General features: G+C 40.3%; 7 protein-coding genes, 1 long non-coding RNA gene and 1 pseudogene across 34 annotated transcripts; 1 reads left to right on the top strand and 8 right to left on the bottom strand.

The window, feature by feature from the left end:
• The first annotated feature begins 99,161 nt into the window (after window positions 1-99,161).
• On the top strand, window positions 99,162-419,046 carry MED12L (mediator complex subunit 12L). Of its 15 annotated transcripts, none has more exons than XM_074333588.2 (47): window positions 99,162-99,570; window positions 100,383-100,611; window positions 130,852-130,956; window positions 136,422-136,613; window positions 138,046-138,078; window positions 141,142-141,301; window positions 164,823-164,992; window positions 169,439-169,549; window positions 170,503-170,772; window positions 174,167-174,316; window positions 175,089-175,188; window positions 175,492-175,628; window positions 192,146-192,277; window positions 195,203-195,329; window positions 197,542-197,756; window positions 199,093-199,197; window positions 200,073-200,249; window positions 335,662-335,809; window positions 339,950-340,068; window positions 340,720-340,863; window positions 341,716-341,879; window positions 345,241-345,372; window positions 349,638-349,865; window positions 350,462-350,603; window positions 352,197-352,317; window positions 352,706-352,807; window positions 353,522-353,635; window positions 357,037-357,236; window positions 360,154-360,342; window positions 361,611-361,685; window positions 361,800-361,990; window positions 362,765-362,926; window positions 364,849-364,960; window positions 367,512-367,601; window positions 370,369-370,478; window positions 370,703-370,838; window positions 371,659-371,826; window positions 373,672-374,034; window positions 375,924-376,080; window positions 379,774-379,985; window positions 387,014-387,064; window positions 393,498-393,587; window positions 395,173-395,402; window positions 397,273-397,429; window positions 400,194-400,289; window positions 412,347-412,428; window positions 414,930-419,046. In XM_074333588.2, the coding sequence occupies exons 2-47, from the start codon at window positions 100,513-100,515 to the stop codon at window positions 414,980-414,982; spliced, it is 6,621 nt and encodes a 2,206-aa protein (XP_074189689.1). In that variant the 5' UTR covers window positions 99,162-99,570; window positions 100,383-100,512; the 3' UTR covers window positions 414,983-419,046. The 15 variants fall into 15 exon arrangements, 14 of the variants coding, with proteins under 14 accessions (XP_074189689.1, XP_074189693.1, XP_074189697.1 ...); XM_074333592.2 differs by lacking the exon at window positions 99,162-99,570 and adding an exon at window positions 99,630-99,920; XR_016019521.1 differs by lacking the exon at window positions 99,162-99,570 and having other exon boundaries at window positions 99,935-100,611; window positions 414,930-416,017; window positions 418,693-419,046.
• Window positions 204,000-209,364, bottom strand: GPR171 (G protein-coupled receptor 171). Its single transcript, XM_019748880.3, has 2 exons — window positions 209,216-209,364; window positions 204,000-205,450 (listed from the first exon to the last, which is right to left on the bottom strand). Exon 2 carries the CDS (start codon window positions 205,389-205,391, stop codon window positions 204,435-204,437), a length of 957 nt encoding a protein of 318 aa, XP_019604439.2. The 5' UTR covers window positions 205,392-205,450; window positions 209,216-209,364; the 3' UTR covers window positions 204,000-204,434.
• On the bottom strand, window positions 217,305-265,411 carry P2RY14 (purinergic receptor P2Y14). 4 transcript variants are annotated; one of them, XM_088793723.1, is made up of 2 exons: window positions 265,012-265,411; window positions 217,305-219,687 (listed from the first exon to the last, which is right to left on the bottom strand). In XM_088793723.1, the coding sequence occupies exon 2, from the start codon at window positions 219,615-219,617 to the stop codon at window positions 218,613-218,615; it is 1,005 nt and encodes a 334-aa protein (XP_088649849.1). In that variant the 5' UTR covers window positions 219,618-219,687; window positions 265,012-265,411; the 3' UTR covers window positions 217,305-218,612. The 4 variants fall into 4 exon arrangements, with proteins under 4 accessions (XP_088649849.1, XP_019604436.1, XP_074189736.1 ...); XM_019748877.3 differs by having other exon boundaries at window positions 217,305-219,643; window positions 265,012-265,409; XM_074333635.2 differs by lacking the exon at window positions 265,012-265,411 and adding an exon at window positions 237,767-237,978.
• Window positions 282,101-304,768, bottom strand: GPR87 (G protein-coupled receptor 87). The gene is made up of 3 exons (XM_019748870.3): window positions 304,464-304,768; window positions 288,585-288,716; window positions 282,101-283,221 (listed from the first exon to the last, which is right to left on the bottom strand). Exons 2-3 carry the CDS (start codon window positions 288,616-288,618, stop codon window positions 282,179-282,181), a joined length of 1,077 nt encoding a protein of 358 aa, XP_019604429.2. The 5' UTR covers window positions 288,619-288,716; window positions 304,464-304,768; the 3' UTR covers window positions 282,101-282,178.
• Window positions 314,078-317,505, bottom strand: P2RY13 (purinergic receptor P2Y13). The gene is made up of 2 exons (XM_019748869.3): window positions 317,352-317,505; window positions 314,078-316,902 (listed from the first exon to the last, which is right to left on the bottom strand). The coding sequence occupies exons 1-2, from the start codon at window positions 317,490-317,492 to the stop codon at window positions 315,886-315,888; spliced, it is 1,158 nt and encodes a 385-aa protein (XP_019604428.2). The 5' UTR covers window positions 317,493-317,505; the 3' UTR covers window positions 314,078-315,885.
• On the bottom strand, window positions 322,486-371,463 carry P2RY12 (purinergic receptor P2Y12). 6 transcript variants are annotated; one of them, XM_074333660.2, is made up of 5 exons: window positions 371,320-371,420; window positions 335,402-335,745; window positions 331,237-331,378; window positions 327,309-327,605; window positions 322,486-325,595 (listed from the first exon to the last, which is right to left on the bottom strand). In XM_074333660.2, exon 5 carries the CDS (start codon window positions 325,574-325,576, stop codon window positions 324,557-324,559), a length of 1,020 nt encoding a protein of 339 aa, XP_074189761.1. In that variant the 5' UTR covers window positions 325,577-325,595; window positions 327,309-327,605; window positions 331,237-331,378; window positions 335,402-335,745; window positions 371,320-371,420; the 3' UTR covers window positions 322,486-324,556. The 6 variants fall into 6 exon arrangements, with proteins under 6 accessions (XP_074189761.1, XP_074189769.1, XP_019604430.2 ...); XM_074333668.2 differs by having other exon boundaries at window positions 335,402-335,703; window positions 371,320-371,334; XM_019748871.3 differs by lacking the exon at window positions 335,402-335,745 and having other exon boundaries at window positions 371,320-371,463.
• On the bottom strand, window positions 404,904-407,483 carry LOC141571719 (uncharacterized). Its single transcript, XR_012496789.2, has 3 exons — window positions 407,261-407,483; window positions 405,504-405,591; window positions 404,904-405,038 (listed from the first exon to the last, which is right to left on the bottom strand). It is a non-coding gene; the product is annotated as an uncharacterized LOC141571719 (long non-coding RNA).
• A 16-nt stretch (window positions 419,047-419,062) lies between the features above and the next one.
• Window positions 419,063-447,603, bottom strand: IGSF10 (immunoglobulin superfamily member 10). Of its 5 annotated transcripts, XM_088793718.1 has the most exons (8): window positions 446,905-447,603; window positions 446,254-446,481; window positions 444,380-444,574; window positions 442,936-443,065; window positions 440,240-440,630; window positions 425,443-429,789; window positions 424,061-424,961; window positions 419,063-420,977 (listed from the first exon to the last, which is right to left on the bottom strand). In XM_088793718.1, exons 3-8 carry the CDS (start codon window positions 444,571-444,573, stop codon window positions 419,069-419,071), a joined length of 7,872 nt encoding a protein of 2,623 aa, XP_088649844.1. In that variant the 5' UTR covers window position 444,574; window positions 446,254-446,481; window positions 446,905-447,603; the 3' UTR covers window positions 419,063-419,068. The 5 variants fall into 5 exon arrangements, with proteins under 5 accessions (XP_088649844.1, XP_088649846.1, XP_088649845.1 ...); XM_088793720.1 differs by lacking the exon at window positions 446,254-446,481 and having other exon boundaries at window positions 446,982-447,603; XM_088793719.1 differs by lacking the exon at window positions 446,905-447,603 and having other exon boundaries at window positions 446,342-446,765.
• Window positions 447,604-450,955: 3,352 nt separating this feature from the next.
• LOC109456493 (elongation factor 1-alpha 1 pseudogene) lies at window positions 450,956-452,095 on the bottom strand (annotated as a pseudogene).
• Between the last annotated feature and the right edge of the window lie 97,601 nt (window positions 452,096-549,696).

Genomic DNA, 549,696 nt, shown 5'->3' with positions numbered 1-549,696 from the left:
CTCTCTCTCTCTCTCTCTCTCTCTCTCTCTCTCTCTCTCTCTCCCCCCTCCCTCTCTTCCTCAGTTTAATTAGCGTATATATATGTTCCACCCGTGAGAAGATCCTGAATGAACTGCCTATTGATGCCTCTTAGAAAATCTAGACCATACTGTCCCCGTGGATGGTGAAACACAGGCTGGTCACTAGGGCAGTGACGTGTTAAAGCCAAACATTTAAACCTAGTGGCCTAGACACTTTCATTAAGCACTTGGAAAGCAAGGCAAATTTTCTAGGTTAAGAGTCCCTTGCCAGGAAATTCAGATTGAAATTCATATAAAATCTTTATTAATTTTCTGACTGCTCTGTGTGTATTCTCTGTGCATAGTTCTTATTTGGAAAATAATAAAGGCCAATTGTAGACCAAGCAACCTAGAGGTCTATGAATGCCTTATCTTTAAAGTCTCTCTCCAAGATGAGCAACCAAAGACAGGTAACAGGGTGGTGAGTACTGAGAAACCCAAGCTAGACTGGCAACAGCCTATGGAATTACCAGACTTGGGAGCCAAACTCTGTGACTTTTCATGTGCTGAAAATCACCAGCAAGGCGGATCAGACGTAACGCTGTGTTTTTACCTGGTGTAAAAAGCCTGGGCACTGAGCCATGGGCACTCTGAGAAGAGATGTAAAGGCAGTGAACCTGGGCTCCTTATGAAGGAGAACCAAGCTTCACTTTAGCTTTCGCTTCTCTTGGAACGAAGGCTAGCCAATGACTTTGTCATATTATTGACACAAGAAATGTTTTACCATTATGAAAAAGATTATCTTAACAAAGATGTCTAAAAAGGAAAAAAGCATACCCTATTCAAAAATTAATTAGAAGTATATTTATAGATCTAAATGTAAAGCCTAAAATATGAAAAACTTCAAGGAGAAAATCTTTGTGACCTTGGGTTGGTAAAGATTTCTTAGAGAAAGAACATATGAACCATAAAATTAAAAACAAACTGATGAATTTTTTAAAATTCTAGTCTTTGAAGGGCATTATAATAAAAAATGAAAAGGAGAGCCACAGACTGGGAGGAAATATGTGAAAAAAATATATATATGATAAAGGGCTTGTGTACAGAATATATAAAGACCCCTCAAAAGTCAACAATAAGAAAAAAACTATCCCAAGAAAAAAAGAGTGGGCAAAATATTGTAACGACACTTCGTCAGAGAAGAGAGAGGGGTGGCAAATAAGCCCACGCAAAGATGCTGAATATCATTAGTCAAAACCACAGTGGGATGCCACAACCCACTCATTCAGATGACTAAAAAAAAACAAGCAAAAATCTGACAATACAGAGGATGTATTGACAAAGATACAGAGCAACTGAAACTCACATATCTTGGTGGGAATGGGAAATGGCACCCTCTTTGGGAAACAGTTTAGCAGTTCCTTCAAAAGTTAAACATACACTTTCAAAATGGCCCCACTACAGATATTTACCAAAGAGAAATGAAAGCATATGGCCACATAAAAACTTGTGCACAAATATTTATAGTGGTTTTATTCATAATCAATCCAAATGTCCACCAACTGTGCTTGGCTAAGTAAACTGGGCACACCTATATAATGAGATACTTCTTAGGAGCAAAAAGGAACAGACTACTCACACATGCACCAAAATGGATGAGTCTCAAATGCTTTTTGTCAAGTAAAAAAGTCAGATGCTATTGAATGATTTCATTTACGTGATATCTGGAAAAGGCAAAACTATTGGGACAAAAATTATATCAATGATTGTCACGGGCTAGCGGTGAGGAAAGGTATCGATTATTAAAAAGCAAGAGGGAATTTTGCAGAGTCATGATCATGGTGGGGTTACATGCCTAAAAACATTTGTCGGGGCGGCCGATGGCTCCGTTGATTACAGCGTGGGCTCTGAACCACAAGGTTGCCGGTTCAATTCCCTCATGGGATGGTGGGCTGTGCCCCCTGCAACTAAAGATTGAAAATGGTGACTGGATTTGGAGCTGAGCTGCGCCCTCCACAACAAGACTGAAGGACAACAACTTGGAGCTGATGGTCTCTGGAGAAACACAGTGTTCCTCAATATTCCCCAATTAAAAAAAAAAAATTTAAATCTGCATTAAATTTTTTTAAAAAATTGTCAAAATTTCTAGAACTGTACAACTAACAAGGGAGAATTCTATTAAATGTAAATTATACCTAATTAAATTACACCTAAAAGAAAGAAAAACAGTTAAATAATTAAAATATCTTGAAATGCCACCACTCAGCATAATGCTCTCTAGATATTTTCTCATGTAATAAGTTAAACGTGAATTAACCTCTTTCTCAGAATAGAAAAAGGGGTATTCTAATCAATTCAATATTTTGTTTAACAGAGTTACATATACTATTACATACAGAGACTACTGCTTCCAAACGAACTATAATTCAAGAACTACTTCTTCCAAAATTCCTTCTACTGTAAACATTCAGCATGTTTTAGAAGATGTGGCATAGCCAGGAGACCCGGCCTCCGTGATCGGTCTTGACACTAACTGAGCCATTACCACGGACGTGACTTTCCTCTTTGACTTTTATTTTTTGCTATTTTACACTCGTGGATTTGGCAAGATTGGTGGTTCTCAACCTCTCTGTGCCTAGGCAGCAGGTATGGAACACTGTCATTGGCAAGAGCTGTCATCACAATGGGTTGAGAGAAGCAGCCAAGGAAGAAAAAAACCCCAAGGGGTCATTTTAGTATCTTTGGGGGGGGTGCATTTTAAAAGTTACCACACATCTGAAATTCTTGGGGGAGTCACCCCCAACTTGTTTGAAAAAATATTGAATTAAATAATCTCTGTGAAGCGTGTCAGTTCATCCTGGTATTCTGCCAAAGGCGTAAAACGTGTAAGGCAGGGTCTGCCTAACAGTAACCTTCTGCTGCACCCAGGTTCATCTTTCTGTGATAGTTCAGAAGGCACTCCTCCTCTACAATGGTCTGGGAGCGCCACTGTGACCACCACTTGGACTGACCATCCACTCTTGTCAGGCGGGGCGGGCAGAAGGTGCAGACGGTATAGAGGATTAGGCTGAAACTGTATTGACCCTATGACACCCTGGCAGTACTGTATTTATTTTTTTCAAATAACTCCATTTTGGTTTACTTGTCGTGTGTTTCTTTTTCATAAAATAGAAAGAAGGAAAAACTCAGTTATTTGAGTTTTCTGGCTCCTTGTACTATGGGGCTCGGGGAAGGAACAGGAGTTCTAAGAATAAGAATGTGAGCTGAGTCTGCTCTAGAACTCTGAGAGATGAATCATGAAACTGTGGTAATTGGATAAATCATTTATCAAGAACAAAACACAGCTTCTTATTCCTCCTCCCGTCTTGAGCCTTTCCCATCTCATCAGTGGCACCCCTGTCCCGCCTCAGCTCAGGCCAAAACCCAAAGAGCTGTCCTTGGTTTATTCCACCACCCCCTACTCTGCTGCATTCAGTCTGTCAACACATTCTTCCTGCTGCACCGGATCCTGACCACAGGTCACTATTTACCCTTCTGTCACCCTGCTCGTAGTCGCCATGGTCTCTGGTTTGGGCTCTAGCGATTGCCTTTTAACATCTCTCCCTATGCAAGTCACTCTCGATTCAGCAGGCAATCGTCCTCTCTTTATAAATATAAGTGTAAGTCAGGTCCCACCAAACCCCTGAGAGACATTCTGGTGACTTCCTATTGCACTTACAATACCACTGCACACTCATGTGGCCTACAAATCTCTCTGTGGTCCTGCTCGTCTACCCCATGCCATCTCCTCTTATCCTGTCCCCCAGGGCTCAGCACACGAGCCTGCTTGCTGTTCCTAGGACACTCGATGTTTGTGTCAGCCTCAGGGACTTGACCCTGGCCTTTCCCTGTGCTGGCAGTGGTTGTCCCTCAGACCTTCCAAAAGTTGGTCCCTTCTCTCAGCTCAAATATTACCTTCTCGGAGGGTTCTTTCTGGACCACTCCACCTAAGCAGCATGCCTTGACTAGCCACTGTCTATCCCATTGCTGTTTTATTGTCTTCCTATTGCCACCTACATTGTATTATAGGATTTATTTGTTGGTCAGCCTGATCACTGTCTGTTTGTCCACTACAATGTGAGCTCCATGAGGACAGGGAGCGTTTCCTGTTCCCCATTACATCTCCAGGGCATGGAACAAATATCTCCTGACACGGAGTAGCCCCTCAATAAATACCATTGACTATGGAATAAATGGGTGTACCTGTGTGCAAATGAAACCTGAAAGGCAAAATGTGTCTCCAGCTCAGAAGTGGGAAGAGCAAAGAAAGTCTGGCTATAGTAGCCTGTCTAAAGCCTTTGCAGAATAAATGGTATTAATATGTCTAAAGAGAAAATGTGTCAATCAGAAGTATCAGTGAAGAAAATTTAAAAGAGAATGTCAGAGAGAGAAAAGTTAGCAATGTGCCATTAGTTACTGAGAGAGGGAGATTTTGGTCCTTGAATCTAATGTGTTGGGTTCCCGATACAGGTCATCCGGGCAATGGATGTGGACACAAAAAGATGATGACGGCTTGAGCCTTTACAGGAGACTCAGAGAACCCCACTACCTGACCCCAGCTGTCTGCTCCCAGGTGTCATCTGGCTTTACGTGTGGGTTCCTCTGCCAGGACGAAGGTGCTGTCCAGAGCGGGTGAGTGCCGGTCCCTTCGGAAATTCCAGCTTTTGCTTTAAATAAAGAAACTGGTGTTTTGATTTATTCTTCAGATTTTGTGACCTTAGTTAGTGAGAGTCTACCCCCAGGAAGAGAACTATTCTATGAGCGCTGGGAAAATCTAGTTAAGGCATCTGCAAAGCTGAGGGCCAGACTCTGGAATGTGTGCCCCAGGCAAGCAGCACCTCTACAACACCCTTCTTCAAATGTATTTTCTTCTGGTTCTCTCTCTCTCTCTCTCTCTCTCTCTCTCTCCCTCTCCCCCTTCTTTCCCTTCCTCCCTTCCCTCCCTCCCTTCCTTTCCTTCTCTCTCTCTTATTTATCTCTATTTCTTTCTGTCCACCTACTTTCTAAACAGATTATCATATCCCATGCAAACTCCACATCGGGCTTTTTTCATTTAATAAAATGCCTTTGTAAGCATTCGAATGCAACATATATATGATTGTTTTGGTTGTTTGGGCTGTCTGATTATTTTGACAGCAACAAATTCTACCTTTAATAAGTCTGTTTGGGGTGGGCTCTCATTGACACTGGGGATGCCCTTGCCTGTGCATGTCTCCACCGTCACCCACTGAAGCTCCCCGAGACATACACACCATCTCCTTAATTCGAGATCTGGAAGCAGTTCCTTTCTGCATCCACATTGGACACCCTATCCTGACAACCACTAGTGCAAGATGCGAAAGGTAATGTTTCTGAGTTTGGATGCTGTGAGTACCAGCGGTGGAAGCAGGAGCTTATGTTGCACTTTATTCTGTACCCGACTCTCAGCTACGAAGCAGATCCAAATAGCAGATTTGGACAAGGCTTCCTCTCACAAATGTTGTTGAAACCTCATTGAATGTTTTGTCATCCCAAAGCAACCCCTTGGTGAAGCAGTCCTTGAGTTTATAATACCCAGTACTAAATGTGGGATAATAATGGATTGCAAGGATAACGTGGAATGATAATATAGCACCTTGAAATAGTGCCTGGCATATAATAAGTGCTCGATAAAGTCTAGTTATACTTTATAATAATTATTATTGTTCATATTATAATTACTTTCTGAACTGGGGAGATGCCTCACTTGAAACAGTTAAACTATTAAGCACATTTTAAGAAAACCAATGAATCAAGAATTAACACTTATTACATATTAGTTTCTATTTTTATATCAAGTTAAAAATATTAAACATGAGACTTAAATTTTTGACAAATTTAGGCTTAAATTTTTTCTTACCTAATGTCCCAGTATGCATAGTTACCATCCTAATATATCTTTTGATACAGGTTCTCTTTGAAACAAAACTTTGGAAAGATTTAGAGTTCGCAAATGGGCCTATTTTATTCCATTTTCAGTCCTTGATAGTGTCTCCCAACCAGTGAATTCCCGATGGGAATATGCACAATTTAGTGTGTGCAATATGATTTATTTCAGCTCTATAAAAAAAGGTAGACTTTGTTTTCCTCTGAAAATCAAGTGATTTTTTTATATTGTGTGTGTGTGTGTGTGTGTGTGTGTGTGTGTGTAAGTGAGATCCCACTTAACTGCAGTTGCACGTGCCATCAGAGTCAGCTCTTCACATCCTTATGACATTTGCCTTATTTTTAATTTGTAGAAGTAATATTATCCAGGTCACAGGAGAAAGAAAAATGTCCATATCTAATTCTCCAATTGAAAGCCGATGTACATACAAACAGTCCTGTTGGGATTTCCAGGGCATTGAATACCAAAGAGAATGTATTTTATATTTAACTTTGGAGATGGATGTACCTGTATTATAGGAGAATTGTTCATTAAGAAGGTTTATCGATTTCGTGAAGGCTATGTTACTCTTGGGCATTGTGCAGCCATTTTTTTTGGCTTATGAATGACTGTGCTATAACAAGGGCTGAATCGATGACAGCCCGGAATGAACTCCCAGAGATGGGCTCTCCCCCCGCACCCCCACGAAACTTTGGCCAACACAGTGCTACCCATGGTGGACTGCAAACATTCTCTGGAGAAACTTGAAAGATTTGCCAGTATGTCTTTGTAGCAGAAGTGCTCTTTGTGTTTAAAAAATTAACTGAGTTTGACATGGGCATAGAAAAACATCTGAAGGAATTGACCAAGATATTAACAGTGGCTTCACCTTGGGGAGTGACACTGGAGGTGAAGGAGGATGAGGACAAGGGAGCTTTCACTGTTACTTCTTGAGCTTTGCATTATTGAATTGTCTACACCCTGCCTGTACTGTGGAAAAGAAGTGGAAAGCTTTACCATCCATTCTGTCGCGCAGCTCAGAAACCAGGGAGGCAGACTTGCCTCTTTTTGCTCTTCTCACACTCCATACCTGATCCGTGACCAAGCCCTGTGCGTTTCCGTTCAAATGCACCCTTGCTCCCCCTCTCTGCAGCCCTTCCTAAGGTAGGTTCTCATGAGCTCTCTTCTGGCTAATGTAATGTCCTCTGAACCTGACTCCTACAACCCCATCCACTTTCCTCCCAGCTCCGCAGAAGTACCCCCATCTCACCTCTGCAGCAAATCTGACCTGACGGTTTCCATACTTAAAATCCCTCACCCAGCACACCTCCACAGCTCTACCCCCTTCTCCACAGACTTTTAAAATTTTAATTCGTTTCCAATTGCAAATCTGACCAAGAACACCCATGACCCCAAAAAAGAATTATTCCTCACCTGGCATAAGAAATGCTTACTATCCTGTCTGCCCATCTTCCTGGCCCCAATTCCTGCGACCAGACCCCTGCAATTCCCCAGACTCTTCACCTGCATCTCATACCTGGTCTCACCTCTCCCTGATCGTTCTTCCCTGCATTGGCTTCCTTAGAAAGTTCCTGCTCTTTCTCCCCTGTGAAGACTTCCTGGTACACTCCCCCCCCCCCCAACACACACACACACACACACACACACACACACACACACACACACACAGAGTTGGCTCCTCCCTCTAAGTGGCTGATTGGTGCGTTATTGCACTTTATGGTAATGATGTAACACCTTTTCTCCAACACTATTGTTTCTCTGAGAGCAAAGAGCTTATTTGTTTTGCTTATAGGTTTATGTTTTTAATTTTGGCATTCCCAACATTTTCCATGTGTAGTAAATCAACATTTTCCATGGAATGTTTATACTGGATAAATGAAGGAGTGAATGAATGAATGCAGAGAGCACAGACTGGAAAGTATTAGATGTGTGGTCTAGTTTTATTTCTGACATTCTGGGTAGATCTCATTTTTCTCTTATTTCAATGGCTCATGGGATAATCCCAAGTTCGGTGATTCTAAAATAATAATTTTTCAGTCTTGATTTCATTAGATACCAAGTTGTGATTCCTGGGGCCTAAGAGGAGCCCTGGAGGCCAGTTCCACCCTGGTACCCATGTAGATTTTTTGCTCCGTAGTTTTCTTCTGCTTAGTAACAGTGCCACTTTGAACAAGTTACTTAACTTCTCTGCACCTTAATTTCCTCAGCTGCGATATGAGATTTAAAATGTGGGTACCTCCTAGAGTGTCAGTGAGGATTACATCAGGTAATGTATATACAGTTCTTAGAAAAATGCCTAGCATATGGAACACATAATAAGTGTTCAATAAATATTGGTCATGGTGATTTTTCATTGATGTTTCTGAGGGCAGTTTGCACTTTTTCGAATAGGAGGTGGGTAAACTACAAGCCTACTGTGAATTGCTGCATTCTATAATGATTAATAAAGTGCTGTATCAGTGTGTTTATGATCAATACAGAGCTATATAGGCATAGACAAATTCATTTGTCTGCAATGAGTTAGACTTCAAAGACAGTGCAGGGAACCAAGGCAATTTAACATTTTATTTAAGTGACTACTCACATGTGTCTAAAAAATTCCATCACTAGAAATTTTATTCATGATTAAGATACTTCGTCCCCTTTTAAAATGTAGATATTTTAACAAGTATGAGTCATGTAAACCTTAGCGTGAATGAATTAGTTAAAGCTTTCCCTGAGAGCAGTGTTGATGGGAAGAAGAGAATTGGTGCCGCGAGCCTAAGGAATGGAGGGGCAGGAAGGGAAGAGCATAACCTGCAAAGATCTCTCAGATGAGATGGGTTTGGAGACTGCAGCGATTCTTGCAAGCTGGCCAACTGTTTGAATTGCAGGCTGGCCTTCCCCAGGGATCAGGCTCTGCTCAAGGGCATCGTTGTCTGGTGGCTGAGAGCTCAGGTCCAGAACAGCTGCCTGGGTCTGGCTGCCTGGTTACCCACTCTTTGAAAAGCTGTCTTGTTTTCTAAATCAGCTGGGATCTTGGTTGCAAATAACCAAAATGCCAACCGAAAACTGGTTTAGGCATAAAGGGAATTGTTTGGGCTCATATAACTGAAAAGATCGGGAGTAGTGATGGCTTCAGGGCTCAGAGGAAATCATCCATGTTCCGTATCACTCCATCTCCTGTCTCAGCCTTTAACTGTGTTGACATCCATCTCAGGCTTCATGGGTTGATGGTGACAACAGCTTCAGTCTCTGCATGCCCTCAGTGCAAAGCGCATGGGAATAGAGCTGCTTTTGCTTCAGAAATCTAAAGAAAATTCTCCCTTTGTCTCCTTGGTTCTGAAGGGGCAATGTGCCCATCTCTGAAGAAATGACTGTGGCTGGGGGGAAATGTAAACTCTGATGGGCCACAAATAAATAGATAGACAACCTGTGTTCATGGATTATTAATATTATTAAGTTGTCCACACTACTCAAAATGATCTATAGATTTAATATAATTGCTATCAAAATCCCAATGGCATTTTTTTTCCAACGTAGAAAAATTCATCCTGAAATTTCTGTAGAATCTCAAGGGACCCTAAATAGCCCAAACAATTTTGAAAACAAGCAAAGCAGTTGGAGAACTCACACTTCCTGATATGACACCAATTACAGTTATCCAAGCAGTGTGAAACTAGCATAAAGACGGATATATAGACCAGTGGGACAAAAATAAACCCTTGCTTATATGGTCAAATGACCTTTGACAAGGGTACAAAGATCATTCAGTGGAGAAAGGAAAATCTCTTTAACAAATGGTGTTGGGAAAATTAAATATTCATATGCAAAATAATAATAATAATAAAGTTGGACCCTTATCGTACACCACATATAAAAAGCCAGCCAAAATGGATTAAAGACCTAAATATAAGAACCAAAAGTATAAAACTCCTCAAAGAAAACATAGGGGAAAACTTTAATGACATTGGATTTGGCAATGGTTTCTTGGTTATGACATTAAAAGCACAGATAAAAAAAGCAAAAGTAGACAAATGGAAATATTCCAAACTTAAAACTTTTGTTCATCAAAGGACACAATCAACAGAGTGAAAAAGCAATCTATGGAATGGGAGAAAATATTTGCAAATCACATATCTGATAAGGGATTAATATCCAGAATATATAAAGAACTATGGGGTGGCCGGTTAGCTCAGTTGGGTAGAGTGTGCTGCTAATAACACCAAGGTTGCCGGTTCAATCCCTGCATGGGCCACTGTGATCTGTGCTCTCCTTATGAAAAAAAAAAAAAAAAGAACCCCTACAGCGCAACAACAGCAGCAACAACAATAAAAAAATCAAATAACCTGATTTAAAAAATGGCTAAAGGATTTGAATAGGTATTTCTCCAAAGATGATGTAAATGGCCAACAGGCATATGAAAAGATGCTCAATAGCACTAATCATCAAAGAAATTCAACTCAAAATCACAATGAGATATCACAGTCATTCCTCATACCCATTAGAATGGTTATTATAAGACAAACAAACAAAAATCCTAGGAAATAGCCAGTGTTGACAAGGATGTGGAGAAATTGGAACCACTGCACACTGTTGATGGGAATGTAAAATGGTGCAGCCACTATGGAAAACAGTATGGAGGTTCCTAAAAATATTAAAAACAGAACTACCATATGATCCAGCATTCCCACTTCTAGGTATATATCCAAAAGAATCCAAAACAGGGTTTGAAGAGATATTTGCATGCCCGTGCTTATAGCAGCATTATTCACAATAGCCAAGAGATGGAAACAAACCAAACGTCTATCAAAAGATGAAGGGATAAACAAAATGTGGTATATATGAAGGTGTGACAATTAAGTTTGCCAACTTGTTGCAACGATATTGCTAACCTTTTTTGATATCAGAGGGATTATTCATTATGAATTTGTACCAACTGGACAAACAGTTAACCAAGTCTACTCTTTGGAAGTGCTGAAAAGGCTGCATGAAAAAGTTAGACGATCTGAACTTTTTGCCAACAATTCATGGCTCTTGCATCACGACAATGCACCAGCTCACACGGCACTGTCTGTGAGGGAGTTTTTAGGCAGTAAACAAATTACTGTATTGGAACACCCTCCCTACTCACCTGATCTGGCCCCCAATGACTTCTTTCTTTACCCAAAGATAAAGGAAATATTGAAAGAAAGACATTTTGATGACATTCAGGACATCAAGGGTAATACGACAAAAGCTCCAATGGCCACTCCAGAAAAAGAGTTCCAAAATTGCTTTGAAGGGTGGACTACGTGCTGGCATCAGTGCATAGCTTCCCAAGGGGAGTGCTTCAAAGGTGACCATAGTGATATTCAGCAATGAAGTATGCAGTACTTTTTCTAGGATGTGTTTGCGAACTTAACTGTCAGACCTTGTAAATACAATGGAATATTATTCAGCCTTAAAAAGGAAGGAAGGGGCCGGCCCAGTAGGTCAGGCGGTTAGAGCTCCATGCTCCTAACTCCAAAGGCTACTGGTTTGATTCCCACATGGGCCAGTGGGCTCTCAACCACAAGGCTGCCAGTTCAATTCCTTGAATCCCGCAAGGGATGGTGGGCTCCGCCCCCTGTAACTAAGATTGAACACGGCACCTTGAACTGAGCTGCCGCTGAGCTCCCAGATGGCTCAGTTGGTTGGAGCGCGGGGCTCTCAACCACAAGGTTGCCAGTTCGATTCCTCGACTCCCGCAAGGGATGATGGGCTGTGCCCCCTGCAACTAGCAAAGGCAACTGGACCTGGAGCTGAGCTGCGCCCTCCACAACTAAGACTGAAAGGACAACTTGAAGCTGAATGGCACCCTCCACAACCAAGATTGAAAGGACAACAACTTGACTTGGAAAAAAGTCCTGGAAGTACACTCTGTTCCCCAATAAAGTCCTGTTCCCCTTCCCCAATAAAATCTAAAAAAAAAAAAAAAAAAAAAAAGTGCAAGTAAGTTAAAAAAGAAAAAAAGGAAGGAAATCCTGTCACATACTACGACTTGGCTCAATCTTAAAAATATTATGCTAAGTGAAATAGGCTAGTCACAAAAAGACAAGTACTGTATGATTCCACTTAAATAAAATATTTAAAGTAGTCAAATTGATAGAGATAGAAGGTCAGATTGTGGTTCCCAAGTCTGGGGCGAGGGGCAATGGGGAAGTTATTGTTTAATGGGTATAGAGTTCAGATTTGAAGATAAAAAGTACTGGAGATCTGTTTCATAAAAATGCGAATATACTTAACACTACTAAATTTGTACACTTAAAAATGGTTATGCTGGAAATGTATATGTTTTTTATCACAATTTAAAAAAAGACCCACCCCAAATCCCATACCAGATAAATTAAATCAGGCGGAATGGGGATAGGACTTCAATATTATTTAAAAGCTCCCTGGATTATTTTATGGCACAATCAGGCTTGCACATAACTGCTGTACTCTTGAATCTTAAATCAAATCTATCTACCTAATTCTTCCTCCTTAGCCAATTACTCCAGGGGGCAGACCCTTAACCCTTTCACACAGAGCAGTATGGAGTCAGAAATTTACTGAGCCCTTCATTCAGAGCTGGGTTGGGGTGCAGACTCTATATGGGCCACCAAATCATTCAATACATTAGTCAGGACCTTAGTGAACTCTGGTTTCCGTACACAACCCTTTGTGTAATTTCTAGGCAGGCAAAAATAGGAGAAGCCTAGCATTGCTCAGGGTGAGGTCCCAGGCAGAGCTATGCATTCTGCTAACAAGCAGAAAGAAAAGGGCAAGGCACAGGGGAAAAAGATGTAGTGATAGCTCAGGTACTGCCCAAGGAACGGAACATCACTGGGCAGCAGGAGGAAAGGGGTCACCTCAGATGGGATGGTTGGGGTGAAGACAGAGAGGAAGTCCCAGAAGCCAGAAGCTGAGAGCTGAAAAAAGGGAGAAAGGAAAACAATATAATTTTTGTGTGTCTAGACCTGGACCCATTTAATCTGTTTTAAAAATAAAATAAAAACTGCCAGGGGGGAAAACATCATTCTTTATTAGGAAGAGATTTGGGAGCCAGGTAGTAAGAGTTTTTATACATGGAATAGTAATCAACATTCAAAATCTTACTTCTTAATACATGGATGGATTGAATTCAGGCTTCAGCATAATTTAATTAAATGGACTATTGTTTTTCTTTCTCGCTGGTTTTAGTGAGAGCGTTGCCAGTGTGAGGTGAGCAGGATTAGGTTCTAATTGAAGCAGATCTATCTGCCTCAGAGCCAAGCAGTCCTGTATAAACAGACTGAAATGGCTTTTATGTAAATTCATATTCAGAATGGTGTGGGTGCACAGATGGAAACACGTTACCTCCTTGGTTTCCACTTTTAGAAAGCAGAGGGGAAATGCCGGGTAAGTTCAAAAATTTCTTAAGTTACAATTGGGTTTCTTCATAAAGCATATTAGCTAGGTATTGTTGGAACAGCACTACGTATTGTGCTTCTGCAACACTTTCCTCCAGAAAATGTGTTTAGATTTTATTTTCATTTAAAAGGGGAACGGATATTTAAGTGCCTGTCATGTAATAGAAGTTTTAAATGTACTACCTAACTTAATTTCCTCAATAACACTCATTTTACAGTTGAGAAAACTGAGGCTGGGGGAGATTTGATAACAATTTTCAAGGTCGCTTAGCTAATAAATAGCAGAACTGGGATTTGAAGCCAGTGATTTTGGCCCCAAAGCCAATATTCTTTCTGTTAGTTAACCCAGGTTTTGAAAGAGGTGACACTAAGGTGTATAATTCCTTTGATTTTGTTTTCACAGAGTTAAACTTAGATAACAGATATAAATATTAGTCCTCAAACTCACAAGTCAAAAAAATTTATTTCTTTAATTTTTATAAATCAACTTCATCATAATTTTAGGTCTCTATCCTGCTAGATGTTCTCATTTCTGCTGAAGTGCTCACCGTCCCAGCCCAAGTGTTTCCTTCAAGTCTGCATGTAGCTATTATACCATGCTTTGGCCTTGCTCATCATGGTTACAAAAGCCTGCCAGCCGTCCACTGTGGTCTGCTCCAGTCCTTGGAGCTTTATTTTGAGAAAAGTCTTTCTTTGATCATGCTTCCCGGAAAAGTATTCATCTCTCACCTCAAATTTTTGTCTCAACAATGGGTTTAGACTTTTGAAAATAAAAGCCAGAAAGAGAATAACAATAATACCTACCTCAAAAGGTTGCGAAGATTCAATGAATTATCTGTAAAGTACTTAGCACATGGCCAGACACATAACACATGCTCTGTAAATATCAGCTATTATTACATTATTTTAGAATATATTTACATAGATGTGTGTCTCTAGTTTTGATTATGTGACTTACAAGATCTATCATAAGATACAGAATTTACAATAGCTTGCATATAAGCAGTGCTGATAATTGGTTTATGCCCAACTGGCACAGGAATTCTGCCATTTCATTTCACACAATTCTCATCACAAAAGTGGAGGGGGGTAGGACAATGCTATTACAATTGTAGGCTCTGAACTATACAGTATGTTCTTGCCAAGAGAGAACTTCTGTTTTGTCTAGACATCAATGAGAATTCAATCCTCCCCTTACAATTTTACACATCTGATGATTGGAAAAAATTTTCAGAGACTAGCTTCTGGCTCGGTTTCTTTCAAATCGTGTTTCTCTTGCACAGCCACATATCCGGCATGATGTGCTTTGGTCACTTTCATATCATGATGTGATCCGTGTCTCTGAAGCTTTGTTTCATGATGAATCTACACAGTGGACAGAGGGAGCATTCCTGGAAGCTATCTCTACACCAGGGTGATTGTAGACCACCTAAAAATATCCCATTGAACCCAATTAAGTATAATCCCAACTCCTCATTAACCAGATCCAAAAAATTCTCACAGGCGCTCTGTGTGACCTGACAAGAAGGGAAAGCTGATGGTAGGGAAGTCTGAATGGAAAGAGACGGCCATCTTAATTACCTAACGTAAACATGGCTTACATCTACAAATTGTCAAAAAATATGACTATATAAACTAGTTTTTTTCTTTTTTCTTTTCTTTTTTTTTTTTTTTTTAATTGGGGAAGGGGAACAGGACTTTATTGGGGAACAGTGTGCACTTCTAGGACTTTTTTTTTTCTCCAAGTCAAGTTGTTGTCCTTTCAATCTTAGTTGTGGAGGGTTCTGTTCAGCTTCAAGTTGTTGTTCTTTCAGCCTTAGTTGTGGAGGGCGCAGCTCAGCTCGAGGTCCAGCTCAGCTCCAGGTCCAGTTGCTGTTGCTAGTTGCAGGGGGCACAGCCCACCATCCCTTGTGGGAGTCGAACCGGCAACCTTGTGGTTGAGAGGACACACTCCAACCAACTGAGCCGTCTGGGAGCTCAGCGGCAGCTCAGCTCAAGGTGCCGTGTTCAATCTTAGTTGCAGGGGGCGCTGCCCACCATCCCTTGTGGGAGTCGAGGGATTGAACTGGCAACCTTGTGGTTGAGAGCCCACTGGCCCATGTGGGAATCGAACCAGCAGCCTTCGGAGTTAGGAGCATGGAGCTCTAACCGCCTGAGCCACCGGGCTGGCCCCTAAACTAGTTTTTTAGAGTCCCTCTAAGAACCCAGAAAGATATCTGTACAAGTGAGAGGCTCTGAAGCTTCACTTGTTTAGTTTTGTGGTAAATCACTTCCTGAGTGTGAGGTGTGATTCTTCATGGAAAGGACGTAGGCCTGTGCCTAACACATTCAACAGGGGCCAACCACTGGTGGCAGATGAGTGGCAGTGAGAGCAGCGGCGCTCACTTGTGCTGACTTTTGTCCACATGCCCTCCAGCTTGCCGACCCCCTCTCTGCCCTTCTCTGGCTTGCTCCGTGCCTTCTGTACTCTTCTGTCTTACACAAACTTCCTTGCGCCTGGCTTCCTGTTGCCTTGGGGCAGTAGGAAGCATCAGCAGGATATTGGTGAGTAGGAAGGAAGAGAGGTTGGGATACTTATCAGCGCCTGTCCCTTCTCCGCACAGTTTTCTCCTGGTTCTGAGCCTGTCCGCCTGCAGCTCCAGGTCCTGGTGGGTGGCTCTTCTGAAACTACAGAGCTTGCTGGTTCCAGTAACACCACTTGTGTCCTTTGTTCTCATCAGGCCTAAAACTCGTATGAGCTTCCTGCAGTCCTTAGTCCCTGGGTACCCACTATCCCTTGTTAGTTCCCATCACCTGTCCACACCTCTGTCACTAGTCCCTGTATGAAACCCTTTCAGCCAGTCCGTTTGAGTGGGCTACTTCCTGCTGCATCCCCAACTGATCCATCATTCTGACCCCAAACACTATACCCTGCAGTCATTTATGGATGTGTTACATTTCTTTTATTCTGGTATCCTAAGATAAAAGGTATCGATCATTTTATTCTTCACAGAGTGAGCCATGAAAAATGTGTACCTAAAGTCATTTCCTCCTCCCGTAGTACAGTCATAAAACTGTATGAGAGCCACGTGTAACTTGGAGGAGAGTTCTGCTTGTTGACCCAGCTGTTAATTTCCCCAGAGCTGACATGTCCCTCCGAGTATTTAGCCTCTCTTTAAAATTTCTAAGGCTCCGTATGTGTTTATGTAACCACTTAGCTCTGTCCTATGCAGCTCGAGGGAAATTTGCTACACTCATTGAAGGTTGAATTGTCCCATCATATTATATAAGATGGAAACCTGACCCCATTCAACTGCCAGAGCAATAGCTGGAGGAGACATTAAGTGTGAACTGATTTTCAGTCCAGAGATCCCTTTCCATTCATGAGTCCTTCAGGGTTTCTCCGAGCTGCACAGATGGTTGTTTTTCAAAAGGAATATCATTTTTCCTGCCCTTAGGAAATACTTAATCTGGACATTAGAAATATTTCTGAGAGTGGGAAGAAACACAGCACCGAGTTTATCTTTAATAAGAGAAAGGAAAAGTCATGAGCAGATACAGAACATTCCTTGGTTTTCTCCATATAGCTGCAGGTGAGAACTCCGGAGACTGACTTTAGAATTGCACCAGACCAGGAATCTCGATCAAAATACTTCCTTTAAAAAGCACTCCTCAGGCCCTAGTCCCATCTTATCACCAGGGCTACCCAGGAAGGAGTTAGGTGTGTTCCCTGAGGATTCCAAGGAAACTCCCGCCTGAATCTGCCCAAGGCTGAACTGCTGGCCTCCTCTTTCCTTCCTTCAGCCAGTATTTGTCGAGTACCATCTATGATGGGAGAAGCCCTGTTCCCCGAGCTAAAGGTACTGCAGTAAATGTGACAAAGTCCTAACACCCATGAGCTACATTCTACTAAGACAGGCAGAAATTAAACAACTAGGCAACTGAATACATACAGATGTATGTAATATATTATAATGTTAGTGTTAAGTGCTCCTAGGCAATATTGCAAAGTCAATGTGTTATAACCAATAAATATCTTAATTACATTGATGTGCAGAAAATAATGTGCTTGGAAAGGCTGCTGGCAAGGTTGGCCTGTGTCTGGGAGTTTGAATGGTGAACAGTTCTCTACACTGATAGAAAATGAAGTGATGAGAATGCCAAAACCATCTGAACACCTGCTTTCCCTCTGGGAGTCTGGAATTTTGGTATGTGTTAGGCAGAGGGACTCCATGTGACCAGCCACCAGTAAAAACCCTGGGGTACTAAATAAAAACCCTGGGCACTGAATCTCTAATGAGCTTCCCTAGTGGACAACTTTTCACACTTGACCTCACAATGCATTGTGGGAAGAATTGAGCACTTGGAAGCCTGTGCCGGTTTGCCCCACACTTCACCCCAGGAGCCGAATTTTCCCTTTGCTGACTTTGCTTAGTACCTTTCACCATAATCAACCCTCACCATGAGTCTCACAAGTCCTAGCGAACACCAAACCTGGGGGTAGTCTACGACACAGTGGGGAACTCCAGAATTTCTAGAAAGAGGGGATTAAGTAGGCAATCCAATTGGAAGATGGTAGTGGTGTAGTTTACAACATCACATAAAAAATGAAGGTGGGTCTCAATAAAGCTGTTATTTAAAGCAAATAAAAAACAAATACAAAATAACAACAGCAAAAACCTGGATAACACCTACGGGATATTTTGGGGATGCTAACAGCCCCTCAGCTAAGAGCCACCTTGGCATTGGCAATACCCCCCAAAACTGTTTCCCCAAAAATAAGACCAGGTCTTATATTAATATTTTGCTCCAAAAGACACATTAGGGCTTATGTTCAGGGGATGTCATCCTGAAAAATAATGCTCGGGCTTATTTTCCAGTTAGGTCTTATTTTCTGGGAAACACGGTTTGTGTTTTTCCTCTGCTAGTCAGGAAGCTCCTTGAGGACAGGGTTTTGCAAGATATTTGTACCTTCATACTTAGAGAAGGTCATTTTATAGAATGATGAGATGAATGGATCCTTATTTACAAATTTTTAAAAATTTATATAGGCTCAGATTGCTTAAGTGGAGGACCGATGATCGTATAACCAGGCGAGGGCTGAAGAAAGTTTTAAACGTCTCAATTTCTTTTAGCTTTTGTCTTTTCAGCAAAATAGACCTAGTTGTGAGGCTTAGTGGCGCCCTATTATGTTTACATGGAGACTAAACAATTAAAAAGGGAAGAAATTTCTGCCAAGTTATATTCTTATAGCTTCTCCCGGACACCACTGTCCATTTAATTGACATCGACCTTTTAAAACAGAAAGGCCTGGACTCTCAGCAGCAGGATGGAGGATGTGGGTGGGGACAGGTGTGTCCCCAGTGTTTGTGGTACCAACAAGGAGAGACTCACAGGTGGGGCCCCAGGCCCAGCTCCCAAGGCAGTTGCGAGGGTCTGATTCCCAGGCAGGCTTCTTAGTTCCAGAGTTGGGATTATCCTTTTTTCTTGCTTTAGTCCTCACTTTTCTTTTCTTTTCTTTTTTTTTTTTTTAAGATTTTATTGGGGAAGGGGAACAGGACTTTATTGGGAAACAGTGTGTACTTCCAGGACTTTTTTTCCAAGTCAAGTTGTTGTCCTTTTAATCTTAGTTGTGGAGGGTGCCGTTCAGCTCCAGGTCCAGTTGCCGTTGCTAGTTGCAGGGGGCACAGCCCACCATCCCTTGTGGGAGTCGAACCGGCAACCTTGTGGTTGAGAGCCCGCGCTCCAACCAACAACTGAGCCATCTGGGAGGCAGCTCAGCTCAAGGTGCCTTGTTCAATCTTAGTTGCAGGGGGCAGAGCCCACCATCCCTTGCGGGATTCAAGGAATTAAACTGGCAACCTTGTGGTTGAGAGCCCGCTGGCCCATGTAGGAATCAAACTGGCAGCCTTCGGAGTTAGGAGCACGGAGCTCTAACTGCCTGAGCCACCGGGCAGGCCCCTCACTTTTCTTTTTTAATTCTTCTCTTTCTCTCTGTCTCTATACTTTCAACTTCTCCCTTCCTCTCTTCTTTCTCTCTTTTCTTAATTCCCTTCCTTTTGTTCCCCTCTATCCCTGACTCCTACCCCACTCCAGGCTTTGCCCCTAAATTCTTGCTGTCTTCTCGCTGGCTCTTTCTTGAGAGCATCTTCTCAATTCGCATTTTAACCCTCCCCTTGGCTGGGCTCTGGCCTCTATCTCTGTCTTGTGCTTTGAACTTCCGTGACACATGGTCAAGTTAGTCTGGACCAGGATGTGCACTTTTCAGTGAGCTGAAAACTGAAAAACCAATTATGCTGAGAGCCTTTTTGAGCCAAGTACTACCTTCCTCCTGCTGCTAAAACTTGGGAAATGTGTAAAAGATGACACCAAGAGTTCATCCGAAGTCGCTAGAACATTGATGCTTTAAAGATGACAGTGATACATGCTTTTTCACTAGGTCTGTATTTTTAGCCGTAGTGTTTGCCACCCCCCCTAAAGATAGTATTGCCATGTGCTGTAGTAAATGCACTACATAGCTGAGTTTATACCTAAGGGGCTAGAGAAAATCACTCAACCATTCAGACTGGCGTCACTGAGAATTCCCAGCCTCCAGCAGTGACTGGATCCTTGCAGCCATTCAACAACCCTTGTGATGGTCAACCCCTGCTCCCCTTCCTACCCAGGAGCTCTGACAACCCTTCACCATTCTCCATGAGAACTTTATTTCCTGTCTGCAGTTCTCACATTTAGCAGATGACCCTCCCTCTACTTTATCAAGAACGTGATTAGACATAGGATTTGACTTTACAAACTTGCCGTTTCCCATCATCTTCTCCTCTCCACCATTCATGGGAATAAAGAGTTCCTTCTTCAGTTCAAAATCAGCCCCTTCGTCTTTACTTTTGACCTCATGCCTCCCATTTCTGGCACCTTCTTCTATGTATTATCATCTCTGTATATCACCAATTTTCTCCTTTCTACTGGCTCTTTGCATACAATCCATAGATATTTTCAAAGCCTTCCTTCTGGAAAAGAACAATCTCTTTTGGCCCTTTTACCTCCCAATGCCTATGGCTACTGCCCATATTTCTGCTTCTCTTTCTAGCCAAGTATCTGGAAAGAGGAAAATTAACTTGTTTCTCCATTTTCGCAGCTCCCATTCACTCCTCACATCTCAGAGATCTCACTTCCATTATCCGTCCATCTGTTGAAAATGATTCTGGCAGAGATCTCTAACATTCTTCATGTTGAAAACCCAATGGGCACTCTTCAATCCTTATCTTATTGGCTCTTGCTCCAGTACTTAACACTACTGGACTCCTCATTTTTGAAATTTCTTGGCAACAGGGATATTTCTCTCCTGGTTTCTTTCCATTTCTTTGACTGTGCCTCTTGGTCTCTCTCCGTAGGATCCTCTTACTTTATTCACCTCTTAAGCTGGGAATTAAAAATTAAAGTATCTACCAGGGCCCGACAAGTATTACAAATAAATGAATCAAGTATATGAAACAGCAGCACCATAGTAATGATAATGGAAGTTGGCATTAGACTTGGTGTTAGGAAGGGGGGAGTAGAAGAGGCTGTAAAAAATTGGAGAACATGTATCCCATTTAACAGGGAAAGCTGCTACTCACTTTGGGTATGTGAAAATGCAGGCCTAGTGGGTCCAGAAACTCCGATTTTAAGAGAATCTGGAAAGTCGAATTTTCAGGTAAAATTTCCTGATTTTTAAATATTGGCAGCAAAATCAAATTTGCCAGTGTCAACCAAAGAAAACATGGCTGAATTTGTTTGTAAAATCTGCCTTAAATATTCGTGCATCTCACAGTCGTATACTGGGTCCATGGCTATTTCTTTACATATTCTTCTTGTACTGGCTCATTCAGTCTCACGATTTTAACTCCCACTAAGGAACTGAGAACTCCCATCTCCCAGCCTGGTCTCTCCTGTGACATTCAGATGCATAAGTCCCATTATTTTTTGGACATTATAATTGTATATTCAATAAGTCATTCAAGTTCTACATGTCCAAACTTGAATTCATGGTTCCTCAGCCATCTCCTCTACCTTCTCAGCTAGTTGTATCACCATCTTCCTAGCCATTCAATCCAGATCTCTGGGAGTTAATCTGGATTTTTTGTTATTGTTGTTCTCTGTCATTTGCAGCTTTCTATAAGCAAGGCTTGCCAATTATACCCATTACATTGCTGGATCCATCCCATCCTGCTACCACTGTCTTCATAACACCTTCAACCTCTCCTGATTGACCTAACACATCAGACTTCTGAGTATTCCCAACCCATTTGTCTGCCTCCAGGTTAGCCCTTTTAAAATCCATTTTTCCTACTGAGGCCAGACTGATAAAGGCAAATCTGATTACTCTCCCATCTTCTTAAAACATTTCAGGGCTCCCATTGCCTACTGAGGATGCCGGAGGGGGCAAGTGAGGTTTTCAGGGACCTCACCCCTCCTTGTTTGCTACCTGATGCTCTGTCTAGCTCTGCCCAGTAACCTGTAGCTCCTCTCTCACACCGCCATGCTTCCTGCCTCCTTGACTTCGCTCTGTCTTTTCTGTCTCCCCACATTCTTCCCAGTACCCTCTAATTCTTACTTAATATTCAAATTACTTCTCTTTCTGGGAAGCATTCCCTGAATTTCCAGTTTGGGCCCAGAGTCCCTCATCTGGGTCACCATAACCCCAGCATTTATTTGTTTCAGTTCTTCCTATATCACACTGTAATGGTGTGATTATGTGAGTGTCTCCTCCCTCCAGCCAGCAAGTTGCCCTAAGGCAGAAATCATACCCTAAGCCACTTATATTCTCTCTCCCCACCTAACATCTAATACACTTCACGGCACATGGTATGACTCAATAAATATTGCTAAGCTAAACTGAACTAATACCTCATTCGGGAAAATGGGAGCAGCAATCATGGCAGTTAATTGGTGATAAGAAATTTCCCAGGGATCAGAAAGAGGTACGGGATTCAGCCCAAGACTTCAGAGAGGGAGAATTCAGGACAAGCTTCATGTATACTATAGCTACAAAACCATAAGAAGACAGAGCTAAGTGGTAGTACACTGAAATCCCAGAAGATGGGGTTATAGCCTCATCAGACTTAAGAGACGAATGCAGGCTTGGGCTATAGTAGTTGTATCATGGATGCCCAGCTTTGGGGAGGGAATTGTTTCATGTTCTCCATCCTGGTCAGCCTATATCCTCAATGCTATGTCCAGATCTGGGTACCTCATGCTTGCAGGACTAACTGAGCAATGAAGACCAGCATGGTGAAGAGTCCAAAGTCATGCACTGAAGGGGAAGTTAAAGAACTAGGGGTGTTGGGTCTCAAAAAAGGGGAGGGGGTGTTAATGGAAACCTGAGAGGAGCATTGCAACATCGAAAGGATCCTCATTTGAGAAAGAAAAATATGTCTACCTCATGAAGTACCAGAGAACAAAACTGGGACAAATAAATGAAAGCTTTGACAAGGCATGACAATCCCGTGACAGAGACAGTTGTCTAGGAATCAGGCCTGTCCAGAAAGTAGTGAACTGCTTCACCAAATAATGAATTCCCATCCCCGTGAGTGTTTGAGGAGAATCCAAAAAGCCAGCTGCCATGCCTGTTTCAGAAGTGCCTGCTGCTTCAGGTAAAAGCCTGGACTAGAAGACCAGTAGGTGACCTTCCAATACTAACAGCCTTGAATTCTGTGGGACTAGAGAAACCATCTTTCAAAAGAGTTCTTTTCTCAAGTGAAGATGTGGAGAGACAAAAGAGCTGTTATTTGATTTCAGCAGTTCAGAAATTCTCATGACACTGTTCCTTCCACTTGAAAGACTTCATATTTGGCATTCTTGGTCTTCTCCAATCACATCCTTCTACTTTCTTCGGACATGGTTCTCGATCCATAATAGATCCTTCAATCCTTGCAATTTGCCTACCTCCCCACCCGGCCACCTTCCGATGGGGTTGCAGGAGAGTGAGGAACTGCCCCATGAACCAAGGATGACTCTGGAAGGCCACAGACGTGTTAATGACCATCCTGTGACAAGAGTTTGGCTAATTCTGCATCAGTGCCTCTGCTGGTTGGAACTAGTAGAGGGGACTTCTTACCAGGGACACCAGCATGTCCTGCTTCTAAGTGGAAACCCTCCCATAGGGCAGGGGAGGCTTGAAGAGCCCCACTCTTAAAAATACAAGACTAAGAGACAAAGTATAAAAGTAAGAGAACATGTCAATGCAGTAGGACTTAGACTTAACCCCTCAGAAGTGGTCTAGGATCTGGATATAAAGTTTTATTACATAGGAATTTCACTAGAACTGGAGCTCGGCCAACTTCTTCATGGCCGTGATTCCCATTGTTCCTTGTCTGTTTTCTTGTGGGAAAACTCATCTACCACTGGAATCCTAGTGTGTATCTTGTGGGGATAATGGACCCAGGAGGAGAAGGAGCCTGGCCCCAGGGGGCTTAGTCATGGAGGGTTGATTCTCTGAATGCTCTTCCTGCCTGGCCTGGATTCTAGTCAGCTCCTTCTACCTGGTCATCCTGGGTACTCCTGACTCCATCCCATGGCCATCACCAACCCTGTATTATCCATGTCCTCTAGCTTGGTTTCCACTCCAAGGCCCTGAACTTCTGCTGTGGAAACTTGGAAATCTGCAGATCTGAATCATGACAAGTTTTATCATGCTACCAGCTGAGCCAGCTTTCTTCAGCCCTTGTAAGTCTTCACACTAGTTTCCAATCTAAACCACTCAGTATGGCCCCAATCCGAGGACCTCACCCCCCACTTGAATGAGGCCATTATATAATACTTCAGCTGTTCTGTCTGCACACACCTCCACTTCAGACCACCCCATTTATAGAAAGAGTATTTCTCTCAGATCTAAGAAGAAACTCTTCCCTAAGCTCTCAACTTAGACTCCTCACATCTTCTTGCTCCTTCAATCATCCTCCTCAAATCTAGTCTGTACCTCTAATTGCCTCCAGGACATGTGTGCTGAGTGTCATCACAGCACCAAGTCCCCTGACTCAACATGCCCCAAACAGAACCTGTCATTCGTCACAACCCTCCTCCAACAGCACCGTTACCAACCCATTTCCTCACGTTCCTCCTTCCCTCAGAGCCATCTGGGTACCATGCAATGATGACTAGGAGAGAAATTCAAGAAGCACAGCAGAGATGTGGCCCCTTATGGCCCAATCCCCAAACCACGGGCAGCAGACTTCTGGTGATTGGACAAAAATCAAACGGCAGTTTGAGTCAGTGTAATTTTGGTATTCTTTTACTTGAACTAAATGCATTCAAAACTGGTATACCAATTCCAGTCAACTTCAAAGCCAGTGTTTTTTCTGGTATAGCTCACTGAGACGTAGCACCAGAATTTAGAACAGCTCTTGGTACATGACCTGCATGCAAATATTGGTTAAACGAATGAATGAATGAATGAATGAATGAATGAACGAACGAATGAATGAATGACTAAATTTGACGTCAGATCATTTTTAAAACAAACATTAACCATTAGAAACCTCATGAGTAGATTCAAAGTTTAATTTTATGTTTTATGGAGAGTGCCTAGGAGATTTCCAGTCTGCTAAATTTAAATGTAAATAATCTTACGGGATTTTTTTTTTCTTTATGAGTAGAGGCACTGATGAACAAATTTTGATTAGACTAATACTTTTTTTTTAAGGCAGCGTGGTTGCAGCTACAATAGGTTGGGAATTTTCTCGCCTGTCACAGTGGATTGTTAGGATTGTGTCTAAAACCCTTTTGTAAACCCAGGGATTACTAATCAGCACTTGTGGTTTTTTTGGCCCTTGTTAAGGCTCATTTGGCAAGAGGCCAACATGGTTAATCACATCTTGGCTTCCAAAATCTCTGTTTTTTAACAAGAGCCTTCATTTCCTGGGCTAAGCTGCTCCAAAGTGTTCGATAACTGATGCGTAAAGGATGAGTTTTCAGAGGGGTGAGATATTTCCTGAGCAGGTGACCAGAAAAGTGCAGCTGTCAGTAGTATTTCCTGTGTTCTAGCAGTCAGATTTTGATTACAAAAAGGACTTTCCCAACGTTGGAGGTTGGAAAAAAATCGGAGCTTCGTGTTTTCCCAGTCACTTATACCAGTGGTTGTCAAACTCTATTTCAGGGAGTCTATCAATATTTGTGGTTGATGATGTCAACATAGGCCAAACTGATTTTAAACTTTTGCATTCATCAAAAACCTCATTATTGTTCTCCTTGGTTAACTTAATAATGCCGTGTTGTAAATTTACATTTTACAATTTCCACTAATAAATACTGCTTTCTTAGTTTCATACATTAGGGTTCCAGTGAGATTTAATTTTTTAAAAAGAGCTCTTCCATTAAAAAGTTTGAAAACTGCTGAAAGGTCAACATGATGGAGGATGCTTGCTTAGGGAAAAGCTATATTCCCTGCCTTAGAGAGAAAATGTAAGGGTTAATCAAAATAATCTGTGAGAGCATTTAGCACAGTGCATGGTACAAAGGTTAATAAAGTTTAGTGGAAGGAAAGACGGAAGGAAGGAAGGAAGGAAGGAAGGAAGGAAGGAAGGAAGGAAGGAAGGAAGGAAGGGACTTAGTTAAGAGCAAGTGTACCAGACATCTGGTTGCCTCTCCAGATTCACTTTTCACCCTTCTCCACTCTACTCTCTCTCTGTCGGGAGGCTGAGCAACAGGGACACATCCCCAGAACGTCACTGTCCTTGCCTTGGGCTCCAGTTTGTTTGGGCCAATAGGAAGCCCTGGTGGAAGCCTGGAAGGTAGATTGGTGGGGAGATCAGGGTATGTGCTCCCTTGGCCCTCGTAGGCTGGCTGTGTTCCTTCACCGAGGCTCACTACTCCTCGCCAGGCAGTCTCTTTTACACACACTCTGCTTCTGGGTTCTGATATCAGCATTCTCCTCTTGTTTCTTTGGGGCTAGGTGGTATGATATTGTGATTTATAATAAGAAATATACATTCAGTCTTCCTTTATTCCTGGCACAGCACTCCGAAAACCCTTATAATTCCCTAAGTGTTGAGAGTGATAAAATCATCTGTTGTTATGCTAATGAGATGACTTTTGGAAAGCCCCTAGTACTCTGAGGATGGGGGCTGGTTGCCAGGGAAACCACTAAGTATTTGGAGGGTTGGAACTTCAGTCCTGTCAGCCTGACCTCCAGGAGAGGGGAGAGGGGCTTGAGATTGAGTTCAATCACCGATGGCCAGGGGTTTAATCAATCATGTCTATATAATGAGGCCTCCATAAAAACCCAAAAGGCCAGTGACCAGAAATCTTCCAGGATGGGGAACCAGAATGCTTCCATGAGCCATGGTGCCAGGCCCCCAACTACACAGGGCCAGAAGCTCATTGGTTCAGGAACTCGTCCTATGTATCTCTTCATCTGACTGTTGACTTGTATCTTTTAATAATCTTTGTAATAAACTGGTAATCTAATGAGTAAACTGGTTTCTTGAGTTTTGTGAGCTGCTCTAGCTGAATCAAACCAAGGAATGAGTCTTGGGGACACAGGTGACCACTTGGACTTGGGATTGGCATTTCGAGTGGAGGGCAGTCTTGTAGGACTGAGCCCTTAACCTGTGGCATCTGATGCTATCTCTGGATAGATAGTGTGAGAATTGAGTTAAGTTGTAGGACACTCAAGTAGCAGCTGAGAATTGTTTAGTGGTTTGGGGAGAAAACCCACACACTGGAATTGGTACCAAATCCTTAGGTGGTAACAGCTCCTCTGCTCCTAACTCCATGTTTCTGCACTGTCCTTGCTGGTTTCCCCTGTCCTGCCCAAACTTTTGTAAATAGACATCTTATAAATGAACTCTCGATGAACTATTCCAACTAGGGATTGCCATTTGTTCCTATTGAACTCCGACCCATACAGTGAGTGGCTACATATTCCAAAATATTCCTTACCCTCCCCACCACACACATTTTATATCCCCAGAGCTCTCTGGAGACCTCCAGTTGGGTTTGGCCAATGGGAGCCGCCCTCAGGAGATCTGACGGCAGTGAAAAAAGGGGTGGGTTATTTATTCCATGCAAGGTTTTGGTTCGGCAGTTGTGTTCTTCAGTTTAAGACCACCGCTTCACCCAGGCAGCCCCTTGCCCAGCGCTCAGCTCCTCCCAGGTCCACCACTTTGTCCTAACTCTACGAGTAACTCCTCAGTGGTGCCCACCCCTGAGTGCTTCGCCATTTCTTGTTGTTTCCCATAACTCTGGCCCATCTTTGTGGAAGACTCCTTTCATTAAACTCTTCTCAATTACTCCTAGGTAATTGAGTGTATCCCCTGTTCCCTGCCAGGAGCCTGACAGACACAGTGGATTTTAAGACTTGTGGCATTATATGCAGATTGGAGTTTTTTTTGTTGCCAATGATTCATTTTTAAAGAAGTCTTAGTAAAGCTGTGACATTGTTTTAAATTCAGACAAGTAGCAAAGACAATGTTTTGCTTGTATGCTCCCTTCCTCTTTCAAGATAGTGAAGTTCACAGAGCAGAAAGAAACAGTACATTAATTGGTTCTTTGTCCAGCACAGGCAGTCTGTGTAGTCAGGGAGGGAACAAGATGACAGCACGGGGAAGCGAAAAATTTGCAACTTAAGAATCAGGAACTGCATGATGAATTCATCACGTGTAGCAAACAGAATGGTAAATCTTCATCTATAGAATGCCTTTATACTAAAGGACATCTCTTAGATTTAAGCTCCAAAGAAACACAACCAATATCATTTCACTCTTGAAAATTCAGTGAGTCGGTGATCTCCGTGGAAGGGAATATGAGTTTCCCGGTTTAGAATTTGAGACACAGGAATGTGAGCAATAAAAAGGAGGAACAGAAGCCTATATCGTAGCTCCGCGGTGCACAATTCCTAAGACTTTCAAGTGAGAAACACTGTTCTGTATTTAACAAATTTCAGAGAAGATCACCCTGTCTCTTCTGAGCACCATCACTTAACAAGTTAATACAATGTGACATTTATTGAGAGCCCACTCTGTTTGAGGCACTGTACTAGGAATTGTGGATAAGAAAATGAATGGTTCGGCAGTTGTGTGATGAGCACGGCAGACGAATGCACTGATAGTTCCAAATCAAGCAGACTGCGGTAGCTACACAAGTAAGCCTCTCATAAACACCAGTGACTTGGGAGCGTGACGTGGTCCTGTTGCATACTTTTATTTAACATGAACTCCTCAGGCTGCAGTTTAAACCCAGCTCCATTTCATTTCTAAGACGCGATGGATAGCAGCTCTCCATATCTTTCATGTAATTGCATCTCAAATGGTAATTGAACAATGAGTTCACCTCTCTGCTTGAAATCCTTCCTGCTAATCTGCCTTCATTATCTTGATTCCAGGTCTTCTGTTCTGCAAGCATATTTCCTTGGCACATTCAGAGCTTTGAGTTGGACTTGCCCACGTTTCAGGGTGATAGAGGCATGATGACCAGAGCTCACTACTGCTCCCCATTGCAGAAGTGTTTCCTGATCTCTTCACCTTTCAAGCAGAGGAAACAGTAATGTTTTCAGCCTCCCATTGGTCTAAATGCAAGAGATTATTTGTAGCTGAAGGCAGAGAGCCCAGGACTATGACTGAAGGCAAAGAGCCCAGGTGCTGTCTGGTTACCCCAAGGTCGAGGAGGACCAGTGTAGCCTCATCACTGCACAGAGACGTTCTGGCAGTAGAATGAAGTCCAAACCACTTAAACTGGTGTGGCAGGTAACACATCCAGACAGCAGTCAGACTGGGGGCCCTGTTACATGGTTTTGTCCACTCTCGACACCGAGCTCTTGACTCTCTGCTCAGTATAGACAACTACACACAAAACTATATCCAGAGGGGTTCTTTAACTCGGGAATGTATGAAGATGGCAAAAAGAGGATAACTGAAATCACACTCTGAAATGAGAGCTCTGTAAAATTTATTATGCGTCGTTATAGTCAGCTAAACATAAAACGGATATACAAGGTCTGACAATTAAGTTCGTGAACTTGTTGCAAGGATATTCCTAACTTATTTTGATATCAGAGGGATTATTCCTTATAAATTTGTACTAACTGGACAAAGAGTTAACCAAGTTGACTATTTGGAAGTGCTGAAAAGGCTGTGTGAAAAAGTTAGACGACCTGAACTTTTCACCAACAATTCATGGCTCTCGCATCATGACAATGCACCAGCTCACACGGCACTGTCTGTGAGGGAGTTTTTGGCCAGTAAACAAATAACTGTATTGGGACACCCTCTCTACTCATCTGATCTGGCCCCAATGACTTCTTTCTTTACACAAAAGATAAAGAAAATATTGAAAGGAAGACATTTTGATGACATTCAGGACATCAAGTGTAATACAATAACAGCTCCGATGGCCATTCCAGAAAAAGAGTTCCAAAATTGCTTTGAAGGGCGGACTAGGCGCTGTGTCAGTGCATAGCTTCCCAAGGGGAATCCTTCGAAGGTGACCGTAGTGATATTCAGCAATGAGGTATGTAGCACTTTTTCTAGGATGAGTTCGTGAACTTAATTGTCTGACCTCGTATAACGGCTTGTTTTATTTGTCTCTAGTTGATCCTCACTAAGAAACTGGTAATAACTTTTAACAGCATTCCTCTGTGCTCCTCACTGTTTGGTTCCTGGGGGTACCTGTGCAGGGATGCTCACTTTTTACCTCCGGTTTTTATTACTTTTGCAGGTAGTTCTTAGCTTCTGAACATTAGCCTCAGGAATGGCTGGTTTCAGGCAGTTGTATCTCCAGACCTCCCGGGGTACACAGTACCCCTGTGGGACTGCATTATTTAGAGCTGTAATGGGGGAGAGGGAAGGAAAAGGTAGATTAAACTTCTTTTGGCATGGGCCAAACTCTTGATTAAACTCTTTGGAGTGGGCTCTGCAAATAAATCCCCCATTGCACAGGTGGTTGTTGTCAGGATACTTCCTGTGTAACACCTTCAACTGTCCTCTCTTAGTGATAATAGTTCACATATTATTGCTTAATCACCCAGTCAAGGCCCTCATCAAAGGGAGACTGCTCATCTTTCTCTTTCTCTCTGCTGCCCACCATGCATCCTGTTCTTTGGTCACTGCCACATTCTTTACTTGCATACATTTTTTTTTTTTTCTTTTCAGCCTTTGTGTTCTTTCTTTAAAAAAACACACACAAAAAAAACACGTAACCTTCCCCAATTTGGCTTCCTGGTAGACATCTACTCATCAAGATCTGTGAATCAATCCCCAAATCCTGGGTGTAGTGAGTTCATTCCTTTTTTTCATTCTCACCTCATATGGTGCACACTTCCTCTTCCATGTACTTATCCTCTTGAGTTATAATAATCTTTATTTGTCTGTTTCCTTCCCCATCCCCACATGACCCTTCAGGATAGCAACAGCATCTTATTCAGCCGGGTAGTCACCAGGCCCAGCTCACAGTCTGGCATGGAAGAGGTGCTCTACAAATGTCAGATGAATGTTGGGCAGGCAAGCTCTTCCAGCAATCCTAATGAAACTCTTCCCTGGCCAGCAGGGGCAGAGACGTTCATGGAACATAAACCTTGAATACAAGCCTGAGATTTTGTAATGAAGTTCTTAAAACCTCCACAAGATTTGGTTGCTGCTTCCATGGTTGCCAAATAGCGACGTGCACACTTAGGTAATACCACATGGTCATGATGGTAGTTCTTTGACAAGAAACATCTGCTTTCTTTCCTCTGCTTGGAGCTGTCTTCCCAGTGCTCACCCTCAACCAGCCACCTCCAATGATCTGATCTTCCTCCTTCATTGCACTGTATAATAATGGTCTTTTTATTGAGTTTATTTCCCCTACTAAGCTATAGATCCCTGAAGACAGGTTATACGTCAGTTATGTTCATCACTGTATTCTTAGTCTTTCAGGATGCCTAGTGTGTAATCCATGCTAAGTAGTTTTTGAATGGATGGATGGATGGATGAATGAATGAATGAATGAATGAATGAATGAATGAATGAAGTGAACTATCCTTGTTGGCTCAGCCAGGTATTTTTTTAAAAAGGATAACTAAGTATTACCCGATGAAGTTTCAACAATGTAGACCCAGCTCCTTTGAAAGTTAGCGGAGTGAGGCAGGTGAACAAGATAAATTTGGCAACACTTTAGCACCTTGTAAGAGAGAAGGCATTAGTCAGCGTAGTTTATTGTAGGAAACCCTGAAAAACTATCCCTGCTGATTTTTATATACTTAAATGAGAGCTATTCTTAAAATGCTTTTAATGATTCATTTGTGCTGCATCACGTACCTTAGTTGGCAGGAATTTTTTTACTGTTACTCACCAGAATGTTTTCCCAAAGCAGCTTTTTAGAGTAACAGAATAGCTTAGATGGTGTGATACGCACTCCTTCACTGCTCCACAGTGATATTGCTAGAAGGGGAAAGGTTTCTATCACTGCATCCCACAGAAGATGGTTTGCCTTTCGTTTGGCGGCAATCATTTCAGACTGGAAGGTTATGAACAGGCAATTCAGAGAAATAATACAAATGGCTGATGTATATCAGAAAAATGTGCTCTTAGCGTTTTTTTTGCCTGATAGGTAAAAATTAAAAAGATTTGTGATAAACGGTATTATAAATATCGATACTATTGCAGCAAGATATGGGGAAATGGGCTCTCTCATCCCCTCTATGGCGGAGACCTTTGATTGGTACAGGCTTTTTTACGGAGACCCAATTTGAAATGATAAAGATTCAGTCAAACTTTGATGTGCATATTCTTTCAGCCAGTAATTTCACTGATAAGAATCTATCCTATTGATACATCCACATAGAAAGGCTCCATATATGTATAAAAATATTTATTGTTGCAACATTTTTAAGGGTAGTAATATGACTTTGCGATTTAAATGGAAAAAGCTAAAGCCCTGTACACAGGCAGGTTGGGCCAAAGATAAGAGCTTTGGAAGACCTGCTAAGGAGTGTGGCCTTTCGCTGGTGGGCTCTGGGGAGCCATGAGGAGTTTGGGGCAGCACAATCTGTAGAAGGAGGTGCCACCTTCTGGACAGCCTTGGCACCATCTTATATCCAAAAGAAATATCACTGACATCTCCAAATCATTGACTGCAATGAAAATCCCAACGGAAACCTCCCAAATGTGCACCAAACAGAATTCCTCTTAGAACACACAGCTACACTTCTTAAAATCCTTCCCTTTTATATTTTTCTCATCTCACATGACAGCAGCACATGTACGTTCTCTCTTTCTCACACGCAACTCCCCCAAATTCTTCTAAATTCAGTGTACAATTGTGCTTAAAAATTCCAAACGTGCGTGAGGTTTATTTTTCATCTTTGAAAATATTTATTTTTACTTTATATACATCTATATGGTTTTACATGATTATAAATATAATCACCGTTTTGTTTAGTACAGTGATTTCTTTCTTTCCCTTGGTTTTTCCTTTGTTCTCTCTTGTTCAGAAGTCTGGGCATGGCTTAGCTAGACCTCTGCTCAGTGTCTCACAGGCTGAAATCAAGGGTCTTTGGGGGCTGCCGTGTCATGCGATGCTCAGGTCCCCTTCTAAGCTCATATGGTTCATGTCCCATGGCTGTAGAACTCATGGTGACCAGCTTCTCCAAGGCCAGCAGCACAGAGTCTCTGCAGCCTTGACTCCCTGATCTCCAGGAAGGCCTAAGCCCGCTTTGAAAGAGTTCACATGATGAAGTGAGGTCATCTGGGCTAATCTCTTTTTGATGACCTCAAAGTCAAACCTAATTACGTCTCCAAAAATTCCTTCACCATTTCCATATGACATTATCACAGGAGCAATATCCCTTCACCTTCACAGGTTCTACACACACTCAATGGGGAAAGGATTATATAAGCCTGAGGGTCAATAGGGAGTCATCTTAGATTTTTGCTTAACACACCCTCTACCAACTTCACCCCTATATCAGTTTCCTACCATCAGTAACAGATTGCCACAAATGTAGTGGCTTAAAACAGCATTGTTTCCTCTTACAGTTCTGGGGGCCAGAAGTCCAAAATGAGTCTTACAGGGTTAAAATCCGGGTGTAGACAGGATTCTTCTGGGAGCTGCAGAGGACACTCTGTTCCGCGCCTTTTCCAGCTTTTGGTGGCTGCCAGCATTCCCTGCTGTGGCTGCATCACTCCCATCCCTGCTTGCATCATCGCATTGCTCTCTCCTGTCTCTTTAATTACCTGCCTCCCTCTTATAAGGACCCTTGCAGTGCCTTGACATCCTTAATTTAATTATACCTGCAAAGTCCTCTTGACCATATAAGGTAATAATTATATGTCTGAGGATTAAGGCATGGTCATTTTTAGGGAGGAGGGGGCCCATTATTCAGCCTGTTTCCCTCCTTTCCCACCCTACTAGATAATCCATGGTTCAATGTCTTGTTATCTTTAAATACTTTTCCATGCTCAGTTAATTTTACACACACGTGCACATAGTCACATATTTATACACACATGTACCTGTGCCAGAAGACATTGGTCATTGATTAATGAAAATGCATTTGCGTTATGTACACTTTTCTGCATTTTCCTTTTCTGACTCAACCGAACCTCATGGAAATCCCTCAGGTTATCTGATTTAGCTCTAATTTATTTTTTCAAATTTGCAGCATAACTTTGCATGGAATGAATAGTTTATCATTTATTCAACCATTCTTTTACTGACCATTATTCCTTTTGTCTCAAGTTTTAATTGTTTTTGTCTTTGTCATACACACAATCTGTAATAAATATCCTCCTACAGAGATATCCTTGTATCATCTTTATTGCCTGGGATGGGTTCCCAGGAGTAGAACTACTAAAACAAAGAATAATTATATTTAGCATTTTAGTATATATTGCCAGATTAATTTTCCAAAAGTCCCTAACAATTCACATTTTTGCCACTAATAATTGAGTACCCTTTCCACTTTATCCCTGCCAATAAGTATTATTAATCTCTTTAATTGATGATAGTCTAATATGTTACTTTAATTTGAATTTCCATACTTACCAGTATATGGACATCTTTCCATATATTTCAAATGTTTATAATTTGGATTTGCTCTTATGGGAACTTAACCTTTTCCCATTGTATACTTTGATCATTTCTTGTCAATTTGTAAGAGCTCTGTGAATATTATTGTATAAGCTAAGGTAATACAAGTTGCAGCAAGAAACACCCAAATCTCAGTCATTTAACAAACAGAGGTTAATTGGCAATGGGATGGAGTACTCTGCTTCATGCAGTCCTTCAGAAAACCAGGTTAATGAGGGCTGCTATCTTCAACAGTGGCTTCCTAGGTCACCTCGGCTGTCAACATCCAGCTAGGACATAGGGGAAGATAGAAAGACCCATAGGTGGGAGGCCAGGCCTGGAGGAACGTTCTTGTTTTCACACACATCCCTTTGACTAGCACCTAGGCACTTGGCCGTATCCTACAGGAAGACTGAGAAATGTAGTCTACCTGTAAGCCCATTGGAATAGAGTGGAGAGTGATGAATGGATTACCGTGGGGCACCAAGAAACCTTTGGGGATGATGGATATGTTCTTGACCTTGGCCATGGTGATGATTTCATGGGTGTTATATGTATAGTAAGACACATCAAATTGTATACGTTATTTATTTATTTATTTATTTATTTTTGGCATTTACTCAATTCACTCTTATTTTAAAATTTATTTTTCAGTTACAGTTGACATACAATATTATATTGGTTTCAGGTGTACAACATAGTGCTGAGACGTTTATAACCCTGACGAAGTGATCACCCCCATAAGTCTAGTTCCCATCTGATACCATATGTACTTATTACAATATTATTGACTATATTCCCTATGCTGTACTTTACATCCCTGTGACTATTTTTATAACTGGCAATTTGTACTTCTTGGGATTTTTGGTCAAGATGGCAGAGTGGGTAAAAGCTGTGCTCACCTCCTCTCATAACCACATCAAAATTACTACTAAACTACAGAACAACCATCCTTCAGAATAGCCTTAAGTAGCTGAACTGAAGCCTTACAACTAAGGACATGCAGAAGAAGCCACCTCAAGACTGGTAGGAGGGATGGAGACATGGAACAGGCTGGTCCCACACCTGCATGTGGCAGTTAAAAACTGACAAGAGGGATATCTTGGCTGTCGAGGGCCCCTCTGAAGAGAGAGGGGTCCCAGCCCTATACCAAGCTCCCCAGCCCATTCTGGTGCTAGGGAGAGAAAACCAGTGGAGACTGCGGCTGAGTGAGATGAGGGTGCTGCACTCCCAGGCATTCCTCCAAGATGTGGAGGCCGCCTGGGTGTCCATCCATGGATGAATGGATAAAGAAGATGTGGTACATATATACAATGGAATATTCCTCAGCCATAAGGAAAGAATGAAATCTTGCCATCTGCAGCAACATGGACAGACCTTGAGGGTATTATGCTGAGTGGAATAAGTCAGATAAAGACAAATGCCATATGATTTCATTTATATGTGAAATCTAAAGAACAAAATAAATGAACAAACAAAACAGGAAAAAAGCCTCAGAGATACAGGGAACATTTTGAGTGTTGCCAGATGGGAGGGCAGTTGGGGGGGATGGATGAAAATGCTAAAGGAATTAAGAAGTACAAATTGGTAGTTACACAATACTCATGAGGATATAAAGTATTGCACAAGGAATATAGCCAATAATATTGTAATAACTGTATGGTGTCAGCTGGGTAGTAGATTTATTAGGGTGATCACTTCATAAGTTATATAAATGTCTAATCATAATGTGTACAACTGAAACTAATTGTATGTCAAACAATATTGTATGTCAACTGTAATTGAAAAATTAAAAAAACTATTTAAAAAGTGTACGCTTCTTAACCCCTTTCACCTTTTTCGCCCATCCCCCAACCCTCCTCCCATCTGGCCACCGCCAGTTTGTTCTCTGTATCTACGAGTTTGTTTCTGTTTTGTTTATTTAATTTTATTTTGCTTTTTAGATTCCACATAAAAATGAAATCATATGGTGTTTGTCTTTTTCTGTCTGACTTATTTCACTCAGCATATTGTACACTTCGATTAAGTGTGGTTTGTTTAACCTCAATAAAACTGTAAAAATATAATGTGGAAGGAAAGTGTGGCCCTTGAGGAAAAGGAATCAGTTTTGTGAACAGCTAGTCAGTCTCTCTCATCGTTATATGTATTTATGAATATTTTTCCAAATTTGCCACTTTTATGTAGTCAAGTGGATCAATTGGGGCGGAGGAAAGAGTCTGGTTTATCAGGGTTTGTCCAGAAGGTATCCCGTGCTCCTAGATTGTACTTTCCATTTTCTGATTTTTTTTTTTTTTTTTTTGCAAGATTTTTAAGATTCACATTGCAGTCTTTATTTTTTTTCTGGCTGGTTTAATCAATTTTCTGTTCAGTCCATTTTATTTTCTTGTGTTAATATGGAAATTCTACTGTTCTTTTATATCCTGTTAACAAGACAAGGTACCTTCTGTACTCCTATGCTCCTGAGAAGACATTTTCTCTATTGTCTGAAAACAAGCTAACAATTATTCTGACAGGATGAACTACACAATAGTTCTGATGCACTTGTTCCTCCTCTCCCCTCTATCTTTCCCAGAGGACATCTTGGCAGTGCTGGCACTCATCTCTCCCCACTCCCCAGTGTCCCAGACTTGCTGACGTCATTCAATACTTTCAGTTACAATAATAAAATGACCTTTGCAGCATGCTGCTTCTGTCCCAAAAACCTGTTTTTTAACACTCATATTACACATCCCCAGGGAGCCTTTCGTTACTTTAACAGGCAATATTTATCAAATGCTTACTATGTGCTAGGCGTATAGTGTTATTTGTGTTATCTCTCTTAGTTTTTACAAATCGGTGAGGCAGGTGGTATCATTGTTCTCATTTTACAGATGAAAAAGACAAGCATAGAAAAGAACAAGCTCACGCAGCCAGGAAGAGGTAGAGCCAAGAATTCAAACCTAAAGGGTCATCCCGAGTGTCAATGTCTGCGGTCCAGGCTCCAGCCTCATGGGTACCACCTGGGAACTTGTTTACAAAGCAGAATCTCTGATCTGCATGTCAGACCTGCTGAATTGGAATCTGTATTTTAACAAGATCCTCAGGAGATGCACATTCAAGTTGAGAAATGCTGTTCTTTGCCATAGTGAGGGCTTGTGGATTACAGGTATGGTCTGAATGCTGGCATGTCCATAAAACACCTTGCCCACCCTGTCAGTGAATGAGAACTTGGTGTGATCAGATTCTTGGATGGCTGTTTTTCCTCTTAGCAGTAGTTGTCTATATGGCCAATGAGAAGTACTATGAGAGTCTTACTCTTTCTCTTTTGTAGGTAACTTTTTTTTCCTGTTCTAGGGGCATATAAGATTGTTCTTTTTATTTCTAGAGTTCAGAGATTTTAGCAAGCTATGCCTAATGGTGTATGTTTGTTCATCAATCATTTCTGGAACTTGGAGAGTCCTTTCGGTTTGCAGATTCGGATTTTCATTCATTGCAGGGAAATGTTCTTCTAATTTGTTTAATTATTGCCTCTCCTCCATCAGTTCCTTTAGCTTCTTTGGAACACCTGTTATTTGCTAGTTAGTACCCTTGATGTACCCTCCACTTCTCTTACCTCTTCCCGAATGATTCCCTTCTCTTTCATTTTTGCTTTCTGTTTTGAGATGACTCTTCAATTTGATTTACCAGACTATTAGTAAATCTCCTTTATCTATTGAATTTTTCAGGTGTGAAATCATGTTTTCAGCTCAATAAAGTGGTGTGTGTGTGTGTGTGTGTGTGTGTGTGTGTGTACGTGTGCGTGTATGCAATTACTTGCATCTCGAGTTCTCCTTCTTTGATCAACTTTCCACCTTTCTCTTCCAAAAGCTTGACTTTATTGGATGTATGTTCTGGTTGACCTGAGTGGTCTTCCTCTTTCTGATTGCTAGACCACCTTAGAGGTGTGCTTGTTGCTCTTGTCCACTCCCTGCGGCTCGTGTCTGATTGCTGGAGTCACCTTCAGGGCAGCATTCCTGCAGGTGGCAGAGGATGGAGCAGTCTCGCCTCGCCTCACCTCGCGTGAGGCTGCAGTGTAGAACAGCAGGCTGCCAAGCCCCTCCTGAGTCACCTTGAGGATGCTTGCTTACTCCCCAGCATCCTGTGGAGGATGCTTGCTTACTCTCCCAGCCTCCGACGCAGAGATAATTCTACCCACTCAGTTATTTCCTCTAGGTCCCTGGGACCTAGGAGATATGGCACACTTATGTGGGACTGCATTCATTGCCCCTGAGGGCCGCAGATGTCTGAGGTCAAGGCTTCTACAGGATTCTCTGCTTTGCGCAAAGCTCCCAGGAATGGGGGCTGTGGGCAGACAGAACTCTCCAGGTGGCTTCCCCTGTCCACAGAGTATAAAATTCTCTTTGCTGGAACTTTTACAGAGTCTAGAGCTTCTTAAAACTCAGGAGAGAGGACAGATTGGAGTTAAAGGTGGAGAAGAAAGGAGCCATGTCCTCTCTCCCTTCGCTTCTCATAATTACCCTCTGTGCTCAGCATTGTTTTCATGGCCAAAGTGCTCAAAGAACCTATCCAAAGGAGCATGACTGAATATATTGTAGCACATCCATATAGAACTATAACATGCTGTAAGTCACTCAAAAGAATATGGTGAATGATGTTCACAATGCATAGTACAAAGGGGGAAAGAAAGAAGCATCAGGACATGATGAATTCCATGATCCCGTTTCAGAAATATTACATGTATATATACACTAAAGCCTTTTGATTTCAAGTAATAAAAGGCTACTTTGGGTTAGCTTCAGCAAAAATTAAAATAAAATTGTTTTTTGGATGAGTCCCTGAGGTGGCTGATGACCTGGTGGCCCAAGCTGAGTGCTCACGATGCAGGAATGGGAAGGAGAAGAACCAGGGCGAGACCTCAGCCTCAGGACACAGACCTCTTTAGCTCACTACCACTGTTCAGCTCCCAACTCGCAGGCTCCCCAACACGCCACTGGACAGAGGAAATGTGATTGTCTTGGCTTAGGTCAGGTGCCCCTTCTTGAATCAATCCGCTCTGTGTGAGAACGATACAAAATATGGAGGATATTCCCAGACCCATTTTTGCGTATTTGAGTCATTCTCAAAAAAAGAAACATTACTGGGAACCTAGCAGCCACCACACAAGAAGTCCAAAACATTTTCTAAACATACACACACACACACACACATCTGAATCCCCATCAAACTGTTAATTCTAAAAGGTGGGAATGGATATGTAGAACAAATGAGAGGGGCAGGATTTTTCTTTTTGCTTGAAATAATTTAATATTCTTAGAATTTTTACAATAAATATTAAAGAGAGAGAGAGAGAGAGAGAGAGAGAGAGAGAGAGAGAGAGAGAGAAGTGGAGCCTCTCCATGTGCCTTAGGCTTGTCACAGCACGAAGGCTGGTTTCCAAGAGATGGGAAGTGGCATCTGCTGTTCTATCTAAAACTTAGCTGCGTAAGTTTCAGAACGTCACTTCTACCCTATTCTGTAGGTTAAAGTCAGTGACAAGAAACCCAGATTCAAGGTGGGGGCCACTAAGCCTCCTCTGATGTGAGGAGCACCAGAGGGGGGACGTGACAGTGACCACACTGGAGGACCGGCCACCACACCCGCACAAAGCAGGGAGACTGGACATTCCGTAAACACACCACATTGACAATGTCAGAAGTTTAGTTCCAATTCATGCGAAAAGTGTCTTGCCTCCTCTGTGTCCTAGAAAACATCCCACACCTTCAGATTACTAGTTAGCTGTCAAATACTTCAAAACATACCTTAAAAAATTACTTTTCATGTACTTTCTTAATTGCACAACTTATAAACATTTCAATGTAAGAGTGTTGAACAGAATGGAATGATGCTGAATAAAATGTGAAAGACCCTGTTAGCATTCATTTCCTACTTATCCCATTGTGTAGCCCACAGTCTACGTCTACCTCACAGAAAACAAATTCGCAAATATTCTATTCGTCCCCTATGTCCACTGCACCCAAGTTCCCTTACTGTTAACATTCTACATTAGTGTGGTACGTTTGTTACAATTAATGAGCCAGTATGAATGTGGTTATTAAAGTCTGTAGTTTATTCCGACTTCCTTAGTTTTAATCTAAGGTTTTCTGTTCCAGGATCCCATCCAAGATGCTACTTTACATTTAGTCCCTTGGTCTCCTTAGGCTCCTCTAGGCTATGAAAAGTGCTCAGATTTTCCTTGCCTTTGATGATCTTGACAGCTTTGAGAAGTTCTGGTCAGGAATTTGGTAAGATGTTCTGTCCGGGGATTTGTCTGATGTATTTCTGAGGATCATTATACTGGGTATAGGTTTGGGGGAGGAAAGCCACCAAAAGAAAGTGCCGTTTTCCTTAAGTCCCATCAGCGGTGCATACGATAAACATGACGTATCATCGTTGAGGTTGATCTTGTGTGAGATGGTGCTTGTCAAGTTTCTCCACAGCAAAGTTACTCTCCTCCTCACACCGCCTTTCCATGTGCTTCTAAGATGGAAGTCACTCTGCAGAGCTCACACTTAACCCTTTTGCCGTGACGGTCGGATATATCCAAACGAATATTTCCATCCACTGATTGCTGATGGAAACTTCCAGAAAGGAAGTTTAGGAAAGCAGATATACATTTTTCTATACGTTTGTGTTTTTCAAGAATGAATAATTTTTATACCTAAAAACAATATCATTTATATACAAAGCAGCTCACATTGTTATTATTAAATGCATAAAATAGTCAAAATACCAACTTTTTGTTTATTGTAGATTCTTTTTTTGGGAGGATAAAAGCTTGAAATCAATTAATGCAGTGAAAGAGTTAAGGAGAAGCAGTTATGCTCTACCTCCTAGAGGGCAGTGTTTCATAAATTATTCTGCATAAGAGATTTGTCTCTTCTCTCCCATTTATTTGTGTGTTTATTTAATCATTTATTTATATCAGCATGGACTCATGGATGTTTATTTTGTACTTTGGATTGTAATCCAATACTACTTTACTTATTTGCTGAAACAGTTCTAGTTTTGCCTATTGGGAGCTCTTTCAATTGGCATCTGTGCTCCTTTGACATGCCCCCCAATAATGTTTTATTTTGTTACCTGAGCACTTCCTTACTTTCTGGCAATTTAAGATGCTCCAGGCTCATCTTGCACATTCCTGTTCCAAGCTGAAAATCACCCATTTCTTTAAGTAGTCCTGGTTCTTTGAATTGAGAATGGTGTTAGAAAGAAAGATCTCTATGATACGTGTTCTTTCTTAAAGTGTAAAACAAATGCCGCAGCTAATTTGGTTCACCCCAGGCTGAGCCAACAGCCTCTCGGTTAGCTGATGCTCAGCTACCTGGCTTCTTGCACATACACACTTTATAGGAGCTTCTCTGCTCCCTTTCTTCCCACCAAAGTTCGATTTTTCAAACTTCCATTTGGAGAAAACTTCTTATTTTAGAAGTTTAGAAGGTTACCGAAGTGTAGTGAGTTAATGTGTAACTTTTGAGAAAACCTAAGGCATCTGGGAGAAAATTGGGCCTCACAGAAATCCATCTATATTTCTGTCAAATATAGCATCGATTTGCTTCAGATTTCCTATAGAGAGCAGGTGCACATTCATCCCGCACGGCCCCTGGGATTGCGTGGGGGCAGAAGGATCTCATTAACATGGAGATCCCTAGTACTTTTCAGCTTACACACCTAAACATGTTATGTTGAAGGTGAACCCGTTAAAACAAAAGCAAGCAGTAAACGGCTTAAAGAGTAGTCCTTGCAACTAGGAGAGGTCTGATATTAGATCAGAAATGTACGTTCTCCTGCAATGGCCTATCCCACCCTGATGTCTGCCGAGGTGTCCAGTATAAGGAACACGGTGCAGAGGTCCTTACGGGGCTTCTGTGAAACTACCACACACTTGTCATTCCTACGTCGATCCCCATCACCTGCTCCTTTTGCTTTGATCAGGCAAACACTCTTTGCTCTCCTTCCATTCAGGCAGGCCTCTCCGGCCACGTTCTCATTTTTCCACTAGTCCTTCTCTTGTTATTATTGTCCAGTTAGTAGAGCCATCTTGCTTACGATTTGCCTCACAGCTTCTCTCTTTTATTTTGATATGCCCTCAGTTTCTAATTCCTTCACGGAGCTTAAACCGATAAAATAGAATTAGGAAATATATTCCGAGTAAGAATCTCCCATATTTTTCCTTGATTCAAATTGTAAAAGAAAGAAACACAAGATGAAAATAGTATATCCTTCCCTTGCTGGTTCTCTCTCTCTCTCTTTCTTTCTTTGGTTTTTTATGTTTTTTGTTTTTATTGAGAGACAAAAAAGCACGTATTTGAGATCAATAAGAATACCAATTGGTATACTTATTGAATACTAATATAGGCACAAGTGTTTCCAATTAGGAGAAAAAGGCAATAGATATTGAGGAGAAAGGGAAGGGGAACAATTACATCAATAGAAGGAAGGCATTTCTCTTGGTGTAGATAACGTAACATAATGACGTTAATTCTAAACAATGTTTTTAATTTTCAGGCCAGTAGTTGTGATATCTGCTTTCTTGTTATCTCTGCTAACAGTTCTTTGGGACACAATGTTGCTGTGGGCCCAGTGCAAAGGTTATTTTGTTGTTTTAACATTCCAAGTTTTGAGACATAGGATGTGCAAGGCAGCTCCTCCGGCCTGGCAGCTCCCCCGGTTCTCTTATCAGAATTTAGGCAGATAGAATCATATGCAAACAATAAAATAAATGAGCTGTGACATCAGTAGAACTGTATTTGAATCCTGACCCAACCATTGACTGGCTGTGTGATCTTGGGCAAAATATGTACCCCTCTGAAGCTAATTTTCTTATCCATAAAGTTGGAATAATAACATCCTATCTCACACAGTGGCTGTAAAGTTGATTATTTAAGTCATATGGTAAGTGCTAATTCTTTTCCCCTTCTCCTTCCTGAAAAATTCTGCAATGGAGAAAATTTCCCACGAGTTACCTAATTTTTGATACTACTCTTCAGCCTAGTATTTCTTTCTAGTCTGTTAGCAGGAGTCACAGAATATAAAAGGTTTCCATTTTATGGATGAGGAAACTGTGACCCACAGGGGTGCAGTGACTTGACTTCAAAGACTAGGATGTAATTCCAGAAGTCTTCTAATTCATTCATGGAATATCTATTGAAAATCTATCATGTGTCACGTGCCAGGCTAGGCACCAGGAGTATGAAACTGGAACAAGTATAGAGTTCAGAATCTTCTAAGAGAGATTCTGAACACATTCAACAAACCTTAATATGATGTGATGAATGCTAACACTCCTCCTCTTGAAGAAACTTAAGAGCCCAGGGCTGCATCCGTACCAGAATGTGAATGTGAAAATCAATTGATTCCAGTGAAAGCAGCTTCAGAATGCTTCAGGTTGAATCATCATGTGAGTGAAGTTACATTACAGATTTTTCCCTTATCCTAAAGCCTCATTCAGTCATTCGCTCACTCTTCTATCCAGCAGACATTGATAGAAGACCCACTATGTGTGACATCATGCAAGGAACCTGGGTTATAAAGATGAACACAGTAAGATTGCTGCCTCAAAACTCAAGAATTGAAATAAATATAAGTTGACAGCTTTCTGGGCCTTTAATACGTATGTATATGTTTTCCTGAAATCTTAGGAGTAATCTAAGCTTAAATGTGATGCTTTAATGCAGGCACTTAAAGAAAGTACTGCAAGCAGAGCTTTATTACTTTACATACAGTAAGTCCTCAATTAACACTGTTTGTCGATAGGTTCTTGGAACTGTGGTGAAACGACATGTAACAAAATGAATTTACCACAGGCTAATTAATACAAACACGAGTTAAGTTCCTGTGATCTCATGAACGTCATGATAAAACAACACTGAATGAAAGGATGTTATCTGAGGACCTGCTGTGTGTATACCTTCAATATAGAGGAACCTTCCCCTCTGAAACGTAGGAGGGAAGCACAATTATTCTCACTTGGTCAAGATTCATATTGACTCTTTGGCTATCATGAAGAAGCAGTCTGAAACGCCATGGTTGAGAATTGATTTCTAATGCGTGTCAACATCGAGACTTTCAAATCTCAAATCTTTTCTGTGACCCTGAAATAGAAATGATAAACTTGACATGCATATGTATATTATATATATATATTTCTTTTCATCAAGGCCTACTAACTCACCTAGTTCACCATTGTTAAAATACAATTGCAAAGTTATCAAACTAATGTTACAACGAAATTGATATCTATTAATGGGTTTTTCTTTTGTTTTGTTCCTTGCATCTTCTAAATCATTTTCTCTTAAAAATAAGCCAACCTCCCAAATGCTAGGGTGTCAGTGTCAGCGCATAATAGAACTGATGGACTAATCAATTTTTTGCATTTTAGCATCATCTGCCAGGCCTAGATAAACATTATTTATTCTTTTTTATTTGGAATCAGCTTCATGGAACTTTACTGAAGGGATGTGAGAACTATTTGATTTCTATAAATATCTTCTGGGAGTGGGTATAGCATGCAGGAGAGAAGTGTTGCTTTCAAAGATTTATAATGACCTCAATTATAATACTTTGAAGAAAGGAAGTGGAGAGAATAATAAGGGTTCTGTTGATGCCTTTCCTCCAAGCCTTGTTAAGGTCTCTCTTCCCCAAAGACATTTCTAGTCTAGTATTGAGTCAGAAAGAGGAAGGGCCTATGTTCTTTTTAATAAATTTCTTTTGCAATATCAAGAGATCTGCCATGGACGGTAAAACTGTCAAAACAATTTGTGATAGAAAAAAAAAAACAACTGAAAAACTCCTTTTTAGAGCATAATGTCTCCATTCAGAGTTCTGCAGACTAACCTGAAATCATCCATTCAAGTCGTGATGCCTCTCTACCATTAGAGAATATCACAGCACACTCGAAGCATGGATTTTAAACCACACAATTTTGAGTGAAGAACTAGTGTTTGTTAAAAATAATGTCTTTTCTAGGGAAGCTGGATCACAGGAAAAATCTTTCTTAAGTAAATGCTCTAGGGAATGGCGAAAACTCAATTGCCTTGTGGAAAAGGTCTTTCCCTAAAGGTCAAATGCGCTTTCACTCTAGAGTGCAGTTATTTATATAGGGTACTTCAAAAGTAGTGAGGCATGCCACACCTCCTTTTTTCCCCTTTAATTCGTAAAGACAAAGTCACGTCTAAAACCCACACCTTCTTGAGATACAAACCTTCTTGAGGTTTGTACCTACAGGCCAGGTAATAAAACTGCTTTCAGATCAAACTCTATCAGTGATATTAGCACTGCAGAAATGGAAGCCTGACTTACTGGTACCTCTTACCACACTGTTCATCTCAATGCACTGTAATACTATATGCTTCCTATTGTTAACAAAAGAGAAGGAAGGAAGGAAGGAAAGAAGGAAGGAAGGAAGGAAGGAAGGAAGGAAGGAAGGAAGGAAGGAAGGAAGGAAGAGGATGCCATCATTCATATGGTAAAATACAAATTTTGCTAAATTTTCTCTCTTCTCTTCTTGCATCTCTAACTCTCTTCCCTCTACCTTCCTATTATTGCAATTTCTGGCTCACATGCATTCCGCTGAATCTCTGGGGATAGATCAGACAACATTTCTGTGAATACAGGAAAAGGAAATACTTCATTGGGATGTGGGCACTATGCTCAAGTACTGCACTAAGCGTAACTGTCAGTGTAATTCTTCCATTCCTGTTAGGGTAACAGAATAAGAGTTAAAGTAGGATCAAGTTGGCAGCCTCCGGTGCCAGTTAACAGTTACTGGAAAGACCCGTGCCTTACCCGACACGGTCTCCTACTCTGATTACTTATAACACCCATCTTTGAACGTAAACTGCTGCCACAGATCAGGTGGTCTTACCGCTTTGATTTTTTGGCCCCCAAACCAACAACATGGGTTTTCTTTCTCCTTATACTGAACTACCTCACCATGCATCATAGCAAGCCAATGTGGTAAGCTTGCTACTGTGCTGTCGAGATGTGAGCAGGCAGCTTCCATACCTGCTTTGTGTTCTCAGAGCCCTCTCACCTCTGAAACAGTGAACAGAGAGCCGTGACTTGGTAGCTCTCTATTCCTCTCAAAGGATCACATGTTATAGTGGAATTCAAGACAACCAGCCAGCGTGCTCTGTGCCAGGTAGTCACGTGAGGCCCTCTGAGAACTTTCCCGCCCCAGCCTGGGCCTCCCAGCCCCTCGGAAAGCTCCGTTCCTAGCGCCTCACCCTGGAGCCCTGACTGAGCCTCTCGTCTGTCTCTTTACCCTCAAAGCCACAGCTCTGCTGACTCCTTCCAGAGGGACTAGCATCTTTTCATCCTCCAGAGATGTGAATTCTATGGGAAGAATAACCTGCTTAGGTTGTAACTAGATTTGAGTACCTCCAACCACTGGGAATGGCCGATACCAATTCTTTTGGCAACTTTGGGGCCAGCTAAATCCCCCTTTCCACAACCCCTCTAACACTTGCTCACCACTCAGGTGTAATTCCTTCTGGTCATCTCTCTTCTGTCCATCCTGCTCTGGACTTCTCCCTTGAACTTCTTTCCTGCCTCCCTCTGCTGTTCCATAGTTCATAAAATCCTTTACATCCTTCGCTGCTTCCCTAAGGACTATCCCAGGTTCACTCTAAAGGACGCTACGTGCCCGCCAGGCTGCAGCCACCTAGTGGAGGCTACCCTCCCATCCTCCCCCTCCCCAAAGCCTGCACACCTTTCATGTCCACCCTCAGGGAAGACGGGCCCAATCTGTGCCTTTGGGCTTCTTGCCATTCACCCTCTGGCCCCATTTTACCACCTTCCCCAGCCATCTTATCACTGTCCCTGTGGCTGAAGAAATTTGCACCAAGACAGTTCCACCCCTCAGCCTCTGCTCAATCTGGGTGGCTCCACATCCAAATGGAGGACAGTCTAACACTCTGATCTCTGTCACCAAGTCTTCTGGTTGATCACCAACCCTACTTCCTAGTCTTCTTGGGCACATGTCCCAGCATCCTTGGCACACGGGCCATGGGACTGAGCTGTAGCCCATGCAGTGTGGGCACAGGCCATACAGTCGTTCCCCTTATCTGTGAGGGATGTGTTCCCAGACCCCCAGTGGATGCCTAAAACCACAGATAGTACTGAACCCTATATATGCTATGTTTCTCCTATACACACATATTGATGGTAAAGTTTAATTTATTAGGCACAGTAAGAGATTAACAACAATAACTAATCATAGAAGAGAACAATTATAACAATATGCGTTATACTGTAATAAAAATTATGTGAATGTGGTCTCTCTCTCTCTCTCTCTCTCTCTCTCTCTCTCTCTCTCTTTCCCTCTCTCATAACTAATCTGATAACCTAGATGGCTATTAAGTGACTGACAGACAGGTAGGGTAAACAGTGTGAATACACTGGCCAAAGGGATGATTTATGTCCCAAGTGGGGTAGCAAGAGATTTCATTATCCTACTCAGAACAGCACACAATTTAAAACTTAGGAATTGCTTATTTCTGGAATTTTCTGTTTAATATTTTTGGACCATAGTTGACCATGGGTCATCGAAACCATGGAAAGTGAAACCTCAGAAAAGGTGGACAACTGTATATGCCACTTTCTGGTTTGGGCCGCAAAAACCTTTCACACATGATAGCCATGCCTTTGCTAACTAGAGTGGAGAACCTCAGCGTGGCCATGGGGCCCCATTGTAGATGATGTCAGAGGCACACAGACAAAGGAGTGTGGGTCCTTGGCTCATCACGACTTGGAGGAGAGCTGTCCAGTGAGGAACACACGTATCAGCCTAGTATGTGAGTGAAAGGAAAAAAACAAAAACCTTTTGCTGTGTTCCGCTACTGAGATTTTGGAGTTGATTTGTTCCAGCTGCTAGCCATCGCCTTCACTGATATCCTGCACTCAAATAACCTTCTTGATTTCACTGTAGCTACCCACCCACATAGTCACAAATCATAATTTTCCCTCTCCACCTCAACCACTTTCTTACGTATAACTTCAATGCCTTCTATATTTTTCTTCCACTAACTCATCTGGAAAATCCTCTCCCCTGTTTGAATCCAGTTAGCCACCTTCTCTGCCTTTCTACCCAGAGGGTTGGTGCTCATGAAGAAGTCACCACCCATGCCAATGGTTTCATGCTCAGTAACCTGAGCAAAGATCAGTGCCACCAGAGTTCTGCTACGTTTTGTTCGTCACCTCTTCTGTGCTCTGCTCTCCTCAGACCTCTGACTCTGGGCCCAACTCACCCCCAGCAGTGTGCCAACAAGCTCACACAGCATCTGCCTCCATCTTTCCTCCCCGTCACCACCACCTCAGTGGATGTGCTGAAACCACCTTCCATCTCAGGCTAGTCCCTTCTCTGATGTTCTTTCCTCTCCCCTCCAGCCTTCCAGACACCTTATGTTTTACAGTATTCTTCTGCAGTTACGAATATTCCTTCTTTGTATGTTCCCCCCTCGTTAGCATTGAGCACACTCTCCCACCCTCATTCTCACCATCCCTCCTTGTATCCTGCACTCCCGCTCCTTCCCTTCACGGCTAAACTTCCTGAAAGAGTGCACTCCCTGACCGCCTCCCACTCCTCTGCAAGCTGGCATCTGCCTTCATTGTATCAGTGAAACTGTTCTCATTTTGAGATCACCAATGAAATACTTGTTAAGTCCAGTGGACAGTGTTCAGTTCTTATCAAATTTGATCCCCCGGTGGCATTCCACAGTGCTGGCCATTGAAACATTTTTCCCCCCTTGGTTTCCATGACTTCTTACTCTTCTGGTTTTCATTTTACCTCTCTGGCTATCTCTTCTCCATCTTATGTCTCCATGTATTATCTTCTTTCTTTAAATGTTCTTCAGAGTTCTTTTTGCCTTAGGCATTGTCATGTCTCTCTATGTACACACTCACAGGGCAATCTTATCCATCGCCATAGCTTCACGGATTCCTTTATCTGATGGTTCCCAAGTGAAAATATCCATCCTAGATTCTTCTCCTGAGCTAGGGATTTATTTTTCATTCGGGCTGCTACAACAAAAATACTACGGACTGGGCAGGGTATAGACAGCAAACAATTATTTCTCACTGTTCTGGAGGCTGGACGTCCAAGGTCAAGCAAGGCTCCCGCAGACTCTGTCAGGTGAAAACCCTCTTCCTGGTTCACAGACAGCAGTCTCCTTGCTGCAGCCTCCCTTGGTGGGAGGGGTGAGAGTCTGTCGGGAGGCCCATCCATGAGAGCTCTGCTCTCCTGGTCTAATCACTTCCATCTCCAGATACCATCACACTGGGGACTTGGTTTCAACATATGAATTTGGGGGGGGGACACAAACACTCGGTCTTATTAGGAGTCATACATATAGATTCATATGGAACATCTGTCTTTACATAGATATACCTAGAGCATTTTAGTCTCAAATTTTCCAAGGCTAAACTAATGATCAACCGTTTCCACACCCCAAAGCCTTTCTTCAGCTGCTCTTTCTATCCCAGCAAAAGGCCTTTTCATCCACTCAGGAGCCTAAGCCCAGAAATTGAGGAGTCAACCTTGGCTCTTCTCTCTCCCTCAATCCCACACCAATTCGTTCTTAGGTCCTATAGGTTCTCCTCTTAAGTTCCTGTCGAGTCTGTTCAGCTATTTCCACTCCCACTGCCGCTGTGGAGGCTGAGTCACCACGTGTTTTGTCCTGAGTAGCCCAGCTGCTTCCGGACGCAGCTCAGGGCTCTAATTCCCCCCTTACTCATCCATCATCCACACAGGTGATGTGATCCCTGTCTCACAGGCGGGCATCATTACCTCCTATCCTACTTAGGACACAATGCTGACTTCCTCCTCCCTTTAGGATCACAGTCAGTGCCTAGACTCTACCTCAGACTTACAGAAGCGGAGTCCACCAGAAAGGTTCATAAAATTGTTCATGATAACACTCACCTGGGCGCTTGCTAAGTTTTCAGCTTCTTGGATCCTTCGCCTGGAGAATCTAGTCCAGTGAACTTGAGATGGGCTCCGAAAAGGGGTATTTTGACAAGTCTCCATGTGGGTTTATCGTCAGAAGCATTGGGAAAACATCACTCAGGCCTGTGCGCTGCATGAAAGCCGGAGTCATTCGTATCTCTTTCGTATTTATACCCATTACACTCAGGCCCTCGTGCGATGCCTGCGTATGCTGACAGAAAGATAAAAGGAAGGGAGCGGGAATGAGATATGAAATGAACGTGGCTTCTGTAGTGTAGCCAATGTGCTGAGTGTGTGGTACAGCATCCGGAGCGTTCAGTCAGTGTAATGTAATTCAAAAGGGTAATCAATCCCCATGTACACAGGTGTCTCTAACATGTTGCTAGTAGAGAATCTAATCAAGGTGATCATGCTTAGAACACAACTGAAGACCGCCGTACCCAGTGCTTCTCAAATCTGCAGACTATGTGGAGCCCTTTGAAAAGTGAAAACTTTCTGATGGACCCCTGGGTTGATCTCCATTGTGTTTATGATAATGTTTCTTGAATGTGTATAAAGCTATACTTAAATGCCTTATAATTATAGATCTTACATTATTATGAATCAAAACAAACAAGTAAATGAAATACAAACAAAGTTGAAAAACCAATAAAATTCAAGTTGACAACATAGTTTGAAGTGGCGGCTAAAACTCGGTTGCTTCTCACCATATCCTCCTGCTGCTGCAGAGCAGCCTTGGTATTTGGCCTGCGTCCTCTGTCTTGTATACGGTTAAATTCTTCTGCCACTCTCACTTACAAGGTGGCCATCCAGACGAAATAGCATGTGCTCATATTCCATTTTTTTAGATTGTCATCGAAAGGAAAGCACACATGAAAAAATTTTCATAGAGCAATAGCGGATCCCGGAGACCGCGGCGTGGCTTCCTCTGAGTAACACGGCAACCGATGGACTGATTGGCTCACTTGCCCAAGTGGCGATTATTAGCCCTCATGCTCCCTCACTGAATAGGAAGCTGCTGGACAACTTGGGTTATCGTCTGTTCCCAGGACCTAGAACAGTACGTGTCATCAGTTGCTGTTCTAGTTGAATGACTTGATTCTAGAATAGGAGTATCCAAAGTGTGAGGAAGGAAAGCTGTGCAGGAGACTGGCCCCCAGGCCTGGTGCATTGTGCATGCCTGGCTCACCAGCTTCCTACTCTCCCTTCAGGTCCCAGGCCTGTGACTATACCAGGTATCGTTCCAAGAGTGCCCTGGCTTTCCCCAGGAGCTTTGCTGCAAGAGGGAGCAGACGTGCTGGGCAGCTCAGCCTCCTCAAAGCGTGAATTCTCAGTCAGGTTAACAAATCGGCAATCTGGCCTATGGAGTGTGTGTGTGTGTATAAGTCCCCTGAGAGTTTTGACAATGTCAGTCTAACCCTGAAGGATTCACTGCCTCTGGAACTGTACTGCCTGCTATGGCAGGATTAAGCGAGGTAATGTTCGCGAGGTGTCCATTATGCCTAAAATAATCCCAGTGGGATATGGAGCAACGCAGCCTATGCTAAAATGTCCTTTGGGAGAGGGATGAGGGGAGGTGGGACAGGACTGAATTTATACCAATGTGCTACATAAATTTTAAGTCATCTTTAATGGATTTTTAAGGCATTGGTTTGTTTTTGGTTAGTATACATGGTGTGATTGTTTTGTTTCCTAGGGGGGGGGCATAGAGAACAGACAAGTACTTTAGCAGCCCCTGGTTCCTCACATGAAGTTTAGGGGCTGCTGCCTCTGCCTACTTTCCACTGGTCCTTCAGAGTTGGAAATAATTTCACGAAGGGTCTAGAACACATTTAAGGACCCTGGCAAAAATACTCATTGAATCATAATGTTTATGTAGCTCCTGACATCAAAAAACATCAACAGTGATGTCATTTTTGTGTCCTCCGTCTCTTGGAACTATTAGGGATTATATGTAAAAATGAAGAACAAAGACTGGCCCCAACCCTATTTGAGTGGTTAATAACCATATTTTTTCCCCTGAGCATTCTGACACTGTAATATTTATAGCACCCTGAAGTATCTAACTCTCCATGGGTCACAGGAATGTTACTGTTTCAAACTGTTGCTGAAGTAAGTTCTAAGACACCTTCCACAATTTTAAGGAGCCCTTCAAAATGCATGCTGGGCTCACATTTCGCTTCTTTTTCTTTCTTTCTTTTTTGCACAGAAGCACAGATCTGCTTAAAACATCACACACATTCTGGCCAAGTCATTTTGAGCCCTTGTCATTGTTTTTCAGAGCAAACTAGAACTCAGAGAGGACTGGTTTCATTCTCCTGGGAGAGCAGGGACTCCCGTCTTTGGTGGTTCCCATCCTACGGCTTATGCAAAGTGTTTACCAGATAAACTATCGGATATTCATTCTTATTTTTATTATTTGACTGGCAACCTGTGCTTTGAAATGAAATGAGCGAGGGTGAATGACAGAAGCCTGTATGCACATGTATACACACACACACACACACACACACACACTCTCTCTCTCTCTCTCTCTCTCTCTCTCTCACATACACACACACACACACACACACACGGAAAAGTAATCCCACTTCTCCTGGGTTCACAGTGGTTGAATTTTCCCAAACTGTTGTGTTCCCAGCCACATCTAAGTGCCATATGGTAAGATACACCTGTTTTCGTGGCTGATGAGAACTGCTAGGAGATATGGCTGCCATTTACTTCAGGATGCATACACCCAGATAAAGACCATTCCATAGGCAATTGAGCACGTTTAGTGTCCTATATATAGGAAGTTGAATGGAGATAACAAAAGGTGACGAGCCTTTGAGAATTCACCAACATTATCAGTTCCTTAAACTCATCACTATCTTTGAGGCATGAAACCATATTGGATAACACCAATAAGACCCACATTTCTTTTGTGATTTCACTGACCCAGGGAATCAACATGTGATCATAGGAAGCACATATGGTCAAATAACTAACACGCACCATAAGAATGACTCCAAAAGATTGGGTACAAGGTGCTATGGGAGGAGAGTGGACAGAGGAGTGAATGGTGTGAGTAGGGAGGCAGGAAGGGGAAAGTGATAAGCACCAGATTAACATTTGTTTCATGATTACATTCCCCAAATTGACTTTCATAACCCCGTGGCAATCTTGTGGTTACTTATAAAAACAAACAAACAAACAAACAAACAAACAAAACATTTGTTTCATGAAATGTGTGTTACAGTGAGGTGACATCCTAGCTGGGCTTTACAGGATGACTAGGAGTTGGCCAGGCAGAAAAGAGGAGAAAGATGACTCAGAAGGGAGAAAGTGGTTAGAGAAAAGCCCACCTCAGTGTAATACTTGCATAATAACACAATGTAATACTTGAGGGATGGTGGAGATTAAATGTCAGAGTCGTGGAGGTGGAAAGAGCTTAGATATTACCTAACCCATCCTCTGATTTTACATGGGGACCAGAAAGGATGAAGAGAATGCTCAGCTTTTGAGGGTCTGGGATTCCAAAATCTCAGGCTGACAAGTGGTAAATAAGGGGCAAGAAGGAAGCATGTACTCTGCTTTTACTGTATAAACCATACTTCAGGCTTATCTATCAACCATTGCAATACATAGGTCTTGGTTAGATACTAATTTGAACAAAGTATGAGAAAAAAGTTCAGGGCAATTTGACTCTGACTCTAATATTGGATGGTATTAAAGGGTTATTAACTTTTTCAAGTGGTACTGACATTTTGTTATATTTACAAGAAAGAGTCTCATCTTTTTCAGATACATACTAAAATATTTAAAGATGAATGACATATCTAGTATTTGCTTTGAATAATCCAGTGTGGGACAGGAAGAGGAAATTTAAATGAAACAAGGTTGGCCATGAGTTGATAACTGCTGAAGCTAAGTCCACAGGCATTTATCAAACAATTTTCTCTACTTTTGCATACGTTTAAACTTTTCCATTATAAAAAGTTAAACAAACAAAAGCCTGCCTGACTAGTCAGTTCTTCTCATCTTATTCCTAGGGATTTTGCTCTCAAATTTACTGCCACTCAGATTTATATTTACAAGTAAAGTAGTTGGAGTTTGACCATTTTTATCTGCTTAAAGAACAATGCCGACATAATAGCTAACACTGAGGGTGTATGTGGACGTCAGCATGCTCTGAGTGCTTACCTTCTTATGTTTTTTTCTTATATTTTGTATCAACTCCTTTAATCCTCACAACCCTATGTGGTAGTTCATTATTACTCTCATCCCCATTTCACAGATGAGAAAAATGAGAGACAGGTTAGTAATTCACCCCAGGCCTCAAGGTAAAAAATGGCTAGTAAATGTTTAGTTCCAGAGTCTGTGCCCTTAAGCAGTATGCGATGTGCTTCTCACACACATTGTGTACTGGTTAAGGTACCTGTGGAGGAAAAAACCTATTGGTTTTAGTCACACGTTGTATCACTCATCTATTGCTGTGTAACAAACCACTCCAAAACCTAGTGGCTTAAAACAACAACTGTCTATTATACCTCACAGTTCTGTGGGTCATCTGGGGATTTCTGTGTTTCACCTGGACTAGTCACGAGGCTGCGTTCGGCTGGAGGGTCTGCTGGTTCTCTTCTCTATGGCGGAAGCTAAACATCCCAGGGAGTTAAGAGGGCAACAAGAGGAAACAGATCTTGGGAACTGCATTTTGTGCCTCCTAAAATATTAATTTCATCAATGTTTACATGAAACAGATAAAAAAGATAATTATTTCTAAAAAGTTTATAATAAACCTGTAGCCCTTCAGGCCTCCCTTTCCCCCCAGCCATCCAGCACCCTGGAGGCAACTACTTTCAACTCTTCTAGCTGTGTCTTGCGGTCCACTCAGTTTCTAACTCATTCACTTACACCCTCTAATATAATCATATCTCTGTTTTTTCATTAAAGCCCCCTGCAGTTTTTATTTGCATCGTTAGATCTTGACCCAAGTATTGCACTAAGATTACACTTAACATTAACTACTTTTCCCCCCTGGAATTTAAAAGTTATCTCATTTTTCAATTATTTGAGCTCTTAAAAAAAATAGTTGATGTCTTCCTACACACTGTAATCATTTTATAAAGTACCCCTTAGTAACTTTTCTACACGGTCAAATCTGTCGTAAAATTTATCATTTCTCCTGCCTTATTTTGCTTTTTTTTTTTTAATTGAAGCGATTCTTCTGGAAGCCCTCTATTCTCCAGGTTTCACTGATTTCTCTTTAGGTCTATTGCCCAGCTGTAGAGCTGGGGCTTCTTTTGCCAGCATCTTAGGAATTTTCTTTCCTTCTCTGTTGCATTTCCTCTTTCCTGGATCTTCCTACCTAGTTTATTTCTTTATTGCACAGAGGTGCGTATGTGTGGGTGGGTGAGGTGGAGTGGACATATACTCCAATGACACTCTGCAAAAGGGAGAACAAGAGATTTTTTGTTTTTGAAACTCTAACAGTATCTTTATTCTATCCTTATATGTGATTGATAATCTGGACGCAGAATTCTAGGTGGGAAATGCTTTTGCTCTTTTCTTTGTGAACGTCTTCTCTTGCTGTTGAGAGGACCAGCAATGCGCTGATGTCTGATCTTTGAGTGTGGGTTATTTTTTCCAGAATATTTCCTTTGTTCTGGTTTTCTGAAATTTCACAATGTGATTAGGATAAGCCTTTTATCGTCGTACATTGTGCTGGGAACATGGGTGGGGCTCTTTTGGTCCTTAAGTCTAGAAAATGTGTACTCTTCTTTTAATAACACTTCCCCTCTTCCTTTTTTCCTTCTCTCCCTTTCCAGAACGCCTATTATTCAGATATTTGATATTTTATAATGATCTTTTAATGCTCTTATCTTCGCTTTCCTATTGCACCACTCAATTTAGCCATTTTCTGGGAGATTTCCTAGACTTCATCTTTCAAGTCATATATTAACTTTTTCATTTTGATTAACATTTTTAATTTGTAAGAGGTACTTGTTTTCTAATTACTCTTTTACAGCATACTCTTCTTATTTTAAGGGAGCAATTTCTTGTTTCTCCCTGACAATATTAATTATGTTTACTTCTGAGTTTTCTGTTCCCTTGAGTTTCCTCTGGGTTCTTTTTTTTTTTTTTTTTCCGCTTTGTTTGTTTGGTCTTTGTCTTTACAAATGTCTAGTGATCTTTGGCTCTCTGTTTATATTAAAGAGCCAAACTGTAGAAATTTGACTGGAACCTCTGTGCATGAGTGGGGCATGACCACTGGTGAGCTTCCCATAGGTGAGTCAGCTGGAATTTTCACTGGGGAACGCCAAATATTGGTAACTGTAGGGTTCTTTGCTCTTAGGTATCTTGAATTCATGAGACTTTCTGGGACTTCTATGAGGCAAATTGGCTTGTTTCTCATCATCAACACTTAGTATAAATTTATAATTCTCCCATCTGCTTTCTCTATCCATATATTGTGGTAGAAAAGATGTTTTCTAGTTTAATGGAAAAAAAAAAACACGGAGTTTGTATTTCAATTTATTATTCTCCTTGTGGTTTGAGAATATTTTTAAAGAGGAAAGGAGAAATAAATCTTTTTACTCCACCACTGCGGACTGGATTTTAGGAAAATTTTTGTGAGAACTATAAAATAGAAAAGAGACTGGGGCATATGATAGGCAGAATTCTAAAGGTGTCGTCCCAAGACTTGTGTCCTCTATTTATCCAAACACTAATTTGAGCATTGCTGTGAAGAACTTTGCAAATGAAATTAAAGCTACTAAGAGGGATATCGTGGATTTTTCTGGTGGTCCCAATGTAATCACCTGAGCCCTTAAATAGGCAGAAGAGTCAGTCAGAGACAAGTGGCAGAAGAGAAGCAGGGGGGAGGAGGTAGGAGAGGTCAGAGAGATGGGAGACTTGAGAAGGACTTGATCTGCAATTGTTGGCTTTGAAGGCACTGTGGACCATGAGCCAAGGAATGTGATCCGCCTCTGGAAGCTGAGACAACCCCTGGCCTACAGTTAGCAAGGACGTAAGGACCTCCCTCCTATAGTTCTAAAACCGAATGCTTCCAGCACCCTGAGGGAGCCAGAAGCAGATTCTCTCCAGGCTGGCTGACACCTTGCTTTTAGCCTGGCACCCAGCAGGGTACCCTGGACTTTGACTTACAGATAATAAGTGGTGGCTTTAAAAAGTCGCTAAATTTGCAGCAATTTGTTGCAGCAGCAATAGAAGACAAATACAGGGAGACTGCTTCAGTGCATGTGAGAGAGGCAGAGGGAAAGACGGGGAAAGTGAACACTGGAAACTTGCTGTATGTTGGGAATGGAGAGCCCCTTGCGCACTCCTGAGAAGACATCACTTAACCTGAAATGGAGCCATAAAAATACTCGGCTCTGTGACTTTTATCTTTGACTTTGGAGAATGGAAATTATTAACCAAAGAGACAGTTATGTTGTTTCAAGATGTGTTGGAGATTCTTCTGGTATCTGAAGGCTACCTCCCAGTATTCCTGCCCTGTGTGTGCCCTCCCACACTAGCTGTGGGTGTGGCCATGTGACTTGATTTGGCCAACAGTCGGCCTGCTGTAACCGTGAGTTTCACATCCTCACATTCAACCAATTGCAGATTGAAAATATTTTGGTTAAAAAACCCTAGAAAGTTTGAAAAAGCAAAACTTGAATTTGCCCCGGACCAAGCACGACATTGAATCCACCTGAATGAAGTGAGGTGCAGGCAGATGCTGTTGTAGCCTAGATGCAAATACAGTTATGTGCAACTACTGCACCATTTTACATGCGGGACATGAGGGTCCTGGAACCAGTTCCGCTGTGGATACCGCAAGACGACTGTGCCCGCAAGCCTGGCCCACACGCAGACTTGGTAAGCACTAGTGTACTGGGGTTTGCCCGTGGGCAATGCTGCTGGACAGGCTGTGAGGTGCCTGGGGGAGGCAAGGAGGCCTGGGGGGCTGCAGGCTGCTTGCAAGCGCTTTGGAAATAATTGTCCTCTTGATCTATTTGCGTGCAGGTAAACATTGATACATTTGAAAATGAATGTGTTTTTTTTGTTTTTTTTTAAAAAGCACCAAAACCAATGCGTAGGGGTTCTCCTCTCATCTGTGTCCCAACTCTGAGGTTTTCAACTCTGCGCATTATCTCCATTATCGTCATAAGAGACCCAGATTCCTCCTTAAGAAGCACCGGCAGGACCGAGAAAGAAGGTGAAGGAATTATCACACACATATTAATTTCTCTGTTTTTAAATCCTGTCTCGTCAGTAAAAAAGTCATTCTCGTGGTTGAGTGGATGGTGGTGGTGAACTTCTCCACGTCTAATTTCACAAATATGTGCTTCAGTGAACTTTGGCAAATGGAATAACTAACAAAGTCCTCATTCAATTTTCGATTTTAGAAGAACCATTAATCTGGAAAACAAATGAAAATAAATTATTTTAATGGTTAATATATATTTTCTCAAAATGAGACTTATTAATATAGCTTTACATAGAAACTATAAGACCCCAAACTCTTCTTTTCTCTCCTATTGGGCTAATTCTTTCATGGGGCATAGCTAAGTGTGAAAGTCAGAAAATCGTTCAAGAAGAGGATGTGTTTGTTTTGTTGTTGTTGTTGTTGTTGTTGTTTTTGCCTGTTCCTTTTTGTTTTAAAGACTCAGGACAATCTAATCTTCCTCAAGCACTTTGACTTAAGAACTGCATCTTTCCCACTAGGCACTATTAATAGGAAGAAGCTGGACAGGCTTTCAGAAACCAAAATACAAACAAACCTCATTTAATGGGAATGTTCAGGGGAAGCGTCATTCCGATTAATTAAATTTTCCGGTTAACTAAAAATGAACCCAACACTCTTTGTTGAAATCTTTTCATAGAAAAATCTTTTAAAAATGCATTAACCCCTTTAATGCCTTAGGAAGTACAGGATGGTTAATGTAATTGAATCTTTGTTTGATAATCGAAGTCCTTGCAGTGCCCCAGAAAGATCATTATGAACATAAATACTCATTGTATTATATGGTGGATGTAGACGGTTGAGGAGATTGTGTTGAACGGATAGTCAGCTCAAGGTGTAATCTGAAAAAGTGTGTGTGTGTGATGCACACATCCCATGTATTCCATTGGTGTCTGTGTATCTTTGTGCTTTTCTCTTGAAATCAGAAATAAAAAATAATCATGTCCCAGTTAATTGATTTAAGTCAAATTTTTTTCTATGTGATCATAATTAGATTTCTCAAGACCAGCTTTGAAAGGATAATGATGTGGTGCCCACTTTATGTAAAGTTCTGACATGGCTGTAATTTGTCTTTAGGAACTTTGTGCCTTCACCTTCATTGTTTCACCTTATGAAAATACAATATAACAATATTACAGGTAGCATAGCAATACAACTATTTTCAGTCCTACGTATTACTTTCTAGTCTTCACCCTCTGTATATGTATTTCTGCAAAGCTGTGATCGTAGTGTAACTTCGCATCTTGCATTCTTTACTTAATGCCATATAAGAAATGCTTTTGGCGTTGCCTCACAGTCTTCATAGGCATTCAATTCATTTATTCATTCATGTAATAAATATTTGACTGCCTAAGATGTGCCAGGCACTGTTCTGGGTGCTGGGTACATATAGAAAGAAAAGGACAACAGTCTCTATCCTCACACAGCTTACAGTATTGTGGATTATCATTTTAAATAGCTGCATAATTCCCTTTTGCTTTTAATATATTTTCATACTTGTTGGTGGCACCTTTTGACCTCAGAGCCCAAGAGTCCCTGTGTTGTCTCTCTAATGTTCTCTATGAAAACTAGCTCTTAAGCCCTTAGGAGGCTATAAACTCACTCTAAGGTTAAAAAAAAAAAAGCAACTGGTCACATAACACTTAACCCTGTGCTAGGCATTGTTCTAAGCACTTATAAAACACATTCAGATTGCACAACAACCCTATGAGGTAGGTACTATTAATAACCCCATTTTTCAGAAGAGGAAACTGAGGCACAGTTGAACAGAGAGATATGAACAGTATGTTTGGGAGACATTGAAACAATTGTTCTGGCTAACAGTAGTAATGGAACCTCACTTTCTTTCACTGAGTAGTCATTATGTGCCAAGTATTGTTCTGAGCTTATTAACTCATTTAATTCTCCCAACTATCCTATTTCAAAAATGAGGAACCTGAGGCACAAATTAGTAAATAACCCGTCAAAAGTCATACAGCTAGTAAATGGTAGAGGTGGGGTTTGAACCCTGGCAGTCCTGCCGAGTATATACTCTCAATTACTTGCCTCTCACCAACTGCTATTTTGACATCTTGTTCTTCCAGATTGTATTTTAAGAGTAGAAAGGGAAAACTATTGCATCTCCAGTGTGTGACTTCTGAAGCGTGAAATTATGATCCTTCTCCACTGACAGTACTATTTGGACTCTGCTGTTTTCACCCCAAGGACAATTTGAACAGATCACCAGCAAACATTAGACTTGTGAGAAGTAATCAACTGAAAATGGCTAATACTGCTCACAAATAAAATGTATTACAAAAGCACAAAACTTGCTGAGAATATCTTTCTGGTAATATTAAAAACTAAAAATTGACATGGAAAATTAGACTCATAGAAATTATGAACACAAAACAAAACTCCAAACATTAGACCTTCTTAATAGTATTTAGATCTGTTCAATTTGACCCAGATAAAATTGGAAGTAGAAAAAATGAGGGCTACAAAAGAAAACCCAAGGCGGCAAAAATATAATCAGAGAAGTTTGATATGGACAAAAACTTGAATGGGAAATCAAACCTCTGTTGGAACTTCTACATGAAGGAGACCTGATTTCAATGAAAATAATTTCAATAAAATAAAAATGGGAGTATAAAATAGAAATGGAAATAATTTCACTACAATGCATAGAAAATTGATCAAGGATTTAAATTATCGTAATGGCATTTGCCCCAGAAAATTTGTATCAGTTCTTTCAAGATGAAAATTCATTAAAGTGAATGTCATCCGATGACAATATCTTATTAACACATAATAGTACTTATTAATATCTTATTAATACATAATACTTACAAAACATTCACAGTGTCGAATAGTGGAACCCAGTTATCCTATATTAAGAAGACCATGGCATATGAATCTACTTTTATAAAATTCAAAAACATGCAAAATCTACATTCAGGGATACATTCATGTGATAAAAGCATATAGATAAGTAAAAAAAAGATAAAATTCAGGAAGGTGGTTGCTTCTGGAGAGAGGGAAATGGTGAGATTGAAGGACAAAAAGGTGCTTAAGGAATCAGTCAAGTTCTGTCTTTTACACTGGGTGGTGGCTATGTCAAGATGGATTTCATTATTATTGTTGATACTTTAGATATGTTATATTGTTTTTATATATTATATATTCATAAAACTTTTCTCATCTGTATTTTTACATTTTCCATAATGCATATGTATTGTTTGTTATATCAAACTGAGAAAATAAATAACAAATATAATAACATTCAAAAGAAAAAACAAAAGAATCCCATGGCAGAGATATGGCTGAGCTTGTTAGTGTCTATCCAGAATCCATTCCCCTTTTTGTTCAGGTATCCACTACCAAGAGCCTATGCTGCACACTATTTTAAATCAATTTAATTCTTTTAAACAATCTGTAGAATTTACTTTGAACCTCCAACTTAACTTGCACTTAGACTTAGAAGCAATAAATACTTATTGATCATCTACTATCTGCTTCTGCTTTGTTAGCAGCTGTAGGCATTCATCCAAACAAAAAAAAAGAAAACCCAATCTTTTATTTCAAGGAACACAAAATTAAATTGGAGAATAGAGACTCATGATGGTACAATTGAGAATATGTACACGAGAATCTATGATAGATAATAATAAAATGAGCAGCAATTCAGAGTTGTGAAAACACCCTTTCTAATGGCTACTCAGCACTACGCATGGGGCTGAGCATTCAATATGCACACAATACGTGTTTGCTGACGAGGTCCATGTTTGGAATTGTTCGGTTTTGAAAGCTGAATAAAATTTCTGTAATAGAGATGGAGGAAGACATTGAGGAGAAGGAGAAAAAGGTCCAGAGTGAATGCTTTTTTCTTTGTGCTTTCCTAGCACGTTAGGTCTTTCATAGCAACTTACCCATTGCAGTGTAAGTAGAGAGCTGTCTCCTCTGTTAGACCCGCTTTGAGGGTAGGGATTGTGTCTTACTAATCTTTGGAACCCCAGCATTTATCCGGACACCTGTTTTATAAAAACTACTCAATAAATATTTGATAAATTCATAAAAGATTGAGTGAGTGAATAAACAAATAGGAAAACCCAAAGGATACTCAGGGTTTAGTGAGTTAACTAGCTGGGCGTGGAAGGGGAACTAATCTGGAGGTTGCTGCCTGTCAGTCTACACTGGGTTTTATTCTGCAGATAATGGAGAAACATGGTAGATTCTCAACATGGTAATTACGAACTGTTGAAGTGACCCTGAGCACAGTAGCAGTAACCCTTTATTGACTGGACTAAGTGCTTGGTGTGTGGTAACTTATTTAACCCCCGTCATTCTAAGGATTAGGTAACATTAACTCCATTTGTGTTAAATGAATCTCCAAGAGGCTAGGGAAATGATTTAGAATCACACAGTTAGCAAATGGCCCAGCCAAGACTTGACCTCTGGTGTGTTTTATTTCAATTCCCATGTTTCCCATCATGCCACAGTGTCTCCACAGCGATTCCCTGGTAGTGACAGGAAGCATGAACAGGACAACACTTGGGGTATTTGCAGCTCTTACATTTGGGTGTCTGAAATGTGAAAACGCAGATTTGTCACTGTGTGACTGAAGCAGAGAGTTAGTGATGTAAAGAGATTCACCTCCTCTCATCGTGAATTGATTTCAACTTTTTTTTTCAAAATGTGTCAGAAATCCACAAAAAACAGTAAGTTGATATTTTGACTATTTTATGCATTTAACAATAACAATTTGAGGTGCTTTGTATATAAATGACATTTTTATGTATAAAAATTTCCTGTTGTTATTCATTCTTGAAAAACACAAAAATATAGAAAAATGTACTTTCCTAAACTTCCTTTCTGGAAGTTTCCGTTTGCAGTCAGCGGATGGAAATATTCATTTGGATATATCCTACTGTCGTGGCAAGTGTTAAACAGTGCCTCTCCCAAGCCTGGAACCTCTCGTCAGATGAATTTCTCAGATACAGGGACAGAAGGAAGTGTTCCGTCTGTTACTATAAGACCAAGTCCAACTTCATCTCTGTCTTCAATTAATTATTCTCAATCAGGTAACTCAAAGAGGTGTCAGGTTTTGCTCGATGAACTCAAAAGGAAAATATCTGTTCCCTCGCCTCTTCCGACCTTATTTAATTATCTGAATATTTGCATTTAGTATTTGACAAATGCTAACGTCTTCTCTTGGGGGTTCATGATAGTAAAGCCACTAATTCTTTCCATCTTTAGAAAAGTGGTCTCTGTGAATTAATTTTGGCTCATATCAGTAGCAGTGATAATACAGCATTCATTTGTTATTTCAGTGGCTATTACTTGTATCTGGACACAAATTGCTTTATAATTCAGTCTTTATTTTCCAGTTGCCCGAAATAATATCCTCAGTAGGTAAGGCCTTTCAGCAAGAAATTGCTCCCAAATATTCTGCCTTCTAATGCCACCTGATTTTCCTCAGAGCAGAATCTTAGTGGACTCATGGAAGATTTGAAATCCAGTGTCCATCTACTGCTGAAGTACCAGAAGCAATAAATGGCTTTTTTTCTTTTTTTTTTTTTCTTTTTTTTTTTCGGTAGGTGATTAAATAACAAAGTGCAGCTGGGGCATCTCAGAATCACCAGGCACAAATGATGCTATTTAATGAATTCCTTGACTGGGAGAAATCTTTCTAATACACAGGAGGAAAAGAGGTGAAAGAAACCAGTCTTTCAAAACTTCGTCCCTGGAAGGACTGTGACTGTTATCTTCCTGGGGGATCATTGACATCCCATCAAGGTTGAATTACTGGCTTAGCTGAATAGGTCTGGGAGGATGAATCTAAAATCAAATGCGGGTTGAAGAGCACAATCTATGAAGAAAGGCGGTGGATGCAATTGAACAATCATACGTGAGGGGATATAAGTTTGGTTTATTTGAAATTGAACGTGACTGAATCTTTTTGTCACTCAGTGATCAATACATATTCTAGGAAAAAAAAAAAACTACCCTGTTTCAGACGACTTCCAGTCTGAGGATTCAGCAGAACTCTCTCCTACTCAAATAATTTCACCTTCTCATTCCATTTGTTTCTAATGGAAAACTGACTAATTATCTACAACATTTGGGGTAGGGCCATCACTCAGCCTCTCCCTCCTCCCTGGGGCTAGGCAAGGCTGTGTGCTCCTAAAACTAGGCTCTGAGAACATGTAGCTTCTTAACTTTCCCTCTTTCATTCAACAAATAATTCGTGCCTTCTGTGTAGCAAAGACGATTCTAGGCACTGCGGAAAAAGACCCACAGAATCTCTGCCCTGTGTCTTCTGCTTTTCTCTTATTTCACGTGAGAATACTCATTTGAAATTAAGTGCCTTTTCATTACTAATAGTGTTTTAGGAAATTACCCCATTGGATAGATTTGGAAATGAATGAATGACTTTGGTCTTTTCCTTTATAGATTTTCTCTTTCATAGTTGAAGTCATACTGTATTCAACATTTTATGATTTTTTTCCCCATCATTCCTAGTCCCAATCTTGATAATGGTTTGTAAGTAGTTTTCCATGTCATTACACTTTTTCATAAATATTTAGGTGATTTAGGGGCAGCAGAGCAGGGAATCTTTGGACTCATGTGGTATCCTTTTAATCAGTGGCTTTCTAGCCTTTTTTTTTTTTTTAACCACAGTCCACAAGGAGAAATACATTGGGACCCTATACTCACACGCACACACTCCTGAAACAAAAATTTCATGAAACAATACTCACCCTTACTACATGCTATGCACTGATGTATTTTTTCTTTTTAAAAAGATTTTTATTAAAACATAGCTAACATACAATATTGTATGAATTTCAGGTATACACAATAGTTATTCAACATTTATATACCTAAAGAATTAATCACCATAAGTCCAGCAACCTCTGACACTGTACCATGCTATCACAATGTTGTTGACTGTATTCCCCATGCTGTACATTACATCCCTGTGACTTATTTGTTTTATACCTGGAAATTTGGGCCTCTTATTCCCCTTGACCTTTAACATCCCCCTTTTTAAATTTTTCAATTATAGTTGACAATTTTTTATATTAATTTCAGGTGTACAGCATAGTGGTTAGACATTTATATAATTTAAGAAGTGATCCCCCTGACTAGACTAGTACCCACCTGGCAAAATCCATAGTTATTACCATATTATTGACTGTATTCTCTATGCTTTATTTTACATCCTCATGACTATTTTGTAGCTACTAACTTGTACTTCATCCTGTCCCCCAAACCCCCTCCCATCTATCACCCCAATAAATCTAGTACCCATCCAACACCATAGTTATTACAATATTATTGACTATATTCCTTATGTTGTACTCTACATTCTCATGACTACGGTGTAACAACCAATCTGTACGTCTTAATCCTTTCCCCTTTTTCACCCACACCCCGAACCACCCTCCCATCTGGCAACCATCAAAATGTTTTCTTTTTTTAAAAAAAAGATTTTATTGGGGAAGGGGAACAGGACTTTATTGGGGAAGAGTGTGTACTTCCAGGACTTTTTTCCAAGTCAAGTTGTTGTCTTTTCAATCTTAGTTGTGGAGGGTGCTGTTCAGCTTCAAATTGTTGTCCTTTCAGTCTTAGTTGTGGAGGGTGCAGCTCAGCTCCAAGTCCAGTTGCCGTTGCTAGTTGCAGGGGGCACAGCCCACCATCCCTTGCAGAAGTCAAATCAGCAACCTTGTGGTTGAGATGACCCGCTCCAACCAACTGAACCATCTGGGAGCTCAGCTCAAGGTGCCATGTTCAATCTTAGTTGCAGGGAGTGCTGCCCACCTTCCCTTGCGGGACTTGAGGAATCGAACTGGCAACCTTGTGGTTGAGAGCCTGTGCTCCAACCAACTGAGCCATCCGTGAGGCAGCTCAGCTCAAGGTGCTGTGTTCAATCTTAGTTGCAGGGGACGGAGCACACCATCCCTTGCGGGACTCCAGGAGTTGAACCGGCAACCTTGTGGTTGAGAGCCCACTGGCCCATGTGGGAATCTAACTGGCAGCCTTCAGAGTTAGGAGCATGGAGCTCCAACCGCCTGAGCCACTGGGCCGGCCCCAAAATGTTTTCTGTATTTATGAGTTTGTTTCTGTTTTATTTGCTTTGTTCTTTATATTCCACATATAAGTGAAATCACATTGCATCTGTCTTTTGCTGTCTGACATTCTCCACTCAGCACAATACCCTCCAGGTCCATCCATGCCGCCACTGACAGCAAGAACCCATTCCCTTCCATGCCGAGCAATATCTCATTATAGATATGTACCACCTCCTCTTTATCCATTCTTCCATTGATGAACACCCAGGCTGCCTCCACATCTTGGCCATTGTAAACAATGCTGCAATGAACATATGGATGCACACGTTCCCATGAAGTAGCGTTTGGGTGTCTTCAGATAAATACCCAGAAGTGGGATTACTGAGTCCTTCTTTGTTACTTGTTTTAGCCTTTTTTTTAAAGTCTATTTTATCTGGTATAAGTATTGCTACCATAGCTTTTTGGTTTTGTTTTCATTTTCATGAAATATTTTTTCCCCATCCCTTTGCTTTCAGTTTGTGTGTGTGTCTTTTGATCTGAAGTGAGTCTCTTGTAGGCAGCATATGTAAAGGTCTTTTCTTATCCATTCAGCCACCCTACCTTTTGATTAGAACGTTTAATCCATTTACATTTAAAGTTTAAAAGATTAAAAATAATTGCAAAAACCCCAATTACTTTTGCACCAACCTAATAATTGTTGATAGATATATAGTTAATGCCATTTTACTGTTCCTATTTTTTAATCTTTTTTCGGTATTAATAAAGTCCCTCTAACATTCCTTGTAATACTGGTTTGGTGTGAGGAACTCCTTCAGCTTTTTCTTTTCTGAGAAGCTCTTTATCTGACCTTCAATCTTAAATGATAACTCTGCTGGGTGGACTAATTTTCATTGTAAGTCCTTTCTTTTCATCACTTTGAATATGTCCTGCCAATCCCTTCTGGTCTGCAAAGTTTCTGCTGAGAAATCAGCTGACTGTCTTATGGGATCTCTCTTGTAGGTAACTAACTGCTTTTCTCTTGCTGCTTTTAAGATTCTCTCTTTGTCTTTAACCTTTGGCATTTTAATTATGATGTGTCTTGGTGTGGGCCTCTTGGGGCTGATCTTGTTTGGGACTCTCTGTGCTTCCTGGGCTTGAATGTCTATTTCCTTCACCAGGTTAGGGAGGTTTTCAGTCATTATGTCTTCAAATAGGTTTTCAATTCCTGGTTCTCTCTCTTCTTCTCATACTGCTGTGATGCCATTGGTATGCTTGATATTGTCCCAGAGGCCCCTTAAACTGTCCTCATATTTTTGGATTCTTTTTTCTTTTTGTTGTTCTGATTGGGTGTTTTCTGCTACCTTATCTTTTAAATTGTTGATTTGATCCTCTGTTTCATCTGTTCTAGTCTTGATTCCCTCTAATGTATACTTCATTTCAGTTATTGTATTCATCATTTCTGACTGGTTCTTTTTAATATTTTGTATCTCCATTTTTATGTTTCCTATCTCTTTGTGACTTCTCCTTGACATCATTGAGCATCCATATAACCAATGTTTTGAACTCTGTGTCTGGCAGATTGCTTCTCTCCACTTTGTTTCATTCTTTTTCTGGAGCTTTGTTCTGTACTTTTATATGGGACATTTCTTTGTCTCCCTATTTTGGCTGCCTCCCTGTGTTTGCTTTTATGTAAGGCTGCTATGTCTCCTGGTATTAGTAGATTGGCCTTATGTAGTAGGTTTCCTGTGGGACCTAGTGGTGCAGTCTCCCTGGTCACCAGAGCTGGGTGCTCCGGGTGTGTCCCTTGTGTCTGTTGTGTGTGCCCTCCTGCTGTAGTTGAGACTTGAATGCTGTTTGCACATCAGTGGGAGGGATTGGCCCTCAGGCTGATTGGCTGAGAGGACTGAGTGTGACTACAGTGGAGGAGCTGTTGTGCAGGGGCTGAGCCTATAGAGCAGGTTTGGTCTAGCAGGGCTCCGGTGCCTGTCCAGTCAGCCCCTTGAGGTGGCCCCCTTGTCTTCCTTGGAGGTGGCCAGTGATGCTCTGGCACAGTCTAAAGTTAGCCATTGGGTCTGCCAGCTCCGGGGCCTCCTAGGAGGGGATCTGCTACAGGCCAAGTTCAGCTGCAGTCTGTGTCCTGCTTGGGATGAGAACTAGCATGAACCACAAAGCAACCCAAAGATGGCTACCACCTGAGGTGTACTTGGAGGTGCCTTGAGAAGCTAAGCTGCAAACCAAGGCCAGCTGTTGCTTGTGCTGGGCTTAGAGTTGCTCAGCCAGAGGTAGGAGACATGCTGAAGCCAGATGCTGCTTGATTGGGTTTTGTGAACCTTTGAGAGATTTTAGGTAAGTCTACCACATGAGCCAAAACATGCTGTTTATATGGAAAAGACACTGGAAGTGTCTGAAAGTTGGGTGGAGTGTGGTCTCAGGAAATCACTAGGGTGGGGCAGATGAAAGGTGATAGCCAGGTTGATGGAGCCTCAGATATGGCATCTGGCTTGTCTGCATGCAGAGAGAGAGAGTGCTCAACAAAGAAACAATGGCTTCCATCAGCGCCTGTGTCTGGGAGAAACCTGCCTCTGCAGCCCTTGCCCTGGTGCCAGACAATTCAGTTCCTCCCTGTATGTCCCTGGTGACTTTCAAGCTGCTGTCCCAGTGCTGGAGCTCAGAGCAAGTGATTCCATCCATGAGTAAGTCTTTGCATGTGCCCTTTAGAGTAGTGCCCAGTCAGCTGCCCTCTGTTCCACTCAGCCACAATCTGCTGGTCTTCACAGCCAGAAGTTATGGAGCCTTCTCTCCCCAGCGCTGAAACCCTGGCTGGGGTGGGGCTTGCACCCCTTGATCCTCATAGGGGCACTTCCCCAGCTGAGATGTCTCTCCTGGTTTTTAGTGGTCACACGGGGGTGTGGAACCAGCCCATTCCATGTCTCTGCCCCTCCTACTAGTCTTGAGGTGGCTTCTACATGTCCTTAGTTGTAGGGCTTTGGTTCAGCTAGACTTCAGGCAATTGTCAATAATGGTTGTCCTGTAGTTTAGTTATAATTTTAATGTGGTCCTGAAAGGAGGTGAGCACAGCATTTACCTACTCCACCATCCTGAATGGAAATCTGACATATTTTTATTCTATTTAATTTTTTTTTCTGAAGGTGTGGTCAAGTATACCAGGGGAAATGGGTTACTACTCTTAATGTTCTTGGGTCCCCAAATTTGGATAAATGAAAATTGGTATCTCTCTCTTCTTACATCTTTCCATCTGTCTTGGTTGGTTTGCCCTAGAAATAGAGCCTGAGGTAACAGTTGAGACGCAGTTTATTTGTTTGGGATGTCATATCAGAAACAGAGTGCAGAAATGAGATGAAGGAAAAGCTGAAACAAGGTGTATTATTGAGGTAGTTGCTGTTGTGAGTGACTGGGGCTCAATACCACTGGGGAGCTTCTGGGAAACTAGGTAGAATTCCCTCAGAATATTTCCTCCAAAGGATGGAAGGATGGAACATTTATCCACTGACTTCCATCCTTCATTAGTTGAGTGTGTCCAGCTCACTTCCCCACCTAGCTGCAGAAGATGGAGAGATGAACAGTGGTACGTGGATGGGGGCTGTGATCATGCATAGAAGCCTCCAACATAGCTTTCACTGAAACACAAATTAGCCAAGAGCATGTGGGCAGAGCACAAAAAGTAGCTGCTTCTTCCTCTCATCAGGAAGGGGTAAACTTCAGGCTTCTATATCCATTACATCATGCATTCCTCCTAGGCAGCCATGCCAGGATCTTACTGCCATGGCAGACAGGCAGAACTCCTCCAGGCATGGCTCTTGACACATAAACATAATTTAGAAAAATCTTCTGCCTTTCTCAGCAAAGCTATTTTCTTGCTGTAGACTCATAAAAATCTAATTTCAGTTGTGGCTAGAAATGCCTTCTAGATCAGAGGGTACCTCCCCATCCCATATGCCCATCATTACTTCAGTGGGTGGCTGGGGGTATTTAGGGACGTGGAAATAGCTCTAAAACTAGTTCCAAAGTCTTGTCTCCCTAACTTTGGTCATGATTTCTAAGTATTCATAATAAAGGATGGATATACCCTAATTTATTTAATTATAAACTGTCCTAATGTTGGGTATTTAGTGTTTAGTGGTTCCATTCTTTCAGTATCAAAAATAATATTTATCAAACATCATTGTGCAGAATTCTTTGTCTGAGTCTCATATTATTTTACCAAGTGAGATAGGTCAAAGTGGAAATAGACAGTTAAAGAGCATGAAACTATAAAAGCTTTTGATCATTTGTGTGCATTGGGCAATTTTAAAAACATTTTTTAAAACTTGTCAATGTGGCACATTTAGAAAGCATAGAAAGTCATCATAATAATGAATAACGTAGAATACTGAGACAGCCACTATTAACATTTTAATGTATCTTATAATCTTTTATGCATATATAACATACATGCATAATTTAAGAACAAAATAGAACATACCACTTATAGAGTTTTGTATTCTGGCTTTCTCACTTAATATTACATTCCATTTTCCAGAAAGATAATTTTAAATGGTTGCAAAATGTTTTGTCTGTGTCAGTTAGGAATTGTGTTTGGCTGCTACCATGTTTTCCCAAACATAAGACCTAGCCAGACAATCAGTTCTAATGCATCTTTTGGAGCAAAAATTAATATAAGACCTGGTCTTATTTTACTATAATTTAAGAGTGGATTTTATATAACATACTTTAAGGGTGGGCCTTATATTAATTTTTGCTCCAAAAGATGCATTAGAACTGATTGTCTGGTTAGGTCTTATTTTGGGGGAAACACGGTATGAACAGTTTGACTAGCATAAACATGTAATGGTTTATTTTTCTCTCATATAATGAGACATCTGGAAGGAGATAGTTGATGGCTTTGTTACAGTGGTTCAGGGATGTCAGAACTGCAGTCAGTGCAATTCTCCTGGCTTTTCTCTCATGGTCCCCAAGATACTATTGGAACTCAAGCCGTCATTTCGGTGATGAAGACAGCTGGGTCCAGGCAGCAATCCAGGCACTTGGAAGTCCCGCCCAAGAGCTTCTGCTTATGTCTTATTGGCCACCCTTGTCTTCAAAGGGAGGCTTTGAAATGTAGTGTTTTTAGCTAAGCGCATTGCTGGTCTTGTTAATGACAAATAAGAGAATGGATCTTGGGCAGCCAGCAATCTCTGCCACAGCACTATATGGGTGTAATATTTTATTTAATCAAGCTCCTATGAAGGAGTATTTAGTTTTTTCCCCCCTAATTTTCACCATTATACCAATTGCCATGCTAAGTATCTTAGGGCAAACATCTTTTTATCTCTTATTATTTCCTTATGATAAATTCCCAGATGGAATCAATAAATCAAATCATGGAATGCAAAATTGCTTTCTAGAAGGGTTCTACCAATTTACACTCTCACCAGTAACATATGAAATTGTTGGGCAGTCATTCTGAGAATCATTCATTGAATGCTTGCTTTCCATCCAACTCCAGATGGTCCCTTGTGATTCTTTTTTGAATATTAATATCACTCACAAATGTTAGAAAATGCAATCAATCCTTAAATAGAATATGTCAAAGTGGCAATTGCTGAGCAGTATGTCTTTTATTTAATTAAATATACCAGAAGAAAATGTCCTTGGAGTCTAAGGCTGCAAGGTGACAGACACATTTTAGACTTGTATATTCTTATATTTTGATTTTTGAAGAACTCCCTGAAGTGGTTCTGATACCAATAATGACATGGGGACACAGGAGAAAGGATGAGAAGCAAAAGATCCATCTGAGGACCTATCAAGAAACCTAAATCCATTTAGGATCTTTAAAGTTTAAAATTAGAAGCTGTTATGTAAGGTATGATTCTTAATACAACTATAGCTATTCTGCAAACCGATGCAATTTTAGCCAAGTTTTGAAGCCCCATCTATTGAGTTGCATTCTAATGGAACAAATGTTAGCAGAAACAACATGCTAAGTCATTAAGCCAGATACCTCCACAGACCCAAGCAAGAGCTAAGATTTGAGATATTTAGAGAAATATACAGTTAATATGTTCTCAAAATTTTGTGCTTCAATTTCTGGCAAATTAAATAGAATATTTAAAAGCACTGGGGAGGATTTGAATGAAAACAACTCATAGTTCAGTTAATGTAGTAAAATTAAAAAGTGATTGCAGCAAATCCTTTAGTAAAGAAGATCACTATTTAAATAAGAATAATCACCTGATTGTTCATGTTTTGAGAGTTTGGTTTTGTACTTCAGGTTTCTTTAAAGCAAGGCAAGGCTTTAAATTGTGTCCAAATTTCCATGGTTAAAGACTTTTCTTGTTCAAGCCAAGATGAAAGCCATTGGGAAAAGTTATATTTGCATTGTGTTGTTAGAATTTACAGTCTGTGTTCTAAATAGTGCTATGTATGGTCATCGAGTTCCCCAGAACACATATGGCTATTTCATGTGTAATATAGGTCCAGAGTAGATATTACAGGCCATGTCTTGAGTGCAGGGAGCAGGGGCCATCATTCATTCAGGAGGGAGGAGACTATACACATGGTTTCTTCTCACCTCCCTGGGGCACGAGCAGTCCCAGTGCTTAAAACTAGAACTGGCACATAGTAGGAGGTTAATAAATATTTGTTGAAATTTTTTGAATATGGTACAACCCAAATTTATAAGTGGTAGGATTACACATGCCTTTTCTTCTTTTTTACTTTTCTGTATTTCATAAATTTCCTTTAAGGCATAACTGGGACATTTGTGATCAAGTAAAAGTAAACAAATGTGGTTTGTTTGTTTGTTTCCCTTCTTCCGCCCCCCACCCCCCACTCCCGTTCAAGCCGTTGTTTCTCAGTCTAGTTGTGTAGGGGGTGTGTGCCACCCCCCACCCCCCTCCTCCCCCATCCCCACCCCGTGCTGAGGCAGTCGGTAACCAGTCCTCCTTCAGCTGCTGACAGCAGCTAACCGCAACTCTCCAGATTAACAAATGTGTTTTCTTAAAGCTGTATTTTCAGGGCATTCCAGATCATAGTTCCTGGGACACTTTTGCTAACTTTTTTGAGTTAGATGAGGTAGATATTAGCATATGAATTGGACATCTTTATTAAATATATTTAAATATTTGGTATTTTATATTTAAATTAGACATGAGCTTTGAATTCAACTTTTTTTTACATATAAATTAGGTGATTAACAGAGACTGAAAGAAAATTAGTAAACGAATCAAACTAAGTCTTTAAAACCAACAATGGATGACAATAACGTGTGAATTCTACAGTCTTGCATTTTATACTAATGCTTTATTTATATAATTAACAAGTCAGATTGCCAGATTTATTCTTTATATATTTGTTATTTTTCTATCAGCTTAAGCATTTACTTTTATTTCATCATTATTAAGAAAATTGTATGAAAAAATTTAGTAGGTTTTTTTTTTATTAAACCAGATGTAATGTTATGGTTTACAATACACTTTTAAATTCAACTAAAATTTAATGAGCATATATATGATACCATAGTACTCTACAGATTCCTCTATCACTTTTGTCACTATTATTATAAACGTTTTTATTTATTATTATTTAGCTACCATTCAGTGTATATTTATTATGTACCAGGCAGTATCTTAGTTATTTTCATATAACTCATGTGATTCTTATAATAACTCTATGAAGTATTATTATTTCCATCTTAAGAAACTGAGGCACGAAGATGGAAGTGACCCACTCAATATTATACAGCTAATTGTTGAACTACCAATGCCAGAACTTGAAACCAAGCCCATGTATTATCTCCTAATCCATATTTTAATCATTATGTTCTACTGTCTACCAAACAATTCACACATTTTCCCACTAAGACATCAGCTCCTTAGGAGCAAGGGCCATGTCTTACTCTGCCTAGGTGCCTGGACCCACAGGAAGGACTGAGTAAATATTGAAATAAACTAAACTTTGATTTGGACTTTGGTCTCTAATGTACAGGAAAACAACAACAACAACAAAAACTCCACAAGTCACTTGCAGTTATAGCTGATTTTTTTCCTTCTCTAAACTAGTTAAGAGCTTATTTTATCACCCTATAAAAAGATGGACAAAAGACATGAACAGACAATTTACAACAACAACTAAATGACTCAGCGTATATGGAAAGATGGCCAATTTTACTAATAGTAAAAGAAATGTAAATTAAAACTAAAAAGAAATAAGATTTTATAATTATATTGACAAAAAAAGTTTGGCAACGCTCTTTGTTAATGAAGTGGTAAGATAACAACAGGGCACTCTCACATATTGTTGGTGGAAAAGCAGAATGATAAACCCCTATGGAGATAAATTTTTCATAAAGTGCCAAATCATTTACCCTTTGATTCACAAATCCAACTTTTGATAATTTATCACAGGAGCCTCTCAGCTTCAATTTTACCCTTTAGTGCCTGCTCTGTGATAATGGATTGGACTCAGAGCCTTTCTCCTTATCAGAGAGCACGATGTTAAGCTTTGTCAGTAGAGGGCGCAGGAAGAACATTGCAGGAGGAAGGGGGCTAGTGTGTTTCTGGGGTGCACCGCTTTGCTTTTACTTGCTCCCAGCTATTGAGTCCATTAATGGTGTGCAATGGGGATGGGGGAGTAGGGAAGAAGGTGATGGAACCAGGTGGTACCAGAATGCCTGATCCCTTAGGGACCCCCACCTCCCCAACCAGCCTAGGCCTCATGACTATGAGGTCTGACAATTAAGTTCGCGAACTCATCTTATAATAGAAAAAGTGCTACATACCTCACTGCTGAATATCACTACAGTCACCTTCAAAGGATTCCCCTTGGGAAGCTATGCACCAACGCCAGCACCTAGTCCAGCCTTCAAAGCAATTTTGGGACTCTTTTTCTGGAATGGCCATCAGAGCTAAGGTATTACCCTTGATGTCCTGAATATCATCAAAATGTCTTCCTTTCAATATTTCCTTTATCTGTTGGTAAAGAAAGAAGTCATTGGGGGCCAGATCAGGTGAGTGGGGGAGGTGTTCCAATACAGTTATTTGTTTACTGGCTAAAACCTCCCTCACAGACAGTGCCGTGTGAGCTGGTGCATTGTTGTGATGCAAGAGCCATGAATTGTTGGCAAAAAGTTCAGGTCGTCTAACATTTTCACGCAGCCTTTTCAGCACTTCCAAACAGTAAACTTGGTTTGTCCGTTTGGTACAAATCGTAATGAATAATCCGTCTGATAAAAAAGGTTAGCGATATCGTTGCAACACATTCATGAACTGAATTGTCAGACCTCGTAGCTTCCTGTGGACCTTCCGGTGGGGATGCTGAGTATTCCAGGTGGGACCCTGACCTACTCTGTGTGCCTGTGTATCAGAGGGCTGTTTACTGCTTGCCTGGCAACTGTAGAAAACTTTGGCCTAGGGAATCCAACAAACTCTCTGGATTCAGCAGGTTGCAACCATATCTTCTCCAATTAGATTTTAACCTCATTGGAAGGGGTCCTTTTCCAATTTTATCCTTCCTTAGGTACTCTATCTCAGACCTAGGGCATTCTTTAGAGCAGGGGTTGGCAAACTATGGCCTGCTGGCCAAATCCATCTTACCCACTGTTTTGTAAATAAAATTTTATTGGCACACAGCCATGCCCATTTATTTAGATATTGTCTATAGTGTGTTGAATGATGTTGACAGAAACAGTACAGCTGACAAAGTCTAAAATATTTACTGTCGGTCCCTTTACAGAAAAAGTTTGCCAACTCTACCTTTAGAGTTCTCTTTACATCTTTATATTATTCTCCTATCATAGATTAATAATTTTTAATATTAAACTTCTATTTCAATTACTGCATGGTTTCTGTCTCCAGACTGACAGTACTTCCAGCAATACAAAAATGCCTATGCACAAGGTTATTTATGCAGCATTACTTGTAATTGTAAAAAGAAAAAAAAAAAAAAGTAAAATTAAACAATCTAAATGCCTTAACATGGAGATTGGTTTATCTATACAATGGAGGGCTCTCCAGCTAGGAAAACAAATTAGGAGATCTCTGTGAACTGGTATGAAGTGACTTTCAGGGTATGTTATGAAGCAAAAAAAAAGAAAAAGAAAAACCACCAAAGACTATATATAGTATGTCATATCAGTAAGAAAGCTTATTTCTTCAAAAAGAAACACAGGAAGGATAGCCAGAAATTAGTAACATCAGTTACCTACAGATGGTGGGTTGAAATAGAACGAAAGGAATAAAGGAGGAATCAACACTTCTCTGCATGTACCTTTTCGTATAGTTTTAATTTAAAAACATTGTTAATGTTTTACACATTCAAAAATAAAATTAAATCAACAATTATGAGAAAAGTGAAAATTGAATGCAAACAGAAGCCAATGAATCACATTTCAAATTAATAGCATGACCACATGGAAGAAAAAGAAAAGAATCAATTCGAGTAATATTTGAGCAAATATTTTAACTAAATACCTAGTGCAAAAAAAATAAAAATTTGCGAGGTAGGTTTTTTGTAGACCATGGTTGTAACAGTTCTGAAACTAGTGTATTGTAGAATTAAGCAAACAAGTCAATACATTGATGTGTTAGAAGTCAGGTTTCTCACTGTGGGAGAAGACAGACAGAAATATGAAATGGAGACTAAAGAGAATACTGAGGTATTTGTTGCACTGGAATTAGAGTAAGCTCTATAGACAGGTATACGAAAGAGACAGCTTGCTGTGGACCTCCGGGTGGGGATAACAAGTATTCCAGGTGGGGCCTTGACCGACTCTGTGTACCTACTGTGCATCAGAGGCTTGTTTACTGCTTGCCTGGCAACTGTGGAAAACTTTGGCCTAGGGAACCTAGCAAACTCTCTGCCATCCAGTAGGCTGCAACCATATCTTCTAGACAGAAAGGCAGAACCAGTAATTCCCCAATAGCAATGAGCAAGCTGGTGCCCGGATCTTGGTTTTTAAACATCACTCTACTAAAAGAAACCAGGGATCCTTGGAAAAATGGCTGATTTCAGGGCTGGGGCCAGTAAAACATAATACCGTGTTTCCCCGAAAATAAGACCTACTCCAAAAATAAGCCCAGTTAGATCGTCAGCCAGTCGGACACATTTAGTACATTATGATGATGTTCCAGAAGAAGATGACATGACTGTATTTGAACAAATGTAGATTGCTGTACATGAAAAAATAAAGCATCCCCTAAAAATACATCCTGATGCATCTTTTGGAGCAAAAATTAATTTAAGACCCGGTCTTATTTTCGGGGAAACACAGTATTAATACAAGATGAGACTGGATCATCTTATTGTGCCAGAAAATAAGGACGTGCTCAAAAAGTTACCGGAAACTTTCAAAAGGACATGGAAGCTGGCTTGGGAGACCGTCTATTGGTCAAACTGGGACTATATGAGTATCAAATAAACAATGATGTTAATAGAGTATATTACCATTGCGTAAGCAAATAATCCATTTATTGACTTAAAAATAAGAGCTAAAATGATAAAACTTCTAAAAGAAAAGAGAAAGAAAATCTTTGTGATTTTGAACTAGACTAAGATTTTTCACATATGACAAAAAAAAAAGACAACTATATGTGATCCTGGATTGTGGGGGGAAATGCTATAAAGGACATCACTGGGACAATTGGCAAATTTTAATATAGACTGTGAATTAGCTAATAATATTGTATCATTATTAAATTTCCTGAATTTGTGATTTTACTGTGAAATAGAATGTCTTTGCTATTAGGAGACATATATGAATTTGAGGGATAAAAGGTCATGAAGTCTGCAATTTACTCTCAAATATTTCTACCAAAATACTGCTGTTACTACTAGTACCTATAATAATAATAATAACAACAACAACAACAACAACACCAATAAATGTGACAGAATGTTCATTGGTCAATCCAGATGGAGCAGTAGCGTCTATGGTTCCTTTTCATTGGCTGCTGGCATGTGGTGTAGCTGCTGAGTCACATTGAATGTCAGACACGCTTGCAGGAAGTTCACACCCCTTGATGTTGATTAGCTATGGATTTACTTATCCATTTCTTTATTTTCATCCTTTCAGGTATTTGGCTAAGTGCCATCCAAACGTTACCCTATTTAATCTTCCCCAAAATCATGTGAAGTAGATATTATTTTCTCCATTTGTACACATGAGACAACTGAAGCTCAGAGAGGTTAAGTGACTTGTTCAACCGAGATCACAGTTAGTAAATTATAAGGCAGTAATTCAAACATAGGACTCCAGATCCAGGGTTTATTACACCTCAGTTCAGGACTGAGGGGCCCAATACCGTGACCCTCGACAGACAACAGATGCTGCAGCGTCAGAAAGCAAAACAGAAAGCTCTGGAATGTTAGAAGGGAGAGCCTTAGAACACAGACTCTGGGGAAATTCAATAATTAGAAAACATAACAACAATGTGAGAATGTATAAATATCTAAAGATTTAATGTTCATATTGTTTTCTTAAATGACCTGTGGTTTTCAATTGTTTTCAGACTACAGATTAACCTCACGCCTGCACCATTATTATTATTTTCTGAGATATATAAATATACCTTTAATCTGTGTAAGGTTTTGTGTATGTATGTGTTTTGAAACTTCCTACTACATAGAGACATAAAGAAGGAAACAAAAAAAATAATTCCTCCGTTATTAAAAACAGTACATGAGGGGGTGGCCGGTGAGCTCAGTTGGTTAGAGCATGACTCTGGTACCACCAAGGTTGCCGGTTCCATCCCTGCATGGGCCACCACGAGCTGCGCTCTCCTTAAAAATAATAAAAATTAAATTAAAAAAAAAATACATGAGTATAGTTAAAATATCCAAAGTGTTAAGTTTCTTTTATTTCTTACGTGAAAAAAATAAATATTCTTAGAACATACAGCCTATTACGTTCTTTTTTAGCAGCTGCAGGGAATTGTGTGTGTACAAGTATGTATGTGTGTGGATTTGTGTATTTGAGTTTGTGTGTGTGTAGGCTTCTATATGTTTGTATTTGTGTATGTAGATGGATGAGTGTGTATGTGTGTGTGTGTGTGTGTGTGTGTGTGTGTGTGTGTGTGTGTTTATGCCCATAACCACCGCCTCCTTACTGGTGACTTTGTTTCCTCCTGAACTTATACCCTAGAAGTACAAGGATCATATCTGATTGACTTTCAACTCTCAGCATCTTAGCAAAGGGACAGAACTAATGTTTGTTGAGACATAACTTTTATTGGCACTTAACACATTCTTTATATATGAAAAGCAGGGCAAAGAGCACAGGCTCAGACCCCTAGGTAAAAATCCCACTTGCACAGCTTACTGTGAGGTCTGGGATGACCCCTGGGAAAGTTCTTTGGCCTCCCTTGCCTGTTTCCTCGCTGTAAATGGGTATATGGATAGCACACTCCTGGTTAGGTTCCCTTGCCGACAACTAGAGAAAGGGTTTTGGGAGGCATTCGATTTATTGGGGGATGTACTCTCAGGAGACTGGCAGGGAGAAAATGGGACAGGACAGGGCTAAGTCAGGATGTGGTCTCTGCTGGGGTCTGTCTTCCATCCGATCCACAGGGATGCTCATGAATTAAACCAGAGATAGTCTTGACTTAAGGCAAGGATTAGCTTTGGATACTTTGTGTCCCTTAGTCATGGCTGGTGAAAGCCACCCAGGGCTGCTGTGATGTGCAATCTCCCAGAGCATCTCCCATTAGACCAAAAGGCTTTTCTGGATAAAAGGGAGAGTTGTAAACCTTTAGCAACACTCACAGAAGGTGAGAGGTGGGTGCACCTGCCTGGTAAAAGGGATGGGGTACCAACAGCACTACTCCAATCACCACCTCACAGGGTCATCGTGAAGGTTAAGCGTGATATTACATGCATTACACTGAGGAGAGGTAACACATACTGAGTGCTTAAACCAAGCATTGTTCTAAGTGCTTTGCCCTTAGAAAACTGCATAATATAAAATACACCCTCAATTGTCAGCTAATTTTATTATCTCATTTAATAGCAGGCATCCTGATACGTATTATTTAATAAATGAGGAATGAATCACATGTTCAGGGAAGATGGTTCTCTCATCTCTTTAATTAGCCTCTGTATTCCTTACCGTCCTCGTTTTGTTAAGTGTTAACAAAGTGTTTTGGACGTTGTTTATCCTGTGGGTGCTGAATTCACATGACACATTTCAGCCATTTTAAGGACATCGGTATTTCTATATTGTTGTACAAGGGGTACCTGAAGAAATTTGGATGAGGTTATGAACGAACTCAGGAATGCCTGGCCTGCTTGCTAATTATCCCCATCGCCCATGTGATTTCCGAGGATGCTCGGCAAACAATGAAAATGAGAGGGAAAATTAGTCGTCTCTGTGTGTTTCAGTCAGGGCTCACTAGAAGAATGAAGAGTGCTATCTAGTAGTAAGTGATTTACTGCGGGGACTGGACACCGTAGTAGGAGCTGGGTAACCATCCATACAAGGCTGTTCGCTCTGCTTCTGGTGCTGGGCCCCGAACTGTTGGTTGTTGGCTCTGCTTCTGGCAGGCCCTCAGGAAGGGAAGCAGGGAGAGCGGGGCTCCTGTGGAACGAGCTGGCACCCAGGTTGTTTCACAGCGCCTCCAGACCTCTCACTTTTATGACAGGGGTCCTGCAGAAACTCGTACCTGTCACCAAGCTACATAAGCCCCCTGACTAAGGAGTGAGAGAAGCTGAGAGAGGATCGACTGGCAGCTGGAGGAGCTGTGGGCCTGGCTGTCGTGCCACACCCATAAGGCGAACCCACAAATCTCAACTGTGGGGGCTGTACCTCACCAACCTCCTGAAAGTGCAAAGGATGAAGAGGATATACCAGCTGCTTCCACTCCACCATCCAAATCTTGCACAAAATGTCTCTTTAGGTCCATGTAGACTCAGAAGTACACAGGGAAGGGAAGTCTGGGGAACATATTAATAGTTTCTATTTAGCTAAGTTGACACAATACAAATCACCACATTTACTGACAACATCGAAGTAAGCTCACGTAAAAAGCCCATGGCCTAAGTGTTTCTCCCCACATAATCTCAGGAGCCTAAGATGAAGAAAAAGACAGAAATAAAAGAGGAACTAAGAAAGGCCCAATATGGACTCACTCAGACACGAGGAGCAGAAAGACACATAAAGGGACTGTTAGGGGCCGGCCCAGTGGCTCAGGCGGTTGGCGCTCCGTGCTCTTAACTCCAAAGGTTGCCGGTTCGATTCCCACATGGGCCAGTTGGCTCTCAACCACAAGGTTGCCAGTTTGACTCCCGCAAGGAATGGTGGGCTGCGCCCCCTACAACTAGCAACTACAATGGCAACTGGACCTGGAGCTAAGCTGCGCCCTCCACAACTAAGACTGAAAGGACAACAACTTGAAGCTGAATGGCACCCTCCACAACTAAGATTAAAAGCACAACAACTTGATTTGGAAAAAGAAAAAAGTCCTGGAAGTACACACTGTTCCCCAATAAAGTCCTGTTCCCCTTCCCCAATAAAATCTTAAAAAAAAAAAAAAAAAAAAAAAGACACTAGAAAAAAATCTTTAATGCACTCCACCAACAAATTGTCTTTCAAAAAAATAAAAAGTAAAGGGACTGTTAGCACACCAAGGGCTGGGCCTTGTCTAACTCCCCTTAACACATAGAGAAAAGAAGACATACACGCTAGAGTGAAGGGAGATGTGTGCATATGCCTTTAAAATCTGGCCCAGGAATGTCCTGGAATGCTGACTAGATCATTGCTCTTCTCCTGGAAGAGGAACTAATAAGCTGAGCTGGTGAGGAGAGAAGGCTGGTGTCCCCTTCCCTACAATGCTAGAAGACAATGTTTCTAGAGGTTTTTGTGCTTTATAGAAAATCAGTAGTTTAAATTGATGCTTGCATGATTTCGACCTCCAATGGTTACACGGGTGAGGATGTAGCCCCATGACTATGTCTTATTTGAAGTGTTACTCTTGTGATTAAGTTGTCATTTTTCTGGCTCTGGAGCCCCCATAGGTTCCTGGCCAGGAAGGAAGGTTTCAGGGCCTCCTGGAAGTTATCAATTACTTGATAAGAAAAACAGAGAAGAAAGTTGAGAAGGAGACATATTGGTCAGGATAGGCTGGGCTGAGCTGTAACAACAATCCAAGCCTCAATGGACTAAAACGAGATTTCTACCTTATTCATTCTCCTCATCCTTCACATATCAGTGGCAAGGGCTCTGCTCCTCAAGGCATCTTGGGGTCCAGCCTGATGGAGTGGACACCATCTCAGGGTTGCCAGGTTTGGTGGGTGGTTAAGGTGATGGTCCCAGTGTGAACCCACTTCCTACCACTGTCACCACTGTGCCACGGTGTATAGTTTACTCTTCACACAAGAAGGAAAGCAAACCCTGAAGGGTCTCACATCTGCAATTAAATCAAAGTGACACGTTACTTCTCACCACAATTCATTGGCCACAACTGGTCATATGACAAAGCCAACCACAGAGAGCCATAAAGTGATATCCTACTAGACGTGCAGAGAGCCAGAATCAGAGAGAACCATTGACTCCCAGTTGTGAGAAGGATGTGGAATTCTGTTCTTTCAGGACCTTTGGGGAATGAATTACAATGACCAAAAGTATCCTAGAGTCTTCTCCCATGTTTCATTCTATACATAGACAATAAATGTCTTTCCCTAAGGCACTGGTTCTTCAAGATAATCTATTCCAAAGCCTTCACCTGCTCCTCATCACTCACAGAATAAAGTCCAAAGTCCTTGTGTTGTGGCCATTCCAGATGCTGTTCTAACTGTGCCCACAGGAGGATTCAGGCATGTCAGGTCATGCCAGGGGGACAGGTGGCAGCAGACCTTCCTACGGACTGTAAGGAGAAATTAAGCAACCTCAATGGATAAAAGTGACCAGAGGACAAAGACAATGCACGCGAGCTTGGTGCAATACCAATGCCTGCATACACCACTGTGCCTGTCACTGACATGGGCTTATGCTGGATTCCTAGGCAAAGGGACTGACCGCCAAGATCAAAAAGAGTTATTTCTACAAAAAAGTATCTGGAAGCTCACGGCAACCTTGCTCTGGGATGTGGGTAATACAAAGGGTGGAGAAAGAGACTGCCTCCTCTTTAGTGGGGAACCAGACTTGCAGCTCTGCCCCACTATGCCGTCAGGGTCAGTGGCAGTGCTGCCTTGGGCCCTGCTGAGCAGTTTTGGGCAGAGCTGGGTGGGAGATGGCACTGGGCATTTGATAGCAAAGCAAGCACTGGTGCCTTGGCAGAGGTGCTGGATGTCAGAGGCAATGGCTGCACACATGCCAATGGAGAGATGGAAAAGGAAAATGGGCATTCCCCAGGCAGCCAGAGAACGGGGTTCCTAGGTACACAGAGGGCCGTTCTGAGACTCTCCAGAAGTAATTTATTCATCTATTCAATGTGACTGGATACCTACCATTTAGGTAGTAAACAAAGTAGACAAAATCCCAGACATCATGGAGCTTATGTTCCAATGGGAGAGACTGGAAAAAAACACAACAAAACAATTTAACAAATACATAAATAATTTCAAATAGTGGTACATGCTATAAGAAAGTAAACATATATATACACGTACACAGTATTATACTATTTACAATACAATTTTAGATAGTGTATAAGGTGAGAGACTTTGCGTTTCTTCAGTTATGATTCAGAGTAAAATTACATGATTCTAATTCTCATTTTATTTGTAGGTTATTGAAGCGGGGAGAACTTTAAGACCATCTGTGATGTCACCACAACACCCACAGACTCACAAGGCTTGGCTGTGAAGGATGACAGGTCCTCAGTTCATGAGGAGAAGGAAGTAGGCTGAGACTGAGAATGGGACAGGGGACTAATGTGTTGTCACCAAAGAGGGGATACAGGAGCTATCACCGCAGTGGCTAAAGGAACATTTGAAATCTTATCCCAGTCCAGGCAGGCACCAGTGTCCAAAGGTTCCCCCAGGGGGATAACACCAGGAATTTTTGGTCACAGGTGTTCTCCATGGCAAGTGGTGGAAGGTCTTAGTTCTAAGAGGGTCCATTCTGGAAGGAGGAAGATCTTCAGTGTCAATGGCAGGTGTCCACAGAAGAGTCCTGGCGTGTGAGCAAGGACTGGGAAGGGTTTTAGTGACCCATTCATTCAATGCATATTTAGTAAGATTCTACTATGTGACAGGCTCTGCGCTACATATTAGGAATACAGTGATACACTCTCAAAGACCCTTTCCTTATGAAAGGGTCTAGGTCTTAACCCAGAGAACTGTCCTAGCTCAAAATGTCCAGTCCTAGCTAAGAACTATAGCAGAAACTACCAACCAGGTCGTGTGGTAGAGACTGGTCAGATATCCTGGGTGGTATCTGCAGTTTCATGGGGCCACAGAGAAATGCTGAGAACTCCATCAGGTAAGAGGATTGAGGTAGAAGGTGAGGATGGAGGCCTAACAGCATCCGAATTGGTTTTTATTAACTCAGAGCAAGAATGGAGGTGTAGTCTGCAGAGAGCCTGAAAGACAAGCTCTTCATGGCTGAACAGGGTTGGGGACAGCCAGTGTCCTCCCAGAGTCCCCTGAATATTAAAGCAGCTCAGCCACCACACCATGCAGCCAGCAGCCAGTGAAATGAAACCACAGACACTCACCCATTTTGCTCTAGCTTCTTCCCATATTCTCACTATCAGCCTCTTCTACCCCCAAATCCATCATAGGAATGTCCTTTAGACTTAATGACCAAGTTCTACTTCTTCCCTTTGACCCCTGGCTCCTTGTTGGATTTAGCTTGTACTTATTCTCGGACTCTTCAGGCTTTTGACCACTTGGGGTAAAATTCCTACCCTGAATATTCTTGACTCTGGGCCCCTCTGGTCTGCATCCTGGTCAAACCCACATCAGCAACCTTTAAGAGAGGCCTGATTATTTTGTCATGAACCCATGGCTCCAGGGCCAAGCCTGTTGCTATGGCAACATGGATGATCTATCAGGCACCCGCTGTCACTCTGCTTTGGGACTATGAAGGCTCAGCGAGGGGAACATCAGCCTCCGGAGGGAGATAACAACCCTAGTGGGCCAATTACCAGAGGAGAGGGCAAAATGCCTCCCTCACTCGCCCTAGCAGGCCCTGTGGCCCGCAAGCCCTCCCTCTCCCTAGGGCCATTTCTATTCCTGCCCTTGGGGAGATTTGGAAGGAATCCAGAGAAATTGCCAGGTTTCATTATGCAGCTTTGAACCTGCATCTTGATTTTCTAGAGAAGCCAAAAGGATGACATTTCTCTTTTCTTGTCTAACTGGAGATGTGGGAAGGTTATGGCCCCACTCGTGCAGCCTGGTGATCTCTGAGATTACATCCATCGTGCTTCTCATTTCTGTTTGCATTGGTCAAGGTCCAAAGTGTAGCCTCTACCTCCACTCCCACGTGGTCATTTGATCCGCTGCTCATGAAGTCATTTTCATGAAGTTTTGTGCACCCTTCTGCCTCAGCCATCCACCCCTCCTCTCCTCCTTGATTCATTTCCACCCTGGCCCTTGAATCTTTTCTCCATAACCAGCAGTTGCCTTACCTGTACAGTTTCTTCTATAGCACTCCCTTCCTCCTGTCTCCTACCTTGCTGAAGCTGACCTCTTCCCCAAGGGCACTAATTCTCCTGCAGCCCTCTCATGTGGCAACTATGTTCTCCTATCCCTTGTATTTCAGAACAAGGTGGGTTGATATCTCTATGTGAAATATAATTAATTACAAATAATAGAAAGGCCAACGAGCAGAGCACTGACTTAAAGAAGTAGGGTAGGGTGCATCTTCATATAATCAGAAATGGCTGCTGGCATTGTTCTGGTGGCCAGTCAAAAGAAGGGCTCATATCTCTGTGACTATCTTTGCTTTTTCCTCATAGTTATAACCTCCTGGTTGCAATATGGCCACTGCAGCCCAGCCATCATGCCTGAATTCCAGGCAAGAGGGAGTGTTGCCTGCATCAGGAAAGCAAAAACATTCTCAAATTCCCTAGTAAAGTTAAGCTGTATCTCTTGGCTAGATGTGTGCCAAATGGCTGCTTCTTAATGCAAGAGAATCTAGGTAGATAGGTGTATTTAGCTGGCATGTTGAACCCCAGAACAAAACCAGAATTTTGTTAGTAAGAAGGAAAAGAGACAGCGGTATCAGGCAGAGAACAAGCAGCGTCTGCCACGGGGTCTCCCTTACGCCCCCACAGTATATTCCACTGTTTTATTTAAGACCCTGCTTCTTTGCGCTCCTGCCATTTAGATATTCTGCTTTACCCCCTGTGTTGTTGTCATCTACTAGGGGTCCTCTCTTTCACTATATATATTGACAATGGGCAAAAAGCTTACCACTCTTTAGGAAAAATCAGTTGCTTGTGCAGTACATCCAAGCCTTGATCAGTCTGGATGACACTCAGGTGGGTGGCCTGTCCCACACCATGGCCACTCAGGCGCTCACCAGTGATTCCTTCGTCTCCAGTGATTTCTCTCTCCACTCCAGCCATCCACTCCCACAGACACTCTCTGGATATTGTCACCACCTATAATGCTACTCCTCCTAAATGACTGATTCAAGCACTCCTCTGCTTGACTGTGACCTCCCCTTCTTCCAGGGCGAGGAGTACCAAAAAGAGGATCGTTGGCACCTCGGCACTGCCTGTCCTCTGCTCTCTCCTCATCCATGAACCTTTTCCTTTCTACCCAGCATGGATTTCATGAGCAGTATTTCTCTACTCCCTTCTTTGCCCTACATTTCTCTATTCCCATTTCTACTCTCGTAGACCCCCTTACCCCTCTGTTGCCTCCATTTGTCTAAGGTCTATACCTAGGTGGACCCAACAATCTGTTTCTCTGTGCCTGCATCCACGCAGCTGAGCATTACCTAATGAGGCAGACTGATTCCACTACAAGTTCAACGTCATTAACTTCAAACAGGTCCTCACACTCACAGAACACTTACTACAGTTCTGTTTCTCATTCTCCCGTTTTCCACAGTGACTGTGGAAACCTTTCTCCTTTCCTCAAGACTCCAATCTCCCTTCTTTTCTTCTCTGAACAGAGGACCTCCTCATACTATGTTAGAGAAAAAATAAGAGCTCTCACGTAGGGACACAACCTCATGAGTACTTCTGCGCTTATGCTGCGGCTTCTTCCTTCCTGTTCTAATAGCAGAGCTGACTTACCTCCCATCTAAGGAGAATTCCCTCCTGCCTTCTAGGAACATTACACTATCTACTCTTTCTTTTTTCCTACATGTATATTAAATCTTTTCCTCTTACTTGAATCTTTCCCATTTTATTTATACATTTCACACTTCTCTCATTAAAAAAAATAACAACTACCATCCACTTCCAGTTATGACCTGATCTCTCTTCTCACCTCCACAGAACAAATTCTGTAGAGAGCTATCTATATTTTCTGTCTTGATTCTGTATATCGCATCCTCAATCCACACCATTCTGCCTTCCCAGTCTTACCATAAGCTTTTGCTGGAATTGTGGATTACTCTCATACTAAAGCCAGTGTTTCAGTATTTCTCTTACTTGGCCATTCCCTACTTTCTTGAAACACTGTCTTCTATTTACATGATTCAGCTTTCTCCTGGCTGTCTTCCTACCTCTCTAGCTGTTTCTTTTCTATCTCCTTTGCAAACTCATTCATCTGTACTTGGCCAGTAAATCATGGAGATCCTCAAAGCTTGTTTCAATAATCTTTCCTCCTTCACTTTATACCTCTTCCTAAGTGCTCAGGAATCTCAAGAGTATATCTTCAGTCCAGATGTCTCTGAGCTCCAGACCAATAACATGTAATTTTCAACTTAACTTATATTCTTGTATGAAATACTTGACTTTATAAAATAAAAGTTAACTGTATTAATTATCTATTGCTGTGTACCAAAGCACAACTTAGCACTTAAAACAACAAACATTTATTGTCTCATAGTTTCTGTGGATCAGGAATGCAGGCATGGCTTAGCAAGATCTTCTGGCTCAGAGTCTCTCAGGAGGCTGCAAACAAGATGTTGGCCGGAGCTGCGGTCATCTCGGTTAAATGGGGGAGGACCCACCTTGAAGCCCATTCAGGTGGCTGTCATTGGGTCTCAGGTCTGCATAGGCTGTTGCTCAGGGATGTCCATTCCTTACCACGGGACCTCTTCCTAGGGCTACTTGTAGCTTGGTGGCTTGCTTCCAGAGTGAGGATTCAGAGAGATGGGGAAGGGGTGGGTGAGAGGAAGATGGAAGTCACCGTCTCTTTGTAAGTGACATCTCATCACTTTTGCTTTATTTTACTCAATAGAAATAAAACACTAGGTCCAAATTCACACAAGGGGAAGGGATTACATAAGGATGTGAATACTAGGAATGAGGAGTCACTGGGAGTCATTTTAGAGGATGCCTACCACGTGACCTCACATTCATTCTTACGTCCAAAATGAAACTCTTTCTCTACCTACCCACCAGCCCAGAAATGTGGCTCCCCTCCAGGTTCCTCTTTCTCAGTGACTACCACCACCATCATTCCTGCCCTGCTGCCCAGAAACGTAGGAGTCGTTCTGGACTATCTCTTCAACCTTACCCCCATATCTGATCACAGCTAAATTCTGTCAGTTTATTTCTCATATATCACGCAAATCTGCTCGCTTTATCTCCACCACTACCACTGTCAGCCTAATAGAACCTCCATCATTTCCTTCTCGGACTTACGATAATTACCTACTAACTGGTCCTCCCCCATCCACTCTGACCACTTCTCCTCCAAGATATGTTCTACGTTGCAGACAGAGTGATCTCTTCACCATATAAACCTCATTGTGACACTCTTCTGCTTAAAATCATTAAATGGTTTCCCATCTCCTATTGAATAAAGACAAAACTCCTCAATAGCTTATCCTGTTCTACATGCTCTGGTCCCCCTCTCCCTCCTAGCCTCACTTCACACCTGGCTTCTCTTTACTCTCCTCTCCAGGTACTCTGGTTTCTTTTGGTCTGAATGGCCACAGGCTGTTTGCACATGCTGTTGCTGCTTAGAACATTCTTCCCTCCTTTTTGCCTAGCTAATTCCTGTTCAGTTTTTAGATCTCAGCCCAAGCATTGCTTCCATGAGAAATCCCCTTTCTAGAACCTCAGAGACTCATGTCCTTCTCCTTGAGGCCCTTATCAGAGTTGCACTTTTATACTAGTGTGTGTGATCACTTCATTGTCTGTCTCTTCTATAGTCTAAAGTGCCATCAACGGAGGGTCATTGCTGTTGTAACCCCAGCATTTAAACTACCTGGTGCATAGTAGATGCTCAAACGTGTGTGAAGCAAATGGAGTTTCTTGACCACAACTCTCCCCAAGGAGATGCAGGTCTACTGGCCTGGCCTGGTGGGGAGCATTGGGCCAGTATGTGATTAGATTCCACCTGCTTGCCCAGAATACTGGACTGCTTTGGACTCCAGATCCAGATCCAGGAAGGTCTCACCACAGATTTAAGGGGTGAACTGCCCCAGACCACACATCTCAATAGCCCAGCCTACTTAATTGACATTTGTATCCAATGAGAGTGAAAGCATCACGGGCTATGAGGGCACACCTTCTTCCTTACTGGACCTGGCTGGGCGTGGTTTGTTCTGAATGGGCTATTGAGGCTTATTGGGGAAGAGGGCACCTACTTTCTTCTTTCATCATTAGGAAGGAGCAATTATGGGTCTACTGTGGCTCATCTGACTACTTTTTTATTTGCCTGGAAATGCTACGCTGCTGGAAATGGAGGATGCTGGCTTAGTTCTTCAGTCCTGTCCCCAGCTCCTTATAAGAACTCAGGCTCTGCCCGGACGACGATGGTCTCACTCTGGTACAGATATGGGAATGCTTCTTACTCCTGCTCTTCTCCACCTTTTGTTTTACCCCAGAGTGAGTCAGAACTTTCCAAGGCTCCACCTCTGGGGCACCTACAATCTTGTTTAAGTACAAGAGGCAGTGGAGTTGCAAATGACTGCTTGGTCACACTGGTTTAAGCAGTTCCACATTCGTGTATGCCCCCGCCGTGCTGCCATTGCTCAGGGATGGACTCTAAAGAAGAGGAGGTCAAAAGCTCCCTTGATGACGGCTCCATGGACTCCCCACATGTAGCCCATATCAGCTCCATCCCTGCAGCACATTGTGAGAGAACCTTGATTTGTAGGCTGAGGAGTTTAAACTTTATATTCAAAGTAGCAGTGATTTAGCAAAGAGTTTTCTATATGAAATGAGGAGTTTTGAAAATTTTATCTGATAACCTTGTGCATTAGATTTCAAAAAGAGAAGTAACTGGGGCAGGGAGACAAGGTGAGATATAAAGATAATCCCAAGTAAGAAAAGTTGCAGGGCTGGACTAGAGCTGTAGCTGAGAGATTATTGAGGACTGGATGAATCTGAGAGGCTTGGGTCAGAAAGATTCAATAGGCCTTAAGTGTGGATAGAGATATAAAATGATTCTATACTGGAAATTTGGGAGATGTCTGTCCTCTATTTGCTCTGGCAGGCGTATGCACTAAGAGTACCCCAATTCCCTCGTCTCCCACATTTACCATAACCACTTCCCATTCACCTGGGCTGACAGCTCCCACCTCCTCCATGCTCCCTAGGAGACACGCTTCTCCATCTTCATTTGTAACTGTCTCTGAGACATAATTTTTATATTCGCTCCGCAGCTCCACATACCACAACTGTAGCCAAGAGCTGTTCTCCCTTTTCTCCTGAGTCCTGGAACTCCATCCACCTGGTTCTATCCTGCTTACAGGATACAAGGGTCAACTGGGGGTGCAGTGACAAGCAAGGAAGACATTAAGTTCAAGTTGGGGCATCTTGGGTTTGAGGAGACAGAGGAGTTCCCTTTGAGGGGCAGTAAATAGAGGCTGGAGAGGCTGTGAGCAGCCTGGACTGGAACAGAAGGGGGGAGCAGAGACTGGCTGGGTCAGGCTAGAGCAGAGAGGGAGAAGTGCTGACGGTCAAGTTAATTACACTGGGGGCAGCAGAAGGAGAGGCCTGAGCCAGTGCCTGTATCTAGTCATTTGTGGTCAATTCTAGAGTCAAGTCCCGGGTTTCCTGTGTGAAGACTTAGCAGGAATTCTGCTTCTGTTTTCAAAATTTCATCCTCTTGCTGACCATTTTGCCCAATTGACAGCATCTCTGCCAGAGGGTGAGCAGAAGAAATGAAGGAAGATGAAAATCAAATTGGTAAATTTTATTATTTGTTAACAGCTCTGGGAAAAGCACAGTGGTGGAATGTTGGGCAATGGTGTAACAGTACTAATAAAAAAAAATGCTATTATATACAGGGTTCATGTAATTGATTTGTGCACTACTATTTCCCAAATGCTACTGAGACCAAAGAGTTGGCAGCATTTATTTTTTATTGCTTAAAATTTAAGCTTTAGATTTAGCAAACAACAGATATACCAAAGCATCTTTGATATGTCCAGTAGATGGGAGTAAAAAGTTTATTCTTATGTAAAATTTGATTCTGTTACATTTAGTTTATCATTTCACTCTGTCAACATATTTTGTATAATATTCAGATTATGCCATCCAGTATATTTTCCATGCTTTCTTGCTCTGTGTGACTGTAGCAGGTATATCAAAAAGTATAAGAGGATTCCCTAGAACAGGGAAAAGAAATAATCCTCTGAGAACTGAAATATTTCCTAATTAATAGATATAAGACTAACTTTCATCAGATGTAACCCATCCTAACAGATGGGTTACACTCTGTAACCAACAGATGATGAAGTCTGGATCCTTGACTAGTTAACAATAAGAAAGCCTCTCTCCGTCTCTCTGTCTCTCTGTCTCTGTCTCTCTGTCTCTGTCTGTCTGTCTCTGTCTTTCTCGCTCTCTGTCTCTCTGTCTCTGTCTCTCTGTCTGTCTGTCTCTGTCTCTCTCTGTCTTTCTCTCTATCTCTGACTCTCTTCTCTCTCTCTCTGCAGGAAAATGTGAGGCCAGGCCTGGGTAGCAGAGGTCTCCATATAATAGGGTCTCACTCTCACGAGCTGGAGGAGCCAGCCAGGTAAACCATCCCTCTGAAGGAACTGGTCAGTTGGGCTGTAACAACAAAAAGGTCACACTCAAAGGAGCAGGTCCGCCTCAGCTCCAACAGACCGATGTCAGTTGAGAATGTGGACACAGATTTTCTAGAGAGTCCAGAACTGACTGTGCAATACAAACAAACCTAAAAAAATAAAAACAAACAAACAAACAAACAAAAAACATGTTTGTGGACCATCAGGAAGCTCTGGTATGAAAAATGAAGGCACTGGACAGTAACCACCTGTCTGTGTACCCACCAAAGGGACCAGTGGGCTGAGGTGTGGCACCTGTCCCATTCCTGTCACAAGGGAGGTGACTTCTACTGTGGGGCAGTCTGAGTAAACAATCCTTGGAGATTATCCAATTCCCTTTGCTTTAACTTTATGCTCACCGAAGAAACTTCTGCTTACCAGTCTGTTTTACAACAAATTTTAAAACTAGCAAAGGGGTGATCTGAATAAGGAGATATACCAATTTCCTATTCCTGTGTATAAAAAAATTATCATTCTGATTTTTTACTGAACACTTTCTTGAGTCTGTCTGGTATGTGTCTGCTTTGTAGAGCTCTGAATAGCTCTGAGGAAACTAACAAATTAAGAGTCTGGTGCTGAAATGCTGAATATGAGGTGTGACAATTAAGTTCGTGAACTCATCCTAAAAAATGTACTACATACCACATTGCTCAATATCACTATGGTTACCTTTGAAGTACTCCCCTTGGGAAGCTATGCACCCATGCCAGCGCCTCGTCCACCCTTTTAAGCAATTTTGGAACTCTTTCTGGAATGGTCATCAATGCTGTCACTGTATTACCCTTGATGTCCTGATGCCATCAAAATATCTTCCTTTCAATATTTCCTTTATTTTGGGGTAAAGAAAGAAGTTATTGGGGGCCAGATTAGGTGAATAGGGAGGGTGTTCCAATACAGTTATTTGTTTACTTGCTAAAACCTCTCTCACAGACAGTGCCATGTGAGCTGGTGCATTGTCGTGATGCAAGAGCCATGAATTGTTGAAGAAAAGTTAAGGTCGTCTAACTTTTTCACTCAGCCTTTTCAGCACTTCCAAATGGTAAACTTGGTTAACTGTTTGTCCATTTGGTACAAATTCATAATGAATAATGCCTCTGTTATAAAAAATGGTGAGCAACATCGTTTTGACTTTTGCTTTGGACTGATGGAACATTTTTGGTCGTGGAGAACTGGCTGACTTCCATGGTGCACTTTGACGCTTTGTTTCAGGGTCGTATTGGTACACCCATGTTTCCTCACCAATGATAACATGACCCAAAACATTGTCTTGCTTCTCCAAAAGTCTTGGTAAACTTCGACTCTCCTTTGCTTTTGTTCATCGGTGAGCTCCTTTGGGACCATTTTTGCACACACCTTTCTCATGCGAAGATTTTCAGTGAAGATTTTCCTGTTTCTCTATCTATGTTTCCTTAGTCTGCTATGCTTCTCACAGTCAGCCGATGACTTTGACGGACAATTTGACGAATTTTTGCAACGTTTTCATCAGGACTACTTGTTACTGGCCGCCCTGGCCTCTCTTCATCAGTGACGTGTTCTCTTCCCTCAGAAAAATGTTTAATCCATTTGTACACTGCCGTTTTCTTCATGACATTATCCCCATAAACTTGGACTAACATGTCCCTGATTTCACTTCCACTATTGCCAGTTTAACAAGGAATTTAATGTTTGTTGCTCTAATTCAAGCTCAGACATTCTCACAACAGCACACAAAAACATGCAACAATAATAATGAACACCACTCAGCAAGACACCGCCACACGACGTGAACACAGCTGTGAGACACTGATATACCAAGGTCATGAAACCTTAGCAAGCTGTTTGTACAGTGCTGCCAATGTAAGTGCACGGTGGAAAGTTCACAAACTTAATTGTCACACATCATATGTGACCAGCCTTTTTGTAAGTGTGGCAGGCACCATTTTGCTGGGGAACGAAGTTAAATCTTTAGCCTTGTCATTGATTGAGCTTTGTAATTCAAAAATCTCTTATCACATCCTTTGACTTTTCAGTCCCCAGACTTTTCTTTCCATGTCCTTGCCCCCCTAGATACTTTCATTTGTCTAGCAACTAAGAGGTTTTTGGGTATCCGTTGTCTTCCCAAGTTGTCTTTACTTTTCTTCTTTACTTCTTCCGCATTCTTTTGTTTTATTATTTTCATTACTTTTAGTTGTTTTAATTTGGCAACTCATCTGCTTCCTCAGTGATCTTACTAAAATCCCATATATTATAGGTTCAGTAGGCCTGAAATACCCCTTTAGAGCTGGGCTGACCAACATAGTAGCCATGAGCCACATATAACCTTTGAACATGTGAAATATGGCCAGTCTGAAATGAGATGTGTTGTAAGTGTGAGAATCACACCAGATTTCTAAGACTTGTATAAAGAAAGTAAAATATCTCCTTAGTACATTAGAAATTTGATCACCCATGTTGCAATGATAATATTTTGGCTATATTAGGTTAAACAAATGTGTTATTCAAGTTCATTTCACCTATTTCTCTTTACTTTTTTAATGTGGCTACTAGAAGATGCAAAAGTACACATTTGACAATTCTATGGTGAGCACTGCTTTAGGGAGTCTTACTGTGTGTATCCTTTATGTCTCTATAAGTGGCCTACAGACTGTACTCAAGACTCCATTTGGTTGAAAGGCCCAAAATTCATCCTTCTTTCCTCCTTTCTCTATCCTGACCTGCCTTTCAAGTCATTTTTATTTTTCCTTTTCTTTAAGAGGCTAAAAGAAGGAGGAAATTTTTCTCTTTTTGATTCAGAAGTAGGCACGAGATAAATACATTTAAATGTAATGGGGATATAAGAAAAACTGAGAGTAAGCAAGACTGTCTGTAGACAATCTGTTAACCAAACACAGTAATATATACACCTGGACAAGCATCCGTCCCACGGGGAAACCCAGCAACTTTAATTACTTCACCTACAGGCGCTACACTGCGAATTGCTTCTTTCCAGTTGAGTAGAAGCGTAGTCCATGCCAGAGCGAGCTGTTGGGAGTGTTGCTTCTCTTATACCAGACCTATCTCCTGAGGCTCACTTTTATATGTGTTATGTAAATGATAATTAATTCATATAGCACACTGACAGTAATAAGTGTCGGTTGGAGAGCCAGAGAGATTTAGGTTTAATCCTGGCTTTTCTACTTGCTAACTCAATTGTTTTGTGCCAGTTACTGTACCCGCTAATCTGTAAAATGGGATAATAAGATCACTCTTCTTCTGATGGGTCAACACACTGCCTCTGCTCCTAGTCATTCTCCACTCTCATTTTTTGAAATCTGCTCTGCAAGTATGATTGTGTCACTGCCTTTTGTCAAAGAAATTGTATTCCTTACCTCAAGCTTTGTGAAAAGAGCTTTGAGAAGACCACTGGCCTGGGCACCTAACATTTGTGCACTGACCCAGACTGGAGAACGTTCAAGGTGAAAAACTGTGGCTTGAGAGTGCATCCCTGGTGGGCAGGGAGAGTAGGCTGGTGAGAAAATTCCTGCACTAGAGTTTGTGCAAAGGACGTCTGTGTGTTTCCTGCAGACCAAACACAGGGAGAAAAAAGCCAGCAGCCATGAGCCATCTTAAAGGGACTTTGCCCAAGAGCACAAGAGGGTCCCGACTATGAGGGAACTCCTTGCAAAACTCTGAAAACCAGGGCTAATAGAGGGAGCATGATCTGCTAGGGAGGTTTCTGATGCTGAGAGGTCTTTGAGGCGCCCTTGGATATGACCCAAGGAAAAGGGTCTGCTTTTAAACACTTGTCAACTTACAAAAGCAGTCCTAGAGAGTTAGCGTCATACTTGGAGGACAAAGTCCCACACACTTAAAATGGTTTATAATTTCTCCTCCAGCCACATTTCAACTGCTTTCCCCAAGATGTGTCTGGGGAACCTGTGGTTTTCTCTGAGTAATCCTGTTCCACGCAAACTGTTCCCAGGCCCGGGCGGTGGCGGTGGTGTCATTAGCCAGGTAAAGATAAAATGCCACTTATGGGAACAGTAATAAATGAGACTCATGTTATTCAAAAAGAATGCGTGTCTATCAGCTGAGTTAATCAGTACTGTGATGGGGAAAAAAGCACAGCATAGAACGCAGTGGTTTCCATGTTAAGCCCACCGTGTTAACTGGCTTTAGTCAGCTTCAAAAGGAACTCTGGATTGGAAGAAAGAGCGAGGGTAAGGTGGGGATAGGGAAAGACTATTCTGTGCTGGATATTTGAATGCATGCCAATAAATGATGAGATGTTAAAAGATGAGAAGGAAAATTAAGTGCCAAGGGCACTGAAAGAAATGAAGAATCATCTTGTACCTCAAGCGTTTGGGCTGGGCTTCATAATAGTCCAGGACTCTAAGGACTGTCCCCAGATGGCTTTCAGAAAATGAAGGACCTGGGAATTCCAGATTTGGAAGTAGGAATGAGAGCTAATTGAGGCTGGAGATTGAGAAAAAGTTGGATTGGTAGATGGAGGTGAATTGTGCAGAGCGCAAATGCCGGGGTGAGGGAGCCAAATACCCATGGGAAGTCCATGTCATGAAAGAATGATTTTTGAGAAATTAAATGATTTTTGAACATATTAAAGCTTTCACTTTTCAAAAAAATTTTCATGTTGAGAAGGCCAGGGCCGGCCCGCTGGCTCAGGTGGTTGGAGATCCGTGCTCTTAATGCCTAAGGCTGCTGGTTCGATTCCTACATGGGCCAGTGCAAGATGGCTCAGTTGGTTAGAGTGTGACCACAAGGTTGCCGGTTCGACTCCCGCCCCCTGCAACTAACAGCAGCAACTGGACTTGGAGCTGAGCTGCGCCCTCCACAACTAAGATCGAAAGGACAACAACTTGAATTGGAAAAACTTCTGGAAGTACACACTGTTCCCCAATTAATGTTGAGAGGGCCAAATAATCCATGCCAGACTGTGTCAAAACAAGGGAGGGAGTTAGGAAGGGAGACCAATAGGGGGAGAGCTAACATTTCCCCTTTTTCACAAATCCTAGAGACACAGTACTAACACATTTTGGTTTTAAAATAAAATCTTTATGGTTAGATAAGATTTTCAGTGCTTCAAAAGTTTTTCTTTTGTGGAGGCTCTTGCCTAGGTATACACAGGAAGAATTTAGGTTACATCTCTCATCAGACTAGGGTATCAGCAAAAGGTATCCCAAAGTACCACTAGTGATCTATCCATCCACACACCTATCCACCTATCTTCCATCCCACCAGCCAACAAACGTTTTTTTGAGTACCTACGTGTGCCAGATTCCATGCTGTGTGCTCAGGTTGAACAACGAATAACACTGTCCTCTCACGTGCTTGTCAATGTGTTGGGAGTGGGGGAGATGAAAGGAGAATGGCAAAACTGATAATTGACACAACTGGGAGATGAGTACTTGGGAGTTCATTATAGCATTTCTTCTGCTTTTTTGGTAGTTTGATAATTTTCCTAATAAAGTTAGATAATGACTTTATTTTTCAAGCAAGGTAGTTAGATTTGATAGATGCCTATATCACAAGGACAAATTCAGCTTGGAAGTTACATTCAGGGTCTTGGTGGGAGAGAAGTCCTTGGGGCAGGGTGCAGAAGGTGGACAGGAAATGTCTCCTGATGGAGGGTAACTGTCTCTAAAAGTACTTGCTCAGATTGAGTCCGGAAGCCCAAAACTACAGGCCTGACTTGGTCTCAGCCTGCATTGGAAAGTGCTAATTGGTGAGGGTCAGGAGTGAGAAACTAGCCTCTATTACATTGCCATCACCTTATCCACCCCTTTTCCTCTCCCCTTTGCTTCCAGTCAGCAGAGGTAAGTAGATATTCAGATTTGGTCCACATCTCCTGAGCACCTACTGTGTGCCAGGCGCTGTACAAAGGCTTTGGGTTAGATTCTGCTCGCACCATGTTATAGAGAGAGGATGGAACCAAGAGTCTGAGAAATTCCTCAAGGTGTGGGAAACGTGACACAATTAGGCAAGGGCAGTTCAGGAACCCAGTCCTTCCAATCCAAAGTCATAGAGAATAGGGCAGAAACTTCGGATCCGGCATGGGTAGCTTCCGGGCTTTGAGCAAGTCACTGGGCCTCCTTGAGGGGACTTAATGTCTGTCTATAAAAAGGGTACAGTAAAACCTTGTAAGGTTTCTTTTAAGGATCACAGACCTTTACTGTCAAGACTCTGGCACCAAGCGAGGGCTTCATAAATGGCAGCCATCATTCTTGGCCAAGTGCGGGCGCATCCTCACGGGCGCGCCTCCCGCGGGGTCCCTCGGGACCAGCCGGGCCCGCCCCCGCAGCTCTGGTCTCCTAGTGCTCGCGGCAGGTGGCCCAGCATCCCGGTGCCCACACCCCGAGAGTGGAGCGCTGGCGGGTGGAGGACTGTTTTCCCCGGAGGATCACCTCCCTCCTTCCCTCCCTCCGTCCGTCCACACGCCCGGCGCAGGTGAGATTTCCGGCCCAGGCTACAAGAACGGCGACCTTAGGAGAGGTCGAGGCGGACGACGCTGTCCGCGACCGGGAGAGGGGCCCTGGGGGTCCCCCTCCCTCGCCAGGATTCGCCCCAGGGCAGGTCCCGGCGCCCGGGCCCCCGGGCTGCGCGCTCTGCGGCTGCGAAAACCTGGAGAGGCGGATCGGAGCGCGCTCGCAGCCAACTCCTCCGCGGTCCGGCCGCCGAGCTGGGCATGCTCAGTGCGGTCGCCGCGCCGCCGTCCGCCACTCGGAAGCTCGCGCTCCCGGGCGGTGGGGGCGAGAACGCCGGCGGCGGCGAGCCGGCGTCGCCCGCCGCCCCCAGACAGTGGCAAACTTCGCGGCGTCCCCAGAGCTCTCCCGGAGGAGACTGATGCCTTATTAATAAAATCAAATCCGATCCCCCCCATCCCAACCCTAATCATGGAGGCTGCGGCCGCCGGAGTGCCGCTGCCGCGGGCCCCTGCCCACTAGCCGGGGACCAACAGGTAAACTGTTGGGGGGTGGGGTGGGAGGAGGAGCTGCGGCCGGGGGGGAGGAGCCTGAGGTACCGGCGGGCGGGCTGCCCGGGTCGGCGCTCACAGCCAACCCTCCTCACCCTCTTTCCCCAGCCCCTGGAGGGGCAGCAAAGGGTTAAGTCGGCCCCGCGCCACCGTGAGCACGGCCCCCTCCAGCCGCCGAGACCGCCAGCTGCGCGCCTCGGCGCCTGCCCGGAGCCGACGATGCGCCACCGGAGCCCAGCGGGCGTCTAGGAGGCACCCGCGGCTTCCCCACCGCCCGCATCTCTGCCTCCCCCATCCGCTCCAGGCCTCTCCGCCGGAGTCGAGTCCGCGCCCAGGTGGCTGGGTCTGCGGGGCGCGTGGCGGCGTGGAAGGATCCCTGACGAGGAAGAGGGGCGGAGGCGGGCCGCTCCGCAGTCCCTTCCTGGGGCCGGAGGGCCACCCTAGCCTGGGGCGAGCACTTGGGCCACACGCCTGGGCGCCAAGAAAAGTTTTTTTCTCCCCCGGTGCCCCTCCCCCACCCCCGCCCTGTGCCGGGTTGGGGTGGGTTTGGGTCCATTGGTGAAAAAAGTCACACGTTTCCATCAGCTGCTCCTCCCCCTGGGGACAGAGTAGGAGGGGCGGGAGGCCGGCGCTGCGGAGGACCCGAGCGGACCTTCAGCTTCTGTCGGTCGCCGCCACAGGAGCGGTGCGTCCCGGAGCCCCAGCGCAGCAGGGTGCCCGCCGAAGGCTGCCCCCATCAGTGCGTGTCTGCGTGTCTGGCAGCGGCAGCATCCAACCTGCTTTATTCTTGCCTGCAGCGCCACAGCGAGCGAGCGAGCGAGGAGGGGGGAGAGACGGAGTCTGTCTGCAAAGTGCTGCTCCCTGGTGCTCAGAGGCGGCTGCTCCAGCTCCAACTCTCATTCATTTCGCCGGTTAACATGAGAGATCATGGCCGCCTTCGGGCTTCTCAGCTATGAGCAGAGACCACTGAAACGTCCCCGGCTTGGGCCGCCGGACGTCTACCCGCAGGACCCTAAGCAGAAGGAGGTAGGTAAGGGCGCTGCCGGCCTCCCCAGCAACCGGGGCCGCGCTCCGCAGAGCTGACCCCGGGCCAAGTTGGCCCAGCGGGCAACGGCGGCGCTGCGGGGGAAGGGTCAGGGAGGGGACTGGCGGCAGGGGCCGGGTTGGGGACTGGGGGACCCTGGGCGGCGGAGACCCAGCGGCTGTCAGTCCCCGCGCTCCAGTGAGACGCTTGCTCTTCGGGTGCAGGGTCGCTTCTCCGTTACCGGGCCTTGCACAGCATTGCCGGGCGCTCATCTGGTTCTTCTTTGCCGAAACCCTCCTGCTTGCTCTCCCCCGCTTCTGCCTGCTTTATTTTTCTCCCCGCCGCTTTGGTAAATCCTCGTAAACTTTTTGAAAAATGTTGGAATGCAATGCATCCGACACGGGTCTTGTGTTTTTGCTTCAGCTAAGCAGGGACGGGGTGTTTGTGCGGGGGGTGGGGGGGCGTGAGGGGGTGGGGACCTTTTCTGTTCAAAATTTCCAGTTTGGAGTGAAGTTTTTATCGAAGTGATAAATATTTAGCTCTTTGGACTTACTTTCTGTATCCCCTCTCCCCTTTAAAAATCAATATTACGGGAAAAAAGTGATTTCGTTCCTAGAGGCGATTGGCTTAATTTGCGGGAGGCAGTTTTGTGTATGTGAAAGCAATCCGGTTACCTTGGAAGGGAATAGATACCGGGATTGCTTCTTTCTTTGAATGAAACTATTGGAGAAACCTTGACTCTTGCACTAGGTTCACTAGCTTCAATGGCTAGAGTAACCATGGCATTTTGGAGACATGTATGTGTTTGTCCGTAGTTAACAAGTAATTATATAACAAATCTCGTTATAATGATCACCCTTGGCTACACAATTTGCCAAGGGATTTGCCTTTTTTTTTTTTTTTTTTTTAAAGATCACCTGCTACCCTGCTGTGCTTTCTGAATTTGCCAGTTGCAGCCCACCCATCCTCCGTTTTCTTCAGCTAAACACGAGTGAGAACGTTTCAGAACTTCTCTTTCTGGGAACCTAAAAATCCCTCTATTAAAAGTTTACCGGCCCACAGACATCACAGAGAGGGCTTTGTAAAGAAGGCAAGGAGAGGTCTTTAAGACTTCCCTTTTGATAAATGTATCTATTTCAGTAATAGAGAAAGAATGTTCTGGTTAAACTGTTTTGTTAACGTTTCTGAAAAAGGACTGACAGCTCCTTTTAGAGGGTTAGCACATTAAACATCTTGGAGCATCCTTTGAGTAGTTCGTGCTGAAGCTGGGAAGGTTTTTACAGGTGGTTCTCAGCTGAGGCTTAACATGAGGATAAGAGTTTTGACGAGACTTTGCAGATTTTTTTTCCCACCCATTTTTCTCCCTGCTACTCTGATCCAGAATAAAGTTAATTGTTAAGGACTGGAAATAACAAATGCTAAGGACCATGTGTAAAGAAAGTTAATAACTTAAAAATCAGTGGCAGGAAGTTCTTCAAGTTCTGGTTGGGACAGGGACATTGATTGGCTGCCCTTTATCACCTGGTAATTAATGTCTTGCTACATCTTCCAGAGGGCAGTATGATTGACAGCATCTTCCCACGTAAGGGATGGTAAGCCTCGGATACCCTGTGCGCTTATGTAGCATTTACTCCTCAGGTCGACACTCGTTCAGGTTGGGGCCTCTATGATTCTGGAAAAAATAATTTGGGATTTTAGGATCTTACAACATTTTATGGAGTTCTAAAACTGGAAGTAACCTTAGAGTCTAGTTTTTAAAATAACTTCCTGTTGACAAAGTGAAACTGAGGCCCTGGAAAGCTACTTAATCAAGGTGTGTGGTGAATAAGCCCGGGAGTTGGACCACCAAACCAGTATTTATGTCAAGACCAATCCTGTGTTAAGGATGATTTATGCTAAATTGTGTTGTCCTGATATTACTCTTTCCCCCAGGGCAGCCACATTTTGTCTCTCTGGAGCAGAGTCAGAATTCTGTGTGACTGGAGCCAAATCTGAGTACAATATGAAACAGGTGCTTGGCTCTTCTTGGGTGGCAGTGCGGTGAGCAGCGTCTTGCCAGCCTCAGTCACTTATGTGTTATCTCGGATTTCTACCCTATTCCTGTATCACCTGTATTTTTATTCTAATGTTTTCTTTAAATTAACTTTTAAGGAACTTTTATGTTTCACATGTGCACATGAAATCATGGATTTGATGGGATATGTATATCATATAAAATGTGAAATTCATATCATGTGTACATAGTTTTCATTGACTTGATATTATACACATACACATTATTATATGTATTAAAACAAGACCATAATGTTAAAACTTTAAAAAGTTCATCTGTGCAGCTAAAAACATTGTTGTGTTCCATCAGAGATATGTGTCCCACATTATGGGAAATGCTGATTTAATGGAAGAGTGTGAGCTTCCAAGTTGGACAGACCTGGCACTTGGGATTCTGGCTCAACCTTTTTGTAATGTGTGGCCTTGGGCATGTTGCATAACTTGTCATTTGTAAATTAGTATAATTGTCCTCGTCAGAAAAATTTGAGAACCCTGGTTTTAAATTAGCATTACATTTGCGTGAGAAAAACCCTCCTTCTGGTAAAAGCTGTTCTTATTACCCTAGCTGTAACTTTTTATTATTGTTAACCAGTGCTACTAGTGTTCTGGAAAATAGCTCCCAAGGGATAGGATGAAACCTTTGAATGAAGACCCCTTGCAGAGAAGTATGTCGGGGAGGGGGCATTAACCTGCTGATCGATTGATTATATTAATATTATGTTCTTGGAGGCCACTGGTTAGCTCAGTTGGTTAGAGCGCGGTGCTGTTAACAACAAGGTTGCCGGTTCGATCCCCACATGGGCCACTGTGAGCTGCGCCCTCCACACTAGATTGAAACAACCACTTGACTTGGAGCTGAAAGACTTGGTCCTGGAAAAACACAAATAAATAAAAGTAAAAAAGAATATATTCTTCGAAGAGTGTGCTGTAGATCAGCACTCCACGGGACTTGATCATATGCTGTGTTGTAATACTTTGCTTTCTGGAGACACAGACTGGCTTCCAGCCTTGAAAACGGAGTCAGAAAGCGAGGAGTCATCCTTGGTTCCTTCTTCTCCCTTACACCTCATAATACATTGATCAGGACATCGGGTCTAGTCCAGTTCCCAAATATATTTCCGGTCCATTCACTGTTCCCCAGTCTCACCAATATGCTCGACTTTTCTTCTGCTTCAGGCTGACTTTTTGTGCCCCAGGACTCTTACAAATGCTACACTATCTGCCTGGACACCTGTCTGCCTATCCACCCCACTGTTCCACTCACCTTAGTCGGCGGTTAGGAGGGCAGGCTCTGGAGCCAGTCTGCCTGGGTTCAAATCCTGACTCTGCTGTTTACCTACTCCCGTCCTGCCCGTGCCTCAGTATCCCCTCCTGTAGAGTGGGGATGGGAGTGCTACCTACTCCATGGGGCTGTTGGAAGGTTACATGGATAACACATTAAAGCACTTTGACTGGAGTCTGGCATGGATCCAATGCCCACATATTTGCTGTTACAAATTACTGTCAGGCCTTGTCTCCATCATTCTGGTGTCAACCCAGTGACCTCTGCAGAGGCCTTTCTAGTGTAGGTATCTACTTTGTGAATATGCATTTATTTGCATGTTGCCATCCCCCACTAAAGGGTCAGGTTCAGGGAGGAGAGCTATTTCAGGCATCCCTGAAGTACGGGGCATCTCCTGCATTAGTTCCTGGGAAGCTGAGGGCATGAATGCTTGGGATATGTGAATGATGGATGCTGGAATGAATGAATGAAAAGAGGAAATCTGGTGACTGAGGGGTGTTAAGGAAAGTCTAGGTTAAGGCAGAAATTGTCCTTGACATCTACCTTGGAAGCTACAAAGCCGAAAGTGAAATTAAACTGGACGTAGGAAGAAAGCGTTTTACCCTGGGATAGAAGAGACTTAAATAGCTGAGTAGTAAATATTTTCAGGAAATCAAATTAGTTAGAAAATAGGTTGGGGCAGTAGTGAGATTTCCAGGCATCAGGACCCATAGAGCCCCACTAGCAGAGCCTGGCGGGGAGGATAGTCTAGTGTGCAATGCAGAGCTGCCCTGGACAAGCATGACTTGGGTGGGGGTGGGGTGGGTGGTGGTGGTGTGTCTGCTTGTGGATAACCCAGAACTGCCAGTGAGACTTGTTAAAAACAGATGGCTGGGTTTTTCAGATTCAGTAGGTCTGAGGTGGGCCCCATAATTTGCATTTCTAGCAAATCCTAGGTGATCTGGTGCTGCTGATTTGGGCCCCCTTTGAGAACCCTGACCTAAAGAGCAGAAGGCATACAGTTCTGCAGGTGCTAGAGAGTTTTGCGAAGCAGGTAGGGCAGGATTAGACATCTGTGTCTGGCTGAAGTCGCCGTAGTTTGGTGTAGCAGGCAGCTCAGCGAGGGTATGGTGGCTTTTCCCTCTCTTAGCTCAGATCTCAGGAAATGAGTCAGGAAGTCTCAGTGCCTCTCCAGTGGCTCTCCATCCATTACACTTGGGACAAAGCACAAACTCCTCACTTTGGCCATCATGGCCCTTCCAGCCTGGCACCGGCTTCCATAACCACAGCCTGTTGCCAGACCACCCGGCCTTGAATTCTGGCTCCATCACTGACTGCCTGTTTGCCTCCGATCTCACCCATGAAATAGGGTTCATATCTGTTCCTACTTCCCGGGGTTGTTGGGAAGATAAAATGAGATTTGAACCATGCCTGGCACACAGACAGCGCTCAGTACAGATCAGCCACTGTTCATCCAACCCCTTCCTTGTGAAATGATCCCGGGGCTTCCCCTTGTACTTACAGTAACATCCACGAGACCCTGCCCTTCGAGGTCTGGCCTCTGGCCTCAGTCACTCTTTCCTGACTTGCTTATCCTGCTCCGGGCTGTGCCCAGGTCCACTGGTCACTTTTCTCTTCCAACAGGTCTAGCTGTTTTGTGTCTAGATTTCTGTCCCTTGCTGCCCCTCCAGTCGTGTTTCCTGTTATTTGACTCCTAGAGGTTCCTTCCCTTGGAGGGAAGTCTTCCTTGTAACCTGTGACCCATCTCCCTGACCCTTGCTGGTTCATTATCGCGTGTTCATATGTTTTTAGCACTTGTCACTGTCGGAAAGTCCATGCTAAGGTCGCTGATTCTCCCGTGCGCTTACCCCCACACTAGAATGCGGGCTGCATGAAAGCAGGGCCTTGTCTGTGGCGTGCACAGCTGTGAACTGCTGCCAAGTGCGTGGGATTAGAGTAGGTAGAGGTGCTCAGTAAATGGTTCTGGAAGGAACTGATGAAATCCAGAAAGAATTGTTACTGAGCCATTGTGAGTATTTATAACATTTAGCTGTCCCAATACATATTTTATTTTGGTAAAGATTCTTCTTGTTAGCATCGACAACTCTTAAAACATTAAATGCTTATTTCAGAGACAGCTGGGTAGGGACGTGGGGTGAGGGGAGGTGAAAATTTGTTTCTTTCTAGTCTTTGAGAGGGAGGATGTTGGTAAAGTTGCCTGGGAAGAGCGGACCAGTTGGCCAGTTGCCTGGGGGACGCAAAGACCGAGGTGGTTAGGGAGGAAGCTTCCCCCCTGAGAGTAACGGCCCGTCAGAGACCCGCCTGAATGTCAGTGTTCCGGGAAGGACATCTGTATGTGTAACTCTTGGTCTTGCGAGTCCAGAGTCTGTGTAGGAAGCACTGGGTCAGACAGAGGCCCTGCTGCTCCCAGAAGTGCTGTTACCCAAACTGTGTGGCCCAGGAGGAGGAACTTGGGGCTTGTCACTTCTCAGGGTCTACCACCACCTGCGGCAGAATCAGATGCTTGTTAAAAATGCAGGTGCCCCACCTCCACCCAAACCTGCTGAGTCAGAATTTCTGGGGACGAGGTTGAGGAATTTGCATTTTTAAACAAGCTTTCTAGGTAATTCCTAATAACTTTACGTTTGAGAACCATTGCTTTAGTTTTCATCTTTGTCTGTAGCCAACATTGTAGACCAGACTCCCCCTTATTCCTATCTGCTCCCCACTGTTTGATGTGTTAGAACCTTTAGACAGATATACTCTTCGAAGTATCCGTACCTTTTGGTACAACATAGTGCAAATTTGTTTAGCGGCCTTTTCCCTGAAGTTTTGTCCTGACCGCCGGGGCTCCCAGCGTAGGCTTGCTCTCTGTCAGCCGGACATGGTTTATAGCAGAGTAGAATTCTATGTCTTGGTCTTTAAATATCCACAGCTCCCTCCTGCATGTACTTGTCCAAACTGGGACACAGGGGAGCGGCTCTTGTTTTGTCCCTTGAAATTGTGCTTTGAACTTGTTCTGGGCTGCATGCAGAGTTTTATGTTTGACTGGGTCTGGACTCGCAACTGGGCTCTTTGGGGACTCATGCAAAGCTGTTAATTTGGGGGGCAGCCACCATCCTTTAGTCTGTTGGGTATTTCACTTGGGCTGGCACCTGTGGAAATGAAACGTGATCCTTTAGGAAGTTAGAGGACCAGGAAGTGAGGTCGGGAGGGCAAACTTTTCTTTCGCTGAGGATTAAATAGGGGAAGGTCAGGATGCACAAGAATCCTAGGATTTTAAGGAAACCAGGCAGCAGTGCCTCTTGTGGGTGTATGCACGTGTACGTGAAGACAACGCAGAAGGAGAAGTGTGGAGTGAGTTGGAACCTCCAAGAGTTGTGATGTGTGTCTTCTGAAGCTCTCTGTGGGGCTTCTGGACAGACTAGGGAGGCATTAGAGAAGCTGGAGGCATCTGTTAGAAGAGTGAGCAGATTAACCAGCAGTTCTCTTTGGTGGTTCTCTGAGCAGCACTGAAAGGGGCTGGCTGACAGCCTGCAGCAAAGCGGACCTCGATCTGAGTGGGGACAACCAGGTAGGGAAGCGCAGAGGGAGGCGCTGCCTCCTACCCAGTGCTCCTGAGAAGGGAAGGTCGGAACACTGGAATTTTCATTGTCCTTAGATACTTTCTGGTTGTATGTGGCAGATACTTGGTTGGCTACTTCACCATCATTCTCATCCCAGGTTTCCCTTACCTGCTTCCCACAGACTTTTTTTTAAGCCTGGTTCTCTCTTTCCTGGGCTCTGTTGCATCTTGGAGTGAGCAGATGACTTAATTCTGGCTAGGGAGATTTAATGGAGATCTGGTACAGGACTTGTGGAGAAGAACCGTGTTTCCCCGAAAATAAGACCTAGCTGGACAATCAGCTCTAATGCGTCTTTTGGAGCAAACATTAATATAAGACCCGGTATTATATTATGTTATATTAATATTATATTATAATACCCAGTGTTATATTATAGTAAAATAAGACCGGGTCTTACACTAATTTTTGCTTCAAAAGGTGCATTAGAGCTGATGGTCCGTCTAGGTCTCATTTTTGGGGAAACATGGAATTTCTTCCTGCCTGAAGAAAGTACTGGCACGGGGAGAGTGCTCTTTCTCAATGCCTGACAGCTCCTTAGTTTCCTGTGTTTGGAAAAGTAGTAAGAGGGTATGATGGTTGGGGCTAGGGCACCTCTCTGTGACCAAGGGCAACAAGCCTATGGATGAAAAGCCAACACAGAGAAGGTGATTGAGTAACTTTATGGAACTGAGGACCTCCTCTGCCTGGAGTTCTTGTTAAGTAAATAATAGATTTCTATGTGGTTTAAGCCATTGTTAGACCAGTTGTCAAATTTCTTGTAGCCTAACCCATTCTAATGTTGTCAGGGTATTTCCCATTTTGAAGGTGTAAATTTTGACACTGTCAAATCATCACAACATGAGCCCCCTGCTTCAGAGAATACACGTCCCCAGAACTCTCCCACTCGGTGGCTTCATGAGCAAATAGCAAGAGCCACAGAGCCCTGCATCTTGTCTGTTAGGCAGCACTGCAAATCCTGACCAGGAAGTGGAAACGGCTCCTTTATTTATTTCCACTTTTGACAAAAAGTTTTGATGGGAAGGGAGGGAGAGCCCTGTTCTGTTTTGTTTGGAGAGGGAGATTCTGTGCGTTTGTACCATCTTGTGGGGGAGAACCAGTTATGCGTGGAGCTAGAAGGAAACTTACAGATGGGTTGTTCTAACTTTGTCCTTCAATACAAAAGGAAACTGAGTCCCGGAGAGGTTAAAGTGACTTGTTAAGGCAGATCTGGGCCAAGCAGTTGTGTGCCCTGATTTGTTCTTGCAGCTTTCCTTGGCCTCCCCTCTGTAAACAGCCTCCGCTTCTGTAAATGTTGCCCTGGCAATGAGAATTGCTCTGTATTTTAGGGCAGTCAGTGCCTCTGTGAGAGCTGGGGTCTGTTCAGCTCACCATTTGATCTTCTCAGAGCCTGTCAGAATCTTGTGTCTCCTGGGCAGAGGGAAGAATACTCCGGAAGCTCAGGCACTGTTTCCTTTGTGGTTTTTTTGGTAGAAGGTTCCCAGTCTTGTGTGTGGCCTCGTGTTGGTAGCTCAGGCATTGGCATCTGTGGGCTGTGCGTGCTAGGGATCCTTCCTGTCGAGCTTTCTTTTTCTTGGTTGAGATGCTCCTTTATGAACGGTAGCTGCCCTGGAGAGACAAACACGAGCTGTACCAGTTGCCCACTTCCAGGGAGCAACACTTACATGGAATTCTGTGTAAGTGAATCCACCGTAGTTATGCAATGCAGTGGCCCTGAGAAGAGGAGAAAACACTAGTCTCTGGGTTTTATTTTCCAGGGATTGAGGGAAACGTAATACATACATGCCAATTAGATTCATTTGTTCAGTCAATGGTGTCGAGCACCCCACAGGCCCTTTGCTGTGACTTCGTGATCCCAAGGCCCGAGCCTTGTTTCTTTCTGCGTGCCTGGCTGTGAGCACAGGCCCGGCCCACACCCAGGACTCACAGCTTCTTGTCTTCTATGAATGAATGCGAGAATAAACAAGTGCTAGGAGCATTGGGTATGGTCCTGGGCGCCTAGAGACCATGGTTTTTACCTGGGGATCATCCCCTCCCCCTGCCATTGGCAGTGTCTGAAGGCATTTTGAATAGTTACAAGTGTGCGTGTGTGTACGTGTGCATGTGTGAGCTCGCATGTGTACGTGTGTGTATGTGTGTGTGTGTACACGTGTGTATGCTTTGCCACTGGCATCTCGGCCGTAGAAGCCAGGATGTTGCTAGCGTTCCCCGTTCCGGACAACCCCCCACAACAAAGCATCGTCTGGCCTCACACGTCGGTAGTTCCGAGGGTGAGAATCCCTGGTCTAGAGGGAGTCATGGGCTTGTGAATGAGGAATGCATGTGTAGTGTTTCAGGGATTCTCTGAGAGGAGTGTACAAAGCGCTGTGCCAGCCAGAGGGCATGGCCAGTTTTTGACAGGACTGATGGAGGAGATTTTTGAGGCTGGGACTTGGAGGGTGTGTAGGAGTGGATGGGGCTGAGGATGTGGGAGCCAGTTAATTTTGGGAAGAGGAAGCAGCACGTGCAAAGTGTCACAGGCCCGAAGGAACTTGGGGTATGCTCTGGGCTGTGGGCCGGAGGCATGGTATGGGGTGTGCAGGTGTGGGGGAGCTGGGTTGGAGTGGGAAAGAAAGGGGAGATGAAGTTACGGGAACCTTTGCATGCTGTGCTGCGGTGTTTGGATATTACGGTGGAGGCGGTGAGGTGCCGTTCAAGGGTGTTCAGTTAAGGGAATGAGGTTTAAGATGATGAAGGGCTGCAGTTGGAGGGGTCCATGGCTCTGCAGGTCACGTGAGGCAAAGACTGGCTAGCTCGGTGGTCACTGATATTCTGGGCCTGGGGGTCGGTGTGTTAATTTCTTGTGGCTGCCATATCAAGTTACTCCAGAGCAGGAAGCTTAAAATGATGGAAATTTATTCTCTCAGAGTTTTGGAGGCCACAAATATGACGAAAAGTGTCAGTAGGGTTGCTCTAGGGGGGAAATTCTTCCCTTTCTCTGCCAACCTCTGGTGGATGAGGCGTCCCGTGGCTTCTCTGTGGCAAAAGAAGCCTAACTTACGCCTTTATCTTCATGTGGCTGCCTTGTCTGTGTTTGTTCTTCTGTGTGTGTCGTATAAGGACACTTGTTACTGGATTTGGGGCCCACCTGGATAATCTAGCATCATCTCATCTCAGCATCTTTAACTGAATTATATCTGCAAAAACCCTTTTTCCCAGTAAGGTAAAACTCACAGGTTCCAGGGTTTGGTGTGGATATCATTTGGGGAGGGGGGGGGGTCCGTTTTTTTTGGGTTTTTTTTTGCCTTTGGGGATTGGGAAGCTTGGGAAGAAAGAAGAAAGGATTTAAGAGAGGTTATTTGGATGGAAGGATTGACAAAATGTGAAAGAGAGGGATGAGTCTAAGGCTATACCAACATTTTTAGCTTAGGCCACTGGTTCCCAAACTTTCGATCTTAGGACCCCTTTATAATATTAAACATTTTTCAGGATCGCATGGAGCTTTGTTTATGTAGGTTATATCTGTGTTTACTGTATTAGAAATAAAAACAGAAAGTTTAGAAATACATATTAGTTCATTTAAAAATAATAAACTAATTTCATGTTGAAATTTTTTTTAGGAACATAATTATTTTTCCAAATAAAAATGTTTTACATTTTTGCAAATCTCTTTAATGTCTGGATTCTCATACCTTGTTCTATTACACATTCAGCCTGTTACAATATGTTGTTTTGACTGAACAATATGAAGAAAACCTGGCTTCACACGGATATGTAGTTGGAAAGTTCTGGGGAATCGCAGCGGTCTTGGACGCGGAGAATCACTGGCTTACACAGTTGGGAAGTGGATTGATGGTGGTCTCCAAACTAACACACCACTGGGAACAAAAGAATGTGTTTGATTTTTTTTTTTTTTCAAGGGCGGGGGAGGCAGGGGAAAGGGAGGAGAGAATCAGTTCCTTTCTGAATGTTTTTGACTGGAGATGCCTCTGGGGAGTCCAGTTTGAAATGGATAGTAACCGTGTTTCCCCGAAAATAAGACCTAGCCGGACAACCAGCTCTAGTGCGTCTTCTGGAGCCAAAATTAATATAAGACCTTGTCTTATATTATATGATGTTAGATAAGACTGGGTGTTATATTGTAATACAATAAGACGGGGTCTTATATTAATTTTTGTTACAAAAGACGCGTTAGAGCTGATTGTCCGGCTAGGTCTTATTTTCGGGGAAACACGGCAGTGGAAGCTAGAAATCTGGATTTGGCTGTGATATGTTTGTGGGTGTTTGAAGTCATGGCTGTGAGTATATGTTGAGAATGTGTGAATAGCTGGAAGAGCAGGCTGATTCTGAGAATGGAACTTTCCCGGCTGGACTTCCTGGACCCAGTGAGCAGGACCTCTGAGGGGGCAGTTGGATGGAGGTGGGTGTGGGGTGACGAGCGGCCTGAAGGGAGAGTTACATCATGGGGTGAGGCTCCGGCTACACTGGCCTCTTCTTAGTTTGGCAGCTTCTCTCCTCAGGACCTTTGCTTGTGTGCTTCCTGCTGCCTGGTGGCCTTATTCTCCTGATCGCCTTTCATCACTCTGCACAGTTTGTGTTTGGTTTGTTTATTATGTGCTTCCCCCCCATGGCGCAGGGACCATGATGTCCCTTTTATCCCCCACTGATAACCGAAGGCAAGGAGAGGGCCTGGTATATGGTAGGAGTTAAACAAGTATTTGTTGACAGGCTCTGGTAACCAGTCTTTATTAGCAAATGGTTATTAGAAACCTGGTAAATCAAGACTGAGTACAGGACACAGGAAGCCAGGAAGTATAAGACCTGGTCCCTACCCTTCAGGAACTTGGAGTGGAGGGCTGACAGTCCTTTGTGCAGAGTGGTTCAGTGGGGTGCTGGGAACAGCTGAGGGAGGGGTCAGTTCTCTTGGGTTAGAAAAACATCTTCAGAAGTGGGGATGCTTTCCAGGTGACAGAGGGTGTGAATGGAGGGTAAGAACGGAGGCCCAGAGACGCTATTTTCACAGGAATTGCAAGAAGTTCAGTAAAATAAGAGTATATTCAATCTATAAACTTGAACATGTCTATAGATTTTGGGGACAGCTGAGGGAGAGGAAGAGATTAAAGCTGCCGCAGAGAGAAGGGATTATCCGCTGTAGCAAGGCTGATTTGGTCCCGGGGCCAGGGCACTGAGGACCCCAGCACAGTGGTGCCGGATGCAGAGTGTGTTCTGGATCACTGCCTCCGAGAAAGGGGAGGGAGGCAGGACTTAGACGGGGCTCCCTGTTTACCCTGCATTTTCTGCAGGCATCTCACAGTCAGTTTGTGCAGAGGTTTTCTCAACAGGAGTAAACTCACCCTCCATCCCACATCCGACCGAGGTCACCGCTCGGCTATGCCAACGCCACCTTGTCAGTTACAATCTGTGCTGCTTTCCTTTTCCAGCTGTTTCGTTCATGGATTAATGCAGGGAGGTTGTTGAGATTAGGACCATTTAAGGTATCAGCAGCAGTGAAAACTTAATAAAAATGTATTTTGTCCAAAGTGGTCTTGGCATTTTTTGCTAAGATGCTGGTTTGCGTAAAGATAGGAGGTTCCATCAAAACTACGCCCAAGGCCGAGCTAAATATTTCATCTTTCTCCTGAGTTCTGCAGGGGAGGTTAATACTGACATTGCGCAATGTTTTCTTTTGTTTTTAAGTGCTGTTAGTAGACAGCATGGAAAATATTTTTGGGGTTAGAGCTGTTTTTACTCTTGGGTCAGTTTTAGACAAAATGTCAACTCCCTCTTGAGAAAAAAAGATTCTTTATGAATCGGAGACACTATTTACGTTTCTACTACTCACATGAGATCTACTTTTAAGTCATTAAATAATCGAAGTATTTCTGAAGTTATATTTTCACTTACTTAGTGCTCAATATATGTACGTCTCCCACTGCTGGGGGGTGTGGGAGTGTAGAAAAGAAACAAGCTTGCTATCTGTCCGCTCTAAAAGAGTGCTTCTCAAAATATCTGTGGTGAAAGACTGGTTTTTCTTTTTTCACTTAATTTTCAATCTGTTGCACTGACATAAATACATGAGGAAAACGAGTTACTAGAAAAACGAAATGCTGACTGAATGTAGTGGCCGGTTTCCAGGCTCTCCCCTAGCTTTTGCACATTTCTTGCTGTGGGCCTGCAATGGTTTCAGACCACACTCAGGTAGCACTGCTCCAGAAATTTACATCAGAAATGAGTCATGTGTTAGTTTTATTAGCTTTACAATTGAGGGATGACATATACGTTCAGTGCGGAGGATAAAGTGCCACTTTACATCTGCTCGCCCAGGTCGATTGTGTTGGTTATTCTGAATGTTTGCGCATGTTTGGTTTTATGCCAGCCTCACAGACACCTCTAAGGTGGGTACGATTATCTCCTTTGTTCAGATGCAGAAACTGAGACATGGGGAGGGGCTCATTTAGCCTCCTACTGGTGGAGGCGGACTTGTGAGCCCCTGCTGTAGCCCTTCTGCTCTGTATACAGTGAGGCTAAAGATACTGTGAGTTGAGGAAAGACGGTTGGACTACCCCGAGGTTTTACTGGAGGATGGCGGGGATGAGGGACGGAGTCGGTGTGACTGGGGACATGCTGGCCCCTTTCATAAGAAAAAGCTGGAAGGTGGGATGAAACGGGAAGGGGGCACAGGGCAGGCCGGGCTTGGAGTCCGGGCAGGTCGGTGTGGGGGGTGGGGGGCGGTGATGAGCTCCTAGCTCCTGCGGTCACGTTTATCTCACTAGCTCACATCTAATAAGTCAAGTGTGGAGGTGGGGAGGCTGCAAGGAGGGTGGCTGTAGTAACTAAGGGATGAAGTAAAAAGAGTGGGCCTGACGAGGGATAAAATAGGACTGGAGACCCACGGGCAGTTGGTGACAAAATTGATCAAAGGAAAGGAAGAGGAGAAGAGTGTGAAAATGCTCCGACTTCTTGGACGCTGTTCAGCAAGGATGGTCGGTCCCGTTGCTTGAGGACCTCAGAGTGACATGTCTTTGTGCTCAGGCTTCAGTGTTCTGACAGGTGTCCAGAATTATTTGATTGGTGAACTGAGGGGAATGTTGAGACTCCCTTCCCCACTCCCCCTGTGACTCCTGGCATGACCGGGGTTACCAGAAGGTCTGACTGAAAAGGCCTGTACCCTTCGTTTATTCCGCTTACCGTGCTTTACATCTCGCCCTCAGTACCTGTTTTACCCGCCTCCCACAGGCCGGCGGCTTTGGTGGTGGTTGAGTGCCAGGATTGTTAGGAAGGCTGTCTAAGCTCTGCAAGAGGTGCTGGTGGTCAGGCCCCTGAAAATAAAGAGGGTGAAGGCTGAGAGGTGTTCATAGAAGTTAACTTCAGACTTCATTTTCGGAGGTGGAGTCAGGGACATTCATTTTCTTGGCTCAAAAATTGTAAGTTTAGCCTCTCTGTTTCCAAGCGATGGATCTAAAACAAATGAACAAAATTACATCACCAGCAACAAAAAAAGAGACATTCCCAATTTCTGTTCCCTCTCTCCCAAGCAAGAAGAAGTTCTGCAGTTTCACCTGATTTTCCTGCACCTGTTTTATCCCTGTCACTCAACGAGTTTTCCTTTTTCATGAATTTGGAATTCATTTGGTGGAAATCGCACAACACCCCTTCCTACCGGTGTTTGCCAAGTGCGGGGTGGGGGATATAGTGGGGGGGTGTCAAAGGGTAAACAAAAGGGATCAGGTTAGGGAGTGAGCGTGTGTCAGGTCACTGGAGAGTGAAACTTCAGGGGACAGAAGCCATGGCTTGTGTCTGTGTCTCTGCCTTCAGATCATCAGCGCTACGAAGAGAAAAATACGATTTACAGGAAGAGTTTCTATGGGATGCATTCACAGTGCAAGGACTGAAGGGGACTGTGACCTACCTGAGCGGAGGGGGCTCTGAAGAGGAAACTGGCTTTCAAGGCCTTAAGTAAAATTCCTGGCAGGATAAACTAGTGCACACCTTAAGTCCTCTTTCCTGCTGTACGATTTTGCAAATCTAAAAGTTCAAGTATTTTTCCCTGGCAGCGTTCCTGCAGTTTTTCTGAGCACCACGTCCAGGTGTTTGATATGGGAGGGTGACATGCATTTGAATGTGATTTGAATATGAATTAATGGGATGCAAGTATTTAGGTAAGAGTGGAATGAATGCTAAGTCTATTTAGATATAATTTGAAGCAGAATCTCTCCCACTTTAAAATGGGGAGAAGGGATGGCCCCTCTCACTTGTAGACAGGGTGAGGGGCGCTGTCCCAGGGGGTGGGCAGCTCCCAGAACTGCGTGTATTCAGCCCGTCGTCCCTGTTGGACATTTCGTCCAGCCGATCGGAGAGTTGCTGAGTTCCCGGTCATGTGTGCTTTGGGCCTGTATATGTTGGCCATACAAAAGGGCTTCATTATAATGACAATTATCCCGGTTTGGCAGTACTTTCTGTGTGCCAGGTACCCAGCTTGAGTGCCTCACCTACGACTTTCACTTATTCTTTACAATAGGCGCGTGATGTAGGTGGAAGTATCTCCATTTCACTGAAAAGAAGGGAGCCAAGACCCCAGTATAGGTTTGTGGGGACCACCCTGATCTCCTCAAAGATCTCTCTGTCTTGGAGAGTCCATTGGACCTACTGGGGGCCTGGTTCTTACATGGCCGCTTAACCATTTCACTTCTCCCCACCTCTTGGCCTCAGTTTCTCACCCCGTAAAATGGGGACCCATCCTGCCTGGGCCACTTGGCTCTTATGAGGACGGGCATGAGTGTGACGCTTCAAGGCCAGGGACTTCTATTGTCATTACTGATTCTCTTCTTTTTCTGCGTGGGTCTCAGTACAGGTGTAAGGACAGGACTTGTTGTTTTGTGTTGAGCTCATGTCCTTTTGGTTTCGCCTTGGTCCCCAGTGTGAGTGATTGATGGCCCGCAGGTGTGGTTTGGATGGGGGTGAATATTAATAGCAGTGTAGATGAGGGTGGATGTGGCCGGCTGAGTTTCAGATGCGGCTTTGATGCAAATGTGGCCCTGGTGTCAGAGATGTTGGAGGGAAGGGGGAAGTGCTAGGTTGCCATTTAGGGGAGTCCTCTGTCCCCTAAGTCAGTCTGGCTCATTCTCTTGGCCCTCTTTAGGAGGACACCCCCCCCCCCTTTTTTTAAGCTTCGCGAACTGCTATTAAGTGACACTTAGAAGAGATGCAAACAGAAATTCCCCCCTATTGCTGTGGTGCGGGGCTGGGTATGTGCTTATACAGAGCCACGGATACTGCTTTTCCCAGCTGTCGGACACTTGGGCAGCAGTGGCTGTCCTGCTGCTGCCTCGTGGCCTGGCTCCTGATTTTGAAGGGTAGTGTTGCCCTGAGGGGTAGAACAGAGCAGAGCTTCCCTTCCTGCCTCCCTTATGGGTATGTTTTAGTTTCCCTGGGCTGCCATAACCAAATACCACAAACTGGATGGCTAAAAATCATGGAAGTATATTCTCTCCCAGTTCTGGAGGCTAGAAGTCCAACCCTGAGGCAGGACCACACCTAGAAGGTTCTAGGGGAGGATCCTTCCTTGCCTCCTCCAGCTTGTGGAGCCCCCAGCATTCCTTGGCTGTGGCAGCGTAAGTCCAATCTCTGCCTCTTTCTTTCCTCTGAGTCTTTCCTCTTATGAGGACACACTGGCCGTATTGAATTAGGACCCATCCTAATTCAGTATGAGCTCTCCTTGTTTGTATCTGCAGAAACCCTATTTCCAAATAAGGTCCCATGCACAGGTATATGGGGTTAGGACTGACATATCCTTTTGGGGTACACAGTACAACCCAAAGGTAGAGTGCCTACCGCTAGTCTGTCTCTAGACTCTTCTCTGCATGTCCCGGGTTTGTCTGGTATTGGACTTTGCCTTCTGCATCCCCTCCAGTGTTCTCGGGAACTTCAAGTATCAACCATCTCCCTTTCCTCGTTATCGTCAACTACTTCCTTCACTGGATTCTTTCTGGTGCCATCAAAACATGCACATGTCTTCACATCTTAGGTCTCCTCCTACCCTGTGACCCCATTTCTCCCTAATTTCCCCAAAGCACCTTGTGTGCTCACTGCCTCCTTCCCCTCCCACTTCTTCCTCTGCTCCTTCCGGTCTGGCGTCTGCCCTTGTTCCATGGAGACACCGCAGGTCACGAGTGACAGCCATGTTCCCAGCAGCACTTGCTGCTGTCGGTCTCTCACTTGGTGCAGCAATGTCTTCTCCTGGCTTCTCAGGCAAAGCACTCCTAGTTGCCTTCTCTCCTTTCTGGCCAGGCCATCTGTCTCCTCTGAAAGCTCTTCTACCTGCCCGTTAGATCAAGGGTCTGTCCCAGGCCCGTGTCCCCTCTCACTTTATCCTCTCTCTAGGTGGTCTCAGCCACCCCAGGCTTCATTTACTGCTGCATTTCCCCGAAAATAAGACCTACCCCGAAAATAAGCCCCAGTTAAGATCATCAGCCAGACGGATGCGTTTGGTACATTACGACGATATTACAGAAGAAGATGATGTGACTCTATTTGAATAAATGTAGATTGTTATGTACATGAAAAAATAAGACATCCCCTGAAAATACACCCTAATGTGTCTTTTGGAGCAAAAATTAATATAAGACCCAGTCTTATTTTCGGGGAAATACGGTATAAGACCCGGTTTTATTTTCGGGGAAACACAGTACCATATGCAGACAACTCACAACTTTGCAACTCCAGCCTGGATTTCTCTGCACTCTAGACTCGTACAGCTAAGTGCCTGTAAGAAACATACTGTTTTGTCTGCTATGCCAAACTTACATGTAAAACTCAACTGTGATCTGCTCCTCTTCCCTTTACCCCCCAAAAAAACACGGCTGTACCCTGTCTTGAGATCTTATCATCCCGGAAATGTGGGGGACACCTTTGACAACCTCACTCGTCATTCCGTCTAGCATGTCAACAAAAATCCCGTTGAGTAGCCCTCCTAAAATCCCTGCATATACGCCTTTCTTTCCACCTGTGTCATCACCATCTTGGTCCGCTGCCGTCATCTGATGTCCTGACTCTAATGAGAGCTGATGACGGGCCCCAGACCCTCGCCGGCAGCCTGCCATTTATTCTGACCCTCGTCCCGTCAGCTCGTTCACCCTGCTGACCTGTTCAGGCCTTTCTACATGCTCTTCCCGTCTCTGCTCTTACCTGGTGAGGGACACACATGCCCGTGGTTGTTAGCCTTCCTGATGAACCGATCCTCTTCTCTTTATGACATGACCCTCTTTATCTTTTGATAATTGCTCTTTATTTTGAAGTCTACCTTACCCGGTGTTGATGTAGCCCCTCCAGGCCTCTTATGCTCTTCATTTGCAGGGTATTTATCTTTTTCCATCCATTTACTGTCAACTTCTCTCTTTATGTTTAAAGTACAGCACATAGTTGGGTTTTGGATTTTTATCTATTCTTACACTTCCTGTCTTTTGATTGAAATCTTAGTCCATTAACAGTTAATTAGCATTTAATGTACTTATCGATATGGTTGCATTTAGGTTTACAATTTTACTATTTGTTTTCACTGTGTCTTCTTTCCTGCTTTCTGTTGGACTATTAAACTATTTTAAAAAATGATTTTAATTTACCTATTGATATTTTAGTTACACTTCTTCACCTGAGTTTTCTTTTTCTTTTTTGATTGCTCTCGGAGTTGCCGTGTACATCCCTAATGTTTCCGCTGCAGAGTTCACGTTGTATCCCTTCATGCAAAGTGTCAGCCTTACCATTGGAAGGGTCCTTCTCTTAACCTAGTTAACTCCTACTTCAGAGTCAGAGCTCAGCCCAAAGGCTGCTTCAGGGAATTCTTGTTTGACCTCTCAGACGAGGTGAAGCGCCGGTACGTGCAGTCCGAGGGCCATAGTTCTCCTCCGGGCGTTCATCACACCAGCGATTTGCTCTCTGTGGAATCCCCGTACTTAGCCCAGTGCTGTGTGCTTAGCTACTTGTTGATTAAATGAAGGGGAGCCCTTAGTTGTGGTTTGAGGAAGGCAAAAGCCTTCATGATAATGTACTCCAGGGGGTGGGCATGGCATGACGTAAAGCTGAGAGGCTGAAAAGACAGTGTATGTAGGAAGGCATATAGTAGTCAAGTAGATTAAATGAGAGTTAAAATACTGAAATAAAAAGTAGCTCTAAGTTGTTATAACAATAGCCACCATTTATTTATAGAGCACTTTATGGGCCGGGCACTGTGCTAAACTCTTTGTACATTTTCTTACGTAACCTCAGCCCTGTGAGTTCTTCTTGTCTCTTTTCAAACGAAGCACCTGAGGTACGTTTATTTACCTGGTTCCCAGTCACTGGGAAGGGCTCTGCGTTCCCACTCAGATCCCTGTGATTCTAACTCTTAGAATGGAAGCAAGACAGGGAAGCGGAGCTTGTCTGTTCACGGCACTGAATGCCTGTCCTAGTAGGTAATTGTATTTTGATTCAGGGCCAGCGTAAGGTGGAGTGTAGGCCCACAGGTGTCACTGAGGGTCTGTAGATTGTCCTGCTAGGTGCTTCTATTCTGTTGCCCCTTCTGAAAAAATGAAAAACAAAACAAAAAAAGGGGAAAGTCCTCGGACGCTTTGGAAAGGACAGTGCAGAAAAGAAAACCTACCTGAGGAAGATTAATCTGGAAGGATTCAGGCAGGCTGGATTCAGGTGAAAGTCTGGACAGAAGAGGGGCCGTGTGTGAGGAGCCGTGACCAGGGCCTGCTGTGACCAGAGCCATAGGTTAGATAGCTGGCTGCCGTAGTTTAAAGGAAGGAATCAGTGTGAGACTTTTTTTTTTTTTTTTTTTTTTTGAGAGAAACATGAATAGAATTGCTTAATGATGAGGTATGAGGAGAGAAAAATTATTCCCTTATCTTCTGGGTCATTTATATCTGCTAACTGTAAGTGTTGCCTGAAGACCATGAAATACACCCATGAGGGGGATTATTGTAGCCTCGTTTCTCAAACTGGGATCTGCAGACATCCTCTGGGATCTGCAGACATCCTCTGGGATCTGAGAGAATGTTCTTTTCAGGGAGAGGTGGACAGGGCTAGGAAAAATAGTTATAAAGTTGTCTTTTAAAGTTTTGTTTGTTTTGGGTAAGACCCCAGCTAACAGCACAGCCTGCCTGACTGGTGTGTACAGGGACATTTTTCTACTTCTGTGACATAATCTTCCCTGGTGGACATTTCTGTCCAGTTCATCGAGTCACTGAGTTAGTTTGTTAGATGTGAGTAGGTAGGTGGCTGAGGAAATTGGGTGTCTCTGCACACGTCTGTGCATTAGATGAGAAGTCTGGAGGAGGTTAAGTGTATATGTGAATACCTGTGTCAATATTTGTTTGCATTTATTATCTGCTTTTCAGATGGTCATTGAAAATTGTGCTAAACTGACCTTTCTTTTTTGAGGGAGAAAGAGCTTAACCAATTTCCAAACTAGCATCAAAATGTTTTCACTTTCCTAAAGAAACATTTTATTGAAATTAAAAGATTGCTTTGAAAGGGATCCAAAAAATAAGATCATTCTCTGAGGTTCAAGGTAAATGTGTGAGATTTATGGATGAATTTGGAGCTCAGCCAAAGCATTGGAGGTCTGATTTTTGTATCAGTATTGAATATGAAAATACAGCATGAACACTGGCCTTCCCTATGGACATGGGCCAATTTCTAAGCTTTTGTTTCTTTTTGTCTTTGAGTACCTGTCTTCCTGAAATTGCTTTAAAGCTTGTTGTTTTAGTTAAAACCAATGACAAGAGGTGGAAGAGTCCTCTTTTCTCCACGGTTAGGTTACTTTGGGACCAGTTATGTTTTAAACCTGTTGAAATCCATATACAGCCTGGTGTGGTGCCCTAGGCCACCAGGTGTGGATGGTAAATTCGTATTCTCAGCTGGCACTGTCTCTTGGCTGAGTAAATATTAGGTCTTGCACATGTGTTATACAGTGTTCCCGTAATGCTGTGAATGATAAGCAAATATGTTTACAACTCTGAATTCATGGTTGTTCTCCCCCGAACAGTTATTAAAAGTATTTTCTTTTATGCCCCATATGATATACAATGGGTAATTTTTTTTACCTTTAATATGGGGTCCTTTTATTGGAAAAGGGTTGGCACTGCTGATCCAGTGCCCAGAGCACAGGCCTAGGAACGCGACCCCGATTAATAGTTGGGTGTGTCCCCAACTTTTTGAGGTTTTAGTTGCCTTACCTTTGCAAATACTGTAAGAATCGTTGACAAGGTGTAGTGGAACAAGTTTAAATCTCTGTCAGGGTCATTGTTAGAATTTTTGGTGGTTATCCTCTTATTTAGAAAAATCTTTGAAGAGGTTTGTTAAAAGATAAACTGAGGCTTATTAAAATTTTAGGAATTTGAGCAAAAATCAATTCAAATTGGGCAGCACCAAACTGGAAGTGGTTAGAAGCGCTCCATTGTTGGGAGCTGGGGAAAAAAAAGTTTTATAGAGAAAAGGTGGAAGCAAAGTAAGGAAATTACTGATTGTCTATAGTTTAAACCAGGGGTGTCCAAACTGCGACCCGCAGGCCAACTGCAGCCCGCAATCCATTGTTAATTGGCCCCGCAGCAAGTTCCAAAAATATATTTAGTTTACTTAAATAAACCAGGTGAGGCAATACGTACTTCACCTCGAGTGAGTGGCCCGGCTGTTTGTGTATTTTACCGAACATGGCCCTTGGTAGAAAACGTTGAAAAAAGTTTGGACACCCCTGGTTTAAACCCTAGTTGGCTGTTTGTGTGCGTAGATTTTGACTGTGTAACCTTGATGTATCTGCAGGCCTAGATTTTGGTCTGCTAACGTAGGCATCACAGCATCGGAGCCCCCTCAGTCTGCTGGCCTCCTGGTTTCATTAACTTAACAATCCCCCTTTTGGTCATCCTCTCATACATGAGCGACTGACTAAAAAATTGGCGTTAGCGCCACTCTCAGTCACCATCAGAGTGAAATTGCTCTTTTCTCATCATGAAATTCATAGGTTATAATGTCAGATCTGTGGAAGAATTGCTTTTGCTGTTTATCCTGTTGTTTATCTTGTTTCTGTTTCTGCAAGTGCAGTGAGACCGTCTGATGCGTTGCTGAGGGCTGCAAACGTGCATTTAGTCTTTGAGAGCCCTGTGCGCCAGGTAGGCTGTGATGGTGGCTGCCAAGAGGCTAATGCCAAACGACTGAAGTGGACTCGTCAGGCAGGGACCTCGTGAACCAAATGAGTTGGTGTCAAAGAAATCAAAGAATGTACCTGATGAAGTATCAACCTATTCTAGCCATGTGGCTTGTTAATTTCTTGTTGGAGTTTCTACAGTACCGGAGGTGTTGATCCAGGTCCAACAGGAGGTATTTGCCATGGCACTGACTCTCGCTTGTTTAGCCAGCAAGCAGTCCAAAGCAGTTCTCGTGTCCAAAACCACCTTATTGGCAGGAGAGCTTCGGGACGTTTCTTGTGCAGCCATGGCCTTAGCTGGAGACTCAGCAATGATTGCCAGAGTTAAGGATAATTTCTAATCATATATTTGTACTAACTACAAGCCAAGAAAGAAGGAACTGTCCACAGTGACACCCATTCAGAGGGGTGAACATCGGCTGGTCAACTTCTTTTTGGTCGATAGTATAAATTTAATGGGATGGGCCGGTGTTGAGTGTCTGAGGTTATTACAAAGGGACAATAGAACAGTAAATGCAGCAAGAGCACATTGTCCTTTCATCCTCCAGGTGTCAAGACAATGAGTTGCCCAAGCATAGGGACCATTGCCTAAACCTCCACATAGAAAAGAGTGGGCAGGAGGTGTAAGTAGGACTCCCCTGTAAGTATTAGCATATCAATAACAAGTATATCCCATTGTTTGGGGGAAATTTGGGGTGTTAGCATCATTCAACCAAGACTCAAATATGGTATTATCACATATGGAAAGACCACCTAAACATTTGGGCCTGACAACAAGTCTACAAATGGTCTGATTTACACTGACTCCTTTGCAGTGTCTTTCGTATATATTCAGTGGATCTCATTTTTCCCATCCCAGGGTTGGGTTAAATTGAGGCAAGGAATGGGGGTATGTGGATTTAGTGTTTTAACTTTATAAAAGGGATCTGCGGAACAATTTAGGCATGCAGTGGCGTTTGGAATTCCAGTGTAATTCCTTATGCGGAGAATTAAGGAGTCTCTCCCTTCATGTACTGAATTTGGTTTAGCATGACAAATCCAGCGGTTAGGTACTATTGCAGTAGCTATTGTTTGTGAATTCCTAATTAAAGTGTTGTCCTCCGATGCATTAACAGGGAGAAAAAGCAGATAGCAAATAGGCAAAAGGGATAAACGTTTCTATTGGACATGAAGATCTTGATCTATGATCTTGGGAGAGCTGTCCACCTCAAGATGTTGTCTGCTTCTGGGGAGGAACCTCCCCAGTCAATGTTAAGTTTAGATCTCTGGCTGTTATGCAGTTTTAAGAATCTGGAGAACCTTTTTCAGTTGGGAGAGGTGGACCCAGTGTTCAAGTCCCTGAAGTTTGGCTGCCAGCTGGGTAGTGAGGAGGACCTGGTATGGTTTCTTCCAACTAGGTTCAACGGCCGTCTTGTTTACGTGTCGTTTTCAGAAGACCCGTTCTCCAGGTTCTGTGTTGTGGAAGGTTCGACTCTCTGCAGGAGGAAGGGTCGTGGAAAGCTTCCTTTACCTGGTGGAAATACACTTTGACATAATGCATAAATCAAACTTTACAATACTGAGTCATGTCAGAAGTTATGAGTACAGGAGAAACGTTCTATCATCAAAGGCACAAGTCTTCCCGTTAACTATTTTGTGAGGCGATAATTTATGCTTTCCCATAGGTGTTGATCTAATTACCGTCAAAACCAGTGGTAGAACTTTTGTCCGGGGCAGTTGATTTTGGTAATTTAGCTAGTTTTAGATTTGCGTTACCATTTGTCCATTTGACTTTACCAAATGACAGGATGGTAATGCCATTCATTGTGTCAGCAGCACTTTAATTGTTCAGTTATTTGTCCAGTGAAATGAGTTTCCCTATCACTGTAGGTTTCCTGCGGATACCCCATAAAAGGAAATATATTTTCTAAAAGTTTCTTACCGTGTTTCCCTGAAAATATGACCTAGCTGGACAATCAGCTCTAATGCGTCTTTTGGAGCAAAAAATAATGTAAGACCCGGTCTTATTTTACTTTAATAAAATAAGACCGGGTATAATATAATATAATATAATATGATATAATATATAATATAATTATAATATAATACCGGGTCTTACATTAATTTTTGCTCCAAAAGACACATTAGAGCTGATGGTCCGGCTAGGTCTTATTTTTGGGGAAACAGGGTAGCTACATTTGTGGAGTCACCCTTTCTGCATGGGAAGGCTTCAATCCATCCTGAGAACATACAAACAAGTATAAGAACATACTGATAACCCGTTGCGGGAGATGGTTGAATGAAATCCATTTGTAAGTGTTCAAATGGCCCAGTAGGTGGTGAGGCTGCTCCATCTAACACCTTGATGGTCTTTTCCAGGGCTGTGGGTTTGACACATCAGACACTGGCCGTCAACCAATTTTGCGACCTTGGAGCAGTCACCACCCCGCCAATACTTTTTCATAATTTGGATCCTTTTATCTGTGCTGTGATGAGTTGCAGAATGTAGAGGTTTTAGTAATGACATTTTTAAGAGTTCATGATGAATTATCTGGGCCCTTACTGAGTCCTTGTTTAATGTTAAATTTGGGGCCCTCATTGGTCCTAACGTTGTCGCTCCAACTCAGGTGCTGGATTTTGTCTTTTATATAAATTATCATGAATAATTTGGTTAGAATCAGTCTTCTGGAGTTTGTTCAACTTGCATACCGGAAGAGTTTGAGTGCTGGCCGATGTAGTGTTGAAGTCTGCTCGAGCATTTCCCGGGTACTCAGGCTCTGTTGTTCTAGTATGAGTGAGCGTCATAACTGTGGTTTTGTTAGGCAATAGAATGGCAGCGAGCTGTGCCTTTACTTGGGGCTCGTTTTTGACTGGGCTTTGCAAGAAGTGAGAAACCTCTCTGTTTCCATAACATACCAACGCCCTGGACCGCCCCAAAGGCCAGTGTGCCCTCCGTGTAAATGGTTACTGATTTTCCTTTGGCTAGCGGACTAACCCGAGGGAGGGCAAATAGTTCAGCTGGTTGTACAGACTTACACTGGGGAAGGGGTCCGTGTTGAGTTGTTACAGCGCCTCCTGCATATACTTCCCTTTTGTATTCTTAGCATTGACAGAGAGTTGCCAATCTGGGTTTTATACTAGTCCGTCCTGTAGTCAGTGTGAGGGGTCAGTCACCATAGCGCCACATCTGCACAGGGATGACGACCTGTACCATCGTCAGGCACCGTAGCAGGTTGGGCAAATTATAGCCCTTCAAGTGGAGGTTAGAAGGTGTCGATCAGGAGGGAGCAGTTAACCGGAGGATTCCTCGGAGACCCATCTTCTTATTATTTTGGTAACCCAATTTTTAAAGACTTCCCCTGATGGAAAAACAGTCTGGACTACTAGGGGGAGGCCTATTAAATGATGGGTTCAGCAGCGGGAATTCTTTTTTCCATTGCCCTGGTTGTTTACAATGAAGGCAGACATTTCCGGGCCCAGTACTCCCGAGTAGCGGACCTCTAGGTTCTGGCCTGAAATGTGCCCATGGAGGTCCTCTCAGCCCTTGGAGCTGTTGTAACTGCAGGGCCAGAAATTTATTGGCTTTTTGAATTTTATATTGCATGAAGGTCTTTTCAAAATGTTCAGCTAGGAGTGTTAATTTAGCAAGAGGGGCAGCTTCCCAGTCCAGCTTTTGTATCTCTTTATTAGGATACTTAGTTCAGGCTGGAGCCCATTAATGAATAAGAAGTCAGCGTTTTCTCTACGCCTGCATTTAATTTAAAAGTCCAGAATGTTTCACAAAAAGGGTTTCCAATCTTGTCTTACAGTCTGAGATTGGTTCATTCCTTTTTTTTTTTTTTGCAGGATTGAATACCCATTAGTTTTGTGTGGAAATGCTTTATCAATACTTTCAAGTAGGTCTTGGGCTATTTTTCTAGTGCATTTTGGACCCTTCCTGGCAGAGCGATTAGTATGTAGATCTTTAATATTGCTTTCGGGATATTCCCATTTGGGTTCAGCCATCCATTTTTGGGTATTGCCAAGTCCTAATGTCATATGCATACGTTGATAGAGATCCGGGAGTCCTGGATTGTAAGCTCCAATTAGAATTCTCAATTCCTCATAAAATTTTTGAGGATTCTCTTGAAGATTTGGGAAATCTTTGATAATGGCCCTAGTTCAGCCTTTGATCATGGAGGAAAGATGGTTACACTGGTATCCGTGGCTTAGCAGAGGGCTTCCCTTTACAAGACGTTTTTTTTAACCTCTCGCTCGTCTTCAGAGTGAAAAGGCAGTTGAGTAAAGGGATTTGTAGGTTCAGAATATTTTGGGAGAGGAGGGTGTAGGGAAGGAGCAGTGGGAACAGTCAGAGTCAGGTCAGTCAGGGTACACTTCGCTTTAGAGTCACCGTCAGCTTATTGTTTAAACTTTTCATTGGCCTTTACAACGAATCTTTTAAAGAGACAATTTTTGTTTCATTTAGTTTCTTAGAGCTTCTGCATATCAATAAAAAATACATCGCACTTTTGGGGGGAAGTTTGGGGGGATTTGACCCATTTTTCTCTAGGTCACCTCATAACTGGATAAAAAGTTCCCTACTGTGGCCAATGTAATTCAGGATTATCTTTGGTGAGGTTAACCCACAGGTTCAGAAAATAGCAGGTTCTGGGCCCATGATTTTTATACATATGGTTTGCTGGGGTTCCAGGTGGAGGAGTCCCAGGTTGTTTGGAGTCACAAGGACCCATTCTTTTTTCTTCCTTGTTACTTGACGCCTTGCACTGGACCCAGGCTAGCTGAAATTAAGTTGGACCCAGTCTGACCTCAGGCCCAGTCCGGTTTCTAAGTCAGTTCCAGTCCGGTTTCTTTTAAGTCTGCTGACCTGAGACCCAGTCTGATGAAAGAAATGCTCAGATAAATTTGGGGAGCTCTCTTAAATGAAAAAATTGGAGCTCAGATACCTGCGACCTCCTCACGCAGAGCTCAGTGGGCTCAGGGGGCAGCTTCGCCTGGCTGCTCATTGATCCCGGGGCTGTTGGGAGTCTCCTTTGGGTCCCTCTTGTGACACCAGAACTGTTGAAAGATGAGGCACATTAAAATTTTAGGAATGTGTGTAAAATTTGATTCAAATGGGGCAGCACCAAACCGGAAGTGGTTAAAAGCGCTCTGTTGTCAGGAGCTGGGGAAAATTTTTATAGAGAAAAGGTGGAAGCAAAGTAAGGAAATTATTGATTGTCTATAACTTAAACCCCAGTTAGCTATTTGTGATTGGTTGTCCTTACATTTCAATTGTGTAACCTTGATGTATTTACAGGCTTGGATTTTGGGCTGCTAACGTAGGCATTACAGCATCAGAGCCCCCTCAGTCCACTTGTTTAATGAATTTAACAAGACAAATGGAATTAGGGGCCCCAGAGTCATGGGGTAGTGATTCAGAATATGCTTACTAATTGTTCAATATAGGTTATTATTCACTTATTTATTCTTTCCACAATTACTTACTGAATGCCTGTGTGCTATGTGCCAGGCACTGCTCTCTGTGCATCTGTGAATAAAAACAAAGGTCCTGGTCTCATGGACTGTATCTTCTGGTTAAGTACATGTTGTAAACAAGATGCATGGTGTTTTAGATAGTAAGTGCTATGGATTATTGGAAGATTAGGAGTCCTGGGAATGAAGGGAGTGGGCGGAGCAGTTCCAATTTCTCATTGGGAATGTGAAATTTGAGCAAAGACTTAAGGTGGTTATGGAGGTGGCCCTGTGGATACCATGGGGAAGATCAATCCAGGCAGAGGGAACAGACAGGGCAAAGGCCTGAGGCTTGTGAACATCCACCTGGCGTGCTTGAGAGAGGAGACATGTGTGGCGGGAGTAGAGTGAGCAAAGGAGAGTGTGGTGAGGACTGAGTCAGAAAGGTAACAGGGGCCAGATCACATAGGGACCCGTAAGACGTCACAGAGCCTTGCTTCTTACACTCTGAGTTGGGGAATTAATGCAGGTTTTAGCAGGAGTGACATGATCTCACTTTCATTTGAAAAAGCTCCCTGTAGCTGCTGTGTTGAAAATGGTCTTCAGGGGGCAAGACCAGTTAGGGGCCAAGTTAGGAGCCATTGCTGTGTCCTAGCATGAGGCAAGGAGGGCGTGGGTGGTAGTGAGTAGTAGTCGGATTCTGGATAGGTTTTCGTGCAACTTTGAGTATAAGATTAAAAAGTTCTCATGATTCAAGGCTCCCAACAGGACCTGTGTGCATCCTAGTTTGAGGAAAACCTGATGTGGTTGACAGGCCTGTAATCGTGCTTCCACTTTTTTTTCTTTCTGGGTGTGTGTGTGTGTGTGTGTGTGTGTGTGTGTGCGCACACACACACAGGACATGTCTTCAGGCCGGTGGTTAGCAGTTACATGAAACAAGCAGCTAACTGAGCCCGTGTTAGTTTAGAAAGTTAAATAGTGCTAAATGAAACTGGTCCTAAAAGTCTCACACACTTCCTCCTAATTAAGCCAGAACATATTTTTAGTAAAAACATAATGGTTGACACTCAATTGATGTTTTTTGTAATACTCTGATGGTAAATCAAAGATAAAAATTCAATTTTCTCGTCCCATTTCTCTCATGGTCTCATTTGTGCCCCTTCTTTCTTAGACTCTGAGACTACTGCAATTTCGTTATGTAGTTTTGCCCCGGTTTTCAAATAGTTAATTTGAAAATGTGGTAGCAGTTTGTCTTCTGATATGTGCGTGCAATTCATTTTCTGTGCAGGTCATGATTTCAGTAACCTTCTGTGCGTGGAGGAGACTTGATTACCATAGAGCGAAATTTCCTGTCGCGGGGTCTTTTGAAAGCCCGCCAAAACACTGGCTCACTGAGGTATTAGGTAGAGCACACACAATTAAGTAAAGTTACATGGCAGGTGTCCAGCAGACCTCAGTTCTAAGCCAAGGTGACTGTTCCAATACTTATATGTCATTAACTATTTTGTTTTAAGACTTCCTGCCTAATCCTCACAATGATTTTGTCAGTTGATTTTTTAATTTTTATTTTACACTTGCAGGACTTACTTATGAGGGCTAAGTGTATATTCTCATGTGCTATGGCTACCATTACCGCACTGGTTAGTAAGACCATTTCTTGGCTTGGAGTGAGGGGAGCAGAAGGTAGTTTCATTTACTCAAACCTTTTTCCCTTTTATACTTTCAAGTCTGTGTCTTAGGAACGTCAATTTAATTCTGTAACTCAGTGATCAGGGCAGGGCAAGGTTGGTTTTCTTTCTTGGTTTTTTGTGTGTTTTTGTTTTAGAAGCCCGGGCTATTTTTGATGTGTTGTGACCTTGGGAAGAAAAGTTTTTCTGTATCTATCCAGTGGGAGATATTTTTAAGGAGAGTATGAGTTGTAGCTATGTATTTTTAGACCGCATTTTCATGTGGCATTTATACTTGGGTGGCATGGTGTCATGGAAATTTCTCTTCCTAGCCTCGGATTGAGGAGACAGGGTTTCAGTGTTGGCTCTGTCCAGTTACTGTGCTTAGCTTAGTGAGCCTCACCCGTGTCATCTGTAAATGGGCGTGCGATAGAAAACTACCGTCTACCTCAGAATTGGTAAAGATCAAGTGAGCCCGCATGTATGAAAGAACGTTGCAGGCTCTTAACTTTCCTTACGTTGCCGGTCTTTGTGCTGCATGGTTACCACAAAGCTTGTGCCTAGAAACCCTTAATTTCTGGGGTCTTGGGTAAGTTGAGTGAGCCAGTTTTCTTGAACATATAAGAGGGGTGTGCGTAGGGGCTGGCAAGGAAGTGAGAGTCAAACTATGGGCTCTCTAGAAGCAGTTCTAGTTTAAACATTCTGTGGTTTTTATGTTTGTGTGTGAGGCATCAGTGCACATTCCCCCCACCCTCCCAAATTATTAAACGTTTTCAAATTTACAGAAAGGTTAAAAGAATAGGATAATGAATACCTATATATTCTACAGCTAGAGTCAACAGTTGTGAACATTTTGCCACATTTGTTTTATCTCTTTCTGCACATTTATACATCGGTTTTTAAACTTCCATTTCTGCTTGCTTTCGTGTGCATTCAACTAGTCTCTCCTTGTAGAGTTTAGCACAGTTAGTCGCTACTCAGGCTGTAGCATGCGGGGTTCAGTTGGAGCTTTACATCTTTCTGATTAATCAGGACCTTTTTTTCAACAGGATGAACTTACTGCTGTGAATGTAAAGCAAGGCTTCAACAATCAGCCAGCCTTCACAGGAGATGAGCATGGCTCAGCCAGGAATATTGTAATTAACCCATCAAAGGTATGCTAAGTGTCTTTCCCAAAACTTCTGAAAAAGTATGTATATGAGGTGTGATCAAACAATTTGGTGAATGTTTAAATTTAAAAAATGTATTACAGTAAAAGACACATTGCCATTAATCTTCCTCAAAATACTCCCCCTTGTTTTGAATACACTTATCCCATCGTTCTTGCCACTTTCTGAGAAGCAGTTGTGGAAGTCTTCTTTTGTGAGTGTCTTCAATTGCGCTGTCATGGCTGCTTCGACGTCCTGAATCATTTTGACTTTGGGGAAGAGCCAGAAGCCGCATGGTGCCAGAGCCAGTGAATAAGATGGATGAGGACACTAATGTTTTTATGTGACAGAAATTGCTGTACTAGAAGCAATGTGTGACATAGAGCATTGTCATGATGGAGGATGATTTACAGCACACTATAAAACACCCCTTCTCTCAACCGTAGCTCACACCTGACTAACTGCCCTGAACAAGTTTCAACTTGTCACACACAGTATTACTAAGGTTTGACGTGACGCTTCCTGTATTGAAGATCTCTGCCTTTCTGTTGGATGGCACTTGGCAACAGAATTCATTGTATGTTTTGATCACACCTCGTATGTGACACCCTTGGGAGTTAATGTTGATAAATTAGTGTTATTTAAACCACAATCCATATTCAGAATTTCCCCAAATAACGGGTGAGCTGTCCTGCCCTGGGATCCAATCAGGGATCATGCATTGTATTTGGATGTCATGTCTCTTCAGTCTCTTTTAATCTAGTACAGTGTAGCTCTCCATCGTCCCTCATTTTGTTCTTGCTTCTTTGGCAGTGGTGTGCTTTCAGGACTGCCATTTTAGAAGAGTCTAGTCCAGTTATTTGTTTTATATCCTAGTCCTGTATTCAAGATTTATCTCGTTATTTTCTCATGACAGGAGTCATGTTAAATATTTTGGGGCATGAAGCCTACATTGCCTCACATCAGAAGACATGAAGTGCCAGTTTGCCCTATAATTGGCTATAAGTGTGATCACCTAAGGTGGTGTCTGCTATCTCTTTACCTTGTAAAAGTGGTCATCTTTTCCTCATAGTGATCTCTATAGGGTGCTACTTTGAGACCATGAATAGTCTATTCTCCAGAAAAATTTCATCCTATGATTTTAGCATCAATTGATGATTCCCACTGCATGATTAATTTTGCTGGTGGTTGCAAAATGCTGGTTTTTCTGGTTATCATTCCTCATACATTTATTAGTTGGCATTCTTTTGTAAAGGACACCCCATTTTTTTAGTATCACTTTTGACTCCCGGATTCTTTTTCAAATCTGAGGTGTTATTTTAATTTTTCTTTTTGATGCTCAAATTGTCTTCTCTTTGGCCAGTGGGGGTGCCTTTAACCTGGCTTTTGGGTTATTTTGACATCTCCACCCTCCTTTGAGCACTTCCTCACTTTTGATACAAGAACACATCCCAGGTTCATCTCGTTCTCTCCCTGCCCAGCCCAGATCTGCGTGCGTGGTGTGCTCCCCGCTTCTAGAGTGTCCTATCTGCTGAGCCTTCCAGTGGACAGAGCTGGGAAACATGTTCAGATTTCTTTTTTCCCCCTCCCCCTTCCTCCTTCCTCTCTTCTTCCCCTCACCAGTTCTAACTCAATACCCCCGGGATTTTTTCTTACTTTTGCCTGTTTCATCTTTGAGTCTTTTTTCTCCCAAAGTGAGAACGCTTCATCTCAGCAATATCAACGTATTTATTCATTTACTCTCTTATAATACACATAAAAAAGTTTCAGAATAAACTATACCAATATTTCAATAACAAAATTACTATGTAAAAATTTCAAATGTTCTACAATACTTTTTTTTACCTTATACTAATTTTCATTAAGAGTGTGTAGTCAGAATGTTGTGTTAAAAAATTTCTTGAATTAAGTCTTCTTTTTCTGTGTGGTTATGTTAACAATTATATATATAATTATTTGCTTCTGTTTGTAATCTTCTAAGGTTTGATTTTTTATCCTTTTTGAGTTTCTGTTTTTCAAATATTAAAATACTTTTACTTATTAAATTGAAAACATCATACATACAAATAAAAAGAAATCAAACATATAGACACATTTCTATACATTTTTCCTTTTCCCTAGAGATAACCTTTATTAAGGGCTTGTGTATCATTCCAGATCTCTTTATGTGTGTACACGTAAATGACAAACACGTGTAAATGACAATTTGCTAAACTGTCAACTGAAATAATTATTTAAATGATGTGAAAGAAAATAGAAGCATTTTCTACAGATAGTCCTATTGACCAAACACGATGTTTTTAGTTTTGTCTTTTTCCAATCTTGACACTTTTTAACACTACAGCCACAATTATGCATATGTTGGAATTTGTATTCTATTTTTTTTTGTTGTGCTGAAATATATATAACATAAAATTTACCATTTTAACATTTTAAAGTGTACAGTTCTTTGGCATAAAGTACATTCACATTGCTGTGCAACTGTCACTGCCATTCATCTCTAAAACTTTTTCGTCTTCCTTTTATACTTTTAAAAAATGTAAAATTTTTTGTATGTTCCTGGAAGAATATTTTTTGTATGTTCCTGGAAGAATATTGCTTGCTTAGAAGGTACATCAGTCTGCTAGAGCTGCTATAACAAAGTACCATAAACTGGGTGGCTTAAACAACAGAAATTTGATTTTCTGAGATAATTTATTTTCTCACAGTTCAAGAGGCTGGAAGTCCAAGATCAAGGTGTCAGCAGGTCTGGTTTCTCCTGAGGCCTCTCTCCTTGGTCTACACATGCTGCCATCTTGCTGTGTCTTCACATAGTTTTATCATTGTGTGTGTTCATCTCTGGTGTTTCTTTCCCTTCTTATAGTGACACCAGTGCTATTAGGGTGCCACCCTACGTCCTCACTGAACCTTAAGCACCTCTTTAAACGTTCTGTCTCCAAAGACTGTCAGAGCTTCAACAGCTGAATTTTGGGAATACACAATTGAGTACATAACAGAAAATATGAATGCTGTGTGTCTCTTCATGTGAACTGCCAAATTGTTCTCAGTTGTATCCAGTTTTATTATGTCAATTTAAATAACAATAAATGGAAATAGCACCCATTCCAACGTCTTTTGCTATCAACATTCCTGTGAGATTTACTCGAGGAGTCAAACTTTCTGAGGGGAATTTGATCTTATAAATATGAAATATATATGAACTGTAGTGTAGCCCCTAAACTTTTTCCATTTTTTTATCAGATGAATTATTTTCCAAATAGCTTTGGATGGATGGAAACAAGTTTCAAATTAAACCTTTTCTCTCATACTTTGTCTGAGAGAGTGCAAATTGTTACAAACCTTATGGAGGACAGTTTAGCAATGTTGATTAAAATTACAGAATCTTAAACTGAATTCAGGAAATTGATCTGAAAGCTATAGACGAACATGTAGGAAACAATAAATAGAAAAGGCTATTCATTTTAACGTGGTTTGTAACAGCAAAAGTTTGTAACAAACACTCCCATTGTCCATTAACAGGGTCTGGATTAAATAAAATGTGGTACATCCACACAGGATATTATTACGTGTGAATAAACATGAATGAGGAAGCTCTTCACATACAGACATTTAGTAATTGTGCATGAGGGTGTATAAGAAAGAGAAAAAATAATATATTCGTGTTGTGTGTGTTTACATGGGGAAACACTGGAAAGACACATAAAAACTCATCAAAGTTGGTTACTTAGAGGTAGGCACTGAGACTGGGCAGTTAGGTTCTTTACGTTTTTTGATTTCAAATTAATGTGACTATATTGCTGTTACAATAAAAGGAAATGTGTGATCATGTTTCGATTTTATTTTTTTGAGTCCTAATGCACATTGTTTTCTCTCTTGTTTTTTTTGGGGGGAATTTTGACTTTGTTTACAGTATGCAATTGTTCAGAAGATTTGTTGGGAAGCAAAACATACATACAGTCACCATTTCCATTGCTATCATTAAGTACGTAGAAGAGAGCATAATGGTAAAACATTTCCCAGACTAGTTTTAAAAAAAGATTGACATCTGTTTATTTTCATTAAAATGCTCATACACAATTATGAATAAGAGACCTTTTAAATATAAATCTGCATAGGTTGGTGTTTTGTGTCCTTGGTGCAAAGACCAAAAATGAATTGAGAAATTTAAAATTAAACAGTTTGCTACTGTTGGTTACTTGTTTTCAAACAACTGGTTTTTGCTAAATATTTGCATTCAATTCTCTGGGCATTTTGCAAATAGTTGCTTAAAAAAATAAACACTATCAAGTTATTTTTTTAAAAAGTAAAGCTTTGACTTTTTCTCTAATTACTCTAATTTTTATTACCATGTTACATCAGCATACCAAAGGAGGCTTCCTTTTATCGTACATTAATCACAAGGATCGAGGAATTACATTTCACAATGAGAATAGTTGTACAGCACCAGCTTTCACCCTGGTAAATACACTTGACTAGTTGCTTACATCTATGTTTCAACCTGTAGACTAATTGACTCATGAGCATTAACAAAGGTAGTGATTCTTATTTTGCTTCACCAGAGTATTTTATTTAAATCATGGTTGACACTGTCTTCAGACCTTATTGGAGGTATTTATTAGAAATTGTTACTCGCATCATATTATTAAAGAATTCCCAGAGAATGATATGTGATGCTTTGATAGGACTCTTGGTAATTCCAACAGATTTTCTTGGACTTATTTAATTTTTAGGTATTACTTTATTCCCTTCCTATTGGTCCCCTTTTCTTCCTTGCTTCCTCTTTTAATTTGGTTAGTATGAAAATGCTACACTAATTCACAGAATCTCCCTTTGCTGCTTTGCTCCATTCTGAGCAGGTAACAGTAGCTTTCTCTTGAAACACTTGTACTCTGAAATTGGCAGCCCAATCAAATATGTTGAATACTTAATTTAATTGAATCTTTTGTATTTTCCATTTAAATAAATTAAATTTCTCTAGACTCTTTTTAGAAAAGCGCTGAGTGTAAATACAGTTTCCTTTCCAAAAATACGTGCTATTAAGATGAAACAAGAAAAGGAATGATTACTGTGATTACCAGGCTTTCTGTTCTTGTATGTAGCACTTCTCAGGAAAACGAATGGGTGTAGAGTATGAAAAAGGAGAGAAGTACAGCTGAAGATGAAAGCAGAACCCATTCTCTTGACATTTATTCAGGATGTAATTAATTTCATCTTACCAGAGATTTTCAAAGGCTCTTAATTTTTCCTTCAACTACTTGTTAGTAGTAGAACAAAGTTGCTTTGGGAGTTTTTGCATTCTGTTAGTTTAAGGAAATGACAGCTCTTGACTTCAAGGACTTAAATTGCCATTTTATTTTCTGGTGGGCTGTTTGGAGATTTTTCCATTAAAATAATAAAAATAAAGTACCAATATACATCACTAGCATACTTATTGTCTTTAAACTTTTTGTTTTTGTCTCTCGTTTCCTCAGATTGGAGCTTATTTTAGCAGCATATTAGCCGAGAAACTAAAACTTAACACTTTCCAGGACACCGGAAAGAAGAAACCACAAGTTAATGCTAAAGATAATTATTGGCTGGTTACTGCTCGATCCCAGAGTGCAATTCATAGTTGGTTCTCTGACTTAGCAGGAAATAAACCACTTGCTATTTTAGCAAAAAAGGTATTCAATTTTTCTTACAATTTTTAAATTATGGTCTTGTAGAAATGAAGATGTTTGAGATAATGTTCAAGTGTATATTTCTTTTCCCCAATTCTCTCCGAAACTCAAAGCCTCAGTGGCAGGTATACAGACCAGGTGCGTGCTGCACATACGCTGTTTTCTTTCCCCTTTATATTGATGCACGTGCTGCCTCCGACACCCATAGACCTAAACATTCCATACGGGAAGCAGTTTATATGGAGTTTAGGTAGACAAAGTTAGGTAGACAAAGTTTTAAAATCAAGAATAGGCAATAAGACTTTATTTCTATTACATTTTCAGTCTGCTTAGCCCAGGATGTGCAAACTGTGTTACATAGAAATCCTTGCTTTGGTGTTATTTCCTTGTCTTGAAACATCACCATCCAAATGCTTTAAGCCAGGTCTCCTTCCTAACAAACAGGAGAAACGTAGTGATTCTGTATGTTGCTTGAAAAACTTCTTTGGAAAAGTTTTAGAGAAAAATAGGCAGGTTTATTTAAAGTTATTTATAGTTCCCAGCTTTTTTTTGGGGGGGGAGGGGTATAGGGGTATAGGAGGGAGGGTTATTTTAAAATCTTTGCTTTTGGTCATTTTCCTCAAGTGGGAATTAATACACAGATTCAACAATCTTAGAATCTGAACAATATAAAAATGTCTTTGAAATTTAGATGCGAGATAGAACCGCCCCACCCCCCCGCCCTTAATCTTGATCTCTAACATCTTGATCACCTTCCAAGTAATCCCACAGGTCTTTCTCATCTCTCCTGAAGCCTTTTAGTTTTAGGGGTGCCCGTCTTCCATTCCAGATACTAAGTGTTCATTACCTGGCTTGGTGCAGACCCAGTTCAGAGGGGAGCTCCTTGGTGTATTTGCTTGTTTGTCTTCTAAAGGAACTTTGTGAAAATAGTACCCATAGCTCCCATTGGCTTTATTTTGCCTTAGTGTCATAGCATTGTGTTGCCTTTCATAGATTTCAGCAGTTAAAGGCAACTGAAATCCTTGAAAAGCACAACAGTCAGCATAACCTCCTCTTGCTACTCAGGCGGTGCCTCTGTCCCAGTACAGGCTAAACCGTGTGGCATTTCTTTTCCATTGGTGAACATTTACTATGTGGGCCCACTGTTTCCTATGAATTGTCTGAAGGCCATGTAAGTCAAAGGGCATCCTTCTATATTCGCTGGCTTTCTAACAATAGTCCATACCCTCCATGCTGGTTAATACCTTCACCTCCCATTGAGCCAGCCTGATGTCTTTCTTTTTAGGTTTTCCTTTTTTAGAAGCTTTTAGAATGCATTTTGTGGATATTTCCTGAAAGCGAATACTTGCTTTAGGGGTGTAGCGGTCTCTCATCTTTTAGGAGGGAGATGAATTATGGTGTGGTGTATTAGCCATTGTTCTTCTCTCTTTATTAGGAGCTGCCTCTGACCAAGTCAGGTGTTCCTCAGGTAAGCCCTGACGTTCATTTTTTGCAAAATTAAAGATGTTTTCTTTATAAAACCATTGAATATACCTTGAAGTATTTGTTTCTTGGGCATTTCAAGATTTCGTCCCTCTACCCTCCCTTCTTCAGCACGTCAGCTTCTTGAGATGGGGAAAGCTCTTTCAGAGCTGGGTAAAAGACTGCATTCTCTGCATGTTCTTCATATTAGAAAGTTTAAATACTTCTTCTTTAATTTCTGGTGTTTATCTGAGAGACAGCTTAATGCAAAAGACCTTCATTTTCCTGCTAAGATCCTGAGTCATCTTCCAGCTCTGATCTAGAGTTCAAAATAGTTTCCTGTATGGGCTGGATCAGGTTTCTGGTCCTGGTTTTCTGTTACTATAAAGCTCCACAGCACTCCAAGTGTGCAGCCACGCAGAGGTCAACAATGGCATGGAAAGGGCCTTTTAACTCAGTCATGGTCCGAGCTGGATTTGGAAAAGGAGACTTCTGACCCTCTTAGAGTTACCCTCCTAGCTCTTGAAGAGATCATTAGTTATCACGTATTCATTTCAATGACTTCGATGATTGTGGTCTAGGGGGTTTCCTTTTGCCTCTACCACTGCTAAGCAAATGGAGGATGCTGACGGTAACATGCATTCAGCGGGAAAGGTGACCCAGGGATGGAAACCATCACATGCTAGATGTCTTAGTTTTCCTCTGGTACTCATATGCAACCCTAGCTTGATTTAGAAACCAGACAGCTGCCCGGTGATTGTCTGGGTTCAGCTACAAGTTAAAGTCAGATGGTGTCTTTGTGGAAAACGGAATCCATCACAGTAAGGAAGTCATATTTCAGTCATGATAGACATATTTTTTTCCCTGAGTTGGCCGAAAACTGTAAATTTGACAAAACCATCAATAGATGCATTTTCCTTAATTAAAAAACTTTCTTCATGTACGTTCTTCTGAATTTTGAAGCCCTCGATTTGAGTCAACCATTTCTTAGGGCTCTGTCATAGGGGCAGTGAGCTGAGCTAGAGGTTTCCTTCTGCTGTTAATGTGAGACCCGTGGATCAATTTTGTTTGCTATTTTCATCTAAACATTTTATATAAAATGTTTTTGTTCTTTTCTCCTGTCAATTACTATTCAAAAGAACTCCTTTAGGCATCTATAAAAGATACTATTAGTAATGTTTCTTTGGAGATGCTATTTTTACTTTTTGCGTTTGCCTATTTTTTAGGCTTCGGATTATAATCTTTTGGTATGTTTATTAAGAGGCAACTGACCTTGATATTTAGTGGAAATTTAACTCACTGATACCTTACTGTATGTTCTAGTGAAAAGCAGCAGCTCAGGTCTTGAACGGAAAAGCCTGTCCTTTTTCTTTTCCCCATCTTAAACCATAGTAAGCCCAGAGCCCCGTGCTCCATGAAAGATGTGCCTTGTAAGCTACATTTTCAGGAAATTCTCTTGTTCAAATGAGAGGAAGCCTTATCGCTTTGGCCTGTGATGTTCATCTCCCTTTTAGTTAGGTTTGGCAGTTTAGTTGCCTCTGTCATGGGGATTATGTTCTAAAGTCAGAACCCAAGGCAGGAACTGTACACGGTCAGAAGTCTATTAATTTGCCTGTAAGATACAGTATATGGACACATGGCATCGCAGCGTCCAACCTGGCAGCTTATCCTTCAGCATTAGAGCCGCTTGCTGTTGCTTTGGTAAGAACCAGGTGAAATCGTTTGTGTTAATCAAGTGAAGTCAGGTGATATCGCTTTGTTTTATTAAAAAATACCTTTTAATTCTAGGATCACACTTGATACCAAATGTGTGACTAGTCAAATTTGTAACATGTGTGATGCAAAAAAATCCACTGACTAAATGAGGATTCGATTAACTAAGAGAAAAATGCCATGTTATTATGTATGAGTTGGTTGGCTGGTTTGAAACCTCGATTTCCAACACAAAATCAAACAAGAATGTGGGGCGTAGGCACCAAGGCTCTAGGTGTCCATGGCTGTGGTCTTTAGGATCCTCTTGAGAGAGAGAGTCTAGTCCATGGCTCAGAAACACTTTGGCTGGCGTGGAGAAATCTTTGAAACTGGCAACAAAATAAAGATTGTTATAATTTGGACACATGTAATTCTTTTGTTTTATCCTTCTGACCACCCAGTGAGGTGGACAGGGTTGGTGTTACCACTTTGGTAAATGAGGAGCCTGGGAGTGATGAGTTTAACCAATAGGCTGGGGCCAGGAAAGGAGCCCAGAGATGCTGCACCCTCGTGTGGGGGGCGTGCCTGCCCCCCGGTCTCACTGCTTCCGTCCTGCGGCACAGCCAGCACGCTCTTTGTCTACTCCTTTATTCCACCTGCAGAAACTGAATACATTCCATGTAGATGACTGGGCCCTGCCACAGATATTTGTGAGGAATTCATGAAGAGTGGATTAACTCTTTCCAACCATTCAGTGGTACACGGGGATGTTAATTTGCTAAATAGTACCTTTGTGGTCTGGAAGAAATAATTAACCGTCCCAAGTGCCTACTTTCCACTTGTGAATGAATTACCCAGCTATTTCTAGCTCAGTGTTTATTAGGCATATTCACTGATCCATCATTTTAGCCTCTATTTTAAATTTTGGGCTAAAGGCACTTTTAGAAGCTTTGTGGAAATGGTTATTCTTATGAAATGATACAGTCGAAAAGCTTTATAAAAAAAGTGTTCTTGGATAAAATGTAAAGTGGGGACGTTTTTTCATGTGATCTGTCCATTCTAATTTTGAGATGTACTCTTTGGAGGGCTGTTTGAAATTGTTTTTTTTCTATTTTTTTGATACAATGAGTAGCTTTCAGTATCTGAAAGTTAGAAAATAATTTGTTTTTTATAAATAAGAAGCAACTGGTAAAATTGTGTTGCCAATGTGCTTAACATAGTTTTGATTCATTTCTCTTAATGGAAATTTGTTTAACATCCATCAAGAATATCCTTTTTTTGAAAGGATATTCTTTCTTATAGCAGAAACTTAGTCTCTTTCTTTTGCCTAAAGATAAACATAGTATGTGATTGTTATAAATATGTTATTTCTTTTTAGGTTCCGATCCTTAGTAAAAAAGAAGATGTTTTTGCATATTTAGCTAAATATTCAGTGCCAATGGTTCGAGCGACGTGGCTAATTAAGATGACCTGTGCCTATTATTCTGCTATTTCTGAAGCTAAAATTAAGAAACGTCAGGCTACAGACCCCAATTTGGGTAAGTGAGACGGTATGATACATGTCATGTTTCATTATCGATCCTACAAGTACTTGTTGTCCGCGCCCTCGGACGCCATCCAGCCGGTGAGTACTGAGAAAGTGCGTGATAAGCGAAAGTCACTGGTGGTGCCGAGGGAGAAGCTGGTCCTTGTTCGCCCCGGCTCAGAATCCTGGTTCTACCAGCAAATCCTGTCGACATCACCTCCCGAATATGTCCTGTATCCTAGCACTTTTCGTCACCATATGTTAGTTGAAATGCTGGTTTAAGCCACATCACTCTTTGGCTGGTACAGTGGCAGCTTCCTAGCTGGTCTCCTGCCTTTACTTTTGCTCCTTACATTCTAGTCTCTCCACAGCTGCCATACTGATCACTAAGCCTAAATCATATCACATCATGTCCCTATTTATAATGTCTTATTACAATTAGACTAAAGATCCAGATTCTTTTCGTGGCCATTGAGGCCATGCATGATTTGGCCCCCGTTCCGGAGGGGTTCCGGCCCCTGCCTGCCTTCTGTCCTCTCACATGAAGCTCCCTCCTTTCTCCGGGCTTCTGTGTTTTCTCTCCCCTGGACTTGGGTTGCTCCCTTCTAGGATATTTGCGTGCCTCCCCCTCTTTACTGAGGCAGTTGGCTCCAATGTCGTTTCCTCTGGAGGTTTTCTCTGGACACCTACATGGCACTCCCTCTTTTTCTCCCCTTCCTCCAAGTTATGTTCTCACGTGTTGTTATTTTGTTGTCTGTCAGTCTCCCTCCTACACGCACACGCACACACACACGCCCATGGTAGGTATTTGTGGAATGAACTGGAGGGAAGGTGTTTTTAGTCAGTCTTCACTCTTTTGGTGACTAGACAGTGACTCCTTGAGGTGGTGCTGAAACGTTTGCTGCTTCATTAGAAATGTGCAGAGAATTACACGTAAAGATGTCCATTTAAAAATTAGGTTAACAAACATTTCTTTATGAAATGGAAACATGCTTATGATTCTGTAAAGGAGACCCCAGCTGCAAAGCTCTGAGGAGCAGGGACAGCAAGTGCGAATGTCCTTAGATGCCTGGGTCCTAGATAAGTGGGTTGGGCTGCGAAGTGGTTGGGAGTGGTAGGGGCCCGGGAAACTGTGCAGTGGAACCCATTCTAAAAGCATGAAAAGTTAAATTCAAAACAAAACAAAAATGTGGCCAAACTCCATGGCTGCCACTTCTGGGTCCAGCACATCTCGTGTGGCCGAAGTATATATAATACAATGTTCAAGTTTCTCTTCTCCCCTCTCCATATTTTCCTTTTTTGAACTTTCCTTCATTTCTAAACACACACACACACACACACACACACACACACACACACACACTTCTCCTTATTTATATACAGTGTATCTATATCTCTGCATTTACTAAGACTTCTCTGGAACCTAGATATCTCTTTGCTCACTTGCCACCTCTGCTTTGATTCATAGTCACCTAAAACCTAAAATCAATGTCTTGATTTCTCACCATCCCTAAACTTGCTCCTTCCTCTGGCTTCTCCTTTCTCAATGTTGTAGGTAGTCACTGGGTGGATAAAGGGAAAAGCCATATTGTTATTCTGGGCTTTTTTCTTTCTCTCAAAACTCTACATTCAGTCCCTCAGCAGTCCGCTCAGCTTTACTTTCAAAGTATAATGAGAATCTGACGATGTATTCCTCCTTCCACTGCTGCCACTCTGGCGCAAGCCACCGCCACCTCGTTTGCCTGTGCTGCTGTGGGGGCCTCCAGCTGATCTTGTTTTTGTTCTTGCTTCTCTGATGACAGCTGCCTACTTTGTAGCTACCACATAAATGATGCCATGTGCCTATGCTCAGAAGCCTCATGGCTCCCTGTCTCGCTCAGATGTCTACCGTGGCCGACACCAGCAGCTTGCACACGCACTGTGCCCTCGTGGGTGCCACATTCCCTCCCACCCACAGATGCCCACGTGGCCTGCTCCCTTCCTAACTGCTAGTCAGCTCAGGTGGCACTTCCTAAGAGAAGCCTTCTCAGACCACGCCACTCAAAGTATCATCTCCCTGTCACTCTGTTTTCTTGTCCTGCTTTATTTTTCGTCATAGCTTTTAATACCGTCTCGTGTTATATTTAAAATGAATTTATCGATCACCTGTCTCCACCCCCTCCTGGATATAATGTTTCTCTGTGAGAAATGTTGACCGATGTGTTGAGTGCTTGGTCTCCTAGGACCGTATTTGGCACACAGTACGTGCTCAGTAATTGTTAAATAAATGAATAATTAGGCCTGAAGCATTTGTGTGTGTGTGTGTGTGTGTGTGTGTGTGTGTGTGTGTGTGTTTAATAATCTGTCCCAATTCATAACCTGGAGACTTCCAGCATCACCAGTTATAATGGAGCAACTATTCCTCCATTCTTTAGATTCTCTTCATATTTTTTTGGTAACTTGTTCCTGTCAGTGTTTTCCTTGATGTTCACTTTAATCTGATCTTAGCTGCCACTAAAAGGTGTAGAAGGATGATCATGCAAGATTGATTCAGCCAAGTGAAACATAAAACAATTGTAGGACAAATTAAAGTTTGATAGGCCCTCATCATTTGCGAAGTCAGTTATGAGGAATCCCAGGTATGAATGTGTCACCCTGACCATGTGATTTCCCCTACCAGACGGAGGAAAGCCCAGCTACAGTGTCCAGCTGAGAACATCACGGACTCCTTGTTAGATTCATTATGTTCACCATTCATTTTCTTACCAGTGGAACCGGTTGGTTTTTGGGGGAGGGATTATTTTATACCCCTACAAAGCTAAGATTTCTATTATCTGCACACCCACAATGGATGGCTGATTAGGTTCACCCACTAGCTGTATTTTTTTTCATGAGCCATGTAACTCATGATCCTGTTTTTTGACTCAGTTTATTGACAGAGTGCTATAGTTCATGGGTGTTATTCAAGTGCATCAAAAAGTGTGAATTTTAAATCTGTGAAGGTCAAGTGCCTACATATAATTTCTCATGGTAGAGTATTAAAGCTCTGACCTAAAAAAAATTTTAAGGCTAAAATTAAAAATATTTTTAAAAGATCTTAATTAAAATATAGCTAACATGGAATATTAGTTTCAGGTATATACCGTAGTTATTCAACATTTGCATACCTAAAGAATTGATCACTATGATAAGCTCAGCACAGCAACCAGCTGACACTGTACCACACTGTCACAATATTATTGACTGTATTCCCCATGCTGTCATTATATCCCCATGACTTGTTTTATGCCTAGAAATTTGATCCTCTCATATTCCCCTTGACCTTTAACCCCCTCTTTAAAAATTTTTCAATTATGGTTGAGATTCAGTATTTTTTATATTGATTTCAGGTATATAGTATATGATTAGACATTTGTATAACTTAAGAAGTGACCCCCCTGACTAGTCTAGTACCCACTTGGCACTATACATAGTTATTATCATATTATTGACTATATTCCCTATGCTTTACTTTACATCCCCAGACTATTTTGTAGCTACCAATCTGTACTTCTTAATGTCTTCATCTTTTTCATCCTGCCCCCAACCCCCTCCCATCTATCACCCCACCATATCTAGTACCCATGTGACACCATACGCAGTTATCGTAACATTACTGACCTAAAATTAAAAGTACTTTTAAATGCATGAATTTTAGAATCTTTCCCTAACCTCTCAGGTTTAGCATCTCAGGAAGAGCTTTGGGCTGACTTGTCCCAGCTCTGCCACTAAGTGTCTGGGGATTGAAAGCCGAGTTCGTAGCCTCTCTAGACATCAGTCTTCTCAACCGTGAGCCACAGTTCATGTTGACTTTAATTGTCTCATGTCTTTTTAGTCTTTTAAAATCTGGAGCTGTTCTTCAGCCTTTCTTGTTCTTGACCTTGATATTTCTGAAGAGGACAGACCTGTTATTTTGTGGAATGTCCCTTGATTTGCATTTGTCCAATTCCTTGTGATTAGATTCCGGTTCCGCACTTTCGGTGGGTACACCAGGAAGCGATGTGGGAATGAATGTCTCAGTACATTGTATCACATTGTCGGATGTGCTGGTGGCGGTAACTGATCATTTGGGTAAGGTGGTGCAGTGGCACCCGATTTCTCCACCGCAAAGTTACTGTTTTACGCTTTGTAATTACTAAGTAATTGAACTATGTACATATTGATTTTCTATATTTCTGGTCTTACAGGTGTGTTTAAAATGCAGATGTCGCACTATTTATAATATATGAAAAGAGCACATGTTTTCAAATATCTGATCTGTTTACTGTCACTCTGTTACACCTGCTACGTTTCACTCTTTGTTTTCAGCACTTTCTTCAGCTTCTTTAAGCAAATTATACAGAACGTTTGGAAGCATTTGGTTGTATAGACATAGCCATAATGTCACAAGTTTCACACTCCAAGCACTACCGCCAAGCAAGTACACTCATGTATGTGTGTGGAATTGGATTAAATTACATACATTTCAGAAGATTGACTCCCAGTAATAGTCTCTCTGCTCTGGCTGTGATAGTGAAAGGAGTCATTCAGCGTGTTTGTGGCAAGATCGACTATCAGGTGTCACCCTTTCCTGGTGTCGCGTTTATGACTCTGTTGTCTTGATGATTATTCTTCAGGTTTGTAAAGTGTTTCTAGTATAAATGGCCTTTATTCCTTTGTAATAGAAACATATGTTTTATTTTCAGTTCCCACATTCAGAATTGGAACAGAGCTATAAAGCACTGCTGTTTGATTTTATCGAAGAGAGTTTTTCCTAAAGTTAAGTGGGCTAACGGCAGGCAAGAAGGGAGCAGGCCCCGGTGTGTAAATTCTTTAAATGTAGCAGCACAGAGATCTTACTGTCATTATGCAGAGAGTTACGGATCTAACGGGAGATGAAATGGGCTGCTATCCTGGGAAGCTTGCATCCTGCAGACACACCCAGTGGTGTGTACCCAAAAGTGAGAGGGTGCCAGGGGCCCTGGGCTTATGGGTGAAGTGTCATGTGCAGTTTCAAGAAGGGTAAAGAAATCTTTGACTTGGGTAAATTCTAACGTCAGGGCAGAGATTTTAAAATTGAGGTGAATTAACGGAAGCTTGGAGGGAGAGGTTGTCATTCTTAGTTCTTACGAGACCTAAAAAATAAAGAAGAAGAGGTTATAGGTGGACGTGATGTTTAGAAAATGCTCTCAAATAAGGGACTGTCACAGACTTGAGGGAAAGCACACCAGGCATAAGATACAGTTAGTTTCACGTTTTTTGTTTTGAGTTGAATGGTGTCTCGTGTTTAAGAGAACAAAAATGTTTAGCTGTCTTAGATGTTTTGAGCTCACCAGAGAAAAAGCATTGAAAATGGGCTAGCTAATGCTTAAGAAGAAAAAAGTAAAACTTATACAGTTATGTAATTAAGGAAAGCCTTTGAACAGAGTAGGAAATATGACTTTATAGTAAAAATACAGAACTCTACATTTATTTGTAATAATGTCCCCTGTGTGGGGGCTTATTGTTGCTGAGGCAACTAATAATAACTACAGTATTTACTACCGTTATTACTATCACTATAATGGCATTTCTTGAGCGATTACGGAACCCCCTCACTGCGGTCAGCAGGACTGGGGTGCTGCCTGCAATGCTAGATTGAATCAGCTCCTGATAGCACTGCGGAAATGCTCTCGGCTACGTGAAGGAGCTTTCCAGCCGCGGGCTCCTTCACCCCGTGCTGCTGGAGGCTGACACTGGTTTCCGCGTGTGGCGGCAGTTCATCCCGCTCCCCCTAGCAGGAGGACCGTGGTATGCGAGGATACCGCCCCCATTTCATGAATGAACATCTGCGAAGTTCTCCGTATCTCACGCTCATTTCCTCACTTACTATTCGGGCACTCTGTGAGAGGGCTGCTTGGTGCGCATTTCACAGATTAGGGCCCTGCGGTGTGGACGGTGCGGGGAGCCCCTCAGCATACATGCCATCCAGGCCTGAGGCCGTGTAGACCCTGTGCTGGTTGGGGGGACAGAGCGAGGGAGAATGTAGTCAGTAGCTGTTCCTTCTTTCTCTAACATGTGGAATGGTTGGATATATGCCCCCCACCCAAACTGTGTTTTTGTGGGGGCAAAAAACCAAAAAAACTGTTTGGGTGGCGGGCATATATCCAAACAACCTAAATATTAGAGAAGTAAGGACGAGCTAATAGAGAAATCAATAAAAGACAGAGGGAATCCCAAGGAATTTGGGACGTCCAGGGAGATCCACAGAGGAAGTGACGTTTGAGTACAGTTTTGAAAGAAGAGGCATTTTTCAAGAGAACAGAGTTGGGGGGTGTTGTGCCTGGAAAGGCATTTCTGGCAGAAGGATGTCGTTTGCAGAGAAATAGGGTCATTAAATCATTTGACTTGGAGTGGAACTGCCAGGGTTTTTGTTTTATTTTCTCAGCTCAGGCATCAGTAACCGGTGGGTGGTGATGAAAGGCTGTTTACTAGAGTGGGATATGTGAGTTTTGTCTGCTGGATAATGGGGAGCCATGGAAGGGCTTCTTATTACTCTTGTAGTTACAAGATACCCTCAGTTTCTTGTCTGTAAAATGGGGATAATTGAAAGCATCTTTTAAGGATGAAATGAGTCAACACTTCCTAAGTGTGTAGAACTGTGCCTGGCACATAGTAAATGGCCAGTAAATGTAGACTATTAATAATACGCTACAACTGCCGCTGGGACTACTGTTATTACTAGCCAGTATTTATTTGTGCATTGTGCTGGGAACTTGACAGGCATAATCTGTAATCATTATAGCAACCTCGCAATGCAGGTTTTATGATTCCATTTTGTGTATGAGAGACTTAAGCTTCAGAAGTTAAGTGACCTCCTGGCACAGATGGAGCTAGACTCATGGGATGTGTTTCCTCTTTCCTCCCTGCTGTGGCGTGGCAGTTGCCCAGGGAATGTGCATGTGGTGGGCCTGGGCCCCTGGAGGTAAGAAGGGGAACAGGATGCAGGACTCGGGGGCCGTAGGCAGCACTGGCGAACTCTTGTTGTCACGGGTGCTATGGGGAGCAGGCAGAACGCAGCCAAGTCCAAGATGCTACAGAAGCGAGAGAAAGAGAAAGATGGAATTGCTTGTGAGACGAGCAGCTCTAACTCTGGCTGAGAATTGTTGGATTTTCAATATAGGGAAAAGTGACTAGATGTATCACGGGCATGAGGTCTTCCTTGGGGGAACAGATAGATTAGAAGCTTCAAATGCTTTATGGTTAAACTGCCCGGGGAACTGGTCTGTTTACCCCAGTCGCTTCCTTTGTATCCCTGAGATTTTGCTAGGTTGGGGGGTGGGAGTCGGATGAGACTTCTTGGTTGACTGTACTCTTGGAATCACTATCCTTATCACCCCCCAAAATACGAAGAAGAAACAGCTACCCTTCTTGCACAGTGGGTAATTAATGTGTGACATATTCATTGAGCTGTTTGGATGCAAAAATAAACCCTGCTAAACACATAATTGACAGTCTGGTTTCTTATCTACGCTAACCAGCTTACTTTCAGTTCGGGGCCTTGAAGACAGTGGCTGCTAACTTTTTTGATAGCAGGGACAAGCTTTTAGTTTCAAGTCAAGATTGCCTCCACATTTTCAGAGTGTTCCTGATATCTCCTTTGTCATAAAGAGATATCTGCCTTACTTACTAGGAAAATAACCCTGATGATTGGACAGAAGGGTTTGTATAAGGGTAATTTATGCCTTACTTAGGCATGAAAAATAGGTTTTAATTGGTGAGGTACCTCTGGCCATCTGGTAAAAACCATTCTCTGATAGAAAGAACGGGGCCTGTGGGGTAAGAGCTTGGCACTTGGAGCTGTCCGTTCCTCCACCTCCAAGTTTTAGCATCCATTGATGAACCAAGCCCGGAACTGTTATTCCACAGGGGATGGCTAGACGTTGGCATACTTCTGTAAAAATAGGCTTTCTCTCATCCACTGTGATAAATCATAATTCTTTCTAAAGAAGGCAGAGTAAATACTAAATTCTTTTCCTTTAATTATCATTTTTCAGAGTAAGAATTGCTGTAATTGCACCTTTACTGATGAAAAACGTTTTCCTTTTTTTTCTTGTTGTTTCTCTTTGGTCATTGTTATAGACTCGTGGGTTTTTATTTTTATTTTATTAAAAAAAATTTTTTTGGAGAGATTATCAGCAATAATCTCTCTTTCTCTTTTTTTTTTCAAACTTTTATTTATTTTAAGGGTGTCTTTCCAGGACCCATCATCTCCAAGTCAAGTAATTGTTTCAATGTAGTTGTGGAGGGCGCAGCTCACAGTGGCCCATTTGAGGATCGAACCGACCACCTTGTTAAGAGCACTGCGCTCTAACCAACTGAGCTAACCAGCCGACCTCGTGGGTTTTTATTTATTCACTATTTTCCATCCAGTTACACTCATTGTTCATTTTGGTGTTCACATTGTCCCAGAGTTGGCCAATGGGAGACGTTTCAGGCTCCCTCTTTTGTATCCTTTTGGGACGACACCATTTCTCGCTTTTTGGCACAGTAAGATGTCTCAGGCTCACCTTGTACTTTTCTGCCTCAGCTCTGCAGTTAACCATTTCTCTAAGGAACCTGGCTTCTTTCTAGTGTTTCAAAAGCGATGTCTGAATACCGAAGGTGCTCATTGCTCTTCAGATGTCATGGCATCGAGAGCCTGTCAGTGGATCGATGGAGATGCATATAACTTGTGTGTGTGTATGTTTATCTCATTTCTATTACATGAACAATCAAATGATTTCTAGTAACAAGAATGGGGTTACTTGTTTTACCCTGCTACAAGCATAGACTAGCTTCAGAATTTAAATCTTCTACAGTCTTCTGTTAGGAAGACAAAACGAGGATAGAAATATGATAGTAACTTCTTGGTGGTGAAAGACAGTTGAATAGATTCCTTCATCTTCCAGCCAACAGATAAGGCTTAAAATCAAAAAGTAGGACTGCAAAGCATGCTAATTAGAGACAAAGAGGTAAGCAAAAAGCACAAGGGAGGAAAGAGTTAAAAAGAATTGTGTTTGGAGAATGGGACATGAGGGCTTTATGAACAGACAGTGGGATGCTGTTTCCACAATGAGTCATGTAGAAAGAACTACTGGACTCTGAGACTGTGCGAATGTAATTTTGATATAAACAAAAAGTTAGCTAAACCTAATTTTCGCCCCCAATTTTTCCTGTTGTTGTTGATACCTTTTCTGGAAGATACCTTGCTGTGAAAATGGATTTCATGGAAAAGATTTGAAGGAAGTTCAGGGAATGCATTATAATTTTAGTTATTGTGAGGTAATATTATAATAGCTTCTCTGTCACTAAACCGAGTACTTGCTTTTTAAGACTTTAACAAAAATGAAGTAGGTATTCTTTGTAAAAATTGGAAGATTTTTAATATTTTTCCAGGTGTGTAGCTAGCTGTTCAGTTAAGTGAATATGTACGCACTCCTGATTTACAGGGACTTAAAAAAATTGTGGTAAAAACATGAAATTTGTCATCTTAACCATTTTAAGTGCACGACACAGTGCTGTGTAACTATATTATGCACATTGTCGTGCAATTGATTTCTAGAACTTTTTCATCTTGAAAACTATACCCATTGACTAACTCCCCTTCCGCCCTCCCCCTCCCAGCCCCTTGCAGCCGCTGTTGGACTTTCCTGATTTACAGAAACATTTAAAAGTTCTAATCAAGTTTAACATGCTGCAGCGTAACTCTGCATTCCTCATTGTTGTACTATGGGAACATATTTTAGCTTTTTCCAAATAAAAATGTTGTATAATAGGTCCTTTTCCATCTTAGAATGCGGGTGTGTGATGCTGGTGGTGGTAGTGTGCGTTTATGACACTTAAAATTCTGATGAACGCAATGGTAATGTCTGGCTATGATTGCCTTTGAATTTCTTAGAGAAATGGATTTAAACTCGTAGTATGTTTCACTTGAAGCAAGAATGATTTCGTTTAAGAAAAGATTTCTTGAGATCTGTGCATTGGGGCAGATGTTGTGAAGAATTTTAACCAGATGGGCTGTACTGTGTGCCTTTTAGGGGCTACCATGTTTTGTGGAAACAAGATGCACCCCTAAAGCAGAGGGCAACAGTCAGGATGTAATTTTACCTGGAGTTATATAGGAAATGATGGAGAGACTGGAAAAATTTAGGGAAGTTTTTCTGAAGGAGGAAATATGAAGTGGGCTTAAAGAAATGTAGCCTTTTAGTAAAAATTGGCAACATTTTGTTTTCTTTTTACATCTTAAAAAGTATTTCTTGATCCTAAATTAGTTAATTATCTTCCTCCCTGGCAAGCTGAGAACAAATGAGTTAGGTTTATAGTTCTGTTATGTGTACTATGCATTTGCTTTGGTCTTTATTGCTGTCATTTCTTCTTGTTAGTTTGCATGAATTATTAGTTATGTTAATCTATGTTATGTCAACCTATGTTAACTTATGTTAACTCAACATTTTCTCCATTATCTACTCTTTTAATGTGGACTCTTGCTTGGATTTATTAATCATCTTCCATGATAAAATGGTAATCAGAATCCAAATTTAATTATCAATATTGCAATCCTTTACTCTTCATGGATATTAGTACATACATATATATTTACACTTGGAACATATGCTACGAAAATATCTGGTTTTTGTTATTTACAGACTGGTTTTATTTTATTTTTTTATAATTGTTTAATTTTTCAGTTACGGTTGACATACAATAATATCAGTTTCAGGTGTACAACTTAGTGATTAGACATTTATATAACTTAAGAAGTGATCATCCCGATAAATCTAATACCCACCATACACAATTACTATAATATTATTGACAATATTCCTTATGCTATACCTTACACCTCCGTGACTTCTTTGTAACAACCAATTTGTACTTCTTAATCCCTTTACCTTTTTCACCCACTCCCCTAATGCCCCTCCCAGCTGGCAACCCTCAAAATGTTCCCTGTATCTATGAGTTTTTCTTTTTCTTGTTTTGTTTGTTTATTTATTTTGTTCTTTAGATTTCACGTATAAGTGAAATCATACGGCATTTGTCTTTCTCAGTCTGACTTACTCCACTCAGCATAATACCCTCTAGGTTCATCCTTTTTGTCGCAGATGGCAAGATTTCATTCTTTTTTATGGCTGAGTAATATCCATTGTATATATGAACCACCTCCTTATCCATCCATCCATTGATAGACACCCAGGCTGCCTCCATGTTTTGGTGATTGTAAATAATGCTGCAGTGAATGTATGGATGCACGTGTCCCTTTGAAATAGTGTTTTGGGTTTCTTCATATATGCGTGAATACCCAGAAGTGGATTACTGGGTCCTTCTTTGTCTCTTGTGATAGCCTTTGTTTTTCAAAGTTTATTTTGTGTGATAAAGTATTGCTACCCTAGCTGTTTTTGTTTTGTTTCCATTTTCATGAAATATCTTTTTCCATCCCTTTATTTTCAGTCTGTGTGTCTTTTGATCTGAAGTGAGTCTTTTGTAGGCAGCATATGTAAGGGTCTTGTTTTCTTATCCATTCAGCCATCCTAGCTTTTGATTGGAGCATTTAATCCATTTCCATTTAAAGTAATTGTTGATAGATATGTAGTTATTGCCATTTTATTATTCACATTTTTTTAATCTGTTTTTTCTTTGTCTTAAAGAAGTCTCTCTAACATTTCTTGTCATACTGATTTTATATTGTCACTTGGGACAGTCTTCATGAAATCCCTCTGTAGTACCTGGGTATCTCCAGTTTATAAATTAGGGTGAGAAAATCCACGGAAAGTAGGAGAACTGGGAATTCCGTTCTGGACTTCCATTTCTGGGTCTTATTTGCTTTATAGAATTTCCAACTTATATCAAATGAGGGGGTGACTGAGGCTGGGATGGGTAGTGGTGTCGGGTGAGGTATGAAGGTGCTTCCAAAAGCTCAGTGTCTAACGAGTTACTATTTCTGTGCATCCACTACTTATAGCCTAAACATGAGATGTTTAAAAAAAGACAGCTTCTTGTGTGACTTAATTTTTTAAATAGGTAATACTTCTCTGTAGTACAAAACAAAATATTGAAATGTTCGGAGTGAATTCTCACCTCAGTGTCTTTCTTTCCACTGCCTCCCAGAGCCCTTGTGACACACTTCAGAAACAGTTCTTACCAGCTTCTCGTGTATCTTCTGAGGTGTTTTTATGTACATCTTTAGTTTGTTTTTATGTTTCTTTTAAGAAATCGATGCTTGTTCTGTACGGTGCACATACTGGCCTTGTTCTTTTAAAGGGCTGTAAGCTCCTAATGTTTTAATGACTTAAAAAGCTGGATCTTTCGCAATTTGCACTGGAATGTTAATTCCACGATGAATAGAATGCTTTTCTTTGTCTTTTTTTTTTTTTTAAATTAAAGAAGACGTACTTTAAGTTTCAGAGTCATTTGCAGGTAGTGTATATAAGCTTCCAAATGAAATCCCTCTAATAACGTGGCTCTAAGGCCCATTTCAACTCGCCGTTATTTTGGAGTCAAGGACGACATAGAATATATTGATGGGATAGAAAACATGTTAGTTGGGGGGTCAGTACATTATCAATTGGAATGTCTTTGTGTAAGTCACAGCTAAAGTGAACCGATTTAATTAAATGAATATAGCATCCATCCATCTATGGTCTCCAGAAAAATAAAACTCTGTGAGTTCCCGAGGAGGGGCAGTGGGCCCGGGTCTGCTGGGTCTGCATACAGTGTAAGCGTTTTTATGTGTTAGGGCTTTTTGATCTGGAGTTACTTTAAATGCTCATGTGGCAATCTAATGCCTGCAGTGTTATTTGTATTTGTGTCCTGGTGAAAGAGTCACCATCTAAAGCTTGTTCACAAGTACAAACTTTACAAGACCTGCATGTAGGACCAAAGTAGTAGATGCAGTACTGCTTTTACTGTAGAAATTATTAAGTTGGTGCAAAAGTAATCGTGGTTTTTGCAATTATTTTAAATCCTTTAAACTGCAGTCATTTTTGCACCAATGTAATACTCAGAACACACTCATCATGGAATTAAATTCCAGTGTAAAAAGAAAGTGGAGTTTATTTTTGTTTGGCAAATGATTGGGGTTTTCTACCACATCCTCTGTAGCAGAAGCTGGGGAAGGATTGAGGGTAATGAAATGTTCCATGTAATAATTCACATAGCTTTGATGGCTTCGGTGGGGCTGGCAGTGAACGTCTTTCCTCAGTGCTGCTCCTTCATTTCTCCACTTTCCACTCAGATCCTCGGGAGGCTTTAGGGGTGCACAGAAGGGTGCTTTCTAGCGAGGGAGGCGAAGCTGTGGTCTTCTCCAGTCTGCTGTCTTCTCCAGTCTGCTGTCTTGTTAAAGACAAGTTTATTGTCTTGCTATAGCTTTCCTCTCCTGGGGCAGTAAAACCCATGACTTGGTCTCAGATGTGGAAGGCTGTGGGGATTCGTCCTAAGGGGTTAATTAAATGTACCAGTTTAATATTTGTGAAAATAACGTCCCTGTTATTCTGTGCTAGGAATGAATATCTCACCACAGCCAAGGCTGCTGTAGAAACTCAGAGTTCTACAGAAATTGGGGAAGATTTGTGAAACTTCCCGTATGATATACCATGTTTCCCTGGAAAAAAGACCTAGTCGGACAGTCAGCTCTAATGCATCTTTTGGAGCAAAAATTAATATGACTCGGTATTATATTATATTATACTATACTATATTATACCCAGTCTTATATTGTAGTAAACTAAGACGGGGTCTTATATTAATTTTTGCTCCAGAAGACGCATTAGAGCTGATTGTCCGGCTAGGTCTTATTATCAGGGAAACATAGTATAACATTAATTGCAAACAGCTGTGTCACTGAGAAGGCGTTGAGCCTGTTGTGGCCGGTGCTCTGTGTGTGCCCCTCTGAGAGGAGGAAACCCCCGACGCTGTACATGTGTCAAGAAGCTGGTGGTGTGACTGATGTGTTGATTAAGAAATTCTTGTTCTAGGGGCTAAAATTGGATTCTGTGGTTGCCAGGAGCGGTGGCTTCAGATGCATGTATGGGGTTGATAGGGAAAAAGGACAACTAGAAAAAAAAATCCCTAAATGCAATGGTTAGCATTGTCTACATTAGAATGGAAACGAGAATTGGAGACTTGACAGCCAGAGGCAAAAACCACAAAAAGTGTCCAGTGTTGTTCTCCTCAGGTATCAGATACCACCTGGCACCTGCAAGGCAGAAGGTACATTGAACACGTTCCTTGATGGCGTGGGACACAAGCTTCTTTTGCTCCTACCAGCCTTCCCGTCAGCCCCTCTTCCTGAGAGGGGCTGCCTGAGATCTTTCCCTGTCTGAGATCTTGCCACTCATTTCCTCGCTTGGCCCCTTTGGTCTCTTTTTACCCCCAAACGCTTAAGCATTAACCATCTGTCACACAAGTGTGCAGTCACTTATATTTTGTGTAGAATGGCTCTTATCTTCTGGGGGTATCTTTTTTGTCCCTCCATCCTCAACTATGTATCATTCACTCCTTGGGCAGAGTGCCCTTTGCTCACACAGCTGTCTTCACCTCTTCAGGCTTCCTTCCCTGCCCCCCATCCTTCCCCTGAACTTCAGAGAGGGACGGACTGTCAGTCGTCTCCCTTAGCTACCTGCTCACTCCCATCTGTACAGACAGACTGCAGTCCTTACCTGTCTTCCTCGTCTTGGCCAGCGAGACCCTGCTTTCACCTGCGGTTACTTCCCATCTGTGCGCTGCTGGACCTATAAATCATACAGGTTTGCTTTCTCCTGGGCACGCATCGTCGTTCTAAGCATGTTACACGTCACTCAGTTTCCAAAATAACCCTACAGGCTCAGTACACTTATCAGCACTGTTTTATAGACACGTCACTGAGGCACACAGAGGCTGAGTGACTTGCCCAGGACCCCAAAGTTGGCAGGCATCAGGCTGTGTGACGGCAGAGTCTGTTCTCCACCAAGCCAGTCATGAGCCGCGGGCGTAGCCGAGGGCTGGGTGCCCTGTGAGTGCATAACCGGTATTCTTACGGTGCAGAAGAAGCCGCCCCACCCCGCGCCTGTGGCAGCTGGTGCTTCTGTTGTCATAGTCACGTTCTCTAAGGCGTTGAACCCACGTCTGAGAATGGCCCCCACATCCAGGTCTTCTCTCTGACCCTTTCTCTGAATGTCAGACCTGTGTATCCACCTGCCCCTGGACATATTTTCCCATGAATATCTCTGACACCTCAAATTCAAGTGTTTCAAACGGAATTCAAAACGGGGACACCTGAGTAAGATCAGTGGCTTATATCGTTGTGAGTATGCTGGTTGTGATGTTGTAGTTTAACACGATGTTACCATCTGGGAAAGTAGGCGAAAGGTACATGGGATCTGTGTGTATTTATTACAGTTGCACGTAAATCTACAGTTATCTCAAAATAAAGTTTAATGAAAACAAGGTTAATGAAAACAAACAAACTGAACTCCCCACTTCAGCCTCCTCCCCCATGTGCTGCCTGCTCCACGACTCAGTCCCGGCACCACCATCCACTGAGCCATCCCACTGAGAGACTGGAAGCCCCCTACCCCTCTCTCTCCTTCGTGCTGATGTCAGGTTGGTTACTATTCAATCTGCTGCTTCTTTGTTTGCTTCTCAGTTACCTCCCCACTGCACTTGGCAGCTCTTCAGATTGTGTCCCCCATAACTTCTGAGTCTTAATTTACATATCTGATCTTGTCGTTCATTGGCTTAAAAATCCTTCAGTGGCTTTTAATCATTTGTGATAAAAGACAAAACTCCATAGCTTGTCACTGCCTGGGTCACAGTCATTTGCGCTGCTGGTTAACAATGCTGACCCCTCTTCAGAATTACCAGGTTGAAATCTGGAGTTGGAACTAAAGCTGTACGTTTAACCAGCGCCCTCTGGTGGTCGTTCTGTGCACTAGCGTGTGAGGACCTCTGGCCCCAACCACCTTCCTAGCCTCACTCGGGACCTTTCCTCCGTATGCCGGTGTTGCCTGGAATGTTACACGCTGCTCTTTCTGTCGTGGAACTCCTTGGTACCATTCCTCAAGCCTTGGCTAAAATGGCCCCCTGCTTCGTCTCTCGTGTCCAATGGTATGTCAGAGTTCTTGTCTCATTGCTGTCAATATCTGTGTCCCTGTGTCTTCTTACCTCAGGGATGAATTACCTCGGGTAGGCATTGCTTTCCCCTCACCTTTGTAGCCCCAGATCCCAGGAGAGCTTCTGGCCCATAGTAGGCATTTCATGTTTGCTGCTAAATACCCACGATGATTTTATCTTGTGTCACCTTGATCCTCAAGTAACAGTACTTAGTGTCATTGCCCAGTAAATAAAACCAGAGAGAAGTGGCCAGTTACAAATAACAGTAAAATTACTCATCCAAACACAGGTACTCAATATTTGCCAGTAAACACCAGTGTTCTCCAGGTAATTCTGTTAGAGAAAAACCGTTTTTAAAGCATTGAAAAAATGTTTCAGTAGTTTATTGCACCATAGCATTTCCACAGGACGCCAACAGACCCCCCTCCGCGCCCCCTCCCCCGCATGCTGATTTCACTAACTGGCCATTCCGCACAACACAGCATCTGCTGGGGGGGGGCGGGGGGGGGGTTGCTGACTGTGGGCCTCACACCACACTGAGGCAGCAGTTCTCATTTGGGCTGTTCTTTGTCTAGGCTGCCAGTCAGCACACTGATTTCCCCCTTTCATTCCCCAAATGAACAGTGGCTGAACAGGGGATTTCAGGTTTTCTTTGAATCATTTCATAGGATACAACTGATTTTCTTTTAAAAGTCTTTTATTATGGAAATTTGAAACATATACAGAAGAATATGATAAAGCCCTTTTACCCTTCACCCAGGTTTAACCATTAACTCCTAGCCACGCTTGTTTCTACCCCATACTCTCCTCCCCACCCCTTACCCCCTCCAAGGCATACCATTTGTAGGGGATTACTGTTTACCATTGGGGAATGTTTCAGGCAAACGCTTTGAAAAATGATAAAACTGCTTTTCTGAGATATAATTCACCTGCTTTACAATTCATTTGAAGCATACAATTTAGTGGTTTTTTTAATGTGTCCACAGAGTTGTGAAACCATCACCACAGTTTACAACATTTTTATCACCTTAAAACAAATATCGTACCCATTAGCAGTTCACATTTCCCCTCAATCCCTGCCTCCAGCTCGTAGGCAATCTAATTAGACCTATAGATTTGCCTAATTTGGACATTTCATATAATTGGAATCATAAAATATTTGGTCCTTTGAAACTGGCTTCTTTCAGTTAACGTAGTGTTTTCAAGATTCATCCTGTTGTAGTATCGGTATTGGTAGTTCACGCCTCCTTAGGGCTGAATGGTATTCTATTGTTTGCATATAGCACCTTATTTATCGATTTATCAGTTGATGGGCATATGGATTGCTTTCACTTTTTGAATTATGCTGCTACAAACATTTGTTTACCAATTTTTATGTGGATGAATTATGCTGCTACAAACATTTGTTTACGAATTTTTATGTGGATGTGTTTTCATTTCTCTTGGGTATATAACTTAGCTGTGGAATTGATGGGTTAGAAGGTAACCCTGTTTAACCTTTTGAGGAACTGCCACCTGTTTTCCATGGTGGCTGCAGCATTGTACGTTCCCCCTGGCAATGCCTGAAAACTCTAATTTCTACACACTCTCATCAACGCTAGTTATTATCGTTTTGTTTATAACTGTCCTAGTGTTATCACAAGATGTTAGTATGAAGATTTGCATTTCCTGGTGAGAAATGACATTGAGTATCATTTCAGGTACTTATGGGCCATTTGTCCATGTTTGGAGAAATGTTTATTCATTTCCTTTGCCAATTTTTAAAAAATGGTTATTTGTCTTTTTACTATTGAGGTGTAATAGTTCATTATATATTGTAGATCCAAGTACCTTATCAGATATATGAGTTGTGATAAAAAACTACAGTGAATGTTTAAATAAAAAAAATTTATTACAGTAAAAGACAGATTGCCATTAATCCCTCTCAAAATACTCCCCCTCTCTTTGAACACACTTTATCCCATCGTTCTTGCCACTTTCTGAAGCAGTTCTGGAAGTCCTCTTTCATGAGTGTCTTTAGTTGTGCTGTCATGGCTGCCTCGATGTCCTGAATCATTCTTACTTTGGGGAAGAGCCAGAAGTTGCACTGTGCCACATCCAGTGAATAAGGTGGATGAGGACACAATGTTATGTTTTTATTTGAAAGAAATTCCCAGACCAGAAGTGATGTGTGACACAGAGCGTTGTCATGATGGAAAATGATTTACGGCACTTTAAAACACATCTTCTCTCAACCGTAGCTCACACTTAACTGACTGCACCAAACAAGTTGAAACTTGTCACACACTGTTACCAAGGTTCGTCGCGCCACTTCCCATATTGAAGATCCCTGCCTTTCTGTTGGATGGTACTCGGCAGCAGCATGTACCGTATTCTTTGATCACATCTTGTATGATTTGCAAATATTTTCTTTCAATTAGTGGGTTGTCGTTTCACTTTATTGATGATATGCTTTGATAAAGAAAGCATTTTAACAACAGAAAACTTGAGGAAAATGGTAGAAAAATTTTCAGTTGTTTTTACTGAGTGTTTAGAAATGGAGTATGCAGCATTTTACATGTACTGAAGCTTATTTTCCCATTGAATCTGTACCAAAGTCAGGCTGGTTAAATCCTCTGTATCCTGCGGTTTTGAGAAGCAGGCTGTTCCTACTGTGGAGAGGCAAGAACTTTTTATGGTAGTGGTACATACAGCCTCAGGAAGAATGTTCGAGGATACAGGTGTCTCCCCCGAGGAGTCTGTTATCCTTGACTTAAAGTGCTGTAGCAAGTGGCTGCCTTAAAGATGTGCGCATTAAGCTCTGGGCTTGGTGGCAGTTCTTAAAAGATGATCTCTCTTGTATTTATTTCACATAGTGGGTTCCCACTGGTTTTGATAACAGGAAAGAACATAGCCAGGAAAATGAACCTTCACAAAATGAAAGATATATATATGTATATATATATATACACACATATATATGTATATACTGTAAGTTTATTAAAAAGACTTGAAAGTTCCGTATTTGCATGGGCCTTCGCAGCACACTGATAGACAGGTGCTTCTCATTGATTTGGTTGTAATAAACAGTGTATTGGAGGGGGAATTTGGCATTTTCCCTATAGTGGTATATGAAACCTTCTAGGTATGCAGTGCATGCGTTTAAACTAGAATGCAGAGATGTTTGTATGAAGATTTGAGAGGCAGAATAATTGGGGAGGAACTTGCTTTAGTAGTTATTTTGGGAGAACTTTGGGGTGCATTGATTCAAGTCAATATTTGATGGTTGATGGTTGACTACGCAGTTGGACAATTAAGTTTGCGAACTCATCCTAGAAAAAGTGCTACATACCTCACTGCTGAATATCACTATGGTCACCTTTGAAGGATTCCCCTTGGGACGCTATGCACTGATGCCAGCGCCTAGTCCACCCTTCAAAGCAATTGTGGAACTCTTTTTCTGGAATGGCCATCAGAGCTGTCATCGTATTACACTTGATGTCCTGAATGTCATCAAAATGTCTTCCTTTCAATATTTCCTTTATCTTCAGGTAAAGAAAGAAGTCATTGGGGGCCAGATCAGGTGAGTAGGGAGGGTAATCCAATACAGTTATTTGCTTACTGGCTAAAAATTCCTTCACAGACAGTGCTGTGTGAGCTGGTGCAGTCGTGATGCAAGAGCCATGAATTGTTCGTGAAAAGTTCAGGTCTTCTAACTTTTTCACGCAGCCTTTTCAGCACTTCCAAAGAGTAAACTTGGTTAACTGTCCGGTTGGTACAAATTCATAATGAATAATCCCTCTGATATCAAAAAATGTTAGCAACATCGGTGTAACAAGTTTGCAAACTTAATTGTCAGATGTCATATGTAAGGCATAGCTTTATGGGGGTGAAAGAGATCCCTGGTAGGTGGTGCGTGGTGTGCAGAGACTAGAGAAGGCAGCAGGTTAGAGGTGACATTTGCACTGGGCCCAGAAATTCCCACACGTGAACATCCCTGAGTAGAGAAGGTACTGCAGCCAGAGATTGCATCATAGGCATGAGAGTCAGAAAGCAACTTGAGCTAGTGGAGTATGTAATGGTAGGTAGTATTTGAAATGATTTTAATTACTAGCTCAGGAATGGGGCCTTAATTCATTAAGGGCTGTAGATCCGTTGAAGAGTTTGGAACCATGAAACCGACCTTGACTGAGTCCATCAATCCTTACCCGGATCATTGGCAGCTCTGCTGAGGCAGAGGCAGAGGCTGACTAACATCAGTGACAGCAGCTACTGTCCTCTTGACAGTCAAGGCCTGACCTTCAGTTCGCTTTCTAAAAACTTTTCATCCTGTTGATGATGATAGCTACCACTTATTGACCAATTTCTGTGTTACAGGAACGGTGCTAAGTAACTCATCCTTACAGTCACTCTGATGTGCATACATTATTGATCCCTATTGTAGACATGAGGAAATTGAGGCTTAGCAGAGGTTAATACGTTGCTCCAGGTCGCATGGCTGAGTGGCAGAGCCACTTGTTCCCAAGTTCATTCTAGTGTGTTAGCACTGCATGCGGCCCGGTATTGCTTCTCTGCTGATGTCATGTTCGTTGCAGAACACCTTCTCCATGAACCTTGCTGCGTTTGCCTTGCTCTGGGTTTGCCCCCAGGGTGGATGTTCCGCTCTGCTGTGCTCCCCCTTTTCCTGCTAGTTCTGCAGATATTCCAGGCCCGGGACGATCATCTTTAACGTAACCTGGCACAGCTCTGTGCTCACCCATTATGTGTTTATCCCTTTACGTGTCTTCATGCACGAGTGGGGCATCGCACACCTGTTTGTGTACTTCCGGTTTAGCCGTGTAACCTTGAGTAAGCCTACAGTGCTGGGATCCGTAAAAAGGTGGAGTGAACTGCATGGCCTCTGAAACCCCTTCTGTTGGCGGCTGGGCATTAGTACAGAAGGAACAGTGGCTGGAGGATTCTTGGATGCTAGAGAGCAATGTCAAAAGGAATGGGTGTTTTTTTCAATCCTGACCCCTCTCTTCAGTACATTCACACTCATGAACTTTCTAGTCATCTGGCTTCATGGACTTTGAGTTCTACTGAACATCCGTAAGTGACAGATGGGGCCATACCCTCCAAGTTGCTTGAATTTAGAACTGCTCCACTTTCAGAGTAGCCTTGTTGCTCACTTTCTGCATCTTTTTTACCTTTGACCCCCCCATCTTTCCTTTGATCTTCACCCGTGCCTATTTTACTACCTGGGGGCTCCCACTCCAGACCACTTAAATCGGATTCTGGCAGGGCGGGGCTGAAGGCACAGGCATTTGGCTAAGCTGCCTTGTGACTGTATTTGCATTCCCGGCTCAGACTACTGCCTGTCATGCCCCTGCCGCCTGCCCCCACTGCTCCCTTTTAGTTACCGGTCCTGACTAAGCACGAGAGGTGCAGTGAATCCTGGTACTTTTACTGCCATTTGCTATTTTCTGTTTTCAATTTTTAATGAAAATTTTGTGTGCATCTTAGTTTTTATACAGTCTATTCTAGACTATCCAGACCTCTAAATCTATCTGCTTGATAGGATAACCTAATGTCAGTTAAATACAGTAAAGTTAAAATGCACTACTAAGTGGGCTACATTTGAATTCCAAAAGGAATTCAGATTGTGGAATGATATAGTCAGCAATTAAAATAAAAAAAGACACACATATTTTTATATAAACATTCAGGCACACATAAAGACTGAAAAAATATATACTAAAATATTTCATGATTATGAGTGATGGGATTGTAGGTGTTTTTCTTTTGTTTTCATACTTGCATTATAAATTTTCTCTAGTGATCATGTATTTCTTCTATATTTCTTAAAAAAACAACAACAACAACCTTAAAAAGGAAATATACCCTTGACAAAGTAGGGGTATGTGTTATTTTTACTCTTGAGGCTGAAATATTCTTTGGGGATATTGAGAATACCTTACTGAGAGAAAGCTAATAGCAAGGCTTGGCACACACAAAAACGAGGATTGGATCCTTGTTATTTTTGTTATTGCTTGTTATAGCTTAGCTAAACTCCTCTCATTCCATGGTTGGCATTTATTTTGTTGAACAGTTCAGTGTCATGAGACTATTAATCCATAACGGGTACCAGAGGATGATGACATTGATAATTTACTGTTTTGTTTTCAATGTCAATGGGTTCATTTTAATGACAATATCTGTTATTGGTGGTGCTTTCTAAAAAACTATTACACTAGGAACAGAATATTGACCTGGTATCTGTTCACCTTTTTGCATTGGTTTATTACTGGAATTTGACACGTGCATTTGAATTTGAATTGTAAGTAAGACAATTAGAGTAACTGGTTTAGGCCATAACTCTGGGTACTATTGTCAGGTAATTTTAATTGTATTTAAAAAGTAAAAACAACACTCAATCCCTAATAGATATTTTGTGTCTAATCTTACTTTGGTCAAAATAGCTTCCTTTGAAATAAGGTGGGAGAACCTATTGCCAAAAGAATGGGAAAACAACATTGGGTGGTAATGTTTCAGTAGGATGGTTTCTTCTGAAATGCTGTTTCGCTAATCTTTGGGGAAATTTGGCTGTGCACATGCAGTTATTACATTTTTATCCACAGAATGGGCTAAAGTTGGCATGTCATCCCTCATGGTTGCCAGAGGCAACATACTGATTTAATTTGTCCCCCTGTGGCAGACATTTTTGAATAATTTAAGTGATTTTTCTTTTTTAATTCTACTTTTCCCATTCCCTTTACAGTCTCCTACCTTTTGTTGCTCGGCACTCTGGCTGATTGCATTCTGAGGCATCTTGTGTTGGTCGAGGAGAGGAGAATAATCAAAGGTCCCGAAGGTTGTCTAAGGGGGCGGCCACTCTTGTGTCCCTGGCAGGTCCCGGGGTCCTGCAGGTCAGAATGCCGGTCCTTCTACGGACTGACAAAAACAGAACAAACCTTAGTTAGGCATGTTTGAAACTCGGCTTGAACTCCAAAAAACATACCCTAAGAGAGCTGCCGTTGGGCGATTTTGAGTTCTTTTGGTGTCGATTTGAGATTTCTTGAAGTGCTGCCCTTCACTTTTCTGTTTGGTGCTTGTGCCTTTGAGATTTTTGTTAGGCTCACTGTTGCTTAACACGGAGGATCACCAGATGCCCTTAGTTCAGTGTGGAGCTCTCCTCCTCAGTAAGGGGTGGGGTTGCAGCGGCACGAGGGGAGAGCTGCCTTTTCCATGGGAGAGCGGGGCTGTGTTCCTGCTGGCTGCAGGGCAGGACGTTACACTGGGGTGCAGTCCTTAAGGGCTTCGGGGGAGGCCTGCCTTTCTGAACAGTGTTTGCATGGGCAAAAAGCCTTTTTTTATGTAATACATGTTTGTTTTATCAGTACGTCCTTCAAGTAATCAGAAAGGGGGAGAAAATGTTAATTCTTATACCTTTTTTTTTTTTTTTGATGCAGAGTGGACGCAGATATCTACCAGATATCTTCGAGAGCAGTTGGCGAAGATTTCCGATTTTTACCACATGGCTTCCAGCACAGGGGACGGCCCTGTCCCTGTGCCACCAGATGTGGAGCAAGCCATGAAACAATGGGAGTACAATGAAAAGCTGGCATTTCACATGTTCCAGGTGACCTTTCTCAGGCATTCTGGGCTGTGTAGTGTTCTTTCAAGAAAAGAGCAAATTCCTTATAGTTTTGTTTTCTGGAGGTTAAAGTATAGCTTGATGTGAACCAACACGTTCAAAGAAAGCAATCTGACATTTGTCACATTTGAATTGGATTCAAGGTAACACCTTTGCCACGAGATGACAGCTTCTTATTATACACATTGATCTCCAGGTTTTAATGCTGTCAGCTCTTTTAATTGCTTTGTAGTTGCACTATTCAACATAATCCTTCTCAACATTTTATTTTGAAAAAAATGGATGTGTTTATTAAAAATAACCTTTGTGCTGATATCTCATAGTAGATCTCCTTTAGAGTTTAGTTAGTAATTCCAATAATAGGTCGTCTTAATTATGCACAGCTGCAGTTTAAAATGCAGTAGTGGGGGCGGGTAAGGGCATTGAGGCATGACTGAACCACCACCCAGACAAACGGACCTAAATCACATTGACCAGAAGAGGGCGCTTTTGTTGTTCGTTTCCTCAATCTTTCAGCTGAAGTCACTTTGCTAGCGCAGGCTTTCACTATCTGCTATCATGATCAAAGAGGAAGGGGATTAGAAAGGATGTGTGGCTTCTAAATTTCCCCCTTAGAACTGTCCAGCTGGTCAGTGATTTTTTTTCTCCCTAAGAACTCGAAGTAGGAAAAAGCCTGATTTTTGGGGGGAAGTAGCATCGTTAAAGTCAGTAAAAACAACTCTTACAAATCCTAGCTCCATTTATCAGAGGACTACTTCAGTGCCTGCTCTGAGCTTTTATGACTTTTATTGAGCTGAGGATTTAGTCTGCATCTTTTAAAAAGTGTTTCTCACATGCTTGCTGTTTTTGCAAGGATTTCTCTATGTAGTAGGAACACTGAAATCAGTATCTCTTTCTACGAAGCTGTTAGCTCCCAAATTGATGAATCTAATTAGAACATTAATGTTAAAAGTTCATTATAGTTTTGATTTGCCATATTCTGAAATGTGAAACTGATCTTAGTATACACACGTACAGAAATAAACGTAGGGGGACATAGACAAAAGCGTCTTGAGGACAGACGATTGTGTAGTCATTGGCAATAATGCTTATAAAGATTCTTTTTAATTTTGCACTCACCATCTCTTATACCGTAATGCAAAATTCCATGTTGTTTCTTTATTAACTTAAAGTTCCCTTTACTGGTCTTAAAATTTTAAATTGCAGTTTTTCTGTGACTAACTGTCACGCAGGGTGGCCTGCGGGGTCTCTGGTCTCTCTCCCCACACAAGAACGCAGGACATGGTGAGGCCAAAAAGGAACACCCACGGAGCCGTAGATAGGGGAGTCATACCACTATAGTCTCGCTCGCGGCTGGGTTGGAGAAACAGGAAACAGGAGCCACACAATTCTCAACCCTCACTGCGCCACTTGGAGGCTCAGCCACCATCTTCTTGAAGCCCCCATTTTTTCTGCTAGCGTAGCCACAGCAGTTATATTAGTGGCCAATGGCTCACTGGTTACAGCCGACGGCCAACTAACCACAGCTGATGGCCTTCCAATCACAGTTGATGGCCATTTACTACCTGAGCCAGCACCTTTCCACGTGAGGCCGAGAGCCTGGAAACTGCACTCCTGGCTCTGTCCCCACCCTCCACTCCTACAGGGTCTCACCTCACAATCTATGCAACAAGCGTCTTCTACGAGGGGCCCTGTGTGAGGAGCCTGGAGGTGAATGCAATATCCTGGACACACCCAGGCTCTCTGGGCACAGCCTGGGTTTCTCAGGGCACCACCAGTGCTTCTGGGCACAGCCAGACTTCCTGGGCTTCTTAGGGTACCACCAGTCTCCCTGGACACAGCCAGGGCTCTCAGGGCACTGCCACTCTCTGTGGGCACAGCCACACTTCCTGGACACAGCCAGGGGCTCTCAGGGCACTGCCACTCTCTCTGGGCCTCTCAGGGTACCGTGCTGGAACAATAGCGACTCACAATCAAGGTGCTTACATATTCTCAATGGTGGCCAGGCAAGACATAAAAGCAAATATCCCCCAGTTCCACTACATGGTGGTATGTTCCCAAGCAAACAGTCAAGCGGTCCATTAAACTAGGGATGGAAGGCAATTCCCCATAGTCCATAGTCATTCACCAGGGCTGTCCTGGGGGTGAGGGATGACCCTGATCTCACCCTCGTCTCCCATGGAGGACTCAGTAAGCATTTCCTCCTGGGACAAGTCCCGCATCCGGGCTGCGTCAGCAAGCACTTCCCAGCCCACAGGGCCGCAACGACCTTTGCTTTCTTCGACCTATGCTGGTTGGGGAACCAGCCATGTCTTCCCACCCCTCCATGGAGATCCAGCTCTCCAGCAGCGGCATGGCTTTTCCTGTGCTGGTGGGAGAACCGTCCACGTCCTCCCACCCCTCCATGGGGGTCCAGCTCTCAGGCAGCTGCTCCTCCTGGTCTTCCAGAGACTGAGTGTTCATACACACAAACTGCTCCACCACTCTTCGGGGAGCTTTGGCCGGCACCATACCCTGCTCGCTGCGCCATTTGTCGTGCGGGAGACCCTGCTCGCTGTGCCATGTGTCATGCGGGGCGGCCTGCGGGGTCTCTGCTCCCGCTCCCCACATAAGAACGCAGGATATGGTGAGGCCAAAAAGGAACACCCACGGAGCCATAGGTAGGGGAGTCATACCACTATATTCTCTCTGGCGGCACTATACTCACTGGAGGCTGGATCCACACTGTCCGCAAACCACCATCCACGCTTGCCAGCCCAGCCGCCATCTTCTTGCTAGCCCCCATTCTTTTCTCTCCTCCTTCCTCTCTCTGCTAGCGTAGCCACAGCAGTTATATTAGTGGCCAATGGCTCACTGGTTACAGCTGACGGCCATGCAATCACAGTTGATGGCCATTTACTACCTGAGCCAGCACCTGTCTATGTGAGGCCGAGAGCCTGGAAACTACTTTCTGGGGCTCTGCCCCCATACCACATAAGAACGCAGGATATGGTGAGGCCAAAAAGGAACACCCACGGAGCCATAGATAGGGGAGTCATACCACTATAGTCTCGCTCGCGGCTGGGTTGGAGAAACAGGAAACAGGAGCCACACAATTCTCAACCCTCACTGCGCCCGCTTGCAGGCTCAGCCACCATCTTCTTGAAGCCCCCATTTTTTCTGCTAGCGTAGCCACAGCAGTTATATTAGTGGCCAATGGCTCACTGGTTACAGCTGACGGCCAACTAGCTACAGCTGATGGCCATCCAATCACAGTTGATGGCCATTTACTACCTGAGCCAGCACCTTTCCACATGAGGCCTAGAGCCTGGAAACTGCATTCCTGGCTCTGTCCCCACACGAACTTTTTAACTCTTTTTTACTCTAAACATTTAAAAATTAGAAATGAGCAACAAGTAAATATCTTGATACCATGTCATATCAATGTGGTGTCATTGTAACCTTATAGATACTGAAACTGGAATTTATCAGTACAATATTTTCCCACAAATGGTTGATAACCGTGGTTGGGGACCACTGATGATACCTAGGTATGCAGAAGTTGCTAGGAACAAAGTAAGACTTTATGCTAACTACCAAGGTTGTTACCAGAATGATTGCAAAAGTGTGTCCCAGCAAACATAGCTTTTGGCTTCTATCTTAAAGATTCTTATATGATGTGAATCACACTGCAGAGCTATAATATGATAGTCATATACTATCATAACATAATGTGTGTATTTATATGTATGTAGATATGGAGGCAATAGATGAAAATGTTTACTAGTGCTTATGTTAGGGGCTGTATACGACTCCTGTGGGGCATTTTGGAAATTTGTAGGTGTGTTGTTTTTTAGTGTAGTTATGTTGGGATATTTATACACTATGGTATTTTATTATAAATTCCTTTCATTTATTTAGATTATAGTTAATTATGCCATTATATTTTTAAGGTTATATTTTACAGTTAGGTTATAGTATTTGAAATTCATTTTAGGATAGAGGAGACTATTACGGCGGCATTGGATCTGATTAGATTGTCAACCTCTTGTCAGGATAATGGCGTGATGGGAGTTCTGTACTTCTAAATTATCATCATTGGCCAAGTTGCCCCTGTGAATATGAGTTCATAAACCCTGAAGTCTAGCCAGGCATTTGATAGGCCTTGGGAATCTAAAAGCTTCTGAATTTCCTCTCTTGTAAGAATTCTTTTTTTTTCAATTTAGAATGAAGTAGATTACCAAAAACCAAAAAAACCCACCCAAATGAACCATACAAAATAACATTATTATTATTATTTTGTTTAGCGTTTGGGCTATGGTCAATGCGTTTTACTACAACAAAAACAATAGCAGTAAAATTACACTTAAGCATAAGAATAACTGCTCTGTTTTGAGTTTTAGTTGGTTTTCCTTTAACATTATTAGTGTAATTTTTCTTTGTTCATTTAAGGAAGGAATGCTAGAAAAACATGAATATTTGACATGGATCTTGGATGTTTTAGAAAAGATCAGACCAATGGATGATGATCTTCTTAAACTCTTGTTACCACTAATGCTGCAGGTACAGTGCATATAACCATGAACTAGTTCATTTTATGGGCAAGATTGGTAAGTAGAGGTGGAAGAGGAAAAAATTTATTTTTGAAATTGAAGGAAAAAAATTTGTTGTTGTTACAAAGTTTTAGCAATCATCTGTAATGACTATGTTCATAGCTTTTATCCACCTGTCCTTTTAAAGTATTCTCACCCACATTGATTTCTCCCATTACTGAGCTAAGCCAAACAGCTCTTTAAATACTGTTTCCTTGTTCACACAGATTTCTGTGAAAACAAAACAAATCATCTCTTTAAGGATACAGAGGATCTCCTACAATCTTTTGAGCCACTGAGGTCAAAATGATTGGTCTTAAATCTGTTAAAATTTAGGTTATCTGGATGAAATGTATTAAAAAATAAAATTTCTTGGCAAGGTAATACATGCATTTGATTATTCAAACAATATGAAACAGTATCTAGGGAAAAGTCATTGTCTTTGTCACCTTCTCAGAGACTACACCATGCCAGTGTCCTGTGTACCCTCCCTGAGATAGTCTGTACCTGTGCTGTCCTTCCTGTAGCCACTAGCCAGACGTGGCTACTGAATTGTTGAGATCTGACAAGTACAAATTGAGATGTATTCTTAGCGTAAAATGCATACCAGATTTCAACTTACTGCAGAAAAGAGTGTATATAATATCTCATTAATACTTTTTGCGTTCATTATATGTTGAAATGATAACATTTAGCTCTGTCAGGTTAAATAAAATACATTATTTTAATTTTGCCTGTTTATGGCTACTAGAAAATTTAAAATTTCATATGTAGCTCGCATTATATTTCTCTTGTACAGCACTGGTCTGTACAGTATGTTTGAAGGTTTGTTGTTTTTTTAATGAAAAAATATCTGTGTTAACATAGTTATTTCTCCAAGTAGCATAAGACGTGACTGAAGCCTGGTGTCCTTCTGTTCCTCAGTACTCGGATGAATTTGTTCAGTCGGCCTACCTGTCGCGTCGTCTTGCCTACTTTTGTGCTCGGCGTCTTGCCTTGCTGCTGAGCGATAGCCCCAACCTCCTTCCTGCCCACTCGCCCCACATGATGATAGGACCAAACAGCGCGAGCATCGGGGCCCCGAGCCCCGGCCCCGCCGGCCCCGGCATGAGCCCCGTGCAGCTGGCCTTCTCAGACTTCATTTCCTGTGCACAGCATGGCCCCCTGGTGTACGGACTTAGCTGTATGTTGCAGGTAAGTCCTTGGCCCTTGTTATTTTAGGTTAAATTTCATTGTGGGAAATCTTTGTGCTGGGAATTGCATCTTCCACGTTCTCCTCGCAGCTCTAGTGTTTTCAACCAAGTAATGTATAGATTGAAACTTCGTGTTTTTATTTTCTGATGTTGAATCAAGCTGAGAGAAGATTTGTTTGTTGCTTCCGTCCAGAAGAAAGTTATTGTAGTTGTTCTTTGTTAGTTACTGAAGTTGTTCTTCACTTCGTTAAGAAGTTTGGTGACCAAACATCCTTCAGGGAACCCATAGAAGAAGTCGGCTGGTTACTCTTCTTCTGGAGCATCAGCTTCTTCGTGTGGAATTCCTTAGTGTCCTCAGTTCACGGTTTGAGTGGGTTGCTTCCTCTCTCTTTCTTTAAAATTCAGATGATTTATCAGGCTCTGTTCATCTACTACGCATCATGCTGGGTGGTTCTTGGCCATCCAGTAGTGTGCCGGCCTCGGCTGGTACCATCAGGAGTGAGAGGCAGCCTTGCCCTCGGAGCTCACAGGTCGCAGTTCTTGGGCTCTTACTGCTCTTTACTAAGGAGCTTTGGGACAGGTCTCACCTCTGCTAGAGTTTACTGTCTTGTCAGGAAGATAGGCTTATAAATGGGTAGTTTCCACATACTCTGACAAAGGCTGATGGAGGGATGCACGGGGAGCAAAAGGAGTGGAGAAGTGCAATTTGTCGTCTCACCTAGAATTCAGGGAGGCTTTCTGAATGAAGTGGTCCTGACTAGTGCTTGTGAGTTTTAAATAAAGGAGGCAAGAGTGTTCTCATCAGAGGTAACAGCGTGGGAAAGGCCCAGAGGATTGATTGGTCTTCCTATATGCAGGTTGGTATGAATTGGACGTAAAGTATAAAATGCGTTGGGGGTCAGGTCATAGAAGACCCCTTGTGTGCCTTAGGATTGGGATTCGTTGGAGGATTTTATGTAGGGAAGTAGCATGTCAGCTGTGTGGGTGAGTTAGGTTGTTTTGGCCACAGTACAGGGAAGATTTGTGGGACTGGGAGGTAGGGGAGAGCGAGAGAAAGAGGGAGAGAGAGAGAGAGTGCGCAAAGAAATAAGTTCGGAAGCGTCTAGGTAACTTCAAAGGACCGTCTTATCCTTTACGGTCTCCAAGTGGATATTTTCAAGAGCTTGTTACATGTCTGGTTCTCAAGATAAGGGAAGACAACTGGCCAGATGTGTAGATTTGAATCACTCAGGGCCAGTTGTCTGGTCAAAATTGAGAAGGGTGAAGTTACCTAAAGAGTTAGTGACAGATGACTTCTGGACCTGAGGGGCATGAGGGGCTAAGAGATGGCAGAGGGAAGTTCACAGAGGTGACCAGGAAAGTTCGGCTAGACTGAAGAGAGAATGGGGAGAGAATATTATTACAGAAACAAAGGCAACGAGAATAAGAATGATGCTGTTGTATGAATAGCATTTATTATGTTTTAGGCATTGTTCTAAGTGGTAACATAACATTAAGTCATTTAGTTCTCAGAACCATCCTATGAGATAGGAAGGAGCCCATATTAGTTTTGTAACACTAATGAAATGATGGCCAAGTTTACACAGCAGGTAAGTGCAAAGCTGGAATTCAAACCCAGACCATCTGGATCCACAGGCCACACTCTTGGCAACCATGCTAAACCACTTCTCTAGGTACCACAGAAAGTTTCAAAAAGGAGTCAGTAGTGGGCAGTGCCCAGGAAGTCTGGTCAGAAGACAGCTGAAATTGTCTTGACAATATGGTGGTCGCTGACGATCGGTTGACTGGTGGGCTAGAAGCCAGATTAAGGTGGGGTGAGCAGTGGTGAAGAATGAGATGAAATAATGTCCCTGTTCTTTTGAGAGACATGTCTATGAAGGGAAGAGAGAGCAATGACTGTTGGGTAAGTAGAAATTTTTTTTTTGTTAAATTGTTTTTTGACCAGTAGATTTGAACATTTTTTAAAGCTAAGGCTAAGCTAGCAGAGGGAGCACCTGAGAAGAAGAGGGGAGGAGTGTTTGCTAGATCAGTGCCTTAGATATGGGAGGCTTTGGAATTAGAATGCAGGGAGGAGCTAGCTCCATCATGGACAGGAGACAGGAACCCCACATCGTCATGCACAGAGGCCGAGGGCCCCACTTTGTCACAGGCAGGCTGGAGGAAGTGGGTAGAGATGTGTGCCAGTGGACACAGATGCATTGGAGGGTTCAGGGACTTGACAGTCTTCATATCTGCCATCTGGTTTCCATAAAGACATCTCCTAGACCTCAGAATCTAGTATTTCTATGTTTAATTTCACTTTTTATAAGAAAGAAATGTTGCGTTCATTCTCTAAGCTCACCGAGTTTGCCGTTGAGTGGCATGCCAGCAAAATGGTGAAGGCATATACTTTGGAGTCATTACAGATTTGATTGTAGCTTCTGCTCTGCTGCTTAGTAGCTTTGACCTTGAGCCTCTGTTTCCCCATGTGTGAATGGGAGATGATGACAGTTCTTATTTCATTACGTCCTGGGGTTAAGGTTATGATGACTAAAAGCTTCCAGGATAGCGTTCAGCACAGAGGAAGTGCTTCATTAAATGTGAGCTAGACTGTTCAATTTGCACTTGGAGGCAGCAGGGTTAGCCATGTGTGTCGATGTCCGTTTGGGCCCGAAACTAATCTCTGTGTCTCATCTTCCAGTTTCGGACATTTGGGGAATAATAGCACGTATCTCATGGGGTCGTTGTGACGTAAGTGAGATGGTCATAGAAAGTGCTTCGTGTAAGCTGCTTGAATAAAACGTGTATGTCTGCAAGGAGGGTAGACAAGCTACAGCCCACGGGCTGGGAATGAGTTTTATCTTCTCACTGAGTTATTAAAACAAAAAAAGAAGAATATATGACAGAAACTATACTATCTGGATTTTCATTAAAAAATTTGCCACCCGCTACTCCAGGGTTATTGCCTGCCCAACATTTGTGAAACTACTTCCTGCACCATTATTTGCAGGATTGAAAAAAAAATAATTCTTTTTTAGATTTTATAGCCTTACAAATGACATATTTAATTCCATCTCATTTTTAAAAATTTCATGAAAATTGTTTTAAGTGATAATTTTTAAGTGATGATAACTGCATTTTTATTAAGTTTGCCAGGTTTCCTGTGCTGAATATTACCTTATGAATGATAATATCCTTAATTTTTCAATAGCTGTACTTCCTCCCTTTCAAATTAATAATTTTATGTTAGTTTTGTCTTATCACTTGAAAAGTTGAGACTGGGGTAAGGTATTCATGTTTTAAGCTCAATAGTAGGAAACTGTAATAGTTATGACCAGGTATCATTTTTACTGTTAAGCTGTCGTTATACTTTTTTTCTTCCTCTAACTCTCTGGGTTTTCCTGCTTTATTTCCAGACTGTCACTCTCTGTTGCCCAAGTGCCTTGGTGTGGAATTATTCCACAAACGACAATAAGAGCGCGAACCCAGGCTCACCCCTGGATCTGCTGCAGGTGGCCCCCTCCAGCCTCCCCATGCCAGGCGGGAACACGGCTTTCAATCAACAGGTAGACTTCCTGTGACGCTGGTTTGACGGCATTCTCACTCTCCGGAGGCACCAGGGCGCAGTGGGCCATGCGTGTTTTAACCTCTCATGCTCATGCTCGGGCGCCAGCCCCAGCTCTGCCCCATCTCTGGGTGACCTTGGCGGAGGACTTATTAGCCTCTCTGAACCACAGAAATTCATCGTATTGCCCCATCTCTCACCTTCTCCTGGGCAATTATTTCAGAGAGTTCTGCCACGCAGACAATAATTATGGCGGTGGTTCCATCAGTCCTGTGACACGACTTTCATAGTACCAGTCTGGGATATTTAGTAACTGTCAGATGTTTTTATTCGTGCTGGATTATTTGGTTCAAAGACTTAAGAAACTTGAAACACAGGATGGTGACTAATACTTAGAGTAAGATCCCTGTTTTTTACCAAGTAGTTTTCTTAAATTAATAAAACATGGCTAGTTGCTTTCATACATAGAAGAATGGCTCAAAGATGATATTTTAGAACTTTCATCTTTCCTTATGATGTCCTCAAAGAGTTTCACTTCTAAGGATTTTTCGCAAGCATTTATTTTTTTATGAGCGTTTATTATTGAAAACTGGCATTGAATTGCCACTTGTAAATTTTAAGATGCATTTTGGGCCACAGTCTGCATTTCCTACAATACAGTCAAGATTGTAGTTCACTATAGGGTGCTCTGCTCCTGTGGAAAAACCTGACATGATTTGGAAAACCGTTGTGGTTTTCCAAGCGCAAGTTAATGAGAAGCGATTATCTTTCAGGTTCGAGCAAGGATTTATGAGGCAGAACAGCAGATAAAACAAAGAGGCCGTGCAGTGGAAGTTCGGTGGTCTTTTGACAAGTGCCAGGAGTCAACAGCAGGTACAGAATACAAGAGAAGAAGGAGTGCTTTTGAGTGTTGAACTTTTTATGCCGTGTTCCTGATTGTAAATTTCTATGTATTGAATAAGGGCACTTTTTGATGGCGCCACCTAATGGATGTCTTTAGTTCATGTCTTGTAGATCCCGGTTGCCTCGCATGTCAGGCTTGGTTTTATTGTCAATTCTTCTATGCTGAGGATGATTTCTTAACAATTTCTTTTGCCCCACATAATGATGATTTTGTATTATGCTATTCTGGCTTTGTTTGGCCTCTCTAACTGCCTGTTTAATTTCCACATCTAGGGGTGACCATTAGTCGGGTTTTGCACACGTTGGAAGTGTTGGATCGGCACTGTTTTGACCGAACTGATTCCAGCAATTCAATGGAGACACTTTATCATAAGATTTTCTGGGCAAACCAAAACAAAGATAACCAAGAGGTAGTTATTTCTTTTCTTCTTTTCACCTTTTGTTGGCATGTTTTCTTCTTTTTCATTTAGGAAATTCTGGCTTTTCAAAAGAAAAGCCTTTTCTTTGAAGTGTAATATCTTATGAAGAGGTCTACACCCTGAAGTCATTTTATTATAGGACTGAAATGCACCTTTATTAAAATGAAATGTCCCTTGGGTTGCTCTATCTACATATATTGATTGGAAAGACCTTCCTTGGTCCTTTTGTCATTGCTCGCCATCGTTTCAGTTTTAGCAGAATATCCTTCATCTAGTGATTGGGCTTTATATAATGGGGGAATGTATTTTAATATTTAGCACATCAGAAACCAGTGAATGAACACGTGTGGTCAGGATCTTTGAAATATCTGTAGCCAGCATATTATACAGGATTCTCCAGAGAAACAGAACCAATCGGGGAAACAATTATATGTGCTTTAAGAGCGAGAGAGTATTTATTTACAGTCATTTGCTGCACAGTGATGTTTTGGTCAGCGACGGACTCCATGTCTGACAGTGGTCCCATAAGAGTATAATGGCGCTGAAAAATTTCTGTCACCTACTGATGTCACAGCTGTTGCAACATCGTAGCACAGCACATCACTCACGTGTTTGTGGTGATGCTGTTACACAAACCTGCTGTGCTGCCAGTTGTGTAAAAGTATAACACATGCCATTACATACAGTACAGAACACTTGCTAATGATAAATGACTGTGTTACTGGTTTACGTATACTATACTTTTTATTGTTGTTTTAGCATGTACTCTTTCTATTTACATAAAAAAGTTTGCTGTAAAACAGTGTGCCGTGTTGCACAGGCAGCAGTCTCACATCGTGTCTGATTGCATCATGTTCTCTTGCACTTGATCTAATCTCATGTTGTTTTGTAGCCTAGGGGCAATAGGTTATATCCTGTAGCCTAGGTGTGTAGTAAGCTAGACCTAGGTTTGTGTGAGTGTACTCTGCGGTGTTTGCAGAACGACAAAATTGCCTAATGATGAGTTTCTCAGAATGTATTGCTGTTGCATGACTGCATTTTAAGGAACTGCTTCACATGATTATGGGGGCCAGCTAATCTGAAACGTACAGGGCAGGCCGGCAGGTTGGGGATCCAGGGAAGAGCTGATGCTGCAGTTTGAGCCTCAGGGCTGTCTGAGGGCAGGGGTGGGGGTGAAGGGACCTGTATTTTTTTCTTAAGACCTTTAACTGATTAAATGAGGCCCACCCATGTTATGGAGGATAATCTGCTTTACTCAGCCTACTGATTTAAATGTTATTTACATTTAAAAAAATACCTTCAAAGCAATACCTAGAGTGGAGTTTTACCAAAAAATTGGGTGCGATAGCCTAGCCAAGTGGACACATAAAATTAAGCATCACATACAATGTTTATCATATGCTTCCCTAGCACTAGATTGTTTTATTATTGAACTGATCTATAAACATAGGATTTTCAGTTATTTTGTTTCTCAACCTTATGTAAGGAGTTTAAAAAAGTTTGTCCTTTTTACACTGGAAGCACCTGTGCAATATCCAGGTTGTGCTAGGCAATACAAATGCAGAGGTAAGTTTTAAGGTACAATACCCATCTTCAAGGAACAGCTTAGTTAACTGAGTATAATTATCTTTGATTTTTGTAGTAGCCTATGGGAATGCATATATGGAAAGAAGAGATAAAAACACACAACAACTACAAACCTTTCCTTGTCCTACCTTTATGTGAACTTGATGTGAACCATTTCCAGGTTATTTCTCTTTTTGGAATATTGTGAGTCCACACTCTCCTTCTCAGGTAGAAGGTTCAACATCATTGAGGCCAGGCGCGTGGGATATCGGCATGCTGAGAGTGAGGTGCAGACTCTTGGAGTGTAATTTCTTACTCACCGTGAGCCTCTGTAGAAATGCTTCAGTAGTTCTGGGGAGCAAACTGATTATACAATAAGTATCCGTAATTCTGTGCTTATAAACACAGGGTTCTTTTGGGGTGGAAAGCTTAAAGTCTTCTATTTGTAATAAAGACTTTCTTAGATAAAAGGCTTGAAGACTACTAAGATTTTCAGTACTTAGCCATGAGCTATCTGGACGGAAAGTAGGGGTACCTAAGATTCAAGGTGTCCTTTGGATTGCTAAGCTTCTTACACTAGGTGTTGAGTAAAGATGATGTTGTTCCTTGGTGAGAGTTGGTGTCCCCACAAAGCACTTCCGGTTTGTGGTTCTCCTGACTGGATAACTTTCTGGTGAATAAACTGGCCAGCTTCACTCACAGAGACTTAACTTACAAGCACTCTAAAAAAAGATCAGTGTCTTATTAAGGGTAGGAATTGTTTGATATTTTTAAATAAAATTTCATTGTAAGGTTCTCTCTCAAGCACAGTTGTCTCCAGAGTGGATGCTTGAGCTGAGCCATTGGGACGTGAGAAGAAATGACTAGAACTTCTATTTAGATTTCATTTTAAAAACCTTACACTTTAAGCAGTTCTGTTTTGTCCAAGTTTTATACTGAACTTAGTTCTTGTGGTTGTGTCGGTATAGAGGTCATAAATAGATATGTGTATATTGAGTGTTTACGAAACAAACAAACAAATAAACAAAAAACTGAGCTGAAAAGGAATGTGCGAAAGGAGAGCATTGCTTTGTACTTCTGCTCCTTGAGGGACTTCTCCACCCAGAAGGCAGGACGCCACTAGAGGGGGACATTTGCTCAGGGCTGAGATTCCTGAAGCTCTAATAAGGTGAACGCACTTTACAGGAAGGAACGTCAGTGTTGCCCATTCAGGAGTAATTATGTTGAATGTTGACTCAACTCCAGAAAGATTTGATGTGAGTGAGTGGTTGCTTTGTGGTTACTATGCTGTTTTATGAGTAAGACAAAAACTGCGTTTTAACCTGTAATTCAGACTGGTCACCTTTTCTTAATAATCTGTCAGAATAACTGGATAGGTCCTTCTGAAATATTTAATGTTCAATTAATTTTTACAGTATGGCTTTGGTGTGTGTGTGTGTGTGTGTGTGTGTGTATCTATGATGCATGTATGTATATGTGTGCGAATGACAGTGTTTCATCTCTGTGTTTATTCTTCACCAGGGTTTACTGTTTCTTGACTTCTGAGTCACTTTATATCTTTCTGGAATGCATGTGTGAGCTGTGGAGATGTATAGACCCTGTGTGACCTTGAGCAAGTTGCTCATGGGCTCTGTGCCTTACTGTCCTTCCTTCTAAATCTGCACAGAGCACCTGCCCTGTCTATCTCTAAGGAAGCATGAACACTGAGAATTATGAAGCATTATATAAATATGTTTTAAAAATTGTTATTGTTAATGATAATAAAGCAATCGGTATTATATCGGAAGAACCAATGTGATGAAGTTCTACTTTTCTGATGGGAGTTGTATAAAGTGGCTTGGTTAGTATTCAGAAACACATCTCACTTCTTTACAATGTACTTCCCATTTTTGGTTTTATTAATTGGTGTTAGGAATTAGACGACATGACAGTTGATAGAAAATGTGACCAACCTCTGCAGTTGGAGTGAGTATGCAGTTGGCTTTTGCTGAAGTTGTGTTTTAGGTATGTCTGGGCCCTGGATTGTACAGCTGCTTTCCCCATATCTGCTTGGGAAACTTGAACTTCTCCCTCCTCGATTCCCTTTTCTCTGGAACGGCTGAGGGGAAATACAGTTCTCTCCACTCTCTTGGGGAGAGAGCAGCTGTCCAAATGGGACATGGGGTCAGAGGTTCAGGCTTGCATGTGTGATCAGTCTCAGCGTTGGAAGCAAGCCCGGTGAGGACAGTCGTGCACGAGATGAAGGGATCTGAGGCCTCGGTCCTGCCCTGTGGTTCGACAGGTCACAAAAGTGAGAGTAGGAGCTGACGCCGTGCCCACTGCAGTGTGCCAGGCCTGTGGCATGCTTTCACTCATTTCACAGGAAACACATTGTTCCTTTGCCCTCCCCTTCCCCCCTGTCCATCCCCGCTGCCCCCCATATCCTTGGCTACTACTTCTGTGTCAGGACTTGGGCACTAGTATGAGGGAGGTGAAAATACAAATCTCAAAACCCTTAATGTTTACTTATTCTGTATCTGTGCCGCTTGATTTTCTGCTTATTGTAGGGTGAGATGGAAACATCGTAACACTTAGGACAGGGTTCAGAGACTCGTGTCACACAGTGGCCAGGCCGGTGGTGTAAACTGATGGTGAGCTGCTGTGTACAGGGCCACGGGGAGCGTGGGGGCTGAGGCGACTGGGAAATGGACATGCCTTTTCGGAAGAGGGAGCCTTTCTTGGATTCTACTTGGGATTGCAGACCCACTGTCGCCTGATGATCCAACATTCCAAGAGCACTTGTATTTCAGGATTTGTATGTAAACTTTCCCGATCATAAAACACGCTGCAGGCTGGGCAGCCTGGCTGTGGGCCATGTTTGCTCAGATGCCTGTCACTTTCCAACTCCTGGTACATGTTTCATACAACATTTACTCTCTTACTTGCCTAGTTAGTGTTTTGGAACCATTTTTTCTCTGAGGGATGGAGGCAAAGAAGCCCATGCGAGGGAGTTACTACCTGGGGTGCGGGGACCACCCGATTCCAAACCCCGATCGAGTCTATCACTTGTGACTTGCAGGCGGGGTCACATTGCTGACCTCACCTCTGAGTAGCAGGATGAGGCCGATGTCCCCTCAACCCTCCAGAGCCCCTGGACCACTTCCCTCCTCTGGCTTCTCTCCTTGTCTGTGTTGGGCGTAAAGGCAGAAGCAGCTGCATTTTTGGGTGCCCTGGGGACGCAGATGGAAGGGAACGTGTAAAGAGGGCAGGAAGAGCTGCCTTTTCACTTCTGTTTCTGGTGTCCCAGGAAGCAAACTTTGTCCTGAGTAATGAGAAGGCCGAACCAGCTGCACTGGACAGAACTGGCCAAACAGCAGCTGCATGGGCCTTTCTCCTTTCCCTGCTATTAAAACAAAACTGTCACACCTCCAAATCCTAAAAACCTACATATTCGTTGTTTGTGTTTTATGCTTAGAATATTCATGAAGCATTCTCTCAACAAGTGGGATGAGTTCATACTGAATTTCTGAAGAGCACAGCAGGTGCCTTACTCCCGTCCGGCACAGGCCTCCAGGGCCAGACCAGGTCTATCAGTGTGGCTGAGACACCACCCGACCACTGTGATCTAAGAGACAGAATCGTGGCTCTGTCACTGCTGTGCTTGTTCTGTGCTCGTCTTCCTGCAAGCCTGCAGTTCCTTAGGTCGGGGCCGGTGTTTCTTCTGCTCGTCCGCAGATCATCAGCTGCTAGCACCGTGCCTGGGACCCACAAGTCCTCAGGAGATAGTTATTAAATTTGTTTCTTGGGGCTCATAAAAATGCTGGGACAGTGAACTGGAAGGGGAAAGCCCTCTATTAGATTCGTCTTGGGAGGGTAGGGAGAGTGCAGTGTGAAGTCCGTGTAAGGGGTCAGCTTTACCAGTGCTTCTGCTCCACACGTATGAGAGAATGTGTGCAGGTGGAGGTGCGAGTGTGGCTGACAGGAGCTCCAGCTGGAAAAATCCACAGGTTAGTGCACTGCGTTGGGGCATTCTGGGCAATTCACTTACTCTTGATGAGTGTCCGTTTCTTCATTTGTAGAAGGGCATACTCTCTGCGATGGTGTGAAAATGACGTGAAACCATATGGATAAAGCATTTAGATACTTACAGTGCCTCGAAGTAAAGCCTAGCTGCTGTTATTACGGATGATGTGTGTGAGGAGGCAGTTAGAAACTCTGAAGGGATGGAAGGAATTTGATCCCTTGGGACCGCTGTGGACAGATGGGAACACACATGTACCCCCCTTCCCCCCCCACACACAACATATAGACACCCATACACCCACCCACATTCATCACACAGTCCACTAATCCATAAGGCACAGCCAGGATCTGTCAGGCTTTTCCTATGATTTTCACAAGGCTTTACCCTCAGTAGGGGAGCTGTAGGATGGGACCGGCCCACTCAAGGTCAGGTGGCCACAGTACCACGCTGTGGGTGGGGTGGTGCTTCATTCGTTTCAATGCTTAGGGGTTTTTGTTTGTTTGTTTGTTTAAATGTTATTTAATGTAAGGAAACATTTTTAGTCACATTTGAAAACCAAGACTGCAGAGAGTTTAACAAGGCAAAAGTCAAGCGCACAAAGTGCCTGAGGATAGCTTTCCGTGGGGATTCCCTGTGCTGAACTATTACGACAGCTGCTGTCAATGCTGATCGCGGCCCTGCCCTAGCCTTTTGGGCTTTGGGAGGTACAGGTTTTCCTGCTGGACATGCAAAGGAAGTGTTGCTGATCTTTTACAGCCTCCATTTTTTTCTTTCTGAAAATAAAGCTATTTGTAAAAGGGCCATTATATTAACAGTGTTTGGGGGAAAAATTGTGTGTCCAGACATTTAGACTTTGCTGTTATTGAGAAGGACCAGTAAGGACTTCACATAGGTTGGGGTGGGCCTCTGGGTTTGATTTTGAGCATGTATGCAAGTGTGGGGACAGAGCCCCAGAGAGCAGTTTCCAGGCTCTTGGCCTCTCCTGGAGGGGTGCTGGCTCGGGTAGTAGATGGCCATCAGCTGTGGCTGGTTGGCCACTGGCTGTTGCCGGTTGGCCACTGGCCACTGATCTGGCTGCCATGGCTGGGTTGGTTGGTTGGTTGGTTGGCAGAGAAGCGGACGGCAGATTGTGGATCATGTGGCTCCTGCTTCCTGTGTCTCCAACCCAGCTGACAGTGAGACTATAGTGATGTGACTCCCCTATCTGTGGCTCTGTGGGTGTTCCTTTTTGGCCTCACCATATCCTGCATTCTTATGTGGGGAGTGGGAGCTGAGACCCTGCATGACAGCAAGTCATTTTTTTTTTTTTTTTTTTTGTCTTCAGCCTTTGAGTACTTCTTACTCACGGGGCCCTGTTTCAGATGTCTTGTATAATCTCATTTAATTTTTCCCTGGCCAGTGAGATGCAGGTTTTGAAAAACACTTTTGTCCCCTACTTTACAGATGAAGAAACTGAGGCTTAGCCAGAAAGAGTGAATTGTCCAAGCCCATATCCAAATCAAAGGTGGAAGAAGAGCACTGGCAATTGTAAACGGTTTCAGAAGGACACTCGTAACTAGTAGGTTCTAGTCCTTGAACCTCTTTAAAAAGTCATTTTATATTAGGTAACTAAAGCTGAACAAACAAGTGTCAGATATAATATTGGAAAAAGAAGGGGAAAACCTTTATAATTGCCTTGAACAATTTCCACATATTAATATGGGCATGTTTTTCTTTTTTTGCAGGAATAATCTCTAATTTTTAAAAGCTTGTTTGACAGTTTTGACATAGGAAACAATACTTAAGTGAGAAAGTCCCAATCCTCAAGTTGAGCAGTCTGGCCTTTCTTGTATAGCACAGACTCGAGGCCAGTCAGACCTGGATTTGAATCCTGGCTTTGCTGCCAAGTTGCTGCGTGGCCACAGGCTAGTTACTTAGCTCCCTTGGTATCATGCTTTTTTACAGTGGTCTTACTAATAGATTCTACTTCATATGGTAGCATGTGGTAAATAGTAAAAGCCAATTGTTATGTTCTTGGCTGGGCAACTTAGCTATCAAGTGAGTAGAACCTAGTAGCACCATCTTCTTGTTCTCCCCTGTGTGTTTCCTTTAATTATGCATTACAGTTAAGCAGTAAAGTTTATTGGGCCATACAGTGGTGACGTGGAAATTAAGTCCAATGTTCTAGTTATTTTCAGTATGAGAGACATGGCACTTTTCAAGGACTTTCAGAGGGATTTTTCTGCGTCATTATAATTCATCTCATGAATGACTTGTTATTGTGCAGTTACGTATTTCTCAAAACTATTTTCTCCATTTGTATTATTTAAATGTTGATGACTTAACTGAGGGATAGCAATTTAATTTTTTTGGCACAGTGCAAATTAATGACAATTTGTTTGCAAATACTCAGGAATTGTTTTAGTTTTGTTTTCTTAACTACCTCTTCTCACAACTCGGAACTGTACTATTTTTAGCTGCTGCTTTAAAAAAAAAAAGAAAGGAAGTCTCTTTTTTGTTTTCATGGTGTTATGTTTTGTTTTTAAGATGTCACAAGCCCTAAAGGTTATTGATTCTAAGGATGTGATGCTAGGAAAACCTGCCCCTTTTGACATAAAAAAAATCACCCATCTCAAATACTTTTTGGAAATATACATATGGAAATATTCACACATATAAAGATTTTTCAATAATGAATACTATTTATATTTAAATAATAAATCTTGTCGGCTTGTGGTTAACAGTCTTAAGCTTATTACTTTATATGGTGATTCTGATTGTTAGAAATACGATTTGTGACTATGTACAATAGGCTTATGTTTATTAGTGGTTTAGACCAATTTTTAGCTTATACAACTCTTGAAATTCATCCAGATCTCCATGTGTCTCAGGTTGCAAACCATATGATTTGCTAATATCACTACTTTGTGTATTATTCCATATTAATTATTGGTGCTGTAATATGAATAATCTTTTTATCCTGATATGACCATTTTGTTTAATGTTGACTAAGAGTGATTAATTACATTTATAAACATGTCCTTTTAGTCTTAGATTAAAGAATTGAAAAGCCTTATATAGTATCTGATCTCAAGTCAAGTTGGCTATTGCTTACAGTAATGAGTCATTGATTTTTTTTCCTGTTCCCTTTTATGGTATTGGTTTTTTTTAACTGGAAGTAGTATATTAAGAAATTCCTTATTTTAAAATGGTAAACAGTCTCACCAAGTATCTTCTAATTTCCAAAGGAGGCCTGCCTCTCAGATACGGGTGCCGATTATTTTCCCTCCTTTTTTTGTTAAAGAATAGAAGACCTGTGGTTAGCTTCTAGACACCATTAGGTTATTGAGTAAGCACTGAATTAAGCTTCATCTGTCAGGTTTGTGCCCACGCTCCCCCAGGAAAGAAAAATGGGACCAATCCCCCTTATGATGAAAACCTTTCTTCACATTTGGAATATCTTTACTATAGATGTGGATAGCACCCTGAATGATGACTGTTTGCAACAGAATTAATAATGATTTCAGTATTTTCCCATTGTGGGAGTGTCCCAAGTTCATGAGGCCGGGTGTACAATGCTGTTATTTAAAGGACCTTATTGATTTTTGAATTTTGTGTCCATTCATCCTCTCTTATTTGTTTTCATTATAGGAGTTATTTCTTCTTGTGATTGTTATACACATAGTATGTGAATACATTCTTGATACCAGAAGTCTCTTTCAGCCCAGGACTTGGAATCCTGTTTCACTCTCCTGATAAGAATGGGGGGCTGCCAGAGCCCCGCTGTGGAGCCAGATAGCTTGGGTTTCACAATCAGGTCCGTGACCTAGCAGCTTTGAGACATTTAACAAGTTATTTAACTTTGAGGCCTCACTTTGCTCAACAATCATGTGATGGTGTGAAAGCATTGGAACAAGGGATACTGTGTAACAAATACTTACTAGCTATGTGGGCAATAACCACTGCTCACTTTGGTCCATGTCCTTTGGATATTTTCCTAGGCACTTGTGTACATATATATGAACACGTAAGACTCCAGCAGGTTGGAAGACATAAATGGGATTGCATTCTAGATAATATTCTGCAGGGTTTTTTTTCCCCTCACTGCTTGGTATTTATTGTCCATCGCTTTTTGCTTGTGTATTTTGTTCTAGTCAAGGTGCTCAATTCTTTTATTCTAATAAAGTTTTCCAATTATCTGCGTTGGTGGTGGGGAGATAATCATTTTGTGCAAACTGTAGTAATGTTGCCTCATCCTTTCAAACATTTATTCTTTTTTTCTTTTCATTGACTAAATCTTTCAGAGTGATGCTAAATCATAGTGTTGGAGCCAGCATCCGGGACTCATTAAATTAGGAATGGAAATGCCTCTGGAGTTTTACACTTAATCAACTGTTTTATTAAGTCAGATGTTTTTCACGTTAAGCAGGTGCATCTGTGTGTTGGGGGAGGGGGACAAGGTATGACCCCCCGCCCCCGCCATCCACCTTGTTTTTCCTTTAGTTTCATGTAGCACAGTACACTGCTTTTATGGTGTTTGATTTAAAAATATCTCTTGACCCTCCTGTGTACACCCTCCTGTGTATCAGGCACCGTGGTAGACACTGAAAATAAAACCATGAAGAAGACACATCACTGCCTTATACAAGCCTCTAGTACAGCAAGTGTTAGAGGTGGAATGAAGTCTTTGGTAATTCCCTCCTGTGGTTTCATTTTCTGTGTGTCAATTAGATTAGATGTTTGGCTGGTCCCTATAGAGGTAGGAGTCAGGGCTGGAACCATAGGTGGCAGTGGCTGCTTGGTGTGGTCTGTGTGACCCACTGGGAGATTCCCACGTCACCATGATGCTCCTGTGCCTCCACTGACCTTGATTCAGCCATGAGAGGAGCAGCAGTGTGCTACAGCCGCAAGTAGGGACTTAGGAATTAGGTCTCCCAGTTCTGCCACATTCGATCTCTGTGTGCTTGTCCATCTTAACCTCTGAACCTCTGTTTTCTTACCTGTAAAATGGGAATAGCAACGCCTACTTCCAAGTTTGTTGTTGAGATTAGAGATGATATAAGTAAAACACCCTATACGTACTCAATAAATATTTTTGATTATTACTGCTGCTACTACTAGTGTTTGGATGTTGACAACTGTTAATAATATTATTGCCACAATTACACATTTAATGTATGCCTGGGCCAGAACTCAGGTTCTTGACACCCTTATTTGATGCTTTTTCTCTGACTGTAACTCTGTGCCATGGCGCTCGCGCGTGCACGCTCCCTATCTCTCTCTCTCTCTCTCTCTCTCTCTCTCTCTCTCTCTCTCTCTCTCTCTCTCTCTCTCTCCCCCTCCCTCTCGCTCTGTTTCTTGTGGATCCCACTTGCCTGTGTGAAGTTACAAGCTAGGGGCTGCATGCTTTGGATTGCTCTGCAGCTTCTTACTGTCTGTTTTAAAGTACCAATAGGAAAAGCTGCCTGTTGCTGCCCCTGAAGACTCCCAGTCCTTTACAGTGTTTCGGGTGGTGAAGGACTTTCCTCTGTAGTTCTCAGAGGTGTATCTTCCCTTCCTAATGGATATTTGAAGCCAGTAGCTGGAGCTCTCATAGCCGTGAAGCTATGTCGTGAAAGACGTGTATTACATGGAAGTAAATATAGCAGTACAAGGGAACAGAACAGAGTACTCAGGCTGTAAGCAGCAAGGGTGGAAGGCAGGAAAGCCATAGCAGCTTGGGGCTCACGCAGAAGGCTATTGTGTACCCCGAGGGGAGGGTCAAAACGACCTTCCTAGGCTCTGTGGCACACAAGTGCTGCTGTGCTTACTTACTGTGTTTCCCCAAAAACAAGACCTAGCTGGACTGTCAGCTCTAATGCGTCTTTTGGAGCAAAACTTAATATAAGACCCGGTCTTGTTTTAATATAAGACCGGGTATAATATAATATAATGTAATATAATATAATATAATATAATATAATATAATATAATATAATATAATATATAATAAAGACCAGGTTTTATATAAGACCGGGTATAATATAATATAATACTGGGTCTTATATTAATTTTTGCTCCAAAAGACGCATTCGAGCTGATGGTCCGGCTAGGTCTTATTTTCGGGGAAACACGGTAGTTCATTTCCCAAGAGGTGTGTTGTGGCAAGAGTTTCATGAATTAGTTGAGTGATCTTAGTCAAGTTACCGAACATCTCTGTGCCTTGGTTTCCTTATCCGTAAAATGGGGATACTAATACCTAGCTCATTAGGTAGTGAAGGTTAAAATAAGTAATTCCTGAAACATTTATTGCAGTGTCTGCAAATTCAGTAAGCACTCAATAAATGTTAATTATCTCTATTACGACCACCTTCAAATTTGCCAAGATATCTTTATTAGTGATTTTGAGAGTGATTTAGTCCATCTATGTTATTTTATATTTTAAATTTTCATTAGAAGCGAATGAAAAGATTTATGTTTAAGAACAAGAATTTTACATTTTTAATTTTTGTGTGTCTGCTTTGGTCAGTTATCAGTGCTAAGACTTTGGTAATGATTAAAATAAGCAATAAATATTACAAAAAAGCGTATTCAACAAAACAGATGTTTGATCAGAATATAAACAGACAATTTCCTTTGACCTGGGCTAGTCTCTTGTAGCACCCGAAATAATTTACAAGATTGAGCACAGAGCATTGTATCTCATGAGTAAGTGATAGAATGATTTTTTCTTTTTTTCACTGTGTTCAAAGAATCTCCTTAAAGTCGTCACTGCCCGTCAAAGCCCCAGGTCCAGAATGTAACATTAAAGCTGAGAGGATGGGGTCCTACAACTGCTAACCCCTCCTTGTACCATCTGTGAGCAGGAGGAGGAGCAGTGCCCCGAGAAGAAGTAGGGGTGCAGCTCCTGGAAGAAGGGAAGCATGGTGGGCAGACAGAGAGTAGGCCTTGTCTGAGGGCCGAGAACCCCCCCTCTGGGAGAACACTTGAGATTTACAGCTAATCACGCACCTTGGATCTCCCCTTTTCTGTGTTCTGTTGCAAGCCTCTCCCATCTACCTTTCTTATTTATACGTCTTTGATTAGATACCAGGATATCACCGTTTGCTTGTAGAAAAATAGAAGTTAAAACAAGACAATCACCACAAGATTCTTCATACTTCCGTTGGCACAGACACATTCTCTGGCCTGTGAACCATCTGCATTGACCTTTCTCCCTACGGTCAGGTCACCTACTTTTATCTGATTTGATCCATTCTGTGCCTGCTTCAGATTTCGGAAGGAAACTGTCAGTTCTTGGGGCTGGGATGGGGAGTGGTTTGGTAGCACGCCTCACTGAGCACTCAGATCGTTCCACTTTAAGATAATTTCCTTGGGCTCTTGTCTCAGAGACTGAATTATTGGAGCAAATAATACGAACACATTTAAGACTCTTGTTATATAATAGAAATTGGATCCAAAGGGGAAGTACCAATTTTTATTCCTCCAGAGTAATACATGAGAAACTATATGTCTAGTGTCTAGAAGAAAGAGGGGCTGGCAATAGTATGTGCTCACAACACATTTATTGAATGAATTAATACGTAAATGCATGAGTGAGGTTACTGCCTATTTCATGATACTCTTCTGCAGTGTGTTATCATGAAACCTGTTTTCCAGATTTTCAATTTTGTATTGTAGCCTTCCTGTATCTGACATTTAACCAGGAGTCCTCTGCTCCTGTAATTCCTTGAACCACAACCATGGTTTTCACTTTGTATGTGTTTGCTTAAGACTACTTGGAATTAATTTCCCATCGTGGCTGTAACAAGTTACCAGAAATGTATAGCTTAAAACAACACACATTTATTCTCTTATAATTCTGGAGTCTGTGATCTTACTGGGCTGTAATCCGTCAGTGTCAGCAGGGATGCATGCTTTCTTGGGCCTCTAGGGAGAGAGGAGAAATGGTTTCCTTGCGTTTTTCAGCTTTTAGAGGTCACCTGCATTCTTTTTTTTAAAAATTTTTATTTATTTATTTATTTTTTTAATTAGTTTCAGGTGCACAAGACAAAGCAAAACTTAGACGTTTATCATTTATATCCCTCACACTGTGTGAACCCCCCTCCCCCATCCCACTATCCCTCTGTACGTTCCCAAAACCTCTCACCTTCCCCTTATCCCCCCCCCCCCCCCGCCCCTCTAGCAACCCTCTGTTTTTCTTGTATCCGCAGCTCCATTTTCACAGCCAACAGCAAATCCTCAGATCTCTCCCTGCCTGACTCCTGCTTCCTTTGTCACTTCTGTCTCTCTGACTCTCCTCCCCTCGCCCCGTTTCCCTTATAAGCATCCCTGTGGTTACACTGGGCCCAACCCAATAGTATTCCAGGGTAATCCCTCCATCTCAAGATTCTTAACGCAATCACAACCCAGAAGTCCCTTTTGCCACGTAAAGTAACACATTCATAGGTCCTGGGATTAGTGAGATTAGGATGTGGACGTCTTTGGGGGTGGGGGCCATTATTCTGCCCACCACTTAATTCACTTAATTGCTACTAATTGCAAAATGAGACCACACCTGCAGTAGGTAGGCTGCAGGCCTGTCTTCAAGTTAAGGTCTCAGATGTGTGTAAACTGGGACAGATGGATGCTCATCTCTCATGAGATATGGAAGGTGCAGACCATGAGACTTCAGTACTTCCTCCTCCACCCTATCAAAGCGTCTCGTTGCTTTATGATGAGTTGTCTTTTCTGCCTTTCCTTTTACAAGGTGAACTTTTTGAGAACAGGGACCAGACCTTTTAAATTTTTGTTTCCTCAGTACCTAGCTTCTCATGGGTACTTAATAGGTGCTAAGTGCTCTTGAAAGTGAATTGATGCCTTCCTAGAACTTGATTTCTAGCATATTACCCCAAACCAATGCTTATATCTGGACACGTTAGAGACAGGTCTTTACCTTTATATGTTCTTTTCTATGAATGTCTAGGTCAAACAGCCTATTACTTAAACTGCGTAAGTCAATTGTTTATTCTGGTTAGCATACTTTCATCTGATTTTTACGATGCAGAAGAAAGTAAAAAAAATCTTTACAAATGTGAATATAATGCACGTTACTTACTAGATTTCACTTATTGAATCTGGTGGCAGTATTTTTAGGGTAACTTCTTTTGTTCTCTTTAGTATTCTAAATCTAAGCCTGTGATGCTTCACTGAACTGACTTTCATATTTTTACTTTTCTCTGGATTAGATTGAATCCAGGCAGGAATTCCTCCCAGTTTGCTTTCTTTTTTAAAATATGTTCAATCTTCATACATTTTAATTGAATTATTTCTCCTGTCTTAAAGTAAGAGACCCAGAGCTCCTTGTGAAATGTTTGCCCCAGATAACTTAACATTTTTGTTCATTTGTTTGTTTGGAGTCAACATGTTGTTTTTTGTGTTTTTTTTTTAATTTTTTAATTTTTTTTTAAATTACATTTATTGGGGTGACAATTGTTAGCAAAATTACATAGATTTCAGGTGTACAATTCTGTATTACATCATCTATAAATCCCATTGTGTGTTCATCACCCAGAGTCAGTTCTCCTTCCATCACCATATATTTGATCCCCCTTACCCTCATCTCCCACCCCCCACCCCCCACCCCCCGCCCCCCTTACCCTCTGGCAACCACTAAACTATTGTCTGTGTCTATGAGTTTCTGTTTCTCATTTGTTTGTCTTGTTCTTTTGTTGTTTTTGGTTTATATACCACATATCAGTGAAATCTCATGGTTCTCTGCTTTTTCTGTCTGACTTATTTCACTCAGCATTACATTCTCAAGATCCATCGGAGTCAACACGTTTTTAATGACATTTAGGGTAGGATGAGTAAAAAGCTTGGGATAAACTGATTTTTATGATCTGAATTGTTTGCCAGTGTCTAAAAGCTGATCAAGGATTCTTATCCTGGGATTCTTAGATGTCTTCTCAGAATTCACAAACCTTCTGAACTGTTGCTGTGTGTGTGTGTGTGTGTGTGTGTGTGTGTGTGTGTGTGTGTTCCCGGGCATGTGCTTATAGCTATCATAATCTTAATTGAGCTTATGGATTCTAAAAAGTCAAGAACTTCTCATAGAGCATATAAGTGCTAACACTATGACTACCGAGTTCTTTTGGCATAGTGTTTGCACAGTTGGGCAAATACTGAACACTTGCAGGTGATGTTCATTGGTTGGCATGGGTCCTCTAAAAGGAAAGACCGGATTGTATCGAAGGGTGATCCCCCATCCCCCTGCAGACTCACCGCCTCCTGTCTCCTCACTAATGCATGTGACTTCGGTCCTGTGGTCTTTCTCTGACTCCTCACATCCTGTCTGTGGTGTCCATTTATAGGTCATGGCTACTACAGCTGTTGTTCTGGTGGCAGTGCTGAGCCCTACGTGCACCCAGGCTACTGTGCTTTGTTAACTGTGTCTGCTGTTAATTTTTGTTCCCTTTTGGTGTTTGGCTGTCATTGGTCATTGTTTGCTTCTAATGGAGTGGGTCTTTGATTGGCAATCCAATCTCCTTTTCTCCCCCCAACCCCAATTTCTTTTGTCCAATTCCTCACTGGACTAGGTGATTGGATAACCTGGCTCATTAGGATTACTGAGTGAGGCTGTGAGTGAGGGCCCTTGGGAATCAACAGTGTAGAGAAGTGCTTGGGTTTTGAAATTGAGTTCTGGAGGATTGAGGGGGCTTGGTTATGATGCCGTGTAAGTGAAGGTGTATACAAGGAAACTAATTCTCTTGGAATTGTCACAGCTTCAGCTGTTCTAAGTAAGTGATTTCCATCCTTATGACTAAAGTTTTACCTTTTATATTTCAATTACAAAAGGTTTGGGAACATTTTCTGAAATGACTGTAATAAAACATAACAAAAAGCTCCAAGCTTTAGATACTGACCGATTCCTTGCTCCCCAAGTTTCATTGGATGAATGCTGCACTTGACATGGCTGGCACCCATTTCTCCTGGTCATTAGGTTGCCCCCAATGACGAAGCTGTGGTGACGCTGTTGTGTGAATGGGCTGTGAGCTGTAAACGGTCTGGCAAGCACAGGGCCATGGCCGTGGCCAAACTCTTGGAGAAGAGGCAAGCGGAGATCGAGGCAGAGGTAGGTGCTTTTCCTTCTACTTGAATGCTGCCATTTAAAGATACTGTTTGGGGAGGATGCTTTTTTCTTATCCTCATCATGCTATTTCTTTTTTTTTTGAAGGAAAAAGGGAGAATGTACAAATTTATGTAAGGACTTCATAGTAGGCTCCCTCTAAGTTAATGAAGCCAACAGTTTATATACTAGACTGATTTATAATTATCTTTTAAAATAAAACTTTAATATCTAAAGAAGAACAAAGAAATCTCCATGAGGTTAAGATACATATGCACATGTGTATTCATTTCGTATTATTAGCGTTGTACTTGTATATGTTTGTCTGTGTTTACATATATATAATTTTAAATATATATATTTATAAAATTAAATATATTTATATGTAATATATAAACATATAGATTATATATATATAATTTATAAATGACATAAATTATATATTTATAAAATTAAATATATATACAATATATTAATATATATAAATATATGTAATATTTAATATATAAATATTATATATAATATTTAATATAAATACATATAAATATTTGTATGTATATAAATTAAACATAAATATATTATATATATATATATAATTTGAAAGCCACATAACATTTTCGTGGAACTGGAAATACTTTCTTGAGGTAGTTGTGACTAGGAGATAATAGATACCAATTTTATTATTAGATACCAATTTATTATTATTTTTATTCTGAGATGGTGTTCTGGCCCCAGAGAAAGCAATTAAAATCTTGGAAGTAGATTATAAAGGAAAAAACAAAGCTAACTTTATCAACATCAGCTTTTGTTGAAGGGAAAATTTTTAAGTGCAATTTAGCAGGGACGGCTCCGGAGAAGGTGTGTGGATGATGTGACAGGCCCGGCATTTCTCTCCTGGATATGCAGGGCCTCCTGCCTCCTCCCTCCTCCCTCTCTTGTTCCCCATCATCTCCTCCACAGCAGCCAGAGCCATCTTTTCAAAATGGAAACAAACCACACTGTCCTCTCACTAACGCTCCGCGATGGCTCCTTCCGTGGCCCATGGCTCTCCTGTGAGCTGCCCTGCCTGCCTTTCCTGCTCCATCACCTACCTTTCTCTCCTGGGCCACACACAGCTGCAGCCACCCTGAGCTTCCTGTCCCTCCGTCACGCCAGACTTGCTTTTATCTTGGGGTCTTTTCTGTTCCTGCTGGTTGCACCCTCTGCTCCCCAGTCTTTATGTGGCCGGTTTCTTTCTACCATTCCTATTTCAGAACGTGTCAGTTTCTTTGTAGCATTCTGAGCTCTGCACGTGTCACCTCCTCAGGAAGATCTGCCATCACCACCTTATCTACAGTTAATGGTAGCCACCCTCAGCCATTCTTTCCCACATCACTGTTTCCCTTCCCCTACTGGCTTATTATTCAATGCCCGCCCACCCTCTCTAGCATGTAAGCTTGACAGCAGGGACCTTACCCACCTTGTTCAGAGTATGTCCTTGTCACCTGATCTAGTGTTCAGTACATAGTGGATGCTCAGAAAATGTCTGTTGTATGAATGGGTGCGCACTTAGCTGGCTCTCTATTCCTGATACTTCACCCACTTCCTGTGAAGCTGTTAAACAAGGAAATCAGAGAAGATTTTCATAGACATCTTTTCTGTTGGAAAAGCACTGTTCACCAAATAGTATAAAAGATTATGTTGTTGAAATTGGGGCTTGAAGATATTGATGTTAAGGTGTAAAAAAAAAAGAAACAGTGGCCCATTTTACATGTGCAAATTAGGAAAAGTGTCTCATTGCATTTTTTCTATACATTTATGAAAATTCTATAATGAATTGCAATGATTAAACTTTTAGTATAACTAAAGTTGAATTTCTCAGATTTCATTGTTCCTTCTAGATTGTGTTGTCATCATTTCGTCCTTCCCCCATGTATCCCAGAATACACACCACACACACACACACACACACACACACACACACACACACACACACAATCACTTTCAGAAAAGGTTCACACATAGATTTTAATAGGTGTAAATATATCCATATCTAAAAATGTATTCTCTCAGAGCTGTTTAAGATAATTTCTAATACACATCACCATTTTCAAAATTTGGCTTTTGAAAAGAGAGGCTGTATTGGAGAAATAATATCTTCATATAATAATACCTTAACACTAAAGACGAGATCGTGGGAATGATCAAAGGGATTTCAAAAAGAATAGAAAAAAAGGATCTGATTGCTTCTAAACTGTTTCTTTTCTGGTCTTCTAGTAAGTTATATCTTCAGAATGCAGAAGTTAAACAGGTTCTCTAGATGTGTTTCATGGACTATGGAGAAGTTCTGAACCAAGGTTCTGAGAGGTCTTACTGGTGACGTATGATGAAATAAATGAAAGAATCTAATTGGAGGAATTACGTTAGCTTTCTCTTCCGACACCACACTTCCCCAATAAATACATATAAATATTTCTCCCATAAATACCCCCACCTGTTTGAAAAAAACAAACACAAAAGAATCAAACTCAGTAATACATGTTCAGATATTTCTTAGGGGGAATACAGTTAAACATGAGCTATTTAAAAAATGAAGACAACCTCAAATTATTTTTAGCAATTTACACAAAGATAATGAGGAGTTTATTTTGTACTATGCTGTATATTCATTGGATTCTCGTACAGTGCTGTGCATGGTTTATAATTCACATGAATAATATTTTTTAGGGGTGTTCTTTAAAATCATTTGAATTGTTCCAGGGTAGTTTCCCCAACTTTTAGAAATTATGTTTACCTATGATGCGTGGCTCACAAATTCAAACAGAAACCTCAGTTAATTTTACATGTTTTATCTGAGTACTTAACTGTCAATAAATGGCTAACAAATTCACGACCCATTGTGACTCTACATGTCCTCTATAATTAATTCTGCTTGTTTATTTTTAATCTTAGAGATGTGGTGAGTCAGAGGTCTTAGATGAGAAGGAGTCCATTTCTTCAGCCTCTCTTGCTGGATCGAGTTTGCCTGTTTTCCAAAATGTTCTGCTAAGGTTTTTAGATACACAGGCCCCCTCACTGTGTAAGTAATGCTCTTTGCTCTTAGATCTTAAATAAGGGATTGAGGGCCCCTCCCCTTTTTTCAAGCTGATTGTTCCCCCACCCCCCTTATTTTCATCTTATCAAAAGTACTTGGCACTGAATATAATGTATATTTTACTGAGCAAAATTTTGTGGCATGTTTTCAATGGAGATTTTATGCAATTTTAGAATCAGGTGAGCTTCAAAGACAAATATTTTCAGAGTTTTAATAATTCAAAAAATAAATCACCCCCTTCCCTTATATTCAGTGGACTAATTTTTCCTCTAGGTTTTTCTTACCAAAATAGAAGCACTAAGCTCCTGTGATGTTTCATGGTATATTGTGAATTGGAATTGTCTCTTTTCAAACCATTTTCTAAATTTCTGATTTTCTAACTCCTGATCTTCAAAGGGGAGTGGGGAACAGGGATCAAACAAGAGTATTTTATAACCAGGTCCTTGATAAAAAGAAATAATTTTTAAAGATGGTTAGCTGCTTGCAACACTCTCTTGGATGTTCTGTTTTTTATTCTTTGGTTGGTGGAGGGTTGAGGTTTTAGGCAATAAACAACCCCCCAGTGGGTAGACACTTTTAAACAATCATTTGTGTGAGCTCAGTGAGCTCAATCTTATTTTGAAGCATGTAACAAAGTATAGCAGGGAGGGTCTTAGGACAGACAGTGGTGGAACAACAGAAAAAGGGAAAAAAGGGAAAAGTGATAGAAAAGGAAGAAAGGGAGTGGAGGGGAAGGAAAGGAAGATGTTTGTGGAGAAGAAAGAGGTAAAGAAATAAGGAGTAGCCCTGCTTCCGATTTCCTCTTGAGTCGGGCCTTATTTTGGGTTGAGTTACGCCTTTGGTAAGGGTCTTTGAGTTAGTTGCTGGCTGGTCTAGGCCAGAGAGAGAACAAGGGCTGGAGTCAAGCAGGTGTTTGGGATGGAGGGAACAGTAATGAAGCAGGAAAAGGAAAAGACAGACGAGATACCTGATAGGAGAAAATATATTGTCAGCAATGGACGTGAGCTGCTCTAACTTGTGTCCTGGGGGAGATATACCACGAGTTACAAAAAAATGCACACACATTTTAAGAAAGGAAAACTATTAAAATTGTAATACTCAATATATACCCATAACAAAGGATGAATACAAGTCACGTTTGACTTCTGCAATGGCAAGAGGTGCTCAAAGTGGTTACCATCAGCATCGTTTCAATACAGTTTTTTCCTTTCTTAAAATGTGCATACATTTCTTTGGTGCCCCTGGTATATACATTTGCCCTTTGCTTTCCTCATCCTGCCCCCCTCCTGTTCTTTCCTTCCTGCTTCTATGCCTTTGATTGTTCTGGATCCCACTTACTTTGTTCTGGATCCTGTTTTCTGTCGGACAAAGCTGTCCCATTCCTCTGTGTAGAGCTTGCTGTCAGTGAATTTGCTGGTGGGTGAAAGCAAACATTTAGGCTTAAGGTTTAAGGAACTGAGCTTTATGTTCCCTGGATCCGTCTGTTTGTCTCTCTTGGTGTTCGCGCGTGTGATGGTACCAAGGACTCAGCTTTGCAGGTTTAGTCTTAACATTTTTCAACCTTCTCTCAGAGGCACAGATGCAGTTTTAGAGTGAAGTTGCAAACCAGAAGTCATAGCGTGAGTTAAGTAGATGGGTCATACTAAATAAAAGACGGCAGAGCTCCTCTTTGTGCCCGTTTAATTGCGTTTCCCTTTTCCTTTTCAGTGAATCCCCCTCACTATTTTTTTCAAATGCTGTTTGAATTGTGGTTCTCTTGTGAGGTTTCCTTTGAAGAAGTGCACGCACATATCCCCAAATACACAGACACACTCAAGCTATACGAAAAGTCATGAGCGGTGTTAATAGTAAAACCAGAGGACCGCAGTCTACGCTGCTTTAAAAAACAAACAAAAAACCCGTGAAATTTCATTTACATTATTATTTAAATGGTTATTAATTCACCAGACACCCCTGTCTTTAAACTAGAAATTGTGCTTAGCATACTGGATAGCATTTTTCAATTACAGTCAAAGCCTGTGTACCATTTCTGCACAACACTGCTGCATAGTAAATTTTCCAATAATCTTTTATTTTGTAAACAAACAAGCAAAAGAAATTATGAAAGGTGTTGAAAATATTGTTAAGCCTTAATAAACAGTTGTTTTTTCCATGGGTCTAGGGGGACTGAATTCTTTGTCGAATCGTTTCTTTACAGCGGATCCAAACAGTGAGTGTGAGAAGGTGGAATTTGTGAATCTGGTGCTGCTCTTCTGTGAGTTCATCCGACATGATGTCTTCTCGCACGACGCATACATGTGCACCCTCATATCTCGAGGAGACTTGTCAATCACCGCCTCCACTCGGCCCCGGTCGCCAGCAGGAGAGAATGCAGATGAGCACTATCCAAAGGACCATGACGTGAAAATGGAGGTATGGCCCTGGCAGTGAGTGGTGCCCTCCCCCACACCCCCGCCTACACACTGGTGGGGAACCCCTTTCAGAAGGATTATTTGATGGTAGAAGGGTGATCCCTTTTTACTTATCTTCTCTGGTTACAAAGCTCATTTATCTGTACTCCTTACTCACAAAGAACATTTGCACTAGAATTTACAACTTCCAGAATTTTCTTTGAGATACTCTAAAAGTATTAATGAAAAGATTTGATGGGCCATAAAACTTTTCTTTGGATTGGAATTAGATGCTTCCAGTTTATACATATTTCTAATCCCCAGGTTTCCTTTAAGGTTGTGCCTCAAAATTGGACTTGTTTTGGCCCCAACTTCCTGGCTGAGTTTTCATTCTAAATAGCATCTTTTCCCTAATGTGTAGTTCATTACTTGTATCACTCTTATACATAATGGGAAATTCTGTTTTAGTCTTACATCAAATTTTCATTTCATTTCATTAGAAATTTCATCTCTATCTCTCAAATGTTTTAGAATTGTTCTTTTTAACAAATTATTTTATGCTGTGGATATGAATTTATAATTTTCTGCCAATTTCTGATATTTTGGACATTGTTCCAAATACTTATAGAAGTTTTTCAAGACGAAAAACATGAAGTTGGTAATGAGAAATGGTAGAAAATGGTGAGAGATTGTGATAATTCCTAAAAAATAAAGCCTTATATTGGTTTTTCAAGAGTTTAAGCATATAATAGTTTTAAAGCAGTCGCTATGCTTGTAATTTAAAAACCTGACATTAGAATTGTACATGTGGATTCATAGTTTATATTCTTAAGATTTGGTGACTAAATGGTACAGGAACCTAACAAAGTTATTTCTTTAATGTAAATACTTTTGTTTATAAATTTGTCCAGAGTAGAAGTTTATAGGTTGAAAAAAACTAAAGTTTCTTTATCTGTTTAGGCTTTTTCTATGTTTCTGTTTTTTCAATTCTTGGATATCAGAGTTTCTTATATCTTAGATACACTCTTAGATTTTTCTTACTAAGAAAAATGGGTGAGCATGTGACTGGCAACAGCCCAAAGAAGGAAATTATGGTCGGGCTGTTTTTATCAGGAAGCTTGTGTGCTCGTCCCTTAAAACACCATGAAGTTAAGTGTTTTTCATCAAGAGGACAAAGTATGTGACTTTGCAAAGCAATAAATGTCTTAAAACTTCCTTCTTTATTTTTGGGGAAAAACAAGGCACCAGGAGGAAATAAGACATGGGATGGTTAAAAATGTCACTGTCATGTTTTACCTTTAGTTTCCTAATGAATTACAAAATTTACAATGTGATTTTCTTTCTCTGGCAATTATCAGGAACAGACTATTATGGCACATATGGGCCTTGACTCAGGAACTACTCATATTTTTGATGAAGTAGACAAGAGTGACTTTAAAACTGACTTTGGTTCGGAATTTCCAGTAGGTTCAACCTTTGAATTCTTATTGGCTATTAACCCTTCCTCCCCACCCCTACCCCAGCTTGCCTTCATCCTTCCGTTTCTTGCCCCCTGTACTGGATTGACTTGTGTACTTGTGATGTAAATGTGATCCCACCATATTCCGCCCGAGGGCACAGTTCATGGTCTCTGCAGTGGGCTCATTTCAGTTCATCCCCAGTTTTGGCTGCATTGCCTTCTTTATAAGTTATAATAATACCCCATCCTTGCTGACTGTGACTGTCTTGGTCGTTTTGAGATCGCCATCTCTCAGGAATACAGGAATGAAGTGTCATCATGGCAGTTCACACTGATTTGCTGCGTATGTGTTTGGCTTCTAAATAATAGCAGCTTTCCTGGCTCTGGACTGGCTCTACATTCTTCTTTCCCCCAGTACAATTATAACGTGTTCTTCCTCATAGATTTTAATGTGTAACTCTTTATAAAAAAATACTACTTGAAGTACAGACTAAAACCTTCACGTTTATTATTCATTAGCTTTATTAGTTAACTATTATCTGTATATATGTATTTGTAGGAAATGTAGCCCTATGAGGAAAACACTTCCCCATAAGTCTGACTTGATTTCGGGTCTTCCGGGAAATTTCCTACGTGTGTGGTTCTCATTTTCTCGTCTTCACAATAGGGGAACGATCGTGAGTGACAGATTCCTAGTGATCGGAATAGGAAGTTTGTGGAAATTTACAAAATGTCTTTATTAATGGCTCCGGGTTGAATAAGGAAAAGATATTGTATAAATGTCTTGTACGTTTTAAGTTCTGGTATGTATATCGCACTGTGTTTTGGTTTTTGCTGTCTTTCATTTACAATCTCCAACATTTGTTTTACATGACTTAGATTTTTTCTCCCATGCCTGGAGAGTCCTGTGACAATGCCAACCCTTCTTTGGGCAGAAGAATGTCGGTTAATGGTGAGAAGTTGCTGAAGAGAGAAAAACCGAGAGAGTTGATTTTTCCATCTAATTATGACCTCCTGCGACACCTGCAGTATGCAACACATTTTCCCATACCTCTGGTAAGTTATCGCTTCGATCAGCTGACAAGCTGATTATTTCATTACAGGATTGTTAACCATTGGTTATTCAACTACTTGCCTGAGGGATACATATGATAGCAGGTAAATGTTTGCATTCGCTGCTTCTTTTGTTAGAATTCTGATCACACATGCCTTATCTTATGTACTGATGTAGTCCAAATTTGTCACGTGATCTTACTGGCTGGCTAGATTTAACGGAATTTTCTATATTAGTATTCTTGTATCAAGAGCATTTGAGTCACTGCAAATGATGTCTAAATTTGTTTTCCTACTTCAATTTGAAACTCATTTACTGAGTACATTTTATATGCTCTGTATTGTGGTGGTACTTTTGGTATTATGCTGATGAGTAAGAATTTTGGGGCTCCCGGAAGATGAATAAGACAGGAGGGAGACAAATGTCTATAAAATGACAAGCACTGAAATAAGTGCAATAATTGAGTAAAACCCAAGTGCCCTCTGGGAGGTGAACTGTTTGACAGTCCTGGGTCTCTCCCACTCTCAAAGAATAAATATTGGAGGGGAGAGGGAGCATCTGATTGAGAAGTTGGTTACGGCATCGCAGAAGAGGTTGTATATGAGATGGATTTGGATTTTGACCTGTTGAATTTAAGAACTGAATAGCACATGGGAAATACTTGCCAGAGAATTTAGTGTTTGAGTCATACTGAGTGATGTGCTTTATTCTAAAGAGAAACAAGTTTAGTTTTTTGATATTAGTAATGGAGATTGGCTAAGATCTGTAATTTTTTTATTCTTAGGTTCACTATCTTTTTTCCTCAAATTTTATTTTAAGTGTAATTTCAATGAGTAATTTGCATTGAAGACTATTACTATTATTTTAACAAAAATACAATTTTGAGGTATATATTATGTTATCTCCTGGATATCTTTGAGGGGTTTTGATCTGCAAACTAAATATTTTCTTCAATTTTTTTTTTTTTTTCTTATTTTGGAATATCCTCTGAGTGACTTTCAAAATCACTCCACCCATATATTGTTTTCTTAATAAAATTAAGAACAGTTTTTTTGGTGTTAATTTTTCTGTGTCCAGATCTATGTCAAAAGATGCAAAACTTTTTCCTGTTCATCGCTGGCTGACTATATCCACAGCTTTCAGCTGTTACCTATAAGCATCGCTCATTTTCAATATAATGGAATAATCTCACAGTTAATTTGGGGTAGGAGAAGGAGTAGTCTGATATTTTAGAGATGCCTCCTGAAAAATTCATGGGTGAATTATCCTTATATCTGGGAGTGTTTTAAAATAGCCAAGAGTCAAAAGAAGGTGAGTAATTAAAGTCTGGGGTTTAGTTAGCAGTAATGCACCACTGTTCATTTCCTCGTTCGGACAAAGGTGTCATGGTTATGTAAGGCCTTAACATTAGGGCACAGGGGATGAAGGGGATATGGGAACTCTCTGTACTACCTTTGTACCTTTCTTGTAAATCTTATTCTAAAATAAAAACTTTATTAAAAAAAATGGAGATGGGAAATGAAGCAACTAATGGCAAAATGTTGGAAATGGTTGAAACTGGTTGAGGGTTCTGTGTTCCTCCCTCGGCACGTGTCTGGGTGTCAGGGCAAGCCAGGCCCGGCCTGAGCATGGACTGCTTTATTCTGTCGTTCGTGTCATCCTGAGCTACACATCATTCCCACCATTTAGCATTGCAAGGGCCATCCACGTCCTTAGAGGAAAGAGCATGAATGATTTCCAATGACTAATTCTCTTGATGAATTAGGACATAATTCAGCTGTAATGCAGTCATAAAAGAACTGCCAGAAAATGGATGTGGTCGGATATAATTAATAGCCTGCCATCACCCGTTGCCCTAAACCCCCCTGTACTGTGAGTGTAATTTAGACTAAGCCATCAATAGGGGAAATAAAAGTAGTCTATACTAATACAACATCGACATTAGAAGTGTTCTAGAGCAGGGGTGTCCAAACTGCGGCCCGCAGGCCAACTGTGGCCTGCGATCCATTTTTTATTGGCCGGCGGCAAATTCCAAAAATACATTTAGTTTACTTAAGTAAATCTGGTGAGGCAATACGTACTTCACCTCGAGTGAGTGGCCCGGCTGTTTGTGTATTTTACCGCACATGTCCCTTGGTGAAAAACGTCGAAAAAAGTTTGGACACCCCTGTTCTAGAGAGTCTGGTTCTCCTTACTAAAAAGGGAAAATTTGACTAACCGTGAGGCATGTGAGGAGGATATAAGATATGATTGAAAACCAGTATTTTCCCCTCTGTCTTAAGATGTGGCTCTAGGGAGTGAGGGCCAAGGAGAGAGGACTTAAGGGGACCAAAAGATTCAGAAAAAGAACTGAGTTTCATGTATGCTCTTATGTGAGTAACGTCGTGGTGTGCCCATTGGTAAAAGCGTATTCCTAGTCGACCAGCAAGCCCAGGCTCTTGTGTATAGGCTTTCTACCAGCCTGGCACAGGCAGGGCATTTAACCCTGTCGATGTCAGAGATGCGATGCCTTGGGGGTTCCTGTCATGTGCACCAGCCAGCATTTTTTTCATTCATTAATCTCTTCAAGCTCAGGGAATATATTGGAGACATCGTAGGCAGGAGTTGTCTTGGGTTCAAGCATCAGAAAATAATTCTCAATGCAGAGCTAAAAATGAATCTGGGATCACTTTTGTTAGGTTAGGTTCCAGGAACACCATTTCTTAATCATTGCAGCTGATGCCAGTGTAGCACCAATTGTTTTAATGTGGACTTTCGCGACTGAAATGAAAAAATAAAACGTTCTGGTTTTCTTTTCCCTAAGTAAGTCTTTTAGTTAATACCGTCTATTGACTCTTTTCTGTGTTAATGGCTATAGAGAGAATTGGACCAGCAGGTTGTGGTCCTGTGAGCTGGAGTCGCCCCTCCTTGAGTCTGTTGGCTCCACGTGGGGTCAGGCTCATGTTTGGGATCTGTGTGACACCAGGCAGGCCCGCACACGCTGCGCTCCTTACATTAGTCGGTCTTGCTGTCTTGCTGTGTGCAGTCGGCGTGTCTGTTTTAAGACTGGTGCTGTTTTTCCATACCTTTGATGTGAGTTTCTAGTTAGTTCTAAAACAGTAGCTTTAGCAGTTAGTATAATTTTAAAACTCCCCTTGAAAATGTTACAGGGTCTATTGCATATTACTATGAAATAAAAACAAGGAACCAGTGGATTTATCATTGCTAACAGTAGAAAATCTTTATAACTTTCAGGTAGAATATAAATACATATAATATATTAAAAACTACCCATGCATTTCCAAGCCTTTTTAGAAATAAAAAGTTTTAGTTATTGTTTTAGAAAACAATTAGATGTTAAAAACTGGAGTAGTGAGCTAAAAGGTTACCATCTTTGAAGTGATGGATTAAAAATAAATCAAGCACAGGTGGTTTCATGGAAAAAATAAGCTGTTTTTGTTTTGTTTTAACTAATCTAAAAGGCTTTAAATTGTGTTGCTGAAAGGCTTTGGCAATTTATATATAGATTATAGTTATCCTTTGAACAATGAGGATGCTGATTCCCTACCCCCCCAGTCAAAAATGCATGTATAACTTTTGATCCTCCAAAACTTAACTACTAATAGCCCACTATTGTCCAGAAGTCTTACCAATAACATAAACGGTTGATTAACACATATTTTGTATATGTTGTTAGATACTGTATTCTTATAATGAAGTAAGCTAGAGTAGAGAAAAAAAATGTTATGAAAGAAATTACGAGGAAGAGAAAATGCATTTATACTATTGTCCGTATTTATTGAAAAATATTTCCGTATAAGTGGACCCATGCAGTTCAAACCAGTGTTCAAGGGTCACCTGTATTTTGCATATTTTTATCAAGAAGTCAGTTCCAGACATTTAAATAAACACCTCATGCATACCTCTGTGTCTACATCGTAGAAGTCATTTGAGTTTCAAGGATATTGCAGGATTTTACATTGGTTCAACGAGACTTTTTAGTTCCTTTGTACACATTTTTGGGTTAAGGAGCAACAACAACCATCAAGTACTGATTGGCCTGTGTTTAAAAACAGGGTTTCACAGTAAACCAGGCCATATTTGCCAGCTGCCTTTTTTTTGCATTCTGAGCCTGTTTTGTTCTCTTTCCCAGTAGTTCTGTACTTGTCCAGTAAAGCAAGAAGTGACAGCATGAAAAATCCCACATTTCATGCGTTTTCACACCTTGGTGTTTCTTTCTGAGCCGTGTTCTCCTTATGCGAAGCGAAAGTCTCACTGACCTTTAAGCGGAATGCTTTTGAGAGGTGGTAGTACAGGATGGGATCAAAGCACAGGCTCGACACAGCCAGGAGCAGCGTGGACTCCTTGGCTTTGAAGAGTGAAATCCTGGTCGCGCAGTCAGATATGACCTCGGTCTGGCTGAGGGTGTACGGGATTCGGACAACGTGATAAGGAACAAAACACACGATGTAGGCTGTGGTCACTAAGAGTATGTTGATGAGAGCTCTTTTCACATTCGGATAATTTTCACTATATTTGTTTCTGTAGAGTTGTCGAATTACCAGGCAGTTAGATATTAAAATGATGACTGTGAAATTTAAAAATATAGCCAAACATATGAAGTTCGTCAGCAAATGCCAGTTTCTTCCAAACTCCCTTTTGAATTCCATGCACCCCACATTTGGCTTCACCTGGATGTCTTTGATTGGAATCAGCATGTTTGGCACCATTATGAGAAGGACCATGACCCACACGACGACTGATATCATTTTGGCAAATCCAGGTTCTTGGATTCGATAAATCTTGTAGCTGTATGTCAGCTGGAGACAGCGATCAATGCTGACAAACGCTAAGAAGATGATGGACAAGTACATGTTAATGTAGATGAGGCAGGCTGTTACTTGGCAATGGAATATCCTCAGCTTCCAGGGGGCCACGCCCAGGTCGACCACGATTTTCACCGGTAATGCCAGACTGAGCAGGAAATCGGCCGTCAGCAAATTAATTAAGTAGATGCTTACACACCTAGGATTCGCTTTTTTCTGTAGGAAAGCCCAGGCTGCAAAACAACTTCCAATAATTCCAATAAGGAAAACTAAATAAAAAAAATATGTGAATGGCTCCAGATTTCTGTAAACTGGACAGAAGGTAGAATTGTTTGTCATTTTGAGAGAAAGTAAGGATGACTCTTCTCAAAAAAAGAAAAAAAAAAAATCCAGAGAATCTGTTAGAAAAGAAGGGGAGGGAGGTTAGTAATTACACTTAGAAATTAATTTCTTTAAAATAATTTGCACTCACAGTACCACGGTTACAATCTTTCTAGTTCGCAGAATTTTACTGATGAACTTACTAGATCATGTGTGGACTGGTGGGAACATCTTAGATTATGAGGAAGCCTGGGTTTTCCATGGTCTCATTTTGTGATTTTGGGAAATCCCAGGTAGGTTTACTTCTAGAAGGGATATTTTTGACAGCACTCTTTTTGCCTTCTGATAGCTCTTTTGTTACCAGTTGGGTTGGGAGTTAGTTTGCAGAGGAGATAAGTAAACTGAATTTCTGAGAAACAGCAAGAGGAAACCAGAGTGAAATGGTTTGGTTGTAGCCCAGCCTGAAGCGCTTTCAGTGAGGTTTCCTGGCTTTCCGTTCTCATAGCCAGGATAGAACTCAGGCTGCAGGAACCTAGTCTGAGGGGGGGAACGGAAGTGGGGGACAGAACGCTGTACTGCAACTTAAAAGACGTTATTTGAAAGGTAGGCCCTTTGTTGTCTAACCCACTGGAACATTTTCACAATCAAAATTTCGTTTTTCTTTGCTTTTTAGTAGAAAGAGTTGAGGGATTAGAATTTGGTCTGGAATTGATGCGTATATCGTCCCTTTTCCTTGCTCCAGTTTCATAGTGGTGTAGACCTGTGGTGTCCAGTATGGTAGGCCATGAGCACATGTGACCTTTTTGAGCACTTGGACTAAGGCCAGTCCAAATTGCCATGTGCTGTAAATGCAAAATACACACTGGATTTTAAAGATTTAGCACAACATATATATATATTTTAAAGTAGTACAAGTAGTAAAATTGAACTAGTTTATACAAATAGTACAATTAGTAAAATGTTTCATTAATATTATTACATCGAGCACATGTTGAAATATTTTTGATGTATTAGGTTAAATCTTAAAATTAATTTGTCCTCTTTCTTTTGCTTTTTCAAATGCAGCTACTCTGCGATTTGATAGTACCTCTGTGGTTTGCATTGTATTTCTTTAGGATAGTGCTTGTATAGGTGTTTCTGTGTCAGTGTGTTTGAGATGCTTGACCAAGAATGTATTTTCAAGACTTCAAGAACAAGGATGTGTGACATTGGTTAGAAAATTCTGAAAGAGAACCTCAGTTATATCAGTAGAAAAACATCTAACGTTAACACTTGAGTGTTTGGTGTTTTTTCTTTTTCTTTCATTGTGGGTTTTGAAGCAGCCAAGCCTACAAGTAGAAGGTATAACCTTAGAACCACTGTGATCGATGCTGATAATGACAAAACAAGGGTGGTTTGTAAGCACAAGTTAAACTAATTGGGCTTCATGGACCCCCTTTGACCTGGTTCGTTCTCTCTGGTGCTGCTTCTTGATATGCCCTCTCCTCAAGCATATTAAACACCTTTCTTTTGTTTTAACAAGATTATTTTTGCGTTTTAGCAGAAAAAACTGGATATATAACTTTTTAAAAGTAGCGTATAGTGGCTAAAACAGCCAAATAAATCCATTCACTCAAACCTCCCTTTTAAAAAAATAAAACCAAACCCCACACTTCGGAAGCCTTACTAAATCTTAATTGTCCTAATTATTTCATGATCCATTGTGTACGTCTTGGGATGAAACCATGTGCTCGCAGATTGATAAAGCAGATGTACATAAATCTTTCTAAATTAAAGTGTCATTGAATGGGTACATGTCCTTCCCCCTTTGCTACCTGGGGTAGGACGTTAGGGTCCATGAATGGTGTCATTCTGTACTAAATTTAATGAAAATCATTAAGCACTTACTTTGTGTCTGGCATTGTGCTAAGTGCTTTACATGTACTCATTTAACCTTTCAGCATCCCTGTCGTGCAGGTGTTGTTATCTTTGTTTTACAGATGAGAAAATAGGCACAATGAGGTTAAGTTGACGCCGAAGGTTATAGAGCTGGTGATAGAGCTGGTGATAGAGCTGGATTCCAGCCTGGACCATCTGATCTCAGAAGCCATGTTCAAAACCACTCCAAAATTCTATTTTAATCATTAATAATAATAATAATAATAATAACAACAACAACAATAATAATAGTAACAACAGTAATAATGATGGTGATGATGATAATGATTATTATTATTAAATAGCCAACCTTTACTAAGTACTTACTATGTGGCAGGAACCATATTCTAAGCAATTTTCATAGAAGTGAGTGGAAGTAAAATAGTCATTCTTAATTGTTTTCTAAATACTAATAAAAGAAGTTTAGGCTTCATGTATTTGGATGTTTAAAAACAACCCTAGGTTCTGTCCTTTTGGTCTAAACCTCCTTTACTTTCAAAGCTCCCATGACCCAGTCCCTCCACCCCAGCCCCACTCTCTAATCTGCACTCTAGATTGGTGGCATCTCCAGTGGTCTGTGAACTGTCCTTTTTGCCTTTGCACTTTTGGTGGTGGTAAAATTTGGGGACCAGAGGACTTGAAGGATGGAGGGAACCTTGGTTGATAGCATCTAGTCCAATCCCCAGATTAGTTGAGGAGACTGAGGTCTGGCCCTTGGGTGTTGCTCAGAGTTTCACAGCTTGTGAGAGCAGGCGAGGCTCTGACCTGTCAGGCATTTTCTGGACTCTGTCTTTATCCATCCTGTGCCAGTCCTGCCTGTCCTGAAGTCCCGAACGCAGCCCTTCCCGGCGGAAATCTACTCCAGGCTTCACTGACTTCCTTCCAGCTCGGGTTTTTGACAATCACCATCATTTGTGCATGGCATCCTGAATGTCCTTTTCTTCTGTAGGTCAAAAGCTAATGTTGGTGTAAATTGATCCTTGTCTACCATCTTTGCTTGTACCTTTATAAGGTGCTGGGATTTGGGCTTTCGCTCCTATATTTCAAATGTTACATAATAGCAGTAACGTAATGTGCTTTTTAAAGTGTCTCCATTGCTCATAAACTATAAAGTCTCATTTTATAGAATGTATGGTTAGAGAAGGATTAGAGAATGACTTGTTTTGCTCAATTAATAGTCTCTGTCACTAGAAGTGACCCTACACACCCCCATGGATAACACGTTTAAAAATCGTTACACTGTGTCTGTTCATTCAGTAATGCTTAAGAGTCACGCAGTGCCTCACTGTTGCTTTTCCTGAACCTCCCTCTAGATTGTAACAAAAAAACAAATCTCTTCATTTAAAAGTTTTGTTTGTGTCAATTAGAGGTTAAACTAAATAAAGACTTGATAAATATTTTGTCAAGCACTTATTAAATCTGAGGTACGCAGAGCTACTCCAGTGAAACCAAAACAAAATTTCAAATGTCTCCTTTGTTTGGATCAAGTGCCTGTTGCTTAGAAAACAAACTCATGAGATTTTTTTAATGGAAGTCGCAGTGGAATTTTCTTGAAATCACCTATCATAATGTGTGTAGAAAGAGGTCATTTTAAGAACTTTATGCCCTGTGGTGAAGGCGTAGCATGGCCTTTACGACCCAGTTATGAAATTGAGTTGCTGAGGAGTTAGGCTCACCGTAAATGAGTATTCAGCCTAAGATGAAGTAAGCTGTCTGTTTGAGAATGGATGGGGTCTTCCAATAAAAGAAAATGATAGTGTAGTTCGCAGTCAGAGTCTACTTAGAGTTTAATAATTGGTGACCTCTTACACCGCAACCTTATTACATGTTGACATTTCCAACTCACATGGGTTGAACACTGAAAATGATAGATTTCCCTTCCGTGGGAAGACGTTTGAATATATCAAGTATTTAAAAAGACATACCTGTGGGTATACTCTGTGAGCCTCCAGGGACCTCTCTCCAAGTCTTCAGACAAGTGTGAGCTGATCGTCTGCTGCAGTGGCAGCAGTAGCAGCCCTCTTGCGCAGGACTGCTCCTTGTACTAAAAATTTCCTTTCCTTTTGTGTGGTTTTAAAATGTTGCATACTGACGTAGATGAAACTGTGGTTTGCAAATAGTTTAACTGCATGACAATCTCCTGAAGTTTTTTTCGATGTTGTGTATGCTTTCTTAAGCAATTCAGATTTGTCTATTCTGATTTTAGAGGAAAGATTTGTATTTGTCCATTGTAGTACCTAGCTTTTTTTTTTTTAAGTGCCTAAGATGTGTTTTGCATCATAATGATTTTAAAGAACATCAATTTTGTGCCTTGGAAGGAATTATGAGTTAAAGATATCAGGTGTTCAAGCAAATTTTCTGTAGCTCCATACGCTGATACTCATTAGCTTTTCAGAGTTATAATTTAAAAAATATGTTGCATTTTGGATCCTGCTGGAGACATCTATTAGTTAAAACAAAAGTAAAAGTGTGATTTAATGTAGTCTGGTAAAATCTGGTATGTTTTATTTATCTTTATTCTTTTCTGTTCACTGTAGAAAAATCTGGAAATAGACATAGAAGGGGTAAACCTCATTATGCAGAGAGATAGTTACTGTTAAGGTTTGTGGCACATCTGTTCCAAAATGTTTCTGTGTGTATGTACCCCCCCCCATAAAAATGTTACTGTATTGTACATACTGTTTTACAGTTTGTGCTTATTTCATTCAAGAATGTATTGGATGTATTTCTAAGCTATAAGAGGAGATCTGCATTGAGTGTTTGTCAGTTTGACCCAAACAGCTTAATAAATTGAGTAATTACTAGGCTTAGTAATTACTAGGCTGTATGTAAAGGGACCCTCTACTATGCACTTAGATTGTTTGGGTCAGTGTTTCTGCCTGTGGTCGAGCAAGTGTCTGAATGGACCCCAGGTTGGTGAGGGACCTAACGAAACATCACTCTCTCATCCACATTATCAATTCATTTGTTAGGTTATCTTTCTTGTATAAGGGTAGCTTTTTAAAAGAATATGAGCTCATGTTTCAAACGTATTTTAAGGAGTTCTAAGTCGACTGGTGCAAAATTGACTTGTAATTGCAAAACTATTGCCTGGTCAGTTAGGGTCTAATTTCTTCTGTTGCTTCAGTGGCCTGCTCAGTGCTTTGCTTTCATCTCTTTTTCTCCTAATAATTCTTAGTCAGTTTTCCAGATAATAAGAAAAAAGTCAGAAGGAACCTCTCCAGAAACTTAAAATTGAATTCCTTTTGGTATTCACTTTTAAAAAGAAAAACCTCTCCAAAGACTAAATGAGAAATGCCAAGCAAGAGGGAATTTAGGGAGCGTCTGAGGGAACTTTTGAGAAAAACAATGTTAAGGATGCTTATAAGGATAGTGGTTATTTGTTTCAGATATTCCGGTGTTCTCCTAAATTCATGTAATTGTTATTAGTTTGCAAAAGAAGAGATTTTACACATCATTCACTTATAAATTAGAGGGAAAAACCCCAAATCTTTATCGAACTTTGATTTTTGGTTAACTGTGTCATGATGGTGCAAGCAAATGATCTGTCTTAAGATTTGAGTACATCACTGAAAAACGCACTACAGAAAAGACCTGCCTGCAGTCAGACCAGTAAGTGAGCATTTGTGATCAGCGTTTACACTCCGTGGGGGATGAGGAAGGGGAGATGGTGAGAATTTGGGGAGATGGAGTTGGCTGCCAACTGAGTGGTGGAGGGTTTTAACATGGTGTGAATGAAAACTGGAATAAAAGAATCTTTTTTGTTTTTTTGGCTAGGTGTATTTATATGTTTACTTCCCTGTTCACAGGGAAAGGTGCAGACAGAATTAAGAAGAGCATTCAACTGTTCTTAAAAATCCACTAAGGCACCAGTTTTTGTGTCTGCATTGCCAAATATGAAAGAGCTAAAGTATCCCAGTTCTCAGTGTTCTATTTCCTTTTTGGAACAGTGAGAAACCACTCTTAATAGTGAAACTTAACCATGTTCTTCCTTCTGAGAATAAGCTTGACGCAACGTGGCATTCTGTGGAAGTTTATTCACAGGGGAAATAAGCTTTTTTTGGGCTACTGTCCCAGTTTTTGTTTTTGTTTTTAACATGTGTTCCATTTGAATTTCCATAAGTCACTTCTGTCTGTCTGTTTCATTAAGGATAAATGTTTTTCAGATCGTATTTTGTTAGTATTCTAGGAAAGTACACATCATCACTAACCCAATATTTTAGAAACCCAAGTGGGCAGGGAGGGGAAGTTATTTTTCCCTTACCTTGGTCATGGCAATACTTTTTAATTAAGAAATGATCTAGTAGTTCCTTTAATGGATATTTTGTATATTTAAAATAAAAATTGAAGCCCAATTGCCCCATGAATTGAGGAAGAAAATCTTTTTTGTAGTCAACTCCGCTATCCACACAAACCATGCTTTTGAAGTGATTGGGCACAAATACCAAACAAGGGTATTTCAGTAGAAGTACCATTTTTTGAAAATTTTAATTATTAAAATTTGGTTTTTAAACATAGCACGGTAACTCTTTGGAACAAATGAGGAAGGGGAAAATGGGTGTTGGGGTAGGCAGCCAGCGCCACAGCCAGACACGGGCCTGAGAATTTATTTTCTTTAAAGAAATCCATGAGATAAAGGAGATTCCTCTCTTTACAGATAGGGGAAAAAACTAAGGCATGGGCAAATTACGGCCTTGCCCAAGCTGCAGTTAGACTCCATGCTTCTGAAAATGAAAGTGTTGGACAGAAACAGTGGGTACAAAGGAGCCCGACAGGTCAGGTCAGCTCAGACCCCGCCCGCTCCCCACTTAATGTTTGCTACGATCCCACCTGAGTGCCGCTGGGCCGTGGGACAGTACACCACTCCCCGCTCCCACTGTGCTCGTGGAATGGGGAAGTTAGGGTGCTCTCAACTCAAAGTAGTTTGAATCCTGCAGCTTTTTATGACCTTTGGGTAGCGGGGCTGTTCCTCGGTTAATGAGTGCTGGTGACCCAAACATTCCTCCAGCCTTTGTGTGGCTCCGGGTCCGCCTTCCCTCTGAAGCCACTGAGCTTTTGGGTTGTGTTTTGCAAGTTTTTAAAGCACACAATCCCCTTTCCCACCTGCATTAGTCCACAAAGACTTCTTTCCTGACTCTGACTGAGATAAGTAGCTTCAAATCTGAGAGGGACGATGTCATGAGACAGAGTAGTTTTAAAGTGAGCTTCCAAGATGTTGCCTTTTCTGCATTGTTTAAACTCTGCCTTCATGTCCCCTTTTTCATGAAATAGTAAAATTTTGGAAATATTTTGAAGGCAAAGGTGTTTTGCTCATTCTTGGAATGCGAAGTTGGTTGTGAGAGTGGCTGAGCGTATTCTGTCACTCTCCTGGCCCATCCTTTTGGTTTTCTGCTCTTCTGGTATTGACTCAGCATGGTTATTGGGTCAACGTAGTCCATTTTCCCTTTCAGTTGGGAAGTGTGACTGTGCCATTTGATCTATGGTTATAAAATAATAAGGGGGGGAAATCCCTAAAAAAGAACTTTCAAAGGTTATCTTGTTTGTTTCTAATCACTGAGTTCATTTTTTTTTCCTTTTCTTTTCCACTTGCATCGTTACGGTCCATTTTTAATGAACTTATGAGTATGAGTTTTACCAACTCTGTCGTTACTTTCCTGGAGAAGGTTCTTTGGAGCAACTCTCCCTTTCCCTTGCGATGTGAATCTTTGGTTTTTGATGAAGTAGTTAAAAATTCTAACGAGCTATTTATTGACTTAAGTCTGCCTCCTTACTCCCCATCCTAGAGAATATTTTTGTTGCTTTCAGAAGGTTACAGTGTGGAAGCGGTGACAAGGAGTAAATGCAGAAGCTGCAATGCTACACATTTACTGCTGGCTGTTAGCACCTGTGAAATCCAGGAGGTGCTGTCCTCCTGACCGAGGTGGAGTGAAGACGTGCTTCTGAGGAGTGGGAGAGTGGGGTTCTGCTTGGGGCGTGACTCGGGAGTGTGAGTGTGTCGGGGACTCCAGGGTATCCACACTGGAGTATCTGAACAGGATCTGTGTGAGGACAAAATCTCGGATCAGTCTGGTCAATCTTGGATGCTTTGATAAGTAGGCAATGGAGAGCTCAGGAAAGTTATGTGAGAGGAGCTGTCAGTTCAGCAACTAGGTAAACCTGCGGTGTTGGAATGTGTTGGGTTAGGGGAGAAAGTGGAAAAGACCAGTCAGGGGATGACTGTAGTCATTTTAGGTGAGAGGCAATGAGGATCTGAAATTAAAAGTGAGGAACTGGGTGGTTGCAGAGGAGAAAGCACTGGTGTGGGTGGGGAGGAGGCACCTCCTGTTTCAGTCCTGTGAAGGGAAGTGTGAGGAGTAGAGTCAGGTTTGGCAGGGAGAAAGGTGAGTTTGGTTCATTAGCTTACTGTGGGTTTTAGCTTACCTCGTTATTTGATATGGCACAGATTGCTTTTTATTTTATTCCTTTCATTTAGGTATTTAACAAATATTCCTCAGTGCTTTATCAGTCATACCAACACATTCTGACTGTAACTTTGTAAACTCTTAAGGAGCTCTTATTTTGAATAACACTGATGGAAACACTGGTTTTCCTATCAAAAAATAGCTTTTTATTCATCTAAATGCTTTCATAACATCAAGCAGATAAGAAAATACACTTGATCATGGCATTGTAAGGTGTGTGTGTGTGTGTGTGTGTGTGTGTGTGTGTGTGTGTGTGTTTTAAATGATGTGAAGTTGAAATTGGCTTTTATTTTACAAACAAAATGAGGGATGACTTCTCATCAGTCAGTAAGATATCAGAAGAGAGTTGGTATTCTTTCAGAAAGTTAATGGTTTAAAGTAGAACAGAAATAATTAACAGCTTGAAAAAAACCCTGCAAGTTACGGTACAAAATCTTTTGGCTTAGAAAAGGAATTATCAAGAAATTATTTTAAGTGACATAAAGTATTGTGTGGAGATGATAAAAGCCACCTTTTGATGTCTTTTTATGTCAGGGGAGGGAATGATTGGAAAGAAAGCCCGTAGGACTTTGTCATGCACTTTGGGGGAGGCTGGTGAGTGGGACCTGGGAGGGAAGGGAGACTGCCTGTACTCTGGGGGTTAGAGCTGGGACACCTGGAGGCTGGGAGTGGAACAACATGAGGTCCCTGGTCCAAAGTCAAGCACTGCAGGCCTCCCAAGTGCTGGAGATAATGTTTTGGAAGTGGGGTGAGGTAGCTTGGGGAAGAGGTCTTAACACTGACCATGAGAGAAGTCATAGAATCACACACCGAGCGCCTTCAAAAGGTAACAAATAGTCTCAAAGTTTATCAGTGAAAATCCTTGGTATATCATTCATCGTTGTTGAGCTGGACCCATTTTTATAACACTGCTCCCATGCTTTTACCCCACCTTGTGTCGGAGGTGAGGGAGGCAGGATGGAGTAACTTCTACTCCCTGTCAACCCTGAAACTGCTTAGGAGAGCACCTTATTTTGTGAAACATTTGTTTCTTTTCTGTAGCTAGTTTATAAGTGAGGTTTAAAACATATGTTTACTACAGCTAAAGTGATACAACATTTAATCATTTTGTACAAGCAGTGCTATGAAATGGTTAAAGCGTTTTTCAAAGTGGCATATGGGAAAGGAAAGCTACATCTCGTTAAAGTGGTGCTTTGGGGGGATGTTCCACCATGAAATGCTTTACTTGCAGAGAACAGATGACCAAACGGAAGTCGTGGCTTTTACTGGTGAAGACCACACCACACGGTTTTACTGGTGAAGACCACACCACACGGTACGGGTTCTCTCCCACCCCAAACACACAAACCCTCACAGTGCTGTTTACTCAAAGGATATGCCCTGTCATTTTGGGGGGGGAATGATCTGCTTCATTTGTAGTTTTTATGCTATTGTCTCTTGGCGTTACAGATATTTTCTGTATTAAGAAACATACGTTCTTCCCCGTTTTCTCCAGAGTAGGCTGAAGGGTACAGGTGGCGGCAGTAGGGTAGGACAGACTGCAGAACTCATGGAGCGTACTTTACTATATCAGACGGAAGCGGAGCTTAGTGTAAGGGCGTGTTCTAGAGTTTCTGGATTACTTTTTTAGCGGGAACCAATGTATCAAGACTTTCTCATTTGTATGTGACATGGAATAAAATTAAAATCAGTCTTATACACTGAAAGAGATTTATTGGCTGACAGACCTGAGTGTCTAAAGTTGTGGGTATGGCTTTAGTTGAGGACTGACGAAGGGCCTCAGTGCATATAACCAGGGCTGGGTTTGTACCACTTCTCTAGCCACCTTCCATGGTGTCGGTTTCAACTCATGATGTGGTAGCAAAATGAAAGAAGCACGTCTAGACGTTACCTGTTTAACAGCAAGGCTTCTGGAGAATTTCTTCGCAAGTTTGGGACTTGCTCTCATTGGGTCATATGGGGTCATGTTCCATCCCAGCCAATGGCCGTTGCAAATGGACATGCTGATTATCAATTATGGCCTGGCCGTGCTGGTGGGGCCAGGACGGGCTCTGCAAGATGGTAGTATATGGCCGAGAACAGGGAAAAGTGAAATTTCCCAAAGGGAAAATTTTGCTTTTTTTGCTGAGAAAAGAAAGTATGGAGGCTGAGGAGATGACCAGCAAGTCAGCACTGCTGATGATAACATTTTGTAAAAGACAGTGGCAAGGTTCAGACATCTCTGTGGGTAAGTTTCATGTGGAATCTTTTATGTGATTGTGGTTTCTTTGTTTCTTGATTCTTCTTGTCTCAAATATTTCTTTTATAAAAACACTTGAGAGTATTTTTGTGTAGGTAAGTTGCATCAATTACGGATCAACACAGAGCCTCAGTTTAGTGAAAGAAAGCAGGATTCCTATTAAAGCGGGTGTTTTCAGTATTAGTTAAGAGCCACTTTTGAATACCTTTCTATGAGATTTATGCATTCCAGATGTTGCAACGCAGCTGTTGATATATCATATTCTGTCCACAGATGTGTTTTCATTGCTGCCCCCCCCAGCAATTTAAAATTTTGTGGTTTTTTAATTTAATTTTTTTTTATGTTTTGCATCCCTTGAAAACATGGGGAAACAATTGGCTGGAGTTAAGGGGCCCGTTGGTGAAGCTCGAGCTCTGGTCTCACCCTTCTCCTCAACATTCCCTATTTACCATTTTCTTACAACCGCACTGGCCTGGCTTTCCTCGCCACCATAGGCACCTGAGTTTGGAAGCGGCACGGGGCAGCGAGCACTTGAGCACCTGCACTGTTTATCTACAGAGGGACCTGGAAGGGCTCCCCCGTCGCCTCCCTGCACCAGTTAATCCATTGTAAATGCTCGGCCACTTTATTTTTTGTTGTAGCCCTGGACCTGAAAGTTCTAAAATGTAGTAACTGCTACTCAACTCTTACTTCACAATGCCCTCGTCTGCATTGCGTGCTGTTTCCTGAGACATCCCGTCTTTCACGTCACTGATCTGCTGTAGCACAAGGCCCAGAGGCATTATTACTTGGTGCTCCTTGTCTTCTCTTGTTCACTTTCATTTTCTCCTGTAGTCCAGTAGGAGCATTTGAAACCAGTATTTATTAATTTATGCTGGCCAACGGAAATTGTGAAGAATACACACAATTTCTTCTGTACATATATCTAGCCAAGCAAATACAGCAAGCTTAGTTTTACCAAGCACGTGTATAGTAGGTTTGTGATTTGATTCTTTTTGAGAGAGGTTATTTGGCCCAGAGTTGGTAACAGGGAGCTTTTTACAAGTGTAGAAAGTGAACATAGAGTTTGAAAATCTTTCTATTTCTTCTGCAATTTAAGATATGATTTCTGAGTTTTGCCTAAAATCTGATGAGGTCCTAGAGCATATACAATACTTATTTTGCAAAGTCAGTAGCAAATAGAATTTTTGATTTTCTGTGTAATGTCTTCATTAGCATGCATAATTGAGTGTGTTAAAGAAACCACCTATGTCTTGACTATGAGGAAATCTGGTAATATTTTTTCATATCTTGATTATTAAGAAAAAAAATTGGCACTATTAAAAATAATTTCTTTATTAGTACATATACAGTAAAGAGTGAAATATATATATATGTATGTATATCTATATCTCTATCTATCTATCTATCTATCTATCTATCTATCTATCTATATACAATGACTTACAAAATTGTTTGTAAAGAGCATTTGAAACAGGGGCTGAATGTCTTCTAGCCAGTTAATAGCAGAGAAAGAATTTAGTTTTGATAACTCACAAGCCAGCAACCATATCCCACATCTGCACATATTAATTCGTTTGTTTTTCATAAAATGTGATGTGTACATTTTCATTTTCTGCATAATTTTTCACTCATTATTACAAGTTTTAGGTTTTCGTCAAGTCCAATTTCCATTTTATGTATAATTTCTCACTCATTATTATAAATTTCAGCTGTTCTTTTTATCAAGTCCAGTTTTCTAAGAAAACTGCTTCCTCCTGCCCTTAGAGAATAAATGCATATTGAGAGAGAGAGAGAGAGAGAGAGAGAGAGAGAGAGAGAGAGACTGACTGTTTTTTCCCCACTCATCCTATTTTTTTTTTTTGTCCATGACAGAGAACGGGAAGTTGCTGGCAACACAGGCCAATATCTAGCTTCCCTCAGTAGAGTCCACTTAGAAATATTCTAACACCAGAACTGCAGGCTCATTAAGTGGCTTAACAAGTTTTTGTAGCGAACATATTTAAAATGTATTTTTATATCATCCTCAAAATGCTATCAGAAAAAAAAATACATTTTTTTGTTGCAAAGTACATACTTTATATCTGCTTTCCTTTGAAATGCCATGAGATAAATCAGTAGGGGATTTCTTATGTTGTTTTTCTGGGTGTCTGCTTTTCCTCCTTCAAATCAGAGTAAACTTGACTTTACTAGAAATAGGCCTCTAGTCTTTTATCAAATTGTTCCTGCATTTTAGTTTGTCTTTAATGACCCTGTTGAAAAAATATACATAATTTCCTAACTTAATTCTTATGTTTAGAGAGGGAACACATTGCCGTGAATTGTCTTGATTGCTTCCTATTTTCGTATTTGCTATTTAAAGTTCTACATTAACATACCAGATTAGTGATTATAAGTTTAGACCTATTATTTTGATACAATTTAAAAATGTACGCTTTATTTTTTTCTTTGGTATTACAAAAAAGCATGGAAACTTACATTTTAATTCATTATTGTACTAAATTGGATAGCAATGCTCGGTGATGATACTTATTATCATGGATATGTTTCTCATTCTTTCTCTTATGATGTAATTGAAGATTACAATATGCATATACAGACTATCGGAAAGGAGGTGGGAAATCACAGAGTATCTGTGCTTTCCTGCGTTGTATTTCCCCTTCTGATTTTGGAGTTTTCTGAGTCATGCTGAGCTTTGAATGGGATGTGTAGTTTCTTACATAAGGTTTCTCTAAATGGCTGGCATAGGAAAAAATAGATAATGGGGTCCAGGCACACATTTGCAGCTGACAGGAGCAGAGTGAATTCCTTCACGTAGTGCAAGGTTTCTTTGGACTGGCAGCTGTAATGAGCTTCCGTCTGGCTCTTGGTATAGGGGATTCTGGCGATGTGGTAGGGTACGAAACAGACAACAAACACGAACATGATGCTGAATATATTGCGGCTAGATTTCCTCTTGACCGAAATGGAGTTCTTCCTGGACTTGAGGTGGGACTTGAAGATTTTCCTCGTGATGGCCGTGTAGAAAACGATTAAGAGAAGAAACGCGACCCAGAAGATGCTCACAAAGATGAAGTTGGATGCTTTGTGCCACTTCAGCCCCAGTTCGTTCTTCAGCTCCACGCATTTTATGTGTGTGACCTGCCTCACACTCTGGTTGGTGAGGATCATGTTGGGGACGGCGATAAGCAGCATGAGGACCCACACGGTCGCCGACAGGAGTTTGCTGTAAGTCACCGACTGGACGCACGAGGTATGAAGAGGCTTCACGATTTTGTAGTATCTGTCAAAGCTGATGAGCCCGAAGAAAACGATGCTGACATACAAGCTGATGTAAAAGAGCACGGCCGAGCCCCGGCACATGAACACGGTCAGCTGCCAGGGGCCCAGCCCCGAGTCGCTGAGAATCTTGAAAGGAAAAGTCAGGCTCATGAGAAAGTCGGCGATCACAATGTTCTTGAGGTAAATGATGAAACTCTTGGAGCTGGGCACGTGGAAGAAGATCCATCCCGACACACCATTGAGCAGGATGCCTGCGAGGAAGACCACGAAGTACAGCGCGGGGATGATTTGGCGAGTCACGAGGGGCTTCCAGGGGCAGGGCACGTCGGTGGCGCTGGAATTCATCGTTCTGGGATCGCTGCTTATGCGGCCTGGAAAGGAGGTGAGACCGTCACTCAGAGGGCGCCTCTGGCCACTAATAAGCAAAGGGCAAGAATACAGTCAAACCCGTGCGTTCTTGAAATATTTTGTCAGATGTTAGGCACCCCTCCCTCCCTCTCTCCCTCCTTTTTTTTTTTTTTTTTTTTTGAAAAGGGAAGAACAGAGTAGATAGATGGTGGGAGAGAAAAACTGGAGAAGTGGGACAGCCTGAAAATTGCAGGTAATATGGAGAGCAGCATTTCCCATAAATGACAATGGTTCCCTATAAAACTTCAAAATTCTAGGATATGCTCATTTAAATATAGTGTGAAAAGGTCATAAAACTGGGAAAACAGAATTCATCTGTTTCATTTTATTGAGAGCTTTGTTTGATTTATCAGGTTTAAGAGTTACTGATACAGACCTTACTCTTTAAAAAGCCTACCCTACCTATATTTTGGACGTAGGACAATGTCTTACAAGCGTACACATCCAAATGTAAGTGGTATTTTTGGCATGGGATTATGGGTACATTTCAAACTTGAGCTTTTCTCTGTGTGTTTTTTTTCACATTGAAAAACTGATCTGCATTATTTTTCTAAATTTGAAGACAAACACACAAACGATAAAAGTACTTTAAACATTCCAAGACATGCTTCCAAAAGTACACCTGAGATCTGTACTGTGCAGTATGGTAGCCACTTAGCCACATGTGGCTATAGAGCACTTGAACTTGGGCCAGTCCAGATTGAGATGTGACGTATGTGTAAAATGCACACTGGAGTTCACAGCCTTAGTACAAAAAAAAAAGAATGTTGAATATCTTCATATTTTTAATATTGAATACATGTTGAAATAATAGTTTAGAAATATTCCATGAAACAAAATATATCATTAACCTTAATTTTGGTTTTTAAGACTATGGCTACTATAAAATTTAAAATTACATATGTGGCTCGTAGCATATTTTTATTGGACAGTGTTGCTCTAGGTATTACGCAGAGCCTCTTTTTGTTAGGGAATCCTGTTTGTTGTTCACTGAGGTCAAACATTCTGATTTAGGGGATGGGGAAGATTAGAACTTCTCTGAAAGATTATTTGATACATCAAAGCAAATGTTTACTGCCCATCTTATGTGTAATAACACCATCCTGCTTAAAACCTTTCAGTGGTAGGTCCGTGCCCTCACAGTAAAATCCTAGCTCTTTAATGCTGAGCTCTCTTCTAGGTCTGACCCCCGCTTCCATCACCTCCAGCCCTGAGTTACTGCTGCCCTGAAGCCTTCCGATTCCTTGCAAGTTCCATGATTTCTCCCACTTTGGACCTTTGCGCAAACTTTCATTTGTATGGAAAACTCTTTTGCTGCCTTCGGGGCTGGCTGACTTCTCGTCATCCTTCAGGCCTCGGCTTGGACATCTCTTTCTTTAGGAGACTTTTCCCTCCCAAGCCTTGGTGGGGTGCACTGGGTGTGGGGTCCATCTGTGTGGGCTCACAGTCCTGTGCCTCTTCTGCCACAACACCCATCTTTCTGGCTGTTGGGTTTTTGTTTCTTCCACTACTGGAATCTCCTTCGGAGGAGAGAGACCGTGTCATTTTTTACCATTGTGTCCGTAGCATTACATTTAGGATGTTAGATAGTTAAAATATTTGTGAAATGAATGAATATGCAGTCTGGGAATATGAGTCAGGAAGCCCTGGGCTTAAGAAATTTACATCTAGGCAGGGATCATGGGAACGACTGGGGACGACTGTGGGTTCCTTGAGGTCAGAGAACATGCCTTGTTCATGTTTGCGTTTCTGGTGCCAAGCCTGGTGCCTTATACTCAAGGAGTGAAGTCAGTAAAATCAAGGTAGTATGAGAAAGTGGAATTTGGGAACATGGGGTATGAAATACAGTCACATTCCAAGTAAAAAAAAATCCTATGTGCAAGCTGTGAGTGCCCCTTTCCACACCAGAATATCTTGCTTCCGCATACTTTTCCTTCCTGAATGCCATGTGGCAAAACTAGAACTATTTCTAGCCACTTGATTTTGCCAGTCCCTGGACTTTCTTTGTAAGGAAATCTTACCCCTGCACGCTTAGTCTGATCATGTGGATTTAGAGTCATTTGCTTCTTTGTAGGTCTTCAGTGGCCTGTTTTGTATTTTACACGGTAAACAAAGGGGCCACATTTTCGATTTTTAACTTTCCATTGTGGCAAAGAGTCTGTGTCTAGTCAGTAAATAATTGCCTTGTTCCCTGATGGTCAGATGCAGCTTAGTTGAAGAGCCAGTGTCACAGAGCTTAAGAGAATGCATCCTGCTGTGTGTCCCCAGGGGTCCCCGTGCTTAGCACACAGACCCCCCGTCAGTGTGCCCATGGCAGGCACCCAGTCATTCTTAGATTCACTGGAGTTTCAAATGACAAATTGTACAAAATGTAGATGTTAATGCATTTTGAAGTGGAGAAATGTTAACTATATAATAATTATAGTGAATAATTGCCAGAAATGTTTGACAGCCAAATTCCTTTCCTTATAGAAACATTACAGAAGCCACTGTATAGAGACATAGTGAAGAATTTCCCAGAAATGATTTAGTGAGAGGCACAGTTCCTTTCCTTATAGACATCTGTATAAAAACGTTTTCTCAGTCTCGGGACATACACTTGTGAGCTGCAGTGTCTGCATGTAGCCCGTCGTGTCTGACGCCATGGGTCCAGAACCGTGTTCTCGTATCACCGGGCGTCTGTGACCTGCAGTGCACTCCCTGCCTGCTCCACCTCTCACGGTGCAGCTCCCCGCAGGGGCTGACTGACCAGGGAAGCTAGAGCAGCTACGCCTTCTGAAATGGAATGAATACTCAAGGCTTGCTTGGTTGGGTGTTTCCCCCACACATCTTGCTATTTTGGCCCATTTTTAAGCAATCACAGCTAACAGTCAAGATAGAAAGATGTGAGACATGCTGGTTGGGGGGTGGATACAGCAGAGGCAAATTAAAGGGACCCTGTACATGAATAACAAGCTAGAGGTAAATCCAAGACAGTTTTGGTAGTAACGTTCTAGCTCTTATTAGACATTTCTTTTAGTGTCCAGCAGTGGTGTTGATGGTGGAGCACCGTGTCCTCGAGGTGCGTGTTTTACTGTACTTGGTCTTAGTGTCTCAGGGCGCGCAGCCTTTGCTCCAGTGGTAGATTAAGAGATGATGTGAGAAAGGAGCTATCGTAAGGCATTTACAGCAGGTGAGGCCAATTTTATACACTGAGCTCAAAAGGCAGGAATATGTGTTGGGTTAAAAACAGGACAAGATTATAACAGAGACATGTATCATTTTGACCTTGAAACATCTGCCTAGGCCCCTCTCCTTTGTATAGAGATGATTGAATGTCCTGATAAAGGGACTTACCAAAACTTAAAATCATTTCACAAATGGAGGAAATGCTGATTTTGAGCGCTAACATAAAAATAAGTATGAGCCAAGTGAATCAAAGAAAACAAAGAATGCCTTGGTGTGGTTCAACAACCCTTCCCTCCCTGCCCCATGTTCTTATTTGATTGATTATTTCTAAGCAGCTTGCCCAAGCCCATTAAAGATGAAAGACAGGCAAAAGGAGGTGGGGGAAGAAAGGAAAGGGACCTCCTGATGATGAAGCAAAACGTGGGCAGCCGGTTTGTGGAGGTGTGGCCAGCACTGCCCATGGAGTTACTGCTGAGGTTATCTCGGAGTTTCTGTGGTGAAAGTGGTCATTGTGTTAACCGTGAGGCTTCAGGAACACAAACAGTGTTCTCTAAAGATTTCCATACGTGGCAAAACTTTTTAAAAAGGGACTCTTAGCAGTATAACCCATCAGCTTCTCTTAGGTGCAACTCTTCCTTGTTCCACAATCCATGTAAAGGAGGATGAAATGAAACGTAATTTCTATCTGCCGTCACTTTAGGTCTTTGGCAACATAATTAAAGAATATGGTGGAATGGGATTTATGAGGCCAAAAGATAGCTGGTAATGTGTAATAGGAGCATGTGACTGACTTCTTGTTTTGCACTGTGAAAATATCAATGCCAAAGACTGGTTCTGATCTAGACAGGGAGTGCACTTGACTTTCAGTGTAGTGTAAGGTCCCAGGCTGTGCTGCATTAAGTGTTTTCAAGTTGTAGATCAGAGTATTAACTATAACCTCGGGGCTCTCTCTGAGTAGAATTTAGTTCATACAAAGCCCTATAAAGCAATGCTCACCCAGAACCACATTCATCTTAAAAAAAAACACACACACAAAAAAACATGCCGAGTTCATTACTCATCTTCTGAGTAATTACACACAGTGACCCATTTTTTTCATATATAGACCAACTCCCACCATTCTAATTGTGTGCCATAATTCTACATTCTCTGAAGAAGGAACATCATTCCTTCATAACATTTTGATGGCATTAGCAAGGCTTGTGAAAATACTAGAGAGTTTTTCAATCACCTTAAAAACTTTTTTTTTTTTTTTTGGTATATTATGAAGTTTCTTTTCAATGAAGTAATTTGATTTAGCCCAGTGAAGGCTTGTGATCTTGAAGTGGCCAGTGTTTCTTCACTAATGATCCTGTGTTGTCAGAGAAAAGAAGAATTAAGTTAAATGAACATCAGAATGTTTTTTATTGGAGAAGGAGGTATGGTAGCAGTCCAGTTACTTTTTAAATTTAGCTTGTAAAATTGTGGAATATTTCGACATGTGCATTTGTTGTTTTACTGTACTGATCTTGGTTGTATATTAATGATTATTGATCTGGTGTGAACTCTTGTGGGAAACTTATAACCTCTTTACTTGAAAGTGTAGGACATGAAATGTTTTTAGTTATTGGTTTATTTTTTCCCCCCATGGAAAAAGATGCTCAAATCAGCTCATTAAATTACTGAAGTTAACAACTGATCATTTTAGGCAAGAAATCATAGGTAATTCTTTGTTGTGGAGGCCTATCCTCAGCCACTGTAGGATGTTTGGCAGCGTCCCTGGCTTTTAGCTCCTAGATAGTCCCTGGCTTTTAGCGCCTAGACTAGACAGAAGTTGTGGCACAATGTTTCCAAACATTGCCGAATGCACCCTGGGAGCCCAAATCACCCCTGGTTGGTAACCACTGCTCTAATGAGACAAATGCGTGTAGAGATAACACTTGAAAGAAAAGGGTAAGTTGGGCAGAAAGGTGTTGGATTTGGATCTGCCTTGGTCTGGGTTGTCTTAACCCAGCTCCTCTCAGACTTGAACGTGCAGCCACATTACTTGGGATCTTGCTAAAAGGAAGACTCAGGTTGAGTAGGTCTGTAGTTGGGCGTCGTGATGTTGATGCTATTAGCCAACAACCACGCTTGGAGGAGCAATGTTTTTTTCAGACCCTGTACACAGGGGACATTTAATAAATACTTGGTGAGGAGGGTGAAAAACTTGTTTCTCTTTGCTGTAGTTGGGACTCCAGGTAGGAAAAAGTTACATTGTAGGTAGCCTTGAAATCTAGGATCTTTCTTAGAGTTTATTCATTACATATTTCATCATCGTAATTTCATCTTTGTGGTTTTCCTGGAAATGGAGATATATATTTTTATAGAAAACTACTTGAGAAGAAGTGATAAAGGAATCTTACATTTGCCTAGACTCTTTTTAACCCTTTTGCCGTAACGGTCAGATATCTCCGAATGACTATATCCGAAATTTTTATACACAAAAATGATGTCACTTATAGATGAAGCAGCTCACATTGTTATTATTAAATGCATAAAATAGTCCAAATATCAACTTTTTCTTTTTGTTGGTTTCTGACACATTTTGGAAAAATAAAACTTGAAATCAGCGCAGCGAAAGAATTAAATGGTCATGAAGTTGTCTTTACAAACATGTGATCAGGACAGTACTGAACACGTCCTGGGCAGAAATGATACATTCCAACTTCATTGCAAGTGCTTATTCCTGGGGCGGAGGGGGGAGCAAGGGATGGTTTAGGGTGCTTGGGCTGTCCCTGTGTCTGGTATTTCAGCTTGTAAATTCTGAAACCATTATAGGTAAATATACTATCAGTTAACACTGGGTGGTTGGGTACATTGGTTTTGCAAACATTTTCTGTACTTTTATTTTTATATACTTGATATATTTCATTATTAGAAAAATTGTATATGGAGAATGGATTGCTTTCAAATCACTCTTTTATCAGCAACCACTTATGACGGGCATTTTCCTTCCTGTTTTTTGTTAAATTCTTTGAGGTGACTGTCTGATATTTCCTCCTCTCTCCTTGCAAACATCGAAAGCTTTAATCCAAGATGCCCCAGATCTTTTCCTATGAAGTAAATATTTGTTTTCTAGATGATTCTTACACCAGTAGAAAATAGTATAGATGTGTGTAATCATTGTGTACATTTCTAAACTCAACTAAAGCCATTTTCTTTTCATTGCTGACTTTGTCCCCCTTGTCTTCATGTGTATCTCTGTTGGTTTTTTTTTTTTTTTTTTTTTTGGGTGCAATATGCGATAGCCTAGATGGATGGTTTCCACAGTAGTTAATGGATTGAATAGAAAGGGAATTTATGGATGGGCTGGGCTCCTCATATTTTGTAGTATTTTACGTTATTAAATATCTTGTATTTTATGGTTAAAAATAGTTTATACTCTTCACTTGTATTAACTCTAAGTCTGTCCTCAAACTACTGGACTTTCTTATTCCGAGGTTGGTTGGATATTTTACAATCCCTGGCTCCTGCGTGTCTCTCCAGAACTCTGGACTCCATGTAGGCGAGTTAGCAGTGCCCTCTGCTTCTAGCTCATAGACCTACTTGCCTGTTTAAGAGGAAGTTGTTATCAGCGTGCCAGTTTATCTCATAGAAGGTACTATTTTTTCTCTGTAACTGACCATCTCCCTTGCTTCTCAGAGACCCATTTTCTCCTTGGCTGCCTCTTAGATTCTCACGTGGGATCTAACCCTCCTTCTGCTCTCCCCATGGCCTGTGTCTGGTGCTTTCGAGGCTCAGCCAGGGGGACCCTCTCTTTCTCTTTTACCCAAAGGAATGAGCCCCTCTTATCTTCCTTCGCGGCCCTGAATATTTAATGTTTGACACTTACCATAGTTTGGGGCAGAGAGAGCTACTAGGTACGTGCACCCAGACGACACATGAGATGACAGCACAGTCGTGGGGACACGGACGACCCACACCCTGGGTGACGTGACTGAGCCTTGCCAGTGACTTACTACTACCTACCATTCTGCACATCAGGAAACTGATGGTTCCCATGGTTAAATCACCCATCAGAAGCAAATCGGGCAGCGCACACATGGCAGATAGTATTCACACTTAGATCTGTGCAACGCAAGCCAGTTCTCATTCCCCTCCTCCTGAGGAAATGTGGGACCGCCTGTTTTGTGCCCGTTGGTGACCAAGAGCATGTGTACGCAGCCCTTTCTGCATTTACCTGGAGTCTCATCTTTGGGAGTCACTTAGCCATTATTGTTTGAGGGAAGATCACATGTGTGTGAGTTTGTGCGTATGTATGTCCTGTTTCTGGTCAAGATTTTAAAGGTCCACAAGCTGTGGATTCTTTCAGTTTCTCCAGTTAGTCCGCAGGAGCCACACCATACAGAGCCTCCATGTGATTTGCATTTTCTGAAAGTATAAAAATGAATGTGTGTCTGACTTTTGATGTTGACTCGGCGTTCTGTCTCCTGCGCTGATGTCCAGAATCGTGTTCAGGATGCTGATGAAAACAAGTGCTGTTAATCTGTATGTGGGGGCGACTCTGCTGCTGGGGGAAACCCAGACCTGCTGCTGTGGGCTGGGCGCCACGAACAGGGATTCCCCAGGGCCCCTGGTGTGAAGTGGGCTCTGCCTGTCGCTGTGTCTCACCTTCACTCTGTTTCTCTTGTAGCGGACATGAGTTCTTGATCAGGTCTGACTCCATCCTCTGACTCTGGCCACCACGGCCCATTGTCTTCACCTTCAGTGAGAGGCGAGGTCAGTGACAAACGTGCTTTAATTTCACTTGAAATTGGAGGAAGGCTGTGGCCACGTACTTTAATTGAGGAGCTGTGCTAATGAGTCGTTACATTAGAACCTTCCAAATGCGCTTCTTTGGCTGACTTGCAGACACCTGAGAGCTTCCTCTTTCACCAAAGCATGAGCTCAGCTCTGTCTGGACTGCCAGGCTTCCTTCCTGGGCTGCTGCTCAGCCTCCAGCTGAGTTTGTGCGGCAGACAGAGCCAGCCTTCGATGATGTGTGATACTAGGCAGAGGGTTAGTATGGATAATACATTGATGATGCCCAAACCTGCTCTTAGCTTTTAGTTCCAATTTCTTCCTTTAAAACACTTTTAGCAGAACTTGTAACCACGCACGAGTCTAGCACATTCAGGAACCTGAGTCTCTTCACATCTTGTGCTTCTGCAGGTGGGTCACGGAGCTGCTGGAGGAGGGTGACGTGTGGTGCCGCTCCAGGCTTTTGGGGCCGTGCCTCACTAACCTCTGCACCATGAACTGTATCTGCATTGTCAGAACAGTTTTGTGGGGAGTTTTCTCGCCTACAGTTTTTGGTATAGGGCCTAGGGCGTGGTCGACATTTGTTTCAATTCCAGTTCTTTGTGGGGGAGCTGTCTTGTGCGTGTTTAGCTGCATCCCCGGCCTGTATCCACTAGGTGCCAGTAGCACCTCGTGATTTATGGCCATCAAAAATGTCTCCAGACAGTTTCAAAATGTTCCCACGTTGAGAACCCCTGGAAGAGCTGCTGAATGGTAGGTGTATCTGGTATCATTTGGATAGAGGAAGATAATTTAGTCGGCTCTCTTATTAGTGGTAAACCTTCACTGTATACTGAATAACTCATCAGCAGTAACAAGTAATTCATGTGCTTAGGTCTTGGCATGTGAAGTGAGCTTTCTTCACGGCTCTGTTGGAACAATGGGCCGACAGTGAAGCATATCGTAAAAGCCTGCGTGTTGAGTGCAGGGGACCTTGGTTAGAAATGTGGCTCCATTTCTTAATATCTGTGCTATTGGTGCTATATGGTTACTGAGTGCCTCTGTGTTTCAGTTTCTATAGCTCTAAAATGAGGGGTCAGTGGTTGCCACCTCATAGGGTTCCTGTTACTGTAAGCACCAAACACCTGGTGCCTGGCAGTGTGTGACTCAGAGGAGCCCGGGGGGATCGGGGAGTGACTCAGCTGGCAGTAGAATAATCAGATATCTCTGGGACTCTCTCTCACTGCGGGGACTTCCCCGGCTAAGGCCCCACACTGCTCCCCGACTTGCCCACGTTTACTTTCGGCTGATGTTCTTCTGTGTTGAAATGCGGGGCTGCTGGAGGTAGGTCTTTGCCGAGTCTTTCGAACCTCAGAGTATCTGGTCCAGCAGTGCTTGTGTGGCAGAGAAAAAGGAAGGCTGTGCTTCTCATGGTCCTTCCGTTCTAATTACAGAAAGGGCACTCAACCTGGGGGAGCAGTGAAGTCCGACGTGCTTCGTGCTCTGAATCAGCCCATGCAAGCCCGAACCTTTGGTGAGAGTGGCGGAAAGCTGTGAAACTCCTGCAGCTTCCGAGTTTTGGGAACTGATTCCCTTCTCTGTCTGGAATTAAATCGAGCTGCTTGGGTTTCTGATTTTTTTTCCAGTCCGTTCTTCTGCAGCATTGTTTTGGAACCTGTGGTTCTGTTCCCTGGGGCCAGACAAGGAAATGAATCCCTGACCTCGATTTGCCTCACTGCGGTGGTGTTTACGTTTCTCGGTTAAGCATGCAGTACTCAGATCTCCACATCTTGGGGCCTGGAGCATTAATGCATGTCCCTTTGCTATGGGGATGGGAAGATTTTCATTTCTGAGAAACCAGAAGCTTTAACTACTTAGCTAAATATCAACCCCTGTGCGCTTGTTCTAGATTCAGGCTTACGTAGCCAAAGGAGGAATATAAATATCCAGGACTTGAAGTCAGAGTTGTGAATACCGCAGAGAAGTGATTCTCATACACTTTAAAACCTAAATTTTTTTGTACTTCTTACCTGTTGCAGGAATTAGTAATTTTTGATTTTAATCAAATATATTGTGACAATAACTTATCAATTGGGCATTTCTTTAAATGAAGTTGTATTTTACTAAACCCAGCACATGACAAGGAAGCAAGTGCATTCATTTCAAAATGAGTCGGGCTTAAATGTGAAAGACGTGTTTTTATGCAGCTTAAAGATGGTGCTTAGAGTGCGTGTGAAATAAAAGACCTTTGCTTTTTAGGAATCCTAAGCCCACAGATTGGGACCCATTGTTGAATGTACTGCCCTTTTTAGACCATTCCATTTGACACATGTCATATGCGTATTTTTTTCAGTTTTCAAATACAGTTGGCCCTTTGTATCCATGGGTTTCACCTCCATGGATTCAGTCAACTGTGGGTGGAAAACCGTCTTTTCACATTCCCAACCGTGTTTTACCAACCGTGGATCGAAAACACTGTTTTTGATCTTCAGTTGGTTGAATCTGTGGATGCGAAGGGCCAACAGTAGTTAAGTTTTGGGGGAGTCATAAGTTATTCATGGACTTTCAGCTGTGTTGGGGTTGCTGCCGCTAGCCCCCCATGTTGTTCAAGAGTCAGCTGTATTTCACTTTTCCAGTGGATTTCGATAGGAGTCAGTCAGGTATGTTATAAGAACGTCATGTTATGTCTTGCTATGCCCCATGGGGGCGATCAGATGCCATTTCATTATTGTTTCAGATGTACTGTCTGTATATGTAAGAAATCTGATAGGAATAAGCATTCCTTTCTGTCTGTACGATGCTTTGCAGTTTCATGCTCGTAACTTGCTTGGACCAGGACCAGTTTTGTTTTACTCCATGCTTTTTTTTTTTTTTTAAATGTAGCCTACACCAACTTCTTTCTAATCTCTCTCCATACATTATTGCTTTCCTCTGTTGTATTTGCTGTATCTCTCTCTGTCTAGACACTACTTCCCTTCCAGGTATAAACCTGCACAAGTCCTTAAAACAGTAAAAAGCTATAGGCCTAGAAGTTGTGACGTCACAGTAGCTATAAATGTGCTCAAACCCTTTCCGTCCTTAAATAACAAAAGTAAGAATCCTCTGTAGATGGAGAAGCACGATCCCCAGGATCAATGAGCTCATCTTGTTTCTAAGAATCACTGCCACTACAAGGAAACAGGGCTCCTTGGAGAAGTGACTGATTTCACATCAGGCACAGGGAAAGTACAAGCTGAGTTAGCTACCTTGTGAGTGAAAAGCAAGGAAGTGCTCGGGCCAAACGGCAAATGGAAAAAATAAAAGGATGTGGGAGCTGACTTGGTGGTACTTTTAAATCTGACAATTTGGATATCCACAGGAATGATAGTAACAGATGAAAATACTTAGAAAAACAAACCAAATTCAGGAAGTTGGTAGTGAAATTAAAAATAGGCATTTTTAAAAAAGGAAGGGTGAAGACGGGGGAAGTTTTTTACAAAAGAATGCCAGCTAGAACTTAGAGAAGGAATGATCGAATTAGAAAGTCCCCATTTTGCAACCTCAGTGTAAGAACCGATTCAGGCAACAATCGTCAATGGTTATGAAAAGCCATTTGGTGAAAGGTTGTGGAGGAATAGGATATAGCGGCCTAAAAGCATCACTCCCAGATAATTTATAATAATAAAGAAAAAAAAAATGTACCTTTGCAGCAGGGATATCTATTTGAATGAGCAAACTTACCAAAAATGAGATCACTTAACATTTTATGCCTCCTGGTGTGATTCAGTGAGACGTATATAGCACCTTATCAAAAAGCTAACCAAGGGTCAGCAACTGGACAGATTCAGAATGTGAAACATCTATAGAGCAACCCGCCTAGACTCTTTCAAAAATCAAGGTCATGGATGCCTAACAAATGTGACGGGGTGGGCGGAAGCAGCTCTAGATCACGGGGCCAAAGAGAAACAATGTAGTCTGTGAACGATGATTGGTGATTGGGGGGAATAGAGGATCAAAGTATAAAAATTGTTTGGGGACAACTGTGCAAATTTGAAGGCAGACTATATCATTATTGAATTAATTTTGATCTTTCTAGGTATGACAGTGGTGTGGTTCAGCAGGAGACTATTCTTACTCTTCAGAGGTGCATATTGAAGTATTTAGGAGGAAAGAGTCATGGTGGTCTGCAACTTATTTTCAGAATGGTTCAGCAAAAGAGAGTATGTGTGTATGTATACTTGTGTATGCATGTACTTTTCGCTGATGTATGTATAGTATTATGCATACGTGTGTATATATGTGTACGTGCTTTGTGTGTGTTGGTTTGCGGGAGGGGTCCTGAGCTCAGTGCCTGACACATGGCAGGTGCGTGTGTCTCTCAGACTTCTCAGCTGCCTTCCTTCTCTTTTTTTCTGTCACCTGTCGGAGCTCCTCTGCCTATCCTTACATGGGTGTTTCCTATTCTGTTCTTGGCCATCTTCTTTTGTCTTTTTACCTATTCTTCTAAGCCAAAGTGATCTTTGTTTAGGTCACTGTTTAAAACCACCATCTATAAAACAAACTCTTCCTTTTGGCACCTGTTATCAGGCCATGTTCTTGGTGTTGGGATCCTGCCCTCTTGGAGCTCAGAGTCTGGCGGTTCTGCCTCTGAGCAGCTTCATTGCCTTCCCCTCCCCACGGTGCACCTCCGTTTTCTGCAGACCTGGGTCACCCACAGCCCTGGATGTTAAGGAGCCCAGTTGCTTCACCTCTACGGAGAAGGGCTCTGCACCAGCCGAGTTAGTCACGCCTGACCTTGAGCTTCCAATGTGTCTTATCGTCTCTTCCCCTCTCATCACATTTTATAGCAATACCTGCTACTTATTGGGAACTTCACCTTGTACCAGACACAGGCAATGCTAATTGCTTTAAAAACAATTTTTTTTAATGGACTTTTTGATGCTTTGACAGGAGTTTATGTGACATAAGCTAAAGCCCAACAAAAAGAGCAGGACACCGACCTCAGAGCGAGAGCCCACCAAACCCTGCGTCTCTTCGGTGCATCATCCCAGGCTGGTGCCTGACTCCTCCCAGGGTAACCCTGTCTTCAGTTTTGTGTGCTGCATTTCCTCCCTTTTAAAACAAATTATGCTAATCCATATGCACATACAGTCCATTCTAAAACTCGCTCATGCTGTATTCAGTCTTCCAGGACTTTTTTCTTTTTTTTTTTTAATCCCCTGCTCAGCATTGTTTCTCAAGTTTATCACTTTGTAAAGGAATTGTAAATACTTGGGGAAAGATGAACCTTCACTCCCCCTATAGCTGAGTATTTTAATTCCTAGGTATATGCCACAGAAAACTCTTACAGAAGCATACCGAGAAACAGGTACAAGAATGCTCATCGAAACACTAATAGTAAAATTGTGGAAATAGTTCAAATGATTATTGACAGGAAAATGGGTAAAACAACAACAACCCATTATTTAGCGAAATTTTATGCGGCAGTGAAAATGAACATACTACAGCTATGCACTTTTAAGTTCTCCGGTGGTCCTGATAAGATAGAAGTAATCCCATGTTGTAGTTGAGGAAACGGAAGTCCAAAGAGCTTGAATAAATTGTCCCAGGTCTCACCACTAGTACGTTATAGAACTGAGATTTAAATACAGGTCACTGACATTCTAAAGCCTTAACTACTAGAAAATGTTGTTTCCTGCTGAAGAGACTTGTGTTTGTCAGCTTGTCTGTTCTCCTGCACGGCGAGAGAGGCTTTGTATAATATTTTCACCTAACCCAGCAAATGGTTCATAGTAGGGGTTGTATGCATTTCTGCTGAATGACCTAAAACATCCTATTTTGCGCAGGAAGCAAGCAGAGGAAAGGAGCTTAGTGGCCTGAGCAAGTTCCTGAGTAGTAATCGGAGCCCCTGTGACCGGGGCCGCAATCTTCCAAGCCCTCAGTGATGGCAGCGCCCGGCCTGTCTCCCCTTGGTTTCGTACCTGCCCTCTGGTAGGTGGCTGGGCGAGGTCTGGCACATAGAATGTCAGCGTAACTTGGATCCTCACTGGTCCTGCCCCCAAGTTCCTCATCTAGGGCCTCCTGGAGGACAGCAGAGTCCTCTCCTCAGCCGGGAGGTTCTTTCACGTATAATATGAAACTGTCCAGCCTGTAGCAGCAAATGGGCAGCAAGTTTTCGTCTCTCTCTTGAATGTCACTGACATGATTCACTTGTGGGAAACGTGCAGGTTTATTTGTGTGTATGGGGTGGGAGTGTGGAGGAGGCAAAGTAGTAGATATTTGTGTCTTTGGTAGGTGAACCAATATTCGTTGTAAATTAGATTATTATGCTACTTAGGTATTTGGGCCCAGTGGAAGACAAATTCGGAATAAGAGCAAACGCCTAACTGCCTAGCTGTCCCCTTGAGCTTCTCCTTGTCTGTCATCCAGTGCGGGGAATGCACCGAGCAGCTGTGTGGTTTTTCTCTGCCCCAGTAAATCACAAAGGCTTCTGGTTCTATGCTTCAAAGTTCTGCCTGAAGATAACGTCCAAATGACCTGTGGTTATATGATGCTATAAAATCTAGCATGGGTAAAAGTTTCATTTAAAGACTGAGTTAGACTAAGGGTTTTAATGTAACAATAATATTTATTGATACGGGTTTAGAGTCTCCATTGCAACCAGCTTTTAGGAAACTCCCACTTGTTGAGTTTTGGTGTGGTACTAAAGGAACAAATCCAGAAGGCTATTAAAAGATTCTTTCCTTTTCCTATTGTCTATCTGTGAGACTAGATTTTCTTCAATATACTTTAATTGCAATTATATTTTAAAACTGATCGAACGTAGAAGTGGATATGAGAATCTGTCTTAGGCCAGATGTTAAAGCGATACGCAAAAATGTGGAGTAATACCACTTTTCTAACGAAAAGCTTTTTCGAAAATATAATTATTTTTCATAAAAATGTGTTACATTAAAATTTGATGCTATTATTGAAATGAATTAAAATACATATTTTATAAAATTCACCGTTTAAATTTCTAATGCAGTAAATGTTGCTAGATAATAAAACTTACTCAAACTAAAGCTCTTTGGGCTCCTCGGTACTGTGAAAGGGATCTTGAGACCAAAAGTTTGAGAATTCCTGGCTAAAATATAATTTGCTGTATTTCCTAATGAGATTTTTTTTGGGTTACTTTGCTTATTTAAATATGTCAGCCCTTAATTTATACATGCCCTGGACAGTATGGGCATTGTCTGTAAATACCAAAAAAGGATGTAAGTCCCTTGTGAAGAGTAATTAAATAAAATGTCTGTCATTGTAACTTACAGATCAGATAGCTTCCATTTTTTTCTTGAGTTTAGTCAGATTGTCTGTTTTGTTTGCCGTCCATCCACCAAACATGTGAATTAAGCAAATCCTAACCCCAGTGTCGTTCTCTGCCTGTTTCTGTACAGAACCACCACCTGTGGGGCTCGCGGGCCCTGTCACAGGTCTCCGTACTCTCTAGTGGTCAGGCCCAGTGTCAGACCAGGAAGGACCGACCTGCTTGTTCACCGTGTAGGTCACTTCCGGCAGTTGGCACTCGGTGGGCGTGTGTTGATAGGTGCTCCCTATTTGTGTACTCGCACAATGCCCCATTTTCTGTTGGAACGGTAGGAGGTAAATTGGGAAAAGTATTCATTTGCCTTATTTTGTGATTTCTTTTCTCATGGATGGCAGATTCTAACTCAAGAAATTTCTGGTGGGATTTTACTCTTGGCGGGGCTACTTCTAACGTAATAAGTTCTTAGCAAGGATGGGTGAGGGAATTCCGTTTTTATTGAGCAGCTGCTATGTGCCAGGTACTAGCAAGCCTCAATTAGTATCGTAGTAGCTCTCTAGGGTGATAGCTTTATCATGATGTTTTTATAGGTGATGGGACAGAGGAAGATAAAAGAGGCAAAAGAGCTGAAAAACAAAACAAAACAAGTAGCTCCGTGCCACGTTAGCTTCAAATCCAGCAGTTTATCTGCAAAGTGCCTGCTCTTTTCACAGTGTGAGAGAGCCTCTGTAACAGTCTGGGTTTTGGTAACATTGACGATTTTATATGGTGTGATTGTTGCTGTTGTGTAAACAGGTGGTTAAAGGACAGAGCAGTTTTGTATACGCTTGCATTTCCAACTTGTGTTTATGTATAAATCACAGTTTTTATTGGACATATTCATCTCCTTAGGTCAGAGACAAGATGGGGTAGGTAAAGGGGCACTGGATTGGAAGCCAGATGACTTTTCCTTTCTAAGTGCCATCCTTGACCTTTATTAGCTGTGTTATCTTGTTTGAGTCACTGGACCCCAGTTCCCTTATGGGTAAAACAGAGCCAATAATAGAAGGCCTTTCCCAGTGTACTTTGGCTGCTAGAAACACCCAATTTTGATAACAGTATTTGTGCAAAGGCTTTAAAAGCAGAGGTCTGTACTTATGGGGATAATTGGAAGTCCTGGTTCTCGCTGTCATATAAAAATTACGTAAATTATCATTACTGGTGTTCTCCTTACCCCTTGACTTCTGGGACTGCTTGAGACTATGACTCCATTCTTTTTTTTTATCAGATTAAGTCATATAAAATTGCTGATATTTGACTTTTTTATCTATAAAAAATGGCACCTTTATAGGGTTAATGCTAATACATTTACACATGAGTGCTTAACAAAAAAAATCAACCTATGTAATTGTACCAAAGGGAACATGGCAAAAAGTAACTCTAGATCTTTGTTATGTTTTCCAAAACAAACTTTTACTCTGGATTTTTTCAGGCTATCTTGATGCTATATGGTAATCCCTCGCAGCCAATTAAATGTTTTGTCTTGAAGAAGCACTAAAGGCAAGAAGGAGCTTTCCCTAGAATGGGTGGGGCTGACGTGGAGAGTTGGCTAGAGCTGAGAAAGGAGTTGCAGACGCTACTGTATATTTCAGTTATGTTCAGTGAGAGATCTATGTATTTGAATGGCTGTATATCTATGTCTGTGTAGAGAGATTTTCTCCCCTGAGTGCTTTAAGTGGGGAAAACTGGCAAGAAAGGTGCTAGGCATAAAAATAAATTAGACAACTTAAGAGACTGCAGTTTCTCCATTTAAAGAATCATTTGTTAAGAAGAGTCACAGCTTTTAAAAATACTAAATTTAGTAGTTTAAAATTCTTTTTGCGGTACATGGAGAGTTGCTCGTGATTGGCAAATTATCCTCTAAAACCCTGCCTTCCTTCAGTTGCGGTGTTCTTACAGTTCCTCTAGAAAATGGAATTCTTTAAACAAAAAGCTTTTACTTTTAGGCTGGAAAATAAACTGGAGTGGATTCTAAGCACACATTAAGTTTTAAAATATTAGAATTTACAGAATTTACTATTCAGTTGGTAGAAAAACAAACAGTAGAAGAAGTTCCACAAATTACATTCTTTGTCCTTGCCATCCCCAAATTATAACAAAAAACACTATCAATGCTTGATACCTAAATGTCTGTGAAATCTCAGAGGAAGAAATCAGAAGTTAAGAATCGAGAATTTGGAAATCAAAACTTAAGACATTAATAAAAACTAAAACAGCAACTCTCAGGCTTACTTAATTCCTGTTTCTTTCCTGTGAAAATCAATTGTGACTCACCATTAAATCCACACCAGCAGCCCAGGCATTTCAGAGAAAACTTTAAATGCTTCTTTGCATGAACTATTTCACCTTTCATTTCAGACTTTTTGTGAGGTTGTGGCCTCTTGTGCTCTTAAACCAAACCTTCTGTTGTTTTTTGTGTGTTTTTTTTTTCCTGTAGCATTTTAGTTTTTTTTACTGGCTTTTCTTAGCTCTGAGATTGCCTCATAACGCAGCTGTATCAGTCTTCTTTACCATATCCAAAACTGATTTTAAACTCAGTATTTACATGCATACAACACTGACTTACATTTTACAAGCAGTAAGTTTACAGAGTTTTAAAAATAGGAAATTCCTAAAGCTTAATGCCCGAGCCCATGACAGAAAAGCCTGCTTCTGGTGATTAAAAAGAACATTTACAGGGAAAAGTTAATTGTACTTAGTCCTTGAACTCGGAAAAGTAAATATCACCCTGTAAATCTGTCACGTGTCATTTCATCCATTGAAAAAAAAAAGAATTTAGGACACAAAAGCACAGAAAGCCATTTTACATTAGAAAAACAAATACTCTTTAAATATACTCTGCATTGTCTAGACTTACCAGTTTTTCCAGCCTCTTATGGTCTCTGTAGGCAAGATTGGGTCAGAAACTGAGTGTGACATCTGATGTTGAGGGAAATATACTTTGCTTTCTGCCTGGGCTGCTCGTGTTGACCAGTGGGAAATGCATTAGCTCTCAAACAAAAACATTTAAAGTGCTCTATGAAACGTTGACATCTCGCCAAAGGTTTGAATGTCAAGTACTGCAGATGTCCAGTCCTCTTTGGAGCCCAGCTCTGTGTGTGTGTTTAGTTGGATCTCATTTGTGCTTACAAGTTGTCAGGGTCTGACAAACAGTAAGTGGTATGAGACTGGGTACAGAGAGAAAGCAGAGGGGCCCCCAAGTGAGAGCCTCAGCCAGCAGGAGGCTGCATCTTTCCCATGCCTAGCCGTGACCTCTTCCTGTGAAGCGATTATGAGAATAGCTTCTGTATTTATTGGGAAGTATTTTTAAGTCGTAATTCACATGGTTTCAGCTAACTCCTTGAAACTTGTTGGAAACTTGCAAAATATTTGAGCCTAAAGCGGACCAGAACATTTCCCATTTCAGTAGCAGGGCAGGAAGTGGGGAGGGGGTGCAAGGAGGTGTGCACCTGAGCGTCTTGATCAGCGAAGGGCCAGGTAACTATCACATGAGAAGAGGGATTGAAAGGACTTGGGTGGTTGACCGTGTTCTAAGGGGTGGGCCTGGTGCCTGATGGAGCCTGGTCCATTGCAGCCATCATCCCGCCACATCCCCAGCCTGGAACTGGTGCTGTCGGGTCTCCTAGTCTTTCTTCAGTTTACCCTTTCCTCTTAAATCTGGTTTTGGAGCATCCCATTTGACCCCAGTTTCTGGGTTATTTTTTCATTTAACAAATTGTTGCCGGGACTCCGTACTCTTACATGGTACTCTGGATGAAGGCAATCTAATTTCTGTCTCGGGAGGAAGGGCTCAAGTCTCCTACATCCTGTCTACTTACTTTGAACTCACCCAATTTCGGACCTATTTCATCACCTTTACTTATCTTACCAGTTTCCCTCCCTTTGTATTAGGTGCCATTGTCATTCATGCTTATTATCATTATCCAACAAAATAAAACAGCCTCTCAGACCTCCCCTTGACGGTAAGTCCGTCCCTCTTGTTTGGTACTACTGGTCATCCAAGCGACAAACCATTAAATTCTTCTTCACCATCTCGTCCACTCTTAGCCAGTCAGTCACCAAAACTTGATGATTCCTTTTTTTTTCAAACACCTAAGTATTTCTTGTCTGTGATTCCCTACATACCCAAGGTCATTTTTGCCTGGATTCCCCACCCGTGGTCTATCTGCCCCCTCTGAGTGGAATCCCTCTACTATACAAGCACGGCCACTGCTTTCCGTGGATCCTTGTCACCGACAGCTAAGTTCATGCTGTTAAGCCGAGCAGACCTCGTGGAATGTGCTTAGACACTCATCTGCTGCACGGCTTGCCTTAAACTTCATGTTACCACAACACTGATGTGTTTGAACTTCCTGCAATTATTGGTGGCTCTTGCCTCCTTGCTTGGGCTTATGCCTTTTCATCTGCCTGGACTAACTCCCTGGAATAATTCTCTTCTCCTTTCATCTGGTTCATCTTGGACTTGAACTGCATTTCTAGAATTTCAGCCATTTATGTACTTCTCAATTTTTATTATATCCACATGCTCTCTGCTCTATTTCTATATGATTGTTGTTTACATGGAATCACCTTAAAAATTAAATGTTCAGCTTCAGTCTAAGCAAAAATATCATTGAAATGACATATTTTATGTGCTTATTTTAATTAAAATAATTCCATGACTGTTTAGTAAATTTGTCTGCATATGCTATATCCCAACTATTTCTCAAACCTGTGGAAACGCAACTTTCAGGCACAGTATGGCCTCCCCTTCCTCTGGGAAGCTTTCCTGACCCCACATGCTGGGAAAACTGGCCGAAGATACTATCGATCCTTCCATCCATTCTTATATGCATCTGTGCATCTAATCAATCAAGTACTGTTTAGTCAGTCGAGTAATAATTATAGTCACCTTCTGTGTGCAGGAGCCGTGGGAGTCCAGGGTGTAGCCATGAGTGATTAACCTGTGTTTTGAATTATCTGTCCTTTGTTTTTCCTCCCCATTAGATTGGGAACTGTTCGTTGAAGGCAAGGGCAATATTTTGTGAGTTTTGCATCTTCAGCACCTACCACTTTTACTCGTGGAATTAAAAGAATGCATAAGTAAAGATGTGTTGATTTCTTAATTTTCTCTTTCCTTCTAAGTTTCACTTATAACACTTGATGTGTTTCATAAATGAGGCTTCTAAACGTTGATAAGGGCTCGAGTAAAAGTTTATATGCTCACTTTTATTTTTGAAGGCCTGGTATCCATGATATAAAAATAAACAGTCATTTATAAATATTCAGTTTGATATGCAGGGATAGTTTTGTTTGTAATCCAGTCACTGCTAGAACTGGCTCAGATACAAAGAAACCTCGAGTCAAATGTGTATATTTTAATCAAAACCAGTACTTGGGGCTGTGCAGATCAAACTTGGTTCAATTTTATTGGATTAAATAATGATTGCAGTATTGAAAGGAACAAGTACTACATGGGAATGCCAAAGGAAAAAAACAATTTAAAGGAACTTGTACGCTTTTAATGGCATTACATTTTGTAAGCCGAAGAGAGAACTGGACATACCTAAAACTCAAATCTCTAAGTCTTTCGGATTCAACACTCTCGGGGAATTATAAAGAAAAACTATTGGCAATCCACTAGTACAAAGCTAAGGACTTGGGGAATCCTGAGGGCATGGCAGGAACCCTCAGTACCATGGTAACTATCAGTGTCTGCGATTTAAGAGCCTATCCAAAGCAGAAGAAGCCAGTTTAAACATGGAAGGTGGATTCCTATAAGCTAGATAATTTAAGAGGCACAACCTATTTTACTGTGTTGATGTTGATCACGTCTGTAGTTTCGCACTGTGCTAGAAACCACGAAGTGTCCCAGGGGGCTTCTACCCCTCCCCGCGCTCTCCAAGTGAAGTAGGATCATCACAGCAGGAGATGTGCAATTTGATGGGGTTTATGTTTTAGACCATGTCCTGTTTCCAAACACACCATCTGTTCTCTCCTCTCTGACCTTTGTCAGGTTGTTTCCTCTTCCATCTCTACCTGTTGACTTCTAGTGCATCGCTTAAAACCCGGCTCAGCCTGCGCTGTTTTTGGCGCTTTTCCTTCTCTTCCCACCAAGCGGGAAGGAATGGTTAACCCCTCTCTGAACTCCTGTAGTGCTTAATTTGAATTCTCATCAGGCCTCAAGATGTTGTGCTGTCTCACAGATGGTGATGGCTGTCTCTCCTGGTCTGGGAGAGACATGTGTGGTGGGCCTTTTGCTGATGTTCCCCAAATCTGTTATTCATGTAGTCACTTGGCATGTCGGGCGACAGGACAGGTTATTTTTCTGCAGCCTTTGTCACCGCATATTGCCAGCTTGTCTGGGCTGGCATCCTGGGCTTGGCACATTACCCCTTTGCTTAACAGTCCATGGGCACCCCGTCTCCTGAGATAGCAGCTCAGTGAGAAAGGAAGAGTCATAAACGAGAAGGTGTTTATATTTCATGAATGAGGACCGCCACTATTTTTCCTTCTTTCTTGTTTGCCTAGCCCAAGAAATGTAGACATTTTTAACATTTTAATTTCTTTTTGCTGGTAATTCAAATTAAACTGACTGAAAGTTTTTATCAAAGTCATGCATTTATGTACTTTCAGAAATCAAATGAATAGTAGCAGTCCCTGTCTTTTTCCTGTGCCCCAGTGGCCATCTCTTTCACTTTTTAGCTATAATATAATATAATTTTAGTCCTAAATTCCTACATAACTGACAGTTCGTGGCTTTCAGACATGTGTGTTGACTTCTTTCTGTAGAAGATGAAGATTTAGCTCCCTTACTTTCTGTGCTTCTCTCCTCCGAGATAATTATGTCCACAGTTTTTTAACAAATCAGTGTTCCTTAGTCATATTAAAGCTATGCAAATGTTATTCATAGCCGAGCTCTTCAGTTGCACTGAAAGGGATAGCAGTTCCCAGCCTCCTCTAGCGACCAGGAGAAACCGTGCTGTCTTGGCTATGAGGGCACATTTACTTCCCTCTGAGTCCAAGCTGCCCATTTTCCCATTTACACTGAGTTAAGATATGTAAACATGCTATGTAAATGTTAGGTCTTATTATCACTCCAATATTATAATACGAGCCAAACCTCATTTAGTCTCGTTCTTAGCTGTATGTGTCTGAATAATAAGCTTAAAAGTACTTTTGCCCACAGCTGTGTTTAGAGAACTATATAAAGTCCAGGTGTATGTTTATGTTTACAGCTTCTGCCAGGTAGATATTTCTTAGCATTATACCTCAACAGGCAGAGGAGATGTGTGTTGACAAGTCCTTGTTATTAATAATTTTCTGTTATATTTCACTGGAGAGCCCTTTTAGTTGATCACTTTTAGGCATTTTTCTTTTGGCAGCTTGCAGTTATTGGTGTCTTAGAAAAGTCACATACACTTCCAAAACTGTGTTTTTTATTCTTATCTTGCTAGTTGAAACTTCCCTGCTACCGGACGCCTAAATCAAGTTCTGATTCTTTACATGGCAGCTGTCTTTTGTAGTTTTCCCAGAAACCTTGTATTACACTTGAAAAGCAAGGCCCCTGATTTTATTCATTGAACCCTATAGACAATCGCTTAGAAGATGAAAACTTCTGAGTCATAATTAGGCAGGCTGGGGATTGGCTTGTGGAGGTGATGAGACTGTTGGGAGACCAATTTGATGTGAGAATAAGCAATCTGAGAAAAGAGCTAAGGGCCAAATAACTGAGAGGATGCAAGAGGAAGACGGAGACGCTCATTTATTTGTAAAAATACGATTTGTGGGATTCATATTAATTGGGAACCCTCATGTGTGAGAGTGTGACTCTCTAAACTTGTCATAGATTGAAAGGGGAGCGTGTCTAGATAATGAGCCTCCAGTAGAGAGAAAATCTGTGGCAGTTGAATATTGCTCAACAGAGGGATGTGGGATAGAAACAAACGCCCGCAGCAGTGGCTGTCCATCTGTGCTGTCATGTGCCTTTTCTATCCATCTGTAACTAACCACAGGCCTTTCTCCTGCGCCTGTAAGCCCCTCCTTGGGGGGTCTCCGCAGTCTATCAGAGCCTGCCCCTGAGATGAAACCTTTGGCCATCTTTGGCTAGAGTTTCATCCAGGACAAATGAAGAAAAAAATTACAGCAAGCTTGTCTACTACAGCGTGGAGACAAAGTCAGCGTTGGATTAGTCTGTGATTCTTTGCAGTTAATCATATATAACGTATTCAGAGTTACCGTTGGGTACAAAAGTGAGTTCTGCCTCTTATCAGCTTGGGGGACCTTGGGCTAGTTATGTAATCTTTCTAAATCTCTGTTTCCCATGTATGAAAAAGGCCTAGTATCACCGACCTCGTTCAAGTTGTTGGCAGGTGTAAATGAAGTAATGTGTATTTTCTTCCTGCCATGCTTTGCCCAGGCAGGCAGTCAGTACATGGTAGTGGCTCTTATTGATATGCTCACAGGCTAATTACTGCTTTATAATTTTCTTGAAATTGGATTGTTGTTGAACATATGGTCGATATAGAGCGCTATGCTTCTCAGTTGTAAATGTTGATTTTCATTTGAGGTCTTTGGCTCAGTAAAGATGGTTATGGGAAAACTCTCTCAGATGACATAGCCACACATAGCCCTGGAAAAAGTATTTCCAAATCATAAATGTAATCCCAGGAGGAAATAAGCAGCATGCAGTAGCCTGCTGAGCTCAAACCTTCAAAGACAGGCCCACGCGGGTGGTTTACCCTGTGGCTTAGCTTCCCGGGGCCCCTTAGGGAGCCCCTTTCCCACCCTGTTCCATCCCTAGTTTCACGCACCCCGTCTCCACAGGGAGGATGCCCCCTCTTTCTTCACTGCTGTCAACTGGAGAAGTTGTTAGGGTCCTGCTCTTTTATAGACAAAATGGGGGTTCCTGAAGGACCTCTTCACTGCCGGAAACCCCATCAGGCTGCTGCCTCCACAGGACAGACTGCAGCTCGTTATGCTAATGGCACAATTAAGCAACGACTAGATAAATCTCTCTTATTTCAAGGCCCAGGAGACGCCAAATGCTAGTAAAGGCAGGAAACATTTATTTTTCCTTAGGTAAGGAGAGCAAAAGTTCACATGAGCAGACCATTTTGTAAATATTTTGTTAGTTCAGCTCACTGCTTATTAATCCAGTCTGTTTTATTGTGGGAAATGTGAGAGGTTTTTTTGGGTTTTTTTTTGGTTTTGTCTTTTTTTAATGGGCCATAGGGAAAAAAATAATGTTCAAATTTAAGTGATCTCTTGTCACTTGCCAAACCTAGTATCATTTGTTAACTCCACGTATGAAGTATGTGCTCTTTGCTAAGAGGAAGGATGCTCACCCCTCCATTGGAGGCACGTAGTTTCAGAACACAAAACCAAAAAGCAGCACATGATACAGCTGCTTCTGAAATATCAGAAATGGTGTGGTTTTAAAAAGGAAATGATTATGAGAGATTGTAGACATTTTCATTCCAAGTTTTCCCAGAACCATTTGGAATGGTTTCTCTGACTTGGCCTGAAAGTCAGAGAAGGTCGAGTGTTTCTCTGTAGCTCTCATTCTGCAGCTTCAGTTTAATCCTCTTTTATCTGGATGCCAGTTGGCATGCTGTAATTAGTCTAAATATTTAACGGATCTTGCTACTACAAATTTATCTTTTAGGCAGTTGAAACATTTATTGACCTTGTGGTCCTGGGGGTGTGAGAGGCAGTCTGTGTGATTGGTTGAGCATAATGTCTCTGGAGCAGATTGCCTTACTTAGAATGCTGGCTAATGCGCATACTGGCTGTGTGTCCTTGGGCATGTTACTTAACCTCTCTGTGCCTCAACAGGTTCTTCCTTGGGATGAGCGATCCAAAAACAATGATAATGTCTAGCATCAAAAACTGATGTGCTCGGGCCCTTTCAGAGTCCTTTGCGACAAGTCTGGGTCTGTGCCTGCTGCAACGTAGGTGTGAACAGGAGCTGAGCTCTGCTGTCAGGTGTTTCTGTGCTGTTCTTCTCCAAGCTTTGCTTCTGCCACCTGTGAAACGGTGCTGATAATGGCGCTTCCCTGACGGGGTTGCTGGGTGAAGTAAGTGAAATAGTGCGCATGGAACGTACACAGTTTGTGGCACAAAGTATAGCTAATAATTATTAGTAGTATTTCTATTGATTTCTCCAAATTAAAATAATGTAATTGTATTCTGCTCCCCTCTGCCCCTTAATAGGGATATCTAGAAAAAGACTTGAGTGTTTTGATTCCTGGAGCATCCAACTGTGTCTTGTAGCTATATTGTCATTTAGACATGCAAATGGGACGTGAACACTTCATGTCAGTAGTAAGGTTTGGGGAACTTTGGGGAAAGGATGGACAAAAATGAGTAGAGTAAGGATAGAGATGATATTGTGATAATACGCTTTTTACTTAAATATGCTCAATGACTCAGTTAATTCCTCAATTTTAATGAGAAAATTGGGTTAAAAATGGTCTAAGACAGTGGAAATGTAACGGCTCTGTGCGATGTCAGAGGAATAGTGGATAGAGGGCGGGGGGGTTCACACAGTGTGAGGGATGTAAATGATAAATGTCTAAGTATTACTTTGTCTTGTGCACCTGAAACTAAAAAAAAAAAAAGAGTTCTTGGCCTTCTACGATGCATAAATATCATAAATTTGTTACTGTTACATAAAATTTCTTGTACATTATATCTGTTCTTGTGTTTTGTAGTTATTTGTTACAGCAAATTTCTTGTACCATAATATGTTAAAAAAATAAATGCTAAAATTCCTTTATAATACAAAAAAAAAAAAAAAAAAAGGTCTAACACCCTTTCCTCTGTAAAATTTTCAGGCTTATTGGGCAATTTTTGTAGTGTCTTTCTAAAAAGTTTGTCCAGACTCTGGTTCTAACATGTTCTAAAACTGCATATGTGTGTGTGTGGTTTCTCTTTTGTTCTGAGTGACAGAGCAGTAGAACCATTTTATTTTTCCTATAGAAATCTTAAGTAGAACCCTAGTGGATAAAAAAGATGAAAGTGTAGCCTACCTGCTCAGTCTCTACGTTGTTGCCCCCAAGATATATCTGTGATCCCCTATGGCTAAGGAATCGTTTGAAAACTGTCACTGTAGATCTTTCTTTTAGAATAAGCCTATCCCACAAGTTGCAGCTATGTTAGTAGATATTTTAAGAATTCAAAACCAGTGTGTAGTCCCTTTTGTTTATTTTTGCTGTTGTTTTTGCCTGAGGAGACATATTCAAAAAAATATTGCTGGGAGTGTTAGGGTTTCTGGTCTTACATTTGAGTTTTTAATCCTTTTTGAGTTTATTTTTGTATATGGTATAATAAAGTGGTCCAGTTTCTTTTTTTCTTTTTTTTTGCACGTAACTATCCAATTTTTCCAACACAGGCAACCTTAGTGTCCCTTGGTAGGTAAATGGATAAAGAAGAGTGAGTGTGTGTGTGTGTGTGTGTGTGTGTGTGTGTGTACAGGTATATATGCATATATACATATGCGTGCATCCATGTATATATGTATATAATAAAATATTAGCCATAAAAAAGAATGAAATTTTGCCATTTGTGACAAAATGGATAGACCTAGAGAGTACTATGCTGAGTGAAATAAGTCAGACACAAAAGGACAAATATCATATAAGCTCACTTATACTTGTATGTGGAATCTAAAGAACAAAATAAATGAACAAACAAAACAGAAACAGACTCATAGATACAAAGAACACATTGATGGTTGCTACAGGGGAAGGATGTAGGGGGAAGGGCGAGAAAGGTGAAGGGGAATAATAGATACAAATTTCCAGTTATACAATCAGTAAGTCACAAGGATGTACTGTACAGCATAGAAAATATCATCAGTATTGTAAACCTTGTATGGTGTCAGATGGTTACTAGACTTTTCATGGTGATCACTTTGTTAGGTATATACCTACATAGTGAATAACTATGTTGTGTGCTTGAAAATTGTATAATGTTGTTTATTAACTGTATTTTAATAAAAACATAAAAGCATATCTGGAAGAGCAAGAGAAAAAATCCCCAATGAATTGACCTTTAGGAGTCAAAATGGAGATATCAGGTAACAAGAAGACTGTTACTGATCACTATGGTCCCTTTTCTTTAGGAAATTCCAGTGTCAGCACATGTACAACACCAGGGAGACAACCAGTTAATTCAAGCCTGGGTTTCCTTTCTGCTTTAAAAGCCTCTGGGACCATCCCTGGTTGGTTGGTGTGGGGCCAGCAGGCCTGTGTGTTGCTGTGCCTGGGCCAAGAGGTAGGGGTGTTCCTTGTTACCCTCAGCCCCTTCCTAGGACAATGTGTGATACTTCCTGGGTCAGATGTCTTTATAGACAAGAGTATTTAAGACTGAGACAACCTCCATGGAGTCTCGTGGTCGAGTGCTGTATTTGCATGGATCCCCCTCTGTGACTTGGCTGGAATACCTACCAGCTGTGCGCGTCAGGCATGTCTGAGGGGGGCCTGGAATCCCGAGAGCCGTTGGGCCAGCTCTGTTATCCAGCCTGCAGGTACATGTGGGCCTGCGAGCCCATGACAGTGCTTTCCCTATTTTATAGGTATTTGGTGAGTGCACACATGTTTTGTTTAAAAGAGTTACAAGTTTTTGACGAAGATATTTATTTCCCTAATGATATATGTATTTATGTGTATATTAAATACATAATTATGTATATATTTGTTATCAATAATTAATAAACTTATTTACCCCCTAAAAGCACTTGGTGTTGCTTTGAAATGGAATGACATGGCAAGAAATGTGCACCTGAGGTATTTGACTTGTTTAACTCTTTTTGTTTGAGTTTGATTAGTTACTGTGCTGTCGGACTGACCACACCTCAGCTCTCTTTGAGAACAATACACTCTGTAAAGTGCTGTGGACATCTGGTCTCTGTTCAGAAGTACATACTCCTTTCAAACTGTGGCATGTTTTTCGTCTTGCCTTTAAGATTTGGGAGAACCTTTCTGATCTGAGGTGCATTGCCCCAGGAAATACTTTCAAAAAGATTTCATTTACCACAGGCTTAACCAAAACCAATGGATAGGGTGACCTTATACTTCGTTATTCAAACTGGGACACTTTTGCAAGTAAAACCAGGTATTGTTAATTACAATTACACCGTGACTACAGGAGTGAACTAGGTCTGTCCTGGGCAAACAGAGACATAGTTCACCTTAGGTACTTGGAATGGTTAGAACAGAAATTTTGAATACCCCAAATCTTTTGAAAGTCTAGACCTTAAAATGAGTCTCCAGGCAGATGGACAGATGTACCTTGTCTCTTTCGTAGAGAATGCTGCCATGTAGAATTGGCATCTACTGAGAGTAATTTATTGAGCATCTACTATGTATAAATACTCAGTGCTAGCCTTTACCAGGATTCTTTCATCCACCACTCAGAAGGGCCCATTGCTTTTCTAAACACATGTCCTGGCTTACAGTTTAGCCCTAGTGGGTTTTTTTCCCTTGGCTCTGTTTATTCTTTTTTCTAATTCTGATACCTTTATGATGTCCCTGATTGTTAATCCATCCTATTTTCTCCCTTCTGTAATCCCTGTATGTTAATGCTAAATTATTTAGAACCAAATCTCTTTTTTGTTGTGTGATAAATATTCCAGATTTGTAAGCACTCTAACGGGAGATCAGGGCATTTTCAATTTTTCTGTCGACTGCATCATTCAGCTCCCTGCTGGGGATATATAGTGCGTCCTCACTGTATTGATGGGGGTGGCTGGGGGGGGGGTGTCACTGGTGGGGCTGGGGTAGCAGAGGTGAGTTTATTTCAACTATAAAAAGAATGAGGGCTATTCAAATTAATGGACGTGGTGTTTGAAAATGGTGAACAGAGCCAAAACACCGTCTAGCTTAAAATTGTATGAGTTGATATTACCAGAACATACAGTGAACTCCTGTTCACCTCTTACTTCCTTTTTAACCCAGCTCTACTGACATCTTTTTAAAGTTAGTTTCTAATGACAATTTATCTAAGTACAACTCAGTACTGACCAGCTTTGTTCCTTGATGATCACTTTCCTAAGTGTGGCGGCATTAGGACCTAGTCTGTAAAAAGCAATAAACTCCTTATTTGTGTGAATGACTGCAATCATTTCCCCCTGTTCAAAATACCATTCCTGCTGCACTTGTAGTCAAACTACGTGATAGTCAAAGCTCAGACAGCAGCAACACACATTTGTCTTGATCCTGAGGGCCTCACATCCCTTCTGCTGGTCTTCCGTTTCCATCTCCCCCGAGTTGTTTGAGGGACTGGATGTGTCTGGCCCCTTTCATTCTGTGTGTTTCAGGTCAGGCATTGTCTGGTGCTCCCTGTGTGTTTAATGACCGAATGACCTTGGCTTTGATTCTTTTGATGGGAGCGTCTTGATATTCAGATCCCTGTTTTATTCATACATTTAATTCTGAAACAACAGAAAGGTGGAATTTTTGAAACTACATTATATTCTTTCTCACCCTCATTTGAAAATGTCTTTATATGGGAGAGATTAGGGAGCTGTCTTGAATGATTGGATGCTGGAGAGACCAAAAGAAAAGGCGCCAGTGGTAGTGATGGTGGAGGTATATCCACAGCCACTGTTTTATACTAATATTAGAGCTAGTTTCTAATTTACCTAATGAGGTGTTTGATAAATATTTGCCAAATTGAAGTTGCCAAGTTGAATTCAACTGATAGTCAAGTGTAGCCTACCCAGAATTTTAGAAGGTGGGAGGGTAGGTGAGAAATAGCCACTAGTTTTCTTAACATTAATTCTACTAGGGAGGTTGGTTGCTTACCTGAAGGAAAAAGCCAAAATGCCCACAGAATTCCTTAAGCCAGTAATTCTCAAAGTGGGGTTGCTGGACCCCGGGCCAGTAGCAGCAGCATCTGAGAACTTGCTAGAAACATCCTGGCTCCTTTTTATGTCCTGGATTACCCCAGACCCATCCACCCCAGAAACCAAGTCTGGGGTGGGCCCAGGGCTATGTGTTTAAACAAGCATGTTAAAGTTTGCGAATGGCTATAAACCAATAATTTGTAGCAGCTTTATGTTGTGACGACCTTTCAGAATTTGATGAAAACCAGAAAGCTAGAAAAATGCACAAACACATTATATATAAACAATAGTAGGGGAATGTGGGAACCCCTGATTAAGTACTCTGGTATAAACTGCGTATTTCAGTTTTCTGAATATATCCTATTAGAATTATTAGAGTCTTAAGTCACACACCAGGGACTGTTTAGAGAATTTGATTATTACTCATTTTTAGTACCAGGTGTAGCCTTGGCCTGTGGTTTGCCCCTAACTTTTTTCATGGAGAGCTTGCACCTTGAGATCTCTCCAGACATTAATTCCAGGCCCTCTGTGAATGTCAGCAGGTCCCAACACCTGTTTGCTCAGCCATAGACTTGACATAGTGGAAACTTCTGGCAGTCACCCACCCAGCCTGCGAGTGAGAAGGGAATTCAGTGAAGACTACTTTCAACAACTTAATTTTCTAAAAAATTACCTAAGGAATGCATGGGCAAATTAGGAAACATAGAAAAGTGAAAAGAACAAGATTGAGATCATTGGAAAACGTATTCTTGGGTAACCAATTATTTTGTTGTAAATGGTGAAATAAGTGAAAAAAGAGTCACTTGATGACTGACAGTAGAGGGGAGTTTGTGCCTCCTGGTTATGCACTGCAATGATGACAGTATTAATAATAATGCCTAATATTTATTGAGTTTTTATAACATAGCGGATACTGTTGTGAATTCCTTATTTATATGACCTCATTAAAACCCGATAGCTGGTGTATGAGATAAGTACTGTTAATGCACCCCAGTTAAATAAGGACAGTGAGGCACAGAGGGGTTAAGCGTCTTGCCCAAGTTCACATGGATGGTAAGGCATGGTTCTCTGTCTTAAATATGTGCCCTCTGCTGATCCTGCAGGATGGTAAGATGACACTGCTGTGAATTCCTGTCCGGTGGTGCTGGTGGTGGTGGAGAGGAGACCCATGCATGAATGCAGTGGGGCTGAGGGATGCGGAGTAGGACATTTCTGTATGGGTCAGTGGGTACAGAGGTGGATCAACAAGTCAGGAGTGTGCACAGGGCCTATGCTTTTAGGGTGCCCCAGCACCCTTTAGTGATAGGGCTTGCCATCAGCCTCACCTTGAACTATCTCCCATTCCTTTGTCATCAACATGTGGAACTGTTCAAAGAATGCCTGCTGACTGGAACTTTCCTAGTTTGCCTTAAAACGATGAGCATCTGTTTAATTTTAAACTGGATAACATTACATTTTCTGTGCTGAAGATTCACAAACAGCTGGAACCAGACGGAAATGTGCAAATGTGGCATTCAGAATTTGCTGCTATAATGAGGGCTGACTGAATTATTATCGGTCACCGAGCCTTCAAATAATACTTGTTTGCAGAGTTGCCTTGTACTTTGATCTTGAGTTTAATGCCAATTTGGGTCACTATCAACTTTGCAAAATGTCACGAGCTTTGTATGTTCCATCATTAATTTAATTTTCCTTAAAATTATTTCCCAGAACACTAAGTAGACATTTTCCTTAATGTTATTTGAAAGAAAGAATCCAAGAGCAGATTGGTTTAATACACTCAGTGAATAAGGATTCATCTCTGAGAGATAAGTTATAAGACTGTGGGCTACAGAGTTAGACTTCCTGAATTCAAATCTACCCCACCCCCCTGCTTATCAGCTGTCTGAGTCCGGCTAAAATATTACTACTTAATTCATGTGTTGAATAGGAATGACTGTATTCTATAGGATTGTTGTAAGAATTCAGTGAGATAGTATAAAGCTTTAGTGCAGTGCCTAAAGTGTGGAAAGCCCTCAATAAATGTTAGTAATTATTAAATAGAAAGGCAGATAACCTGTCAGCAGAGGTTGAGCTCTCTTACCACTGCTCCCAGCCCCCTACCCACTTAGCAGTATAGCTAGGTGACTTTTCCATGTCAGATTTTAAAGCTCTACCTTTTTCTTTAGAATAGTTGCACACTGTCCCATGGAAGGAAGGAATCGTGATGTGACCATTTCTCTATTATTGATATTTGGGTTATTTCATAGTTTCTTCCTCATTATAAACATCTTGTACTTTTATTTCCTCGCTCTCTTCTACGAATGCAGAAGAACTCTCCTCAGAACTTTGAGGGTTGTGTTTTGAGGTTGGTCTTTTGTACTACTGCTGTAATTGTTTCATTATTTTGTAAGGACTTGTTTGGTGGGGTACCAGGAAGCGTTTGTACTCAGTGTAAAATAATTATTGGATATATTGACCTATAAACTGAACTGAACTCTTTTCACGAGGGCAGTAGGAGCGCGCTTTGTCAGATAAGAAAGAGGAAACCACCTAAGAGCTTTTATTGAAAACTTCCTATGGCCTTTGTAAGTTTATTACCTAATAAACCTAAACTCATTAGCTGATACATAATTGTGTAAAATGCACATAACCCAATATGGAGAGTTTTCTCATTAGTATTTGATGGAATACCTTTTCCCTGAAATTGTTCCTCCTCAATTGCAGTTTAATTTGGGCATTTAAAAACTTCTCTGAGTCATAATCAATGCTGGGAAGCAGAAGTATCTTACCTAGCCCTCCTGCCTCCACACCCCCCCGACCCTCCGCCTGTCCCAGTCTCTTCTCTAGCCAAATACCAGAGGGTTCCCTAAGAACACAAAGCACGACTTGGTACTCCTTTACTCGAACCCACTGGGAAGGTGGATTGAAAGAGGGTTTCCCATCACACGTAGAGTAAAATGCAGATTTTGGTCCTGGCCTGCGGGGCCTCTGACCTGGCTGCACTCCTTGCTTTCCCTGTCTCGCCCCCTCTGCCTGGCTGCTTGCGGCTGACTTCCAACTTGTCAAATCCGTGGGAACCTTTGCATATACTCCTCTTCCCTCTTTGTCTTATTTCATTCAGGTTTCCTGTTCTGATCTCTCATTGTTGTGTTTGCACCAGAGCCCCTCATCCGCTGGACACTCCCAGGATGTCCCGGCCCAGTTCTGCCTGGTGGGTGGGTGGGTGGGTCTTCCTCACAAAGTTACTCCTTGTGTTGTGTTAGTTATTCGTTTATTGTGTGTCTTCCCCCAGGATTATAAACCCCTGAAGTCAGGCACTCTTATTCTGCTGCGTCCCAAGCACCTAGAATAGTGCCGGGCACAGAGAACTACTCAATAAATACTTATTGAACTAATGAAGGAATAAAGGAAGCAGGGAGGTACTTGTAGAATATAATGTATGACGCTGTTTTGGGGGACTTTGGTCTGAATACTGATCACAGAAACTAAGAGTGGATCTGCTAACTTTGAAGAGTTCAGAGAAACTGTCAGTGTTTGAGTTTATTTTTTAGAGCATAGACATGTAGTTTCTGAGAATTTTTCAAAAAACAGAAGTACTATGAATTGATTTTTCATCTTTGAGCATCGGTATCTTCTGCTTCTTTATTTTACTCTCGTATTTACATCTTATCTCCTGAAAGACTTTTGAGTCATCGGTTTCATCTTCTCAAATGCCCACGGGCAGGTGGGGGCCCCCCTTTGTCTCCCAACCCCCCTCAAATTAGTGATGACAATTTTACGGTACATTCAGAGTTCCTTCTCCCTGGAGGAGTAGGGCATATATAGCTGGCTCATTTAAGAACACCCCTCTCTGTAAGGAAGAGTCTGAGAGTGGTTTCAAATAGTTTCCCGCCTGGTTTCTGGGAAGGTCTCAAGGGCTTTCCCGGAAGCATTCCAGGGAGGCTTGTGTAATCTCCATCTCATCCTCATCAAGAGCGAAACGTTTCTGTTGCCATCTCTCTGATGCATTAGTGTTCCCTGTAAGATTTTTTTTGCGTGGGAGTTTCTTCCAATGAGTAAAAAAATGTCCAAACACCTGCAATTGAGGAGGGTCTTTTTCCTTTCTAGGGGATACTGGGAGGGCTTGAAACAGGGCCCGTGTCTCTGAGATTCGAAGGGGTCAGACAAAGGCCAGGGCAGCCTGTTCTGGACGAGGCCGACTAGGTGTGACCCAAGAAAACATTTGATTGTTGTCTGTGCCTTGAACTTAATTACAGGAGTCCCTGAGCCACTGGCATAGGTTTTACTAGGCAGGGTGCCATCTTACTTTGCCCTCTTTCAGTTCCTCTTTTCTCCTTCGGGCTTCTGTTTGTGGTACAGCAGTGCTGTGGAAACTTTGCTAATGACTGCTCATGGCGCTGTGCATTTGGGGAAGGCTCATCTCATTTCTGTTAAATACAATAGGTCCTTGAGTAACATCGTTTTCGTTAAATTGTTTTTCATAGTTTTGTTATGCCTTAGGAGCTTAACCTTTTATGTACATCAGTTAGCTCATGGTAAAATTGGTTTTCTTCTACCTTCTTTGGCTTAAATGTGTAGCACCTAGCAAAGATGTTAAGTGAGGACTTATTATAATTAGTTTCCCTTTGATATCCTCAGTTTCCAAGGCATTCAAAACTCTCTATTAAAATGAGAACATGAACTTATCAAAGTCACAATGTAAACAAATTTGTGAAATATTTGAACCTTATCACTGAATGTATCTGGGGAGCACAAACATAAGAAACTTTTAGGCTCATATTCACAGTACCACCCAATGGAGGGCAGTTTATTGCAGACTGAATGAATTTGACATTAAACACAGGTTGCCTAGACTCTAGACATTCTTAGAATTCTATTTGTACAACAGCACTTGTTCTATAATTGCATAATCTTTTTTGTTTTTGTTTTTTGTTTTGGTTGATACTTTTTACTTCCACATTAGTCTTAGTTATAGCACATGGTGGGGGTGCAGGTGTGCTGAGTTGTTTTCCTTGAATATTCTTTTGTATTCTAGAACCTTGAAGATTTTAAGTAAATGAAGGAGTCAATGAGTAAGTGACATGAACAAATCAGTGGAAGGAATTCCAGCCATAGAAGAAGAGCTTTGGGACTTAGTGGACTGGGACAGGGAAAAATAAAGCAGAAGGCAATTGGTTGTCTGGTAAGAAGAAAGTCAAGAGTCAGAACCAAAAAATTGCTGTAGACATTCTCTGAAGGAAAAGCTCCTTTCTTCTAGGCAGGAAGTGGTATGCTCATGCTTTTCATGCTATTGAATTCTCTGTAACTTTTACAAACTCACTACTCATTGAAATCAATCTAGTTTCTTGTGGGGTGCCTTCAATGTGATTTAAAATGGATTTTAGGAAAAATTAGGATTTATATTTCACAGCTAATATTGAATTATAACAGTAAATGCTGTAACATGCAAGAGAACTTTTCTAATTAAGTATTGTTTAGGTAGAACATTCTGGAGTGTATTTTTTGCATGTTAGAGTTTCTTAGATTCTTTAAATAAAACGTTTATTTTGACTATTATTGGAACTATTAACTAAACACTTCATGGAATATCAGTCTTAAGACAATATTCTTTACTGGGAGTTGTTGCTGCTTTGATTCATTTGACCTTCAGCTGTGGAAATGATTGTACATTTAGGATGGTATAAAAATACTGGAGTGCTATTAAGGAAATGGGGATAATTGAAATACTTAATGAGAAAAGGAATTAAAATGCGTAACTTAACCAAATTCAAGTAGCTAGACACAAAACCATCTTTTCTCTCTAAAAAGAAATAATAGCAGGTTTATATGGTAGTTACTCTTCTTCTATTTTACACTACATTCTAAGCAATTATTGTTCATTACTTCCAAGAAATGTTAGCTTGTGAATCTGGGTAATCACTAAAGAATATGTGCAAGCTACAAATGAGGACGTAAGTTCTTGTAAACAGTGTGCCTATGGCAGTTTCTCATTTGTAGTGTGGAAACTTAAGAGCTAAAGTGGAGTAATAAGAAATGAACCTTACTCAACAATGAATGTGTTTTGACTCAATACTGTCAAGGACGCAGCTGTCATAATACAGTTCTTCAGAATAGTCCCTTCATTTCTTAGTATGTACATTGTTTTATCAACTGCATTGATAAATACATACAAAATTCTCTATGATCCTAGTTAATTTATTAATTTCTCCACACCCCAATAAAATGGAAAAGAGTACTTTTACTCTTCTCAGTCTTGCATTTTCTTAGTAAAATCTTAAGGAAATAGCTTGAAATACTCTATTTTTAAGACGCATTAGATCGTTGAAAGTAAACTGACATCTTAAGCTGCTTCACCATAGAGCTGGGAGGACTATAGGTGCAGCTGGGCCCCTTGTTAACTCTCTAGTCTTGACTTCCTGTTGAACTCTGTGGTAACCACCGTGGGGGGGAGGGCAGTGGAAGGGATGCAAATAAAGGGAGAAGCCATGTTGGGCTCCTTTCTTCTTCCCATGGGTGTGGCAGGTCGGGAAGACTGGCCCAGGAGTGTGCATGCATTCTGGTTTTTTGTTTTTTGTTTCTTTTCCTGAATAAACCGTTTTCTTTTGGTGGACTATCTGGAGAATTATTTGGGCAGTCAACAAGATAATAGTCTTTATCTGAATAGCAGGAGTAATTCTCTTAATATGTTTTGTGTTGGCATGTCTTCCAGAAGAAATATTAGTAAACATTTTTTTAAAGTCATCTAAATCTTATAAAACAATGTGAGTGTTTTAGGCTATAGAAAATATGTCCCCTGCGAGTAATATTTTTAATATTACTTTTTTTTAAAGTCAGTTTTCAACAGAGCTGCTGTGAATCACTGATTATTTTTATGGAGCCTAATTCATTAAGGAGAATTGAGTCTACACTAATGACGTTGTAATTGTTCTAATGTATATTCAAAAAAGAAGAAACTGATTGTGAGTAAACTGTTTTCTGTGCTGGGTTAAACTGTTACTTGCACAGAAATGGAAACTTCGGATCATCCCTGCCCTCGTCAGAAGTTTGTCGTAAGGCGGGGCCTTAGCACCAGTTCTAAGTGGATACTTGGGATTGTTCCATTGGGTTTCCTTCATGACTTCATTCCTATTAGTAGGTGTTCTATGCAGGATGTTACCGAGGCTGAACACAGGCCCTTCCACAATACATTACTTTCAAAATACATTGCTCTTAACTTGTAAAGCATTTATAAGTGAATGAGCAATGTTTATAGAGCACTTGTTCTACTCCAGAGATCTATTACCAGATGAAACGGGGGAGTCAGAGAAGTAATGCAAGATGGTCATAGACCTAAATATAAAACTGAAACCATGAAGATTCTAGAGGAAAACAGAATATCTTTTCAACCTTGGTTAGGCAACAGTTTCTTAGAATACAAAATGTGCTAATCGTAAAATAAAAAATCAATAAATTTTACTTTATCAAAATTTAAAACTTCAGTTTTCATTAGACACCATTAAGAAAATAAAGGCAAGTCACAGAATGAGAGGAAATATTCACAATATTTATCTTGGTTAATGGACTCAGACTGTTTAAAGAACTGTCATAACTCTAATAAAAAGACAAAGAACTCAATTAAAAAAAAAAAGCCAAGAATCATGAATAAACAATTCACAAAAGAAGATGTTTGACCAAAGAACACATGAAAAGATGCTCAGCATCATTAGTCAACAGGGAAATGCAAATTTAAATGATGAGATACTACTTCACATTCATAGAATGGCAACAAAACAAATACCAAAAAAAAAAAAAAACAACAACAAAGAAATAAACCCAAAGAAAAACCAACTGACGGTACCGTTGACAAGGAAATTAAACAATGAATACTTTCATACATTTTTGGTTGGAGTATAAAATCGTAAATATACTTCAGAAAATGGTTTGGTAATTTCTTAACGAGGTTAAACATATAGCTAACAACCTTAGAGCTAGTAATTTAACTCCTAGGTGTCTACCTAAGAGAAATGACAGCATATGTCCACAAAAAGACTTTGACTAGAATGTTCATAGCAACTTTGTTCATAATAGCCCCAAATTGGAAACCACCCAAATGTTCATAAACAGATTAAAATGAGTAAAGAAATTGTGTGTACTTAATTGTGGTAGACTTATAGAATACCACTCAGTGATCAAAAGGAATGATACATGCCAACAATATGGATAAACCTCAAAACATTTTGTTGAGCAAAAGAAGTTACACACAAAAGGGGCATTACTGTGTGTTTCTATTTAAATGCAGTTCTACTACAGGTAAAACTATGCTCTAGTGACAGGAACCAGGAATGTTGACACCTACACCTTTGCCTGGAAAGGAGCGCAAGGAAACTTTGTGATGGAAATACAGCAATTGGGGTGGTAATTACATGGTGTCAAAACTCATTGAATTTACATTTAAAATCTGTTTTCCATTGTACTGTGTGTAGTTTATACACCAACATAAATTAAATGAGGAGAGAAAATAAAGGTGTAGAACTTGCCCTTGGAGCAGTAAGGGTGTTAAACAGACATGAAGCAGATTGTAAACTACATGTAAGTGGTATAGGACATTGGAAAGATGGCAGAGACGGCAGGAAGTATGCGCTGCGTGAGTTCTCAGAAAAAGGCAGTCAAACAGGCAAGGCTTTCTGGGCAAGAGATGGTTCGTGTTGTGTTTTGAAGATGGAAAAAATGGTAGAGATTGGGGATTGGAGAGAAAATATTTCAACTAGGGTCAAGGTCTCAGGTCAAGGGGTCAAGACAAGAATAAAAGACATGCTTTGAAGTCAGTAAACGTATTAATTGAAGTTGTTTTCCTTCTCCGTATATCACTTCCCAACCCTCTATTGCTGTACCATTTTCCTCTTTCAAGACTCAGCCTGTTTCTGTTTCTTTTGTTCACTAGATGCTCCATCATTGTGTCCTGTATTTTTTTCTGAACTCCGATTTTAACTCCATAGTGTAGCACTTATTTTTTCTCAGGTACACTTATTTTTTCTCAGGTTTGAAGTGTTTCCTGGGGGAAGGTAGCTTTTTCTCCACTGCCCCAACTAAAATGATGAGTCCACGATCAAATGCTGGTGAAGATTCTTTGGGTGGAGGTTTGATAGATGTGCAGGAGAGGGCATCTGTTGGACTGTGAATTTGCTGTACAGTCAGTGCATGCAGTCAATTAGTTATCAGATACTGTGATAACTATCACAGTTGTTCTTCTCAGGTAGGTATTTTTATTCTGTTTATACTGATGAATAAGCTGAGCAGGCAGAGGTTAAGTGACAAGCTGGAATTTGAATATCTCTTTGGTTTTCACTGTTCTTGTAGTCATCAAACCACTGTGCTATGTTACTGAGAAATATGATGGTGATGACATCAATAGCCATTGATTGTACTCTTATGCCAGCCGTGCTTTGGGCACTGTCTACGTATTAATTCATTTCATTTCCGTAGTGAGGGAAATAAGTTATTAATTTATCAAAATCGCATATGGGTAAGGGGTGTGAAGTAAAGATGTGAAACCAGGTAGTCATTCTAGAATGACTCTTTATTCTTATTATTATGCTCTATTACTGGGCTTGGTAAACTTAGGGTCTGCTTTGTCTCCCTTAGAGCATGGCATACACCGTTTGTTAGGTGGGGTAGATGTGGATTTAAATAAAAAACGAGTGAGGCAGAATGTTGTTTCCATGACGTTTAGTTTGTTAAGATCCTCCTTACTGCCATCCATCCATAAAACATTAGTGGAGAAGCTTCACTGTACCATTTCCGTACTAGGCGAGCGGCAGGCTCCATTCTTCTGAGGGATTTAGAGTCTACGAACGTCTACGTCTGGTTTATTTTTACTTATGTGGCTTCTCAAGTATTTAAAAATTCTCATACTACTTGAATACAACTAACAAACTGGACATGACTGGTAATGTGCTAAATTTATGGTTTGTGAAGGAAAATGAGTATAGAACTCTAATCAGCAGACCCGTATTCAGAAAAAAACAGTCTTGCCACCACACCAAACTATTAGGCAATAAGTGTACAATAAGTTAAAATAATGTTCTTAAAAGAGATATATATCCTTTCCTAGAAGTGTTTCAGACTTAACCTAGGGTGGTTTTGTTTTGTTTTTTTCTGTTGTGGCTGTTAACCAGCTGTTTGCCTCATTGGCACTGGTGACGAGGGCTGTTGCGTTATTCAGACTCTTCATAAATTCAGTGGTAGCAGGGCAAGTTAATTTACATCTTATGTTTTCTTTTCATCTCAGAACATATCCCCCCTCTTCCTTTTTTCACTTCTATAAAAGTGGCGCTTACAGAGATATTTATAGCAGGGAAAGAGGCAGTGAGATCCTTGTGCAGAAACATAGATAGGTATTTTCAGGGGCCAGGAGGGAAAGAATATTAAATAGTAAGGGCCAACTCTTAGGACATTTAACTGAATTTAGTATTATTTTCCATATTTCATTTTTTTCATTAGTACATGCAGGGCTATCAGCTCCTAACTAGGGTTAGGTTAAGAATTCGGATCAAATCAGTCAATGTTGGTTGACTTTTGATGAGAATAGCACCCCTTTCATATCTCTAAAAGAAAATAAAAATATGATATAATAAGTTATAATATGCCCAAAGATTGTTGTTCATTTCCTAGAGGAGAAAGAGTAAAGATGTGAAGGCTTGTCTTTGTGTCTGTTAGCATGTAAGCTACATGAAGTCAGCCCTGCTCCCTCATGCACAGGGCCCCTACCACCTAGAGCTGGGGGCTGCCACATGTCAGGGAACCAGCATTTGTTGAATGAATGATGACTGAACTATCTCGAGAATGTGAGTGAGAATGAGATTTCATTCATCCTGTGTAGCAGGGGGAAGCCTCCTGTGAGCTCACCCACCAAGTTGACCTTAGGGCTGGACTCGCTGGGAACATCCTTTAAGCAACAGGTGAGTCCTGCTTTCCAGCCAGGTATCTCCCACAGTAAAAGAAAAGTTGACACATATCAAGTCTGCCTGGTGTAAATTACTCCTATAGTCCAGTGACGTGAAGTGTGTGATCCTGGAAAACTGAGAACCAGATTCTTCTAAGTGACCACACCAAAGTGTATGTAGTTGATCCTTGAGCAACACAGGGGATGGGGTGCCGACCTCCCCGTCCCGTGTAGTTGAAAATCTGCACATAACTTGACTTCCCAAAACTTAACTACTATCAGCCTACTATTGACTGGAAGCATCGATTAACACATAGTTTGTATGTTGTATGTGTTATATATATACTGTATTCTTACACTAAAGAAACTAAAGGAAAAATGTTATTAAGAAAGTCATAAGGAAGAGAAATATATTTATAGTATTTATTGGAAAAAAATTGCATGTAAGTGGACCCACGCAGTTTAAACTTGTGTTGTTCAAGAGTCAACTGTAATCTCCTTTGGGCCAAATAGCTGATCTTTTTCTCTTTTCTTTGAAATCTTAATTTCAATAGCAGGTGTTATATAATTGAATAGAAGCCACCACCCCTCTCTGATCTGGAAGATGAAGGGTCAGAACATGATATCATCTAAAGCCTTTGATGCTTTTCAGAAACAACAGATGGAAGACTTAAGTGAAGAGTAAAAAGCCAGCAATTTAATTTAGGCTGAGTGAAGACAAAGATTTCAAAGAAATTGAAAATTGGTCAAATCCAAAAGCGGTATTTCACTTTGCCTTTAAAAGAGCAGATGGATAGAGATGCTTTGTGACAAGCTTGGTTTTTCTGTGGATTAACATAGAAGCCACATTATTGCTATGAAAATAAGACTAGTAAGTTACTAGGTTTGTACTTGATAGGGAGCTAGTCAGGAAAAGAAAACTCTTAAAACTAGATTTTATATAGTTTGTTGGTGGGTACTTTTTTTGTAAAAATGGGATACCACTCCTGAAATTGGTTTGCTTCCATGCTTCCTAGATGTTTATGAGGCAGTGCATCTTTTAGCATTCAGGGAGGCTGTGGGTTTAATACCAGATGTAGCAGCAAGACTTGAGCAGTCCCAAGTAGTAAATAGAATCCAACCAAGGAGCCCCCTTTGTAGCATCCCCTCTGATCTGTGAGGACGACCATGTGATTTATTGTCCCCCCCCAGGACCTTCTGAGGCAGAAAGAGGGCACTATTTGCAAATAGTCTGACAGCAGGTGAAACCTGCAGTGGCCTCAGGACTTGGGTTGCTTTATCCAGTGGACTGCAAAATTGAATGTGCAGCAAGATCACCCCCAGGGCCTGTTAAAACCCAGGTTGCTGGGTGCCACCGCCAGCGCTTCATAAGCAGTGGTTCTGGGGTCTGACAAGGCCACTGGTACGATGCTGTGTGCCCGTGGCTGCACTTCAAGACCTGCTGCTCTGCCTGAGCAGGTGGGCACGCTTGTGCTGATCACGCTGTTTTCAGTTTAGAGAAACTTTCCTCACTGTCCAGTTCTGCTCCGCTAGACAGCTGTCTGCCAGTGAGGATGCCCCTGAGGAAGACGGCAGTGTAAGCTCCTATTGGCTTCAACCTGTGTCTCCCGGGATGGTCTGTCCTTGGTATTCCAGAGGCTGCTGGGAGGCTGAGACACCTCACCTGGTACCACCCTGACTTTCAAGGAAATGCGTACACCAAAGGGGATAAACGTGACCTCTGGTTTCTTACCACAGAGACTCAGGCGGAGGAAAGACTTAAGACCTGACTTCATTCACTCTGGCATTTTACAGAGGGAGCATTTTACAGAGGGAGCATTGTTTTGGGCAACGATATTCCTCTGTTCGGCAGTTGACTTCAGAAGCATCTTAGCTCTAATTGGAAATATTTTACTCTCTTTTCCTCCCTTCCTCCCTTCCTATGTAATGCTTGAATACCTGGGGATACTATGCTGCTTTTACTTTTTGAGCATTTGTTCATTATTTTGACCTCTCGGTGACTGGCTTAGATTGAATGAGCAACTTGTAGATAGTTTTATCAGTAAGGCACATGTGAGTGGGGGTTTCCCTGTCGAGCAGTGTTCTCCAAGTGTGGGCCCCAGGGCAGCAGCGTCAGCATCACTGGGGTTTGTGAGAAATGCGAATTCTGAAGCCCCCACCCCAGCGTACGGGGTTGGAAGCTTTGGGGAGTCAGGCCCTGGGATGTGTGCTTAACAAGCCTTCTAGGGGCTTCTGATGTGCGGCATAGTGTGAGAGGCACTGTTGTAAGTGGTATTGTGTTACATCTTACTGGTTCTGGTCTATAAAGGTATTGCAATGTCTGGGTTATGTTTTCCAGTGGTCTGATATATAATCACATATACATCCGCCTTGATTACTGTTTATAATAATAGCAAGAACAATAATGATGTCAGCCTCCATTTACTGAACGCTTCTTCCATTACTGTGTTAAAGATACTACACACATGATCTGATGCACTTATGCAGTAGTCTTGTACTAATGTCACCCACTGTTTTCCAGCTAAGGGGACGGGGCCCAGGGAGCTCGGAGGACTGGCCTCGAAGAGGGTGGTCCCTCAGTACCCTCCTGCCTAGTGTACCCATTCGCCATTTTAATAGGTTTGGTTTTTTTCCCCTCCCAATTCTCCTTACGTGGAGAGGTTTTCTTTTTCTATTCCTGCCTTCTCCACACAGGTGTATTCTTTTTGAAGATGTCAGAGATCATTATAATTTCACATTTTTAGTAAACCTTTCCTTCCCCCAATATATGTATATGATACTAGATTGAACATATCTCACAAATACAGGATTGAGGATGGAAGTAATTGAAGAGGATTGAAGGACATGCCGATCGAGGGGGGAGGGAAGGCAGTGGGTGGAGCAGTGGTCAGGCTGGACTGAGTGAAACCCTGTGGGCTGTAGGAGCCAGCTCCCTTGAATGGAGTGCAGTACCTTCTGGGTGCTCAGGGGGCTCAGGCTCACGGGGAGATCAGCTGGGCGGCCTTGCTCTACCTGCTTCCTCAGGTGTGAAGTGGGCTCTCAGCAAATGATGCTTCTTTCCCTGCCCATTCGCTTCGCCCTACTGGGTCTTCCTACTCTGAGTATCTTTGTGCCCCTCACTTCTTCCTTACAAAGCTGTAACAGACAATGATTCATAGTTTATGTCTATATCACCAGTGTGTGGTTGTGTTTGTGTGTGCATACTTTTGTATGTGTATTTATAGATTTTACTAAGTATAAAATTTATTTGTATGTTCACAAATTGTAAAATGTTATTTTGATATTTTATAGTGGGTAAATTAAGTTTTCTAATTTTTTTAACTTATCAATGATATCTTAGTATTTCAGTGCTAAAATTGTTTTCAAGTCCATATTAAAATTAAAAAGTTTTAAAAAAAATTACGGTTGATGTACAACATTATCTAGGTTTCAGGTGTGTAACATAGTGGTGAGCATTTATACAACTTACTGAGTGATCGCGCTGATAAGCCTTGTACTCATCACCATACAGAGTAAGGCAAACGGTGGTGTGTTCTGCTTGTTTGTTTGTTTGTTTTTGTTTACCAGTGTGACCTTTGATTCATTTTCTTGATAGCATTACTTGTCCTTGCTTAAAAAATATATATATGTAGGACTAGATGGATTGCCTGAGATTGGTTGAATATGCTGACAGTGTGGATCTGTGCCAATTCCCGGGTGTATCATTTAAATTTATAATGTTTAAAGTATTTTAAATAATTGAGCTGATTTGTCATACATCATAAGTAACATATGAACTCAATTTTTTGCTATTCAAAGCAAAGTAGATGTTTTTGCAGCTTATAATTCTCTTTAAATGTTAATAAATATCTTATTAGGTAATTGAATGGTTAACTTACCATAATAACAACAAAGATAAAAAGCTTTTTACCTACGTAAGTATATGTACCATTAGATATTAACTACATCTTTGCACACATGCAATTGTAAACAAAACATGATGGCATGGACTCATAAATATTATTGCAATAATTGATTTTGTAGTTTTTAGAGGTGATTTTGATACACATTTACAGGCTTTGGAAATCTTTGTCCTGGACGAATACCTTTTAAGCATTTGCTTGATATCTCTTCAGCACAGATGTATTTTGACAGCCACAGTTGGAAATCATAAATAATCATCACTGATAAAATTTCAACTTGGGATCCCCAAATCAGCACGACGCAGTATTACCGTACCAACATATTACAGTTCTCAAACAAAAAGTCAGACAGCGGGACCGTCCCGTGTCGCTCAGCACTGTCACCCCCACTTCTGATGTCTCCTGTCCCATTCTCATGCACTATTCACATACACCCAGGTTCTCTCATGGAAGAGCCATTTCCTTACCTGCCTCTAGCACTTCATCTGCAAGTCAGGCAGCACTCATTTCAGAGTATGTCTCACGGTGTGCTCCAAATTGAGACTGTTCTATACAGAGTTTTTGCTCGTCTTTAACAACAGTTGAAATCAGGAACTTGATGACCGAAACCACAAGATAGTGGGTCGAGAGTCACTCTGCTGAGGTCGCCAACTAGAGCTTCCTCAAGGCTGGGAGATAGAGGAAACAGGGTGAAGAGGGATGTTTGGGTCTCTGTGGCTGTCAGGCTGGCCTCTGCTAATTCCTTTCCTTCAGTCATCCCCAAAAAGGTTTCCACAATTCTTTTCCACAGCTCCACATCATCTAGCAAATGAATAGCCAGGCAACGACCTACATATGTTTTCTTTTTAAACTTTGCCATTGCCAAATTCAACATGCGGTAATAGGTGGAGAACTGATAGTGGGTAACTGAGGGAGGGACGACATGGTTCTCTCTGATTCACCCTCCTAGGTAAGAGGAAATTGTCAACAGCCGCACGGGGTAGCCACAGATGGGTGGTAGTTGGGGCTACCTGGAAAGCGGAATTAGCATTTCAGTCAAGAAGCGTTTTGACACCAGTGACCACAGGTGTCAGATAAGAGGGGCTGCTGTTGCGGGAAGTTTTCACCATACTTGAACATTTCTGACAAATAGATCATGAGTAGCATTTCAGATAAACTTATTATGTGTTCATCTTTTGCTAAGTTTGTGCTGTTTATGTTATTGTTTTGAAAGTAAGAGGCAGGAGCCCTTCATATTTTTAGTTCCAGTTCTGTAATATAATTTGTAATGTCATGCGGAGTCTCCAGCGTCTTTCCCATTGAATACTCGTGTTCAGTTAGATTGGGCAGTATCAGAATTTGGCTGTCAAGGCCTCATCCAAGTGTGTGACTCAGAACCAGAGAAGGACGGAAGGAAACTATGCTCTGGAAAGCTCTTTATAAGGCTGCTGCATTTCAGGTGCGTCCACTCAGATTGTCCCATTGCCACATTATGGGCTAATGGCTTAACTAGTCAAGTTCAGTTGGATTTAAAAACGTAATATATACATTTACAGTTAGAGTATCATTCATATTCATTTGTATGCTTATGATAACGCCAGCAAGTGGTCTAGATACTTTACGTGCACCTACTATGTCGGAGGCAGTGCTCCAGACACTGGAGATGGAGTGACGGAAGCAAACACAAGTCCCTTCCCTCAGGAATTTCATTTTCTTCTTTTGTGCCTGCAGACTAAATAGTCACCGTTGATCCATTTAATAGGATCAGCAGAGGCCCTGAGGGCCCCCAGCTGCTTTAGAGAGGCTCCCCACTTGGCCATGCCCGAGGTATCCATTCTGGGCCCATGCTGTCCTGGCTGCTGCTTTGACTACTGGGGCTAAGAACACGGGGGCTTGCGGGCTTCAGCTGCAGTGAGCTCCAGCAGGTATACAGATGGAAGGACCGACGGAAGGACGAGCCGACCAAGCCTGGTTATTACCAGGGCACAGTGCAGAGTCCTTCAGCTGTAAACATATGCTGGTTAAATGGATGATTTGGCATCACCAGTCTCTAAGCTGCAGCTCTCAAGACTTGCATATTTGTAGCAGGAGGTGCTGTTTATTCTGCCGGTCTCAGAAACACCCATTAATCATCCCAGGTGCTCGCCTAGGCGTCTTGCCTCCCTGTGGGGTGCTCCACAAACCCGGTGCTGAGTATGATGGGCCAGGAAATGATGACTGCCTGTACTGGAGCTGCTTGTTTTCTTCTTGGTACCAGGAGTCGCAAAGGCCATGGTCAAAGGGATACTGCTATAGGTGGTCACCTGATGGCAAGTGGTCCAGATAAGTGAGGTGGACCCTGTGGAAGGCCTTTGGGTTCCAGGAAGTCTGGAGAAGTAGAAAGCTCATGGCCCACACAGGAATCGGCTACCACTCAGCTAGAGCTTGTCAGGATCCTGTGTTGCCTCATTTGGAGATGAGCCAAAGTAATCAGAACCTTGAGTGCTGTTCGTATGTTTAACTGTTTGCATGTTCTAAATACTGTATGTTTTAACTCACTGAGTTCTCACAACAACCCGACGAGCTGGCTGGGTTTCACTACTCTCCCCTCCCTCACCCGTTTCTTACTAGCTGAGGAAATCAAGGCACAGAGATGTTAAGTTAGGTCCCACAACTCCTAGAGCTGAGATTTGGACCCGGCAGAACAGCTCCTGGAGCCTGTGCTCTTAACCGCACTTTCAGATCTCTCCTGATTTTGCGTGTTGTTATCTAAATCAAATACTTTTCAAGTTCTTGAGTACCTAACGCCTTGTGGGCCAAAACAAAACCTGACCATGCACTGGATTTGGTTTATGGGAAGTCAGTTTGTAGCTTCTGTTTTATAGTTGTAGTGGCATGAATGACAGAGAGGGGACAGCCAGGGGACTCAAAGGAAAACTCATCTACAAGGATTGGATCAAAAGACATGTACATACTCTCACACACACGACTGCGGGGCACTTTCTTTGTGCTATCGCCTTACACAGCCAGTCTACATAGGGACCATTTGTGGGGGGGGGGGGGGGTCCATTCCTGTTTTTACAGATGAGAAAATAGAGCTCCAGAAAATTTAAGTTGCCAAACTAGGAGGTGGCAGGACCGGACTTTGGAGCTGGTGTTTAGATTCAGAGTTGTGGGGACAGTGTCCCAGAGGGCAGTTTCCAGGCTCTCGGCCTCATGTGAAAAGACGCCGGCTCAGGTAGTAGATGGCCGTCAGCTGTGGCTAATTGACCATCAGCTGTTACCAGTTAGCCAATTAGCCACTGATATAATTGCTGTGGCTGCACTGGTTGAGTGGAGAGAGTTGAGAGTCGAGAGTCGAGTCAGTTGGTCGGTTGGCAGGCAGAGATGCGGGCAACAGGTTGCAGGTCGTGTGACTTCAGCCTCCAGTGAGACTATAGTGGTATGACTCCCCTACCTATGGCTCCGTGGGTGTTCCTTTTCGGCCTAGCCATATTCTGCATTCTTATGTGGGGAGTGGGATTAGAGGCCCCGCAGGCCGCCCCGCACGACAAATGGCGCAGCGAGCAGGGTATGGCGCCGGCCAAAACTCTCCAAAGGATGGTGGAGCAGTTTGTGTGTGTGAAAACAGTCTCGGGAAGCCCATGAGGAGCAGCACCAGAGATGGGGAGCACAGTCTGCCTGGGAGAGACGTGATCCCTTGGTGAATCGGTGGTCCTCTCGAGCCTCCGGATGGCATGCTGCCCTGTTGCCCATAGCAGGCATTACCGGCTTTTTGGTGGGCTGCTGCTGTAGGCTCCGAGTGTTGCGGACATCTTACACCGAGGCCTCCACCCACTCAGACACCTGGCAGGGCGAGCAGGATTCCGACCAGGTAGGAATGGCGTCTGACTCTGGGCAGGAGGACGTGTGGCCCCCACACAGTGTGTGGTGTCCAGTGGCCACTGTTCTCAGTAGTTGGACCCCCAAGGAGGGTCCGCAGGCTGCCCTGCATGACTCCCTGCATGACTGTCATGCAGGGTGTCATGCGGGGTCTCAATTCCCGCTCCCCATATAAGAACACAGGTCACGGTGAGGCCAAAAAGGAACACCCACAGAGCCATAGATAGGGGAGTCATACCACTATAGTCTCGCTGGCAGCTGGGTTAGAGACACAGGAAGCAGGAGCCGCACTATCTGCAACCCGCTGTGTACTTGTCTCTGCCAACCAACCTCACTTGCTAGCTGCAATCTGCCCTGCTAACTGTAATCCGCGCCTCTCTGCATTCCGCAATCAGCGCTTGCTAGTTTAGCCACGGCAGTTATATCAGAGGCTAATGGCTAACCGGTAACAGATGATGGCCAACTAGTCACAGCTGATGACCATCTACTACCCGAGCCAGCACCTTTCCACGTGAGGCCGAGAGCCTGGAAACTGCTCTCTGGGGCTCTGTCCCCACAGTGGTGCAGGTGGTAATGGTTAGATACCAGGGCAAGTGGTGGTTTCAGTGACTGAGGTGCCACTTGCCTTGGAATTGAGGAAGAAGACCGTGTAAGGATCCAAGAAGAACTTGGTGGATTATGTCTTCATCTTGTGTTCTCAAGATGGCATGTCTCAAGACAGATTGTCTGCCTTAGTCAAGTTTTTAGCCATAGGACCTTACGAACAGGCGGACAAGGGCAGGTCTCGTGGTTTCTCTTTCATGTTTGGGAAATTTTTTGGAGAAACACCTGGAGCTGCTTCCTCTTCCCCTGGGCCTCAGGCTGCGCCGCCCGCCCTCTGCTTACCTGGCAACTCTGAAGCAGTTCTGTCTGACTTCTTTAATGTCTCTGTTTATGTGCCTGGCTGGCCATGATGGACATCATCTGGGGACCTTTACAAATGCAGCGTCTAAGACCCTATTGCAAATGATCCGAATCAGAACTCGTTGTGTTTTTGGCTCAGGAACCTGTATTTTCAGAAGTGCCTGGATAATTCAGAAATGTTGCCAAGTGTGAGCATCCCTGCCTCCCTGCTTTGGAACCTCTGAACGTACAACACTTGGAGGAACTTTTATTTTCCAGGCAGATGCCCTACCTTTCAATCTGTTTTGTTCAGACCCCCCCACTCCCAACTGCCTGGGCCCCATATCAGTTACTGTCATAGCTTTGAACAGCCATGCAGGTCTTGAGAGCAGAAATTTTGATAATCAGAGGGTAGGGGGTGCGATTAATGAGAAGAGAGGTTCAGAGAGAGACCTAAGAGAGAGAGAGAAAGGCTAGAGCAGCCACAGATTAGATGAAACCCAAGGAGGAAGGAAGAATGTCAAGTGTGTTATGCAACAAAAACGTTGGTGCGTTCTCCTTAGGCGTGTAATTGATAGTTCTGCCTATCTTCTTTCATCAGTTGTTTTCCCCACTGGGTGTCAGTGAGTGATACAAATCTGTCTTTGCTGTGTCTGCTCTTACTCCTTCTTTGCAGGAAAGTCTCAGGAATGGCGTCTTCCTGTATTTATGCTCCTCACCCTGTCACCCAGGTTTTGAAAACTAGCCCTAGCTGTTCCAGACTGTGGACACATGGAATCATGGGTGGACATATTTGTGAATGACTCAGACATATTTCGATGCAGGATTTAATATCGGCCCTGCCAGTATTTTGTCTTTCCTTGAGGTTTAAGCTGGGTGTTTTGCAGATATGCTTAAATGCAAAGATTAGCTTGTACCCATGTTTCTCCATTGGAATTGGAAATAAGTATCTTATTAATATTTGCAAGAATATTTTATCCTGAAAAACTATTTATTGATCATATGTTCATGTATTTTTAAAATTAGGTATTTTGTTACGATATTTAGCCATACAACTTGGCTTTATTCAACACTAGACACCAGGTTCAATGCGTAAAATAATAAAATAATAATTAAAAAAATAAAAAATAGAGGACATGTTCCCTGCTTTCAGGATTCTTACTAGCAAAAAACAAAAACAAAACAGAAAAAAAAAAACAGAAGAGGAAAAAGCTAAAATAATCAGTGTTTTGTTTTCTTTTTCCGTAATGTTTTATTAATACTTTATATTAAATAGTTCTGTGTTCCCTCAACCCCTTCCTATTTTATTTTGTGGAACCCTTAGATTAAAGTACTGTGGGATTTCATCCTGATTAATCTTTTCCTCAGAACCCTCCACATACCCTCGATGTGACTGCCACCCCCAGCCCACTGCACATGCTCACAGACACACACATTTCTTTTCTCCGACATTGTTTCCAGGCTGGACCTTGCCTTGTTAGTAATAAGACTGGTTATATATAAACATCCCTTGTGTATTCGTACTACGAATAGAGTGAGTTTAACACACGTAATCCCCAAATCTGTCTGTTATTGTTTCCAGTCAGTTTCCATCCTGCCTGTCTTCAACTGCCTTAAAGCTGATTTTCTTACTTGTTGGTGTTATATAAATGTTACATTTTGTTCCTTACCCTAGAATCTCTTTTTGTTTTTTAAAGTAAGTACAAAACAATGTTGTCATTATTGCCGTATCCCAGACTTTCCCCATCTGCTTCATTGGACAGTAGGACACACTGGTGCACGTGGCTTTTCCCCACTTGCTGTCTCAGACTTGCTCACGTTGTCCCTGTATAGATCCGCCATATTGGTTCCTCATGACTTTGCAGTATTCTACAACGTATCTAATCGGTTGACATTTTGATAGATATGAACATTTTCAATGAATTTAATTTAAACATAGGAGCTATTTATTGGGTTTCACCATGAAATAAAAGTTTTTAAAAATGACTTTGCTGACAAGTGATTTATAAGTAAATACATGTGTATGTGTGTTGGGGGCGTGGCAGCAGACAGGAGTTCACTGGACATTATGAAATATATTGGGATAAGAACACAGAGGATTTTAGTGCAAGGCCCAATATCCCAATATAAACATTATATGAAAGTACAGAGATATTTAAAGGATGTGAGTTTGGGAGTTGCCTTCTAAAAGGATCCGTGAAGGAGCTGGTATCTGAAATGGTTCTTACTAGAAGCCGCTAACTTTTGTTAGAGTGGGATTAAAAGAATGGTGTGAGCAAAGGTATGATGGGAGGAAAGTCAGAAGAGGTGGGGTGGGGCCTACTGGAAAAGATTCTGATTTTCATGCTGAGGAGTTCCTAACTCAGCCTGCCATTTTTGGAGCTTTGAAGATGTGCTTTAAAAAGTGTATTCTGACAGGAAATCATTCAGTGCAGATGTGCCTTTTTGTGTTTATATGAAGCATAAAATCCTGCCAAGGTCAGTACATTGATTTAGAGTAGTGGAAGAGGGTGTCAGGAACTATGTCATTAAAACGTAATTAGTCACTGTATTGTAAAACAGTGCCTTTTTTTTTTTTTACCTTTTTGAAATGAGTGACAGGCATAGGAATTCATTGGCAGTGTAAGCTTATCTTTTACCTGAGAGTTATAATAATGGAGAAACAAATGTCTGGAGTACAATATCGCCCCCTTCTGGTAGATTGAAAGAGTAACAGTTTATAAATGAATTCATATGCCCAGTATTTACGTATTTCCTAGACAGCTTACAAGACCTCACTTTGGGAGAGGCACTAACGTTGAGTCGTGAGTTGAATACCTAGTCCCAATTAGTAGAAGTGTTCAAACGGATTTTCTGTGTTGCCAGTATGAGATTGGGTTTAACTTTAAGAATCAGAAGGAATGAATTTCAGTTGATGTTATTGTCAGACAATCAAAACTGAGAACTGTGTTATAAACACAGAAACCTCAGTGCATGTATTTCCTCTTTGTGTGGTTTTTTGGAAAGATGCTGAGGAAGCAGAAGAGACCATTTTCTTTTACACCTCTGAGTCTCCAAAATACATCATTTCTCATTATCTCCTTTCTGTTCCCACCTGTTCTCAAGACTTGCCTCAACTGTCATTGTCTCTGGAGTGTCCCCGATACCTTCTTCCCACGTGGCCTGGTTTTATATCATGCCCACCTGGCATGGGCACTGGCTGTCCTTGGTATTCCCACTGCCCACTACCATACCAGGCACTCAAAAAATGTTCATTGAATGCATGTATGTTACCAATGTATAGGAGAGGCAGAGAGTATCCCCCAATTGTATGCTCTGGTTCTGTAAGTAAAGATACATAAGATGATGGAATTAATTTGAAAACAAGGACTGAATATTTTTAGCTACAGTAATGTTATCCCAGGCTTATTAAATCCGTCTAATCGCTTGTATCTGCACACCTTTGACCACCGTTTGTAGGTTTCTGAACCTCTCACCTACATAATGATTGAACTTAGGACAGGTAACTTGGAGGATAGTACACTGCTTTATAAAACAGTTTTTTTTTGTGTATGTGTTTTTACTTAGTGCTCTAACTGCTTAGCTGTTTAGTAAATCGTTAGAACAAGTTAGGAAAAATGAGCCTTGAGAAGTGATTGAGTCTAGAAGTTTGAGCTGGAATGGGACATAAGAATGTAGAGAATTACTTCATTTTTATTAGATAAACTTTCCCAGAGTTGTTCTGATAAACAGATGCTACTTGTTCACGCGGTGGTGATGTGTGGGAGGACCACGTGCTAACAAGTGTGGGGAAGGCTCTGTGGTGTTGAGAGACTTCAGGGAACTTCACTGAGGTTAACTGAAGTCGGAGGAAGTGTGGGGGTGATCTCACGCAGTTTCTTCTTTTTTTAAACCCAAAGAGTAAGCCACACCTGAAAATATGTAGAATCAATCTTTGTCCAAGAAACTGATGTTCGCTGAGCATACTTCTGTGTACTTCCAGAGTATGTGAGGCTTGCGTGGTTATTCTTGGCCATTTAATTTCCTTGGCTGCCTGACTGAGCAATTCTTTGTGGTGTTAGGCAGTGAATGCTGTAGAGAACTACGTGTAGCTTTAGTTAATCATTTGAGCTCAGCAGTGATTCTTACGCTGTTTCGTATGGGCCGGTTGGCGTAATCACAACGAAGACTCCATGAGGCCTGGTTTCTGTCTTCAGTCCTTGAATGGGATGATCAAAGAGCAGCTGCGCTTGCTGCTCTGGTCTGACTTTCAGGGATCATGAGGTGGGTTGAATGCGGACGTATGGTTATACTGTGTGACTTCATCATGACAGGAAGGCTCTACCGGAACCCACGTTTCACTCAAACAGGGTGGGGCGTCACCGGCCTCTTTCAGGAGCATCCAGACTTCCTGTAGGGGGCTGACACCAGTGTCCCCATGTCCTCTGCCTATGGACCTGCCTGTCGGTTTAGTTGTGTCCATGGAGGCCTACGGCTTGGAAGGGTGAATGCAGCCTCTGTCTCTAAAGTCTGTTGAAATCATACCCATCATACATTTAGTGCTAAGTAGTTCATAAGGTTAAGAATGAATCATGTTGGTTTGGTTGTGGAGGAGAGAATTTAAATTAGAATTTAGATTATGTATTTCTTCAGAAGGCAGAAGTAAACAAAAATGTTCAATTTGGGTGGGCTGGATTCTTTCTTGTGGCAGTAAACAAAACCACTAGCAGCAAGCACTAACCCAGAAACCATTATCCGTGCTCCCAGGGAGCATCCGTTAGAGATTGGTCCTGCGTAGCTGCCAAGCCCTTCCAGGAACTCAGTTTGTGTGAGGAAGCTGGATGGAAGAAGCGTCACCGTGGGGCTTCTCATGAGGAAATGGCTGCATTCCTTGTTCTTTCCCCTTGGAAGCTGCTGGTTTAACTAGGTAACCCAATCCTAATGTAGACATGAATTTTCATTGCGTGGTATGAGCAATGGATGCCACGTCTCCTGCTTTGCCCACACTTCCCCAGTTTACACTGGTTGTGCCAGTAAGTGACACGTTCAGTCTTAGAAGTATCCAGGTTTTGGCAATGATTTATATGATCATCCTAATGATAAGGGAATAAAATGATCAAATCTTATTGATTGGCTTAACTTAATGTTCTCTCTTAATGGTGAGTATCATCTTTTTTGGTTAGTAAAGAAATTATTGAGCCTTCCGCTGAGAGCACTTTTCTACTTGAAGCCTGGCCTTATTTGCAGTGTTGATATAGTTTATTTGTGTTAATGGCATTTGGTAATATAAATAATTAGCAAGGTTCTGGTAGTGTCAGTAATACCCCGACATTGCATTTCAGTAATGAGCCTTGGTGAAAACCGAGTTTCTGGAGCCAGATTGCCTGAGTCTAGATCCCAGCAGCAGCCTTTCTGGATTGCGTGACCTTGGGAATGGGACTCAACCTCTACATCTCTAATGTTGGGGCACTGCTGGTGCTTCCTCAGGGGTCTGTCGTGGGGATGAAGTGGGTAGATACAGGTCAGGTGCTGAGAATGGTGTTTGGTGCCACAGGGAGTGCCTACTAAACATTAGCTATTTTTATTTCATTAGTAAACAACCAGTGTTAAAAGTACCAGAGAAAGTTATATGAGGGACTAGAAAGGAGCCAAAAACTCAAGGCCGCAAGCAGTCGTTTTGTCAGTTTAAAGTCATGGCTGTTGGTTGATTTTCTTCTCTCTGCAGGGCACACAGTGAGAGGTGGGATCCAGTTCTGCCCTGCTCTCAAATCCTCGCTCATCCAGGAGACCTCACAGCCTGGCCCTGGGCCTGGTAAGCCAGATGCAGGGCCAGGCAGGGCAGGGCAGTTCACTATGTCTAAGGGCTAAGTGTCAGGATTGGCTGCAAGGTTGTTAATGGGGTGAAGGAAAGAGGGGTACATGGAATGACTTGGACTTCCAGTTCAGGTTCCTGGGTGTGATGATGCTGTAATAAGTTCAAGGGTAACAAGCTTCCTAGCATGGGGTGGGGAGCGAAAGTGATGCAGTCCAGGTGACAGCGTGGACCGAGCGGCTCCATAACTTGCCACCATCACTTTCACTTGCCAGCCATATTCCCTTGGCTAGTGTGCCTCAGTTTCCTCATCTGTAAAATGGGAATAATAATAATAGGATAACTACTTCATAAAGTTGTGGGGACTAAAATGTTTATACATGTAAAGTGCTTGGGGCAGTGACTGGTAAGCATTACGTAAGATTTGATCATCATTATCTTTGTTTTTAACCTGTTACGTTAGGGGTATCTGTGGGGCATATATAGCTGTCTTTCAAATGACACTTGCAGAGAACATTAAATTTCAAAGCAGGCATCTAATGAAGCTTGTATGTAGACTTCATAGAAATCACTTACTCTTTGTACAGTTTTTTTGTGATTATGGAGAGGTGGGAATAATTTTTTGCCTTATTATTAGTGTATGCTTAATGCCGTCTCCCTCCCCAAACTTACTTAGGCCTTATTGGTGTCTAGAGACTTGATATCGCTTGAAACTTTGAGCATATTCTTCTCTGTCCACAGATGGTTCGGGAACCTATGTCAGACTTCTCAGTGGAGGCGGTACTACCCCAGGGGGTAGTTTGTCAGATCGGTAGTGTTTTTTTCCTCCCAGTATTTGGTGGATGCTTGATGTCCTGCAAAGTATTAGGCAGTCTTGCATAGTGAAGAATTGTCCCACGCTTCTCATAGAAGTAACCTGTTACATTTTCCCATGGGTGAAAAACTTGTTCATAACTGTCTAAGCCCACAATTTAATTCTTTGTGTATAAAACGTATTTTTGTCCGGTCAGGTATACGCTAGCCAAACTTTTCCATGAATGTAGCTATTGTCTAAACACTATTTTATTTGGAATCTTCTCAAGAATTATTTACCATTATAGAAAGCCACATTGTTAATGGTTATAATGACATAAGTGGCATTCGGGTCTCAAGTAACATTTGTAGCTGTTGAATTCACGTAATTACAGTATATAGACGCAAGCATATGATTACTTCATGTTGAATCAGTGAATGATATTTTCTCATATAGTTGTACTTAGGTATTTGATATTAAATTATGTATCATTTTATTAATTTCTCCCTCTCTATTTTTCCTTTATGTTATGATTATGGTTTATACATACACACATACACATACAAGCAGCCAGTTTTTGATTCTATAGTTCTGACATACATGCATTTAGGTTACCACAATTTGTTTAAATAATATCAGTCTCCCAGCAACATGGTTCAAATTTCAGTCACCACAGCACATGAACTGAGTAATTCTGTAAAGTACAAACTTCGCTGCTAGCTCTCTAGTTCACAGTTCACCTTGTCAATAATACACGTGCATCACAATCAGTGACCAGTCATGTCGCTTCTTTCAAAGTCAGTTGGTGATAGGTCCCTGCACATCTGTTCTGTAGTTCACAGGCAGCAAAGTGTGCAATTGTGTTGCTTCCTTGTTTGCTGTGATAAAACCCATGCCATTCTACAAAAATCGATAATCGGAAGAGAGAGTTGACCAACAAAGATGAAAGTACAGCAAAGAAATGAAAAGTGATGATGCTGGAAATGGAATTCAAACGAAATGCAAAGAGAGTTACGGTAGAAATGGCTCCCTGGGGCTGTTGAGCTCTAGGTACTGTGTTTCCCCGAAAATAAGACCTAGCCAGACAATCAGCTCTAATGCGTCTTTTGGAGCAAAAATTAATATAAGACCCAGTCTTGTTTTACTATAATATATGTAACATAAGACCGGGTCTTGTATAATATAATATAATACCCGGTCTTATATTAATTTTTGCTCCAAAAGACGCATTAGAGCTGATTGTCCGGCTAGGTCTTATTTTCGGGGAAACAGGGTATGTAACCGGAGGAACGTACAGACATCAGTGAGAAAAGTGGTTTTGATGAAAAGGATGGTATGTCTCAGAGAAAGTGATGCAGGCAAGAAACTTCACAGGAAAGGATTTTTTGGAGATAATAGGATAAAATATTGGAAGGAGTGCAGCAGTTCTACAAGGCACAGAAAAAGATGTTCACTCTGAATCTTAAATTGTATACTCAAGAGGCGAGCACTGTTTAAACTACTCTTTCTGTTTTACAAAGAAAACACTTTAATTCTCAATGTTTCCAATGCTACAAATTTAATATATTTTTTTTTCATTTCCCTACATATTTGTAACCAACATTAAAGTTTTTAATGTTTTGGTGAAATTTATTTTTAAAGATTATGGAACAATAATTTTTTCTATTGATTATTAAGATTGCTTTGCCCCCTTTCAGCTTTGCACTGTTGTGTTTATGGTCTCACACTGCTGTGCATGGTGAAGTCTGCATGTATTTGTGTATGTATAGGTAGGTTATATCTATGACTTTTGTATCAGCGTGCTAAAAATACGTTGAAATATATCTCAGAAAGGATGCATTGGATTTGATTATGTTGAGAAACACTGATCTAGATGGTTCCAAATTTAAATAGTACATAAATGTTCTGCCTGATATTCATTTCCTTATATATTTATTCTGTTGTAGTGATGTTATCTCTAGCCACGTAAAACAACATGTAAACATTTGAAGACGCATGATACGGTTCAGGCTTCTTGAAAAACACGCAACAATATTTACTGGTAATTGATAGAGGGCTTCAGTGTTATTGAAGATATTTTGGTTGAGGCTAGTAGTAACGGTATTAAGCACAGGAAGTGATTTTTAAGGGCTGAGTGACATTTGTACTGAATCCATTAGCCCCCGTTATACATACTGTGCATTGGTCTCCATATGTGTTCATATCATTTAAACCTAGACTTAGACATGGAGGCTCTGAAAAATCTGCTGACTGTTCTAGATCCTGTTCATAAGCCAGGCTGATTTAATCAGAGACGTGGCTCCTTTCTGAGAGTTGCTGTGGAGACCACCCAGACTGCTGCCAGTGAATATTGTCCAGAATTATTCAAAGGAAAATCAGCCATTTTTATTAAGAATGTTTGCCTATGAAACTGTTTGAGGTCAAGGAATTTCCTATTTATTTCCATATCTTGAGTTTCCAAATGAGGAGGAAAAAAGGCTATGTCGTCTAACAGCCATATTACCTGAAAGCCTGAATCATTTTTATCATTTTAGGTGCTGCCTTATCTCATCATTGTGGTTTATAACCAAAACTTAAGAATAGTTAAAACAAAGATTGTCATTTGAATCCCATGAGTTTCTTGGTAACTTAAAAATTTTAACACTGACAATCTTCTTCCTGCCTCTTCAACACTAATAAATGATTTTTTGTACTTTTGAATCCATAGATAAATTATATTTAATTTATATTTTTATGTATGTAAATTAGGAAAGAACAGTCAGTATTGTAGCATTTCCCCCATAAAATCCATGTGTATTGGAGCCTTTTTAGTGTTTGTTCTTTTTACACCGCAAGATAACTTATAGGTTTTAACTATTCGTTTTGAACATAATCATCTTACATTTTTCTAGGCAGCTCCAGGACTCTCTGCGTGTGTGTGTGGGGGGCGGGGGGGGCGGTGGCGGTGGCGGTGGCGGTGGCGGTGGCGGCGGCGGTGGCGGCGGCGGCGGCGGCGGCGGTGGCGGCGGTGGCGGCGGTGGCGGCGGTGGCGGTGGTGTGTGTACATTAGCACGACGGCTGAAGGAAGACTGTAAGGAGGGGCTAATAGGCCTGTGGGACACTAGTCCTTTTCTTCAGCTGTTTCATGAATTTACCACTAGGTGGTGCTAGAGGGCTAAGAGGTACGCTAAATCGTTCTGCAGCTACCAGATGCTTGTATTATGTTGACATTGAAAAATGTTTGATCTTAAGAAATATTTACTTTTGGAATTCACTTAGGGATATCCAAAGATTATTTCAAATATATTGAATACAGTGGGTTTTTTTGTTTTTACGTGGTACGTACCTGGTGTTTATTGATTTGTTAGCTGTCTTCTTGTAGTGTTTATTCTGAGGGGAAAATCTCTACTTAATAAGATTTAAGTGATACCCAAGCTTTATTTTGTCCTTGTTTACTTAATTTTTTCTTAGTATATCACATTTCCCCACGATTATCATAAAATTTCTCTACTTTTAGGCTGTACTCTTGTGCACACATGCATGCATGCACACATACACAAACACACACACACACAATTTTGCCTAGTCTATTTAATCTAAATGTGTAGATTTTGTTAGTTACCATTCCCTTATAGTTTTAGTTGAGAAAAAAAATACGGGTATACTCTTTGGAAGTGAGAATAAAATGATATGAATAGTATAATGAATATAACAGTAAGTAAGACAACTGAAAGTTTTTCTAGAAGTCAGTTTCTTTGAATGTAAGTTTTTAAAAGAATAGAAAAAAATTCTTTTTTGGAACTTGTCTGAATATGTTTCTCATCTGCATAAAATGAAGAAAAAGTATGTTATTTTTTGCTACCTGAGAGGATCCTGAAATATTGAATATAATCCACAAGCTCCATGTAAGAAATTTTAGCTATCAGATTATTTCCAAGTTATCAATTAATTTTACAAAGTATTCAAGGAGAATTCTTGTTTTCTTGAATACTAATGTATATTTTGTATTAACTTCTGACACTAACACAATGTTTCATATTATTCCTATTGATATTATTCCTATTTTACTCATGTAAGTAATTCATTCTTGGTTGGCTTGCATAAATAATTTCTGTGACTGCAATATGGGCATTGGTGTGAAATATAAGCAGTATGATTTTGATGTTTTTTATTTTGTAATACGACTTTTAAAAAAATGGGGTAATGATCTATCTTTTTTAAGTCAGTGTTTTAAGATATCACATTGATATAATCATGCAATTTCAGAGAATAAAACCGCCATCACCTTAAATGAGGCCACTTTTAGAAATATTAAACATAGTGATCCAATTCTAGAAACATTAATATGGGATGAAAATATTTTAAAGACCTCCTAAAGTTGAGACCTGGATTAGAGAATTAAATGAAGTCTGGGGTAGATAAGTGTTTGGTAAGTTCCAGAGTGCCAAGTGGATGCCCTAGAAGACATTAAAGATGGTAGGGTCTTAGTTGTTGGGGTCTAAGTGATCACGCATCATGTTTGCATATTTATATGTGCATATTTATACACACACACAGAGTGAAGTAGGTAATTTCATTTTTGAGATATTTGACTGGGAACTGTGATGTAATGGAGAGAAATAGGGAATGGAGGGAATAAGACACATACTGAGGGTGTTTTTCCAGCCGCAGTATTACTCCTTCACTTTACGTAGGGCAGCTGTAACTCATCCTGGGCATTATAGGGAGGCAGGAGAAAAGAATTAGACTTTCAAACTCGTTTCACATGAGCTGGTGTAACGTGGCTATCTTAACCCAGCTAGTGGCACACAGTTGGGGGAGGGGCGTGGCTATTCAAATGACCAAGTGAGGTATATATTAATTCATGTACTGGAGTGCTCCTGGGATTTATGGAATTGAAATTTTGATGGAGAGGTGGATATTTCGATTGAGATCCTCAGATAATTCTTTTAACCCCTTTACTACGAATCCCTCTGCCAAACCTCACTCACCTCCTAGATAGTTACCAGTTCCTGAATTCTGTTCCTTGTACCTTCCGAGGGCCATCATTGTTCAGCGGAGTTATTCTTGTGCCCTCGTTTATGCTCACTTCAGCTTTTTAGAATTTTGCAGATAATTTAAAAGTCTAAATAAAATATTGTACTTTCATACGCAGGTGTGTGCTTTGTCTGTTAACCATGATGTCCCCTTTCGGTGGCAAATGTGCCTTCGCCCCTCCTTTCATGCATCCCCAGCTGCTCACACTGTGTGAGCAACACACCAGGCACATGTGCAGCGCCCGTGCAGCTGAAGGCTTTGGACAAGAATGAGGGTTGACGGGTGTCTCTTAGAGAAGGAGAAAATATTTTAAGATTTAAAAGGTCGCTTGTACTTTTTGGACTTGATTTATTGAACTCTATCCTTCAACTGAAGTTTATCTTTTTAAACTAATGATATCATCGATTAAAGGTGGTTTAAGGCTCAAAGGGAAAACTAAGAATTACTAATAATTTTTCTAAAATAAAGACTATTAAATGGCTTTTTGATAAACTACATTAGCTTGATTACTAACCAAGCTTCCATATTCTCTTCTCTACCCTTCGCACATGAGAATTGAAATGCAGAATAGCGGTAGCGTAATAGCGAACAGAAGTTCAGAGTGTTTCATACAAGAGCTACTTATCTTAATATTCAGTCACATTTTTCTTTTTCTGAACTAGCCTACATTTATAGTCGGTTCACTGAATTCAATCTTTCAAATACGTTGCTTAAAAACTATAGCTGAGCCTTCTCCCACCTAGCACCACACTGCACACGTTTTTCTAATGTGCCTAAGACATCGATAGGGTCGATGGGCAAAGGATCGATGGCCGAAGGCCCTACATATTCGTGGATGGACTGATAGAAGGCCTAGCAATCAATATTTACTCAGTTATCTCTGCAAGAAGTTGAGCTGTATTGAAAACAGCATGTTCTTTTCCCAATCTGAAACTTCAAGGCTAGAAAGAGTTTTCTTCTCTATATCTTCTTTCTCTTCTCCCAAAAGTGGCTTCAGAATGGCGACATTTCCTGGGCTGTGGCTGCCGCTGTGCCCTGTCACTGCTGTGGCTCTTTCTGCCTCTGCAGTCTGCCGTTTCAGCTCTGAGTCATGAACCCTGCCCCTCAGCCACACACTACCGCGCGCGCCTCACTTTTGGGTATGTCTTAATGTTTTCCCTCGTTTCAGATTATCCCCAGATTTCAACCCTTTTAGTTCTCTGTTTATGCATATTTCAATGGGCTGAAGCAAGGCTAATCAAAAGAAACATTTATTTACACTTTGTACATATTGACTTCAACAAGCAAGAGAAGACCCAGTGGTCTTTAGCTTCTACACATCAGTATAATCATAATATATGCGGACTTCTGATCTCCTGACACTTTGCAGTGATCTGATGCTTTCGCTCCTTGTTCTGATATTTGACTTCTTGAATAGCCTTCTTGAAAATGACCTACACATGAAAAAGTAAATTATTGGATCCAGGCACACATTGCACGCGGACAAGAAAAGTGTCATTTCTTTGCAGTAGTACAGGATTTTGTGTGCATATTCATCTAACTGTCTGTCTAAATGACTAAAAGTAAAAGGCATTCTGCACAGGTGGTAGGGTAGAAAGCAGGTAAAAAATACAGCCACGACCACCCGAATGCTTTGGTTATGTTTTCGCTTTCGACTAGACTGGCTTATGAACTGCCTGCTGGATTTATGGATGTACCGGGATATGGCTATGTAGCATCCAATTAGGATCACCAGCACAGCCACAAACAAGCAGCTGTTGACATAAATGACTGCATTGTGCCATTTGACTCCCAGGGGACTTTTCAGTTTCATGCAATTGTGAATATTGTCTTTAGTGAGTTGACCATTTGTTAGGATGATGTTTGGCAAGGACAAAACAGCCGTGATCACCCAAACACAAATAGATAAAACCTTTGTAAAGGTGAGGCTGTACATGCGAGAGTCCCCAAATGGCTTTACCACTTTGAGATAGCGGTCAATGCTTATCAGTCCAAGAAACACGATGGAAGTATACATGTTTGCATAAAATAAAACCGAAGTGTATCTGCAGAGGATAAACTTGAAGTACCAAGGTCCAAATCCTGCGTCATGGACTATTCGGAATGGAAAGGTCAGCGTCATTACGAGGTCGGCCACCACTATGTTTTTGAGATAGAATATGAAGCTCGTTTTATTCCTGATGTGGAAGAAGATCCACACCGCTAGGCCATTCAGCAAGATGCTTGCCACAAATAGAACGAGGTAAAGCACAGGCAAGACGATGGTGTCGAATTCATTGTGGGCGGTGGTGTTCCTCCCAGGGCCGTCGCTCGTGTTACTTGGAGGGTGACTCCCTTGGCTGTGCAGCTCATTATCTGTAGGAGAAGGGGGTGATATCACTTAAGTGCTTTGCATCCATGCCCCATAGCCTCCTAGGCTCCCTTACAGGTGGAACCGTTGCTATTTTGGGCGAGTTTAAAAATCTTCAGTGATTTACCAAGTCAATTTAGTACCTTGTTAATATTTTGAGTGGCTAAAGCATGAGTAACCTCATCCCTAAATCTGCTTCCCCCATCCCGAGATCCCTTGAGTAAAGTGAGATGTTTCCTGTTCTCTATGCTGTTTGAAAATGAAAATAAATGTATCAGTGAAAATTGTCCCGAGGGTAAAAGGGATCCAATATATGGTGATGGAAGGAGAACTGACTCTGGGTGGTGAACACACAACATGAAATATAGATGATGTATTACAGAATTGTACACTTGAAACCTATGTAACTTTACTAACCATTGTCACCCCAATAAACTGTAATTTAAAAAATAAACAATAAATAAATAAATAAGAAAATTATCCTGAATTTTAATTGTGTAATATCATTACAAATAGAATCAACAGAATCTGGGTGCAGAAAATTGAAATTTCCCAACAAGAAAATAAAATGCCTAGCACATGGTTATTCTTTTCCTGTGCTCTTTGGCGTGCTCACTGAAATAGCTTTTTTGCTCCATCTCAGTTTTAAGCTGTTTAATTGTAAAGAATAGGGAAAGAGTAAAACTTGGGAGTCATTTTGAATTTTTTGCCCATGACTTTCTTATAGTACTTAAGGAGCTTTAGGGACTGTTGTTAGGAATAGAAACAAAAGGAACAATTATTTTTAATATTTTAGTTTATTATCAAGGACAATCTGTTAAAAATAATTGTAGGCTGGTACCTATTTTTCTTTATAAGATTTTACTATGTTTTTACCTATTGCACTTAGTGTATAAAATCTTTAAACCTTTCGCTTTTGGGGGCATTTTTAGTTTATATTATTAAAGACTTGTGCCATCCCACTCTAGCATATACTCACTGCAATGGTTTATGAGCATTGGATTTACATGGCAGCCATGAAAGGGGCCCCTGGGATCTCCCACTGTGGAGTTTAACTGCTGGGCAGCTTCAACTCAGTGCGGTGAACCCACCACCATTTCCTTGCTGTTGCGGTGCTTCCCAGGGACCGCGGCCAGCTGGGAACAGCACAGTGAGGATACTAAGATGAGCCTGTTCCCGGGACAGGAGGGCTTCCTCTGACCAATGACTTTGCTTGGAAGACTCCTCATCAGGCTGGTCCGACCTTCGTCCAGCTTGCTCTGCAGCCTGCGCCTCCTGCCTGCATTTCCCCTGTAAATCTCTTGGCCATTCAATCACGTTGTGTCATCTGCTCTTTTTGAAAACCTGAACTAACACAATTTAAAACCGATGGTTGCTAGATGGGGGGTGGGTGGGAGGATGGGGATGGTGTAGAAAGTGAAGGGATTAGAAAGTGCAAATTTGTGGCCACAAAATAGTTACAGGGATATGAAATACAGTATGGGGAATATAATCAATAATGTATAGATTATGTAGGGTGTCAGACGGGCACTGGACTTATCAGGGGGGTCACTTCATAGACTGTGTAGATATCTGACCACTGCGCTGTACACCTGAAGCTGATGTAGAATAATATTGACTGTCAACTATAATTGAATATACAGAGGGTGCCCAAAAAAATGTATACACATTTTAAGAAAGGAAAAAAAACTATTAAAATTATAATACTCAATATATACCAATAACAAAAGATGAATACAAGTCACGTTTGACTTCTGCCATTATAAGAGGTACTCAAAGTGGTTACCATCAGCGCCCAGACACTTCTGATTACGGTGAACTACCACTTGAGAAATGCTGACCAAAATGTCCACTTGGGCACCTCTGGTATACATGTAGTCACGGGATATAAAGTACAGCATAGGGAGTATAGTCAGTGATACTGTAACAGCTGTATACAACATCAGAGGGGTAGTAGATTGGGGGGGTTATCACTTTGTGAGGGGTGTAAATGTCTCTTATGTTTTGTATACCTGAAACTAATAAAAAAAGAATAGAAAATAAAAAAGAAAAAGAATGGCATAGAAGATAAAAAGTGAACTTTTTAGATGTTACACCTAACACTAATAAAAAACATGAAAAAAATAATGGGGGCGGCCGGTTAGCTCAGTTGGTTAGAGCGTGGTGCTCTTAACAGCAAGGTTGCTGGTTTGATCCCCACATGGGCAACTGTGGGCTGTGCCATCTACAACTAGATTGAAACAACTACTTGACTTGGAGCTGATAGGTCCTGGAAAAACACACTTAAAATAAATAAAAGTGTTTTTTTTTAAATAAAATAAATAAAAAGAATGGCATAGGAAAGAAGAAAATGAGCTTTTTAGATGTAAGGTTACAAGGAAGGCCGTTTCTGAATTTTCACTTGTCACTAATTAATAGTGTTTGCCATAATTACAGTTGTGTTTTGGAATGATTGTTTTCAAGGTGACAGCATGAATTTACCTCTCATTTCCCTACACGACAGGCACTATAGTTGGTTCCCTTTTTGAAGAAGTGAAACGGGGAAGATAGCCCTGATGATTATAATCCAAAAACAGGTTCTTAAATTGCTGCCTTAAAGTAAGTGTAGGCTCTTCCTGAGTAATCTTGTCCTCTTTCTAATTCCTTCTCTTCTATACCCTGCGACAAGTCCTTTTAAAAACTGGTTTTCCTGGCTTAAATATCCATACACAGGCTCGTAATTTCTACCTGGACTAGCCTGTTATGATGAGGCCCATATTGTTATTACGCTTTACAAGTTTCAAATGCCTGATTCAGCTGCCACCTGACTGCTGTTGCCCGGCTCAATATTGACGGGAACAGTATCATTCGAACCTGTTTTGACTGAATGAAGCCGTCTGACTTAATGAAGTGTCGCGGCCTTGACTACATCTGCACCTAAGATCCACGTAAGCAACCCTGCCCAATAGTAGGAGCCGCTTAAGATGGGCAGTTTTGCCTGGGATAAGGTATCTGCTTGAATTAATTTCCCCAATTAAACTATTAGCACTCACTTTCATCTAACCCAGAATAAAACCCTCAGGGATGTGGGGAGAGCAAAAGGAAGTTGTGACCAGGATAAGTGATCCAGCTGTGAGACAGCCTGAAAGGGGCAGCTGTGTCATCTCCGGAAGTGATGGCTATGCCTTGAAACAATTATTTACGGATGGTTTTCAAAGCCAATGTAAATACAACTAGGATGGTACACTGACTGTACCGTACTAAGCATGGGCGACTTACACCCTTAGTGTTTGCTCACTGGGCCCACTCTGCATACCCACTGTGCAGTGGAAGGCCCCACACTCTGTGGGGTGGTGAGGGATTGTGTGCCCGTGCGGTAGATCATTATAGTACTTTAAAGTTTTAATTGTATAAACAAGCACCCTTATTAAATGATAATTTACTGATCAATTATGGTTATTGTTATAGAGTCTTAAATCAGAATGTCAAAAGTAATCCTTACATATACTCCATCTCATAAATGGTGACTGTCAAGCACCAATGGCCTCATCCACGGTGGGTATTGAACTATTTTGTGGCTCTGAGACCATCTGGTGTTCAGCTTGTTAAATGTGTCACCTCGCAGCATTCGCTTCTTTAGTTTACGTATAGAAGGAACATTTCGAATACAGAATTTCTGAATTCAGTGGGAGGGGCCTGGACTTGGTGATGACTTCATTTGCAAATTCCACGTCTATAACACAGCTTAAATTACTGAAGTCTGTTATGAGTTATTTTATGAAAAATATGGTAATATGTAGGGGGGAAATGGTTCCTAATAAGCAGCAAAGCCATCTGTGGGGTTGCTCTCAGAGGCTCAATAGAATGTAGAGAGTTTTGTCTGATTGATTGATCAATCAATCAATTATTTATGTATAGAATTAGGTCTAGGCCATAATTCTTTTCTGCCAGCTGCCACCATCATTTTTTCTCTTCTGTATCACTGCCCCCAGTTTTTCCAGAGCTTGCGGGTGTAACTCAGAAGCATGTTCCTGCTCAAGAACAATAACCATTAAAAGTGAGTGGCTTTCTTCACCCAGGCAGTTTTATCATGTTGTTCTTCTCTGTCATTAAAGAATGTGGCCAGGTTAAGGAACATTTTTAATGACAGGTAGCTTGGTGACTCAAGGAAAACTAGAAGCTGTGTTTACAGTGTAAAGGCTGTTTTTTTTCACATACTCCTTGTTTACTGGGATGTGATTACCTGTGTTATTTCTTTAGCATAGAGTTTGATACAGAGAGACAATCAAAGGTAAAAATTCCTTTGTTTTTCTCTCCCCTGTTCCCCCTCCCCCAACTCCTTTTAAATTAAGTTAACCAAGGCAATGACATAAGCACTGGAGTTCCATAGTCAGTTACCATTTTATGCCAGTGCGTGTGAGTGGTCTGTGGTATGTGTGTCGGGGGGTGGGCTGGACTGTGGCTGGCTGTGTTTATGTGTAAAGGGGACTGTTTGTGTGCATCTGTGTGTGCTGGAGAGATGTGTACGATCTGTAGCCAGGTAGAACAGACCGCATGTGGCTACTGCATCGGACTGTGCAGCTGAAGGGTCCTTTTGTCATGGCAGAAAGAAAGGCCTATCTGACAAGGCTGGCTTAGTCACTTCAGGACTTTGTAAAGTGGCGTAAACAGTAGTCATTTTACTGGACCTTATGAGAGTTAAATGCTCTGCAAACATTTCGTGCACAGTGGGACTTAGCAGGTATTCACTCTAACTTAAAGCACTAATTACATGTTGTCTCATGAATGGCAGTCACATGAATGACAGAAAAAGTGGTGAAGACTCTTGTCCTTTTGCTTTTGATGAAGCTACATTATTGCTCATTGGGGCGTGTCACTCTTGGCACAAAATGTGAAAGTATCAACAAGATGTCACTGCTCTACCTGCCAGGTGGGAATGAAATACTAAAGTCATGCAAATTACAGGGTGTCACCACCATGGCACAGCTGCCTTGTGTGATCATTTTCGAGATAGTTACCCAGTAGAGCAGGTAGACACTGTCTTTGGCCTCCTGGGGAACCTCAGTGAACCTTGGTTTAGACTTTTTACATCTGCAAAGTCATAGGTACTCTAGGTATAAAAATCTTCCTCAATTGTTATTAATGTCATCTTTCTTGTCCTTTTACCAATGGTCTCTAGACGAAACAAAGCTTTTAAATAAAGTGATAGCAAGTTAAATTTCCCTCAGCAATGCTGTCCTGCCCATTTGCTGTTTTATACTTAATGCTGGCTAGATGCTATTTTGTTAGTTGGTTGGGGTGACCTGTAAAACCCCCCAAATGGCCACATAGTATACATAACAGTTATTGATCAAGTAAGATTTTCTTTGCCTTCTTCCCTCTGGCTTACCTGGTAATTTTGCAAGCGTCAAGTTGAGCCCCATTCTTTAGTTGTGATGAAGTATAAGCAAAAATACGTGTCAGGAAACACTCGGGGACGGTTGAAGCAAGGGTTCAGCATAGGTTATTCCTGGTTTAATTTCTGGGGGGGAAAAAGAAAAAAACAGTTGGGAAGGAGTGAATACACAATGTTTTGATCTTTTCAGTTTATTTGTATCTCTGTATAGCTCTGTCTACCTATCCATCTATCTAGCTGTAGATCTTTGTATGTGCATGCGGCCACAATTCAGAAAACATATACTCTTTGGACATGAACGACTTGGCCACACAAGAGTTGTCTATTTTTGTGTCCTCCTTCAGCCTGCCGTGAAGTCTGGGCTGTTTCTGTGTAGGCTCTCCATCTGAATGCCACTGTGTGGCTGTGGGAAAGTTACTTAACGTCTCTGTGACTCAGTGTTCTCATCTCTGAAATGACAACGCGAATAATCGTACTGTAGGATTGTAATAGTGGTTGTGAGAGATAATCCACTAGGCTCTTATCAGAACCTGGGCCCAAGAAGGCGCTCAGGGTGTGTTAGCTTGTGTCTTCCCATTCTTGCTTCTGCCTCATGCTTTTCCACCCCTCGACCTGAGCACAGATAGTAATTAAATGCATACAACTATATGATGGAAGTTATACAATTGGAGATTTCTGAAAAATATTACAACTCTAACCCTGATATGTAACAGTATTCTATAAGCTCAAACGCATTCAGCATCCTAGGCTCTATTCTTACAATCTCTGGGGTTCTGGTTCTGCCTTTACATTAACCTGCTGTGTGACCTCTGTCAAGTCACCTGACCTTTCTGGAATTGGACTTTCTGGAATCTGCAATGCTTTAAAAAAATTGCTGTCAGGACTCACATTTATGTGAGCTTCTATGTTTTCTTCAAACATAGATTCCCGTTAAGAATTTAATATCCCTTGAATGTTTGTCTTTAAGTCCCTGTATCTCTTTGTGGTAACTATATTCCAAACTCAAAATTTGAATTTGGGCGAATAGCATTGAAGTGATTGATGTGTGATTTTGGCTAAATACCTTAACTTTCCAAGCTCCAGACTCCTTACTACATTTTTACAAAGATTAAATGAGATCATACGTGATGTTTAATACTCTAAAACATTATGTCTCCCACTTCTTCAGCAACCACGTATATACTCTGTTTTCTGACTTCACTCAGGTATCGATCAGAGAGAAGTTCTGGGAACTAGTTTGGAAAGTATGCTGCTGAGGCAGACATGCTTATGGAACGGCTTACTACAGGGGAAGTCACACTGTTTCTCATGAAATGAAACCATGTGAGACTTTCACGTCCCTTCACTGAGGCTGCTCGTATACCACACAGCTGCAAAGAGACCCCTAGTAACCTCATGGCCCCAAAACAAAGCCATCTACTGGCTGGTGTAAGCAGTTGCGTTTGCTGAGTCAGCAGGGAAGGAGCACCGGAGGCAAAAGGATGCTTAAGAGTTGGGCAGCCAGTGGACAGGCACCTACTTCTTTTTCTGTTATTTGGTCTTTCTCTTCTGTTGCCTCGTATTGTGTGAAATTTAGGTGCTGGATTTGGGATTTGGTAGTAGATGGAAAACATTGTTTCCAAAGCTCCAGTGCTCCCGCCCCGAATCGTGTCTTTGGAGAGTTTAGACCTCCTTCTATCTGTGCCTCACCTTGAACTCCTACAGTATGTGGTACGTAGCGGCACCAAAAGGTGTATTTTGGGCAATGGAGCATAGATGACCAGGGCCTGCAGATTCCCTCCTTTTTGGGTGCCAGTGTTGCAGTATTTTTAAAATAAGGCAAGGAGGTGAAATCATACTTTTTATTTCTTAAAACTTAATGGGAGAAAGATTAAGGCAACTCATTTTCTAAACCTTATAATGATCTTTAGATTTCAGTAAACCTTTTTTCTTTCTTGAATATAGCTTCTCATGAAAAGATTCCAATATATTTACTGACTAACACATCTTTAATCTTATGTTCCCAAGTTACGTGGTTTTCCTCCTTTTGGCTTCACTTACACCTTACCCGATAACAAGGATTCCAGTATGGCTTAATCCCACTGGCAGGGCGGCAGGACCCAGAAACGGGTAAGAGAGATAGCAGATCATGACCCATTAAACAGGACACAGAAAAGAGACCGGAAGAAAATATTTGCATATCACATTTCTGATAAAGAATTTATATTCAGAATATACATACAAAGAACTTGCATATCTTCCTAATAAGAAGAAAATAACGCCATTTTAAAAAGTGGTCTTAAGATTTATATAGACATGTCATCAAAAACTCATGAAAAGATGTTCAGCATTATTAGTCATTAGGGAAAATCAAATAAAAACCACAAAGGGATACAATTTTACACCTGCTGGAATGGCTGTAAATAAGATAATAACAAGTGTTGCCAAGGATATGGAGAAACAGGAACTCTCATACATCGCTGATGGGAATTTAAAGTGATATGGTCACTTTGAACACAGTTTAGTCGTTATCATATAACCCAGCAATTCCACTCATAGGTATCTACCCAAGAGAAATGAAAACAAATACCTATGCACAGACTCGTATGCAAATGTTTATAGTAGCATTATTTGTAATAGCTAAAAGCGGAATTAATTCAAATGTCAACTGACAAATGGATAAACAAAATGTAGTATAGTTATATAGTGGACTACTGCTTGGCTATAAAAAGGAATTAAACACAGCTATAATATGCATGAAACTCAAAAACATTTTGTAAGAGAAAGAAGCCAATATAAAAGATCGCATACTATGTAGATGAAATACCCAGAAATGGCAAATCTATAGAGGCAGAAAGTAGATCAGTGTTTGCCTGGGCTCGAGGTGAAAGTGGAGGTTACTGTAAGGGTCTGAGGGGTCTTACCGAGGTGATAAAAACCGGATTGTGGTGATGGCTGCACAACTCTATGCATTTACCAAAAGTTGTTGAACTGTACACTTAAAATGGATGAAAATTATGGTGTATAAATGATCTCAATAAAATGAGAAAGGAAAAAAGTACACAGAAAAGAAAAGGAATAGAAAGAATCTAGTAATTCAGTGTGCGGTAACGGATGAGTTTTCAAGACCAAGGACAAAGCCATCATAAGTGCATTTCCTGTCCTCTGATGAAGAAGGATGTGAACGTGCAGGACATCCAGAAGGGTCCCACCTCTTGGTAGGAGAGGGCACTGTGTAGCCATCGGTATGACGCATTTGTGAGTCTCTTAGAATTGGGTCCAAAACCCAGACCCTGGATACAGGTGATGACTGGTACTTTTGAGGGATCCATGTTCCCATTCTCTTATGTGGTAGAGTTGGGTTTTAATCAATTCAGACATGGCATTTGGATTTTCTGGAATCAAATTTGCTAGCCAGATTTGGGAAATGAGGTGTTTTAGTCTTCTCGACTGGCTTCTGAGAATTCCCTCTTGCCTCCTCCATTCTGCTTTCCTACCTTTTTTAAATGAAGTGCTTCCTGAAATTTAGGCCCCAGCTCCTCATTGTTCTGGCTCCGTTTATTCAAGAGTGCGCATGTCTCCGTGGTTGCTCAGCCGTCACCTCTTTCCCATCATCTCTCTCTTCCTTTCCCCAGACCACAGTCCACTATGTGCACTGGCGTGGGCTGTACGCCTACATCCCTCAAGCTCAGCATCTCTGCACTGGAACTGTCTTCCCTTTCTTCAACAGAAACCACTTTTTTCTCCTCCCTGTTTATGAATATTTTCTTCATCTCTTAGTTGGCACAGTTTAAAACCACAGTATGTACTCTACTGGATAGGTCTCTCTTCCTTGCCCTCATCTAGTCAGTCACTTGTCTAGTCTGTTTCTTCTGTTAAAAGACCGTCCCTGTTTGCCTGCCCTCGCCTTGCTTCTCCCATGTTCGTCTTCCAGATTGAGGCCCTCCTGGTCTCGTGTGGGCCACCGTGCTGACCTCATTGGTCCTTCTGCTTTTTGCTTCATTCTGTTCAAATCGCTCCTGCTTCTTATTGGTAGTTCTTTCTAAGTAACCCATGTAGCCCTGCCTTTCTTTTGCTCTCTAATCCTGAGTTATGTGGCAGGGAAATTCTCGTTTCAATTACTAATCCAATATATGGAGTTATTTTTGTAATGTTGAGGGTCATGGAATGTGGAAGCCAAGTTATGCTGGGCTCTGATAATTGGAAGCGGGCAGTAAACTTTGGGGAAATCTACGTGTCCCATAATTAATCTTTGGAGTCATGAGGGCAATAATACCTACTCTGTAGCATCATTATGAGGTTAAATTAGAATATACGTTTATACATTAGGTGCTTTATAAAAGATAGTTTTTGCTTGTGTTATTTTTATCAATCCTTGCCTAAATGAAATTCAAGGTCATTTTCATCTGATTGGGAACTCTCAGCATAAACCGAAGTGTTGCCTCTCAGCAGCAGTGACCCCCTGCTTCCTTCATGCCCATTCCTGCTCCTGAATGACCTCCTTTCTCCCCTTCTTTCCCTACCTTACAAATCTCTACATACCGTTCAATCTCTTCCGTAAAGTCATTTACTAAGTGTCACGTTCCAGGACCTGGGATCATAAGGAGGAGGAGGGGACATTTCTGCCCACAAGGAGGTTAGAGTCAAGCTGAGGTTCCAGAAGTAAACAGACACAGGGTACAGGGTGAGAGATTTGGGGTGTTGTGGAAACACAGAGGTGTGCCTTGATGAGAGGAAGCGGGGAGCGTGAACGTGGCATGGAGGCCCTGTGGGAAGGGAGCATGTGGAAGTGCTGAGTGGCCAAAGATAAGGTTCATCTGCTGAGAGATGATGATGACACTGCGTGATGGAGAAATGTGACGGATTTGAGGAATTAGTGGTTGGCCAACGTTGGTGAAAAGGGAGGCGTGTTGGTGGCCGCCCAGGTGTGTGGCAGTAGGCGTTGGGTTCTTTCCCTGGTGCTGGGGCCCACGAGAGGAGGAGCACGTGAAGAGAGTTGATTCCAGGACGCCTGGAGAGTATCCATGTGACGGTGTCTACGAAGTAATTGAAGATACAGGTCTGCAGCCGGGGGAGCACTCCTGGCTGCTGATGTGAATGTAAGGCCAGTGGAAGATCAGTGATAGAAGAGACTATGGGAGTGGATGAGGTCCCCGGGGATCCTGCCCAGGAGAGGGAGAATCGGAGAGGGCTGACGTAGATGCTTCTAAGGAGCGAGCCTCGGGAAAGGGGTGTGCCTGAAGGAGCGGGCAGAGAGTCGGGAGGACTGGCAGGAGAGTAACGTCACGTAAACCAAGAAGAGAGTTGAAGAAATGAGAATATTGCGAAGCAGCTGGCACAGCTGCGCAGGGTTTGGGGCAAAATCTTGTAAGTTTCTGTTGCATTTCCTAGATTCACAACAGAATTTTACTTGGTGGTTTGTAGGTTGGACACAGGGTGAAATGGTTCTTGCCACCTTTTTAATGCTGAGACTGTTACGTGCCTTGTGGCCTCAGCCAACCCTGTCAGGAGCCATTTGGTGGATCTTTTTGCTCAAAAAGCCTGCCCTGCCTTTACGTTGTCTCTGAGCCTCATCTGCCTGCTCCCTTTCTGCACCGTCTGCACTGAAGCGTCAGGCTCCCTGTATGGTTTACTGCCGAGCAGCTATGCGTCCTCTGCATGTCCCAGCTCCTGCGGGTGTTGCAATGAGATTGCTTCAGCGGTAGTAATGGGCTTGGCTCCAGGGCCTCGTTCATGGGTGGGAATCCTAGCCTGCCACCTATGCTCCGCAGCTGAGAGCTGATGGCACTGCTCAAGAATGTGATGTCTGTGGTAGGCCCAGGTTTTACAGCCATTCCTGAGGTTAGATGGTATCCGTGCTTAGACACCTGGTTGTTTTTTTGTTTTTGGTTTTCGGTTTTTTTTCAGCCACTCATTGATCTCATCCTTTGACTATTTTATTTAACTATGTTGCTACTTTGTTGGTTATAAGCTCACTCTATAAATAAAGATGGTGGAAAAGGATTCCCAGGTTCTCTGTGTCTCCTTTATCTTAGACTTTGAACTTGATGCTTGATGCCCATGCAATTCTCAGAGTGGCCCTATAACCTATGTGTTCTACTGACCCCATGCCAAGCCCCAGGTGGGGAAATCCGAGGTTCAGACACTTTAATTAACTTGCCCTGAGTCACACAAAGAGTAATGGGTAGAGTCAGGATTCCTAACCCATATGATCGAAACGGAATCTGCTGTTTTTTTTGGTTACCCTCTCCTGGAGTGAAAATAACATTCTGGGGGTTAATTTTGGAAGGCAGGAAATGGGAAGGAGAATATAGGACAGAGGTGGGGTTGGTTTTCCCTGTTAACTTCCTGAGGGAACTACTGATCTTCTAAGCTGGAGATCTAGTTTTGTTTGGTCTGACCAATGTTGAAAACATCAGGAAGTTTCACATAAGAATCAGATTTGAATCCTGTCTTGAAAAATGAGATGTGCCAACACCAAGCATGAACAGGCCAGCCGCATTCGCTGGATGGGAGCGTGCAGTCCAGTGCACCAGCTCCCAGCATTTTTGTGGCATCCCCAGGCCTCCTCGCTCCTGAGCTCCTTACCTGCCTGACCCTACACACACGGGACTTTGCAAACCCTGCTCCGTTTATCATTTCATCTCATGTGACTACATTTGCTCCATATGGATCCTCAAATGTTCTCCTTTCTTGTATCTTTCTTCTTCTTTTCTCTGCCCCCTCCCCACCAACTCCTGGTTTTTCTTGCTTTAGCGACCATCACTTAGTATTCTTTATGAATGATTTCCTGGTACCTCTTAGCAGCCCTCACCCCCTGCCAAAATAGTGGCTGGAGGTCATGTTAGTTCACACCTGAGAATTAATTAATTGTCAGTGTTGAGCTTTTTCTTTCTCTGTAGCCAGCCCTCTGCTGCGGCCTTTAAGTGCAAACCCTACCGGTTGTATCGCTGCTGCACTGCTGTTATGGCTGGGAAAACAGATGCCGGGCTCAGGAAGGAAAAGTTCCTCAGTGTGTGGAGGAGGGGCTTAACCCAGCAGGGTGCACGCCCAAGGCTCCCTGTTGCCCTGGAAAAGCAATGGGAAGAAGGGGGGTGGGGGGAAAGGCGGGGGTGAGCATCAGCGCCCCGGGCGTGGAGGCTGCCTTGGGCGCACAGCCTTGCTTTTACAGTTCACTGGGTACCCCCTCAGCCTGGGTGGGGAGCCACTTGTGCCCAGGTAGGGGAAACTCCCTCCTCAGCAGGAAGAGCCGCGAGTGTGCCGCCTGGCCAAAGCAGTGCCTTCAGGCTCCCTGGCTTCCCAGGTTCTCGGTGCCCTGCAATATGCAGACGGTCCCTTATCCAAAGATAAATGCTGGTTACATGCTTCTTCCGTACGTGCAGCTGTTGATGAGTTTTTGGACTGATTACTTGTTGGTGGTGGTTCTCCAATGACAAGAGTTGTAGTGCAATGACCTCTCTAATGTGTCCTCCACTTTGCAATTTGTTCTTTAGAAGCTCACATTAGAAGTTGTAAGAATTTCGGATCTGAGTTTGTTTTTGTTGTTGTTGTCGTCACTTTCTTACGGAAAATCTTTGCCACACTGACATGTCATATGGGTTGTGACAGATTGTACATCTGTAGTCCTTACATCTCACTGGTGAAGATGTGATGGTCACCAAAGCCATGTAATGCGCAGTGTATGCTGCAAGGTACAGCCTCTCTTGCATTTTGGAATCACCTGTAACCTAAGAACCTCAGTTTAAACGTGCCTGAGTGAGTTAGTGTAGTGAGTGTGAGTGAGTGTGAGTGTGTGTGTGTGCGTGCGAGTGTGACAGAGAGAGAATGAATGTGTTGTGTGTTCCAACACTGCTAAGATACAGTTTGGCTGAAGGTCTTGGGAAAGACACGTTACCTCACTGGGTACAATTTACTAATTTTTATAATAGAATTAGGTCACAGTGTTCACAGAGCACTTCGTTAATGCATGCAACAGTGACGGAAGGCAAAGCACACCGCCCGGCAGGCTTCTCAGGCCCTGCCCCAAAATTCCCTTTCCCCAGTGACGCTGCCTGATGTCTGTAGCCTACAAGTAGGCATATTTTGGTTCACCTTTAGAGGTGACATTTTTCTCAGTTGATGTCTGATCACTTGTTTTGTGTGTGTGTGTGCACGTGTGTGTGCGCGTGTGCATGGGGTGGTGGTGAAGGGGTGACACAAACTGGGTTGTAATCTCCCTGAAGGCAAAGTCATGTCTAATGCTTCTTTGTAACCTTAACCTCCAACCTGCTTATTCCTTCTGTGTAAGTGAGGAAGCTCAGCGAGATTCCCAGTGTCACACAGACAGTGAGAAGCAAAGCCAGGAAACCAGCTCCAGTGTCTGTCACCCCAGAGCAGGCTGCTTCACGGTGCTACTTGGCTTGACTAGCAGGACCTCCCGAGCAGCCTGGCCAGTGACCTAGACCTCAGTGCAGTAGGCAGGCGTTACGTTTTTGACTGCGTCTTTGAGTCTGTGACCCTGGGCAAAGCATCTACTTCTCAGAGTTTGAGCTTGCTCATCTGTGAAAGGAGGAAATAATAAGCCTGGCCGAGCTCCCAGAGGTGCTGTGAAACTCGCGATAATATATATGCAGTCAATTTTATATGATAAGTGCTATAATTATATAAAGGTGTAATTCATGGCAAATATTATCTTTTTTCTGCTTAATAGTAAATGTCTTATTACTCAGATAGTCGTATTTTGTAGTTTACTGAGTTGAAATACATATTTTTATGTTCTGTTTAGGCAAAATCTAATTTACATGTAACTAAATTCTGTATTATTGATAGAGAGGAGGCTGGTCAGAAAGGTTAAGGGTGACAATTTTTATCATCCTCAAACCCTCACTGTTTCTCATTTTCTCCTTGAATAAAAACAAGAAATAAACACCCCCACCCCCACACATATGTAGTAAAAGGATCTGGCATTACATGTAATGCATTTCAGGCTGTACATGCATTTCTTTACACATATACACACTCACAAATAACATTTTCTACTCTCAACTTCACTCGCATTAATTATCATTTTTCAAACAATGCTTCTCACACCAATGGGAATATTTGAATCAAAATAATTCTGGGTTGATGTAGGAAGATGATAATTGGTTCAACAAGGAGAAATAGTAACCAATGTGTTTGAATTCTTGTGTTTCCCACGTGTCTTTCTCTTTCCTGTCACATTTCCTCACTTAATGTCCCTTGTCACTCCTGCCCTTACTGACTTCCTTCCTGCCACGTACAGGACACAGCTCAAGCCCCTCTGCAGGTACTCTCATGACCTGCCCTTCAGCCTACCTGCCCACTTGGCAGCCCCCACCTCCCGCACCCAGCCTTTCCTATCCACCTGGCCCTTTTGTGCTGGAAATCCCGTCTCTCCCTACTCTGCTCGGCTGCTCCTCACAATTGCCAAGTCCCTCCAGCTGTGGCATTGCCCTTCCCTTGTTTGCCTGACTCCCTGAGCATCCCTGCAGCCTCCTAGCTCCAGTCCCGCAGTGTCTGCAGGCACAGAATCAGAGCTCACGTAACATTTGACGTAACGTTAGGCTCTCACGGCCATGGCTGATTGTGGCCGGCACCTGCCAGTATTGTTTTTTACCCCCACCAATATCCTCATTTGCCTTCTGAAATGAAAGAGGGCAACCCTGGAAGTGCTGAGAGAGGAGGAATTGGCAGTTGATCTTATGTAAGAATGGTCAAATACCAAACACTCGTCCTCTGATGTTTCTGCACAGCTCACTGTGTGTGAAGTGAGAGGACCGGTGCTGTCAGTAAGGAAAGAAAGCCAGGCGTAAGAGGGGGTGATCAACAGTACCAGGCCTGGGCAGATCAAATAAAGTTTATCTGCGGGTTACAGTACGCGACATGTAACGTCATGATGGGGCTGCCCCAGGTTTTCGGCCAATACCTTGTGCGACCTAGAGACATATTACCTGATGCCTGCTCCAAACCTCTCCCTCCATGTGACCAATTCCCCCAACTTGAGGGTTTTTTTCCTACTTGAAATTGATAAGCTTTTGTAAGATAAGCTTTGAAATAATTTACAGGATTCTAGAACGTAATGGCATTGTATTTAATTTGGGAGGACTACTCCTTCAAAAACTCTAAAGTTTCTTCTTCCTTGGTGCTGATGTGTTAGGTTGAACCACATGGAAATGTTGTTTCGACAGGTCAAAATGGCCTTTTCATATGGTTCAACCTAATAGGTCTAGGACCGGGGGAATTTTGATAATTAGAATCAGGTCTACTGGGGAAAATGGGGCAGAGAGGATTTCCTAGAGTAATTATGATGAAGCAGCAATACGATGAAAATATGGAAAGTGTGCCACATACGTGGTCCCATTGTGTCGTCCCATCAGCCCCCATAAAGGGCTTTGGTTGGACGGAGTTGAGTTGATACCTCCAAGCATTCAGTCATTTTCAGTGTGCCTGCTCTTTGGATATTCAACACGACTTCAGTTTTCTGTGTGAGAACTCGTGAACGTTCTTGTAGTCTGCGTACTAGGATAATGTCCCTCTAGGCTTGCTACTAATTTACCAGAACTGAATCATTATGCCTGCTTGTTTTTCTGTTGGAATGTTTACATAAGGTCGATCAAGTAGATAGGAATGGATGCATTTGGTTTACATCAGATAGATAGAGATTAATGCATTTGTTGAACTAACCTCTGACATAGCATTTAATTTCCCACCATTGTTTTTCTCAGACTCCATTTCTCTTATTTAAAAATCATTTGAACTTACTTCATATTAAGCCTCTCTGTAAACTATTTTACATCTTTTTTGAGGGAACTAGGCAGGGTCTAAGTAAATAGCCATGTGACTGTATTGGAGAGAGTGCTTGTCGGGTGTGGAGTAAATTGGGTTGTTGTTCATGGAAGAGGAGGGGGAGACAGCATGGGAAATGCACCATCTCCTGATGGGGGCTGGGATGGGGAAGAAAGTCGAGGGTGGAGGTGTTGGCCTTTTCCCCCCTGGTTGCAAGACAGTTGTGTTGCTGGGAGTGTCTTCCAGGATCTAGAAGGAATGGGGAGGCCATCAGAGCACCTGATAGTGTACCCAGCTTACAGATGAGGGGACTTCGGCTTCGAGCACTCAAACTCATTCCTGCATTGAGCAATTGTTCAGCGTCTGTCAGACCTGCAGTGTCATACGCTGTAAGCTGATTATCAGCAGTTCGTATCCTGAGTCCCAGAATGCCTTTGTAAAGGGCTGGTACCGATCTGATATGCGTTATTTCTGGGTCTTAGGGTGAAAAATCAAGTAATACTTGAGGTATTGTACTGAGTGGATACTTTTTCATTTTATATATGTGGTATATACATTTTATTGTTTGCAGTGTGAAATTAGGATGAATGTTTTAGGGGGAAAGGAATGTTGATATTTAACACATAGTACAGTTTTATTTATCCAACGGTGATCATAATATGCCAATACACTGATACAGTAGTTTACCTTTTTGTTGGCATCTACTATTCTTGTATTGGTTCATTTTGCGACCTATAGTATGGGTACTGCACAGTTTTGAAACAGTGCAAACCTGGATCTCATTTAAAGGTTTCATTGTTCAAGTCTTTACAATCCTTGGTTGAAACAATCAAAAAAATGATTGTAACTGTTACTATTTAAGGATTGTATATTCCTGTGAGCACGGAGTAGCTACATTGCACCCAGCTATGAGATGACCGACTGTCCAGTAAATACATCCAGTAAACACTTCATTTTGTTGTTTGTCCAATTTGTTTTTTCGCTGATTACCTAAATTGTTTTGAGAAGCCCATTGGTGATTTATTCTCAGTTTCATTTGAGTCTGGCAGGTACAAAGAGGAACGAGTTTGGACAGGTAGGTCATCCACCCTGAAAGGAGTGTGGCCGGCCCTAAGATACCTGCAATCTAGAGGTAACTTGTGTCCAAGTATTATTTTCTTGGGTCTCTTCTGTCAGCTTTCATCCCTAGAGTCACACAGCTGAGTGCTCAAATTTGTGCTAACAGCCCAGTTAGTCAGTGTTCTGTTACCACTTTTCTTTCTGCAGCTAGATCATAAGTCCTTTATTGCACAGGGCCCTAGAATTGTTTTGTTTCTGCTACCCTCCATTATGCTGCCTTCTGCTTTGGAAGCAGCCAGGATCTTGATATATTTAGCAAAGGGTACCTCCCCTCCAGACTCATGGACTTGAAAAGAAGAGTTTCTCTTTACCCTGTGTTCTCTGGAGACTGGCTCTGGTGGCTGAGAGCCAGTGACAGCTCTAACCTGAGAGCATGTTCAGGCTGCAGGCAAACCTTCCTCTGGCAGCTGAAGAGTCTGTTCTGTCTTGTCAGGCACAACAACAATATTAAGAAGCGACAAGGTTCAGCAAACGCTGCTAACATTACTGTATGCCGAGGACATTCTAAATTATTTAGATATGTTTTCATTTATTAAAAGGACATTGGATTCAAATTGCAGGTCTGCCACTTACTTGGGCAGGTTACCTAACCCCTCCATGTCTCAGTTTCCTCTTCCCTAAAACATTCATCATAGGATCGACTTGAGTATGGAATGAGGAATCACCACAGAACTACCTCACTCCGTCCTTATAGATCTTTTAGTGGAGCTTGGCGTGTATGAAGAACTCAGTATTTCCTTGCTACCTGAGTGGTAGTAAGAATTAGTACCCCCAGTTTTCAAATGAAGACACTGAGGCTTAGAGAATTTCCTTCAACAGACATGTGCCAGCTGTTGGCAGAGGCTAGAGCTCGCCCAGGTAGATACACCTACTGAGGGCAGAGCCTGGAGTGGAACGCAGGTCAGTCTGTGCTGTCTGCTTTGTGCTCCTACACACACTGGTGTTCATAGGCTGATGAGTATCTGATGTCTCCTTTGGGAAAACTGGGAAGTAAAGGCGCTCCAACTTTGTTGCAGGGCATGATATACCCAAGACAGCCATTTACCTACTGCAGTCAAGTAGGACGGTAAATAAATCACAAATCTCTATAATTTTACCTATGAAACTACCCACACAAAAGAGGTCATTACTAGCAAATAGTGAGTTTACTCAGTGTTTTAAAAAGTACTGACTAAGAACACGGTTGACTGCAGGCAGAGACGGTTCAAGGTCAGCACTCCTCTTCGTCCTTGTGTACCATTAAGGCCTTCATTTGCTCAGCTGTAAAACGGGGTAACAGCTGTGTACACCTCAAGGTTGTGCGAAGTTGTGGTTGTTTTTTTTAAAGTAATGTATGGTAAACTATGCAATAGTCTTGGGCATATATTAAACTATCAGGGTATGTTAATTGCTTTAGTAATAAGGCTAGAAAGACAGTTTGTGCCATATGAATTCTAACATATTTTAAAAAGTCATTAAGTAGTTACCTTTTCCTTTGAAAATAACAGAAATTAGGATTATAAATTGCCTTACAAGAGAAATTATGGACTCCTTGGTGTGAAATGACTTGATGGGATCTCTTCTACCATGTGAAATTTAATCAGTGCTCTTCTTCAGATGCATTTTAGTGTAAATTTTTGTGTGCTTGGTTAATAAGAGTGTTAATGAAAGATAAAATATGCTAATTAGGTACAGACGGAGAACAAATGTTCTGTTCTGCCCGCATCTGCCATATATGTTGGTAGAAAGTTTGGAAATCGTTGCCAGGTCAGGTAGGAGCCTGGCTTTAACCATCGGTCTGAAGCCCAAGGCTTGTGTCTTATTTCTTGTCCTCTGTGCGATTCATCTCACCTAGTGTTAAACCACATGGTCACAGTTGCCTCTGCTCTCCTCTCTGCTTCAGGTGTTCACAACTGTAAGAACTGCAGTTGGCCCTTGCATTGGTATCAATGTAAAACTTCCTACCTGAGGAAGTAGGAGGAAACCATATTCATCTCCATCTAGCAGAGGACGGATCTGTGACCTTAGGAGGTCGAAATTTGATGACTGTCGTGTAGCTGGCTGGTGACAGACATGGGGAGGATCAGTTCTCCTCCTCATCGTTGGCTTTATCCAGTGTCCCGTCCAGCATCCCTGTGTTTGGTTCTCGCCTTGGGTCTCTGATAACCAACCATAGCACCTCAGGACATCACCGCAGAACCTCTAATGACCATGAAATCTAAACCCCTTATTTTACAGGGACTGATGGAGGGCAGTGAGCTCCTGGGGAAGTTAAGATGCTTGCCCAAGACACACTGATGACTTTTGGCACAGTCAGCACCCAAACCCCAGTGATTCTGCTGAGTCCCGAGCTTTCTGCCCTAAAGCAACCCGCTGCCCCATGCCTGTGCCCAGGGCACCTGCCCCGGAGACTGGGATGCTCCCAGGTGATTCTACCTACAGTTCACCTCACTTCTGTCCAATCCCTTTATTGGGCTTGTAGAGAATTTCATGGGTTTTCCTAGATTCTCTCTATTTGCAGGCATACAAAAAACAAATGACTGTTCTTGTCTCCTCTCTTAATTTTCTGTGGCATTTTCTCACAGTACAGGGCTAAGCACAAAATATGTTTCATTCTTAAAGGAAGTGAAATCTTTAGGTACCAGAGAAGGAAGAAAAGCAGGCAGATTCTGAAGGGCACAAGCACCATTAACCTACACAGTAGAAACATCCACTCTAATTTCGCCTCCTTCTCCTCCCCAGATCCCTGAAATGCAGTGCGCCCCCTCAGCATACCGTCCCTGGCTAGGAAAATTTCCTCTCAGTCTCTTCATAAAATAGTTATGATTTTTGTGACTAATTTTTTTCTCTAGGCTACATTCTTCAATATGACAGTCAGCAACCTCACAGCTGCTCCAGCCCCTTCTCTCTGCTTAACCGACACACACCTGAATTGCGTTTCAAGTAGGTGTTGGAAACAATAGTCTAACGATAGGGTTTTGCTGAAGGACTAAGGGAACACATCTCCTTGCTCCCTAACGTCAAGGAGGAAAGACTGTTCATCTCAAATTAGCAGAAATAATAACGAAATAAAATATCAACAGTGTCTGGCTCTTACCCCACCCCTGCCGTATATATGGTCATAGAGAACAAAACTTGTTGCGTTCATTTTCCTTGTAATTGGAATCTTTCATTAGAATCATGAAAGAAAGTTGTTAAAAATGTTAATAGACCTAAGATGAAAGCAGATTCAACTTGAGAATATGATATAAATTTCTGTAATAGATAACTCTTAGCCGAATAAATCAACAACCATGCTACCTTAGGCTCACCTACTTTCTAAGTCCTTATTATAACTTAGCAGAGTTCAAATCTCCATGCTTACTTCTTGTTTTCCTCAGTAAAGTGAAAACTTCCCTAACAGTTTGAATGTAAAGCAGAACCAAGCTGTTTGTCAGTTGCCGGGCAGTTTTGTCAGTGCCTTTCCTGACGTGTTTTAACATGATCTCTTAAGGATTCAGAATGAGGATTGGCCTGTTCTTTGTGGTACAATGAAAAGATTAAGATTCTTCTATCAAAACGAGGCAACCAGGACAGAAAAATCACCATGTTTCCTTCCAGTCTCTTGTTAAATAAAATGTGAATAAAAGATTATAAAACAAATTTAAATTTTGGGTCTTGGGAAACAATTATAAGGGACTTCAGACTTGACTCATCTAACAAAGTAAATGTGATTTTTTAAAAAGTCACTTAACAGAAGTGATTTCCAAAACGTCATTTGCACATTGGAAGGCACAATACACAGTCCACGTTTTCTGCCTGCCTGACTTGGAAACTCCATGAAGGATATATGGCCCCTTTCGAAAAGTCGTGCGCCCCAAGGAGGACGTACGTATCTTGTTCAGTTAGCATTCTCATTCTGCTGTTTCTTCAGACCTCAGATCTCAGCAGAAGTGGAATTAATCTTAATCAGTGCTGTGTCCTATCAACCACGGCTTTTAAGACAATTAAAAAAGAAACTTTTTTATTTACCTTTCATTGCGGTAGTTGGCTGTCCATTCACCTGATACGGGTGTCTTCAAGTTGAAACAGGCTTCTCTACTCTAATTAAGAATAAGCTTTGAAACTAAGGCTGGCGGGGATGTGGGTTTTCTGGTAAACCATGAAAAAGGCACATTTTTCTCCTCTGCCTGAGACGGTAGGTGCTCCCCTAGCTGCCTGGAGGTTGTCCTTTGGGGCACCCTTTCAGAGTCTCCTGCTCAGAAACAATTGGAGTGACTCACATCTAAGAGTAGGTGAGATTTGTAGGCTGGGGAAGAGCATTTCCTGAACCTGCCGGAATCCGAAGGTGAGTCACCTGAAGGGAACACTGGCACTCAGGCTGCCAGAGGATTGTAGAAGGAGAGGGGGTGAAGTCTCAGGTTGGGCCTGCGAAATCAGAGCCAGTGCCTGGTTCTTCGTCTTCTCCTCCTCTCCTTCCTCTTCTTCCTCCTCCTCTTCTTTTTTTTGGGTTTCCCACGGCTAATTAGGAAATATGCATTTACAGCCGTTTGCTCATTACATTTTGGCAAAAAGGAATCAAAATATGTTTTATGAAAGACAGTCCTTTAAAGATATTATCCTACATATTATTTAAAGACTAAAATGAAAATGTGTTTCCATTAGTAATTGATAACTTTGGAAACCTGTAGTCTTATACAAGAATCTGATGAAATCTGTTGACCTATTTTCACAAATACACAAATATAAATATTCAAAATATTTTAAATAAATTATTGAGTTTACTGAATCTTTGGAATTTCCTTCTGAAACAAGCTTGTTTTATTTTAAAAAGAGTAACGATAAAATCGTATAATCAAATCACTTTTTATTCATAGTTAATTTAGAATTTTCAGATAAAAGTCTCCAAAAGATTCTAAGATTTTCTTGAATGCAAGATTCAAACAAATAAGTTAAAAAAAAATTCATCAGTGGAATCAAAACCTGTTACTATCATGAAGATAAATGAAAATAATAATGAAAGGTGGAAACTTTTTTGAAGTTAGTAAATCAGTAATAGGTTTACTTAGTGTTTAACTTATGCCTTAAGGAACTAATGTATATGTACTGCACAGTTTATTTTCTTTCCTTATTTGTGCAGAAAAACAAATGTGTTTAATTTAAATACCAATAGTTGAATATCAAAATCATGTCTCTTGTACTTTGCTATACAAACAAAAACAACTACAATTTCAATGGTTTTCCATTCCATTTTTAGGGTGGATTTAGTATGTTATGGGTGAGTAGCTAGCCCTAAGGCAAGTCTCTGAACAAAAATTAGCCAATTTAATAACAGCTCAATCTTAGAGGAATTTGCCAGGCTGACAAACATTCATTTAGGTTTGCGTCTGCTTTGTGCTATTTACTTCTTCCCATGGATCTTGCTTTTAGCATTTGAAGCCAGTTCATTGATTGCAGCTTGAGGGGGAAGGTGATGTATGCCACGCAGACCTTACTTTGAGAGACCCGTCCTTCTTGGGTTGAACTTTTTGCCATTTGTCACTGTGAACCACAAATACATGATGTACTGCTCTTAATGTGAAATCTAACTGCCAGAATATCCAACTGCCAAGTCTTAAAAGCGTCAATTTAAAGGGAGAGAACATCCTTTGTAGCCTTTTTAAAAGTATGTTGAGCAAAGTGCTGCTCTGCGCATTCGGAAGATTATTATCCCAAATTTCCAGTGGCGTCTGTAAAACCCTATTAGGGAGCTTATTTGGACAAATACTTCGTGAGCATCGGTTAAAGTCATAAAGGCAGTTCTCTTAGCTCCCTAAATTTTAATACATTTATTACTTGGGTTGATTTTGTCCTATTGGGGAAAACTAACTTAGTACTGATTTCTTTTTTTTTTCTTTTTATGTTAAAGAAAATCTGTTTTCTTTGTAGCGAGCTGCTAAAAATGTTTTTGATATATACTTTTTGACTTGGAATTTGAAGGGGACATGTTTTGATCATTTAGGATTATAGTATCTGGTTTCGAGTGCCTTTTAAAATAGTCACTGAAAAAAGGCCAGTGTGTACAAAGATCATGGTAGCCTTTCTACGTCTGAGGACGGACCTCGAGTTTTTCCTGTATCATGAAGCACTCTGACTTTGTATGTGTTGGGTTTTTTTAATAAAGATTTCCTCTTGGGGGCAGGAAGGAGCTGGTGTCCCATCACTAGTGCAGTTGGTGGCATTTTTCTCTTCATGAGGGTGGGCTACGGTTGGACTAGGCTTTTCGCTTGGTTAATGTAACAGTGAGATTGTTGTATTTACTTAAAAGTTTCTTTGGCTGGTGATGCAAATGAAGTCTAGTAATGAAAAAGTTAACATGAGGCGGCCTGTATGCATTCGTCTTAAAGCATATTATGGCAGTCGCATGTTGGGACTTGTTAAAGCTGGTCTTATTTAACATTCAAAAAGGGAAGTGTAGTACACGTTTAGTCACGAAAAAAGTATAACTGCTTTGATGAGAAGAGCAGCTAAAAACCAGCCCATGACTTTACTGTTGTTCAAATCACTGAAAAGTTAACCTGCAAATTTTTTTTTCTGCTGATTTTTATAGCATGTCCCACATTTCATAAAAGCCACAGAAGACTTTAGAACAATAATTATTTTGCCATTTCATTGGATGATCCTATTAAATTCAGGGAAGCTCTTTTAATAACATTGTTTAGCCATTACAAACCCCAAATTTATTTTGAATACAGGATGACATCTGGGATACGTGTTTGTGTTTCTCTACACCACAATGCTTAAAAAAAATTTTTTGTTTCGTTTATTACCACAAGTGATTTTTCTTCTAATATTATTTTTAAAGATGTTAAATCTACACACAAGTTGAAATAATCAGTTAGATTTCATCTAGATTACAAATTGTTGATGTTTCTCTCTCTCTCTTGCTGTCTCTCTCTCTCTCTCTCTCTCTCTCTCTCTCTCTCTCTCTCTCACACACACACACACACACACACACACGCACACTACTTTTTGAGGGACCTGTTTGAAGTTGCAGTCGTTGTGACAAACGCTTCTCTCCTAAATGTCTCAGCATGTGTTTCCTAATAACAAGGATGTTCTCCTACCTAAACACAATACTATCAGTCAAGAGACTAATGTTGAAACAATAATATTTATAAATATTCCATCTGCATTAAAATTTTGCAGTTTCCCAAAAATATCCTGTGCACATTTTTTGATGTGGAATCCAGTCAATGGTACACATTGCGTTTGGTTTTGCTCTCTTTTCAGACTCTTATTTTTTAGAACAACCTCTCTGTTTTTTTTTTTTTTCTTTTTTAACAAAGACGTTTTTCTTTAATCTCCTTAGCTTTTGAAAATTGGTTCGCTCTCTATTTGCTAGGTCCATCCTGTGGGATGTGCCGAAAGGGGATACGTTTAAATGTTTCTGAGGCAGTTTGATGTATTAGCCTGAAGTCAACACGGGGGTTTGGAATTTGGAAGTCAAATGGGAATATCTGCAGTCTTGTTTCGGATGTAGACCTAGTTCATGGATTACCAATCACAAAGTCGGTAGATCTAAATTCCCATTTTCTTTGGTAGATTGGATGACTCATTCAGCTTTTCTTGGCCTCGGTGTTCTGTAAAACAAGGATTCTGGTTTAATCACAGAATTTCAGATGAGAATCCCCATAACCTTAGTGATTTTTCAGAATTAGTCTTAAAGAGACAGAAGCACTCAAGGAGAGAATGTGTTTCTAAGGTCTCACAAGGAATGAAAATTCGGTAACACAAATGATAAGTCTTTCTAAATCCTGAATTTAACCTGATTCCTACTTCCCACCTTTTTAGTGCGTGACATTGACGAATGTATTCCCAAGGCTTGCGTTGGTCTTCTGGTCATCTCTCCCTCGCATGTCACTTCTCCCTCTTGCCTCCCTTCTTCATGTGGCTTCTCTGCAGTGACATGGACCTGGGTACCGTGTCCTCTCCTCCAGTGTTGGTAGGCATAACATTTGTATTGTAATCTCATTTTTCTCTGTCACAGTCATCTCAGATGTATCACTTTCCTCTTAAAGGAAAATGCACATGTAAAGAGCCTCCTCGCCCTCTGCATACACTAAGTCAGCACAAAACAAGACAAGCAGGGATCTCACTGCAACATAGCTCAAGTTGCCCTGTCTTGCCTGCCATGTCTTTTGTATGTAGCCAGAACATGCAACATGCAGAACATGTAGAAAAATCTTTACCGGATCTCACTGTTCCATCTCTGTGTATAAGAAAGTCACCCTAATTGTGGCTCACATGAAGTAGTTGAGAATTTGTGCTGAGTATAATTATTACAAACCTTTTAATGTTCCCTTGCTAAGATTGGTATCTTTAGGTCCCTATGCTTGAATTACTGTGTTTCATCTGTCATTTGAAATGATTTGTATCTCTGAGGTCTGCTTTCTGTAAAGCACTTACTGTTGTCTGGTATGAGAACTTCATGTGCAACGGTTGATTAAAGGGGAGAAAGGTTTGAGATTGACTCGACAGATATGCCTGCATCTGCCTCCTGCCCTCATATCAATACTTTCTACTGTGCTGGGCTACGTCTTCCATCTCCTCACTCTGGAAATCTTGCTTTTGAGAGGCGGTGTCGGGCCGTGACAGGAGCCCAGTAACTGGGGCCATCTAGACTCCGGTGTGGATCTCAACCTCTCCACACAGTAGCTTTTTTTAACTTTGGGCAAGCTATTAATACCTCTGAGCCTCAGTTTCTTCTTCTGAGATAATGAGATAATATACAGGATGGTTGGTACTTAGTGAGTGAACAGTAACTTTTATTTTTGTTTTTTAGTCCGAAGGCAGAGGCAGATTGAGTGAGTGAATGGGTGGGGGTGTCTGTCTGAATGTAAAGTCTATAATATTTTGGTTGCTCTTAGTGAGCCCCTGGATTTCCTTTAATGGTGAACTCGTAATTGCTTGAAATACTTTTTATATTCTTTCCTCACAGCTTTCTCTTCTGAACAGAAGGAAATTAAGACTAGCTTATTCCAGACTATCTGCAATTGGGGCAAAGGGTAAAATGTGAGGCCAGGATATGTGAGGGGAGAAGAGATGTCTCAGCAGAATCACTGCATTCGGTTCATGTTTTGTTCATTCACGGTTCAGGTAGTTTTAGATGCAGGAAATTTCAGTTGAAGAGTTAAATAGAATAAAAAGGATAAAGCATAGAGTAATATGATATAAATTTAATGCATAAACTAATATTTTTAGAAAGCTATAGAAGTATTCAGATATGCATCAGATGAAATTGCTTAATTTGTGAGGTCACATACAAGCATCTAGTGCTTAAGCTGAATTTAAAAAATAAAGATAGACATTCTATTACTATGCTCCCCCCCTCCATGTTCCCTTTGTCAGTTTGAATTTTATTACAGAAGTGGCAAAAGTTCACATGCTGAGTGAGGTATGGAAATTTTTAAAAAACTGGTTTACCTACTTACAATAAGTCTTAAATTGTTTCCTTTCTCCTTTGCATTCTTGGCTTTCTCTTTTTCTTTTGTCACCCCTCCCCAGGTTCTCCACTCATTGGTATCCATCCTACCACTGGTATCCATCCCCCCACCCCCCAGCACCTACACCCTCCTCGTTTTCTATAAACACTGCGCACTAGAATGAGTGAGGGGCTGGGGATCAGAATCCCAGGTGGGCTGGAGTCTGAAATGTTGGCACAGCCTGTGTCTGACCAGAGCTGGGTTCGCTTGGTCGAGTGGTTACCGCCACCATTCAGCGTGCACGTCTGCTCTGTTTGCCATGTCCCGTGGGACGCACTCCCTCTGCAACTGCAGTCGGGAGCTGCTGTACCTGTTCTTACACACCTTGGAAAATGGCAGGCTGATGCAACTGCTGCTGTTTTTTTTTCCTGGGGACTCTTGTAAATTGACTTGTTCTTTTTGGCAAGGTAAGAGTCGCTTGTCGCCCCTCACTTCCCATTACAAACTGGGGCCCTACCCCTCCTCCTTCTAAAAGTTATCACTGACCTGCCTTGAATTGTAGATTCATCACGTTCGGCCTTTCCAGAGTGTGTGATTCTGTTGACGGTCGCTGCTTCCTTGGATGTGTCTTCCTCGCGATTTCCAGTACCTCCGTCTCCTGTTTTTCCCTTGCATTCACCAATCCCACCCCACCCCACCCCGATCCCAGGCATCCTCCTGCAGTGCCTCGTCTTCTGACTTGCTGCCCACGAGACTTGTGCAGCCGGGCCTCTCGAGTGCTCAGCTATTCCTCACTCTCCTGGCTTAGGAGACACTCCCCAGCCTCTAATCTAGCCCTGGATTCATATTTTGCCCCCACTGCCTGGACTCCTTGACCGAGCTCTCTCACTGATACTTCAAATACAGCACAGCCAGAATCTGCCTCTTGGCTCCCTTCATGACCTAAGCCATCACCCAAGCTAATGGCCTTTGGAGCAGTGAAGCTCAGAGAGGTGGGGGGCAGGAGTATGGACCCTACTGAGAATACATTTTGCATGCCAATCAACACATTTTACAAATAATGCCCTATTCCCCAGTGGTTTTGGACCCAGCACCTCTGAAAATGTCTCTATGGTCCACGTCAGATTTTCTCCCCTGGGCTCTTGCCTGCATAGATGGAAAACTTCTCTAATTGATGTCCTGGCCTGAAGGGCTTTTCCTTCAATCCGGAATCATCCTATTGCTGGCCGGCTGATTTTCCTAAAGCGCAGCATAGATAGAGCATGCCATCCGTCACTTCAGAAACCTTAAGTGGCTCCTCGGGAAGTGCAAACACCCCAACACAACACAGGGTCCCACACTCCTTTCCCAGGCTCGCCGTCCGCAGTCATGGCTGTGGCCTCAGGCCCTGCCTGGTCCCCTCATGCTCAGCCATGGCATGGTACCCACCCCCACCTGAGCCCTTCTCAAAACTGCTCGTTGCGCAGCAGTGTTCCCTTCTGAATGCTCCATTTGTCAGGTCCAGTTCACATTTCTGTCTCCCGCGAGCCCTTCCTCAGTTTCTACATTTGCAGTTAGCTAGTCTTTCCTCGAGCTTCCATGGAGGGTTAATTATGTCTCTGATCCTGCCACATTTGGATTCATTGTGGTCTGTGTGCCTTCCCGGTGTGCGGCTTCCGGGGGGCAAAGGGCCCTGCACGTAAGTGTACGATGAAGGAGTGACTGACTAAAGGAACCCATGAATCTACGCTTTGGGAACTCTCAAGTGCTGGAGGGACCCCCAAAGCATTCAAAGGGTCCAGGGTTGAATCGCTCATGCCCCCGAGGTTGTTGAAGCTCGTTGGTGTTGAGACCTCTCCGTCTGTACCACTCTCACTGCTGGGGCCTGATGTCACCCCTTGAGGAATTTGCTTGCCCCAACTGTCAGAGAGGCAGTGTGACAGAGCTACTGAGGTCGTGGTCTTGAGGCCACCTGCCTGGATTACAGTCCCAGCTCTGCTTCTGCTTTGCTCGTGGTATCATGTGTGCCGTGGGGACGGAACTTGCACTCTGTGTCTCAGTTTTCTTTCCTGCTGCCCACCCCCAACAGGGAGCCTTCAGTATCTGTCTTGTAGGGCTATAGTAAAAAGTAGAAAGGTAGTAAGCGTTGTAAAGCACACAGCACAGTGCTAGGCACACAGCAAGCATTCCGTGAATAAGTGTAAGGTCCTGGGAGGGTCTTGTTAGCTTCTAGGTCAAGGCTAATGAGCTGGCAGCACCTGGGCTAGTTACAGCCCACACATGAATATTACATTGTTTTTGTGGGGTCAGGGAGTATGGGGGTGGCTAAGGAAGTTTCTAAAATAACAGGAAATATAGGAGACTGGATTTATGAATTCTCTTGAGAACATTAGGTCTGAGGTTGTAAATACAGTGTTTAAGAATATGGGCTCAGAAGCCCGAGTCTGAATTAGAGTCCTAGCCCTGCTACTTACAAGCTGTGTGGCCCCATGCAAGTTGCTTAATCTCTCTGTTTCTCAATTTCTTTATCTCTGAAATGAAGATAACAGTAGTACTTAATAGGCTTCGTGGGATTATTAAAGGGGACAATATATTTAAAGCTCTTACACAGTAAGTAGTGAGTAATGTTGCCCATTTTACTATTGCTGTTGCTTCCAGCCAGTAACCCTGGGCCCCAAACCCCTCCTGTGCCAACAGTTGGCACTGAGTGGCAGATGTTCCCATAGCAGGGTATGACCTTTGAAGGTATCCATAGTCCTCGCCTTTACCTGTCACCTGTGTCCGCCCTGCTCTCTTAAGGACAGTTTTGTTTGTCTCCTCTTGGTAAACCCCACTCTTGGACCTGCCCAAGAAGGCTGTGCCGTGAATCAGTCTTTATGGAGGTATGAACCTCAAGGAACATTCCAGCTCAGTGGTTCTTGTGGTCCAGATCGATAGCACTCGTGTCTGCTGGGAACTTGTTCTCAGGCCTCACCCAGACCTCCTGAACCAGAAACTCTGGGGCTGGGCTTAGCAGCCTGTCTTCTTAGAACCCCTCCAGCTGGTTCCGATACAAACGGGTGTGAGAACTGCTGATATGAACACGTGTTCTATATTCATATTCCCTACACTTGGTTTACATGTAAAATTTAAAATGTTGAGTTGTGTTTCTAGGCACTTCAAATAATTTGTAAATTCTGCCCTTTCCTCAGTCGAACTGATGTCTTCTAAACGTGCCTTCCTGGAGGTGCTGGACGCTGCTGGGAGTAGGTTCTGCTCTGTTATGATGCATGTGAACTGTGATTTTTTTTTTTTTAACTTGATGGAAGAATAGTTTACCTGGGGGTGATAGTCAGACATTTTTAGAAAGAAGACTAGAAAGTTAATGGGAGGAACTGCTTTTAAATGGATATGGACCATATGAAGTGATAGATTTAATAAGATTGACTAATTCTTTTATAGGCTTTAATGTAACGATGACTTTATGTCAGCCATCTAATTCTGTGAATTGGGAGTTGACACTGCTTGTCTGCCTCCGCCTTCCCCCTTTACAGTAATTTTCCCTGGTTTCTTAAGAATTCTTCTATATGGGGCAGTCTGCTTTTCCCCTTCTCTTGCCCCAGGGTTATTCGGAAGACTTTATCTAGTAAAAATTGTTACATTTAGCTTTGGACAAAATCCCTTAATTGTGCTCTGAGCTCACACACACTGTATCAAAGCTCTTTTTTATTATTATTACGTGTGTCACTATGACACATGGCTATGGTATAGCATCCCATTTTATAAGTATTCTAGAATTTAGTATTCATGATGCCTACTTTGTGACGTTCTCAGATAGTTGCTTTGTATTTTGTGCGCGTGATTTTAAGATGGCTCTAATATGCTTCTTCTCTACATTCTCTTTAGATTATTTCATTCTATAAATCAGGTACTCTGCTTTTGACTATAATGTTATAATAAAATTAAATATTTGTATTTATGAAGGACAGGTTTGCTATTGAAATTCTATCTTGAACGATCTTTCTAAAAGTCGCATACACTATCTGGATGCAGTTAACTTGTAATACAATATTTGAGTCTAGTCATGGTTGTGTAGTGTGCTCAGTAAAAGTAAGGTGGGTTTAGTGACATCACTCACTGTTACCATGATTTAACTCTTATTTGAGAGAACGAAAATCAGGCATCAAGAGTACCTCTAAAAGGCGAGTTTTGGAGATTGTAATATGCTACAGTTACAAATTTTATTTAACTAAAACCAACAGTACATAGTTAAAGCATTTTGCCAGCAGCTTTAAAACTGAGTTGTGGATAGACACTAGCCCCTCAGCTATCCACGTCCTGTTCAGTAGCCCTGCTCCCTTCATGAGCATTCGCTAGAGAACCCCCGAGTGCCCCCACATCCCAGGCCCACGTACGTGCTGTAGGAAGGCAACTGACAAGAGCTTGAGGTTTCAAGAAATTTACATCATCTTTTGATAAAAACATCAGTGAGAGTTGACTTCCCTTTTCCTTTTCTAGTGTGTAAAAATAAAATCAGTTTGGTTTATTTATCAAATATTTATTGATTGCACAATGAGACACCATCTCTGCCTTCAGAAGTGTACATAGGTTATTAAAAGAGTAGGTACACGTGTGAGTAGTCATTACAAAGCAGTGTGATAAGTCCAATAATTGAGGCGTGACAGATAAGGGAGCGATTGGGTTTGAGATGATGGTGGGAGGTTGGCCAGTAAGATTTCATGGACTAAGTGATGGCAACTTGGGGTTTCATGGATGAATAAGAGTTTTCTTGGAGAGCCAGAGGGAAATTTACACCTGTGATCTCACAGGGGCAAAAAGGAGCCTGGCGTGTTCTGACAGTTACTAATTTGTAGAAGAGTGTAAAGTTTCAGGGATGGAAGAGCACTCAGGAGATAAGGCCAGGAAAGTAGGAAGTTCCAAGTCCTCCACGGCGTCTGAGGGCATGGAAAGAGGCCTGGGTTTCACCTTATGGTGTTGATGTTGGAGCTAGACGCACATTTACAGAACGCGACTACTCCTTTGTGCATTTTCTCTAGAAGATAATGGCTTGTGGGAGATACTAAGAAAACATGACGTTTTCTATCTTCAAAACACGTCTTTCTTAGAGACTCCTAAACATCTTTGGGGGCTGCAGTCAAGAATACAGTGAACTAGTCAAGGGAAATCTGCAGTGAGGGCCCTAATCAATACAAACAGTGGGAGAAGTCATTATTTTCAACCAGAGGTGTGAGGCTGGAGAATAGAGGTTGCGGCCCAGGAAGGTTTTGCTGAGAAGGTGGCACATGCAACCACCGTTAGCAACCACCGTTAGAGTATTTGCTGAATAATACCACACTATTCCTGTCCTTGAATTGTCCACACTTGGGGTGTAAGCCAAGTATGATGGTAGCAGAATATTTTATAATATGTAGTTAATAATGGAGCTCGTGCCGCCTTTGGTGTGATGGGATAATGCGGGAAAGGCGCTTTGTAGTGTAAGGAGAAACTCCTTCCTCTGGGTTTTCAAGGGGTTTTCTGACTGCCTTCAGCTCCCTTGACGGTTCATATCTAGCATCCCGTCAAACCCTAGCTTCAGCTTTCTTTTACAAAAGGACTTTCAAGGTGTTTTATTTATTTATTTTTTATCAGCCAAGGATCAACATTTGTGGGCTACAAAGACACCAGTGTTGTTTGTATTATGTGTGTAAAAGAATGTGAGAAGGTGTTTTGGAGAGGGGGTTTTTTAGGACTGCATTTACAATCTTTTCCAAAATTTAAGTGAGTGCTCTCGAAAAGATGACCTCTAGTGGCCGTTTGCTTTCTGTGGCCTTCTATTCGTACTTCACCTTGGTTATGAACAGATCCGTGTGGAATTAAAATTTATACAATCCTTTCCATACACCAGGGTAATAAAATATAAGGAAACACTTGTTTCCATCTTTATTTTTTCTGGTCATTGCTTAAATGTAGTTTTCAAATAAATTGTCTTTCAAAGTCTTGTCCATAAATAGAAGTTAACCATGATAAGGTTATCAACTGAGAGTTATATTGTCTGTCTGACTAGTATGATTTTCTTGGGTTGATGCTGTGGTCTTTCTCCCTCTCATACATATTAGCCTGCTTGTGAATTTTTTACATAAAAATATGTATATTAAGGGATCCATACAAATGTTAGTTGCTGCTAAAAAGAGAGTTGCTTCTTTAGCTATAAACAGTTGATTTTGCAATTTACAGTCCGTCTTACTGTTGGTTTGACTATGAGTATACGGAACGCGGGCAAAATGAAATGGAACGAAGCACACAAAGAAGACCGCCACGACAATAAATACTTTACCTTCCAGCTTCTTGGTTTTTTTGCTGTCCTTACTTTTTGACTTTCTATAGGAATTGTATACTTTTTTTGCAATCACCACATAAAAGAGAAGCATTAGGACCAGAACAGTCCAGAAAATGAACTGGGATACGTAATTCACGCCTTCATGCCATTTCAGCCCCTGAGGACCCTTTAAGGAGGCACACTTTTTCACAGATGATGGTGTGGCTTCCTTGTCGCTTAAGATTATGTTTGGCAGAGAGATGAGAAACAGAAGGAGCCAGATGAGGGTTGAGACCATTTTTGCAAACACAGGTTTCTGTACACAATATTTCCCGAAAGGTCTGATGATCTTCAGGAATCTGTCAAAAGCTACAAGGCCCAGCAGGATGATGCCCACGTACATGGTCTCATAAAAGATGACGGCCGAGAAGCGACACACGAAGGCTCTGAGTTGCCAGAATCCAGGGTGGGAGTCGGAGATGATTTTAAATGGAAGCGTGAGTGTCATTATCAAGTCGGCCACCAAAGTGTTTTTGAGATAGACAATGAACGTGGAGGAGCTGGGGATGTGAACGAACACCCACAAGGCCAAGGTGTTGAGCAGGATGCCGGTGAAGAAAACGGCGGTGTAGAGGGCTGGGAACACCAGCTGTGTTGTCCGCGTGTCCCTGGGGCACTGCTGGGACCGGTTGAAGCCCTCCATCACAGTGGTGTTCATGGCTCCCAGTGTTAGCTAGTACAGACAAACACACACACAGAGTGACGCGAAGCCTGCCACGATTTCAGAATGCTGCTTTTCAAAAACAGACTGCAGGTTGGTAGCATATTAACACCTTAAATACTCCCACCATCCCATGCAACAGATCGGTTGAGAAGGCACACGTTTCTGGCAAGAATTTCTGACGTACGTCATAGGTTTTGGGTGCTTGTAATCGTGCCCTTACTTGCACACTCTTCTGACAAAGCACAACTTCTACCCCATTCACAAGTGCTGCTTTTACCAGGGCAGTCAGACAAAGGCTCATTTAAGAGGTAGTAATTCATGTCAGATTTCTGTACGTTATATAATTCCTTATGCTCCTAACCTGTGGTTTGTACAATGTTAACCTCAAAGCTTTTTCCCCCTTGAACCTACTCTATCTTTTCTAAGCAAGCCCACTTATAATAAATACTGAAATTCACCTTTGTTGGGGAGGGTGCTCGGCTCCGTGTCTTCTGATTGAGGCAGCTATTAGACCGGCTCATGAAGCTCTTGGGAAGCAAATGTTCTGCTTTCTTATACCGGGTTTCCTTCCTCATTTTCATGTGTGTAATGTGATTCATTGGAACTTCTTCACATGCAAACCTTTGGAGGACTTTATAATAAGAGACCACTTTTATTTCAAACTTGTGTGCTGTTAATCTATGACTTGCATAAAGTAGTTTAGTTGCAGTTATCCTTATATTTTCCCACATAGGTAGTAGCTGTCCTCAGCTTCTCTTCTTTACCTGCTTGTTCAATGAAATTTTTGAGTGCCTCCTGTATGTAGTAATAGGAAGCAGACAGATAGAGAAAATAGCCCCAAATTACAACCGAGGAGGAGAATAAGAGTTAACTCTAAAATCAGAATCATCATCTGCCTCCTTGTAGACTGTTTTTTCCCCCCAGAAATTTGTGGTTAGTAGGATGGCCTGTTTATTTCTATAGACATTCATCTGGGTCTTTTGGTCTTTCGCTCTCTGAGAGAGAAAATGGCATATCTGCTAAGCGTTAAGGGCTAATAGACCCAGATTTCACGGGTTAGAATCCCAGATCCATTAATTATTGAGTACTAGATCATGGACAAGTAATTTAGTAGCTCTGTGCCTCAGTGTCCTCGTCTGTGTAATGGGACTGATAATAGTATCTACTTGTCGTTTTGCCAAGAAGATGAAACGAGTGCCTAGAATAGTGCTGGCGACTTAGGAAGCACTGAAAAAATGTGAGCCACTCACTGCTCTGGTGAGTGGATTGCAGCTCGAAATGGAAATATATTCTCTCACTTATTGGAAAACTACTTTTGGAGAGCTCTTCTGTATTTGATGTGTACGAAGTGCCAAAGACTTCAGGAATTTCATCAATCTTGGGCCCAGGTCTGTACATTTTTTCCTTTAAATTCTCTTCAAGTTTGAAAAGGTATAATTGCTGCTTTTATGTGCAGAAAAATGTACGACAGAAATGTTTTTTTGCTTGATAGGTAAAGGAAAGAGGAAATTTGGAGATACTAAGAGAGAATGTAGGGTTCTCCGTGGTGAGTTTCACATCATATTTTTGCTGCAAGTTTTACCACAAATTTGGAGTACACTGGAGTTGGGTTGATTGAGAATTTTTCAGTGATTTGGCTTGGGATTCTGAGAATAAAATTCCATAATCCACTGGACATTTTAAAATACAAGGCAATGCTAGTATGCCTGATAATTTTGGTTGGAACTACCCAATGGTGACACGTTTTGAAAAATACCGGGCTGCCAAAAAAATGTATACAAGCGGACACTTTGGTCAGTGTTGCTCAAGCAGTAGTTCGCTGTAACCAGAAGTGTCTGGATGCTGATGGCAACCACTTTGAGCACCTCTTGTATTATAATTGCAGAAGTCAAACGTGACTTTTATTCATCTTTTGTTATCGGTATATATTGAGTATTACAATTTTAATACAGTTTTCCTTTCTTAAAATGTGTATACATTTTTTTGGCACTCTCTGTATATGTTTGACTCAAATTGTTTCTTGGAAATACAGATTCTGGATTTCATTAATGTAATGGGACGTAATTTAAACATATATATTTTTTTGCTTCAGTAGAGAATAAAAACAAGCAAACTTTTATTTTTATGTTTTAAGTAGAGGGATTTGACCTATGTAATTTAAATGTAAATTTCCCAACAGCACCCATTATCTAGGTGAAGGTTTGGAATAGTTTCAGTTTAAACAAGGGAAATGCTGTATAAGGTAATTTCATAATATGAAAACTGGAAATCACATTTTGGTCAAATTTCACAATGCCCAAGTGTGGGAAACTTTCAAAAGAGGAACTCGTGTGGTACCTTCTAGAGTTACAGAAGTGTCTTCTTATGTGGTAGGTTCCAAAATGTTTGACCACAGTACATATTTGTCAGATCACTCTTTCCTATAAGTCCATGTGTTTAGTATGTATTAGCCGACGTTCCCTTTGTGCTCATCAGTTCCCCTGCCCCCTAGGGGGGGTCTTTTGCCTGTGGTGGTGTATCTGAGAGGCCGTAGCAGAGCAGGTCGGAGCACTGCCTCAGGAGCCTGGGTTCAACTCCTTACTCCCACTCTTAATTTGCTTGTTACCTTGGGCAAGTTATTTATGCTCTCTGTGAAACCACGGTCTCCTCTTTACAACGAAAATAAGTAATAGTATCTGCTTTATTGTTTTGTTAAGGAGATAAAATGAGTGAATATTCACCAGGTGTGGAGTAGAATGCCTGTCACATGGTAGGTATTGGTATATTTCTTGTTAAATGAAATGAAAAGAAACGTGGAATATTGTGTACAACTGTGAGGATAGCTCACGAAAGACAGGAGGGAAGAATCAGAGAAGATACAAGGTCCCAGAAATTAGGAACCTGCCAAATGGGAACAAACTAAACCTTTAAAATCCTATCGGGGACAAAAGGAGTATAGTCAAAACTTACAAAGTCACACAGGCTAGGCTGTTCTAAGTGATACTATGATCTTATTTAATTCTTACAACCATCCTCAGAAATAGGTCCCATTTTGCCGGTGAGAAAACTGAGGTACAGAAGTTAAGCAGTTTTTCCAAAGTCATGCCACCCAAGCCCACTGCAAACCCGCAGAGTCTGGTTCCAGAGCCCATACTCAGAACCTGCCTCACTCTCCTGACTGATAGAAGCCACAGAAGGGGTGAAGGTGGAATTGTTTGCCAAATTCTGGAGTTTGTGAGCTGGGTATTACTGATGGATGAGTGAGAAGCAACAATCAACTCTCAAGTTAATGGACTTGTGAAACGTATAGCCTCAAAGTGAGGTGTGAGGTGGAAAATATAAATTGGTTCAAAGCAGTAAAATCGGGAGAGAATCAAAGAAGATATAAAAATTAGAAATTAGAAGCCTGCCAAATGGGAATAAACTACTTTTTCCATTTGTAGCCTTCTTTGGGATTTCCCTTTGCTTCAGAGTTAACAGTCTAAAGGTTCTCATTGATGTGGTAGCCGGGACCATGTAAATAATATCTGAAAAGGTGAGGAAGTATTTGCTTTCATGGGGAGTAAAAGTCAAAGTGGGAATTCTATACTCATAGAAGAGCCTTTTACTTCCTGTCAATGTATACCACGGTGCTGTCTCAGATTGTATGAAACTGTCGGAAAAATTCCACACTGGATTAACTGAAGGCTTAACAGTAAACTAACACAAGTGGTGCCATTTAACATTAAATGTAGTGATCTGGATCTATAATTAAATTCGGTATTAGAAAATCCTTACATATGACTGGAAACAGTCAATAACATTCACAATGTTATATGAAACATTTATGTGAATATGCAGTTTCATATTGTTACTATATAAGGAAAACAAGTATAAAGAATTCAAGTATATACATGTATATAATAGAAAGTGACAGTTAATCCCCCTTATACACGTATACATACCAATGTGTGAAAATAAATAGATTTGCATTTATTGACATTTTGAGTCTTTGCTTTATTTCATGTTAGTACATGGTGACTTCCCTAATTTTTAAAAAAGGTTTATATAATATAAAGTTACCATAGTTTAGTTCAGCCTTTATTGATGGGCATTTATTTTTTTCCCCAATTTTTCTCTATTAAAATCGGTTCCGTAGAACACATACATGTCCATATGTTTTCATTCATTTGTTCCAACATATTTGTAGGAAGTTTCCTAGCAGTGAAATGCTGGACCAAAGCTATGCATCAGAATGTTAAATGATGTTTTCAAATAGCTTTCCAGAAAGATTGTACCAATTTAGTTTCCCTGAGTGGGATTCTCCAACACTGTTATTAAAAAGTCTTCTAAATCAGTTCTAAACTTACAGGTTTAAAACCATGTCATTGAAGTATACATTTATTTCCTTCTTAGTGATGTACCGTGTTTCCCCGAAAATAAGACCTAGCTGGACAATCCGCTATAATGCATCTTTTGGAGCAAAAATTAATATAAGACCCGGTCTTATTTTACTATAATATAAGACCGGGTCTTTATAATATAATATAATATAATGCAATATAATACCGAGTCTTACATTATTTTTTGCTTCAAAATACGCATTAGAGCTGATTGTCCGGCTAGGTCTTATTTTCGGGGAAACAGGGTATATCTTTTTTATGTTTTTATTGTCCATTTGTATTTCTCCTGGAAATTAATTTTTCAAGCACTTTCCCATTTATTTAAAAAGTCAGGCTGTTTCTCTTTACTTATTGACTTGTAAGTGTATTTCCACATGTTTAGTTCCCACTGGCATCACTGTCGTCCCACTTTGGACATCACCTCTATCAGTCACCAGAATCACAGTTGTTTTTAGTGCAAAGCTACTGAAATACCTAAATGCATGAAGAGAGGATTCCTTTTCTGCGTAGGGTTTTCTCCTGTTTTTAAAGTTCTAGTCCAGTTGTCAATCTTCTTTTCTAAAGTGCCAGTTAATAAATATTTAGGTTTTGCCACCATGTAGTCTCCAACACAGCTACTCAACCCTTCTGTTATAGCAGGAAACCAGCCATAGGAAAAACCTGAGTGGGTGTGGCTGTGTTCTAATAAAAACTTGTTATGAACACTGAAACTTGAATTTCGTATCACTTTAATGCAACCCGAGCTTTTACTCTTCTGATTGTCCCTCCACAAACATTTGACAATGTGAAAACGATTCTTAGGTCTTAGGCTGCACAAAGACACAGGACGGGCTAGGTTTGGCTTGCAGGCTCTCATTTGCCACACCTGCTCACTGCTTTGGACAGTTCTGTGAGGAGCCACTGGGAGAAACGGCCAGTTATCAGCATCCTTTGGACTTGTTAGCCACGAAGGCTTTGGGCAAGACTACATTTTGTCTCATTTCTGAACTTTTCAACTTCTGGACCTGAGTCTACAAAATTTGGCTTCACTTTTTTCTTTTTTAAGTTACTGTGAAATGTGGGATGTATTATGTATATTAAAATTCCTAAAGCTGGAGATAGTAATATGTTCTATGGATAATGAGCACACCATAAATACTGGCCTCTCAATCTGTCTTGAGTAGGTTTAGTTCATGCTTGACATAGGAGTATGTGCCATCTAATGTCTTTGAATAAACAATTTCCAACAAAGTGTGATTTAGAGTTTAATGTAAATTTTTCATATTATATATAAAAACATCGGTAACTCCAAGCACTTTACAATTTTTTACAAAAGTACCGACATACCATTAGCGTTTCTGGTCTGCTTTTCTTTCTCTTGTGGAAATTGTCATCTCAGTGAATTCGTGGTGAATTAGTTTTAGTTCAAAAGGAAAGATTATTCAGGAAAGTCTTTGTGCACTCTGCAATCTCTCGGCGCCTCATTTGCTTCTGGCACTGTGATGTGGTCAGCTTTAATCCACTCCCTACCCCAGCTCGGGTGGCTTGAAGAGTGGACCTGCCCTTTATTTTTCCCATGCAAAATAAGGTCAGATATTTGAGCTCTCATTTCTCTTCCAGCTCAAATATCCTGGTATTTTTACAGGACATGCACACCTATACATGTGACATTCGAGTGAGTTGCATTAGTTTACATGGCAGAAGTGACTACCTCTGTTGTCCCGGTGATACCTGGAATACACATGTTTTGGGGGCACATGTCTCTGTGTGCGCGGCCGCTGACATCCAGTGCTTGCTTGCAGCAGTGTCAGAGAAGGAGTGTCGCTGCTCGGGAATTGACACCAGTTAGAGAGTTAAATGAGTTCAATTCTGTACTGAAATTTAGCCCAGCAGAACTCGTGGAGATTTGGATAAATCAGCTATTACTGAAGTTCAGTGAACTTCCTTATACTACAGCTCACCCTTTTAATTTCTTCTTGCATTATATTTAGATACTGGTATCTATGCCTTCTGTTTGAGAATCAACCTCGGAGGATCATAAATAATTGAGATAAAAGATGTCAAATTGCAAGTGTGTTACATATTTTGTTTATATTAAAAAACAATGAATATGGGTTATGTGGAATCAGCCTATATGTTAAGCCTGACATATTTTTTTCATTTACATATGAATTAACTGATGTGAGATGTCACCTTCAGAAGAGACTTTGCCCAATATTGTTTCATAAAGCACTGTATGAAACACTGTTGCCAGCTATTGTTTCTTAAGTAGGTTTGACAGTGATGCAGGAGTGAATATAAAAGGTGAATCATGGTATCTAATATCTTTGAACAAAGAAGAAATTCCAACAAAGTGTGATTTAGAGTTCAATGTAGATTTTTTGTTAGATACACAAATAACAAACAGGTAATTCCAAACATTTCATTAACATTACTTTCCTGTTAATAGTTATGTGGTGCAACTGCATAATCATATTTAATTCGTTTTTCTCACTAAGAGAAATGTTCATTAACCCAAGTAGCAGGAACTTTCTAGAAGCTAGTTAATAAAGGTATGTGTCAATGAGGGTGGTTGTATTTATGAAAGTTGTCAAAATATTAGTAAAACTGGTTTCTCTAGTGTTAAGGAAATATTCTGGGTTGTTTTTGTTGTTGTATTAGAATGCCGTAAAAATAACTCTTCTTATTTTAATAACTTTATTTTCTATTTCTACTCTTTTTATCAGAAAGGTGGTTTTTTAAACCTCTATCTTCTTAATGAAATTTGAAAAAAAAAAAATTCAGTCCAGTCTATTACCACTAGTTTAAATCCCTTAGGTTTTTGCTAATAATTAAAGGTTAGTAGTTACTATCCTTTGTGGGTCCCACCGACTTCAATTTTTATAATATCACTATAGGTAAGCATTTGGTTAGGGGACTAGGATGTATATACATATTAATAAGTATAATTTTTTGGTCAGAAGATTTTATCAGATTTATCCTTGGTTGCTTATATATATAGTAAGTTGATAGATAATAACATTGTGATCAATGATGTATTTAAAGAATGACAGTAGACATTATATGGTTAGCCATCTTGCCAAAACTTTCCAGTTCAGGAATTCTTTGTAGTTTTGCATGTAGCACGGTGATTGGCGGCAGTTTGTTTTGCTACACAGCTACATGGGAGGTTTTTTCCCCTACATTTTAATACTGGCAAAGTAAATGAAAATTACTTTGTAGTCTGTTTCTTCAAGAGTCATTGTTACTAACTCAGCTGCTTCTTAGTCAGTATTACTGTTTTTACATAGGCGAACCCCTATAGATGGAAGGGTTACCTCTGTTTACATTGGAGTCTCCTGGCTTGGATCATCACCAGCCTGGCCTTTCTTCCTGTTTTCATGGAGTGGCCGTGTGGCAGGATTGGGGCACTTCAGCATACTCATTAAGGAATTTTTGAAGGACTTGCAAAGGAAGAAATAGATGAATGGGTCGAGGCATGCATGCAAGGAAGTTAACCAGAGAGTGCTCTCTTTCACATAGAACAGAGTATTCTCAGCAGAGCAGTCAAAGACATCCCGGGTTTGGCTCAGGGTGTAGGGAATTCGGGCAAAATGGAAGGGAACAAAACAAATAAAAAATACAGCAATGATAATGAAAACTTTGATGTTCACCTTTTTTTGGGGAACTTTGCCTGCTCCCCTTGTTCTTACATATGACCTATACAGCTCTTTTGTAATGAGTGTATAACATACAATGACAATTAAAAAATTAATCCAGAAAATGACCTGACAAATGTAATTAACTATTTCATGCCAGACCAGACCAAACTGTGATTTGAGGAACGAGCATTTCTTCACATTCTTATCTCTCGGCCTCTTGTTGGTCAGAATCATGTTCGGCAAAGAGAGTAAGAACATGAATACCCAGATGATAACAGAGAGAATCTTAGCCCCCAACAGGTTGCTGGGGTTGGATGTTTTAAATGGCCTGGTGGTCTTCTGGTAGCGATCGATAGTTATCAGTCCGAGGAATGAAATGCTGATATACATTGTGAAGTAAAATACGACAGAAGTCACCTGGCACACAAAGGTTCTCAGTGGTCCTGTGCCCAGTTTGGCATCGCTGAGGATTTTGAATGGAAAAGTCAGAATCATGAGAAGATCGGAAATGACCGTGTTCTTAAGGAAGATAATGAAGTTGGATTTACTGCCGATTTGAAAGAAGATCCTCATTGCCAGGCTATTTGTGATGAGTCCAACGAAAAACAGGAGCGTGTAGAGGAGCGGGAAGAGGACCTGGGTGATTTTGTAATCTCTGGTACACAGGCTGCCATTCCCAGCCGCAGAGGTCAGGTTGTCCATGCCGTCTCTTTTTGGCTACCTAGAGGGCAAGGGAGGCGATGGTTATTTTTGGTCCCAGATGGTTGATTTTGCTCCTAGCTCCGTGTGTCGCTTTTTTAGACAGGCTTCTCTAAAAATTGAGGTTTCTGATTCTTGTGGCAGTTAGTAAGAACACAGAAAACTTAAATCTCAAGAATATTTCACCATGGCAAATATTCTATCTCCAGCAAAATGAAATAGTCTGAGAAAGTATGGATAGTTTGTATTTCTCGTTTGTTGAATGGGATGTTTTTAATCTTAGGCAAAAGCTCACATGTATTTATATATAAAAACTAGAAGAGAAGTATTTGGGCTATGCTTTGTTCTTCTCTAGCTTCATTTCCATGCCTCTTAACTTTTTTGTTCTATTCACAGTCACTTTTTCTACACCATCCTTATTCCTGGATTTCATTTACTCTGGTACCATCAAAGGGTTTTAAGAAGGAATGACTGATAATTGTCTATCAGAATTTTTAAAAGTGTAAAGAAATTTGTATAATAAAATCACTCATTGGAAATTTATTGTTAAATAAAATACTGAATCAGAAATAAAAATTTCTCTTATACCTAGAGGCTATTTCTGCCTTTGTATTGCTGTCCTCCATTCAAAAATCAGCCTCACAGGGACTCATTCTTTAGCTCCAATTATTTTAACCCATGTACATCTCATTTCCAACTACGCTCAGTATATTCGAAGTTTTTGCATACATTTTATTGAATATGATTCAGTACAAATTTTAAAACAGTAAAAAAAATTAAGAAATGGCTTCTGTATGTGGTCATCAGCTGGCATTCGTCAAAACAGCCGGAGATGATTACTAGGCTTATAGGGAATACAGTGGTAGCTAAAATAATACATCAAAACGGTGTCCATGTCTGGTTCCATAGGTTATTCTACCCCAATGGGTGGCTAAAATGGAAACTAAGACTTCACTTGAATACATTATCTGGCATCTAAGTTGGAATTTAAAAGTGAAATTTGAAAACGTTTTATTTCATCAAAGACAATGGAATTGATTCTACATAAAATATTGTTCCTAAATAGAAGAACTAATGTTAAAAGTACAAATAGCTAAATTTTTGAAAAAGCTTCCATGTGAAAGATTTAAATATGACAAATAATGGTAGCACTAACTTCCCCAAAATGTCAATGGAATTAATGTTTTTTATCCTTTAGTTACTGAAAGTAAAACAATTAAGATTCATGTTATCACAACTATGTCAATTTTCAATAGCTCCTCACCTGTTTAACTTAAACCAGCAAAAAACAGTATTTAATTGATACCAGAACTGATTTTTATTTTCCTTGCTACTGCTATTTGCTTTTAGTTGTGTATTCTCTGGTAGTTTTGAAAATTCTACTTTGGGAATGCTCATTTTGCATAGACTATAACTAGACCCCATTTAACAAATATTCTTGATACTGAGAATTTCAGCTCCCTGTATATGTAAATCTCATTTTACATTCAAGGTAAAATAAGTGAGACCATTTGTATTTTATTTCCATGCTCTGTATAAATTATATTTTTAATGAAGAAGTAAATGTTTATCTCTGACACCATTAATGTGGCTTATATTTAATTTTTTATTCCAAATAAGTGCTTACATTGATAGTTATTAAAGGTTTCCAATTTTAAGCAAACTTGAGAAAATTCACGCGTACATCATTGTGTTAGTGCCTATATTTGTCATATACTTCTAGATATAAAGTTACCTGGTTACTCTGTCGATTCTGAAGGATTTGAATGTATCCAGTAAGTGGTAGTTACTTCAGCCTGCAGAGTGGCATCTGGTATTTTCCTTTTTGATGTCTTAGCTTAGTTGTTAAAACTCTTTATGATAATTTGCTGAGTTTTCATCAGTAAAGTCTTGAGGGTGCTAGAGAGAAATAGAGCGAGAGAGAGGAAGAGAGGACTTCACAATCAGAAATTACCTTCAAATGCTCCGGACTCAAAGTTCTGCAGACACTGGATTTCCGTCTGGTCCCTTGTATGACTTCTGCTTTTATTTCCTTGGGAAACGTGGGGCAGGGTGGGGAAAAAGTCATCTTTTAAAAAGCAAATTAAAATCTTGCAGCTTTTTACTGAAATCTGCCATAGAGTTGATACTTTATTTATGAATTTTTTTTATTTATGAGTTATTTATTTATGAGTTATTTTGGTTATTTTCCATGCAAATGATAAATCCAAGCCTTTCGAAGTGTGCTTCCTGGAGAAGGTTGCAAGCTTGCTTTCTCAGATGATTATTTACCTGAAAACATATTGTTCTCAACTTGGGTGATATATTATATTTTAATAAGTAATTGCATTAACTTGAAATGTGCGCTTGTTAGGGATGTTAAGTCTCTTGCTCTTTGTTTTTTCCTGGCTAATCATGTCATTATTTTAAATCTGTGTTTGATCAACTCTTTGTAGGCGAAACAGTTTCCTCCCATTATAAATGATAAGATTCCAAAATTACATTAGAAAGAAAAAGCAGTTGTATCCATTGCCAGGCTTATTTTATAATGTGTCTTTCATGTTTTTCTTGACTAGAATTTACATATAAACAAATTTTTTTTCCTTTTAACCTAGCTTTTGCTTTGGGGGAAATACATCGTTAAATAAAGAGATCCTCGTATCACTACTACTTGGATATAAATGTTATTGTGGGCATGTGCACGCGCACACACACACACACACACACACACACACAGTTTTTTAAAGTATAGTCTCCTGTTACCAGTAGAACCACTGGCTGCTTGGATGCCTTTGCTATGAACATATGTTTTGGTTATTTCTTTCTTCCGTGTTTTGCATATGTCTGTATCTGTATTTGTTTATCTTCAACAATGGTTCTCAAAGTGCAGAACATCAGTGAGGCTTCACTGAGAAGACGTGGGAAATGCACGTTCTTGGGCACCAAACGTAGCCCCAGTGAGTCAGAAACTCGGGGGTGCACCCGCAGCTGTATGTTAATGAGCCTTCCAGGTGATGCTCATGCACATTCAAGTTTGAGCGCCACTGATGTAAATCGACACAAGAGTTTTGTTGGCAATAAAAATTTGAAATCAAGCTATGAACTTGAGTCATTTCATTTGGGAATTTCAGTTACATAATGATTTGATCCGTTAGTTATCTAGAAGTGTCAGTTTGATATTAAACTCTTGGAAAAGTGGGTATTAAGTTATTTTTATTTTACAATTTGACTATTGTAGTTATAATCTGAAATTACTTGTTGATTTGGAGACACAGAATTATACTTTGACAGAGCTTTCATGCTCCGTATACTTCAGAATAATAATAGCTGATGTTTGAATTCTTACTGTCACGAACGAACTTGTTTTATGATCTCAACCACTCTCTGAAGTAGATATTCATATTGTTTCCATTCTCTGGATGAGAGAAGCTGAGGAGCAGAGCAATGAATTAATTAGAGATGTAGTTCCCAGCCCGTGGCCTCTGACCCCAGACCCTGCATTTGTGCTCACTGTGCACCTGCAAACCTTCCCCAAGGCGCTGTCTCCACAACCCAACACCATGAATGAAATGGCTGCACTTCTTTCAAGAAAATAGGAGTCACACTTGCCCTTACAACAAATTGTAAACTCTACAGTTTGTTTATAAAGTGTTTCTAAGGCCTTCAGATGAAACAAGACTTGTGAGAAAGATCGTTACTATTTTCAACAAATTAATGTGTTATACCAAAGGAACACTAATTCAGGATACTTAAATCACATGCTCTATTGAGAATTTGTATTTTCAGATTCCTAGAGGGCTATGAATACGGGATCTGAAGGGGAAAGGAAAGGCTTCAACCCTTGATCTACATGAACTTTTTCTTTCCTCTGGTTTTAACTCAAAACCTCACCTGTCTGTGAACCTTCTCTGCTAATAATTTCTCAGGTGAATCATTGCCAATTACCCATTTAGACCACTTGACCCTGAAAGTCACTAAAATCTTTTAAGTGAGAAATGTCTTAGGTTGCAAAAGTATGTATTATCAAACGAATAGATTTAGAGCAAGTTTTGCACTTTGACCTCTCATTAAACAACACATGCAGTTTGTAATTATATGTATTACTATTGAGACCAGGACTAGCGTTGATTGATTAGATTATTGATTTTTCTACGCCTGAGATGACTTAGAAAAATAAACATATACCCCCGAATTTTTACATGCAGGTGGTTTAATTGGCTGATTTATTTTGATAAGTCTGTTCAAGGTTGTCAGCTTATCTGAAAATATTTACTAGGAATGAGATTCCGCTCACCCCAGAGGGCCATGTCCTGAAATGGTAGCACCCTGTAGTCCCTGTGGAACCAGGTGGGGCAGGATGATGGAGCTTCTAGGCTGTTTTACTTCTAAAATTTCATGGTTTCTAAATGTGGTCATTTTGACATCAGTGAATGTTTTGATTGAACACCTGCATTTTAAGTCAGGTATTGCTTATGTCAATCATCCAGCTTGGCTTCACCTCTCAGAGTACAGAAATTTAGGTGAGACGTAAGACAAATCCCCAAAGTAAGGAAACTTGGGTGTTGGGATGACTAGTAAAAGAGAATACTCGCTGCTCTGCTCATCCAAGTGTTTCTCATCCCTGTCTGCAGTGTTTTGCTTGAAAGCAGAGAACTAATACATTTAGTCAAACCCCTTGACTCCCATTATGCTCCTAGGATGCCCCGAGTGTATCGGGTAAACGCCCCATTTCAGCCATACCGTGGCGTATAAACTATTGTAGAACAAAAATTTCTTATACAAATCAAATTAAAGGAGTCTGCTATTTTCTTGATTTCTTGAAAAATTTACTCCAACTCATGTGGAGTGACCAAGGAGAAAAAGCTGCTACTTTCTTGTTACCGTAGCACAGCTTCCCTAGCCTTCTTCCACCCACCCAGTCCAGGGCTTTTTATCGATGTAACGTTTATTGGAAGTTATTTTTTTCCAAACAGAATAATGTGGTATATTGAAGAATTCAGCTAAAAGAAGTCATGCTTGAAGGCCTCTTTTAAGAGTTCTTTATGTTGATGGGTTAGCTAAAATAAAAATTTTATGTAAATAAATTCATTGTTTTTAAAAAAGTGTTTTTTACTACTTTTTTGGAGATGAGGTAGGATGCTGTTTGCAGGTTACTTTATCATGTATACTGGGTTTACATTTACATATTTAAACATACAAAATTGAAGAGTGTTGGGAGGTCTGAATGTTGTATTTTGTTTTTATCAGGACAATTGCATCGACTTTATGTTTTCCATTAGTGCTTGGAAGAAAAGGAAGCACATTCAGAGTGGGATTTTTATTTCCCTTTAAGAAGAACATTATTGATTTTAAAATTCTACAATTATTGGGTCACTGTACAAATATCAGAAAATATGAATAAGGAGAGTACAGAGCTCTGGTCATCTCACCACCGTTGTCACATCTTTGTGAACGCACACGTATTTTGGCAATGTTTCTAACCACTTATTTAAAGAAATGAACATGACTTAAAGCAGACTTCAATTCAATAACTTCAATTTTTCCTTCTAAGGATATTTGGCTCAAGAGACGTATTTTGATGTCTGTATATAAGAGGCCTTCCAGGATATTTGGACATGCATCCTCCCAGTTCCTTATCAATTACGTCTTCGTGATATATTATCTGGAGAAAGAAAGTAACTGACCTGGAGGATGAGGTTTTCAGAACTTCGTTTACAGGGAAGATGAGCTGTTCCTCCCAGAGACAGAAGTGGGCTGGCACGAAAGGGATGATTGGATGTCCCAGGATTCTCCAGTTGGTTCCTTCTGCTGCCCAGTAAATGTGTCCTTCAGAGAATCAATAATAGAGTAATTCTTTAGTACTGATGGCCAATCATTAATATTACTTACAACTATGCAATGTAAGGGTGTTTTAATACCTAGTTGAAAGAGTAGAGCTCATTGTTACCTTTGGAAATATTTGGTCCATTTTCTTGGGTTGCCTTTATTCTCATGTAGTATAAATTGCTATTTGAAAACTTGGACATTTTCTACATGTACAAGACATTGACAGAAACCAATCTTGTGGGCTATTGAAAAACAGTCACTTTTAAAACTCTTTGCCTTTCTGTTTGAAGACTAGTGACCGCTGTCATTTTCCTAAAAATATTAACCATCAGAAGCAAGTACGGCATTCCCATCCCATCCACAGTTGACCGATGGTTCTTTTCCAGCTACTGTGTTTCCCCGAAAATAAGACCTAGCTGGACAATCAGCTCTAATGCGTCTTTTGGAGCAAAAATTAATATAAGACCTGGTCTTATAGTAAAATAGTAAAATAAGATCGGGTCTTATATTAATTTTTGCTCCAAAAGACGCATTAGAACTGATTGTCCGGCCAGGTCTTATTTTCAGGGAAACACAGTAAGTGCTTGCTGCTCTTGCTTTTTAATTCCCTCCCCTCACTCTCAACTTTCAACTCATGACTTTGCTTCTGGCCCAGCTCCCTGAGCATATGAGGGCCTGTGAACTGCTAAAAGCTTTCTCACTTACAAATTTCTCTGTATTTTTCACCAATTTTCTTTTTTCCCTGTGGTTAATTAGAAAGGTGTGCCTGTATTTCTTGCCAAGTTAATCCAGACAAAAGGCTATTGTTTTCTATCTCCTTTGCCAGTTATCTGCCTTCCAACCTGGATTCCTTTATAGAGACTTTATTTGAAACATACCTTTGAATGAAGAGTTTGCCACTGATTATCCTAATAGAACTTTCTGTTTCCTCTCAAGCTGTTGTTCTGCATGCGCAGCTACTAGTAAATGGGTTGCTTTCTTCACTCTCACCATTTCACTATCTGCTCTTACTTCAGTTCTGTTTCCTGCTTCTGCCCCCCCCACTCTAGAGAAACTTCTCTTTTGAGGATCACATGTGTTTTTTCTTAATAAACCAGTCAGAGAGGCCACATCAATTGTGATTTCTTCACCGCATTTGAGATTGTTGATGGTCTCCATTGTTAAATTTCTCCTCCCCGACTTCTGTGAGCCCGACTTACCTGGTGTTCTTATTCATTGTAGAGAGGACATGTGTAGTGTATCATTTGATGGCTTATGTATCCCTTTCTCTGTCTCAGCCCTCTTTGTTCTCTCCCCCCCGCCCGCCGCCCGCAGAGAACATGGGGGTTTTGTATCCCTCCCAGTGACATGTTGCTCTTATCCCTAAGCTGTCACCTCTGCATTAGTCCCTATGTCAAACCACCTACTAAATTAATATAAAACATTTCTACTTACCCTTCATATTTCTCTCACCTGAAGGTGAATCCATGAGCTCCCTGCCCTTATTACCTACTCTTCCCCCACCCCAACATTTTGTCTAGTGAATCCATCTTGAAATCCATGAGATACCTGATCCTTTCCTAAATTCCTTCAGACACCACTTGATTTTGCCTCTTACTTTTTATTCCCGCTACTAAGACCTAGCTTACACCCTACAAACTTTGTTGCTTTTTCTCTCTGCTTCTCATGTCTCCTTTTCATTTTTTTAGCACTTAACTATCAGGTTAAGTTTTCTACAAAACTAGTTTTTGTTCTTCATCCCTGCCCGGATCTTTCAGTCATGTGTTTTTTTCATCAGTCCACTTACTTATTATTTCATGTATCCAAGAAATGTTAAGTGCCTAATCAGTGCCCATTAAGGACAATAGAAATGTGAATACAACAGACGTGGGGTTTCACCTCACAAAATTGACAGTCTGGTGGGGAGTTCAGACATTAAAGAAATACCTAGAAAATGAGTGAATTACACTGTGGTAAACGCCCCAAAGCTTCTCTTCCCCTGCCTGTTCCCCCCGTGCTGGGGTTTTTCCCTAAGCTGAGGTGACAGAGTGAGGGGCCTGATGCTGTCATTGTAGGTAGCACTTGCACAAGTGAGACTGAGGCTTTTGAGAACATTTTAGGTGGCGAGAGGAGCATAGCAAAGGAAGGAAGTGTCCCTGCATCTTTAGGAAATGTTGAGTAATGTGGCACAGTGTGAATATGGGATGTGTGCACGAGAAAAGTACAAGTGCAGAAATATGAATGGATGGCAGGGGGTGCTGCTAAACTTTCACATTCTTCATCTTAGTTATTCTCACAAAAACCTTATAAGGCAAGTGATGTTACCCCATTTTCAGGGAAGAATCTGAGACTCAGAAAGTCTCATATTCAAGACCGTGGAGCTGGACCTGAATGCAGTCACAGCTCTCTTACCCCGAGCGTGGGCTGTGTTTGGTGCAATGTGGAGCCACAGTCTCCCACGTGCTTCATGAGCACATGGGTCTTTCCAGGACACCTTCCCTCACCATCTCTGTTTGGGCATCTAGCTCTGCAGATGCTCCTTTTACTGAATCTGCACTCCGTGAGGACAAGGACCGGCATCCTTGAATCCTCCGGGTTCCTAGCACCTTTTCGTGCTGTAAGTAGACACTCTAGAAACAGTTTTTGAACAACTGCTTACATCCTTCCATCACCCCTCACACGAAGTTTACATTAGAACCATCTGACACTGAAAACAATCACCAGCACATGTGACTGGCACTGCATGAGTTGTGAACAATTTTCACAGGGCGCTTCTGTTCTCTTTGTGGGGTTCATATGTGCATATCCCATCAGACATAAAAGAAACATCAGTAATGCTGTGTGACAACAACAAAAATGGGCGATTACTGAGCAGCTCAGGTCGTTCAGATGTGCAGCCAGGTGTACGAGTCACTACCTATGTTGACTTGACCCTGTGGTTAAGTCTGTCTTTGGAAAATTTGGGGGAGATTTGGATACTCAGGATACATTTGAACACCTGAAACAATAATAATTTGGGGATGGGGTAGCAAGACAGATTGGAAGGGTGCACACATTTCTGGTAGAATATACTAAAAAGGAACTAGTGCAGGGAGAAGTGGTACCTTGAATGCAAGGGGGAGAGAGAGAGAAAAAGACAGAATGACAAAAAGAGATTGAGAGGAAAGTGATAGACACAGAAAACAGGCTCTTATTTCAAGACTGCAAAAGCGAAATGCTACTTTGTGCAGAGTCCAGATGTGCAGTGCTCCAAATGAAACACCGGAATTCTCCACGTCTCCAGGATTTTGGTCTGTGGCGGCCACTGCTAATAATGCACACAGTACAGTTTGTGTTTCCTGGGAAATGTTCTTTTCTCATGCAAGCTCCTTAGGATTAGACACTGTTAGGAAGGGTTAGCACCTAAGCCGGGGCAGACATGTACAAACGGTAAGAAAAGAAGATGGACTGAAGGACAGAGTTGGAAATTTTCCTAAGAAAACAGTAGAGAATAATATTGATCCAAGAGAGAAAGTTAGATAGAAAAATTTAAAACTAGATGTAAGAGAAAACACATCCTGGACTATTTAACTTTGGCTAAGGAATGTGTCTAGTGGCTTGTACATTATTTGCGGGTTGTTATTTTTTTCTGTTACTAAATAATTTCCTTTCCCACGTGGGAGAAATAGTGCTTGAATTCACGGTATCTGGGCAGAGCTGAGGAGCTGGACCAGAAGAGGAGGTGGTGTCAGAACACGTTAGCATTTCCAGCTTTTTACCTCACATCTAATGAGATCTGCACTCTATATTTTTGCCATTTGGAAATAAACATACATGTATCTTGCACAGTCACGTTAGAAGAAAATGGAACATTTTTATAAAAGTCCTTGATTCTAGCAAGATCTTTTTTCTGACTATGAAAAAGTTATTGATGCTGTATATAGAAAACCAAACTTACTAAGAAACAACATTTATCTTTAGGGAAAAGTACAACTAGATAGTATGACGTGAAATGAACACCATGCTAAATTTTAAACAGTGAAAAGTTTTTCAATAAAAACTTACTCTGTAGGGTACGCCCACATCAACTGCTTCTATTAAGACTTCAGGTCAGTTGACCCTTTTTTTTTTTTTTTCAAACTTTAGCAAGTCCCAAACTTGAAAAACAAGGGTGTTGCCAGTGGAGTTGAGGTGAATTGAGCGGTGGGTGGGGTGCCACCACGGCAAGCCAGCATGGAGAGGCTGTGGTTAGTGCATTCCATGGACGTGAAATGCAGCCCCACCTCTGCAAACAAGGGTTTCAAGGTGCATTTTCTGTTTTTCAGGATGAATCTTCAAGTCATGAATGTAACCAGCGCACAATCCTTCTGTACGGAGTGGGCAAAGAGCGTGACGAAGCGAGACATCAGCTGAAGAAGATTACCAAAGATATTTTGAAAATCCTAAATAAGAAGAGCACCACGGAGACAGGGGGTAAAGACCCGAAATGCATTTGCTCCTATTGTGACGTCTGGTGCATTCTCTCTTAGCACGGTCTTTATCAGCTTTGTGCCTGGCACCGTCCCCGTGTTTCCTCTCCTGAGTGACTGTCCCATTGAAATATGAATAAGCACATTGAAATGTTACAGTCTTTGTTCCATTTATAGTCATCCTTATACTAAAATCGCATGTTCTATAGATAGATAGAGGTCATTTTTATTTTCTCCTCTTTCTTATACTTCCCAAATTTTCTACAGTAGTCCCAGATGAAGTACTGAAGAATGAGTTGGAACACTCTTACTCTGGAAGTTTCCCCAATGCTTTACCATCCTTTTCAAGCTTGTAGTTTGCTCTGGGTGCTCATATTTGTGTGATAATTGAAAATCCTGAAGTGTAGTTGCTGAGCTTTTCTTACCTTCTTGTTCTTCAGAAGGCCTCGGGGTGGGTTACCCACATCACCAAATGATTTCAAGTAAAAACAAAATGTGGGTCTTTGTTCTGTAATGCCTTCTTTATTTGGAATCCTCTTTCCCTTGGCTTTTTACCTAATTTTTATAGGGAAGTGATGCCTTTATGTCACCACGTTGCATAATTGAAATTTTGCCATTATCCACTTCACATTTGCCTAATTACTCTTCGCAAAATTTATTTTATTAAGCAGTCATGTGATATCATTAGATATACTCTGCTACCACCAGTGATGTGCATTTCTCTGTTACTTAAACACAAAAGGAAAAAAACGTTTGGATTTTCCCTGTGCAAACCGCACACTTCCTACCCATGGCATGAGCCACCTCTAGGAACCCTGCTTTGCTGGTCAGTACAAAATAAATATTTCTGTATGCACCTCCCCACAGGGGACCCAATCCTTAGACTTCCAACAGATGGACTACTAGAGCTTGTCCATCTAGTTCTTTCCTTCAGCAAAGTCCAGCTATAACTGATGTAAATGGCTCTTTCCTCTCCAGCAGTACTAACACACAGGCACATGGGCAACACGTTTTTCACTCTGAATGTGACATTGAGGGCGTCTGAGGTCCAAGGTTAGTCCTTGGAGCACAACAGAAGTTACCTTCATGTAATTTGCATCATGTTCCCTACCCCCCCACCCCCCCTACCCCCCATTGCCAGTGCAGGAGCTTGTACTGCAAAGTCTCCCTGAGGGGATACAGACATGGAAGGGAAATGAAACCCTGTTGTCACAGCCTGTCACTATTGAGCTTGGAAAGAACAAAAGTGCTCTAAGAAAAACTGTTGATCTGTCATTTTCCTCTTTTCTCTCTTAGAGAAAAAGAGGAAATGGTTTGCATTTAGAAGTCCTGCAACTAGCTAGCAAAGAATATTTGAAACGACTTTTTGTGTACTTGAAAATAGGGTGGATACTCTGTCCTATAGAAGGTTCCGTAATACATTTTTAACATCTAAGTTAATTATAAAGAGTCTTTCTAGAGCCTATGGAATGTTTGGTTTTGGAAACCTGAGAGGGGTGCGAAGGGGAAGGAAGCAATGTGGTATCCTTTTCTGTTGTGTCTGCTTCCTTCCTTCACAGAGTCTCTAATGCCAGACTGGAGTCTGTGCTATCTTTGTATCAGTCTCTGAAACAGGCAGCTCTTGTTTTTGAACTCACAAAGAGAAAATGGTGGTTCTGTGCTGCTGTTTGAAACAGCAGTAATAGAAACACCACCGTGAAGAGGCGTCTTCAAAGGGAATTTTTGTCTTTCCCTCATTTTAGATAAAATTCAACCAGAAATGTGTTAATTTGGGAATAGTGAGCTGTCTTCTGATAAACAGTGTATGTTTGTCACTACTTAAAACCTAGCATGCTCACCAGATGCTAGCTAACAGTACTTCAGATTTATGGAAATTTGCCCACTGGTTGCAGAAATGATGAGAATTGGTGAGGCAGGAAGACAGAGCTCGTGTAGCATATATTTGATTTCTGTCTACACAGAAAAATATGATTCGGAGGAACTCATTAGGAGCATTGTCAGATCAGCCAGGCCTTACCTAGGGGAGTTTATCGCCTAAAACTCTTACGATATTTCCAGTTGAACATGGTCAAACCTCAGTTTACATTTACCTTGATTCTAGTCATCTTTGGTTTTTAATGGTGCGTCTTTTGAAAACAGAAATGAAATTTACCATAACGATCTCTAAAAGGCCACAACTTCTAGAATTTAAAGATTTTTGAAAAAGGAAAGCCAAAATTAAGCAACTAAAGAACAATAATATAAGTGATGAAAACAAAGTAAATTAGACCGATGAGGAAAATCTATGAATTATAATGATATTATCACTCATGTAAATATCATTTAAAATATAGTATTCCATTGAGAACCACCACTAATTTTTTACATTTTTCTTTGAAATTGAATATAAATTGCCAAGTCTTAATTGCATCTTTTTTATACGAGACTTTAAGTAGTTAGCTGTATGTAAGTAAATAAAGGCAATTCCCATAAACAAATAAACCAAAAAGATGTGTTTGTGAATTCTCATGCTGGGTCTACTTCCTCATGTCTGTTATTTTATTTTTGTTCTGTTTTGTCTGCACCCCAGGAAGGACTAAATAATTATGTTAACAACTTCAGTTTTAAAACACATAATACCCGACTGTTGATGTGAGCTTTCAGCCTTGGATCAATTATGTTCATCAATGAAAAATTCAACACTTGGGTATTTTGAACATGCTCATGACATGTGAGCAGCTATATTGAAGGCACAATTCCACACTTAATTTGTAACTTTGAGAATACATAGTGAAAAACAAGTAGGTCTGATGAACTTATTAGTTCTTTCTCATTGTGTTATGTTTGTTGTTGATAAAAGTGGCACAGTTTTGTACCTTATGTTACTCAGCACTTTTTAGTTCTGATTTATTCTGATATTAGGGTTTGTTTGTTTGCTTTAGGAAATTAGGACAAAACAGCCTGGGGTTGTTTGGGGGAAGAAGGGGGGTGCGAGGTGGTGAAGGGCTTAAACTATAATTGTTTATTCTTGAAAGAGAAATGTCCTTTCTTCTAATTTTACTTTCTCAAGCCATTACATTTGCCATTAGCAAAATATTTCTGGGTTCAGTGAAATCTTGCTTGTATCTTTAATAGAGAAATGTGTCAAGTGACCTTTGTTCTCTAAAATTAAACTTTTCCAATGAGATATAAGTGGTCTTTGACTACTTAGAATCATTGTGTTGGAAGTGACCTTAGAGATCATGTAATCTAACCTTTCCTTTCTGTCTTTAGATTTGTCTGTGTAAATACATGCATTAAGAAATATTTAAAAACAGGATCTAATTATTTTTGGATATTATCCTTCAACTCTTAAGAACAAGAGTCCCTCTGGGATAGCAGTATTTATAAAAAAATTTTATTGGAATTTTCTTCAAACTTCTGTATGCTAAATTGACAAGTGTAGCACTTTTCCATTAATGTGGAGGAATTTAATTCCTTTCTACTAAAAATGTTAGGAATCGTGTAAATTTCCTTTTTTATATATTAGACTGTTTGGGGGAAATATCATAGTGAGTCTTCTAAGAAGATGCCAGTTCAGTTTCCTGTCATGTCAGAGTGAGCCTGGGTGATTCCCACCCCTTTCCTTGTTGAGGTCATCCTGTTTTAAAAGTAAGTTAGTTAGAAATGTTCATAGAGGCGCTTCTCACAGTAGCCATAATCTAGAAACTGCTCACTCTAATGGATGAATAAATAGGGCTATAGTCACATATTGGAATACTGTACGTGAGTGAGAGTTATTCATTTTTAGAACAAAATTAAAATTGCAATAACAATATGGATTAATCTCAGAAGCATAATCCTGAGTGAAAGATGTCAGATGTTAAATGTATGTATCGTATGGTTCTCTATATGAAGTCTCAAGGTGGGCAATACCAAACCAAGCTGTTACAAGTCACGATCTTGGTCCCCAGGGGAGGGAGAGTGACTGGAGGGATCCTGAGGGAGTTTCTGGGATTCTGGTATGTGACTGTGTGGTTTGAGTTTTGTTACCTGAGTATGTGTATTTTGTAGAAATTCAGTTTGTTCACTTTTTCATATGTATGTTATACTTCAAGAAAAGCAAGAACGTTGAAGTCGAGCTTTATTAAATGGAGAATAATGTATCTACTGCATGTTTATTTAGTTGGAGATGAAGGACAAAAAGCTAGGAAGAACAAGCAGGAAGCATTTCCAACATTGGAGACTGTGTTCACAAAGCTTCAACTCCTTTCATATTTTGATCAGCATCAAGTGACATCTCAGGTAGTCATTTAAAACTGTTTTATTATGCATTTGAGATATTCATATTTCCTTAAAATCTTTTATGTAATACATGTTTGTAGCCTTAGTTGGTTTTTAAATATGTTTTTAAAACATATTTGAAGGTATCTCAAACTATTGAGTAATTCAGTTTTAAGTTCAGTTTTAAGAAAGAATTCATTTTTATCATGAAAATATTTTTACCTTATGGTAATAATCCTTTTTTATTATAAAATATATAAAATAATCCTTAATGCAGTACTTACTATGTTGTTATATTATGGTCTTATATTGCTATTAATAAAGGAGAAATCTATTGATGATTGAAATAAAATACCACACAATTGAGATGAAACCAAATATGTTTGTTTTCAAATCCATTGAATCAAATAGATGTTACCTGGAAATTAATTAATGTTTGTAGTTCTACCTTTAGGATAGTTAGGTCTAGACTTGATGACAACTTGGCTTATTTCTTCAAATTATAGTTGTAGTAAGGAAGTTGATGTGTACATGTTTTGGTTTCTGTAGAAATATGTTTTAACTTTCTCCTAAATAGAATCACGTATAAATTCAAATTTCTCCCTTAAAAAAATTAAAATAACAATTATGTGAATATTGGTCTTCTAATTACTTTCACTTTTGTTTGCACAGATCTCCAACAATGTGCTGGAACAAATCACTAGTTTTGCATCAGGGACATCCTATCACCTCCCTTTGGCTCATCATATTCAGCTTATCTTTGACCTCATGGAGCCAGCACTGAACATCAACGGACTAATTGACTTTGCAATACAGGTGTGACAGAGACCCTGCGCTTCTCTCCTTAGAAAAGCACACCCACTAGGCACCACACAATTTAAAGTGCATTTTTGATTGATTGAGACATTCTGAATCAACCATATTCAACTAGCATATTAATTGCAACAGTGTTCATAATTTTCAATTAAGTAATTATAATAGGGTCCTAAAATATGTAATAGTCATTTTTAAAATGTGAGCTTTTTATGGTTGTTTTTTGTTTTTGTTTTTTGTCTTTTATAATTTAGCTTAGGGAAAGGTGAAAGTTTATCTGCTCTTTGTAACAGAGTATATTTTAGATTAAAAGCAAGAAAAATAAAATCTTATAATTTGATTTGTCCTGCTATATTTCTCATACATATTCTTGAGCTCATTTATTATCTCATGTTGTTAGTAAATTGAAGTAAACGCTGGTTTCTATCGCTTACTCTGTTCGAGGTGTTAGCTTTGTTAGTAACAAGAAACTAATGATAAATAACTTCTGTTTCATTAAAAAGAAGAGAAATGAGTGGGGGGAGTGAGAAGCGGTATGTTCTTCTCTGAAATAATCCAGTCCAGAACTTTGAACCTCCATAAAATGTTAGCTATTTTAATATTGGCTACTTTATGATTGCATATACCTTGATGTCTAGACAGAAGGAAAACTCTAATTTGGTACAGGATTAAAAATAAAAGCCAGTTTAATTCATTGGGGTGTGTTTTCTGAGACTGTAGTTGTATATGTTTATGTTCCTGGTGCAGGAAAAGGGGCGAGATCAAGCAGTATTAGAATGACTCATTTTGAAAAATAACTATTTGCCTGTTTGTGCTGGCAGCTGCATTTTCATTCAGTCTTTTCTCTCTCTGTAGCTACTAAATGAGCTGAGTGTGGTAGAAGCCGAACTGCTCCTGAAATCCTCCAGCCTGGCCGGAAGTTACACGACGGGTCTGTGTGTCTGCATCGTGGCTGTTCTCAGGCGGTACCACAGCTGTCTGATCCTGAATCCTGACCAGACAGCCCAGGTGTTCGAAGGGTTGGTATATAAAATGTCACTATAATTTTTCACATCCTAAGATGTATAATTTGTGATGAAATATTATAGTAGTTTTGAGAGAAAAATAGTGTTGATATTTATTTCAATGAAAAGATAGAACGTAGTTAAAGCATACTGTTTGCAAGAAAACGCTTATCAAAGAAAGAGTTGTTGGAAGCATGCAAAATGTTATTTTTAATAAAGTAAAATTCTTTCCTTCCTTCCTCTTTTCCTTCCTGCCTTACTTCCCTTCCTCGAACTTCTACCAATGTAAGCCAGCTGCCACCTGGGCGGCCCTGCATCATGGGTTATTAGGAAGTGACTATATGACAACTTTGTTCATGGAATTTCAGTTTATATTTGGAGAATCCAACACAAATTAGCTTTGCATCCGTTGTCATCTTAGAGATTTACTTCTTTAATTTCTTTTAAAATAAATCGAAGCTCTCTTTTGGTAAATCTTAATCTAGCACAAGTGACTTTCTAGATTCTTAGTTGTTTTTTTGTTTGTGTGAATTTTAGGCTAAGGTTTTCTCTACTACCATGAGTGAAAGTGGTCTAAATAATTAACTGACATCATCCCCATTAGAGGCTGAAGTTACAGGGACCTGAGAAGTATAATGAGCTCTCAGAAACCCTATACTAAGCTCATTTGTGTCCACTTTAGACTCCTTTCTCCAGGTCTTTATATAAGGAAAGACAACCTGCCTCTTCCCGTAAGCAGCCTGAGGTAACCTCTAAATATGGTTCACTATTCACTTAACCCAGAGAACCCCACAAAATCATGTAAATCACGAGGTTCGAAACTTTGAGTTCACTTTAAGAACATTTGTGAAACTGCCCGAGGCCATCAAGGGTATGTGTATCTGAAAATCCACCAAGTATGTAAAGGATGTCACCTTATGGAAGCAGTGGGTGCCATTCCGTCATTACAATGGAGGAGATGGGAGGTGCGCCCAGGCCAAACAGTGGGGCTGGGCCCAGGGTCGGTGGCCCAGAAAAAGTGCTGAGTTTTTGCTGCACACGCTTAAAAATGCAGAGTCATGCTGAGATTAAGGGTTTAGATGTAGACTCTCTGGTCACTGACACAGCCAGGTGAGCACAGCTCCCAAGACGAGGAGCAGAACTCACAGAGCTCACGGGCAGGTTAACCCATCCACGAGCTCTCCCCGCCTCACTGAGAGGGTCCTCGCTGAGAAAGAGCAGATTGTTCCTAAACCAGGGAGGAGGTTGCACAGAAGAAAACGATATCTCAGAAGAACTGAAGAAACAAAAACTTACAGCCCGGGAGAAAATTCCACATCAAATAAAAGCTAATAAAAGTTTAAAAAAAAAGAAAGAAGGACAACCTATTCTTCCATTTTCGTCCTGGGCTTGAAAGAAACATGGGTTTCTTGGGTTCCACAGTTCTCTGTTTTGTAACCTAGTACGTAATATAACCAATTCCTACTCCATTCTAGAGGGGCATCCATGAAACATCACAGATATTTTTAAATGTGATAAAATTAATGTTAGTATTCAGGAAATAGAGAACCACTTAATAACCCTCAACTACCCTGTAGGGTTGAATAATTAATAATACTTTACCAGTCAAGAAACTGAAACGCAGGCCTGCTAAATGAAATGCTTGAACTTATGTGCCCAACATCAAATAGCTAATAAATCTCCCAGACTGCTGAAGTTTTTTGAACTAAGAGCTCATTCATGCTGTTTAATTTATACCATCCTTTTTAAACTGAGTATGGAAACCCACTAGTTTCATGAAATGAAATGAATATAATAGGTTTTGACAAGTATTTTTTTGTTATTATTTTGAAATTTATTTCACTATCATTTATTTTGACATTTAAAATGTATGTTCTATTAAATGTTCATAAATCATACTTGATATTAATTATATTTTTACTTCATCATACATAGTAAGGATAAGTATTTTACCCAAAAACTATTATTTTAGTTTTTTTATACTTACATGAATGAGTATACAGGATCTCAGTGTAAAATGTTTTTCTTACCTGTAGGAAGTGAAAAAAATGGAGGAAACACTGACTGCTCTACAGTGGGTACCTAGCAAACTCCCAATAAATGTTTATTTGTTTTAATCACAAAATAATTCTTTGCTTTTTAGGTATTTCTGGAATTTATTTGCTTATATAGTTAACAACCGATTGAGTTTTGTTGTTGTTGTGTTGTTGTTTTTTCCCCTTAATTGTGTGACACTTTTGCTGTAATTGACAGCTTTTATCAGTTGCCTGGTGGCCCTGTCTGCTGATGTCAGTTCACAGGGTTTGGGATGCTCCCTTACCATTTCCTCCCACAGTGTCCTGAGTTCCACCTGTGGTGTTTGGGATTTGTGGTTCCGTCTTGGCCTTGACAGCCTAGGTTCCCTCTGGCTTCCCTGTTCCCTGAGTAGTGGAGTGAGCTCTGGACTGGCACTAGGGAGACCCATGCCCTCTACTTGGACTAGTTCTTTGAACTAATTCTTTGCCGATGGGCAAGTTACTTCACCTTTCTGAGCCTTAGAGCTCTCTTTAGAAAATGAAGAAGATGAATCAGGTGATTTGTAAAGCCCATTTTGACTTCAATAATCTGAGTCCTCTATAACAGTCCAGCTATTGCAGACTGACCCCTATAACAACAAACAACATGGAATCGGATACGTGGATGGACCACTTTTGTTTACTTCTCTGTTGTATGAACTATGACCAAAGAGGCCATAGTTCTGATTTGGGGAAAATGGTACAGATGCGAGTAGTAATGGTACTTCTGAACTGAAAGACTTACAGAGAATGTCACTAAATTCTTTTATCAGATAAACTAAAATAAATTTTTTCTCGTTTGGATAAACACGGGAAATGCAACCTCAAACGATGCACTCATCAGATTCATGCCAGAATTAGCTCATGGTCTTGAAAATGGATTTCCCAGATTTCCCGATTAGAAGAATTGCTCCTTTGCAAAGGACTGGATTTGAGAATCTTTGTAAAGTCACTGAATTTGTCAATCTTTTTACTGAAGAGAGATTCTCTACTTCACCTTTCCTTCTGTATTCTAGTCATAGCAACATAATTGATGGATTCCTCCATATATACATTCTATGTGGAGAACTTTCTTGTTGTTGTTTTTTGTTGTTAATGACATTTCTGAAGTTTTTTTAAAAGCCTAGTATTTCAATATCGTAATAGAAAACTGGTATTTTACTCAATTATTTACTGTTGCTGTAATGATTGTGGTCAACACTCTGATGCCTTTTTTCTTCCCCAAGTAATAAATGGACATACTCTCACTCTAAAAGATTCAAACAATAACATATACATTAGCAAAATATGCATTTGATTTCTTCACATGGTTTTCTCCTCAGGTTGTGTGGTGTGGTAAAGCATGTCGTGAACCCCTCAGAATGTTCTTCTCCCGAAAGATGCATCTTAGCCTACCTCTATGATCTCTACGTGTCATGTAGCCACCTCAGAAGTAAATTTGGAGACCTCTTCAGGTGGGTAGAAAAAATCAAAAGGAGTAGGACTATGCCTGTATTTGTGAGTGACTCAGCCGGTATTGCCATCCTTAATAATGAATTTCATCATAATTATATCCATCAGAATTCATATTAAGTTGCCTTTTATTGTAGCTATAACCTCCAGTTACAAACTGCTATGCATGTATAGCTATGATTGCAATTTTGAGATAAATGTAAGAGAGAATACTCTATATTTTACACTTGCTGTTACCTCACTTGGAACATCGTTTCCCCTGTTGGCACTTTCTCACTTCCTTTGCTCTTTGGTTCCTTGACGATCCTGTTTCAAACAGCATCCCTGACTCCCTGTCATTTTCTTCATCTTAACATTTGCTACCCCCACAGGTAGACAGGTGCAAGAAAATACACACTTATTTAATGTTATTTTGAGGAAATTTAGATTATTAATTGCAGGAGAAAATAATAGCCGGCAAAATAATTTTAGAATCTAGAAGGAGGTAAGGAGCACACGATCAATTACCCTTCTCCTTGTTCTCTCATATCTTATCCAGTTTGTTTGTAAATCCTGTGAGCTACCTTCCGGGTATATCTAGACTCTGATCACTCTTCATTGCTCTGCTACTATGGTCATCTCTGGTTAGACCATTGCAGGGTGCAGAGTCCCTCTAACCGGTTTCCTTCTTTGCCCCTTTGACACTCCTGAGCATATTATCAACATAACTACTAAAGTCATCCCTTTAAAACAAGAATAGCTTGAAGTTTTCCAATGGCGTCTCATCCACTCAGAATAAAATCAAAGAGTTTCCCTAGCCTTTAGGATCTGCTGGATCCGATTTTCTCTTCCATCTCTTATCCCCTGTTCATTTCATTCTGGATCTGCTGGATCCGATTTTCTCTTCCATCTCTTATCCCCTGTTCATTTCATTCTGGATCTGCTGGATCCGATTTTCTCTTCCATCTCTTATCCCCTGTTCATTTCATTCTAACCATGTGGACCTCCTTACTGGTCTTCAAATACCCTACACACCCATCTTGAGACGTTTGCACTGGCTGTTGACTCTCTTGTTATGTTCCCCCCCCACTTCCTTGCATGCTCACTTCCACAGTTCGTTAACATCTCTACCTCCCTGACCATCCTATTTTAAACAGCACCCCTTGCCCCCACTCTCTGTGATTCTCTGAACCTTAGCGTTTACTAACCCCAGGAACATTATATATTTATTTATGGCTTGCCTCATTCCTAGAGTGTAAGTTTCACAAAGGCAGAAACTATTTTCTTCACAGCTAGTACCTTGAAGAGTGTCTGGCTTATAGTAGGCACTGTAAAAAGGCTATGGATAAAAGATATATACAAAAATATCATGATACTTTTAATGGTATTGATAGGGGATAAAATGTGAAAGTATGTCTTCATGAAATGAATTAGGTTTCAAACTACGGAACGTTTGAGTGACTCTTAGGAAGCATCTTTCCACAGAAATTACGTCATTGTAATAATACCCTGTATTCTGCTATTTCTTTAGAGAGCTTTCAGTTTCAGGTTAGAGTTTTTAGAGTGCATTCTCATACATGACTGGATTCTTGCAACACCATGTTTTTAACAGGGAACTTCCCAAGGAAACCACAGTAGCTTATTTCACCCTTAGGCTCCTGCAGGATAGTCAGATGGGTTAATTCAAGTAATGCCCATTGTATGTATGGAGATTTAGGATACGCAATGAACTGAGGGGCTGCTTAGGACCAGCACAGTGGCACCTCACAGAAGTGACACTGTCTACCGTTTCCTCAAGTAAAGAAGGGAGATGCAGCTCTCTTGGGAACCTTTGAAGTCAGACATTATTTGTAGTTTCAGACTAAGAAAAGGGGCCAAAGAAAAGCTGGGTATGTAGAGAGCTTTTCTAATAAAACAATTTGAATAATTGGATCTGAAACATCATCTAAAAGTCGTGAAAGAGGAACATTTGTGGGACCTAGAGCACTAATCACATCACATCTGCCTGTCCAGCCCTGTGCGGGGTTATCTCCATCGAGATCTTTAATCCTTCCAACAACCAGGGAAGTAGAAATGATTTTTTCCTAGCAACAGATGATTGTGTCTCATCATACGTTCATAAATGAAAAAACTTAGATTTGAATGTAAGTCATTTTGGCCCCCACGTGTGTGTTGCTTTCATTCCTCTTATCAGTTTTTTTCTGATACACACAGTCTCTGAAGTAAAATGCCTGACTTATTTTCTTAATTCCATATATGCCTGCAACAAAGAGTGCTAAGAATTAGAGAGTGACCTAGATGGAAGCTAACTTTTTATCAAAACATAGAGGCTAACCTGGAAAGAGTATAATTAAGGAAACAGGAAGCCTAGAAATGAGGGGTGAGGAGACTTCACCAGGAGCCATAGAGTTCCAAATAATTGTTCATTCCAGGTTGGAGGCAGGAGAATCCTCTCGAGGGAAGTGTCTACGCTGATAGAAAAGTAGGGGCTGAATCTTATGAGAATTAAGAAAGAAAGCAGAATCCTTTTGGTTTCTAAGGACAGGCATGAATAGATTGTTAGAATTATGTGGCAGTTGAATAAAAAAAGAGGCAATGCTTTACTATTTGCAGAAGTCTGTTTCACTCAACACTCAGTGTTTGGGGAGGTGGAGGAAACCAGCTATGGTATTAGGGAGGGACCCAGCAGAAAACAAAGTTTGGTTTTGTTTCATTTTTAGGGGGAAAGTGATCAAATTAAGAACTTTTGCTAAGTGAGAATGAATGAACAGTTGAGTACAAAGTGTGGTAAGAGTTAAGACGGAAAAAGGGAGATTGTAAAAGCACTGGGGACTCTATCATCATTTCCGTCATTTTGAACAGGTCATGACACCAGGTTACAAACTCGTATCCTTCAGTGAGCCCTGAGGAGTTTTTACATGAGTTATCTGCAAAGAAAGATCGTGTAGACGATTATAATTACTGACATTTAGTGGGTAGCTTTGCTCCTTTCTGTTGGACCATTGCTTCCCCAGCATTATTTGGCACTTAGATTTACCTGGGACAGCTTTTAAACATACAGATTCTGTAAACCTATAATGAGGCCCAGGAGTCTTTTATTTCTAACACACACCCTAGAGGTGATTCTGGAGGAGGAGGTCTGAAGCCACATTTTGCTAAACATTGAACCATCCGTTTTCTTAAAGCAGTTGGCAATGGCAGCAGTTTAGGGCAAACAATCTTATTTATATGCTTTTCCATTTTTAAGAAACTCATTCCTGGCTACTATGTTTGTAGGTGCACAGGACTAGGGGGCTGGGGAAATGGGGCAGGGAAGCCATGATGAAGTCACCTTTATCACAAATAAATTTGCTGCCAAAATCTTAATCTAAAAGAAGACTTTCTGCTGCATAAACGAGCTCTTGAATAGAGAAGGTGAACGTTGCTTATGAACTTGTCCATGGCAAGTAGGCAAGAGTAGCTGAGTGTACAGAATCTGAGCTTGAAATCAGATCATCTGTCAGCCCCATCTGCAGAGCTGGATTGGAGAGGCTACTTTCTGATTCCCTTTGTACTCCCATAGTCTATATCTGATTCAGCTGTAACTCACTGCGTATGCACTGTTTTCACCTGCTCGACCAGCCTCTTAAAAATCTGTTAATACTGCTATGAAACAGAATATAAGGAAGTTTTAGGAGTGACATAATAGTTTCTTCACTCATTGAATTTGTGTAGTATCCATACCCCCTACTGGAATGGAAGCTCTTTGCAGGCAGGGAGTGAGCCGCTCTTGTTCATAGATGTACGGTGCCCAGAGTGGCCTCGGCTGGACCTCCCCTGGACACAGTGCAAGTAGAAGAATAGTTTTGCAGGATGTATAATTAAGACTGCAATGCCAAATTATTCCTGCTGTGTCATCGAATCTATTTTTATACTTAAGTAATAACACTTTCCAACTACTGTTCAGAGACAGTCGTTGGAAGCCTTACTAAATTCTTTTATTCTGGGAGCATGTGGAATGTGGAAAAAATTTAGAAAACGATTCAGAGTAGTAACCAAATGTCTTATCCTTGTGTTGTTCTCCATCCCATTCAGCAGCTATGTTGAGCAATATTACGTTCCAGGCACTGTGCCCAGTGCTGATTATTACGGAGTTGGGGTGAGGAGCTCGTGTGAATTTTCTCTAGGAATACATTTAATTACAGTTGCTGCCATTTAATCTGTCCTTAAATAAAATTACTGTCGAGTTATTTTAGTTTTAGTGGGTTTTTTTGTTTTGTTTTTTTAACTCTTCTTCTTGTAACCTCAGTAGTGCCTGTTCAAAAGTTAAGCAAACCATATATAATAATGTGATGCCTGCAAATTCCAACTTGCGATGGGATCCGGATTTCATGATGGATTTCATTGAGAATCCTTCAGCCCGGAGCATCAACTACTCAATGCTGGGCAAGATCCTTAGTGACAACGCGGCCAACCGCTACAGCTTCGTCTGCAATACACTCATGAATGTCTGTATGGGCCACCAGGATGCCGGAAGGTGAGCGAGTTACCCTGGCATGCATGAGTAAACACGCAGCTGTGCTGTGGTGTTACTTTGAAATTCACTCTTCAGCCATTGCCTAGGCTGACATTTGGATGTTTGCTTTTTTTTTTTTTCCTTTTTTTCATATTCTTTTCTTCCTGAGTTTACCTCTGCTCTGTACTGTGATTTCCTTAACCTGAGAGCCAACATATACATAAAAATACAAAGAGAAAAATGCCTGTATTTTGAAAACACTGTATTTATGCCCACCTAAATTACAGTTTCTTTAATATTTTGATGTCCTTAAAAATGTAAATTTATAGGTCAGATTTGTTCACAGAACTAAAAATGCAATAATTGATACCTGTACTGATTACTGTTTATTGCTCAACAGCATTAAATATTAGAAAACATTTGAAGCCATTTACTTTTATCTTCTGGTCCAGATTCTAGTAGGTTATTTGACAAGTGGGTATTTATTATAACCTTGAATACAAGAAATGAATGGCTTGTTTGATGATGGTGAAGTATGTGTTCATTAAGAATATCCCATGTGAGTATCTCTCTTTTGCTACTTTTTACTACCTGTATTCTTTTTTTCTTTTTTCTAGGATTAACGACATAGCCAATTTCTCCTCCGAGCTGACAGCTTGCTGCACTGTTCTCAGTTCAGAATGGCTGGGAGTTCTGAAGGCTCTTTGTTGTTCTTCAAATCACGTGTGGGGGTTTAATGATGTACTTTGCACTGTGGATGTAAGTTTTCTTTTTCACTTAAAAATTAAACTGGGCAATTGAGTATTTAGTTAGTGAGTAATTTTTTTTAATTGAGTTAACCTTTGACTGAAATGTTATATTTTTTCCTTCTCCAAAAACAATAAACCAGAGTATGGTTGCTAAGGATTAAGTAAATGGAAAAAATAATTGAAATAAAATAGCTTAATCTGCAGCAGAGATGTCAAGAGTTCCCTTGTTGGTTAGCTGAGATTTTTTTAATATATGATCTCTTCAGAGCTGTTTGCAGTTTTTATGAAGTGCCTTGGGTTCCTCATGGCAGAGGACACAATTTAGTTAAAGCAGTTTACGGTCTGAAGAGAACCACTTTGTTATTTTAAGATCAAGGTGCACTCTGAGGATACAGGTTCTGTTGTGTTGCATAAAAATGTGCAGGCTTCGAATCATTGGGGTGTTCAGTCTTTCTTAGTGATTGTGTCTGGAAGTGATGAAGACATACCCGTTATAAATCACTGATTTCCATGAATATCGTTTTGCATCCATGTTATGTGAATGTCTTAAAAATCCATCTTGATTCTTTATCTATTTTTGGTCTATCACTTCTTGTAGTAATCCATGTTGTATGTTAATATATCTTACAAATAGAAGAACTTTATACATTTTTAAAACCTACCTCCCAGTTGGAGATTTACATCCCAGTTCTGATATCTCAAGACTGGGTAGATATTCCCACTCCATTCGAGGAACACCTAAGATTTTATATATATAAAACTCCTGTGTGTGGCCTACTTTTCCAAACAGGAAAGACCCAGATTTTCATTTTCAACGTTGTTCCTTCACCTCTTAGTTGTTTTTGTTACACTTTATGTCTGCTTTGTTCCCTCATCTATAAAATTGGAATTAATAGTATGAACCTCATGGTGTGTGATATTAATTGAGGTGATCTTTGTAGGTTGCTAACTGCAATCACGGGCGTACGAGTATACTACAACTTAATATGGAGGGCGCTATTATAGCTGGTTTTTAATTATTACTGTCTGCCAAAGTCTTGTGAGATCTGTAAAGGTAGAGCGTTTTCACTATGAGTGAATTAACTTCCGTCCTTGTTTCTTTCTTTCTCTCTTTTTTAAATTTAGGAGCAATTGTAAATTTTCAGAGTTGTTTTTAAAACTAATTTAATTATATCAAAGACACTTTATTTTTCATCCCTGCAAAGAACATCAAAACATTGCCAACACTTGTTTTTCTTTGCTTCCTAATGGTTACCCTTGAATGACAGATAATACTGCATTCTGCAAAAAAGTTTTATTTCTGCTACATCTTTTAGGGATTTCTTGATTTTGCTTTTTGTTATTTTCTTTTTCAATTACGTGTATTCAAGATAGAGCTCAATCTCTTCTTACAGCATCGGGATGGGGATAAACCTCATTCTTTGTCTTATAAAGGAGAAATAGGCCTAGAGAACAATAGTCACGATCTGTTGTCATTTCACTCTGTTGGTTCATTTTGGGATTTGAGATCTTATTGGTGTTGCCTACATTCTCTTAGATGTTAATCTTAGATATTACTTAAGAGGGTGTTAGGTATTAAAACATGTCAATGTTTTTCTTGAAGGTGAGTGACCTTTCATTCCATGATTCATTAGCTACTTTCATTGCTATTCTGATAGCACGACAGTGTTTTTCCCTGGAGGACGTCGTGCAGCACGTGGCACTCCCCTCTCTCCTCGCAGCAGGTAAGGCAGCAGCCCACACGGCGTGTGTTATTTGACCGTTGTCTTGGGCTGGTTTCTAACTAATGAAACACAGTGAGAGTAGCATTTAAAGGTACATGCGCTGGGCAGGGGTGTGGCATCATGGTAAAGATGGTAGAATTGTTAAGTGTTGTTCTAGACAAAGAAAGTAACATGGATCTCCGTGGAAAAAGCTGGGAACTACTATGTTTAGTACCTGTTTTTGAGGAAGCACTTGAACTCGGGTTTCTCCAAAAAGCACAGCTGGCACCTTCCTTTTTACCATAAGGAGCATTTATCTGAATGATCCCAGAAAATTTAGCCTAATGGAACACCTGAAGACGTGTTCTCGAATTTGTTAGAACTTGCTCTTCCAATCCTCCTTTCCTAGCTTGTGGAGATGCCGACGCCGAGCCCGGGGCGAGGATGACCTGCCGACTCCTGCTCCACCTTTTCCGAGCTCCCCAGGCCTGCTTATTGCCTCAAGCGACTGGTGAGCTGACGGCTGACAAATCTCTGACGGTGCTTTCATTTGGAGCTGTGGGTTCTAACAGGACTGAGTAGGCCGTCCATTCTGTGATTTCCTTCCTGATTTTGGTGGGCTCACTTCGGGGTGATGAAGGAGGGCGATAATCCGTTCAGAGGGCTGTCAGCACCTTTCATTTATGTAACTTCAGGATGTACAGAGACACTCAAATCCAGAGTTAATGAACAATAAAAATACTTTTGCTCTTAGGCCAAGCCCTGCTGGTGGGCAGCGTGATCCTCTCACACACTGTGTGTGTTGGTTATAAACACACCATAGCCGCTTAGGGCAGTGGTGATTCATTTATCCTTTTACTGAGGTAAAAAGAATAAGGTAAGAAATCCAGCGGTGTTAGTGACGTCTGTTCCTTAAAGATCGTTTCCCTGCCGGGGTGTGTGTGGGTGTGTGTGAGACAGTCAGCACTAAGTGGATGAAAATCCTTCTAATGTTTTTGGCACATCTCTGTAAGGAACAAAGACATTGTTTTAATAATTAAAAAGCAAAGGTTAAGTAAGGAATACTGGCAGTGTCTCTTAGTGAATCCATGAAGCGTCAATTAAAGCTGGCTAACGGCCACGAAGCGCCCACAGCCGAGCAATGAAAGGGCCTGCTGACTGTAAATGGTTACAGGAGGCTGGTGATGGGGACTGGACGATTAAAGGCTTGTTGCTGTTCTCACAGGCAAACCCTGCCCCGGAATCAGGTCCTCCTGTGATCGACACCTCTTAGCTGCTGCGCACAACAGCATCGAAGTGGGAGCTGTGTTTGCTGTTTTAAAAGCGATTATGATGCTTGGTAAGACTGTCCTGGCGCTAAGCTCGGGTAATCACAAGGAATGGAGGCAACGTCATTTCTATTCAGGTTTAACTCTAATAGCATCAGAAATTTATTATTATTATTATTTGTTTGTTCTCCTGGAAAAAGTAGTTGGCTTTCCCCTAAGTCCAAGTTCATTTTGACTCCAAGGAGTCTGTCCCTTACCTACGACTCTGGGGAATTTAAATATAATCCTTTCTTTGGCGGCATTTTAACTGCAGATTGTCTGGTTCTGATATAATATAGATCCTCAGACCCCCTGGGTTGTCTTGCCTTTGTTTGTTGGCATAAGTCACGTGTTGTGATTCACGCAGATGACTGTGATCTAACCAAAGGGTTAAAGTTCATACTGTATTTCAGGAGTAAAACACCACAAAACCTGGGTTTTCATCTTAGTGTTTCTGCTTCCGTTGTGATCCTGAACAAATTCATGTCTTTCTACTTCAGGTTTTTCACGAATCAGGTGATAATTGTAATGATAATTGATATTACTGATAAATCAGTATTAGATATCATAATTTTTTTGAATTCATAATATCCCAGACATTTTTTCATATCCTTTTCGGTACATATTCTACCGGAGACTGGAGTAGTAGTATTGCCTTTTCTGGGTTTTTTTGTTTGTTTTGTTTTTTACAGTGCAATACCTTAGACATTTTTATTCTTTAAATCAGTTAGGATTTGGATCATGAGAAGCCTTTAATTCACACTAATTCTAACTTCCAGTACCCTCTTTTGCCCTTGACTAAACAAAAGTTATCTCTTAATATTCTAAAGGAACCCCCTTTGATTAGAACAGAAATTGCTGAGTAGATAAGAATTGTTTTAGATAAGTCTTAAAGAACATGTTTGAGAATGTACCCTGTCCCTTTATACTCCTACTTCAGAAGTGTGGTTGGTGACGACAGGAAGGAAAAGCAGATTGTCATAAAACAAATTATTAAAAGTTCACCTAAAAAAAAGTATGTTTTTTATACACACACACACACACACACACACACACACACCAGGGGTGAGAAAAAAATGTATATACATGACTTGTATTTCTCTTTTGTTATAGGTATATATTGAGAATTACAATTTTCATACAGATTTTTTCCTTAAAATGTGTATACATTTTTTTTGGCACCCTCTCTCTATATATACATACATGTACACACAAATATACATACACATGCATAGATGCAATATTACTATTAAAAGCTTACAAATTTTATAGTAAAAAGGGAAAGGTAGAGTCCCTTGGAGGGCTGCAGCCTTCCTCTGAGTTTAGGAGCTTGTGGTTTCACGCAGCCGACATTAAATGGTCATTTAGTGAGTAACATTGCTCTACACTGATGATGTTTCAAAGGAAAGACAGCTGGTCAAGTCTTCTAATAAACGTGGAGCCCATGAAGTCAGGGACTTACTTGCTTACTGTGGTATCTCTAATGTCCACCACAAAAACTAAATAGGAGGTTTTCAGTAAATTAACGTTGGAAGTATGGCTGTATAAGTTACAGGCATTTTAATGGCAGAAACCAAGATGAGTGCAGTGTAGACATTGTCCCTTTGATTTGGAGGACTGGTTCGGTCCCAGGTGAAATTTGCTGACCTCTCTAAATATCCAAATAACCATAGTTTAATATCCACACATAATTAGCAGTTCTTTTTTCCCTGATTGCCTCTCCTTGACCTTTTTAATTGGCCTCAGTTCTTGGTAGATTATACAGCTTTCTAAGCGTTGGAGGGATCTTCAGGTCTGAGAAGTCAGGATCAGGCCAGTTGAATGTGAGCAGAGCCTTGGACGAGGCGATCACTGAACACCGTTTGTTCTGTCGTCTCTATGATTTTAGGAGGTTCTGGAACAGCCTCCAAGACCCCTGTCATCCTAACATCTAAACCAACTGAGGATCTCCTAGTCTGGGACTGGCAGAGGTCTTTGTTTCTTTGTTTTTGTTTTTGTAGAAGTTTGAATTTACCTACCTTACCATGTCCTAAACAATGTTCTCTCAAGTCCTATCCACCAGGATCTGTTTTGAGTTAGGGAGATAAGACTGTTTTATAGAATTCGGTCTATAATTTCTCTACTCATTTAAATGCAGGTGTAAAAATAGTTGCTTATATTACCAAAGGTTGGAGCAAGCATGCTAAACTTTGATACATGTAGAACTTGGTCTTTCTTTCAGCTTCTGAAGAACTCTGTTGAGTTAAATAAACTCCTGTGGGTGAAATGAAATTGGTATTCCTTGTATGTATATTTTCATGAGAAATGTATGATGATATATAGTAAGATATTGATGAGTTTAAATGTTCTGTTTATTCCTCCCCTCCTCTTAACGGTTTTATAAGTAAATATTCAGCAAGCCATTCTGATTTCTCAAAAGTTTTCAGCAGAGTCAAAACTTTTTCTTGGTTGACCTGTGGGTTTTAAAAGGCTTTTTGCACCGACCTGGGCTTGGTTTTGCTCACACTGAGGCAAGGAAGGCCTTCTCTAAACCCGTTTGTTGGTTCCAGGAAATTTTCTCGCCCAAGACTTATGATCCTGCAGGTAAACAGGCAAAAGTTTGGAGGGTCTGATGTCATTTGGCAATCTTTATTACCAAATTATTTTATTCTTTCGCCTTTAAAATCACAATTACTTGTCTTTCACAGCTAGAGGAGATTTCTCATTTTTGGATACTCAACCATTCTGCTCATTTTTTCCCCTAGAACTTTGTTGTAAGGAAAGCACTTTCCTGAGCTTCATTTCACTTGAGTATATTAGAGATTGATTAGGTGAAATTTTCTAATTTGGATGTTTGCAGAGAGGAAAGTGAAAGACATGGGTTATTCAATGAATGCCCTATTTTCCAGGGCTTCCTTAGTATGCACTGCCCTTTTCCATTCCCAGGGAAATAAATCTCTCTTGTCAAGAAGTTGATAGTAAGGTGGGCTAAGGCAAAACTTTTCTCTTGACCTATGGATAGAAAAATAAGTCATTGTAAGAGAAGAAATGGAAAAGGGACATCTAGAAGGGTGAGTAACCCATTTTTTCCTTGTCTATAAGTCAAATTCATTTGAATACATTTGTGCTTGAAATATTGGTGAAATCAATGTTCTGTGATTATTAAGTATGATTCATAATGGTCTTTTTCAAGTTTGGTGAAAGCGTACTTAATTCTGTAAACAAAATAAGGATTGAGTCTTGAACTTGCTCTTTTTTTTTCATGTCTGATGAAACTTCTCTGGGTTCTCTCATTTATTCTCTTGATCCATTTTCACTATTGCTGAACAACTGGCCATGCAATAATGATACCACTCACAGCTTTAAACCCCTGAAAGCGTGCTTTATTTACGTCTCAGATATTTGGCAATATTTTGAAGTTGTATGATTTTGCTTTTGTGATTCTGTTATTTAGGAGATGCCAAAATTGGCAATAACAATGTCAGCTCTTTAAAGAATGATGACTTCACCATGAGGACTCTACGGCGTGATGGGAATGCTGATGAGATCTGGGCTGCCTCACAAAATTCAAAATCCTGTGGGAAGAGCATTTCCATAGAAACTGCCAATTTAAGAGAATATGCTAGATATGTACTGAGGACCATCTGTCAACAGGTATTCAGATTTAATTTGCCTTTAACTCTGAATCTGTAATTGTTATGTTGGAGAGAGATTCTCACTATTGTATGCAACTTGTACATAGGTGGTACTTCTTTTCCTGCTAACTTTAATTTTAAATAATTTCAAATTTGCTGAAAAGTTGCAATAATGATAAAGAACTCTGGTATATCCTTTAGATTCACTAACTTTTTACGCTTTGCCACGTTTGCTTTATAATTCGATTTGTGTGTGTGAATGTGGATACATATCATTTAAAATTTTTTTGCTGAACCAGTTGAGAGTAGATGGCATACATTATTCTTTTTTACTTTTTAATATGTCAGCTTTTATTTATTAGTATAACCAAACTACAGTTATCAAAAATCAGGAAATTCAGCATTGGTACAGTAATTTTTTCTCACCTATAGGCCACATTCCAATTTTGTCAATTGTCCCAATAATGTTGGATTTGTCTGAAGTTTCCTGTAGATTAGCTTCAGTTTATGCATTCCTGGCCAAGATACTACAGAAGTAATGTTGTGTTCCTCTCAGGTAATCACATCTGAAGGCACATGATGTCCATTTGCCCCTCATTGGTGATGTTAATTTTGATCAAGATGTCTCCATTGTGCAGTTTCAAGATTTCTCTACTGTATAATTGTCATGTTTTCCCTTGAAATGAATAAACAGTCTTTCGGGAGACACTTTAAGACAATGCAGATATTCTGCTCCTCATCAAACTTTCTCACCTCCCATAGAGCATCCATTGTGATTCTTGTTCAAACCAGTCTTGACTATGATGGCTGCAAAATGTTGATTTTTTTTTCTCCTAACTCCTCCACTCCCTCCACAATTATCAGTTTGCATTCTTATCTAAGGAAGAGCCTACTCTTATTTATATTTATTTATTTTCCATATAGATTACAATGTACTGTCCTTAGCTATTTTCATGTGCAAACTGTCCTAGATATTTCCTGTGCAAATCTTAACATGCCTGCTCTTGTGTTATTTTGACACATTGCCATCTTTCCTTTTTCTTTTCTTTTCTTTTCTTTATTTAAAACTTTCTGGCTCCTTTTGTACTTTCCCTGCCCCAGACCTAGAATTACTCATTCCTCCAAGGAACCCTGGTCGTCTTTAGTAGAGGATGGTGTTTATAAACCAAGATCAGGGTACTATGTGTGCTCATTGCTTCTGGGCCCTTTCAGCAGACAGAGCTAAGAAAAAAAGGAAATCTAGATGTTATTCATACATAAATGTGTGTGTGTGAATCATGAGTTCATACTGATACCTCCAATTCCAATCCAGCCCCACTGAGTTCTTTGCATCTCCCACTCCATATTAATGTCACCTCCTTCCCCAGTCAGAACCCTGATTCCCAGAAACACCAACCTCTTTCCTCATTGACTGAATTCTATAGTACACCTGCAGTAATTTCAGAATTGCTGTACCTATTCCACTAGGACAAACAAGCCTCCTTTGAAAAGGAGTTGAAGATCTGTTTGTAATCCTTCCGTAAGTGTTTACATTATTATGTTCAGAAAGTTATTTGGACTTCTTCCTTCAGTGTGGATATGTTATTCATCTGAAATAGAATTGATTTCATTTGTTTCTGCCTGCATTCAGTTTAGATTTCCCTTTTTTTCCCTAGCTCTGTCTTTGGAATAGCGTGTTTCCACAAGTCACCTATGCAGAAAGGTGTACTCAGAGATGTGTCCTCTCTCCCTTAACCTTTCCACCCTTTGTCTCTCCCTGCGCTAGGTGATCAATTTCATTATTTTCCGGTTTAACTTTTCCTTTTTTTTTTTTTTTTTTAAATTTCTCCTTTCTTATGAAAAACAAAACAAAACATGGCATACCATATATTCTCTTTCTCACTTTCCTATAGACATAATGTTGCCAGGGTCACGTTTTTATCAAGGAATATGGTAACCGTAGTTGAAATTAGCTAAATAGTTATATAGGTATTAAGAGGGTACTGAGCTGTGCTTTGGTTCCCAATTGTGAGTGCACGTTGGAATCACCGGGGGAGTCAAAAACAATTTTGAGGCCTTTAGAAAATGACTGATATCTGGGTCCCGCTGCCTAAGAGGGACTTAATTCATCTGATGTGCGACCTGGGCTTTGGAATTTTAACAAGCTTCCTGGGTGATTTTAAAGGACAACCAACCAGTATTGAGTCACCTGTTAGTTAAGAAACAAGTTTCATTTGAAACAGATCTGGGTTCCAGTGGGGCTCTGGCACAGTTGATCATTTCTGACCTCATTTAGTATAAGCGGCTTCCTTTGAAAAAAATGATGAAGAAAAGGGGATAGGAATTTACATTGGTAGAAACTCTCCAGAGGTAAAATAGCCATCTGTGTCAGTAGCCCTCAAGTTTTTCTATAGTCCTTGACCCAGCAGTTGCACGTCTATGACATTACCCTAAGAAAATAGTTGTACAGAGAAGAGATGTGCACAAATATTTGTTTATAATGGTAACACTATTTATAATTATATGACAAAGGAAGACAATTTTCTGAATGTTGTACTATGTTCTAGTCAATAGTATAATGCATTCCCTAAAAATGATGAAGACGTATTATAATATAGAATCATTGCCCGTATGTGAGCAAGTTGCAAAAACTGATTACAAAACAGATCCTAGAGCAAGGACTCATTTTCCAATTGAAAACACATACCAATATTTCCTTTCTCATTTTGCCGATATTTTTTAAAAATTTTCTTTCACCAAGGTTTCACTTTGTATTTTTAAGAAGTTAAAGTACTAGAACTTTTGTTTTTCAAACTTTTGCCACCTACTTTTTCTGTGAACTGTTTTGTTAATTGGAAGCTTTCTTTCTCTCCCATTGTGTGCCATGAACCTAGTACGTATTACGTATCCACATAGAAAGTCTAGGCCTGCCCGTCTAACTGCTGTATTATTTTTAGGAATGGGTAGGAGAACATTGCTTAAAAGAACCTGAAAGATTATGCACAGACAAAGAGCTTATATTGGACCCTGTGCTTTCCAATATGCAAGCACAGAAGTTATTGCAGCTTATCTGTTATCCTCATGGCATTAAAGAGTGTACCGAGGGGGACAACCTGCAAAGACAGCACATTAAACGCATTCTTCAGGTGAGTGACAATAGTTTAAAAAGTGTGTTTTTGTCATGTGACACATTCTTTATGATTTTCTGTGTTATCGCCACACTTTCTTGCTGGATAGATGTTGGTACTGCAAATTGTATACAGTCATTACAGAAATATTAATGTTTTAAGCCAGTACCATATTTACATGAAAAATAAGCTTTGTTGAGGGATGGTCTTTAAATATCTTATTCAGAAAAGATTGAAATCATTTTGGATAAATGAGTATATTTTGACATAAGAAATGCCTGTCTTAAATTTATTTCCAGTGCCCATGGAGTAAGTCACATTTTTGTATAGTGCTGCCATTCATTTGTGTCTGTCATCAATATGTATAAAGACTTAGAAGCCTTTTGAGCCATATACAAGTTTGCTCCAGTATCCAAAATTAGAGTGTTCCTGTGAAACCTTTTGGAAGCCAAATCTTTTGTAAAGCGAAGAAACATTTATCCTTAATTTATATGGAAACATTTTTGAGCATTCCCAAACCCAAAATTTCACATACACACTATGTCTTTATTTCATTCACAATCGAAATGCTGAATTACTTCTAGTTAAGTGTAGTAGCACTCTTACAAACGCTCTCAGGCTTTTCTGACTACTGAGGACACATCTTGCTAACGAATGCACAGCATAAACCAAATAAAGCACAGATGCTCACAGACATGGTTAAAGCTGTGATAGTTTGATGCTGAGATGCTGTGTGGCTCCCTGGGAAAGAGCTTGGTGGGGCCATCGTGCGGCTTGGGGTGCTCACTGCCTCTGTGACAGCTCGCTCCACAGCAAACGCTGTTTTCACTTTTTGCCTTTTCATTTATTTTATTTATTTTTTGTAAAAGCAAAAACCCTCTTTGGATTGCTTTAGTTTAGCGAAAACAGATACTGAAATAGGTCTTTCGTAAAAATGAAGTGGTGGAACGTGAAGTTTTGAAAAGCAGGGGGAATCCCTATACATCCCTTTATTATATATGATTATTTCCCCCTTTTGCCTCCCTCCCTGCCCCCTTCAGTTCAAGCCGACACGGCAGCACACAGTAGCCCATGGCAGCCGAGGAGCTCACGCCAACCTCCAGCTGCTCACAGCAGCCCAGCTCCAGGGAGAGCTGTTGTTCACAGTCTTAGCTGTAGAGGGTATAGCTCACTGGCCCATGTGGGAATCGAACAGGCGACCTCGGAGTTAGGAGCACGGTGCTCCAACCACCTGAGCCACTGGGCCGGTCCACTCCTAATGTCTTAATTCTTTCTATCTTCCCCAGAATCTTGAGCAGTGGACACTGAGGCAATCCTGGCTAGAACTTCAGTTAATGATTAAACAGTGCCTGAAGGACCCTGTGAGTATATATTGAAAGCATGTATGTGTATACACTTTTATGAAACGCAAAACCATGTTGACGTTTGAGGATAAAGTAAAACATGCGTGCTAGTTTCCTTCTGTCTGATTCTAGGGCTCTGGCTCGGTAGCTGAAATGAACAACTTACTGGACAACATTGCAAAGGCAACCATAGAGGTATTCCAGCAGTCTGCGGACCTTAACAACAACGCCTCCAATTCCAGTGTGGGCCTCTTCCACCCAAGCGGGATCGGTAGTACTGATACTAGTAGCACGAGACAGAATGGAATAAAGACCTTGCTAAGGTATTTTTTTCTACCGTTTTCTTAAGCTGTTATTAACTTTTCACATGTAACAGTGCGTTTTATTTGCACAGTGCAGTTATTTTTTTGAATAAAGCTGCAGGAATGTAAAGAAAATAATTACTTGTGTCAGTTATCATTATTTAATAAGGTGGATGATGTCGTAGTGTTCTAAATATTAAGTTAGTCAGGCCGATACTCCTTGGAACCACAGGTGACATTCAGGATGGATTAATTTCTTTAGTGTCCCCTGAGGCTACTCTGTTCTGTGGTATTGATTATGTAGGAAACACTTTTTTCTGTCTTGTTTATTAATTGGCAGTTTTGCACAAATGATAATCCTGAAAGGCAGATTAACTTGTATTTCGTCATTTTGGTGTAAAGTATAACTAGTGAATTCTAACACTGTAGAAATTGATTATTAGTATGCTTAAACATAATCAGAACATTTCATATCTTAACCATAGCAGAAATGTGTATTATTGCTTGTTGGACAAAAGGACTATTATTAATCAGAGAGCCAGAATCCTTGAAAAGCACTTTAATAGATTTTTTTTTTTTAAAGCTTATAGTATCCTCCCAGAACTGCACCTTTTATTACCTTCTGTAAGCGTGTGCACATATCCACTACTTGACAAGAGGAAAGATAATATAGAAATAAAAGGGACATTTTAGAGTAAGCATTATATCTGGTGCGTAAAAGTGGAGTTTCTTTATGATTGAGGGAGCAGAGAAAAAGGATGTCTCCTTGGGTGTAACACCTGTTTCTGATTTTAGTTCCTCTGAACGCAGGGGTGTATGGCTGGTGGCCCCCCTCATCGCCAGGCTGCCGACATCTGTGCAAGGACGAGTATTGAAAGCTGCCGGGGAGGAACTAGAGAAGGGACAGCACTTGGGTTCTTCTTCAAAAAAGGAAAGAGACAGACAAAAACAGAAAAGGTATGGCTGGAAGGTGTGTCTCTTTTCTGTAAGATTCCCAAGAACAATTGAGAAAATCTAACATTCTGCAAACATACATGGTCACTGTACCCCCACATCTACTGAAATTTTGTTCTTAAGTGGAATTGAAAATAATTTGCTAGGCAAGGTGCTGTTCCTAAAAAGTTCCAGGTTATAATATTTACTACACTCATTTTCAGTTCTGCCTATATACCCATATCACTGCTGAACTGTTAAAAATACTGACTTCTCAGCCCTACCTCATAGTTACTGAATCAGATCTGGATATCCATTTGGTCCCTGTATTTTACTTATAATTACTTTTCATTTTTTGATTACTTAGGTATTTATGTTTAAAATACATACAATTATTTGTAATTCTGTCTTGTTGGACCCTGAAATAGTTTCTAATATTTTTAGAATTTAAGGCTCTTGTTCTAGACTAGATATTAAAACTTATAAACCACCAAGTTTAATGTTCTTTTTATTTTATGCCATAGAAAAGATACAAAATAATTTTATTTAAAAGCCGTCTCTGTCACTGAGAAAGATCAAAACAACACTGAATGTGAAAACGTGATGAATTTAGCACCACAAGAGTAAAGGGAAATAATGATAATTTCTTCTATTTTTAAAAAATTCTGAACATACAGATTTTTTGTCCCCTAATTAATAATATTTCAGTTGCTGCCATTTATCGAGCTCTTTTGAAATGCTAACCCCTATATAAAATTCATTTCATACGTACTTGAACTTTTTAAATCTCTCAGCAATCCTATGTGGTTGTTGCTCTCATTACACCCTTTTTACAGATGAAGAAACTGATGCGCTGAAAGATTAAGTAAATTTCTTAATTAAGGACGCACAGCTATGGAGTTAGAAAGCCGGGGTTTGCACCAGGTGCTCTGGCTTTGAACCTGTGCTCTAAAATAAAGGCACATTTTGGTAGAGACCTCGATTTGCATATATTTTGTTTGTGACCTGAATTTTTTGGCATCTTTGCCAGCGTAGTTAACCAACCAGATGACTCCATTTAATTCTCAAAGTTTATCTGCTGACATGTGATTGTATGAACATTGCCTCACTTGTCACAGAGAGGACAGATGGTATTACAAAGTTTCAAGATGGCTGTTTCCAAGTCAGTCTCTCTCAGTTTTGCTGGTGTAAAATGAAGCAGACTGAAATATTTGGCCTCGATCTCTCAAGAAAATTTTCTTTCCAGTATAGCAGTTAGTCTGTCAATATGATCTGTTAGTTGTTCTCTACTAATTGAAAAACATCTTTATAAAATGCCAATGTAAAATGGAATTTCTCCCAAATGTCTTAAAACCCCTTTACCAGTGGAGGCTGTGGGATGTGGTTGAGCTGTGCCCTGCAGGTCACTAGACGTCACTGTCCTTGAAGTCCTCAAACCCGGGTGCTAATCTTAGCTCTACCAATAAATACCCCACTGTTTGGTCTTGAGGAAAGAGGTAGAAATAAAACAAGCACAACAATCATGAGCCTGTTTCCTGCACCCTAAAATAAGTTTTTTGTGAGGGAGATTTTTTATTTTATTCTGTGTATGCGGTGATACTCCTTCTGATGTGTTTAAATGCAGCTTACTGATGTAAACTACAAATTCTCCTCTCCTGGCACTCCCCCTACACACTCATCTGCAGTTGTGAATTTATCCTAGTTTGGGGAAAGCCTTCAAGGGAAAGAGAGAATATTAAATTATTTAGAAGCATTACAGTGGCTTTTAATCTTGTTAGTAGAGATATGATTTAACTTTTCAAGTAGTCTTTGGCTATTTACTCCTCCTCTCCATTTTCCAAAAGTAAAATAAATAAGAGCCAATAAGCCCAGGGCAAGAAATCAATGCTGCACAGGAAGTAATGCATTCTTTCTAACTAGATCTGCCGTTATTACTTCCTTTCTAGTATGTCTCTTCTGAGTCAACAGCCATTCCTCTCACTGGTCCTTACCTGCCTTAAGGGACAAGATGAACAACGAGAAGGCCTCCTAACATCTCTCCAGAATCAAGTTAATCAGGTAAAGTATAGTACAGTATTAAGCCAGGCAAGTATTTTTCTAATGGCATTAATTCGTTTTCCTTCCAGGTAAACTAATAAGGGCACAGCGTGTTTTGTTGCAGGGAGCCACAGTCCATGTCCTGTTCTCCTACCTGTCATTCTAGTCACCAAAAGATGAGCAGTTTTGTAATATTACTCACGCCTTGGGTACATGTCTATAGACCACAAAAGTAACATATTGTGTATTGCACATAACTTTGACGGATCTGCTGCTCTCCTGGCCCTGCCTCACGGGAGAGATGCTGGCGCCCTCTGTGTCACAGGAGGCATGGCAGGAAGACAGAGGAACCTGTATCCAGGTCCTCAACCTGGCTTCCACATACCAGCCAGGGTCTCAACTTGAGCCCTATAGGTTCAGAAACTCAATTTTATTTTACTGCCAGAGCCAGACCTAATGGCAGTCAAGTGCACAAGATGCTCATGTACAAGCCAGAAGGCATTTGGGCTCATTTACAAAGAATTTGGACCTTGCCTTTCCACCAGCCACAGTTCTCCTGGCACTGGTGTTCTCTGTATCACAAGGAAACTGAGTGACCACATTAAAATCGCAGGTTGTGGGATCGAGCAGAGTGGGTAGATTGGCCGCCTGAGATGTTTATCCCGCTGCACAGCCTAATGGAGCCCCGCGGTGGTGCTGTGGTTCTGTGACACCATGTCTTTTCCTTGACTGGTCCTGGATGAACATGAATAAGGACCCTTTACCTTATTTGGTCCTGTCGTCATCTCCTGACTTTTGGATATGAGAAATCTGTTCTTACAGAGCAACCAGAATGCTCCTTTTTGAATGTAAATCCCATGTTTCTCTGATGCCCAAAATGCTCCAATAATTCTTATTGCACCGAGAATAAACATTCAGGGTCTGGGCTTACAAGGCCCTACGTGATTTGGCACTGGATGCCGCTTCTACTGTTCTTCCCACCAGTCATGGCCCAGTTTACTTCACTATTTTCACAGTGGCCATGTTGCTGTTCATTGAACTTGCCAACCAAATTATCAGTGCAGTGCCTTTGAATCTTTTCTTTCCTTCATCTGAAAGGCTTTCTTCCTGGGTATTAGCGTGCCGTCTTCCTCACTTTATCAGGTCTCTGCTGAGATGTCACCTCCTCAGGGAGGGCCTCCCTGATCACTCTCTGAAAATAGGACTGCGCTCATTCTCTATCCCCTTACCCAGTTCATACCACTTGTTACACTTCGTGTTTGTCCTGCTATTTGAATGTGACAGCTTGTGTGTTTTGTTAACTGCCTTGCACCCTTAAGTCAGTCTTGACAGAGGGCCACATCTTTGATGAGCTGTGGGATGTGCCCTCCTCTTGCCATGCAATATACTTACAGGTTATCTGTTGGGGCTGGGTGACTTCTGCATGTGACTCATTTCAACCTATTTAGGAGGATTCTTAATAGTTACCACCATATTTCAGATCGTGGCAGTAGGAGATTTTTTTGGTGGTGGTGGTTTTTTGGGTTTTTTTTTGCTCATGTCATCGGATTCTGGGGTGTTGCCCATTTGTGGTTTGCCTTTCCTAAGAAAATCTCCCCTTTCTCAACATCGGTCTGAATCAGTGAGGAAGCATTCACTTCGTAAATTTATGTGCCACTTGATTGGTGTCCATGATGTTGTACTTTTCAACATCAATAATGTGTGCATTATCAAGGAAGACAAGGCTATAAGACAGCAAGCTACCACTCCAATAGAGCACCAAAATTACCCATTTGCCAAGGATCAGAGCATTATCCCTAGAAATATATAGCGCAGGCCTGATTTAAAATGTACTTCTGTCTATCCACTACTTATCTTTATAAGACTAAGCCCTTGAACCACATGGGGTTTAGGTTCACCAACCCCTGTGCAATATAATTCTGCATGTAACTTTTGACCTCCCAAAACTTTAGTCGTCTCCTGGTAGCCGTGGGTCGTTGATCCCAGGACACCCCTCAGAAATTTGCAATCTGCGGATGCTCAAGCCCCTCATATAAAATAGGGTAGAACAATGCATGACAGTCGTCCCTCCACAATCCGCAAATTTCCAGCCTCGATCAAGAATACCAGTTTTGATCCGCAGTTGCTTGAATCCACAGATGCAAAACTCAGGTTTACAGAAGACCGACCATATATTTGTTGAAAAACTCCACACGTAAGTGAACTTGCACAGTTCAAGCCCATGTTGTTCAAGAGTCAACTGTCTCTTTAAAATAATCTTTATTTTTGTTAATGTTAAACTTGATGGTCCTCTAAAGCATTTTCTAAGACTTAGTCACAGGATAAGTAATTAGGTAAGATTTTTCTTCTCCCACCTAGAAAGGCAACAAACAAAGAAACAGCCAGCTTTCTGTCTGCCTGGTGGCAGGGGAGGACAGCTATGTTTATTAATTTGCTAAACTAAGAAGTTATTCTTGACTGTTGGTAAAAAACTCAATTTAACTTTAAGTATGAAAAAATTCCATTTTAACATGGGAAAGAAGATTTTGGTGTTTTTTTGTTTTTTGTTTTTTTCATTTGTTTTCTGATTTAGATCTTAAGTAACTGGAGAGAAGAACGATACCAAGATGATACAAAAGCACGGCAGATGATGCATGAAGCACTGCAACTCCGCCTAAATTTGGTAAGAGACATTTCTAGTATTTTCCCTCTGTTAAACTTATCTAAATATGAAAATAACTCCAGCTTTCCCCCTTCTATGGTCTTCATCACAGTCTTCATTACAAGGTGAGGCTTTCTTAAGAACCAAGTGGAAGGTATCATGCTACCCGACATCAAATTATACTACAAGACCAAAGTAATCAAAACAGCATGGTACTGGCATAAAAACAGACACATAGATCAATGGAAGAGAATAGAGAGCACAGAAATAAATCCATACCCATATAGTCATTTAATCTATAACAATGGAAGCCAGAATTTACACTGGCGTAAGGACAGTGTATTCAATAAATGGTGCCAGGAAATCTGGACAGACACATGCAAAAATATGAAGCTGGACCACTTCTTTATGCCATGTATAAGAATAAAATGGATTAGAGACCTGAAACCGTAAAATTCTTAGAAGAAAATATAGGATGTAAATTTGCAGATGTTACTCTTAGTAATAATTTTACTGATATATCCCCTTGGGCAAGAGAAGTAACAGGAAAAATAAACATATGGGATTACATCAAACTAAAAAGTTTTATTCACAGTGAAGGAAACCATCAACAAAACAAAAAAGCATCCTACTGAATGGGAGAAGATATTTTTCAATGATACATCTGATAAAGGGTTAATATCCAAAATTTATAAAAAACTCATTCAACTCAACACCAAAAAAATCCAAACAACCCAATTGAAAAAATGGGCAGACGACATGAAGAGACATTGCTCTAAAGAGGACATACAGATGGCCAATAGACGTGAAAAAATGCTCAACCTAACTAACCATTAGAGAAATGCAAATAAAAACCACAATGAGATACCACCTCACACCTGTCAGAATGTCTATCATAAATCAACAAACAACAAGTGCTGGCAAGGACGTGGAGAAAAAGGAACCCTCGTGCACTGTTGGTGGGACTGTAGATTGGAGCAGCCACTATGGAAATCAGTATGGAAGTATCTCAAAAAACTGGAAATGAACCCAGCAATTCCACTCCTAGGTATCCAGAGAAATCCAAAATGCTAATTCAAAAAAACATATGCATCCCTATGTTTATTGCAGCACTATTCACAATAGCCAAGACATGAAAACAACCGAAATGCCCATCAGTAGACGACCGGATTAAGAAACTATGGTACATTTATACAATGGAATATTAATCGGCCATAAAGAAGAATGAAATCTTACCATTTGCAACGATATGGATGGAGCTAGAGAACATTATGCTAAGTGAAATAAGTCAGACAGAGAAAGACAAATACCATATGATCTCACTTATATGTGGAATCTAAAGAACTGAATAAATGGGCAAACTAAACAGAAATAGTCTCAGGGATATAGAGGAAAAACTGAGGGTTGCTAGATGGGAGGGGGGTAGGGATGAGGGAGAGGGGGATAGGATTAGAAAGCACAAATTGGTAATCACAAGATTGCCACAGGGATACGAAAGACAGTTTGGGGAATATAATCAATAATGTAAAGATTCTGTAGGGTGTCCGATGGATACTTGTCTTATTAGGGAGTCCACTCCATGGACAGTGTAGATGCCTGACCATTGCACTGCACATCTAATGCTGAAGCTGAATAATAATGTCAAACATATATAGTCACAGGATGTGGAGTGCAGCATAGGGAACAGAGTCAGTGGAACTGTAACAGCTGTATACGCTGTCAGAGGGGTAGTAGATTGGGGGAAGGGGCTATCACTTTGTGAGGGGTGTAAATGTCTAACTATTATACTGTTTTATACAACCAAAACTAATTTAATAAAGCAAACAAACAAGGTGAGGCTTTCTGCCATTTGCTGTCTGTAACTACTTCCCTGTCTCTCTAACCTTCTGTATTTCTGGCTGCCGTCCTTCCTGTCTGGTCTAAATAACTTCTAGACAGCAGAAGAGCAGAAGGTATTTTAGGCATTGATCTGCCTTTGGCAACTCCCCACCCCCCAGGGAATCTCTCCTTTTTGCTGTGAGCTAAGAGTAGGTCTGTTATTTTGAGAAGAGTGTTAGCCTTTACTATACTTATTTTAAAACCATATTAAAGTGACACTTAAATCATTTTATCAAACTTTGCATCAAATTGATCATAAAAGCAAATCCTACATGGGGATGTTATAGACATTAAAATTCCTCACACATTGAATTTTCCCTTTTTTGATTCCCACTGGACAGGACCAGATGAAGGCTACTCTGATGGAAGGCTTGCCGGATATTTGGCAGTTGTTTCTAACTTAATTCCCACACATGGATGAGTAGACCTGGGGGCCCAGCCTCCTGCTTATCATTACTTCTGTGTTACTGGATGTATCCAAGTGTTATTATAACAACAGGCTTAGACTCAATAGTAATTGACAACATAAAGTGGTAGAGAATCAGTTTATGTGGCTTTTACCTATTTGGATTTAATTCAACTAATATTATATCATAAAACTGGGTATCATGAAAGTTTAGGAGCAACACACTGTTAATTATACTGTTACATAAAAGTAGTTGTATGCAGATTTTCGACTAAGAAAAAGGTCATTGCCCCTAACCCCCACCCCCAATGGTTTCAAGGGTCAACTGTCAAGGGTCAGCTGTCATTCATATTGACGATGTGCCCATACTTGAGTACCCCCCTCCCCCGCGCCTCTTTTTAAAGCATTTTTTAAACTAATGAAAACTTGGCTACGGAAAGTGATGGGAGTGGTGTTTTCTCTTTAACACGCTGCAGCTCTTTGATTGTGTTTCCCCTGTGCTAGGTGGGAGGCATGTTTGACACCGTGCAGCGGAGCACCCAGTGGACAACAGACTGGGCCCTCCTCCTCCTTCAGATCATTACTTCCGGGACCGTTGACATGCACACTAACAAGTATGTCCTCACCGTGTCACCTTGCGTCCCCTGCATGCGAGGCAGGGGCTCGGAAACCCCGACTGCCCATCTGCCGCATCTTGTTTTCTTAGGTACCATTGAGTAGTAAAAAGGCTTAACTTAGTACCTATTTACTTAGGTACCTGAAGTAAAAAGGCTCAGTTATTTCAGAATGTCTTGTTTTTACTGTAAGGTAAAAATAGTTATTTTCTGTCCCCTCTTAGTGAACTATTCACAACAGTTCTTGACATGCTGGGTGTTTTAATCAATGGAACACTAGCCTCTGACCTATCAAACGCATCTCCAGGGGGTTCTGAAGAAAATAAACGCGCATACATGAATTTAGTGAAGAAACTGAAAGTAAGTTTGTGACCTGCTTGTACACTTACATGAGCTCAAATTGTTTACAGATATGTTATTTAGTACATTCTCTATCTTAATTTACTAATCATTAAATTAAACATTACTTATTGCATCCTAGTTAATGTAATGTGATTATTTTGCTATTTGCTTTACCTTAGCTTCCCAGTACCCAAAAGTCTAAGCATATAGCTTGAAGATTTTTCTTTCAAAAAAATTTATATTCATAAAACATTTTAATTTTTTAAGGAACTTCAGAAATCCATTCTCAAATATCTAACCAAAATGGCAGCATTAGATTCAGGAAAAATCTATGCTTGGACTGCCACAGACAGCTGAAAAATAACTACTTGCATTGATATTTCTAAATCCAATTCATTTGACTAACCACTAACACAATCTTTGAAATAAACTGTAATTAAATGGCCTACAAAAAAATCAATATATCTGGTGAGCTTACAATAAAATAACTGGTGGTTACCTTATGGTCTGACCCTGGATTTGAGAACGTGTTCATGCTGCAGCTCCTGCCTTCTGATTCCAATTACAGCCCTGGATTTTTGTCATTTCAGCACTGGGATGGTTGTTGTGTAACAAGCCTGCCTTTGTATGTGTTCTATTTTCTATCTAAAATGAAGAAATGAAACATACTCACCCCTCTAATTGAGAGCTGTACCACAAATTATGTTCAAGGTTAAAGAACATTCCATCTATAAAAAAGGAAATATTTCATAAGGAAACTTCCCTCTGAGTAACTTGAGTAACTTTTGCCTTCATTGTAATTTCTGTTCCACTTCTCTCTTCTTCTTTTTTTTTTTAGAAAGAGCTAGGAGACAAGCGGTCAGAAAGTATTGACAAAGTTCGACAGTTACTACCTTTGCCAAAACAGACATGTGATGTCATCACTTGTGAACCTATGGGTTCCTTGATTGACACAAAGGGAAACAAAATTGCTGGATTCGACTCTATAGATAAAAAACAGGCAAGAGTAAATGTGTATTTCTTCTTTATTATGTAAATACATAAACTTACAAAAAGAAAATATATTTTCTTACCTTCTTATAAAGGACATAAAACAGCTTAATTTTACAGTTTCCTGATTTTTAAAAGCCTATTCTTATCATTTAACTGCAATGGTCATTGGCATTATCATATAAATAAATCAAATCTTTGAAGATCTTCATTTAAAACTGTATTTGAATGTAAGTGAATTTCTGAAGCTCACCAACAGAAGCTAAGGAAAAACCTTGGTGTAAAAAAAAAAAAAAAAAATAGGCTAGCAAAGTCCAGATCTGATTTTACTTCAGAATTGGAAACAGAATATGTTTAGATAAGAACATTTTTACTGATAAATGTCCTCATGTAGTTAACTATTTTGAGTGATAAATATTTAAAGTGATGGTACTTTATTTTCTTACCAATTAAACAATATCGAATGAACACTTGATTCATATAGATATTAAACAAGGTTTTCTGTAATATGGGAAGAGCAGTCCGTTATTCTTCCAAGAAACATGAACCGCCAGAAATTTACAAAATCTCAGAGACAAAAGACAGAGCTCCGACCCTCAAGTAGTAGATAGGCAATTACAATGTGCTGAGATGTGTGTGTCATGTTACAGAGTGTAGGGGGACCCTGAGAAGGAGCCATCACATTCACATGGGAGGAAGGGGGTTAGAGCAGGATGCCCAGGAAAACTGGCGCTTAAATCATTTTGAAAGATAGAGAGTTACCTGGGAGATAGAGAAAAGTGTGATACATTCAAGGGAAGAGTTTATGCAAAGGTATGAAAAAATGTGGCTGACAGGAGAAATGCAATGCTACAGTAATTCACATTGAGTATTTATACATACCAGTGCGGCTGTGGAGAGAGAAACAACTAAAATCATGGGCAAGTAGAGTTTGCAAGCACCAGTGGGCTCTCTAGTGGTTAGACATTTAGAAACCATTTGGATATGTGGTTGATATCCAGCCACATATGTGGATGATAACTGAGCCTCAGTTTTGGCCAAAACCACCTTTGGAAGAGTATGGGTAGGTAAGAACGGGAGCACCCACATCTTATGGATGTGAGTAGTTATTTTCAGGGTCATTTTGAAGAAAAGTATTTTCAAATTGATATGCCAAGGAAAGTACCAAGAGACATCACCGATGAATATTAAAAGTAAGAAACTCTGATCTTCAGAAACAGTAACATTTTTCTCTTCAAGTTTGAATTGAAGGACTTCATACAAATGAAGTTGGTACAAGTTAATTTTGTTGGTACAAGTTAATTTTGAGTTATTCAGAGACTGGCTTAATAAGTACATGGAAAGTGCCCGTATTGAATCAAGTCCATTCATGTTTGGATTGAAGTTCATTTGAGCCCAATTGGAGGCTGAATGTAACTTGACTGTTAAGTTTTGTTTCATCCTAAAAACAATAAGTAGATTCCAAAGGCTTATAACTGATTGTAATTTAGTACAGTAAGATCAACTTTGCCGTCCTTCTTAGAAATTTTCTTGCTAAAAAAAAAAAAAAAAAAAAAGCGAAGTGAAAAAATGCCATTTTAAAGTAAAATATACTGGGCTATCTGGTGTTACAGCTTGAACAGAGCCACATGTGGCATAAAGAACCGTAGAACGGAGCTTTAAGATGTGGATCTAGCCACAGCTCCCTAGTGGACTAACTGTGTGACCCCTGACTAAGTAGTTAGCCTGTCGGCTGTATGCGAAGCTTCTCCCTAAGGCCCCCACCAGCCAAAATGTTCCCTGAATCCATGTCCTAAGCAAGCTCAGCCTCTATTCAGGAAAAGATCTGAACATGTGGTCATAGAGTGTTATTTCACCATAGGGTCTCCAGGTCTCTACAAAGCAGAAGGTGTCCCCGTGGGATTTGTTTGAGGGTCAGAAGAACCCAGCTCCTCTGTCCTGGGCCTGGTTTGGGACAGTCCGAATGGACCGGAAGGTGATCAAGTATGAGGAGCAGCATCACCTCCTTTTGTATCACACGCACCCCATGCCCAAGCCCCGAAGTTACTACCTCGAGCCCCTGCCCCTGCCTCCCGAGGAGGAAGAGGAAGAGCCCACATCTCCTGTCTCTCAGGAACCAGAGAGGAAATCAGCTGAGCTGTCAGATCAGGGAAAAACCACAACAGATGAAGAGAAGAAAACAAAGGGAAGGAAGCGCAAGACAAAATCAAACTCAAGAGTCGATGTGAGTACGGGAAGTAGAGATATCCTCGGCTCCATTAGCATCTAGTAGATTTACTAGCTTCCAAATTATATCCCTAGAAATTCTGCTTAAAACAGAAGCCTTTTTGTAACAGTTATCCTAATGAGGCCCTGTCATAATTAACAAAATGACACAGACCGTGACTTGTCCCAAACAACAGGGTTATAGCTTTTAATTTTTCCTTCCCTATTTTTCATAATCGTTTAATTTTAGGCTTCCTTTGTGAATACTATTTATTTAACATTTCAGGGTCTCATAATTTCTCAAATTTGTAAACGTGAATTTTTCAGACCTATAAAATCTCATCCTTTTACATATTTTTGTTATAAGCCATGCCTAAAATATTTATTGTATTTTGGGAGTTGATGTCTATACTAAGTAAACATAAAAACACTATTTGCTTTTCCCTCGATAGAGCTTCATCTAGTATATAAAATAGGATGTTTCTGAGACTCTGTATTTTACGATTCCGTCTCACTCTCTTGTACATCCTAGTTCTTTACCATGCTTTCAGACTTTATAAAAGATTTAACAAGTGTAATTTAAAATAGTTTCACTTCTTGTTTGCCTATTAGCCTTCCCTACTTGTAGCAACATTTTCTTGAAAACAACAGAAATCTATGATATGGTAATTTAGAAATGATTTTCCAGAACTTATAGAATTAATGTGTAAAATAGCTGTCCGTTCAACTTCACCTGGAAAATACTTGAGAGAGAATTTGAGACATTTTTCTATGAAATTTAAGATTTTTCTTGTGCAGTAGAAAAAAAGTATTCACAATTTAGTGTTCAGACATCACGACTAATTATTTTTTGTTCACCTATGTCAAAACCAAAACATGTCTTTATCTAGCTGATAGTTTGGTGATTGATAGTCTAGAAATGACTGCTGTCACTTTTGGATGTCACTTGAATGTCAGCACCCTCTTTCCGTATATTCCTTTGTCACGAAAGGGGTGCTTAATAAGGTTCAGACTGCCACTCCCCGAAATCTGAGCCTCCTAACCTGTCTATCTGAATGGACAGATTTCTGTTCTTTTCAGATGCAAAAGACCTAACACTCACCATCTCATTCCCCAGTGAGTCCTGGTCATGTCTTCTCCCATTCTACTCCTGAGGCTGCCTCTGCCCAGTGGGATATAGTGCAGGTTTTATTTTTCTGAGATTTTCTTTTTCCTTCAACTCTTAGGACGAGACTAGAGAAGGAGGGATGATGGGGGAATTGAGATATTTCAGTTGTGATCCTCAGAGACTTTGCAGCAGCTATAGGGAAGAAGCAGCTCTGGGCAGGAGACGTGGGGGCACGGGGGACAGGGAGGACGGGACATATCAGGATGGGACAGTTTGGGATAGGATGGGTGTTTGCAAGGTAGGGCTGGCATCTACTGCTACAGAGTGCTGTCTTGAAAATTGGAAATAAGATACTGTGTATCCGGGGACTAGTTTGAAGTATTGTGGGCCTTTCTGGTATGATTCTCATCTAGACCCAAGGTATCAGGAAGGCCTTGTAAGATGAAATGATTGGGAGACTTAGCAACTGAATATGCTCTTTCAGCTGTAGGTGGTGGCCAATACTGGCATTTTAAATGTACTTTTAGTATTTTAAGAACAGAATTCAGAAATGATTTTTTTCCATCTCCCCTCACTGTACCCAAGTACTTTTTAAGTCAAGGAAAAATCTTAACTTAAATGAGTGTTTTGCAGACAATATATTGAGACTCTTGCTTTCCATCTTCTCCTTTATAATAATAGCCTTATTTGCTGGGATAGGGCCTATCTCAAATAACACGATAGGAAGAATTTGCATTAATTACCAATGTGATGTGTGGAGTTAAGTAACTTTTTTCTTTTCTTTTAACTTTATGTTGAAGGAGTACCCGCAGAGCAGCATATACCGAGTGCCTCCTAATTACTCACCCATTTCCTCCCAGATGATGCACCATCCACAGTCCGCCTTGTGGGGCTACAACCTCATGGCTCAGCCCCAGCAGCCTGGCTTCTTCCTTCAGAACCAATCTCTTACTCCCGGTATGTGAAGACAGCACAGTCGTGTCCCCCCAAGATGAGAAATGGCTTGGGTTTGTCCTCTGTGCCTGGGGTTCCCTTGCTTTTATTCTGAAACCTCCACCCAACTTGGAAGTTACAAGAGCAAAGCGCTCAGCTGACATTTCTGTAATTCTCTCCATTCAGCCTATTCTTTCTTCTTCTAAAATAAGGTTTCAGTTAGGAGTTTATGTGCTGACTTTGGAATTTTCATCCAGTGCTGGGAAGAAAGTAGCCCCAGATGAAAATCTGAGCTGTAAGATCTGAAGTTGATCAAAGTTTTACATTGTGAAATTTGTGCCATTACATTTTTATCAAATATAGTTCTTACCAGCATTTTAAAAGATTAGGCAATCTTGCACAGTGTCCTTTAGTATTTTCTTATGTTATGAATTTTAAATTTATACCATGAAGGATTTCAGAAATTTGGTTCAGCAAGTAGATTTGGGTGTCAACAAGGGAAACTACCATATCCAGAGGAAATGTTCCAAATGTTCCCGATTTTAGTGTTGCTTTGATTCAAGCTAAGGTAGATTTTATATCTAGAATGAACATTTTCTAAATAAAAAAAAAAAGTCTTTTAGTTAGAAAAGGATCTAATTTTCTTTCTAAAAGAATGTCTGTTTTAGCAAAATAGGTTACTTTGAAATCTCAGTCTGCATTTTGTTAGGATGGGCCCTTGTAATATATAATATTTGTCTTATTGTATTCTGTGGCAGTGTGATTATTTTTCTTTCATCGTAAGTTGAGTATGACATTTTGAAGCATATAGAGGGAAATATTTGATTCTTGGCTTAGAGCAGGGGAGAAGCCATATTTTGTCCTGTAAATGGAGGTTTATAGAGCTGGCCTGGGAGTTAGAGTTTAGGTTCAGGTGTGGCTCTGCCACTCTCCTGCTGTATAAGCTTGGCCAGGTCTTCATTTCTCTGTGCCTCAGCTTGATCACCGGTACAATGTATATGCTGATACATACCGTAGGGTATGTGATTCAATTATTCACTCAACAAAATGTATGGAATTTCATGATGAGCCAGACCCAGTTTGGGGAGTTAAGGTTTGCAGTAAACAAAATGGATAAAATGCCTGTTGTTTTTTGAAGAATGAAATAAGGTTTATGTTACACATACGTGTGTGTGTGTGTGTGTGTGTGTGTGTGTGTATGTGCATAATTTAAAGTAAGTTTGAAAAACTATAACCCTAGAAGATGCCTGACACCACATACTCAGTAAATGACCTGAATAGATTCCCACCTCAGGGCTTGGCACTCGCTGGTCCCAGGGCCTGGAATGCTCTCCCTCAGACATCTGCGTGGCTCACTGCCCTCCTCCTTTGGGTTTGCTCACACACCACCTTCTCAGTGAGTCTGCACTGACCACCCTGTTGTAAATTGTAAGCCCACCCCTCCCCTGCACTCTGTTACCCTCCCTTCTTTGTTCTCCACAGCATCAACACTTGCTTTTATGTACTATTGATTTACCTACCTGCCTGCCCCAGAATGTAAGCTCTGTGAGGGCAGGTGTTTTTTTGTTTTGTTTTGTTCACTACAGTAGTCCCAGAACTTACAGCAACATCTGACTTTTGTAGGCTCTTTAAAATAGACTGTTGAGTAAATAAATGTAGACTACAAAGAACAAACTAGACTTAATGACAAATGTGGAAAATCATACATGACAATCCTCTTTTTGACTTGCTCTTTTCCGTTGCAAGGTCCGTGTGAACTTTTTAGCATTTGAAACTTTGTAGATATTGAAGTGAAACACAAGGACTATCTGAGAATTGAAGGCTAAGTAATTTACAAAGGCACATACCCTCTGCCCCTAGAATGTATTTGTACATTGAGGAACCAAAAGGTATTTGTAAGGTGGGGAACTTGTGTATTAGGTAAGTCTTAGGTGTGATGACATGTGAGAAACAAATGTGAAGAAAACAATTATTTATGGGAATTTTGTATGTGTGTGTGAAATAATAGATTTTCATAAAAACATAAATTCTATGAAGTTGAGGAAGAGTATGTACAATATGTTTCCATTTATATATAGTTAAAATGCCAAATAGTATCCCTACACACACACACACACACACACATCTTTACCAGTCTCTCTCTGTTTCTCATGTGTACACACCAGTATGGTAAATTTATAAGGAAATGTATGGAAATAATAAACACCAAATTCAGAATAGTATTTGATGGGAGAAGAGGAGGAAAGTAATTAGGTTGGAATATACAGAGGGCTTCAGCCATATTATATTTTATGTTTTAGTTGATTTAGAAGTATAAGATTATAGGAAAGTTAGAAAGATTAAAAGAATGTAGACCATAGTCGAATCTTTAAAAAGAATGTCCTTTATCTATAAAATTAATCAATTAAATTTTTATGTATTAGTATAGTTCCCATTCTTGTTTCAACAAAAGTTACCTTGCCATATGTTACTCAAATAAACTTCCCATTTTGTTCCCAAATGTTCTTCAGATGCCACCGAATTAATCTCATGAATCACATTGCTGATTGTGGTACTGAGTCTTTAAGAGAATATGGGTTTTTCGAGTGAACAGTTTTAAAATATTTCTTCCCATTTTACAACTTGCTTTAAAAAAAGATAAAACATCTTTTGTGAGGTATTTATATAGAAGTTTTCTTGTTCACATACATTAAAGAATATAAACTATCTGGTGAATGAAGAATTGGCACCTACTTTGAAGGCAGCAAATGTTGAAATTTTTTTTTCCAATCTCTTAAAGGCATTTGACAATTTATAAATGCAAAGATGTTAAGGGTTTCCACTGGTTTCATAAGCATCACTATAATCAACATTTCTTGTTTATTTTATTTCTAGCCTTCAGAAAAGATGTGTTTTGTCTTTAGAATCGAAGTATTTGAAGTGTCCAAACATTTCAGGTTTTTAAAGTCTTTTAATGCCTCTCTACTACAAAACAGGCGTTTTCATTTTGCCATGGTAAAGAAGCTTAAATAGCACGAGCTTCAAATTTGTTTAAAATTACAAAAGGGTTTCTGTGCCTGGCTTAGAACACTACAAAGGCAGTACATTTTATGCAAATAATAAGTTTCTGAGGGCCTTCCGTAGCTTAAAACCCACATGATTCCGAAATTATGCCGCCGACTCTGTTTCGGGCATTTTGCTTTATCCGTTCAAGTGGGACCTCCATGAAGTCATTCAGATATTATACTCCACTCTTCCATCATCCTCCCCGTCCTTTAGAAGTTAAGCAATTTTTTTTTAATTTAAGTTTATTGTCATGACAATTGTTAGTAAAGTTACATAGATTTCAGGTGTACAATTCTGTATTACATTATCTGTATCTCACATTGTGTGTTCACCACCCAGAGTGAGTTCTCTTTCCATCACCATATATTAGACCCTGTTTACCCTTTTCTAGAGACCCCTCCCCCTTACCCTCAGGTAACCCCTAAACTATTGTCTATGTCTATGAGTTTCTCTTTCTTCATTTGTGTATCTTGTTCTGTTGTTTTCAGTTAGAAATTACTCAATTTTTAACAGATCTCTGGTATCTGTGTAGGGGTGGGGCAGTGCCTTATTTTCCATTTTGCTTCATCAAGTGAGGCTTAGAAGGTCAGGTTTCTGCGTTTTGATAAAATAAGGGCGACCTGTTGCATCAACGTATAGAAAGCAAGCCTTTCCTTCTGGTCACTTTTGCAGGTGGCTCCAGGCTGGACCCCACAGGCTCCTTTGTCCCCACCAATACCAAACAGGCTCTTTCCAACATGCTGCAGCGGCGCTCCGGTGCCATCATGCAGCCACCTGCCCTTCATGCCATCACGTCTCAGCAGCACCTCATACAAATGAAGCTCCTGCAGCAGCAGCAGCACCAGCGGCTCCTCAGGCAAGCCCAGGCTCGACCTTTCCAGCAGGTTTGTCCAGATCCCGCGCTGGAGTCCTCTGCATGTGGTGATTTTCCTCTGGCTGGGGACGAGTGTGGAGTATGTGGCATGTTCTTCTTGAGTGTGTGTCCCTGCATACTTGGGTGAGGGCAGGTATATCTCTCTTGTACAGGTTTGTAACTTCTCCTTGCATTTTACTGTTGTCATTGATCAAATAAGAACTCGAAATATTTCAGGTTCATTAAAAGTATGCCTGAGCACAAAAAGGAGATCTAATGACTTTCTGGTCAATTGGAAGTAGCAGGACTTTCATCCTGGAAGTGACCTTGTCTGAGCACTCATCCCTGTTATAATTATCCCCAAGTCCTGTATTCCTTTTATCTCTACTTTCATGTATTATCATTATTTGATGTATTACTTTGAGGTCGTATCTCTGAAGCCCTGATGTTTCTTAAGTTTTCTCCTATAGTGCTTCCTGCAGACTCTATTTTTAGTGCATACTTAATAAGGTATATAGCAGACAAAGAATATATTACAAATAACAGTCAGTATGTGGAAATCTTTAATTTAATCCTTGATTTATATTATTTCTATCTTTATGCCTCATAACCCCACTTAACTTTTTAGATAACAGTAATTGTTTAACGAAATAATGGTAGAAGTCACACAAAACTTAGTATAGACTCATGAAACCCATGAATCTGTACAAATACATTAAAATAAAAAAAGGGAGGCTTCTTTTTCTAGTTTCTATACTTTTTGTATCTTCTAGTTTTTCTTAAAAAATACACTATTTTGATAATGAAAATAATAATGATAATAATCAGCTAACACTAGTAGAGATAGCATTTATTATTTGCCAAAACACTTCCAAGCACTTTGAATGTATTTTTTATCTTACATCTCACAACAAACCTATGAATTAGACACGTATGATCCTCAAAGGAAGTAGCCAGCCTACAGGTGTATGCTGCTCTAAGAAAATCCATAAAACTTCTAAATCAGCAAGAAATTTTAATGCTTTTAAAAATATATTCTTTGTACTTTGGGTAGCTTTCTAGACACATCTCCACTGTATACCTTCTGGCACTTCTGTATTCAGTCCACTGAGTGATTCGGGGGGGTTGGGGGTGCAAGTAGTTTAGCAATGCATTCTTAAACATGCTTCCCTTTTTAAATCCGTATTATGAGAAGGACAGGAAAGAAGAAACTAGTTGAACTGCATGAGAATGCAAACGACAGTCACCACAGACTTGTCTGTCCTTGGACATCTAGTTTTTGTTCAGACTCCCTACATAGGTGTCAGTTAGGGTGGGCCTAAGTTGCCTCTTACACAGAAATGATGACGATTTGATTAAAATATTTAAAAAGCTTTGGTTTCACTTAAATACGCTGCATGTTTGGAGCCATTTAAAACCTCAGTGGGAGTTTAGCTCTTCTTGGGGATGAACAAAAATAATTAAGCCATTATTTCAAATTCTTACTGAGATTTACTAGCAGTTGAGTAATCATTCCACTAGGATGCATTTAGCTCCCTTTTAAAGTAATTTAAGCCTAAGTAAAATTTGCCTTCCAATAAGTTTATTTAGTTTTTCATGTCTACCTTTTCATCACAAGGTATAATTTGCCTTACTAATAGTCCACTTGCAAACTATTACTGCTAAATTCAGTTATGAATTGCTCTAAGTGGTTTTTAGCATGGGGGACAAGCTGGCCGGGCAATTCATAGGTAAACACGCCTGTCTTCTAAAGGCTCACTTCCTCATGTAAGCCATGACAGGCAATTTCCCCTAAAACAAACATTGTATAAGAATTAAATAGAATAATCTACATGTCATCAAAGAATCCGTGCCTATCTAGAGAAGGTAGGCTTCTGACCTAAAGTGTAGCAGAAGGACCCCATTACTGCCACACTTTCCTCTAATCACTCAAAAATACCTGACTGTTCTCTTACACCACCTAGCGTTGTACTGCTTGTACTAACAGGAATGAACTCAGTTCCTTCTTTCTCTCTTTTGTACTCACTCTGTCAGAATGTTGGATTTTTCTTTTTTCTTTTGAGAAATCAGGAATTCCTTCTTCAAGTAGTAAAAGCTCAACTTCATAATACTGATTGTACAATAGTGCCCTCCCCCCCTCCCCCATATTCTTTTTTAACAGTTGAAACTGGCATTGGAGTCTCTGAAGGAAGGGCTTTCAGAAGCAGAAATGTTTTTCTCAGTCACCCTTCTGAAAGTGTTGGATAACTGAGGAAAACAGTGTTCTTATAAGGAAGAGAATTGCATATATGGTGCAGTCATAGGGTAGAGCGGTCCTACAGAGTACCTGAGAAGCTTCTAGAGTGCCTGCACCGAGGTGGTTCTGAGGGAATGTTGGCTCCTTTCCTCTCTCCTAGTAGATCATGTACAAACTATTAAATTACGTGAATCTAGCGACATATGATGTTGTGGCAGAAAAAAATTCTTGTGCTAATTCTTAAAAATCTAGAATAAAGGCAGAATTAGATGGACTATAACTGATATTGATGAGCTGTTTTCATATATCGTTCTGGTGCACTTTGTTTTTGTAATAAGCACTGACGTGTATTCTTCATGATAAGAAACGATAGAGAATTGTTGATTCTAATTTTGGCAAGAACATTGTCTCAGGTTAAATGCCTACACATAATGTGATTCCTCCATAGCTACGTAAGAACTTATAATGGGTTTTTTTGTTGTTGCTTTTTTTTCCCATTCTTGGCTTACAGAGAAAATGAAATAGGTATCATTTTTCTCCTTATCCTAGCAATTTTCTAATGACAGAAATCCATTTTCTTAAATGTAACAAATGTGTTGGAGAATTGCCATGTATCTTAACCTTTAAGACTAATCTTGGTGTTTTAGCAGATGCTTTTAAAGACTGGCTGGTTTGTTCAAGCCTTGGCTACGACTGCTCCCTAGGCCAGTGTGTGATGCCCCCCTGCCTCCCCCCACCCTTTCTTGCATCAGGCATTGGGTCTGATCATACCATCTTTTCATCTACTGAGCACAGAGTAAAATTCTGAGATGTTGCTTGAGCGAATTCATGTTTTGAGCAGTTGTTTCCAAAAGCCTAGCGTTTACAACAGCCTTAATCCTTAGCAACCTGATTGTTACTCACGAACCCAGAGCTGTTCTTCTGAGTGCTTCCAGAAGCTGCTCCCAGCAGTGGCCTCTCCTGTGGTGGTTTTGAAAACCTCGATGGGGCAGGGAGGACACAAATTCCTGAATTCTGGGTATGTCTCAGAGCTCGCAGGGCCTGCCTTATCTTCCCGTGTAACGGGGAGAAGTTGATGTTTGGAGGAATCACCTAGCCTTAGATGGCGCATCTTGGACTCCAGAGTATCATTATAAAATTACTCTGATTCTGCTGCACAGAGTGAACATCGGCTTTAGTCACTCATGGATTATCTATTACGGACCATCTTATAGTTCCTCAGGGACACAGTGTAGCGATTAAGACACTGGTATAGTGTCGAGAAAACGTGCTGAATAGCATGAATATTGTAAGGCATTTTTAATCCAATTATTTGATGTGATGATTGTTGCATAAGCAGGTGTATTTTCTTGAAGCTTTAGTGCATATTGACATGCATAAGGATGTGTTGGCAAGGAAACTCGTTTTTATTCTTGTTAGCCTTCATCCAGGAAAGTCAAACTGATCACTCTCCATTCCTTACTCAATGCCCTTTATTAAAATGGGACACAGTGTAGCGATTCTGTTACCATTCTGTGCCTCCTTGTCTATAAAATGGAGCTAACGCAATATTTGCTTTATAGGGTTCTTGTGAAATTAATTATGTAATATATTTAACAACCTTTGATCAGTGGCTGGCGCACATAGTAAGTGCTCAAAAAATGTTAGCAGCCATACTTACCATTACTGTTTTATGGTTGTATTAGTTCGGAGACAATCCCTATCCCATAAAAAATAACCTTTATTTTCTTAGATTAAAAGAGAATAAAAGCACATCAAAGCTTTATTTGCATAATTACGTTAATTATCCCTAATAAGCGTGGTGCTCAGTGGTCACCAGTAGAAGAGACCAATAAAAAGGAATGTTGTTTAGTTTTTCTAATAGCCGTTTTGGTTTTTTCTAGTGGTATGTTTTTACTCTCTGAATTCTGTGACAGAAACTTTAGAGGGGCTGATTCCAATATCAGTGTTAAAAATAGCACTGTTTTGTATCTTCCACATAGCCTGTCACAAAATGTAGAATATTGATAACTGCAAACTGATGCTTCAGTTGTTTTCCAATCACCTTTTTCTTATGCTCAGTATTTTTCTTGTAACAGAAAGCCTCACTTCTCCACCCCCACAATATCAATCTCCTGGAGCAGGGGCTTTTTACGTTTTTTTGTTTTGACACAGGAAAGGGACTTAATTTCATGCCTTGGTTGATGATATAACTTTATCCTGATTTCTCCCTTTCAATGTACAAAATCATTTTGTGTTTTAAATGATTCTTATTTGTAATAATGAATCTTATATGTGTTCTTACTTGTAATAATAAATGCCAGGCTTCTTTTTAATAATGCCAGGCAGTTTATTTTCAGAGTCCAAAGAAAGATAGACAAAAGATATGTTTTGCTTAAATTGATGGAGACAAATGTGGAAGGAAGCAATTGGTTATAGGCTACATACAGATAATAAATCAGAAGGATTTGCATGACATTAAAGAGGAAGATTTCTGACAGAGAACAGAAATGATGTGCTCAGTTACAGCTAGTGGGTACTGATAAGAACACTAATTTATCACCCCTGGAGCAGGTGCCGTCATTGTGCATCCAGACAAAGGCATGAGGTAACTTAAGGAAAGAACAGTGACTGAGTCAGAGCCTCCCAGAGCTGTTAGCTCCTTGGCAAGAGTGAATCTGTAACTTCCTGAAAACATGCCTCTTGGATTGATGAAACCCATTTAAGTTGAGCAACCAACCTTTTTGTTTCCTGCCATACGGATGTGGTATCCCTTGGAACACCTGTTTCCTTCCTTCGCTCTCTCCCTCTTACTCCTAAGGAGTGTATTTTATACACACAGACAAGAATAGAAAATAATATAGCAACACTAATAAACTTACCACCTAGCTTTATTAAAAATGTTCTGCCATATTTGCTCTAGATCGTTTTTTGAAAAAAATAAACTATTGCAGATATGGATTATTTCTTATCTCCTTCTTATCTCTCATTTTCCTTCTTACCTATAGAGAGGTAATCACTATCATGAATTTAGTGTTTTTCTGTTTTGTGAATGTTTTTATACTTTTAATACATATTTTTGCATCCATTTTGACATAAGCATTATATAGTATTACTTTCAGATTTTAAACTTTATATAATAGCCGCACACATGTATTATTGTATTGTTTTGCAGCTTTTGTATTTTGACGACTTTTGAATTATATTGACTTTGTTACACTTAGTTCTATTCATTTGTTTGTCCTGGTTGAATGCTATTCCATTATGAATATTAATATTTATCCATCCTCCTGTTGATGGCTATTTAAGTTTTTTCCAATTATCGCTTACTGTGAATAATGCTCCAGTAAACATTTTTGTACATTTCTTCTATACGTATGGAGGGTTTTGGGTGTATACTTGGAAGTGGAAATGCTAATTTGCTATCCAAAGTGGTGATGAGTCCCGTGAGTTATAAATGAGTGTTTTCCTTTCTCCACATCCTCACCAACCCCTAATATTGTCAGACCTTAATACCAGCTATCCAAGTTCTCCCTTCTATAACTTTCCTGATTGTGTAATTTGAGCAAATTTCAAAATAATTTGATTCTTATTTGATAAAGATGGGCAAAATAATCTCATTGAAACAAATCTTGGGTTTTGACAATTATCTTTAATGCATTTACTCAGAGAGTGTAATTTATAAACATCTCAGTGACAAAAATGAACTTAAGAGAACAAAAACAACTGAACTAGTAAATATGTCCTAAACCACTTTATTTTGTTCCTTGGATGGAAACCATGTCCAGGGAAGTGGGTACTCTCCTTATTACTTATTACCTGGTATTTTTCTATTTATTTGAATGATGAGGAAGGTGCTCATTTTATTTGCTGAAATTGTGATCTGGAAGAAGTGTACAAACCTTGATTTTTATGAGAGGGGAGCAGATTGCTGAAGAGGGGTGAGAGAGTGGGCCGCTGATAGTGGTGGTGGTTGTATCTAAAGACAAGTGTCCAGACACAATGAATCATGTGCCTGCACCTAAAATGGTGAGGATATGTAGTATTTGCTGCGGAAATTCCTCCTGTAATTTCTAGTCCTAAGTACTTTCCTAAAGTACTTTTTCTAGTAGGGTTGAGAATCCTTTGCTTCATCTCTGTCTCTAAAACTCTTAAATTTTTAGTGCTCAGACACAACGTCACTTAAAATCCCATTATAAAAATGATTAAACAAGGAAATTATTTACCTGAGAAATAGGAAATTTTCCCATGCATTTAGTTCCCTTTTTCTGACTCCGATTCCCTGTTCGTGTGTAAGCATTGGTGGTACTGAAAATATTTGTTGTCTATTTTGGTTGATTGGATGTGTGATGAAATTGATGCTCTGTATTCATTTGCTTTACTGGGGCCAGAGCTATCTAATTACATCCTCCAACAATATATGACCTAATGACTTGTTCACTGAATGTCTTGTCCGTTTCTTGTGACCCAAATGTCCTGAGCTCTCCCACTGCCTCTAGGCTGGGCTCCTGGTTCACTGAGGCGCCGCCATCTTTTTGTTACAGGAAGTATCTGTGTGTGGTCTCTCCCCTACCTCCTTCATGCTACCATTTAACCCCCAGGCTGTGCTAACCATTATATGAATATTGCAGTATTATATTTTAGTGTCCCAGCCTATGTGATGTCATTTGGCATATAAATTAGTTAATAAAACCTCTGTGGAGCCTGGGTTTCTAAGTCTTGACTCCCTGAAACATTGTTTTAAAATGAACTATTTCATCTGTATTTTGGCTACTACCCCTGTCATTAGGCTGAAAAATCTTATCTGTGTTGTCTGCCGTTTTCTTGCTGTCCCCTTTCTGTAGGACTTCTGTAACTCTGCTGTCTCCCTTCTGGAAGACTTTGACAACATAATGGTAACACCCCTGCTGTCATTCTTTTTCTTTTTTTTAAGTAAACTTTTATAGCATTACTCTTTGAACATCAAAATGTGAAGCGGGTTTTTCTTCTATAGTGGTAATAATTATAGCCTTCATTTCACTGTTATTCACTCGGTTTATGTTTGAGACTGTAACACACACAAATTCATGACTGCATTGACCATGTTTGATTTAATGGAATTTATTTCCGAAAGTTTTCCCCTTTGACTGCCTCATGATTTTCATCGTACATGTGTATGGTAGCGAAACCAGTGGACGTGCATCGCCTGGGCTTGGGAACATAGACCAGTTTGTGCCCTTTCATCTCAGTCCCAGTTTCGAACCTGTCTCTTCCCGAGCTCTTGCTTCTCTCTGTGGTAACTCCCATCATCAGCAGAGGAACGCATGGCATGCTGACTCATAGGCCAGTGCAAGATAATGAAAACTGTGGTTATGAAACATACCCTTCTCATTACATCCCACTCACTGGCTAGTCCAAAATTCTCAAAAGAACGCATCATTTCTATTCTCTTTCCGGTATGGAGAGGGTGTTTTTTTGAGCACAGGTCTTGTGCATGCATGTCATAAGACTTCCCCTCTACTGCTTTGCCTGGGCTAGCTAAGAATGCATGTTTTGCATTAAATTACTTATAGGTTTCTGTATCAGGTAGCCAACTTACAACATAAACCCAAGAAGCATTAGAATAAAAAAGAGCACACATCTCAGATGTGAATGTAAGTCAACTTGTTTCACTGCCAATTTAATGGGTAACGTTTTCTATACATTGGTGAAAATGTCCTTAACTGCATTATTCAAGCTTTGAAAATATTTAGATTATTAACTACTTGTTATATAGGCAATTTCTTTAATAGTTATTTCAGCAAAGGAAAGTTTGGAGACTTTTCTTAAAAGAATCAATTTTTCTATCCATTTTTTTGACACTGTTGTACAGAGAGCAGGTAAGGTTCTTATTTAAAAATTTGAATTAAACATCAAATTTGAAACTATTTTGGAGGTAGCTTATTTGCTGTAAGGCATTTATTGTCAGATAATGTAATTCTGATAGAAAACAATTTGTACCAATCATTGATCTTACTTTTTTAAAAACAGAATAGACAAAATATTTTATTTGTAGGGTATTTAAAGTCAAGGTTCTATGATTTCTATATTCATTCAAATTAGTGGAAATGTATGTATATTAGTATATATATACATATATATATATGTGTATATATATATATATATATGTATATATATATCTTTGCTTTCCTTTTCACCGTATTTATTTTCCTTTATTATTCTCTAATATGAAAAATTTAATGAATGTATATACTCAACCAATCATTATATTATTTATGGACATGTTAATAGAATATATTGTGAATGTTTGGTATTGTATGAAGTATGTTTATTTTAGAAAAAAATCAGTTGATTCCAGCAGTTAACCTTACTGTTAGTTGATTCCCAATCAATTTATCTTTGATGAGAAAGTTTTATAAAAGAATCAAGCATAACTGCTCAACAGTACCTGTTATAATATAGAATTTTCTCTGTCTGTTGTCTGAATTAAAATACACAAGTATGATGTGATGACCGTAACTTCTGGTTCACAGCATGTGTTTGAGCCTTGAGGAATCATTACTCAGTACCTTCCAAACTAGTATCACAAATAAAACCATTTTTGCTAGATGGCTCATAAAACATTACCCACTGGTTTTCATTGGGTGACTTTCATTACTATTCCTAACTCAGCATTTTCAGAAACAGTCACAAAACCTGGCTGTGGTTTTTCCGGTACAGCTTGTCTCCCTACTTGCGACTTTTACACACTATTGAAAAGTCACTAAATAGGGATTTGGACGGAGGTGGAGGACATTACTAGTAAATAGAGTGGCTAGAAAATTCCTGATCCTGAAATGCTGCTGATTTCAATGCTTAATTTCTGCTAGTTGGAGGTATAACCAATTCTCCTTTAAAAAGAGACCTGACTCGGAGTGATTGCAAGCTAATGAAGAGAACAGGACTCAGAAGAATGCAAGTTATGTTTGAAAATGATTTATCAAAACTTTTTAACTTATTAAATGCATTTATTTTAAAAGGCCTTTGAGTTAACATATTTGAGCTCAGATGTTTCTCTTTTCTGATTAAAAGTAAAGCAATAAGAGAGAAAATTGTTCTTTTAAAGGCCAGGAAAATGAGTCAGTATTGAACACTACTTTTTACAAAGAAGTTTTTACAAAGTTTACAGTTTTTAAAATATAATGGATTAATACTTCTTACGTAGAGTCAAGCTCAAAGCAAAGTGCATAAAAACAGGCTAGAGAGACCACATGGAGGTAGCAGTGTAGACGAGGGGGTCTGTGTAATTGTCGAATTTCCCAGTGGAAGAACTTTCCTTTAGTAACTGGTTCATTCCCTTAGCACATCTGACTAAGTCTGGTACTGAGTGTGGGAGCTGGAGCCAGGGCACAGGTGTGTCTCATTTTCTCTCTCACTGATGTGCTCAAAATCATATGGCACCTGCCTGGACACACATATTCCATCAGCATCCAGCCTCCTGAACTTGAATTGTCCTTCACACTCATAAAAATATGAAGTTACTGTTGCCTCTGATGGTTCAGGTAAGCAGAATAAATCAAGAGGGAGAAATTGAGCTACTATCCAGATATCAATGAAGTCAGAAAGAAGAAATCATTAGAATGATTGATACTAAAAAGGAAATTAAAAATGAGATTCCAAAACAAAGCATGACACTAAAAGATACCAGGCAATTAGACAGCACTTGGTGAATTATCTTATGCTGAAATACAGAGGGTGCCAAAAAAGTGTGTACACATTTTAAGAAAGGAAAAAAAACTGTACTAAAATTGTAATACTCAATATATACCAATAACAAAAGATGAATACAAGTCATGTGTACTCGTATACATTTTTTTGGCACCCCCGGTATATATCCCACTTTACCTCTGGAAGTCTTGGTTAACAGATACACTAAAGTAAATCTTAGATTTTTCTCAACAGGTATTTATAGAGCACTTACTATATACCAGACACAGTGCTAGGACCAATTAAAACTAAACGAAATAAAGCTGAGGATGTTTTCCAAAACTAACAGATAAATGAATTATGAATAACTAAGGTGATTGTGTGTCCCTGTTTGCCAGGCGTGCACCCGCCGTGCACCGGCCATGCACCTGCTGTCCTCATCTGTCCCAGTTTGGATGAGTAGTCCCTTCCTGATTCAATGCAGCAAAACCATCCCCACCAACATTAAGAAACTTTTACTGAATCTCAACTTTCAATTTCCTTGCTTATTCCCACATTATGGTCCTCATTTAGCATTTGTAAAATCTTCCAAGTTAAGAACTTTTCAAAAGAACTTTTCTTTTTCATTCTTTCCCCAACAAATTGAACTATTTGTACAAATTGAAATTAGTCTGTTCTTGACATTATTCTAGGAAAAACCAAAGAACGGCAGGAGGCCATTTCAGTTTGATGGAAGAGACTGGGTATTTTTCAAAATAATTCGGGGCAACATATAATAATAAAGCTATTCCCAGAGCACTTGGAGAGTGCTAGCCAAATTGGGGTGTTTGTGATTACCTCAGGATGATACCACATACCTGAATTGTTACCCTACGGTACTTAAGTAGGTCGTGGGAGGGAGTATCATATGTTCACAAATAAAAGTTAACCTTTTGACAAAAATGGTTGAGAATGCATGAATTTTAGAGTATAAAAACTGATTTGAAATTTTCGATCCTTTCCTCTTTCTTTTGAAGTTATAATGTTTTTCCTTGAATGGTAATTTTGTGACTTTTTAAAATGTAGAATAGTTTTTAATTCATATTTTTTCAATCTCCACAGTCTCAACAGTTTGTTGTCAAGAAAAGAGTGTAGCCCAGTAACTCAGATACTTACCTTATTAGTATGCTAGTTTCCCCCACATGTAAGTCGCAGTTTGTTTCATATGTTTCATCAAAAGCAAAGGAAGAGTAAAGAGTTAAAAAGATCTGTTTTATGCATCTGCACATACAAATCACATCTTGTTTCCCTTCACGCCAAAACAGGGCATGCCTGGGTATTATAGACTACTTATGGATGACAAGATTCTAATTCACATATAAACAATTCATTTTTCTTCCTTTGTAAAAATGGTACTATATATATGTTTGTCTCCATAAACAACACAACAATATGTTTCAGGGACTTTATCTGACACAGTCAGGGAACACTGATTTAAGGAGTAGCATTTAAAGATCTAGTTGATTCAATGACTCTTCGGCATACTGTTCGGAGAATCAAAAGCCATCAGATACTGTGGTTTCTCATAGAGGGATTTGGGTCTATTTATCTTAGACACAAGCAAATAGAGATGGAATTGCACTTAGATTAATCAGCTAAAGGCGGTGGAAAGTGAGATTCTTGTTGAAGCTGTTATATGCAGATAACATAGTAGATACTGTGGGGACAGAGCCAGGAGTGCAGTTTCCAGGCTCTTGGCCTCACATGGAAAGGTGCTCACTCAGGTAGTAAATGGCCATCAACTGTGATTGGATGGCCAACAGCTGTGGCTAGTTGGCCGTCAGCTGTAACCAGTGAGCCATTGGCCATTAATGTAACTGCGGTGGCTTCGCTAACAGAAAATGGGAGCTAGCAAGAAGATGGTGGCTGAGCTGGCAAGAGCAGATTACAGTTAGCAGGGCAGATTGCAGCTAGCAAGTGAGGTTGGTTGGCAGAGACAAGTGGACAGTGGGTTGCGGATTGTGTTGCTCCTGGTTCCTGTGTCTCCAACCCAGCCACCAGAGAGAATATAGTGGTATGGCTTCCCTACCTATGGCTCCATGGGTGTTCCTTTTTGGCCTCACCATGTCCTGCGTTCTTATGTGGGGAGCGGGAGCTGAGACCCCGCATGCTGCCCCGCACGACACATGGCGCAGTGAGCAAGGTCCCCTGCACGACAATACTGTTAGAAATTCATGTTTGGTTTGTGTATGGGTGAACAGTCCCCTTAGGAGAGGCTGAAGTTTCTTAAATGCCCTCAAGTGATTTTATGTGGGGATCAAAGAAAGGGCTGCACTGTCTGCTGTTATACATTTTAGTTCACTATCTCTTAACAAGTCTCAATAGAGATTCTCCTTTTGGTTATTTTTGGGAGTAAGTTTAAGATGGTAAATGTCCCTAAGTAATAAGCACTGAGTGAGCTCTTAAATATCTTCATCCTTGACACCACATATGAGGCATCTCTTCATAATGGAAAAAGCCCTGGGCTTTGGAGTCAGATTCACCTCCGCTCAGATAATGGCTTGGCCAGGTGTAGCTGAGCTCACTGAGCTGCTTAAGCTCTTTGAGCCTAACTTTTCCTAGCTGAAGAAAATGGGAATGATGCTCCTCTCCCTAGAGTTCTCCATAGAGTTCCTATGAAAAAATGGAACTAAGAACCAGAAGCCCACTCACTGATACATAATAGATGTTTAATAATGGTTGGTGTTCTTCCTCTTAGCTAGATGTGTATGCCTTTCTCCTTGCTAGAAATATCTATACCATTTTCCAGGAACATTAAAATGTTTTATATAACTGTAATTTAGCACTTTTTAAAAACGTGGACATCTGATATAAAACAATAGTAAACTATCTTAGGATAAACCCCATTCTTTATAATTAGTAAGTCCTGAAGAAACGTAGGGACGGTCGGACGCTAGGCTTCTTTGTGATTCTTACTGCAAGCTTCCATGAAGGACTTTCTACCACCAAACGTAAAATGCGTACTGCTCTCATGGATACATTCATTTTCCTAAGGCCAAAATATGTATTAAGATCAGTGAACAGATGTTCGTTGGTTTTATTTTATACTGTACTTGGTTAGAATTGTATTTGCTATTACTTTATAAATTTTTATTGATTATATTTTAATTGATTCTTAGAGTCATAGGAGGTACCAAATTCATCCATTGGCTAGATAGCTAAATAGGCAATTTTCAGGTCACTATGAAGAAACTTTATTAAAAAATCATGGAATTCGTATATGGCATATGTATGTACAACGCCTTTCCCTTACGGGCACAGGATGGTGTGTCTCTGTGGTTTTGGATTTCACAATGAGGGACCCACGTCTTTACTCTGGAGGGGCATTTGTACCCGGGAGTGCACAGAAACGCCGTCTCAGAGCCGCTTATTGCGTATTATGGCTTGTACTTATATCTGTGTTATCGTTGGGGACATCTGCAGTCTTTGGAAGACATGATAAGTTCAACAGTTCTGCACACATAAGAAATTGATGAGAAATCGAATTAATGCAGTTTGGAAATCTGCAAGTTCTGTATTCGCATAATGAGATTTGGTGTCGTGGGTTATTGGGGTTATTAGCCAGGAGCTCAAATCAAGCCCTTGCTGTTATGATGGAGCATTCTCCTCGACTTTGTTTTCCAGGGTCAGCCGGGGGACCAGGCTGCTCTCTTTGCTGCACAAGCACGGCCCTCCCCTCAGTTCCCCCAGTATCCAGGGCTGCAGCAAGCACAGGTACCCACGTTTGCTTCATAAATGCTACCCGGATTTGTAATGCTCTTTATTTGAAGTGGGAAACCAAGTAAATAAGGTATCAACTCCCTTATGGGATCTAGAACTTAGTTCTGCTTTCAGATTATAATTGACATTTCCAAAAAAGCATTACCACTGATTGTTGAACCAGTCTCAGGATTGATTAAATTAAAGAAAAAAACAGCATTTTAAGAAATTCTTGAAAACTAAACTAAATTCAAACTTCTCTATTAATGATGCTTAAGAGTCCCAGAGTACTTGTATGTAATATATAGGTTATCATATTCAAAGATAGCCTCAAAGAGGAATCATGGTAGAATAAGAAGATAATTGACCTTGGAATCAGACCTTGGCAAAATCCCTGGCAACTTACTAGCCGTGTAACATTGCGCGTGTTACTCTGAGTCTTGGTTTCCTTCTCTGTAAAGTAGAAGTAAGTGTGTCAGGATTTAAGACAACCTATGAAACTAAATGCTACACCAGCTGCACAGCGCTGCTCAGCCAATGGTGAACTTGCCGTAATGTAATATAAATGTGAGGAGCAATTTTTTTCTAAGAATCTTGTTATTTCCATATACTTTGACCCTATGCCTCCCCTCATCAAGAGCCAGGGGTGTGGGTGAGATTTCTAGATGGGGCTGGCAATTCATATTGTGTTCACAGCTGAAAGGAAAGCCGGGATCGGCCTCCCGAGCCCTACAACCTGGATCCATCCACAACGCCTGCTGCACGTGCATCCTACATTACTCTCTCTCCCAGTCAGAGCCATTGGACTGCATTATAATGTGGTGCTTTGAGGGGCTGAAGGGCAGTCCTCTTCTACTTTAATTGGCATTCTGTTCTATAAATTGTAGGTAGTGATCCAGTGGAACGTCCGGTCTTTCATTTACCTTAGATGTCAAGATTTAGAGGAACAGGTTCTCATATATTCATGTTGCATAGAACAATGAAGTGTTCACATGGTGGGTACAGTGCTGGGCTAGAGGGTATGGAATAGTCGCCAATTACACCCTTACCCCCTGGTTAAGGTAGTATTTGGGTTTTCCTTTTTGTAACTGGTTAGTTACCGTAGGCACATTCATCAGATCCGAGGAGGAGGAGTCACATATCAGGAGAGCGTATGCCATTATTTTAATTTACAGTGAGCATGGGGGTAGCTTTTTGGACTAATTTTGCAAATGACATTAATGATGCTTGGCATCTGCTGCACAGTGACGTCATCTGTGCTTGAAAAGTGTGGCTGCTTGTCTATGAAGAAAAATGCCCTTCCTTCCCTCAGAAGAAGCAACTGATCTCAAAACTAATCTCTTAACCAAATAAAGATTCTTTTTGTTTTTTAATTGTATTTTCTGGTAAGTTATTATGTAACCAGTTCATTGTCTAGCTTTATGGCTAGTCTTTCTGCCTCCATGGTTATTGTCCTCTTCAGATTTTGAGTCGTCAGAGCATTAGAGAAGAGTGGATTTCAGAGGGCTCCTCCTGGGTACTTTTCACTCCGTGTATCTTAGCAACAGGAAAGCTGGTGATAAATTGCAACACTGACTTGGTGCCTTCTGCCTGCCTGCAGACCATGCCCCAGGGCTATACGATGTACGGAACACAGATGCCTCTGCAGCAGACCCCACAGCAGCAGGCTGGCGGTGTGGTCCTGTCGCCCAGCTATAACTCCAGAACCTATCCAGCTGCACATTCCAACCCAGCACTACTGGAAAGACTCAGACAGATGCAGCAGCCGCCGAGTGGCTACGTGCAGCAGCAGGCGTCGCCATACCTGCAGCCTTTGACTGGTTCTCAGAGGTGACCCATCTAGAAATGATGATCGCAATAGTAGACACTCATATTCTTTTACTTACTAGGTTTCTTCTAGGGCATGACGCTTCATATTGTTTTTATCAACTTTTATATTTGCATGTAATTTGCATTCTGTCACCTCATTTTTAGGAACACCCAGACAGAGATTCAAAATAAGCAGTGGCCCGTCTTGTCTATTTCATTCCAGGCCCCTGCAGTTTGATTTGCATCTTCCGTAGCATGGGTGTAGTAGTTTTAGATGATACTGTTATATTCCCTCCAGTGTTCTATCGTTTCCCCTTTTAAAAAAGGTTTTTTTGGCTAAAAGTATCTAAGATTTAAAAAATGTCAAATATGGTTAGCAATGCCTTACTAGAATGCATTGATCAGAACTCTAAAGTCTATGACTGCAGCAATCGTGCATGGTGCCCAAAAGAGTTGTATTCAATTTTAGTTTCTACCTTTTCCACTTCAGACATGATTCGCAAAGCAGGATCAGAAAAGCTTTTTTTCCAGTTCTTGTTTAATCAGATCTCTGGGTGGCTAACTGCACTGTCCATTACAGTAGCTGCCGTCCACGTGTGGCTATTTAAATTTAGACTAATTCAAATTGTATTAAAAATGTAGCTCCTCAGTTACGCTAGTCACGTTTCAAATGTGCAGGAGCCACATGGAGCCCGAGGGGCCAGCTTCGAAGGTTTGTGATTAGGGCAGTCACACGTCGCTGTGTTTGGAAGGGCCCCATGCTTGATTTAATGCTCTTCTGTCACCCTCTTGCTAACTTTTGGTTAGGAAGCCCTGCAGTTTGTTTTGTCTGAGACCCACAAATTAGGTAGCTGGTCCTGGTGGCCAGTGGCTGTCTTACTGGATAGCACAGATTGGGAACATTTCAGTCATCCTAGAAAGTTCTGTTGGATGGCATCGATTTAGGAGAATTAAGTTTCCTGCAAAATTTTGTACTACAGTGGATAGCAGAGAAGCTTGGCTTCGGGTGTTAGCGATGGCTGCCCGTCAGCGCCACCGAATCACTGTTGGGAAAGTGGGCAGGCTTGATGGCAGCACGTTTGGGAAAGTAAATTAGGAAAATGTGTGTTATGCTTGGGGTGCCAAAAAATTGTATACAACTGGACTCTTTGGTCAACGCTGCTCAAGCAGTAGTTTGCCGTAATCAGAAGTGTCTGGACGCTGATGGTAACCACTTTGAGCACCTCTTGTAATTGCAGACGTCAAACGTGACTTGTATTCATCTTTTGTTATCGGTATATATTGAGTATTACAATCTTAATAGTCTTTTTTCCTTTCTTAAAAATGTGTATACTTTTTTTTGGCACTTTCTGTATTTATTATTTTTCTAATAAATGGCAGCATAGCATATTACCTAAACACTTGAACTGTAGAGCCCCAAAGTTCTGGATTGAAATGCCCCCCTCCTCCCGTGCCATTTGCTGTCTCAATAACTTTGGGAAGTTATTTCTCTAGCTGTCTTTTCTCATTTTTAAAGTGAGGATAGCAGAGCTGCTGACCCGTAAGGGCTACTGTGGAGAGTTAATGAAATAACACACTTCAGACATTCAGACCTTGCCTACGCGAGTAAACGCTCCATTAATGTCGCTTGTTGATACATTTTTTAGGAAGTAATTTATACGTGATTGCCGTTTTACTTTAAGTAGTAAGCATGCTTGTTGTCCTTTTTCAAGTGAGCTTGTCCATCCCTGGGAATAGAGATGATCTTAACCACCGGCCTTTATTGCATTCGCATTGTACAAGAAATTACTGAACACTGTCATTTCTCTGAATGTGTGTGATGTTACAGTGGCACTGATTAAAAGTGTGACGGTCTCCCTGGCCTGAAACAAGCTGTGTGATTCTTCCCCAGACTGAACCATCAATCCCTCCAGCAGAGCCCGCTGATGGGCGCAGGAATGGATGCTGTGCTCACCTCGGCACACCCAAACCTTCCCTCGGGGCCCCTGCCACAGGACCCAATGAGACCGCGACAGCCACAGGTGCGACAGCAGCAGAGGCTCCTCCAGGTACGGGGCTGGGAGGCGAGGGCAGTGCATGGTGGGTACTTGGCAGTCCTGAGAAATGACAGGCATTTTAGACTTTAATTGCCAAGTTCCAAGGAATCCTGTGTATTTGACACTAGAAGCTCAATTGATGTAATTCAGCTCCAACTTGGCAAGGGTCTTCCTTTCTCTGGGTTCTACTAGGTCACAGGCAGGAGAGTGCATTTTCCAGGCATCCTTCCCCTTTCACCAAGGTTCAAGAGGGTCTCTGGATGCATTTATTTTAACATTATAAGCCTCAGCTTACCCACTCATTATTTAACTAGAGGCCATGCAATTTGACTGCAAAATTTCTTATATGTGTTAAAAAAAAAAAAAAAAAGCTGTCTGGAGCTTTTATCAGGTTCCTAAATGGATACTGAATCCAAAAATGTTTCTGTAATACCTCTGGTCTGATTAGGCTGTGAACCTGGCGTTACACAGGTAGGATATTTGAAAGGGATATTTAGTCTTGACTCTGTTAGAATCCAGAGAGCTATCTTTCAATTATGTGATAGAAATATTTGAGTCACCTAGATAAAGGGTTCTTCCTTCCCTTGACACATTCTTGCTTCTACCTTCTTTGTCTAAGAAATATAGGCTATTATATTGACCTATTCCATGTGTCTTCGTTATTCGCAAGCTTGTTCTGTGTTATTGGATTGGAGATGGCTGGAGGAGTCTGTACAGTGGGCTCAGCGATCCAACTTGAGATGTCCTGTCACTTTATGTATTGCTAAGAAAGAAAAAAACACCAAAAGGGGGAGTCTAGTAGAGCAGGGGTACCCAACGGCTATTCTGTTGGTGTGAGGTCAATGAGAAATAAACCTGCCATGTAGAAAGGGACAGCAAAGGAACTTGCATGTCTCCACCATGACACTGGGTGGAGGGAAGCAAAAATATCTCCGCTGAGAATATAAACCACAAGCTCAAGTGGGTTTCAGGTCTGAATTTAGTGTGATCCAAAAAATTCTGGTTGGCAGCCAGGGGACAGACAGAAGCCAACACGAATACTCTAGAACTAGGCTTCCTAATTAGAAGATGCCATTAGTTGTGAGATGCCATTAGTTGCATCCCAATTTTTACCTATTAAAATGTGAAAGAAGTTGTATCACAAAATTAATAACACAGGTAATTGGTTTGGAGGGAGTATGGCCTATTCAATGTCCAGTCCCACTCATTGTATAGATGTTATTTATCTCCAACATGGTAAAAACTCTAATTCTCCTAAGTAAAATGGAAATAATTATAGTACCTACCCCCGAAGGGTATAGTGAGAATTAAATAAGAATGTGCAAGTAAAGTACTCATTTGTTAATATTACTATTAAGATAACCATAAATATGACTATTAATACTCATAGTGATATTTTCTTAAAATATTTTTTTCCCAAGTTCTAAGGATATGTTTCAGAACTTTTTGGACTGATATTTACATTTCCCTCTGTTTTAAAACTTCACATTTTCAAATCACTGTGGAAAGTTATTACATTCTTTGTTTATTTACTACTTTCTGTCTTACATTGGTGTTCTTTAGGGCTGCAAATTTTTTAAATCTTTTTTATTGGTTAATATGTACTTTTTAACACCAATTAACATAATATGTCCTTCTGGCAATTTTTTCGTTACCAACACATTCCCTGTAGATAAAGAAAAGTGGTTTGTCTTTGCAGCAGGATTATACTTACTCCTTTTTTTGTTCCATAGAGGAACAAATTAATATTTATGAAGTTGGGTTCATCTTTCTTGGCAGAGCTCTCAGAACGCCAGATGGAGAATTGGCTCCATATTGTAATCACCGGGTTTCTAGACGAACTTACGTTATTCACGTTGGAAGTGACCCTGCCAGGAGCTCTGCTTGGATTCCAGTTCTTGAATGAGCGTCGTCACTTACTGAGAAATGCCGTGTGTCAATAGCTATTATCTTGCCCCAACGAGACAAACATTGGGGGATAGTATACAAACCAAGTTGGAAAAAGCAAAAGATGAAAAAAAAGTCGGATGCTGTCATCACCAAGATGAAGTGTTTGGTGGATAGAGGAAGCTGTAAAGGTCATTGAGACCAACCACCTATTAATATTTTCCCCTGTGCTCTCTGTTCCTTCTGTGACTTGGAAGTGTTTTCCAAGAGTTGTGTATTTGAGACAACTTTGTCACAGACAGGATGTTTGATTTTATGCTGGTCAGTTATGTCATAATTTCGCACATCTACAATTTCCTTTAAAAAATATTTAATCTTTAAGAGTTCTTCAAAAACAACTCTTCCTACCTACTTCTCCTCCTCCTCCATCTTCATTTTCATGTTCATCTTCCTTAAAAGAAAATAAAACCAATCTCTCAGAGTCCTCCATGTGTCATAGGAATGAAAAGATAACTATGGAGCAGTCTTTGTCTGACCTGGTAGTAGAAGGCAGGATAAAATACGTGGAAGGACAAATGACATGAAAGGAGTTAAAGCAGTAAGTACAGGCGATGTCCCTGGACAGTACAGGACGGCACAGATGGTGAAGGCCCCGACTACTGACGGAAGTGATCCTTAGGGCTGGAGTGGTCCCAGAAGGCTTCATGGAGGAGCACAGTTAGTTCCTGCCCTTGAAAGATGAACAGTTTGACAAGGCAAAGACGGAGGCGGCAGGTGTATGTTATTTTTGTTGCCACAAAATAATTAAATAAAAGGTGTATGGGGAGAGATGATCGGAATGATATTAACCCCTTGTGTTTAAGATCTAATCCTTTTTCTTTCTTTCTAGATGCAGCAGCCCTCACAGCCCCCACAGCCCCAGCCGCCCTCGCAGCCCCAGGGTCAGACCCTTAGCCTCCAAGCGATGCAGCCCCAGCAGCCTTTGGTAAGCCCTGGTGCTCTGGAATCAAAGAAGTGGGCATTTTCTTTAACGTCTGGTTGCATTTTTCATGTCACACAGATTGTTAAAAATTAAAACAGCCTAAATATACTCTAGCAGTTTTCCCTAGAACTTTATCAGAGTAGGACTGTATCGGTATATTTGTTTTCATAGAAACATATAAATAAATATTTGGAGTTCAGTAGGTGTTACCATTTTTCCTCTTCAGATTTTTTCAGACATCTCTATGGACTGAAATATTTCTATGTGGACTCTAAGACTTTTTTCTAAACAATGTTAAAGTGGTAATTTACTATATACCTATCTTTAGAAGATTATTGATTTTGAATTTTTACTATAATCTAAATAAAGCATAAGAGTGCTTTCTAAAATATTATCTTTACTGATGTAAAAGAAACACCAATTCCAGCCAGTTAGCATTTGCTGCCAGAATCTTCATGTAACTCCTAATTGTAGAGGTTACTTCTCTAACTTTGTAAATCAGATTTTGAAATGGTAAGTGTATAGCGTCAGTCAACATTTTGCAAGCCTCAGTACTTTACAACAGCCTTTACTTCCACAGGTGCCATATCCCTGCTTTTTTATTTACTTACTATTTTTTTTCTGATTGCCTCTTTTTTCTATTTACTTAAATAAATGCATCCGAGAAAGGAACATATCCCTACCATCCATGGTCACATCATTTGCTACCTGTTGGAAATATCTATAAAAATAAATACTTACTCTGAAGGTAACTCTGCAACATGAGTTGTGTGCGTGAGTACAACCCGAGATGAGCTGACTGCTGCACGTGTCTTCCACTTTGGGGAACCCCGCGTTTAGTCTCTTTTTCAGGACAGGGTTTCACAACTGGTTGTAGAGGCAGAACAACATGGTCAGGGCTGTAGGACCTTAGGAATCAGAGTAGCGGTCCGTGGTAAGGACTGATAATGCCCAAATAGGACTGCACGGGACCATGGTCAACCGGGGTAAGACATCCCAAGTACATTTGACAGGTGTCCTCCTTGGCCTGTTCTCCATTTTTAAGGAAATTCTTCTGTATCATGGATCTAGGTTTTTTTAGCTTTGATATATATGTTTTTTAATGTGTCTCTGACATTTATCGCAAGCCACCTTCAGAATTCTTTTCAAGTAGAGGCAGTATATAAACATTCACAGACTGCCTACTTTATCATCAGTGGTGTATTAGCAGGAATTGGCTGACTTCCTTACAAATGTAGAAGGGAATCCTTTGGATGGGATACTGCTGGCTGACTAACGTCTCTCCTAAGAACAGGATATAACTTTTTATTTTGATATAATTTCAAACTAACAGAAGAGTTGCAAGAATAATACAAAGAATTGCCATAAATGCTTCACCTAGATTCACTAATTATTAACATTTGTCACATTTACTTTATTATTCTACACACACACACATACACACCTTTTCTTTCCTGATCTGTACACTTGAGTAAGTTGCAGACTCATGCCCCTTCACTCCAAATACTTCAGTATGTTTTTTCGAGAACAGGATATTTACTTACAGAAACTTGGTACAATTATTAAAGTCGGGAAATTGGTAACATTAATGGAATACGACAATCTATATACATCTTTTGCAAATTGCACCAATTGCATCGATAATGTCCTTTATTGCAGGTTTTTTTCTGGTCTAGCATCACACTTTGCATTGAGCTTTCACGTATGTTACTCACCGTTAATCTTGAAAAATTCTGCAGCCTTTTTTTTTCCTTTGGTCTTCATGACATTGACATTTTTTGAGGGAGTAGAATTTTGTAAAATATTACTCAGTTTGATTTGTCTGATGTTTCCTCATGATTAGATTCAGATTATACATTTTTTGGCAGGAATATTGCAGAGGTGACGTCTTTTTCAGTGTATTACATTAGGATATATATTATTGGTGATATTACTTTAATCTCTTTGTTTGGGTGATCTGATAGATTTTGTAACTGTAAAGTTCCTGACTTTCCTTTTGTAATTAATAATTCATGGGGCTGTTTGATATAATGTAATTGTACTCATCAGATTTCACCCACTAGTGTTAGCAAATATTAAATTATTCTTGCCTAAATCCATTTTTAATATGATAGGGGAAAAGTGATGATATGCTGTTACTTTCTCCGCATTTAGCAGTTGGTATTCTTTTTTACGGAATAGCTTTCCCTTTTCCTTTCTTTATCTATGTGTATCTCCCTAAACTGTGTTTTAAATATGAAGCCTAACATTTGACAATTGATTTTAAAATGTACAGCTATGGAGAAGCCTTCAGCTTCTTCCTCCAGCTTTCCCCAGTGTTCTGAAGTTGTGTCTGACCTCAATGAGATGAAATTTGGCAGTGTAATAATTCACTTTCCCTAGGAATAGTAGTATATGAGGCACTAAAAAAGCTTAAAGTAGCCCTACTCTTTTGTGTCTGTATACAACAAAACATTCTGGTGGTATTTTGACAGAAAGCCATGAAATAGAAATGATGTCATGTTGACTGTTTGGAATATTTGATGGTGACCTGGCAAATCCTTAACCTTTTTTTCTTTCTAATTTAAAACAAAGACTTCTTATGCTGTAATGCTCATGTTAGCAACACAGGTTATTTCAGAAACTGGGGGAAATAACCGTAATATAATTATACCTTTTATATTATACCTACAATTACACCTTTTCAGAGATTTAATGCAAATTCATAAATGAGCACTCAACTAAGGAGTCCATTAATTTCAGAAATATAATTTCTTTGGCTAGCCATTGCTAATAAGGAAATAGTTACACAATACCTACTTTAACAAAAAAAAAAAAAAATTAAATGTAGGACTCCTTTATTATTTTTGAGTATGTAACAGTATGGTATTGTACATTTTTAGCTGTTTTTTTAACATTTAAGTCATTGTGTAAATATATATTTTACATGTGAAATATGCACATATATGTGGCTTACAAATAAAATCTGTTATTCATTTAACCTATATATTTAAGTTTATTTATATTTCAGCTATGTATTTTTTATGTACTTAAAATCTATTTAATCACACAGGTGTATAACTACCATCCTAAGACTGTGTGAGTTCTACTTTTTAAAAAATGTTGACTTTAATTCGTAGGCACACATCCTTATAAAATAGTTAATCATTTAACCAAGAACTTGAATTGGATTGACATCTATAATTAAGCAGACATTAACAGTGTCTTCTTTAGTCTTTCTCTTTGGCCTTTCATCCACCTATTGTTAAACATTAGTTGGTTTATAATGTAATATGTGGGAGATATATAAAATATTAAGGGTATAAAATCAGTTGTTTTAAAGAATCATGCCAAATAAACACAGATCAATATTAATATCAAGTGCCTGAAATGGAATCGTTATTTTGGGTAGCATTGAAAAAAACAACATTTGAATCTATCACAGAGTTAAATCTATAGGGCTGGGACAGGATTTGTCTTTAAATTTCTTAACTGTAATTTGAAGCCGAGGATCAGTTTATGCAGAATTGAGAGGAGACTCTGTCCCCATGTTCCACCAAAATTAAAATATTTCTAATATAAGGGAATTTAATATCTTTCTACTTATCTAGCAGTTCCATAAATATTTAATAAATTTATTATGTGTGAAGAATATATGTCAAATTTATACAGTTTTAACTTCTAAGGCAATATTGAAGCTTTTTAATGTACTAGGTTGTATTTCAACTCATTAGCTTAAAATATTTCCATCTCAGGGATTGAGTGGATTTGTCAGAACATAGCACATGATTTTTCCCTGTTGTGTTTAAGGAAAGTAGTTCCAGAGAAATAAAAAAAATTCCATTGCAGCAATCTTAATGGATAGTAAAATCTACACTAGGCTTTTTATGGCTTTTTTTTTTTTTTTAAGCTGAAGTCTCTTTAAAAGCTCTCTTGAGAAGCACAATGTCCTATTTTGATACTTAGAGCACTACATTGTAATCTAGGCAGCAATGATTTTTACCAACACAGAAATGTTATACCTGTCCTAAACCTTAGGATGGGCTAGGAAATTTAAAGTGTCACTTAGAGTGGTAGATGTCCGATAATTTTAGAATTAGAAGTTACAGGGATGGTCAGTGATCTTGGTTTTTACATGATTGTTCATGATTGTGATTAGTTTTTTCTAAGCATACTTTTATTTAGCATATTTGTTTACATATGCTTTTAGCTTTAATATAGTTAACATAGTCCACGTTTATAATTTTCAGTAACTGTGAAATCAGTCCATTATATTGTTCTGCTGTTTGCTTAGTCATTCCACCTACTGTTGTACATTTAGATTGTTTCCAATTTCAAAAATAATACTTATAGGGATATTTTGATATATGTTCTAGTCTTCTGTTTGTTTGTTTTTTAATTTTTATTGGGGAATGTTGGGGAATAGTGTGTTTCTCCAGGGCCCATCAGCTCCAAGTCAAGTCATGGTCCTTCAGTCTAGTTGTGGAGGGCACAGCTCAGCTCCAAGTCCCGTCGCCGTTTTTCAATCTTAGTTGCAGGGGGCACAGCCCACCATCCCATGCAGGAATTGAATCAGCAACCTTGTGGTTGAGAGCTCCCGCTCTAACCAACTGAGACATCCAGCCGCCTCTCTGGCAGCTCAGCAGCTGTTCATAGTCTTCAATCTAGTTGTGGAGGGCGCAGCTCACTGGTCCATGTGGGAATCGAACCGGCAACTCTATTGCTCAGAGCTTGCGCTCTAACCAAGTGAGCCATCTGGCCGCCCCTATTCTTCTGTTTTTGGTCGTTTCACAATAAAAGAAAACAGAAGTATAAGAAAAAAGTTATCTCTAATTGTGTATCGTTAGAACAGCAAAAGCACAAAGCCTCAGCAATATTAAGAAAGCATTTATATTTCTTTTTATCTTTTGGTACTGTTCCTTTTCTTATTAGTTCCACTAAGATTTATTATATGCCTTATAAATATATTTATCACTTTTGTTATAAACATCTCCATCAGATCCAGTTCTTGTGCCTGGCCAGGGTGCTTCTTCGTTCTTTGTTTCTTTCCTTGCTAGAGACAGAGCAGTAAGCCGGCTGTTGCAGAGAAGCCGGTTCTGACTCATTCGGGGCGCTGATTCATGCAGTCTCGGGAGAAGTGGCAGTGGTAACACAGACACGCCCCTCCCCCCAGGCCTTCCCTCCCACTATCTGGTGACAGTCACACTTGCATTCACCCAGTGCTTACTCAGTACATACAGTGGAGGCCCGCACGCTGCTGGAGGTTGTGGCGCCCACTGCTGCTGTGCCAAGCGTGCTCTCTGCTGCCAGGTGGCTTAGAAGGGCCCTAGAAATGGGAAATAGTAAAAGAGCTATAGAGGGTGTATTGGTTTGCTAAGGTTGCTGTAACAAAGTACCACCCACTGGGTGGCTTATGCAGGGGAAATGTATTTATTGCCTCACTGTTCTGGAGGGTAGAGCTCCAAGATCAAGGTGTCAGCAGAGTTACTCGTGCTGAGGGCTGTGAGAGAGAAATCTGTTCAGCTTTCCCCGAGCTTCTGGTGATTCGCTGGCCACCTTTGGCGTTCCTGGGCCCACAGAAACATCACTGTGATCTCTGCCTTCGTCTTCTCACGGAAATTGTGTTCAAATTTCCCTTTTTCATGAGGACACGAGTCCTACCTAATGACCTCAGATCCTGCCCTAAGGACCATTTTAACTTGATCTTCTCTGTAAAGACCCCATCTCCAAATAAGGTCACATTCTGAGGTGCTGAGGGTTAGGACCCCACCATATCTTTTGTGGGGAACATAATGCAACCTGTAACAGAGGTCAAGAAGAGTATGAGAAGTCTGGGAAGGCTTGATGGGGGAGGATGAATGCAGGGACCCCTAAAGACAGTATTAGGGCTTGATGCACTGCTTTGTGACTGTTCCCTTGTCAATCCGTCTGTTCCCTTGTTGACAAGAGCAGCTGAGACGTGTGGCACAGTGACCATCAGCGCCCACGCAGGCCGGTTGGTCACTGCCATCAAAAGTGTCTACTTAGCAGTTAAAACTAACTGAGGACAGAAATGGGCGCGTTTTCCAAAAGTGTCATCAGAAAACAGCTTTTCTGTGAAAAGAGCAAGAAAGTGTAAGAAAAGCTCGTGTAATTAACCAGTTAAATCTGGTGTTGGCTTAATATCAATGCCTGTTTTGTCATTTGCTTATTTAAGTCTCTTTTCTGTGAAAGAAGAGCATCTGGAAAGCAAGACTAGGTGCCCTCGCTGGAAAATTATATTTGGCCTCTCTAGTTTTGGCCTAAATATAGTTCTTGACTTGAAAGCTACTTTTAAAGCTTATGAGCTGTGATGATTAAATTAACTCTTAGCTAAATATGTTAAACGGGCCATGATTTTTCTTTAAAGCTGGTTCAAGCTTTTTAGAAAATGATGTTTACCCCATCCTGCTGTGTCATTTCTTTTCATCTTAAACTCTGGGTGTCCTAGTTGTGTGACCGGGAAAACACAGTAACAGAAAGCTTTATAACGTTGGCTTTTTAAATTGACTCATCTTTCTGTCAGTATCACATTGAATAAATACATGCCTTATATGCATAGTGGCAGAAATAGTTACTTAAACAACTGCATTAACTTTTAGTCAAAGATCATATGTGAAACTGTCATAAAATCGTCCTCAAAACATTCTTATGTTCCATTCAGAGTAACTGAGAAGTTTTTCAGAATGCCTCTGGAATGTAGAAGTAGCCAGATGAGATATCATTCTCCTTTTCAAAGGAAAGAAATGAGGTCCAGAGAAATTTATTGAGCCATGTTTCCTTTCTTTGCATGAGTTTGGATTTTTTTTTCTTTTCAAGGGGAAAGGAGATGTAATATTTATAAAAGGATGTTGGAGAAGATATTTTCGGGAGATTTCTGTTAACAGGACAGATACATTTGATTTTTTTTTTTCCCAATAAAAAAACCGCTGGTGTGCAGATTGAAAGAAAATTACCGCATGCAAGTTGCTCGTTACCTTGTAAGTAAACGCACACTGAATACCGTGAAATCCATTGGCTGCCGGTCCTCTCTGAGGCTGCCGCCTGCCGGTGTGTTTCTGTCCAGACACTCAGTGGAGGGGCCTCTGCAATGCTGCTGTTTGCTCTGCTGAACTGGTTGCATGAAGGGCTATGTCGTGCTCATCAGAGCCTGAAACTGTCTGTGGACTCTGACAATTGCCAGTGCAGGTTTGAAATAAATGTTGCCTTGGTGCTTTGTCCCTTTGCTCACCAATAGTTCTTTTGCTCTCGTGAGAACCTCATAGCTGTCAGAAGGCAAGAACAGTATTTTATTCCCGTTTGTGAACCCAGGAAAGTGCCTGGATCTGGATACATGTTGTTGAATGATTTGTTGAATGTCATAGCAGTAAAGGAAAAACGCCACACATTATCCATAAATAAAGAAAGGCATAGTGCATAGTTCAGGGAAGAAAGGAGAATTAACTGACTCTGGGTGGTGAACACCCAATGTGATACGTAGGTGATGTATTGTAGACATGTACACTTGAAACCTATATAATTTTCCTAACCATTGTCACCCCACTAAATTTAATTTAAAAAAAGAAGGCCAGTCGTCTGAACGAGCTAGGTCCATCAGCCCTGCTTATGCTCGTGACGAGTCAGTGTCTGCTTCTGCTCCAAAAGGACGAGCCCAAAGAAGTCAGCTTTTCTGAGACAAAGAAAGAGTCCATGGCATGTATTTAACTAGAAATTACTCGTTAGTAATGCATTTTTCCCTTAGTAATGATTGAGCAGAATATTGTAATGTTCTTAAAGAAATGTGTGTTGTCAAAATAGACAGTTAGGGGTCAGTCAGAATACATCAAGATACATTTTAATGTATGTTTTTTAGTTCAGCAGAGAACGTGTTTACTGGCGAGTGGCCATGGCTTGTTGGCCTATGACACCTGACACTGGAGACTCTGTGCTTTGTCTTGTGGTTGCAGCAGGAGCCCGGCACAGCTCCTGCTCCAAGGAGGTCAAAATCCAGAATGCTTGAGAGAGAAGCAATTGGCAGGTTACACCATGTTTTGTAATAAGGCTACCAGAGCAGTGGATTCACTCACCGGACAGCGTAGGTGACAGCTTGAGCTGATTTTTTGAAGTCTGGTTCGTTTTCAGGAGGGTGCAGAGCAGGATGGAAGAGGAGGAAGGGTATTCCAGGAGAAGGATTAACATCTGCAGAGGCACAGAGCTGAGAGAAGCCATGATCGTCTCTTGGATGGATAGAGTCCAGAAAAATCTTTCCCTCTTCATTTAAGCAGGAAAAGTTAAACATACCCAGATTGTGACTTTTAGGACCTCTAGGAAACCTCAATTGACCTATTTATTGACCTGTTTTGGAAAAAGAAAAGTTCCAGCTCACTTCAGGGATGATTCCAAAATCTAGCCAAGCATCAGACCACCTGAGGCAACCATTTAAAAGCACAGATTTTCAGCGTATTTGCCCCAGAAATTCTAATTCAGTAAGTTTGGGGAGGAGCATGGGAAGATGACTTGAAATTTCTCCTGATGGTTTTATGCTTCCTCAGCCATACAGGGTCCCGGTTTTTTTTTTTGCTGGAGGGAGGAGTTCAGTGACTTGATTTGAAACGCTCAGCAGTGAGATTTGGGGGGGGGGGGGGGGGGGGGCAGGGGGGCTTGTAGGGTTCCAGGGCCCTGGGAATCGCACATGTGGTCTCTTGCCTGCTCATATCCATATACCAATTAAAGCAAGTTAAAATTAGTATCAGGTGGCCTTGACGGAAACAGACATGGTGAAACACGACAACTAAGAAGACTGGGCCGTAGATCCCTCCCACCACTTCCTTCCGGTCAGCCTAAGGAAGCTGGTCCCAAATTTCTTGGCCTCAGAACCCCTTCACATTCAAAACTTGTGGACCCAATGAGCTTTTACATGTCTATCAGTATTTACTGTATTAAAAATTAAATGTTAACAATATTTGTTTGTTAATTCTAAACAACTCATTACATCTGAACAGAAATAGTTTTTTAAATGAAAAGTAGGCATATATTTCAAAATAAAAAGTTACTGAGAAGAATGACATTGTTTTGCATGTTTGAAAATTTCTCTAATGTCTGAGTTAAAAAGACATTCAGTTTGTTGCAATATCACATATTATGTAGCCTCTGAAAAACTGCATTGTACACTCATGAGAGAATGAGGATAAAAAAACAAATTTCTTAGGTTATTATGAAAATGGTTTTGACCTTGTAAATACTCCCAATAGAGTCTTGGGGTCCCCCCAAGGGCTATAATCTCTTGAGGCCACCCAGCAGACCACCTGCCACTCCCCAACATACATATACACCCACAAATACGCGCGCGCACACGCTAACTTCCCAGGTAACTAGTTACTGCCGTGGCTCTTCAAAATAGAGAGTCAGGGGAGATGACGAGAGTGTTTCAGTCTATGAATTACTCTGTGTGAAGCTGACTAAAGGAACATAAAGAAGGCAGCTAAGTATGTGTCGAATGAACAAATATTTATGCACTGTGTACCTTAATCAGCTGATAAGTTGAGATTAGACATATTTGCAGTCAGCCATTTAGAAGTTGTGATTATTTCCAAATAAATTAATATTTGAAAGCTAATACTTCCAATTAAGGCTAGTACTGGATTGTGGCTAAGAGCATGAGCTCTGGACCCAGAAAGCTTAGTCGGAATTCCAGCCCCAATACTACCTGACAGGGATCATGGACAAGTGACTAACCCCTCAGAGCCTAAGGCTCCTCAATCTATAAAGGGACAATACTAGCATTAAAAGTTCACAGTTCCAAAATACAGACACCTGTGAAAACGGAAATTTTATTTATTACTCATTGAACAGCTAAACCTAATCTGAGTTCACCAGCAAAAGCTGATGTGAACAGACATAAAGCTCTTTTTATTTGTTTTACCTGATATGACTATTCCTGTGTTTTGCTTCAGAAATGTAAGCTGTTTGTGTAGGGGGCACTGTCCTAGACCTTGCTTGGTCTGTATATTATGACTGTTTCATAATAAATCATACATGTATCCAATCCCAAACCACATCTGCCCCAGGACTCCGTTTGAGACACTGAGGATGGGTTTTACCACGTCAGGATTTAATGGGCTAACGTCTATACACTGTCAGAACACTGCCTAGCATATAGAACCATATTAGCTTTTTTAAATAAATAGGATAATACTTCCAAATAAGCATAGAAAACACTGACTAGAAAAACCACTTCGTATTACAAACATTTTCACATCAGTGAAACGTGGACTTTTGTTTTCTTTTTCCCTCTTGATTTGGGCAATAAGAAAATGGCAAGCTGCCATTGTCCTTCTTTGTATCAGGGAAAATAGTGACATTGGTAGAGGTGTATCTTTCTTGTGATTAGGAAGGATTGGAAATTGAAGGCACTTCAGAGTTAGTCATTCTGTTCATGTTTCCTGAGCACCTACTGTGTGCCTGGCACTGCTGGAGAGTAGGGATATATTAATAGACAAGCCCAAGTCTTTATCCTTAAGTCACTCACCGTCTAATGGAAGACACTTGAGCGAGGTGTCGTGCCACATATTCAACTTGAAAAGAATCCAGTAATGCCCTGTAATTAGGGTTGCCAGATAAAATACAGGACCCCAATTCATTTGAGTTTCAGGTAAACAGTGAATAACTGTGGAATTATGTCCCAAATATTACTTGGGACATACTGAGAACCAAACATAAATTTGTTGTTTATCTGAAATTGACATTTAACTGGGTGTTGCGTATTTTCATCTACTAAATCTGGCAGTCCTAGGCTATTTTTGGTGATATTGGCAAACTCTGAGGAGGAAATGTATGTTTCACTCCTACTGGGTAATTGTCTTTTGTTTTTTTTAAAGACTACTTACAGAGGTATGGACAGGGTTAAGGGACCCTAACTGGGGGTGATGAAACGCCTGGGGCTGGGAGCAGTAACTACTGCTGGGGCCTGTGGGGCAAGAAGAGGGAGAGGAAAGGAGAGGGCTGCTGGCAGGAGCTGTGGCCCTCCCAGAGAAATGCGTTCCACCAGCAGACACCCATTATGAAGTAAATTGGCAAAAACCAAAGCTTGGTCTCCTTCTGCCCTGGGAGTGCCCCCTCCCACCTACAAGTCGGAAGGCAGGAGGCTGGCCTGCTGACACCCTCCACGCAGGAGGCCGAGTGAGCACTGCGCCCCCTGCTGGTGGGAAAGGTGCCTTGTGGGTAAGTGAGAAGCCAGCACAGTTCGGATGTTTTTGCTTAAGATATCCGTGTATTAAATTAGAACACTTCTTTTGTTACATCAACAATTAGCCGGGCGGGAAGGGGGAGAGGGACAGAAGGGAAGGAAGAAAAGCGTGACGGTCTGAAATTGGAAGGTTAAGGGAAAAAATCAGCACTACCAATGATTTTAATCAAAAATAATTTTGCTTCTACCCAGATAGATTCTTTTATCATAGTTTCTTGTATCAACTTAATGGCTAGAACTAGGGCACGTGGGCCTCATGCTTTGCCTACACTTGCACAACCCCAGAAGTGAGCGCCTCCTTAAAGCTTGTGCCCCTGGTGCCTCAATGGGCTCACCCTAAGCTTTGGGCACAGTGTGCGGGGGAGTGGGGTTGGCCGACCATCATCCATCCGTTGTCCCAAGAATCCTAGACCTGAGGGCACTGCCCTGCCTCAGCACATTCCTGTCTCTGTGCAAGGCAGGGCCTGCGGTGCTTGAACACATCACTGCCAAAATGAAAACGGTTTAGCATATGGTGAGACTCATTCGCCACCTGGGAAAGGGGGAGATAACAAGGATATTGGAAGTCCCGGGCCACCGCTGGAGCGTGGACTCCTTCATCAGGATTCTTCAAATAAAGCCATGTAACTGCCTGGAGATGGGGTTTTAAATGCACTGGCCACTTAAGGTGTGCACTAAGGTGTAGATGAAAATGAATGAACGCACACCGGGCGTGGCACCTTTATCCTGAAGTATTTAAAGGACACTACAGACTAACCCCGGCAGCCGCTTCTGTGCGCTCTCGTCTGTGATGGGCACCAGAGGCTGACTTCTCTCTCTCTCTCCTGTCACAATTACAGTTTCCCAGGCAAGGTTTGCAGCAGACCCAACAGCAGCAACAGACGGCCGCCCTGGTGCGGCAGCTCCAGAAGCAGCTTTCTAGTAAGTACCCCTCCGGCGCCCAGCAGATGGCTCCCTTGAAATGACACGCCAGCAAGCAAGCAAAACAGTGCTGGCTCCTCAGAAACTGCAGTCTTCCTCCATACCATGTTCATCCTTGGTTTAGTCCAAGGTGTTCTCATCGTGTTTTAGTTTGGTTGTGGTCTGAATGCTTCTTTCCTTAGAAACGCCCTAGTCTTTTTTTTTTTTTTTCCAGTGAAAATGTTTTCCTGTTGCTTCCATCTGAACCTGGAACTGTTTTTCATTTGGGGGAATCCGTGTGGAACTGCAGGTGCCCCTTTTATAAATCTGGAAGGTTCCAAGAACAGCTCAGCTGATACCCTGTAGGGTACTGATGAAGGAGGTCAGGCCCCGCTCACCCCCAAAGATCACAGATAAAGGGAGGCCAAGCACTAGACCCGTCTCCTGGCTGCTCTTACCACTGCACCATCCTACCTTTCCCGATAGAGAAATCAGAACCTGTAACATCACACAGGGCATGGCAGGACACTGTTCCTCCTCAGTAACCTTGCCTGCTAGGTGGTGCGATATATATATATTTTAATTATGCTGCGTCTAGAGTGCATCTCTCCCACCCATTTCAACCCACCTCATCTGGATGCCAAGCAGCGTGCTTCTGTGAATCGAATCACCCCTGTGCTGGAGTCACGGGACAGGAAATTCGTTTAGAAATGGGAGCCAGCCCCCTGTGATGCAATGAATATTGGCCTGGAAGTCAGGAGACCTCAACTCTGCTGCCATTATCTGGGACATATAATATTTCATCCATGAAGTGAGGAGTGAGGGGGGCAATTTCTCCTGGTGTCAGATTGTAGGCTTTTGGGGTACAGAGTGAAGAGCACCTATTCGTGAAGGTAGTTGGGTGACTCGTAGGATATTGTGAGGAAAAGGGGGCAGCTTGGTTTTATTTTCTGCCTGGCTGCTGTCTGTTGATTGCCTGGCGGAAGACGTACTGCTCATATACCTTGTATCTCTACCAGTCATAACCAAGATCTTTTTCCTGCTAAATGTATGTTCCTCTTACAGCCTCATTTAATTTCAGTTAAATCACTTAACTCAGTCTTCTTTTCCAACTTCTGTTTAATAGGTGTGATCCATGAAACAAATGTGTGGTTAAAGTTTCATTGTTTCATTAATTCCAAAGATCACATTTTCACCTGGCTAAAGAGAATATAATTTTAAGGCCGAGACAATGGGTTTATAATTTAGATTCTTTCCCTAGTGTTTAGAAATATGTACCCATGATTTGTATGTAGTAGTACCTATTTAGGGAGCATATCACCTCTTGTTTAATGTTTCCCAGAGCTTGTGAAAGGCAGCTGTTTATTAAGCCATCATTTATGGAGCACTTTCTTGGACGCAGGCACACCATGACTACATGTATTCATTCACTTAATTCCTAAACCACCCCATGAGACTGGATATGATTATTGTTCCCATAGTGTAGGTGAGGAAACAACTAGACCAGGGACATTGACGCATTCACCCAAGGTTATTCAGCTAACAGTGAGGAACGGAGCTGGGAGTGGCACTCAGACATTCTCCTTCCACAGCCCACTCTAACCACCATACAGGCACACCGCGTTTCATTCACTTCACAGGTGCTGTGTTCTTTACAAATTGAAGGCAAGACCCTCCACCAGCCAGAAGATTACAGCTCACTTTATTGCAGTGAGTGGTCTGGAATCGAACCTGCAGCATCTCCGAGGTCTGCGTATATATACTCTGCTGCCTGATGTTAGCAGTTGTGCCAACCTCCTTTGTTGAATAAGGGCATCTAAGCTGAGTTGCCCACTGCACAACTCCAGAGGGCTCCTTTTCTACTGTAGCCTATCGAATGGGGCCTCTGGATTTGAATAGTCTTACCAGACAAGGGCCAGCAGTAGCTAGTTCTACTCCTGTCTCTCTTTGGACCTACTGATTCTGTTTTTTTCTCTGTGTGCGTGCGCACATGTGCATGTATGCATAGGCACACACTTGAGTTAACACATACATAGCTGCTTTTATATATACATATACTCTTGCACAGTTCTCTGTTACATGTGTGTTGACCATTTGCAGAAAATTGTCCAGTTTCAAGCTACTTCTCTAACCTCTTCCAATGTTAGTGTTAAAGAATTTCTGGTGTACTTTCATAAAAATGTTGAGAACTTTAAATGTTTTATGATACTTACAGTCCTTTTGTCTGTTAGCATTGAGTTGTTTCTCAGATCAGAGATAGACTTTGGATAGACCAGTTCCCCTCATCCTCAGCCTTGTGCTGGCAGGTGTGGGACTCTGATATGGCCCTAGCTTCTCTGCGGAATGAACTCAGTTGTGGTGTTAACACCCCGCCACTCGGGTCTCTAGGCCAGCACTGTACTTCCTGGCCAGTCTGTTCCCCTTCTCCTCAGGCTGTTACTGAGAGCAGTGACAAGAGGGTATCATCTGTCTATGGCATAGTTTTGCATCTGCCATTTATTTGCATTTATTTTTCTCATTAGGTAACCAGCCACAGCAAGGAGTGACTCCCTACGGGCATCCTTCACACTTCTGAAGTCTGGAAGAGGACAAGACGTGAACTTTTAAGTTTGCACTGAAAAATGGAAAAATCACATTTAATGCATTAGTCATCTTTAGGAATGTCCCTTTGTTCTTTCATTTCTTTGAAGTTTTCCTATATTTTATGCTACATTTCATACAAAGGTGTTTAAACCAAAAGCAAAGGAGGAGGTGTGGTTTGGTTTTGTTGCATTTAACTTGAAAGTAGGTTTGAAAATGTGGATCATGCAGGCCTACTCTGGGGTTTGGTAGGAGACCTTTTGAAATTGATGCTTTTCTTTTTTTTTTTTTTTTAATCTCATCGTTATAGAAAGAATGAATTATGGTGGATTTGAAATATTTATGTATTCATTAATGATGAAGATTATTTATTTATTTATTTTATTTTATTTTATTTTTTTTGCAAACTGTGCCGGACCAAACTACTGATTTGAAAGGCATGTCAGATCTTGACAGGAAAGTGACCCATTTATTCTGGATTCACCTTTGATGGTGAAATGGACATTTATTTGCATTGCTCTAATTTGAAATGTTTGTAATTTCATAAGCACTTTATAAACTTTGTTTTTATTTATGTAGAAGTTTTCTTGGCTTTCGTTGTGGTCAAAAGGTGCTGAAACGGATTGTTGCTTAGTACTTAAGCTTCTGAGACCAAGAACTTACGCCCAGGCTCCCACGAGAGCCACACTGAGACCTGTAGAAGCCTGTTAGAAGTAGCTGTATTCAAATTTGTTTTCAGTGGCAAGATCATTGACTAGAGTCTTTGTGAAGATACAACATGTCAATTCTAAAGGCCCAAACAAACCACGGTGGAATTGTTCCAATTATTTATTGCCAGATTTGGCAAAAATGACTCTCCAGTTTTGCTTTTCTTGAACCTTATGCCAACTTGAGTTAAAAGAAAAAAAATCTCACAGCTGGCCTGAGATTCCTCAGAGCTCAAACTTGACATGGTTTCCAGAGAATCTGGCCCCCAAGTCCAGAAACCTCTGGTTTTCATAAAAGATGTATTTGCTGTTTATTTTGTATGGTAAGTATTTGCTATTTTGAATTTAATTGTTAATGTTGGTGTCCGTCTTGGTTGTGTATTACGTATACTGTATTTATAAATTGGTGCAAAAAGCACAAGTAAAGTAAATTATACATCAAATTTATTATAAAGAAATAGTAACTATTTTAACTTTGTTCAAGTATGTGGTAATTTTCTCCTATTAGAGTAAAAAAAAAAAGACAGTAAATTATTATCAGTTTGTGTAACTTAAGAGTATTCCATATAATATTTTTTTAGATTTAGATGCATAAAATTTTGAATGTGAAAATTGCAGGGCATTTTAAAACATGTGGGGGATATTTTCCCATGTTCTGTGTTAATTCATTTTCTTTTGCCATATGATTTTACATGTAATGTAGTCACGCATACTGTGAATAGATTTGTCTATAATAAGCAAACCATGTAGAAGTACTTTTTTAAAAATGTAGCTAGTACAACTTTACTAGATCATTTCTTTTGCAAATCATAGAAATAATTCCTATCTTCCTAGGTGAGTTACTCATTGCAAAGTTTGACTTATGCAAACGACCTCAAATACATGTCCGCTTACTTTGCTGTGGCAGCGTCCATGCGAACTGCTCTGTACACTGTGAAACGATTTCACTCCAGCCTGCTCGTTTTGTGTTTACTCTGGGCTGGGAAAGACTTTGCCAAAACATTACAACCATTCTTTTCACTAAGTTAACATATCTGCTTTCAGAAGATGAATCTTTACATTTCAGCTGGTTTTGTATATCAGGGGTTTTTTGTTGTTGTTTCTTTTGTCCTCTCAAGAATCATACTTAGAGTTCGTGAAGTTATTTTTCTTCAAAGTAATATATCCATGACTGCCAATGTCACTGCCATGACAATTACTGCCTTGGCGAAACAACTGAGTTGGGAATGTCGTGCCTAGGGAGTGAGTCGTGTTCCATCCTGGTTGTTTTTATTTCTTTTCAAGAATTCTTGGTACTTAACAGTCCAGTTTTCAGTCTGAACCATATATTTGTGTAGCTCACTATTGCAAACAGCAGTAACACTATTTCGAGAATGAGTGTTACAATTGCATAGCATTGGTATGCACTTTATATTTTGCAGAAGTGAAATTAATTTATTGATCATTTTGCACACGAAAGCTGTAGGGTATACCTTGGTTGTTGTTGTGTCCCTCTTTTTTAGGTGAGGAAGCTAGTAAGTCATGGAAAGGTCCTGTAGTTCAAAGATTCTATGGAAAGTTGAGGAAACACCTAAAGCTGGTTTTCCCCTGTGCGTTATAAAGAAGGCAACTGGGAATTTTAATCTAGTCTTATCACATTACCTCCCACTTAATCCTCTATCCTGAGAGGTTCCCTTCCCCTCTTTTAGCAAGTGCATTAATTTGCTTTAAATGATCGATCGCAAAGGAAAGCCCTGTCCTTTGACAGAACCTGATAATTTGCTTCATGAGATACAGGAAATGGTCTTAGGATAAATGGAAACCTCCATTCCCCTTAAAGATAAGACTTTGAAATGTTAGGTTGGTGCAAAAGTAATTGCAGTTTAAAAGGTTAAAAATAATTACAAAAACCACAATTACTTGTACACCAACCTAATAGAATGCAATTAGATACAATAAGCCCTGAGACATACCTGTTTACACTGCAGACTTGTTCCTGGTAGAGTTGCATTTGTTCTTTGATTTACTCCCCTTGGCCCAGGAGTAGAGAGAGAACTGTTAGAATGAGTATCCTTTCACCTCTTGCTGCCTGAGGATATCAGACATAGTAACAATCACGTCAGCTCTCAAGGGCCCAGCTCAAAGTTGGTGTGATGAAAGCACAATGAGGAAGTGAGCGCCCTCATATGTCACAAATGATTGGCAGGGGCTAACATAGCTCTCGGTTTTGTGTACTGAGGTATCTGAGCAAGACGGATGGCATTTTCTCCTTATTTTTCATTTATTAAGGCTCCTATAATTTTTCTTAAGTAATAGGTGAATATTTGAATAGATGCTGGAGAAATTACACTGGGAAATCCCACCCTCTAGAATTAGAAAAGATGAATCATAATGTCCCCCACATTAATTCAGGTTGAATTAAGCATGTAATATAAATAAATTCAGTAAATTACAAAAAGCAACATTTTGTGTAGCGGTGAACAAATTTTAAGTGCAATGAAACTTCATTATATATATTAGATCTAGATTTTTTTCCCCAAAGATTTACCTATTGCAAAAAAGGATTAGCACTTAATGAAATAAAATGCTTGTAAAGCAGTGGTTCCTCAGAAAATTTTCCTTATAAAAAACTCCAAACCAGGGGTGTCTGAGCTAGAGTTTGAAGTTCTAAAGAAGTTTCATTGCATTTTTAAAATCTTTTTAATGGGTTAATTTGGACAAAGATGTAATCAGCCCCCATTCACTTTTTATGATGTACAGGTGGTAAGTTGCTTTTTACATGTGGAAAAGTTAGTCTGCATGTATTTTTAATGCAGTTATTAAAACATGTTTGTATTTCCCATCAATGAAAATTTTCAGAATGCACAAAATGATGGATCGTAATCAAAACAGTTCAGTGATTTATTTTCTGTAGATTTTAGTAAAATATTTATAAACCAACTACAAAATATTTTTACATCAAAATGGCAAATTTACATCAGACTGCAAATTTAATCTTTTCCATTGTCTCTGTTCTCAGTGCCATGCTTGTAACATTGATAGAAGGTGGACACTAGGCAACTGGTAGTGAAAGAAAAAACTCCATTCTTTAATGAAGAATTCAGGTACATTAGCTATTTGTTGTTTTATGGTGGACAGTTTTCTTAATGTTCATCATTATTTGTTGGCAAAATAAAAGTGCCTTAAGTTAAAACTTTGTTTGGAGATCCATTGAAGAAATCAGTATCAGTTCATAATGCATTTATTTACAAGTCTTTTTTTTTTTGCATGTCCATATAAATTTAATATTGTAAATGTATTCAAATTCATTTACATGCCTATGGCTGCCTTTGATTAAACTTCTTCCAAAAAATAAACTCTGTCCAGATGTTGACTTTGTTCATTTTTATGTTATATCAGATTACTTGAATATAAGTTGTTGCAGAATCACTCCCAAGTAGATTCTTTGCTGTGCATTTGTATATTCCAGAATCTGTGGTTTGGGGATTCGGAATGACTAGGGTACCTTGTGGGTGAAAAGGCTCAATGCCATGTGTGCTCTCTTTATTTGTCAATGAGAGCAGGGGTTGGTCAGGCATATCCCAGGTGATTTCTGGCTTGGGGACTCCCAGGGCCACACAGTGGAGCTGAATGGCCGTCCCTGTCCTTGTGAGGACGCTCCTGGGTGGGCGATTTATAATTCGGGGAGGGTAGGCTACAACCATTACTGGCACAGTAATCAGCGCATGACCAACGCTATTTTGAGCCTTACAAATATAGCTTCCTCTGTCATAAGCTGTTGCTTCTTTGATGACTAAGGTGCCATTTTCATACAATATGTATTTTCCAGTAATTTGAGGCCTATCTATTATATGACCACTTGGTACAGTCCATTTAATATTTGGCTTAGGGCTTCCATCAGACACACAGTGCAACGATAAAGATTCTCCACTGATACAGTAAACTGTTCCTGATGCATAAGTAAGAATAACTGGCTTCTGGCCAATTTCTAATACGATCAGCTTCTCAATGTAGCCAACTTTGTTTCTTGCCGCACACCGGTATTTTCCTGCGTCATCGCGGGTTGTTTTATAAATGATAAAAGAACCATTGCTTGCTATCAGATGCTGAGGATTTTGTGGTCCGTTGGAAAATCGAGTGCCATTTGGTAAAATCCAGATTATTTCAGGTGGTGGGTTTCCATCAACCGAGCAATTTAATGCTGTGGACTTTCCAAGCTGGGCAACAATTTTTTCATTAAATGGATTTCTGAATGTTGGTCTTCTCAGCATTTCCAATACCTCCAACTGTACCACCAGCACACTCTCTCCTCCTTCATTCCGAGCTACGCAGATAAAATCGGCTGAATCTGAAAGCCTCACATTCCTAATTTCCAAGGTTCCGTTTTTATGGACCGTGATTCTGCTTCCATAGTATGGGGCTGTGAGGAAAATATTGTCTGGCATGATCCACATGATTTGAGGAGATGGCGTCCCTTCAGCTCTGCAATCAAAGTGCTTTTTGGAATGTCTCACAGCTGTGGCTTTGATGACAGTTTTGTTTGTATACAAGCCATTGATTAATGGAGGCTTGGCGACAACGTCCATCTTGTACATTTTGGTGTCATCCCCACTAGGGTTTCGGGCCACACACACATACTCGCCAGAATCGAGCAGCTTGACTCTGTGGATGGACAAAGAGCCGTTGGCATGAAATGTGTGCCGATCTTTCGAGAAAGAAATCATGTCGTTGGAAGGCAGCAGCCAAAATATTTTTGGTTTGGGCTCCCCAGTGACCTCACAGTCAAGGATGGCTGTGTCTCCAGCCTGGACTCTTGTGTTGGCCTTGTTCCCCTTCCTGATCCGTGGGGCAGCTGTTACTACCGTCAGGTGGACCTTCATTTCATCCTTTCCTAGAGTGTTCTGGGCATAGCAAGTATAATCTCCTTCCTCTGCTAGCCCAACTTTGTTGAAGTACAATGTTCCATTGTTGAACAGGGTATACCTCCTGGTCCGGTGGCCGCTGTCATCAGCTTGCATTGCATTGTTTATCATCGTTCCGTCAGGCAAACTCCAAGAGATCTGGGGCACTGGCGAGCCAGAAGCCTTGCAATCCACTTGGAAATCTTTCCCGTGAAAGACTTGCTTTTTAAAATGTTGCTTGTGATCAATTTTGGCAGGTTTCAGTCTTAGGCTAACATGCATCAGTATCAGATCGTCTCCCATTTTGTTTCTTGCCACACACAGGTAGTCCCCACCATCTTTTTCTGTTATCGATCCAATAAACAGGGATCCGTTGGGGTAGACATGGATTCTGCTGCCCATTCTAAGGAGAGAAGATACTGATTTGAGTGTGCAGCTGTTAGCAACAGCTGGCCAGGGGCAGGAGAGTTGTCTTAGTTACATAACATTAGCTTAATGGATATTTTCTTAAATTGTTGCAATAAAACTAAAGTTAGTACTAACTTATTTACTGTTTTCTAAGCCACCTGCTGAAAGAAGAAATTATCTAACTGAATAGGTAGAATTTAGTGCAAACAAGCAGTGTTTTTCTCAGATGGACTTCAAATGAATCTCCTTTACATGGTGATTTAAAAAATAATTCTAATGGTGAGGAGAATGCTAGAAATATTATATTCTTAGACACATAACTTTCTTGACCATTGTACATATTAAATGATCATTCTGTAATATATGTCAGTAAAGAAGAACTTTCATATGTACTTGTCAGAAAATATGCCCGATTGTACTTGTTAGGGAGATATTGTAACAAAATATTTAGAGTTATTTGGTTACAAAATAAATAACTTCTACTTTGTTATAAAGAGAGAAAATGCCAATGTAAGACTTACTAGGAACTTGTAGCATCTGCCCTTTGCAGCCAGCTGTAAAGTGACTCTGGTCCTGGCATTAGATTGAACTGGGGAACACCATTTTTCCCTCTGAAGCCACTACACAGCCTTCCATTCACACAGTGAACCACCAGGTGGCAGATCTTTCCTGGTAAAACTAGTTTTTCAGAAAGATCAGTGGAAGTTGAGTTGGTGCTAAAAAGGTGATTAAGAATACCCATCACTAACACACAATGGGATTTATAGACGATGTAATACAGAATTGTACACCTGAAATCTATGTAATTTTACTAACAATTGTCACCCCAATAAATTTAATTTAAAAAAAAAAAAAGAATACCCATCGCTGAAAATCTAGGTATTTTCTAATTTTTTGGCAACATGAGCTAAGCAGTTAAGTGAAACTGGCGAGAAAAGTGTGGATACTTTCATAGCAGAACTGCTAACCTAGTCAAACAGCCTCAAGTCTTTTTTATTCTCCAGCACACATAAGAAGTGCGGAAAGTATTATAGCACAACATGATAAAAGGTGCTGGTATGCTTTTTTTTTCAGGTGTAGAACATTTTCTGGCATGTAAACCAAGGTAAAATCATAATGGATACACGTAATAAAGGGAATGGAAACTGCTAGGAACTTTGCATTTACTTTTAGATCTGTAAGTAGTTCCTCACTGTACAGCTGAGAAAATTGGTATTTAGAAAGACTTAGTAGCTTATTTCAGGTCCCAGGGCTGGTATTCAAACCCTGTCCTTTGTCACCATCTTACAGCACCACCTGGTATCATCCTTTCCTAGTCCTTTCTAAAGGCACTGATTCTCAAACTTAGGTGCACGTAAAACTCGGCTGTGTAGTATAAAATAATGCTGATGGCTGGGTCCCATCTCTGGAGTTTCTGACGTTATTGATGTGGCGTTGGCATTGGGATTCTTAGTTTTCCAAGTGATTCTCCTGTGTGGCAAAGTCTGAGAAACACTGCTCTTCTTTCTTCTCAATGCAGTTCCCTCACCACGTGCATCAGAATTTTGTGGGACCTAATTTAAAATGCCTCCCCATGTGCCTTGGAATTTAAATGCATTAATTTCAGCTAAGAGCACTGGCATTCAACGTTAATGAAATGCTTATAATTACATGAAGGCAATAGGAGAAACATACTGATGTTATAATATAAAATGCAAAAACTGCTAAAGCATTGAAAATATTTGATACCATAAATGGTTATACATATAGTAGATAAACATAAACATGTTATTTCTAAAGTTTACATTTCACAGCTCAGTATTTTTTTCATTTTAAATCTAATTTCAATTTAACATTTGGTCAAGTAATTTTCATGACTTATGAGAAAAAATTTAAAATTAACTTTTACTTTTGAATTAAAGATCACAAGTTAGATTCATTAACTACATAAAATACCAACTTACAGTGTGACCCTAGGGGGAAAAAAATCTGTTCAACTTATAAGCATAAGTAGAAGTTCATATCACGTGAAATTTTCCCTGCATGGATATTTTCTATTATGAAAAGCAAATATATAAAACAAATACACATTCCATATTTTCTGTCATGGAAAATCATAGCATGAAGTCAAGCAAATGGCAAAAATTAATTATAAGCTGTAGTTGTTACTTTCAGAGACTATTTAATCTACACAGAAAACCAGATAAAAATCAGTATTAATAAGCCTGTCAGATGGGCACTTGTGTCATTAGGGAGACCACCTCATGGTCTGTGTAGTTGCCTGACCACTGCAGTGTACACCTGAAGCTGAAACTGAATAATATTGAATGTCAACTATAATATATATATATATATATATATATATATATATATATATATATATATATATAGTCACAGGAGGTGGAGTACAGCATAGGGAACAGACTCAATGGAACTGTAACAGCTGTATACGCTGTCAGAGGGGTAATAGATTGGAGGAGGGGGGTTATCACTTGGTGAGGGGTGTAAATGTCTATTACATTGTTTTGTACACCTGAAACTAATAATAAGCCTGTAGCAGAGCATATTAGAGAAAGTGTGTGTCTGACAATATCAGAGTGGGGGAACACATTTCCTTTGTGAAGGTCTTATTGCTGTGACTTTCATAAAGTGCTTTGCAATTGTCAGATGGAAGAAGTAGAGATAATACTAAAATTTTAAATGTTTAATAAGACACTTTGAAGGGTGAAATAATGGAGTGCATCTCTCCTGGACCTTGACTGAATTACAAAAATTCTCTCTTTTTGGATCAAAAAATTATGAATATATATATACAGTTACCATTTTAAAATGGTCACAACTGTGGAAGCAAATGAGAGTTTTACTCTGCCTTTAACTATGTAAACTCAATAAGAAATTGGCCCATAGAGTTAGACATGTAAGAAGCTTGATTTTATATAATTGATATACATTAATCTCAAAAGGATTAGGTCTCTTTAGAGAGGGTTTTGTGTGCAGAGTCTTTGGGCTCTCTAAAACTGCTCTCACACTCACTCTTTCATTTCAGAAAATGTACAGATAAGTAGATAAAGACAATCTCAATACAAAGGTGTGGTTTACCTGTGCCACTGGCCAACAACAGCCTTGGATGGTAGCCTCCAGATTATTTGGGGTTTGGGTTCCCCAATGGCTGAGCAGTTCAGTAGTAATTTGTCCCCAAAATTCACCTCATTCCATGTCTGGGATGCAAATTCTATCCTGGGGATGGTCTCTCGCTCTTCCATTGTAATAATTACCACCCTTCTCTCCGAGCCAGTGGAGCTGGTAGCAATGCATTCGTAAGTGCCCCTGTCTGAAGAGGCTATGTTTCTTATATAGAGGGTCCCATTAGAAAATAAGAACAACTTGGAATCAATAAACTGTAGTGGTTTCACTTCGGTGCCATCAGAGAGAACCCAGTGAACGCTAGGCTGAGGAGTTCCTTTTGCAGTGCAGGGCAGTTGTAGGCTTTCACCCCAAATCCCTGCAATGACTTGCCTCTTTTGCTCTAGAATAACAGGTGGCGCTGCAATGACTTGTATTTTAACCAGCAGTGAATCCTGGCCATCTGAGTTCCAGGCCGTGCATTTGTAAAAGCCCCGGTCGTAAACACTGACATTGTGGATGACCAGTGTTCCGTCAGGTGTCACGAGGGCCTGCGTATTCCCCTTGGAGGATTCTGAGACCACTGTTTGGTTTGCGAGAATCCAGGAAATCGTAGGGCTCGGCCTACCTTCAGCTTTACACTTCAATTCCACAGTGCTTCCAGAATGGACTGTGATCTCTTTGGTACGTCTGTCCAGGATCCTGGGGGGATAGGAAACCACAGACAAGGTGACACGGAGGCGGTCTGTGCCAAAAGGATTGGATGCTGAGCACAGGTACTGTCCACGGTCCTGAACGGCCACCCCTTGTATGGACAGGGTGCCATTGGGGAGCACCCGGAATCTGCTATCCTGTTTCCTTTCAGATAAAGCAAGTCCTGATGGGAGAAAAATGTATAACCATAGGTCATCGAAGTTTAGATAGAAAACAACTTGTTCAACTAGAAGTCTCGAGAGGAAAGCTATCTTTATGTGAAGGTAAGAACAATATATTTAAAATTAAAAGTAGGACACCTAGTCTTCACATTGCTTAAATTATTCCTGGAATTTTTTCATCCCCATCATTTTCATTTAAAAGCCTGATGGTTCAACACAATGACAAGTCTCTCTTTTTCAAATCATATTTCTTTGAATCTGCTTTCAAAGCATGTCAAGAAATGCTCTTAATTACCATATGTTTGAAAACCTAATGAGCAAGAAAGTCACACACCAACTGTTAAGTGAGGATATTAACAGTTTCTGAATCTTGGTGAAATTTGAGATTGGTGTTGATCCTTTGGATATGTAACCTTGAACTATAACACAATCTTTCCCGTTTTATAACTAAAGGAGACTAAGTGTAAAGAAACTTTTAAATACCTGATGAGACTCTGGTCCAGTGGATGGTGGGCAGGGGATTTCCAAGAGCCACACAAGGAAGAAAGGCATCTGAGTTAGCCGGGACAGTAAAACTTGCCGCTTTTCCTCCAACTATTCTGGGCCTTGCATATATATTCCTAGACAAAGGGTCAAAGGGAAGGAGTTCAGAAGTTGTTATTTTCTGAGCCGGTGTCTTCTCAAAGTCACTCTGTGCAGTATTCTGTATGTCCCAATTGGAAGCATGAGTGCTGTCCTCTGGCAAGCCTACATTGGGCAACATGCTCACTCCCAGCTTTTTGCCTTTTTCAGCATTTTCTGGGTATGACTTGGGCCAAAAGTGGTTTTCTGACCAGAGAGAAGGAGTCAATTTAGAATTCAGTGGTTTAACTGTTATTAGTGCTGATATAGTAGTAGAATGTAACAGATGGGAGTAGATAAAGTCAGTGGTTCCAGTAGTAAACTTGGCATTTGGATGAACCCCGGGAGATGTTGCAACCACCTTTGCTGCGGATTGCTGTGGGTCAGTATTGTTCCTTGAGGGTTCACGTGAGCTGACCGTTGCATTTGTCATCATCCAGAAAACGGGAGTCACCTCATTGTGAGTAACTGCATTTTGATTACTCGAGGGAGGGGAGGTGGGAATTGGCAGTGGAGTGTGACTGCTGCTCAGGAATGGCGGCCCCGTTGAGTATCTCATGGTTGTGTTCCTGGCTGTGGTCCTCTGGTGGAGTCTGCTTGACAAAGTGGTTTCAGAAGCAGTTGTGCTCTTCAAAGTGTGAGTCTCTTGGGGTGATCCTTCAATTCCATCTGTCCGATTAAGTGTTCTTGGATAAAGATTAATTGTGCTTGAAATTCCTTTGGCGTTTTCTAGGGGGTGGTGAGTGAAAGCAGAGATGCTGGGCTTGGTTGAAGTTTCTGCTGCAGTTGAAACAGGAAATGTCATAGCAGTGGATGTAGTGAAGCCAGAACTCTGGGCTGGAGAGCTGTTTGGGTCATTTCTGTTCTTCTGAGGCTCCTTTTGGCTTTGTACTTTTTGTGTCCTGGGCCTGGCCATTTGGATTTTATTGATAGTGCTAGATGCAGGGGCCGTAGGCATGGCTGTCAGCGTGGCTGTCAGCACCGATTGGAAATCTGTACTTGATTCCTTGCGTATACCAGGAAGTGTAGGGTAAACGGGTAGGAAGGGCAGCTCCTTCCTTGTAGGGAGACTCACAGGACTGTGTGTTCTGGGGGTGCTGTGGTGAGTTGTAGCCAATATTATAGAGGGAATTCGCATCCCATTTGCTGAGTGTGTTGTGAAGTGGAAGGGGGAAACTTTATCTAGGGGTAAAGCAGGAGATATTTTAGGAAGCACCGTGGCTTTGCTTTTTCGTGAACCAAATTTATGCTGACTCTTTAATCTCTCTGTTTTATTATGGTTATTTACAAACATCTGATGCCAGGGAATTTTCTTTCCTGAAAATCGTGTAATGGCTGTAGCGGTAGGCATAGATGGCTGGGTGGTGGGACCTGGAAGTGGCAGTATAATTATTGAATCGCTTTTAGCTTCACGGGTGTTAGACACACCTGGGTAACCACTATTTGTCGTGGGAGTTTTCTCCATAGATACAGATGTTGGGGCACGAGTCATGAGTGTACCAGTTGGAGTCATTTGGGTACTTTCAGCACTGAGATATTTTATTGTGAGTGTTGTTTTCTCCCTATCTACATTTGGTTTGTTCTCAAATAGCAATGATGGATTGTGGGCTAGAGTTGTCAACTCTTCTGATGTGACTATGGCCATGTCAGATTTGGGGAGGGTGATGGGGGAAGCACTTGGAAAAGACAAGGCAGCTGCAGTAGTGGTGAGTCCTTCACTGGGGGAACAGGATGGGCACCCTGCAGTGAGCGCTTGAGCCAAAAATGTGGTGGTGCTTTCTTCAGAAGAACTTCTGACTGTTGGCCTCACAAAGCCATATCTGTGCCGTCGGAGAACCGGAGTTCTGTATGGGCTGATAATTCGCCCCCTGCCCCAAATTTTCCTCCGTCTTCCAAAGCGTCTGGACAATGGAACATCAGTTGTATTACTTCTAGGAATCTGCAACTGAGAATGGGCAGCAGGGTGTGGGCCTGACGGGAGCCTTGAGGTACCAGGCTTTCGAGGAATGAGAGAAGAGAAGTGATTGCTCCTGGGTTCACTGCCTCCTGTTACAGATGTCTGATGCCCACTCGTGGCATTTTCTGATCCTAAGAATGTATCAGCTTTGCTCTTGGCACTACTAAGCACGTTTGTATGGACATCTCTGATCACTGTCCCCACTGTTATCAGGGGTGCACTTTGCAAATGCTCTCTTCTCCACCCCATGTCATCAATATCCAGAAATTGAGTTGTTTCAGGTAGTAGAGGAAAGATAGTGGATAAATTTTGGTGGTGTGTGCCTCGTATTTTGCTTGATGTATTTAAATTCTTTGACATGGCTGTAGTTTTAATAGTAGTAGATAGTTTGACATCTATTGTTTTTTCAGGTGGTAACATTTGTGGACTCACAATTGGAGAGACTTCGGTACCAGCAGTTACAGTCGTCACAGGGCTGTCAGGTATTTTTCTGGAATCGACAGTCACTGTCCTTGCCAGAACATGGGGAACGTTAGTTGCCAGGACAATAAATTCCTCATCTGGAGGGAGCATGCCTGAAGAGTCTCCTTCCTCACCAGGTATTTTCAGGAGTTGGGTGACCAGCAGAGGTGGCTTTGCTGTGGTATTTTCTCGCTTCTCTGGCATCATATTCTTTTTAGCTTTCTCCAAAAGTGCCGCCCAGCGCTGTGGGTCAATTCTCCGAGCAGAGGGAGGGAACGGCCTCCTGTGCTCCCGAAAACGTCGGTGTGTTGAGTCTCCACGCCTCCGGAATGTAAACTCCCGATAGCTGTGCTTTTTACTTGGGCTCAAGGCTTGTTCTCCAGCCTCCCCTCCCGCTGGAGCAGACAGAGGGAGCTGTGCCACTGGCGGGTCCTTACGGTTAATGCTGGGCTCGAACTCATCAAGTCCAGACCCATCTGTTTCTACATTATGCTCCTCTGGCCTTGGCCCTTTTATTTTGATTGACACTTGGTTAATCAAAAAGTCGACTCCTGATGGGTTGGCTGCAACACAACGATAAAGACCCTGGTCTTTTGGGGTGACTTGTAATATTCTTAGTGTGCCATTGTTAAGAATCTGCTTCTCTCCTGAGGACTGATAGAGCACAGTGTTTCCTGGAAGCACCCAGCTAACAGAGGCATCTGGAACACCAGTAGAATGGCATGGAAGGTTAAGTGTTTCACCCATGAAAATGGTATGATGAGCTCCATTTGCGTGATACGATTCTATGGAGGACTCTACCACAGTAATCCTGTAGGTGAGAATATCAGCATCATCATAATTGGTGCTTATACAGTGGTATGTACCTGTGTCAAAACTATCAGCCATCTGCAGTTCCAGTTTTCCACTTTTGTCTATTAGGATTCGTCCATCCTCACTAACATAGGGAGCTCTCACTTTACTCCCATCAGCTAGAAGCCACTCCAAATGTGGAGTGGGGTCTCCTTGGCCTGGACAGTCTAAGTCAATTGTCCCACCAACCAAAACAGTGCGTTCCAGCTTAGTATTGTTATCCCTGGAAATCATGGTCCATTTGTGTTTCACTGGCCTCATCTCTGCCCTTGGTAAAGTGACTTGAGCATCACTGGAGTACTGGATCTGCAACGTACTGAGCGTGGTAGCAGTTCTGTTTAGCTGCAAGGATATCTGGGGTTGCATTAACCAAGAGGGGTCTGCTCTGAGATCAGCCTCTATGCTGGTAAAGATGTCTTCAGGCTTCGGAGCCACCTGTTTATATTTGTAGCAGAGTTGTGGTGTTTCAGTGAGCAAATGGCTTCTTTCTAGTACCAGGGGAGAGTCACTGTACAAAGCCAGAATTTGCCACACTGGTTGAATGTGATTGTCACCGATGTTACACACCAGAAATGTGGAAAATGATGTATTTAGCACGATGTAGTCATTTTCTGGTGTGAATGCAATGGATGGTGTGCTTGAGGGCTTGTGGATACTGCAGACCATGTTAGCTTCATTTCCAGACTGGTCTGTCATATTCAAAGTGAGGGAGCCGAAGGGTTCCATGAAATCTTGGGGAGAGATGGACACAGAACCGCTGTCTTCCAGAATCGTCAGGTGCTTCAGTTTCAGAGACGGATCAATGGTTGGCTTGGCACACAGGAAAGCTGCAGCTTGTACCGTAGCTAAGGGCTTGCCGTCAGAGGTCCTGGGGTTCGTGCAAAGTGGACATTGCTGAGGGCTGGAGGGACTTCTGTCTTTTTTGCATTTTATTATATCTAGGAAAAAAATGATGACTGAATTACTGCCAGTTGTAGCCTCATTATGAATTAACATTTGAACATTTTGGGGAAAAAAATAGCTTTTACTAGAATTTGAAACAATTTGAAATTTTAGTGTTTAATAAGAAATTTCCTCTTTTTTTTTTTGGTCTTTGGTTGGTTTCTGAAAAACAGATATTGTCTATATACCCTGTCATAATATTATATTCATAGATACAATGATTTTGTCCTGCCTTGTTCACTGTTGTATTCCGTATGCCTCAAAAGTGCCTGATATATACGTGCTACTCTGTAAAAATTAGTTGAACAAATAGTTTCCTAATCTGGGGAAACAAATTCATATGCTTATGTTTGTCACTTTTTTTTTATTAACAGTAGTTTAGTTCTGTTTGCTCATTTTAATGTTTTATGAGTAATAGGACTTTGTTGTCTTTTAAAAGATACCCTGTTTGATAAATTATCATTTGTAAGCCCTTGGATATCATTAAAAATCCAAGTTACTTTCCATTGTCCAAAAGAACAATGATTAAATTATAAGATATCTTGGCCTGGTCTAGCTTAGTAGTAATAGGACTGGAGCGAAACGGATGGATGCAGGACATAGTGAAGCAAGTAGAACCAATCAGTAGGCTGTGAGAATTTGGCTAAACATGGAGGGTGACTAAGTAAAAGAGTAAAGGAAGATACTGTGACTTCGGTAACTGGATTGACTAAGGTAGACATAGACTCATTGGAAGAGAATCAGGTTTAGTGAGGAGGAAGAACAATGTAGCCAAGCAAAGGGACAGCCCTTTAGAAGTCTCACATTTTGGTGAAATCCAAAGCCTGAAAGTTTTATAGCACTAGGACCAACCTAAGCCTTTCAAAATAATAGAAACCTCCTCTTTCAGGTATTCAAATGTCACAGACCTGGTATTTAAATAGACCATTGTGGTGACCCTATTTAAAATGGCTGGTCATTGGACTTCAGTTCAAAATGGCAGAGTAGGTAAACACTGTGCTCGCCTCCTCTAATGACAATATCAAAATTACAACTAAACTACAGAACAACCATCACTGAGAACTGCCTGACGACAAGCTGAACAGAAGCCCTATAACTAAGGACATACAGAAGAAGCTACCTGGAGACTGGGGGGTGGGGGGTACAGAGACAGAACGGGCAGTCCCCACACCCATGTGACGGTTAAAAATCCAGAGGGATATCTCAGCTGTGGAGGGTTCCCCCCCCACACCAAAGGAGTGAGGGATCCCATCTTCACATGGAGCTCCCCAGCCCTGGGTTCCAGTGCTGGGAAGAGAAGTCCCCACAACTTCTGGTTGTGAAAACCAGCGGAGATTGTGGCTGAGTGAGAGGGAGGGTGGCTGGAGTATCATGCATTCCTCTTTTATGGCCTGTGCACAGACTTAATGCTGATGGTCTCACTCACTCTGAGCTCCAGCACAACAGCTCGAAAAATGCCAGGGAGAAATGGGGAAGAACTGAATTGTTTGGCATCAGAGCGAGGACTGGAGCGGCAGCTTTTTCCAGACAGAAGTGCTGGAAGAAGCCATTGTTCCTTTGTTAAGCCCTCCCTACACACAGCCTGCAGTCACAGGTAGGCACCAAGTCTGACTCTCCATCAACCTGGCTAACAACCTTCACCCCATCCTGAGACGCCACCCCACTTGTGAACTCATCCAAGCCACTTAAAGATTCTTTTCCATACAAATGACCTATCTTGGTTCATGCTACAGATTTTCCAAAAATCTCTCAAAGGTTCACAAACACCATAGAAGGCAAGTCTGACCCTCAGCTTGCCCTGTACCTCTTGCTAAGTGGCCCCAAGCTTGGCAGTAGTGGTAGCTGGCCTCAAATTTCAGCTTAGCCTCTCCCAGGCACCTCCAAACTCAACACAAATGGCACCATCTGCAGATCGCTTTGCATCTCATACCAGTTGGCCAATAGGCAGTGACTGTGGCAACCCTTGGCCTGCACCAGAGCCCCTCCCAAGAGGTCTCAGAACTAACATATCCAGTGGCCAGCTTCAGACCATACCAGAGCACCACCCAACCACCTCGACAAATGAAAAACCCAAAGGGCAAACTCAGTAGGCATCAGAGCCCCACTAAAGTGCATCTTGCTCTGTGGGTCAGCCCTGGCACAGCTCCTCTGCTGTAGACACAGCCAGTCCTCACAGCCAATCAGCCTAAGAGTCAGTCGCTCCCATTGATGTGCCAACTCAAGGCTCAACTACAACAGGAGGGCACATACCATCCACAGCAGGGACACACCTGGGGCACTCAGCTCAGGTGACCAGGGAGACTGCACCTCTGGCCCCACAGCACACCTACTACATAAGGCCACTCTACCAAGACCGGGAGATATAGCAGCCATACCTAATACTTAGAAACAAATACAGGGAGTCAGCCAAAATGAGGAGACAAAGAAACAATATCCCAGTGAAAGAACAGAACTGCAGAAAAATAACTAAACATTGGAGAAAAGCAATCTACCAGATGAAGAGTTCAAAACACTGGATATAAGGATGCTCAATGATCTCAGTGAGAACTTCCACAAAGAGATAGAAAACAAAAATGGAGCTAGAAAACGACAACAAAAAAACCACAGAAATGAAAAATACAATAACTGAAAGGAAGAATACGTTAGAGGGAATCAACGTAGATTTGATGAAACAGAGGATTGAATCAGTGATTTGGAAAATAAGGGAGCAGAAACATCCAATCAGAACAGCAAAAAGAAAAAAATAATTATAAAAAATGAGGATAGTTTAAGGGACCTCCGGGACAACATCAAGTGTACCAACATTCACATAGGTGTACCAGAAGGAGAAGAGAGAGAGAAAGGAATTGAAAACCTATTTGAAGAAATAATGACAGAAAACTTCCCTAACCTGGTGAAAAAAATAGACATATAAGTCCAGGAAGCACAGAGAGTTCCAAACTAGATGAACCCAAAGAGGCCTACATCGTATCATGATGTGTCTACATCATAATTTAAATACCAACCTTGAAAGACAAAGAGACGATCTTAAAAGAAGCAAGAGAGAAGTAGTTAGTTACCTGCAAGGGAGCTCCCATAAGACTGTCAGCTGATTTCTCAACTTTGCAGACCAATAGGGAGTGACAGGAAATATTCAAAGTGATGAAAAGCAAGGATCTATATAACCAAGATTACTCTGCCCAGCAAGGCTGTCATTTAAATCAAAGGACAGATAAAGAGTTTCCCAGACAAGAAAAAGCTAAAGGAGTTTATTGCCACCAAACCAGTATTACAAGAAATGTTAAAGGGGCTTATTTAAGAAGAAGAAGGGGGGGGGGGCGGAATACGAATAATAAAATGGCAATAACTACATCTCTATCAAGAATTACTTTAGATGTAAATGGATTAAACGCTCCAATCAAAAGACAGGGTGGTTGAAGGAACAAGAAAACAAGACCCACATATATGCTGCCTACAGACCAACTTCAGATGGAAGGACACACAGACTAAAAGTAAAGGGATGGACAAAGATACTTCATACATATGGAAATGAAAAAAGAAAAATCTGGGGTAGCAATACTTATATCAGACAAAATAGAAGTTAAAACAAAGGCTATGACAAGAGACAAAGAAGGACCCAGGAATTCCACTTGTGGATATTTAGCCAAAGAAACCCAAAACACTAATTCAAAGAGACATATGCACCCCTATGTTCACTGCAGCATTATTTACAATAGTCAAGATATAGAAGCAACTTAAATGTGCATCAATAGATGAATGGGTAAAGAAGAACTGGTACGTATACACAATGGAATATTACTCTGCCATAGAAAAAGTGCAATCTTGCCATTTGTGACAACATGGATGGACCTCGAGGGTATTATGCTAAGTGAACTAAGTCAGAGAAAGACAAATATTATATGATTTAACTTACATGTGGAATTTAAAATAAATAAATAAATAAATAAATAAATAAATAAATAAATAAATAAACAAACAAACAAAACAGAAACAAACTCATAGACAGAGAACATTTTGATGGTTGCCAGAGGGGACGAGTGTTGGGTGGGATGGGTTACAAAGGGGAAGAGATTAAGATGTGCCAATTGCCAGTTATAAGAACAGTCACAGGGATGTAATGTACAACATAGTCGATAACATTGTAGTAACCATGTATGGTGTCAGATGGGTACTAGACTTATCAGGGAGATGACTTCATAAGTTATATAAATGTCTAATCACTATGTTGTACACCTGAAACTAATATAATATTGTATGTCAGCTGTAACTGAAAAAAATTTTTTTTAAATAAAATGGCTGGTCATGGTCACTGAAATACTTGGTAAGAGGTGTAGAGTTTTACCTCACACAAAATGCAGCCAGGGACTTCCATGCTGTTCCATGTCGTAGCTCCCATATTATGCACTGGACACAGCATTTCAAAGAAGCACTGTACTTAGATCTCATTTGCCAGAGTGGCGGGACAGGGTCACACTGCCTTCCCACATGGGCACAATTCCTCACAAAGACTCAAGAAAGTACCTCTGACCACGGACTCCAAACCTTTCAGTATGTACTTCAGTATAACAAGGAATGCCACACAGACCTGGCTACTCGGCTTTCTACAGCAAATTTTAGAATCTAAACCCATGCAGAGGAGGTGGATGGCAAGCCTGCAAAGCTTTGAGCACTCATGAGGGGCTCTTGTCAGATCCCCCACTTACCAACCAGCTGTGACTCCATGCCTACTTACCAGCACCCAGGGCTCAGACCCTGCTATAGCAGAGAACATGGCAAACTTCTGGCTTTGTTAAATCTTGTCACAGAATCATGGTCACCTCTTGGTACGCTTATGGCTGGCCACGTAGGCCAGAGTTGGCAGGCCCTGGCCATCAGCTCTTTTGCCTCAGATGCAAATCTGATCATGTCACTTCCGTTCCCTCCCTCACTCTAGGTTCCAGGCACACAGAAACGCTTTCCATTCCCCAATTCCGCCGGCCCCACCAGGCATGTGCTGTTGCTTCTACTTCCCATACTTGCTGTCCGACACACCCTCTTCCATTGCTACCCAGCTACTTAACATCCTTCAGGACCCAGCGGAAAGCACTTCTTCCCAGTGGGCTGTCTGCTTTATGTTCTGGTACCTCCCACTTCTCTTATCCTACCCGCATCCCCCACTATTAGAATGCCTTGTCTGGTTGTCTGTCTTCCCGCAAGACTATAAGTGCCATGATTGTTCATCTGTATGTCCCCAAGCCGGGCTAATAGATGCTCGGGAAAGACTGTAGGACAGGAGGGAGGAAACGAGGCAGGCAGGCCTCATTTTAAGACCATATTTCTTCCACATTCTAATTTATGTATTGAGATATGTCTTACAATTGGAGGTGTTTTACAGCACCAGACCAACAGCTGGCAGTCTTGATAGAGCTACCACTGCCTGTACACACACAAATACCGTCACAGCTATTTGTTTTATTTTCTCTTCAATTGAGTTACATGCACTGTTGGTACTACATACAAGTATTAAATTTGCCACTTAAAATGTTTTTATTAAGATTACACTATGCTTTAGCATTAAAACAAGAAGTTATTATCTAAGTAGAAAGACATGGAAACAGCAGCCAGACGTAAATTTAGTATTTGTAACACAAATGTTTGTCAGAGAAATGGACACTAATCCATACATTATAGAAAAGCAGAGCCAAGAGCATTTTGGAACCTACGAATGGAAGACACCCACAAATAGATGACGCAGTGTTACATTTGACCATCAAGATGTGCGAAAAGCTTGTCTGTCACACACCAAGTGAGTCAACTGAAGGCACGAGAAACTGAAAAATCTCTTGGAATAGATGAAAAAAATTTCAAAGCAGAAGAAGTTGATGTGACTGATTCATGAGTCCTGTAGGATTATCATTAAGGCATCTCAGTCAAAAGGAGAACGATTGCTTATTTAGACACAACTGAAAGATATTAGCCCTAATGGGTTTAGCTCATTATTTTACACACACACAGTGTAGGACCATATGAAGACCGTAAGTGGGGGTGGGCTCATTTGAGTCCACCATCAAAATGGCTATTTAATTGATAAAAACTTAGTATAACAAAAATTATTGAGGACCTACTATGTCCTAAGCACATTCAAGCAGCTAAGGAGAGATAAACTAGACATAGGAAAGGCAACAGACATCTAATACTAATAAATATAGTAAAATGTTATCCATTCAAGAATGGAAGTGTGGGCAAACCGGAAGTTGTGAAATGACTATTCTGACATGAATGGGTGGATGGAGGCACAGCGAGGCTTCCCAGAAAGGGTGAGTGTGGAGCAGTTTGCTGGCTGGCTGGGAGCCCATCAGGCGGAAAAATAAGGAAAATGCTCCAGGCAGGGAAGCAGCTGATATGAGGTGTAAAGCAGCATTAGATGTATCAGGGATGTAAGGCCAGCTGACAGTTGGAGAGGAAGTAAAAGGAGGCTGAAATTAGTCAAGGATCACACTGGGAAGACATGGCATGCCAGGCTGTGGAACTCAGGCTTTGTTCTCTAGGCTAGGGTCAGCGAACTTTTTAGGGAAAGGGCCAGATGGTAAAGATTTTAGTTTTTGTGAACCATAGTTCTCTGACATGACTCGTCTACATCACTGGAGCACCAAAGCAGCCATAGATGTTATGTAAAGAACTGGGCATGAGTGTGTTCCAATAAAACTCTATTTACAAAAGTTTGTTGAGGGGTAGATTTGGCCCGTGGACTATAGTTTGCCAATTCCTGGACTCTAGCCTATAAAATAATTGTATATCTTACAATCAGTGGCATATTCCACTTGATGAAATGTTAGGTGCTAACAATGTACTTGAGCCTGAATTTTGTCACCAGAGCAGGTAAGTAGCAAAATAGCAAGTAGGTTTGACACCTTGTAGGAGCTGAACTGTCATGTGGGATGGCATGCAGGATCTCTGGTCCCACTCCCCGCATAAGGACGCAGGACATGGTGAGGCCAAAAAGGAACACCCACAGAGCCATAGATAGGGGAGTTATACCACTATAGTCTCTCTGCCAAACAACGTTACTTGCTAGCTGCAATCCGCCATGCTAACTGCAATCCACGCTTGCCAGCCACCATCTTCTTGCTAGCCCCCATCTGCTGCTATCATAGCCACAGCAGTTATATTAGTGGCCAATGGCTCACTGGTTACAGCTGACGGCCAACTAGCCACAGCTGATGGCCATGCAATCACAGTTGATGGCCATTTACTACCCGAGTGAGCACCTTTCCACGTGAGGGCGAGAGCCTGGAAACTGCACTCCTGGGTCTGTCCCCACATGAACACAGAATCATTTTCTCTCTGGTTATGCAGTTCTCTCCCTGGGGGCATCACCTTATTTTTTTAAACGTTTTCACTGCTACATTTCTCAGATGAGTTTCCTCTATTTGCTCACCATCCTCCCCCCCATAATCCAGCAAGCAATCACATGAAAATCCAATGGTTCATTCTCATTCCTCATTCTCCTTTATCTCTCCATGGTATTTGGAAGTATTGAGCAACCCCCACTCAATCCCTACTGCCTTTGCGATGTAGCTGTAGAGGCTACATTCAGGTGTGGCCACCTCATAGTTTAATCTGTCATTCATTCCCCAGCTGGGCTCGTGTTTCTCCCCACGCCAGTGCTCACAGATTGGAGATCCTTTAAAGCATCTCATTGGGAAAATGTGTTCAAAATCTTTCACTAGAAAATCTTCCTTTTTTCTTCTATAGGCTAAAGTACTGTTTAGCCTGGCATTCCATGCTCCCCCACATTGGGTTCAAAACACCTTGCTAGTCTATACTGACACTACGCTAGGCAACCTGGGCCATTCATTACCCTTTTCATACAACTTATTACATCTGCCTATTTATGTACAAAGCAGTTTCTTCATCCCAAATACATTTTAGGAAATGATCTGGACTTTTGAGTTTCTGCTTTTCTACTTTCTAGCTGTGTGACTTGGGTGACAATGAAAAAATGTTAATCCTTATATTTTATTGAGTGCTTACTTTGTGTCACACATTGCACTAAGCACTTTGTATGTGCCATCGTAATTATTCTTTCCCATTACTGAGGCAAAAAGGGCCTAAATGACTAGCCCAGACACCTAACATTTCAAAGCCTCAGTTTCTTCACCTATAAATTGAGGATTGTTGTGAGGATTGAAGAGAAAGCATCTATCACCATATCAAACACAAACTGAGGACATGTTACCTCCCTGCTTCTTTGTCTTATTCATTCTTTTCCCTCCGATGTATCTTTTATGCTCCAGCCCCATTTCCCTCTTTTTATCCAGTGCAGAAGTAATTTTTACTGACTCTGAGCTCCTACAGAACTAAATCTTCACTATAAGTATTTGATGTTTTTCATTCACAGCTTTAATGTCTTTTTATGTGTTTAGTATATTTACCTAAAAGATTCTAAACTCCTGGACAGCAAAGATGGTGTCTATTGGTCTAAAGTACCTCCCAATGTTCAGCTAATGTTTTTGATTTAGCTTTTCACTAATTTATTAACTGACTACACATATAGATACAAGGTGTGACAATTAAGTTCATGAACTCATCCTAGAAAAAGTGCTACATACCTCATTGCTGAATATCACTACAGTCACCTTTGAAGTACTGCCCTTGGGAAGCTATACACTGACACCAGTGCCTAGTCCACCCTTCAAAACAATTTGGAACTCTTTCTGAAATGGCCATCAGATCTACCTTCGTAATACGCTTGATGTCCTGAATGTCATCAAAATGTCTTCCTTTCAATATTTCTTTTATCTTCGGGTAATGAAAGAAGTCATTGCGGGTCAGATCAGGTGAGTAGGGAGGGTGTTCCAATACAGTTATTTGCTTACTGGTAAAAACTCCTTCATAGACAGTGCCGTGTGAGCTGGGGCACTGTCATGATGCAAGAGCCATGAATTGTTGGCGAAAAGTTCAGGTCGTCTAACTTTTTTGCACAGCCTTTTCAGCACTTCCAAATAGTAAACTTGGTTAACTGTCCAGTTGGTACAAATTCATAATGAATAATCCCTCTGATATCAAAAAAGTTTAGCAACAGCATTGCAACAAGTTCGCGAACTTAATTGTCAAACCTCGTATATATGATTGTATACACACACACACACACACACACACACAAAATCTATATAGATTTCAAAGCAGCAACTTTAAACCTTTTCTACTTTTCTTAAGCTTCCAACCTTGACTCCTTCCTAGCACCTTCCTCCGTCACCTCTCCTACAACTTCATGAAGGAGGAAAAGCCATCACATAAGAACCTCCTTTGTCTTCTCCACCAGACCCAAGAACTCACCTGCTTTTGTGCCCATCTAGTCCTTTTTCCTCCTACCTCCTAAGGAACATCCCTCCAGCTATGGCTGGATAGCTTGCTCCCCAATCTGCTCAGAGGACTTGCTCCATTAATGACCTGCTCCTTCTGCAGTGTTGTCACCGTCTCCTTCTCAACAATCTCTCCTCGTCTTGAACATGCTCATCTCTCTCCTGCTTGAGGAGTCCTGCGTGACTGCGCATTTCCATCTGGCTGACACCCTTCCTTCCTCATCTCAAACTAAAACTCTCCAAAGAGAGGACTGCGGCCCGGCCTCCCACTTCTCCGGGATCCCGGCATGGCAATACAGTGCCCATGAATGTTCTCAAAGTAACCAACCATCCTCCTTTGCTGGGTTCCTTTCAGTCATTGTCTTAAGGACTTAGTTCATTTAAATCAATGGGTTCCTTTCGGTCATTGTCTTAAGGACTTAGTTCATTTAAATAAAATTGTAATAATTAATAGTCGTTAATTTAATAATTAATTAGTTTTTTGCTGGTTTTCCCCACAAAAATGTAGGCTTCACGAAGGCAGGGACCTTAATGTGTCCTGTTCATTTTTGGATCCCTATGTTTTCTGTGGCTTCTTGTACACAGGTTTATGATAACTACTTGTTGACTGAATGGACCTTGCTTTCTTTATGGTAAATTCTACTTTCCCCATCAAAGCACATTTCACCCCTGCTTGTCTGTTTGCTTATCTGTAACTCACTAGAAGTGTGGTTAAAGCAGAGACAATGCGTGCCGTTGGTATTTCCATTACCTAGCAAAGAACCCTGAATGAAGCTCCAAAAAGGATCTGTGACTGAGTGACTGAAAGGAAGGTAAGAAGAGGGAAGGGTTTTTATGGCTCATGGTAAATAGGGACGAGTAACACACACATTTCTTATTCCCCAAGTTTTCCAAAAGCCAGGAGTGGTGATTGGATAGTTGGCCTTTTAAACAATGGATGATTAATTCATTAAAGAATTAAGAGAATTCGTTATCACTGAATCATTACTTAGACTTCATTTTTTTTCCAGCTAAATTACTATGGCCTCCCCACTTACTGATAAAACTCCTCAGGCAGTTTTCTTCTATTACAGTATGACAAAGAAATAAACAGTGTTGATACCTGGCTTCTCCTGTATCCAATCAGACAACCATTTTAAATGACAGTCGCAGGTCCAGGGGTTCCCGTGAAGGTAAAGGCTTTCCAGATCAGGCATACAGGAGACCATCTCTTGAGGGAGAGTGCTCAGAAAATTATCAGACAAGTACAGGTACTTAATGAAAGATGTCTTAAATATCTGGAGGTAGCGCAGAGAGACAAATGTATCTGGATGGAGCTTAGTGAGCCGATTTCCTTCCAAGTGCACCAGTCGGAGAAAGGTGAGTCCATAAAAAACCTCTGGGTTTATAAACTCAATATTGTTGTGGTCCATATGCAACCGTGTCAAGCTCTTGAGGCCATAAAAAGTATCCTTCTCAAGTTTTCGAACTTTGTTATAGCTCATTTTTAAGACCTAAGAATAAAAAGGACACATTTATTTTGTCAAAGGAATTTTCACAAAAGGGAAAAGCATATCAATAAACCATATATTGCAATTAATACAATGCGATGTGTGCCGTAGTTGAGTTCTAATTCAAACAAATTAGTTGCAAATTAAATAGGAGAACATCAGAGAAATTAGAACACTCACAAACATTTGATGACATCAAGGAATTAGTGCTAAAACTTTAAGATATAATAACAATGTGGTTATTTTTTAAAGACTCCTTATCATTGAAATATTGAAGTACAGATGAAACTTTATGATATCATGGATTTGTTTCAAAACAATACAATGAAGTCGAAAAGAGGTGAGTGAAGGTACAGATGAAACAATCTGTTATGTGGTGATAACACTGAAGCTGGGTGATGCTACATTGGGGTTCATTATATTCTACTTTTGTACGTAGTTGAAAATTTTCATAAGTTTTTTTTTAAGTATCTTGATATTTTAAGTAAATTTGAGATTTCTTGAACCTGAGTTTTCATAAGTATATTGATTTTAATTTACCTTTTACATTTATAATGATTTTATTGATTATGTATGATTCACACACCATAATAATTACCTTTTTAAAATGTACAATTCGGTAGTTTTTTAGTATATTCACAGAGTTGTGCAACCATTTCCACTCTAATTTTAGAAATTTTTCGTCACCCCAAAGTAAAACCAATACTCATTAGCAGTTATTTCATCGCTCCTCCTAGCCCTAGAAAACCACTAATTTACTTTGTTTTTATAGATTTGCCTATTCTCAACATTTAAAATAAATGGCACCATACTAAACGTGGTCTTTTGTGTCTAGCTGTTTTCAATTAGCCTAATATTTTCAAGACCAATCCATGTTTAGCATGTATCAGTCCTTCAACCCTTTCTATAAATGCCAAATAGTATTTCATTGCATATATGTAACATATGTTGTTTATCCATTTATCAGTTGATAAACATTTGGGGTGTTTTCCACTTTTTGGTATTATGAGTGACATGACTTTAATTGGTTTTGAATTGAAATTAAAATAATTTTTGAATATTTCAGTAGTGTGTGTGTCTTTTTCAATTTCTTTTCCAGTTACTAGTTGAGCAAATTTTCTCTTCCAAAAAGGAAAGAAAAAGAAATGCTAGTAAAAACAATGGTTTCTCATAATTTTTTCCTGACTTGGCATAATCTGTCATCTCTGTTGAGAGTGATTTTCTGGAATGCCAAGTTCCCTAATACGCAAAGAAAAATTAAACTGGCAACATAGAAGAGCTTTGCCCCAAATATTCCCTGAAAGTACAATCTCAAACTCATTGCGCCTCAATATCTACTGAAAACCTGGTCGAGAGTATAAGTGTGTGGAGAACTGCATGAAGAATATGTATTTCACCTAATCCTCTGAACACACGTATTCCAAATAAAGCCTGTTTAAACCAAATAACTCTAATCCTATACCTAGACTGAATTATATGGCTTTACACAGCGCTGGTATGATGACAAAAGGCTCTATACACACCAGTATTTTATCTTTGATATTACTGACTTTATTTTATTGGATATTACTATTTTATTGCACTGTATCTATTTTATCAGGCGCTTTGGGAGATAATCTCTCTGATTTAAAAATCAGTTGTGGTTGTGATTTTCCTGAAGAGTTTTATTTCATTTTTATTTATTAAAAATGAATAGATGTCATGAATTGTGAATTAGCTCCTTGAAAGCCTCAAGTCCTAGTTATAACAGACGTTCGGATCTATATGTCTGCATTTCACTGTGTTCCGTTTGTCCTCATCATTAGATTTATTTTACCTTTTACTGTCTCACGTACTGGAGTGATCATTCTCACAATATCTGACACATCCTGGAAAGTCCCTGAACTTTTTAAAGTTTTGTTGAACAAGGCAGGGTATAAATAAATAAGTAAAGTGAAACTAAAAAAGTATATTGCTCTATAGAAAGCTCACTTCTAAAATAGCAATTTATTTAGTAACCATATTGAGTTTCCAGATGAACAAGAGTAGAAGTAGCCTTTCAGGATTCAATTGTAAAGGTTTCATAATCACTGGGTATTAATTTTCTTCCTATAAGCCTGAGGTATAAGAAAACTTGCCTCAGAATTTTTTTCATTATTCTAAATTCCACACACTGTTGCTTTTGAAAAGAAATCGGTTCTTTCGACATTCTCCCTGTATGTCTACTAATAATTTGCAGGATGTTGATTTTTGGATACTATAGGTACAGGTAGTTTTCGGAACAGGCACCTCACCTCTTTTACCTGTCCCTTCCCCCCACGAGTCTCACCTGCAAGGCCTGCAAATCTGAGAAGGTCTTAGCGGGGATGGTGTGAACACCATTGCTGTGCAGCAGTAGTAACTCCAGTTTATTCAGGCCAGAAAAATCTGTTTCCGTCAATCTGACCAAGCTATTGTACCTGAAATGAAAAGGTCTTTTCAGGCATAAGCTAAGCCTATCAACTAAAGTGCAAATGTCAAAGCAAAAACCAACGCTCCCGCACACATGCACACACACATCAATGCCGCTCTGACTTTACCTGTGCTCTCCGAAGATAATCCAATGCTTGACATATTACTGAAATTCATCAGATGCCACAGAAGGTTTGCCCAGTGTTTGCAGTCTCGGTAACACCACCTTATTCACGTCCCTGGAACATGCCCCATTCCTTCTCCTTTCCACACCTCTGTGTGTGTGCTATTCCTTCAGGTGGGGATGCCTTGCTCCGCCCCTCCCTGTTTGTGACCACTATTAAGACTCAGCCCACAATTTTCTGACATGTCCCCTGACTCTCCCACGTCATAAAACAGTGGTTAAGAAACCTGGTCTCTGAAGCTAAATTGGTCATGATTATGAACTCAGGCACTTGGTAGTGGCGAGACCCAGGATAAAATCAGTAACCTTTCTGTGCCTAGGTTTTCTCACCAATAAAATGCAAATAATAGAACCTACTCCAAAGGGGTTATAAGTGAGTACATGACGAGTGCTTAGCTCAATGTCAGGACATAGTAAGCAGCAATTAATGGTAGCTATTATTATTAGTGATTGTTCCCAAGGCCCTTTGCTCTATTATGATTCTTATTAAATTGTACTGATTGTACATCTGTCTTCTCCCTTTAACTACAGCTTCTAGAAGTGAATAATACAGCTTATTCATTGTATCCCTGGTACCGTCGTTGTGTTTGGCGCATAGTAGGTGCTCACTAATGTTAAATGATACGAAGTCCAACTACACGTTTGTTCAGACACAGTTTTTTATGAACCTTTAAAATATAGCCACCTTTTGGTAGATTTACATAATTAGGTATGCATTTTAAAAAGCATTTAAAATAAGTCAGTTTGTATGGAAAAAAGCCCTAGGGCCTTCAGAAAGGATCTAGCTGGCTTTTCACACATCTTTTTCATATATAGGACATTGCTAGTTGTCCTGTCATCTCTCACTGATATACTGTAACCCTAATTCCTAACAGCTTTGTTCTTTTCCAGCACAAAGGTAGCCAGAATGAAGCTTTTCCATAGCCACGGAACTCCCAACTTACCAAGAATGACTTCAGGCTCTAGAAGAACTTTCCCCTTAGAAAAAGTTTCTAGGGGAAACATTGTCTTACTGCCCTAACAAAGATCCTCATACACACTCATTTCAGAATTACAATTGTGGTTAATCTCCCAAAATCACAAGTGCTTTGAGGGCAATCCCTCCTTGAGAAGGGGACAAGACAAGGGCCCCACGCACCCTAAATTGATACGTTCCACACTGGGCGGGATGCTGTCCGGAATGGCGGTCAGGTACCGGAAGGTGCAGTGCACCTCTGTCGGCAAGTAACAGGCACAGCGGCGAGGACAGGCCCCGCCCCCGCGGGGGGCCACCAGGCAGATCACAGCGAAGGAGGCCAGGAAGCAGGTGATTCCTCCGCCGTTCGCTTTCATCCTGAAAAACATCACACCTTGGAGTTACCACTGACGTTGGAGCAAAGTCCCAGGACAACCGCACGCAGCACCTTTGGTAATCTCGGAGACCTTCCTGAAGGGACATAAGTGTGATATGTATAGATTGTATCACATACTGTATCTGGTAGGTGGAGAATTTAGCTTTAAATAGTAAGTAGTCAATTTTATTTTGATTCAGTTATATTCCTTTTGTGTTTACGGTAAAACTTAACAAAGCCATAGTATGTGCGCTGACGTTACATGGAGCTTTGTGATCAAGTGGGATATTTATTGTTGTGAACATTCCTTCACAGTTTTTCAATTCTTTATAAAAAGCAGCTAATCCCTGTCATTCAGGGACTCATTAAAAAGAGAGAACGAGGACCATAATAAAGATATTGTGACAACTGAAATATATAAGGTTTAGTTTCCTATTTATACCTTTGTTCTTTAGATTATTTTTTAAAAACTGGTTTTAAGACTAATAAATATGCATGATAAGAAATTGGAAACTGTAAGTAGGAAAAAATTAAAATTACTTATATCCCCACCACCTAAATATAACCATTAACATTCTGCTGTATGCCTCGCAGCCTTTTATATCTATATCTATCTATCTATCTATCCATCTATCTATATATTGTGTGTATGTTTCTGTGTATATGTATGTGTGTGTGTATATGATCAAACTAAATTTTGCAACACTTTTTATCATGGACTGTAGAACATTGGTTTTAATTTTATTAAACCTTCTTCAAAGACATTTTTATGAGCGGTAATCATCCACTGGAAGGGTGAGTAAATCTCTTTCTAATACATCCTCGAGACTTTGCCAGAAAAAGGCACATTGCACGTTTCACTGCCAAATGACGACCAGAAGTAACAGTAAGTGACCCGCTGAGAGGGCTCGAGCTCTGCACCTACACTTGCGCTGGGCCACACTGACCCCTCGCAGGCACGAGGCTGTGTGCTTTGGCTCCGTTTAGAATATCTCTCTGCCTCTTTCCTTGGTCCCTTCTCCCCCTCCTCATGTCAGCCACGGGGGTAGGGAAGCGTAACCAGGGAAAAAATATGCTCAGCTTGTTGGAAAAATGTTATCTGTAACCCACATGTAGGGCCAGCCCAGGAATCCAGACCTTACTTTCTCCTGGAATTCAGAACATACAAGGGTTGCAATAAAAGCTTTATTATGCTTTTCTAAGAAAAGTGACCTTCATAATTTATAAATCTCAAAGTTCCTTAGAAAAGAATGATTTCTTTTGGATTCTGCCAGCAACCATCCTTTGACCATAAGCTATGCTAGAAACAACATGGATGTTGAATTATTTGTATGCTCTGATATAAAGATAATGGAATTATTGTTAGAATTTAGCCCAAATTAAAATTTAATATAGGATGAATCACACGACCACTTTTGTCATTGTGACCACCTGGTTACAAAAAGTTTAATAACCTTTGGTTGACTGAAGACAGCATTTCCACCTTCTTTTCATTATGTAGATAAGCAAAGAAAGAAATAGCAGAAGGCGGGTAATTCTGTTGTTCAGCCAGAAAACAGAAGTGGGTATGCCCACATAAGAGCTCTTTAAGAGAGAATCAAAAGTCTGAAAGAACGTGCATAGTGGATCCACAAACTTCAACCAGAAGTTGTAGATCATGCAACATAGAAATGCACAATACCTGAGCTCTTCTTTCCTGGTCCTGGATCCTCTCCTGACATAGGCAGAGACAGAAAACCTTCCCAGGGAGTGAGAAATTGTATCCAAACCTGAGTGAGGAAAAGTCCTCCGCTCCCACAGTGAGCAGATGGCTTAGTCTTGTTCGCTCGCTGCGCAGGACTGACTGACGCTCTGGACAGAGAGCTGGCGGTGCTTCCACGCCTTCGGAGTACTGTAACCGGTTCCTTTACTGTCAGTGTTGTTGTTACAGAAACAAAGGGCAGAGCGGAGGCTTTTAAATTTCCTTTCTCCTCCACCAGCAGTGTGCTTTAGTTCTCCTTAAAGTTGCCATTTAAATATAACTACATTTACCCCAGGTCCCAGGAGTTTCTCCTAAATTTTGGGGGGCAAATCTCCCATAGATGTCCACAATAAGGGTCTCCACCTACTGATAAATCTCTGTTCAGAGTGTGTCTTTGCCTGGTATATCAGTCATTGAAGAAGTGACTTTCTCAGTTTTCGTTTATCCCCCTCCTTCTGCGGTGCTTCTGCCCACTCCCACCCGACCCTCGCCCCTCCCACCCCCTGGGCAGCGGATTCCTGCATTCCCACGCCCAGCCCCTCGCAAGCCGGGCAGTCCCCTCCGTGGGAAAGGATTGGCGGAGCCGCTCACCTCTTTGCCCAGGTGGCCAATGGGCTCACGCCACCGGCGGTGCCCGCAGTTCACCCGCTGGGGTCGCGGGGACCTACCTTCCAGAGCCGAGAGAAAGAAGGCGGGGAGGGGGCGGGGTGACGCTGCTGTCCGTGTCTGGGGACTCCGCCGGGGCTGCGCGTCACACGGCTAAGAAGCGGCCACCACGCTTCTTCATCACGAGAGCCGTTCGCCCGTTTGCCTGTCTCATTTCCTCCTCGATTTCCAATTCCCGGGATTTCTCCAGACAGGTCCGGGCTGGTGGGCGGGGCAGTTTCAGGGACGGTGCGTTTATACCTGCGCTGTCCTCCACCTGTTGGCAGGTGAGCCTTTGGGGTTCACCCGGGGCTGTCCTCGGTTCTGTGGCTCCCCAAAGTTCTTTCTGGAGCCTGAGAGCGATCCAAGCCGTGATACCTGCAGTTTGCATTTTCTGTGTGGCTCAGCTGGAGAAAACTTTGTTGGGAAAGGGATGGTCAGAGGACTGGATATAAATGCTGTTATTTCTGTTTGTGTTGCCTTCCCTCATCTCCAGCCCGACGGCCCACCAAGACTGCCTCCAGGCTCAGCCCTCGCAACTGGCAAAGGCCTCTTTCCATAGCTCCTGCAATTGGAGGCCGGGCTCCCAAATTTGGATTCACAAACACTGAATTAATATAACTAGAATGGCCTTTTGCTCCCTCTTGTTACACTGCATTTAAGTTTTTGATGAGAATTCGGAACGACTGTTTCAGGACAGTGGACCTCAGGGTGTGGTCCTGGGACCAATAGCACCAGCACCCCCCTGGATCTTGATAAAAATATAAATTCTCGGGCTCCGTTCCAGACCCACTGCGTCAGAAACTGCAGGGATGGGGAGTGGGAGGGGTCTGTGGTAACAAGGCTTCCAGATAATTCCCATGTAGCTACATTTTGAGAATTTCTAATTTAGGGAAATAACTTCTTATAATGAGAACAGTTCATATTTGAGGCTTTACTGTGTGACAATACTATCAAGCATTTTACAAATGCCAACTCATTTAAACCTCACAACACAACCAAAAACAAAAACAAAAAAAACCCAAAAAACAAAAAAAAACCTGAAACAAGAATATTCATGTCATTTCCATTTTCCAGGTGAGACACATAAAGATAAGCGACTCAGCCCAAGTCACTGAAGCTTGTAAGTAGAGAAGTTGATTCAAACCCAAGCAGCCTGGCACTCACTACAGCCTGAACTGTAACCACAAAGCTATGGCTGCCTGACTTAGCCAAATATTGGGAACGTCCCATATCCAGGGGCTAAGCAGCCAAGTGATTTATAGTTAGTAAGAAGTAAGTCAGTGACCAAGGTAGAATTATACAATCAAGGACTCAGAATTACAAGTAATTCTAGAAGCATATGTGATATGAACATGGTCTTTAGCTCTGCAGATCTGACATGGCTTTCTTTGTCAAAATTCACATGTGATGTCCAAACTTGGAAGCTCTCTTTGGAAATATGACCTATCTGTGGGCTCTTGGTACCCACTGTTTTTCTTCCAAAGCTCTTTGGCAACCAGTCTCATGGTTTTGTATTCCTTAGTCAATTTCTGACCAAGGTCTGGACTCTCGGGCTCTTTCTAGGATGAGCCACAGAAAGATGACTGTGATATGTTATATTCCTTATTTTCCCAGGATTGTTACCCAGAGTCTTTTTTTTTTCTGTCAGTTTCAAAAAAAAAAAAAAAAGAAGAACTCTTGTTAGGAATGTTTGCTTGCTTTAAGACATTTTTTATGGGCAGAATTTCTACAACTGCTTTGTGCCAGAGTTCTCCATGTATTTCCTACTTTTCATTTAATCTGCCAAAATTATTAGAAATTTGGAAGGCATGTTGTGACTAATTCTAGTTCAACTTGTCCTATTTAATAATGTCTATAATTGCTTTTATATTTAGTGTATGTATGTGTCAAAGGTTGTATATGTGTTGCTTAATTCTCAGAAATATTCTTATGAGGTAGGTGCTAAAATTTTACCCATTTTCCAGATGAGATTGCTAAGGCTAAGGGATATTAAATGATTCAGTCAGAATACAATATCGAATTAGTTTTAAACTGTAAGGCCCCTGCTCATAAGCCCTGCATTTTCCAACCTCTTCTGTTTCTGTTTACATTTACACTAGTGTAAAATTTGAAGAGTCCACAGCACATCAAAGATTAAAGTATGACCAATCTATTTTTTAACCATACTTCATAATACAATTTCGTTCTATAGAGTCTTATGGTTTACAAATCACTTTCATGTTTGAATATGGTCTTATTTAATGTTTATAAGAAATATGTGAACTTCAACAACAATAACTATTTTATAGAGGCATCTAATTTGCCTTGGTCTCACGGTTGGGCATAGGAATTAGGAGTTAATCTGAACCTCTAAACCAGACTCTGGTTATTCACCTACAGCCATTTTAATTACTTCTCACTATAGTTTTCATAATATATTATTTTAAATCACACCTCTTTCCTTTTTACTAAGTCTTTGCTTCAACAAAAATATCAGTAAATTCACAGGTTTGATATTTTTTCTAGTGAACATGACAATAAATACATATCTCCTTTACCTTTTACATCACCCCTGGGAATTTACTTTTCCCTCATTTCTATGTCATTGGCATTGCTTGTTATCCTTTCTGATATTTACGTACTTCTTCTCATCATTAACAAGCCTTAACACATCAACCGTGCCATGTATCATTTCATCCCCCAAATCAGAGCATTTAACACCAACAAACCAAACTCAAGCATTTACAAATCATACATCACCTGTCAATCATAAAAAACCATGGATTTTAAAACTCACCCATATGCATGTCAACAGATAAACAGATGCCAAAATTGTTACATATCTTTTTTTTTTTCAAATTCCAGTATCATTTATTTTCTTAGAATCTGCATATAGTTAACTGTAGCAAGACAGAGCTCAATACTATTTAAACCTCATTTTAGGTTCTTTGATCTACCCCCAATATTTGTAAATGTGAGAATTCACATTCCAATAACTGGAAAACTAAAATTTGCAATACCGAAAAATTTACTCAATATTGATGTAACTACACAAAATTTTATATGCAACACGTGGGCTTTAACATTACAGAATTTGGCCTTTGTAAACTAGTTTATACATCAACAAAGTTACTCTTTGCTTATCTGTCCTAACCTAACCTATGAGATGTTGCACCACAGACCCACACCCTCATAGCTTTTTACTATGTAAACAGGTGATTCCTCCCCTTAATACAAGGTGAAAAAAACCCAAAGTTCCCACCCAGAAAGAAACGTTAACTAGAATTATCAAATTCTAAAGTTTCAGCAATGTAAAACCAGAAATAGGTTATGGGAAACTCTTTTTTTAAGTCTCTTACTCAAGCAGTACTATAGGAAGTTACAGTATTGACCACACGTTTCTCATTAAACTTTGTTTTAATGGGTCTCAAAGTTCTGTGACAGAGTTTTGGTCAGGTTGTTTCCACTAAAAGGTATTGATTTTAAAAAGTAATAACTTAAAATCTGCCACACAGGAAACCCCCCCAAATGGTCTTCAAAACATTCTTTCCTTCTAAAGGTTTTACAATGCATTGTAATCATTAACCAGTCTTGTATTAGTAAACTTAAATAGCCAATTAAGACAAATAGTTCTGAGACCATTCTTCCTCAACTGATTAAGACTGAGGTGGCACGTACTGTGTTTCCCCCAAAATAAGACCTAGCTGGACAGTAAGCTGTAATGCGTCTTTTGGAGCAAAAATGAATATAAGACCCAGTCTTATTTTACTATAATATAAGACCGGGTCTATAATATAATATAATATAATATAATATAATATAATATAATATAATATAATATAATACAATATAATACTGGGTCTTATATTCATTTTTGCTCCAAAAGACGCATTAGAGCTGATTGTATGGCTAAGTCTTATTTTTGGGGAAACAGGGTATTGGGGATAATACTCATTTAGCCTTCTGAGCTTTCTGGGCAGACGTGGTGACCTTGCCAGCTCCAGCTGCCTTCGTGTCCACTGCTTTGTTGATACCGATAGCAACTGTCTGTCTCATGTCACGAACAGCGAAACAGCCCAGCGGAGGGTCGTCAGAGAAGCTCTCAACACATGTGGGCCAAGAACCATGTCAATGGTGGCAGCATCACCAGACTTGACAAACTTCAGGCCATCTTCCAGCAAATCCACATTAACCTCAGGAAGAGCTTCATTCAGAGCCCCATGATGCATTTCAACCGACTTTACTCCTGTTATAACGTTGACTGAAGCAAAGGTGACCACCATGCCGGGTCTGAGAACACCAGTCTCCACTTGGCCCACAGGGACAGGACCAATACCACCAATTTTGTAGATGTCCTTGAGGGGCAGATGCAAAGGCTTGTCAGCTGGACGAGCTGGTCGCAGGATGCAATGCAGAGCTTCAAACAGTGTGGTTCCGCTTTACGGGTGATTTTCCATCCCTTGAACCAAGGCATGTTAGCACTTGGCTCCAGCATGTTGTCACCATTCCAACCAGAAATCAGCACAAATGCTGCTGTGTCTGGGTTGTAGCCCATTTTCTTAATGTAGGTGCTGACTTCCTTAACGATTTCCTCGTATCTCTTCTGGCTATAAGGCGGCTCAGTGGAATCCATTTTGTTCACACCAATAATTATCTGTTTCACACCCAGTGAGTAAGCCAGAAGGGCATGCTCACGGGTCTGCCCATTCTTGGAGATACCTGCTTCACATTCACCAACCCCAGCAGCAACAATCAGGACAGCACAGTCAGACTGAGAGGTGCCCGTAATTGTGTTTTTGATAAAGTCTCTGTGTCCTGGGGCATCCGTGATGGTCATATAATACTTGCTGGTCTCGAATTTCCACAGGGAGATATCAGTGGTGATCCCACGCTCACGTTCAGCTTTTAGTTTGTTCAAGACCCAGGCATACCGGAAGGAGCGCTTTCCCAACTCAGCAGCATCCTCTCAAATTTTTGATGGTTTGTAGACCAGATGGCCAGTATTGGTAGACTTGCTGGAATCTACGTGTCCAATGATGACAATGTTGATATGAGTCTTTTCCTTTCCCATTTGGCTTAGATTTAGCTGTAGTTTTCATGACACCTGTGTTCTAGCAGCAAACCTGTTGCAGAAAAGCCAAAATTGTTACATATCTTTTAAAATCTAGCCCAATCATTACTAGCTTCCAGCCCCATAATTTTCATATCAATTAATTAACCGAATAATCTAGTCATCCACTTAGTTCTTCCTACTGCAGTGAAGTAGACCTAAAATCCTGGCCACCCCTTTTATGAAGTTATGTTCTATTAGGGCAAGTTATAAGTGCCCTGAAGAGAATAAATACTGTGGAGAAAGGAGGTAGAAAGAAATCAGTCGTTATCAGTCCTGCTCCAATACAATGTCATTTCGGCCAACCAAAGTCAAACTGCAGGCCCTAAGGCACTTACATGTCAACGAACAATTAACATTTCAGACCTCTAATCCTGTAGTCATTCAGAACAGCAAGTATAGTTAGAATTTTTGAAGCCAATGCATGGTCTCCTTATAAATCTATGGGTACCAGATTATAGGAACTAGAACAACTACTTATGAGTCAATTGCATAGTCCAGCTTCAAGACGACAAATTAAAGTAGTGGTTGTGAGAATAAAGAAAAATGTTAAACATGGAAAGGCATTTAGTAACCAGACCTGTTCAGAATGCATATATGGAATAAAAGAGAAATAAAAGAGGAATGATGGACAAATCTTACATTTTCGATTGATGACTTCCAGGGATTCTGGGAAAACAAGGGCTGGAGCAGATAAAAGTGGGAACCCTACGGAGATGCAGACGTGAGGGATGGCTGAGGCAGAAGCAGCATGACAAGGACCAAGCAGCCATAGTTGTCAATAGTTTAGAAGCAGATGTCTGGAGGGTAGTCCTGTTGGCCTTCATGTCTTAACTCTGGTCCCTGTAAATGCTACATTTGCTATTGTCAGAGGTACTGGCTGTATCCAAGGCCATCATAGGTGAACATTTGCAGAATTCACCGTGATTTCTTAAGCATGAGCAGGAGATACATTTAAGAGATCTGGCAACCACTCCAGTTTCTTTGAGATGAAGTCTCAGCGTCTATCCAAAGGGGAGTGTCCTATGTGTGCAAAGGTAGAATTTGGTGAGCATTTTCTAGGAGCAAGCAGAGTGTGGCTGGAGCTATGGGGAGGGCTCTGGTGCACAGTCAGCCTCACAACCAGGCTAGAAGTTGATGTTAGAGGAGGAACAACTTCGAAGTGGTGTCTGAAGTCAGCCATTGTGAAGAGGAGTGAAGAAATCCAAAACCACAATTATGGGTGGAACATACACAGTGTTGGGCTACACCACTGGCCACAGGATGAAGCTTTCCATCTCACTAATGTATTCTGAGGTACTGACTTTTGGAGTAGGATACTTCGGTTGTCCTGACACATGTGATAGGAATTTTGGATGGGATGCGGTCTAGAGAATAGCATCCTTGTCACATGATGCTTTAAAAAATTATTTACAAAAGCCAACAACCACATTGCTTATTTTCTAATCTCTCTCATGTGCTTTTCTCATCTCAGTTTGTGTCCTTGACTTAATTCTATGTTTTATTAGACCTTGCCCATTCTTCACTTATACCAAAAGGCAATGATTTTGCAAATCCATCCTCTCTGACTGTAGAGAAATGTAGTAAAGCCTTGTTATTTCGTGAAAACTTTATATGTTTCACATTATTTTATATGTATATATGTGTATGCATTTTCAAGTACATTACAGAATTAAGTATAGATAAGATAGGTGAATGGTGTGTTGGATTTGTTTTAGGACTTATTTTATACACATCATAATTCACACAAAAAATAGAAGTTTTGTTTTTATTCCTCATTGTTAAGTCACTGAACATGGTTGTAAATATACATTAGACAAACATGGTTGTAAATATGCATTAGACATTTCTGTCTTGGAATAAGCTATAGATGTGTTAGGAAATTATTTTAACAAACAATGATTTATGAACAAGATTCCAAAGACCACTAATCATCACAGAGATAGTTAATTGTTTTTTTCACTTTCCCCAATAGAGGTTTTAATCAATGCACTTTGAGAACTGCTGTGGAACACAGCAGAGGGAAGTCTGTGGTTTTAGAGCAGGGTCAGCAAATTTTTCTGCAAAGGGCCAGATAGTGAATACATTAGGCTTTGTGGGCATAGGATCTTCTATCACAAGTACTCAATCCTGTCATTGTAGTGAAAGCAACCACAGACAATATGTAAATTAATGAACATAGCCATGTGCCAATAAAAATTTATTTATAATCACTGAAATTTGAATTTCATATAGTTCCAATATATCACAAATATGATTATTTTGACTTTGTTTACTACCATTAAAAAAAAAAAAAAGATTCCTAGCCCATAAAAACAGGCAGTGGACTCAATTTGGCTATAATTTGCCTACTCCTGCTTTAGAACTAAGCATTCCCACTGGGTCCTTTGTTACAGAGTCATGATCCAGACACTGTCATTCAGTGCCACATTAAGTGGTGCTCTAGCATATCAAATCAAAAAAGGGAGAAGTTTGAGGGTTTTCTTTCCCTTCAAAATCCAGGATTAAATGGCCAAACATGCTGTAAGAGATTTATTCTTAGTAGTCAGAAGTCACTCTCTGGATGGATCACTGTGATCTTGTAATGTGTGGAGTTTCTTTGTGGCAATATATTATGTAAGAATCTTGCGGCAATACCACAGTGATGTATTCCAGCACTGTCAAGATTCTAACATAGTGCTTAAAGGATGGCTAACTAGACAGATCATTTAAAACTGTGTAGTCACCCAAGTAAATGCCTTTTTCCTTCTTGTTGGAATTTTATATTTAAGAAAGAGAGGACTTACTTCTGACCATCATGAGAAGACACTCACATTCCAGTGCTCTATAAGAATAAATCATTTTGCATTTGAAAATAATAAAAATACTGAAAGATAAAAGCAGAGCTGAGGCTCATCCTTAGGGACTCAAACAGTGCGATATGGGAAGAAGAGTTTAAGCAACAGGATGCAATCATAGACACAGTTTTGTGGGATAAAATAAAGGCCTTTCATATTAGATTAAATTGATATAAGCTTAGGGAACATTAGCCTACAACAAAAAATATCAAGAGTAACACTAACTAAATATTCAAGAAGAGGAATTTAAATTCCTTATACTTTCCCAACACCTGAGCTCTCAGGCAAATAATCTTGAAAAGATTTTTCTGCTAAACCTGATTTAAGTTAAGAAAGTCACATCTGCAAATGTAAAGCAGCAAGGCTTTTCCACATCAAGTAGACCCATCAACGAAATCCCAGTTGCAGAGACTGAAAGAGTTGAAAGAGTTGAAGTTGAAAGAATTCACATAGATCAACTTTTCTTTCCTGTAAGGAATTAAATACCATACCAGAAGGAAAGTAGGATGTCAGCCATTCATAAACTGGCATAGAAGCACCCCAAGACTTAATGAAGAAAAGGTCTAGAAACTGGGTGACTCCTACATATATTTAAAACCAGTTTTTCTTTCTGGTTAATGTGAAAACAGAACATTTTATTTGTCTTTTAATTAAGTTTATGTTCTATTTTTTTATAGTTGTAACTCTGTTTATTGTCCACAAAGGAATGTAACTGTGAATCAAAATAAAATCGACTACTCACTATTTAAAGCTAAATTCTCCCATAGCAAATACAATAGATGATGTAATATGTTATATATACTACTTTGTATATAAACAATATATACAATAACAGGTACAATGTATAAGAATTTCCTGACGAATCTCACTAGAACAACTCACTAGCTAACACTAAGGTTAAACAACCTCCACTAAAGTAAAAACACAGAACAGAGCTTTCCTTGTTAGAACCAACAGTTTTTTTACTGGGGTCTGAGAACTTTAAAATTATAGCTCATAAATATGTCACTTTCTAACAACATCAGGGAATATAGAAAATACACTTACGGAGTGATTTCAGAGTCTGGAGACCGGCCCGTATACTTCTAAGCTATTACATGGGATATATAAATTACTATGTGGAATATAATTTGCATGCTCCTCTTCAATACCATCATTACCTGCATCAGTTACATTTCTAGTCTCCACCAGGCACCACGTACAGAAAGAGTTACATCAGGAACTTGGTTAACTGTTTGTCCAGTTGGTACAAATTCATAATGAAATACAGATGAATTTGTATTCATAATGAATTTGTATCAAAAAATGTTAGCAATAGTGTTGCAACAAATTCTTGAACTTAATTGTAAGACCTCACACACTTTTATAATAGTGCATCCTATTGTGTGTTATTTTATTGTATACCTTTATAATTTAACCGTATATTACGAATATTTGCACACATTTTATATTTGTCATAGGTAGTGTTTCAGATACGTACATTTATTCAACAGCTACTTGGGTTCCTGTAATATGTGAGGCCTGGTTCTGGGCACTGGAACATAGGGGTGAATAAAACTGATGTGGTTCTTTGCTTGAGAAGCGCATGGTCAAGTGGGGGTGGAGGCAGCAGGAAAGACATAAAAAAAGAAATTGTGGAGAGTAATAAATGCCATTAAAAAATCAGATATTATCATATATAGAGATAGAGAGGAAACCTGTTTTAGATCAATGGTTTAGGAAGGTCTTCTGAGGAAGTGGCACTTAAATTCAGACAAGAAGGATAAAGAAAGCGCTATAAACACATGAAAGTCCAAGAGAAGACTTATTCCAGAAAAACGTTCAGGAAGTTCACAGGCACGAGCCTGGAGTGTCCTAAGATTTGACACGAGGCAGTTAAGGTAGGAGTTACAGTGGTGAAGGGACCGTGAGTGGCACAGAATGGCATTGGAGAGGTGGACAGACCCATGTTATGCGAGACCTTGAAGGCCATGGGAAGAAGCTGGGTTATAGTCGATGAGTAATGGGAAATTGCTGACAGATTTAAACGGGGAAGACTTACCTGGATGTGTTTTTAAAAGATCACTCCAGCTGTTCAATAGCTGTGATTGAAGGGAAGTAAGAATGGAGAGACCATTCAGGAGGTGTTGTACTAGTTTAGATAAGAAAGACTGGTGGAGAGAGAAAAGTGGAAGGTTTCAAGATTTGTTTTACAGGTAACATAGATCTTCTTGATGGGTAAGATGTGGGGATTGAGGGAGTGGAAAACATCTAGGGTAACTCCCAGGTTTCTGCTTAAGCAACTAGATAGATAGTGGGGTGCCATTTACTGATGACTGGGAGGATTTGGGAGATCAGAGTGAAGAAATGAAAATTTCAGTTTGGATATGTAAAGGGAGTTTTTAGACATTTAAGTAGCAATATCAAAGGAGCCATAGAATCTGTGATCCCGCCCCTCAGTGGAGAGGGATGGATGGAGACTTAACTGTGTACATTGTCAGCGGTGATGGAGGCCATCTTTCAGGGAAGGTGTAGGTAGACAAGAGAAGAGCATTTAGGACAAAGCCTTGTGTCACTCAAACAATTTAGAGGTTTAGGAGATATTGTGATATGGATGTGTTACATGACACATTATTGACTTTGGTGTTTCGATCTTCTATTCTGCTACCTTGGCTCTCTTACTGATTCTAATATTTTTTGGAGTCTGTTGTATTTTCTATGTAGATAATCATATTGTCTGAAAATAGATCATTTTGCCTACTTTTTTCTGATCATTATATTAGTCATTTCCTTCTAACTTTCCTTGTCTTGTTGAAGAGGATAGGACCTGCAGTACAATGATAATGGAAGGTTGTCTAAAGCTTCATTTTTAAATACAATTGCGATAGCTCTTTGGAAGATACATTTCTTTTTAAGTTAAGAATTTCTCTTCTATTTCCAGTTCGCTAAGCATCTTTCATTATTTTACTTTTTAAAACTTTTAAAATTAAAGTAGAGCACGGATGGAAAAAGGCACTGTGGTAGTCTGCTAATGGCTTCTAAAGATATGTCCATTTCCAAACACCCAGGACTTGTGATTGTTACCTTATTTGGAAAAATGTGTCTTTGCGGACATGATTAAGGTGAGGGTTTTGAGATGAGATTATCTCAGAGGGCCCTAAATGTCATCTCTTCATAAGAGAGAGGCAGAGGGATACTGTGCTTCCCCAAAAATAAGACCTAGCCAGACCATCGGCTCTAATGCGTCTTTTGGAGCAAAAGGTAGTATAAGACCAGGTCTTATATAGGACCTGGTATTATATTATATTATATTATATTATATTATATTATATTATATTATATTATATTATATTATGCCAGGTATTATATTATACCTGGTATTATATTATATTATATTATATTATATTATATTATATTATATTATACCTGGTATTATATTATTATATTATATTATATTATACATTATATTAAAGACCCGGTCTTATATTAAAATAAGACCAGGTCTTATATTAATTTTTGCTCCAAACCACACATCAGAGCTCATGATTTGGCTGGGTCTTATTTTGGGGGAAACATGGTATTAGACACATGCAGGTCAGAAGGTGATGTGAAGATGGAGGCAGAGATTGGAATGATGCAGCGTCAAGACAAGGGGCAGGCACCAGAAACTGGGAGAGGCAAGGAATGAATTGTGCCCTAGAGGTTCTGGAGGAAGTGCAGACTTGCCAACACCTCAATTTCAGATTTCTAACCTCTAGCACTATAACAGAATAATTTCTGTAACAGTCCTAGGCAACTAGTGTATGCTCAAACCATATGTACAGCTCACTAGATTATCAGCAAGCTAATATTTATAACTACCAGCGAATCAGAAAGACTGACAATGCCCTATAAGCCTCAACTTCTTCTCTTGACCACACCCTCCCCCATCAGCCCTAAATGTGACCATTACCTTGACTCCTATAACCATAATTTATGCCTGTTTTAAACCTTGACTAAATAATGATTTTGACTGTACTCTTTTGTATGGCCCCCCTCACCCCCCAGTATTATATTATGAGATTTGTCCATGTTGCTGTGATTAGTTATAGTTTGTTCATTTTCATTATGGACTAGTATTCTACTTGTAGTTATACCACACTTTATTATATTTTTGAGGGGGTATTTGGGTTGTTTCCAATTTTAGACATTATTAATAATGCTGCTGTGAACAGTCTTACATATAGTTTATAGCACACATTTTCTTTGCTTCCTTCTTTTCTTCCGATGTGTTCTCAGGTGTAGTTGCTGAGTTGCAGGGTTTGTGTATGTTCAGGTCTAGTAGATTATGCCAAACAATGCTACTGTTCTGATTTACAATCCCGTCAGCAGTGTGAAGATTTCTAATGCTTCGCATGCTCTCCAGGATTTGGTATTGTTAGTCTTTTACTTTCAGGTTAAAAAAAAAAAAATGTTCTTAGCTGTTCTGTTGGGGGGTGTCCATGCATCTTGTGTATCTTTTTTAATATGAACTTTTATATTAAGGAATAAGATACATACAAAACAGCCAAAAACTCCCAAGTGTACTACTACTCGGTGAAGGGAAAGCGTCCAGGAGACCCCATCCAAAGGAAGAGAATCGCCGGCATCCCAAAGTCTTCCTTGTGTCCTCTGTGATTGCACTCTCCCTACTCCTGAAAGGCGACCGATGACAACTTCTGCTCTGAGTGGTTTTGCTTGTTTTTGAACTTTATATTAATGACATCACATAAATGTATCCTTTTTATCTGTTTGTTGAGAGCGCCTATAAGTGACTCTCCAGCAGCAATAAGCACACCCAGTCCCCAGACTGACCCATCATATCTAAATACCATCCTCCAATAAAAGGAACCAGGGAAATAGAAAATCCTCATTAGAACACACAGCAATAGTTGCTCAGGCAAATTCCACTGATGAGCGGTAAATTTAGTGGGTGCAACTTCAGAGAGAAACAGGTTATGTGCATAGCCTCCTGAAATCTTCCTGAGAATGTGATATTAATTACACTGGTGGTTTTATCATATGAGGTGTGATTGGAAAATATAGTGAATGTTTAAATTAAAAAAAAATTATTACAGTAAAAGATGCATTGCCATCAATCCCCCTCAAAATAGTCCCCCTCACTTCAAACACACTTATCCCATCATTCTTGCCACTTTTGAAGCCGTTCTGGAAGTCCTCTTTCGTGAGTGTCTTTACTTCATCCTCCATCATGACAACGCTCCGTGTCACACATTACCTCTGGTACGGCAATTTGTGTCAAATAAAAACATTATGGTGTGTCCTCATCTACCTTATTCACTGAACCTGGCACCATGTGACTTCTGGCTCTTCCCCAAAGTCAAAATGACCATGAAAGGAAAACATTTTGAATTGATTCAGGACACTGAGGCAGCCACAACAGTGCAACTAAAGGCACTAACGAAGAGGAATTCCAGAACTGCTTCAGAAAGTGGCAAGAACAATGGGATGGGTAAGTGTGTTAGAAGCAAAGGGGAGAATTTTAAGGGGGATTAATGGCAATGTGTCTTTTACTGTAATATATATATATTTTAATTTAAACATTTGCCAGATGTTTTGATCACACCTTTTATGTCCACAAATTCTTTGATTTTCTTCCCTTCCAGGAGGTGAAACTTAATTCCTTTCCCCTTAAGTGTGGTCTGGACTTAGGGACTTATTTTCTAATGACTCCAGAATGGAAAGGGAACCATAATAACTTTATAGTGGAGAAACCTGGCAGACTCCACCTTAATCAAATGAACCACCACTTTAAGTCATGTGGACAGCATGTACTCCTTGATACGATACAATAAAAAAAGGTGCCTTACTCCTGTGATAGTCTTCCCAAAGACGCATAACTTCAGACTAAACATGAGAAAGCATTGGACAAATCCAAACTGAGACACATTCTACAAAATACCTGATGAGTACTCTTCAAAAGCATTAAGGTCACGAGAGACATGGAAAGACTGAGAAACTAGCACAGATTAGAAGAGACTAAGGAGACATGATGACTAAATGAAACCTGATATCCTGGATTGAATCTTGGGATAGAACAATGACTTTAATGGCAAATCTTTTAAAAGCTGAATAATATCTGTAGTTCAGTTTATAGTATTGTGTACCAATGTTAGTTTCTTAGTTTTGATAAGTGAGTGTGCCATGGTTATGTAGGGAAAGCTGTGTGGTGTGAAGGATATATAGGAACTCTGTAATATCTTTGCAACTCTTCAGTAAATCTAAATTATTTAAAAACAAAAAGTTAAAAATAATGAATCTAAACGATAAAAAACAAAACAAAAAAAACAACCCAAAATTGGAACCAGCTCCAAAGTCCTTGAACTGGTGAACGGATAAACAAACTGGAACATCCATACAGCGGAATATGACTCCGTAATACAAAGGGATGAACTATTGATACATACAACAACATGGATGAATCTCAAATGCATTGTGCTAAGTAAAAGAAGCCAAACTCAAAATCATGTATGATTTTATTTTTATGATATTCTGGAAAAGGCAAAACTGTAGGGACAAAGAACAGATCCGTGGTCACTAGAGGTAAGAGCTGGCAGGGAGGACTTGACTACAATGGGGCAGCATAAAGGAATTTTGGGGGTGGTAGAACTGTTCTGTATCTAGATTTTGGTGGTGGTTACACAACTCTATTCGTTTGTCAAAACTCAAAACTATGTAAGTCAATTTTATTTTATGTACATCTTAAAATAAAATTTATAAACAAAAAAATTAAGTGTTTGCTGACACTAATAATTTTATGTATGACAAATGTAGATAGATAGAAATCTACTATACATATAAAGTTATACATATGGAAAATACATACTTTAACAAAATGGGGTCAAATTGAAATAAAAAGCATAAATACTGCAACCATTTTAAAAATACAATTGATTGTAAAAATCTTCTCACACATAAAACATTAGACCATAATGGTTTTGCCAGGAAAGGAGAATTCCAATTGTAAATAAATCATTACAGATATAGAACAGAGGGAAAATTACCCCATTATTTTATAAAGTTAACACAACTTTGAGTGTGAACTCAACTAAGACAGTACAGGAAAGAAAATGATAGGTCATCATCTCTCATGAACAATGCATAATTAAACAAAACTATGAACCAAGTAATGTGTAAAAATATAAAGGTGATACCTCAGGACTGAGTTGGAGTTTGCCTACAAATTCAATGGAAGTTTAACATTAGAAAATTTTGGATGTTACTGTGGACACTTTTAATACGCTGTGAGATTTTGGGTCCCATTAAAATCCTCAGAAGAATGTTGATTGTTTTGATTGGCAGCAGACCCACCCATGTGGTTCAGACTCTAAGTTCTGTGTTGTTTTCTGGGGGTGTGGGTTCCAATGTGAATTCAGTTTTTTAAATCATTTGGTACAATGTTTGGGTCTTTCCTTCAAAGGTTAGTCTGGAACACAGGGGCGTTTATGTGATAACAGAATTTTCAAAACTTTTGCAATACTGTTGTTTCTATTCCACGCATGCCACCGACTCATGGGGTTAAGCCTGGGGTTTGTGTCAGTTCATACACAGACTTAGGAAATCTGCTTTTCTAGCTCTCTCCTTTCATTGATTTCCCCTCACTTTCCAGCTCCAAAACGCCCCCTTTCTCTGAAAAGAAAAACGGTTTTCTCAGAGTTGTAACTCCTCTCACTCTCACGTAATTCCATGAGCTTCGAGCTGCGCTCATGGCAAAGCGTTGAGTTAAAAGAAAAATATTAGGTTGGAGCAAAAGTCATTGTGGTTTAAAAGGTTAAAAACAATTGCAAAAACTGCAATGACTTTTGCACCAGCCTAATACTAACAGGATTCCCCTGCTCCCACAATCAACTGCCCCTTTCATGGATCCTCTGGAAAGACTGTTAGATTATCTCTGAGGGCTTTAATTATCGGGGCCACCACTTTTTTTATGGCAGTCCAGCATTACGGGGCTCATCTTTAACCTGGACTGGGAGAGGAAAAGAGAAAAAAAAAGGATGGCAATTTCCTTCCTTCTCTCTAGGAAGCCATCTGCCATGTCGTAAGGACATTCAAGTAACCCTTGGGAAAGACCCACATAGTGAAGTACTGAGGTCTCTGGCAACTGGAACTGAAATCACTTGCCAACAGCCACGAGAGAGAATTTGGAAGCAGAGCCTCCCGCCTCAGGCAAGCCTTAATATAGTGCAGCGCCATCCGACATCTTGACTGCAGACTAATGGGAGACCCTGAGTTAGACTCCCCCAGCTACTTGGCTTCCAGAGCTCTGACTCACAGAAGTGTGAGATGATAAACATTTGTTGTTTTATGCCACTACGTATTGGGAGGTAATTTGGTACACAAAAGAGCATCATAAAGAAAAGAAACAAAACCCAGGATTTATACTGTAGTTCTGTTCCTAAGTTATGACTAATGTCCAGTAAATATTAATACTTCATGAGAAAGAAAATAAGATACACTGAGAATTTTCTAATTTAGCAGCTTTAAGATACCACGTCTACAACTTAGCTTCTCCAAAGTATGTTGTAGTTTTATTTCTTAGAAAGACATCCAAAATTCCAGGCTCTCAGAAGTATTCTTTTGGCTGATATAAATTCTAGTTTGGCTTCAACTCTAAAATGCTGTCTTCTATGACATAAAGAAAAAAGAGAAAGAAGAAATAACTTAGCTAGAATTTTCTAAATCTTAGCTAGAATTTTCTATCAAGTCAAGGAGAAAGATAGGGTGGAGAGGATATGTGCAAAAAGCCTAGGCATATTTTGAATGAGAATGGCTTCAAATTCCTGTTAAAACATTAAGTGTATTGAAACAATCATAAAGACAAGCTTACTAATTCAAGTAACTGAAAGCTTGGAACTTTCCTTTTTCCACTCTGTGTTGTTTAGTAATGGCTTTTCAGTTCATTTATGGAAAATTTGGTGTGATTTTATTTGCAAATACTGTGAATATAATTCAGGGTTACAGTTCTCTTTATTTTGGTTTAGTATTTGGTTTAGTAGTTAATAATCAGGTCTTGACTTGAACTACATTTGACTGTACTCGAGATAATTATCCTTTAAATACTAAAAGTTTACTTTTTGCTCACAGATTCTACCCAAAGTACAGCTTACTTTAACAAGTCTCTTGCCCCTCAATGTTAATGAATTCCATTATGCCTCTGTAAAACACATGGGCCAGGATTTGCTGGCAAAACAAGATAATCAGCAGGGTTTGTCTAACAATTGTATTTTCTTTAAGGCAGTGCCATCAAATCGCAACCACATTGTAGGGTAAGATATTCCACATGTTTTTCAGCAGTCTTCTGGGAAGGGCTGAGTACTTTTTGTAATTCAATATTGGGCTTTTTGAGAAGTATAGAAAGAACCAATGGAGAGCACACTCAGCATAAGCATGATGAGAACGTTCTCCTGGTCTGACAATACTTAACTATCATATGGAAGAAAACGACCAGTGCGTATGTGGAAGTTTGATTGGAAAATAGAAAAGGCATTCAGAGTTTCCATCACAATTTAAGACTTACCTAAATGTTCTTGCTTTTTTTTTCACGTAAAGCTTATTTTCTGAGCGTAACAGCTTCAGTACATGCTGCTCCAAAATTGCTGCCTCTGCAATTTAGAAGTTATGATTGAAATGGAAAGCTTTCTGTGCTTAAAGTATCAAATCCTAAATATATTCTTGTATAACATAGAAGGTCAGTTGCAAAATGAAAACAGCACGGAAATGACTATGTGAAAACTAAACAGGGACCTTTGGATCCAAACTTGTTATGTGAATATGATCTACTACGAATATCAATGAATATTCATGACTTACTTATTCAATAAAAACAAGTCAAGCTTAGAAATGGTGGCATTTGAGCAGTAACATCAATTCTACATTATCCGTGGCAATATTAGAAGTCAAATGAGGAAATGACTGAGGCTGACAACCCACAAATCTAATTTTTACTGTTTTTCCTATCAGACCTTCCCTAGAGCTAATAACAAGCAGGCCAAATGACTAATTTGATATTCACCTTTTTTATTCCCGTCTACCCATACCTGGACATATTCCCAAGGAGTGAAATGGCCAAAAGGCATCTAGCCAGAAGAGGAGAAGGGAAAAACAGCCAAGGATTGTGGCTTGCTCACAAACTGGATACTTAACCACCAAATAATATATTTACCCTGAAAATTATAAACTGTGTTTAGACAAAATATTGTGTGTGTATACATATGTGGGTGTGTGAGATATATACATATATATGTACAGGCGTACACACACATATATGTATATTCCCACTTCTGTATCTACACTAGGCTGAGTAGGACCACTAACGTTTTGTGTTCTACTTTTGATCTTAAAGATTTTTTGTGTTGCGATTTGGTGGATTATTACCATATTGCTTACATCTATAATGCCACTGGCCAATATTGGCCTATGATTAAGTTGTAGTCTGATGAATGTGTCAAAACCTAAGTCATGCCGTAATAGGAAAGACCTTAAGAAATACTTTGAATATCTGGCCCTTCTAGAAGCTAGCTTTGCCTCTGAGTGAGAGGACAAATTCCTCGTTGGAGTGTATGCATGCTTCCAGTACAACAGGTATTATTTGAAGGCCAAACAGCTCTTGTCAGCAGCTCTGAAGTCAAGTCCCATTAGCCATGTGATATTCAGGATCTATTTGACAGATGAAGCTATAAGACTAAGCAGCCAAATTAAAAATTCAGGCACAGTTTAGTTTTTGGTGGGAAATGAGCTAAAGCAGATAGCCATTTCAGAAGCTGAATAAAGAGGTCATGGCTGGGGAAAATGAGGTGGAATTTTTCCCCCCACAAATAGCTAATTCTTTACAACTATTGCTTTTGTGTATATTCAGAAAGACAGCTTAGACCTGAGAATACTGATTATTATTTTCAATTCTGACAACTCGTTTCCACTCAATAGAAGCTAATATTGGTTCAGGAATGGATGGCAAACGTGGACATTTCGGCTCACATTGCACTTGATTTGAGCAGAATTTTATTTGCAGAGACTTTTTTTAACTCACATGTTTCCTTTTAAAATTCATTAATATGCAAAAGACAGCCATAGTATGCATGAAGATATAAAGTGGTAGCAAATGAGTGCATTTTAGTTTCGTACAGGTTTTCCTGTACATCTGCAGATAATTAGTTAAACATTTGTTAAAGGAGAGAGAGCACGTAATTCCTTGGCTATATATTTCACTTGAATTATTAATCTTGTTGAGAGAATCTGGCTGCAAAACCATTATACCCAAAACAATTCCTTCATTTTATTTGATTCTAAAAAAGCTTGCCAGTGGCTGCCATAGATCTTTTGCTAAAAGGTAATGCTGACAAGGAGTTGAGCAAAAGCATACATTTAAAATATTTAATTAATTGATGTCAGTTTGTATTGTTTTCTGCAATAGAAAACACGTGGCATTGCACAGTAAATTTTTCCAAAAATCCAGGGAACGGATTTTCCCTCTTCCCACCCAATTCTCAGTAATAACAATGAAGGATTACAATCGAGTTTTTGCTCAGAGAGCGGTTTCCTTAGTTCTTTGCGGTCAGAGAATGTGCCTTCAACATCTGTAGCACTCTCTGTAAGCTCTCTATAAACCAGGGTGTTGGCTTCATAATAGGTTCCTAATCAGTGCTTTTATTTTAATAAATAATTTTTGGTCTCTTAAGGGTTGTAGAGATGAGATGTTGTACCTGCATTCCCAAGTCCCACTGAAAATGCTCTTCCCTCCACACATTGCACTCGAGTGGTTCAACTCACACAGTGGTTTTAACTGCCCCATTTGCTCCAAGTGTATGGTTTCTGGTGGCATGGAAATACACTTTATCATGTGTCTGAGCTGTGAAAGCCAAAATCATAAAAGAGGGTCCCTTCAGGCAAAGAAATGTCCATCTAAGGACTTGACGATGAGTTGCCCACCGTCATGTTACAAAAACAGCAAATTATAATCAGTTCACTCATTTAGGATCTCGGAGTCCTTAGTTTAGCCTTTCTACTGTGAATGGAAGAAATTTGTTGTGTAAATAAGATGTGGTTGTCAAACTAGATTATCTTTTTGAAAATGATCAATTAAAAATATTAGCATAATTAATATCAATGCTGCCATAAATTACTAATTATAGCAGACTTGACCAGGTATCTACTTAGGAACAGTACCTTGAAGGTTAGAATTATTCCACTAAAAGGTAATATAACTGCATTAAAATAAAACATGCAACCTCAGTTCCTAGTTTAGAGTATGTCTATCCCTCAGCCTGCAAAGCTTTAAATTACCACCAAAGTTGAAGAAATCCACTCCATTATCACTGTCCTTCAGGTAAAAAGATTAAATCTGTGAGTGTGTGTGTGTGTGTCCCAATCACTAAAAACAGTGCCTGATACGTGATAGTTAATACTAGTTTCAAAAATGGTGCAATGTATTTTGCTATTATTATTTTTAATTGTATATAAAAAAAAATTTTTGCTGCCTTATTTTACATGGGGATGGTATCTTAATTTTGTTAGGAGGCAGTCCACTCTAGGAATAAGAAAGCTCAGATATATCTGATTACTTAATTGTTTAGATAAATATAAGGTTCAACACGAGAGTGGGGAATATCACTGTGCGCGCCAATGTGTCCAGCTCTCTAAACCCATTTTTTTTTTAGGTAATTCTCCCAATGCTCACAATATTTACAAATGGATGTTATCCCATTTCTCAGAGGAAGAAATCAAGACTCAAAAAAGCACTGATAACAAATAACTCCAAAACTTAGTGGTTACAACAAAGAATCCTTTGTCCCGGATGTTACTTGTCCCTCACACATTTGTATGTCATTTTTACTCTGATACTTCACCTTAGGGAGCAGTTCCTATCATGGTTGTGGCGAGACCAGTGGCAGTGATTAAGAGATGACAGCAGATCTTGAGTTGCCTCTTAAAGGTTCTGTCCATGTCACTTCTGTTCATCTATCACTGATCAAGAGAAGTCACAGGGCCTGATGGCAAGGAAGTATAGATGTATAGTCCTTCCAAGGAGGCGGTGCTTTCAAAAAAGGGGATGGGTATTTTGAACAAGACTACAATCCACCATTGCTGTAACAAGAGCTAAGCTGATTGCAAGCCTCTGGCTAATAGCAAAACAACAACAACAAATCTCTAACCAGAAATGCCAGGACTGCTAATACCCAAGGAGATGACCCATGAGGCAGTTTGAGGCCTTTTTCTTGCGTTTGTTTGTTTGTTTTGCTTCTGTTTTTGACACAGGAAAAGAGGGTTCTTGGGTTCACATAGGAAAGAAGTCAAACGTGAGCCGATACAGAGTTTAAAGTAAAAATACGTTTATGTAGCAGAGAGTAAGTTAGAAAAGAAAAGCTACCCCACCCCACAGAGAGAGTGGTGGTCTCTAATCGCTAGTGGAAGAGAGACACCCCCTCCATCCCCTGGCTAGAGTTTATGTGTGTTTTCTGCTTCCATGGGAAATTCATTGGTGTGGGGGTGGGGGTGGGAAGGAGGCTAGAAAAACAACGGTAAGTTCATCTTTAACTTCTGTAAAATGCAAGAATACGGGCCAGTTTGTTTTCAACTCTTGTAAAGCACAACCTGTGCTGTCTTTTCGAGGGCTTAACTAAGGGGTGGTCATAATGGGATCTCTTTGCTTTATAGTCTTTGGATGGTCTGTTCTGTGTGATTCGTCAACGTCGGCCGGAGCTGTGTCTTGGAACTCGTAGGCGTCAGGCTTGGACTCCAACCTCTTAGTTCCTTTTGTAAAAATTGTCCTCATGCCCCTTCCCTATATTATTTATTTCTTAGCTTTGCCTCAAGCTCCTCTGTTGTCTGCACTTCTGTTATAAAGATTAGGACTTGAATTCCAGTTCATTCACAAACGAAACCAAGTTATCAGCCTTACTGTACTTGTTGAATAGCCTCTCTGAGCTTCGTGTTTTTCATCTGTAACATAAGGATCATCATAATGCCTATCTTCCATAATCAGAGATATTAAAATTAATGTACTTAGTATAATACTTGGTATGTGAAAGGCATTTTAAAAACAATATCAAATATTATTATCATTCAAGGAACTACTTTCAACAAGTTTATCATCAAGAAATGGATTGAGCCTATGTATTACAGGAGGATTTCTCAAATGTGTAATCTAAGAATATCATGACTCTCTCTGCAGACTCCTTATTTTGAAAAATGCCAAGTTAGTAGTTTGACCAAAGTGTGTTGAAGATGGATGGATGGATGGATGGATGGATGGATGGATGGATGGATGGATGGAATTTTAGAGATGCTGTACAACACAGGGTTTTTATAAACTGACAAAAATTGCTGTATGTATGCCCATTGCTCAGAAGAAAACAAAATGGTAATCAATAGGTTGGTATCTCAGAAATGGTTAACCTAGTCCTCATAGAAACACTGAATGTTTTTGTAGTAAAAAAAAAAATTGAAAAGTACAGGTTTACAAACATGTTTTCTTGGCCTTTTCACATATATTTTCACATACAATTTTAACATTGTTTTTGGAGAAAAAATAGCCAAACAGCTCTCTTTTGCTTTTTCCAATAGTTACACAATGAAGTTAAAACAACAACTCAACATTTATTTGTCAACGAGTTTCACTTCTCTAGTTTAAATCAAAGAGTTCCAGATTGGACTCATCATACTTTACAGCCCTAAAAACTGCTAAGATAGTGGGAAATTACTTACTAGATCTATCTGCACACCCATTAATCTAGCATTAATCTAACATGTTTGTCTTGTCTAACTGTTTTGTATGAAGCTTATGATTCTCCATAGCCATGTCTCCAAGAAACCCAAAATTCAGTAACTTGTTTTTCTTATCTGTGAAGCGTCAAACAAAGTCATCAGTTTCTTTTCACTGTGTAAGTATGTAAAATTGATGATTTGGCCAGAGGTTTTTCATAGCAACAACAAAAATAAATTCAGGAGAAAAATTAACATTTTGTAAGTAAATCCTTCTTTATCTAAAAATATTAATTCTCTGGGAGTTTAGAGAAAGTCTAAACTTTCAAGTGGGTTCAAGTGTAAGGGAAGGTGGGTAGGGAAAAGAACCTATGGAGTAACACTTGCATTTTAGTCATTCTCCATCTAATATTTTGGCATAGTATTCCGTTTCTCAACTCCACTACAACAAACAAACAAACAAACAAATAAAAACTGTCTTTACAGATTTTGCTACTCCTGCCTCCTGTTTTCAGCTAAACCTCAATGAAGAAAAATCCAGAGCATAAGGTATTGATTTCAGTCTATTTCTATTATGTAATATCCCAATTCTCCATTTTAATAGCAATATTATGAAACTTCTATATATTAACATTACTTTTCCTATTGCTTTAAATATTTTTAGACTTCCAGTCTCCAGTATTGGCAGGCTTGGTTATTTGGACCAACCCACTTACTGAAAAAAAAAGAAAACGCTCAAATACTTTATTAAAACAATCCTTTTAAAAAGCTATAAAAAGCTGACAATATAGCAAAGACATACTGAAAGGAAAGCAGGACTCTGGAGTGATAAGGAAATCTGGGATCTGCATTTGTCCTGAGGGCTTTTGTAACAACACATTTTAACTTTGATTTTGGAAGCCTGTTTAGTGAAAGGGATAGGAATTAAATGCTTGTGTCTGATTGAAGTTGGAGTATAGCAGACTCTGCAAATAATTTGGGACTCCAGCATGACTCCTAGAGTAAATCAGAATCAGAAAAGCCTTCACATGCCCTTACTGCCTAAGATCATATCAAAAGGGAATGAATTTTAAGCCTGAAACATGAAAAATGGGCCCGAGGCTTGTAGTGAAAAAGCAAAGACAAATCTTCTCTGGAGGAAGAAGCTTTTATATTAAGCCTCAAAGTATCCTAAATAAGTTTGCAAGTAAAGTTAACGGTATGTAGTCAAAGATAATTTGGCTCACTGGTAAATCAGACGCCAGGAGTGAGAACAAGCAGAATCAACAGAAGCAGACCTAACAGCCTTCAAATGTCAAAAATACCGGTCACAGAGGTTACAGTACAAGATGGCAATTTGGAGGATCCTGATTTACCTCCTCCCTTGGACACACCAAATCTACAGCTACATACAGAACAATGTCTTCTGGGGGGAAAAAAAAAAAAAAAAGAAAAACACCCAAAAACTAGTTAGGTAATTTCTACACATTGGGCAAATGACAAAACAAAACCAAACAGACAAACCACACACATAATGGATGAGAACCTGAGACAATCTCACCATAAATCGCACCCTCAACATGCTAATCCATGATCAGGAGCTAACTCACGATCCTGAGCTTCTTGCTGAGGAGCGACAAATTTGAACTCCACATCTGGAATCCCACTTTTAAGACCTGCACTTGAGAGACAAGCCCCCAAGACATCTAGTTTTGAAAGCCAATGGAACTTGTGTCCACAATACTCACAGGTTACAGTAAACTGAGAAACGGTTCTTAAAAATCTCCTGCAAACTCACTTGGCAGCAAAGGCAGTTGAAACACATTTACTCTTTCTGTGAAAGAGGCCTACTTGCTTATCTTAAAGCTTCAGCCAGAGGGTCCATCATATAATTTAACAGACATCTAGGGGCCTACTGCAACACTCTCCAATGCCTGCAGAGGCTGACAGGTGCCATCTTTGCGTTCCTCCTCTGCCTTGCTTCAGGTGGCCAGTATCTCCCAGAAAGGATCTTGTGTATACATCTAGTGCTCTGGTTTTTACAGGTATCGCCCAGAGGACACCTCTTGATCCCATGTCTCTGGTGACCAGTAGGGCTTCTGTTCGCACTACCCACACAGGGCTGTAACAAATAGAGAAAGCGATATTAACTGGCTATCCTCCAGGGCATGGCACAGAAAGAGAAGACTAAAACACACCCCTAGTTTTCTATAAAAGAGGCCTATTTGCTTATCTCAAAGAGTCTCTCCAGAGACTGGGGTGGGTGGCAGGTGCCATCTTTGTGCTCTCCTCCTTCCACCCCAGGTCATTGGTGTCTCTGAAAAGGAACGTATGTATACATTTGGTGGCCTGGTTTTTGTGGCTGCCACCCAGAGCACACATCCCTTAATAGTCTATCTCTGGTGGCCAGGGGTCTTGTGTTCATGGGTTCACTGGGATAGTAGCAAACAAAGAAGCAATTCTTAACTGGCTATCACTCCAGGTCTCAGTGCAGAGGGAGCAGACAGAAATGCCCATCTCCAGTCTTCCCCTGAAAAAGGGATATTTGCACACTATAAAAGCTGCTGCCTGACAGTCTGGCTTCCAATCAGCCTAAGTCTAGGTTCTGATTGAGATCCTTCCATATAGGAAACTGAAAGGTCTTGGCACACTCTCAAATACTAGGAGACACTAAGAAAAAAGTAAGCTGCTTTGACAATTATAAAGGTTTAAAAGACGAGCAAGAGCTAGGGCAGAGTTAAACAGCAACATTCATCTCCCACTAGAGGTCATTCCTTCAAGACTCAGAGAGGTGGTTTTTTAATCTGATGTACAGAAACCAACAGAGAGAGAGAGAGAGAGAGAGAGAGAGAGAGAGAGAGAGAGAGAGAGACAACAACAAAGGAATGTTTCAAATGAAAGATGAAAATAAAAATAAAAACCTCAGAAAAATGCCTTAATGAAACTGAGATAAGTAATTTACCTGATAAAAAGTTCAAAGTAACAGTCACTGAGATGGTCACTGAGGTCAGGACAACTACACATGAACAAAATGAAAATTTCAAGAAAGAGATAGAAAATGTAAGAAAGTACCAACCAGAACTCACAGACCTGAAGAAGAATACAATAACTGAACTGCAAAATACAGTAGAGGGGCTCAACAGCAGACTGGGTAAAGCAGAAGAAATGTTCAGCAAACTCGAAAACACGGAGTGAAATTCATTCAATCAATCAGAGAAGCAAAACAAGAAATTAATGAAAAAGAGTCAAGATAACTTAAGGAATTTATGGAACAACTTCAAGCAGACCAATATTTTCATCACAGAGATTCCAGAAAAAGAAGAGTGAAAGAAAGTAGCAGAAAACCACTTGAAAATGTAATGACGGAAAATGTTTCTAATCTGAAGAAGCAGACAGACACCCAGATCTAAGAAGCCCAGAGAGTTCTAAATAAGATAAACCTAAAGACCCACACCAAGACACATAACTAAAATGTCAAAAGATAAAGATAAGAAGAGAATCTTAAAAGTAGAAAGAAAAAAACAACTTGTTATGTACAATGGAACCTCCATAAAACTATCAGTAGATCTTTCAGCACAAACTTGACAGAACAGAAGGAAGTGGCACAATATATTCAAAGTGCTAAAAAGAAAAAATACCTGCCAATAAAGAATACTCTATCCAACAAAATTGTCCAAAATTGAAAGAATCTTCCAGGCAAGCAAAAGTTAAGGAATTCACCACAAATAGATTGGTCATACAAAAAAATGTTAGAGACTTCTGTAAGTTGAAACAAAAATGGTGCTAGTTAGTAATAGGAAAACATATGAAAGTATAATCTAATGTAAAGGTGGTAGGTTAATCACTTATAGAGCTGGTATTAAGGTTAAAAGACCAGAGTAGTAAAAATAGCTGTAACTAAAATAATTTGTTAATGGGTACACAAGGTAAAAAGATGTAACTATAACATCGAAAACATAAAATGTTGAAGGGGGGGTGTAAAAACATAGAGTTTTAGAATACATAACTTAAGTTATCAACTTAAAATAGACTATTTTTAGTTGTTTTATGTAAGCCTCGTAGTAACCACAAAGCAAAACCTATAGTAGGTACACAAAAGAAAAGAGAAAGGAATCTAAGCAGTCCCATAGAAATCAACCAAATCACAAAGGAAGAGAGAAGGAGAAGAAAGGAGCAAAGGAATGACAAAACAGTCAGAAAGCAATCACAAAATGGCAACTAGTCCACACCTATCAGTAATTACTTTAAAAGTAAATCGACTAAATTCTCTAGTCAAAAGACATGAAGTGTCTGAATGAGTACAAAAAACAAGTCCCATCTATATGCTGCCTCCAAGAGACTTACTTCACATGCTAGGACACATACAGACTGAAAGTGAAGAAATGAAAAGGGATATTCCATGCGAATGGAAACCAATAGAAAGCTTGGGTAGCTATACTTATACTATACAAAATAGACTTTAAAATACAGACTATAATAAGAGACAAAAAAGTTTATTATATAATGATAAAGATGGCCAATTCAAGAGAAGATATAACATTTATAAATATTTATGTACCAAGATAGGAGCACCTAAGCAAATATTAACAGACCTAAAGGGAGAAATAGACAGCAATATAATAATAGTAGGGACTTTTATATCTCACTTTCATCAACGGATAGATCATAGAGACAGAATCAAAAAAGAAACGTTGGCCTTAAATAACACACTGGATCTGTGCATCTACAGAATATTCCATTCAAAAGCAACAGACTACACATTCTTCTCAAGCACACATGGAACATTCTCCAGGATAAATCATATGTTAGGCCACAAAACAAGACTTAATAAATTAAAAAAGATTGAAATCATATCAAGCATCTTTTCTGTTCACAATGTTATGAACCTAGATGTCAATTACAGGAAGAAAACTGAAAAATTCACAAATATGCAGATATTAAATAACATGCTATTAACAACCAATGGGTCAGAGAAGACATCAAAGGAGAAATTTAAAAAATATATCTTAAGGCAAATGAAAATGGAAATACAACATACTAAAACTTATGGAATATAGCAAAAGCAGTTGTAAGAGGTAAGTTCAAGCAATAAAGTCTTACATTAAGAAATAATGAATATCTCAAATAACAACCTAACTTTACACTTTAAGGGAAAAAAACAACTAAACCTTAAGTTAGTAGAAGGAAAGTAATAACCAGGTTAGAGTGGAATGAATAAAATACAAAGTAAAGTAAAAATAAAAAATATCAATGAAACTAAGAGCTGTTTAAAAAAATACACAAAGTAGGTAAGGCTTTAGCTAGATGAAAGAGAAAGAGAGAGAGAGAGAGACAGAGAGACAGAGAGAGAGAGAGAGAGAGAGCTCAAATATATAAAATAAAAAATGAAAGCGGACATATTACAGAACTATAATGGATCATAAGAGACTACTATGAACAATTACACCCTAACAAAATGGACAAACCAGAAGAAATAAAGAAATTCCTAGAAACATACAACCTACTAAGTCATGAAGAAATAAAAAATCTGAACAGATTGTACTAGTAAGGAGATTCAATTGGTAATCAAAACCTCCTAACAAACAAAAGTCCAGGACCAGATGGCTTCACTGGTGAATTCTACCAAACATTTAAAGAAGAATTAATGCTAATCCTTCTCAAACTCTTCCAAAAAAGTAGAAGAGGAGGGAATACTTCCAAACTCATTTTATGCACCCAGGATTATCCTGATACCAAAAACCAGATGAGGACACTACAAGAAAAGAAAATTACAGGCCAATATCCCTGATGAATAAAGATGCAAAAATTCTCAACAACCAAATTCAACATCAGCAAACCAAATATCAGCAAACCAAATTCAACATCATATTAAAAGGATCATATACCATGGTCAAGTGGGATTGTTCCCAGTGATGCCAGGATAGGTAGTTCACATCCACAAGTCAATCAATGTGATATATCACATTAACAAAATGAAAGATAAAAATCATATGATCATCTCAGTATATGCAGGAAAAGCATTTGACAAAATTCAACATCTATTTATGATAAAACTCAGCAAAATGGGTATAGAAAGAACTTACTTCCAAATAACAAAGGACACATCTATGACAAGCCCACAGCTAATATATCATACTCAAGAGTAAAAATCTAAAAGATTTTCCTCTAAAATTAGGAACAAAACAAGGATATTTAATCTCACCCTTTCTATTTGACAGAGAGTATTGGAAGTCCTAGTCAGAGTGATTAGGCAAGAAAAAAAATAAAATGCATCTAATTGGAAAGGAAGAAGTAAAACTGTCACTATTTGCAGATGACGTAATGTTATTCATAGAAAAACTTAAAGACTCCACCAAAAAACTATTAAACTTATCAACAAATTTAGTAAAGTTACAGGATACAAAACAATATACAAAATTAGTTGCATTTCTAAATACTAAGAACAAACTATCAGAAAGAGAAATTAAGAAAATAATGTCGTTTACAATTGCATCAAGAATAAAATACCAAAGAATAAATGTAACAAAAGAGGTAAAAGACCTGTACACTAAAAACTATAAGACATTGATGAAAGAAATTGAAGACAAATAAATGGAAAGATATTCTGAGCTCATAGACCAGAAGAATTATTGTGAAAATGTCCATACTACCCAGAGCAATTTACAGATTCAATGCAATCACAATCAAAATTCAAAAGGCATGTTTCACAGAAAGAAAACAAGCAATTCTAAAATTTGTGTGGAACCACAGAAGATTCCAAAGAGCTGAAGCGATCTTAGGAAAGAAGAAAAAAGCCGAAAGCATCGCACTCCATCATTTCAAACTATATTACAAATCTATAGTAATCAAAACAGTGTGGTATTAGCATAAAGGCAGACGCATACCAATGGAACAGAACACAGATCTCTGAAATAAACCCACGCCTATGTGGTCAATTAATTTACAACAAAGGAACCAATGATATACAATGGAAAAAGGACAGCCCCTTCAATAAATGGTGCTGGGAAAACGGAACATCCACAGGCAAAAGAATAACAGCTATCTTACATCACACACAAAAATTAACTGAAAATGGATTAAAGACTTGAATGTAAGTCCTGAAACCATAATACTCCTGGTAGACAACCTAGGCAGTAACCTCCTTGACATTTTGACATCAGTCCTGGTGATGATTTTTTGGATTTGACACAAAAACAAAGGCAATGAAAGCAAAAATTAACATGTAGGGCTTCATCAAACTGAAAAGCTTCTGGACAGCAAAGAAAATCATTAACAAAATGAAAAAGCGGCCTATGAAATGGGAGAAAATATTTGCATATTACATATCTGATAAGGGACTAATATCCAAATATATAAAGAGCACATACAACACAATAGGGAAAAAATAAACAATCTGATTAAAAATTGGGCAGAGAATCTGAACAGACATTTTCCCAAAGACATTACAAATGGCCAACAGGTACATGAAAAGATGCTCAACAGCACTAATCATCAAGGAAATGCAAATCAAAACCACACACCTGTTAAAATGGCTATTATCAAAAAGATAAGAAATAACATGTGTTGGAAAGAATGTGTAGAAAAGGGAACCCTTGTGCACTATTGGCAATTTAAATTGGTGCAGCCACTCTGGAAAACAGTAGAGAGATTCCTAAAAAAAATGAAAAACCGACTACCATCTGATCCAGAAACTCTGGGTATTTAACTGAAGAAAATGAAAACACTAAGATATGTAAAAGATATTTACACCCCTACGTTCATTATAAAGTTATTTAAAATAGTCAAAATATGGAAGCAACATAAGTGTCCATTGATCAATGAATGGATAAAGAAAATGTGGTCTATACATACGATATTATTCAGCCATTAAAAAAAGGAAATCCTGCCTTTTGCGACAACATGGATGGACCTTGAGGGTATTTTGCTATATGAAGTAAGTCAGAGAAAGATAAATGCCATATGATCTTACTTATTTGTGAAATATAAAAAGAAAAAACAAACTCATAAATACAGAAAACAGACGGTGGTTTCCAAAGGCGAGGAGTGGGAGAGGTGGAGTCAAATGGGTGAAAGGCATCAAAGGTACAAATTCCAGTTATAAAATAAGTAAGTCCTGGGGGTATAACATACAGCATGGTGACCACAGTTAATAATATTGTATTGTATATTTGAATGTTGCTAAGAGAGTAGATATTAAAATTTCACATCACAAGAAAATAAATTTGTAACTATGTTGGTGATGTATGTTAACTAGACTTATTGTGATAATCATTTTGAAATATATTTATATCAAATCATTATGTTATACACCTGATACTAAATAATGTTATATGTCATTTATAACTCCATAAAAAGACATAAAAAAGGAGAAAAGCTATAAAGTAAAATTGCTATATCTCCTTTTAAAATATGCAATTTAATGCTTTACCTCCATAAAATAATGAAAAAATATAGTGTAAAGTTAAAAAATACCAGTCACAGACAATAAATAAACTATAATTGTTATAGATTATCTTTAAAGCAATATAATACAAACTTAGATATTTACAGGAAAAAGAAACAATAAAAAGTGACATAGATTTGAAAATGATCCAAATAGAACTTCTAGAAGTGAAAAAATATATGCTAAAAATTAAGATTTTAATTGATGGAGTTTACAGATTGGACATAAAGAATTAGAAACTGAGATAGAAAAAAATATACAGAATGCAGCATAGAGAGACAACAGATGGAAAGAAACAGAAAATAGAATCCATGACATGGGGCTGAGAATGAGAAGATATAACATGTTTAATCAGAGTTCCAGAAATTCCAGGGAGAGAATGAATTAGAGAGAATATTTGGAGATATAATATCTGAAAATTATCCAGAATTTATTTATTTTTTTTAAAGAACTAGACACTTTCTGCTTAATGTCAATAATCTCTTAATGTAGCTTATACTCAACACCAGCAAACTATTTTAACAAGTGAAAGAAATGAGATGGGACACCACAGGATAAGTCTCATCGCTGGTGTTTGTGTTAGGTAGCCATTGCTGCAATGATGTTGTATACCAGCCAACCACAAAATCTCAGCAGCAGGCAGCAATAAGCATTCATTTTCTGCTCATGTGCCCGTGGAGACTGTGGCAATTTCATCACTTTTATGCCAGCTTCAGTTCTTTCCCACGTTCAGCCACCTAGAGGCAGATTTTTCTGCGCAACGAATGAGGTTTAAGCTTTGGGGCCCCCCTGCATGAGGTGTATGGTTTTGTAAAATTTTCACAAGACCTTTTGACTGCGGTTGTTGGAGTCCCCGGCCCCTCTCCGTCCTCCTTCTCCCCTCGAAGTTTTCGTGTCAGTGAGGTGGCATGAGACAAGCCACAGGGTGGTACCTGCCAAAGGGGAAGGGGAGTTGGGATACACATTTTATTTAGGTGTAGTGGGATATATTACTCCGGTTTGCGGTCACTTTCCACTCACCTGTATTGAAGAAATGCTGGCCGTCTCAGTGCAAGAACATGGTGTTTGTGGTGCCAGACTTTGACAAGAGAATGGGCCGCATACTGACTGATGCCTAACAGACACCTGATATTGTTTCCTTGGAACGTAAGCACGTGAAAGGCATGCTGAGAAGGCAATAGAAAGCAATGGATTCTCGCTTCTGAGGGGAAAACAAGATGAGCCGTTCCCCAGCTATGCTACAGTATTGTGAGTGATGAAAGCCCGGACCCAGGCCACCACAAGGCTTTGGACCACAAGGCTGCTATGTGCATCCTTCAATCAAGGCCTCCCGTGAAAGCAACATAGTGACACTGCAAACTGAAAGAAAGATTAATATAATGATTTTGTTGGAGCATATATGGACCATTTTATTTTGTTTCGTATTAAAATAATACCTGGATATTTTTAGAATTCGAACAGTATTAAAGGGTATAAGGTGATAATTAAGTTTTTCTTTTACCCTGAAGCTCAGCCCACCAGATTCCCTTCCTACATTTTTCTTCTTTGCTCTACTGTCACCTGAGGCTCCCCAGGATATCCAAGAGAGGGCTCACCCTGGAGCAGTGGTGACCAGGTTCTTGTCTCTGCACAGGAAAGAATTCAAGAGGTAGACAGATGCAGCTGGAAAGCAAAAGTGATGTATTGAAAATGAAAGTACACACTTGAGAGGAAAGTGCGGGCAATCTCAGAGATTGAGCCATGCCCAGGAAGTCCTGAGCAGGGCTATTTACCCTGCTCCACCCGCTGGCAGGCATTGGTGACGTCCCATTGTTATGGTTCATTCATATCCTCCCCTTTCAGGGGGAACACGCCGTTTCCTACTTTTTCTTCCTCCATAACTGTCATGGTGTCAGATGCATGATGGGAGTCGTAGTAACTACAATGCAAGTAAGATTATAATGACATTATAATTAGCTAAAGGTCAGGTCCAGGTCATAGGGATTAGGCTGGAAGAAACTGGTTCTTATATTTCTCCACCTGCAGGTACTGGATACAGTCACTTGTTATTTATGTAACCAGTGAGGCACCTCAGTTATGCCCTGGAGGCGGGTAGCAATTTCCTAGGCTCCCTATCCTGCCTCAGTACCTTCCACTGATGGCCCATGTATATACTTCCAGATAGCTCCCGGCTTGATAAAAATGACAGCTTACCCATTGTTATGTACCTTTTCAGATAGTCAGGATTTTCTTTTATTGACTTATTTTGTTGTTGCCAGCTAATCCTGCCCCAAATTTTATGTCTTACAACAGTGACTTTATTAAATGTTTTATAAAACATTGAGAGGCCATAATTGTAACACAGCTTGCCAAAGTGTACTTAATTGGTTCAGTTCATTAAGCACGCCTTAGATAGGAACTACATGTCAAAATTGTGAAAGTTGTTGTATTGCAGCTTAGGAGAATGAAAGAGAATTAGCTTCTCAGACATACAAAGCAGGCATATAAAACAGGTAAAGAATTTCCTTCCCCTTATGGGAAGCTGCATTAGTAGAAATAGTCCGTTAAATAAAAACTATACTGTTTATGCATTCAAGAACTCCACACTCTGGTTTGAGATGTAGTAAATGAAAATTACCTTTTCTGATTTAACTTAGATTTTGAATTTTTCTTCTTTTCCTCCTTCTATCTTTGCTTCCTTCTTTCTTTTCTTCTTAGGACCAAATCAAGCTATCTTTTGAACTGTAGCATTTTTATTCTGGAATAAGTAATCTTTGGAATGCATCTTTTAAATTCCTACATTTTACTTTAAGACAGAACTTTAATTTCAGTTCTAGGTGCACATCACATGTGTGTATTACATACAGCTTTTCCCCTGACACATTCTCAAGTAGTTCAGAGAGGTACAACTAAGGAGCCATTAGAGAACGAGGCTCTGATATACGTATGTAATAATTCCAATTTAGTTGCTGTTCTGGATGCAGAGAGCCACAAGGAAAACATTATTTAAGATTTGTTGCTTTTTTAAAAAATTACAGTTTATTGGGGTGACAATTGTTAGTAAAGTTACATAGATTTCAGGTGTACAATTCTGTAATACATTATCTATATCTCACATTGAGTATTTACCACCCAGAGTCAGTTCTCTTTCCATCATCATATATTAGAAGATTTGTTTTTTTAAGATATAGGACTAACTGAGTCTCCCGACTGGTATCACTTTTCTATTGCTGTGTAAAAAATGGCCACAGACTTAGCTGGTTAAAACAACACAAATCTATTATCTCAGAGTCCATGGGTCAAGAATCTGGCACGTTTTAGTTAATGGTCTCCCAGGGCTGGAATCAGCCAGCTGCATTCTCACCTAGAATCTTGACCAGGGAAAGATTTGCTTCCAGAATCATTCAGGTGCTGGCAGAACTCAGTTCCTCCTGGCTGTAGCAGAGAAGTCTCAGTTTTCTTGCTATTATCTGGGGACCACTCACAGTTCCGAGATGCCATTCTCCTGCCGTTGACACACGGGCTCTCACACTCTCACCCTCTTAATCCCTTCCTTCAGGAAGTGCCCCATCTCTTTTAAAGACTCACTAGATGAGGTCAGGCCCACCAGGGAAAATCTGATAAAGTGAAAGTAAACTGATATCGGGACTTGAATACATCTATAAATTCCTTCACCTTTTTTATATAAAGTAACATAATTACATAACTGACATTCGTTATATTCTTAGTCTCACCCATTCTCAAGCGGGGGTGGGAGGGGAGATAATACAGAGCACATATATCAGGGAAGAATTCTTGAGATCATAGAATTCTTCAGACATGTCAATTTTAACCCTTTGAGGCTCCAAGGCCCTTAGTCACTTGAACACCTTAGTGACAAGGAGTAAAATATCTGGCATGTGGCCACAGCACTCTGACTGGAACATTTGGCAGAACTCAAAGGAAAAAGTTTCAGCTACATGTTGAAGAGATTGGACAACAGAGTGAAGGCATTAGAAAATGAAATGTCTTCGAGTCTTGCTTTACTGCTTGCCAGAGAGCTTCAGTCTATCAGATTGTCCGGCGTGGAACACTTCGACACCCCCCTCCAGGATCCACACCTTTCTTCTTGTTCGGCTCACTTTGCCTTTCTTGCTTCCATCTTTGAAAAATTGTATAACTTTGTCAAGGAATTGGTAATCTTTTTGAAATGATCAGTTAATATTGAAATATACTCATCTCAAACTAATATTTCAATCTTGGTACAATGTAGAAATTTTTCATACTGTGTTATTTTGTCTTTTAGTACTTTTTAAAACTGTGGTCTTCTCTTCAAGATGAGTTCACAGCATCTACCTCAGGCATTATTACTGTAAAGTTTTCATCAGTTGAAGTTGTCTCTTCCTGTAGTTTCTTTTCTTTCTTTCTTTCTTTCTCTCTCTCTCTCTCTCTCTCTCTCTCTCTCTCTCTCTCTCTCTCTCTTTCCCTCCCTCCCTCCCTCCCTCCCTCCCTCCCTCCCCTCTCTCTCTCTCTCTCTCTCTCTCTCTCTCTCTCTCTCTCTCTCTCAACTTTTATGAGCTTTTATTTGATGCGGAATTTACTCCGGGGCTGTAAGTTTTTGTTTCTTCAGTTTCTTCTGAGATATCGTTTTCTTCTGTGCAACCTCCTCCCTGGTTTAGGAACAATCTGCTCTTTCTCAGCGAGGACCCTCTCAGTGAGGCGGGGAGAGCTCGTGGATGGGTTAACCTGCCCGTGAGCTCTGTGAGTTCTGCTCCTCGTCTTGGGAGCTGTGCTCACCTGGCTGTGTCAGTGACCAGAGAGTCTACATCTAAACCCTTAATCTCAGCATGACTTGCTGCATTTTTAAGCGTGTGCAGTAAACACTCAGCACTTTTTCTGGGCCACCGACCCTGGGCCCAGCCCCACTGTTTGGCCTGGGCTCACCTGCCAACTCCTCCTTTGTAATGACAGAATGGCACCCTTTAACGTGACATCCTTTACATACTTAGTGGATTTTCAGATATGCATACCTTTGGTGGCCTTGGACAGTTTCACAAATGTTCTTAAAGTGAACTCAAAGTTTTGAACCTCGTGATTTGCTTGATTTTGTGGGGTTCTCTAGATCAAGTGAATAGCGAACCATGTTTAGAGTTCACCTCAGGCTGCTTACAAGAAGGGCTCTTCCTGTCATTGTCTGAGCCATGTTTTAATTAATTTTTTTCTATATAAGTTCTGTAGGGTCTGCTAGTTTCTGTCAGTCTTGCTCCTTTCCTTCATTCTCATCATCCTGGTTATTCCCCAATGGGGTTGTCCTATTTCACCTTCACCCAGTCCTGCTGGAAGCCCTTCCTTCTGCCTCTGTACCAGATGCTTTTGTGGAGAATGTGTGGCATTGCTAAGGCCACCATCCTTGATCCAAGTATCAGCATGCGTGAAGGGGAGAACAAGCGAGTACAGAATGAACAGTGTTAATTGTTGAATTTGCTTTTGTTGACTTGACCCAAATCCTGTACAGATCTGGTCTTTCTAAGTTTGGGTAGGATTTGTAGAGAACACTTAAAAATATAGCCAGCATTACTCTATCCCATTGGCTACAAAAACCACTACGGACTCCAGAATAATCACTTTCCCCTTTGGAAACTTGCACCTGTCAAGTTTCTTTTGAACGTAAATGACAGAAAACTCAGTCCAACCTGGCTTAGGCAAATAAAAAGATTTTGGTCTCACTTAGCTCAATAGGCCCAGATGACACCACAGGGAGCTGGATTCACTTCACTCCTCTTTTGTCTCACTATACTCCCTGCTGGTTTCACTCTGAATCAGGCAATTCTCTCGTCAAAACAGGGCTATGAGAGTATCCATTCCAATGAAAAATAAAATCCCAGAATTTCTAAGTGGATAATGGCTTCTCTTATAATAGTGAAATGAAAGATATTTAAATGTCCTTGTAAATACTTTTGGACTTAAGGTAACTTTTTAGTTACTTTACATGGTTATGTGCCCAATAAAAATGTTAAATACTCATTTGATATTTTGTCACTCAATTAAGTCCTAGTATTAACTGACTCAGAAAGACATGATTTCTAAAGTAAAAGAAAGGAAGATAAGGGAGTGATCTGGGTTTGGCTCTCGAGCAATCAGCAAATGTAGAACAAATTACTTGATATTTTTGAGTCTCGGTTTCTTTTCACCATGGGGATAATACTTGTGAAGTGCTTTTGTCCTAATATCATGGTGATTAAGCGCAATGATACAGGTTGAGCTTTTTACACAGCAGTTGGCATACAGAAAGCTCCTAATAAATATCAGCTATTATTATTAACACTGATGTAATCATGATTAGTGCGAAACCTAAAATATAATGGACTCTCAGAAATGTGGGTTTCCTCCATTTTTACTCTGTTCATCCTTTCCTTTAGCTGTAGTTTTAGTTTTATTCTTTTAGTTTATTCTATTTAGGGACTGACCCAGGTTTTGTGGGGGTTAAATCTCATACAATCTTGAAGCTCTTTTAAGAGAAAGTATGCAACATTATGAATAAAAAATAGATACAAAGCAATATTTTTTATAATTTTAAAATAAATTATAATAATCTACAAATATGTAAATGATAGCTAGTCTTGTTCTAAACATCACAAATCTAAAAAATAATATTTTAATTTTAATAAATTAACTCCTGACACACCTTTAAATTACTTATTCCCACCCCCTCCCCCACCTTTTTGGCTGTACTTTCTTTGGTTGCCTCATCCTATCACAGCAGTTTTATGATATTTTCAATGGAGAGAATAGAAAAATAATCCAGTCTTTCCTTAGAATGATGAGTCAAAATTCATTTTCAATTATTGATGGTTTAGCAATCTTTTTCAGCTTCACAGCTCACAATACTGGTAATGCCACATACGTAACTCCAGCTCCATTTCCTTGCTCAGATGGCACTACTTTCTGGGGAAGACCCTCAGATGATTGCAGCCCTTTGATCTCAATCTGAATGTTCCTTGGTAGCTGCTGTTTCCTGTTCCACCCCCAACACTAGTTTGGGGGGGTGGGGGGTTGGGGATACTGAAGTGCCGTAAAAGCTGGCATTGGCCATCCAGAGGGGAGCAGGGCAGAATCTCATTTGTATCCTTCTTAGAGTCAGAGAGAGAGTCTGGACGCTCTGAGACCCCTTAGGACAGTGTTACTGCTGGGGCCTGTGGGTGGAGAGGTAGGGCTGGCGGCCTGTCAACCCCATCTGTGGATCTAAGACTACCACAAAGGGCAGGGGATGATCCCCCAGTCTGAGGTTGCTGTTTCCTCCTTGCACAGGGTTTATTTAGCAAATAAAAATATAGCACACATGCAATTTTTGAGACTTACTTAAACTAAAAGATTATCTATTATTTATCTGAAATTCAAATTTAACTAGGCATCCTTTGTTTTACGTAACAACTCTATCACTGATAGCCTACAAGGCAGCTTTGGAGAGGGTCCACATAAGTACATTGCCCTAAAATGTAAGTTCATTAACTTCATTTTAAATCTGCCCTCTGATTCTAGTGTAAAGTTTAACATTTGTTCCTGTTAAATGAAATTGTAAATCTAAAGTACTTGATTTGAATAGACACTCAAAAGATGTTTTTTTCTCTTTACTTTCCTCGTTTAAATTCATTTTGTTCAATTTGGTTCATTATTCCAACGTGTTGATCTTGTGAAGTCTTAATTCTGTAGTCCAGCACGTGAACTATCCTTGTAGCTTTGTATGATTTTTAAATTTGGTAAGCATGTGATAAGCTGGTCTCCTTAACATTGCTAGAGATTTTAAGAATTGTCATTTGTCATTTAAACTGCTTTTAAAAGGACAGGTCTAATAAGGACTAGATTCCCAAACTATAGACTTTAAATTTATTCTTTTATTGTAGGATCTGTTTACAGTGTATATGTATATCTAATCATTATGTTGTATGCTTTAAATATATTACAATTTTATTTATCAATTTTACCTGCATAAAGCTGGAAAAATCATAAAAATCAACATTTTAAAGCAAATATCCTATTTATGTGGAATATAGTAAAAAACTATGTTCTGTACCAGTTGTGGTTCTCAGCTTTTGGCACGTCAGGCAGTAAGAGGAGCAAGTGGGGAACATGTTAAACCACCTGGAAAATAACCAATTTCTTATGATGTATTTATGGTAGAACTTCTGTATATTTGTGTATAAAATGTCCTTGCTTACAAAAATGAAAATTGTAACTATAATCTTGAAAAAATACAACATTGCTTTTTAAAAAAACAAAAAATTAAAAATTAATTTATTCTTTATTTGAGCATTTATTGTTTGCAATGACAACATTTGATTGGGTCTATTTGCATGCATCTAATGTGGAGAGCCCCTAAGGGAATTCTTTCTACCTCCGTAGAGTTGATTACACCTATTTTGATTACACCTATTGACTATTTGCTTTGGCTCATGCATTGTTATCTTGGCCCATCAGTTATGGTTAAAGGAAGAGGTTTGGATTTATGCCATATAGCTTTAATCTATATCAATTTAGGTAATAAACAATCAGCTTGGATTACTCTCTCTGAAAGGTGGGTAGATGCTCAACTTTCACCTGAAATCTGATGAGAACACCAGGCTATTGACTTTTGTCACAATCATAGAATATCATTGAGGATGAGGCCAGGAAGAGAGAACTACAGCCCATCACTAGGTAAGTCTGCAACCTTTAGGTGGGGATATCATTGTTCAATCACTTAGCAGCTAATTGTGCTAATATCCAGCCTATACTTCCATCATTTGTATGAGGTTATCTAAAACAATTTACTAATAACTTGATGAAATCTAGTTTACAGTATGCCTTCCTCCATCTACAAATTTAGTAATACTGTCAAAAACCAAGAAATTATGTTAGTCTGCAGTGACTTGATAAAGCCATTCTAATCCTGGTCTTCACTCCTGCCTTTTCAAAGTGTTCAAGTGCTCTTTTAAGAAATTATCTTTTCTAGGATTTTTGTCAAGCTCTCTGATCTGTAACTCAATAAATCTACCTTCTTTCCCTTCTAATAATTGGAGCAACATTTTCCATTCTTCAGTCTCTTGGCATCTCTCCTGTTTTCCATGGTTTCCTGATGATCACACACAGTGGTTCAGTAATTGTAGACATACGTTCTCTCTGTTCCCCGAGATGTAGTTTAGCCAGGCCAAGAGATTTTTAAATCATCAGAGCAGCGAGGATCCCTCTCTTGCTTCCTGAATTTCAAAGCCCTCTGACTAATATTGAGTTGCCGTTTTCCCTGGTCCCATGACTTGGCAGAGATTGAAGCTCATGGGATTGTTAATAGCTGCCAAAGGTGACATCTTATTCCAGGTCTTTGGAAGGACCTGTACTTAATCATCAGATGTAGAGTCAAAGTCTCATTTTGAGGCATTACTAATAAACGTAATATTTTATACTCCGAGAGGTTTCTTACAGTCGTGATGCTTCCCTTCTGGGATCACCATGGAAGTTACTGCTTACTCATTATCATCCCTTCAGTATACTTATTTAATAATTATGAAATAAAGCTTAAAAAGCCTGGTGCCGGCAGTTCTGGTTCAAGATAGCAACGTAGCAGCATCCTGAAATCACCTCCTCTTTTAGATACACCAAATCTATAGCTACATATAGAAAAATTTCTTCTAACAGAAACTCCGGAACTATATGAGCAACTCCTACTCAGCAGGAGAATGAGAAAAAAACCCACATCAAAACAGGTAAGAGAAGCTGAGATGCAATTTCACTATTAATCTCACTCCCAGCTTGGCGACTCACAATCGGGTGGGGTTGGGGGGTATTTACAACTCCAAGCTTCTCCTTGAGGAGCAAAGAGTTTGAACCCTACATCTGGAGCCCCACCTTTTAAGACCTGCACCTGAGGCAAGCCCCCCCAATCATCTAGCTTTGAAAGCTAACAGGGCTTTTACCCACAAGACCCACAAGGCTATAGCAAACAGAAACAGTTCTTAAAAAGCTTATACAAAATAACCGGGCTACCTCCCAGGGCACAGAGCAATTGCAGCTGAAACTCGCCCACAATTTCTGAGAAAGAAGCCTATTTGCTTATATTAAAGTTTTGGCCTGAGGGGTAGATATCCAATTTAACACACGTCTAGGAGCCTACAATGTACTGTACAAAGATGTACGGCAGCAGACACCATCTTGACACTCTTACTCTGCCTCACTCCAGGTCATTAATATCTCCCATGAAGGAACTTATGTACATTCTGGTGCCCCAGTTTTTGTGGCTGCTGCCCAGGGGATACCCCTTGATTGCCAGGTTCTGTGGCCAGTGGAGCTTATGTTTGCAGTTTCCACAAACTGCAACAAACAGAGAAAGAGTTTTTAAACAGCCAAAGTACAGCAGAGAGGCAGCTGACTGAAATGCCCAGTCTTTCTGGGAAAGAGGCCTAAGGGGCAGGCTTCTAACTAAACTACATTGAAGGGCCAACTGCAATCCTATCAAGAAACCTTGGAGGGTTTGCTATATGCTTGACCTCTCCCTCTGCCCTGTCATGGGTCACTGGTGTCTCTGAGAAAGGAGCTTATATCTGGAGAAAGAAGAACAAAGCTGTAGGCATCAGCTTCCTGATTTCAAACTATATTACAAGGCTATATTAATTAAAACAGCATGGCATTGGCACTAAAACAGACACAGATCAAGGGGACAGAATAGAGAGCCCAGAAATAAACCCACACATACTCATATATGGTCAATTAATTTATGACAGGGGAGTCAAGAATATACAATGGGGAGGACAATTTCTTCAATAAATGGTGATTTGAAAACTGGACATCAATGAATATGATGTTAGCCAGAGAAAAACTGAGGACTCAAAATTAGAAATGAAAGAGGAGATGCTACAACTGATACCACAGATATACAAATTTCATTAAGAGTCTACAATGAACAATTATACATCACAAATTAGACAACCTAAAAGAAATGAATAAATTCCTAGAAACATACAACCTACCAAGATTGAATCATGAAAAAAACCCACAGAAAATATGGACAAACTGATTACTAGAAAAGAGATTGAATCCATAATGAAAAACCTCCCAACAAACCAAGTCCGGGACTTGATGGCTTCACTGGTGAAGTCTACCAAACATTTAAAAACTACCAATCCTTATCAATTTTTTGCAAAAAATAGAAGTTGAGGGAACACTTTCAAACTCATTTTATGAGGCCAGCATCACTCAGACACTAAAACAAAACAAGAAAAGAAAATTACAGACCAAGATCCCTGATTAACATAGATGCAAAAATCTTCAACAAAATACCAGCAAACTCAATTCAACATTACATAAAAAGGATCGTACACCATGATCGTGTAGGATACTTTCTAGGAATGCAAGGATGTTTCAATACCTGCAAGATCAATGTGATGCACCTCATTAACAAAATGCAGGATAAAAATCAGATGGTCATCTCAATATATGCAGAAAAAGCATTTGACAAAATTCAACATCCATTTATGATAAAAATTTTTAAAAAGCTCTCGATAAAGTGGCTATAGAAGGAACATGCCTAGAGGGGCAACCTACTGAATGGAAGAAAATATTTGCAAACCATATATCTGATAAGAGGTTAATATCCAAAATATTTAAGAACTCATACAACTCAATAGCCAAAAACCAATCTGTTTAAACTCTATGCAGAGGATCTGCATAGAAATTTTTCTAAAGAAGACACACAGAACACTAACAGGTACATAAAGAGATACTCAGCATCACTAATCGTCAAGGAAATGCAAATCAAAACTGCAATGAGATATCACCTCACACCTGTTCAAATGGCTATTATCAAATGACAAGAAATAAGTGTTGGCAAGGATGTGGAGAAAAGAGAACCCTTTACCCACTGTTGATGGAAATGTAAATTGGTGCAGCCCCTGTGGAAAACAGTATAAATATTCTTCAAAAAATAAAAAAATAAGACTACCACATGATCCAGCAATTCCACTACTGAGTATTTATCTGAAGGAAATGAAATCACTAACTCAAAAAGGTATCTTCACCCCCATGTTCATTATAGTATTATTTAAAGTAGCCAAGACATGGAAATAATCTAAGTGTCCATTAGTGGATGAATGGATCAACAAAATGTGGTATGTATATATGCACAATGGAATAATATTCAGCCGTAAAAAGAAGGCTGAATGTACAACCTACATAAAGAATGTGAGTTAAATCTTGGACTCTGAAAACCACTCTAATTGTTTCAAAGGCAGCAAGGATTCCAGGAGAAAAAAGGGTTTACAGTTAAACACGTGCTGTGGGGACTGTGACACGAGCAAATGAAAATACATTGCAATAATAATACTTTAGCTTTCATTGGTGTTTGAAGGGGCACAATGAAGAGCAAACTTTTCTGCCAGTGTTCTTTAAAAAATAGGAGAGAAACAAAAATTTCAGGCAGATAGGAGATCGAAATACCAGCTTCATCACTATTGGAAAGGGCCTTGGATGTTGGTAAGAATGGAAGTGATAACACAAAGCCCTAGAATTAGGGATTGACTTATTCTTACCTTTTCCAGCTGAGTTCAGGTGACACTACAGAAGAGTCACAGTCACAAGCAACCCCCAAACTGCTGGCATCCCCACACCACACTTGTTCCTGAAACCTGGGAACCTCAGGAAGTTCCCTGTGCCAGTCGTCAAGAAGAGAGGAGCTAGCTAAGCCTGCCTGGGTTTTTGTCTCAAATCCATCAGCTATGTAAATTCACCCCACTTGGCCTTTGTGTGCTTAGAGAAATCCCTCCTGATAAGAGCAAGAGAAGCAGAGATTTGTTTCCACTGTAGTGTCTTTTAATGCATTTTGCCTTAGAATGTGTTTATATATTCAACTTCTACCCAGACTCTACATGATAAGCAGAACACACATCCCCATTTTTAATGTTAAGAAATTGGGAAGCAATAATTTCACTTGAAACTCATTACATCAAAAGGAATCTAATCCGATACCCCTCACCCCCAACATCAGACAGATTGTTCCCAGATAATGAGTAATCCTTGATGGTTCTCGGGGTTGAAACCTTTCGCTTAGATTATTTCAACAGCCCATTTCCTTTCTTTTCTGTTTTCTTTTCTGTCTCTCTCTCTTTGTCTCTCTCTGTCACTCTCTCTCATCTATCTATCTATCTATCTATCTATCTATCTATCTATCTATCTATCTATCTATCTATCTATCTCTATCATCTATCCATCCATCTATGGAAGAAGAGGTGCAGGGAGGAAATTTGGAGTGAGGAGCATTGGGCAGAACCTAACTTCGCCCCAGCTCAAGTGACATAAATAATAAGTCTCTTGTCCTTTTAATTGGGTGCCAATGATGTCATTTTGTGGGGGGAGGTGAGGAAGGCTTTCTAAAAATAAATACACAGATCATAAGTATAGCACTCAATGAATTTTTATCAGGAAACCACACATGTAACAATGAAGTAATATAATTAATTTTTAATAGAAGTGTAAAATAAACACAGAAAAATGTGTCTATCTCATAAGTATACAGCTAAATGAATTTTCACACATTGAACTTGTGTGTAACCAACACCGGATCAAAAAAACAGAACATTTTCAACTCTTCTGATCTCTTGTTCTGTTCTGATCACCCCCACCCAAGGGTAACTTGGTCTGAACTTCTAAGGGAAGATATTAATTTGGCCTATCATGTACTTTTTATGAATGGGAGCATACATACAATACGTACTCTTGCGTCTGGCTTCTTTTGCTTAACCTTATCTTGTAAGATGCAGCCATACTATTGTGTATATTTGTGGATCATTCATGCTCATTGGTGTGTTGTACTACACTGTGTGAATACACCACAGTTAACTTATCCATTTTCCTTTTGATAGCATCTGATAGTTTACAGTTTGGAGCTATTCTGAATGGCACAAATGTGAACCTTTTGTTCAATGCCTTTTGGTGCACATGCTTCTGAGTCTATGTCTAGAGTGGCATTGCTGGGTCAGAGTTATATAGTTGTTTGACTTTTGTGGACATTAGTCATTTCCCAAAGTACTTACTAATTTATACTCCCACCACAACGTACAAGGTTTCTAGTTGCTTTACAATCTCATGAGCATGGTAGCCCTGTAAGGATGTCCACATTCTAATGTTTGGAACCTGCGAATATGTTACCTTTCTTGGCAAGAGGAACTTTGCAGATCCATACTGGAGATCCACTATTATTAACTAAATCCCTCTCTGGGGATCTTCTCAGTTCAATACTGTTAAACCCTGAACAAGCCTTCCTATTTTGTTTTAAGTGTGAAGATTATTAGAAAAAAATTATTTGAACGACTGCAGAGAGAAGACATCAGAGGGATTTCTGTTCCAGATAGTGAAAATCACGCTGACGTGTTTGTAGTGTGTATGGAACAAATGATTTAGTTTAAGGCTGAAAAAACAAACCCTCAAAACACCAGGATTTGATTTTAAAGTCCCTTAAAATGATTAGCAGTAAGTAACATTCATAAACTATCAGTTTCTCTTACATTAGTCATATTTTTGGCTTCCCACAATGATCTAAAATATGTTTCATGAACCTCATGCCAGAAAGTCAGACATTCCTATTAAAGTAGAACAATTTTAAGACATTATATTTTCACATTGAATGGGAAACTAACAAAATAGTGAAATCTGTCATGATACAAAACTGAGTTGAGTCAAATATAGTCATACTTAAAACTTCATATCAGTGAGATTAGTTAGCTCACCAAAGTTCTTTGTCTAATTTTCTAGGTCATAAACTCAGGTTTTTTTGTTTTTTTTTTAAAAAAATATATCTATTTATCTATATATCTACATCTATCTATCTATCTATATCTATCTATATATATATATATGTATATATGACAGTATGGAAGGGACTTCAACATGATGAGTTTATAGAGATTTCATTATGTGTTTTCATTAAAGTTGATGCTCTTCTTTAAGGAGGCCGACATTTCTGATTTTATATTTTCCTTTTTAACCAATTGGCTTTTCTCTCTGCACATGTTCTGTTTTCTTTTTTTCTTCATAGTTTAATTCCTTATTACTTCATCTTGTTAATACCTCTGCATGCCCTTTTATGAAATTCATGGCTGTTTCTTCTCGCTCTTTCTCTCTCAAGAATATATAGAAAGAAGAATACATATATACAGATATGTATGTGGATAGACAGATGATGATAGCTGGATAGCTACGTAGCTAGCTAGCTAGATGACTGTTGCCCATTCTGAACCAATCAGCTGTGGAGGGGAGAGGATTTGGGGGCCAATGGGAATTAAGCATTGCCAGGCATGTCTGTCCCTTAATGTGGAAGGTACTGTAACTGATATTCTCAACACATTCTTTGCCTTCATCTCAATCTCTTTTTCTGTGTTGTTTTTTAAATTACTGTTGCTTTCACCCCCACTCCCTTCTCCTTTCACTCTTTTAATGTTCCCTGGGTGACCTCATAGTTGTAACAGCACTTGCTCTATCTCCAGCCCAAATGATTTAAACAAACTCCAGACTCTGGATAGCACACAGGTACTAAACTCTAGGTATTTCAAAAGAAACCCATATTTTCCATCTCCATGTTGCAAACTGTTACTCTTCCTGTGCATCTTCCGCCAGACTATGAAATACATATAAATATTTGTTTTCTTTATTTGCTCATATAATATTGCACATGATATGAAACACGCAAGATAACAATTTACTTGCTGTATTTTCTCACCATGACCAAAATTTCTCTAACTTTAACATATCCAATTAGTTCATAAAGATATTTTTAATAGGAAATATAAAGACATATATAGAGAAAAGCAAGTCTTCCTCTCATTTTTGATCTGCATTTCTCATAGTTAACCACTCTTCTCAATATCACCTGCATCCTAGCAAAGATATCCTTCATATGAATATATAATGCATGCATATTTTTAAAAACTTATATCCTTCTGTGCATACTGTTCATTTCTTGTTCTTTATTCACTAACAATATAACTTGAATATTTACTATAAAAATAAAACAAACCCAGAAATGCTTATAGTTAGAATTTACGTAAGAGAAACTACTTGGTTTTCTGATATGGGTTCTTAAAACTAATTCTATTTTAATCCTGTTAGAATGTATCCTTACAAAGAAGAAGTGCTTTAAGCTACTGGTGATTTGACATTTTTTACATTTTCAGCTTTTTTACATTTTCAGCTTTTTTTTTTGGTATGTACCACTCTATTGCCAAACAATATGCTCATCTTTAAAAATATGCTTTATCTTAATCATTTCTATATATTATCTTTGATATTGTTTTTGTTAAATAAAAATGGTTCAGCTCTCTTACACAGTCCCTCTCCTGCTAATTCCCCTACTTCAATCTTCTAATGCAATTCTACCAGAATTTTAGTTAATTGACATTATTATTTCTTTGTAAAAATTCTCTGCTAGGCCATGTGATCTGATTATCATTTATTTTTTTCCTGGAGTATGTTTTGTCACTTGCTTTGTTTTCTGTGTGTCTATTTCTCAAATGGTTATGTCAAATCTATTGATGTTTTCTGTGTACACAAACACAGAGCGATGATTACCTGGGAGCACATTTTTCAGGGTGTCTGACTGGCTCTAATTGTTCCTAGATGTTCTCCAGGCCACTGCAGCACAGGGGTCTTTCTGTGATTTTCTCTATTTTTTCCCTCACAGGGTTTCCTGTTTTCTGTATTCAACATCTTCCTTCTTGTGGTATAGCAACCTCTAAAACTTTTTAAGAAAGAGTGCATGGGAGGTAAACATTTTGACTGTTTGCAAATATATATTCAGCTCCCATATTTGAATGACAGTTTGGTGGGGTAAAAATTCTAAGCAAACACCATTTTCACTGAGAATTTTAAAGGCGTCGCTCTGTACTTCCCCCTCTTTCCTACATTTTAGTTTTGTGTCTGTGAAGTCTAATGCTATTTGAGTTTTCATTCCTTTGTTCAATGAGCTGTTTTCTCTTTCTAAAAGTTTTGGGGATCTTTTCTTTTTTATATCCTGGTGTTCTAAAATTTTATTGTGATGTGCTATGGTGTATTTCATCCATTGTACTATGCATAAGATAAACCCTTTTAATGTGGAGAGTTTTGTCCTTTAGTTCTGGAAATTGTCTTATATTATTTCTAAATGATACTTCTCTACTCTGTTTCCTCTGTTCTCTCATTCTGCAACTTCGATTATTTGAGATGTTTGACCGTCTGTACTGATTCTCCAACTTAACTTTAAAAAAAAAATGTTTCCATCTGTCCTTTTGTTCTAGTTTTCTGAGAGATTTCCATGACTTTATCTTCCAAATTGCCTGTTGAGATTTGATTTAAGTTATTCTATGTTTAATTGTTTTAAAGTTCTTACTTAATTCCTTTTAAATAGCCTTTTATTGTTGCTTCATGATTGACTATATCCTCTAATTTTTTTGAGTATATTAGTGATTTATTCTTGGAAGTTTTCTTGTGCTCCTGGCATATGCTCTATTTTCTATGGGCTCCATTTTCTGTTATTTTTGGCCTGTTTTTACTTTAGAGACCTTTTTCTCTAATACCTGGCTTGGCTCTGCACTCATATTCAGAAGGAGGCTCCAAGGAGCAAATGGAATTGTTGTGTGTAAGCAGTTCTCTGACTGGTGGACTTTACTGTGTGCATAAGGCGGCAAGGTGGCTTTCTTATTACAGGAGAGACAGAGGTATTTTCTCTTGAGCTGTTCAGTTTCACAGTGAAGACTCTCATAATCCTCTGCTTTGGCTTTTTGAGACAACGATGCAAAGCCTGCAGCTGAAACTGCTCAGTAATAGGCTCCCTCTAACTTTGGCTTTCAAATCTCAAGCCTTTTTGGGATTCCAGAGGACAGTTTGGGTAATCCCATACAGTAGGTGCCCATACTTTTTCCCCACTTTGCTTTATCAGGTATCAGTTTTCATCTATGTGTTATTTATTTTTGATTTCCAGTGACTCATTAATATTCTTTTTTGCCATCTCCTCGTCTTTCTCTCTCTTGCCTTTGTATTTGCATGTTTTAAAATCCTTTATTATCAACTTAATAAGGTTTCTGGAGGGAAAGAAAACAAACTAATGGGGTGAATACATAATGTTTAATTGAAGTATCTACGAATAGGGAGAGAGCAAAGGGAAGGATACTGCACTTTAAGGATAACTGGATAGGAATCTCTAGCGTGGGGTGGGGGGGGTGGGGGAAATGGGGGGTTCTAGGGGGAGGGCAGGCTGGGGTTGGGGAGTAAATTACTGCCTGCTGGCCAGATCTGGCCTGTGGCCTATTCTTATATGGCCCATGAGCTAAGCCTGGTTTTTACATTTTTAAAGGGTTGTAAAACAAAACAAAACAAAACAAAACAAAACAGAATATGTAACAGAGACCACATGTGGCCAACAAAGCCTAAATTAATTATCTGGCTCTTTACAGAAAAAATCTTGCTGACCCTTTTCTAGTGTTGTGGTTCTCAACTTGGAAGCTTTAGAAACATACTTAGGACCAGGCCTCACTCCGGACCGTTAGCGAAAATCTTGGGGGCAGTTCAGGAATGGGGTTATTCTAATGTGCAGCCAGACTAGTATGCAAAGTCCCCCTACCAAAACCCAGCATCACCCACTATACCGAAACACCGTCCCCACCACCAGCAACAACAGCTTCAGACACTGGAAACTTTCAGAGACATATTTAACTGTTTGATAAACTTCTGTGCCCATTCTTTGCTGCTGATTTCGGCAATATTATATGTATACATAGATTGTTTCTACAACTCTTTAAAAGCAGAAATTCTCTGTATCCCTTTTCCCCTTCCACAAGAATCATCTCTCTAAATTGTTTTGTAGCTGATTCTTTCCTTAACATTTCTAAATACTACGTTTACGTTGCTTCTCCAGGATTTTTAAATGTAGACATTTTCTATTAACTTCCCACGAGGGAATAGGGGATGTAGCTCCCTTTTACCTCCTCACCCATCCCTTACCCCATCCTTTTTAAGTTAATGAGTTTTGTTAGAACAATATGTATTTTGCTAAATGTGCTCATCAGTATGTAAATACTATTCACAGCCGAGCGATGTTCTATCCTGCACAATTTCATATACTCCTTGAAGTTAACAATTATCTTGTTTTTCACCTCGTCCTTAGTTTTCCGTACACATACCTTTAGTATTTTAATCCCAAACTCTTGCCTATGTTGGCTCTCCCAGTACAAATATCATGGATTCTATCAATCTCATTTTTGTGCAGCGAAGTGCATAGCTGTCATCCTGGACTCTGTCCTTACTTTCCTCTGGGATTTCCTTTGCCTCTGCATTGCATGGAGTCCCCTGTCTTCTAGAACCCACATCTTCTTTCTTGGTTTCACTTTGGAAAATGTCCTTCAGTAACTTTTTTGAGGAAGAGTGCATGGGAAATCTCAAATGCTTTCGAGGCTGTATGTCTGATAATGTCATCATTCTACCTGCCCTTTATTGAAGGTTTGCTTGCAAGTAGAATTCCAGGTTGAAATTCATCTCCCTTTATAGTTTGATGGCATCATTCCATTGTCATTCAGCTTCCAGTCTTGCTGTTTGAGCAGGCATTCTAATTTCTTCTTCTGTGGTATGGCAGATGGTATTTTCCAAAAGTGGCTGCCAAATATCTTTCATCTCACATGCTCTTTAACAGCGTGACCTTTTCACCCTCCCTGTGTGATGTGGATGCCTTTCCCTTGAACTGGGGTGGCTAGAGATTTGTTTATAATTCATACCGTGTGATAGAAGTGATGTTGTGGGAACTTTGAGGCTGGGTTAGAAAAAGCAATGCAGCTTCCACCTCATTTGTGGGGACACTCGTTTGTGGACCCGGAGTTGCAGTGTAAGAGTCTGATTACCCTAGATACCATTCTTTGAGGAAATCCAGGGCAAATGGAGAAGTTGCAGGGAGTGCTTCTGCCAACAGCCCAGCTGAGGTTCCAGCTGACAGCACCAAATGCTATATGTGGGAGTGAGCGAGACTTCAGATGATTCCATCCATCTTTTGGGTTATCTCTAGCTCTTGAGTCTTCCCAGCTGAAGTCACAGATGTTGTGGTGAAGAAACAAACCATTTCTACTGTCCCTGTCCAATTTGCTGACCAACAAAATCTAAGAGCATAATAAAATTGTTCTTTTAAGCCAGTAAGTCTTGGGAGATTTGTTGCATGATGCTAGTAACTGGAAGAATATGTGACTTTTAAATTTTTTTCTGGAAACTTTTAGGATTTTATGTCTATAGCTTCCTGAGAGTTTACGGTGGTCATTTTACTCATTATACTAGGCAATAATTGTATACTTTCAATCAGAAAAAATTCATATCTTTTCAGTTCTTGGAAGTTTCCTTGAATCGCTTTAGCAGTGATACTCTTCCCTCTGTTTCCTCTTTTTCTGGAGCTTCTACTATTTAAATGTCAGACCTTCTGGGTTAAGCCTCTACTTCTCTCATTTCTTACTTTTTTCTTTTATTTTCCATCTTATAATCTTTCTATTCTAATTCCTGGGATATTTCTTAGACTTTGTTTTCTCAATACATAACATACTTTTAATTTCCAAGACATTTTTTTCAGGCATCCTTTTTTCTTTTATAAAATGTATGTAATTTCTCTTCTTATCCATATTAAGATATTAGTAACCATTTTTTTGTTTGCTTATTTGTTTGCTTGGTTTTTTTTTTCTTCTTCTTCTTCTTCTACTTGAATCATTTCTGTTGCCTTCTATCTGTTTGTTTTGGTCTTTTTCTTTGATGTTGATTTTGATCCTTGGTTGTTTTCTCATGGTTAAGAATGGGGCACTAAAAATGAGTCAGAGTGGATGATTGTGGGCCTACTGCTTGATATCCTGGGTGGGATATTTCATTGGGGAAATCTTGGTGTTATTATTTTTATCTTTGGGGGTGGATTGGGAGAAGGGGCTGGTCAGATTCTAAGATAGTGATTATCGAACTTCCTGTCTTCGTGGACAGGTCTATCTGTCATTTATCCATCTCTCCTACAGCTTCCAAAATTTTGAGACTCATTTTTTTTTTTTCTTTCCCTTTGTCCTTGTATGACATGCTTTTTTTTGACAGCTCTTTGATATGTTTTTAATGGAACCCAGGGAAGCAGTGAAAGTAAATATATATACTCAATCTACAATTTTACTGTTAAATTTAAATGTGTACATCAACAGGATCTCTGCAGTAAAATTTAGGATTTGTTAGCTAATCTAGATATGTCTTGTTGAATTCATTTTCTTATGAGATTGTTGCAATTTTTATGCCATAGTTTCTTAACTCAATTCTAAGAATATTCAAATTAGTAACAGCTTCTAAGGAAAAAAATATTTGCCATAAATATACATTGATTGTAAGAGAGACTTTGATTTAAAAAAATAAAGTGTAAAGTACTAGAAACTTTTGAGTTGAGAAACTATAGTAAACATATAAATACATACATAAATATATAAATATATTTTTAATATAGTAAGTATATAAAAGTAAAATTAAGAGAACTTTTAGCCATCAAAGGAAGAGAGAAAATGACTTGTAGTACTTCATTAACAGTGTGTCATATTTCGACCCTGCTAATAGTAAGAGAAAAATGAATAATCATGGACTTGTACAAAACTTTAAAGTTTTATCTAGGTCAAATAAAATCTTGTTCCATTTTAATTTCTTTATTAATAACTCAGGAGTGGTGAGTTTGAAGTTTTTCATCCTGAATTCCATATTGTCAGACATTTGCATTTCATTGTTATTTGTTGTTATCAAGGAATTGAAAATGATGACATGTTATAAAATTTCTACAGTGTCTTTTGTAATCTTTAATTGAGAATTTATTTTTAAGTGTTACTGTACATGTGGCAATACAAAGCAGCAAATTCCAAGAGCGTTGTTGTACAAGAAAAAGGGCATATGAGGTTTCTACACATATCCTCTGGACAGAGTGAGGGAAAGCATCCAACTTGGCAACACTAATTCTTATGGATTTAATTTCAAAATGACTATTTAAAATGTTCCTTTTTGTGGGAGGGTGTTTTGGGGAAGAGGTTGGGCCAGATGACTGCCAACTAAATCTTTTTCTAGATTTATTAAGAGACCGGATTTTTAAAATGGAAGGTGTGTTTTGTTTTGTTTTTTACATTTCTGCTGTCTGACTATGCCCTGAGCTGATCTGACATGTATGACTTAATGTGGCCAGCATCAAATAGGGCTGTGACCACAGGCCCTAGAGCTGATCCGTTTATTTCTTCTTTTCTGGGGCACTCCATTTCCTAATCCATTCCTATTCTTGGTTTCTGACTTCTTGCTTGGTTTGTTGTCTATGATTTGATACTCAGTCCTTAAATACCTTTGTATTTATGTTTAGCTGGGCTCCTTGGAATGGACTAGCCAAAGCCTCTTGGCTAACAGTCTTGCACTATTCTGTGTGGCCACTGAAACCCCGATCAGGATTGCCCACTTTGCTTGTTTGTTACCAGGTCTGACATGGCCGTGGTCAAAGTTGCGAATGTGTCCTGAATCATCGTAACTCAGGACACATTGGCAACCAGAGATAAAGAACAGTTTGTTTCTTTAGTTTGCAGGGCAATATGTTGTGCACTGGATGACATTTCTTTCATTCTCTTAAGCACAAATGTTAATTACATTTTATGCATAATTATGAGCCTGAGATGAGCTCAGTGGTTTCTTAAGAGATTGTGTTTTCTTTGGGAATAGATTATTTTAATTTGAGAAAACATTAATTAAGTTTTCAACCTTACAATTATAAAGATATGGAAATGTCTTAGAACAAGGCCGCCTATACACACATAACACACACACACACACACACACACACACAACTTAAAGAAAACTGGACAGCAGAAACAAAATTATTACAGGGTTTTCCTGCTCTTATTTTTGTTATTTTGCTGGTTTCACTAAAATTTGCCTCTTTAGGTAAAATCTGAAGGCGTATTTGTTGATGAGATGTCCATTTTTTTCATGGAAAAAGTGTTTTTATAATTAATCTAAGAAATTTTATTCTTGCTATTTAAATATTTATTGAGCTTCCTTCTTGTAATGTAAGGAGTTTTAAGTTATAAAATATAAAGCCTATATTTTAGACATATAATTTGTGGGGGAAAACCTGGGAATTCTAGGCTTAGCTACAACACGATTCAAACATGTTGTTATGATCTTGGATAAGTTGATAATTCCATCTGGCATAACGTGTAAGAGGATATGGTTGTACTATTTACATTCTAAGGACTTCCTTAGTTTCATGGTTCATCCATATCTATGAATCAGACTAATGACTTCTCAATCTTTATCTCCAGCTCCTGCCCTAGCCCTAACTTTTGAGAAATAAATATATCTTCATAACAACCAACTAGAAAAATATGTACAAAGCTATGGTTTTCATGCAACTGAAAATATAATTAATGTACCATCATAATATAAATATAACTTCATAATACAAATAGAAAATTATGTGTAAATATATGGTGTTTATATAACTGAAAATCAGCAACATATTAAAGATACTGTAATATGGTTACATGTCTGAGTGTTCTATTGATAGGTCAGTGATTTTGGATAATGATAAAATAAAACCATAATAATAAATTTTATTTATTTCATAAAAAATACTTGTGTTCATTTATTTTAACAAGATCACTTAGTGTTGTTATAATCAAAATTGATACATAATTTTCATCCTCATAAAACTAATGCCAAAGTGGACAACCTTTCTTTAGTTTTTATTCAATGAAAGTTTTATTAATTTTAATTGAGATAAACTATGCTACTGAGGCAGTAGCTACTAAAATTGTCAAAAAAGGATTTTCTAGTCAAGATGGCAGAATATGTAAACTCTGTGCTTACCTTTTCTCAGGACCACATCAAAATTACAAATAAATTATAGAAGAATCTGAAGTCTAGCTGAACCAAAGCCCTACAACAAAGGACATACAGAAGAAGCCATCTCGAGACCGGTAAGAGGGGCAGAGACTTGGAACAGGCTGGTCCCACACCCATGTGTGACCGTTAAAAAAAATGGGAGGGATATCTCAGCTGTGGAGATCCCCCCAGAGGAACAAGGGGTCCCAGCCCCACACTAGGCTCCCAAGCCCGGGGTTTCAGGGCCGGGGAGAGAAGTTCCCACAACTTCTGGCTGGGAAAACCAGCAGAGATTGTGGCTGAGTGAGACAAGCGTGGTCAGAGTCCCAGAGCTCCTCTTGAAAGGACTGTGCATGGACTTACTCTCTGACAGACTGACTTCCTCTGAGCTCCAGCACTGGGACAACAGCTAAAAGGCACCAGGCACATACGGGGAGGAACTGAGTTGTCTGGCTATAGAGTGAGGGCTTGAGGGGCAGCTTTTTCTCAGACAGAAGAGCTCATGGAAGCCATTGTTTCTTTGTTAAGTCTTTTGTCCTCCTGGCTTGCAAATACAGGCTGCTGCCATATCTGAGTCTCCATCAACCTGGCTAACACTGGTTGCTGGTCATCTTTCCCACCCTAGTGATTCCCAGAGACCCTGCCCCACCCAAATTTTGGGCACACCCAAGCTGCTTCCAGTGGCTTTTCCATGCAGTTTGTCTTGGCTCATGTTGCGAACTTTCCTAAAATCCCTCACAGTTTCACAAAACCCAAACAGTAACATTTGGCCTCGGTGTGCCCATACCTCTTGCTAAGCAGCCCTATGCCCGGCACTAAAGACAGCCAGCCTCAGTTTGTGGCTTGGCCTCTCAAGGCACTTCAAGCCCAGTGCAAGTGGGTTGCTTTGTGGCTCATGCCAGGTGGCCCTGGGCAGGGGACATGGTATTGAACTTGGCCTGTAGCAGATCCCCTCCCAGAAGGCCCTGGAGCTGGCACACCTGGTGGCCAGCTTTGGACTGAGCCAGAGCACCACCCGGGTGCCTCTAAGGATGACACACACAAAGGGCAGACAGGGCAGGGACCAAAACCCTGCTAAAGTGAATCCTGCTCTGTACGGTCAGCCCCTGCACAACAGTTCCTCCACTGTAGTCATGACCAGTCCTCACAACCAATCAACCTGAAGGTCAATCCCTCCCACTGATGTGAAAACAGCAACCAATGCTCAACTACAACAGGAAGGCACACACAACTCACACAGGGGACACACCTGGAACACTGATTTCTGGTGACCAGAGAGGCTGTGCCAGTGGGCCCCATAGGACACTTGCTGCATAAGACCACTATACTAAGACCAAGAGGCAGAGCAGACCTATCTAGTACATAGAAACAAACACAGGGAAGCAGCCAAAATAGGGAGACAAAGAAATGTATCACAAATAAAAAACAGAACAAAGCTCCAGAAAAAGAATTAAACAAAATGGAGGTAAACAATCTACCAGATACAAAGTTCAAAACACTGGTTATAAGGATGCTCAGGGATCTCAGGGAGAATTTCAACAATAAGGTAGGAAACATAATGGAGATAGAAAAATTTACAAATGGAGATAGAAAACGTAAAAAAACAACTAATCAGAAATAAAGAATATAATAACTGAAATGAAGAATACATTAAAGGGATTCAACAGTAGATTCGATGAAGCAGAGGATCGAATCAGCGATTTAGAAGGTAAGGTAGCAGAAAACACCCAAACTGAATGGCAGCAAGAAAAAAGAATTTTAAAAAATAAGAAAAGTTTAAAGGGCCTCTGGGACAATATCAAGAATAACAACATTTGCATCATAGGACTTCCAGAAGGAGAAGAGAGAGAAAGAGAGCAAGGAATTGAAAACTGTTTGAAGAAATAATGACAGAAAACTTCTCTAAACTGGTTTAGGAAATAGACATACAAACCCAAAAAACCACAGAGTCCCAAATAAGTGAACCCAAACAGGCCCACACCAAGACACATCATTTTTAAAATGCCAAATGTTAAAGACAAAGAAAGAATCTTAAAAACAGCAAAACAAAGACAGTTAGTTACCTACAAGGGAGCTCCCACAAAACTTTCAGCTAATTTCTCAACAGAAACTTTGCAGGATAGAAGAAATTGGCAGGAAATACTCAAAGTAATGGAAAGCAAGGACCTGCAACCAAGATTACGCTTCCCAGATACCCAAAGCTATCATTTAGAATCAAAGGAAAGATAAAGAGTTTCCCAGAGAAGAGAAAGCTAAAGGTGTTCATCACCACCAAAACAGTATTACAAAGAACCCTAGAGGGACTTAAGACCAAAAAATAAATAAATAAAAATAAAAAATATGAATAATAAAATGGCAATAGCTATATATATATATATATATATATATATATATATATATATATATATATAAAACAACTAGCTATATATATAACAATTACTTTCTATAGCTATATATATAAAGCTATCTATATAAAGCTAATTACTATAGCTATATATATATATATATATATATATATATATATATATATATATAACAATTACTTTCAATGTAAATGGATTAAATGCTCCAATCAAAAAATATGGTGGCTGAATAGATGAGAAAACAAGACCCATACATATGCTGCCTGCAAGACACGCACTTCAGATCAAAAGACACACAGAGACTGAAAGTAAAGGGATGGGAGAAAGATATTTCATGAAAATGGAAAGAAACAAAAAAGCTGTGGTAACAATACTTATACCTGACAAACAGACTTTAAAACAAAGGCTATAACAAGTGACAAAGAAGGACCCAGTTATCCCAATTGTGGGTATTTATTCGAAGGAACCCAAAACGTTACTTTGAGGGGCACATGAATCCATATGTTCATTGCAGAATTGTTTACAATGGCCAAAATGTGAAGGCAGCCTGGCGGTCTGTCAATGGAAGAATGGATAAAGAGGAGGTAGTACCGTGTTTCCCTGAAAATAAGACCTAGCCAGACCATCAGCTCTAATGCGTCTCTTGGAACAAAAATTAATATAAGACCCAGTATTATATTATATTATATTATATTATATTATATTATATTATATTATATTATATTATATTATATTATATTATATTAGACCCAGTCTTATAGATTATATATATACACACACACACACATATATATATATATATATAATATAAGATAATGTATATATATACAATATATAATATAATATATATTATATAAGACCAGGTCTTAAATTAAAATAAGACTGGGTCTTATATTAATTTTTTCTCCAAAAGATGCGTTAGAGCTGATGGTCCGGCTAGGTCTTATTTTCGGGGAAACACGGTACAGACCTATAATGGAATATTACTCAGCCAGAGAAGGGAATGGGTTCTTTCCATCTGAGGTGGCATGGATGGACCTGGAGGGTGTTGTGCTGAGTGATGTATGTCAGAGAAAGACAGATGTAACGTGATTTTGTTTATATGTGTGTCGTGCGAGGCAGCCTGCAGGGCCTCTGGTCCCGCTCCCCACACAAGAATGCAGGATATGGCGAGGCCAAAAAGGAACACCCAGGGAGCCATAGCTAGGGGAGTCATACCACTATAATCTCACTGGACGCTGGGCAAGACACACACAGTAGTAGCCATGTGATCCACAGTCCGCCATACACTTCTCTGCCTGCCAACCAACCAACCAATCAATGCGGCCCCGCAGTTACATCAGTAGCCAATTGGCCAACCGGTTACAGCTGATGGCCAACCAATCACAGTTGATGGTCATTCAGTATCTGAGCCAGCACCTCCCCACGTGAGGCTGAGAGCCTGGAAACTGCTCTCCAGGACTCTGTCCCCACAATGTGGAATCTAAAGAACAAAACAAACAAACAAAACAGAAACAGACTCATAGATACAGAGAACATTTTGATAGTTGCCAGATGGGAGGGGGCTTGGGGTTGGGTGAAAAAGGGAAAGGGATTAAGAAGTACACATTGGTTGTTACACAGTAGTCATGAGGATATAGGTTATAGCACAAAAAATATAGTCAATAATGTAATAACTACGAGGTCTGACAATTAAGTTCATGAACTTTTCCTAGAAAAAGTTTTACATACCTCATTGCTGAATAACACTATGGTCACATTCGAAGTACTCCCCTTAGGAAGCTATGCACCAACACCAGCGCCTAGTCCACCTTCAAAGCAATTTTGGAACTCTTTTTCTGGAATGGCCATCAGAGCTGTTGTCTATTACCCTTGATGTCCTGAATGTCATCAAAACGTCTTCTTTTCAATATTTCCTTTATCTTGGGGTAAAGAAAGAAGTCATCGGGGGCCAAATCAGGTGAGTAGGGAGGGTGTTCCAATACAGCTATTTGTTTACTGGCTAAAAACTCCCTCACAGACAGTGCCGTGTGAGCTGGTGCATTGTCGTGATGCAAGAGCCATGAATTGCTGGTGAAAAGTTTAGGTTGTCTAACTTTTTCATGCAGCTTTTTCAGCACTTACAAATAGTAAACTTGGTTAACTGTTTGTCCATTTGGTACATGTTCATAATGAATAATCCCTCTGATATCAAAAAAGGTTAGCAACATCATTGCAACAAGTTTGCAAACTTAATTGTCATACCTCATACTAAAAGGCAAAAAACACAAATTAATGACACAAAGCAAGCGTCAGAACCAGGCTCAAATATGGCAGAAGTATTGGAATTATCAGATCAGGAATTTTAAAAAACTATGATTAATATAAGTGTTCTAATATATAAAGTAGACAATATGAAAGAACAGATGAGGGCAATGTAAACAGAGAGATGAAAAATGTAAGAAAGAACCAAAAAGAAAAGGAAAAGAAAGAGAGAAGGGAACAGAAGATAGATTTAAAATAATAATGACAGAATTTCCCCCAATTAATGTCAGACACCAAACCACCAATCCAGGTAGTTCAAAGGACAAATGCCCCACCCCCAAAACCTATACCTAGGTGTGTCATTTTGAAACTACAGAACATCAGAGATAAAGAAAAAATTCCTGAAAGAAACCAGAGTGTTGTCACACAGCAGCCCAGCAGACTGTGCCCCATGTCTTCCCTTGTGGAAAGAAAAGCCTGTGAGACTATGCCTTTTTGGGACGTTACTTATCTCAATGTTTTACACCTAATGTCTCTCTGTCTGGTCCCCAAAAGATGGTTTGCAGCCAATGACGAGTAAGATTCCCCATGGGGCGGGGGTGGGAACAACGCAAGCCAGGTGGAACTGAGTGGGGACCCCCAATGAGCTGCCTTAGAAGATCCAGGAAGGAGCCTTGCATCCCCTTCGCCCCTGCCTGGGAAAAGCCATTGCTGGCTCTGGCTTTCCTCTCTCACCTGATTGTGAGAGAAGTCATGAGGACAATAAAGATCAACTCTCTCCACTATCTCTACCGAAATGTTACAAGGTGAGAGACTTGCCCCCCAAAGAGGTGCACATCTCACCTAAGTCATCACAAGACTTTCTGCTCCCGCTGCTTGGGAACAAAGATAATTGGTTTGATTCACTTTTGTGAAAAGATGTGTGAGATTCACAGACTGTGGAATACATAATGCTAATTCTTTATGTGAATATCAATAAAAGCCACCAGTTGGCCCGATTTGAGGCTCCAGTCTTTGTTCAGGCTGCGAGACTCCCTGGCCTTCTGAGATTTAACTTCATCAAGTCTCTGCTTCTTTCTTTCTTAAAACTTAACCCAAAGCCGCCCCTGCTCGTTCCCTCACTGCCCGTGTTGCGCTGGACGTGACACCAGAGGAAAAAGAACACCGTATCTCTAAAGGAGTAAAATAAGAATTTCATCAGACTTCTCTTCAGGAACCTTGCAAGCAAGAAGAGAGTGGAGTGAAATATTTAAAGTGTTGAGAGATGAAATCCACCAACCTAGAACCTGTGAACAACAACTTGTCCCCTGTGAAACTATCCTTCAAAAGTGAAAATAAAGATTTTCTCAGAGAGACCAAAATTGTGGGAACTTTTTGCCAGTAGATCTTCCTTGGAAGAAGTTCTTTAGAGAGAAGGTAAATGACATGGTACTTCATAACTGCATTAGTCAGTTACTGAATATGGGATGCTTATAGAAGAGTTAGTGGGCTTGGCCAATTCCTTATCCAAAGGATAGGCTCCTAATGGGACCCAGCTGAGACCTGTTAGCTGATTACACCGGCTCCTTGGAAAGACATGGTTTAGTCCTGGAGTTCTCCTCCACCCATTTTAGATTTGCCTTAACTTTGGTGTGCACGTGGGCTGGTCCAGGTGGCTTACCTGGTGGGGTTACCAGATCTTTATCCCTGAGGTGTCCAAGACCAATCACCATGTCTTTCATAGCTATGTTGTTAAATCTGTCCCATTATTATCCAAGTTAGACAGAGCAGATGTGCCAATCGATCCCATGGAGGTCAACCACAAAATTTCCTATCTGCTTTGTAAGAGCGCTCCAAACCCACAACGCCCAGCGTTGTAGGAAATTAACACACACATTTTAAAAGCGAATCACTGAATGTGATGGAAAGAGGGACCACTCCTATTTGTACCTTGTAGTACCGGGATCCATAACTTCTAAATTCGTGACAAAGAATCCTGTACTCGTCATGCTTTAGGGTGCATGTACATTTTCAATATGGTTCTTCATCCTGCATGGTGTCATCGTCAGGTTGGTACCTCTGCTGCACTCTCAACTGACCTGACCTTCATGTTTATCATTAAATGTGATTTTTTTTCTGAGAGGGATGCCTTGTTTGAGGCTTCTCTCTGTATCTGAGGGTAACCCTTAAGTTGCTGAGAGCTTGGAGCTGTCCACTGAGCCCTGCCAACAGCAGGGGTAAGAAGTGCTTATTTGAAGAAGGATGTGGGTAGCGCGTATCTGTGTCCATCACATGGGATGTGTGAGATGCAATCACTAAAATATATTGGCTGAAGCAGGGGACCTGAGGGTCCTACTCCTCCTTATTAAGACTCTTTTCCAGGGCTTCTATTTTCTCTATGATTTTCACACCACCCCTGAGAACCTCAACCTTGAACCCCTCTGGGATGCTATCGTGAGAATTGGCTCACTTCTCATAGGCATCCTCCTCTGCAGGTGCAAATATTCAGAAATTTCCACTTTGCTAAGTCAATTAGTAATAAGGGCACCTTTTTAATCTCTGTCAAGTGTTTAGCATGTTTTGATATCTCCATTTCATAATTATTCTCCTTTCCAGTATTTTTTTGTTATCTTGTTCTTTTACAATTTTAAACATCCTCTTGTAGCTCTTTTCAAACATTTTTTTGCAGGGAAAGGAATAAAGATAAATCATGGGTGAAACAGGCTTGATTTAGAGAGGATCAAAACTTCTCTCTCTAATGTCCCTTCCCTGCAGATTCTTGTCCTGTATCAATCCAGTCAAGCCCCTTCCCACCCCCATGTCTACACTTCAGAGCACTGCAGGAAATTCTGTAAGGTCACATGGCCTCTGCCAGAAGACACTGCACTATGGGTCAAAGAGTCCAGTACATTTTTCCAATGTGACTCTGATGCTTTCCTCAAGTACAAAGGTAGAATCAATTTTGGTAAATTGGATTAGATGCAGGGAATGGAGCTACAGTCTCTTGAGTATAAACAACCTTATATGTGCATAAAAAATTACAATTTATATTAACTATTATATTTTGGAAATTGTCCTCGTTATTTTTGTTTTTATTTTAATTCATTTTTAGGCTTTTTTAAAAAGTCAGTGACAGAGAGATGCAGTATTTTGGTTTTCGTTATGTTCCTTTTATTTGACTTTATATATTTTGCTGCTATATTTATCTTTACATATAAATTCATAGCTGTTTCATATCACTTTAATAAGTTTTCTCTAGGTCTTTAAAAAATAACCTAAAAATTTTTCCTATTATGTTAAAACATTGTAATGTTATCAGTATGACAAATCACTATAATAGATACTTAAGAACTAGTTTAAATGTGCATATACTGTATATGATTATTTTTACTGTCTTTCAAAGGAATATATATATCCATATGCCATTTTCTATGTCATCTATTGAATTTCTTTCTTTTTTAAAATAATTTTTAAATTTTTAAATTACAGTTGACATACAATATTGTATTAGTTTCAGGTGTATAACATAGTGATTAGACATTTATATACCTTAGGAAGTGATCACCCTGATAAGTCTAGTACCCATCTGACACCATCCATAGTTATTACAATATTAGTGACTATATTCCCCATGTTATACCTTACATTCCCATGACTTTTGTAACTACAAATTTGTATTTCTTCATTTCTTCCCCCTTTTCACCCATCCTTCCAATCTCCCTACCATCTGGCAACCACTAAATGTTCTCTGTATTACAAATTTGTTTCTGTTTTATTTGTTCGTTTATGTTGTTCTTTAGATTCCACATGTAAGTGAAATCATATAGCATTTGTCTTTCATATAGCATCTGTCTGACTTACTCCAATTAGCACAATACCCTCTGGGTCCATCCATGTGGTTGCAGATGTCAAGAATTCATTCTTTTTTATGGCAGAATAATATTCCATTTTATATATGCACCGCTACGTCTTTTCCATTCATCCATTGATGGACACCCAGGTTGCCTGCATATCTTGACTATTGTAAATAATACTGCAATGAATATATGGATGCACATGTCCCTTTGAAATAGTGTTTTGGGTTTCTTTGGCTAAATACCCAGAAGTGGGATTACTGGGTACTTCTTTGTCTCTTCTTATAGCCTTTGTTTAAAGTCTATTGTGTTTGATATAAGTATTTCTATTCCAGATTTTTCATTTATTTATTTCCATTTTAAGAAATATCTTTTTCTCTCTCTTTACTTTCAATCTGTGTGTGTCTTTCAATCTGAAGTGAGTCTGTGGTAGGCAGCATATATAAGGATTTTGTTTTCTTATCCATTCAGCCACCCTATATTTTGATTGGAGCATTTAATCCATTTACATTAAAAATAATTATTGATATATATGTAGTTATTGTCATTTTATTATTCATATTTTGGATTCTTTTTCTACTTCTTCTTAAAGAAGTCTCTAACATTTCTTGTAATACTGGTTTGGTGTTGATGAAATCCTTTAGCTTTTCTTTGTCTGCGAGGTCACTATAAGTCCTTCTATACCATATGACAGCTTTGCTTGGTAGAGTAATCTTTATTGTAGGTCTACTGGAAGTGGCTCAGGTGGGCCCACTGGGTGGAGCAGGGTCTCAGGGAATCACCAGAGTGGGGTGAAGGGTGTTACTTAGTTTGATGGAGACTCAGATATGGTGGGCACCTGTGTCTGCATACTGGGTGGAGAGAGAGCTCAACAAAGAAAAAATGGCTTCTGCCAGCATTTCTATCTGAAAGAATGCTGCCCCTCCAGCCTTTGCCCTGTATCCAGACAATTCAGTTCCTCCCTGTATGTCCCTGGTTCCTTTCAAGCTGCTGCCCAATCACTGGAGTTCAGAGTGAGTGAGTCCATCAGCAAGTAATTCTGTGTGCAGGCCCTTTAAGAGGAGCAGCTGGGTCTGCAGCCACCCCTGTCTCACTCAGCCCCAGTCTCCACTGGTTTTCACAGCCAGAAGTTGTGGAAACTTCTCTTCCCTGCACTGGAACCCTGAGCTGGGAAGTGTGGTGTGGGGCTGAGATCCCTCTCTCTTCAGGGGGGACTTCCGCAGTTGAGATAGCCCTCCTGATTTTTAACCACCACACATGGGTGTGGGGCCAGCTTGTTCAGCATCTCTGCCCTCCTATCAGTCTCGAGGTGACTTCTTCTGCATGTCCTTATTGTAGGACTTCCATTCAGCTAGACATCAGACGATTCTCAACGATGCTTCTTCTGAGTTTAGTTGTAATTTAGATGTGGTCATGAAAGGAAACAAGCACAGTGTTTACCTACTCTGTCATCTTAACTGGAAATCCCTTTAATTTCTTAATACTAGCATATTATAAGCCAATCAAATATGGAAATATGTTGCTTATTTTTTCAAATCTCTCTTCAATCAAAACTATATATTGAAAAATAGTAGGCAGAAAATATTCTCTTTAGAAATTGGTTTTGAGAATCTTAGACATATACTTCTTCTTCACAGTCAGTCTTACAAAAATTTTGTGTTTTTTTCTAAATTCCTAACATTTTATTGAAGTAGCATTTTGTTGCATGTTTTGTGGTCCTTTTACTCTAAAAATAAAAATGAAAATTGTAAACTTTGCAAATTCAATAGCAATCTTAAATCAGATTTTATTTTTGTAACCTTTCTGCAATATCTTTAATACTGACAATATACCAAATAATTGTGGCTAGTAAATATTTTAAATTAATTTTATTTTGCCAATGTGATTTTCTCCATATTTGAGCACTGTCTGTGATTTTGCTTAAGTTTCATAGTGCATTGCCTACTTTATCTGTAATAAATCTAATTGCATCTTGTTTATATCAAATCTCTTGTACTTTGTCTGATTGCATTCCCATTTTGGGTCTCAGGTGATTATAAGACTTCTAGGAATCATAAAGACCTTGTCTTACAGCAGCTTGACCTGACCAAAGTAGCACTGATTAAGTCTAGAGAGAGAGGGCCTGTTTCAAAAGAATTGTAGGTGTGAATTTTGCTAAATGAGTTGTACTCCAATCAGATTCATAGGAAACTTACAAAAAATTATTTTAGGTAAGTTTACAGGTAAAAGTGCCACTAAGTTAGACAAAAAAGTTGTGAGACTATTCAAAACATTAAATGTTCTTTGGAATCATAACTTTCTTTGAACAGAAAGTAGGCTAAAAGAGTTGTTTAAGGAGCATAATTTCCTTTACCTTCTCATAGGAGTTTTGATGAAAACAGAAAGGTTGTGATATAGCATAGATTTTTCTTTTGGATATTAGAATCCTGCAAAAAATGAGGAAAACAGGAAAACTGAACAAGATGTAGGAAGGCTTGGTAAATAGCAGTAAGATCGGTAGAAAAATCAATTAGGAGTGGAGAGAGAGAGAGAGAGAGAGAGAGATGGAATTAGTTTCAAAGAGGTAAATTTTTAGTAGACTAATGCACTGGGGAGCAAGAGAAATCTTATACTCCCCTCCCCACTCTTTTGAGAGCGTGATGGGGAAATGACAGAAAGAAACGGTGAGTTTTAGGGTAAAGATGTAGAGAAGTCTGTATACTAAGTAATGGTGTATAAGGAGGGGGATCATAAGTTCCTTTGTCATGGAATAATCATAGTTTATATCTAATGTCTTGTCTGGTTTACCATTTGTTCTGTCTAAAATATCCCAGTTTGTGCAATAAATTACATGATCATCTTATACAAATGATACTTGGATATGCTTTTAGAAAAGGGGAAGGGTGGGAATTTGGGTGAGGGAAGAAAACATATTTGTTTAATGTATGAATAAATGAAATTAATAAAATAGTGGGATGAGGAGATGGGGAGGATGAAGAGAGGAAATTAAGTTCCTGGAGGTGACACAGGGTCCTTAACATGTAAGATAACGTAGCGTTGGGTGGCTTTAACGGTTTCCTTAATCTCTTTCTATGCAGATTCAGATCTCTCTGGGAAGAATTCTAAGGTCTACAGTTTATTCTGCTTCTGAAGGAATTCTAATCCAGGGGGGGTGAGTGCATTGCTTAGTTCCCCTGTGTGAAAATAGTGACACTCCCTTAGTTTGAGATCTTTATCTGCTAAAAGTGAACCCTTAATTTATTAATAAGTTAAAACATTTCCTCCTAAGTGTAATATCAATTCCTCTTTAGTATATTGTTTGCATTTTATAGACCTCTTTACCAGTGGAGTGTAACTTTTCTTTCTTTCTCTTTTTCTTTATTCCTTTTTAAAATATAGATTTCCATGAGCTATATTCCATACTTTGCTTTTGCTCAACTTTAATAGATTAAAAGAAGGTACGAGAGAGAGAGACAGAGACAGAGACAGAGACAGAGAGACAGAGAGAGAGGCTTCAGTTTTATTATATAATCTTGTTGCAGAATGGCTTTACTAGGAATTACCCAAGCTTGACAAGAATAAATAGAATGAAGGGTCACAAATGTAGGTTATGCCCAGCCAAGACACTGCCGACCACATACCCTTTCTGTACTAGTGAGGTTTAATAATTGCTGTCACATGATCTTGGAAATATGTGTTATGAATAAATATTTTTTTCTACCACTTGATGCAGAGATTGGCTTAGGCAGGTCATGCGATCCCAGAGCTTGCCAGAGAAACTGTGTGGCACACTGTGGCAGAAGTCAGGACGTTTGTCATCTGTGGTGGAGTGTCCTCCTGGCCCATGACTCAGAATGAGTAGGTTAGGAAGAGCTTTGGAGAACACCAGTGAACAGGTTCTAGTTTTCACGTACAGTCTTTATATATAGGCACACACTTCCCACCTCGTGAGTTTCAGGAATGTAATGCTGAAGTCAATGTTGGCTGAGCTTCATTTAAAAGATATGAGACATGAGAAAGGCCTTAAGCTTCAGTTATAGTAACCCAGCGACAACAACAACAACAAACAAAATAGTTTCCATTCCACTGAGGAGAATAAATTATTTAAGCAAGATAGAAGGAGCCTTCCATCCAGGCTAGAAGGATTATTCAAAGAAGGAAACCCAAAATAAAACGACGACTGAACATACGTGAAAGCACAGGCACATATCTGAAGGCAGATGTTATCGCGTAAATGGTGACTGACCATTCCTCGCAGTGTCCTCCACACAGCGGTATCTCAGGCACGCTGAGAACTCGCCAGATGAAAGATTGGATCGCTGAGATAGTTGAGAATAAAAATGCGGTAAGGATGTGGTGTAGATGACGACTGTAAAATCATGAATAAAGACTATAAAGGAAGTAGTGTGTGAGGAAACAGCTATTGAGAGAATAACTGATACACAAATGTTTTAAAAACTTACACGTCCCAGAAGACAATGGTTTTGGTTGTGTGGATAACTGTGCATTTAGAAAATTCCTTAATTTAGGGCAGAAATGTGTTAAAATACTTTATAGATCAAGGTAATAGAGTCATGTCCTGATATATAGCTTGGTGGTTGAGAAGGTTTGGAAAGGTGGTTTGAAGAAGTGTGTGTGGGTGATGTGAACTAGGATTCAGACTACTTTGAATGGGTTTGGTGAATTGTTGTCAGCGAGAGAACATCTGGCGGGAAAAAAAGGTTTTGCACGTGTGCTTCGGACATGGAGCAGAGCCAATGCGAGGAACACGGCCTAGTATCTGTCTGAAACATTAGGTGTCCCAGTTGGTCCTGGGCCATCTGAGTTGCGGAAAAGAGAGCTCCAGGTACAGTTTGTCCGATCAGTGTTTATGAAGAGATGGTGTGGTGCTTAGATGATCAGAGCTGAGTGAGAGTTTTTAAGGAAATGCTGTAGGAACAAGGCACTCTCAGGACATCTGAGGGTGCCATGAGGGCTTCTTGGACTCCTGAAGGGTGTGCTGCTTTTGTGGCACTGGGGATTGTGCAGAGCCAGGGACTGGCACAGTCACGTGCTCTGCTCCAGCCTATCCAGTTCTCCTCAGGCAGTACACACGATGACAACAGGCTGGAGAAGGACGTGTCTGAATATATAGGAGGCATTCCCTGGTAACTCAAGGTGATCTTCCTGAGTTGTGAATGGGTGTCCTACTGGGGGTGGGCATGTTACATGAAATACGTGTCCTATGCAAGATGGTCTAGAGCCAATGAAATGTAAGTAATTATGTAAATTCGATGCCATTTATAAACACAAGTTGGCAAGTTCTGAAACTATTCAAATTATAAATCTATAACAAATTATGCATTGCCATGCCCTCCACTCTCCTCCACAGTCTCTAAGCAAAGGGAATAAACTATGTATTCCCTTCATATTGACACTGGTATTTCTTTATATCGACACTGTCTTTTGAATTTTTAACCTCTGCGATATGTTATTTGTTTAAGCTGCAAAATGTGTGAACAAAATTAATCAGAGAAAAAAATCACCCACATAGGGTACTTTACTTTAACTGTGTTGGCTTCTTGGCCCAACACTATTTAAAATTAGATAACTGATGAATTTTAGTTTATTTGTTGGCAAGTGTTTTTGATTAACAAAACTATTTGTTGTATTTGTTCCAAGGAAGAAAATGATGAAATCTTTGTTTTCTTTATAAATTGAGCCAACATATTTTAGACTGAGATATCATGAAGATATACATTCTTCTCATAAAGTCTGGTTAACATTTTAGGGAGAATCTGTTAGTTATTTGTTTCCTGTCAAACATGTTAGTACAATTTTGCTGAAAACAGCTCATCAGTGACAGACTAGAATCAAAATCATAAACAGCTTCCCAAAGAGAGTCTTGGAATCATCTTATGACCCTTAATGATTTGTGATAAAATTTATTTTAAAAAAGGAAGTTGCATTTTGCTAAAGTAAAGCAAGAAAAATCTAATTGTCTGAGGCACATAGATTAAATAGCTCTCAAAATGAGAAACATGCTATTTCTTCTTTTTACCTCTTCTTGAAGAGTCTAAGGATCTAGTTAGCCAAGTATTCTCCCTCCATGAGGTTCACCTGTACAGAGAATTGATCCTGGTTGGAAAAGGTTAGTGACATTTTTGTAAATGCAAATATCCAGTAATAGTGGAATAGTTTTATTAGTTATTCATATCAATGCAATAGAATACTATGTGGCCATTAAAAACAGTGAGGAAGACGCATTTGTACTGATATGGAATGTCCTCCAAGGTATCCTGTTTAAACAAGGAGCAAAACAGTGCCTATAGCTTGCTACCATTTGTGGTTAAAAAGGAGGTATAATAATAAAGTGTGCATATCTCTGGTGACCTCCAGGCCAAGGAATCCAGAATACGGGAATGCAGAGTAGGAGGAATAATTTTTTTATTATTATACAATCCTTTGTATGGTTTAAATATTTAAGCATGTGATATTTCTTATTTAAATTAAACAAATAAATCATTGAAAATGTAACCCACATGTGTAGCTTTTGACTTTCCTTTGCTCCAAACACATGACGTTAAGCCCTATCCTGTCCTAATACTCTAGTATAAAGGGGAAACAGACTATTCAAGGTACCTTGAAAATCAGCTGCTCAAACTGCCCCATCTCATGGTTGAGAGGTAGAGCCCAGAGTGGGAGATACTTGGCCAAGGATACAGTTTGTTAGTACCAAAGTCGGGGCTAGTCCAGACTAGAGCCCTGGCTTATTAATTCTAGAGAAGTGCTCTTCTCACCCTCCGGTTCTCTAGGAGAGAGAATAAACAAACTGGGCCTTGAGAATGACTTTCCCCTCCATTCCTCTTTCCTGGTGCTGCTCGCTGAGGCTGATGCCTCTGCATCTCCTGTCCCAGGGCGTCCTACCTAGGCTTTAGGCATCAGCTAACCAGAATAGCAAAATGATAAAATATCCTAACTCACGCCTTATTTTGAAGTCGGGGTAGGCTACAGAAAATCCTATATCCAAATAAGAGCTAAAAACTCTGGGGAGAGAGCTCGGTTTTTTAGGCACCTCATTGTCAAGAGAGACAAAGAACACTTTTATAACCAGAAGAAATTTCAGCAACCATCAAGTCTAGCCCTACTCTGATACACAAATGTCTTTAATAACAACCTGTGTTTCTGCTAGAATACATCCAAGTGCTGGAGAGTCATGACCAACAACAGTAAAATTCACTTGGACATTTAGTTCTGTTTTAAAGCACTGGAGTAAATTTTGCTTTTTGCTCTGCTAAAATCCGTGTCCATTATGTGTTGTCCTTACTTTGGGACCCAGTCTGCTAGAATAGCCACTACCAGTATGCTATGATGGCAGGGGGAAATAGAGAGCTCAGAGGATAGCACACCAAGAAATAAACGTTCAGCCAGGGAGCGGCACACATTGTTTGCGCCGTCAGTTACTTGGCCAGAATGGTTACATGGCCTCAACCAACTACTGGGAGCCAGAAAGTGCAGTCCTACTACGGGCCTAGAAGGCAGAGAGGTGGAAATATTCAGTGAGCATTATTCATTACTACCATCTTTCTCCCTGAATAGCCAGAAGTCCTGTCAGAGTTCTAACAATTTCTTAAATGCCTAGATAAATTAAACCACTTAGATAACAGAGGAAAATAAAAACTCTTATAGTAGTAGAACATACAATTGTAGTTGATAGTTTCAGGGTGCCTGTCCCACCCTCTCTATTTCTATGGGCACTATGTTTCACACTCACCCCTTTCTGAAGAGATGGTCTCTCTAGTCATGTTGATATCAGTCATCCCCTCACCTTTCCCCACAATGGATTGGACTAGGGATCAACACCTATCCCGTTGGGTGTTAATCTGTAGGCTTGCATGTGACTGAACATAGTTTCTGAGACACATAGTATATAGTCAAATAGATGTGGGGACCTATGAATTAAATGGTTCTATCGAGTGCGGCCTTTTCAGCTATATTCATACTAAGAGAAAAAGAGAAAGAGAGAGAGAGATTCTTCCATCTTCAGTGGCTCCTAGATCCCTCCTCCTATTCCTAGTCACTCTACCTCTACCTAGATTATCATTCTCTGGTCTATGCCAACTCTATGTAGAAATTTTGGCAATCACTCTGGGGTACATGGTTAGGGACTAATAGAAAAGATCCTTACTGTAAACCTTATTTTCTTATTTTCTGTATTTTTCATACTCTGGCACTTCACTTACTTGGGGGTGGGGGTGGGGGTGGACTGCCCATCCCAGGGTTCATTTATCCCTAGAGATAGCAAACCCTGCCCTTGGGAGTACATCTTTCTTATGCAAACTAAGCAACGCAGAGCCGGTTCCCTCTCTCCTCTCTCAGGCTCTTACACTCCAGGGTACAATTCCCGTGCTTGGTTACCCCAGGGCCAGGTACCGGACAACTCAGGACAGCCCCTACATGCAGCGCCTGCTGAAATTATTTAACTAGACAATCTTACACCTGCTTAGCATGCCTTACCCTGCCTTGCCCATTCTTTCCCACAAAAATCACAACACACTCTTGCCCCTGCTTTCCTGGGCGCCTTCTGCCCACCAATCCACTGTGGTGCTTCCCCACGTGGCCCCCCTACATGGGGTGCCATGCTCCTGTTTCTAGGGATCTGGAGTGGGAGACTTCTTTCTCTGTGACAGTCATTTCCTGCCTGTCCTACTATACTTGATTTAAACAAATCTCAGGTACATTTTAAAACAAAACCTCTATTTTCTTCTGGGCCTCAGTCTTATGTTACCTATTGATTTCCTTGCCTGAAGAGTAAGGACCCTCTGTTCTGGTAGATAGTCCTCACAGACATGCAAATTATAAGTTGTCTAGGCGCCCAGGAAAAACAGAGTAATGGAAGTACTTTTCCCCCTCTTAAACATATCATTATGATTACAATGAATCATCTTTCTAGGCATATTTTTAAATAGAAAAAGTCGGTACTAATTGTCATAGACATGGTCTCTTTTGGGCAGAGAATGAAAAGACAAGGACACATTCTTTTCCTTTTTCCAGACACTGTGCAAACCACCATCCTTCTATTATGACAAGGCAATGACTTCAGTTCTCTCAGAATTAAATTACTGATATTAAAACCCTCTTGTTAGGGCTTTAAGTGGTGTCCGCAACACTCCTAAATAGTGTTTGGCCAGGAGACATGAAACGCTTGAGTCATGATTTTGATTTTGATATATCTCTCTAGGGAAGAGTTGTGGCAAATTATCCTCTCTCTATAGGCCCATGACTTTACTCCTGCTTGTGATAAGTGCACATTCAAGCACATACAGTGTTTGTTGAAAATACTCACATTTCTTTAGTTCCAGAACCTGAAATCGGGGGTGCGGGGGAGATTTAGTACAACAATGTTTTCTTTATTTTCCCCCTCAATGTTGGTATAAGAATAGAAAAAGTATAACCCGGCAGTCTTGGGTTCTCATTTATGGTTCAAGAAGAATGGGCTATGCAAGCTCGATGTGCTAGGTGAAGAACCCTCATAATTGTTTTCAAGTATATTTGCTTAGCGTTTAGTAACTCGATAGAACCATTTAATTCATAGGTCCCCACATCCATAAAAACAAAACCACTTTAAATATTTCAGGCAGAAAGGAAATTAATACAGGGACTTAAAAGATAATAGGGAAGTGCGGGAAGCTACTACTGCGGCCACAGATGACTCACAGCCCCTAGAATGAAGAATGAGAGAGGAACATGCCATCTGAGATAGCTTCAGTAAGCCATTGCTGCTAGTCAGCTACAGTGCTTCTGTAGCAAGAATACGTTCTGGCTCGTTTCCACCTTTTGAACCTTGCTCATTTGCCCCTCACTTGTTATCTGCGCTAGAACTCTGATGGGAAGGTACTAAGGGAAATGTAGTTGCCAGGCTTCTAGCCCTGTGACACTAGAGAAGAGTAGAATAGGGCACAGAATTGATGCTGAGTGCTAAAAAAAAATTTGTCACACTGTTTTTATCAGGACATCACAATGCCTTATCACTAAGAGACATACAGTGGTACCTAGGTTTTTGAACATAATCCGTTCCAGAAGATCGTTCAAGTTCTGAAATGTTCGAAGACAGCCGACAGCTAGGCCTCAGGATCTTGCAGTCAGTGGAAGCTGTGTGACATGTCGACTTCCGAGGCGTGTTCGAAAACCGAAGCATTTACTTACAGGTTTACAGCATTCATAAACCAAAATGTTCATCAACAGAGACGCTGGAAAACTGAGGTACTACTGTAAGTGACTTTTGTATATTAGTCTTGCATCCAGCAACCTTGCTATAATTACTTCTTAGTTCCCTGAATTTTATTTATTTATTTATTTTGAATTCTTTTGGATTTTCTACACAGATGAGCATGTCATCTGTGAACAGTCAGTTTTATTTCTTTCTTCCCATGCTGTATACGTTATATTTCCTTTCCTTACTGATTTAGATAGAACTTCCAATAATATGTTGAAAAGGTGTGGTGAGACGGGATATCCTTATCTTGTACCTGATATTAGTGGGAATGCTTTGAGTTTCTCACCTTTAAATGTGATAATAATTGTAGTTTTTTTGTAGATATTCTTTGTCAATCTGAGAAAGTCCCTTATATTTCTAGTTTACTGAGAGTTTTTTCTTTTTTTATCGTGACTGGGTGTTAGATTTTGTCAAATGCTTTCCTGTATCCATTGATATAATCATATGATATTTCTTTTTTAGCCTGTTATTGTGATTGATTTTTGAATGATAACCAGCCTTGCATATCTGGGAGAAATCCCACTTGGTTATGGTGTATAATCCCTTTTGTACATTGTTGGATTTAGTTACATAGTATTTTCTTGAGAATTTTTGCATCTATGTTCACAAAATATCAATCTGTAGTTTTCATTTCTTTGAATTATTTGTCAGAATTATAATTCTTTGAATTATTTTATTTGAATTGTTTATTACTAGGGTAATTCTGGTCTTGTAGATGAGTTAGAAAGTATTCCCTCTGCTTCTATCCTCTATAAGAGATTTCAGAGAATTAGTTTAATTGCTTCCTTAAATATTTGGTAGAATTCACCATGGAATCTACCTGTGACTGGTGCTTTCTGTTTTGGAAGGATATCAATCATTGGTTCAATTTATTTAATCCATACAGACTTACTTAGATTGTTTATTTCTTCTTGTGTGAGTTTTGCCAGTTTATGTCTTTCAAGAATTTGGTCCATTTCATCTATGTTATCAAATTTATGGTCATAGAGTTGTTCATACTATTCCTTTAGTATCCTCTTCATGTCCATGGGATCTATAGTGATGGTTCTCTTTTCATTTCTGATATTAGTAATTTGTCTTCTCTCTTTTTTCTTAGCATCCTAGAGGTTTACTGATTTTATTGATCTCTTTAAATAAGCAGCTTTTTATTTTGTTGATTTTTTCTATTGATTTCCAGTTTTCAAATTAATTGATTTCTTCTCTAATTCTTAATTCTTTTGCTCTGCTTACTGTAGATTTAATTTGCTCTTCTTTTTCTAGGTGGAAACTGAGATGATTGATTTTGGATCTTTCTTCTTTCAATGCTATAAATTGAAATTCTTTCAATGCATTCAATGCTATAAATTTCCCTGTAACTACTGATTTTGCTGCATCCCACACATTTTGATAAGTTTTGTTTTTATTTTCATTTAGTTTAAAATATTTTTTATTTTCCCTTGAGAATGTAGAAGCTTTATAGCATGGCCAAGAAAGTACAGGGATTTTCTGGAAGAACAGGGATTTGTGATTGTAATTTACATCTTATAGGATTTTAGGAGTCTATGCTTTAATTCAATAATTACTATGCTTACAATGTTATAAATATTTTCTTTACTCCAGTGGCTAATCTTTTCCATTTTTATATCAGCTTTAGATCATGTAATTTTCTAAACTGTGTATAAATTTTAGAGTTGCTCCCTACGTCCTGTCTGTAGCATCTGTATTACACATTGATCACTAACTTTCAATTAGGTTAGAATAAAAAACTACATATTATACTAAAAGTTTATTGAGGGGCTTCTGCTAGAATCTTGAAAACTGGAAAAAACATCACTACCAATCTAAGAATGAGAAAAAGCCAAATAATCAACAAAGTACAAGTACCTTGACAGTAGACCAGGAAGAACACCTCTTGCAATGCAGGACTGAGGTAGGAGAATAGCAATGGGATATGTAAAAATTCTTGCTTAGATCTTTATTCCTATACTTTCTGTGGAACAAAAATTTGAAACCTCTGGAGAGAGGGCAGCAAATATTATCTCTCTCAGATATAATGGAAGACCTTTGGAGCTAGGGGAGGGAACAGAAAAAAAGAAACCTTCTACTCCTGAGGGAAGGACAGGAAAATGACCTTGACCCAGAACACCAGAGGCTTACTACTGCTGGTTTAGGGGCAGAATCATTAAGAAAATCATTTCTGAGAGACTCAAAGGGAGAGGGCTTGCTCAAGACTGAAGATAAAGGAAGAGAATATTCCCACCTTCCACCACCAGGCTAGCTAGCGTTGAATAACAATTAACAGCAGTCTATCACTGGGGGAGGGGCAGAAAGATAAAGAAGTACTTTCTTTGAGGTCAAGTTCAGAAGGCTAAGCTTAAGGGTGGAAATGGAGCACTGAAAAATATCCTCTGGAAACTCAAGTCCCACCTTACCTTACAAGGTAATGCTAGAGGAATCTGAAGCCAGTAATGTCCTAAAGGTAAACACAGAACTAATAAAATCCAAACCCTCTTGAACTCTTGAAGAGACTCAACTCCCCACATTAAATATGTAGTAGAAAATGAGGTGTACCCAATTTTAGGCATAAATACCATATACCTCAGTCTTTACTCTCCCACACACGAACCTAGTTTTCAATAAAAAATTATGAGATACACAAAAACTCAAGAGAACATAACCTTCTGTCAAGAGCCAATGCAATTTGTAGAACCTAGCTGTTGAAGCTATTAAGCAGGATATCAAATAGAAACAAAACAAAACTATGGTAAATGTGTTAAAGAATTCACTGTAAAAGATAACTAACAACAAGAATACATGGGAAATTTTAGCAGAGAAATGAAAACTACAAGAAAATATAAAATGGAAATTGCAGAAATAAACCTATAATAACAAAGATAAAGATCAGTAAAAAGAAATTCCTCAAACTAAAACACAAAGGAAAAAGAGCCAGTGCATTCGAGAACTGTGGGACAATGTCTAAGTCTATGTGTAATTGGAATTCCAGAATGAAAAAAGAGGGAGAATGAGGAGAAGAAATATTTGAAAGTATAATAATGAAAGACTTTAAACCATAAATCCAGAATTCTCATAGAACTCAATAGAATAGATACTGAAAAGAGAGGAAGGAAGGGAAGGAGGGAAAAAGGTAAGGAGGTAGGAGGCAGGAAGAAAGCACTTAGACATATCATGCTTAAACTATTGAAAAACTAAAGATAAAGATAAAATCTAGAAAGCAGCCAGTGGAAAAAAGACATTATACACAAAGGAACAACAATAAGAATTAAAGCAGACTTCTTATTAGATGCTATCTAAGCCTGAAGACAATGGAATAGCATGTTTTAAAGTTCTGAAAGAAGAATAAAAAACCTATTACCTCATAAATCAGTGCCCAATTAATATATCACTGAAAAATAGAGGAGACAAGGAAAAACAAGAGATTTCATTATCAGCAAATTTTCATAAGAAATGTTAAAGGAGGTTTTTTAGGCAGAAGAAATATGATACCAGATAGGATCTACACAAAGAAATAATGTTGGAAATGGTAAAAATGAAGTTACATATAAAATTTATTTTTCTTATTTTAATTACTCTAAAAGATAATTGACTAAAAAAAATTGGTAGCAATGAGTTGTATGTATACAATATAAATGTTTATTGAAACCATTTTAATATTTAATTATTGAGAAAGGCTGTCAAGTTTTGTTGTGACTCAAGATCATTATTTACCATATCACTCATTGAACCACCTACCAACCATGCAACCAAAAACCTCCAGAGGTTTCCATATTTAAAAAGAAAAGAAAAGAAAAGAAAAATCAGTCACTATGGAAGGCAGTGTGGAGGTTCCTCAAAAAATTAAGAATACAATTACCATATGACCCAGCAATCCCTCTCTTGGATATCTATCCAAAAAAATATCAAAACATTTACCCATAAAGACATATGTGCTCCAATGTTTATTGTTGCTTTATTTATGGTGGCCAAGACGTGGAAACAACTAAAGTGTCCTTCAGAAGATGAATGGATAAAGAAGTTGTCCTTTGTGGATACACAATGGAATACTATTCTGCCATAAGAAAAGATGAAACAGTACCATTTGCAGCAACATGGATGGATTTTGAGATTATAATACTAAGTGAAATAAGTCAGACAGAAAAAGTAGAGAACAATATGATTTCACTGGTATGTGGTATATAAAACTGAAAACGGGGTGGCCAGATGGCTCAATTGGTTACAGCACAAGAGCTCTTAACAACAAGGTTCCTGGTTCAGTTCCCCACATGGGATGGTAGGCTGTCCCCCTGCAACTAAGTTGGAAACAGTGACTGGACTTGGAGCTGAGCTGTGCCCTCCACAACTAGATTGAAAGACAACGACTTGACTTGGAGCTGATGGGCCCTGGAAAAACATAGCATTTCCCAATATTCCCCAATAAAAATTAAAAAAACAAAAAAACAAACAACCCCCCAAAAAACTGAAAACAACAAAAGAACAAGACAAACAAATGAAGAAACAAAAACTCATAGACATAGACAATAATGGTTACCAAAGGATTAAGGTGGGAGGAGGGTGGTAGATGAGGGTGAAAGGGATCAAACATATGGTGATGGAAAGAGAACTGACTCTGGGTGGTGAACACATGATGCGATATATATATGATGTATTATAGAATTGTATGCCTGAAATCTACATAACTTTACAAACAATTGTCACCCCAATAAACTTTAATTTTTAAAAAAAACTGTCTAAAATTCTGTATAAATGTTCTCGAAAGCTTTTGTCTGAAGAGGAACTTCTGCTATGAATACTTATGGTAATTTTCACTATGGTTCAATTTCCAAGGATGACTTACTGTTTTTCCCACTTTGACATCCTTTGTGCTTTAGAAAGGAAAAAAAAAAAGAAAAAAAAGCTAAATTGCCCAATTTGATCCATAGCAGCATTCTCCATTTGTTTATACAAGACATTTTTCCAACAGCACCCTCTAAATTTATGGTATCATTTGTCTACTTTCTTCTTATGCCATCTAAATTCCATTTCTGTTCTTTGTAAAATCAGACGGTTTTTTTGAGAGAAAGAAAAGAAAAGAGAGGGGAAAGGGAAAGTCACTTATTATAGCAGCTATAAAAATCTATTTTATTGTGTATGTTTTCTTGTTTTGGGCAGAAAAAGATTTGTAAAAACAAAACTAAACAAAAATAAACAAAATAGTTCATATTTTTGTATGTATGTTCATGTGTCTTTTTCTGTTCATTTAAATGGACTGCTATGCTTCTAGGTTAAACCAAATATTTAATTCACTTTTCATATGTTTCTGTGTTTGACTGTGGGCAAAAGAAGTCGGCCACAAAAATTTTGTGGTGCTTAGTAAATATAAATTTGATACAACCAGAAGTGATGTAATGTAGTAGATGAAACCCCATTCAAGTTAGACCCCAACTGCTTCAACAGAAATCAGCAGTTCTCACGCTTTCTATTCATCTCACAAGTCTCTACAGACCTCTCATAACCTACAATGATCTCCATCAAAACAGAAAAAGGATTTTTAAAAAACTTTATAGTTTTTCTTTTTGTGGAAGAATCATCGTCATTGCTAAACAGTGTCTCGAGGACGTTTGTTTTATTGTGGGTGGGTTTTTGTGTGTGTGTGTGTGTGTGTCTAAGACAAAATGAGATTACTGAACAAATACTCGACTTCCCATTAGGAAAATGACTTAGTTCCCCTTATTCACACCCCAAAGATTTCTGTTTTCTTTACCAGGTAATGGATATAAACTTTGTATCTTTTCTTCTCACTACTAGGAAAAAAATCCCTTCCAGCACATTCTGAGGACCAAACTCCAATTGTGAGAAATAATAATGAACACTTAAAAGTTTATCTAAAGTCATTTATGACCAAGTTTATAGCTTTTCTCAATTCTCTATATTTCAGCTGTTTTTAAATGGTGACTGCCTGTGTACAATATAGCCATTATTTATTTTGATCAATACAAAATGTTGTCCCTAAAATGTATTCCTAAAAACAAGTAATAATTCAATAGATTATCTCATAAAATTCGACCTGCTTTCCATAAAAAACAGATATTTTCATTGGCTTCCAGAAAGACCCAAATATACCTAATAGGTTTTATACATTTTTGTTCCTAAATAAATATTTTATTTAAAATATCTGGGGGCAGGGGGGAAGAGAGAGATACAAATTATGAGTCCTTTATCTTCTCTTGAAATTGTTTGCATAATGCTTTTCTAACTACCCTTGATGTGTTGCTAAGCAGACACTAATTGTTTCCTTGTGGAAAGATGCAAAATATCTGGGTCCTTGATAACACCGCTGAAGTACATAATCAACAAGGCAGGAAGGCTGCCTTACCTATTAGACAAGTAAAAGATGGAATAACAGATGTCATTGTTCTTTAAAGCCGACTTGAGAGGCTTCTGTTACTAGCCTAAATATCCAATGAAATGACATTATAAGGGAAAGGAAAAAAACAAACAAGCAAACAAACAAACATAAGAAGTAAATCCAGTGAAACAATTGGCAAAGGGAATGAGATTACACAAATAAATCAGGCCCTATTCTTCTCTGAGCATGGGTTCAATGTGCACGGAGGAAATTCAAATGTAGAGATGGTTAACTAATTTCAGATGATGTCAATCCATTGGGAAGGAAAAAGGGGTCTACATAAGCAGAAGTCCCACTCCATACCCTGTTTTGCAGCATTTCTTTTAGTAAGAAAAATAGTTGAGGGAATTAGCTTCAGCAGTGTGTTAGAATAGAAAAAGCTCATGACTTACAGGTATTTATTCATTAATTCAACATCCATGGAGCGCCTCTATGTCTTAGACACTGAGGGTGTAAAAAGACGAATGAAACATGGTTCCTGAATTCAAGGAGCTCCAGATCTACAATCAGACCCACATTCTGAGATCCAGGTCAGAATTTTCCCCTAAGCAACAAATAGGGAATTCACCTAATTCACCTGAAAGTCGTATTATTTTTATGGTTGCACTGGATTAACATCATCTTGTTTTATGAACTGATGTGTCAGTTTGGATTCTTGTTGAAAATGTGTAAATTTTGGTCTGGATTGAACTAAGATGATGCTTTAATTTGCTTAAGAATAGCTCACTTTACTACTTAACAGTGTTTGAATGGATAATTTGTTTTCTGAGTGTCAAGTGAGACTTTGTTTTTCAGTTTTCATTGCTTGTATAGTATTACAAATTTGTTTTCAGACTGACACTTTCTGAACTATTTTTCTTGTTAACATTTTCCAAAACTCCTACTGTAGCGTTTTGGCCAAAACAAATTTCAACCTTTAAAGACATTAGTCAGAAGTCCCAGAAAACACTAAATGAATTATGGTTTGCTGTGAAATAAAGAAATAGTTCATGTAAACATATTTTTAACATTCTAAATGTTGAGGAATTTGGACTTCATAATGTATCAGCCATTTTCAGTGTTTCAGTTAGATTGATACACGTGTCAGAGACAGATAAATGGAAGGAACTTATCTGAGCATATAAAACTGTGTGCTAGGATTTTAAAATTCCCTTCTATATGTCTCCATTATGATGTTTCCTGTTCTGGTCCTGAATCTCCAGGAAAATGTCACTGGGGACTATTCAGAAGAGGGCACAGCAGGGCTCTTCTCTGTGTCCTGTAGCCCCTTTGGCTGGTTCTCCCCCATGTCTCAATTCCAGATGTTTCCTGGCATAGCTAATACTTACTTTCTAGTCTTTTTTTTTTTCCCCTATAGCAATAGCCCTCTGTCCTCTTAGGGGTTATGTGCCATTCAGAGAATCTTATGAAAATCATGAAATGAATATACACAAATGTTTCTGTATAATTTCAGGGACATGCGGTTATGAATCCCTATAACAAGATTATAGCCCAGTTTCTGATATAGTGTACAACTTTATGTCAATTAGGACTTACTGTAAATTAAGTAAATTATCCATGCATTTAGTAAATATTTACTGGGGAACTACATGCATTGCACTTGGTGACAGGAACATCAGAGTTAGGGAGCTAAACTCTCCGCCATCGTGGAGCTTACATCCTACCGTGTTTTCCCGAAAATAAGACCCAGCTGGACCATCAGCTCTAATGCTTTTGGAGCATTTTTTTGGAGAAAAAATTAATATAAGACCCGGTCTTATATTACTATAATATAAGACCGGGTCTTATAATATAATACAATATAATATAATACCAGGTCTTATTAATTTTTGCTCCAAAAGACGCATTAGAGTTGATGGTCCAGCGAGGTCTTATTTTCGGGGAAACATGGTAGTGAGAGAGACAGACCAACTACAAACAGATGAAACAAAGGAATATATACTATAATATCAGTTAGGTGCAATGAAGAAATAATAAAGTAGAATAAGGGGATAAAGAGAGACAGAACATGCTCTGAATAAAAGCATCAAAATAAAGCATGCAAAAGCATGAGTTTCCTTAAGAATTTTTAAGTTATTTCTAAATCTTATTATAATTTCTTCATGTCAATAATACTGAAAACATGAGATGCAAGAATCATAACAAAACCTTTCATTAAAGCTCTTTCTATAGTTACTTAAATTAATTAAAAATAAATTATGTGTGAAATTAACATATTCTCTTTGGAAAATCAGAAGTAATCAAAAATAATTTTTGCTAGATTAAAAAAATTCTTTAGGGGCAGCTGGATGGCTCAGTTGGTTAGAGCCCGAGCTCTCAACAACAAGGTTGCCGGTTCAGTTCCCACATGGGATGGTGGGCTGCACCCCCGCAACTAAGATTGAAAATGGTGGCTGGACTTGGAGCCGAGCTGCGCCCTCCACAACTAGATTGAAGGACAATGACTTGGAGCTGATGGGCCCTGGAGAAACACACTGTTCCCCAATATTCCCCAATAAAAATTAAACAAAAAATTCTTTAAAATATTTCAATTATAGTTGACATACAATCTTGTTTTAGTTTCAGGTGTACAGCATGTGATTTTTGCTAGATTTTATTCAGTAAAATTTTATGGAAAATTCAGTAAGCTCAGTTAAGTCTTGTTAGCTTATTGTATTTTTGGCTTCCATAGAGTTAGAGATCATTTTAAAGCTGGAAGAGACCCAGTTTCCACAAATGGAACCAAATGGAAATGGTGGTAGAGTATATTACCTTCCCACAGCCCTTCTGAGAAAGACACTGAAGTTAGGTTTTATTTAATGCAGATGTATGGGCACTAATTTTCTATCTGAAAATGTACTTGACAGTGACTTTACATACATACACAAACATGACATGTAATGTGTTTAACCAAACTGACCGTAGAACCCTTATGTTGCCTTCGGAAGTGGCACAAACACCGAGGAAATTCAGAGCAAATCTTTCCATAGCAAAAATCTCCACTGCTCTTTTTGGCCACAAAGGAAGGAGTTGCGAATACTTTGTCTGCAACTTCAGGCAGTGGAGTGTGCTCTCCTATGATTGCACAATTTCTGAAATATTACAACATGTTTCATCTTTTATGTCATGCCAGTTGGGGAAAAGGTTTTTTGATGGGAAAACCACTGCCTAGGCCATTGCCAAAAGTGATGCAAATGAACCCTAAAGGACTCTCTAGGGTGATTTGAACTTCTAGTTACTGAAGTAAATGACTACAGACCTGCCTCCTAGTTATTGTTTTATCAGTTAATCTAAAGGAAGGGTCTTCTGTTTTAGTCATGGAGAGGAGAACCTACTTTTAGACCTTATGATGAATTTCCCATGGATGGAATACATTTCCTTTTTATACACCTAAATCTTACCTGTTCTTCAAGAGCAAAATCTAAGCCATTCTTCTATGTTGCTTTCTCTAACACTCTATTCATGAATATTGCCTTCATTCTTACATTTTTTTCCTGTCGTGCCATGCTAAATGTCTACTTATTCCATGTCATCTTCTTTTGTTTGAGGTGTGATTGTGATGTTTGCTCTCCACTGTATGTCATCTTTCAAAGTTTTCCCTTAGGGACTAGTCCAATAGTGCTCACATTGCGGTTTAAAAGGTTAAAAATAAATACAAAAACTGCAATTATTTTTGCACCAACCTGATATTTCAGAGACTCTTCTCTGGTAACCACAGCCTCAGCTGCACTAGAAAGTCAGCCACTTTATTTTATAACCTCTCCTGGTATTTATAAAAGGGAAAAATAAATTATCCATCCTGATCATCCACTGTCTTTCCCCAAATCAGCTTCCAAAAATTTTTGTGTTTCTTTTTAAGAGAAAAATTTCAAAGGGAAAAAGTTGGCCTTTATCGAGGACATTCTAAAAAATGCAGAAGTTTAAATACTTTGTCAACAATTTATTGATTAACCCAAAGTGTAACACTTGGAATGTAAAAATGGTCCTAATTAATATTATGATGGCTTTTTGGGGGGAATTAAAGGTTGCTACCACCACTTACGCACAGCAAATTTTGTCTGGGTTTTTTTCTTTTGATTATTATGTTGCTTAGGACTTTAGGTTATTGGACTATTTCACAAATGCTTACACATATGTAGAAATGGAAAATCATCAGAAAGATTTTTTTTACCAGAGCAGGACAAAGGCATACTCTCAAGAAATATTTAAAAAGGAAAAGAAACTCAGAACCACTTCGGAAGGAGAAAAAACATAGCAAATGTATACAATGTCAGTAAAAGAATAATTTCAGAATGTTGAGTGTTTCAGCCATTAAATTCCAGAAAGAAATTATATTAGGGAGATCAATGACAGAAAAGACAACTCAAATTTAAGAGCTGTAACTAAAAAGGAATTTTTTTTTTTTTGGCAGGGGGAGGTCTTAATTTTTTTTAAGGAGAAGATTTTAAGAGGAAAGAGAAAGTCTACTTGTACAAACTTTGATTTAAAATGATAATATTAGCAACAAAAATGAATTCTGGTTAGATTTCTTTTCAGAAAAAAAGACAGGAATGGACTGGGGGAAATAAAATGGCAGATCAGAAGAGACTTTTACCTCAGGCCTATCGTCAACTGTGTCAGCTACACTCTGCCTCTGGTCAGCTTTCTGGTTTCAGTTCTTTCCTATGGTTAAATTTAAGTGGCTTCTATGTGGTCTGTACCACAGCATATTCTGAACTGACTCATCATTAATGACATTATTTGGAAGCCTGGTACTGGGACTCAAAATCTTGTGAAACAAGCCCAGATTCAGTGTTTAAGTCTTGCTGGTTGAGCTACAGGAGACAGTCTATGAATGCAATGTCACAGAGATTGTTTTCTTTAATGGGAACTGTGAGTTAAGTTTCTAAGGTTCCATTATGTAACTGAGTAAAAAATTCCCTTTCCTGTTTTCATTTACACTTGGGAGGTACGATAAGCACAAACTAGAGAACTCAACATGCAAACCAAACTTGCACTTACATCCATGGTTCAATGAGTTTTACTCAGTATTTATACTTTCTTCCAGGTTTCCATTTAGTGCCAATCTGTTTTCGTTAGCTGAGCCATGAGTAATGATTAGCTGTCATCAATTTTTTAAAAAGTATCATGAATCAATGGCAAAGCAATGTTTTTATTGGAGTGGGCATGTCACTGAAAACTCACTTACTAGGTGCCTGGTAGAACCTCTATGAGATGCTTCTTATGAAGTTAGTTTGTTTATTATTGGATATGTTGGACATGATGGGGCTACATATTTTTAAAGTTTTTATTTGCACTCTTGATAAACTAAAGAATAAACAATGGAAAAGGCAAAACGACAAACCAAAAATGCTTCCCATATAATGAGGTCTAGACTAAATGAATTCAAAGCAAAGATATTATGGAGTCTGTGTGTGTTTATGCGTGTGTGTACGCGTGTGTGTACGCGTGTGTGTGCGTGCCTTTATGCACTTTGGCCTTACTAAAATTGCCTATGTATTTCACATGTATCTACAGCCTCTCCCACAGGAGCATCTTAAAAGACATGTTCTTTCTATTCATAACCCCTAGGGCACTTTATGATGCACTCTTCCCTCAGACCACAGCTATCCAGACCAGACCTGGACAATAGACCCAATTTATGCTGATAAGATTTTCTTTCTCTTTCAAGAATTGAGATTGGGTCATTGAGAAGCTGACAGTGAGATAATGTTAAGCATGTAAACTAAATGGATATGTTAGAATGAGGACTGCTGTAGATGCCATAGTGAGTCAAAGCCATGACATGTAAGCCAAGCAAATGTGGGGGTTTGAAACCATGAGTAAGGTTTGAAACAACACAGACAAGTGGATGGCATGATACGACCTCACTAGTTTAATGGTGGAAATGGAATTTTCAAACTTTGCCAGTAGTTCTTATGGGATCCTAGAAGTTTTGTAACTTCTCTGAGTTCCTGGTTGTTTGTTTTGTTTTGTTTTGTTTTGTTTTCAGTAAAATAAATGAGTTGACTCTGGAATCTCTATTTTTTTTATATTGTTAACTCTGTTCTCTAGTGATACAACTGTCTGATATAAACAATTTCAGAAATAGTGGTGTTCCTTTGGAACCAGTAGCAAAATGGACCACTGACCTCATTCTACCTTCATTCATTCATTTGACAAGTAGTTGGAGTGTGTACATCTTTAGGCTCCATGGAGCTGTCAGGGACACAATGAGGACGTTGGATGTGGACTCTGCCATTATGGACTTTATAAATGAGGCACATTGGCTGGATAATCACACAAATATATCATCATTAACTTCAGTAAGTGCTATGAAGCACATGTAGAGAGAGCTAGCACAGCATCGAACAAGAGGCTTGGTTGTGTAGTATCTTATTGCAGACTGGCACACCAAGACTCACAACTGAAGGGACATATTTCGGCATGTCACAGTCCCAAAATTCTACATAATAGAACTACATATATATGGAGGCACGAACTAAAATATTTGGTGAAAACTTCTTCCTGGAACCCAGAAAGAAAGCACAGAAATGTTTACTGTGCAAATGAGTAGCATTTTTTTTTTTTTAATGAACGCTTCAGCTCGTTAAAAAGATTTATTCTTGACCTCTTCTCCCCACCCCCATCCTCTATGCCTGCCCTGAGTTTGGAATAGATCATATAGCAGTGATAGTGTACTTAAGCTTCAATTCTTCTTGTAGGTATCACATGTGTCTGAGCAATTTCTCATCATGGACAGCTGGCCTTTGAGACTATGTTTGTGAAAAATTTCAGCTTTTAACCACAATAGTGTTTGCAAAAGTCTAGGCATCTCAGTCAAAAGGAAGAACTTTTGATTAAACATCACTGAAAATGCTAGCACTAAAAAGTTTGCCTAATTATTTGACCCCAAAATTCAAGTTTAAAACATGATTGACACTGCAGGTGTTAAGTGGGTGGATGGTGGGCTCTACTGTATTTACCCTCAAAATTGTTATTTAATTGATGAAAGCTTAGTTTAACAAAAATGATTGAGTTCCTATAAGGTTCTAGCATATTCCAGGGACTAGTGAAATATAAATTAGATATAAAAAAAGGTAACAGATATCTAATACTAATAAATATTATAAAATGTTATCCATTTAAGAATGGAAGTGTGGGCAAACTACAGAATTGGTGAAATGATTATTCTGATGCAGATGGGGTGGGGAGAGGAGCTGCCAGGCTTCTCAGAGGGGTTGAGTTTGCTGGCTGGCTGAGAGCCCACCAGGCAAAAAACGAAGGGAAAACAATAGCCCTTGAGTCAAATCTGACTCATCCCCTTTTTTTGGCTGGGGGGGGGGGGGGGTGCGGGGGAAGGGGAGGCTCAGGAGATAAGATTTTTACAGATAAACATTTTCAATTAATTTGATGATAGGGAACTTTAACCTTGAACCCCAATTAAGCAAAATGTTATCTCCCCAAAAAGAATTCTATTCTTCTCATTAGTAGGCCTACATTACAATTTTTCTCAATTATTATTATATTTATAATTTCATCATAAAACTTTCTAGAAATGTTGTTTTCTCATTTGTTATATAAGCATATAAATAATATCCTTGCTTTTTCCTCTTGGCACACAAAGCCTAAATTATTTACTATCTGGCTCCTTACAGAATGAGCTGGCAAACCCCTGGGTCTAAACGAGAAATAATGAGGATAGCATGAAAGGAGAAGAGGAAATGGACCCGACAGCTAAGACCATCCAGATATGAGTGATTATAAGAGAATATTCATTTTATGAATATGCATAAGTTAATTTGGAAAACACAGGAGTGTAATAAACATGTTTTTGCCTTGTAGACAAAGCAATAAGTTGTTTAAATTAACCATTTTCAATCAGTTGTGGTATCATGAAGTTGCAACTTAAGATCAATAACACTATTCATTTTTAAAAGGGCTTCACACCATTTTCATCAAGTTTAAAAGAAGTACGTAGAACTCCTCCATACGTATTGGCATTTTTTACATACCTTCATGTAACTAAGGATGTAAGTTCTTACTTTTTAAAAGAAAACACTATTTTAAAATATGCAAGTAATAGAGCAGATGGCCTTTTAAAAATCCCAACCGTACAAAATGATTCACTGTGAAAAGTGAGTTTCCATTTTACTTCAGTCTCCTAGTCCCTCAGTTTACCAGTCCTCTCCAGAGACAATTTGCTTTGCCAGTGTTTTATACTTCAGATCTGTGCATATCTAACGTGTACATGTATATAGCTCCAGCTTCTTTTACTCACACTCTCCATGTTGAACTGTAATGTTCCTTTTGCCAGATAATATAATTCAGAGTTGTTTTCATATCCCTTTCTATAGTTCTCCCTTAATAACAGCTGCATAGTATTCTAATGATTGGATGTTGTAATAAATTTTTGTGTACATACATCTTTATGCATGTGTGACTGGATTTCCATACAAAAATTTTCTATAAATGACACTTCAGTGCAGAGGATATTTGTATTTTAAACTGACAAATATTGTCAAGTTGACTTTCAAAAGTTGCACTAATGTATATCATCACCAACCACATATATCATAGTGTATATTTTCTTATCTCTGTCAAAATAATATAATAAGTCAGCTTTTAAATCTTTGCAGGACAGACAGATAGATGAGAAAACAAGGCATTTCCTTGTAATCTTACAGTACGTTTTTCATGTGATCATGAAGTTGGACATCTTTTCATACGTTTAAAGGTTATTTCCTCCTCTTTCAATTGTCTGTTCATGTTTCTTGGCTCGTTCTATTGAGATCCTGCTCTGTTTTAAAAATAAAACAGTTCTTGAAAGTACTATGTCAAGGAAAGAAATCTTATTCAAGCCAAATTTTATAGATGGAAATGAAAAAAAACCCTATTGTGCAAAGGTTTCAATTACTTTACCAGAAAGCAAGAGTTTTGCCCCGTTGGCTTTCTTTTACACCACAGCCTGTGAGAGAGCCACACAAGTCCATGCAATCTATAATCAATATTTTTTGTGACCTCGCCTCCCTATTGATTAGTCAGGTATTGGCCCCAAATCTAAATGAAAAACCTCAGAGATACAAATCCAGGGTAGAACAGAAAGTAAAGTGAATTCCTTTTTATGTAACAGAGACTGGAATAGTAATGGAAAGAAAAGAAAAAACTAGCCAATTTTAATTCACACAGAACAGCTGAAAATTATGCAAAAAACACATTTGAAAGAAGAATGGAATTAAAAATTAAAACACATACACACTTTATCTGAGTAAATTTTAAAGTTAAGTCTTATGTTGTCTTAGGAAAACATGCTTACCAAGTTAGAAGCCATTGCTTTGGCGCAAAGAACATATTTTAAATGAGACAGAGGCTAGACAATCAGACTGCTTTTCTTGGGACCTGTGTTCTTTGCCTGTGTATAACATTTCATGAGGTTTAACATATTAGCTAAAATCCAAAGTAAAGTTCCTCAGAGTTGTGTCTGAGCTCAGCATCTTTATGCTTTTTTCTATCAGTAAGTTGTTGAAAAAGTACAGGGATTTATGCATGCACGGCTGCAGACAGAACCAATATAGACACCTAGGAACGCAAAGACATTGAACTAAATGAGCTCAAGATTCTGTGCTTACATGAGGAAAACCTTTAAGGGAAGCTGGTCCAAGTGCTAGCACATGTGTGCTCAGGGCAATTGGCCACAGTCAGAAACTTTCTTCCAAGGTGACTAAATGCCCTCTAAGGTATCTTTCTTGTGGGATCCAGGGTGACACATGTCATCATTCAAGGAGCATTGCTATAAATCAAGTTAAAGCCTTGACAAGAATTTCCTACTTTTATCAGTGGTATTTAATTAGCAACCCTTAAAAATGGAAAAGGAAACCTGAAAGCAGCCTAGAGTCATATTTATTGTGATTTTTTCTGCTAAAACAAGGCTTTGTTATGGATTCCTTTTAATGTTTTCAGTTAAGAAAAGGAATGGTTATTCTGACTTTTCCCCCATAATAGAAGATATGGAGAATTGATTGAATTGGATAATCCCTTTATGCATTTTAAAATAGGAGGTATAGGGGGTGGCCCGTTAGGTCAGTTTGTTGGAGCGTAGTGCTGACAACACCAAGGTTGCCGGTTCCATCTCCGCATATACCACTGTGAGCTGCGCCCTCCTTAAAAAAGGGGGGAAAAAAAGAATAAAGTAGAAAGTATAGACCTTTTCAGTCTATTTTAATAGTTTATACTTGATGGTCATGTAAAATTTGGCTTCAACCAACCATCCATTTGATTTCCTGTGCTTAACTGTTGTATGCTAAGAAGCTAACGTGTTCCTTGGCAAATTGCTGTTTCAGATGGACCAGTGCTACATGTGTGGTCTTTGGAACACTTTTTGGATCAGCTGTCGACAACAGTGAAATTCTGATATTTAAATTTCCAAATGAGAGATTGATTTTAATAGGCTTATCATATTCATACCATTGGCTTCTCATATCTGTACTGCGTTTTATGATCTCTTTTCTCCTCTTTTCATTTCTCACCACCTTCTTTATCCTTTATCATCCTCTGATCTGACCTCCTGAGCCACCTCCTGTGTATCTCTTGTCCTCTCCACACACTTCACACTCCATTTTTTTGCCTATCTTTTCTCTTTTAAGTGACCAGGAACCTTGCTGATTATTCAGGGACAGCATCCTGACATAAACAGAGTGGCATCATGATTATCCTTTTAAGGACAGATTATGTTAAAGCTGTTTCTATTGTTTGGAGTTTTTGCTTTTGATATTTTCTGGAGTAATTTAAACTACTTTTAGATGTTCAAGTTTTGGATGAAAAAATGGGGTTCTATGGAAAGGAACCTCACATCTGATCATAAGTTCCTAACTGGGCAGGTCATGGTAGGTAGTCACACCCCAGGCTTATCTTTGCCTTAAGCAAGCCCCATCCATTGTCTTTGTGCATCTAGGTGACCACACCTTTGAAATAGCCTTAACCACCCTCAAGAGAGCATATAATCTTAAGTATCCTGTAATCCAGTCCCCATGTTGCTTCCTCCCACCTTCACATAAACTCTTAGTTTCCTCCTTAATTTCAAATGCATGAAAGAAGCTGCAGAACTGTTATTCCCCAGAGCATTTGAGATCTTGCTCCCACCAATTGTTATCCATTTGGCTGAAATAAAACTCTTGTAAAAATTTTCTACAGTTTTGGATGTTTCTTACATTGTCAAAGTAGTAGTCAAAGAGAAAATCTCGCATGAAAGCAAAAATCACCTGTCCTGCTCCCTCCATTCCATTTTCCTCCCTGCAATTGTTTCCTATCTATTGAAGACAAAAATCTCATCCCCTTACTCCTCTGCTTTAAACCTTTCTCCAGTTCTGAATGCTGTTAGGAAAAATCTCAAATCCTTGAGCAGAGCTTCCAAGGTGCTTACATGGTCTAGCGTTCCTCTTTACACTTCTGTACTCTCCTCCCCAGCCCTATGGAGAAGTGAAGGAGTCACGGCTAACAGCGTGGTCTCTGGAGACAGAACACTTAGGTGTGGAAACTGGTGCTTCCTGTTTCATCTCATGACCTTGAGCTAGTTACTTAACCTCTCTGTGCCTCCATTTTCTCATTTGCAATTTAAGACAATAACTGAACCTATTTCATGAGGTTGCTGTGAGAATAAAAATGAGATAACACTCAAATATGAAGGGAACTTAGAACAAAGTCTGACATATAGTAGTAAGTACTAAGTAAGTGTTTGCTATCATAATTTTTTTTTTTTTTTTATGAGGCTATGCCTTTTGCCTTTGGGTCTCCGTACCTGCTCTACTTTCTCTTTAATTCTCACCTTATTTGTATAATTTTTACTCCTCTGTTTTTGTTAGTATGAGTTCTCAAGAGAAACTGAACCAGTAGGACACCAGTGTGTGTGTGTGTGTGTGTGTGTGTGTGTGTGTGTGTGTGTGTGTGTGTGTGACATAAAGACTGGCTCATGTGATTATGGAGGCTGGAAAGTCCCAAGATCTACAGGATGACTCAGCAAGCTGGAGACTTAAAAAAGCCAATGTTTAGTTCCAGTCTGAGTTCAAAGGCCTGAGAACCAGGAAAGCCAATGGGGTTAGTTCCAATCTGAAAGCTGGCCACTTGAGACCCAAGATCAGCTCATGTTTCAGTTTAAGTTTGAAGGCAGGAAAAAAGCCAATGTCTTTTGTGCTCAGGCAGAAAGAATTTTCCTTTTCTCTAGTAGGGTCAGACTTTTCTTCTATTCAGGCCTTCAAGAGGTGGGATGGAGCCTACCCACCCCCATGAGGGAGGACAATCTGCTTTACTCAGTCTACTGATTCAAATGTTATCCTCATCCAAAGACACCTGCACAGATACACCCAGACTGTTGGCCCAGATATCTGGGCACCTCACGGCCCAATAAAGAGGACACATGAAATTAACCATCACATCTGTAAAGTCTCAGGTTAAAGTCCTACCTTTGGGGAGGCTTACCTTGACCCTGAGACTATCTTTCTGTCTTTCTGGTCTGTGAGCCCTCTGAGCACAGGGATGTGTTTATCTTGTTTTTCACTGTATTTCTAGTACCTAGCACAATGCCTGGCACATGCTAGGCTTTCCATAAATGCTTGCTATAGAAATAGTTAACTAAGAGATAATTGTAAGGTTTTTCCATTTTTTATAGTATAAATACTTAAAAATATCCAAAAATACTAGACAAAATACTTTGAGGTATAAGCAGACTATCTAAAAGCCAAGATCTTCCTACTTATATTACTCATTGGAATTATTTCATCTTAATCACAGATTCTGGATTTGCTCTCCACACTGCCTTGCTGGCAAGCATCTAGCAGAATGTGCTGATGTTTGTTGGTAGAAAGCATCATGAATTTTAAATGCAATCTGGTATTTATATCCTTTGACAAAATGGATATAAACAAGTTAGTTTTTAGTTTATTTGGCAAATACTCTGCTTGGTTCATTCAATATATTTATACATACAAATTAGCTAGGAAGTAAAAGACAGTTAAAAAAGTAAACATCATCATATAGTCTTGTTACTGTAGGCAGAAAGAATAGGGCTACGGGGAGAGAGAAGGAAGAAGGGAAGGAAGAAGTAAGGGAAGATACAGGAAAGAGGAGATGAGATCATCCTTAGGAAAAGGTGCAGCTACCAGACCGGCTAGAACTAGATTTTGGTGACCTAGAACCCACCACGGACACCATCTTGCCCCTCAAGGTGAACTTTAGATAATTATAATGGATTATAATACTACTAGCATTGCAGGCATGAAAATCTCCACCCCTTGGGTCGCCATGACAGTTCAGACAAGGGCTAAATAAGGACAAGAGAATACTACCTCCTGACAGGAAGGAGTGGTCAGCGAAGATCCACCTGGGAATGCCTAAGACACCAACCCTAAAACTTGAATATCTTGCCACCCTCATTCTAATAAAATCCTAAGCCTCTTTGTTCTTCAGGGCGGTTACTCTTCTCCTGGCCTAACCACTCTCACACTATTTTGGGAGTGTATGCTCTTCCTTGCGTTTAATAAATCCACTGCCGGCTTGGATTGGCTTGCTTGGCTTATTCCATGCATTCTTGAATTGTTTCCTGTGATGATACCAAGAACCTGTTTTCAGCAACCTGTTTTAGATTTGAAATGTCCTCCCACCTTTAGCAATCCTTTTTTTAATGATTTTTGAAAGATATATATGGACTGTCCTCAAAACCTTGTTTGCTGTCAAAGGTTTATTTCATGAGAGTTGTTTTCAGTTTTCTTTTGGCTTTAGACTTTTAACTAGAGTCAGTTCTCATTATTTGCAATAGTTACATTCTGTAAAGTCACTATGAGGATTGCATTAGCATATATTCAACCATTGCTTCTAGAGGAGAAACAGAGTAAGTTTCCTGCAAGGCTCTGGTCACATTTTTGTCAACCAACCAATATTTAACCTTATTTTATGTGTGTTTATTTCTAAAGACAATTTATTTACTATATATAACACTGAATTCAAAGCTAACAGCACTATAACTCATAATTGAATGCAGCTTAGCTGACACACTCATATTCTCTATAAGGTACATCACAGCCTTCCTGCACTTAGGAACACTAGTTGGGGGCCATTTTAAACAGGAACATCACTGATAGAGACAGCTGAAACAAGAAGGAAGAGTGTTGCCTTGTTTGACCTTAGTTGGGAGTGAATGTGTGTGTTGGGCAACTCAGATTTTTCATTGCTCTGGACATGTTTGTGAATGACTGCAACAGTGCTTCAAGTATTGATTTTGGAGATACAAATAAGTTTTAGTGAGCAGGCAAATTTGTAAATACAGAATCTGCAAGCATCGTCTCTACTAATATCTGTGAATGTTTCTTAAGCATTTTTAGAAGGGATTTTTAAAAATACTGCAAAGAGTTAGCCTTGTAGTCAGGTGTATATGACTTTTGTTGACATTAAAATCATCCAATCTGTAGAGAATTTTTGTAAGACTTTATCTGAGCCAAACTGATGACAATTGCTTGGGAGCAAGATCTCAAATGCTCTGGAGAATAACAGTTTGCAGCTTCTTTTGTGCATTTGAAATTATGGAGAGGATGTGAGGAAAATTAAATGGAGATGGGAGAAAGCAAGGTGGGGATTGGTTTATAGGATGCTAAACAAGATTATGTGCTTTCTTGAGGGTTAATCCTTCTCTTTGAAGGGTGTTAACCTAGATACATAAAAGCAATGGACAGGGCTTAAAACCTCTCACTAAAATAGTTAGAGGCCTGGGGCATGACTACTCAATATGACCTGCCCAGTTGGAATTCACGATCAGATCACCCTATGATGAGGGTACTTTCCATAGAACCCCCCCACCCCTTTATTTGTTCACACCTCTATAACAAAAAGTCTGAATGCACAGTCATATATGATATATATACAAACACTGGGGTTTGTTAAAGTTTTATTTTTCTATGAAACTGAGTTATTCATTCTATATTTCTGAATTCTCTTCTTCAGTATCAGAGATGGGTATAGTCTATGGCGATGAAATTATGGCATAATTATATGAAATTTTTCGATCAAAAAAGTATGAATTTCTCCAAATTTGATTTTTAAAAACTTTATTTCCAATTTTAAAGGTGAAAAAACCAAGGGTTAGATGGATTAGGTGACTTGCTCAAGCCATTCTTTGAGTAAAGACAGCACCAGGACACAGCTACGTTTCCATGACGCATTCTATGCTCATTTCTTCATCTTGCCTCTGTGTGGAAAGATGATCAGCCTATACCAGGTCAAATTGGTGGCTGTGACCTCAGCAGCTTTCTATTTTAGTCATTTCCAACATTTAAAATGTGTCAGAATGGTCAGAATCAACTAAAGGGCTGTTTAAAACACAGATTTCTGGGCTCACCCCAGATTCTATAGGTTAGGCTAGAGTTTGACAATTTCTATCTCTAAGTACCCAGGTGGCTGGGGACCTCTTTCACTATGCTACTTGAACCAATTTCACTGGATGAAGTTTCCTAGTGAGGTTGATGTAAGAAGACAGGTTGGACTTGCTACTCTGCTGTCTTCTTAGTTCTGCTACCTGTCTCAGCATGCATGCGGAAATGTGTTCTCTGTGATTGTATCTTTGATACAGGTCAGCTTTGAGCTATTTATTTAATTCTTGAAACTCTTCTGAGAGTAATTGAAAAATCAATTGGTTCTGAAATAGAGCTTTCAAGATGGGACTGGCCAGAAACTCTCAATTAATGAAAGCTATTAATCTCAAGATATAATACAGTATGGATCAAAGAGGAACTAACAGTTAAGCTTCTCTGTTATACAAGTCCTCTGTTCCAAAATCTTTTATAATACTGGCCTATAGTTTTTAATATTTCTTAAGAATATCAAGGTACTAAGAGAAGGCAAAATATTTCATTTTGAAAATCCTGGAGTTATCTACATAATGTTAAATTTCCCTCAGCATAGTTTTTAAAGAGGGTAAGAAAATGTAATATATTTTTAAGAAGATTTCTATTAGAAATGGTCTGAATAAAAAGAGAAAGCTTCATGATCTAAGGGAAGGCTTCTCGTGTTAAAAATCAGTGATGAAATAGTCTTAATCTCAGTGTGTCAACAAAGTAGGCATTGTATTTGTGTGGAACAGACAATTTAGGATATATTAGGGGCTCACAAAAAAGGACTAAACCTTAGCCTTTGAATATTTAGGTTTCATTTGAAGAGACAATGGCCCAACGGACTATTTTGTAGTCTGTGGTTTATGCTCATGCTTTGTTCTCATCATTTAGCTTCTCTCTGGTTTCTTCATCTATTTTAACGACTCTCTCTCATTCTATATCCTCTCTACTTAATGGATTCTTCATACCGTCTTTTATATGTTAAAAACGTCTCTTTTTGTTTGTCTACTGACCTGAAGAACCTCAGGACTTCATTGACCTACTCCATGTTGAGCAATGGGGGTACAGCAGTGAATGGGTAGGAAATTTCCCTGACTTCATGGCATTAGCATTTTAGTGGAAGAAAAAGACAACCGGAAAACAAGAAGTAAAAGTATGATACATTCTAAGAGGCACATTAATTGATGATTTTGATGGAGGGAGGAGATAGTGAGATTCTTTAGAACACTAATTCACAAATTGGCTGCAATTAGAATCACAAGTTTGGTTTGTTTTGATTTAATTCTGATGCCAGGATGCTTCTCAGGGTACCTCACAGGAGTGGGACCTGGTCAACTGAGGTTTTTATAAGCTTCCTAGGTGATTCTGATACAGTAAGGGTTGAGAACTACTGCTTTAAGAGAAAACCTCTTGAAGAAGATGATATTTGAACTGAGACCTGAAGAAGGAGGGAGAAACCATCGTGGCAGACGGGAGAGAAGATTGTTCCAGACAGAAGAAACAGCAGTTGCAACAGCCCTGATGTTGGAAAGACTTGGCATGTACAAGGAGCAGAATGGAGGCCAGCCATAGCTGAAGCACAGTAGGTGAGAGGGAGGATGGAAATGGAAAGAGGCAAGTAGTGCTCAGCTCATACCAGAGTTTGAATTTGACATGTTTTATATGTCTGAGTTTTATATAGGATGAGAAGTCACTGGAGAATTTTAATCAGGTGAATGACATGATTGTAAGTATTATTTAAAAGAACTCTGGCTGCCATATGAAAAATGGATTTTAAGAGATCAATGGTGGTGGTAGAGAGACCACATAAGGAGGCTCTGGACTCAGCCCCCTAGAAAGATGATGGTGGCTTGGATAGGGTGGTGGCAGTGGGGTAAAAGGAGTGCACAGACATGGAAAACATTTTGGAAGAGAAACTAGTAGGACTTGCTCCGTATCTATTATCTAACTTCCCAAGAAAGAGAATCGGAGTAGTGAAGCAATCACTCACATTGATAAACCCTCTCCAATTCCCATTACAGAGCGCCATGCCATCTTACAGGCTATTGGTTTTCTTTGTGCCAATCAATGGATGGGTGCCTTAAGATCTGCAGCTCAAATGAGTCATGGCTCAAGATGCAGCTCATAGGATGCAAAGCAAGTTACTGAATTTTGCCGTGCACTTTTTTCTCCAAATTTGTGAGGGAAAAATAAGGATGTGCATTACATGTGGGTAGTACTAATTCCATATCTATATAAATGTTTTTACTTCATTTATTTATGCTTATGAGTTAAAAGTGTAACTCTAGAAATCAATAATGATATCCTTATGCAAAATAATATCCTGGAATATGATAATCGGTTTTGTTGAACATACATGAACTTGCGATGATAAAGAGTTCTTGGCCTTCTATGATGTGCAAAGTATAACACATTTATTACTGGTACATAAAATTTCTTGTACCTTGTATCTGTTCTTGTATTTTATAATTATTTGTTACATAAAACTTCTTGTACCATAGTGTGTTAAAAAATAAATGCTAAAATTCCTTTATAATACAAAAAACAAGTACCTAAATGTAAACAAATAAAAATTTGAATTAAAAAATTAAAACAAAAGATTTTTTTCCCTGAAAGTTTGGGCCAAAAACGTGGGTGCACATTATACACCGGAAAATATGGTAATTCATACAGAAGAAAGAGCTTTATTTAGGGAGGGGTTAAAGGTATAATAGTTATTCACACTTTCTTAGATGTTCCTTTAATAACCACTTTTTAAATAATATTTGTCTTTAGTGAATAGCATAATGGTCAAATATAAATTATGAAAACTTTAAACTTCTAACACAAGGATGTACATAAATATGTTAAGACATCAATGTATCCAAAGCCGAGTTTTGCAGGGAACTAAAATTTTGCCACCCTGAAGCTGCCTTTTGGGATATTGATTTTAAGCTGTTTATTAGGAAACAAAAGACTCAGAAAGAATATTTAACCTTCCCCCCTTTCCTGCCCAAGAGATACAGAGAGAAAAATCTGCTTCAGGAAGGGAGCCTTGGTGTAATCACCTTAAGAATCTTCACCCTAGCTTAGGTCAGGAAGACGCCAAGGCTGTTAGCTACATACTTCCTGTGTCCCACTGTTTCTGAGTTGCCCGGCAAGAATTTTCCTGCCGTGTATGTTCCGCTCTTCCTCAACTACCCATAAATCTCCCAGTCTCACTTCTGAAATCTAATACCCCTTCTCCCCTTTTTTCTCTTTTGTCTTAGGAGAAAAAGAGGTGTTGCCTCACCTCTTTGGAATTTTCATGCTTCTGTGAATTTCTCATGCACATGTATTAAAAATTTGATTTTCTCCTGTTAATCTGTCTCTGTTAATTTATTAGCCCAGCTAGACGAAATTAGAAGGTGAGAAGAAATGTATTAATTTTTTCAGCCCTTGCATTTAATAATAAGAAAGTTTATTATTATTATTATTATTGTTATTATTATTTTGATTGGGTTATTCTGTTGGCCTCAGAATGCACAGCTAAACTGTGACTTTATAAAAAAAAATGCACATAGAAGGTTGGTTTTAAAGGAGAAAGAAAATGTTATGTGATTATTGTTACATTGTCATAGGTTAAGTTTGGGAAAAAAACTAAAAATATATCTTTTTTAACATAGCTTGTCATATGCAAAAATTCACATGTTCAAAGAAATCTTGTAAATGAGAGTACTCCTCTAAAAATGTTATAAAGTCTCCAAGTTTCTTGTGAAAAAGTAACACCTGGAAAAAATACTTTAATGTTTTCAACGAAAACTCACCATGTTTCCCTTAATTTTCCAACATTTAAAGTACTAAGTATTTGGGCACTTATTATTCATACATCTTAAATGTGATGGTCAATTACTTTTGCCTGAGACCACATGGGCAAAACATACATTTGTGAGCCTGCACAGATCCAATATTTTGATTCATTAACCTGTGAAGTAAGAAATCCTTGATTTTATTTTTGTAAAGAGAAGAGAAAACACGAAAGCCAGAACAAAAATAGTATCTTTTAATGTTTCTTTTTCCTCATGGATTTCTCAATTCTCTGTAATGGATACTTTCCATGAGTCCTTAAAAAAGGATTTTTGTTAGCCAGAGAAAATTTCCATCAGCTTTCTTGCTTGCCAAAATTATTGAGGCCTCCTGACGGCCATATGTACTAGCCCAATAATAACAAACTCTACCTCTGAATTTTAGTTGCGTGTAGAAAAACAGCTTAAATCATATGTTCATTTTGCCACTTGTATTTTAACCTGAATTATGCTTTCCTTCCTTGTTCAAGAATTGCTAAGATTTATTACTTGAATAGTTATACTATGCACTATACTGGACAACAAATATTAGCCTGTTGACAGAACTATGCAGGAATTCCCTTCTAGGTTGAGCCACTGACTAACATTCAGTTTTAAGATATTCCGCTTGTGAATAGGAAAACTAGTCAGAATAGGAAAGTTATAGAAGCTCAGATGATTTGAATAAATGCTGATATAGTACGGAAATCAAAAGCATGGATCATAGGACTATTTCCTTTCCCATCTTTCACTCCTTTGGACTTCGGCTTTCCCTACCTCCAAATGAATGTCTTCTAGTTCTTTTGTTCCAGGCTTCGTCTTCCATTTTCTTGTCCTTTGCTCCTGCAGCTGGTATGTAGTTCTTATCAAGTTCTCATACCTTCTTTCTTTCTTTCAAACTTTGGGAAATCTCCACATGCCAAGAGAAACCCTGGAAATGAACTGATAAACACTTCCTTTCTCATTCAATTCATTGGGTGTGGCCCACACACAGTGTGAATGAGATGATTTCACAGCATAATCTGAGGCTGTTCTAGGCATAGAGGACGTCTGACTGTGTGACACACACATCCCACAGAATCAGCGTCAGCATCACGGGAAATACTTTTTCAGATGGTGATTAACTTTCAAATGTTTCTTTTCCAAAATGAGCCAGAGGGAAAGAGCAACAAAAGAATATAAGAATGAGAAAAAAAGGACCTCTTACCCCTGAAATAAGCTATTCCCAAGTATCAGGTATCTACACACAATACTTTGCTGAGAATTCAATTGAAGGAGAGTGATTTCATCACACAGATACAAACAAAAGAGCAGCGATTAGAGATAAGGGCATATAGACAATAAGATTCATAAGAGAGTAACTGAAAATTCTCTGCAATGAGTGTTAAAGACTTGATAAGAAACAGAAATTCTGGAATACATGCTTATGGATCAGGACCAGTGCAGAACATGACAGACGATTAGGAAGCCACACCAACCAACAAAAGGGAAGGAAAATAGGAATTGGACCAGGGAAGATTAATTTCCCTGCTGTATTACTTTCCTATTGTTGCTGTAACAAATTATCACAAATTCAATGGCTTAATACAATACAATTTTGTTATCTTACAGTTCTGGAGGTCAGAAATCTGAATGGGTCTTACATGACTAAAATCAAGGTGTTAGAAGAAATACAGGGCTGTATTCCTTCTGGAAGTTCTAGGGGGAAACCTGTTTCTTAACTTTTCCATCTTTTAGAGGCTTTTACTGATGCCCATCTTTTTTATTTTTATCCCATAGTTTCAGCATAATAACTGCAGTGTTTAGTGAGAGGTGGCTATGCCAGTTCATGTCATGAAATTGTTGGGGAACAAAAGTAACCGGAAGCAGTTGTAGTGATGGAGAAACTGACCTAAAATGGTTCCCTGCCAGGTGGAACTAACCTAAAATGGTGGCCTGAGTGGAGAGAGAAGTCCCCAGTCTAAGCCCCAGCCCACTTCCGCATAGCCCACTCCAAGCCACACTCCAAGCCAATCACCAGACGACACTTACCCCTTCCTCAACTCAAGGAAGTCCCTAACCCATAAACACCTGCTCAAAACTTTGCTAGGGGCTCAGTATTTTGGGAAAGATCCCACTGAGACCGCCGGCGTAATAAAGCTGACCTACCTAACTCTCTGAGTGCCGCTTGGGTTCTTTCCAGTCCTGGTATCCGTAACAGTAGAGATTATCAAAGGAGTCTGTTAAGTACATGCAAATCATACTCTGGGCTCTCCCAGAAATGCTTGCAAGTTACTCACTGAAGATGGATATTATTGTGAAAAATGCAGGCAAGGGCCTGTGTAATTTGAGTTGTTAGTATGGTGATCTTTGGATTTTGGATTACATGTACATTGTCTATTCCTGAGATTGAATTCAAGCATTCCGAGCTAATCTTTTTTTTTTTTTTTTTTAATTTTCATATATCCTAAATTCTATAATCCATTTAGATATTGCTAAAGATCATTAGATATTGCACCAGATAAATCCCAATTGAACTTTGATAATACATTTTAGTGTTGAAGTTGAGTAGTCTCTTTAGACAGTACCCTTTAGGGTCTATCAGATACTCCTGTTTAGGCGAATCACATATAACATGAATGACTCAAAAGTGTCATAACATAAGATCCACAATTGTTCTCGTTTCTCTGACATCAAAAAAAGATGTACCCTACTTAATTTACTCTTATTTATGTAATTTCAAATGATATGTGTATATATTTCTTCAATTTAGGATATTATTTCCTTCCACAAAACTGTATTTAATTTACATTTTAAACAGCTTTAGTAAGGTTAATTGACATACAAAGAACTGCACATATTTAATGTGTACAATTTGATGAGTTTGGACATATACAAATACCCATGATATCACCACCACACTCAAGGTAAGAGGCATATCCAGTACCTCCCAAAATTTCCTTGTGTCCCACCACTTTTCTGTGTAGAAAGATGCTCAACATTATTAATTATCAGAGAAATGCAAATCAAAAATGCAATGAGATATTGTCACCGGAAGCTCACAGGCATGTCCAAGAGAGGACTCAACCCTAAACAGCAGTGACCAGGTTCTTGTCTTTGCACAAGAAAGAATCAAGAGCAAGACAGATGCAGGAAAGCACAGGAAGTTTATTGAAACAACACTACACACTTGAGAGGGAAGTGCAGGCGTACTCAGAGATTGAGTCGCACCAAGGAAGCCCTGACGATGGGTATTTATACCTCCCAAGGCAGGTTTTGGTAACATCTCATTGTAGTAACAGCAATGTAAATGACATTATAATTAGCTAAAGATCACATCTCCATCAAGGGGATTAGCCTTGCTGGATGAAGCTGGTTCTTGTTCTTCTCCAGCTGCAGGTGCTGGATACAGTCACTTGTGTAACCAGGGAGAAACCTCAGCCATATCCTAGAGGGGTTGTCAATTTCCTACTACCTATCCTGCCTCAATATTACCTCACACTGGTTAGGATGACTATTATCAAAACCCCCCAAAGACAGCAAGTTGGCAAGGATGTGGAGAAATTGGAACTCTTGTACACTGTTGGTGGGAATGTAAAACGATGCAGCAGCTATGAAAAACAGTATGGAGGTTCCTTAAAAATTAAAAATAGAATTACCATAT

The sequence above is a fragment of the Rhinolophus sinicus genome, chromosome 17 (genome assembly GCF_057876585.1).
Source record: "Rhinolophus sinicus isolate RSI-liver-muscle chromosome 17, RSI-T2T, whole genome shotgun sequence".
NCBI lineage: Eukaryota > Metazoa > Chordata > Mammalia > Chiroptera > Rhinolophidae > Rhinolophus > Rhinolophus sinicus.
Note: the sequence above shows the minus strand (reverse complement) of the source record. Positions and strands in the feature narration are given on the sequence as shown.

Bases quoted from the DNA above. Each gene is read 5' to 3' on its own strand.
- P2RY13 (XM_019748869.3), bottom strand. From the start codon at position 317,492: ATGAATCACATTACACACATGAAAATGAGGAAGGAAACCCGGTATAAG. The intron at 316,903-317,351 runs GTGAATTTCAGT...TGTCTGTACTAG, and splicing joins GAGCACCCTCCCCAACAAAG to CTAACACTGGGAGCCATGAA.
- P2RY14 (XM_074333635.2), bottom strand. From the start codon at position 237,828: ATGTCACACTCAGTTTCTGACCCAATCTTGCCTACAGAGACCATAAGA. The intron at 219,688-237,766 runs GTAAGTCTAGAC...TTTGCTTATTAG, and splicing joins ATAAGAGGCTGGAAAAACTG to TGGCCAGAGGCGCCCTCTGA.
- P2RY12 (XM_019748871.3), bottom strand. From the start codon at position 325,576: ATGGACAACCTGACCTCTGCGGCTGGGAATGGCAGCCTGTGTACCAGA.
- IGSF10 (XM_088793718.1), bottom strand. From the start codon at position 444,573: ATGAAAGCGAACGGCGGAGGAATCACCTGCTTCCTGGCCTCCTTCGCT. The intron at 443,066-444,379 runs GTGCGTGGGGCC...TTTTCATTTCAG, and splicing joins GTGGAACGTATCAATTTAGG to GTACAATAGCTTGGTCAGAT. The intron at 440,631-442,935 runs GTGAGACTCGTG...TTTTATTCTTAG, and splicing joins CAGATTTGCAGGCCTTGCAG to GTCTTAAAAATGAGCTATAA.
- GPR171 (XM_019748880.3), bottom strand. From the start codon at position 205,391: ATGACAAACAATTCTACCTTCTGTCCAGTTTACAGAAATCTGGAGCCA.
- GPR87 (XM_019748870.3), bottom strand. From the start codon at position 288,618: ATGGGGCTCAACTTGACGCTTGCAAAATTACCAG. The intron at 283,222-288,584 runs GTAAGCCAGAGG...CTTCTCCTACAG, and splicing joins GACGCTTGCAAAATTACCAG to ATAATGAGCTGCACAGCCAA.
- MED12L (XM_074333588.2), top strand. From the start codon at position 100,513: ATGGCCGCCTTCGGGCTTCTCAGCTATGAGCAGAGACCACTGAAACGT. The intron at 136,614-138,045 runs GTATTCAATTTT...TCTCTTTATTAG, and splicing joins TTGCTATTTTAGCAAAAAAG to GAGCTGCCTCTGACCAAGTC. The intron at 397,430-400,193 runs GTACGGGGCTGG...CTTTCTTTCTAG, and splicing joins AGCAGCAGAGGCTCCTCCAG to ATGCAGCAGCCCTCACAGCC.